Here is a 576,716-nt window from a genome sequence, read left to right on the forward strand (position 1 = left end):
TGAGGGTCGCCCCTGGGGGCGTCAGCTTCCCTGCACTTCTGGGCTGCGCTTACCTGTGAGCTGAGAGGTACTGGAAAGAGCCCCAGGGCAGAAAGCAGGAAGAGGCCAGGTGCCCTGTGGAGGAGGCCCTGCGGGGTGGGCGGGGTCTGGGCCCACAGGGATCTGTCCTTTGTCCCTCGGACTGAAACCAGAGGTGGCCAAGGGCACAGGAAGCAAGCACTAAGGGCACTTGCTTGGCTCTGGTGTTGCTTGTTTCTGGTTAATCTTTCTGAAGGTAACTTAGGGTGGAGCTGGGCTGATTTGCCTTTTCCCTCAGGTTTAAAGCAGCCGCCTTCTCCAGGCCTGGGTTCTCCAGGAGGTTCAGGTGGGAGTGAGTAGGGGTTCTGGGAGGAGATGGGCTAGGGCATTTTTCCCAGCTCAAGGTCAGCTCAGCTCTGTCTCTGCAGCCACTTCTTGGTCGCTGAGCCACCAGTCTGGTGCCAGGAGATTTTCTGTTCCAGCCCCCACCCCCCCTTCCCAGCAGGCTGCGCTTTCCAGCAGGCTGCGCTTTCCAGCATGCTCTCTGTTCCACCTGCTGCGTGCCCATGTTTTCTGAGACCGGCTTCCTCTAGGCCCCTCCCGCCACCCAAGTTTTCTCTTTCACTTAGAGTGTTCCTGCCCTGAGCAGTTTGGTTTCTGTTTCCAGTAATTCCCCTCAAAGCCACGCTCCTTCCTGCTGGAATGAATTGTTTGCTGGCCTTTTCTGAGATTCCCAAGGGCTTACACGCCCCGCCCCACCCAGACCCTCACTTACTGTAGCTGTCCCCTCCAAGCGCCAGCCCGTGGGACGTCTCTTCCCCACACGGGATGCATGCAGATCTGCTGGCCCGGTTTCTGCTCAGGATGGCGTCTTCCTCTTGTGGGGGTGAGCATTTTGGGGGGAGGGAGCGGATTTTCATTTTTTTGGCCACCTCCTGTTGTGGCTGGTTTGATGAGTTTGTCCATATCCCAGAGTTTGATAATCTCCTGTCTCCTAGTTTGGTCGAAGAGGTTATTATGTAGGCTTTTTGTTATTTGTTTGGTTCTGTTTAGGGAAAAGGAGAATAGTGGATTCCCTCAGGAGTTCACATTTTCTTAATTTATGGAAATTTCATGACTGTCGTGGAATCGATGAAGGGCCTCCATGAAGCCCCAAGTTCCCTGGAACAGTTTGGAAACCACGGATCTCTCTAAACTCCTCACTTTACAGATGAGGAAATGGAACCCAAAGAAAGGAAAGGGACCTACGCCAAAGCACACACAGAGTGGAAGATCTAAGGGGGAGCTCTCCTATCTTGGCACCTAGAATAGTACCCTTTTCTAGCACAAGGACCTGTCCTCTGGACCTTAACCAGAATGTGCTTACCAGTTGTTTAAGGAAGTGCTTCCCAAGTGCTTTCAAGATGCTCTTTGAAAAGTAGGTTACAGTGTTCAAGTCATTTGGGAAACACCAGCCTCTAATTCTCTCCAGCTGACTCTCATAGCATGTTAGTGTACTTAAGGCTCTGAGAAGTCCCTCAGTATAGAAAACTGCTTATCTTTGCTTAATCCAGGTTTTCCTAATTTTTAAAATCTACTGTTCCTAGATCTACTTACATTCTGCTCTGAAGCCCAGAAAAGGCTTCTCTCAAGGAACGAATCTCTACGGAGGGATGGGGAGTAGGGTGGAGAGGACTCAGGCATCACCCCAGCAGGTGCAAGACTTCAGGTGTCCTCACCCGCAGCACTTCCTTCGCCGAGGAGGAGGTCGGCTAGCCTCTCTGGCCGGTGCAGGGATGAGGCGTGAAGGAGACGGAAGAGGGGAAAGCAGCATGACAGAGGCGGATGGTGCAGACCTCAGACTGCCCAGTGGAATTCTGTGCCCTTGGTACTTTCTGGGGGCGGAGGAGCCCGCCGTAGCCTGGATGTGGCCCGTGGTCTGGAAGCAGGAGAGACTTCCTTGCTTATTCTCTCATCGTTTTGCCTCCTTCCTCTCATCTGAGTCCACTTCCAAATCTTGTGGTTTTCCCCATTGGTATGTTTGCTCCTCTCCACTCCTGCCGACCCCTCTCTTCACCTCCCTCATCTGCCTCTGGGCAGAGTTCCCCTGGCACAGACTCTGCCCTTGGGCTGCACACACATCAGCCTGGTCTTCCTTGAAGTGTGTGCGTGCGCGTGTGCGTGTGCGTGTGCGTGTGTGACTACCCAGATCTTTCACAGGAGGACTTGCAGTACTTCATCTTCCCCCTCTAACGTCTGGGAGTTGACAGACCCGATTACGCTCACAACCACCAGAGGGCGCAGCGATTCCGGAGTGCGTGGCCGGCTCACACCGTCTTGGAAACAGGCAACGTTTGAATCTAAGAAGTGCAGAGCGGAATGTGGTAGCTTCGGTCACCGTTTGTGACCACTTCATCTCCTTTGTTCCAAATGCAGTCAAAGTCTGCTCTAACAAAACTCAGGGTCACATGATTTCGGTTATGCCTGGGCCTCATTCCAGCCCTTCAACTATGTGCAGGCACATAGCGTTCGGGAAAGGTTTTCAGAAATGGGCATTCTGGTGGGGTCTCCTTTATAATGACAAGATGGCCATTTGGCCACAGCACAAAGCAGGGCTGAGGAAAACGGGGTATGGGCTAGGGCTCTTCTGGGCGGGGCTCCTAAACATGGGGCTCTGCCCCGGGCTCCGATGTTATTTACCACGTGAATCCGTGACTTAGTAATAAAGAGAGTGGGTGTTCATGGAGCACCTACTATGCCAGCAAATTTGCCTGGCACGTGATAAATATTATCTCTCATCCTCGTGATAAACTTGCAAGACAGGTATTCTCATTTGACAGATATAAAAGTTGATGCGCAGTGATGGTGAATGATGCGCCCAGAGTTACACAGCCTGCCAGGGGTGGAGCGACGAATCCATCTCCAGGTGTGCTGAACTACAAGCTGGGTGATTTTCCGTTACTTGTACTTTTCTCCCCATTTGATGTTTCGGTCTCTGTCCATCTTTCATGATAAAATTCACACCAATCTTCCTGTTTTATTCAGGCTAGGCTACCTGTTGTAACAAATAGTCCCAAACTCTCAGTGGCTCAACAAGATAAAAATCTTTACTGCTCAGGTCCAAGTCCACTGCAAGTCAGACAGGGGCGTCTCTCCACACAGCCAGTCAGGGACCGGGCATCTCCCATCCGAAGGAGCTGCTGTCTTCAGAATGCGGCCTCGGAGGTCTCCACAGGTCAGTCAAGCGATGGAGGGTCACACCAAGAGCTCTGTGTGCACCAGACCTGGACGCAGCCCACGCCACTTTCCATTTGTCTGAATGAGATCAGTTGGTCCCAATCGAACTTCAGGGGGGCTGGGACATGCGGTTTAGTCCTGTGCCCGCAAAGAAGAGAAAATGGGTACTGTGAGCACTGCCTCTCTGACCTCCCCCTCTCTCACAAGACTGTACTGAGGATGAAATGAAACAAACTCTGTCAGGGTGCTTTACCCAGACGAGAGATTACGATGCCTTACAGCTGGAAGGAAGGGGCTGGGAGAGAGAGATCGCAGCTGGGGGTGTATGTTCAGGAGTCTTCTGAACTCATGTAAGTCTTTCACCCTCTGCCTCACATGTTTATTTCCAGCATTCATTCATTCATTCACTCGCTCATTCATTCATTCCCCAACAAATCGTTCGATGCCTTGAGTACTGTGCCACATGTTGGTGTATGTGATAGGTGTGATGTTTTAGCCTGAAGAAAATCCTCTTCTGGAGCTGGTGTTGGTGTTAGGAAGGAGGAGTTGCCACCTGCTCCGAAGTGGAAGTGGTCTCATGTAATTGACCTGCCCCACGTGGCTGGCTGGGCTATATGATGAGGGTCTTTGCTTCAAGGATCGGTCAGCATTGGTCTTTTTGCTGGCAGGTTGGACCATCAGCAATCACAGCCTGGGAAAAGGGAGCCCCTGTTTTTGGACTTTTGTGTAACCCACATCCTTGTCACTTTGACCCCTCTGTTCACAGACACACTGAGCAAATGCTGCGGTATTTGAGGAGAGAGGTTGGGTGACAGGCTGAGGATGGGCCATCCTGTCCAGCTGCTGGCGGACAGCCCCAGGTGGGTAGATGCTCTCGGGCACTAATATGAGACCCAATGATGCATCCACGGGCTTGGGGACCCATGTCCACAGGTCCCTCCACATGTCTCTTCCCCAGATTGCCTTGTCTCTGATCCCCCACTCTGTTCCTTCCAGGCCCTTGACAACTGGCCAAGCCACCCAAATACAGGTGCAGGTCTGCCTCAGGTTTCCCCTCCCTCCACCTGAAGAGGAGGGCCAAGCGCCCTGGTTCCAGCTGGGTTCACTGGAAGACTCACCTTTTACTACCACATTGAAGGGTCTCTCTTGATTTGGGCAACAATGCCGCCGCCATCCTATTCTGTGAACCAAGCCTGAGTTCAGTGAGGTGGAGGGCGCCCCCGAGGAGGCTATGGTATGGATCAAGGGAGAGTCAGCAGTGCAACAGAAAGAAGCGAAGTGAGAGTCTGGGTAGCTCTTTTTATAATTTACTGGATCTTTCTGGATCTGCTAAAAGCTACATCCAAATATTCCACTTCCATTGCATGATAGGCTGCTGGTGTGGAGGTCCAAACTTAAGTCTTTGTAGGTTAGGTAACAACCCAGCTTGCACTGGGAAATCAGATTGCGGGGGAATGGGGTGTCCTGTGGTCGGCTGCTGAGTCCCAGTCAGAGTCCGTATTATGCCAGGAGCTGCTTTTCAAACAGTATGGATCTCTACCATAGTGCATGGCCTTGTTCTAGAATCTGCCGGCTCTGGGCTGTGACCTTTCTATTGAGGACTGCACATTCTTATCCAGCGCAGATATACCTAAAGAACCTTTTGATCTGTTGGTCACATGGCCCAAGAAACAGAGTACTTGGAACCATGAGTTGGACTTGTTGCCTATACAAAACTGGTGGTTTTCTGAGTCATCAGAGAAATGGGACTATGTTGCCTTCAAAACCCAAAGAAACTCCAGGCATTATGCCTCTGTCCTAGTGATGTAAGATGCAAGGTGCAGCAATTTGTTCTTTGCCTTCGGGGGGATGTCCCCACATATCCCAGACAAGTGGAACTCTATAAAACTCACCAATCTGCTGTGCTTCTGTGTCTTTGTGGAGCCCATCTCCCACTTTCTCCCATGCGTGCGTCTCAGGGCACTTGGGATAGTTATCAGTTTCTGTTCAGTTCCAAACAGCATGATGTCACCAATACAGTGGATCAGTGTGATGTTCTGCTATGTCATGACAGAGAGCAAGAGAGTTAACCTAGCCCTGAGGCAAGAGTGTGAGTGTCCTTTTTAATTAGGATAAACTTCCTCTGACTCCTGCAGCTGATAGGTTGGCAGGCACTGTGTTGATCTGCCCCAATAAGGATCCGTATTCAGACCAGCAACTAAAAATGGAGTTAATCTTAGTAGCTCACTGTTGCGGGTGAATTGGATGAGAATACAATACACTGTTCTCATCTTTCAAATCTTTGATGGTGGTGCTGATCCCTGAAATTCTTCCAGAAGTGTCATATTGCTTCTGATTCATCTTGAGGGCTGCTGTGGGAGATAGGGACATTTCAGGGCTTCCACTTGGCCCTTCCTACCATAGTGACCCTTACTCCACAAATCAGACCAATACTGTGAGGGGTCTCCCAGTGCTAACCACATGCTAAGTGTATCTGTCCTAACTATATACTTGGGAACTGGACAGATAACCGCAGAGTGGATTTGCAGATGCACTAGGTCCTCTATGAGGCTAACTTTGGTCATTGATCAGGACTCAGGGTCCTGGGATTCCCTTCCCAATGTGGTCTGTGTCTGTGAATTGGCCAAGAGGTGAGGGCCATCATTTTTCTTTCGGTGGTTAATGTCCTTCTATTTGTTGAATCTAGGTATTTTTCTTCGTGTATAAATACAACATTCTAATGGCTGTCCACCTATCTTGCCCCTAGGAGAGATCCCTATGGACCAAGAAACCCTGACTGCCACTCCAGCGTGCTGCCTATTAAGTAATTATGTTCATTGTGCCTCTGAAAGCCACTAACGAACTTCTCCAAGATGCTCCTATCTTCCTCAGTAATATGATTTTTACTGCCGTAGTAAAGACTGTGTCCTCTGAGTGGTAGGTTCTGGGACCATACATGATAGATCCATGTTTAATGTTCCCACTTTCCTAAGTCTTCCGATCTCTTCTTTAACATGATGCCAAGGTAATTCTGGCAACTCCTTTTGTTCACTGTATCACCTTATGGAATCTAGGCTTCAAGTAGCCACCCCAGCAAGCTATGCAGGTGTTCTTGACACAAAGGAAAGTGTGAATCCTAAATGGGTTATTCCCTGTCAGTCATTTCCCTTCTATCCAGCTCTATATGCTGCCAACCCTGGGCTGGCATCCTTGATACTCACTTCCATTTATGTTCCCAAGTTCTCACTAGCTTTGTGATTTCTTACCTATCTAGACAATTTCTCCCTGAAACAGGGATTTTGCTCCTCCGTCTACTCTTGCTGAGACCCGACTTGGGCTGTTAGTCTGGAGACAATGAAGGTTGTGGGATGTTAGCTTGTCTTCAGGAGGATAAGCATCATCTTGTGAAGAAACTGCTTTAGGTGAAAGCACTGCATATCCTCCAGGCAAGGAGAGGCTAGTCTTCTCTGGTGAAGGTGAAGGTGCTGCCTCTTTGGGAAGGACAGCAGAAGGGGATTCGGAGTTTTGAGGTGCTCAGGCTCCTGCACCTAAATGTCTCCATCCCAGTACTCAGAGTCCTCCACTTTCCCTATCAGGGCTCTGACTTGACATAGAATATTTGCTGAGGCTCTGCTTTTCATCTTCATGGCAGCTCTGGATGCCCAGAATCTAGAATCTAGGATCTAGAATCAGATCCTTGCCCTGATTTTCAGCACAGTCTTTCCTGAGGCTCCCCGAAATAAAGATTTCCTTTAATACTGCCTTAGAGGGCATCTGGATGTTAGATCATGCCTTACATTGGCTTCCCTGAGCTGTTATTTATTTAAATATCTTTCATGCTGTAATAAGTATCTATCCTAACCCACAATCCACATAATTAGCATTGTTTCTATGTTGATTGAATGCCATGACCCCTTGTGCTCCCAGGGCCTTGACCTCCCTCCATCTGCACTCTATCCCTATTAACTACAATGAAAGTTGAAGAAATCATGAGTCTACCAAATGCTAAGGGGTTATTACTATTCCATGTACCTCTAGCAGGGGAGTACCTATGACTTTCAGACGGGCGGCCCATTCACCTCCCTAATTCCATCTTGAAGATTGTTTTCTAGAACCACTCTTGGACAGGTGTTTTAACTGTGTCTTCTAAAGATTTTATTTATTTATTTAATTGACAGAGAGAGAGAGAGACAGCGAGAGAGGGAACACAAGCAGAGAAGTGTGAGAGGAAGAAGCAGGCTCCCCGCTGAGCAGAGAGCCCGATGCGGGGCTCGATCCCAGGACCCTGGGATCACGACCTGAGCTGAAGGCAGACGCTTAACCGACTGAGCCACCCAGGAGCCTCTTAACTGTGTCTTCTAGAAAGCAGAGCTTTAGCCGAGGATTCAAGTGCTGATGTGATATTTGCAAATTGCAAGACCTTTGAGATGAGGGTGAAGAAGAATGGAAAGTGAGTCAAAGGAACACGTGAAGCTACGCAGCATGTTACTGGGCTGGCCATTGCTCCGCAACAAGCCCCCAAAAGCCACGCAACTCAATTGGCGGGCATGCTCATGCTGCACATTGGATTTTCTCTGAAAGAATTTCAAGGAGAAACGAGTCCTCAGAGTAGTCCACAGAAGGGGGAAATGAGAAATTTGTCATGTGGCTCCCTGTCACCTTCCATTTCCTAGCGGATGCTCAGCCCCCTGTGTCACCTGATCTGCCTCCACGGCAGTGGCTCAGAGGGCCAGATGCCATGCTCTGACCGTGGCGTGTTATCCAAGTCTAGACCTCAGTATGGTACACAGTACCAGCTGGCCACGTGGCCTGGGGCGTAGCCAGGGTTCCTGCCCCCTGGGGGAGGTTGTTAAAAGCAGTGGCAGGATCATGGTTCAGGAGACAAGCAGAACCTTGGGCAGGAAGCCAGAAAGGCAATCCAGAGAGGCACCAGGTCAGGGTCAGCTACACTGTGTTTCAGGAAAAGGGGGACAAATCAGGTGCACGTCACTCAAGAATTCTTACCTTGGAGATAATTTCATCAGATACAGTTTTGTTACTTTCAAGGGCTCTACACATTATAAAGGAAAGCTTAAGTGTGTGAACGTCGTCCATGAAAGCATCCAGGTGTGCCGAGTTTCATGCCATAGCCCTGCTCCTGACAGAAAGGAAGAACTCCGTGTTTCAGGGAGCCTGGTGGGTAACTCTTTTGTAAGGCGTGAATTCCTTTGTGGACGTGAACGATCATGTTCTAATTAGCAGTGGGAAGAGATCAGTTTCAGCAAAAGAGGTTTTCGTAAAGGTTCACATTGTCCAGTATTGTATCTTGAACTAAAAAACCTAATTTATTATTTACTCAGGCCAGATGGACTTTTCACTCACTGAAGATAAAGCCAGTGGCTCCCAGATATTGTATGTTCTCAAATGAAGTTGAAGGGCTTGCGTTTTTCTCACGAGATGGCTCCCGGCTGGCAGCTGTGGGCTGGGCTTTAGGGAGCCGGGACAGTGAAGGAAAACCAGACTGAAGCTGTCACCGATTTCTGATGACCTCAGGACATGCCAATGACAAAATGCTGATGAATTAAGCTGATTTTGCTCAACAGTGCCAAACTTTTAGGGTTAATGGGGTAAGATAATCATTGTAGTGACAGGTTCATATTTCCGCAGTAGAAAAATAATACTTTTCAATGTGCAAATATTGAGGTGCTTTCTCTCCCTTCCTTAGATTCATTTCCTCACAGAGGGAGTCACACCTTGAGATTTGATTGACAACCACCGGTGAACAGTGTGATGTTAACCTGAAATACTCTCAGAGCCTTGCTACTTTAATAAGAGTCACGTATCGCTCTCTGAGCACCTGCTAGCACACTGAGGTCTATTTCAGACTTGGAAGCCCAATTCTACCTATAACTGAAGGTATGCAAGGAGCCCTATTTTCTGCCCTGGCTGTGCCTTATCAATGAGGCTTCTGTCTTCCCTGTGTTGACTCTTTGCCTGGATTTATGGCTTCTTGACTCTCACCTGCTAGATCTGGGAATCTGTCTCAATGGCTCTCAAACTCAACTGTGAATCAAAACAATCCCAGGAGGTTTAAAAAAATATAGGTACCTAGGATTATATCCTCACTGGTTCAGAATCTCTAGGCATGGAGCCTGTGGATCATCTGTAATTTTGAGAACTCCTTATGTAATTCTAATGCTGCAGTGCCATCATTAGGCTATGGTTAGGAATGGCCTATTTTTACCTGGGCTGATCCTTTTCAGTTACTTTCTGGATTCAGTGTTTGAGGCCATTTCTGGATCCCTCCTTGGTAAATGTGGAATCCTCTTGGGTTTAATAGAGAAAGGGACATTTATCCATACATTCAGCTATGTATGTATGTATGTATTTATGTATCTATCCATCCTTCCATCTACTGAAATAATATTTATTTATTTTTGGTGCCTGCTACAGGGATCACTGTTAGTAGAAACCCAGAGGGCTACTTGAGCCTTAACTTGTGGGATGCTGTATCAGTTACTGAGTCTCTGTTAGTCTGTGATTTCCTTGGAGGTAGGGACCACATCTCTCCACATGGTTATGTCTTAACTAACTATTTAGTGCCAGAATTGTGGAAAGTGCTTGACATTTTTTGTTATTGAAATGGAATGAAAATAGGGTTACAAACTCATGGTCTCTATCTGTTCCAGCATACAAACAACACAGAAGTACTGGACGTCTTCCAAAGGCCCATTTCTTATAGGCAGGCCTTCAATAAGCTTTAATCTGCTGATGTGAAGTCGGAAAGTCAGGGTAAGTCACAGTGGATTCTTGGGAGACACTAGAATGGTAGATGTTAATGGGAGGAACAGTTGGGAGTGGAAACTTTAATTGAGGTAGACTGGAATATATTTTAACCTAGAAGGACAGCCTTTCCTCTCTTATAGCAGTTATGCTCTGCCTTAATGCTGCAGAATTTTGGAATGATGAACACCTGAGCAGCCCTTCTGTGCTGCATGGGCTTGGTCTGGCTTTCTGATTGAGGATGGAGGGTAGAGGACAAGGTGCAGTCTGATTTGGAGGGTGTGGAAGAGGGCTCTACAGAAATGCAAGATGCTCTACGTCTGTGTACTTTATCTGTTAGAGCTCTTAGCATATTAATCAGAGTTATTTTAAATTACTGGTTTGATAATTCCAACATCCCTGCCATATCTGAGTCTGGTCAGTGTAAGCAGAAAGATGGAAATTCTAAGAAAGAATAAAAAATAAATGCTAGAGATCAAAACTACTGTAACAGAAATGAAAAAGGCCTTTGATGGCATCATTAGTAGGCTGGACATGGCCAAGGAAAGAATCTATGAGCTTGAGGAAATGTCAATAGCAACTTCCAAAACAGAAAAACAAGCAGAAAAAAGACTGAAAAAAAGGGGGCACCTGGGTGACACAGTAGGTTAAGCATCTGACTTTTGGTTTTGGCTCAGGTTGTGATCTCAGGGTCATGAGTAATGCTTCATGCTCAGCATGGAGTCTGCCCCTCCCCTCTCTCTAAAATAAATAAAAGTAAATCTAAAAAAAAAAGGCTGAAGAAAAAAAAAAAAGAATATCCCAGAACTGTGGGACAACTATAAAAGGTATAACATACATGTAATAGGATTACCAGAAGGAGAAGAATGAGAGAAAGGGACAGAAGCAATATTTGAAGCAATAATGAGCAAGAATTTCCCCCAAAGCAGTGTTGGACACCAAATCACACGTCCAGGAAGCTTAGAGAACACCATCAGTATAAATGCCAAAAGCAAAACAAAACAAACTACACCTATACCTAGGCATATAATATTCAGACTGTTGAAAATCAAAGAGAAAGAAAGAAATCCTGAAAGAAAGAAGCCAAGGGGGACGGGGAATACCCTACCTATCAAGGAGCAAAGATAAAAATTAATTAAACTTCTCAGAGACCATGCAAGCAAGAAGAGAGTGGAATGGCATATTTAATGTATTGAGAGGAAAAAAGCTACCTATTTAGAATTCTGTACCCTGCAAAATTAGCTTTCAAAAGTGAAGAAGAAATAAAGACTTTGGACAAAAAAAAATATGAGGGAATTTGTTGCTAGTGACCTGCCTTGCAAGAAATGTTAAAAGAAGTTCCGCAGAAAGAAGGAAAATTATAGGTCAGAAACTCAGATGTACATTAAGAAAAGAAAATCATCAGAAAAGGTATAAATGAACATAAACATTTTAATTTTTCCTATTCTTTTTTTTTTAAGATTTTATTTATTTATTTGACAGAGAGACACAGCAAGAGGGAACACAAGCAGGGGGAGTGGGAGAGGGAGAAGCAGGCTTCCTGCTGAGCAGAGAGCCCGATATCGGGGCTCCATCCCAGGACCCTGGGATCATGACCTGAGCCTAAGGCAGACGCTTAACGACTGAGCCACCCAGGCGCCCCTAATTTTTCCTATTCTTAATTGCTCTAAGAGATTCAGCTAACAGCTATTCAAAATAATAGTAGCAACAAAACAATGCATTTGATTATATATGTAAGCTTCTATACAAGTGAAATTAATGACAACAATGATGCAAGGGTAAAGAGGAAGGAATTAGGATTATCTTGTATTATAAGGTACTTGCACTGCCTGTGAAACAGTTTAGTGTTATTTGAAAATGGACCTTGATTGTTTGTAAATGTATACTGCATACTCTAGGGCAACCAGTTAAAAAAGTTAGAAAAAGAAGTATAACATGTATATTAATGAAGGAAAGAAAATGGAATCATACAAAATGTTCAGTTAAAACCACAAAAGACAGAAAAAGAGAGGAAGACAAAAAAGGAATTAAAGACAACCAATAGAAAACAGTAAAAAATACAATAGACATTCATCTAACTATATAAATAATCACTTTAAACATCAATGGTTTACATGCACCAATTAAAAGACAGACTGTCAAAGTGGATTAAAAAATAAGACTCAACCATACGTTGTCCACATGCAACACACTTTAAATATAAATATGCACAAAAGCAAAGGGATGGAGAAAGATACACCATACAAACACTAATCAGGAATTACTAGAGGCATTACATAATGATAAAAAAGTCAGTTCCCCGAGGAGATATAGCACTCTTTAATGTTAACGAGCCTAACAATAGAGTGTCAAAGTATGGGAGGCAAAACTAGTAGGGTTGCAAGGAGAAATCCAGAAGCTCAGAAAACACTAGCAGGATAAATGCAAAAAAAAAAAAAAAAAAAAAGATGAATCCACTATTATTACTGGAGACTTTAACAACTTTCTATCAGAAATGGACAGATCCAGTAAGCAGAAAATCAGTAAGGACATAGTTGAAATCACCAGCACCACCAATCAACTGAATATAATTGACATCTATTGACTATTTCATCTAACAACAGCAGAATACACATAACTCTCAAGCTCACGTGAAACATTCACCAGGATAGATCACATTCTGGGCCAGAAAACAGAATTTAACACATTTAAAAGAATAGAAATCATGTGTCTGCTCTCAGACCACAGTGGAATTAAACTCGAAATCAATAACAGAAAGATAGCTGAGGAGTTCCAAAATAATAGAGATTAAACAGATGGGTCAAGGAAAAAATCTCAAAAGAAATTTATGAATATTTTGAACTAAGTGAAAATACAAGTACAACTTAGCAAATTTGTGGGATATAGTGAAAGAAGTGTTTACTGGGAAATTTTAGGAATACTATAATATACTATAGTATTTATGGTACTGAATAAAGATCTAAAATGAATAATCTAAGCTTTCACTTTAGGAAACCGGAAAAAGAAGAGCAAATTAAATCCAAAGTAAACAGAAGAATAGAAATAATAAGAATTAGACCAGGGGCACCTGGGTGGCTCAGTTGGTTAAGCGACTGCCTTCGGCTCAGGTCATGATCCTGGAGTCCCGGGATCGAGTCCCGCATCGGACTCCCTGCTCGGCAGGGAGTCTGCTTCTCCCTCTGACCCTCCTCCCTCTCGTGCTCTCTGTATCTCATTCTCTCTGTCTCAAATAAATAAATAAAATCTTTAAAAAAAAAAAAAAAAAGAATTAGACCAGACATCATGAAATTGAAAACAAGGAATCAATAGAGAAAATCAATGAAACCAAAGGTGTTTCTTTGAAAAGATCAATAAAACTGATAAACTGCTAGCTAGACTAAGAAAAAAAGAGAAGACACAAAAACTGGTATCAGAAATAAAAGAGGGGGCATCACTACAGATCTCAAGGACATTAAAAAGATAATAAAGGAACACTGTGAATAACTCCATGTTCACAGACTTGATAGCCTAGTTGAAACGGACTAATTCCTTGAAAGACACAACCTGCTAAAACTCACACAAGATGAAACAGATAATATATCTGAATCAACAATTAACTGATAAAAAATTGAGTCAATAATTAATAAGCTTCCAAAAAAGAATGCACAAGGCCCAGATGGGTTCATTGGTGAATTCTTCCAAAGCCTAAGGAAGAAATTATACCAACATTCTATAATCTTTTCCAGAAGATAGAAGCAGAGGGAATATTCCCTAACTCATTCTATGAGGTCAGCATTACCTTAATACCAAAAGCAGATGAAGATGTTACAAGAAAAAAAAAACAAAAACAAACTATAAACCAATATATCTCAGGAACATAGATGCAAAAATTCTCAAAAATATTAACAGAAATCTAACAATTTATAAAAACAATTATACACCATGGCCAACTGGGATTTATCACAGGGATGTTTCACAATCATGAAAGAAGTGGTTGATAAGCTGGACTTCATTAATATTAAATACTCTGGCTCTGTGAAAGATACTGTCAGAAGAATGAGAAGACAAGTCACAGACTGGGAGAAAATACTTGCAAAGACATATCTGATAAAGAATCCAAATATACCAAGAAACTTAAAACTCAACAATAAGAAACCCAAATTAATTAATCCAAGCCCAGTTAAGAAATAGGCAATTGACCTTACCAGACACATCACCAAAGAAGATATACTGATGGCAAATAAGCATATAAAAGATGGCCATTTAGGAAGACCCTTTGGTAGTTTGTCACAAAACTAAACATACTCTTACCATATGATCCAGCAATAGCACTCCTTGGTATTTACCCAAAGGAGTTGACAACTATGTCCACACAAACACTTGCACACAGGTGTTTAGGGAAATTTTATTCATAACTGCCAAAACTCAGAAGCAACCAAGATGTTGTTCAGTAGGTGGATGGAAAAATAAACTGTGGTACATCCAGACAATGGAATATTATTCAGCACTAAAAATAAATGAGCTTGTCAAATCATGAAAAGATACAAAGGACCCTGAAATACATATTACTGATGGTCACATACTGTATGATTCCAATTATAGGACATTTTGGAAAATCTAAAATTATGGAAACAGTTAAAATATCAGTTGCCAGAGGTTGGGGGGAGAGAGGGATGAATAGGTGGAACACAGGATTTTTAGGGCAGTAAAACTATTGTGTATACCATAATGGTGGGTACATGCCATTATACATTTATCAAAACCCATAGAATGTACAGCACCAAGAGTGAACCCTAATGTAAGCTATGGACTTTGGGTGATAGTGATGTGTTGATGTAGGTTCATTGTGACAAATGTTCCCCTGTGGTGGGGGAGGTTGATACTTCGGGAGGCTGTGCATGTGTGGGGACAGCAGGTATATGGAACTCTCTAGTTTCTGTTTGGTTTTGCTGTGAACCTAAAACTACCCTAATAAAATAAAATATTTTAAAAAGAAAAGAAATCTGGAATTTTCACATCCTCCATGATCCTCAGCAACTGTAAAAAAAAAAACAACAACAAAAAAGCTTCATGCTTCAGGCTTGGACCCCTCACTGCCAGGTCTTGGTGAGCCCCAATTGAGTGACACCTTCATTACATGGTAATTGTCATTTTATTGCCTTGATCTGTATAACATTTAAAGTAGGTGTAGCAGATCGCATCTAGGGAAGTTCTCTGAAAGTTCTGACCCTGAGGCATTGAAATATAAAGCTCTCATTCTTTGCTCTCTTACTGCCCTTCACTTCTTGAACTTAGCACACATAGTTGGAGAAAGAAAGAAAAGAAAAGAAAAGAAAAGAAAAGAAAAGAAAAAGAAAGAAAGAAAGAAAGAAAGAAAGAAAGAAAGAAAGAAAGAAAGAAAGAAAGAAAGAGAAAGAAAGAAAGAAAAGAAAAGAAAGAAAAAGAGGAAGAAAGAAAGAAAGGAAGAAAGGAAGAAAGAAAGAAAGGGGGAGGGAGGGAAGGAAGGAAGGAAGGAAGGAAAGAAGGAAGAAATTAAATTGCACCTGTCACAGCACAAGGCATAGGCATGAATCATGGTGTAGAACCTTCTTTTATTAAGCTTTGCCTCCTAAACCCCCTCTGACCGGCCCTTCTTCTCACTAGTGAGGCACTTACAACACTATCATGGTACATCCCACCGGACCATTTACAAAACACAATCATATATACATTATCTCATTTAAACTTCAAAACTAAGAGAAAACAGTAGTATCATTATCCCAACATCCTAAAGAAGAAATGGATTCATTCATTTCCAAGGGGCCATCCACCGGGTTGGTGAAGGGAGGCCTCCAGCCAGCCTTCCTGTTCCACCTGCCTCCGTTCTGCTCCACCTGCCTCCTCTCCAAGGCTGCATGTTCTCCTCTGTGCTCATGCTCAGCACAGGCTGACTTTGGAAGGCTCGCCTTGTCTTTGGAAAAAAATGTTTTAAAACATTTCCCCCCAAAGTTTTATCTTGAAAAAAAAACAAACAAAAAACAACCCACAAAGCTACAGAGAAGGGGCAAAAAATATACAGTGAGTCCTTGTGAACCCCTTCCCCGGATGATTCATTGGTTTACATGGTGCACCGTTTTCTTTCTGCCTCTATTTCTGTCTCTGTCTCTCTATCTCGGCCTCTCGGCAGACATACCTTTATGCATGTCTTTATTTATTTCTCCCCCCTGCTGGACTATTTACAGCCATATTAGTGGCAGACGTCATGACACTTCAGCCTTAATACTTCAGCATGAAGTATGTCCTAAGAACAAAGACTTTCTCTAACACACATTCAGTTCTCACATTTGGGGAAATTTTACTTCGGGACAACGCTTTTATGCAATATCCGGTCGATACTCTAATTTCCCAAGCTGTCCCCACCCCCAAGATGTTCTTTTGGGTCTTTTTTCTCTTCCAGGGTCCAGTCAAGGATGACAGCTATTGTGTCTTTTTTTTAAGATTTTTTTTTTTTTTTTTATTCATGAGAGACAGAGCACGAGAGAGAGGCAGAGGGAGAAGCAGGCTCCCAAGGAGCAGGGAGCCCGATGCGGGGCTCGATCCCAGGACCCTGGGATCATGACCTGAGCCGAAGGCAGACGCTTAACCATCTGAGCCACCCAGGCGCCCACTGCTGTCATGTCTTTTTAGACCCCCCTGCATTTTGTCTTTTACGAGCCGGACGCTGTGACATCCTCCTTGCCGGTGTGACTGTCTGAGTTGCGTCTGACAGCTCGGGGGGAGGACTTTGCTGTTGCTGTCACCACCAGCCTGGAGCTCAGGCCTTGGGAGTGCTCCCTGACTCAGCCTGACTCGCTCCTGCGTGGGGGCCCAGGGTTTAGACAAGTCAGGGAGGGGCCCTTGGGGCTGCAGAGGTCCATGAGCAATGCTCCTGGGACGAGAAGGAGGGGCCACAGAGGGGACAGTGTAGCCCCGGGGTCCACTCCCATCCCCCTCCTGTCTCTGTTCTCACTCACTTATGGCACCTGTTCACTGCGTAGACACGACCAGGCCTGTGCCAGGCATCGCTTCTCCTCCCTCACATCTGGGCTCAGGCTGCCTCTGCCTCCTTTCACACCTAACTTTCCTACCTCCCCATGGGAGAAGAAATAGGATCAGTCTCTTTTCTTGTGTCCCAAGATTGGCCAGGGTACCAGAGGGTGCTTTGTGTCTGGCTACAAAACACTAGGTTTGAGGATTGCCTTATGGATTTATCTCTGCTCTACAAACATCTTTGCTCCTCCCTAAAACAGATTCTTTGCCAGCAAAGCTCCTCTGACCCATATTAGTCCCAGGAAATACAGACCGGGTCTCCCTGGTGGTGGCAAGGCTCTGGGGGACTTGGCAATGATACTGTTTCAGCAAGATCTCAGGATGTTTCTGCACTCAGACCTTCTAGCCCATTTATTCATTCCTTCAGCACATTTTTCGGTCTGCTGGGTACCAGACAGGCAGAGATGGTCTCTGGACCTCCTCCAGTCTCTCCCTGTGTGTGACTATGAGCTTGGCCACGTGTTTGCCTGGGTGACCTTGTGAAAGTTCCCTAACCTCTCTGGGTCTCAGCTGACTCTTTGTTTTATTTCATGGAGTAAGTAAGGAAATGCATGTAAAGTGCTCATCAAAATGCTGGGTGCATGGCATTGTCCAGGACCCCTTCCCTGGCTTGCATTTATCAGTAAACTCAGGACAGGTCTTGGTGGTAAGAGCCATGACCTACTGAGCATCTGCTCTGTGCCAGGCCGTGGTGCTCTGTGTGTTGTGTAGAGCAGAGCCCCTTTTCAGCTTCGTGGTGACCACCCAGCCAAGTGTTTTTATAGGTATTTCAGAGAGCATGAGTGACAGGCTCCAAATCACTGGGCTTTGGGACTCCAGAGTACTCTTTCTGTGCTGCTCTATGGGGTCTTAAATCCCCTCCAAGGCCCCCGTAGGCTTTAGCAAGCTCTGTGAAGAGGGAAGGCACAAGGCTGCTGGGAGCAGGGTGAGGGGTATGGGCTCCCCTGGTGGAGCTGATGGTAGCTCTGGGATTATCCTCATGCAGACATTTAAAAGAGGTTTCCAGCAGCAATGGTGAAAGCCAATAGGGTTTCCAATATCCAGAAAATACAATTTATCAGATAATTCCAACCCCCGGGCATTGTAATTATAGTAGTAGGGGTTTTGTTCAAAGGCTGCTTTGCATGGTGGGGGGCCTGACTTGTCAGGATTGTCACCCTGGCCAGAGCCCAGTCCTTCTATCTCAGAAGGCTGAGGGTCTGGGTGGGCCTGATTCCTTTTGCCTCCCTCCAGGTCTGGAAGCCAGGGCATCCATCTCCCTGGGGAGTGAATATCAGTTTCTGCAAGTGTGTGTGCACACTGGGGGTAGGGAGTTGGCAGCTCAAGGAAGAGAATGGGCTGCAGGGTCTGTGCCTTGGGGAGTCACCCGAACTCTCTGCCTCAGTCTCCTCTTCTGTAAAATGGCAGTAGTCACAGGACCTATTTCATAGACTTGCAGGGATTCAGTGAATGAATAGAGAACATTTAGAAGAGTGCCAGGAGGATAAGTGCCCTATAAACTAATGTTTACATGTTGCTAAGCCCAAGAAGTAGGAAGAAAGATTCCTCCCCCCAAAAGGGTCTAGAATCTTGTGAGGTTGGAGCTGTAAGTGACCTGGTCCAAGCCTGAGTCAGTGAGTGACTGCACCAGAATTAAGTCCCATCACAGGGCTTTCTCTATGGAGACTTCATCTTCTGAAACCCAAATCCAGAGCTCATACAGGGTCACATTCTCCCTAAAACTTCCCTGGTACAGCATTGCATCTGGCAGCTGCCCTCTCAGAGAAAGAAGAGCTCCTGTGTGAGTCATGCCTATGAGGCTCTTTGGGTAGACCAGAAGCCTGAGCCCAGGGAGGGATCCCACAGGTGAGTGGAGATGGCCCCTCCTGCTTCCTGCCTCTCCCCTGGGCAGGGCGCCCTCAATAGGCTCTTTGTTCTCAGGCTTTGCCACAGCCCCGCGCAGTGTTTAACTGTCCCACCATCTGGGCTCAGAGCTTTACTGAAACCACCAAGCCCTTGCATCAAACCACAAGAAGAAAACCACATGCCTTTTGAATTGGGCTGTTTTCTCTTGTTTTGTTTTGTCCTTCCTTTCTTCTTGCCTCCCTCTTCCCTTCCTTCCCCACCCCACCCCAACACACACACACACACACACACACACACACACACACACACCCTTTTTCTCCACAGCAACTTTCCCATCAAGAAGATGTTTCCTGGTGTCACGAAACAAGGCTGCTCAAGTTGTGGTCCAGGAACATGTAAGCAAAGGGGTGCCCATAGCCCTTAGGACACCCAGGGGACCAGCTAGCCCCTGTCTCAGACCTGGAAGCCTCGCCTCTGCTGCTTTTGGCACTGTTTTAAGGCAGGACAGAGCTGGGAAGGGAGCTGCCTTGGGTCAGTGCTCCTGGGGCCAAGTGGCAGTGATCCAGTCTTGTGCCCAGAGGCCTTGGGCAATGCCAGGCCTGTGGCCTACAGGGTCCAGCGAGGACTGTGGGATTAGTGCTGACGGACTGGCTCCCCTCGGAGCTGCCCACAGTCAGTGGAATTCTGGCCTGGGGAACACAGGCTGGCCTGTCTAGTCTGTAGAGTCCTTTGTAGGGTGGGTAGGGAGAGGGACAAGGTTGGTGGAGCAGGGGAAGGGGGAGTCCCATCCGTTCAGCCGGCTCCTTGGTCTCAATTCTCACTACAGGTGAGACCGTTGCAAAGTATCTTCTGAGGAAAAGATGGCAAAGTGCCTTCACAGAAAGGTGTCAAGACACCAGCCTAAAGTCAGAGCAGAATGACATGGGCTTTACCAGGGCTCATAGATTCAGTGCTTGCTGGGGCTAGGCAGGTAATTAAATATGGAAAGAACCAGACGTAAGGCATAGGATACATGGCAGGTTAGATATCTAATTTAAATTTTTTTTAATTAAAAAAAAAACTTTTTAGGCAAATAAAACGTATTTCCTGACCAGATACATTCCTCAGGCTGTGAGTTTCTTATAGACAATCTGCACTTCCACTATTCTGACCAAGACGTTGTAAGGAAAAGTATCAGAGTCCCGTGACGGCTTCTCCTTCCTTTTTTTTTTTTTTTTAAAGATTTATTTATTTATTTATTTTAAGGGGGGCTACAGAGGGAGAGAGAGAGAGAAACCCAAGCAGACTCTGTGCTGAGCACAGAACCCAACGCCAGGCTTGAACTCACAACCTGGAGATCATGACCTGAGCCAAAATCAAGAGTCAGACGTCCACCTGACTGCGCCACCCAGGTGCCACCACCCCCCTCCCAGTGAGGGCTTCTTAAAACACAGCACTGGGTTGGGCACTGCTCGAGGCAGTGTTAGAAACACGGGCTTTGGTGTCCAGCTCGGACGCTCATCCCTCACTTGCTTCATGGTAGCTGTATGATCACTGGATAGGTTACTACACCGGGCTGAGTCTCAGTTTCCTCATCTGTCAAGTGGGGATAATGGAAGCACCTATCCCCTAGCATGATGGGCCACCTCCCATGGTGGGTGTGGCTCATTCAGTGATTGCTGAGCCATCCCGCACCCACGGCTGCTAAATCCACACAAGGAGCTGAATGCCTTCTGCTGAGAAGAAGTAGTCTGGCGGACTGAGGGTTAATGTTTTCTGTGGTTCTGGTCCACAGCAAGAGGGGTGAGAGTCAGGCAAGGTCAGATCTGCACAGACCATTTCCCTGTGAGCACAGAACAAATAGTCTCTTTGCAGCTGGGCTGTGAATTTTAAATTCAGCAAAGGACGGCTGGTTGGGGCAGTTTTGCCCTGGGGTCTTGGAATTTCTCACAGACTTCTCCTGCTCACTTCCAGCTCACTTGCAGCTGGGGGTACCCTGCCCATCTTAGTAGTAGTGGCCCATTTGCCCTTGATCTTAGCAGAAGAAACGGGTCTGCCTAACTCCATGGGGTCTGGGGTTGGTGGAGGAACCCAACCTTCTGAGTGCCCTGGAGATATTTGATGGAGGGGCTGAGCACGGCTTCCCTCCCCACAGGACTGGGCACTTGCCCGTGTTACTAGCAAACTCCCTGAGGGTAGAAACCACCTGATCTGCCCCAATTGTCAGAACCCCTAATAGCATCCTGGATAAAGAACAGGCTTAGTACACACTGAAGTAACTACACCACCGACTGGGAAGCAGGAAAATGGAGACAGATTCTTCACTTTTCTAAAAGGAATTTTCCATTTTACAAAACATTTCTCTGAAAGAGTACTTCATTTTATTTATTTTTTAAAAAGATTTTATTGATTTATTTGACAGAGAGAGACACACAGCGAGAGAGGGAACACAAGCAGGGGGAGTGGGAGAGGGAGAAGGAGAAGCAGGCTTCCCGCCGAACAGGGAGCCCGATGCAGGGCTCGATCCCAGGACTCTGGGATCATGACCTGAGCTGAAGACAGACGCTTAACCGACTGAGCCACCCAGGCGCCCCCAAGGGTAGTTTAAATAGAAACTGCTTTGGTTATTTAACAGGAGATTTTGAGGACCTCAACCCTAACCGCTGGGCAAGTTGATGGGCGCTGGCCTCCCGTGCCTTCTCTTTCCCCGCCGCCTCCGCAGGTCCCCGTCCCGCGGTCCTTAATCGCAGCGAGCTCACGGTGGCCGGCTGCCTGCTCCGCGCTGTGCATGTCACCACATGACACGCTATCACAGCTGCGTCATGGCCAGCTGTTCTAACCCCCATCTTACAGCGGAGAAGATGCAGGAGCGCGAGTCCAAAATTGCTCGTAGCAGGGGCGGAGCCAAGACCCACCACCCAGCCCACCGGCTGAGCCACTGCTCAGTACCAGCTCTTAGGACGCATGCCAACTCCACCGCAAAGGCCTTCCTGACCCTCAACAGAAGGTAATGTCCCATTTCTCTGGCTCCCAGCAATCTCCTGTCCTCCCACCTCCCACTGCGCCCTGGGGGACAGCCACCCCCACCCCCACCCCCACCCCAGCGTTCACGCGGGCCTGGAATCACCTAGACAGCGGGGAAGCTCGTCCCACTCCTGCATGCAGTCCCAGCAGCTCCAGAATCCATGCCAGCCCCTGGGGGCCTCACCAAGTATTGAGTTCGCAGCCTTGTCTCCTGCCCCTCAAGAGATGGTGCTGATGCTCTCTAAGGGGGAGTCTAGCAGAAACCCAGAGGCAACAGGCCTCTGAGGACCTGGGAATTTTCAGGGTGAGGGGAGCTCATGCTATTCCGGCTTAGCCCAGGCAGCACCCTGAGGTGTCCTCTGGGGCTTCTCTAATCCTGACATGATCTGGGAGCAAGCAGGAGGCTCCACATGGCCTTATGGTCCCACAGCCACCTGCCTAGGCCCCTGAGAGGCCCCCACCAGCCCTGTGGTGCATCCTGAGTTTTGGCTCTTCTCCTCTCTTAGCCAGTGCTGGACCCACGCGTGCAGGCCTGCTGAAAGAGGGCGAACAGGTCCCAGCCCGGCTTCACCCTGATCACTGCCATGTCCTCTTACCCCTTCCTTCGTCAGTGGAGCAGAGGTAATAGTAATGAATTAAGCTGGAGCCCTTGGTGGTTCATGCTGGACCTCGCACCCCACATCTCCTTGGCTCACATGGGCAGTCCCCGGACAGTCAGCAGAGGTCATTATTATCATTCTCATTGTACATGCAAAGGAACTGAAGCTCAGACTAGTTAAGGAAAGAGGCAGGGATGCAGCCTGGACACCCATCAGAGACAGGGGCCTTGCGGCTGGGGAGAGCTTGCCTGGGTTGAGAGCCAGCAGCGTCTTGTCCCTGGGCCAGCAGGGGTGGGGCTTTGCAGCAAATCTTGGCAGCCCTTGGAGCATTCCTGGAAGGGACAGAGTCATAGGACTGGGATGAAGGTGGCCCCACCTGATTGCCCACCCCAGACCCTGCCCAGGGACTCCACAATTATGTGGGGGGCACAGGAGGTGAGTGGTTTGCTTGACTCTGTTCCAGAACAGTTGTCAGCGGCTCCCCAGGCCACATGAACTTGGCAGCCAGTTCCCAGAATGGGTCTCATGCCAACAGCACCTACATCACCTGGTGAACCAAAAGGAACTTTCCTGCAGTGCCCACTGGAGGATGGGCAGGCAGAAATCTAACTGCTGTCCTCTCTCTCTCTTTCTCAATCTTTCTCTGTCTCTTCTCATTTTACTGGGGAAGGGGTGTGGGCAGGAGGGAAGGGTAACCTTATGTCTCCCTTTGCAATCTCTGCCTTGCATTTGGAATATTCCAGCTCAAATTATCCAGGGGTCAGATTCTCTGGGAGAAATGAGATTTTACAATTCTGGGTACGAGGGTGACCCACCGTTCACCAAGATGGATGAGCCTTGTGGGGCCTCCAGACACCTCCTCCCATGCTCTGAATTATGTGCCTCTGTTCCTTTGGACACTGTCTCCCTGCCAGGCGCCACTCTCTCCATCCATCCTTGCTTGGGTCATGTGTCAACCATGAGGGGCTGGATGGGGCTCCTCGTGTCTCAGCAGCATGGGGACAACTCTGGCCTCTAGATCTGGGGTATGACAGGCCTTCAGAACAAATATTATAGCTTGTACTTGACAAGGCTTGGTGCCTATCTGAGATTTAGAATCCTTTTATTTTTGTAGAATCTTAGGTTATAGAATCTTGCCCAGCAGATGGGGAGCTTGGGTTTTCACCTCTGCACACATGTGCCCTAAATCCAGAGTTTTGGATATCCCACTTTTATCCCACTCTATCCCAAGCTGTGGGATACTTAATGGGTTGGAGATATTCGATCCCATTCAACACATATTTATGAGGAGTCTACCCTGTGCCAGGCACTGTGCTGGGCCCTAAGGATATAAGGCAAGCCCTGGGTGTGTATATGGCTGATGCCAGACCCAGAATCAAGGTGGCAAGCATCTTTTGTCTATTACACTTCTGGATGGATTTTCTCATTGTTAACCAGATCTAATATGAGAGACCCCATCAGGGAAGTTGGGCCACAGTTGGGCCACAGTTGGGAGGCTGATGGGACCTTAACCATGGCCACTCTTCTTGGGACTTTCTGGATTGCTTCATCCTTGAAGGTCCAGTTCAAGTCCTACCTCTGTTGTGAAGTTTGCCATTCATTCATTCATTCGTTCACTCATCCATTCTTTCAGCCAGAAAATAGAGTGCCAACTGTGTGATAAGAATAGGTCGAAATACAAAGATTCTAGTAGGGCATTCTAGTAGGGCAGATTCCTCCATTCGACAAATATTGACTGAGGGTCCATCAGGGTCTGGGCACCACATTTGGCTCAGGGCATAATAGGGCCAGGAACTCGACAGATGTGGGTCTTTCCCTTCCAGTGCATTGAACCCGGTGAGGGACACAGACACTTAACTAGCCAATCCCACGACACTGTGCTCAGGGGCACAGTGGAGGGAAGTTCAGGGAGCAACGGAGCACACAGATCGGCTTCTGCCTCCAGGCCAGAGGTGGGGACTCACCTTGTACCTAAGTAATCACAAGAGGAGGTGGTGATGGCTCAACCCCCCCCACCCTACCCCCAGAAGTGCTGATTAGGATTAGAGCTCCTCCAGGTGTGGAGAGGGCTTCCTTGAGAGGTGAGCTTTGAGTTTGGCCTTAAAGCTTCCAGAACAACTCCAGCCCGCCCTAGACTTTCTCCAGAAGCACTCTCAGGCTGTGTCATAAAGTTAACTCAATTTTTAATGCTGTGATTGCACAATTACTCTCCGTCTTGCTTTGTCCTGTTTCACATGTGTGTCCTCTGCCCACCCCTTATATCATCAACCCCTGCAAGCCTCTGGGCTTTTCTTGGGTCCCCCCAGACCGGCTTGGTGCTGGGGACTGGACAAAGTGCACACGTGTGTGAGCCTGGATGGGGGGGCAGCCACTCCTCGCTGCCCCTTGATGCTCTTCCGGGGACACACAGTGCCCGAGGGAAATCAGTGCGGTGCCTGGAGCTGGGGACTTTTAAGTAGGTTCAGGGGAGGCTGAGCCTAGGCTCTGCCCAGGAAGGGTCTGTAAATAGAGCAGATGAACATTGTCATCACAGCCTGCGAGAGCATTCGCTTAGGCTTTAGATTATTCATGTATATTGGGAACTTTAACTGAATTAAGCTTTGAATAAAAAGGACTCTATTTTCAGAACAGCTGTGAGGACAATTAAAGGACAGCATTCCCCCCCCACCCCCCGAGATCTGCCATCAGAACACGTGCCTTCATTTTGGAAGTCACCACATGTTCAAGTCATGCGGTGCAGAAGCAAGAAGTGAAAGAAGGGTCCTGCCCCCCTCAGGGGAGCACAGGTGGCCACGGCTTCCCAGGTGCCCGGAGGCATACTGGGGGGCCGTGGTGGGGGTGGCAGGCCTCAATGCCAGCTCCTTGGTCAAGGTCTTTGGGACAGGACAAGCCAGGAGGCCTAAACTCAGGCTTGAGTCCTATGGGGAGACGGGGGACTGAGCTAAATGGTTTTCCAAGCCCTCCTGCTCTGAACTTTACCAGTGGGGGGTATTGCCCCAGGCTCCTGGTCTGAAGACCTTGGCAAAGAATGTTCCTACTGCTCCTAAAATATCTTCCCACCCATCTGCTTCTATGCTTGATATCACCTATAAAAGAGGTTCATTCTTTTAGGTGAGGATGTGTTTTTCCTGGAAGTTCTTTGCAAAAACACAACTCCCTCTGGCAGGCAGCGGGCCTCCTTCGTCGTTCGATGCACACCTACTATGTGCCCAGCATGGGTGTAAGAGCTGGGGACAGAACAACAGCCAAACCAAGCCCCCGCTTTCTCGGAGCTTCCCTTGCAGAAGGGAAGACAGACCGTAAACTAATATATAGTCAGGGAGGTTGGGCTGGTGAGAAACGTACAGCAGGGAGATGGGGCAGCATGCTATTGCATGTAGGGTGGTGGGAGGGAAGGTCTCTCTCTTAGCTCAAAGCTTTCGGCATGACTGCAGCCCACCCTGGTCCCACCTTCTCTCTCCGGCTATAGAGGCGCCCTGGTTGTCTCCTAGAGTTAACTCAATTGTTTCGGCTGTGATCACATACTTCGTCTCTATTTTGCTGAGTCCTATTTCATGTATGTGTCCCTTGCCTGCACCTTATGTCATCAGCCCCTTTACTTTATTACTTATTATTTATTACAGTGTCTCTGGACGCTTGAACAGAGACCCGAGGAAGGTGAGCCTGAGCCAGTTGACTCTCTGAGTGAAGCTTCCAGGCAGAGGAACTAGCCAGTGTCAAGGCCCTGAGGCAGGGGATGTGGCATCTTGGGAACAGCCAAGAAGCCAGAAAGCTGGGTGCAGGCTGGGGTGGAAAGGGGCAGTGGTAGGTGCTGAGGTCAGATCGTGGGGCCATGCAGGCTGTGCAAAGGGCCTTTGGGTTTAATCTAGTGGCACAAGAAGCCATAGGAAGCCTCTGAGCAGAGGAGGGACCCATAATTACAGACACTCATTCGCCATGACCACCTTGGGTGTTGTGTGAATCTTGGCTAGAGAGAAGGGTGGCAGGGCCTGGGGGGCACCAAGGGCATTTCAGGCCAAGTGAGGGACCTGGGACTTTTTCATGAGGTCAGTAGGGATCCATGGAGGACTTTAGAGTAAGGGAATTAGTCCTACCCCTCATCTTGGAATAGAGTGTGCTAGGCACAGAGAAGGGAGGTCACCTATCCCAGAACACACAACTGGATAACAGTGAAACTGGGATGAAAAGCCAGGTCTTCACATACCCATTCCACTACAGTGTGAGGTTTTTCCTGACTAAGGAGAGGAGACATTTATTGTGCATTATACTAAGTACCACATGCTGCTCAGGTGCCAAGCCATTTGATTTCTAAAACAACCCTAACAGGCGGACACTATTATTATACCCATTTTACAGACAAGAAAATGAGGTACAGGGTGGTTAAATAACTTGTCTGAAGTTACATAGCTCATAAGCAGTAGAGCTGGGATTTGAACCCAGGGAGCCTGGATCCAGAGTCCATGCAGTTAGTCAATGTGCTTACAGGGCCTTGCTAAGGCTTTTGGAAATGTGGGGATGTGAAGGTGGGGGCGGGGACCCAGGACCAGTTAACATGGTGTTTCCAGGGCTCCAGACTTGTCTGGCCTCAGGTCCCGTGCTTTTGTGCTAAGCCCTAGCATTGGTTAGAGGACTGACTGGCTGTGAAACATGGTGTTGGCTCTTGTGACATCATCCTAGATCCGATGGGGGCCATGCTGCTGTTCCAGAGGCCGGAAAGGGCTCTGCTCTGAGACTTTATAAAGAGACGTTTCCTTGATTACTTCAACCCTTGCTGTCCTGAGCTTTTCTCTTGGCTCCAGATGGCCTTCCACATGTATTTCCTGGATCCAGGGCTGACAGCACAGCAGGGCGATAGTAGGGACAGTGCCCGGGGGCTCTCAGAAACTTCCCCTTTCCCTGCCCACCCCAACCTCTGACCCACCTGCTGGATGGAGGCCCCTGGAAGAGCTCAACCTGACTGCGCAGGAGAACTATCTAGAGAGTTCATAGAAAGTCCTAGTGGCGGGGTTCTGCCCCCAACCAGATGCATCCAAGTCTCCAGGGTTGGCCTCAGGCAACAAAGGGTAATTTATAAAAAGCCTGCTGGGTGATTCTAATCTGCAGTCGAGTTGAGAATTACTGGCTTAGACCAGTCTCCTTATTATATACAGAAAAAGTGGCTTGTCCACAGTCACATGGCCATCAGTGGTAGGACGGGAATGGAAATCCAGATCTTTGACTCCTAGAACCAAGTCCTTTTCCAAAAGAAACATAGGTTGGAAAAGGCAAGTCACCCTGGGAGAGGCACTTGAACATCAGTGCCCATAGATTTTTGGATGGTGGGGAGTGCGGTATGAGGCTGGAAAAGTGGGCTCAAGGGAGGGGAACAGCCTTGAAAAAAGCCCAGGGGGCCTGGGACAAAAGCTGAGTTTTCCCAACATCCCGACCCAGCCAAGGATGGGCACGGGCAGAGTTGCAGACAACAGCAGTGTAGCTTGGAGGAACGGGCCACAGATCCTGCCCTCTGGTCGAGAAGGAAAGCATGTGGACAGCTTCCATGGAGGGTCGGGAGCAGGCAAACTTCAGCCAGAAGTTCAGCAACTATTCAGTTGAGACAGGCACGTTCACCAGAAATGGCTTTCCTAGTGCATTTCACACATAGAAGGAGACTGTCCTTTCCCACTGAAGAGGGATGACGGTCCTTTCCCTTTGAGGCCCCAGCTGTGGGAGACAGTGAAGGAACAGGAGGGGGTGGGAGGTGGGTTGATGCAAAGGAGAGATGGCCCCCACAAGGAAAATTTGCAGCTGCTTTTTTATCCATGGGGTCCCCAGTGCCTTTAGAAGATCCTGGGTGCCCTCTCTGTCATCAACAGTCCAGAATGCCACATCTCTTGGGCAGTTTGATGATATGAATTACCCCAATTAAAAGAACGAAGGGGATCAGATTCGGGATGAGAATGATTCCTTCCTCAAGCTCTGGATGCACGCCAAAATCCCTAGGGGGAGGTTTGAGTTTGTGTTGGCAAAGGAGAGCCTGGTAGAAATCTCTGCCCCGGATTCTCATACCTTCCCCCTTCCTGCCTGCCCGTTTTCCTTGTGTTAACAGGTGCCAAGACTTTCCAGGGACAGGCCACCAGAGGGCACCCGTAGACAGAGCCCGGGAGGACGCTCGCGGTGGTTGGCATGGCAGAGGGAAAAGCCTGCACGCAAGCTGAAATACACCGAGCAGGCCCGGGAAATGGGAATGTGGCATCAGAAGCCACACCCAGCCCCTGGCCTTTTCCATACAATGGCCATGACCACCCACCCTTCCTGGTGGATACCTCTGTGGCTTATGTACCAAAACAATACCTGTAGGATCTGGCTCCGTGACAAGCTGGGATTATGTTTGTCCTTGCTTCCAAGATTAATTGGAAAAAGTCAAGTCCTCTGTACCTGTGCAAAGATCATGGCTGGAAGGACCTACAGATACCACTTCATTACCCCACCATGAAGGCGCACTGACCCAGGCCCCAAATTAAGGATCTGAATCCTGGTGACAATGGCCAATGATGGTTTTAGCTCAAACTTACATATATATGTATATATATATATATACACACACACACATTTTTCTTGTACTTATCATACCGAATGAGAATTACCTGCTTATTTACACGTCTCCAGAACTCAACAGGGTTGAGCCAAAGCCGTATTTTATGAGTCTCTGTTCCCAGTTGACCCAAAGTCCATGTCACACATATATAGACCATTTGGTCCATTTCTCCCGTGAGGCCTGGAGGACACAAGCAACACGATGCCTGATTGGATTTCGAATGGAGAAAGCTTTTCTATTCCATGGCCTGGAATTTCCAAATGGGCTGGTCCATGAGTCTAGGACAGAGGTCAGCAAACTACAGTCCTTGAGCCAGATCTGGGTCATTGCCTATTTTTGTAAATAAAGTTTTATTGGAACACAGCTATGCCCATTCGTTTAGGTCTTGTCTGTGACTGTTTGTGCTGCTGCAGCCGGGTTAAGTAGTTGCAGGAGAGCCCATGTTGCCCACCAAACCTAAAATATTTACTATCGGGCCCTTTATAGAAAACGTCTGCTGAACCTGATTCTAGGAGAGCAAAATGGCGCCTGAGGATCTGGCTGGCAGGGGGGCTCCTCCCCTGCACTCTGAAGCACAGGGAAGAAGGTGGTGCTACCGAAGCCTCTCAGAGCCATGCCCCAGGTGTGCCCAGTCTGCTCTGGGGCTCAGAGCCTTGCTGAGGAATGGAGGGTCTTGCATGTTCCTGGCGTTCGGCTACAACGCTGGATTCTCCTAGCTCGGCACAGGAAGGGACTGGCCCTCTTAGGGCAACTCTGTTGTCTCTCTCTAAAAAATTCACCCATTTAAAGGGTGCAATTTAATCCATTGGCTCTTTACCTCCTTGGCCTACAGCTTTTTTCCTCCCCACTTCCTGAGGCTACACCTGTATTCACTCGTTCTCTGTAACTAATTCAGTGAATTCATTCACACTTGAGTGTGAGTGAGTGATAACAGTATGATCACCTGACTCATCCCATGTTGTATCCTTTTGTCTCAGGTAGGGTTTTCCAGAAGGGGAGGCTGATACGGAGTTTGAGGGGCAGAGGAAGATGTTGAACAGTGATGCGGACCCAGCAAAGCCTCGGGCAACCTAGCCCTGAAGTGAGCAGGCCCAGTTACACCCCCGCCTCTTCTTGTCTAAGCCCCAGGGGAGGAGGCTCCCTGGAGCTGAGGCCGACCCAGAAGAGCTGACCTGGAGGCCGTCTCCAGCCCTCACTGCACACACCTGGGCAGCGGGTCCTTCCTCAGAGGGACCTAGGAGCCACATCTCCGTGTGCACCTCACTCTGTCACAGGATGCCATTGCCCAGTGACCAGCTGGCTCCTGCCTCTACTCTCCCAGGATCAAGGCTCTCACTTCCCACTGAGGCAGCCCACCTCCATTTCACAAGGTTCTACATTCTCCTCTCCTGGGCCCAAAGCTAAAACAGGTAAGCACTTGTCTGGGTCCTGCCCTCTGGGGCTACACAAATAAAAAAAAAAAATCATCCCTGTGACAACTGGGAGTATCCTCCACCCTACCGTCTACTCTGGTCTCTCTACCCAACCTGTGTGAGATGCCCATCATGAGCTCTGTTTATGCTGTGGCCTGTTAGACCAAGTCCCACTGAGGTGTGGTTCCACCTCTGAGTGCAGCTTTCCAGGGGACCTGCCCAGGGTTGGGACCCACAGAACTGTGTCCTTCTGATTCTGGAGGACACAGTCGAATCATGCTGTTGACTTGATTAAGGTTGACCAAAGTCCTCTGCTGTTCTCACCAGCTACTGCTCATCTAACAGCCGGAGCCATTTTGCTGGGACTGGCTTCCCAAACCCAAATATAAAGAACCTTATCCTTGTCTTACTTTGTCCCAACTTTCAGGCTCTTCCCAAGGGAATGGGCATTTTAACAGAAAAGAACGAGTATCTGATGAGGGAGTTCTGGTTGGATAAAAAGACAAATTTTTAGCCCTGGAAGCTCTGGTGTCCGTGAAAACGCTTGAAGATAGGTATTTCAGCTCGAACAACTTCAGCATGAAATGCTTTGCTGGAGGGTCACTTTGTTCTAAGACTGGGAGATGAAAATTTCTATTGTAAAGAACCTAGTGATAATATAGAAAAGAATGCAAAATTTACATGAAATTTTAAGGGAAGTAAGAGACTTCAGAGTCATTTCACACCTCCTTTGGGTAGCCCTTGGTCCACCCCAGGCCTCCCTGGAGCAAGCTTGTAGTCAATCTCCAGTCAGGGGGTACTTAATGCAGAAAATTGTCCACTCCAGGTATAGATGGCCACTCAGGGCCAAGACACACTGACAAGAAAACCCACCAAGCGATAACCAAACCAACACACCACCTGCCATTCTAGTCTCTCAGAGATCAGTTAGTGGATTCCTTTGTTTTGCAAACAGTGAGAGGAAATCACTTGCTCAAGGTCGCTGATGGGACCAAAGTCATGGTGCCCTGATTCTGGGTTGCACTCACGGTGTTTAATATGGGTATTGCCAGGGAGGGGCTATGAGGCTGGAATGTGAAGGTGGGAAGGAGCTTCTCATGTTCTGTTCCAGGTGATTATGGGGTAACAGGCCTAGGCACAGATGGAAGCTTCCAGAACGGGAGCTGCATGATACAGAGATAGGTAGAAGCTCCCTGAAAGATCTGGCAGCAGCCATAAAGACATGAACTGGTCATGGGGAGCCTAAGTCATTTGGTTACAACCCTGCAGCTGATTGGCAGGAACTACCATGGGCCATACATTTCATCTCTCTACCTAGAAGATGGTCCATTCTCATTTTTCCAGCTTGGGTTATGTGCTCTTCTTTTGTTTGGATATTCAGGTTTATTAGTGTGAACAGCATGTTAGTTATGTGTCTAACACTGTTTTATGGTGTACAAAAGAACCGTAAACTATCCTTGCCTATAGGGGGGCTTGTAGTCTGGGTGAGACATGATCTACATGCGAACTAGCTAATGAACACAGTATCTAACTGTGGAACAGAAAAAAGAGAACTCTCCCTATGGGTTGGGTTAGCCTGGGTCAGCTGCCCCGGGATTCACCCCAGATCCCTTCTCTATGTGTGAAGCTAACGTCACAGCCACCTTCCATGACTTGAAGAGGAGGCTAAACTTCTTTACCAAGTCATTTCAGACGGTGGAATTTCTTTCCCCTGATCAGTTCTTACAGAAAACAAGGAGGGTCTCCCCTATGTCCCAGATGACTGTTTTCTTTGATCCTATCCCTGGGGTGGAGCTCATGACCCTGTCATTTGGCAAACAATGAGGAAATCCAGTGGGATTGGGGTTTCCAAAGGCTAGCGCATAATCTCTGCCTTGGAGAAGCAGCTAGTAATCTAGCTGAGAGAAGGCTACCATGAACTTGAGAACAGTAAAGAATGAAGGCTGTGGCTCAGACTGGGATCGGGAAAATAGTTCTTAGATGGGAAGGATGATGGCGACTGAGGAACTAGGGAATCCTTCCGAAGCGGGGTCATTTGTGCCCGGGTCTTGGGGCACCAGGACAAGAGTACCAGGCTTGGAGTTTGGGGTGCATGTTTAAATGGGGGTCACTCAAATTAGTTTTGCAAAGGGACCAGTTCCTCTGCCCTCCCAATTCCCCACCTGAGGTGTCTCCAGTGCCTAACAGTTGTATTACTCCCTAAAGTCAGGAAAAGTCTACCCTACCAGCATGCCTTTCCTCAGACTGGCCCCACTTTGCGGCCTTTACTGGCTCTTTCCCTACAGTTGTGAGTCTCTGTAGCTTCCCTGGGCCTCAGTTTTTCCACATATAGAACAGACAGGAGGTTTATTCCCCTGCCCCTTTCTAAGAAGATTGGGAAGATAAATGGCATAATAAAGCAGACCAATCCGACATAGGCCTGGTGAAATATTATGCAGGAAAACTTCATTCAAGCTCTTCTTCGTCTGTCAAGCATGGCCATAAAGACTGCTAGAAAAAGAATTTCAGACAAGCTTTTTTTCTCATTCATTCCACAAAAATGAACATTTTTGAGTCCAAAGAACAGAGGAAGGACAGCACGAAGCAAGTCTACAAGCGACGGTCCCTGTCACCTTTCCTGAGTGGAGTATCCCTCAGAGGAGCGGTCGGCGGAGGACGTGGCACTTGGAGTTGGCTCGGCTGCTAGGCCAGACCACAACCAAACCAGTAAATGCTTTTTCCAGACACTGCAAACCAGGCTTTCTGGGCTGGAGAGCGCAAGACGAACTGGAGGAGGGTCAGGAACCATCTGAAGACTGATGTCCCCTTTCCAAAGAAGAGGCCAGAACACTTTCAGGACGAGAGCCTGGGAGGAGCCAGGCTTTGGAAAAGTTGGCATGAGATCTACCTCTTGCCCCCGGGCCTGGATCTGAGCAGGGTCCTAGAGTCTTGGCAGGAGACAGTGTTTCGATTGGCACTCGCTGGCGTGAAGGAGGAGGCCGAGCGGGGCCGGACATCCTGTGCCAGCTTGGGAGGGCTGGGAGTGCCTTGCAGAGGAGTCCCGAACCCTGAGCACACACAATCCCATCGCTTTTATTCAGCACAAAAGTGCTGGCTCTCAGGTGAGCGCCAGATGTGGCTTTTAAAGAACACACAAAAGGAACATGAGATTGCGACAAACAGAATCCCGTGCGGCATTGGGCTTGGGTGGAGTGGCCGTCATCGGCCATCCTCTGCAGGTCTGAATTCATTTCAGCCACCTTCCTGTTAGAGAAATCAGCCACTGGGTCTGCGCACTGCCTCCCAGAGTTGGATTTGGAGGGCAGATGGGGCTGATTGTCCCTTGTTTCCCTGAGCCTAGAGGGGGCCAAATAGGGTACAGTTGTGACAAGGTCTCTGGATTGGGAGTTGGGGGTTCTGGAATAAAGTCCTTTCTAGGCCACTAAATGGAATATGGCTACAGGCAATCGATTCCTTCCCTGGCTGGCTAATTCTAAGTTTCCTTTTGACTTCAAAATTCTAAACAGGGATGTTCCAAGTGCAAATGAAGATTCTATTTTTATTTTTATTTATTTATTTATTTATTTTAAAGACTTTATTTATTTGAGAGAGAGTGAGAGTGAGAGAGATCACAGAGGGAGACGGAAAGGGAGAGGGAGAAGCAGACTCACTGCTAAACAGGGAGCTCAATGCGAGGCTCGATCCCAGGACCCTGAGATCATGACCTGAGCCAAAGGCAGACGCTTAACTGACTGAGCCACCCAGGCGCCCCGAAGATTATATTTTTAATATGAGCAGGGGGTTGTCAACAATCTCCAGTAAAGGGAAAGATTTTCTCAAATCTGTAGACATTTGATGTCCCTTAAACTTGTTATCTGTATAATAGATATAGTTTAAAGACCTTTCTAGTTGGAGCTGGGTAGACAGTTCAAGAATAAAGGAGGTTTATGGGATCCCACGTAAGGTCAGGGCAGGTCTTGCAGAGGCTGGAGCTTGACACTGGAAAGTTATTTGGGTTGCAGACTGCCTCCTGCTCTCTCTACTGTAAGTTTCTTCTGCTGACCCAGAGGCCCTTCTCCCTCATAAATGTCTTTGATGGCTTTGGCTCATCAAGGTGCTGACTTCACCCTCCATTTTCCCTTGAAACCTCTCCCCTGCCCACTTGCCACCGCTCAATGGACAGACACAGCTGTGGGTCAGGCATCCATCTTTGGTCTCATCGACCTCCATGGGGAGGGAGAGTAATGTGGCTCCTGGACTATGGACTGGGAAGCTCCTCTAGAAAGAACTGGGATGGGGAGCACAGAAAACCTATCCAGGATAGGAACCACTTGGCCGCTTGGCCCCACTCCACACTAGACATCATCTCTCCATTTGGCTCCTGGGAATGCACATCTTGTGGTTCTTCTCTTTCTCTAGGGGTTACTTTGATAGATCCTTTGATGGACTTCTCTTGCTGCCTGTCTTAGAGGTTTCGGAGCTCCCCAAGGTTCTGTCCTTGATCATTGTCTTTGCTAGGTCCTCAATAAAGGACCTAGTATGTGCCAGCCACTGGGATACAGTGGAAAACAAGACACAGCCTCCACCTACCCAGGATTTACAGCCCAGCGAGGAAACAGGAAGTGGCTGCAGTCCATGACAACAAGTCTGTGATGGGAAGGGAGGAGAGGGTAACAGCGGCACGTAGCAGGGGTCTGAACACCATCCACCAAGGCCTTTTTCAGTCTGTTTCCAGCTCCCCTTCTCTCTTGAACTACAGATCTGCATTTACCACTGCTTACTAGCCAACTCCACCTATGAATTCTCGAGTTCTTTTTATTTGGGGTTGGGGGGGTGGGGAGGGGGAGAGGGAGAGAGAAGAGAGAGAATCTTAAGCAGACTCCACATCCAGTGTGGAGCTGAAGTGGGGCTCAATCCCAGGACCCTGAGATCATGACCTGAGCAGAAATCAAGAGTCAGATGCTTAACTTAATGAGCCACCCAAGTGCCCCATCCACCTGCAAGTTCTGTAGCAGCTTTAGATTTAAACATATCCACAGTGGAAATAATTGTATCCTACCTAGAGCTGTTGTTAATCCAGTATGACTTATTAGTTACTAATATTGGCATATCCTTTCCATTTGCAGGCTACGTACCTGGGGGTCCTTTGACTCTTCTCTCTTGTCACCGCATTTGGTCAGTCACTAGATCTTAGCAAGTATCCCTTAGAGATGTCTGCAGGACACAGGCCCTCTCTCTAGCATCCCCCTCCTTTTATTTAAACGCACATTGTCTCTTCTCCTCACCAGTGCGATGGCCTCCAATGGGTGTTCCCAGCTGGATTCTCCCCATGTCCCTCAGTCTGTCAACCACATGCCTCCCAGAGTGAGGTTCTGTTCGCTCTTCTGTTTTTACCTAGCTCTCATTCAGCATATAAAAACTTAAATCTTAACGTTTTTCTATTTTTCTAGACTTTTCCCTTAAAAAAAAATCAACATTATATTCAACATCAATTTTTCGATGTAGATCACCAATCATCCCAACCGCATTTATTTACGGCGTGTGACAGATATATCCAATGTTTGTCACATGTTAGGGTTCCATTTGTGTATTGATATATCTCTGGGCCCTCTAGGTGTTTCTATTGGTTTATTTCTTCGGTGCCAATAGCACACCTAATTAATACCGTTTTGTGTAAAATCTTCATATCTGGCAAAGGAAGTCCCCCTGCTGGTTTGTTATTCAGTTGTTTGGTTGCCTTGGCTATTCTTAGATCATCCTGTGTGTGTGTGTGTGTGTGTGTGCGCGCGTGCACACGCACGCGCATGCGTGCACATAGCATGAATGTTTCCTCGATTTTGGAACAAGTTATGCTAAATAAGCACAAACAATTCGGAAGATTGAGCATATATGACAGAGCGGTGACATTTCGAAATACCAACCAGATTATAAATACTGACCTGTGTTCTTGTTCCTGTGTCTCATTAGCTGGGAAATACCTTTTCCTTGTGTGGCACTTTCCCATTTTTCAACCTGATCGAATGGTCAGGGCCGGCATTATTTCTACCATTTTATCTTTTAAATTTTATTCTAATCAAAGTTATACATAGGCATAGTCAAACTGTTTTACGTGCTTGGCTATGAAACATAGCAGCCCCCCATCCTTTCGCTCCACGTCTCCCTCCCTAGGGACGATCATTTTCAGCTCTGATTATTTGGGTATTTATTTCCACATCTCTAAATAATGTCTAAACTTCTCTTGCTACCTCATAATTTTTTTTTTTCAATTTTAATCATTACGTTTTAGCCATGAATCTACGGGGGATGTCTGTGCTCCTTCTCTTTCCCAGCCCCTTGGTATGGGGTGTGGTTGTGGCCTCATTTTGACTAGATTGGCATTTGGGATTAACCTGAATTGGACTGTGTGAAAATCCAGTAGTAAGTCGTGAGGACTTTTCAATCCACACAACTTCTTGTTTCTCCTGGAGATAAAAATGATCCTGAGGTTTTGTTTGCATGGCTTTCTATTTTCATGTATGAATGCAATTGCTAAAGTTTCAACGGTTGTCTGATCTCCGCTTCATAAACATCAGATATTCAATTAATTTCTTCTTTTGAGATGTCTTTCCTGGAGATTTCTGGAGTGCTCCAATGCAGCCTGGCATTCTCTGTGTCTGGTACACAGCCGTTGGTCGTTCCGGGCCCATCCTTGACCAGAGTAATTTGTCTTTCATGGTGGATCTCCCGCATCCCATTTTTTCTTTAATTCCTGGTTTGTTTCCTGTTTTGGGGGCATGTGTCCTCTAGTAGCTTCTTGGAGAGGGGTAGATGGGAGGTAAATGTCTTGAGATCTGCCACATCTGAAAATCTCTCTCTTCTCCCAATCTCTCAATCTCCAGTTGATTCATACTTTGTATGGTGACCTGATCATAGGTCTGTAGTACTTACATTCAGAATTTTGAAGGCATTCGCCGTTATCTTCAGGCTTTCAGTAATGCTGTGGAAAACTCCAAAGCCATTCTGATCTTTGTAAACTTGTAGGATTTTTTCCCTAAGATTGATTGATTTATTTATTTGAGGGAGAGAGAGAGAGAGAGAGAGAGAGTGCAGGAAAGGGAGAGCATGAGTGGGGGGAGGGGCAGAGGGAGAGGGAGAAACAGACTCCCCGCTGAGCAGGGAGCCTGATGCGGGACTCGATCCTAGGACCCCCAGATCACGACCCCAGCTGAAGGCAGACACCTAACTGACTGAGCCACCCAGGTGCCCTGTTTTTTTGTTTTTGTTTTTGTTTTGTCTGTTTGCAGACAGTGTTCTAAAATTTTCCAATGATGTTTCATTCGTTGGGCTGGATACTTGGTAGGTCCTTGAATTCTGTAAACTCAAGTCCTTCAATTTTGGGAAATTCCTTTCTTTCATCCCTCCTCTCCCCTCCTCTCTTCTGTCTCCTCTCCACTCCACTCCACTGCGCTCCTCCCCTCTCTCTCTCCCTTCCTTCCTTCTTTCCTTCCTTCTTTTTCTCCTTCCTCCCTCCCTCGTTCCCTCCCTCCCTCCTTCCTTCCTCTTCCCTTTGATGATTCCTCTCTCTGTCTCTTCTGTCTGTCTGCCTCTCTCTCTCTCTTTTATTGAGAGAGAGTCACAATACAGACACAATACACTGTATTGTGACTCCCGGACTCATTCTCTAATTTTCCTCCCTCTTCTGTTCTCTGTCCTTTCTCTTGCCCTCTCTCCTCCACTTTGCCTTCCATTCTTCTACAGGATTTTTCATTTCCATTCTGATGTTTTTAAGTTCTTAAGAGCACTTGTTTTGTTTTCTGAATGTTCCTTTTCCTAAGGCCCTCTCATTGTCCTATAGCTTCAATATCTTCTCATATCTCTGAGGGTATTCATTGTGACCTTGTAAGTGCTTTTCTCCCCAAGTTAACTTTGCTTCTTCTAAGTTGCTTTTTTCCATGTTTACCTGGCCTTTTTCTTTCCTCTTGGTGGCTTTTATGGGTTTGGAGATCTTTGTGCACTTAGGGAGACAAAAAGGCCCGTTGGAAGCTCTGGGTATGTGAATGCAGATTGTCCCGAGACAATCAGGCTAGATGAGATCTCCTCTTGGAGATTTTCAGTATCAGTATCTTTAGGTTATCACCAAATTGTTTCTTGTCTTAAAGGTGGATGCCTGGCCTCCATGGTTTCTGGGGAGGCACAGGAGGGCTGTGAGTCTCAGCCTCCTGTGCCTGCAAACTTGCTGATGCTCTGGCTTTCAGTACGAGACTCCCACCCTCAACCTGCCCATTCAGGGAGCCTCCTGTTTGATCCTTTCTGGAGAATAAACTTGCATGCCTACTGCCAGGATGGGCAGACAGTGTTTGGCCGTGCACAGCTGGGAGAGAGCCTGGGAATCTGTGTCCCCTATAGACTTTCAACTATTTATTTTAACCCTATTTTCATCTTGATTTCCAGCGATAACTGGTTATACCCTTTCCTGGGCCTTTGGATAGTTCTAAAATTTAATCACATTGCTTTTTGGGTTTTCCCACTGTTGGCCTAGAACTCTGTTTTCTCAGATCTACTGAGTTGCTAGGTTATTTATTACTCTCTCATCTGCTTTTAGCTTCCAAAATTTTATAGCTAGGATTCTGTCCCATTCTCTCATTCTTTCTTTTTACTTTACTGTCCCTTGGGAGAGTGGGATTTCGAGAGGGGGTAAAAGTGGAAGCATTGGATCAATCCACTGTCTTTACCTTTAATCCTCTTTTTCTTCTCTGATTTTTCCTTAATACATTTTCTTTTTTTTTTTTTAAAGATTGTTTATTCATTTATTTGACAGAGAGACACAGCGAGAGAGGGAACACAAGCAGGGGGAGTGGGAGAGGGAGAAGCAGGCTTCCCGAAGAGCAGGGAGCCCGATGCGGGGCTCGATCCCAGGATCCTGGGATCATGACCTAAGCTGAAGGCAGATGCTTAACAACTGAGCCACCCAGGCGCCCCCTTAATACATTTTCTATCTTACATGGTATACTACTGTTAGGTGTCTTCTTGATAATTTATCTTATTCCTTCACTTGTTCCTGTGCATTTTAGGATCAGGTCATTACATCGCATACAACAACCACAATAAAATGAAAAAGAACCTTGGAATTTTTATGGCAATTTAAAAAATTTATATAGTACTTTGGGGAGAATTGGTATTTTTTTATCATTTTAGATCTTCCCATCTATTTGAATAAGGTACTGTTCTCTATTTCTCTAAAAAAGAGAGAGAGAGAGAGAGTGAGAGTCTGTGAGCAGGGAGGGGCAGAAGAAGAGGAGAATCCTAAGCAGGTTCCATGCTCCGTGTGGAGCCAGAAGCGGGGCTCAGTCTCACGACCCTGAAATCATGACCCGAGCTGAAATCAAGAGTCGGATGCTTAACCGACTGAGCCACCCAGGGACCCCTCAATTCATCTCTAATAATCAACAGGAATTTGTGTGGCCAATTGCTGGCAGAGGTGGTGTGTGGCTGCAGAAGGGTGGCCGAGTGAACCCCAGTTGCCACGACCCGGTGCGTGAGGGAGGCACCTTACAGCACGCCGCCCGTGGAGACCCAGCTGACTGCAGCTGCAGCAGCGGCCGCGAGTACGGGCAGCAGAAGTGCTGGCCTGGCTAGGCCTTGAGCAGATTGCGGACCTGTAGAATCACGAGCAAAGAGAATGGGGTTGTTTTAGGCTCCACGGTTTAGGATGGTTTGCTCCACAGTGATGGGTCACCGCTGAGATTTGTGAACTTCTTTGTGAAGATCTTACACTTTTTTGTTCTTCTGTCAAATGTAGTCCTGTGTTCCTTCTACATTTTATTGCACTAACGCATGAGCTCTCTTTCTCTACTACATTTTCTAAGTAGCTCTAACTGATTTATAGAATTGCATTAATTTTTATATGTTGTTTTTGTATGTAACACGTTTCCCGAACTTTCTTATTTTAACAATATGATAGAATCTAATTTGTCCCGTTAACGAAGTTTTCTCCAATTCCTAGTTTGCCAAGACTTCAGTCTTTATCATGAATGGCCATTGATGTATATTTAATAGATATATTTAATGGTTTTCAACATTAACATGAACATATCAATTTCTCCTGCAGTTAGTTCATATAGCGTAATACCTAGAAAGATTTTCCGATGTTAAACCATCCTTATGTTCCTAGATTAAATCCTACCTGGTTATGATATATTTTTCTTTATACACTGATATATTCAACTTGTTAATTAGTTCATTTAGGACAATTGTACCAAGTTCATCTGTGAACCTGATCTTCCTTTTCATTATTTGTACTGTCCTTGTTTGCTTTTGTAACAAGGGTCATATTAACTTCATATGATGAATTAGTTAGTCTTCTTTTTCTATGCTCTAAATAAGTTTGTATACCACAGGAATTATCTGTTCTTCCAAGTTTTGATATAATTTATGTAAAACTATCTAGGCTTGTCATTGTGTCCTCTTCCTTCTTCTCCTTTCTTTATTTGGAAATCTTTTTAGACTAAGAAAAATTGCAAAATAAGACAGAGAGCCTCTGATACACCCTTCACCCAAGCTGAACCAGACTTTTTTTTTCCCCTGGAGAACTACAGTCAGTCTGATGACACTGCCTGAGGGCGGGGGCGTCCAGCGAGTTTCTTTAAGGAGCTCATCCCTCCATCCTCAGGGTCTTCAGATCCTCCTCAGCCCCTCTCAGCTCTTACAGAGACTTGGATTCTGTGGCTGCCGGGGTATAAGGTGCAGGTAACTGGTAAGAAGCCCGGCACATGACCAAGTGTTCCCCAAGCACCTTCCATGGCGCCAACACTGTGGGGCTCTGAGTGGGCTGCCAAAAGTGTCTGACCCAGTCTCCCCCTTCACGGAAACTGCCCTCTCCCTGGGAGGAAGATCTGGGCTCAAAGCATGTTGATACAAGGTGGAGTTCAAACTAGGCTACCTGGAGGTAACTGATTCGTGTTAATGAGATAAGGGGTGACAGATCAGCAGCCGTTGGACAGCTGGATCGTGGAGCAGGAGGGTGGTGGTGGGAGATGGGGTCAGGAGGCAGGGGGTAGGGAAAGCCAAGTTTCCCTCAGGGGCAGGCAAGTGGGCTCCCACATGGAAGAGTGGGGCACATCAGAGGACAGAGTGCAGGGGTGAAAGGTGCGGGGTGTGTGTGTTGGGGAGGGAAAGATGATGACATAGAGGGAATGACAACAATGAAAACAAACTTTCCCACTGCACAGTTGTGCCCAGGGCCAGCCTGGGGCCTGTGAGCCATCTGGTAGGACCTGCAATTTCCCTCATATGAAATTGTCTCCTTTCCCTTCCCTTCCTTCTTGCCCTTACTCCCGCCCATGGGTGTGCGCATGATGGCACAGTGCAATTTACAAAATTAGTACATTCTGGTGGACCCCACCCCGTGCCGCCTTCCTGGTGGCCCTGTGATTTCATGGGTGACATGTTTGGCAGGGTCCCTGCAGCCCACGCACTGCTGAGAGAAGTCAGAACCCTTAGGGCTGGAAACCCATAAGGGTTGTGGATCCTCTCCCCTCTCCTTCCCCAACCTCAAGGCATCCCAGGGAGTATTTTTGTCGAGCATCAAGTGTGCACCGAGGTGACACTGGGCAAGGGGGGCTGCATGAAGGAATGACCAAGATCTGATCACTGTCTTCAAAGTTTTCCTGGACCTTTTTTCTCCTCCAAGAGTCCTGTGTGTCAGGTACTCCCCAGTTTACAAAGTGCTTCCCTGTTGAACCTCACCCAATGTCCCTCTAGAGGAGTCAGGGAGGGTTTTGTAGATCTCCTTTCCAGGTGAGGAAACCAAGCAATCCACCCACCATCATGTCTCTGGTGAGGAGGAGGCTCAGGAAGGAACCGTGGATCTTCTAGTTCTAAATGGAGTGCTCTCACGTCTCAGAAAGGAACAAATGTCCAGACTGCGGTCTGAATGGTCGTCAGACTCACGCCACGTCAGTCTTTTAGAAAGCTGCGAGTACTTCCTACATCACACACTTGGTTTTTGGTATTTCTTAAGGAAAGAAACTGAAAAGGCTAAGAAATGAGAGATATAAATAAGGGCTGGTGAGCACTAAGAAAATAGCCATGTGCCCACCTCTCTCTGTCTCTGTCTCTCTCTGACTCTGTATCTCTCAAAGTTCTTCCACACCCTGTATTTCATGGGACTCCTGCATCCTGTGGGGGACTAGCTGACAATCACTGAGCCCTTACTCTGGGGCAGGCCTTGTTCTGCACACCCCACCACATCACTTCATTGCATCCTCAACAACCCAATGAGGTAGGGAATTTATTATCCCCATTTTGCAGTCGAGGGAACAGAGATGGTGAGCCATCTGCCCAAGGTCACACAGCTAGGAAGGCGGGGAGTCAGAATTTGAAACCAAGGTGGTCTGCCTGCAGGGCCCAGGCCCACAACGTCATGGAGCAATGGGCAAGAGAGGGAGCACTTGAGAGAGGATAGGTGAAGGGTCTTCCTTGAGGCTCTGTACTTGGCCCCAGAAACTGGGGCTTCATCTGGTCTCTGTGCACCAAACTCCTTCCCTCCACGCCATAGCCAGGAGGAGAGAGTGGGGTGTGTCTGTAGCAGTCTCTTGTTCCGGCTTCACACAGTGGGGTTCAAAGCTTTAAAGATGTCACAGTGAGACAACAGGCATTGGCAGAAATTGTTCCCCTAGATTGGGTCACACTGTCCCAACCATTCACTGAGGTCTGGAATGTGGCTTGCACAGTGCTCAGTGGGCAGGATTCAGAGGAGAACAAGCCAGTGTCCACCCTAGTGCAGTTTATGTCTGTGCGGAGGCAGGAAAAGAGACCTGTCCAGTTCACCGAGTCTTTCCTTCGTTCCCCAGCTGTGTGTTGAACTTGCCGTGTACCACACACACTGATCAGACGCCTGACGCTCCTCAGCGAACAGAAGACATGAGCGAGCCTGCACTATGGACTTCACTCTACTGGGGACAGATCATGAAAACAAATGTCATAAGTGAGTCATACATCGAGTGTGTGAGAAGCTGATAAATGCTCTGAGTACAGTGGGGTTGTGGGGGGGCAGGGGAGGGTCTTAAGTGGAGGGGGCTGATTGGGCCTCTCTGAGGTATCACCTCCCAATGAAAACACTTGCAGTGGACTCCTTCTTCCAGGGTGTGATTTGGGGGTGGGGAGTCAATTTTAAAATGTCTAATATGGTTCTTTTGTTCATAGAAAATGAACTCACTTAGACCCTTTGGGGGACCCTGAGTCAGCTTTTGGACACACTGTGTCTGAGATGCTTGTGGGCCCTCCAAGTATAATGTCTGGGAGATAGCTGGACATCTGGGTCCTCGGCATCAGAAAGCAGTTGGGGCTGGAGAGGCAGACTCAGGGCTGTCAGGACAGGAGCTGGTCAAGCCACCCGGGGAGAGCCTGCAGTGGGAGGAGGCCATTGCAGAGGGTGGAGCACGGAGAAACACATTCAAGTTCATGCAGGGGGAGGCAGGTGTGCAGAAAGCTGGGGGGAGGCCCAGCCTGAGGGGGAGGGGCCAGAGAGGTAGCGGGTGGTGCATGGAGTCCTGGAAGTGGACAGAGAACCCCGGGGCTTGAGGAGGAGGGGGTAGTCTGAGCACCACTCACACTGGGGGCCTTGCAGGATGGCTTTCTACCTGGGACTTAGAGCTCCCAGTGCTGTCGGTGGGAACTGTCTCTACAGAGGGGCGGGGCAGGGTTGCAGGGTGGAGAGGTGAAGGCAGAGTCAGCAGGTGGAAAGGGGCCCTTTGGGAAAATTGCCCTGGGTGGAATACAGAAGAGAAGATTGGAGGGTGACAGAGATTCCTGTATGTTCAGACATGAAACGGGAAAAACTACCATGGGTGGAGGGAGTGCGGAATATTCAAGAGTTAGTATGGTGGGGGAAGCGTGTTTAAGGAAGAAGGGGTAGGAGTTGTGTTGATGGAGGTGGGGGGAGGGCAGGAGGAGACACACGAGTACCCTGGACCCTTCAGAGCCTTTCGCAACCAGTCAGGACCCCATGACAACACCGTGAAGCAGACAGGATCAGGTCTCCATTTCCCAGATGGGCAATGAGGGCACAGATAGGTTCTATGCTTGCCCCAGGTCACACTAGGGGGACACCTGCAATGTCTGATCCCTTGTCCTGGGCAGGACAGATCCCTCACCTTCTGAATTTCTTCCTGCATTTTCCAAATGCACCTTGGACCATGCAGCTGCCTTCTAGCCTCCAAGATGCCTTGAAAATGAACGCTCGAGGCAGCAGAGTGACTTCAGGAGGCAGGATGTGCATTTATCCCAATTGACAAGACCAGCCTGAGAACCATGAGCAGATGAGGATGAATTTCTGCAGTGTGTGATGGCAAGAGGGCTTTCCCCAGGAGCTGGCACACCTCACCAGGGGCCACTCATTCATCCTACTAGTGTCTGGTGAGGGCCTCCTGTGCGCCAGTCCCTGTGCCTGGTGGAACTGGGAAGGGAGGCACTGGGGCGCTGGAGAGCCTGGGGGCCCATGAGGGCCATGCAGCGGGGAGGCTGGGGACAGCAGTGTTGGGTGCTGATTTACACCCTTGCCAGCCAGGGAAGGTGCAGTCAGTGAACCAAGGGCAAGAGCCCTGGGCTGGGAGTCCAGAGACCCGGCTTCTGGTCTTGGCAGGGCGGAAGACTTCCTGAGTAAGATTGCTCCTCAGAATCTGCTCGAATGCAGTTCTGCTCAACAGAACATTCTGTGAGGATGGAAATGTTCTGTTCTGAGCTGTGTGTTATGGCAGCCACTGGCCACACGTGGCTCCTGAGAACATGCAATGTGGCTCTTTGGACCGAGGAACTGACTTTTAAAGTTTATTTAATTTTAACCTTAATTTCATTGCAATAGCCACATATGGCCAGTGGCTACTGTTTGGGTCAGTACAGCTGTAAGTACTTAGTGACCTTCTAGTGACCAAATTCAACGCCCATGTTTGTGTCTGGGTCTCACTTACTGTCCATGCGGCATCCCTGTGCCTCTCTTAAACACCACATCTTGTCCCGGCCCTTCCCTTTGGCTCCTATAACTTCAGGAACCTCCATACACCTATAGCCCACAGATCTGTTTCTCTCTGACTCCTTTCCTGGGCTTCTGACCTAATTTCCAAATGCTTTTTTGGATGTCTCCACTATAATCTCTAAATAAATATGTCCCAAGGTAAGCTCATTATTTCTCCCCACCTTTCCAGACCCCCTTCAAAAAAAAATGTCACCTTTCTCTATTTCTGGGCTAACAGGTGGGGAGGGGTGTGTTCTTAAAATGCTCTCTCTCCCTCCATATGTAATAAGTCACTAAAACCTGTCAAGTCCAGGTCAGACCTTTTCCTGAAAGCATCCCTATCTCTGTACCTTCACCATTCACACTATTGTATGTGCAGAGCTGGCTCTATGAGCCGTGGGTCCAGTGCAAAATGCAGGGTCCCAGGGTGGGGGGGTGGGGGGGAAGAGGAGGGTGGGGAATCAGTCTCCCTTCTCATGGGACTCCATCCCCATCCATAGATGGATGGGTTACCCCTAAGGAATTGCAACCAAACAGAAGCTCCCTGCCTGCACTGGGGGTGGGCAAGAGGCCCCTGCTGACTCAGCCTGACGTGTCATAGCACCACCAGGCCCGGGGCAGCGAAGGCCACTGCTCAGCCCTAGCCTGAGACACCAAGGGGCGTGTGCCCAACCCTGGACCTCCCTGAGCTTGCCTTGGCCTCCAAAAGGGATGAAGGGCAAAGCAGAATATGACCCCCACCACCAATGAGATGGGGGTCAAGTGATGGGGGTGGGAGAGGGGAAACTGGGTGGAGCCTGAGGTGCCAGGGGGCATGGTGTAGATGGCTGAGAACCCATCTTAAGGAGGCAGTGGGAGGTGGGACTGCTCAGGAGCAGAGGCTCCAGGCCCTCAGTATATCTCCTTTGTCCTGGGGACTCTATTCACAAAACACAAAGTCAAAGATAACAGGATCAAGAATTTCAAGATGGTGCCCTCTAAGCATTAAAACCCCACTTATAGGGCCCGTGTGAGTGCAGAGTCCTGGGTAGCTGCTCTGGTCTGGATGCCTCCCTGCCCATGTCCTGACTCCTTATGCTCACTGTCAGTCTCAATCATTGTTTACCTTGCTTTTTGTTCTTTCTGAGCTACTCAAAGGAACCAGACCCAAAGAAAGTTATTAACTAGAGGTTATAGTTATATAAGGATTATATTTGGAAATGCATCAGGTGTGTGATGCAGTCACAATGATGGGAAGTGCTTATGGAGTTCAGCAGGCAGGGATTAGAGGTGCTAAATGTCCTGCAACAGTCCCGAGCCAGATGGCAACAGTGCCCTCCCAAAACCACTGTCCTGGATGCTGCGACATCCTGGTCCTGTAGTACGTGCTGTTCCTTCCTGGGATGCCTGTTTCGGGCTCCTGGCCTTACACAAATCTTTAGCTATTCATCCCAAAGTCTCCTGTGGCCCAGCTTCAGAAGCAGAACCCGTGACTCCTGTGTATCTACCTTCACTGATCCACATGCCCTCTCCCTCATAGCTGCCGTCTCATGGGGAGCTTCAGTCAGGAGGAAAGAGCCTGGGGTTGGGGGGCGGTCAGCCCTTCCCTGGCTGCAGTACTCTTTATGCCATCCATGAGCAGGGAGGCCCCAGTAAGTCGTTTCTCCCCTTTGATCCTTCCAGCTCTGAAGTTCAATTCCCCACATTCCGCCATCATCAGAAAGCCCTCACGTGCTTCTCAGAAAACAACCCTTCAACTCGTGCCATAACCTTGATGGATAACGTCACATCCTCGCCTTCATTTCCTCTGTCTTTTTTCCTCATCCAGCCTTGAACTGAAGATGTAAATCATCTTGGCTTTATCCAGGACACACACACACACCTCTAGGAGGAGAAGGGAGATGGGAAAGAGAGGAGGGTGCAAATCAGCATTTGCATCTGTTTAAAATAAATTATTATTGTGGTAAAATAAACGTAATATAAACTGTAACATTTTAGCCATTTAAAAGCGTATAATTCAGTAGCATTAAGTACATTCCCAATGTTGTAAGACTATCACCACAACCCATTTTCAGAATATATTCATCATCTGGAACAGAAATTGTACACCCATGAAACACGAACTCTCCGTTCTTCCCTCCCCTCAGCCCCTGGTGACCACCATTTTACATTCTGTCTGTATGAATTTGCCTACTCTAGGGAACTTATGTAAGTGGAATCATTCAGTATTTGTCCTTTTGTGTCGGACTTACTTCACTCAGCTTAATGTCTTTTAGATTCATCCATGTTGTAGCTCGTGTCAGAATGTCCTTCCTTTCTAAGACCGAATCATCTTCCGTTGTCTGTAGAGATGACACTTTGTTTATCCATTCAACCATAGATGGATATTTGGGTTGTCCACCTGTTTTCTTTTTTTTAAAGAATAGTGTTTCTGGATAACCCATATGAGTCCAGCATGGGGAGAGTATGTCAAGAGAAGAATAAGCATCAGACCCCCCAAGTAGATGGGATTTCTCAGGAGCCTTCCGCCTCAGGAGTGACTGAATCCAGAAAGAAGCACGGGGCAGAGGGGGTGGTCCATGGGGGCTCCAGGGCAAAGCACCATGGCTTCAGGATGCAGGTGGAAAGAGAAGTGGGTACAGATGGGCAAGTGGAATGAGCAGAGTGAGGAAGAACCATGGGGTCCGGCTCTCAGCTGAAGGAAGGAGGGGAAGGTGAAACGTGTCCAGGCAGGTAAGTAGAGAGATGTGGTGGTGACACTCTTGCTCTTGGTTAAGAACAGGAAGGGGGCTGGGAGAAGGTTGGTAGGGGAGTGTGCAGAGGACCTGCTACATAATTGTCAGGGCCCAAGGAAATGCAGTTTAAAGGGACTAAAATTTAGAGCTTTTTCCTTTCTTCTGCCATCTGTCTCAACTTAGGTTGTTTTTTTTTTTTTAAGATTTTATTTATTTATTTGAGAGAGAGAGCATGCAAACAAGCAGGGGGAGGAGCCGAGGGAGAGGGACAAATTCCATTGTCCCACTGGTCTTCAGTTAGAACACACAAATCATAGATAAAATTATTAAGAGTTCAAGACAGCGATAGCAGAGCAGTGAACCAAGTGCGGGCCCTTCTGAGTGTGGGTTCTTATGTAATTGCACAGATCCTGGAGGAGGATCCTGTAAAGACCCACCTAAAAGGAAGGAGGGACAGAAAAGCACAAGGGAAACGAGCCAAGGGTATATCCTGAGCAGCCCTCTTGAGCCCCAAGAGCATGAGTGGAAAGAAGCAAGAAGACCAGCAAAATGAAGAAATGACAACCTACAGTTTAAAGTAAGAATGGAGGCAGAAGTACTTCCAACATTATGTAGAAGAACTAGAAATCCATGGCTTTCCAGGGCCATTCAGTATGGTAGAGCCCCTCACACCTCTGAAACTTGAGTCTGCCAGGGCTTTGCAGCTGAGCCCACGGATGCTCAGGAAAAGGCCTTGCTATCCTTAAAAGCGGGTGGAGTTACAGTGAGCATTTTTTATTTTAAAAACATGTATGCAAGGGGTGCCTTGGTGGCTCAGTCGGTTGAGTATCTGACTCTTGGTTTCAGCTCAGGTCATGATCTCGGGGTGGTAAGATTGAGCCCCATGTTGGACTCCACACTGAAGGTGGCGCCTGCTTAAGATTCTCTCTCTCCCTCTCCTCTACCACCCACCCATGCTCTCTTTTTAAAATGAATACATACATCTTTAAAAAACATAAAAAATATAAAACATGTATGCAATATGTTTTAGAAAGTTTTCTTTCCAATGTATATAATAATATGTATATATTTTAAGTTCCAATTGTGGGAGAGTTAAGCTTTAAATTTCTAGACACCTGCTTGTGTGGCATACCACAAAAATGAGAGGCTATTGTAGTTTTGACAGTCTGTAGACAATATTTAAAGCTCTAGATAATTGCAGAGAGAAGTATTTGGAGAGCATGAGCTGTGTCTTCATTTCTTTTGGTAACCGGTGCTCCTTGGTTGAGACGCACATTGGATTGTTGGTAAATTTGTGTTGAAGGGCTGTGTATGGCTTGGGGAAGGATCCAAAGTGAACCTGGTGGGTGGCCTTGTAAATTCTACCTTCATTTAAAGTTGGTTTTCTTGAAAAACTCATAGAAATATAAAAGAAATCTCAAAACATTAAGAAGTATGGCTTGCTTTGTGTTCTTCTAAAAATTACTAAATTGTTTCCATTAAATGTTAATTCTAACAAAATAGCATTGAGTGAATGAATGAAAAAGGTAAAAAAAGGAGACAGCAACTCTGTCGGTAATCGCCGTCTCCGATTCCTCACCTTTAACATGAGTGTTTTAAACTGTATGGTGCATTCCAACTTCAAATTCTATGACTCTGGTAATATTTATAAATGCAATTAAGATGGTCACTGCTTGATAAGAGGAAATTAAGTACATTTATGTAATATGGCAATTTATTTACTACCAGGTATTAAACTGAATACAATGGTGTTTACACAATAGGAGAGTAGATGGCAGGCAGAAGGTGGGAACAAGATCCATTCATTTCTTTAACCAGGAATCGCCAAATGCCTATGGCTGCCCCATGCTATATATAACCTAAGTGTAGGTTGAAGTAGAAGCTACCATCCCTAACTTCAAGACATACGAATAAAGCCATTGGACACAATGTCATCAAGAATAAGACTACAGGAGAGAAGGTGGGTGCCCAGAGGAGTGGTCTCCCTGAGGGCCCAAGGGCACATTGAGTTTGCACGATTCCCACTTGCTGAGAGCCAGGGTGGGTGCATCTGCTTGTCCGCTCAATGGGAAGAATTATGGCATCTTTTAATGAATCATTCATTCAGCAAAAATATTTCTTGAGCACCTGTTAAGTCGCAGGCATTGTGCTAGGAACTAGAGATACAAAGAGGAGCAAATGGTGCCCTGTCCCCAAATTGTTCGACTGGTGGTTAAGGACAGTCGAGGTGACGAAGGGCAGGGCAGCGTGGCAGTTGGGGTTGGCAGGCACAGTGGCAGGCTACCTGACTACCCTCCCCACCAACTACCTCTCCTAACTGGTGATGGCAGGTTCCCGTTGTGTCTGAATATGGCCTCAGCATCCTTCGTGACGCTGCAACCAAGGAATCACTACCCATCAGTCAGATCTAGAACAAAAGATGGAACCTATTTACTTCCCAGGCAACAAAGGACTGCAATCACACTGCACACATTTGCTAGGGGAGCACAGAGGAGCTGTTGGCTAGCACTTTTGGAGTGGGATTTGGGTGAGAAGTCACAGAGTGGGCGGCGAATCAACTGGACCTCAAAGGATGAATGGATTCTGTAGGTTAGAAACCGCCAGCTCCCCTTTCACTTCCTGCACTGTTGCTGCCTTTTTTTGCAACGTGGAGAGAAGGTAATGGTCCCTGGGAAACACGACTTCCTTTTCTGTAATGGTGGAGCCTATTCGGGGTCCCTGATGGAAGTAGCAGACCCCCCGGGAGGGATGGAGACTTGAGGTAGGTAGTGTGGCAGAGCCAGCCTGTTGGAGGAAGTCCAGGTCGCTGGCCCAGCCACCGGGTTTACTTTGGCAGAAGAATGTCCACCCTCTTCATGTAGCTGGTGCCAAGCAGGCCCGGCACAGTGAGCTCATGGCGTTCTCTGGGTCCTGGAGCTAGAGACTTGGGGTGGAGGGAATTGGAGGACTGGAGATAGCTCTACCAGCTTGGGGTTGGCAGCAGGCAGGGCACGGGGCCAATGGAGACAGGAAATCTTCTGGGCTTTCAGACATTGTGTCATATGATTGTTTATTTGGGAAGAGGAAGCCATCCAGGGAGCACTGGTGCCCATCACCACCTCCTGAGAGAGAAATCCAGCTGGCGCACGTGCTACCCTCCTCACCCACATGCCCACGGAGTGCGTGTGCACGTGCACGCACACACACACACACACACACAGGCACACATCCCCTCATCTCCCGCCCACCACCCCCAACCCTGTGCGCACAGGCGAGGCGAGTTTGCCACATTCAAAGAGACATAACAGAGCTCCAGTGCCCTGTGCCTACATGTCTACTCAGATCGCGCTGCAGGGGATCCAATTTTCCAGTGTCTCTTGGGCAAGTCATGATTTGCTGAACCTCGGTTTCCCCATCTTTAAAATGCAGAAAGGAAAACTTCTTCCACCTACCACCTGAGAAGACAGACAGGAGCCATGAGGAACAGAATAGCCCCATCCATCCAATAGTAACTTTTGTCCTCATGATAACCCTGAGGCTAGATCCCTACGGAGCTAGATCCTTACAGACCCTTCCTTGTCTCCATAGTCAGTCCTGCTGGACTCTTCCAGACATCGAATAACCATCACCTCTCCAATCCCACTGCCTCTGTCCTAATTTCGACCCTGGTTGCGTGCACCTCAGCCTCTGCAATGGCCTTCGTCCCATCTCTAGGCACCATGCATCCTACCGAAGAGTTGGCTCTCGTCACATTTCTCCTCTCTCCAAGCCCTTGAGACTTCCTCCTTGCTGACAGACTGAAACTCTAATTTCAAATTCCTCCCTACCTTTCCAGTCATACATTTTATTTTTCCCATATCAACCTCCTCTGTTATAGCCGCACCAGGTTGCTATTTCTACAACTACCTTTGCAAATTCTTACCTTTGTAGATTTGTTTCTTTCCCTTTATTTTGGGATGTGCTTTTTTTTTTTTTCAAAACTCATCACATCTATCTATTTGGAAAAACAACAGAGTAAGTTCCTTGCTCAGACTGAAGGAGCCTGACGAAAGTTTGGTCAGGGAGGGAGTCCTTGTCAGACCTTCACAAATAGGATCCTGCCCATCTTTGAGCTCCAGGAGGCCCCTGCTCTGGAGTACAGTCAACAGAATTTCCTAAATTCCTTCACATGCGTTAGATCAGCTGGGTTTACCGCCCACAGCCCGACCCAGAATCTTTAGGTGTCCAAGACCCTGTTTCTCCCCTTCAAGCCCTCCCTGACCCTCTAATCTACACATGGAGTGGACTAGATGTCCCAAAGAGCTCCAAGACTCACACCTATAGTGTCATCCCTGGGCTCTAATGGAGGACAGCCTGGTAAGTGGATAGCTCCTACTGATAAGTGTGGTCTTTGTTTTGTGGATTTGTGTGAGATTGGGCCACCAAAAAGGTATGGACGTATTGATTTGCGGTGGCTCTTATGGATGCAGGGTGAGTTTGGGGGTCTAGGCTATTGAGGGTCCACTGCTGACCCTTGGACTTGAGCCATGTCTATAGACCTGCACATCAGCTCTCACCCTTATATGCGCTGCTGCTGGTCTGTAACACTTGAGGGACATGAGTCTCATGGCAGGCATCCTTATCCCCTGTGTCTCCACCTCAGCATCCAGGGAAGTCACCCTGTGTCCTCAAGAGGCTCTGTGTCACAGGGCAGAAAGTCCTCTGGGGGTGGGAGTGGCTTTTGAGACCACTGTTCCAGAATGCCTATGGGCTTTTCTCATCAGTATCCTCTCTAGCCTCTAACTAATATGCAATGTTATGCTTTTCCAGATCAGTCTTACCCCATGTTGGACAAGGGATAGACATTCCTCGCCTAAGTAGTTTCTCTTCTCATTCCACCCACAGGCTCCTGCCTTCCTTCCCACTGGTGGCAGTCTGCAGAAAGCAGGACATATTCTTTTCTAGGGCTGCTGTAACAAATTACCATAAACTCGGTGTCTTCAAACAATAGAAATTTATTCTCTTATAGTTCTGGAGGCCAAAAGTCTGAAATCAAGGTGTCAGCAGGGCTGATTCCTTCTGGAGGCTCTGAGTGAAAACATGTTCAGTGCTTCTTTCTTAGCTTCTGTGTTGCCAACAACCCTTGGTATTCTTTGGCTTCTAGATGTTTCATTCCAATCTCTGATCCATCTTCACCTGGTATTACTCCCTGAGTGTATATGTGTCTCCAAGTTTCCCTCTTCTTGTAAGGACACCACTCACTGGATTTATGGCTCACCCTGATACAGTTTGACCTTATCTTAACTTGATCACATCCGTACAAACCTTATTTCCAAATAAGGTCACATTCACAGGTTCCAGGTAAGCATGAGTCTTAGGGGGACACCCTTCAACCAAACCTACAGCAATTTTGTTAACAATGAAAGAGACCACATGCTAGGAATGCAGTGATTACAGTCTTAGGAGTTTAAGAGAAGACACGGGTGGAAAAATGTATTGTTTTAGGTTTATACTATGTAATTCCAAATGGTAAATTTAACATGATCTGGAAATGAACGATGGCTCATATTTTCCTGCATACTTTGGGTAAGACTAGCACGTGAAGTCCTCCTCAACAGAGCACAGTAACAGCTTTTGAGAGTCATTGGAAGCCAGTGTTCACAGACCTGCGGATGGATGACGCAACGTTATGAGTCAGCGGTATTAGGGAACTATAGGGGCGAGAAGAGCTGTACTGTTTCAGTACAAGTAAGTTCTGAAGAGCCATGGCATTATGGGTAATAATGGCATTGTCACCTTTTCTCCAGGTGGGGAATATGGCATTAAGAATGGTGTATTTGGCGTTAGTGAACAAGAAGGAAAATGAAAAGGTGGGTTTTGGACTTGAACAGGAAGAGAGGGTGCCTGGATACTATGGGGAATCCTTATGTGCACTGCCGAAACAATAAATAAATATGTAAATACCTCTTCTCTACCCATTATTCTAAATCCTTATCATTAAATCACTGTATTTCACATGGGCCATGGATTTTGTAATGCATTTTGAAATCAGGTTGTTTACGTAGACAGGCACTTTACAACAAATATTTGCCTTGTGCCCCGCACATCCTGAATAAAAGCAGTTCTCTCACACAGCCTCCGAGTGGAGTGAGGGCTCTCAATTAAATCACATCCTCAGGATAATTGCACAGCCCTGACCTGGTGCTTGGCTAACTAAGGGAAATCCCAGTGGGGGCCCTAAGTGATTTCCACCTGGGAATTCTCATGAGGGGAATGAGGCAATAAGACAATACAAACTCAAGGAAGGGGGGGCATAAAGGAAAGATAATTACATAATTTTATATATATAATATACTATATACCATATAATATGTATAGGTGATTTTTCATACTAATTATAGAGAAGTAATACTATGGCATTCTGAAAAATTTGAGGTAATTAGCAAATTGTTTCTCTGATCTTCGTAGATTTAGACTGAATCAGCTTTGAGAGTTGTCTTTGAAGATGTGTGTGGGAGTGTGCATGTGTGCACCCTTGATTCAACAATTACTCGCACACCTGCAACTCAGACAGGAAAATCTTGAAGGAGGCCGAACTTACCCATGGACCTCACCTGCCCTGGCTTGCCCAGCTGTTCGGCCATGCTTGGAATGCCAACGGCCATCACTGACCAGCCCCGTTGGTGACCACCCAACTACCACCACCCCAGAGTGTCACACAGATGTCTTGACTGACTGAGGCTCGTGAACTGTATGTTGGGAAAATGATGGGATGGGGTCCCAGGGAAAGCCTGTCCCCTGAGGTAAGGGGCTGGCTTTCCCATGGAGAGTCATATTGAAGGGTAGATGAACAAAGTTGGGGCCAGGTTAGAAGTGGGGTGCACCATCAAGGGACCCACTGTGGAGGGTTGAACACCTGGTTGTTCTTCCCTGGAATATGGGGAAGTCGTATCTCTTGTACAGCTTCAAGTTGTCCAGTCTTACATTTTAATTTTCTTGAGCTACCACAACGCTTTATCAAATCTGTTAGCCAGTAGAGGTTTTGTAGGCCCTGATGTTACAAACAAAACAGGTGGGTATGAGCGGTGTGGCCTGCCCACTTAGCTTCTTTTTAGGGTTCTTAGGGGCTGCAACATTTTTTCAAGGGAGGTGGTAACCAGAGTTCTGGGTTAGGAGCTAAAGGGCAAGGCAGGCTATGGCCACGCTGAGAGCCACGGGAGGTGCACTGGACACGGGGGAAGAACTTCTGGAGGAGTGATAAGTAGAACTTGCATATCCTCAATATTTTCTAGGGGAAGCTGGGCCCTGGAAGGGGATGGTGGTTGTGTGCTTGGATTACACATGTACATTAAAAAGAAATCAAGTATTAAGACATTTAAATTAACCACGGATTAATTAAGGTTATATCTGGTGGGCAATTACAGATGGGGTTTAATTTTTTCTATATTTTCTTTATCGCTGTTAAAGAAAAAATTGTCAAAATGGTAACACTTGTTAAAATGGTAAGGAAGACTATTCGAGATCATTGCCAAAGGGGTATTGTACTGGGGAAAGAGGTCAGGCTTAACAAGGACAGGTGAGGATTTGTAGTCAAGGAAGGGTGGGGGTCAGTGGATGGAAAATTACTAACATCAAGGGTAGGTGGATTCTTGCTAAACTGACCTAACAGGATTCTTGCTAAAGACAAGCCAGGGTGATCAAATATCAAGGGTGGGGGGATTCTCACTAAACTGACTTAGCAAGATTCTTGCTACAACTGGGTTTGGCAGGCTGAAGACAGGACCCAAGGGTGAGGCCTCGTCAAAAAGAGGGCTCAGAAGAACCTGTCTAAACGTTGAGCAAGGAGATTGTCTTTGTGACCCCATATGGACCACACATGTATGACCATTTAAGAGAAGAAATGAAAATTGATAAAATTTATTTTTAATAATAAAAATACCCTCCCAAGAGATATGACAGCTGAATGCAATATACTATCCTGGATTGAATCCTGACCAGAATTTATTTATCTTTCATTTTTGCCATGAGTGAGATAACTAGTGACATCTAGGTATGGTTTAGATTAGATAGTAGATCAAAGGCAATTTCCCAATTTTAATTATGTAAGAATTGTTTGAAAACACTCATTGAAGACTTTACCGGTAAAAGAGCTTACTCTCAAATGGTTTAGGACAAAAATAATATGTATACAGAGAGAGCAAGATAAAGCAAACTTGGGAAATGTTCCCATTTGGGGAATCTGGGTGAAGGTATATGGGAATTCTTTATATTATCTTTGTAACTTTTCTGAAAGTCTGAAATTATTAAAAAGAGAGGGAGAGAGAGAGATGTAAAGCATCCAAACTTAAAGGACTGAGTCAAATGCCATCTCTTCCAGAAGTCCCTCTCAACTGGGATTGTGTCCTGCCCACCCTGCCTTGTGATGACATGGACCAAGGTAATCTTGTAATTCCCTTCAGCCTTGATTTCCTCAAAGCCTCTTCTTTCTCTTCTGGAGGTAGCATAGCTGGATAGAATGCAGGTGAATTCCTGAATTCACAAACCTGGGCCTCAATGCTGCCTCTGTCACTTCCCAGCTGTGGGACCTTGGCCATTACTACTGTTACTGACATCAGATTTCTCACTGATAAATGATCATGAAATATACTTTGTGCAGAACATAAAACAATGCCTGTCATGAGTTCTGATTCTAGAGGGAGCTCTGTAAATATTAATTCCCTTCTTTTCTCCTTCTCTGGGATCAGCCTTTCACCATCCTTGGCACATAGGTAAATTTTGAACCCAATTCTCTGATAATTTCTATAAAATTTATTCTAATAACTAATATTGATAATTCACAATGTATCCATTGTGCTCAACACCTAGTAGCTCCTTCATGAATGTTGTTCATGGGGCAACGTTTGCCTGCAACTTTTCTCATCTGGTCATCCCAGCATCTCTATGGGGTAGAAAAGTTCCCATTATGATCCCCTTTTTTATAGATTTGGAAACAGAGGCACTGAGGAGATGAATGACATGCTTTTCTAGGTTTCATGGCTGATAAGTAGGAGTCTGGCAGGAGCCAGTAAATCCTATTACTTATGGCAAAGTCTACTGTTGCAGTTACATACAAACAAGTAAACTGCAAATAAGTCTTACAAAGTTCTCTGGATCTCTATCCTATGTGTTACCACCACCTACTTTACCATTCTAAAATGACTTTTCATTCATTTGGTTTATTAATCTTTTAATGAGCACCTATTAAGTGCTAAGTGTGTTAGGCACTGAGGATGCTAAGATGGGGAAGGAGCTCAGAGTCTTGTAGGAAAAAAAAATCAAATGAACAAAAATCATAAATGTAGTGTAATAGCTGCTTTCTCTAAAAATATTTTATAATATCACTAATGCAGACCATTCTCATCCTGATTGCTCTTAAGTTTATAAAAGTTTTGCCTGGGTGATTAGGCTCAGTAGCACTGAGGCTCACTGTCCAAACATGGAGCCCTCCTCCCATAGCTCATGGCATGAAAAGCCATTCAGTGATCTGCTCTGAGCCAACTGTACCCAGAGAAAGAAGGAAAATCTTTCCAATTTAGAGATATTTCTAATTAGTAGATAATTCCTCTTTTCTCAAACAAAACCTCCTTTTCATGGCTGTAGCTGCTGTCAGCCCCAGAACCACAGTCCTATCATCTGCACATGCCTTCCAGGGCTTAGATCTCCAGGTACTCCCCAAATGCACCCCCCATGCTTCTGGCTTAGAAGCATTAGCTGGGTCAGCAGTACCCCAAATTGCCAAAGACCCTTTAATGAAAGGAAAGGAGAGAGTTAACCTAAAGTAGGAGGGCAATGTCTCCTAGGGCTTAAAGCAAGGATATGATTTTGCCCCTGGAAGCTCTAGCGACTTGGAAGCATGATATCCTGAATCTGAAAATCTCTTATTAGTTTCTGGGGCAGACCTCCCTAGACGTCTATGAGCCTTTGAACGGTTTGGATAAGGTTGTTGCTCAAACTGTTGAACGAATGACATTTACTTACTAGGAAAAGTCAGGCCTCTCTAGCAAATGAAACGCGATATACACAACCCTATGGTCCAGATTCCCCTTTCATGTTTGTACCTACCTGTCTACTGTCACATCGTATTCCAGAGTGTTTCCCTTGTCTTCACTGTCCCAACGTGGTCACTTACAATGTGCATTTATTACACGAATGAATGAAACGATAAAAAATGCCAACGAGCGACACTAGGAAGAAGTGCCAAGCAAAAGGTCCACAAATTTATTTTTGTGACTTCTGTAAAGGATGCCATCGAGTATCTCCAACGTCAAAAGCCATTACCCAAACGGCAGGCGGCAGCCCCACTGCTCTTTCATTAGTCAATGGTCAGAACAGGGACGGGGAGGTAGGGATTCGCTTTCTCGCCTGTCCCGGACGCCCCACGCGGCTAAAGAAAGCCCAGCCCCAAGGCTCAGCCCCAGCAGGAGTTTGGGGACCGCAAACTTCCCCGCGTCTGATGGAGGAGCCCCTGAGGGAACCCGCTAACATCCGAGGGTAGTCGCGCCAGGGCAGGCAAGGGTTCCGACGTTTGCCAAGAGCGCAGAGGCGTGAGTTGCAAAAACGTAGAGGGAAAAGCCAGTCCCTGTGCGCCCTGGCCTGCTGGTGGGCCAGAACGTCTGCCCGAGCGTGGCCTGGCCTGCGACCGCTCACGCCGTCCCTCCCGGCCCGAGACCCCCCCGCCCCCCGGCCTCTTCCCCGGGATGGGCCCTTAGCGCTGTCTGTCACCGCTCCGCGCTGCCGTCCCACCTAGACTCTCCGCGGGTACTGTAACGGCGGGGGCGGGGCTTGGCGGGACGGGGCGGAACCAAGCCCTCCCAGGGCCCGCCCCTTGGCTGCGTAGCCGGGTGATTGGATGCTTTGGAAGGCCGCCTTCTAAGGCCGTGCAGGGGAGTGACCGGTGGCCGGGGTCCGGTCCCTGGCGCTCCGGGCGCGGGGTGTGGGGACTCCGTCCGGCGAAGGGTGGGAGACCCCGCGTCCAAGAGGTGTCTAGGGCGGGGTTTCCCATGGGGATCTCGGCGCCCTGAAACGCCGCAGGCCCAGTTTCTCGTGTCGGAGAGGTGTCTTTCTGACTCGCTGGAATTCAGAGAGCATTTGGGAAACTTCTCGCTCCCACTCTTTACTCCCTACTTTTGGAGGGGAAAGCAGTTGCTGAGTTGTTTTATTTCCTCCCCCAACCGGACTCTGTAAAAATAGCCGTGCACCGGGGCGAGCGAGCCAAGCTCTGCCGCACCGCTGCCCCGGGCCAGGTGTGGACCTAAAAATACCCAGCGGTCGGGAGCCCGTGCTCCGGGTGCGGGCGGGTCCGGCCGGGCCGCAGAGGGCGTCTGGAGACCGGAGAAACGGCGGCCGCCTGGCCCCTCGCCTCGGCCGGGGCTGTCCCTTTAAATCCTGGAGGAGGCAAAGAGAAAAAAGGAAAGAAAGAAAAAAGCCCCGAGCGGATGGTGGCTCTGCCCGGCCCCCCACTCCGCCCCCGCGCCGGGTCCTGCCAGGCGCCCGACGCCTCCGCGGGTCCTGGGCGCCCCCCGCCGCGCCGCCCACCGCCACAGTTACTGTCAAAATAGAAATTCCGCGGAGCCGGGGAGGAGGTCGGGGCGCAGCAAGTGCAACTGTGGCAGGCAGGGAGGGGGCGCCGAGGAGGGGGCGGGCGCGCGGAGAGGCGACCGTAGACATCCGGGCCCTTTAACCCCGTGCGCCCCCCGAGCGGGTGGCGCTGGCCGCGCGGGCGCCGGGCGCGGGGCGCGGGGCTGACAGCCGCGGCGCGGGAGGCGGGGCGCGAGGAGGGCGGAGGCGCGGCGCGGGGAGGGAGGAGCTGCCCGCGCGCCCGCCGCCGCCGCTCGGCTCCACACCCGCCGGCGCAGCCCCGCCACGAGACTCTGACAGCGCGCGGCCCGCGCTGCTCGGGCGCACAGGCACGGACGGACCGCGGCGGCGGCGGCGGAGGACGCGAGGACCGCGGCCCGGCGCCAAGTGCGGGAGACGCGCGGGGCTGGCGGCGCGCAGAGGTGAGTGGCTTCGCGCGCCGGGCTCGGGCACCGGCTGCGAGGGTCACGGTCTCCCCCGCACCTCCGCTGCCGAGGCGGGTCAGGGGGTCGCGGGGCTCCGGGAGGGTGGCTCCGCATCGCGGACGCCGGAAAGCTGTCTCGGGGCTGTTGCTAGGAGGCCGGCGGTCCGCGCGCCCCGGGGCGCCGGCGGGGGCAGGGGCGCCCCCAGCGCGGCGGGCAGGAGGCGGGGGGCTGCGGTGGCTATTCAGGGGCTCCGTGCGGCAGCCATGCAACGGGAGGAGGCGGGAGGAGGAGGGAGGGAGGAGGGGAGAGCCAGCGGAGAGCGAGCCAGCGAGCGGGCGCCGCGCCTCCTGGCTGGCACCGCGGCCCGGAGCGAAGTGGCGCGCGGGGCTGGAGGGGAACTTCTGCGGGCGCGTGCGGCCCCGGGCTCGGCGGCGCCCCGGGGCCCGGACAGGGCGGGCCTGTCGGCAGCCACAGGTGGTTTCTGCCAAAAGTTTTACCGCACTTCTGCCGGGAAGGCGCGGGAACAGTTTGGAGAGGGACGGTTTCCCGAGACTTTGGCACCCGCACCTCACACTGTCTTATCTTGAACATTAGAAAGGGGGCTGGAAAGTCTGGGATCCCGCATCTCGCGACGCGGCTCACGGGCTTCGTGGCGGTCCCTGCCCGAGGTGGCGCTCTTGCGGGACCTTCAGACTCACGCGGCCGCCCTTTGGGAAGCTGCGGGAAATGGGCTCACGCACACGTTTCCTCCGTGCCTGGGGAAAGTTAAGCTGAGGCCAGCCCGATACCTGTCGCCCACACGGGGCAGCGCAGGGTCTCTTCCTAGGAACCGCGCGCGTCTTCGCTCCGGGCGTGCGCATCTCTTGCTCCTTTGAAAATCGAATTGTCTCTGGCCGCTGTGCTGCTTTGTTATTCGGGCTGCTTGTCTGATTTCATTAGGAGAAGAGCTAGGAGGAGCCACAGAAAAGCAGAGCGGCAACAACTCTCGTTTCCTTTGAAACCAGCTGTCGAGGCTGGTACCCAAATCTAGGCTAGGAGGGTCCAGGGACGAGGGGAGCCAGGAGACGGCCGTGGGTGCTCCCTACCCTGGGAGCTTCACCGGATCTTTCGCAAGGCTAGAGCTGGAATTTCTGGGGTCTCTGGGACAGAAAGAAGATGAAGGTGGGAAGGGAACACCCCTCCGAAAAGGAAGATGTGCTGTGGTGTAGTCAGCTCTGGGAGAGCTCTGGGAGAGACGCTCCAAGAAGTCCAGTGGTTTGGCCCGGTTCCTCATTGGCCTGTTGTCGAATCCAGGGCAGCGAGCGAGGTTAGAACCACCCCGGTAGGTCCGTCCTGGGCTAAAAGGAATCTTTATCCCCGCTGTGGGTCTGATCTGATACCCAGCTGGTGCAAGTGTGCATAGAACTGCGAGAGAGTTGGTTGGAAACACTGAGTCCTTCATTCCCCACTGCTCCTGCACGCACTCGCTTCTCCCCCAACCCCACCGAGCACCTGAGCAGAAACAGTGCCCTTTGCTTTAAAAAAAAAAAAAGGGCACAGGATTTTGGAGCAGAAGATGTCCTAGAGATATGAGGAACACTCATTTTACAGATGAGCAGACTCAGGCCCAAGGGAAAGTGACCTGCCACAGTGGTTAGAAACCCCGGGAGATGAGAAATGACATCAGCCTCTCAGACCAGGGTGGAGAGAGTTCCCTCAGCAAGGCCTCGGAGGGCCTGAGATCAGAAATGCCACCTCACACCCCAAGCCCATTAGGGGCTCATTATCTGGTACTTTCTATAGCCATACTTGCCAGCTAATGTGGTATATCTCCTGTTCTCTGCCCTTGGCTTTAAAAAAAAATAAAAAAAAAGGACTATCACTGAAGATTCCATTCTGACGCTATTCCAACTTTTCCTGCTCCCTCCTCACCCCAAATTCCTCAAACTCCTTTTGTAACATAATGCAGCTTGATTGGCCAAGATGAGTTTGCAGCTTGTCTCATTGTGAAGCACCCTCTTTCCGTAGGATGCCAGAACTCTGTTTTCCTGGTAATTAGGTTTTACAGATATTTTTGAAAGGGAGCCCAATTCTGGATCAATTACACTTGGACACGAATGTTGTGCTGTTGTGGATACCAAATGAGAAAGATGAGCAATTATCTGGGGGTGTTGGAATAAATGTTGTTATGAGTATTTGACACGCTATTAGACATCAATGAGTGGGTTTTCAGTAAATGTTTTTTATGCTGTATTTTATTGAGCAAACAAAGTGTCTTAATTAAAAAGAACTGGGAGTTGGCCACTTAGATTTTAGCCACTTGTTTCTTACCAGTGGGTATGGATGGGAAGGGTTTGGATGGTAAACAGAATGATTGTTGAGAGCTCCCCCCCCAAAACCCCCAAAATATTCTAGGGCAATGCTCATCCTTCAGTATATACTGTCATGCACAGTCCAGCAGAACCGTATTCCATCGAAATAGGTCTGGGTGTGGCGTATTCGATCTGTATTAGTCAGAAATGACTTGTAAGGGAGAATATTTTGTAAGTTTTGTTGCTTTCAAGGGCATGCATTATCAAGAATTCAAGGCTAACTCAATGCCACCAAGTAGAATTCTTCTCCTCTCATGAACAGATAAGAATCGGTGTCTCCACAGCTGTGCTGGGGGCTCTTGTAGAAGAATGCAGGATCTGACATCATCATGATGGTCCAGGGTTACCTTCTGACAGCGCCTTTTCACTTTCATCGCATGCTAATGTCATGGCCATCCCCACATGGTAGGGAGTTCAGCTCTTTGTCCTTCTTACAGATGGGGAAGCTGAGGCAGAGAGAAGAGAGAGGGTTATTCCTATGCTTCATTCAGTGCCTTAACGTACTCTGGGTGTTCGGCTCAGGGTTTCTGGGGGTGACCCAGGGGCAGGGGTAAGAGGTCCCCTAATCATATTGCCCCTGGCCCTTCTCCAGCACTGCTATTACAGAAGGGTGCAGAGGTGTGGTGGGGTTACAGTTATAATTCGTCAGAGGCCACTCTCTCTGATGGGGGCCTGAAGGACTTTGTTCCCCACCCCCACAGTGGGTGAGCAGTTTCCTCCCTCTTATAGCAGGCTGTGGGAACTTGGGGGAGGAGGGACCAGCTGGCTGAGGCTGGGACGGGGGTGTGGGATCTGCGCCTGTGTCAGTCTGAAGGAGTCCAGGCTATTTATAACCCCTCCTCCCCTCCTGGGAAGAAGAGACTCAAGGGTCTGGAACCATCCTTGGTGGTGACTTCTCCCCAGGATGGCCGTGCCCCACTGGAAGAAAACCACCACCCAACTGCATGGTGGATATTGGTGTGAACCCTGACCCGTGTGGAGGGGTCCTGCAGATCTTCTTGGAACTTCGGCAGCTCTGGGAGTTTTAAGATAGAAGGATTTCCTGGAGCCTGTGTGTGCACTTTTTCTCAGGCGAGGCCCTCCATTTGCACAAAATGAGGCACACCCTAGAAATCTTACAGAGCAGAACTTAAGAATCTGCAAAAGTGGGGGTACTTGGCTGTTTTGAGTAGTGGTAACAGTGATTTTTACGCGAGAAGAGATTCTGAAAGCGACCTATCAGATGTGCTTTTCTCTGATTATAAGCCATGGCGTTGCTGTGTGGTGTGGGCTGGGGAGGTGTGAGACATGCACGCAAAGCTCTTCCCCCCCTTGCCCACCCCTACTCTGGACCAGTCCCCCATGGTCCCCCTTGCCTTTGCACTCTTCGACCAACACCTCAGTCCTCTTTGGTCTGCAGATAAATAGTATCTGCCATTCCACTGGTTACAACCTCAACCCTGCAGCTAGGCATATTTTCTCCCTGGGTTGGTGGATGGAAGAATGAGGGTGGGCGGTGGAAGAAGCCGGCAAAGGCACTGAGCTTGTCTCTCTGTTTAGCCCTTTGCAGTGAATTAATCCTCCCATCAGAACCATTTCAGGGGCTTGAGGCAGGTTTTGCCAGGGAGAGAAGACAAGCGGGAGGTCCTAGGTGGAGAGGTGGGTGCTGGGCAGCTCCCGGCTGAGGGTGGTGGTGCCTGGTGAGCCTGGCGTGGGCATCGCATGCGGGGGACTCCTGAGGGCGGGGCTCGTGTGTTGCTCATTGGCACCCTCTTAGCACGCGGCGCGAGCCCTGGGCATGGCAGGTGTTGGCTGAGCAAGCGCTGGGGGGCACTGGTGGGTGGGTGGACAGCGGTCGGGTTTGCTTCTTCCTTGCCATGGGCAGTGTTTCTTGGTGTCGCGAGGGCGAGGAGGCAGAATCAGAGGGTACAGGAGAAGAGAGAGCGTTCACCAGGCATTTTGAGAAGCCCCGAGCCAAACTGATTGGCCGCTCCACCGTGCCAGAGATGCTGGAAGCCAGGGACAGCCATGGAGTCCTTCTTGGAGAATGCAGAGTGAGTCTCCTTTCATGAGGCAGATAGGCCACTCCTTTGCGTACCCTCCTGTGGGCCCTCTGGGGTCTGGCCCCTGCCTGCCTCTCAGACTCCCTCCCCTCCCATGCTCACCTCAGTTGTTCTTTTCATCTAGCATGCCCTTCCCTCCGATCTACCCCCAGCTGACCCCCACCCCTTGTCATTCAGGTCCCAGTGGAGACAGCACCCTGTGTTCTATTCTTCATAGCACCCACCTCTGTCTGGGACATAATCCTGATTCTCCTCTTGTTTGTCACTTGTCTCTCCCACTAGAATGTAAGCTCCAGGAGGGCAGGGACCTTGTCTGTTTCGTTCCCTGTCATATCCTCAGCCCCAGAACGGTGCCGGGCATGGAGCAGTGCCCGAGGAAACTGACGGTGAATGGGGTGTGCCCGTGAGTGCCAGTGGTCTGCTGAGAGGCCAGGGGCCCTGGCCTCGGGGATCTCTTTGGCCTGGAGGCAGAAAGAAAACGTGCCCCTGTGTGCTCTGCTGGTGGTGGGAAGCGCGGATCTCTTTCATGAGGCACAGCCCGGGAGGGCCGTGGTCAGCCGGGGCTAGCCCTGACTCCACAGCGCTGGTTGGCTTGGGCAGAGGGGTCTTTTTTTCCCCTGATGCTATGTTAAGAGTCAGGAGCCCTGGCAGCTGACCCACCTCCAGGACTGAAGTTCCTCTAGCTGGCTTGGCTGCCACCTCTCTCTCTGTTTATTTACTTCTTTGGTGAGCCAGCGCTCCAAGCATAATGCCACCCTTGGAGAGTCAGGAACGTTGTGTTTTTCCAGCAGTTCCATTCATTCGCTGCCTCCTCGGAACAGCTGTGGACAGCTGGTTGCCCGCGTGGGTGCTGGGAGGGTTTCTCTTCAGGGCCAAGGGGTACGCTCAGCCCGGCAGGAATGGGGGACTTCATTTGTGTTTCACACCCTGCTGCTTTCCAAACCCCACTGAAATGGTGCCTGTAAAAACAGATTCTTGAGGAAATTAAAAAACCATTAGCCTTCAGTTTACTGCTTTTCTGATTATAAAAGCCATGAGAGTCATGATAGAAAATTTGGAAAATAGAGATATGTGTAAAATTAAACCCCCAAGCTGTGACGACACCCTAATTTTGGTGCGTTTCCTTCCAGTCTTTTTTCTGCTCCCACCAACACACACAGACACACACACACACACACACCTTCCCTAGGGGGGATGGAGGGAAGGTTTCCGGCACCCCTCAGGTGACATTGGTTCTACCTACATGAGTGGTGGCACTCACATACCCCTGCACATCGTTTTCTGAAATTTTGTAAGCCCGTGCCATCTCTTAATAAACAGAAGGACTTCTTCTCTTGGGAGTCTGAGCCATTCCCACTGTGAATCACTGATACTTAGAAGAAAATGTACTTTCCACATCTCCCCACCGGCTGGGAAGATTTCAGCGAGCTTTGCCGAATGCAGTTTAAATTAGGAGAGCAGTCCCCTCCTCCAACACGTGGTGGATGTCCTTAGGAAGGTGCCGCTCACTCCTGGCCTCGCTCCGTCACCATGTGAAGAGCTACCGGCTTATGGTGTTGCAGGTGGTCTCCTTACTGAGCATTCTGTCACATTTCCCAAGGCCATCATGGCCTCTAGAAATGTATTTTAATAGATGGGAAGCCTTCCTTCAGGTCATGTTTCATACTTTAACCATTACACGCCTGCAAAAAACCAAACCCAGAGCCCATTAACTGATCATTCCTTGACCTAAAAATAAGAACAGCAGGAGAATCTTGAGAAATATGAACCCAGATCATTGGTTTAGTGTGTTTAGAGCATGGATGTTTGGAGGCAACCTTTGCCCCTTCAGGAGCCCAGGGGCCCTGTTGCCATTACCGCCATGTTCCCAGGGCCTACGAGAATGACCGCTGCACAGTGGGTGCTCAGGAAATATTTTGCTGAATGAAGGGAATGCAGAATCCTTCCTGTGGGAGGAGAGACTTAGGCCTGTCCACGTCAAGGCTTCTTTTGGGAGTGAGTTTGGCTGGGGAGGGAGCTCAAGGCCTGGGGGTGAAGGGGTGAGGAAGATCATCATGTCCTGGGAAGCAGGAAAGGGCAACATGAGAAGCAGTTCTCTGACTTACTAGTTTTGGTGGGTTTTTGGAGGAAGTGATGTTTAGATGGAGTCTTGATATAAGGGGCTGGAGGTGTTTAATTCCCTCAGACAAGAAGTAGAGGGCACCCAGGCAGGAGAGTGAGCTATATGGAGCCTCAGAGTTGAGAGAACAAGGGTGGGTTTGTCAGCCCAGGATGAGGGGGTAGCTCTGCCAGGGAATGGCGAGAGCTGGAGGGCCTTCAAGATGGCGGCTCCTCATGAGCCCAGAACCCAGTTCCAGGGGAGGATGGGTCTGTGGGTCACAGGGCTCCACCCTGTCTCTGGGCTACTATCATTGCCATGCTGCAGATGAAGAAACTGAGGCCTCAAGAAGTTAAGCGATGGTGAGGAGCATGAGTTTTGGAACTGATGAGACCTGAACCCTCTGGCTTGGCCACTTTCCTGTGGTCCCCTTGGGCATGTTGCTGAACCTCTCAAAGCTTGAGTTTCCTCATCTAGAAAACTGTGACCACCAACTTCTTGAGGTGGGTGGGAAAATGAGAGGACGTGATACACCCAAAGCCCTCAGCACGACTCCCAACAAAGACAGGCATGCATCCATGAAAAGCACTGTTTCCATGTGCTCTGAATTCTACTCCTACCCGGAAGGGAGGAGGGAAGAATGAGGAGTGGGGCCCCCAAACATCCAAGACTGCCTTCTTCCTCCTCCTCCTCCTCCTCCCCAAGGTACCACCATACTTCAGGGGATAAAAATCCAGTCTACAGGAAAGATAGCTGTGGGGAAGCCACCACTCATGTAGGTAGAATCAGTGTCACCTGAGGGGTGCCAGAAACCCTCCCTCCATCCCCTCTAGGGAAGGGGAGAAACACCTGCAGAAATCACCCTGAGGCTTTAGAGGCTTGTTGTAGACATCACCGGAGGGGGGGAGCACATTACCCCTTAACTCCTAGGCATGGGTGGGTCTTTAGAATAGAGACTGGTCGCACAGAGAATGGCACATGGGGTAGGTCAGTTTTGCTGATTGGGAGCTAAATGGGTAAGACCATCTGACCTGGGGCAGCGCATCCTGGTAAAAATATAGTGCGAGTCATCTATGTAATTTTAAGTTTCCCAGTAGCCACATTTAAAAAAAGTAAAAGGAAACAGAAGTTAAAAGGAAAAGGAAGTGCTTTTAATTTAATCCAATATATCCAAACTCTTACCATTTCTACAGGTGCCACATTTCAGGTGCTTGGCCGTCCCCTGGGTCAGCCCAGTCAGCCCTTGGCCTGGGCCGGGAGGGCCAGCCCGGGGAGGCTGGTGTTACCTGCTGGGGGGGGGGGGGGGTGGTCCACCCTGCAGGAAAGGCAGCCGGGCCTCTGGGCAGGAACACATGAAAGCAAGTACATTAGGGAGGAAGCAAAGGCTTATGAGTCCTGGCTTTTGTCCTGGCCCAGTGGTGGGTGTGTTGTGTATTCCTGAGGGAGCCCTCCCACCTTCATGGCCTCGGTTTCCCCATCTGCAAAATGAGTTTGCATTACCTCTAAGACCCATTCGGGCTCTTGTGTTCTAATTCCTAAGAGAAAGGCAAGGAGAACAAATTTAGCCACTTCCTAAGTTGGAAGAGGGTGGAGATGGGGCTTGGAGAGAAAGTGAGGGCAACAGAGAGGATGCCCAGGCCCCACGTTTCCAAGTATCTCATAGAAAGTTCTATTTGGACAATTTAGAGAGACATGTAAGCCTCTCTAACAATGCCAATATCCAGTCACCACCATTAAGTTGCCTTTATCTAAAAGTATGTTTTGGGGATAGAGGTGGCTGGGTGTGAACTATTATTTTTAAAAAGCGACATGTTTTCATTGTCTTTAAGTTCTGAAGCATCTTCTTATTCCTGGGTCATCCCAGATAGCAGTGAATGGCAGCCATAAAAGAGGGGAGGGGCCCGCAGAAAATATTAGAACAAAAAAGGAAATATTTCAGCTCTGTCATAAATGGGCACTCGGCCTGTCCTGAGAGGATGTGGGAAGAGGGAGGAAAAAGGCAGCAGGTGTGTTTGGAGGGAAGGGTGTGTCTGCAAATGTATTTTAAGCTCCTGAAGTGAGACGCATTGGTTTTATTGCTCTCTGCTGAGGAGGGATTTGAGGTTTTTATCTCCCTGCCACAGACTCCGATGCAGTGGGTGGGGCACTCTCTCTCTCCTTTTAAAGGACTGTCTCTTCTTTTTTAAATTAGATTGTCACCAAGTGACTAGGTGTATCTACCTGAGGACCTCCTACTCCCCCAGGGGGAAAGGGCCTGCCTGCTCTAAGAGCTGGTCCAAACACTTGAATTCACAGAGGAGGAGACTGAGGGTCAGAGAGGCCCCAGAAGTCTCAAGCCGCAGCAGCCATGGCCTCTTCTCTGCCACGCAAGGGTGCCTCCCCAGATTTCGCCTCCTACATGATTTACAGATGACTCAACAGGCTGCCTCGAACCATTTTTTTAAAATGAGGATTTCTCTTTTATGTTTTCCTAAACTAGATTTTTTAATTACTTTTCCACACATTGTTTGCTTTGAATTTTTAATTTAATTTTTTCGAATAGGTCAATACTTACATGGTTTAACATTCAAAAGGTACAAAAGGGTATTCAAAATGAAACATCTTTCTCTCTCCTCATCTCTTGGTTCCCTTAGTTTGAGTCAACCACTGTCATCGGTTTCTTCAGTGTAAAGATATGTTATGAATATACAGGAAAATATGTATACACATGTATATGTATATATACACGTGTGTCTGTAGTTTTGAAATTTTTTACCCAAATGGAAGCATACTATACACACTACATTTCACTTTACATTTTCCACATAACACTAAATCTCGGGGACATCTGACTATCTGACTATAAAGAACTTCTTTATTCTTTTTTGCTTGTTTGTTTCAACTATGTAGATTCCATTGTATGGGTATTCCTTGACTTAGTTAACCAGCCCCTTATCCGTAGATATTTTGGTTGTTTCCAGTCTTTTGCTAATCTAATACTCTTGGTTTTTACCTGATGATTTTTTTTTTTTAATGAAAGCAATCCTTGAGTTTTCTGACTTTAGACAAACTGATCGCATTCTAAGTTTGCTGATTTATCGTTTGCAAGATGCTTGAAAGAGTAAAATTGCTTATTTGTTTAGGGTTAAGAGTAGAATAAATAATTTTTGCACTGAACTTTCTGGAAAATGAATCATAAGATCAACATTCATTCATTAAACCAGTATTTCTTGAGTTCCCACTATGTGCTGGGCACTGGGCTCTGGGCCAGGCCATTGGTGGGGTGGGGGGAGCAAAGAGGAAAGGGCATGCAGGATGGCCCTCGCATCTGGGCAGGGAGTGGGGAGGGGTGCATTTGGGGGTGACTTCGATAGGAGAAGAGGACAGTTAATGCAGCGTTTGGGGCAGCCCTGATGAAGGAACATAGAAGTCACAGAGGGAGTGTTGGGCTCTTTGACTCGGGGGTGGGGGTACAGAGTGCCAGGGAGGGGGCTCTGGGCTGCCTGGCTGTGTGTGAGCAGCGAGCTTGTGGCACCATGTTCTTGCTTTCTCTCAGCTGCCTCTCTCAGTCACTGCCCATCTGTTCAGATTCCAGAGCCCATATTCTTTCCACTGCACTTAAATGGACACTGAGTTTCCTGGAGATTATTCAGGGAGAGAGGAGCAGCCTGTGCAAAGGAATGGTGGTAGTACCAACATGACCTGTGTCATGCTCGTTGAAGAAGTAGCTCCTCAGCAGGAAGGCCCATGTAGGAAGCGGGAGGAAATAGATTTGGTTAAGGGGGTCAGACTTGGAGAATTGAGTGCAGCAGATCTTAAGTGCCAAGCTGTTTATCCCCTCTGTTCAGTTTACTTCGTGGTTTTTTTTTTCCCCCCTCAATTCTGGTATGTTTCTGGGGATGTCATACTGTTGGTTTTTGCATTAAGTGCTAAGAATTTAGGAAGAAATAACCTACATCATACCAACTATTAAAAACATGTATTTCAGTCTGGAACCACCTGGGATGATTTTTATTCATTGACCAGTGTCTCTTTCCTATGGCATTTTAGGAAACTGCATTTGGAGCTACTTAAATCACTGTTGTAAAAATGCAACTACCAGCACATACGAATACCAGGTCACTAAATTCCCAGACGTGTGCCTTTATCCATGTTTTAGAATTCCATAGATGGATGATTCCGTATTTCAACTACTACAAGAACCAACTTGCTCACGACCTTGTGGTTCATGGTCAAGGATGAGAGTTCCTCTTTTGTTATACTCATTTCTCTGTGTGATGTGGGCCAAACAATACGTGTTGTTGGGGTGAGGCATGGACAGGAACAGAAGAAAGGGCTTGGGGGCTGGTAAATCCTGTGTCATGGTTAGGTTTTAAGATGTGCTGGAAAGATTCAAGGACCCCATTCCAAGGCCCACGTTTGCATAAGCTTCCCCCAGTGGATTTATATCCATCTTTGTAATCTCAAGGTTTCTCTGTCCTAGTACTAATTTACACATAAATACAAACCACTTGAACAGCAACAAAAAAAGCCTGCCTGTTATTTTTCTGACAGTTAGGAATCTGTGCCTTAATGAAGTATTAGTAGATTCAAAGCTCACCGGATGAGCTGATGTCCATCTCAGGCTCCTTGCTTCAACTTTGCAAAATATAGAAAGCTCCCCAAGGGAAGGAAATGCTTTTCTGGCTAACTTCTGATGTTAGATGTGCCTGTGTCCATTTTGCAAATCATCTCCTAACTCAGATTGCAGCGGGCTTCCGAAAAATCCGAAATTGTGTACACAAGCTGGGTGGCACAGATGACAAAGCCCGGGGTGGGGGTGGGGGTAGGGGTGCCAAATCCCAGTCACTGTCCTGCCAGCCCCTGGAAAATCGCTAAGTGCGTGCTTGCCTTTGTCTACCTGGAGCCCTGGATATTTTCCTAAACTGCTTTTGAGGGGTGTGGAGGTGGAGATAAAGGTGGTAAAAGTGAATTATTTGATAAAATATTTCTGCTTACGTTAGAGAAAACTAAATCACACTATGTTCTGTCTTTGTGGCTTTGCCAGAAATTTCTCATGACAGATTCTGATGCACCAGACTGAGCCACCTCGCTGAGTGGCACCTATTTGCAGAAGTCATTAAAAGCCATTGTTTAACTAAAGGCTTTTCTTTTTCTTCCTTTCAATTTTCAAGACCCTGCATTTGCACAGACCTGACTCAGCAACATTCTATTTTGGGAATTTGTTACCTCTTCTCAGATTCTGGCCTGCGGTTCCTGAGTTTTTTGCTCTTTGCTCAGGAATGGCTATTGCCTAGATTTTGGCTCTGGGTCTGAAGGAGTCTGTCTCATCACAAAAGGACACATCTTTGTCCTCCGATTCTGCCCCAGCAACTGGGGTACCTGGGTAACCTAGTTCCCCTTCTTGCCCGCCTCATGCACAAACTAACATTTTCACCATTGTATATTATTACTTTCCCTGGGAAAGTAGCCATTTGATAGAGTGGTAAAGCCTTTGCATAGGACAGACAGACAGACAGACAGACACACACACACACACACCCCTTCTCCCCTTCCCTCTCTCTCTCCTTCCCTCCTTAAACAGGATCACAGGTGGTAAACACCCAGGGTAGTGGCTGTCACAGAGCCCAGAACTTAATAAATATTACCAACTACTATGAATAATATAATATCATGTTCAAAAGGAAAGTGTAGCCCCAAGTTCCTTTGCGGTCACGCTTGAGAATCAGAAAGCTCTCTTAGCCTAGTGACCCATTCTATTGTTTTTTTATACTCCATCCATACACACACAGCACATTAAGAGTCTGTTCATTCTTGGGATGTGTGTGAAATTCCAATTCCTGTCAGGAGAATTTATGTGTGGTTTTAGAGGGGATAATCGACCAGTTAGTATGTGCACACGGATTTTATACACATACACATCGCCGTTTACAGCACACATTATAACATCTTCAGTCTCTGCCAAGAATGTGTATTTCTTAGCCCTGTGCATTTGCATATTATGGGTTCATAATTTCAAATAGCTGTAAAGATCTCTACAGAAAAATGTAGTCACTGTACTCTGATGTTCTAAATCTCAATGTAGTAGTAGAACTTGGCTAATGTTTGCCCTTGCTAATGTACCAACCCTATAATTTTTATACACAAGCATGCACGCATGCGTGCTCACACACACACACACACACACACCTACACACCTACCGACCTCTGACTTTACCCTACTTCTAAGCAAAGATTAACTGGCTGGGAACTGAGTTATGCTGCCTATCCTCTGGACTTCATTACCTTCCCAAAATATATCATACACACGGCACAGTGTACTGTGGTCTTATTACAGATGATTACAAAGAAAGATTTGTCAAAATAAATGAACCTGCTGCATCTGATTTTTTCCTGGTTTGGGTCCCTTGCTTCCCATCCTCACCACCCCCCCCCCGCCCCCCGTGGCTTTAGTCGACCGCCATGCCTCTGGTGGAGCTGAGCTCTCTGATAAGCGGAGAGCTCATCACAAATTGCTCTTTCAAGCTAACATTACCAGAAAATGCAGCCACCCACACCCCGCCCTCTAATCAATCATTAGGGAACTTGCCATTGGCAGCGCTTGATTTGACCAAACAAAATAGAGCAGCAGGAAGAAAAGAAACTTAGACCTTTTCAAGGTCTTCCAGGTGTAAGTCTCCTGAATTTTAAGAATGGTCCGATGGGAGATTTTCTTTTTAAAGTTCAGAAAAAAAGGATGCCAACTTGAAGTCTGTTCTACCCCATTTAATTGTAGGGAGTATTAAATAGCAGAACCACAAAAGTCTTCAAATGTGGTGGGTGCAGGGGAAATGCTGTCCAAATCCACGGGTGCATGGTGAACCTTGGGATCGCTGGCCCTCAGACCCGGCCAGGACTGGGAAGGGGTTCCAGTGACTTCTTCATTGTGTGGTCTGTTTTGTTCATTTGATGTTCCATCAGAAAGTAAATGCTGCAAAGAGTGCTCTGAAGATTGGGAACCATATGCCCTTCTGGGTATCTGGGAGGGCCCCACTTCCTGAGGCAAAGGAATAGCATTTTCCAGCTGCCCAAGTGGTAGCCATCTGTTGACTCAGATGCCCCTAGTTGCTGACCTCGGGATGCTTATGATCATTTTGCTGCCTCTCTGCTTCTGCCCTTTGTGCTTATTTTTACTTAGGAGCATTTGCTTTAGTCCTGTGTGTATATGTGTTTGTATATATGTGATCATCTTGAAGATGTCCTGACCAAAGTTCTTTAGTTTTGATTCAGAGTTTAATTGCAGAAGAATCAAATAAAATCTTTACATTAAAAATTACTCCACCCAGCGTGGAGCCCACTGTAGGGCCTGAACTCATGACCCTGAGATTGAGATCTGAGTTAAAATCAAGAGTTGGACACTTAACTGACTGAGCCACCCTGGCGCCCCTAAAGATTATTTTTAAAGAACATTTTTAACTGCTTTATCGAGGTATAATTTATATGCCATAGAATTCGGTTTGTTTTAGGTTTACAACTCAGTGGTTAATTTTTAACAACATATATATTAAATTAATATGCATATGTCAGGAAAGGGGGGTGTCAGTGAGGCAGAGACTTGGGAGGGAGAAAAAATGGGAAAGGATTCTTTATGTCCTATGCAGCCCACCCAGGTGTGTTCTCTCAGTCCACCTTCCATGCAGAAGGGAGCCCTGTGAGCAGGAGGTGGGGTGGTCAGAGCAGGCCCCTGGGCCGGTAGGGGACAGACTCTAGGGAGGCACCCCCTGATTGCACAGGATCCTGCCCCGGCAGGTGGGGCTCTTCAGCTCTCGGACAACAACAGTTCCTCCCTGGTCATGCACAATTCACAAAGGCCAAGGTATTGTCACATCAAAAGCATATTCATTAGCACATTTGGCCAGAACCATTTCTTGTTCTCGCTAACAGACTGTGCTGGAGTGGATTTCTGAGGTCATCCAGGCCCATTGCCCTATATACACACAACCGAATATGGCCCCTAGAGCTCAAGTAAGTGGCCCAGGACACTCATTGTTCAGTGGTGGGGCTGAGGACCAGGACTAGATCCTGGCTGCCTGCCTATGTAGGCCAGTGGCAGGGCCCTCTCATTGCTGCCCTGCCCGGATGGCCTCATGTGGGCACAGAAGTGGGCAGAAAGGCAGCATGGAGATCCCCAAAGGCCCATGCATCTCCTTACAGGGGTCTGGTGGAGCAGCTCCAGAGCTCAGCCCCAGAGCTGCCTTTTGCTCCTTTCTAAGGCATTCTCAGTAAGGACGCTGCACTCTCCCAGTCTGATTTTCAAGCAGTTCTCATCAACTAGCAGCCCTAAGAGGAGTGGAGATCAAGTGAAGAACCCCCTAACTTAGACCTTCATTCCAAAAGCAGCAATCCTTTGATTATACCTGACAACTCCAAGCAGGAAATTAGGCCAAACAGAGAAACACCACCCATAATTCACACTTGGACTTCTGTGCAGAAACCACTATTTAAAATCCTGGTTGCATTCTCTTGGGGTGTGTGTGCGTGTGTGTATGTGAAAAGTTCGGAAAAAGCTGTATTTTGGGATAAAAAAGGAGCATTTCATCTTGAAGAATTCAAAGCTTTGGAAAAAAAAAAAAAGGTTAGCGAAGAAACCAACTGTATGTAGATGTAAGTACTTATTAGACACCCAATGTACAGTGGGAAGGGAAGATCTTATGCTCTGAAAGGGGAACAGCCTTCCCTCTGATCCAAAGGCTCATCATAAGGAATTCTCCCTGCTGGGATGCTTACTTCGAAGGCCTTTTCTTTCAGCCTTTGCCAGCTGGTGTGGAGCAGAAAGCCAACTAATGGGGCAGAAAGCCAAGCTCTTCCTTGCGCTGAGAGCCAGAGGGGTAGAAGTAGGTAGATGGCCTACCCTGAACACAGGAGCCAAGTCGTGACAGTAAAGCAGTGGCAGTTACAGCTGGGACAACTGAATGCTTGAGCCAGTAGGAACTAGAGGAGCAAGAAGACAGGAGTGATTCTCTAAATGGGATCCTTGGACCAGCAACATCAGCATCTCCTGGGAACTTGGGAGAAATGCAAATTATCAGGCCCTACCCCACTGAGCCACCCTGAACCAGAAACTCTGGGGATGGGCCCAGCGAGCTGTAATGTAATGAGCCTTCCTGAAGATTCAGATGAGCTCCCAAGTTCTAAATGGGGGTTATGTTAGGCTATGATCCATTGATAACAGATGGGGGTCAGACTATTGATTATTGTTTTTGTGAATATGGTAATTCGTTAACTTATGTCTGGTCAATTTAATAAAAGAATTTTTAGTATCCTGTAGAATATATAGGTGGCTGAATTGCATATCAAAAACCCAGTGAGTTGACACTACATCAAAAACTAATGATGTAATGTGTGGTGATTAACATAACAATAAAAAATTTTTTAAAAAAGCACCAATGAATTGGATGTTATAAAGTTGGCCCTTGAACAGCACAGGTTTGAACTGTGTAGGTCTACTTATATGCCAGATTTTTTTCGATAAATATAGTATAGTACTGTAAAGATATTTTTTAAATGATTTTCTTAATGACATCTCCTTTTCTCTAGCTGACTTTATCATTATTTTTACAAAATACAGTATGTAATACATATACAAAATCTGTGATTATTAACTATATTATTGGTAAGGCTTCAGGTCAATAGTAGACTATTAATGAAGCTTTTGCAGAATCAAAATTTACAGGTGGGTTTTTTTTTTTTTTTTAAAGATTTTATTTATTTATTTGAGAGAGAATGAGAGAGAGCACATGAGAAGGGGGAGGGTCAGAGGGAGAAGCAGACTCCCTGCCGAGCAGGGAGCCCGACGCGGGACTCGATCCAGGGACTCCAGGATCATGACCTGAGCCGAAGGCAGTCGCTTAACCAACTGAGCCACCCAGGCGCCCTACAGGTGGGTTTTTGACTGCATGGGGCATTGGTACCCATAACTACTGCGTTGTTCAAGAGTCTACTGTACTTTGCATTATAACACGTGAAGCCTAAAATATTTCCATGCATTCCTTTTTTTTTAATGAAAGATTTTATTTATTTATTTGAGAGAGAGAGAAAGAGAGAGAGAGAAGGAATGAGCAGTGAGGAGGGGCAGAGGCAGAGGGAGAAGCAGACTCCCGGCTGAGCAGGGGGCCTGTTGTGGGGCTCGATCCCCGGACCCTGGGACCATGACCTGAGCCGAAGGCAGATGCTTAGCCGACTGAGCCACCCAGGCGCCCCTTTCCATGCATTCCTAATAAAGTCTTATTCCAGGTGCTTCAAAAAACAAAACAAAAAGTAAAAATCCAACTAACTACACTCAGCGCCTAACAGAGGTCTTGCGAATCAGACGGACTTACTCTAACTCCTGACTCTACCTCTCGCCAGCAATGGGAAGCTGCTTGAGCAGGTTATTTAAGATTTGCGAGCCCTCATTTTTTTGGTTGAAAATTACCTGCTTTCTGGAGTTCTTGCGAATAAATGAGACGGAGAGGCACCATTGAGGCCAAGTCCAGCTCAGAGCCTCTGCCTGGCAGGCCTGGACAGAGAGCTTCCCTTCTCCGGGGGGCTGGCTCAGCTCCGAGGGCGCCGGCTATGATGCCGCGGCAGGTTCCTCCAGAGGACCGTGGTTTCGCTGGTCTGGAATGGAGCACTAGCGTTGGGGGGGATTTTGGGGAGCCAGGCTCCTCGCTTCATTATGTAGACGAAGAAATGGAAACACGGAGGTTTGGAGCTGTAGCACGAGTTATTCGCAGAGAGGCCCAGGGCCCAGGTCTGCTGGAGCCCAGCTCCGTGGCCTTCTCGCTCACGCCGTCTGTCCATTTGTCCTCACGCTTTTCAGCCGGTTCCACGTGCAGGCGAATGTGAGAGCCAGAGAAAGGCGCCTTTGTTCATCGCAAAGGCCTCTGGACAGAGGAGGAGCCTGAGGGGTGGTCAGCTCTTAACAGTCTTACGTGCCTCGGATTTCCCGGGCCTCCAGAGGGGTTAAGAGGCTGTCCCTTTTGGAGATGGGCGTATGCCCGGCATAGCCACGGCCTGCCCGGGGCCGGCCGACCTTGGAGCTGGTGCAGTTCAGGTCTTACTCCACCAGCGGAAAAGTGGAAGGTCCAAAAGGGCAGGCCCTGGGCGCGGGGAGGGACTTGGGATTTATTCTGAATACGAAGCTGTTGGAAGAGTTTAAGCAGGTGAGTGACAGGCTGTGATTACAAGTTTTATTTATTTTATTTATTTATTTTTATTTTTTAGGTTTTATGTATTTATTTGACAGAGAGAGACACAGCGAGAGAGGGAACACAAGCAGGGGGAGTGGGAGAGGGAGAAGCAGGCTTCCCGCGGAGCAGGGAGCCCGATGCGGGGCTCGATCCCAGGACCCTGGGATCATGACCTAAGCCAAAGGCTGATGCTTAACGACTGAGCCACCCAGGCGCCCCTGATTACAAGTTTTAAACAACCACCAGGAGTTACAAAATATTGGCTTCTAAGGTTTACCTCTGGGACCCTGACTGGGATGGTGGTGGGGGGGGGGGGGCGGCTTTTACTTTGCGTTTTATTCGTTACTCTTTGTTGCTATGTGCCTTATTTTGACCGTGTCTTTCATTCTGTGTGCGAGTGTGTGGAAAAAAAAAAAACTAATTAAAAAATGAAGCGCTTTTCTAGACCAAAGAAAAATAAATTCTGTGGAGAGTATGTAGTACTTCAGAAAAAAATGATCAAAGTAAATCGCTCAACAAAAGAAGACACTGTTTTTTGGTATGATGCCATTTTGATAGAAATGTATCTACCTGTAGGAAAAGTCTGGAATAATGAATATTAAAATACTACGAAGATTAAAGTTTTCTTGTTCTAGCCTGTGTTTTCCAGTTTTTCTAGTATGAACATAAATTACTTTTGTAGTTAGAAAAAAAAAATTATTGGGGCGCCTGGGTGGCTCAGTCAGTTAAGCGTCTGCCTTCCGCTCAGGTCCTGATCCCGGGGTCCTGGGATCAGCCCTGCTTCGGGCTCCCCCGTCAGCCGGGAGCCTGCTTCTCCCTCTGCCTGCCACCCCCCCGCCCACAGCTTGTGCTCTCTCTCTCTCTCTCCGTCAAATAAATAAATAAAATATTTTTTAAAAAAAGAAAAGAAAAAATAATGATTGATTTTAATTAGAACAGAAAAGAGCTCTGGTATCCTTGGACAACCCAGTGGACTCTCTTTAATAAGGGCTCCCAGTCTGGCCCTTGCTCCTTCCTGTGGAAGTCCACAGTTTCATGTAACATCAGTGATGGGATCTTTACACTAAAAATGTTTTTCTGTTGGAATTCTTCTGACTCCAGCTCATTAAGCATAGGGCATACCCCCACATGGAGAAGAAACTCTAGACTAGAGACCTGCAAATCGATAAGTGGATAATTCACTCATTTCGTCATTCAACCACAAATCTGTATCAAGGGCCTTCTTTGTGTCAGGTCCCGTGCTGGGCTCTGCAGATTCAGTAGTGCATTAAGGAGCGTGGTTGCTTGCTTTTCTTCTGAGCTCTCTCCTTTTCCGTGTGGATCCAGTTCTTCGATTCCCATTAGGAGAGAGCCTCACTGTACTTGAACGCGACTCCAGCCGGCCTCTCCAGCAGGGTTTGGACCTAGGGTGGCCTGGAAGGAGGTGAGGCTGTGAGCCCACTCGGGGGAATACCCAAAGGCATTTTGACCCTCACTACCGTTTACTGATTTTTCCTAAGACAGGCACTAGGCTAAGTGCTCACACATATTTTTAATCTTTGCAATAATCTTTTAGATGTGAGAAAACCCAGCATCAGGAGTAAAGGACCTTGCTCAGGATCATACAGCTAGGAAGCCCCAGAATCAGGGGTCGAGTCTACATCTTTTCATCTGTCTGAGTCCCAGTGTCCCATCTTGCTCTTCTACGACTTGATCTACCGAGGAGGTCCGGGCCCTCATGTGCTTGTAAGGTCCTCAGGCAGGCCCACCACACACACATACACACACACACGCACACGCACACGTCCACAGAGAAACAGTTAAAGGGAATGGGCATCACTCTATGAATACATGACAAAGTGCGCTTTTGCAGCATAGCCTGCACATCAGTTCAGACTGCCGGGTGATTATTTCGAAAGCGTGATGACTCAGACAGGGTTGGGCTGAAGTGCAACTTGGTCCAAATAAAGACTGGAGGCAGGGGGAGGCCAAACGAGTCCTGTAAACAAGATGAGAGAGTGCAGGGCTTGGATTCTAGGAAAACATAGTTTCAAATACTCACCTGCACCTCCAAGCAATCCTTTATCTCTGCGTGCTCTAGATCAGTCATCCCAAGTACTTCCATGAGAGATGGAGTAAGTTGCCCAAATGTCCTTTCTCCAGCCACAACTTCTATGACATCAGTATTTGTCAGTCTGCATAAGATATTTTCAAATCAGTTGGCGAGAGCCAGCTTCTCTCACGGATTTCCCAGTATAGAAAAGAAAGCAATACAAGCCCTGCTCTATTTTATAAACACCTAAAAAAATCAGCAACGGTTTCTTCTGCTCTTTCTATGTGCCCAACGTACTGCTAGGTGCTGTGGGGAAGTCTGGGACAAGACAGGATACCTGACCTTAAGAAATATATTCCCTCGGGCGCCTGGGTGGCTCAGTTGGTTAAGTGACTGCCTTCGGCTCAGGTCATGATCCTGGAGTCCTGGGATTGAGTCCCACATCGGGCTCTCTGCTCGGCAGGGAGTCTGCTTCTCCCTCTGACCCTCCCCCTCTCATGCTCTCTCTCTCTCATTCTCTCTAATAAATGAATAAAATCTTAAAAAAAAAAAAAAAGAAATGACAAAATTAAAAAAAAAAAAAAGAAAGAAATATATTCCCTCATTGGGGAGAAGACGTGAATGTCCACTGAAACAAGATGAAAAAAATACAAGACAACATCAAAATCAGGTGGCAAACGGGTAAAATCGGTGTTCAGGAGGGGGACAGCTGTGAGGGTGGGATGATGAGGGCAGCTCTGGGGCTGGGGTGGGTTTTGAAGCATGGCTGGGATTTTGATTGGAAGGAGCAAACAGTCTTATGCAACAAGCCCGCACAGCTAATTAGGCCAGCGTACAGCGTGCAAGCTGTGTTTCCTTTCTCCCTTTGTCAAATGGTGCCATTTATGATAGCATGCTATTGGCTGGCGTTCCACTTCTGACCAGGTCACCCTGCTTGCTGGCATCCCGGACATGGGGGCCCAGGCCCATAGTCTTTTCCTGCTGCCCCTCCCTCTCCAGCCCATCTCCCTGCTTGTCTCTCTGGCTTAAGGGAAGGTGGAGGCAGAGACAAGAAGGTCAGACCCGATTGTTCTGCAGCTTCCCGAGGTTCAGGCCAGAGATTCAGTGGAGGCAGCTGGGCATAGAGCAATACTGCAGTGAGACCTGAGAGCCGGCTGTAGATTTCAGATGACCAAGTTTTCCAGCTGTCTCCATTACAACTGCCTCTTAGGAATAAAGCCCATTCATTCTGAGCATCTATTAAAATGGAGGCAGGCTTGGTGGCTTGATGCAATACATTTCATACTGGTCTCCTCCTCTCTAACCTAACCAGTGGGTCTTCCTGGAATGCTGTTTGGCTCACCTTACCTTTCTACCAAAAGACCTCCAATGAGTACAGATTTCTGTCCTCCCACTTCACTCTTGACCAAGCTCTTGAGTCTCATCATCTCCGCATCTTTGCATACCCTGGCTCCAGCTACTCTGCCATCCCTGAACATGACAGGGTGTTTCATGATAGCCCATCAACCCAGACTGTATGTGAATGCTGCTCCAGTAGCTTCTTTACTAACTTCTCCTCTAGTAAAACCCAGCTTATCTTTTAAAGTTCGCCATACATGCCTCCCACTCCAAGAAGTCTTCCTGGATCATACCCACAGAACTAATTGCTCCCACAGTCCTGTGGGCCGAGAAGGGAGGGAGAGGATGGAGAAGGTGCATGCTGGGCATCTGGGGGTGCTTAGAAGGTTTGGCAAAGAGAGGATCCAGAGAGGTGTGGGGGACTTGAGTGTGTGTGTGGAGGGGTGTTTCTGTGGGTTATCACTTGGCGTCTGATGACATTCAGAGCAAGACAAGACTGGAATCTCCTTTCCATTATTGTAGGTTGTTGGACTCTGCATATTTGACTAGAGTCCTCACCGAGACTGGGTGATGTGGGGCCCTGGATTTATTCAGGTTACCGATTGTGTTATCCCAGCACATCTACACCAAGACATTATTTCATCATCCTACATTCAAGGTTCTTTTGTATGTTTCCTGCTCTTCTATGACCTGGGTTTTCCAGAACAGCTCTGATTTGTGGTTTGGAAAATATGGGGACTGTGGGTACACCCAGCCTCTGCAGCTTAGATTGCATTCCCCTCTGTGGTAGGCATCCGTGCTCCTCTGTTCGCCTCCACTGCACTAGCTGGGGTAAACACTTGTCGAATGGATGGGAGGAATGGGCTTGGGGTCCAGGTTCACCTGGATGTCGGGTTGGCACATGTTCTTCCCCTGTGGAATCTCAGCATCTGTCCTCTGCTCTTCTCTCCATCTCCTCTTTCCACCTTTCAGTGTCCAGCCCAGAAGATTCTTGCTATTGGTGGTGGTGGGGGCAGGGCTTGATCAAGCCCGCCAGTACTGATTGTCCACAGCGGGGATGGAGGAGCCCTCTCCATCAGAATTCAGCCACAGTATGTTAACCGGAGAGAAACAGCCTCTGCTTAGGAGACACCCCTTCCTGATTGCATCAGACAGGGGCTGGGATGGCAGGAATAATGGGCGAGGAGTTCAGAATCAGAGGGGGCTAGGTCTCTAAGCTCCCTGCCTCCCTGTCAGGCAGCGTATGAATCTGTGACTCAACTGCAAGGGGTTACAAAAGTACATCTGTGGGGGCTGACTGGGAAAGGAGAGCGTCTCCTCCTCATGGAGTCAGGGTAGCTGAAAGGCCACTCCGAGGGGGCTCTGTAGAGACACATGGACCGTGTTGTATGCCCCTCTGCTGCTTGCTGCACAGCCGTGTGGGCTGGCGAGGAGCGAGGAGAAAGCTGTGAGCAGCGCTGTGCATGTTCGAAACCGCAAATCACGACTCTGCAAATATCGAGGGTTTCCTGTGTATTTCTGAACTGCTAGCTGGAAGAGGTTAAAGGGGATTTTTTGTATGCTTCAGTTGCTTCTATATGTATATCTGTCTCTGCTTCTGCTTCCCACTCCAAAGGGTAAGTGTTTTCTGGGCCAGCCTGCCTCTGTGTAGGGCATATTTTACCCCCTTCGCAAAAGCATGTGCATTTGGAATTGTAATGGGGGGTGATTTTGTATGGGGCCATCCATCCTCTCTGGCTATACCCCAAGATGGGATCTGTCATTGCTGGGCTGTGCAAAACCAGTTGGCCAGGACAGGCACTGAAACCCTGACCCTAGCTCCTCATCCTGGTGTTCTAATTCACGACCCCATCAGCCTCCGTAGAGGTTGCTGGGGGCTTCCTGACTGCCACACAGCACAGAGCAGTGGGGGTATTACTGGGGCCTAGGAATGTCTCAAAAGCCTACAAAAACACTTGAGACCCAAAAAGAAAAATATGAACTCCAAATTACAAAGAGATCTGCAAACCACAAAGTAGTAAAATGTCTACAAAATATAATAGGACATCTGCGGCAACCCACCTCAGATCCGTGATAATTGAAGCCCCCCCACTCAGCAAAGGATGTGGGTATATTTGATATGGCAGCTGGGGTGTGAGGTTATATCCAGCACCGTGACTTACCATCCAACTGTGTCTTCTGCCACATCTTTCTCAATTCCTTTCCCAGCTTCCTGACCATACCCTCTAGTTTCCACTGGAGTCTCTCCTGGGGCTGTGGCAACAGGGAGCAGGGGCAGTGGTCTTATTCCTGCCTGCTAAAGCCTCCCCCATAGTGTTTTCAGTCTTCCAGTTCCTGGTGGTGGGGGGGAGCTCAGGGGACAGTCTGGCTGGTACCAGTGCTGGCTGAGCTGGCCCAAGCACACTTACTTCTTCAGACAGAGACGATGGAGGAGATGTGTTCTACCATATCAGAGGCTGTGGGTGGGTTCATCCTGGGGCGGGGGTTAGACCAAGCTAACCCTTAGCAAGCCTTATTTCCTCTTTCTATCCTTCTTCCCTTTACCTTCCTCTTTGCAGCAGTTCCCAAATCTGGATTCAACCATCTAAGTATCTTTGACTTCATCCCATTGGCTCCACTTCCATTGTTACTGCTTGTGTTTTAATCACAAGATCATTCAAGAAGGACTGAGGACACAAACAGATCCCTCCTCCCCACTTGTTCTGACCCCTAGGATTATTCAGCCCCCAGGATTATCTCTCTAAGACCTAAATTTAAAGTCCAGCCCCTGCATCACAGCATGAGACCTTTTTTTAAGCCTGGCTCCGGGAACTCCCTTCCAGCCTCACCCAACACCACAACCCTGGTTATATTCTGCTGTTTGCTGTTCCTAAAACATGCTAAATTCTTCTATGCCTTTCTCATTCCACCCCCCTTTCTGACACTTTAAAAAATATTAAAAAAATTTTAATTCAGATGTCAGAAAGTATCACAAGAAAGGCAGTGAAATGTATTCTCTTACCCTTAAGCCACACCAGTTTTTAAAAGATTGTCATTGAATTAATTTTCTACAAAAGTTTTCATTTGGGGGAGTGCATCAGGAGTTATTAATGAGGGAGATTCTATATTGACCTGAGCCAGGAACCTGGTATGAGGGTTAACAGGCTTGTATGAGGTTGGTATGAGGTTGACTCATGGTCTTTTGAGACTAAGATACTGTTATATCCAGTTTTGATTGTGTTATGGAAATCAGTTGTGATGTAATACCTATAAATGAAAGTTCACATTTAGCCTAACTAAGCTGAGAAGAAAATATTAGGCCAAATTTGAGTTCCTATGAAACATTGCTTGGTTTTTACTTTGCCTCTCACTTTTACATTGTTCAAGAGGCAGCATATACCTTGAGAGTAGAGGGGGGAAAAGGAATGTTGACTCTTGGTCAGCCTCACGTTATCATTTTAGGCAAATTTATATCTCTAAGCTCTGTTATTCTGGGACCTGCTAGTATAGTTCTTCCTAAACCAATCTGTGCATAGGCAAAAATTTTAAATGGTATTTGGAGTTATGCGTAGTTAGTAAGGCAAATCACCCACACAGTAATAACATGGATGCAGTCTCAAGTCATTCGCGTGACTTCTGAATTATATTCCGTTATGGGTTTCTGTGTTATTATCCTTTTGTGGCTTGTATAATACAGAGTTGACTGAAAGAAAGTAGAGAATATTTAGGTTTTACTTATGTAGGAAGGAGTGTCATAACTGAGGTTGTATGACATTAGGTGGTGGGTTTTGAAGGGGTGTTAATATAATAGTAGCTGTCAAAGATTTCACTTTCTTTGTTTTAAAGTAAAAAGATTTATACACTCTCCTACTATCAAAACAGAGTGAAAAGTATTCATGGCACAGTGAAGTTTAGCGATTAAGAACTGCTTGGCCTCATTGTTGTTATTTGTCATCATTTGGTTATTTTTATCAAGCAGTTTTACAAATTTATTATAAAAAATAGTAGGCCCCTGCTCCCCCACCCCCATTTCCTCCTCTCCACAAGCAACTGTTTTCAGTTTTTACTCCTGCATTGTTATTCTTCTGTCCATATTTCTAAATAACATGCATAAATGGCTACTTCTTGATTTTTCAGTTTGAGGCCTTCTCTACTGGCTTCTTCTCATCCAGGGTGAACCTCTAGCTCTCTTTTCCTGCACCTAACCTTCATCTGGTACTGTAATACATATATACATTCACCAATTGTATTATTGTTCCCAATCGAATCACTGCCTCTCTGTAAATGGATAATATGCCTGTTCACATTGTCATGGGACTAGCATCCCTATGGGAGGAATAGCATAATTGACATTGAGCGTGGCCATGTGATTAGCTTGGTCAATGGGATGTGAGTGGGATTGATTATGCCCCTTCTGATCAGAAGCTTTAGGAACCATTGCATGGTCTATGTGAGTTATTCTCTTCCCTCTGCCAAACAAATGGACATGTCCCCAAAGGGGGCTGATCCTTTAGCCTAGATCCTACAATGAAGGAAACAGTGTGGTGTAGCCTAGCTGACCTACAGCTGTGCCGCAATGTTACATGAGTGAGAACTTTTGTTCTTGTAAGCCACTGAGGTGTCTTTTGTTACTGTATTATAACCTAGGAAAATCTGACTGATACATCATCTCCTTCATCCTCCCAAAATATTTATATCATAATTTTTGTGAGATAAAAATTGAATGTTTACATTGTTATGAGTAAATACATGCTCTTTCCAGGTGAAACATCTAGTATCTCTATGATACTGTTCCTTTCTTGAATCATTCTTTGTTTTCCCTAAAATTGATCATGGCATTATTTTTCATTAGTTGATGATTACATGTTCTTTTTTTTTTTTGAAAGATTTTTAAAATTTATTTATTTGACAGAGAGAGACACAGCGAGAGAGGGAACACAAGCAGGGGGAGTAAGAGAGGGAGAAGCAGGCTTTCTGTGGAGCAGGGAGCCAGATGCGGGGCTCGATCCCAGGACCCTGGGATCATGACCTGAGCTGAAGGCAGATGCTTAACCACTGAGCCACCCAAGCACCCTGATGATTACATGTTCTTATTACTAATTCAACCCCAGAATTCCTGCCAATGATCTAAATCTCTTCTCAGAGCATTCAGATTTCATTTCATTAAAAAATCTCTCTTTGTATCTCTGAAGAGCTCCAATCTGGACTGATTGATCTCTGTGCCTGGTGCGTAGCTATTGTCTTGGTGTCAACTTTCACCCTCATCCTTGAGATTCCCTTGGACTCTCTCCTGTGTTGGATTTTCTGTTTCTCATATCCTATGGTTTCCTGTTTCTTGGTTTACATCCCTGTATTGGTGGATCACAGCCTTCAGTTGCCTCCTAAGAAGAGGTACCGATGACATACTTTATTTGAAACTTTGAATGTCTGCAAGTGTATTTATTCTGCCATCACACTTGATTGATGGTTGACTGGGTATAGAATTTATTTTTCTTTAGAAATTATTTTCCTTTTGAATTTTGAAGACATTTTCTCATTATCTTTCAGATTTCACTATTATTATTGAGAAATCTAGAACTATTCTAATACCGGATCCTCTACATGCTCTGTTTTTTTGTTTTGTTTTGTTTTTGTTTTTTTCTCTTTGGAAGCTTGTAAGAGTTTTTTAAAATAAACTTTTAATTTTAGAACAGTTTTAGATTTATGGAATTATTGTGAAGATAGTACAGGGAGTTCCCCAAAACCCCATACCTAATTTGTTCCTATTTTGAGCATCTTATATTAGTATGGTACATTTGTCACAATAAACTAACCAGTATGGATATATTGTCATTTACTAAATCCTATTCTTTATTCAGATTTCCTTAGTTTTCCCCTAATGTCCCTTCCTGTTCCAGGATCCTATATAGGATACCACATTACATTTAGTAGTCGTATCTCCTTAGATCCATCCAGGTTGTGACAATTTCTCAGATTTTCCTTGTTTTTGCTGACCTTGTCAGTTTTAGGAGCACTGGTCATGTATTTTGTAGAATGTCCCTTAATTGGGATATATCTGATGTTTTTCTCATGATTAGACTGGGGTAATATGTTTGGCGATGAAGAGCACAGAGGTGAAGTGCCATTGTCATTACATCATATCAAGGGTACATACTATCAATATGATCTGTCGTTGTTGATGTTAACTTTGATCACCTGACTTGAGGTTTGTCAGGTTTCCCCACTTTAAAGTTACTCTTTTCTTTTTCTCCCTTTCCATAATTTTCTCTTTGAAAGAAAATCACTATGTTCACCTCCTTAAGGACAGAGTACCTACATAAATAATTTGGAATTCTTCCACACAGGAGATTTGTCTATTCTCTCCCATTTATTTACTTGTTTGAATTATTTATTACTATGGACTCATTTTATACTTTGGGTATAATCCAATGCTACTCTATTTTGTTACTTAAATTGTTCCAGTTTTTGCCATTGGGAGCTCTTTCAGTTGGTTCCTGTATTCCTCTGATATACCCCCATCACTCTGTGTGTGTGTGCATGTGCACGCGCCTCTGTGTGTGCCTGTTCGTATGTCTTAACACTTTCTCTCTGGAATTACAAGATGCTCCAGGCTAAATATTTTGTGTATTTCCTGTCCCACTCCTTCAACCAGTCATTTTCCCAAGGAGATCTAGTTCCTTCTACTGGAGAATAGTATTAGAAATCAAGATCTGGGCACTAGATGTGCTCATTGCTACTGGAGTGTCATTGTTTGCAGCCCTTCTCAAATGACAGAGCAAGGATAGATATTCTGTATACTGACCCAAGATTATATGCATATCTGCAAATATTTCTATATTAAGGTAACCGAGAGGTCATACTGATATCTCCAATTACCACATGGATCATTCTAGCCTTTGCTTATTTGTAACTTCCCATTCCAACAGTGACAAACTTGGCTTCCACCATCTGCCATCAGTTTACTAATACTCAGTTACAGTAGACAAGTGTAATGATTTCAGAATTGTTAACCTATACTCTTGTGGGAAACAACTGTATCAGCTAGAGTACAGTGCTTGCGTACAGTTCCTTTTGCCTTTGGCCTTATGTGCTCTACTTATTTCCAAAGCTACTTAGGTTAGCACCTTATTCCTCATCCCCTTCAGTGAACTTATGTTATATATATATTAGATTCTATTGTCACATTCTGCACTCCATCCTTGGATAGCTTCATCTCCTAAATAATTAAAAAATTATTTTTTGTATATTAAGTTTTATTCTTTATGCTGTAAAGTTCTACGGGTTTTGACAAATGCTTAATGTCTTGTATTCACCATTACAGTATCATACAGGATAGTTTCACCATCCTAAATATACCCTCCACCTGTTCCCCTCTCTTTCCCCCTGAACCCTGGGTAATCACTCATCTGTTTACTGCCTTTGTAGTTTTGCTTTTTCCAGAATTTCATATAATTGGAATTATACAGCATGTAGCTTTTTCAAATTGGCTTCTTTCATTTAACAATATGCATTTAAGATTCACCCATATCTTCTCGTGGCTTGGTAGCTCCTTTCTTATTGTTATTGAATAATATCCCATTCTATGGATGTGGTACAGATTGTTTATCCATTTATCTATTGAAAGACATGTTGGTTGCTTCCAACTTTTGGCATTTATAAATAAAGCTGAATAAACATTCATGTAGAGGTTTTTATGTGGGCAAAAGTCTCCAAATCAGTTGGGTATATACCTAGGAACATGATGATTTGATTGTATTGTAAGACTATGTTTAGTTTTGTTGCCAAATTGCCAAAATGTCTTCCAAAATGGCTATTCCATTCTGCATTCTCCAGCAATGAATAAGCGTTTCTTGTTGCTCCACATCCTTGGCAGCGGTTATTGTCAGTTTTTGGTTTTAGCTATTCTGATAGGTAGGTGGTGTTATTTCATTGTTTAAATTTGCAACTTCCTAATGACAAATGATGTTGAACATGTTTTCATACACTTATTTGCCATGTGTATAGCTTCCTTGGTAAGGTGTCTGTTAAGATCTTTTGCCCATTTCTTAACCAGCTTGTTTGTTTTCTTATTGTTGTGTTTTAAGAGTTGTTTGTATATTTTGGATAAAGGTCCTTCCTCGGATATGTGTTTTGCAAATATTTACTCCCAGTTGAGACTTGTCTTTCATAGATTAAAAGTTTTTAATTTGAATAAAGACTAACTTAGCAATTTTTCCTTTCAAATATTTGTGTTTTTCAATGTTTTTGTGATACTTGTTGTATTTTAAAAGTCATCAGCAAACCCAAGTTCATAAAGATTTTCTAATGTGTTTCATCAAGAAGTTTTATAGTTTAACACTTTATATTTAAGTTTATGATCCATTTAATTTTTTTGTGTTAGCATAAGGTCTATGTCTAGCTGAATTTATATATATATATTTCCAAACATTGTAGCATCATTTGTCAATATGATATCCATTCTCCATTAAGTTGCATTTGCTCTTCATCAAAGATTAGTTGACTACATTTGTATGGGCCTATGTTTGGGCAATCTCTTCTGTTATATTGACCTATATATCTATTCTTTCACTAGTGTCATCCTGTCTTGATTAATATAGCCTTACAGGAGGTTTGGAAATCAAGTAGTGTGAGTCCTTCAACTTTGTTCTTCTTCTGTATTGTGTTGGTTATTCTAGATCCTTTGCTTTTCCATAAAGGCTTTAGGATCAGTTTGTCAATATATACAAAAGAGCTTTTGGGGTTTTGATTAAGATTGTATTGAATCTATAAAGTTGGGAAAGATTGAAATCTTAATATTGAGTCTTCCAGTCCAAGAACATGTTTTGTTCTTGTTTTTCTTTCTTACCACAATATTCTGAGATGTTATAATGATGTTCTGTGCCTTGCAGTGGATCTATTTTTATCAGTTGTGCTCATATTTTTACCCAAGGCCCACTTGGCAGGCCCTTTCAATCTGTAAACTCTGGGCCTTCAGTTCCAAGACATTTTCTTGATTTTGTAGATGATTTACTTTTCTTGTTTATGTCTCCCCTACACCCCCCACACCTGCCCTGTTTCCTCTTTCTAAGAATCTCATTTGGATAGTAGACCTTCTGGACTGATTCTTTAGTTTTCTTAACTTCTCTTTTCCATCTCTTTTCTTTTTGCTTTATTTTCTGGGAGATTTTCTCAACTTTAGCTTCCAACCCTCTATTGACATTTCATTTGTTATATTTTTAATTTATAAGAATTCTTTTCTTTCTCTCTGAATGTTCCTTTTTATAGCATCCTGTTTTATGATTGCAATGCTGTCTTTCTGAAGAAATTAATGATATATATTTTTTCAAGTTTTTTTCATCCTGTATAGTCTCTGTTTCTTCCAAGATGTTTTATTGGTGTCTGTTGTTCAATTTTGAAGCTTTCTTCAGTTGTCTGGTTATTCTTGTTTATCTGCATATATTTAAGAATCTCTGTGCAGGTGGGATTTGATTAACTGGGGCTTCACTGGAGGATGATCTGGCTGGACCTTTTTCTTGTGGAATATTAAATATTATGAAGTCTTTCTTAAGTCATGAGGTTTTTCCATGAAGTTAGGTTGCAGCCCTCAGAGAAGGCTCATCCTGTTTCTGGCCAGGAGGCTGACATCTTGAGAGTTGGTGCTCTGAGTGGCCAGTGGAGGAGGAACCTCAGTAACCAGAATTCGGTGTTCTTTCATCCCTTGTTTTCAGCATGGTAGGTGCATCCTCAATTCTGCCTGGTGTCTCCCAGGCCAGAAAGCCTCTGTTACATTTTGAAAAACAGACTTCCATCTTCTGGTGGGCTAGGCGGGGCTGTTGCTAGTCAAGGAAAGAACCTGGGGCTCTAACAGCTTCCTAAACAGATTGCCAACCAACCTTCCATGGTTCTTTTCTCCTGCTTTCAAGAGGGATGGGGACCAATTTCCAATCTGTGAAGAGGGTTTTGCAGTATAAATTAGGTTGGTCTCAGTTTCCCCTACTGCAGGCTTAGAATGCAGTTGTTTTTTTTTTTTCCCTAGGCTATTTACCACTTGTCCGTCTGATTTCCAGCTTCCAAAATTCTGTTACTTTTGTCTCTTCTCTGGTTTTACCCATCCCTGTGTATTTATGCTTAATTTTTAAAAACTGTTATTCCGGTAGGGTTTGGGGAGGAAGCAGAAGTAGATGCACATGTCTGACTCACCATATGTACCTGGTGAGGGCCAGTTTCTATTCTCATTGGGCCAGCCTTGGGCCCTAGCGGTTGTTAAAGATTTTGAATATTCCCCCTGTCCAGACAGACTTTCTCCCATTCACCCCTCAGGACCAGCTCAGATGTCACCCCTTCTGTGCTGCTTTATCTTTTCTCCCCTCTTCCCCCCTCCTTCCCTCCACAAGAAGAGTTGGCCACTTCTTCTCCCAAGCTCATAGAGGCTTTGCATACCTTCCCCTCACTGCCTTTCCTGACAGTAACTTGTGTGGCTGTCTTGCCCTCTCAGACTAGGAGCTTCTGTGAGCCCACCTCATGCCGTCTTTAGATCTCCACCACTTGACCCAATGCTCAGGCTTCAGTAGACTAATGAAATGATCATGGCATGAACAAAAGCAGAAACAGGTGCTTTTGGGGGTGATGTTCTGGTGGGGTGGGCTTGCCCCAAGCATCCCTCCCCCCATCCTCTGTGACCCACCTGCTGGGCCAGAGTCCTGGAGGGCTTGATCTCAGCCAGGCTTTCAGCCCCTTCATTCTTCCTGGGAACCCTTTTCCTCAGCATTGACCTTTTCCCTGAAGATTGTCCACATGCCTGGGTTTGCGGTTAGGAATACTGAGAACACAGTAGGGCTGAGCGGTGTTGCTACATAACGATCTCTGCCCTCTTCATGTTTCTGTGCCCCAAAGGCAGGACCGTGCTGGGTGGGGGACTGGTGCAGAGTGTGGAGGAGGGTGTCATTATTCTGTAATTGACTTGCGGGGCAGCTCTCTTCCCTGAGGCAGGCCCAGAGCGTTAGTGGAATGACAGCAGCGTTACAGAGCCCGGCCACCTGGCTGGACAGGTCTTACAGTGACACAAAGGCAGGAGGTGAAGCTGAGAGGGGCTCTACCACCCAGGTGCACAGATGCACAGTGACAGCCTCTGGGGCTGCAGGCCCTTGGCTCTGCCGCACTCCCCAGGCGGGAGGCTGTTCTCCTGGGCTCCGACAGAGATGGGGGGACCCAGAAAGTCAGGCTGACAGTCCTGCTTCCAGCAATGGGGCCTGGCCTTGGGCTGATTTCAGGCAACCAGGGGCCTTTCCTCAGCCTCAGACTGCATGCCCCCAGATGGTAATTAGCCAAGTGCAGCTGAGTCACCTGGGATGCTAGAGTTTTGCGAGAGATCTTCCATTTAGATTACACCTGCCTAAGTGTGGCTGGAGAGGCCTGGGAAGCTCTTTCCCTTCAAATCATCCTCCTGATCATAGACATGAGGGTTCTTGTGACAGCCCACTTAGAAGTGGATGATTTTTGGGGGGTCAAGACATTATTCTATTTAAAACGCAAGTAGCCTTAAGAAGAGCACATCAAGTGAGTATCAGTCACTAACACCCTAATGTGGATTAGTTTAACATACTCATTAAACCAGCAGAACTGGAAGGAGTTCTTCCATTGTCTGACTTCAGTGCTTTGTCCAGTAAGGCCCCAGGGCCAGCAGCATTAGCATTACCAGGGAACTTGTTAGAAATGCAAATTCTCCAGTCCCACCCCAGAACTCTGCGGCTCATGCCCAGCCACCTGTACTTTACAAGCCTTCCAGGTGATTCTGGTGCACATGATAGTTTGAGAAACACTGCTCTTCAAGATTATGAAACTTCAAGAAAGCCCAAGAAGGTAGCGGACTTGCCTTAGGTCACAAAGCTAGGTGATGGCAGAACTGTCATTTTCAAATGACAGCTGGTTGCCAGGATCTGGGGAGGAATTTACATTTATGGGGGAACCTTCTCCATGCAAGTCCCATAGCAGGAGCGTTATCTCATTTGATCCTCACCACAATTCTGCAAATTGCTCCATTTGGAGAGGAGGAAGTTGAGGCTTAGTGTAGCGGAATAATGTGCCCAGATAGAGACAGGATTTCAATCCAGATTTTTCTCTTCTGCACTTGCCTGCATTTGTTGTGTGTGTGTGTGTGTGCGTGCGCGTGTGTGTGTGCATGCATGTGCTCACGCATAGACCCTGGAGACATGTTTAGACCCTGTGGGGTTGGGGTAGGGGTGCCCTAAGTGATCATGGTAGCTTTCCAAGGTCACTCCTCTCTTGGGGGGCTCCTCTCACCCTATTGGGAAAGGTATTCCTTTCCACTCTTGCTTCTGGTTGGGTTCTGATTCCAGTCTAGAGGGACAGCAGGAGAGACTCACCCAGGCTTTCTTCCCACTATATTTCCAGCTTGGCCTGGGCATTGGATTTCCTGGTTGGTCTCATGTTTCTCAGTGTCCTTGCTCCTCAAGGAAGGGCCAGAGTCATGCTAAATGGGGCCAGCACATCAGTCAGGAGAGACTCGAGTGGGTGAGGGGTTTCCCATACATCTGAGATGGGAAGCAGTGCTCCTTTGGAGTTAGAGCCCAAGGGCAGAAAAGAGTCCAAGTGGGGTGGGTGGGGGAGCACATGCAGAGCCAAACAGAAGAGGAAATTAAAGAGAGGCTTGAGTCTCCCTCCAGCTTCCTTTGCTGCATTTTTGGCAGGGCTCAGCAAAGCTGGCCTGTAACTTTCCAGTCTGTCTGCTCATTGTCTTGCCCAGAAATACCAGATAAAAGAAACCATGGAATGAGGAGTGAGGAGCCTGGGTTCCACCCTCAGGATATTCCACCAACATTAACTCTCTTTCAGGGCTGCATTCTCCCTGATCTCTGCCAGGGTCCAGCCGTGCTAACAGCTAGCTCTTGCCTCTGCAGTGGGATGCGTGGGTTGGGCGGGGGTTGCGGGGAAGGCGTGTCTCCAAAGCAGCCCTCACCACCGGCCAGATGTCTATCCCACTGCTGTCTTGTGCCTGGAATCCCCCCAGGAGCATCATTCCATTGGCTCTTCAGTTGTCTCATATTAAGGACGGATGTCTGAGGAAGGGTAATCCCTTGCTGGTGAATGCCTTACCGGATTTTAGTTAAACCCCTAGCTAGGGGGTTCAGTGGAAATTGGCTAGGAACTCTGAGTGGAGGCTTCTGGGGAAGAGAGGGACCACGAGAGGAGCAGGTGGGGTGGCAGAGACAGCCTCACCAGGCTCAATAACCATGTAACTTGGATGATGGAGGAGGGATTACCTTGCTCAGAGACACTGGGCCGGTGGGAGACAGAGCCAGCCAGGCCTGGCCTATGGGCTTCCAGAAGAGAGCCCTTTCTAGAGCCCAGTGTAATTATGGGTCATTTTGTTCCTTACCTCGAGCCTCCTCTTTTTGTGAAGAGTTCCCACAACTTGTTTGAATTTCTCCTTCAAGAAGAGGTGGCCTTCTCCAGAAAGAGTTTAATGTAGGCTCCATTTGAGTGGTCATTAAACATCTTCTGAAGGTCTTCTGGGAGTCGAATGCTGAGGTAGACTCTAGGGAAGAGAAGAGTGAGGGAAAGCCTTTCCTTGCTCCTGTGGAGTTCGTAGTCCAGTGGGCAACACAGAAAGTCGAACAAAAATGCTAAGATACAGCTGTATGCAAGGGCACTCTGGGTGCCTGTGGTCAGGAAGAAGTTGCCCCAACTCATCTTGGGAGAGTCGGAGCTGGGGATGCTTGAGCTGGGAACTGAAGACCGAGTGGGAGTTTGCTACACAGACAGAAGAGTTGGGAGTGAGGAGACATAAGGGCATTCCAGGTAGAGGGGACGTCTCAGGTGGGAGGGGACACAGTCCTTCCAGAACCTGCAAATGTGGCTGAATCACAGTTCCTGACAGGGTGTGTTTAGGGGACAGCCAAGGGACAGGCCAGAGAGGGGCGCTGGGCAGGGCCATAAAAAGCATTGAATATGGCTGCCTTAAAGGGTTTCCCCTTTACATCCCTAGGGGAGCCACTGAAAAGTTTTATTAGCTGATCCCTGTTAACTGTCCAAAAAGCAACCCCTAACATCTTAATGGCTTAACTCCAATAAAGGTTTAATTCTACACCTGTAGGAGGGAGGGAAAGCTGAGAAAGCAGCCAGCGCTCCGCGCCCTCAACCTGGAGGTGACCCCTGCAGTCCCACTCATGGCCCGTTGGTGGGAACAAGGCACGTGGCCCCGGCCTAGCTGCAAAGGAGGCTGGGGGACTTCACGAGGCACACACACCCTTGGGAGCGCTCAGGGCCACTGCCACAGATGTTAGGAAGACAGTGTGGTCTGATGTGTGGTTTGGGATGTTCATTGTGACGGCAGAATGGATGAAAGGGCTTCACGCACAGAGATAGGGAGGCTTTTCCGATTATCCAGTGGGTCGGCGCTCCTGGCTCCCTAATTCTCTCCAGCGGCAGCCGGGTGAGCCTTCAGGCTCTGAAGGAAGAGGGGTGGAGACAGTATTGAGGGATGTCAGTGAAGGGCCTGTGGACGGTACAGCACGCAATCAGACGTGGGAATGCAGGGCTCCGCGTGGGCCTGAGCTGAGCAGGTAGATGTTACTGGTGTTTAGACCCAGGCCCTCAGCAGGGGTGAACTCTGCCAAGGCAGGGCTCATGTCTCCTGACCTCCATGTTCTTGGACCTTTGGAAGTCCTTGGTTGAGATCTGCGGAGCGAGCGAGCAGTTGGTAAATGAGCCATGGGTGTGAGGGAAAGGGCTTGGAGGTGGAAGGGGGGCAGGATTGGGGACATCCCTGGGAAACAATGACATTTAATGGCCTGTCTTCCAAGGTAATAAAATCTCTCTAGTGTTCCTAACCTTCATTGCCACCTATTTGTATCTCTGAGGAGTAATGAAAGCTGCCAAATCAGGAGTACCGTCAGGGATTTTTGGAGGAAGCTTTTGCTCATTAACTTCTGCATATCTGTGCTCATTTTAATCCAGCGCCTGGCTGTCTTCCCACTGCCATCCTCCACCGGTAGCCCCCATCTTCCTGCCCAGCCGTTGCCCTCCTGTTGGCCCTGCCCGATGTCAGGCCCTTATGCCAACCTAAGGGACAGATGTCCCAAAGCTGGCAGCAGGGAGGAGACCCAAGTTCCGGCTTAAACTTGGCTCCTGTCTAGATGATCTTGGGAAGTCATCCTGTATCCCTGGGCCTCAGTTTCCTCCTCTGTTGTTTGGGTATGGGTTTTTAGATGATCTTCAGGTGCTGACATTTCCAGCTCCACAGGATGGAAACTGAATATCCTCAGGGTACAGCGATTTTCAGAACAGTACTTTCTCAACTAGGGGCAAGAATACCAGGAGGCTTATCTGCAGTTTCCAGAAGGTGGACTGGGGCTCAGCAGTGCCCACCTGGGGCTACAGAAACTGGGGGTTGTAGGTATCAAGTGTGGGCCTCCTCCTTCTGTCACCATTTTAGGAAAGGGCCCCTTTGAGAAAGTGGGTGAAAGCCACAAACTGTTTCTCCAGATAAACATGCGACATGTACCAGATACATACCCCCTTTTGCATTTAATTTCATGGGCTCATGGCTCCCCAAAACGCAGCTTGGATCACCTCACGCCACCTGCCTGCTTTTCTTTCCCTAGTGGGTTCTGGATTGATTGATTGATTGATTTTAACAAATTCTGTGCTTTCTCCTGAGCCAAGCTGTGGAAAAGCCTCAGGGGGCCAAAACAAAGTCCTCAGAGTTTTTTCTCTGACCTCACAAGAGACTGGATGAGTCCTCTCCAAAGAGAGACAGAAAATCACATCAGACTTAAAAATCAGTGCAAATTTGTATGGCAGCAACTGAAGGCTGTCGATAGGTGAGGGGTGTGTGTATGTGTGTGTGCGGGTGTGTCCGTGTGTGTGAGAGAGAAAGAGAAAGAGAAATGTATGTGTATCAGCACAGTTACCTTGATAACACGTCTTCCGGGAGGGATTCTCTACTTTTTTTTTTTTAATTAAGCTTTTTATTTTGAGATAATTGGAGATTCCCATGCAATTGTAAAAGATAATACAGAGGTATCTCATGTGTCCTTAACCTAGTTTTCCCTGATGGCAGTAACTTGCAAGTTACTACATTGATGTAGTCAAGATGCAGAACATTTCCATCATCACAGGATCACTCCTGTTTCCCTTTTAGAGTCACACCGGCTTCCCCTGCCCTCCTTCCCTGCTTATCTTCTGAAAACCACTCACCTGTTCTTCATTTCTATAATTTTATCATTTCAAGAATGTTATATAAATGGAATAATGCAGTATGTATGTAACCTTTGGGATTGCATTTTTTTTTCTACCCAGCATAATTCTCTGAAGATTCATCCACATTGATACGTGTGTCGAAAATTCTTTTTATTGCTCAGTAGTATTTCATGGTGTGGGCATACCGCAGTTGGTTTAACCAGCCACCTATTGAAAGACATCTAGATTCCTCTTTGGCTTGTGAATTACTTAGAAGTAGGCAGATGTGTTTCCAAATGTATAGAGGTTTGCCTGTTATCTTGCCGTTATTGATTTTTAGTTTGATTCCACTGAGGTCAGAGGGCACACCCTCTTGTGGTTTAAATTTTTCTAAATTCATTGAGGTTTGTTTTGTGGCCCAGGATATAGTCTGTCTTGGTGTATATTCTACAGGCACTTGAAAAGAATGTACATATGGCTCTTGTTGGGTTGAGTATTCTAAAATGTTGATTGGATTTTGTTGGTTGTGTTTGTTGAATTATTCTATATCCTTGCTGATTGTCTAGTTATTTTATTAATTTTTGAGAGAGGAGTATTGAAATCTGCAAATATAACTGTAGCTTTATCAACAGTTGGCCCTTGAACCACACGGATTTGAAGTACGCACATCCACTTACAGGCTTTTTTTTTTTGATAAAAACAGCACAGTACAATAAGTGGATTTTCTCTTCCTTATGATTTTCTTAGTAACATTTTCTTTTCTCTAGCTTACTGTAAGAATATAGTGTATGATACATACAGCATACAAAATATGTGTTAATCAACTATTGATATTATTGTTAAAGCTTCTGGTCAACAGTAGGCTCTAAGTAGTTTACTTTTTAGGGAGTCAAAAGTTATACTTGGATTTTGACTGTGTGGGGGGTTGGCACTCCTCACCCCTACATTGTTCAAGGGTCAACTGTATTTCTTTTTTCAGTTCTATCAGGTTTTGCTTCACATATTTTGGTCTCTATTGTTTGGTTCATGAGCATTTAGGATTGCTATGTCTTCCTGGTGGATTGACCCTTTATCATTATATAATATCCTTCTTTGTCTCTGGTAATGTTTTTGCTCCAAAATCTATTTTCTCTCGTATTGATATAACCACTCCTGCTTTCTTTTGATTAATGTTTGCATGATATATGTTTTTTATCCTTTAACTTTCAACCTGCTTATATCATACAGTTGAAGTGAATTTCTTGTAGACAGCATGTACTGAGTCATGATTTTTTAATTGGTGACTTTAGATTATTTATATTTAATGTAGTTCTTGATATGTCAGGGCTTAAGTTTGTGATTTCATTCTTACATTTCCCCTTTTCTCTCTTTTGTTTCTTTTTTTTTTTAAAGATTTATTTATTTATTTATTTGAGAGAGAGAGAATGAGAGAGAGTACATGAGAAGGGGGAGGGTCAGACGGAGAAGCAGACTCCCTGCCGAGCAGGGAGCCCGATGCGGAACTCGATCCAGGGACTCCAGGATCATGACCTGAGCCGAAGGCAGTCGCCCAACCAACTGAGCCACCCAGGCGCCCCTCTCTTTTGTTTCTGTTTCCCTTTTCCTGCATTCTCCTGGGCTACTTGAACAAATTTTAGAATCCTACCTTGATTTATTTATTTATTTATTTATTTATTTATTTATTTATTTATTTATTTATTTATTTATTTATTTTTTTAAAGATTTTATTTATTTATTTGAGAGAGAGAATGAGAGACAGAGAGCATGAGAGGGAGGAGGGTCAGAGGGAGAAGCAGACTCCCTGCCGAGCAGAGAGCCCGATGCGGGACTCGATCCCGGGACTCCAGGATCATGACCTGAGCCGAAGGCAGTCGCTTAACCAACTGAGCCACCCAGGCGCCCCCCTACCTTGATTTATTGATAGCATTTTTCAGTTTATATTTTTTGTATTTTTTTTTTTAGTGGATGTTCTACATCATACATGATGTGTACATAGCTTATCTCTGTCTACTTGTGTCATCATTTTACCAGTTCCAATGAAATGTAGAAACCTTCCTTCCCTTTAAATCTTTTTATCTGCTCCTGTTTATAATGTAATTGTCATAAACGTTTCCTCTGCATACATTTGAACCACAACAGTGTCAGAATTTTTGCTTTAACTGTCAAATATAATTTAGAAATTCAAGAGGGAAATAAGGTTTATTTTGTGAACATTTATCTTTGCTTTGCATGTTTCTCCCTTCCTGATGTTCCAAGGTTTCTTCTTTTATTGCTTATTTTTGGGTTAGCCATTTTTTGCAGGGGTGGGGGAGAGGCTTGTTAGCAACACATTCTCTTCATTTGCTTTCATCTTGGAATGACTTGGTTTTCTCCTCATTCCTGAAGGATATTTCCAGTGGATTTAGGATTCTGGGTTGACAGTTCTTTCCACACTTGAAATAGAGTGTACTACTTCTTTTTGGCCTTTTTGGTTTCTGATGAGAAATCTGATATCATTCTTGTTCTTTTCCCCCTAAAGGTAGATGTTTCTCTCTGGCTGCTTTCCCAATTTCTTCTTTGTCTTTAATTGTACAAGTTTGACTATGATATGTATTGATGTGGATTCCTTTGAGATTCACTCAGCTTCTTGTATCTGTAGGTTTATGTATCTTTTCCAAACTGGAGAAGTTTTCGACTAGTGAACACTGTTTCAGCCTGTTCTCTTTCTCCTTTCCTTCTGGGACTCCAGTGACAGGAATGTTCACTCTTTTGTTACAGTACCACAAGTCCCTGAGGCTTTGTTTGTTTGTTTTTCAGTCTATTTTCTATTTTTCAGACTGGGTTTTTAAAATGTATTTATTATGAATTATTAAGTATTTGATTATTTATTTTGATTATATTTTATTGATTTATTATTTTATTTATTGAATATTAATTATTGATTATTAAATTTTTATTGCTCCATCTTCCAGTTCACTGATTCTTTCCTCTGTTCTTTCCATTTTGCTGTTGTCAACCCACCAGATTTTGTATTTCAGTTATTGTGTTTTTCAGTTCTAACATTTCCACTAGTTCTTCTTCATACCTTATATTTCTTTGCTAGACTTTGTTTTTTTTCTCATTGGTTTCAAGCATATTTTTAGTTGTCCTTTTTTTTTTTTTTTTTTTTTTTTTTTTAGGAGAGGGTGAGGGAGGAGCCAGGGGAGAAGGAGAGAGAGAATCTTAAGCAGGCTGTACACCGAGCATGGAGCCTGGAGCAGGGCTCGATCTCACAACCCTGAGATCATGACCTGAGCTGGATGCTTAACCAACTGAGTCACCCAGGCACCCCCGTAGTTGCTTTTTGAAGCATTTTTATGATGGTTGCTTTAATATCTTTGTCAGATAATTCTAACATCTCTGTCTTCTTGGAGTTGGTCTCTATTGATTGCATTTTTCCTTCAGTTTGAGATATTCCTGATTCTTGGTATAAGAGATTTTTGGTAAAACAGTGGACATTTAGGATAATATGTTTTGAGATCTCTGGATCTTACTTCAATCGTCCACGTTAGATTTTTTTTTTTTTTTGAGGCTGGGGACACTGCCTCATTACTGTGAGGGTTGAAGTCCAGGTATCGCACTCAGCTTCCACAAATACTGGCTGGGAGCGGTTGGAATGCCTAGTTACTGTTCCCCATGTGACCTCCACTGACACCATGGGGGTTAAGGGTGGCCTCCATCACTGCTGAGCAATGGTGAAATTCCTGAGTTTCCATCAGTCCTCCTCTGGCACCACTCCAGCAGGGATGATGGGTAAGGGTGCCTCTTTACTGCTGGGTGGGGGTGAAAGTCAAGGCTCTGCACTTGGCCTTTGCTAGCAAGGATGGGAGTGGGATCTCAGTTTTTCTGCAATGTTCGGCTGGATTGGAGCAGTTACTGTCTAGAAATGTCTTTCTAGGCTCTCCCTTTCCTAGTCTTTTGGCTAGAAAGAGCAGACTTTTGTTGGCTTTTTATTCTGTCTGTGGTCATTGATATTCACAGTTTGCCAGCTTCTTCAGCTCTGAATCTGGGATATATGAGACCAAAAGAAAACCCGGGAATCTCACCATCTTCTCGTTACTTGGGTCCCAAAATTCCTATCCAATTGCTTCTCTTTACCTTTCAGATTCATCTTATGTTTGTTTTATGTACAATGCCCTGGGTTTTCAGTTGTGCTTACAGGGTAGTGTGGGGAAAAAGACATTTATTCCATCTTCCCCGAAGTGGAATTTCTCTCTACTTCTTTTTCTTTGTTACTTTTTAGAATTGTTGAGAATGTAGAACAGGTACTTGGGAAAATTTTAAACAGTACAAAAGGGATGCAGTTTCCTTTCATTCCTGTGCCCTGGTGGCAGCCACATGGCTCCTTTACCAGAGACAGCCACTGCTACCTGTGCCCTTGTGTCCTTCTCAAGAGAGTCTGCGTGTGTGCATGTGTGTGTATGCGCATGCATGTGGTCTTAACATACATGGTATGCTCACCAATTTAAACTTCCACTTCCAGCAACCGTGGATGGGAGTGGCTCTACGCCCTCTGGTTCAGTGGCACCGTGTATATTTAAACAAATTTGCTAACCTGATAGATACCGGATCTTGTAGTTTTAATTTGCATTTCCTGCAAATTAATGAGTGAGGACGAGCATCATTTCAGATGTGTGAAATGCATTTGTGTTTCCTGCTCTGTGGACTGACAATTTAATTTCCTCTTTATTGTGCATTTCTCTATTGGGTTGTTGGCCTTTCTTTTGGACTTGTACATGTTTGCACATGCACATTATTTATGTAGTAAGGAAATCAGCCCTCTGCCTGCCATATATGTTGCAAATTTTTTTCCTTATTTTTCATTTGTCTTTTGAATTTATTTTATTTTCTGGTGTTAGATATTAAAAATCTTTGAACTCAGATGTAGCCTTTTAAAAAATATGAGATTTGGATTTGGATCATGCATGGAAAGTCCTTCTTATTTCAAGATTAATACAAACATTCTCCTACATTTTTCTTCTAGCTCTTTTCACAGTTTATTAATTTCTTGTTTAAATCCTTGTTATGCATGATTCCCATTTTTTTCAGGTGATTCCTGAATTGTCTCAACACAATTAGTTGAAAAGTCTACCTTGTCCCCAGTGGGTTGAAATGCCACCGTGATTTATTGTGGGTCTTCTCTGTGTAGGTGCTTATCTGCCTTGTCAGCAAATTGCAGATGGCAGCTGGTGGCCTGGGGATGCTGTGCTGTGGTAATCTTGGAGCCATCTGCAAGGGAAGGAACACTTTTAGAAAGGGATAAGGAGCAAGCATGTCTGCTCCACCTCACCTCAGACTGCTCTTTGGCATGATCTCATGAAAGTGGGCTGAGTCTGTTTTAGGGAAATTGTCCAGCCATCTTGCCCCCTGATGGTAGGAGGTTCCTTTGTCTGTTCCTCTCATGAGCCCACAGGTCCTGCTCTTTTCTGAAATTTCTCCTACATCCACCCTTCATTCCTGCTCCCCTCTTCTGCCTCTGACGCTTCAGGCCTTCAATGTTGTAGCCTATTTTTGGAGAACCCTTCTATATGTTTGTTTTAGTTCTTTCATGCTGCCAAACAAATCACCCCAGCCATAGTTACTTAAAACAACACACATTTGTTAGTCCTCAGAATTGTTATTTCTGTAGGCCAGGAATCCCAGCACAGATTAGCTGGATCCTGGCCTTAAAGGTCTCCAGTGAGGCTGCATTCAAGGTGTCATTTGCCTTGATTGGGTTGGGTTCTCATCTGGAGGGTCAACTGGGGAAGGATCCATTTCCCTTCTCAGGTGATTATTGGCAGCATTTAGTTCCTTGTGCCTAGAGAATTCATGGCAGCTTGAGAAAGAGAGCCTCTGGTGCCAGTCTAGTATCAAGATGGATGGAGTTTTCTATAATGTAACATGATGACAGGAGTGACAGCCCACCACCCCCTTTACCATATTGTATTGGTTAGAAGTCAGTCACAGGTCCCACCCACACTCAAAGGAAGGGACTTACACTTAGATATGACCTCCAGGAGACAGGGCTCCCAGGTATCTGTGGAGTCTGTCTGCCCCAGTGGCTGTCCTTCCTTAGGCTCTCTCCTTTCTAGGCCACACTTCACCATGGAGTCAGATTAATTTTCCCAAAGCACAGCTCTGACCTTGCCAGTCTTCTGTTCCAAAGCCTACATTAGTTAAAATTCAGAATTTCTTATATTAGCATTCAGGACTCCCTCCAGGAACTGTCTGGCAGTTATCGGTCAAAATTGCTAGAGTACAAACTCTTTGACCCAGACTTTATCCCAGAACTATACTCCCACATAGGTGACATGATGAATGTACAAGTATAATCACTGTGGAACTATTTGGAATAGCAAAGGATTGGAGACAACCTAAGTGGAAGGCCTGGCTAAATATGTAACTGTACAGCCCAGCAATGGAATACTACACAGCCACGACGGTGAATGAAGCCACTCTTTATAAACTCATGTAGTGTGAACTCTACCAGTGGTTCTCCAAGTGTGGTTCCTAGACCAGCAACAGCAGCAACACCTGGGAACTTGTTAGAAATGTAGTCTCCCAGGCCTCACCCCTGACCTACTGAATCACACTCTAGAGTGGGGCCTGGAAATTGTGTATTAGCAAGCCAGCCAGGTAATTCTGATGCACACTCCATTTTGAGAACTGCTGGTTTACCATATTTGTAATTAATCAGAAAAAGGTAAAAGGTGTATATCATATGCTACTGTATGTACATGGAAGTTAAAAGAGGTATATATTTATTTGAATGTGCCTAAAATATCTCTGTAGGGATACATAAGAAATGGCTAACATTGGTTGCCTTTGAAATGGGGAGTTGGAAAGCTAGGAGCAGGAAGGGGAAGGTGACTTTTCACTGTATATGCCTTTGCACCTTGTGAATTTAAATCATTTAATGTGTTACTTCTTTAAAATATTAAAATACAGAAGCCCCCATCAATCAGACCTCAGCCTTCCTCATGAGCTTTCTCTCTCACCTCTGATGTGGCTTCCTCAGGCCAGTCAAATTTGTCTCTTCGCTGTCCCTTGGGTTTGGGTTGCATTTCCTGGCTACAAGCCTGTGTTTAATTCTGTGCCCGCATCTGGAATTCTCTTTACTCTTCCCTTCATAATCAAAGCCAACTGAAAGGTCATACCCAGATGCTGCCTCCTTTGGGGTATTTGCCCGACCCCTCCCTGCAGTCAGGGTGAATTGGCCCTTCCCCTTCGCTCCCCAATCTGTGCGTCTGCATTGCTCGCCGCATGTCTGTCTTCTTTCATAGACTGTCAGCTCTCTGCAGGGAGAGACTTGGCCTTCCTTGCACATCATTGTGTGCCCTACACCAGCACACCTTGCCAGTGGATATCTAGGACTCTTCCAACAAATAACTGAGCGAGCAAGTAAATGATGACCATAGAGACGGGGACATGGGGATGTAGGGTGGCATGGACAATGGACAGACCTAAGGAGTGGTAACTGCCTGGGGCAGCAGGGGGGTGATGGATCTGGGCAGGAAAGATGGGGAGAGGCTGTGAGAGAAGCCACCGGTGGCTGGGTTTCCCCCAGGTTGGGTTTGGGGCTGAGTGCCCCGAGGGCTAGGTGGGGCACCATTCACCTGGAAGCACATGGGATTTATTTAGTTTTACCGGTGGCGGTGGTGGGAGAGTTCTTTTCAGAAGGCAGATGGGCTGTTGCAGGAGAGGTGTTGTGGGTGGGTAATTGAAGGGTAGAATGTGGGCCTTAAAGAGACCTCACACAGGCTGCCCTACCAAGGGAAGGTTTTCTGATTAAAACTAAGTTGGGGCGAAGCTATTTTTTAATATTAAAAAGAATATGCGCCCCCATGGCCATGCCGTCCCAACCGCCCTCCATCTCGAGAAAGCATCTGACATTTCCTGCACATTTTAACTTTCTAACCAAATAATGAAATAATCATATTGGCTCCCAGTCACAGGATTCATTTTCTCTCATTCCTGGGCTTCAAAATTCATCTCATATTTTAATCTGTTTTGAGCTCTTTTCAATTGCCTTGGAGACAGAGCCAAAGGTTCCCCGAACTCCTGTTGCCTGGAGTTGTTTGGTTTCAGTTCCTGTGGGGTGTTTGCTTTAATAACACGGCCCATTCTGCTGCAGTGGCGGGAATTCTGGGGGGTGGGGTGTGGGCCTCACACTCCTTGGCTCCTTGGCAGTAAATTAATGTCCAAATTCTGACTCTGGGGCTCCTCACTTTCTGTCTACTTCTTGAACGTACTGTCCTTTCTCAATTGTATTAATGCTTAAAATCCCAACTTGCCACAGAAACTCTCCCTCAGCTGCTCTTGGCCGTGCGGTACCCCTCCCTCCTCTGGGCATCGAACACACAGGAAAGCGCAATACCCATAACAACTGCGGCATCTCAGAGCCTACATATCTCTGAGGCACGTTCTGAGCACTTGACACGGATTAATTCATTCCGTCTCACACTCCCCGGAAACGTAGTATTCATGTTAGTGTCCCCATTATCCTGATGAGTAGATTGAGGTAAAGAGATTAATTAACTTGTCCGAGAGCTGGAATGCACCTCAGGTGACTTGACGCTTGATCCCCCTGTTTTGTGTGCACGTGTGCTAGCTTCCCACCCTGCCAGCACACATGTAGGTGCTGTGCCTGATGTCACAGTGGTGTCATCGTCCACGACTTGTGGGTTGTTGGAGCTCTTGGTCTCATGAGAGGCCGGAGAGGGGCGCTGTTTAGAGCAGGAGGTGGGGAGCCGCCTTCTGTACCTTCCTTAGAGCCAGAAGGCTGATCTGGGTGTGGTGGGTGGAGTTGCCCGAAATGTACCCAGGGTTCTTGTTTTAGAGGAAAGGGGCAAGGTGACATGGTGACGCAGGTGACAAGGCTTCCCCGGAGGGCTTGGCTCCTGTGTGTATTGCAGGATTGTGGGGAAGAGCCGTCCAGAAGCACCCTGTGACCAGAAGGGAGGAGAGCTCACTGGGGAAGAGTCCCCTTTTGAAAATGAGGGAGACCCATATGTGGGAAGGCCTTGGCAACAGGTAGGGACCAAAGTCGGCCCTCTGTCCCAGGGCTTCCCTCTGGCAGTGGGCTCTGATCCTCCAGTCGGGCTGTTTTTGTTCCATGAAGATGACCACCCTTGGGGTAGGCATCTCGCCTCTTTGAGCCGCATTTACTGCCTCTGTAGATGGGGAAGAAATGTCTGCCTTCCCTTTCCCTGTGGCAGAGCTTTGGGAAGGTGAGATGCAAGTGTGCCCATCAGGGGCAAATACCTCACAGCCAGCAGTACTGGAATTCAGTGACAGGTGCCGATTTCTCCCTGGTTTTCTCCCCCTGACATCCTGGCTGATGGGCTTGTGTGTTCGACCAGGCTCCAGACTCGCTGAATCTGTGCAGCCTCCCCCTGTCCCTTTCTCCCCCTTGCTTGTCTCATGGGCCCTCCTGGGATGTCTTTTCCTCCACCTCAGAACTTCTTTTTTTTTTTTTTTTTTAAAGATTTTATTTATTGGGCGCCTGGGTGGCTCAGTTGGTTAAGCGACTGCCTTCAGCTCAGGTCATGATCCTGGAGTCCCTGGATCGAGTCCCGCATCGGGCTCCCTGCTCGGCAGGGAGTCTGCTTCTCCCTCTGACCCTCCTCCCTCTCATGCTCTCTGTCTCTCATTCTCTCTGTCTCAAATAAATAAATAAAATCTTTTAAATAAAAAAAATTAAAAAAAATTAAAAAAAGATTTTATTTATTTACGACAGAGAGAGACACAGCGAGAGAGGGAACACAAGCAGGGGGAGAGGGAGAGGGAGAGGGAGAAGCAGGCTTCCTGCTAAGCAGGGAGCCCGATGCGGGGCTCGATCCCAGGACCCTGGGATCACGACCTGAGCCGAAGGCAGATGCTTAACGACTGAGCCACCCAGGCGCCCCCTCCACCTCAGAACTTCTGAGCCATCTCTGAGCAGCTCCCCATGATGCCTCCAGGGCCCAGGCCCACCCCAGAGGTTCTTTTTTTTTTTTTTTTTAAGATTTTATTTATTTTTTTGAGAGAGAGACAATGAGAGAGAGCATGATTTGGGGAAGGGGCAGAAGGAGAATATCCAAGCAGACTCCCACTGAGCCTGGAGCCTGACGCTTGATCTCACGACCCGTGAGATCAGGACTTGAGCCGAAACCAAGAGTTGGACACTTAACTGACTGAGCCACCCTGTGGGTTCTGATCCCACAGTCCTGGGGGCAGCCTGGGCTTGGTATGACTTTAAAGACTTCCCAAGGGGTGCCAGGGTGCCCCTGGGTTGAGGCCCACTCTCCATGGCTCAGCAAAGGGCACACATGAGTAAAGAGAAGGTCCGTCAGACCTATAAGGGCAGCCTACGTACCTAGAAAAATATTTAAAAACGTGTTTATTAGATGCTGTGCTATGTTTTAGGCCTGGTACTGGATGAATTTTGCAAGGTCACAGAAAACTAAAGGGGTACATTAGATGCTTATGTTGAGCAAAATACTGTATGTGTGAGTTAGTATGAATCTCCTCTGGGATCTGAGTGTTGAGACTGCAGGGCGGGGGTCGGGGGGGCAGCAGAACCAGAGCCTGGTTGCCAAGGCTAGCTCTGTGAGTCTGGGGGCACCACCTACCCTCTCTGAACTCCTCTTCCTCATCTGTCACATGGGGATATTAGTGCCTGTCTCCCAGAATCATTGCGAGGAACACACGAGATCATTCATGAAAATGGTTTGAGAAACCAGGACTTTTAAACACATGAAAATATTGCATGAAAACAGATGCACTCTGCATTCTGTCAACCGTGACTCTCTGGACACCATCCCTGAAGAGTTTGGCCTGACACGAGGAGATCAGATGTCCCAAATTCCTGGTCTCATGCCCACCGTGTGCATTCCAGACCTCATCCGCTCCTGGCACCCCTGACCAGTCCCCTTCCCCCCCAGCTCCCATCTTCAAATTCCATCGCCCTCCACCGGCTTCTTCCCCTCAGGACAGAAACAGACTTCTCTCTCCCACAGGAAAAATAAAGCACACCTGTGACTCCCATCTAGCTTCCATCCTTCTACCCCTACCTTACAACCAGGTTTCTGGAACATGTAACTCCCTTGTCCTCATCCCTTTTACCTCTGCCCTGGCAGAGACCCCCAGTGTCCCATGGCCACCAGCTGCTGCATCTGTGTCTACCCGAGGTCTCTGTAGCATGTGTCCTGTGGACCACACCCTTTGTGACACTCTCCTTCCTCAGGCTCCTCATCCTCCCTTGCCTTCTCACCCTGACCCTTGGCTGGCCACCCGGCCCTTGGGCTTCCACTTGCAAAATGTTTCTCAAACCTGTAGCCTCCCCTTAGTGCCCACAGCCACAACCTTGCTTTGGTCCCTCGTCTCTCACCTGGCCTAGAGGTCTAGCCTCTTAAGGAGTCCTGACCTCCCTCCCCTGGCTCCCTCTGCTCCCCAGGGTCAAGTCCAACACAAAGCCCCATGTGACCTGACCGTTGCCTGTGTCTCTAGGCTGATCTTTTCCAACTCTTCCTTCTACATTTGCATTCATTCCCCATGTCATGGTGCGTCATGGCTCTGTGATGTTCCACATTCTGTAATGTCCCCCCAAGCCCCCCTTGCTCACCACTACCCTAACCACATGCTGGAGAAGGGTTCATTTAATAAATCCCAGCTCAAGGTCAAATCCCTCAAGAAGCCTCCCCTGGTTTCTCTGCTCCAATCCCAAACGGGGTTAATCTCGCCTTGCTTTGCTCTGGGCCACTGCAGCTCAGATATGCTGCTTTTAGAGCTCACCTCATGTTGTGTGAGGCACTAAAGCTTTTGCCTTTGCCACCCCAGGACCTGGGAGCTCAATGAGAGAAGGGTTCATGGCTGTGCTGTCTCTTTCGAGCTCTCACCCTCAAACGGGTGGAGCTGGGTCCAGAGTTGGTGCTCAAAAAATGTTTGTAGAATTAAATTGATCTGCCAAGGATAGCTTGAAGCATCTTGACAGGCCACGGTGACTTCTGGATGCTCAAGGGAAGGTCCATTTAGCTTCTACTGTTCCTGTATTCCAATGCTTGGAAAAGTAGTTAACCTCACATGGGCTCTATTGCTAATGCACAGTTAGCTAGAGTCTTGAAATTTCCAGACTCCTCCAAGTTCTGATTTCAACAGACAGCAGGAGCTTCTTCCATGAAGGCTCCATTCATGAATAATTCTAGGTACACGCACCTCCTAGGATGCTGTGGTTGGGCCTACGGAAGGAGCCAGAACACTCCAGCTCTGAGCCAGGGAGAAGCTCCAGTGTCCTGTGCACTTTCCTGGATTCTTTTTCCTGGGTGTAAATTCCTCTCCTGAGAAGCACCCCAGAAGGGCAATGGTCCCTGGTCTCTGGTCTCTCTCTGCCCCTGCCTGCCTCCCCCACCCCGCCTCAGCACATATGATTTCTTGTTCATGTTTCACACCACCCCTGGCTTCCTTTCCAGTTCTTTCCCACCTTGCTCTCTTTGGGCACAAGGGAAAGGATGGTTTGTTGAAGTCACAAAGCATCCTCGTAGCAACGATGCTGTCAGCTTTTGATGGTTTTCAAGGGGCCAAACTCGCAGGGCAGGCGTTCTCTGGCCTCCTTTTATACCCTTGATCTGTTGGAAGGCCCACCGGTTGTTAAATTCATTCTTGAAATTTCCCTTTGTGCGTTCTGCCTTCTCACTCCCACAGGGGCATCTGGTGACCATTTTGCCATTAAACTAAATCCTTTACTTTGAACTTCCTGTTCTATCTGAAAACGTGTAATGTTATACATGAGAATGTTGTTATATATTGTAAGACTGTAACGTTCTATATTGTAATAATGTCCCCTGTCATTTTCTTTGAAAATCATGTTTTGATCGTCTTCATGGTTCCTTGATATGAAAGCTTTCCTTCATCCTGGGGTGAAAATGACAAATAAGGGGAGGAACTTGGGCCCTCACAGGGGAGGGAAAGGGGTGAAGCTCTGCTGGAGGAATGTCACGTACCAGCCCTGGGAGGCTGTGGGTGTGCACTGGTAGGAGCAGTGTCTTCTGACCCTTGGCGGGATCGCCCTTCCTGCGCTCGTCATGCTGGGGTGGGGCCGTGAGACGAGTTCTGGCCAGTGTGAGGGGCCTGTTGGGTTTCACGCCACTCAAGATGGCGGCCACCGCATCAGCTTGACCCCCGAGTGACTGCCGCAAGCACAGTGCAGTGGCTGGTTGTGGTTACTGTGGCATAACCTAGCCCAGCCTGGCAGGCACAGAAATTGGTTCTTTGCCTGGAAGAGTGGTGCTGTGTTGCAAAAATGCAAACGACGTGCCATTTGCCGAGGGCAAAGAGGAAAACGAAAAGGTTGGAGTAGCCTTGGACATATACTGTGAACGTGAAATACACTTCCGTTGTCTTAGGCCGCTGAGATTTCAGAGTTGTTTTACTAGCCTGCCTGCCTGACACCGGGAGGTGGCGTGGGCCTGGTCAGGGTTGGGTGGAGCCAAGTTTGAATCTCGGTGAGGCCTTTCTGGGGCCCTGAAAGCTCCTCATTTTGGCAGTCCCTTTTTGTGCCACTGGGGAAGGCCAGGCTGGTTTACTGCACTGCCCGGGGCACCCGGCGGGGACTCCCTGCGCCCTGTGACCCACAGATGGAGCAGGCTTGTTTCTCCTTGGGGCTCTTCTTTGTCGCTGTTTCATTGTCACCTTTTCCGCGTGTCAGCATCAGGGCTCTTGAGAGGTAGAGGTGAGAAAGCGTGAGCTCTGTGTCCCATTTCCCAGCTGTGTGTCTCCGGGGCTTGGCTCTGAGCGGAATTAACAAGAAGGTGAAGTTTGTCCTTGTGACCCTCCCCCAGCCCCCAGCTAGCCTCTACTCCCTGGGTGTAGACAAGGTGACAATCTGGTGATATGCTAGATTAGTCTCAGTGCATATGCTAAAAGAAGAGTGCCGGCTGCCTGGGGTGGGGGGGTGTTCCTGCCTCAGATGGTTACTGAGGCTCCTGTGTGCCCAGCACTGAGCACTAAGTACTACGCCGGGGGCAGGGGTTCATGACTACAGCCCGGCTCAGCCTCCAGACCCTTGTGCAGCCCACTGGGGGAGGGGCAGGGCTGAGCGGGTGGTGTTGAGAAACGTGGTGTAGGGTAAGGTGTGCTAGGACTTGGGGCGGGATCCAGGCTGTGAGTGTCGTGGGAGCCGAGATGAGGAGAGAGTTCTCTGTGGTTGGGAATGGTTGGGGAATGTCAAGTCACGGCCCCGGGCCTCAGTTTCCCCATCTGACAAATAAGGAAGGTGGGCTCACTGATTGCTTTTCAGATTGCCAGTGATAGAGTTACCAGAGAGACTTGTTCAACACCAGGATTCCCAGGCCCCTCCTGGGAGAGATTCAGATTCTGGGAGTCTGGAGTGGGGGCTGGGAACCATGCCCACTCCCAGTTCTGCTGCAAGACATGGGACGCTGGGGGCTTAGCCCTGGGCAGGCTGCGAAAGGAGTAGGGACTAGGAGCAGGGTCTCCGAGATGGCCAAGCACTTGGTAGGGAGAGAGGGACCCTGTTAAACTAGCTGCTTGCTATTTTACCCGCCCAGTGAGCAGGGGCAGGACAAGGATTGCAGGACAAGAGTGTCCTTTGGAGGAGAGCGGCCTGGCTGCTCGGTGGCACATTTTGTGTTCAGCCTTGGCACAGAAGAGATCATGCCTCAGGCTGCCAGGAAGATTTTCTGAGCAAGTTCACTCTGTGATTCTTCAGCGCAACCATGGAGTTGGGTCTCCACCAGAGACCAATGAAATGGGCAGCCTCCAAGGGGCCCCACTCCCCTCCTGGTTGGAAATCCCTGTTAATCAATTCAACAAACCCAGCAGGGTGGCTGAGGATCCTATACCTTGGTGCTTCTCCCACTTCCTGTGTGTCAGAATCGCCTCTGGCTTCTACAAAGGGTGCTGGGGCCCACCTCCAGAGTGTCTGATTCAAGAGTTCAGGAGGGGTGGGAGGGCAGCGGAGGCTGGCAGAGAATTTGTATTCCTAACAGGCTGCTGGGTGCTGAGCTGCCATGGGTCCCAGGACCACACTTGGAAAGCCAATGCGAGATTCCCAGCCCACTAGCCTGGGCGTGGGGGTGGTTTGTACAGACTCGGGACCCCGTCACTACCCCTGGGACACTTAGACTCTCCCTGGGGACCTACGCCCACCCACCCAGATCAAGAGAAGAGCGGGTGTCAAAGTCCCGAAGTGCGCCAAAGACAGAAGCACGGAGGAAGTTGGGGAGGAGGCGTGCTCGGTGGTGGGGGAGGCTTCCCGAAGCAGAGAGGCTGTGAGGGTGGGCAACCTGGGTTACTGTGCCACGCATGCACTGCCCACACAGGACCTCGGGTGGGAGCGCATCCCCTGGAGCTGAGCGGCAGGTGGCTCCAGGGAACGAGAGGCCTTCGGGGCTGGGCCAGTGTGGACCCAGACTGAGAGGCCCGGAGTAGGCCTGGAGCTCAGTGCAGAAGCCAGGGGCCAAGCAGGGGTTCTCACTCGGGGCAGGGAGGAGAGAAGGCTTTACAGGAGCAGGGACCCGTGGAAGGCCTGAACTGCTTCGGTGAGGAGCTCAGACTTTATCCCATGATGAACTGGGAACAAATCAACAGCAGTTTGGCTCCCCAAAGCAGACATCTGGAAATCGACTGTTTTACATTTTGAAAAACAGATTTTCAGTAGTAGCTCGTGGCCAGTCCGTGTGGCATTATTTCAAGGCTGCGTCTCAGAGATTTCTCTGCCGTCACCTCTCTCCCACCGTCCTGTTTCTTCCCCACAGTTCTTGAAATTTCACCGTTAGAGATTATATCCTTTTTTCAAAAATATTACCCTCTCCGAAAGGCTCATGCTATGAACCAGAAATGCTCAAGAAGGAAAGAAACTCACCTGAGCCTGCTATGCTAGGTCACCTTAGAGGAGGTTTCCATGGCAGTTTCTTCTCCAGGTACCACTGGGCAGCAGACATAGGGCAGGTAAAGCTTGATGAACCTGGAGGCAGGCAGGGAAGGCCTAGGTGTGGCAAAGGTGGACTATCACAGTTTGCTGGTCAGAGAGGAAGCAAGAGACGGTGGATATAGGGAAAACCCTCTTGAGACTGGTCAACAAGAATGTTCTGAATGATGTGAGGCCAGAGGGGCCTGGATGCCCATGCAGAGGAGGGCATCAGTGTGCTTGGGAGGCTCACAAGAGCTCATCCCAATGTCTGCGGTCACCCCCTTTCCCTTCACTTCTGTGGAACACGGAGGGGAGTGTACTGCTATGTTTCCAAACCAACCCCGACACGCCAACCTTCTCCTTTCCTGCGTAACTGGCTAACAGGTTGGAATTGGTGCTAGATTTGCAGTCAGGAAGCAGGAAATAGCTGAACCTCTCAGGCCATGTTCCCAAGTCCATTTGATATGAATGTGCCACAAACCATGTGGGAAGAAGAATGCCATTGTAATTGTGTTCGGGGATGATGAGCTGACAAGGAGATCTCAGGTGAGTCCTTCTGCCAGGTGATTAATCACCTTACTTTCCCATTTCGAAGTCGCTTTCCCATATCAGATGGTCTCTGTAAGGGAGAATAGTGTCTATAGTGCACGTAAGGCCCCAACACAGAACTGTTATGAGCCAAGTCATTAATTGTGTTCATGTGGAGATTGGTTATGTCAACCTAAAACACCTGTTCATTTAAATGGGCCTGGTAGAGAGACGGCATTTTGCCCACAGGTGTGAGTCACGCAGGTGTATTCCTAGGCAGTCCCCCCTCAGACAATGCTTTTGCAGAATGACAGTATCTGAGAAACAGGAGTCTGATTTCTGCTACCAACTGAATGTGTTTTGTTCCACACAATTAACTGGGTGAAGGAAAAATTGGGGGGCCCAGGAGGTGGCTTGGAGTGCAGATAAAGCCTTTTTTGGGGGGTGGAATAAGAGGCCCAGCACGGTGGCTCTGTCTCTGCCGCCCCCCCCCCCCCCTGTGCTGTGATGGGAAATGCAAGATGGCCCCGGGCCTGACCACTTGCAGGCTGTGTGACGGCTGTGGGCAGGTCATGCAACCGTTCTCCTCCTCCTCCTCTATGCTAACACTGACCTGCAGTTATCAGAGGTCACTAAGGAGACACGCTTGGAGCCAGGAGACGAGTAGGTGCCCTCTACTGAGAGGCCAGCCCTGCCCAGCAATCTGTGTTGTCACAAAGGACCGCCACCCTTCCAGAAAATCCTGAGTGCATTTTTCCTGGAAATGCCCAGATTAGGGTCATTGCGTGGTTTTAATATCAAAGATATGAAGAATTGGAGGAAACTGGGGGACAGGGGCTCTCCTGCAGCCCCAGAGTGGGTCAGAGGCTGAGCTGCTGGTTTTAAAGAGCCCAGGGAAGCTCATTCATCAATCATCAAGTCCAGGGAAAGGGAAGGATTGAAGAAGGAAGAGGGTTTTCTACACAGCTAGAAGCTGTGGTTTTAGGCAAAGCTGGTGCATCTTGCTGTGGTAAACAGAACGCTCTATTGGGAGTTAGAAGACCTGGACAAAGTTGTCAGCTCAGCCCCTTGTTATCTAGGTGATTCAGGGTTTGAGCTATCCGCACCTCCGTTTTCATTTCTGTGAATTGGGTATGACTGTCCTTACTTGTCCCAGCGTTGCTTTGAGGATCAGGTGGTACTAGATAGGAAGCTCTACGCAGACTGCAAGACGCGGCACAAGCAAAGGATTATCATTGTAACAGTTTCTATTTCCATATTGCTTTTAGGATTTCAGAGACTTTCCTCCCCTCGTCTCTTACTTCATGTACAGCAGGGCCTTAGATCTAGGCTTTCCGCTCGTGTGCCCCATTGCTAGCTGGCCGAAGAGCTAAAGAGGACCACTGAGGGACAGCGTGACTCCCCATGGGGTCGGGATTTCCTCAAGGTGATACTCCCACCAAAAAGAGTGCCTCAAACAGCGGGCCTTTGGGTCCAGGCTGGCCTTTTAGTTCAAGAAGCCCTGTTGGAACCCCGTTGCCTAATATGGGGTTGGATGCCCCAGTGCCTACTACAATGGCTCGCATCCACTGGGACCATGAACGTTTGGATAGGTTGGTAGGTGACATCATTAGGGCAGGTAGCTATTCCGACTGTTTCTGGGGCTCCATTTCATTCCCTCATCAAGCATGTGTTGAGCACTTTAGCGGGGATCAGACACGGTGCTGGATTTTGCCTCAGAGGGCTCGCAGGCCATGGATGCTAAGCCAGGTAGACAGAAGAGGTTACACTTTAGGTCAGAAGTGCTCTAGGAACATGCTTTGGGGTGCCTGCTGACTCCTGGAAGAGGGGACCCTTGAGCTGAACCTAGAAGGCCTAGTAGAGGTTGGATAGTGGTGAGGGGTTCTTGCACAGCACCTCAAGTTCTTGCCCCCTGGCCAGGGGTCCCCCTCAGGCTCACCGGCTCTCTCCACTCCAGCCTCCTCCGTGCTCTGCCAGAGAGAAACCTCCCACTGGGTAGGATTCTGGGTCCTGTGCTGGAGCTTGAGCTTGCTCTCTTGGTGGGGCCAAGGCCAGGCTGGTGGGGGGAATGGGTACTTTTGGGGCCGTCCTGGTCCAGCAACTGTTTGGGGGAATAAGTGATTTAATGTATCTTATAGATCGCATTTGACTTCAGCACATAAAAGGCTCATTCAGTTTGAAGGAACATCTCCACCAGGAATGGATTAACAGCAAGAAAGCAGTTCTTTCTTAACATGGGTGCAGCTGGGACTTTGGAAACCCAAATACACTCGTAATCTCCTCTTGGAACACATGCTGAGAGTCCCTCCTTTCGACGGGGTTAATACGCTTTCCCCACTGGGGCAACCTGTTGTCTCTCAGCGCAGCGGGGTGTCCATGCTGGAGGGGCGGTTTGGCTCTTCAAGATGCACAAAGCCACTGCTCTTTTAAATCTGCTGAACTTGGGCCCTCTCTTTGCTGGCTGCTGGCTTCATCCTCTCTGGCCGGCCATGACCAAGAGGCCAGGTGATCGTGAGCAATGGTGACCCCCAAAGCCTTCCTGAGTCTATCCCTGGGATGAGCACCGTGGGGACACAGAGGAAACGTAAGCCTTGGCGTCCCTGCCAACAAGAAAGAGCTCAGTCCTATGCAGGGTTGGAGGAGGGAGTATATACGTGAATTCTACGTTCAGCTCTATGGAGGGCAATTCAACAGTAGCTGTGGAATTTCAGGGTACACATCCTTTGACCCAAGAGTTCCACTTCTATCCTGCAGATCCAGGCACATACAGGAAAGGGCATGTTTGCAAGACTGCTCATGGCGGGGCTGTTTGTAAGAGCAGGAGATTGGAAACAACACAAATGTCCGTCAGCAGGAGAGTGCAGCCACATGGTGGAATAGTATGCGGTCGTAAAAAAAGAATCAGGGAGCTTTTATACACTGGTCTGGGATGATTTCACAGGTATTAGGATAAGAACATGATGCAGGACAGTATGGTGCCACGTGTGTAAAAAAGGGTAAAAATAATACATATTGCTATTTATGTATATAGGCATAAAGTCTCATGGGATAGAAACACAAGGAAATATTAACAGGGGCCTCAAAATGAAGAATAGATGATCTCTGCCCCAGAGGCTTCCTGGAAAGTTTTGCAGTACCTCCCCGTCCCTTTAAAATGGCTTCTACGATGCGTGCACTGTGTCTCCCCGCCCCCCACATCGGCCTATTGGGCATGGCATTTCTAGGACCTTCTTGGGCCCCAGTGGACTAGACTTGCTCTCCTGCCCCTGCTTGTGGCCAGCCTGCCTTGAATACCTCTAGGCCTGGAGAACCCACCACCTCTTGAGAATTTTGGTTCTACTATGAGCGTTCCTCCTAAAGCACTTAGCTTGGGCACCATTCCTTCGGGCATCACTCAAGGATTGGGTAACTCCTTGTCTTGTCCCTCCTGCCCTCATGAGTGAGACCCCACACTCCCTCAGGTAGGGGTCTGTTGTCCACTCGTCATCTCGGGAGGGCCAAACATATAATAGGGACTCACTAAAAACCTACTGAATGGAAGCGTCTTTGTAGCCTCCATAGCTTGCCCTGGGCAGTGCCAGGTAGGCATTAGAAAGGATGCAAGAAACAAACAAACAAATGGAAACTTGGTCTTTGAGCCTAATTTATAAACAGGAAACCTGTCATCGTTCTCTGCCATTTCCTTTGTCCCTGGCCAATTTATATTGGAAATGAAGGCAAAGTGACTTCCTCCTTCAGCCCTCCCCCCTCCCCCCGGCATGTATTGCCAGGATGCTGCTATCTTCAACTTGAAGGGGCCACCAAGCTGCTAGTAGGTGCTTCTCAAGTCCTGCCAGCCACCCGGCAGCCAGCGCCACACCCAGGGCTGCAGCCCCCGCTGCCCTCTCCCTGCTGCTCTCCTCCCCTCCCCCAGCCCCAGCTTCCAGGGTCCTCCGCTCCATCTCAGCCTTGCTCTCCTGGCCAAATGCACCGGGTCTGTTTGAGCAGAGGTGGCAGAGTGCACAGCCAGGTGACACGTGTGCACGCCGTAACTCTTGGAAACCAGCCCTACCCGAGGGACTAATCCTGCAGCCCTATGTCAGCCTCTGCGGGAGACTGGGAGCAAGCAGCGTGTTCATGCAGGGAGACAGCAGGGTCTCCCAGAACAAAGCAGCCCGGAGCCACTGTCCTTGCCCCAGTGAGGAATTGAAGAATTGGGGGTCTGGGGAAGTGTGACAGCCAAGGGGGCACAGAGCTGAGGATGTGAATGGATACTCCCCATTTATGAGCTGTGTGACCTTGATTGCTTACCCTTTCTAAACCTCAGTTAGCTCATCTGTAAAAGTGGGAGCAGAAAAAGTCGCAGACCTGGGATGATACTGGGAGGTACAGTGTTGGAATTGAATTCTAAACCTGAGCTTGTCTTCTGGTCTGGCCCCTGTGCTCACATCGGCTCCAACTGTGTATAAACTCCCTCTGGGGAGACGGGCTGGCAAAGCAGAAGTAGGGACCAGTTCAGGGGTGGGGTGGCTGTGATGCCTCCCTTGACCTACCCTTGGGAAATGCCTGGCTCCTGGCTCCTGGCAGTGGTTATTATTTTGCAAGGCTTGTTCTATTTTACTGTCTTGGCTCATTTTTTTGTTGCCATGCTGCTCCCCAGGCTGGACCCAGCAGGGATGTGGGTTTGCAGAGGCTCCTTTCTGACAAGCCTCAGGGTGACATTGCGGGTTAGGTCTGTTTGTCAGGCAGGACAGGTAGCTCTCCCCTCATACTGATGCCCGGGCTATCGGTCACCCCACCTTCTTCCCTCGGTCGCCTCCCATGCCTGTCTCCCAGACCTCCTCTGCCCCCATTCCATGCCCTTGTTCTTGCTGACCTCAGCATTTTGCAAGCCATCTCCCACCTTGGTCTCAAAGTGGCTTTGATGTTTCATCCCCAGAAGCTTCCCCCTCCTGTCGTGGGCAGCCTGGCCTTCCCATCAAGGCCATCCTTCAGAACTGTCCACCTCTAGGCTTGAAATCTCTGGAATTCTCTTTTCTGACCATCTCCTCCAGGCTCTCTGCTGGTGTCCCCCAGAGGATTTGTGCTGTGGTGGGCTCCACTGTGCACGGAACAAGAAGTTCACATGTTCTGGGGGCATGTGTAGGGTTGGTGATAAATACAGAGTTGACTGGTCAGGTGGGAGAAGAGGCTGCTGGAAGCCTGGTGTGCAAAGGGGACCATAAGAGCATGCCAGGGGCAGCTGGCTCCCACCTGCTATGGAGGGGCAAAGGTAGAGGGCATCGAGGCTTTGCGCTACCTTGCTTGGCAGAGGACAGATGGACATGGATGGCTCCCCCAGATGTTTCTGGTCTAGGGATGAGCCTGCATCTGGCCTAATGCCTCCAGCTGGCTTCCTAGGGGAAGCAGGGGAAAGAAAGCCTAATTTGGGGACTTGTAGCATCTCTTATGAGAGGACGCAAGGCAAAGGCACACTAAAACTTGAGGATCGGTTTGGAGGGGTTAACACCAGGGACAGATAGAGTTGGGGTTAAATTCTAAATCTGAGCCTGCCTTCTCATCTGGCCTGTGAAGTAACGTTGGCAACTCTGATGGTCTCTCACCCCGCGTCTGGAAAGATCGTCCAGTGAAGCTGAAATAAGTGTCAGTTTGGGAGTGGGGTCAAGAAACAGACACCTCACTTACCAGAGATCAGCCTACCATCACCCCTCCTATCCAGAACATAGATCTCGAAGTGAGGGAAAAATGCCTCAGATCACTGAAAATGGCTAAAGCCCTGGCATCTTGTTCTTAAAAACACCCACCCCCATCAACCCTTGCTCAGAGCCCCATGGTTGCCCAGCCCAGGAGGATTCTAAGTTGCACATTAGAAGCTGAGAAGCTTCTTTAGGCAGGCATACCCAAGCAGGTAGCATGAGTTCTGGGAGCCTCCCGGTGGGAAGGGGCCGAGAGAAGAAAAGAGAAGCCCCCCCCCCCCCCCCCCGTGGGGACAGAATCCCCCAGGACAGTGGAGAGCCTCCCGGAGACACTGGATGCCCATCAAGACAAGGTTACATCACATTCAGCACCTCAGCCACAGCAAGTCCCTTGTGAAACAAAGCTGGGGACAGATGTCCACAACAAAGTTTAGGTTTTACATCCTTTGCCACGAAAAGGAAGAGAAACACATACATATTTAGAAAAATAATTTGTTCAGAGTAGGGTTAAAAGGAAACAAATTTTGTTGCTTGAAGGGGCAATGTTAGGTTGTCTAGAAAATCTTTGCATGTGAAATACCTCATCTGTATTGCCAGATAAATGGTGATATCTGTTGGCCTCATAGAGCATTAGGACCAAAAAAGACCATGAGATCCCATAAACCCATTTAAAAATGTGTATAGCTGACGTAATTGAGGCTCAGAGATGTGAAGTTGTTTGCCCAAATTTCCACAGCCAGTTGCTGGCGGGACTGGGCCTTGAACTTGAATCACTAGAGAGCAAAGTGGATTCAGGAGCTGGGGAGCAGGCCTGGGTTCAGACACTGTATCTCGGGCAGGATTGGCCAGTCCAGGGCTGGGACCTCCTCCCACCTCCCACAGGTAAGAGCCAAGGTCTAGATGGGAGATTGGGGGCCCTGAAACATCTGCCCAAGGACAGGTCGGAGAGATGCTGCACAGAATGGGAGGGGGGTCTGGGTGGATGGAGGGCTGCTTTTGCCAGGAGTGCACAGGGCTGTCTGGGGGCAGGGAGTTGGGAGTGGAGTGAGCATGCCCAGTACATAAGTGAGCCACAGGCATCCCCTAGCTGGAACGTTTGACTCCTCTTCTAGAACAGCCCACCTCCAGGTGCGTTAGGAACTGGTTTGAAAGGCAGCTTATAGCCCTGACCTGGGAAACACCAAAGAAAATGCTAAGCACACCTTGTAATCTTGCAGGAATCAGATCCTGGAGTCTGATTTTTGCTTTCTCTTCCCTGCAAGAGAGGCAGAGAGGGCTCAAGCACGGCCTGTCCAGCGCAGCTTCTTACTGAACATCTATCTACAGACTTCCTATTTTTACTCTTAATAACCGTAAGCTCGGGGTCACCAGGGTCTCCCTGTTGCTATAGTGAGAAATGATAGCGCCAGCCTTCCAAAGTGCTGGACCCTTGGCTTAGAGGAAAAACAGAATCTGGGTTGCTTTATTTTTGGGTTTGACTGAGAAGATTTAATGCGCAGCCCTTGCAGCAAATGGCAGTTTGTGCTCAAAATACATCAAACCTCAATAACACAGAATAACTGACAGTTGGGGGGAAGTGGGCAAATAAGAATATGTAGAAGATAAGTTTGGAATGAGTTCCAATGGTAGAACTTCATCAAGAACATCTAGAAGATGATGGAGAAATGAAAACACACGTGGTGGTGTTCGTGTAATCCCACGGGGGAGGTGGAGGGGGTGGGGCCTCTTGCGCTGTAGCCTTCCCGCCAGGCTTCTTTAAATGTGCCTTTGGCAGGGTTGAAGACACAGTGTGTGTATAATTTGGCAGTCCTGTTTCTCAGGTAATATGTAGTAAGCATCTTTCTGTGTTCCTACACTATGCACATCAGTGTGATTTTTATTGTTTGGATCAGGTCACATAATTTGGGAAAACATTCTCCTACTTTTCCTCTTCAGCATCTCTTGAATCCACCCTTGGTCTCCATGGTGCCATCTCTGTCAAAATTTTTTCTTTTTTTTTTGATTTGGATAATTGGTCTGCCTTGACCCTGTCCCCTACACACACATGCGCACACACACACACGGATTTCCTCTACAGCCTTGCTAATCAAAGGGTGGTCCCAGACCCACGGCATGGGCATCCCGTGGGAGCTTGTTAGAAATGCAGAATCTGAGACCCCACCTGGGACCTCCTGAATCAGAGTCTGCATCTGTATTTTGACAAGATCCCCAGGTGATTCATAAGCACATTAAAGCTTGGGAAGCACTGATCTGAAACACATTCCCTGTGGCTCCAGGATAGAATCCATGCTCCTGGCCAGGTGCACAACCTGCTGAGCAGAGACCAAGTGGAGAGGAGGTAGGGGTGAATAAGGAAGGGCCAGATCAGTAGGATCACTCCAAGTGGCAGGCCACTGTGGGCCAGGAACTGGAGAGGTTGGAGGGTAGGGGTTTGCCTGGGAAGGAAGTCCAAAATGGCAAACCCATGGAAGATGCAAGGTGGAAAACCGAGGGCCCAGCTGGCTAGCAGAGGCAGGGCTATTGGCTGGGGCCACTCGGCAACCAGTCATAGCTCACTCCCAGTTTATAGGGGGCTAGGCTGAGGCACAGAGAAATTAAGTTGCTTGGCCAGGCTCACAATCTAGTAGGCGGTGGAGCGGGGACACAAGCCTGATCCAGGGCCCAGCCCTTAACCGCCCTGCAATGCAGGGTAGAGTGAACGGCAGGAGAGAGAAAAGAATAAAAGGATGTTACGCTGCTACAGTGAGCTGGGTACTATTTCACTTTATTACATTTAATATTCATACCCACGCTGCATGTGGGTATTCCTACCCCACATTACAGATGAGGAGGTTGATTTGCATGTAAGCAATTACCGGAGTTCACATAGTTACTGACAGCTGAATTCAGGGTTTGAACCCAGGACACTGTGGGTCCGGAAGTGATGCTCTTTCTACCTTGCACTTCATCAGCAAGGTATGGAGTCGGTCTCTACTCTCAGAACAGCTTCTCAACTTTCTACCTGCTTCCTGGTTTTAGAACCCCCACCTCTGCCCGGGGACACAGTCCCCTTGCCTATTCACGGTGGGGAGAAATACAGGGTAATTCCTAGATGTTTTCCCTCAGTACCTAAAATTGTGAAACACCAGGACTAGAAGGTACCTGGTTTAGCATTGAGTCCATCTCATTTTATAGTTAAGGAAGCTAACACCCAGAGAGCTCAATGACTTGTCTAAGGTCACACAGCCACCTAGTTACAGATCCGAGACCCTGATTCTGGACTCAGGGCTCTTTTCATGACTCTGGGCTGTCTTTATACCTGTTGCCCTGGGGGCCAAGGGTCCGTGCACTGCCCGGCCAGTCAGCATCAGGCTAGGTCGGTGCATGTTCAGCTTTAAGCTTAGGCTGGAGGGTGCAATGGATAAACTTTCATTTAAAAAAAAAAAAAAAGGTAAAATCTGCTTATTGTTAAAAATTCAAGCAGTGTGTCTAGAAACAGCTGAAAGCACCCTCTCCTGGCCCTCCCCAGTCCACTCCCCAGGGGTAACCACTTAGTGCTGTCTCCAATGGCTCCTTAATTTTTCTGCCAGCCATTGGGTTTTGTAGGATCCACGCCACAGCAAGGCTATTTTTAACGAGCATCCCAGGCTTCAGGGGGTTGAGGAGAGGGGAAGAAAAATATTCCATTTGTATATTTTTAATCCGTGCACATTTGAGGAGGCAGTGGCTTTCCTGTCCCTATTGCCAAGGGTTGCGGGCAATTGATTAGACTTTCTGGATGCAGGGCAATCCTTTCTCTTCCCTTAACAAGGCTGAAAGGCCCGGGAGGGGTGCAGGCGATATTTCCAGGGCTGATGGCTGTCTCAGCTGGCTGCCTCCTGATCCTGCCTGCCCCCAGCCCTCTCCCTCCCGGCAGCCTCGAAAATCCTGGCTGGGTCTCCCAGGGCAGAGGAGGCCTGGGAACCTGACTCTTTGTGCCAGGCTCATATTTAGAAATGTCTCCAGCCAGAAGTTGGCATCTGTCCTGCTTGGACTTGGGGCAGGGGGTGCAGTCACATGCGTTGCCTTCAAGTGGGCAGATTCTGAGTGGGCAACAGCCCGCTTTGAATATAAACACACTCCTTTTATGCTGAGGACCTGGCATCTGAGCCTGTGCTCCTGGGCCCTGGGTGAGGGCAAGTGCTGGTAGCCGGACGGGCAATGGGGAGAGGGAGGAAAGATGTCACAAGGCTTGAACTGGGCAAAATGGTGGTGGAGGAGGGACACCAGTTCCCTCCCCCACCCCACCCCCAGTCCGTCCTTCTCTGTTTTCTGCACTCCTTCTCCCAGTGCCCAGAGCACTGCCCCTGTCTGAGGAGGGGCCCTGCAGCCCCATGGGGTGCCCAGCAATGTCCTGACCCAGGCTTTCCTTTTTGTCTTGGGAGGTCCCCAGGCTGGGGGGGGGGTGCAGTGTGAGTGGGACACAAGTGAGGCTGGGTATGGGACCACTTGCAGCGGGGTCTTGCTCCATCTCCCTGAGACCAGCCAGCCCATCAGCCTCTCCAGATGGAACCTATAAAATGTGGCCCTGACAGCCTCATCCCCGAAGGCTCGCTCAGCACTGACCACAGAGGTTCAACCATTTTTTGCTCACCCTGCTTTTTCTTTCATGGCATTGTGCAAGGATAGATGATCTAGACCAAGTGATCCCGGCCTTAAGGAGTAGCCTCCTGGGGACAAACATGATGCCCCAGCCCTGTAAAAGCTCCCTTTGCTTTTAAAACAGTTCAACTAAGGAGGGGCGATCTGGTTCTTTCCGCTCGCCTCAGATACTTACCAAGCACCTGGGAGGCGCAGACCCTGTGCAGTCACCAGCCCCACAGCACTGGAGGGGGCTTGGGGCTTGTCTCCCAGCACACCTCTCTGCCCTCTGCAGGCCTGCACTGGGGACCAAGGTGGCTTGCTCAAATTCAGCTCTCGGGAGAGGAGGCTGCCTTCCTGTAGCCGAATCTTCAGAGAGAATCCAAATGCAGCAACAGGATTTCCCTCCTACAGCCTGAAACCAAGCCCCTGCCAAGTGCTCAAGCTCCTGGCTGGCGGCCCCTACCTCTCCCTGCCCCATCCTCCCCTGCCCTCCCCACATCTCAGGGAAGAAGCCTCCAAGCAGTGGTCAAGAAGGCTGAATAGATATTTTCTTTGTATCTCCTGGGAGCAACATGGTAAATACGCAATAACTGGATGAATGAACAAACAGATGAATAAGCAAGTGAGCAAATGAATGAAGGAACAAACAGAAAAGCGGTCTCAGCTCCAAAGGAACTTAACATCTGGAGGAAAAGACCGGGGCCTGTAGAATGGTGGCACTGTGGGACTGAAGGGGGGCCCTTAGGGCTTGGGCTCCCTGCCTTCTTATGGGAAAGGCAGTGCAGGCTCAGAGGCTGGAGGGGCTGACGGGATGCCTCAGAGACCATGGAGGTCAGAGGATGGCGAAATTGCCCAGGGTGAGTGAGATCTGGAACCGAATGCAAGGCTGCCCTACTTTCCGTCTGCCACTGCCCTAAGTGTCCCTCGTCCTTGGGAAAAATTGCCTTTTCATATGGTTGGGAGTGGACGGCGCAATTTTTCTTCGAGGGTTAATTGTTTTGCTGACAGCACAGATAATTAGGAATGAGAATCCCGGAGTGAGGGCGACAGCACCATCTGCTGTGAATGTGGTTCAGCCCCACCTTGCAGGAGGGCTGGTGAGGGCTCCTCTCCTCACCCTCCCTACCCCCAACAAGAATTTATGAGCTTGAGCTGTTTGCTGCTGCCAGGTGACCGTGCAACCAGCGGGAGAGGCCGATGACTGGTTTCTAAAGGGTTCAGCTTGCTCTCCTCTCCCCTCCCCCGTGGCATCCCCTGCACGTAGTAGGGCTCACTTAAGAGCTCCAAGGTTGACTAAGGACCCCCCCGGGCTGCCGGGGACTCAGAGAGCTAATGCCAAGGGAATGATTTGCTGTTCTTCTCCTTGCCCCATGTTAGGAGGTCTAGTCCGCGGTGGACTCGAGGGGGGCGCGTGGGTCTGCACTAGGCACTGTGGCTGCCACTGGTGCTTGGGTCATTTTTTCTGCCTAGCTCTGTGTATTTGCTCCCTCTCCTGGGTTTCCAGGCCTGTGGCTTGTGCTGCTTGCTCTGGCGGGAGCTTGGTTGGCCCTGCCTTCTATTGCCAGGTAGGAATTTCTAAGTCGTTACTTCCTCTCTGTCAACAGAAGCAGAGCAGCTTTGGAATCAAGCAAGGCATCCTATTGTCCAGGAGCAGATCTTTCTTCATGTGGGTGGAACATTGTGTGTGTGGTTTTTTAAAATTTTTTATTATTTAGGAACATACCACATATACAAAAGAACATATAAATGTATATATGCTTTTTGAAAATGATAATAGCAATTGCCTTGTTTGTTCCAAGGGATGAACAAACACCACCCCCAGTGATGCCTTGCCCAGAAATGCCTCAGAGGTTGGAGCTATAGTGAGTCAGGTGCCCCAGGAAGCTCAAGGTCGGCACAGCCCCCACACCCCAAAGCTGGAGCTATTTATCACAGCCAATTGCCTCTTTGCCTGAGCTGCCCCTGTTAGCTAGGAGCCTGCACATCCCTGTCTTCCTATTTATCACTCTGTTCTCTCTGTGCTTCCCCCTCCTAGACACTGCTCTCAGGGAAGAAGCCGAAGGCATGATAGTTCTCTTGTCCCCATCCTCCCATAACAGGCCGAGCATGTCTCTCTTCCCTTTCCCCTTCCCACTCCTATTGAACTGCCACCCTCGAGGTGACATGAGGTTAACCTAGGACCTGGCAGCTTGCTGGAAAGAATGATAATTGGGAGTCAGGAGTTCCTGTCTTGGCTCTTTCACCAATTTACTGTGTGACCTTTAGCAAGATTCTCAACGTCTCTGTGCTCTGTTTCCTCATCTTTAAAATACACTTTACGTTGCTATTCTGAAACCAAAGAGGTCCAACAGATGTCAAAGCAGCTTGAAGGGTGCTTGCTCATCATTTTATATGTTGTAAGACATTGTCATCATCATGCTCATAGAATTCATGGGACCTCGCATCCCTGCCTTCCTTTGCCACCCTCATCCCTGTCCATGGTGCTACCCCTCAAGGGTAGTGCTGGGTGCCCTAGTGGGCACTCTCCACCTGCCACAGCCCCTTCTCAGCAGTGGGTTCACTGAGGCTCCGAGGAGCCCAGGGTTGGGGTGGAGCTCAGGGTCATGGCCATCTGGGTATCAGGAACCCTTCCCTTGCACCCTCAGAAGTGGAGGCCGTGACTGGCCAGAGTACAGGGCTGTGGCTAGTGGGGACCCAGTCTCCAGAGGTGAGCAGAACTCCATGTTGGGCACCCCTTAGAGTGTGGACCATGGTCTTGGCTAGGAGATGTGGTCACTCAGTGAAGCCAGTCTGTGTCCCTTACTCAGTGAGGCTTGCATCTCCACACTTGTCTCTTGCTCTGAGCCCAAGGGCTGCAAAAGAAAGTTCATAATAAGCCACAGGTGGGTGGCCTGCCTGGAGCCTCCAAACCACAGCACGCTGGAAGCCTCACACCCAGGGCCTGGGCCATAAGAGTTGAGGAATGTCCCTGGTGGACATGGTTCTGCTCTTTGTGCATCTCATCAGTGGAGGGAGGGCACCCCGTTCCTTCCTCTTTCCTGGGATAATAAGGTTCTGTTGATGTTATGTGCTGAACTCTGAATAGTGGGTAGGATGAAGGGTAGGTCTTTCAGGCAGATAAAACAAAATATACAGAGGTAAGAAAACAGGAATGAAGGGTGTGTGTGTGTGTGTGTGTGTGTGTGTGTGTGTGTGCGCACTGAGGCCTGGGGGCAGGGCTGGTGGGTGGGACATTGGCAGTGAAGACCCTGGCTGAGAAAAATCTGTATGGTCACCAGCAATTGCAGGACCTAATCATAAAGAGCAATAAGAGGATGGCTGGAAAATTCTAGAACAGTTAAAACTTGGACATGTGTTTCTGCTCGTGGTAGGTGACAGAGGCCTCTGTTCTTATTGCAGGTCCCTTCTGAAGCAGCTGGGAGCTCAGAGGAGTGGGCCAGCCAGGAAAGCAAGAAGGGATGGTGTGGAGCCCAGCCAGGGCCTGAGGAGTGAACATCAGCCGCAGACCGCTGGACCTGGAGCCACCGAGTCAGGAGGGCTACGCCACCAGGGAGACTCAAGAAGAATCGATGCTTCGGCCCCCAGCGACATGTACACGGTGTAATGACAGGTAATGAACCTGAGGCTCATCTATCCTTTCTGAATGATATGGCAGGTAGGAGAATACATCAGCCTGCAGTAGACATAAAATGTCAACCCTTGGAAAGATAACTATGCAAACAAAGTGCCGTAAGGCCCGATAAGATGATAGGTGGATACTTTATAGTTATTATTTTCTGCCCCATGCACTTGCTGGAGCCAGGCACCGGAAGATTTAGCATCGGGTGGGTTCACTTCCTATGCCTTACGGGAAGGTGTGATGCCTTTATTGATGTAGCACCTCTTGTTTGAAGAACTCAAAGTAACATATCAGGAAGTCATTATTCCCCGCTGGCTCCCTTGGGAAGCAGGGAGTTGATGCCAGTGGGGAAACAGAGGCAGCGAGGGGTACAGGGGTGCTTTCATATATCCATGAAGTGGGGATACATGGGGGATAGGTCTGGAGACCTCACTGGTTGGGAAGCCTTCTTGATTGACTGAGCTTTCTCCAATGACAGGGTCAGGCGATGGATTGGTATTTCTTGTAGAATAAAGAAAAAGGGACTTTATGGCTCCCTCCATCCCTCCAAGGGCGCTAGGTCAAGTAGGAGATGATCAAGGGTGGCTGGGGAATATCATGAGTAGGGATTTGGGGAGCACCGGAAGGGGCTGGCAGATACCCTGGATGTAGAAGTTGACCCTGGGAAGTCAGCCAAGCAGGAAGCATCAAGCAGGTCCCCAGGCCTAGAAGGTGGAGGTTTGAGGCTAGAAAAAGAAGGGAGCCAGTGGGAATGGAGACCCCGAAGGTGAGCTCCGATCCGATGGAGGGCCTGTTCCCAATGGTCATGTGGTCTTTGCTCTGTGCGTCACAGAGGGTACCACTCTGGCAACTTCCACTTTGGGGAAAACCGCAGGCTAGGCCAGAGGCAAAAATAGCTTAGGGCCTTGGGAAACTGACCAGGGCAGGGGGAGAAGGACCAATGGCCTGGGGCAGGAGGCCCAAGGGGGTGTGGCAAATTCCATTCCAGTGCAGGCCAGTGTCAGGATCCATAGGGTCAAGCCAAGGGGTGGGGAGGGGCAGAGTATTAGGACTTCTGGGTGGCCTTGTTCTAAATCAGGCAGAAAGAATAAGATGAAGAAGGAATTTAGAAAGCTGAGCCTGGCTCTAGGAAATGGGTCAGCCATAAGCACCAGGCAGGCCTAGGACTTAGCGCCTGTGTATATGAGGAAATAGAAGGAGGGTTGGGCTCTGGGGAGCCCAGCAAGGATAGTCAGGGGACTGGCTGTGCTTGGAGGGGCTTAGCTAGGGAGGCAGCCAGTTCCATGGGTACCTGGGGCTGTGTCTCTGGGTACCCCAGATGCCAGCATACTGGCCCTGGACTATTCACATATCCCACCTCTCAGTGAGGAAGGTGGTCTGTATGTCTCAGACTAGACTGGGGACCTAGGCAGGGCTGACCCTGGAGGCTGACCCCATGGTGGCAGGTGATAGGGGCGGAAAAGGTCCAGCCCTGCAGGGTGGTGTGTGAGGACTTTCATCATGTGTGTGGTTTCAGGAAGGTAGGGGCAATATGCTTCCTGATCAAGGCAAGAAAGAGGATCAGGTCTCTGAAAAGGTTCTTAACCTATTTTACCAATATTACTGAGTACCTGTTGTGTGCTGGGCCCTGTGCTAGGTGCCAGAAATGCAAAGATGTATGAGGCATCTTCATTGCCAAGGGAGGGGGGATGGGGCACAGGAAGAAGCATGGCAGTGAGGACAGAGCCAGGACGATGGGAGCCTCGGGCTCCTATCTTCAAGACAGGGACAATACTTTCTCACTCACAGGCTGGTTGGAAGAATTAAATAAAATAAAACATGCAAAAACAGCACAGCGGCTGGCGCCATACCAAGTGATCAATACATCGAACTTATTTGCATTTTGCCACCCTTGGAGGAGCTCACAGTCTGGCAGGGGTGGGAGCGAAGGAGGCTGGGAGAAACACATCCTAATTCTCAGGGCTTGCTATTGCTAACGGGGTCTGAGGCCTGGACTCTGAAAACCTGGTCATCAGAATTTGTCTGGCCATGGAAGATGTAGTTCAAGGTGGATCCAAACACTCAGAAATGGTGACAGTGTTCGAGTGCTTTGGCAATTGCCGGGCCTGGGGTTCTTTATGGGCACCGAGTAGAATAGAGGGTGGGAGGGGTGGGTCCAGGAATTTCCAGAAGCGTTGAGAAGAGAGGACATTCTCGGAATGCTTGGAGAGTCTTGCCTCCTCGGCTTCCAGCGCTGTTCTTTGCAGCGGGGCAGGGTGATCGGGGTATAGAAACCAAGGCAAGCCTTGGGTCCTACAACAGGGCTGCCTGGGAGAGTCTGAGCACCAGCCACAGATGTAAGCCACACGTGGGATTTTAAATTTTCTATTGGCCATACAAAAAAAGATAAGCATAAGAAAGTAAAATTAATTGTAATAATGTGTTTCATTTAACTCAAAAGGCCCAAGTATTTCAACCTATCATCAATATACAAATTATTAATGAGCTATTTCACATTCTTCCTTTCATGCAAGGTCTTCCAAGTCCAGAGTGTATTTGACAGAGGCAGCACCCCTCTGTGTGGACTAGCCACATTTCAAGTGCTCATCTCAAGTGGCTTGTGGCTACTCGACTGCATAGCTCAGGTCTAGAATCTAGAATATCTTGCCAAGGGGCACCCAGAGGCCAGGGGTATCCTGAGCTTAACAACAGGACTTACTATTATGTCCCCTTCTTATGACTCATCCGTAATGCATCCCTGGGGAAATTGGCTTCCATGATCTGAGATGTCTTGAATCACTCGTTCTAGATGGTGATTTATGTTTTCGGGAAACAGCCCCGGCTGTGGGTGTCCCCGCTGGTCTTAGGACTCCAGCACCTGTTGGTTCGAGGCTGATCTCAGGCGGTTCCGAAAGCCCTCTGAGCTTCAGAGGCTTTGTGGGAAGTGGCACTGATCATCTCTATCTTGCTGGGTAACGATGAGGACTTACATACAATAATGAGTGATCACTCTGTGACATTCGCTGTCAAGAAGGAATCCTTGTTATTTCCCTAAATCAAATGAAAACCAATTTGAGTTCCCCTAAGTTTGGCGGAAGTTTCCTAGCAGGCATTTCTGTAGTTCTGTCCATTGTATAGGAATGATGGGGCTTTACAGGTCAGGAAAAATGGGGAAGGAGGCGAGGCCTGGACCTCAGCACACGGCAGCAGGGTCTGACCTCCATGTGGTCATCTGGAGGAGGCAGGCCCTGCAGGTAGCTTGTGGCCCCAAGTCAGCTCTGCCATAGGGCATCTTGGGGTCCTTAGGCCTTCATCTCTAGAGTTTGGATACGGCCAAGGTGCTCTGTTCCAGTGGAGTGAGGGTTGCCGGTCATTCCAGGACCCCTTACCTAAGCCATCCCAAGTGTCTTGGGACCCACCCCAGGGATCCTGCTCCAAAAACTGCATGTCCTACAACCCTTCTGTTTCCATTCTCCCAGCTGCAGCCTTAGAAACGAAGACCCATCTATCTCTACCTTATTACCCGCTACCTCTCCCCAGCCAGAGACTTACGGGTGACTCCCTCTGAGGGTAAGGGGACCCATTGCCACAGAGCGCGGATGCTCTTTCTGGGGATAGGGAGTGTGTTTTTTATTATTTCGTGAAGGACATCTGCTCCAGCCACAGGCCTCCAACAGCAGCAGTGAACTGAGGTTTGGTGAGAATTCTGCCCTAGGGATGGAGGTTTTAAGAGAGTGTCTGCAGGCAGATCCCATCACCTCCTGGCCTGCTGTGGAAGGAGCAGGAGGTGCAGGTCAGTGACACAAAGAGTAAGTGGGTGTCAACTGCATTGGATAATCAATGCAAAGTCTACAGAACGAATGGAGACTCCAGGCCTGGGGACCGAGGTGCGGTTTTCAAGCTTGGGTCAACACTTGGTTGTGTGTGGTGGGGTCAGTGTGCTCTCATGCTCACTGCAGTGGCCTGTGGGTCCCCGTGTCGCTGCCTCTCTGGACAGAAGTCCTGTCCCCTGAAGGAACTGGTTCCTGCTTCCTGCTGCCTCTCCGGGGAACTGAGTTCTCAAAGCTGTCACGAATCAGGAAGGATCCTCCAAACTGGTGTCATTGTGACTTAACATCTATTTTAAGAGGTAATCCATGGCACATTTGGAGGACAGTGGGAAGGATGTTTCACGAAATCAAGCGCATTTAGACAGAGATGTAGTCATGGCTCTTTCTAAGTTGGCTGTGTGACCCCGTGCAGGTTGCTCAACTTCCCTGGGCCTTCACGTCCTCATCCATTCAATGGGCATGAGAAAGTGAATTGCAGTGATGCCAGGCGCACATGCATTTCAAAAGGAAGAGGTCCTATGAGGCTTAATCACCAAAGACTTGAGAGTCTTACGGCAGCACCCTTGCCCTCCCCACCTCGAACAGCGTGTAATTCTGTTCTTTAAAATTAGCCTCTCTGTTGCTTCCTGGGGGCCCACAGGGAGTAGTTTCTGATAGATCCCTTTACAGTTTTGCAGCAGGGAGAGGAAGAAGGCCACATTGCCCTTGACTGACAACCTTCGTATGGGTATTTAACAATTTTAATTTTTCATGATTCCTCTGATAAAAATAGTGCCTGACTAAAAACAAATACATTTGTATTTTCCATCTCCTTAATTAGTTTCTAATTTGGGGGTTCTTATTAGCTTAAAATCATCCCACTAAAATGGTCCTTGGATGATAAAAAATGTGAAAACCACAATCAATTCTAGAGAGATCTTGGTATTTAATTATGCTGATTGGAGCACTAGAGACCCCTGGCAAAATGAACCTCTCAGAATAAGCTTGATTTGTGTAATTTGGTTTTTAAAAATTTTGGATGCATATTTATCATATTCAACTATGTGTTCTTGTTCTCCTTGAGATTCTGACTCATCTTCTAGGAGATGGGTGGAGGAATCCACAGGCTGTTGAGATCCTGGGATTCCAGCTGAGCTCACAGAGTTGCTGGTAGGGCCTGGCCTGAAGGGGGCACGGGGTCCCCAGCTTGGCTGGTCATTTAAAAATATCTTTTCTTAAAAAAAAAAAAGGAAAGTTAAAAGTCATACAGAGACAGGCTCATAAGAAAGGATATGCTGATAGAATTTTGGAACTTGATAGTCAGAAAGAGTCTCCCATGAAACCTTAGAAAATGGGCAAGTCCCAATGGGTTAGAGATGCATCTAGAAGCAAAATTCAGGATGTGATATATAACTTTGGAGGCACTGGGAAGATCTAGTTGCTCAAAAAGGTATCCAAACCCATGGATCCATATTCGCTTTGCTAAAAGTTGGACAACCAGATGTAATAGGAAAGACACAGCCTCACCCATGATATTTGCTTGCTGTAAAGCTGAACCAGATCTGCTCAAGCCTATAAATCTAACTACCATTTTATACAAGAACTAGAGGAATATGCAAAACGCCACTGCAGGGAGGCCATCGCCAAAGCCACACCAAAACCTCAGGACAAATGCCCTCATTTCGCTAATAGGATGTCGAGGTGGAGGTAAGGGGAGGTATAGGCGAAATTATTCCTGATTAGGAGAGTCTTTTTTTTAAGGATTTATTGATTTATTTTAGAGAGAGAGAGCCCATAAGCAGGGCCGAAGGAGAGGGAGAGAGAGAGAAAAGCAGACTCCCTGCTGAGCACAGAGCCAAACGTGGGGCTTGATCCCATGACACCTGGGATCATGACCTGACCCAAAATCAAGAGTCAGATGGTCAACTGACTGAGCCACCCAGGTGCCCCAATTAGTAGGGTCTTAAGAGACACACCAAGCAAATGCACTCTGTGGGTCCGATTTGAGTTCTGATTTCGGGCCTACCTGCTGTAGACGGACCAATCTGAGAGAATCAGGGACATTAGGTCCACAATGGGCATTAGATATCCAGGAATTGTTATGAATTTTTTAAGGCATGTAATACTGTGGCAGTGTTACATACTGAAGTATTTACAGATGACATGATATCTGGGATTTTCTCTAAGATATTCCAGATAAAAAAGATGAAGCAAAAATAGCAGATTGTTGCATATTGTTGAAGCTGGTGATGGACATCTTGGGATTTATTATGCTCTTCTATTTGTGCATGTTTGAGAATTTTAACAATGAAAAGTAGAAGAAGAAGAAGAAGAAGGAGAAGGAAGAGGAGGAAAAGGAAAAGAAGGAGGAGCGGGGGGGAGAGGAAGGGGAAGAAGAAGAAATGTCCTTACTAGCTGGCTGAGCCCTGAAATTAACCATTAGAGCTTTATTCATCCAGCTTAAGCCTTCCTTCATCCATAATACCCAGCTTCTCCTGGGAGTGTGAGTTCCGCTTTAGGAAAGTCACAGTGGGTCAGTAGAAAATTTCCCCAGTGCAGGATACTGTAGGTGTCTCATGCAGAAGAGTGCTAGGTGAGGTCAAGTTTGGAAAAGGCTGTATTGAACTAAGGCAAACAGATTTCTTTGGAGCCTTGGTTTGGCTGATACGTGCTGTGCATCTTGGGTGAGGGTGGGCAGTGGTCCCCAGAATTATTTGTCAGGTGCTTCAAAGGAGATAGAAACCTCCAGCCCCTTCAGGGAAAATCAGACTAAGGTCAGAACCCTGGTTCCAGAGCTGTTTCTATTCACTAACTAGTCATTGATTAATCATCACACTGTCTGCACCCCAGTTTTCCTATCTGTAAAAGGAGCTTAGTATCACCTACCGCATATTTTACAAGACTATGAAAGGGCTTTGTTCACAGTATAGAGCCCAAGACCAAAGGTTAAATTGTGTGATTTTTATTGGTGCCGTTTTCTGAAACTCGGTCCCTGAGTGTTTGCTTGGAGGCTCATGGCTCTGTATACAGCGTGAGGCACACACCACCTCAAGAATGGACTATTGGGGGGTGTCACATGCTCGAAAGATAAAAGGTGGTAAAAACAAGCTCTCTGCCCTTTGGGAGCTCACGATGGACCTGGGGAGGCAGTGAGAATAAATAGTGATGGGGACTAGCAAAGCCATCTAGCCCTCGGGACAAATGGAAGTCTCCAATTCAGAGGAAGAGGGGAACGCTCTTGGTTGGGGTAGTCTGCGGAAGGCCACCTGGAGGAGGTAGCACTTGACCTGGGCCTTGAAGCTGCGGGCGATTTGCTCAGGCCATCCCTTTGTTGGTTATGGATCACTTAGTTGGAATACTTCTCTGTCTCCTGCCTCTGCCCGCCCACATTCTGCAGCTGAGCACATAAACCTTGTTTGGATTACAGTACTATCTGACTCGGGGGCCCAAGTCCTCCCCATCCGGAACAGGGGTCAGTGCTCCCCCCCTGCTCGGCCCTCCCAGCCACTCCCATCCTCTCCTCTGCTCTGTCTCCACCTCTAGTTTCCGTCTGCCACCGGAGCCCAGAGGAGCTGGGATTACTCATCCCGTCCACACTCATCACTCCTGCCCTCCCTTTTAAGTTAAAAAAACAAAAAAAAAGTATAAACCACGGAAACAAAGCAATAAATTATGACTCAGAGACACCCAAGCCTTCATGTGGAATGTTTATCACTGTCAAATCATTCCTTCGGGCAGTGAGAGAAGACAACCTGAGTGGGGATTGTGGGAAAGGTGGGAAGCAGTGGTGTGAGTAGAAGTGGAAGGATTGGAGGCACCCTTGGGAGCTGGCCTGGTTTCTTGGGTGCAGAGGGCTGGCCGGGGGGCTGTGATGCCCCTCGCGGGGTGTGCATGCAGTTCTTTGGGGATGTGAATAGCATTCAAGAGCACTTGTTCACAGAGAGCCCACACTGTCCTTTAATCGGCACAGCAGAGATGAAAGAAAAGGACCCAGGGAAAAACAGGGCTGGGGTGGGCGCTTCGAGTCAACAAGGGGGCCAGCTCCGTGCCACGCCAGGATTCAGAAATGTGGACGTGTGCCTCGTCCTCAAGAGTCTGCGTGGGCAGAGCTTAGCCCACTCCTTGCACGCTGTAAGGCTCAGGAAGCTATTGTTCGTACTGCTATTGGGGGGAGGGGCTTACACAGTGCCTGGCATGACATTGCCCCCCACTGTGGTCTTCACACTGACTGCACACCTCAGCTTTGGGGTCAGAGAGCCCTGCTGTTGAGTCCTGGCTCCACCACTTGGGCAGTGACTGGGTCCTTCTGAGCCTCGGTGTCCTTCGGCATAGGATAGGGTCACCACGCCTCCCTCCAGGATGGTTGGGTGGGGAGGAAAGGAAATGATCCAGAGAGAGCCCTTGGCCACTGTGGACCCTCACCAACTTTCAGTCTTTATCTCTACCCCTTCTGCCACTGTGAAGTAGTAAGACATCCAAAAAGCTACCCCAAGCCTCAGTTTCCTTATCTACGAAATGGAAATAATGAGATTGCCTGCCCTACTGACATCACTTAACAGTGAAGAATGAGTTTAACGGGCAGTGAATGTAACACCATTTGAAGGAGTAGCAAGAGTTCATCAAACATTTAAAAAAACATATACGTGTGTCTGTTCACGTCAGGTATTCACACGTACGAACGCGCACATGCAGACCATACTCAGAAGAATTCCCCGAGGGGCAAAATGTGTCCACAGCGTGATGCGGGTGGCCTGGGAGGGAGAGAGGTAGCACCAGCCTCTGCACTGGTTTGTATTGTGCTTTTTGGCTGCCTTACTTTCCCAGAGGCCGTTGGTCCCCTTTTCTGGCCTGCCGCCCTGCGCTCGTGGGGTGTGGGAGAAGCACGTGGGGCCAGGCCCAGCAGATGTGGCATCCAGCTCGGCTGCTGAAACTGCCCCGTGTGACCCCGAGCTAGTCCTATAACTGCTTCCTCAGACACAAAAATGAAGGTGGAAAAACTGTAGGCTATAGGACATCAAGAGGACCCCGCAGGCCGATGAGTTAAAGCCTTCCTAAGTTGTAAAGTGGCGGCCAAATGGAATCTGCCACCATCCTTAGATGGTCGGCCGGGACTTCGGAGCCCAGTGGAACAAAAGATTTAATAGCACTTGTTAATTGATTAATGTGCCTCCTGCTATTTCACCTGCTTCTGGGAGGGCAAGGGGACTATTTTTCTATTAGAGACACACTCCTTAAAGAAGCCTTCCCTGACCCTGATCCCCTGTTGCCTTTCTGAGTCAGAGGGTGTACCTTCTCCCAGCCCTGGCTGTTGGAGCCGAGGTCAGCCATCCATTTACCCACTTATTCTAATTCGCTTTATAATTTAGCACTCACTCTAGGTTTTGATTTACAGTTAATGGTTCATCTTTGAATGAACACTTGTCTGGAATCTTCCATCACTCAATGGTGGTGGTATTGACTTGGCAGCCAGGTAATGAGTCCTAGAGTGCTAAGTCTTTTTTGGGGGGGAGGGGGGGCAATATTTCCCCTGTTTTTCCCCTATCAGCCACATAAAGAACCCTCTACAAGTATACACTTATTTTATTTTAAGGCCACATCGTGTAGTGGAAAGAGCACAGGGATTAGTCGGGAGATAGGAGCTCTGAGCGCCGCTTTGCTGTTAACTCACTCACTGACGCTAAGTGAGAAAATATTGACCTCTCTGGGCCTCAGTTTCTCATCTGCCAGGAAGTGCAGGGTTGGGAGGGGAGTTCTTTTTTTTTTTTTTTTTTTTTTAAGATTTATTTATTTGAGAGAGAGAAAGCACGAACAGAGGGAAGAGGCAGAGGGAGAGGGAGAAGCAGGCTCTCTGCTAAGCAGAGAGCCCGATGTGGGGCTCGATCCCAGGACCCTGGGATCACAACCTGAGCCGAAGGCAGACACTTAACCAACTGAGCCACCCAGGTGCCCCCTGGGAGGGGAGTTCTTGCTGAGCCTCTGGCTTAGCAAACCAGCCCAATGAAGTGTATAATGAATGAATGAGAGAGATCTGTGTTCAGATTACAAAAATAATAACAGCTTCATATAAGAAAAAAATTACAAGTGTTTCACTGAGAAAGCAAAGGGGGTTGTAATACTCCCTCCCCACCCAGAGACTAGCACGGCCTCACTATATCTGTATTGTCACCGTGGGTCTGGAAAATAGATCCAGATGGCCCCAACATGAGATCAAGCTATATATTATGTTCTGCAGCTTGTGTTTTTACTTAATATATCTTTAAGAAAACTACTCAAACGCATCACTCTTTTTTTTTATAATATGGTTTTCTATAGTATGGATATCATCTATTAGTAGACTAGAATTAATTTCACTAATGGACATCTGGGTGGTGGCAGTGAGTTGTAATTGATTGGATGGTTGGCCGCCCCTCCTATTCTGGGAGCGGGTCAGAGAGGAGCCTGTGAGGGGAGAGCATGTTTCCAGGGCCAAAGCCGCCATCCTGAGTGAGGGCGCTCTTCCCCAGAACTGGGGGGCGGGAGGGTCAAGCTGGGAACACAGTGAGGAGGGCCTGGGGTGGGGTGGGCTGGAGCTACTGACAGGCAGGAGCCTAATTGTGTAAACATAGTTCTTAGTGCAGCTTGGTTGCTCCGGGACCACGGAATGTCAGCAGCTGGGACAACTGTGAGTCAGGGCTGAGTCGGGGAGCGGATGTGGCATAGCACTCCAGAGGTGGGCAGCCTTGAGCGGTGCTGGCCTGGTGCCGGCCCCCGCCTTCGCCCTCTCCCTCCAGTGCTGAGACAGGGAGGCCAGGCCACTGTGGCCAGCCCCAGCAGGCTGCCTGTCTGTCCTCTGTTCCCAGCCTCCACGAGGCTGGAGGCTGTTGACATACCCGTCACTTCTGTAGGACCCCAGGCAAGGCAGTATTAGGATCCATTTTTCGGAGAAGGCAGAAGGGAGACGTTGTTGGTTCTTGTGCCTAGAATTTTTTCCCATTTCCTCTTTCCTTTTGTGTTTGACTGAATTAGAATTTTTGAATCGGTAAAGCATTTATAGGATTCAAAAGTCAAAACGACATACAAAGGTATATATCCAGAGTTCTCCCTCTACCTCCTTTACCCCCTGCAGGCAACCGTTTACATAACTTTCTGGTTTCTACTTCCAGTGTTACTTTATGCTAAAATGGAGAAGCTGGAATATGTATTTTTCGTTTTCCACCTTACCATAAAAAAATATACCCTACAGTATATTCTGTACCTTGCTTTTCTTCTTTCCTTACATGTGTCCTTGAAATGTCTCCATATCAGTACACAGAGCACTTCCTCAGTTATTTATTTGCTTATTTATTTTTTAATAGCTGTATAGTAGTTACTGGATGCATGGATAGAATTTTTTTAAACAAGCCCCCTATGGAGGGACACTAGGATCACTTCCAGTTTTTTGCTATTAAAAACAGTTCTGCAATCTGATGTCAGGCTGAACTATTTTGTTGTGTGTGTGTGTATATTGTAAATAACGAACCACCCCAAATCTTTTTCTAGAAGTAGGCAGACTATGCATTATCTATGAGCAGATAAGTGAACAAGACTTTGCTCCCCGATTCCCGTGCCTTGTTGTCCAAGTGACTCCGTCCCCCGGCTCCCTAGCGTCCCATAGTCACCAAAATGTCTGCCCAGATGCAGTGTCCTTTGCCTTCCAACCTGGGACTTTAGAAATGGTCTCTACTTTCATTTCCTCTGGTGGTTTCAGCAGAGACTCAATCCTGGGCCCTAGACATTTGAAATCTCTGGAATGGTTAGCGGGAATCCTGAGCCCAGTGGTGGAAGCATCATGGCCGGGACTGGTTGGGAGGGCGTGGGTTCAGTCCCAGATTTGCCGCCGAGCGAGGCTGCAGAAGTGTTGCCCCTCCGCTGTCCCACAGGTGAGCGGAGTGGCCTGACCTCCTCTCCCATCCCGACCTTCTGTGGTTGTAGGAGCAACCGAATGGTGTTAAGGGCAGTTTTAAACTCCTCAGGCCCTGACTCGCAATGAAGTGTCACTTTCTCAATGCGGGCCCATGTGCTGGTGTTTCTTCACCTCCCTGGGTGGCCGGAATGCTTTCTTTAACCTGAAATCAAAAAAGTGTCAATGAAGCTGGTTTGTACGTGCTAATACAATAATGCCCATGTGCAGATTCCCATTACTCATAAGTACATTCATTTGGCTACAGATTTGTGGAGCCCTTTCATTGCTAGTGCATGAAAAAGGGATATTTCACACATGTTTCACATAAGCACTATGATTTAGCTTCTGAGCGAGTAAGAATCAATGCTACAGCCAACTGCCACCTGAGAGCCCATTTATATTGTATTACGGGCGGCAGCGGCCCCCCCCCTTTGACCACGTACATGTTTGTTACGTGGGCTCCCTCCCCAGGGCTTTGCTGCTGGCCTGCGTGCCTTCTTTGTGGTCCGTCTCTTCCTGTCCCCGGTGTGCCCGAAGTCAGCGGGGACCTCACCCGAGGAAGGAGGTCTGGGCACACATATCAGTCAATCAGCTGGTGGATGGATCCATCATTCACCAACGTCGTTGTGCACAGAACCCCTCAGAAACAGCGGGTCCGCACCCGGCGCGCCCTCGTCCTGTAAACAGCACCACTGCTGGCTCCGTCCACCGGGCCTCCTGCTTCACCCCACCTGCTCCCCTAGGGTCTGCGTGTTAAATGTCCCTGGAGTCTGGCCCTCCTCTCAGCTCCCCCTGTCGTGCAGCCCAGAGCGCCTCCCCGGCACCAGCTCCGTGGCCCAAACGGCCTCCCTGACCCTGATCTTTCTAGAGCACACAGTAATTGCTCTGGTAAATATGCTCATCTGAAAAAGTCACCTCTGCTGGCCTCTTGGTGCTTCTACAGTAAAGGTAGAAATTCTTGCCAGGACCCAGAAGGCCTGCCCACCTCCTCAGCCTCCCCTTGTACCTTCTTCCCTTTGGTTTCTAGAACAAGCTGTGTTCTTTTCCTCCTGGGGCAGTATGCACACTGCTCTCTCCGGGAGCTGGCTTCCCTCAACCTCATGGGTTGAACCCCTGCACACCCATCAGAGAGCAGCTAGGTGGTCCCTCCCCTGGCCTTCTGGGCTGGGTCCGGTCCCCTGTTGGCCCTGATCACAGCTGTAGATAAAAGTCTAACGTGCTATTTGATATCTGCCTCCTCACCAGAGGGTAAATTCCATATCCTGTTGACAGCTGGATGCTAGCACAGCGCACAGAGCATAGTAGGAGCAGGGCAAATGGGGGGAAGCATGAGCAGGCTGTGTCCTGGAGAGCAGGGCAGGGGGACATAAAGAATACAGGACACCCAGCGAACATGCCTTTTGCAGCAACAGCATCAGAAGGATGACACAGTTGTGGAACTACAAAGGATTTCAGAGGTCGTCTCAGGCCCAAGCCCCTCTGGGAGGGAGGGAGAAGAGAACTGTGGCAAAGACTGCAGCCTCTGGAGTCAAACTGCCTGCCTTCTTGCTGTGTGTTCTTGAGCAAGTTGCCTAACCTCTCTGAGTCTCAATTTCCTCATCTGTAAGATAGGGACAGTGCGTTTCCAGAAAAACATCGTGAGGATTAAATGGGGGAAAATGTTGTGTTAAGTGAGAAAACCCATGTGAGGCGCTCAGCAGAGGGCCAGCCCTGAGTGCATTTTGGCCATTCTTATATTACAGAACATGACACTGAAGCCCAGAGAGGTTAGGCTTCCTGAGCCAGATCACACAGTTCCTAATGCACAGCCTGGTTTCCCATACTGGTCACTGGACTGAGCTGCCTAGCAGAAGTCGCTAGCACCGTCTTTGCCCTCCAGAGGTTCTGGTCTTACTGCTGTAACATAGTGGTTCTCAACTGGGATGATTTTGCCTATTGCCCGCCCCCTAACCCCCGCCCTCCAGAGGTCATTTGGTGATGTCTGTAGACATTTTTAATTGTCATAGATGTGGGGCGGGGGTGCTACTGACATTTAGTGGGGAGAGGCCAGGGATGCTGCTTCACCTCCTACAATGAACAGGAACCCCACCCTCCCAAAGAAGCCCAGGATGTCAATAGCACCAATGTTGAGAAATCCTGCTATGGCATTTATAGGAGGGTCCTGGGCAAACTAAGTCCATCAGAAACTGACCCGACGAAGGGCACCCTCTCTAAAAAGGCCAGGGGGTGCCTCCTAAGTCTGTATCCGGGGAAAATGGCCTTTCGTGTTGGAGGCTGAGCAGGGCTCGAAGCCTGAGATAGAACATAGAGCAGACAAGAGTCAAACAGCTGTTTGTAGCCGAGAGAAAATGGAGCAGGGGCAGCCTCATCAGATGTATGTGGGCTTCGGGGAGTGTGAGTAGTTCTTCTGAGTAGCATCTTTGCCAGAACCTAACGCACCGCAGAACCCACCTTCCCCTGTTCCTTTTCCAAAGGGCCTTTGGCTCATTTGAGACTTTGGGGTGCTTCTGCAGAGATGTGGCTCCTGGCTAGGATGGATCAGGGAGCAGCCCATGCAATGCTACCCATCTGCCCGTGGCTGTGAGCAGCTCCTCTTGGGAGGTGTGAGGACTCAGGGAAAGTGTAAATCACACTCCATCCAGCTTCTCCACCCCCAGGCCAGCACCATTTTCACCTAGGAAAAGTCTAATAAAAATGCATTCCAAGTTCTAGTCCTAAAGGAGGAAGGATGGGGAGGAGCCAGGGAGGGGAGCCAGCCCAGCACAGCCTTGATTAAGTGTATCTGAGCCGCAGGGCTTCTCTGGCCTTAGATGCAGCCCCGGGGCCCCTGGAAGCAGGTGGTCCTGAGTGTCCTCTTCGCTCTCCAGGTCTGTGGCGGAGCCCTGGGTCCTAGCCTGCTGTGTGGGTTAGACGGGCGCTCCCAGCTCATGTCAGGGTTGATCAGGCCTGGGGAGGGTGCCTCACAGGGGATGAGGTACCAGTCAGGGTGGAAGGGAAGTTGGCAGGCATGAAGCACCTGTAAGGAATGGGGGCAGGGAAGCTAGACCAGGCCCCTGGAAGGAACGATGGCTCTTAGCCCTGACTGCACAGTAGTAGCATCATCTAGAAACTTTGAGAAAAGCCCAATGCCCAAGTTGTACCCCCAACCTATTACAGCAGTCTCAGGGTGGGACTCAGGCACCAGCAAATTTTCTAGGTGATTTCAGTGGGCAGCCAAGGCAGAGAACCACTGATTTAAAGTTTCCCTGGGCTCTGTTAGTGTAGCCACTTTGAAGGCTATACTGAGGGCACCGGGGGAACCCTGGCTGGGGTATAGGGGAGAGCCCAGGGGCTCATGGACCTGACAGACCCCAGCTGGGGAAGGCACATCGCCTGTGTGGCCACACAGATGACCAGGGTTTCTGGTCAGGTTGGCTGCAAGAGGGTTTGGGAAAGAGCGTGAGGACCTCCTTCCCAGAGCCAGTGGCCAAGGCAGTCAGCACACTCCCTACACCTGACAAGGTGCTCTTCGGGTGAAGCAGGAGAAGCCGCATCTCTGAGTAAACTGCTGTAGAGTTTATGGTAGATGATGCTTTGAGGTTCTTTGGACCTGCATCTGGTCTTTGCTGCCAGCCTGGGAGCCTCGGAGGAGAGCAGTAGCCGGGTTGTAACTCTGTCCAGGATTTGACCACTTCTCGCCTCCCCTTCTGTTCTCTCAGATTCTGGCAGCCTCATCTCCCACCTGGGTTTCTACAATAGCTTCCTGATTAGCATCCCAGCCTCCCCCGCCCCCCATAGGCCCTCCTCAAGGCAACAGCTAGAGAGATTCTTTAAAATATATCAGATGTTTTCCTCTTTTGCTCAGAAACAGTTCTCCATGTTGCTCAGAGCAAAAGCCAAAGGCCCCGGAGTGGCCTGTAAGGCCCCCACTTTCCCTCCCGACCCATCTGCCCTCCTTCCTGAGGGTCACTCCACTCTGGCCTCGCTAGCCAGTTCTCCGGTCCTCTTGCCTCAGCGCCTTTGCCCAGATTCTTCCCTTTGCCTAGAAGCTCAGTCCCCTAGAAGCTCAGAAATGGACAAGCCTCTTCCTTCCTCTTCGTTGGGACTTGGCTTGAATGTCACTTTCTCCATCACATCTTTCCAGACCACCTGCTTCCTGTCTCCCGGATCTTCATCTCTGCCCATGCCACTCATAGACTGACACTGGGTATTGTGTGTACTGTCTATCTCCCTACACTTGAATGTGAGCTCCAAGAAGGTGGGGATGTTTTTCTATTGCGTTCACGGGCATAAACCCAGAGCCTGGGGCAATATTTAGCCTGCAATGGGTACTCAATATATTTGTTCCTGTTTCTCCCCTTTTGTAGCACTGATGCTTACAATTGGCTTAATCACAGTCTCTGTCTCATGACGTTCTCTCTCTCTTGGCCCATGCATGCTCTGCTTTTATTTAATTATGTAGTTATTTAGTTACTTTTATTAATGGAATAAGAACCCAAGAGCTCATCATCCAAAACAAAGCAAGGATTTACCAAAACCTACATCCAAGCATGTGATCCTGCCTCACACCAGCCCCGTGTCTCCCCACTGAGATAGTCGTCTTCCTTAATTTTAACTTTATCATTCTCCTGTTTTTCCTTTTATCCAGCTTCATAGCATCCATATGTATTCCTGAAAAGTATATCTTATTGTAGTTATTTTTAGCCTTATACAAAGCCTGTTATACTGTATATAATCTTTGAAGTCCTTTGCACTTAATATTATATAAGGTCCACCTACATTGTTGCATGCACTGTGGCCCATTCCTTTCGATGACAAAAAAGATCGGTGGACGAATATTTAACTTTCGGTCCTCCCATAGAGCCAAGTTCGTAATAATAGCTACCATTTACTAAGTACTTCCTTTGTGCAGGCACTCTGTTGTTTTATTAGCCCCACTTAACAAGACTGAGCCAAGAGGTAAGCACTGGCCTAAGGTCGTACCAGAATGGCTCCAGGGACAGAGGCAGGATTTGAACCCGTGTAGGGTGGCTCCTGAGGCCTTTCCTGTCCCTGCACCATGCCTCCTCTCTGAACACATGGGTGAGCTTGCTTGCTTGCACACACACTCACCACCACAGCCAGCACTTTAGGAACCCCACTGCATGCCTCTCAGTTACGGATCAAAGTTCGACACAGGCACACACACACACACACACATATACACACTGGCATTCTGGAGTCACTCACAAATACTTGTTAACTGATGGAAAATTTGTTTTAGGAAAAATAGACCTTAGCTTCTGATGCTTGCCAAGAGCTGTCTGTCTGTCCCTGTCTATTTCTATCCGTCTCTTCTCTATGAAAAGAAAAAGCCTTCTGGACTTTGTGCTTCCAGAGGCTGGTGGCTCAGGACCTAGACCGACAGGCTGTGCCCTTGGGCTTGGATTCTGGGAGGGGAGCAGGCTAGACGGTGCCCTTGGCCTGGGAGAGGAAGAGACCTGTTCAGGGCAGTTTGTCTCCCTCCACACCAGAGCCCCGGGAGACTGCAGGGGCCTCACTCAGCAAAGCTGGGCATGCAGTGACCAGAGTGGGCAAGAGCTGACCCTTCCAGGAGCCCCTAGCCATCAGCTGCCCCCTCATGGTATTAGGAGCACCCTCTCAAGGGTGAGACTCTTTCTACATTAGAAACTAAAGGCAGTGATGGAGAACTGGAGGGCTGGGCACAGGATCCAGCACACTGTAGATGCTGCCCCAAGCACAATTGTCGCTGCCCCGGGGTCACACCCAGCAGGGCCAAGGTGAGGCAAATAAATGAACATGGTGGCGCCTTCAGTCCTGAGCCCAGTGTTGGGCTTGTGTGAGTTGGGTTTGACCACAGGGAGGACAGGGCCATGGATTTTTACCCTTCTGGTGTGACGAATGGCCTGGCTACCATGTCAGCATTTGCCATGCCTGGAGTAGAGCTGGTCTGCAAGGGCTCCTTGGGACTTGACTCACTGAGCTACGGAGGGAAGACAGAGGGATCTTCCCAGGCAGCCAGACATCTGATAACCAAGCAGGATGGAGGAGCCCAGAAACTTCACCTAGGGGGATGGGAGTAGAGGTGGATGTGTGAAGCAGGAGGATTCAGATCTGTCTGGTGAGAGGAGGAAAGGAGGCTAGGTGAACGCTACCCCCTGTTCTGCTTTTTGCTATTAATAGGGGGCGGCAGAGAGCAAAAGACAAACAGTGGGGCCTCCACTGCTAATAAGTTCACCCCAGCCTCAGTTTCCCCTGAGCACCTGTGGGCCTAGAAGCCTTCAAGCTGAGTGCAGGTGTGTGGCACTGTGGAAAGCCAGGGGGCCCATTGGTAGGGTGTATGCACTTAGGTGAGATGGGGTGGGGTGGGGAGGCAGGGAATCCTCCAGAAGGGGGAAGGAACTGCTTGAGCTCAGGGGGAACACTCTCCACCCAGGCTGCACCCTGGAATAGCCCCAGGAGCTTCTAAAATACTGACGCCCTGGCCCACCCAGACCAGGAATCAGAAGGTCAGGGGAAGGGCCCCAGGGATAGGTCTGTTTTAAAGCCTCCCAGATGATTCTTCTCTTTAGCCAGGGCTGGGGTCCAATGAGTCAGACACTCTGCTGTTTGAGTACTGCACCCCACCCTGCCCAAAGCTGTAGGACTGAGTACTGACTTCTATAGGATAGTGATGGTGACAGGTGCTCACATTGGGGGCTGCTTTGAGAATTATGGAGAACGTTGTGTGCAAAGACTGCACAGTCAGGTCAGGGCACCTGTCCCTGGCAAACAGGCTCTGGACCTGGCATCCTTGGAGCAGGGGCTTCGTTCGGGGTTCTAGGGGACACCCAACATTTGGGGAGACATTTTGTTTCTGGAATCTGAGGTCTGGGGGAAGCTGACCTGGAGGCCTGGGTCAGATTGGTAGGCACCTTCTTGTGCCAGAGCCTCGGGTCAAAGAGGATGATGATGGCAGCTGCTTCCCTGAAGGCCTTAACCTTGGTCATGATGTTTAGCTGTGGTAGTGTTTTAGCCAAACCTAGTGGAAGGACAACATTTGTGGAGTGTCTCCTATGTGTTAGGCATGTTCACATTTATTATTTCACACAATTCTCAGAGCGACCATGTGTGGTGGATACACATACCCCCTTTTACAGAGGGAGAAATGGGCCCAGAGAGGCCCGGCAACTTGCTCAACGTCACACAGGAGAACCAGGTCTGTGGACTTCTCACCATACCATACCCACCTCCCCGGAGTTATAATCCATGGCTTTCTCCCCAGGCTGATGGGTTGCAGGGATGGACACCGGGAAGATATTCCTCAGAAACCCATGTCCTGAATTCAGTCGCCTCTTCCTAAACCCAGACATGGATGGGCCATTCTTTTCAAAGTTTCCCCACCCCAATCTTTTTAAAAAACTTCCTTTGTTTATTTTCCACGATGATTTTTAGAACATTCTTTTAACGATTCCAATTCTTCTACATCTGTAAGGAAGGGGAAAAAATGAGTAAGGGTTCTCAATTTTGAGGCCCAGTGCAGGCTCCAGGTGCCCTCCGAGTGATAGGGTCTGGGTGGGAAGCCTGGGGGGCCTGGCTGCCAGGTCTCTAGGGCTGGACAGTTGATGATGTGAATCTCCAGGGGCGAGAGGGGTGGGGGCAGGAGGGCTGCTGATCCTCTGTGAGCAGGGCTGGGCTGGGGGCTTTCAGGTGCTGAAGTCGTCATGCAAGTCTATCCTGATCCACAGGGCCTGTCTCTAAGGGGTGTCTATAGACCTCTTTCCATTTTGTGTTACACTGTTGCAGGGGAGGGCCATGAAGCTGAGCCCCCCTGTCAGAGCTGGCCTTGAGTTCACCCAGCCTGGAGAGGCAGGGGCAGGTCAGGACAGTCGGATGGAGTGGGGGTTGGACGGGGGTCCAACTCTGCAGCGCCCCTGGAGAGGCTGATTCACCCATGCCCATTAGGAGCTGCCATTCCTACTGAGAGTGCAGGGCTGAACACAGGCTCCGGTCTGCCTCCTTACTTCCCACTTTGCCCCAAATGAGGAAACTGAGTCCCAAAGCCCCAGGTGACTTCTTATGGGTCATAAGGCTAGTAAATGGCAAAGTGGGGGGATCCTGAGTACCAGGCCACTGCTCTTCGCACTCAGGGCGGAGGTGGGGAAGATGGGGAGGAGGACCTTGGACATCAAGAGCCCTTGTGGGGATTACCTTCATGTTATTGTGAATCCAAGCACGCGATATCCCAGGTTTGCCTTCCCCACCAGATTACAGAAGAATTTCAGTCATTTTCCTGTGTCCTGTTAGTTAGGGTTTTGAATTTTCAAAAGTCCCCGAGTCCTGTGAGCCTAATTCAGTATTGGTGTGCCAATTTACCCCCAGCAGATCTCCAACTGTTGACAAGTGGCTGGTGCTTTTCTCAAGGTCAGCTCTGCAGGTACCTGCTTTATGCAGAAGTCGCTGTGTTCCCAGTGTCTCAACTCAACTGGCTTCTGCAATCACACACATTTGTCCCAACTTTAATTGGCACTCTGGAAGGCATTCCCCAGGCAGATGACACGGTAGGCTCTGACAGCCTGAAAAGAGGGCTGCCAGGCCCACAGTCACCATGCCCTCCATAGAGGGCTCCTTTCATCCCAAGTGGCTGTGCAGATGTGGAGGGGCAGCGGAGGGAAGCCATACCCATTAACAGCCCTGCTCAGGACTTTCCTGCTGGCTGCAAAAAATGCCTGCCTGCATGCTTGTGAAGTCCCAGGAGAATGTTAAACATGAAAGCCAGGGTCAGGGCTAGTACTTGGGGTGGCCTGCAGCTTTGAACCCTTCTCCCTGTTGGCAGCGACCTCTGGAGGGGTGGGCTGGCCTGATGGGGAGGGGACAACTGTAGGTTCTTCCTTCTCTGATCTCCAAGAAATCTCAGCTGGAGACACCTTCCTAAAGGGGCTTTCTGGAAGGGCTAGGTCTTGCTCCTGATGGGGACCCAGGGCTACCCGTCATCCCCTGAACTAGTTACAGCAGCTCTTGGCCATTATTTGCAGGGACCCCACACACTTGTCTCTTCTCTCCCCCTTCACTGGGCTCTATAGGTAGGGTTGGCAGCCATAACAGAGGATGCCCAGTTAAATTGGAATTTCAGATAAGCAATGACAAAAAGGTTAGTGTACATATCCCAAATATTGCATAGGACATACTTATACTAAAAAATCATTTGTCATTTATCTGAAATGCAAATCTAACTGGGCATCTTGTATTTTTGCTTGCCAAATCTGGCAACTTCACCCACAGAGAGATGGCCCCACATGGGACTGGGCCCAAGAGGGATGCCTTCTGTCTTCTGTGACTTCTGTCCTCTGTGGGACCTGTTCCACTTACCAATGCCCCGGAGACCGTAATGAGATGCAGGTTATTGTGCAGTAGGTCTGGGGTGGGGCGGAGACATTTCTAATCAGTTCCAGGCCAGTGCTGCTGGTCCAAGGACCAGATTTTGAGTAGCAAGGAGATAGAGCCGTGGTTATAGGCTGACCTCATTCCCTGGGAAGTGGGCTAGAGTGGGGGTGGGGGGAGGAGGTTTGAAAACATTTGCTGCCTGAGGCTCACTCCACAATTCTGAGTTAATTTGTCTGGGGTGGGGCCCAAACAAGGGACTTTCATGTAATTAAAAACAAATTTTTTTTTTATTGTGGTAAAAAGACATAACCAAATTTACCATCTTAACCATTTCTAAGTGTACAGTTAATAGTGTTAAGTGTATTCCCATTATTATGAAACACCTCTCCAGAACTTTTTCATCTTGCAGATCTGAAACTCTATACCCATGAAACAACTCCCCATTCTCTCTTCCCTTCAGCCCCTGGCAGCTACCATTTTACTTTCTGTTTCTATGCATCTGACTACTTTAGATACCTCCTGTATAATTGTGCGGTGTTTGTTTTTTTATGACTGGCTTATTTCACTTAGCATAATCTCCTCAAGGCTCATCCAGGTTGTAGCATGTGATAGGATTTCTTGCCTTCTTAAAGCTGAATAATACTTCATTTTATGTATGCACCACATTTTGCTTATCCATTCATCTGCTGATGGACATTTGGGTGGCTTCCATCTCTTGGCTATTGTGAATAATACTGCGATGAACATGGGCGTGCAAGTATCTCTTTGAGACCTTGCTTTCAATTCTTTTGGGTACATAGAAATGAAATTGCTGAATCATATGGTAGTTCTATTTTTAATTTTTTGTAATTAAAAATTTGAGGAATCTCCATACTGGTCTTCATAATGGTTGCACTAATTTACAATCCCACCAATGGTGCACATGGGCTCCGATTTTGCCACATCCTCTCCCCAGGTGATTCTAATTCTCAAGCAGGCTTGAGAACCACTCCCTTAGGCTCTTTCATGGTAGTCTCTCTTCTCTCCCTGGCTTGAGGCCTTTGGGCCTTGCTAGGAACAGGGTGGATCCATTCCACAACTCTAGGGGGGTTTGTGAATGGTGTCCCCTGGAGTGGGGCATGCGAGCCACGAATGGCCTGGGAAGCCGAAAGCCTAGCTTTGAATTCACAGATTGAGTGCTGTGTGACCCTTGCCAAGCCACTTAACCTCTCTGAGCCTGAGGCCCACACTTATAAAGGGATGGGGGTTGGGGTGTCTGGGTGGCTCAGTCAATTAAGCGTCTGCCTTTGGCTCGGGTCATGATCCCAGGGTCCTGGGGTTGAGCCCCGTATTGGGCTCCGCAGGGAGCCCGCTTCTCCCTCCTGTCTGCCTGCCGCTCCCCCTGCTTGTGTGCTCTCTCTTTGTCAAATAAATAAATAAAATCTTTAAAAAACAAAAAGGAATGGGTGTAGTACTGTTACAAAAGGAGGATCAGATGAACCATGTGTGCAAGAGCTTCTTGGATAGCCATGAGAATGTCAGATGAGATGACAGGAGGAATCGAGCAAAGAAACTACATGGAATATCAGCATCTGTGTTGAAGAAGGCCACTTACCGAGGCACCCCTGCCCCATGGCATCATGGAAGAGCTTGTCTGCCCACCACTGCCCCAGCGTCTGACCCAACGCTATCATCGACTGGACCAATGATTGCTGAGATACTGTCCCTGAAGCCTAGGTGCAGATGAGCTCCCAGGGACGGGGCACGGGACATGACCAGAGCTGATTCCTGTGGAGCACTTCTATGTGCCAGGTGCTTGGCTAAGCTCTTTATTTATTTAATCCTCCCAACACGGCTTCGAGGTAGGTGCTGATATTCCTTTGCTCTTCATATGAGGCACAGAATTTAAGTAGCTTGCCCAAGATTTCAGAGCTAGAAAGCAACAGAGCCGGGATCTGAACCCAGACACCCTGCCTCCAGAAGCCAGGCTGGCACACATGGCCCTGTATATATAAAGCGCCATGTGGGTGTTCAACCATGGATGCTTGCTGGAGGAGTAGGATGGAGTCGTGACACAGTGGGTGACATGGCTAATTGCGGTGGGGGGGGGGGGGCGACCAGGCGAGGTCAGGAGGGGCACTGGGCCAGCCTCCTGGGGCAAGGCCAGTGCTGGGTGGGGTGGGACGAGCTAGTGTGTCTGCTACGTGGACAGCCTCAAGGAGGTCCCACAGGCTGGAGACAGGGAGCCCGAGGGCCAGGCAAGGAAGTGGCAGGAGAGGCCTGGGGACTCCAGGATGTGGCTGAAACCCAGGTGTGTGAGCTGGGCACTTGCCTGAGAGCTCCTTTGGTGCCCTCTGATGGAAGTCAGGTGGTGGCTTCCTCCTGAGGGGGTCACACCTGGCGTCACAGAGGAGGAGGCCCTCATGCTGTCCTTGAGAGATGGCTAGGAACTGGACAAGCAGATGGGAGCCAAGGATGTTCTAGCAGGTGGGAGAGCATCAGCACAAGTACGGATTCGCACCCTGACATGAGAGAGTGACTCACTGGGGGAAAATCGGGAATCCAAACAGTCATGTTGGGAAGAAACATTTGGTCCAAGGTAGCTACTTTTTCTACTTGTCTTTATCTCATCAATGAGGAAAACTCAGAATAAAGACAAAATTTAATGACATAACCACGATCAGCCATGCAGGCCTTGGGATCCCTACTGCTCTCTAGTTCTCCCTGTCAGGCACAAGGTAAGACCATAGATTAGGTGTCAGACATATTTTAGTTTGGATCTCATCCCAGCTATTGAATAGCTGTGTGTTCTTGGACAACTTACTTGACCTCTCTGAACCTCAATTTTCTCATCTGCGGTGCAGGGGTTTCCCTAAGCATTGTAGCATGTTTAGCAGCATCCCTGGCTTCCATCCCATAGATGCCAGTAGCACCCTCCCGACTCCTGAGTTGGTGACAACCCAAAATGTCTCCAGAAATTGGCAAATGTCCCCTGGCAGGCAAACCTGCTCACAGTTGAGAACTGCTGTAATCGTCCCTGTGTGTCTTTCAGGCAAAAAAATGGCTAAATTTCATTCGTTCATTTTTTGATTTATTCACTCAATAGATGTTTACCATGTACCTGCTGTGTGCTGGGCTCTGGGAGATCCAGTGGTGAGCAAGACAGGTCACATGGTCACATGGCTCCCATCTTGGGAAGGCCATGGGGTAAGAAAGAGTAGGCACCCACACTATCTTGAGGTATGCTACACTAAGGAAGCCCACGGTGCTTTGGGAACACACAAAAGAGATGCTTCATCCTGGATTTTTCACTGGAGGGGCAGGGGGTGGATCAAGGGCGGTCAGAGGCGCCACAGGGTATTGACCTACAGGTGCCAGAAATCCCCACGTTCCTAGTGTTGTTGGAATGAATTTTGGAATAGTTGTTAAAGACTGTACATGACATAATTTACTGCCCAAAGAGGCTGAAAAGAGGGGCACTAATTCATCACATGGAGGGGCAGTGACTTCGTGTTGACATTTGGAACCAGGCAGCCAGGGAGCCTGCTGATGTATCTCCTAGGAAGACCAATAATGCAGAGGACAGGAGCGTTTACTAGGTCACCCTGCAAAAGAACACTGTAGTTACCAGCCTGTGTTGCCAGTTGGGATGTGCCCCCACCTCTGACTCACCAGAGCCTGGAGACCTGGGCTGTGGGGAGAGCAGAGGAGTAGAAACCCACTCACTTTGAGGCAGATGTGCCGAGAAACGTGTCCTGAAGAAAAACTCAGGAAAGCCCTTTGCCGACCCCGGCCTGTGGGCTTGGGGACAGCACCTTTCCTGGGCATTCTGACCTAAGGCTGCTCGCCATCCTTTGGAGGAAAAAAAAAAAATAGAAAAAAGTCTTTCTCACACTCAGTTTTGTAAGCACTAGGAAAGAAAGAAAGCCTATGTGTTCCAACAGTAGACTTTCTTTACCAGTCTTGGACATAGCTCTTTTTTTTCAACTTGAATCCACTTCTTACATTTCTGGTTTTAAAATCCAGGCCTTCATGAGTCGTCTGGGAAACAGGAAGTGGGAGGAATGGTTTTCACTTGCTCAGAAGGAGGGCCGAGAAACAACAACAAAGTAACAGTAACAGCAGCTTCAACTGTGATTTAAAAAGAACAGTGATAATGGGAAGGAGCCACAGGGTTCTGAGTATCTGCTCTCTGCCAGGCACTTCACATTTGCAGCTCTTCCCAGGTGCCTGCAAGATCACTCCCACTGTCCCATCTCAGAGGCAGGACCCTGAAGTCAGAAGTTGCCCAGATGGAAGTTACCCAGATGAAGCCAAGATTCGGATCTTGGTCTCGGAAGAAGTGAGAAAAAGAAACGTTAACAGACTGAGTTTTTCATAAAGTGAAATTTATCGCCTTTGAAGGGATTGCCCTTTATTTTGTGTGTTGACGTTCTTTTAATATCTTTGGTAATAAGATGCACTCTCTTATACAACGACTCTGGAGATAGAAGATGATGGCCACGTGAAAATTTGGCCCTCAGCCCCTTAAAAATGTTTGTTTGACAGGACCGTGAAATGCCCAAGTCTGATAGTTCCTTCGTGAAGGAGATGCTCAGGTCACACAACCTCCCCAGGAACGACTGCTTTCTGCCATGTTTTATGAGAAGCGGCTACCGTCCCCGCTTCTGTACTTCTCTGCCTTTTTAACACTTTTGCTTCGGGTCGTGGATTTGTCAGGGGGTGGGGAGTGAGGAGGAAGAGAAAGCAGGAAAAATGGTAAGTGACAACCCTTAGGGCAGCAGTGGTTTTCTAAGAAAAGATCGTAATTCTGTTGAAAATTGCTGGAGAGGAGAGTGCAGTCCAAGTAGGCATATGCAAATTAGATGCAAATCACACACAGCCCTCCTATTTCATAACCTGGATGTAGCCCTTGGGAAAATGCTAATGGAGACTAGTGGTCTCAGCAAGCCTCCCTTGGTTATCTCCAGGAGTCTGGCGCTAATTAAAGAGTATTTTCCTGGCAGGGAGGGGCTCCGATGATCTTAAATTTCACCCTTTTTTGCTCATCTCTACAGGCCTCTAGGCCTCAGAGGGCTCTTCTAATGTCATGGCAGGTGGGGTAAGATACATGACCAGAGACCTGGCCTGGAAAGTTCTAGAATCCTCAGGCAGACCTTACCTCCGGTCGGATTCTTGGGGTCCCAGGCTAGCTGACTTTGAGGGAAGGGGGCTGCTTAAAGTATTGGTTCTCAGACTTGAGCATGCATCAGAGGGCTTGTTTATTTGTTCTTTTAAAGATTTTATTTATTGGGGCGCCTGGGTGGCTCAGTCGGTTAAGTGTCTGCCTTTGGCTCAGGTCATGATCCTGGAGTCCTGGGGATCAAGTTCCACATCCGGCTCCCTGCTCAGGGAGGATAAATCTCTTTTTTTAAAAAAGATTGTATTTATCCATTTGAGAGAGAGAGAGACGGAGATAGTGACAGAGATAGTGAGAGAGAGCAAGAGAATACAGACCGGGAGGAGAAGGAGAAATGAAGAAAAAGCATTTAGAAACCTGTACTGAAGTTTGACATTTGCCGTAACAGCCAAGCACACGATTATTTTTCTATTAATTCAGTTTTATTTTATTTCACAAAAAGATTGGTGTAGGATGGTTCAGTAGTTAAGAAAAACGTTCCATCCCTTGCCAGAGGTAGCAGTTTGGGAACTCTGGCCAAGAGGGCCCAGCCTAATGGCCAGGGGTCAGGGCAGCCTCCAGCCTGGCAGGACAATTGGAATGGCCATCAAGAAACCAAGGCAGGAGGGCTCTGGGCAGGCTGGGCACGCAGCAGGTGTTTGGAAACATGTGGCGGGGCTGGAGGGGGTGGGTAGGGGGATGGGGAAAGGGCAGGGTATTGGTTGTCAGAATGGCCAGTGGCATGGAGGAGGAAGTTGGCATTTGACGGCTGAGGGCTGAGCATAGCCACCACAGAGACTCATGCTGCCCTAAAGGCCGGTGGAACCCCTCTTGAGGACCAATAGCTGGGGAGGGGTAGGTCTAAGAAGCGGGCTTGACTCCAGGCCTCCCTGCCTTCTCTTGGGGGTGGGGGTCCTGGGAGCAGGGAGTGGGGAGAGAGGTGAGCTGGTCAGAATCTGCTCAACCAGAGTGCCTTTTTTGTACATAGTAAGTGTGTATATGTACGTGTGTGTGTGTGTGTGGCCTCTCATGGTGACATGGTTACATTGTTGATACCTTATGGGTACTTTCTGCTTTATCCAAAACTAGTATGCAGAAGCTCCAGTGGAGAAAAGGGATAGCTTGGCATGGGGTGGTGAAGATAATTCCTTTTAAAAAAGATGAATTGGAGGAGTCCCTGCTCCATAAAAAAAAAAAAGTACCAAAAATGTAGTAGTCTCTACATGGCTTCTAGGACAGCCGTTCACATAAAGGAAGGGATACCTGTTCTTACAGAGGAAGGTAACAGAATTTCAAGGTGTTACCCCATTTCCGATGGCATTGTAAGTTGCTTAGAAGGTTTGCATGGCGATAAATCCACGATAACAAGCCGTTCCCCTTGGAAGGGATCCAGTCCGAGTCTGGTCACTGGGCCTCACCAGCGCCTGGCCAGGGCAAGTCCTTTTCAGCTAGGAAAGAAAGCTCTGCGATTCCAGCCCACCATCTTTGGAGATCATGTTTTGACATTTTATGGTGACAGTGTGAGCAGTAATTAGTTGTCTTGTGCCTTTGGGCCTATGAGGAGGCCACTGGTTCTTCAGGCTCAGAGGTGTAGAAAGCAGAGCCTGAAGGGTGCTTAGCATTCATCAACCCCTCATTCAGCAGGGTGGAAACTGAGGCCTGGGAGGCCCCAAATCTGCCCCAAGTCGAGCTTGTGTTAAGGCAGGCAGCGGCCCTATTGTTGGAGGCTTACCATGTAATTAATGGGATTTGGAGCAATTACAGGGACAGTAAAGCCCCTCGTTTGTTTCTTGTGCCAGGCATGAGATTCCTTAGGAGGGTGGAGGGAAGGTGGTCAGAAGGTGGCAGATAGTTGGCAAATCATCTCTTGCCAGGCCTGCTCCGTGGAACGCTGGCTTACATTTTTATACTGTGTGCCTCAGAGGAATTCCGGTGAACGTGCATATCTGTCCAAGGTACCCCACCTACTTTTCCTCTGGGGCGAATTCTTGTTGGTTTTTAATGCTGGGCTGCAAAGAACCTTTGCTTTTCTGTTTTCGTGTGCAGTGAACACCAGCTAGGAAGTCAGCACCGCATAAAACTTGGCATTATTTGAGGGAGGGGGTGCCTGCTCCTTCTAGGGGCCTAGGGATGGTTGCTGAGCCAGAGCTCAATAGCCTCTGTTCAGGCAGAGGAGAGATTTGATGTGTGATAAGACCAGCACATCTGACTTTTTGCAGCTATGTGGGATTCCATGCTAGAGCCAGAGAACTGCCAGGCCCCTCAGTGCTGGATCATTCGTTAATTGAGCAAATATTTATTGAGCACCTATTATTTCCCAGCCACTGTGTGAACTAGAGATACAAAAAGTGCTGGTGTTGGGGGTCGGGGAGGAGATCTTGGGAGTCTGGGAATACCCGGGACAGGTTGAGGAAGGGGGCCTCTGGCAGGGGTCACCCCTCTGCATGCCCATTCAAGAAAGTGTGCAGATTGTCTTTAAACAAATTCTCACCAAAATCCAATACCATTTCTTGATTTTGAGGTGTCGCCAGCACAAGGATCGTGCTGGAGTCTGAATTTCTGTTTGGAACTAATGTTTGTTCACAGAAATTTTAAGGGATAAAAACCTTGGGGTTGTAACCATGGTGATACCCAGAGTTCAGGAGCTGGTTTTCTTCTCTCCAGAATGTTTCTGAGAGTTTCTTTTTCAAAAACAGGTGAGCCGAGGCTACACAGCATAATGGCTTTCTTACTGTTTCCTGCAGATTCGTCATTCGTGTGCACGCCGCCGAGGGGGCTGAGGGGAGTCCGGGCCAGTGACTCCGGCTGGCTCTCTGAGCCTCAGTGTCTCGGTCTGTACCACACCCTTAGGAGGTCTGTGCACATGTGACGGAGGGCATGAAAGCACTTAGCCTCGCCTGGCATGCAGGCTTCCCTGCAGCTGTCAGCTTGGAGCATTACCACTCAATCTGGGCGTTGACATGTCCTGTTCTGCAAAGAACAGTGCGTTTTTATTTGACATTCTCCCCCTGTTGGTCTTCTCTCCACTAAGGTCACATAGCACCCATGAGGGTCCGCCTATTCCTGTGCCCACCGTGCGACTCTCCTGGGGCTGGGCACACGGCAGGTGCCCTCCAGATCCTCAGTTGATTCCATAGTCTGTTCTCAAAGCTGCGGTCTGGGTGGAATTTCCAGGGTTTGCCTTTTAATTCGTCCACTGAGCTGCCACACTCCAGGCCTCGGAGCTGGGCACGTTCGGGGTAGGTCAGTCCTGCCTGAGTCACAGGTGCCCAGCCACGTTAACCGTTTCGTTGTGGAACACTGTAGCTCTGGCCTCTTCAGTTGGTCCCGGGCAGCATGGCCAGGTCACCCAGCAACAGCTACTCAGATAATTACACGGGTTTCAAATTGTTCGCCACTTTACGTCCTCAAAGCAATTTCAGAATCAATTTGAGGTTTGACAGGGAGCTAGTGGAGGTCTGGCAGACCTGGAATAGCGTGCTGGGCCTTCTTAGTGCTTGTTATAATTTTGGTGGCAGGCCCTGCGCACCTGGGGAGCAGGGGCGCCGTCCTCTCTTGCAACTCAGGGAAGAAAATCAATCAATCAATCAATGAGAGCACACCTAATTAAAGGTAACAAAGGCTCTGGGTGCCTCATCCCTCCCCGCGGTGCCAGGCCTGTAGAGTGTCAGAAGGAAAACTAGCTTTGTCTTGAAGAGGATTAAAATGAAGTCTTGGTGCCAGAAAACAAATATAGCAAGACTATCTTTTTAACAACAGGTGCCTGCCCGATACTGAAGTGGAGAACCACTTTCCGGATGCAGTCTTAAAATGGATCTAGACAGTTACTCTGGTCTCAGTGAAGTAAGGACGGGAGGCTGCCCCTGTTTTGTGACTGGGGACACGCCGTACCCCTTGTACACTGGATTAGATCATCAGGAGCAGGCAGCCCGGATTGTGCCCTGTGCTCGCAGGCCCTGCACAGAGTGTGATGATCAAGGTGTGGGCTCTGGATCCAGACTGCCTCGGTTCATGCCTGGCCCTGCTACACACCACCCAGCTGTGGGATACTGGGCTGGTTGCCCCAAGATCTTCATCTGCCAAATGGGGGTGGGCATGGTTCCCACCTCTGGCCTCTTGGAAGGATCGCATGTGTTAACACGCGTAAAAGGCTGACAGCAGTACCTGGACAGAGTAATGTCTTGCGACTCTATCCCAGAACATTTCCCCGACCAGGTGACCAGAAGGCCACCCTCCACTTTGCAAGGAGCACATTAAGTTTATTTTTGGTTTCACTTTGCAAAAGGGGATTCTGAGTGAACCCACGTTCACAGAGCAGCAGTGGAGCCAAGCCTGGAATGGGGGCCTTGTCCCTGGCGCTGTGGCCTCACCTCTACCTCTGTTCTCATGGCCAAGAGAAAGGCACATCCTCATCCCTTGCCGAGTACTTTGTCTTTGAGCAGGCTCAACCCCTTATGCTAACGGGAATGAACTTGTAGAGTGTCGAGAACCTGCTCGTAGCTTGGCAAGGTATTGGGGGAGGCGGAAAATGTCCTTGGGCCCCTGCTGTCCACCACATGGCGTTTTGTCTATTTGCTCTTTACTTCCCACAGTCCCTGCCTTGCGTAGGTCCTTGGGATTAAAAGAAGCTGTCGGAACATCTGAGATCTCGTCAAAGGTGGGGCGGGGAGTCTTTGGTGACTGTGAACTCACTACTTGCTTTGGCTCTTTGGATCGCTTAGAGGCAGACTGTTGGAAGTGGCCTATCTTCTTTCTCTCCTCCAGTCTAATGAGAGAGCAGGTCAAGAGGCAAGATGGAAACAACTGTATCGCCGGGTATTCACGTACACAGAAGTCAAGAAATTCAAAGATGTGTTCTCCACGGTGGTTGCAGGTGGATCCCATTGCCCAGATGCAATGTGAAGGCACCCCCAGGGATAGACAGGCAGGGGAGAAGGGAGCCGGACGCTTTGGCGGCCTGTCCCACACACCCCAAGCCGCCAGCATGACGCTGTGTCCACTCTTCCCTTTCTGGTATTACTCCTAGCCCAGTGAAACCTGGCAGGACTGGAAGCTTGCAAACCACACACTATGCTTGGAGTGTGCCCTCTGCGGCTGCAAAGGGGGGGACAGATCCTGTCGACCCTAGACCGGGGGACACAGCTGCATGTCAGATAGGAAGAGCGAGACTTCAAATAAATGGTTCACTGACACCTCCTGGGTCCAGAGCTTTCCTGGGACTTGTCTGAGCTGCCAGCGTGCCTGGAAGTCAGCTCTGGAGTGTGGGTGTTTTGGGAAAGGCCTCTGTGGAGGAATACTGTGAGATCCCACCTGAGAGAATCCCACCTGGGAGGTTCTGACTCAAGCACCCACATCCAGCCAATCCACGCTAGCTCTCCAGACATCGAGTGGACATTGATCTGGCTGGACTTGGCTGGCTCTCTGTTATCGAACATGTGGCAAAGAGAACAATTATTTTACCTGCTGGCATTAGGGTTCTCCCAGGGAAGGAGCTGCTTTCATTAAGAACTATCTTGATAGGTCATTTGGGTGAGAGATGAGGCCTTGAGGGCATGAGTAGAAAAAGAAAGACTATATATATAAAGAAGAACCCCTCTGTGTAAGAAGAGCAGGGATCACAGTGCAAAGAAGGGAGAGCGGGAAGACCTTGGTTAGAGCCTGGGATTGTGTTACTGGAGATGGTCAAGGGAGTGTCTGAGGACAGGTGATATCTGCTCTGCAGTTGAAGATTCCTGCTGCCCTGTGCTCTCCTGAGCCCTGAATCTCCAGTGGCAAGTACCGCCCCCCCGCCATGTGTGCAATGATGGGGGGCGTCATGGGAGGAAGACCAAGGACCGGCTGGGGGGTCGGAGGACAGAGCTAAATGGGCACCCTCAACTGGTGGAGGAGGGAGGGGAACTCCACAAAAGCCCGAAAGCAGAGGTGGAAGGAGTGACAAATGTACACCCCTGAGAATTCTCAGACACCTCAGGGCTGGGCATGGGTTTCCCCCACAGGCTGAGAGATGGCACAGTGAACCTGTCTTCTCTAGATGGGATAGAGCTGGTTTTCTGGTGAATCCAGTCTTTATTCCCTTGAGGTCAAATATCAGGGTGCTCCCTCTGGCTAGTCTGGGAGAAAACAGCCAAGGCTTCTCACCCCACCTCCCACTCCTCAGTCGCTTTTCCCACAGTCTCCAGGATGCCGGGTGCGCGGATCTCTGCTCAGATAGCTCCCGCACGGGGACTCACTATGCTGCAAGGCAGATGCCACCCTCGGCTCCCTGTCACCACTAGGGAGCTGTTTGTGACATTGAGCCACACTTTGCACCCACTCCCTGCTGCTGCCTCCCCAGCCACTCATCATGACTCTCCGTTCTGGTCCCCTTCTGCACACCCAACCCTCCCAGGGCCTGCGGCCAGCTGTCCTGTCCTTTGACTTTTTTCTGGCTCAATCTCCTGTCCCTCCACCTTCCTCATCTGCCACCGGTGCCCGGGTGCCCCCCAACCGACTGATGATGGCATTCCTTACTCGTGACCAGTAAAGAACACACCTGGGTCCTCCGAGGGCACATGCAGTGGATGGTCAAGTATAGGACGTTTTTCATTTTCTGGAAACTTCCTAAAAGCCTGGCCCAGGCTGTGCCCTGCCCACGCCCTCTCTGAGGGAGGTCCTCAGCCTAGGTGGGTCCTAGCTTTGCAGCAAAGCAGCCCTGTGGGCACCTGACCCATCCCTGCCCTGGCATTCCCTCTCTTGTTCCCTTGCTGCGCTCCTCCTGGCCTGTGTCTGCCCATCTGCTGCTTCCCAGCAGCCTGCCAGGCCTGTCTGGCGTGCGGGCAGAGCTGCCACGGTGTAAATACTGCGGTTTGAAAGGAACTGGGGGTAGCCTCCTCTACCTACATGCGCCACCCCAGCGTTCTTCTCCACCATCTCCTTTCTGGATGTCTCTCTCCACTTGCAGCTCCTCCTGACCCACCCACCCCATCCAGCCCCGTATCCTTCGTCAGGGACCCTTCCTGCTTAACATCGGCAGGGAGTGTGGAAAGAGGTCTGGATGGTCCTGGCCCTGCCGCTCACCACCTGGGTGGGCTCAGGACCTCAGTAGCCTCAGCTGGAAAATGAGGATGAATTAGATGCCCAGCTCTGACACCGTATGGCTCCTACTTGGGGCAGAAACATCTGTTTTCCTATCCCAGAGCCTGCACACTCCCTGCCGGTAAAATTCAGTTTCATGAGGGAGACTGTGTGCGCAACCCATTTGCCAGGCAGAGATGATGGACACCCCTAAAACTGGGAAAGATCCAGCTTGGTGTTCTCAGCTCTGACTGCACATTAGGATCCCCAGGCAAGCTTTTAAAACCTCCGGATGCTTAGATCCCGCCCCCAGAGAGTCTGATCAATTGGGCTGGGTGGGGCTCAGGCATCTTTATGTTTTAAAAGCTCCCCAGGTGACCCTAATGTGCAGCCAAGTTAGAACCAGGGCTCTAGCGTCTTGTTGCCGGCTTTGCTCCGTGAAGCGTGGTTCTCAGGTCAATAGTACCAGTGGCCCCTGAGCCTGTTAGAAACGCAGGCTCGCAGGCCCTGCTCCAGCCTTCTCAACCAGAATGTGGGTGACAGCAGGGTCCCTCGGGTTCCTGTGCAAGGCTTTGGCTCTGTAAGTGGTCTTTTAGGATTCCCTTTAGCCTGAAATATCTGTTACTTGTGCATAAGCGGCCACAAATCCATTTTGGGTATAGACGTGGCATAAAAAATTTGTATCCAAGGTCAGTCACTGTTAATGTGCAGGAAGATAGATGTAACATCGACACCCTAACCATTCCCCACAGGGCCTTTGCACATGCTGTGTTCTGCCTGGTGTGTTCCTCATCCTCCTTCTGGCCTCCACCATCTTCTCTCTGAGCTGGCCGACTCCTACTCACCCACAGCTGGATGAGGGGGGCTGTTTTGTCCCATTCACATCATTTGCTGCCCTCACCTCTCACCTCATCCATCTTTCTTCCTGTCTCTCCCCTTGGTTGGCGTCGTAGCCTTCCAACGACAGCTCCCAGGATGGTCCAGGGTGGAGTCGGGGAGAGAACCACGTCTGGTAGTGGGCAGATCCAACTTCCAAATCCAGTTCACCTCCTCACCTTCTTTGTCACTTTTCTTATGTTGACACAAAAAGAGGCCGAGAATATACTTTTTCAATCCACCTCACAGGAGCTTTGTGAGGGTCAAATCAAGTAATGAATGCTGAGATGCTTTCTGAAGTCAGAAGAATCCACAGATGTAAAGCATAGTCACCCTTATTAGAGTTGGTGGCAGGGCGTGGGTGCCGGAGGGAGCTGTGAGAATGTAGTGAGCAGAAGGGAAACACAAACCCTTTGCCCCATGATGCTGGAGGCGTATTTCTTTACCCTCCTGAGTGCTGAACATCAAATGTTTGGAAAGGTCATGCTGCACAGACCCAGGAGAGCCTTTCCCTCTCATTTAGCCATGCCCCCTCCATTCCCGTTGCCCAGCAACGCCCTCCTGGATCACTGTTTCCGGCCCCGCCTCCACCTACCCGGCCTCCCTGGCTCTGGGTCAGGACTTCTGGCGGATGCACCTCTGGGGCAGGGACAGGGCTGGAACGCTCACATCTGTGTCTTAGCAGGAGAATGGGCGACCAGGCTGAGTGGGGGAGCCTGGAAGGCCTCTCCGCCCCTCAGAAACCATGCAGCCAACCAGGTCCTAATTCAGAACTATTTGGCCACATTTGCAGTGCAAAAATGCACACACACACAGAGTCACTGCTTTTGTTCTTAGGTTCTGCTTTCTTGAGGGCAGGTGTTGATAAGAGCCCAAGTGTTCAAGAAAAAAAATCTCCAGAGCTGGGAAGGGACCTGGGGACCAAAGCTCAAGCAGAGGAAACGGGCCCAGACAGGGCCAGGGATTGAGAAGAACTCCTTGCTCCCACCCTGGCCCGCGGTTGCTGTGGCATGGTTCTGCTAAGGGACACTGGCCCCTTGGAGGGCTCCCATGGGGCCAGTCTGCTGAGCACCCTGGGCCCCTGGCTCTCTGTCTCTTGGTCTCTGTTGCCTCATGTGAAAATGATGACTGTAGGACTAGGATTGTCTCTAGAGCGCCCCCTGTTCTGGGTGGAACTGATGTGGCCTTGGTCTGGACCAGCAGCGGCGAGGGAAACTGGGGCAGAGTACCTGACCACACGCTGGAGGGTCCCTGGGGGTTGGCTTCCAGGCTGCGGGTGGCCATCAAGCCAGGAGGGCCTAAAACAGTTAGATGTAGAGCACTGGGCTGCCTTCTGAGCCACAGACCCCCAGGTAAGCACCCAAAGCCATCCCCACCGACAAGAAAAGGCCGCTGTCCTCAGTGGGTTGGACAAGACCAGGTCTGTCTCCAGCTCCAATTCACAGAGAGACAAACAAGGTAGTCCCAACTCACAGCTCTCACCTGGGTATTAGAGCACTTAGTGACCGTAAAGAAAAGGGCCGGAGTTGGCATTTCGTAGCTGCCATAGGCATTGGACGAGTGACCCAGGCCATGCCAAAATTAAGGTATGCATTTTCAAGCAGGACCACCTCTGAGGCAGCAAAAAGCCTGACCCAATCCTACAAATATTTTATCCTCCTAATGAGTGTGTAAACAGAAGGAGAATTCATGAAGTTAATGTTTCTGCCTTCCTGCAGGGACATCAGCAGGCATTGATTTTTAGCCATGATGTATGCCACTCGCAATGACTTCTGACTCAAGGGGACAATGCCATTGGAGGGTCTGAGGTTTGAAACCCTCTGCAGTTGTCTGGCTCTGCAGCAGTACCCAGTCGCTGTTCTTTTTTAAAAATTATTTATTTATTTATTTTTATTCTTATGTTAATCCCCATACATTACATCATTAGTTTTAGATGTAGTGTTCCATGATTCATTGTGCATAACACCCAGTGCTCCATGCAGAATGTGCCCTCCTCAATACCCATCACCAGGCTAACCCATCCTCCCACCCCCCTCCCCTCTAGAACCCTCAGTTTGTTTTTCAGAGTTCATCGTCTCTCATGGTTCGTCTACCCCTCCGATTTCCCCCCTTCATTCTTCCCCTCCTGAGATCTTCTTCTGCTTCTTCTTCTTCTTCTTTTTTTTTTTCCTTAACATATATTGCATTATTTGTTTCAGAGGTAGAGATCTGAGATTCAACAGTCTTGCACAATTCACAGCGCTTACCAGAGCACACACCCTCCCCAGTGTCTATCACCCAGTCACCCCATCCCTCCCACCCCACCCCCCACTCCAGCAACCCTCAGTTTGTTTCCTGCAATTAAGAATTCCTCATATCAGTGAGGTCATATGATACATATCTTTCTCTGTTTGCCCAGTCGCTGTTCTAATAGCGCCTCCTTCCTTCAGGTGACTGGGAAACGACTATGAAAGCCCACCTCGTCAGCTCTAAAACCACTGAGCACATCCTAGCCCAGAGGGGATTTCCTCGGGGGGAGAGAGGGGGACAGGGAGGGAAGTGAGGACCATAAACAGCCTGTGCCTGAGAGAGCTTCACTCTGAGGAGGGAGGACTGGGATGCGAGACAGGTCCACAGGGCCCCAACAGCAGATGAGATGCTCTATGTCCAGAAACGAAATCCAAACGCAAACAGCATAACTGTAAGATGTGACGATGCTGGAGGTGGGTTCGAGGGATGTTTGTTATATGACTCACTGTTTGCCAATACACCTGAAATATTTTGTAACTAAACAAACACATGAAGGAAGAAAGCCAGGCATAGGGCAGCGTGTGAAGTAAGCCCCTATCTGTGTACAAGACATACTGTGGCACACAGACTCACGGGACGCGGGGGGCACAGTCCCCTCTGTGAGGAGACCCAGGACACTGGGCATGCGTTGCTGGAGAGAAACTTCTTTCTCCTCTGTGTTCTTTCATGCTGTTTGGATGTTGGGCCACGTGCCTGTATTACCTAATTTTGAAAAATAACATAATTATGCCCTATAGTTAAGAAAAGGCAAATAGAGAAGGGAGAGGAAAACAAAAAGAAAAACTTTAAAGAAAAAAAAAAAAGAGGTAGCGGGGAGAGATTCATGAAACACTGGAATTCAGGCTAGGCACTCGGTGGTAAGCGTTTGGCAGAGACCCTTGGAGGCTCCCCCAGTGAGGAGCCCTTCCTGGGAGCGCTCTCTCAGGGCACAGGAAGGCAGCCTGTGGTGCATGGGGAGCCCTTCTGGGCCCTCCTGCCACCTCCCAGCCATCCAGAAGGCCACAGGGGTTGGTGGCCTGAGTGGAGAGGTGGGGACCAGAATGGGGACAGTGGAGAGTGCTCGGGAAGGTTCCAGGTGAGAGTTCTCTTGGGGAGGGGGTCCCAGCAGGGCCCTTGGTTGGAGGGAACGCACTGGTCTGCACATGGCTTCCCCCCTGGGTACTGCCTCTTTGGGGCCAGTGGAGGAGAAGGATTTATGCCATGAGGCCATGTCACTAATTGATCCAACGCAACACTCCTTCCTAGATTTTTCATTTTTCAGAAAAAGACCCCTTCCCCACCCACCTCACCCCACCGCCCACTCAGCCCGTGACTCTCTCCTGCTGTTGGCAGCTGACTCCCTCAGGCTAAACACGTAATAGCCTGAATCTTCCGGGGCTTGAGTCCCAGAAGGCCAGCTACTCTGTGGGCAGCCAGAGGAGGGAGAAGCTTCCAGCTCCTGCCTCCCCAGGATCCCACCCTCCTCACTTACCTGGAGGAAGCATTCCAGAAGGAGCACCGGACTGGAGGTCACCTGGGACCGGGAGTTTGGTCCTCTGCCCCCACAAAATAGCACTCAGCAAGTCTGAAAAATTGTCAGGTGTAAGCCCTGGGGAGTGGTGATAGCCATCATTGGAGCCCCTGATTTCAAAGTGTAGTCCCTGGACCCACAGCATCGGTTGGTCGGTCGTCTGGGAGCTTATTAGGATGCAAATCCTCAGGTCCTGCTCTGGGCCTGCTGAAGCCGAGACTCTGGGGTGGGGCCTTGTCACTCTTTACCAAGCCTGCAGGCTATCCTGATGCATGATGGAGTTTGAGACCTGGGCTTCTCCCCTGTGCAGGAGGAAGGGAGGCCCAAGAGCAGTTTAGAGAGCCTCCTGAGTGATGCTGACTTATGTGCTCAACCCTGGGCCTGCCTCCTCATGTCCCATTTCTCCAGGAGGAGCAGGAGGCCCGAGCAGAGAACTGTCCACCCTCCGCTTTCCAGCAGCGGTGGGTGGAGACCAGGCCCCGGGGTGGCCTAATTCCTATTTGGTGGCTTAGGTTATGTAAATGAAAAGGACAATGGTGAATGGCAGGGTGCTGAGTGCTGGGGAAGTTCAGGTGTGAAGGGAAGGAATCTGAGTGGAGATTTTGGAAGCCAATAGCTCACTCCTCGGACACCAGGAGCAATGACCACCTTCCCTGCCATGCCCATGGGGCTGCTCTGAGATCCTCTGTAATGACCGCCTGGCAGGTGCTGGAGGCTGTAAGCCCTCTTCATGGGGACGGACAACGACAGGTCAGGTTCAGCCTTGGCTACGTGGAAACTGGAGCCTGGGCAGGTCAACAGAATGCCTGCCCCCAGGTGAGGGCCCTGTCCTATTTAGGGATACAATGGGGCTGAGTGCCAGGTCCGTTACAGCGGGTGGAGAGCTGTCTGCCTGGCACAGCCTGGCGAATGGCCTTGCTCCAGACTGCACCCAGCAGCAAGGACAGCTGGAAACTTGTGCTTCCTTCCCAGCACCAGCACCAGAGGAGGTGGCCTGGGGCACCTGTCAAGGGGATCAACGTTTGGAGGCCCATGTTATAATGTGAGCCAAGCTAGAAACAGAAAAAACCCACCTGGGAACGGGGCCTGGGGGTTGGAGGGGTGTGTGTGTGTGCAGGATTAATTTAATTAAGTCCTGCTTTGGGGACCAGGCTAAATTTAGCAGCTGCCTAGGCTGCTGGTTTGACTCCTTCCCTGCAACTCCCTCCCATCTGCCCATTGTGCCTCCTGCAGGTGATTAATTCCGAATTCTGGGCTGGAATGCACGGATGCACCTGCTGATGGCTGAGCCCTGTCTTTGGCCTCTGCAACCGCTGTCTCTCTGGGTCCCGGGGTGGGGCAGTGGATTCAGAAACCCCAGAGCAACCTGCTCACCCTTCTCCAAGGAGGTGCACATTTGGTCCCTCCTAATGACTGCTGAGATGGCCATAGCACCCTGCCAGAAAGCACTGTCACTTTGGGCCAGGCTGTCATTTTGCTGTTCTCAGGGGAGTTAAAAAAGTATCTGAGACCTTTGCACATTCGCCTCATAGGGAAGAGGGGAGAGGTTCCCTTGCTACAATTTTTCTTCTAGTTCCGCCCTCTTCCTCTTTGACGACTCATACTTGTTTTTTTCACTCTTCAGACTATTTGTGCTCCTGACTCCCCTCCTCCTTATTTGGGGATCCCCCAGCTCTTCTGGCCATACCCAGGTATTAGTGAATGGCTTCATTTTTAGGTATTGAAAAATCCCACCCAGTGTAAAACCCAAGCCTCAATATCTCATCCAGTGTCCAGTTCCATATCTTTCCTTCCCCCTGCCACACTCCGGGGTTCCTGCCCAGGTTTGGAGTCTGCAGAAGAGATGGGATGTGGCCCACATCTTTTCTCTGGGTTTGTCCCTCTTCTTCTCTCTTGCCACCTGCTGTTTCTGGCCTCTCCAAGGTCAGGTGCAGGAGAAGGGTGGTAGAAGAATAAAGCAGGTCCTATGTAGCTGATTCTGGTGTGAAACTGGACCCCTCTGGGAGGCAGGTGCCTCAGCCTCAGTACAGGCTGTTTCTCTCCTGGGTTCGTCAGTGGGCCTGGGTAGCTTGGACTGAGAGAGACCACAGTTCAGGATGAAGAGCTTTGTGGTCAGACAGGCCTAATCCCAAGCCTCAGTCTGTCCTCACTAGCGGTACGCTCTTGGGCAAATGACTTAACCGTTCTGTGCCTCAGTTTCCCCCACCATGGAACTGGGCGGGGGGAGGATAGACCTGCTTCCCAGAGGAATTATGAATGTTTGCAGGAACATATATACAGTGACTGAGACTTTGTGAGTGTTTAACAGACGTAGTAATTTTTAAGAGGCTGAGTCTCCATTAGAGTTTTCAATAGCTGATGTCTGTGTCCTATAGGGTGTGAGTTGGATATGCCTCCAGACTCGACCATGCCCCCTGCCTGCTGTTTCCTTGCCAGTCCCTTCCTCGCCCCCACAGTGACCCCACTCCTTAGTCAAGAGCACTGGAAAGACTTTGGACTGCAGGGATCATAATGGCTATGGTTATGGAATGGTGCAATATTTTCATTAGTCATGGGTCTATGAATATAAATGATTTTAAAGCACTTTCCAAATTCGCCATGCTATGTAAACATGACGACGATTTTCGTAACAGCCAGGTCCAGATGCCCCCCATCCCTGTGAGTGAGGAGGCCGTGGCTTTCAGGGGCCTGGGTTTCCTCCAGCTTTCCCCTTTGGCTCTCTCTTTGGGGCTGTTGCCAACTTACTTCAGAGTTTCCCTTGAATTTTCATCCCCTAGGGGAAGAAGCCTTTTTATGGGAATAGCTTTTCTGGTTCATTGAATCCAGGCCAATTGGAGAAAGGAAGCTCCAACTGTCTTTCCTTTTTTAAAATCCTTGGAGGTTTGGGTCCCCAGCCCGCCCCCATGCCATCCTCCCTGAGTTTGTGGGACCACCTAGGAGTCAAGCAGACAGGAGCTGGGGTGGGAGGTGTCTGTTTCTAGAAAGGTTTAGCTAATTCGTGGTAAGGCTGCTATCGTGCCCTGTTTACAAGCCAGATACTCTTCAGCCAAAGTCTCTAAACTTAGTGGAGGTACGTTCTTACTGACGATGTTGAGCACACCAAACCGAGGGCTCCTTTGGATTTTGTCCTGAGAGCAGAACGTTCTGGAGCGACTACCTAGAGTTCAGGCTGGGGAAATGATAACAGGCAGCCCGTGCTTTTGAGTTTCCAAATGAATAAATACTACTTGAGGAGTCTTTCATTTTAAAGAGTCTGGAGAATATTGTTTTCACAATTTCTAAGAAGTGATAAATACTTGCTATGTCATCTTGGGCCAGGAATTTTGACCTTCAGCTACTGTCCCTCCAGGCTTTGGAGGAAGAGGAGGAGGGCAAGGCAGGTGGCAGGGGAGGGGTTTCAGACCCAGTGGCACCCACGTATGATTTTGCCCAGGCCAGCCTGGCTGCAGCCCCATGGAGCCAGGGAGAGGGGGAGTCCCTGATCATCCAAACACTCCCTGAGGTGAGGTGATGGGGCCTTTTTTCCTTCAGTAGGGAAGAACGTGCAGGCCCAGGAGACTCTGGCCTGGGCACAGAGATGACTAATGGTCCAGCTCAGGGTGTGTTCCTTTTCTTTTTCCAACAATAGGCCCTATTGCCTGCCTAGGGAAGGAAGAACAGGCTGTCCCCAGTGTTCCCCTCCATGTTCCTAATGACCCTCAAAAATACCCTAAAGGAGCAGTTCTGATCAGCAACCCGAGATAATTAGGATCTGTCCTGCAGCAAGTGAATCAGAGGATAGGACACATTCTGCATTGGCATGCCACTACCTGGCTTGAAGGTTGCAAACCCCTTCCACCTACAGAAGCCATTGCCCACCTTCTCCCCCACTACACAGGCTTGTTACCCTCAGGACCTTGGGCAGCCCAAAGGGAGCACCCCTAGTGTAGCAAGATTGGACCGATTTCCCAAGGGCCCTGACACTGCAGCTCTTGGACTCAGGGCACACAGCCCCAGCCAGAACCCACAGGCATGGGGACTGCATGGAGCCATCCATAGTCCTGTGGATGGTTTAAGCCCCTTTCCTCCCTTTTGTAAAAATATTAATAGGTGTCATTTATTAAGCACCCACTACATGCCAAATTCTCTAAATGAATTATCTCTTTGAAGGCATGCAACAATCCCTTAAGAAGGTGCTAGCATAACTATTATAACCCTTATTTTAAGCCATGTGGAAACTGAGCCTTAACATGATTAGGGGACCAAAGCACATAAAACACCTATCCATATTGCTGTATAAACATCAAGTTCATTCATTTTAACTGCTATATAGTATTTCATGACCGGCAACCTTGGGTTGTTCCTGATTAAAGGGAATGCTTCCAGTATATCACCATTAAGTATGATGGTTGTAGTATGTTAGATAACGTTTATCAAGTTAGGGAAGCTCCATTCAGTTCTTAGCTTGCTAAGACTTTACTCAGGAAAAACCATTACATTGTATCACATGCTTTTCTCCCCCTCTTCTGAGATAATTATATGATTGGTCGCCTTTAATCCATTACTCTGGTGAATTACCCTAGGTGCTTTCTGATGTTAAGTTACTCTTCCCAATTCCTTGGAAAGATTCAATTTGATGATGATATATAATATATTTTTAAAATATATGACTGTATTTGGTTTATCTATGGATCTTTAGCTTTTCTGGATCTTTATCTATGAGGGAGATTAGCCTGTAATTTTCCTTCTTTAGACTTTCCTGGTCTGAGGTTTTTATTAGCCTTACAAAATGGGTTGCAAAATAGGCTTTATTTTCTTATGCTTAAGAAGATTATGTAGAAGATGAAATGGTTTAGTCCTGGCCTGTCTGATAGAACTTGCCTGTAAAACCATCTGGGCCTCTTGTTTTTCTTGTGGGGAGATTTTAAGTTACTTATTCAGTGTATTACTGATTATAAGACTCATCAGGTTTTCTATTTGTTTTAGAGTCCATTTTTCTAAATTATATTCTTCTAGGCATTTGTCCATTTTACTGGAGTTTACAAATATATTGGCCTAAAGTTCTTCATATTATTTTCTTATGATCTTTAAAAAGTCATTGTAGTATCTGAGGTTAGCTTCCCTCTTTTCCTAATATTATTTGACTTTCTTCTTCTTCTCTTCCTCCTTCTCTTTTTAATCAGTTTCCCCATAGGCTAGTCTTTTAAAGAGACATTTATTTGCTTTGTTAACTTTCTCTATTGTTTTTTTTTTTAAGATTTTATTTATTTATTTAAGAGAGAGACAGAGAGAGCAGGAGCAGGGGAGGGGGCAGAGTGAGAGGGAGAGAGGTATGAAGGGGGAGAAGAAGACTCCCTGCTGAACAGGGAGCCTGATGCAGGGCTCAATCCCAGGACCCTGGGATCATGACTTCAGCCAAAGGCAGATGCTTAACTGACTGAGCCACCCAGCCACCCCTTAACTTTCTCTATTGTATTTTCTGTTCTGTTAATTTCTTCTTTTTCTGTTCCCCTCTCTATATTCTTTGGTTTTATTCTGTTGATTTTTTTCTTAGTTCATTATTAATTAACCTTTTTTATAATATAAGAATTCAAGGCTATAAATTTCCCTCTACATACTGCTTTATCTGCATCCTACAAATGTGATAGATGGTCTTTTCATTATCATTCAGTTTAAGTATTTAAAATTTCTGTTACGATTTTGGTCTTCATTCAGTATTTTTAAATTTACAAATATAATTTTTGTTTCTGTTTGGTCTTTTTAGTTATCTTTTGTTACTGATTTCTAATTGAATGGCATTAAGATCAAGGAACATGGACTGTGTTATTCTTTGGAATTATTTGATATTGCTTTATATCTGGCCAGGTTTTAAAATTCTTCAACATGAACCCAAGATTATATGTTTTCTAATTTGGGGTGCAAAGCTTTGCATTAAATCAAACTCAATCATTCAGAGTTAAAATTCCAAAACTCCTGTAGTCTTGCATGTTGTATCTGTTAGATCTGTCAATTACTGTGAGAAGAATTTTTCAATTTCCAAGTCTACTGCTGTGTCTGGCCCACTTCTACCTGTTCTTTTATCAAATTTTTCTTCACATGTTTTAAGGATATTTTATTGTGTACATACAAATTTGGAATTATTATTATATTTTCTTGGTGAATTGAACATTTTATCATTAAGTAGTTACCTGTTTATCTTTCAGAAATGCCTTCATTACATATTTGTTGGTGTGATCTCTCTCATTTTCAGTTTTTTTTAAAAAAGTGTTCATTTCACTGTCATTCTTAAAGGATCTTTTTCTGGGTACACAATTCTAGGGTGTCAATCATTTTAACACTTTGAGGATGTTTTCTACTGTCTTTATTTCATTGCCTTATGTCTGGTTACCATGGTGGATCTAGCTGACAAAGAATGAATATACAACCTTCCCGTCCCCCTGACATACACACACAGACACACACCTGATCTTGATGTCCTATGCCAAGATGGCCAGGATAACAACAACCTCAACCCAACAAAATGGTATTTTGAGGCCAGGCTTCAAACCAAGAAAGGGATATTGCTAGGAGAGAGACTAAAAGCCTGAACATCGTAAGAGCTGATGCCAAAGGCCTCACAAGTATGGAGACCTGATCTAGGGTAAAATGAATATAGATTGAGGTTCTAAATCCCTTTAGAAGAGAGGAGCTCAGGTCTGGGTCCCTCTGTTTGGGAAACTAATGGCAGGAGCCATGAAGATCAATTTCTTCTGTGAATTGATAACTATGAATACCTCCTCATCAGCCCAGGGAATCCACTAAGCAATGTGCCATCTTCTAAGGGCCAGGAGTGAAAAACAAAAACAAAAAAATTTACCCATAAAAAAATGGAACCCCAAGCTGATATCATACTCCAAATAGATAAGACTCTCCCATTAAAGACAAAAAGTTTTATTTTGAAAAAAGAACTTTTTAAAAAAAAGGGCAAAATCTTTATAAGGCCATACATACAATTTTCTGACTCAAAGACAATGAAAGCCAAGAGTTGAAAGGGAATATGCCATGCAGGCATTAAAAGAAACCTGGTATTTCAAGGTTAATAACAATGTAGAAAGCAAAGAGAAAAGCATAAATAGAAAAAGAGGATCACTGCTTACTGATAAAGGGGACAGTCCACTAGGACGTATAATAATCATGCATCTTCATGTGCCTAACAACATAGCTTCAAAATAAGGCAAACAGAAATTGAAAGAAGAAAAGGACAAATCCACAATTACTATAGGAGATGTTTTAGCACATCTTACAGAAACAGGCAGATCAAGGAGATACAAACTTGTAAGGCTATAAAAGATTCAAACAAGACAAGTAACAAGCATCAGCCAATGGATCTATATATAACCCTGCAGCCTGCAAATGGAAACTACTTCTTTTCAGGCACACATTTATAGAAACTGAGCATGGACAAGACCACTGAGGAAGTCTCAGCAAATGCCAAAGAATCAATATCACACAGACCACGTTCTCTACCACCATTCAATGCAGCTGGAATTCAGTGATTAAAAAGCACTTCCCTCTGCCTTAACCAGTAGTCAGTCACTCTATCAGGGATGCTGGCATCAAGAGCAAGGCTCAGGGCAGGATAAGTTAACCTTGAGGCAGGAGGACAGCTGAGGGGCATAATGTTTCTTAATAGAACTAGAGAGCATGTGTGTTCCCCTTTTGTTCATGACATAGAGGATAACTTGATGGTGGTATTTACGTCTTTAGAGCATGTTTAGTGGAATCTCCTTTGCAGCTGAATACATCAAGGTGAGGTAGCCAGGAGAGCCCTTATTATACTCATTTTACAGATGAAAAGGTTGATGAATAGACAGAGGACCTCACCTACCAAGGTGCTGGGGGAAAAAAAAGGTAAATTGTGAGGGGCACCTGGGTGGCTCAGTTGGTTAAGCGGCTGCCTTCGGCTCAGGTCATGATCCCAGGGTCCTGGGATTGAGCCCCGCATCGGGCTCCCTGCTCGGTGGGGAGCCTGCTTCTCCCTCTCCCTCTGCCTGCCTCTCTGCCTACTTGTTCTCTCTCTCTATCTCTCTGTCAAATAAATAAATAAAATCTTAAAAAGAAAAAAAAAAGGTAAATTGTGGAGCTGAGATTGAATTCATGTATGTTGACTTCAGATTGGTTGCTCTTCCAATTGCATCAGCTATGAATAATTTATATTCACCTTCAAGTCTGACTAGACTAAAATTCTTGAGAGCAGGCCCTAAAACCATATTCATTACTATCCTCAGTGTCTAGCTATGGAAGATTTCAGGAAATACTTGTTGAATGAATGCTGAATTAAGTTATTAATTTCTGCATGGGTATTCTCATATGATACATTGTAGGAAATTGGGGAAAACAATAGAAAGTAGAGAGAAGAAATTAAAATCTCCTGAATTTCTTTCATTAAGTATTTTATAAGGTATTTTAGTGCTGCAAGTAAACATGTGTTCACCATTTAGGTTATTTTCATATTTTCTCTTTTACAAATAGTTCTGTGACAGTTACCACGGCACACTCATTTCCTGAAGATAAATTTCTAGAGCTGGAATTAGCAGGTCAAAGGATATGCAGTTTTTAAAGGTTTTAATACACATTGCCAGATTCTTTTCCCTTAAAGCTATACTAAAATTAGTATAGTTTTATACTTCCCTTCTCGAATGTAAGAAAGTGTCAACTTCTGTGTACCCTCATCAATATTGATTTTTTTTTCCTTTTTCCTTTTTTAGGGTAAACTTTTTTTTTTAAAGATTTTATTTATTTATTTGAGAGAGCGAGACTGAGAGAGAGAGCACATGAGAGGGGGGAGGGTTGGGAGGGTCAGAGGGAGAAGCAGACTCCCTGCCAAGCAGGGAGCCCGATGCGGGACTCGATCCAGGGACTCCAGGATCATGACCTGAGCCGAAGGCAGTCGCTTAACCAACTGAGCCACCCAGGCGCCCTAGGGTAAACTTTTTATTGAAGTACTACATACACAGAAAATATGAGACATTATAGATGTGTGGTTCAATCAATTTCCACACAGCAATATACTCATGAACCCGGGATCTAGATCGTGACATAGAATATGATCAGCGTTCCAGAAGCCACCTTCCAGGCATTATCATGATCCCAGGGTAGCCATTGGCCTTTTAACATCATAGCTTAGTCTTGACCATGTTTGAACTTCATATAAATGGAATCATGTAGCACTGTTCTTTTGTGTCTGCCTTATTTCACTCAACATTATGCTTGGGAATTCATCCATATTGCTGTGAGTAGTTATAGTTTGTGTATTCTTGTTTCCATATTGCATTTCGTTATGTGAAAGTAACATAATCCACCCATTTTACTGTAGATGGGCATTTGGATAATTTCTAGGTTGGGACTGTTAGAGCCAGCGCTGCCATGATCATTCTCGTACATAACTTCTGGTGAATGGTCATTAGGATTTCTGTTAGCTATGTGTTGTACAATTGGAATCGCTGGGTGGCAACATTAAGATTTTTAATTTAAAAAAATTGCCTACTGTGCTTGGCTGGCTCAGTAGGTAGAGCATGTGACTCTTGATCTCAGGGCTGTGAGTTTGAGCCCCACATTGGGTGTAGAGATTACTTAAGAAATAAAATCTTAAAAAAAAAAAATTGCCCAGTAAGCTAATGCTTAAATCAATGAATAATAGCTACTAGAGAATTTCAGACCATCTGGGGGTTGGGTGTTAGTTGGACCTGGGGCCTTTCCTAGATTTCTCATATCTAGCTTCATTGGGACCGCTGGCCCAAGTATGCATAACCATCTGAATACATAGACCCTTGTATTTACAGTTTATATATAGAAGTGGAGACATTCCTAAATATATTAGTAAATGTGGTCAGAGTTGGGGGTGGAGCTAGTCATGTGGTTGTACAGGTGACCATGAACAGAGATTGGGGGGGTCCCTTTATGGGGATCTTTTATTCCAGGTGTTCTGATGGATTGGAGCAGATTATGTAGGGTATGAGGAACCAAGCCAAAATGTTGGGGTATTTATTCTATAGGTGGTGGATTGTCATACAATGCTTTTGAGCAGGTTAGTGGCTTCATGGAAGCAACGTTTTAAAACAAATGAGAAGGGGCGCCTGGGTGGCTCAGTTGGCGAAGCTCCTGCCTTTGGCTCAGGTCATGATCCCAGGGTCCTGGGATTGAGTCCTGTGGCAGGCTCCTTGCTCAGCAGGCAGCCTGCTTCTCCCTCTGCCTGCCGCTCCCCCTGCTTGTGCTCTCTCTCTCTCTGACAAATAAATAAAATCTTTTTTAAAAAATAAAACAAAACAAATGAGAATATCACCAGAACCCAGCTCATGCTGGATGGAAAGGCACTGACAGAGAAGCTACAGGACTCCTGGGAGGAGAGCAAGGAGGGTCCTTGCTTGTTGGGTGAACCTCCTGGGGCCACGCTGCTGTGTGCTGCCACTTTCCCTGGCCTCCCCGGTGCCTTTCCTGCCCAAACCTCCTTCTCTGACCCCAGCAGCAGTAGCTTCCAGGAGGTGCACTATAATTATATGTGCTCCTGGGGGAAGAACCACGTGTGTCCTGCTTACCACCCTATTCTCAGCACCTAGCCCAGTGCCTGCACACAGCAGGTGCTTAATAAACATTTGTGGAACAACAATCGTTCTTTCGCATCATAGCTGATTTCCCCTCTCTGCCAGCCCCTCTTGCATGGCTCGCATCTGTTGACCTGGCTTTGTCCCTAGCCACTGCCTGTGTCCCCTTGTTTCCTTTCTTCAAAGCTCTCAAACCCTGTGTATAGGTGAGGGTGCCAAGGGAACTCTGTGCAGAGGTAGGGCGATCACTTCTCCGCCAAGAGTTCATTTCTTCCCTCTTCTCGACTTCTGGGAACATGGGCCTAGGGCAACATCTGCATGGCCAATGCTCCCGATGCCTGGGTTTGTGCTGCCTCTGCCCGTGAAGCTGCCGTGGGGAAGCTGTCCAAGGCTCAGGACTGATGGTGTCTTCATTTTAGCAGCTGCCAAGTGCGGGTCACTGGGGAGACTTGCCCCTTGCTCCCCGCCCCCCTGCTCCCCTGCAAAAATCAGGTGGTGCTGGTGCCAAAAGACAGAACCACTCCAGGCCCTGCGTGGTCCTTTGTCTTCATTTTATTTAGGTGCTTTTTTTCCCCAGTGGAGTTTGGACACGATTCCCTGGTGATAAAAAGTGGCTGCGTCTTGCAGGATCTGCCTGCAACCAAATGTGAGGGGACGCTGGCCCCACCTGAAGCTTTGTGCAGAGTCAGTACAGCCTCTTTTTCCTTCCTTTTTTTTTGCCACGTTGACCGTGAAATGACTGTGGGGAGGCAGGGAGCCTGATGCATCCAGGCAGGCAGATCCGCCAACCTGTCACTGCAAACTGGAGAGGGACCAAGGCTTGTGAGTACTGGCTGTACCAGATTTCCTTCTAGGGCATATTTTTCACCAGTGACGCAGGAGAAGCTCTCTCCCAGAAGAGACAGTGGTCTGTGTTTTGAGGAGAGGGGATGGGCGGGGAGGCCAGCTCCGTGGGGCTCCCTCTGGACCCTGGGATGGGTTGGTCTCGTGGACTTCTTCCCTCTGAACATGTGTGACACACGTGTGATAATGTGCCGGCAAGCCATTCCCCTCCTGACAGGTTTAAGGGCTCTGTCGGTCTCAAGTCAATTTCCACTGTCCCCAGCAAGATGCTCCAGCTCATTAACTTAAAAGGCAAAACAAAACAAGAAAACAGAAACAAAATGAAAAACAAAACAAAACAAAACGAAACCAAAACCCATTACAGTCCCTCAGGGAACAGCCTGTAAGGAGCTGGTTGAGAGCGGAGAGCAGTTGGTGGATGTTTCAGTTACTTATTGATACATAGCAAACCATCCCCAGATATGGCGGCTTGAAGCAATCATTTCCTCATTATCATGTGGGTCAGGAATTTGGGCAGTACTCACCGGGGGAAGCTTTACTTTCTTCCATTTGGGTCACTCAGCTGGGGCTGGAGGATCCAGGATGGCACCACTCCCTTGTCGAAGGGGGCCTTGGTTGGGAACCAAGTCTTCTCCACACAGCCTGGTTGTCTCATGGCCCCTCTTTCCCCAAGACCTCTCTCTGCTGTGGCCCCTCTCTGTAGGAGAACAGCCTGACTTCTTCATGTGCCTGGAACCTGCCTCTGTGAACGTGGGAAGCTGCAAGGTCACGTCAAGCCCAGGTCACTTTCGCCACATTCTATCTGTCCATCAAAACAAGTCACATGGCCAGTCCAGATTAAGGGGAAAGTAAATATCACCCACCTCTTGGTAAGAGATTGTTGTGGCATCTTTGGAAATAATCTGTCACAGGGAGACACCTAAATCGCTTGTTTTCGACAGCCATCTTCATGTCTGAGCCCGTACTCCTCTACTCACCTCACGCCTGCTCCCCTGGGCTCCCAGTATCCTGAAAGGGGATGTACCACCTGGCAGAAGGGAGGTTGATTTAGGGCACCTGAGTGGCTCAGTCGGTTGGGCGTCTGCCTTCAGCTTAGGTCATGATCCCAGGGTCCTGGGATCAAATCCCCCATTGTGCTCCCCACTTAGCAGGGAGCCAGCTTCTCCCTCACCCTCTGCTGCTTCTCCTGCTTGTGCTCTCTCTCTCTCTCTGTGTCAAATAAATAAATAAAATCTTTAAAAAAACAAAATAAAATAAATGTTTTTAAAAAAAGGAGGTTGACTTAAAACAAAAATAAAATGGTAAAAAAAAAATAAAAACAAAACGCGTTTGCTATTTTTGTGGCTATAAATTATGAGTTCTAGAACTCTGTTGTTCATTATAAACCTAAGATGTCTGTTTCCAAATTTCTCACTAGAGGGAATGCTGCCTGATTTCTGTTGAAGGAAACTCAGAAGTTGCTGGGAAGCAGGGCCGACCCCAAGCACCCCTTGCCCAAAGTCCTCACCAGCCTATGTTGTACTTCATTACGCAACTTGCATGTCTCACCTTGTGAAACAGCTTATTAGAAGCCCAAGTTTTCCTCGGCATAGCTGTGAATTTCAAATTCTCAAAATGTACAGAGAATAGCTATTTATTTTGCACTTTCTGGGGGGACAGAAAAGCTTAGAGTAATCTTGGAACGTGTGTGCAGCCTTGTTATGACCACTTGCATAGCCAGAAGCAAGAAAATAAGAGCAGGAATGAGAAGGGTTGAGGTGCGGGAAGAATTTTTATAATGTGAGAATTCCAGAAGTCATCTCGGGTTCTAAAATCTGAGGACATTTTATTGTCCTGGGGATCCTGTGCCTCATGGGGGTTACCAGTTCTTGTCATGTGCCCTGTCCTCTTCCAGCTCCTCAAATTCCATCTGTCCTTCTCTCCTCCTTCTTCCTTATCCTGAGTCCATTTACAGGATCCCAGATCTAAGATGTTTCCAACAGCAAATTTCCAAAATCAGACCTGCCTCTGCAGAGAGAAAACAGGTCTGTAGTTTGTTGGTCCCTGTCGCTTGATGTTCTCCCCGTAATGCTGCTTAGCAGATGATGGGAATTTAAAGGGCTTCAGTTTTCCATTGATTTTAAACGTGGTGTCATTAGGAGCTGAGGGGAGAAAGCTGAAGCTCACCAAGGTGTCCCGCTGCAGTGCTCCACGCTGTGTGTCTGCTTCTTGGAAGATGGTGACGTGACCAGTTAGATCGCTGAAAGATAGAAAAGGATGTCAAGTGCAGGGAGAGAGCATGAAATACATGTTTTTCCCTTTGAATGCATGTAACAGTGCGGACTGAGGGTCAGGAGACCTCAGGTGATCCCAGCTCTGTCAAAAGCAAACTGTGTCATCTTGGGCAAGTCACGTGACCTTCCTAGGCACCAGCTTTTCTGCCTTTGAGACAGGGATTTGGACTCGATTCATTTTCACAAACTCTGGGTCGGGCATTCCGTTCTGCTGGGCTTGGAGACCAAGCGAGGTATATCCTCCCTACAGGGAACTCAGTGAACTGAGTGATCCACATCCTCAAAATTCCCCCATGAAGGCACATCCTCAAGCTCTGAATAGTAGTGCAGCAACACTGGGCTCTACAGAGGGGAACCATACTGATGAGTAATCTGCTGTCTTCTAGAAAACCACAGGGAGGGCGCCTGGGTGGCTCAGTTGGTTAAGCGACTGCCTTCGGCTCAGGTCATGATCCTGGAGTCCCTGGATCGAGTCCCGCATCGGGCTCCCTGCTCGGCAGGGAGTCTGCTTCTCCCTCTGACCCTCCCCCCTCTTGTGCTCTCTCTCTCATTTTCTCTCTCAAATAAATAAATAAAATCTTAAAAAAAAAAAAACCCACAGGGATAGGAAGAATGCCAGGGTGCTGGTCAGGAGCATTTGTATATATTTTTGCAGGGTTTGTTCATGTAAGCCCTCTACCAGTTTAGTTAGGGCTGGTTTGGTATGTATTAATCAATTCATTTCCCATTGCTAGAGATTGAAACTTTCTTTTAGTTAAGTCATACTTTTGCTCACTTGTGGTTCTTTCCGTGTAATAAGTCCTTCTGATCATTAAGAGGAATAACTTTGGCTTCAAGTTGGAAATGACAAGGACCCAAGAGGAGGACTCTATGAAAGGAAATGTTAGTGAATGGACAGCATTATGACAAGAGATGGTGTGTGTGCCAGGTGGGGGTTGCTGAGGACACTTTTGCAAGTAGCTCTTTAGCCAGAACAAGAGCAGATGTCCACTGACCTAACAAGCACCCCAAACAGTAGAGCCCGGGCCCTCGCTGGCAGGCCAGACTGCTCTTTGCCTTCTTGCCAAGGGTCCGATGAGTGACTGAGTTTGGGGGAGGGATGGTGGCCTGGAGCACATTAGGGGCAGGAAAATGGGGACAAGTGGATGGAAATGAGATATATTTTAGAGGCACACTCACCAGAATTTGGTGAAGGTTTAGACCCTGGCAGTGGCAAGCAAGGGTGGGTACGTGGTGGCTGAGGAGGAGGAGGGATGAGTCGGGGAGAACTACTGCTACTACTGTGTGGACCAAGGCAAACTCATCACAGTCGGGAAGACCGGGAAAGCTTGGGTGAAATATAAACAGCCTAGTTTTAGAAATGCAGAGTTTGGGATGCCTGGAGAATCATCCTGGTAGAGATGGCAACTCTTACAAGAGACGTCAGGGTGGAGATGGTGGCTTCTGTGAATCTGATTTGGCTACCATAATGCTGTTTTGGTGAGAAAATGGGATTCAAATTCAAAATACCTGATTTAACAGATGCACCCTAGAGCATAACTATTTGAAAGCTGGGAGTAGCTGTATACATTTATCCCAAGGGCCGATCTGGGTTGTTAAGAGGTAGTAGTTTGGTGTAGCCAAAAAAGTATGAGATCAAGGGTCTTAAAATACTAGTTCTTGACTCAGCTCCATCACTAATAACCAAGTGTAACTAAAACAACTTACCATGAGTCTTTGCCTATCTGCTTCACACACTTGTCATGATACAGATGAGTGGAAGTGATATGAAAAGTATAAGAAGCCATGAAATTTACAGAAATTATCCTTTTATTCAAGTTATGTCACTGCAGGATAGCAGTGACGAAGTGGATTGTTTCCCTTTTGATAGTTTTAACGTTCTCTCTTCTTAGCAAAATACCACCTGCTTATTAACAAAAAAAAAAAAAAAGAAAGAAAGAAAGAGAGGAAAATATAGAAAAACAGAAACAGGGAGGAAATTATCCACATTTTCACTACTCTGTGAAAAAATACTCTTAGGATTTTGGTATCTGTCCTGCAGGTAATATTTGCATGGAATTTAAAAATTAGAGATTATTTCAAATGTGTAGAAATGTACAGAAAAATTCTGTAATGATTACCATAAACCATGAGCCATTATTAATCAATCTTAGCGTTTCATATTGATGTGGATTCTTCCCTTGGGAAATAAAATGCAGATACCTTTGAACCCTCCTGCCCTTTTCGATTCTTTGCCCTTCCTCCTAAAATATAACAACTCTTGTAGAATTTTTACTAATTTGAATGTGAAATGGAATTTCATTGTTGTCTTAAACTTCATGGGGTAACAATCTAGTTTTTTTTCATTTATGGGTAAATTGATTGAAAGCTCTACCCTATCTCTGCTGATTCATCATGTGTCAGGGTTGCCATATACCAACTTGACATCTATCTGTGAATTTCTTTCTGGGATTGCTAATTCTTTTTGGTTTAATTGTCTCCCCCTATAATAATAACATGCAAATCTTATTACTAAGTTTTTAAATAAGTACTGTATATAATAAGGTCTCTCCAGTATTTTTTTTGAAAATTGCCATAGCAATTTTTTGCTTTTTATATTTCCATATGAATTTTATGATCTCCATCACATACCACAGACACCCTTGATGGTAATTTAAAAAAATTGAGATACAATTTACAAACCATAAATTTCACTCTTTTAAAGTTTGGTTTTTAGTATATTCACAAAGTTGTGCAAACATCACTACTATCTAGTTCTGGAATATTTTCATCACCCCAAAAAGAAACCCCATATCCATTAGCAGTCATCCCCCATTCCCTCTCGCCCTTGCTCCTAAAAGCCACTAATCTACTTTTGTGTCCATGGATTTGCTTGTTCTCCACATTTCATATACATGGAATCATACATGTGTCTTTTGTGTCTTGCTTATTCCACTTAGCATAACGTTTTCAAGGTTGACCCGTGTTATAGCATGAATCAGTACTTCTCTCCTTCTGTAGGGCTGAATAGCATTCCACTGTATGGGTATGCCACATTTTGTTTAACCATTCATGAGTTGATAGACATTTGGGTTGTTTCCACTTTTGGTTTATTATGAATAACCCTGCTGTGAACATTTGCGTGCAAGTTTTTGTGTTGACACACATTCTCATTTCTTCCGGGTATATACCTAGGAATGAAATTACTGGGTCAGATGGTTACCTCTTAAACATAGGTAAGAGCTTTAAGTTTAACCTTTTGAGAAGCTACCAGTCTGTTTCCCAAAGTGACCACACCATTTTACATTCTTGGGTAGTGTAGTAGTAGGTGTGAAGTGATAACCTTCGTGGCATTTTGATTGAAAATGTGCTGGTTTCCAGATGGATCTGGGGGGAATTAGCATCTCCATGTTGATTCTTCTCATCCACGAACCCGGTACGTACCTTTCCATTTGGTCAAATCTTCTTTTATGCCCTTCCTGTCATCTTCCCGAATTGCTTTATCATCTTGGTTTTAGGTGCATCAGGAACAATGGTATCATCTTAAATAATGGGAGTTTTGTCTCTTTCCAATGATCACACTTTTGCTTTTCTTGTCTATTGCGTTGGATGGGACTTGGAATTCAGTGATGACTAGCACAGGTGGTAGTGATGTTCTGTTAGGCTCCTGACTTTAATGAAAATACATCCACAGTTTCACAGTTACATATGATGTTTGCCATTTGTTTTTAATAAATACCTTCATCAAATTAAAGAAGTTCTTTTCTACTCCTAATCTGCTAAGTTATCATGAATAGGTCTGGAATTTTGTCAAATGCTTTTTCTTCAGCATTTACTAAGTTGATCATACATGTTTTCCTCTTTAATCTCATAATTTGGCATATTAATACATTTTCTGATGATGAATATTCTTACGTTTCTAAAATAAACTGTAGTTGATCCTGATGTAATTTTGGTACATGGTTAAATTTGACTTGAGACTATTTTAAATAGGATTTTTGTATGTATTGTCATAAGGGAGACTGGTCTGTAATTTTCTTTTATTTTGTTATCCTGCAGTTTATTAAGGTTATGCTTGCCTCATAAAATCATCTTGCTAGTTTTCCTTCTTATTCTGTTCTCTGAAACAGTTTACTTTGGATGGGGATGAGCTATTCCATAGAGATTTGGCATAACTTGCCTACAAAACCTTCTTAGCCTGTGCCTTTGGGGAGGGAGGTGCAGATTTCTAAACATCAGTTTAGTTTCTGTTGTTGTTGTTATTGTATGTAGGCTTTCTACTTCTTGAATCAGTTGTGATCATTTACATATTTTCAAGGAAAATTGCTTGTGTTTTTCTAACTCAGTTAATTTTTTCTCTTTTGATTTAAGAAACATCTACTGTTTTTGTCAAGACATCTCCATTTAAATCCCATTACTAGTTTTTTTGTCTTACCACTTTTCCTTTTCTTGCTAACGATTTGTCTTCCAAAGAACTAGCTTTATCTTTTGATAATTAAATTTCGTCTTTCATTAATATATGCTCTTAGCTTTATTATTTCAGCTCTTTTACTTTGTTTTTTAAAGATTTATTTATTTTTTTGAGAGAGGGAGAGAGAGAGCAACCCTGCGTGAGATGGGAGAGGGACCTTAGGAGAGGGAGATCAGCAGATTCCCTGCTGAGCCAGAGCCCGAGGAGGGGATCCACACTGGGCTTGATCTCAAGACCCTGAGATCATGACCTGAGCCAAAAACCAAGAGTTGGACACTTAACCGACTGAGCCACCCAGGCGCCCCACAGCTCTTTTACTTTCTTTGTGTTTAATATGTTGCTGTTTTACTAACTTCTTGAGGTGAACTTTTAACTTATTTTTAAAAACCTTATTTATATTTATCCCTCTGTTCCTGTCTCTTTTTTTTATCTTTTTTATTGTTATGTTAATCACCACACATTACATCATTAGTTTTTGATGTAGTGTTCCATGATTCATTGTTTGTGCATAACACCAAGTGCTCCATGCAGAACGTGCCCTCTTTAATACCCATCACCAGGCTAACCCATCCTCCCACCCCCCTCCCCTCTAGAACCCTCAGTTTGTTTTTCAGAGTCCATCCTCTCTCATGGTTCGTCTCCCCCTCCAATTTCCCCCCCTTCATTCTTCCCCTCCTGCTATCTTCTTTTTTTTTTTCTTAACATATATTGCATTATTTGTTTCAGAGGTACAGATCTGTGATTCAACAGTCTTGCACAACTCACAGTGCTTACCATAGCACATACCCTCCCCAGTGTCTATCACCCAGTCACCCCATCCCTCCCACCCCACCCCCCACTCCAATAACCCTCAGTTTGTTTCCTGAGATTAAGAATTCCTCATATCAGTGAGGTCATATGATACATGTCTTTCTCTGTTTGACTTATTTCGCTCAGCATAACACCCTCCAGTTCCATCCACGTCGTTGCAAATGGCAAGATCTCATTCCTTTTGATGGCTGCATAATATTCCATTGTGTATATATACCACATCTTCTTTATCCATTCATCTGTCGATTGTCCCTCTCTCTTTGGTCTGACACTGACAGCGTGAGATCCACTATCTTACCGTTATGACTTGCCTGGACTGTCTTTTTCTAGCATCTTCTTTTTAATCTCTTTGAATTGCTTTTGGGTGTCTTTGTAACAATATTTAGCAAGATTTTTTTTTTCTTTTTTTACCCAGATTGAGGGCATGTCTTTATTTCACTAGGTGATTTCAATCCAGTTTTATTTTTTGTGATTACTGGTATAGACCTATTTCTGCTACCTGGTTTTTCATATTGTTTGTTTATAATTTTTTATTTGTTTTCTCTCCCTCCTGCTGGGCTCATCACATTTCTGCTATTTACTTTTTCTCCTCTCCTAATTTGAAAGCTGTAGATTAGGTGGGCCTTTATTTTTAAGAGGCTACCCTTTCCTTTTAAAAAAATACAATCTTGGGGCACCTGGGCAGCTCAGTCGGTTAAGCGTCTGCCTTTGGCTCAGGTCATGATCTCGGGATACTGGGATCCAGCCCCATGTCTGGCTCCCTGCTCAGATTCGCTCTCTCTCTCTGCTTTTGCCCCTCCCCCTGCTCATGTGTGCTCTCCCTCTCTCTCTCAAAAAAAAAAAGAAAGAAAGAGAGAGAGAGAGAAAGAAAGAACGAAGGAAGGAAAGACAGAAAAAAGATTTTCCCTTTATTTTTCATACTCTTCGCTGTTTCTACTTTTTGTCTAGGCGTGCATTTATTTTTGTGTTTCCTGTTTATGACTTTTTTGTCCTAAAAAATACTTTTTAAATCTGGTAACTCCAGTTTTGATGCACAGCTGGGAAACTCTTTGCCATTACCTTTGTGAACATTGCTTTTCACTATGCCTTCCATTTGCCTCTTTGGGGATGTCTTTAAGACACGTTGGACCCTATCCACCTATTGTCTGTATCTCTTAATTAACTTTTATAGTTTTTAAAATCTCCATCCCTCCTTGTTTCATTCTAGATAAATTCCCTAATGTTATCTTATAACTCACTAATTTATATTAGCCTGATGTCCAGTATAGATTTTATAATTTATTACATTTTATTTTAGTGACCCTACTTTTAACTTTCAGGATTTCATGGCTCCTTTTCATGTAGAGCTATTTTTATTTTGTTTCTATGTTACTGTTTGGTAATTCTTTTTCTTTTTACAGTGGTCATTCTGTATTTGTGGATACTGAGGGATGAAGCTTTACATTTTATTTTCCAGATTTTTCTATCATTTTTGTTTCTTCTTGGGTCCATTTTTCTTCCAATTGTGGACTTTGTTGGCTGTCTTCCTTCCTTTCCTCTTCTTCGTTGTGTTTTACAGTCTCTTCTGAGTACGAGGCTACTTTTCTTTTCTCTGCCCAGTGCTCACTCTTCGCTGTATGGTGACTTTGTGTTTGCCTCTATCTAGTTCTTTAGGGCCTTTGGGGCAGTATCTGGTCCTCTACTGATATCACATGGCTCTCATGTGCTTTTATGTTGGGAATTTTGCAGATCCAGTCACCGAGCCAGTGGCTGACCTGGCTCAGATTCTAGTGTAAGGTTGTGTCTGAGTTCTCCAGTTTCCCAAGGTACTTGGCTTCATGGAGTGTAGCCCCAGAGAGTGGTCAGAAGCAGCTCTAATGAGCTGCCTCCTATGAGCAGGGGATGGACACCTACCCCTGGTTTCAAGCAATGGCTCTGGCCCCTTGCCTGGTGTGAGGGCTTTACACCCTAGGTCCTGGACTCCCGGTAGCCTCTTTCTGCTGCGGGACCCCATGTTTCCCAGGCCCACAGCATCAGCCCTTCTCACTACTTGCTTTCCTGTTTGATTTCTAAATCCTGCTGCTAAACATGGCTACGTTCTCTTAGTTTTTGTTATAAGATATATTTGGGGGTGTTGGCAGGGTGGCTGACACAAAACATGAACATATAACATCCTCTTGAATGGGATCCTTGCCAGACATTTTCTAATGTCTTTTATATCCATAGGAGGTAATACTGTAGATACCAGTATGTACCTGGTTTGGTTTGGTTTGGTTGGTGGCTTTTACTTACTACTATATCATGGGCAGTTATTACAAACTATATGTAAATTTGTTTCACTGTTCTTTGCTTGTATAAAATAGTTTTTCTTCACAGATAGTCTTAAAGCATCTAGGTACGTTTCTTTGAAATATGTTCAGGTGTAGGATGTTACTAAGGAGTTTGGTCCAGCTTGGCCCCTTCCCCATGAGAATGAAGGTGATTCTTCTCGCCATTGTGGACAAAGGGGCCAGGGCTGTAGGGATAGCTGAGAGCTCTCTCTAAGAAGCTCCTCCTAACTGCCTAACTAGTAAGGGGAGGGGGCAGCTCTGAGCCCTGGGGGCCATTGACTTTGGACACCATTGTGAGATCTTTGGGACAACAGTTGGTCTTTCCTCACCAGCTTTGAAACAGTCTAGTGAACCTCCAGTGTAGACTAGAGACCTCCAGAACAGAGGCTCAGAAGGAAATGACCCTAGGAATAAAACATTGCCAGAATTATCTACCCATCAAAATGACTTCTACCATCAATCTGTGAGCTTCCTTCTGTCAGCTCCCAGGAATCTCCTGAAAGCCTTTAGATGCGGTCCTGGTTGTCCCCATAATTTCAGTTGACCTATAATTTGAAATTTGAACATCTTTGTTGTGGGTTTCATGCTTTGATCATGGTGCTTCTGGTCTACTCACACCGTATTAGTACCCAACACGGAGACACTCCTCATGTTGCGCTCTTTCTACCCAGGGCCTTTTTCTCCCCCACCACTTCATCCTCAGCCTCTAACATGGTGCCTGATTATATGTATATGTATGTATATGTATGTCAATGTCCATTTGTACATCCATATTCCTACCTAAAGCTATACCCACACCTACATCTATATCTGTGTCTTCACAAGGACTCCCCCCTTGACCAGGCTTCAATCAGGCTCCTCTGAGCCTCTTCTTGACCAGCCTTCAACCTTGATCTGCCCAGCCCAATTTTAGCAAAGAATCCTTCAGAGCCTTGATATCTGATCACCCTTGATATCTGATCAAATTCGTCATCCCCACCCTTGGTGTCTAAGTCCTTGGTCTGCCTTTATCAAGAATTCCCCTACCCTTGATATGTAAGCAAGTTCTCTTAGTAAATTCTACCCACTGGCCCCCTTACTCTGCTCCTTGACTACACATCCCCAGCTGTCTTTGTTGAATTTGGAATTGTGCTCAGTTTTATACCGAGGTCTCAATTCCATACCACAGTAGCTTGAATCAAGCCTGTCTTACCATTTTTAGCAAGTGTCCAGTGCAAAATTTTTCTTTTGGGCTTTTAGATCTAGATCTAGATAAATGTGAATAAAGCAATAAATGAACAAAATGGGGTCAAACAAAATTAATACATGAACAAAGTGCTTGTAGTTCTGAAAAGTGTCCTGTTGAACATGGCCACTCAATGCTTGAAACAAGTGTATGGCTTCTTATTTCCAAATATTTCACCTCAAATGTGCCCTCATCCACCTATGGAAAATATCTGCCAGATGCTGTGCCTAGCTATTGAAGTGGCTATGTCTTGAATGCAGTCCCGTGGAAAGTGCTCACATTTCACACATAATAGATAAGAGACATTCAGAAGCTGGAAATCTAAAAGACCTTTTGACCTGCGAACCACAGATGGATGTGCTCAGCAGAGGCCTTGGAGAGAAGCTAATGTGAGTGCGAGTATGAAGGAGAATTTGGTTTCCTTTGTTCCTCTGGGCTTGGTTACCATACTGATAAACATGAAGACCCAATTGCAAAAAGACTTTGCTGTCAGAACAAAATGCATTTCAAATTGTGTAAATTGCCTCTGAGCACATTGTGCCAGGCCATGCAGTATTCCTGCTGATCGGTGTTAGTAGCCTTGTTGTCAAGCGGTGAGCACGTGCCTTCTCTAACACTGGGTGAGTTGTCGCCAGGGATTGGTCAGTTGTCGACAGTGGAAAGGCGTGGGCAAGAAAAGGAAAAGAGAAGTGTTCCCATCATGTTAGTGTCTGTGGTGCTGAGGGGAGTCGCTGGTGAGCGGTGGAGGGGGCTTGGCCAGAAGGAACTGACCTTGTACATTGATCTAATTTGACCCACGTTAGAAACTAATCATGTACCAAAGAGGCAGGTGCCAAGATGTTTACTGCGGGCTTATTTGCAAGAGTGAAAAATGGATAATCTCAAATAATTTAAATGTCTCTCAGTACAAACCCTTTAACAGAATGAGGTGGAGCCCACTAGACGGGACGGTAGGTCTCAACCACTGTTGACCCAGTGCCATACAAAGGTAACAAATATCTCATAGCCTGAGTGAAACTCATGAATACATATAAACCTACCTATGCATAAGGTCTTTAAAAATCCATTCTGTAAAGCTAATGGTAACGTAAGAGAGAAATGAAAGTAACTTGTGATAAAACTGTGAGTATTTCACTAAGTCAGTGCTCAGGCAGGACGAGACATAGTGAAGATCTCTGCAGGGGTCGGAAGCTTGCCCAGAGCATAGTCACACGGGTGGCTTGTGTGGGTGGCTCGGCCAGCGACAGCAGCATTGCTCTTGTGACCAGGTTTCTTTTAAAATGGGGAATAACTCCTGTTAAAATGGTGAACAAAACCAAGTATGGTTGCTGTGCGGTGCTTGGATGCAGGGCAAGTCTTGGCTGTGTGGGATCATGGATGCTTTGCAAACCACCCCTCCACCCCTCCCCACCCCCGCTTCCAAACATCTCAGGTGTGATAGAGCCCTGCTTAAGGACCTCAGGCTCCTTCCCCACCTGCTTATTCTACAAATGAAGAGACCAATGTGCCAAGAAGGAAAGGGGCTTGCCTGTGGTTAAAGGCAGGATGGGGACTAGAACCCAAGATGTTTTCCTTTTCCGGAGTACTTTTTAAGTGCTTCCTGGATGCTCTCTGCCCCCCACCGAGGCTCAGCGGGAAGAGGACTTGTCCTGGGATGGGAAGGCCTACATGTTAATGAGTTCTGCCTCCACCAGACCAGTTAAACCTCTCTGAGCATAAGCACATAAACTTCTCTTTATTTCATTTTTATTTTTTTGAATAATTTTCTTAGTTTAAAACAATCTCAAATTTACAAAAAAAGTTACAAATACAGCACAAACCACCTCCTTCCTCCCTAAACCATTTGAGAGTAAGTTGCCAACCTGCTGCCCCATCACCCTACAATATTCTAGTGTGTACTTTCTGCAAACAAGGATATTCTCCTACAGAACAGCCTGAAGATCAGGACATTAACATGGACACACTCCTACTCTCTCATCCTCAGACCTGTATCAAGTTTTGCTAAATGTCTCAAGACATTTCAGTTCAGAATCACAGGTTGCACCTCCTTCCAGGTTGGGACAGTTTCTCAGTCTTTTCTCTTATTCTCATGGTCCGGTTCCTTTTGAGGAATATGGGATTTTGGAGGCGCCCCTCATGGGGGGTTTGTCTGATGTTGGCGTGATGAGATTCACAAGGTGTATCTTTGTCGGGACAGCTGCAGAAGTAAGGTCATGTCTTTCCACGGTCAGTTTTATCCAAAATGAGATCAAAGGGAAGACGGTGGTCATTTATCAGGCTCCCAACTACAGGTGATGCTGGGCCATGTGCTTCACCAGCTGCGCTCATTTGGCCCTCACATGGGGAACAGTCCATTACACCTCCATTACAGACCTCCTCATTCCTAGTGCAGGGACCGTAACTCAGGTTTGGCCTTGACACTGGGCAAGAATAAACTGCACGTTCCATTCAGATGGGATTGAGATTCTGAGCACAGCAGAGCACAGCAGATCAGCAAAAGACAGGGAGGAGTTGAGAATGGAAACGTGGGCTCCCCGGCCTCCCTGGGTTAGGGCAGCTGCCCCCAGCCCGCACCCAGCCCGCACCCAGCCTGGTGGCCTGGTCTGCAAGTGGATGGGCTGTCTAGCTGGGGGAGAGAGGAGGTATCACCCCTCTCTGTCCCCCCCTAACCTAGCAATGTGCCTCTAGCCAGCCCTTTGAGGCTGTGGGAGGCAGGCTCACACCAGGATGCCTCTCAGTGTTTACGGACACAGTTGTAAATTAGACTTCCCTTTGTGAATGGGGATTACAGGCACCCTGCAGAGAAATTCTGTAGCCTCGGGAACTGTCAAGCTTCCACCAGACTTCCACATTTGCATTGGCACTCCCTCACCCTGGCTTCACCCTCTTCTTTTGGTCCCAGCCCACTGCCCCTTTCTGGCCCCACCTCCGCCTTCCAGATGCCTTGTGGCAGGTTGAGGAGCTCCCAGGAAAGACCAGCTCGAAGTTGTGGTTCTCAAAATGGGGCTTCCAGACCAGTAGCATCAGCTTCAACTTGCTGGGAGCTTGTTGGGAATCCAAATTCTTAGGTCCTACTCCAGGAACAGGGAATCGGAATCAGAAATTCCAAGTTGGGTTTAGGAATCTGAATAGGCCCTCCAGGTTGTTCTGATGCCTGTGCAAGTTTGAGTCCCAGTGTGTTAGAAGGGGCCAGGGTCACCTGCACCTCACAGGAAGCCAGAGATGGGTTCATGGCTTTACCATGAACCAGAGTCCCTAGCGTTCTGTCCTTCACAAAGTGCACAAGGTCAACTCAGGACCTCAGGGCCCTGCAGGGGTGGGGTGCAGGTTGGGGCTGCACTCTGGGCCAGGAGCCCTTTCGAACATTGATACTGACTCCCCTGAGAGAAGAGGGTAACCTGGAGAAACTGCGGAGGATGGTGCAATTGGCTTTTTGCTGCCAATGGCCCGCTCATTGGGAATTCAGGTTTGCTTCTGGGACAGCGACGTCCCCTGTGCCACTTTCTCCAGAGTCACTGACCCTTCAGAGGTCCCCAGACACCAGCCCTTGGGTTCCTACGAGTGATCACTGAAGTGTTCACCGGTCTGAAGGCAAGCGAGAAAAAATTAAAAGACAATTTCTATGAAGCTCAATTTATCCAATTAAAGGATTATTCTTTATTTTGAGATCATGCCCCTCCTACTTTGGGGGAGGGGGAGTGTTCTCTCTTTGAGGAAATGATGGTAATCTGGGAGGGTTTATGGTGGACAGAGAGTAGACAGTAGGTGCTTTCCAATGTCATAACCATGGCAAACCTGGCAACCGTATGTCAGAACACCCGTTTTTATGTTTACACACGTCCGTTTAACCTGAAAACCTACAAACTCCAGCTCTGGTCTAGTCCTCCCCTGTCCCCTCAACCAGAGAGGTTAAGTGAGAGGCCCAGGTCACACAGCGGTGTTTGGTGCCATCAGGCCTGGAAGGCAGGTCCCTCCCCGAGAGAGGTGGGTCTGGTTCCTCTTTGAGCTCCCCCAGGGGCTGGTCTGGTTGTCCTCTGCGCCCTGGCCTTCCTCCTTGTTCTGCTGGTGGGCTGAACTGAGGGAACAGGTGGAGAGTGCTTTTCGAAGCCCTCTGTGAAGGTAGCGGGTTCCGGGCCGCCCTTGTGGCTCGCTCCCGGACACGAGCCCGTGGGGAGAGTCTGGCACAAGGAGAAACAGTTAGTCATGGTCCCCGCGTGAGCAGACCAGTTAGTGGGGGATGGCCGGGTTAGGGGAGGGTGATGCCAGGGAGACTGTTGCCATGGTGACTTGGTGGTAGCCCTCCCCGGCTTCCCTCAGCCCAACCTCAGCAGCCAGCTTCTCGAAGCACCGCTTGCCGGCACATGGAAAAGCTGTTTCACGCCCTCTGTAAACCAGGAGGATCGTGTCTGACAGCTGGAACCCAGCCACTCAGAAGAAGACCCCAGAAGGTCCTTGGTCAAGCCGAGCTGGGGGAGCGGGGCTGTGGCTTCCCAGTGGTGTGACAGAGCCAGCCATGGGAAGGGCCATGCGGCAAATGCTCCTTCCTTTGTTTCTCTCTGATTTATCCCAGTTCTCTTCATACAGGTGATTTGATTCTGTGGTCATTTTAAACAATGAGCAGCTCAGTCTGATTCGTCCCATGATTACAGCTCAGCCTTCGATTGTAATTGATGTTAGCCAGGCCGGCTAATGTTCTGTCGGACAAAGCCTGGCTCGTTAATTGACTGTAGGGATGTCACCCACACACTGGCCTAAAGCAGTGCTGACTCAGCAAGCGTGGGGCTGCAGATTTCCGTTCACTCCTTGAGGATGAAATCCCAGCGGTGGGATTGCTCGGTGATAGGGCACCAAGATCTCTGTGGGTCTTAATACGCTTTGCTAAATATTTTCCTCAAATGCACCAGATCTGAATGCCGTTAGCCATGTCTGGATGCTCTCGATTCCCCACAGTCCTACAGCATTTGATTTATTGATTCTCTGTTTTGTGCTAATTTATAGGTATAAAATGGTACATTATTGCCTTACCTTGCATTTGGGGGGGCTTGAGCGGTTTAATTTGCATATCTTTGATGTCTTATTTGTATGTTGGTTTACTTGGACTTCCTCTTGCCTATTGTCTGTTTATGTCCCTTGCTCCCTTTGGCTGAGTTTTTTGGGTAGCTTTATGGTCACCCAGGAGCCCTGGGACTGAAGAGGCACAGTCCCTCAGGGGCTAGAGCACAGACAGCCCACCAGTGCTGCCACCCTGCTCACCCCCTCAGGACTCTGCAGGGGGAGGCAGAAGGGGAGGGCAGGAGGGTCATTTGAAGGCTGCCGTAGAGCTCAGCTACATGCCTTCTGTCCATTTTTGAAGTTTCTTTATTCCTCCATCTGAAAAAGAGGCAGGAGCAACTAAGTTACCTTTGTGTCTGTTCCAGTCCCCTAATCCTTAACTCTGGTGACTCGGGGGTGTGGATGCAGAGCCAAATATGGTGTGATGCTGGGCCATGTGAGTGGTACTACTTGCGAGGGTCCTAGGGACCCAGGGGACAGAGGGCCATTGGAACTGTGGCAGTCTGGGCATGGAGGACAGACAGTCCCAAAGAACAGGTAAGATTTAGCAAGATGGAGAGACAAGACGGACTTGCAAGATGGGGGAAAGCATCTTCCAAGCACTGTGTTTGTGGGATGGCGAGGGATCGAGTCAGGCCAGAGCACAGGGTAGAAGAAAGCGTGGGCCAGGCCAGGTGGAGGTGACCCATGCGTGGGGCACAGAGCGCTTCCCAGTGGGTGTGTGGGTGACAGCTGTGCCACAGGAGGACTGGGAAGGCGCTGCCGAGGTGGACAGCTCTCCAGGGAGACCAGCTAGTAGGTTCTGCACCAGCAGAGGCGGGCTGGGGGGCACTGACAGGCCTTGTGAGTATTCTGGGATGTGCTCTGGGGGCTTGGCCTTGGTGGAGCCTGAAGCTCCCCCCAGGCCGGCGCTATATTCCTAGAGACAAAAGCTAGCGGCATGCAGTGAGAGGGACTTGCATCTTCTAGTACAAGATGGGTTGGTGTCCCTCTCTGTTGAATACATCCAAGGGAAAAGAAAGGCCGAGTCATGTTATTTCGGAGTTACTTATTTATGAGGTAGATCTGTAGGACTCACCCTAAAAAAGGTACTTCTGGTGCCATCTCTTAGCATTTTCACATGATCGGTGTGATTCCTGATTTTATATACTGCCTGATGTTTCTCTTGGAGGGTCCCCTTGGAGTAAGCCTTACCTCCTCAGTGAGAAAGTAAACTGTCTGAGGGCAGGTCACTAAGACTTTGCCCTGGAGTTTCCATAGTGCCTGTCCATAGAGTAGAGACACAGTAAATGGTCAAGACACACCTGTTGCTTGTCGCCTCTCAGGTGACTCATCCTTTAGCTTCACTACCCTACCAAGGGACTGGAACCATGATGTGACAGAAGGGACCCTAAGACAGGGACCCAGGGAGCCCACATTCAGCTCTGCCCTCCTCCAGCTGGGTAGCCTTGAGCTGGTCATTTTGTCCTTCTGAGCTTCGATTTTCTCAAGTGTGAACTGAGACCATCATGTAAAATGTTTGTAAGGCTATCTTAGATTCTTGTCCGTGTTCACGCTCTTTCACATGCCTGTGGGACTTTCCCGGGATAGGAATCCCAGCCCTGTGACCAGACACACCCCAAATGTGCCCAAGGAGAGAGAAAACCACCTTTGTTCCCTCTGTACCTTCCTTCCGGCCATTCGGCCTTACCCCCACTCACCCAAACCTGAGATGACACTGGTCCAAAGCATTCTCTCCCATTTGGTGCAGGAAATAGACCTTTATGACAATTTGGAAGATTCAGGGCGGCCACCCCCTCCCAAATGCCTTTTCAGGACCACCGTGTCCTGCTTAGGGCAGTGTTTAGGGAGGCCGTCAGGCTCAGACTGAAGCCACTTGACATTCACTTTCCAAGGAGAAGTGGCAGTGAGAAGCCAGGGTCTGTTTGCAAGCCAAGCAGAACTGCTGGGTGGGAGTCTAGGGTAGGCATCTGAGGCATCCTTCAAATGAACTCTTACTTTGCAAAACACTGTCCCGTGAGAAGGCAGCTCTTTGCAGCCTGTGACTTAATGCTCTCCTTGCCACACAGCTCTGGCAGCTCTGGGCTGTTATTATACACTACGGCAATAATCATCACCATGATAATAACAACACTACATTTGTTCAGTCTCTTAACTTGGAAATAAATAAGACAGCCAATCTAGTGTGAGCTCCAGCTCTAGTCCCAGTACCCCATCATCACTTAATAATGATTACGGAGCCCCCCCCCCCGGGCAAACGGCACCCTGCCCAGCACTCGAGATATTAAATCCACCTAGAAGCAGGGTATAATAATGCTGACCCCGCAGGGATGTTCCAAGAATTAATTCCTGCGGACTCTCCATGCTGCTCTTCTCCGTCACATTCAATCTTAGGAACCCAAGAGTTGGTGACGTTTATACCATGAATTAAGACATTCTGCTGTTGCCCCTGGAACTCTTCATTACAATCCTGAGTCGATCAATGGCAAAGAGGAATACTATTTATTAGTTAAGTGGATGCTATTGAATTCTTAAGTTAAGTGGCTTTTAATTCAGTGTTTTACTTGCTGTCCTTCATTTTGCCCTTGTTCATACAAATTTGCCCATTAAAGCCCGGTGTGAGGCCACACTGCTGCCTTTTATCATGATTTTGTGTGTTTTTGGAGAACGGTTTGCAGTTTGCAGGAAGAAGAAAGCAAGATTCTCGAGCAGGCAGAGAGGCCAGACCTCTCGTCCTAGAATGGGCTTCTTTGCTATCTGCTGGAGGAAGTGGGTGGCCAGGGAGGGGGTGAGCAAGTCAAACCGCCTTCCAGATAAGGTGTGACAGCTAATTTGGCCTTCACTGGCGTTTCTTGCTTTGGTTTTACCAGCTTAAAAATTTTCCTGCAGTTCTCCCACCCAGATATGAGTCACAGAGATCATAAGTGGGAGGCGAGGAATGTCTCCCTGACCGGAAGGAGGCTCAGACTGGCTTCTTTGTGGTGGTTACTGGTGTCTGGCTTGGCTGTTCTGCTAGATACCCAGTAGGAGCTAATACTAGCCTCTCCTCACTGTAGCGCTCATTGTTTTTAACAGCTTTAACTGAGGTAGAAATGAAATACAATGAACTACACATGTTCAAGTGTACAATTTTATATGTGTTGGCTTAGATACAACTGTGATATCAGCAGCATCGTGAAAATAATGAATAAATCCTTCACCCCAAAAGTTTCCTCATGCCCCTCTGTCATCATACTCTCCTGCTCCTTCCAGTCCCCAAGGAGCAGGGGATGCTCTGTGATAGATTTGCTTTCTGTCACTACCTATTATTTGCATTTTCTAGAAGTTTATGTGAATATAATCATACAGCATGTCCTCGTTTTTTTTTAAATCTGTTTTTTTTTTTTTGCTCGACACAATCATATTAACCCATGTTGTATCATGTATCAATAGTTCATTCATTTTTATTGCTGAGTAACATTCCATTGTATGGATATATTACAATTGCTTGTCCATTCACCTGATAGATATGAGGCTATTACAAAAAAAGTTGCTCTAGCATTCGTGTATGAATCTTCATATAGGCATATGTTTTCATTTCTCTTGGAGAGAGAGAGAGAGAGAGAGAGAGAGAGAGAGAGAGGAATGACTGGATTAGGTGGTAGGTATATCTTTAACTTTTAAAGAGAATGCCAAGTTTTCCAGTGTGGTTGTACCACTTTCTACTCCCTGCAGCAGTGTCTGGGAGCTCCAGCCATTCTGTGTCTTCCTCAATGCTTTGTATGCTCAGTGTTCCTAATTTTAACCATTCTAATTGTTGTATAGTGGCATCTCATTGTTGTTTTAATTTGTATTCCCTTTTTACTGATGATGTGGATCATCTTTCCATGTGCTTATCTGACATTCATGTATCTTCTTTGATGCAGTGTCTGTTCAAGTTTTTTGCCCAGTTTTGGGGAGGTTGCTTCGCTTTCCTTCCTCCCTCCCTCCCTCCCTCTCTCTCTCTCTCTTTCTTTATTTCTTTCTGAGATAGAGCCCTGAGAGTGCAAGTGGGAGGGGTTGGGGGTGGGGTAGAGGAAAGGGGAAGGAAGGGGAGGGAAAGAGGGAGAGAGAGAATCTTAAGCAGGCTCTACACCCAGCATGCAACCCAATGTGGGACTTGATCTCACAACCCTGAGATGATGACCTGAGCCAAAATCAAGAGTAGGACGCTTAACTGACTGAGCCACCAAGGTACGCCTTGCGTATTTTCTTATTATTGAGTTTTGGGAGTTCTTTATTATCAGATGTGTGATTTGAAAATATTGCTCCCAGACTACAGCTTGTCTTCATTCTTTTAACAAGGTCTTATAAAGATCAGAAGTTTTAAGTTTTGGTCAAGTCCAAGTTTTCAATTTTTTCTTTTCTGAGTAGTGATCTTGGTGTCATACCTAAGGCACCTTTGCCTAACTCAAGGTTACAAAGATTTTCCGCTATGGTTTTGTCTAGAAATTTTATAGTTTTGGGTTTTACACTTAGGACAGTAAACATTTTGAGTTAATTTTTATATGGTGTAAGGTGTATATCAAAGTTCCTTTTTTTTTACATGTGAATATCTAATTGTTCCAGCACAATTTGTTGACAAGACTATTCTTTCTCTACTGAATTGCCTTTGCACTTTTGTCAAAAATCAGTTGTTCATATATCTATGGGTATGTTTTTAGATTGTCTTTATGGGAAGGCTTTTAACTTTAAATTTAATTATGTTAATAGGTGTATTGGCTATTAAGGTTTCCTTTCTACTTTAGATTTTGTTTCAAGTTTTCTAAAACTCTGTTATTAGGTATACAATCATTTAGGATTGTTGCGTCCTCTTCCTCATAAACTGACCTCTTTATCCTGATGAAATAATCTTCATTCTTCTAGTCATAGTTTGGTTTAAAATTTACTTTGTCTCACATTGATATAACTATTCTACTTTTCTTTTGATTAGTATTAGCATAGTATATCTTTTTTGATCTTTCTATTTTTATTTATTTCATTTTTTATATTTAAAGTGGATTTGGGGGCGCCTGGTGGTTCAGTCGGTTGAGCGTCTGACTCTTGATTTTGGCTCAGGTCATGATCTCAGGGCTGTGGGATTGAGCCCCTTGTCTGGCTCCTTGCTGGGCAGGAAATCTGCTTAAGATTCTCTAGCTCTCTCTTGATCACTTTCTCTCTCTCTCTCTCTCTCTCAAAAATAAATAAATAAATAAATAAATAAATAAATAAATAAATAAATAAAATAAAGATAAATAAAGTGGGTTTGTATAGGCAGCATACAGCTGAGTCTTCCTTTTTTATTCAATGTAACAATCTCTATCTTTTAATTATAGTGTTTGGACCCCTTTGTTTAGTATGATTATTGATGTAGGTTTAAATCTATCATCTTCCTATTTGTTTTCTATTCATTCCATCTCTGTTCTGTTTTTCCTGCTTTTCCTGCTTTCCTTTGGATTACATTTTATGATTCCATTTTATCTTCTTTGTTCACTTTTTATCTATAATGCTTTGTTATTTTAATAGTTGCTTTCAGGTTAGTAATATAAATCTTTAACATTGCAGTCTACCTTCAGATGACATTATACCACTTTGAGTGTACAAACCTTACAATAGTAATTTCCATTTCTCTCCTCCTGGCTTTTATGCTAATGTTGTCATATATTTTACTTTTACATATGTTATAAGCCCCATACTACATTGTTATTATTTTTTGTATACTGAATTACCTTTTAAAATAAAGCTATAAATTCAGTTACCATTTCCAATACTATCATTGCTTTGTGTGGGCCCATGTTTCTACCTGGTATCATTTTTGTTCTGCTTGAAGAATGTCTTTTAACATTTCTTGTAGTATAGGCCTGCTGATTTTGTTTTTTCAGCTTTTGTATGTCTGAAAATGTCTTTATTTCACCTTTTCTTTTCTTTTTTTTTATTCTTATGTTAATCCCCATACATTACATCATTAGTTTTAGATGTAGTGTTCCATGATTCATTGTGCATAACACCCAGTGCTCCATGCAGAATGTGCCCTCCTCAATACCCATCACCAGGCTAACCCATCCTCCCACCCCCCTCCCCTCTAGAACCCTCAGTTTGTTTTTCAGAGTTCATCGTCTCTCATGGTTCGTCTACCCCTCCGATTTCCCCCGCTTCATTCTTCCCCTCCTGCTACCTTCTTCTTCTTCTTCTTCTTTTTTTTTTCCTTAACATATATTGCATTATTTGTTTCAGAGGTATAGATCTGAGATTCAACAGTCTTGCACAATTCACAGCGCTTACCAGAGCACATACCCTCCCCAGTGTCTATCACCCAGTCACCCCATCCCTCCCACCCCACCCCCCACTCCAGCAACCCTCAGTTTGTTTCCTGCGATTAAGAATTCCTCATATCAGTGAGGTCATATGATACATGTCTTTCTCTGTTTGACTTATTTCGCTCAACATAATACCCTCCAGTTCCATCCACGTCGTTGCAAATGGCAAGATCTCATTCCTTTTGATGGCTGCATAATATTCCATTGTATATATATACCACTTCTTCTTTATCCATTCATCTGTCGATAGACATCTTGGCTCTTTCCACAGTTTGGCTATTGTGGACATTGCTGCTCTAAACATTGGGGTGCACGTACCCTTTCGGATCCCTACTTTTGTATCTTTGGGGTAAATACCCAGGAGTGCAATTGCTGGATCATATGGTAGCTCTATTTTCAACTTTTTGAGGAACCTCCATACTGTTTTCCAGAGTGACTGCACCAGCTTGCATTCCCACCAACAGTGTAGGAGGGTTCCCCTTTCTCCGCATCCCCACCAACATCTGTCGTTTCCTGACTTGTTAATTTTAGCCATTCTGACTGGTGTGAGGTGGTATCTTATTGAGGTTTTGATTTGGATTTCCCTGATGCCGTGCGATATTGAGCACTTTTTCATGTGTCTGTTGGCCATTTGGATGTCTTCTTTGGAAAAATGTCTGTTCATGTCTTCTGCCCATTTCTTGATTGGATTCTTTGTTCTTTGGGTGTTGAGTTTGATGAGTTCTTTATAGATTTTGGATACTAGCCCTTTATCTGATATGTCATTTGCAAATATCTTCTCCCATTCTGTCGGTTGTCTTTTGGTTTTGTTGACTGTTTCCTTTGCTTTGCAAAAGCTTTTTATCTTGATGAAGTCCCAATAGTTCATTTTTGCCCTTGCTTCCCTTGCCTTTGGTCACCTTTGCTTTTCAAAGATACTTTCACTGTGTAGAAAATTCTGGGTTGACATTTTTTCTTTCCTTTAGTGCTTTAAAGATCCCACTCCACTGTTTTGGCCTGCATTATTTTAAAAAGTTTATTTATTTATTTTTAAGCAATCTCTACACCGAACATGGGGCTCAAACTCACGACCCCAAGATCAAGAGTCACTTGCTCTTTGACTGAGCCAGCCAGATGCCTCTGTCTGCTTTATTTTTTTTGTGAGAAATTTGCTGTAATCTTTCTGTTTGTTGTTCTGAATATAATGTGTCTTTCTTCTCTGGCTGCTTTTAAGGTTTTCAGTTTATTCTTGGTCCTGAACAATTTGAATATGATGTGTCTTGGCATACTTTTCTTGTGTTTCAGATTTGTTGAGCTTCTTGGATTTGTGAGTGTATAGTTTTGTTCTGTTTTATTTTTTAATCGAATTAGTGATTTTCTGGCTCTTATTTTTTCAATTATTTTTTACCACTCTCTTTTCTTTTGAGGACTCCAATTACACATATGTCATTCTGCTTGAGGTGATCCCCACAGTGCACCGATGCTCTGTTCATTTTTTTTTTCATTCTTTTTTTCTCTGTGTGTTTATTTTTAGGTAGCTTCTATTGCTATGTATTCAAGTTCCCTATTTTTTTCCCTTTCTTTTCTTTCTTTTTCTTTTCTTTTTTTTTAAGCAAGGTCTGATCTGCTGCCATTCCTATCCAGTATATTTTTCATCTTAGACATTATAGTTTTCATCTCTAAAAATTTGATTTTGGTCTCTTTTGTATCTTAACTTTTTGAACATATGGAATACAGTTATAGTAACTGTTTAATTGTCCCTTACTAATTCTAAATTCTGTGTTAGTTTTGCTCAGTTTTGATTAATTTTTTTTTCCTTCTCATTATGGGTCATAATTTGCTGCTTTTTTTCCAGACTTGGTAAGTTTTTATTGGATATCAGGTGTTTTATTGGATATCAGTTTAATCATATTGTGTGCTGAATATTTTTACATTTCTTTAAATATTTTTAAGCTTTGTTCTGGGACTCAATTAAGTTATTGGAAAGAGTTTGATCCTATAGAACCTTACTTTAAAGATTTGTTAGGTGGGACTAGATCTGCATATAGTCTAGGACTAATTGTTTCCCATCTCTCTGTTAAGACCTTTTTCTGTGCCCTCTAACCGATGCCCTGCGAATTATGGGGTTTTCCAGTCTGACCAGCGCGAATAGCACTATTCTGCCCCATGTGAATGTCAGAAACTGTTTTCTCTAGCCCTTTTCGGTGGCTCTTTCTCCGGCTTCGGGCATTTTCCTCATATGTGTGTCCTGATCAGTATTCTGGTGAGTCCACGAGGGAACTCTCTGCAGATCTCTAGGGTTTTCTGTCTGTGCAGGTCTCTTCTCTCTGGTACTCTGTCTGTGAACTTGAACTGCCTTGGTCTCGCTGGACTCTCACTCAGCTCTGTCTCATAGGCTCAGGGAGAACATGCTCTGCCTCAGTTCCACCTTCCTGCTCTGTGGCCTGGATACTCTCTCGAGGCTGTCATTGGGGCAGTTGCAGGACTCACATATTTTCTTCCTCATCTCTCAGATATCACTGTCTTTTATTGCTTGATGCCCAGCATCTTGAAACCATAGGCTTCATGGGTTTTGCCAAGTATTTTGATTGTTTCAAGCAGGAAGGTAAATCTGGTCCCTGTTTCTCCATCTTGGCTAAAAGCAGAAACCTTCCTTGAGGTTTAATTACTTTTGGAAACATGAATGAATTATGTTCATTATCTTATTTTGTTCTGACTATATTCTTGGCATGTGAGGGATTTTTTTTTTTTTTTTTTTTAGATCTTACTTTATGGATGAGGAATCTGACCTGGAGAGAGGAAGTGACTTTCTCAATGTCACAGAGAGATTCAGTAGGAAGAGAGTGAAGTAAAATGTTTTGAGATTCTAATGCACCTGACATTGTATTACACTGTGTATATAAGTTGTCCCAACTCTTGACAGGTCTACAGTGCATTATTAGCCCCATAGTATGATGAGAACATGGAAGCTCAGGAAGGGGAAGAACCTTTCCCCAAATCACACAGTTAAAAGCCAGTTTTGAACCTACAATTGAATCTAAATCTTTTGGTGCTTTATAATACAGTGTCCCTATTCTTCTGGATAAGAAGTGCTCTCTTCATTTGTTTTTAAAGGTTTATTTGTAATTTCATTAATTTATTATCTTAACAAACCTTTATTGACTATCTTTTATGTATCAGTCATAATGTTAAGTTCTGGGTAAAAATATGGGTAAAACCAAGTATGGTGCCTGCTTCCGAGGGCCTTACTTAGTAAGAAAAATTAGAAAAGAATACAAATAAATGCCATAAGCTATTTTATGTACTTTGTTTGTTTGGTTTGTTAAGTTCTTCCAGACATTTAATTTTAAACATGTATCAAAATTTTAGTTTAAGTAGGTCACAAGGAAAAGAGGCTTAAGCAAGCCTATTCAGAGATTGTCCCACAGAAAAATTTTATAGGAAAACAGAATGATTAGGTTATCACTCTTAGACTGGATACAAGAAAGAAGGATTGTTTCCAGATCATTACATTCTGACTGACAGTCAGCTGAGTGGGTGGGTAACTGGCTTCCCAGAAGAGGTCTTAATCTCATTAAAGTTTATCAGAAAATTGCTTAAGCATTTTATCAACGCTAATTTCTTCCCAGAAGGAGGTTAGGAATTACATCATGCAAAAAGGTTCTGTCCCATACCAGGTTTGGGACCATGTTTCTTTATTAGGTATGTGTACAGAATAGAGTGGAGGGAGGGGTGAATTCCACCTGGGGGCAACAACACAATGATTACTAACGTTGTGTGAGTGTTTTTTTATATGCGAGGTCCTTTTCACTTTGCTTGGCAGATTTTAACTCATTTAATTCTTGCATGGTGCTATTCTTGCGTAGGAGCTTTCGTTATCCGCATTTTTACAAAGGAAGAAAGTGAGACGCTGGACCTCCACCCCATTCTGTGCCATCAAGCCATACTGGCTGTCAGGGGAGCAGAATGCCTCGGCTAGGGGGTCTCTTCGCCTCCCATGCACGAGGATGGGGAAATTCCTTTGGGCATGTGTCCTTGGCTTAAGAGGGTGGCCGAATCAACTTCCCACTGGGTTTTCAGACCATGTGTTCCTGTTTGGGCAGAATGGAGATCTCTCTCCACCCAGAAACTTTCAGAGGTACAAGAGAAATATGTGGCCCAGGCAAAAATCACACGAGCTCCGCCAGCTATCAGCAGGTGGCCTGAGTGCTTATGAGAGTCATTTTTGCTCTAGCCTGAGCACGGTTTTGTTTATTTATTTGACATATTTCTGCAAGTTTGTCACTACGTGCCGTAGCAGAGGGGGTGTTGAAAGCAGTGGTAGGAGGGGTCCTACTATGGTGTGTAAATACAAGTAAAGATAATAAAGGCTTACAGGGACATATACAATGTGCTAGTTTATAAAGTATTGCTTCAGGCACAGAGTCTTTCATCTAACTTGTTAGAAATTATAGGAGTTTCTGGGTGGAAACTTAAAGAGAACATTTAAAAAAATAATATTTCTTATAACTCACTATAAGATTCTAACCTCAATCTAACGGCTATATTATTTTTACATATTATCTTATGAATGTATACACATCCTGGGCATTTGGGGCATGGTACATACCTACTATTTTATATTCTGTATGTTTTCAGTGACCAGTGAATCATAAACATTTTTCATGTTTCTGCATAATTATCATTTTAATGGCCACATAATATTCCATTGTGCTGAAGTACTGTAATTTATTAAACCATTCCCTTTAATGTTGGCCGTTTATGTTTTCAGTTTGGGGCTTTTACAGATAACACCGCAGTGAGCATCTTCTTGCAAATAGCCTTTTGCTGCTGTTGAATTTCCATAGGAATAATTCCTAATAGAGGAATTACTGGCAAAGGACACAGACATCTATATGGCTCTTCCTCTACATTGCTGAATTGCTTTCCAAAAACATGATTTAATATACTGTCATCACTCTGGAATGCATCTTCTAATTTCATCTCAACTGCAATAGCAGTTAACAAAAACATATTTTCTTGTTGTTGCTAATTGGACAGATGAAATGGTATCCCGATTTGCTTTAATTTACATGCCTTTGTTTACTAGTGAATATTACTATTTCTCAATGTGTTTGTTTATATTGTATTGAATTATCTGTGAATTATCTGTTCATTTATGTATTATGGTCTTGGTGTTTTTCTTATAAATTTAAATGGGCCTTTATAGACCATAAGAATTAATCATTTTTGTCTTGTTGATTCAAATATTTACCCTAGTCTGTTATTCTCTTTTTAATTTTGATTTTCATTATAGAGAAGGTTGATATTGTTATGTATGGGGATTGTCAATTTCTTCATCTGTGAGTACTTTTTATTTTTCCAAAGAAGAAAAAGTAATTCCTCTATGGATCTTTTGAGTATTTTGTCTGCCTTTCATTTAATCATTTATTCAACACAGAGTTAACAAATGCCTTTCATGGACCAGATATCCCTCTTGGCTCCAAAGATAGAAAATTCTATCATCCTCTTAGAGTTCACATTCTAGTGAGAAGAGAGGCAATAAGCAACTATGTAACTAATATGTTAAGTAGCAATAAATCTTATAAAGAAGAAATAAAGACAAAGGAAAGACTTAGTGCTCAGGAAAGGCTGATTCACAGAGTGACATTTGACATAGAGAGGACTAGTGTCAGTTGGTGTCATTTGAGCAGAGACCTGAATGAGGTGGCAGAGGGAACGGCAAGTTTTGCAAAGGCCCTGAGATGGGGGGCACCCACAGCATACTGAGGAGGTAAGGAAGCACTGTGTTTGCAGTGGAGCAGTCAAGGTGGAGAATGGGGAAAAACAAGGTTGTCATCAGATACTCTGGGGCCCCTGTAAAGACACTAGGTTTAAACTCAGCTAGACGGGAGTCCACTGGAGTTGGAAGAGCATGAGAGAAACAACCTGTTACACCTTAACAGGATCACTAGATATTTTTACATTTGAATCATTTGGGCTGATTTTCCTGGGTATATAATCACATCATATACAAACGACATTTTTTTATCTCTTCCTTTTCGATATTTATTTCCCTTATGCCATCTTTATCTCTTGTTTTTTGACAAGAACTTTCAAGACAATGTTAAATAATTATATTTTTATTAATATTGCAATGACAATGATAGTAGCAGACATCTTTACATGTTCTGGAATTTAGAGGAATTATTATTAATTTAGTTTAAAAATGGATGCTATGTTATTAACAAGAATTTTTTTATTCTTTTTTTTTAAAGATTTTATTTATTTATTTGAGAGAGAGAGAATGAGAGACAGAGAGCAGGAGAGGGAGGAGGGTCAGAGGGAGAAGCAGACTCCCCGCTGAGCAGGGAGCCCAATGTGGGACTCGATCCCGGGACTCCAGGATCATGACCTGAGCCGAAGGCAGTCGCTTAACCAACTGAGCCACCCAGGCGCCCCTTTAAAGATTTTATTTATTTATTTGAGAGAGAGAAAATGAGAGAGAGCACATGAGATGGGGGATGGTTAGAGGGAGAAGCAGACTCCCTGCAGAGCAGGGAGCCCGATGCGGGACTCGATCCAGGGACTCCAGGATCATGACCTGAGCTGAAGGCAGTTGCCTAATCAACTGAGCCACCCAGGCGCCCAAGAATTTTTTTATTCTTAAAATTTTATTAGAAATGATCGTTGGGGCACCTGGGTGGCTCAGTTGGTTGAGCATCCGACTCTTGGTTTTGGCTCAGGTTGTGATCTCGGGGTTGTGGGATCAAGCCCACGTCAGGCTCTGCGCTGGGCATGCAGCCTGCTTGGGATTCTCTCTCTCCTTCTCCTTTTTTTTTTTTTTTAAAGATTTATATATTTATTTGAGAGAGAGAGAGAGTGAGAGAGAGCATGAGCAGGGGTGAGAGGGAGAAGCAGATTCCCTGCCGAGCAGGGAGCCCAACGTGGGGCTTGATCCCAGGACCCTAGGATTATGACCTGAGCTGAAGACAGACGCTTAACCGACTAAGCCACCCAGGCACCCTTCTCTCCCTCTCCTTTTGTCCTTCCCTTCCCTCTCTCTCTCTCAAAAATCAAAAGAAACGATTGTTGAATTTTATAAAATACCAGTTAAGTATGCATTAAAATTATAAAATGCATTTCCTATTTAGCATCTTGGTATCTGTGCCATGTTAATAGGACACTTGTATGAAGCAATTCTTGCTTGCAGCCCTAGGGTAACCCTACTCATCATGGCATAATTTTAATGTATTGAATATATTGATATTCTTTTAAGACTGTCCTATCTGTGTTCATAGTCAGTTCAGCCTGGTATCCTTTGTCCCTGCCTCAATCCTGACTCTGACTGTAGTTGAGGGAGTCCTGGGGCAGAGATGGCCAGGCAGAGGCTGGGGGACTGAAGGCACCTGATGATGTTGCCTTCAGTGCACACCCTCAACCAGACATAGTCCCTCCTATCCCCTTTTGATTTTAATTTTATTTTTAGCTCTTATCAAAATATGTGTGTCCATAATTTAAAGAATCAAAGAGTTTAATATGACTTAATACAAAAATAGCAGTCCTCTCTCCACGCTACCTCATTTCCCATTTGACAGAGACAGGCAGCTTTTTCGTGTTTGTTGCCTTTCTTTTTAAATTTTAATTTCTCTGACTCTAAGTAATGTATGTTTGCAGCTAGTTTTTCATTTTCCTATTTTAAACATTATTATTTATTGAGTTTCCTCTGTGGAGAATGATGATTTTGTTCCCTTTACCCTAGATCCACACCAGAAACACAAACTTCCCATATCCCTATCCTTATATCATAATTGTGGTTAGATAAATATATACATTATTGTAATCATGTATGCTAGTCACACCTGAACTATGTAGTACACTCTATGATTCCTTTCTTATACAACTTATTGTTTCCCTGGAGTTAATAATTACCTTTGGTTTGTTTATATATTTGTTTGGTTAGTTTCCTGTATATTTATCATTAATTTAGATCCAAATGTTCCCATAATTGAGTAAATATCTTCCCAGTCCTTCTTACTATATCAAACAATCTGTCAATTTCATCTCCTGTTGAAATCTGTCTGGAGGCTTCTGACCTTCTCCATTCATTTATGGTTGCTCTCTGGGGCACAGCTGTCAGCCTGAGATCATCATTCACCATCATTCTAAAGATTCTCTTTTTCTGTCTTCTGTTTGGAACTCCTGTTTCCTGGATCCATTATCTTCTTTCTTGGTTTGCTCTCTTGTTTTAATGGAACACACCCTTTGGTAACTTTATGAGAAAAGGCGCTTGAAACACTTCCTTCCTCTGTCCCTCCATCCTTTTTTATTTTTATTTTTTTACTTTTAAACATAATATACCACATAGAAAACTGAATCAAGTTTGTAATACAGTTTAACCATACAATACCCAAGTAACCACCATCAATGTCAAGAACCGATAGAAACTCTTTCCCTCCCCTGAGGGGTAACTATTAACCTTATTTTTATGGTAATAATTTCCTTACTTTTATTTTACCAACTATATTTTCATTTTTATCATTTATATTTGCTTAATGTTGAACCTAAAGAAGGTGGAATCATTATATATGTATTCTTTCAGATCTTGTTTTTTACTCAACATTATGTTGTAAGAATCATCCATTTGGTTGTGTATAGTTGTAGCTTATTTTCTTTTTTCTTTTTCTTTTCTTTTTTTTTTAAAGATTTTATTTATTTATTCATGAGAGACAGAGAGAGAGAGAGAGAGAGGGAGAAGCAGGCTCCCAAGGAGCAGGGAGCCTGATGCAGGACTCGGTCCCAGGACCCTGAGATCATGATCTGAGCCGAAGGCAGAGGCTTAACCATCTGAGACACCCAGGCGCCCTCTTTTTCTTTTTTTTAAAGATTTATTTATCTTAGAGAGTGTATGTGAGCATGAGTGGGGGAAGGGCAGATGGAGAGGGAGGGAGAGAGGGAGAGAATCTCCAGCAGACTCCCTGCTGAGCATGGAGCCTGATGTGGGCCTTGATCTCACAACCCTAAAATCATGACCTGAGCTGAAATCAAGAGTCAGAAGTTTAACCGATTGAGCCACCCAGGTGCCCCTGTGCTCATTTTCATTACTGCATTCCACTGTATGAATATGTAAGAATATAGACTAATTTTTTTATTACTTCTACTCTTGATTGGCTATTTGGTTATTTTCATTTTGGGACAAATACAAACTGCTATAAATCTTCTTAACATGTAACTGTGTGGTACATATCTCTATAGAGTATAGAGCTAGGGGTGATTGTCTATCATAGAGTATGCACATCTTCCTTTTTACTAGATAACACCAAACTTTTTTTCCAAAGTGGTTATATCAAAATATACTCCCACAAGCAGGCAAAGACTGCATACCAAATTATATACCCCATTGCTCCACCCTCTCAGATGGTATTATCAGATCTTTGAATTTTTGCCATTCTGATGTGTGTATAACACGGTTTTTGTTTTCATTTCCTTGATGACTGAGGGTAAGCATCTCTTCTTATATTTATTGGCTGTTTGGGATTCTAGTCCCCTCCTCCCTTTCTCTTCCCCCTTGCCAGTTCTGTGGTTTGGAGTCCTACATCCCCTTGTGTGCACTATTCTATGAGTTCTCCAGCTGGTCTCCTTGCTCTCAGTAGCCATTCTGCTCCTCCTCATAGTTCATCCTTGATGGGCTGTCCTTGTCATTTGCTAATTTGTTCTTTGTACCATTTTCTGCTGATTTCTTCTCTGTGCTGTATTGCAGAGGGATGACCCCTTCAAACTGAATTCCCCAGGTTCCCTTGGCAACTGGATTTTTGCTAAGTTTGGTCAATGAAGTACACTAAATGGAGACTGAAGGAATTTTAGGAGAGGAGAAGCCAGAATATTTCTTGCCCACACTCTGCTTTGGGGAGCATCTCCAGCAAAGGCTGTGGTTTTCCTAAGTCCTCAGTTCTAATTCCAGCCCACAGTTCCAGCTGCTGAGCTCCAGCAACACCACCTTCCCCCTTTCCCCTCCATCCCTTGGAGTGGTCGCAACTTCCTGATGTTGCTAATCTCTGAATTACCTCATCATCTTCTGTTTGGCTTTTCAATCCTTCTAACACTTTTATAATGAATTCCCCATATTGAATTCCCTCTGTGGAGCTACCTCACATGGGCTTTGTTTTTCTGCCTGGACTTTGACTGATGTAGGCTCTCTGGGCCAAACTCCCCCATGAAGGAACTGTCAGATTCTTTGTTTCCAATAGGATAGAGTTGAAATCCTCTTATTTAATACTTTCATAACCTAATCCCACCTTAAAATTCTGCAATTGACCCTCACTATTCACAGATCCCACCTACTGTCCTCATTGGACTAGTCTCCTCCCACCCACCACCATCTTTGCTATAGGTAGGTCAGCCTAAAACATCTCTCTCCTTCCCTTCTACATAGTAATCTTCTCTTCATATTTCAGGGTCCAGTTCAAATGTTATTTCTTCTATGAAGTTTTCTTCCAGCAGAAACAAGAGCCCGAACTCCTCTGTTCCCTGAGGTTGGAGAGGGTTTTATGTGGTGCCTTTGTTACTTTCCTGAGCTGTAAGTTTATCTATTTCCTTAATGTTCATACATCTAAGCAACTCGAATTTATCAAGCCCTATCATGGCCAAGGCCCTGTCTGAAGTTTGTGAGGATAGATATCCAGATAAGAGCTTAATGGCTTCTGAGAGAGTTGACATTGGTCTTTACACCAAAGTGTGGATTAACTTAATTGTATTGATTTCCTTCTAGGATCTAGATAGCAGTTTCTTCTGGGGAAGAGGACTGGGGGTTAGGGTTGGACAGAGACCTACTTTTCATCTTATATATGTTTATTTTCCAGTTGTTTTCTGCCTTTGGTATATCTAACTTTTTACTAAAATCATAAATTGAAAATATATTTAAGCAGCTGTAAAAGATTGCTTAAGACAATAGAGATATTATAAAACAATCTGCTACCTGCTCAGAAACCAGGCTGCTTGTGGACCAAGTGGAGTTGCAGAAGAATTTCAGGAAGAAGGGATTTTTGCTAGGTCTTGAGGTTCGAGTAGGATTGAGATTAGGAAAAGAAAGGAAGATACTCTGAGTGCTTAAACATCTGAAGCAGTTCCACTGAGGCTCTTGTGTAATGATCAATGACCCTAGAGATTGATACATGGGGAGGGACTGTCACTGGCACAGACTGCTATTAGAAATAATAGAGTGGGGATAATGACGTGTGTGCATGGAGCTGACCCACCATCCTGAAAGGAGAGGCCAACCCCAGTTTGGGAGGTTCTGAGGAGGCAATGTTGGGAATCTCCTATATGGATTTCTGCGTCTTGTTGGCCGTTGGCCTTTGCCACAAGCAGCTTCCCATCTCCCTGCAGTCGCTGAGATAATTTAGTCCTGTCCCAGAAGCCATGAAGACCCATTTGAAAACAACATGGCTCTTAATACCCAGACCTTGATTTTCAAAACTGCTATCAATTTGCTTGTGTTGTGGCTGGGTTTCTGAGTACAGATAAGTGTTTCACAAGTGTCCTTAACTACTAGGAAGTGCTGGGGAAAGCAGGTGGTGTCCAGCCAGCTAGAACAGGGGTGGTAATGTAGGCAGTGAAATTGCACTGGCTGTTTCCGGCTCACTGGCCTTCCTGTTAGAGTACTGGGGGGCAGGGCAGTATTTACTGTGCCTGTATCTGAACTTCCCAGCCTGGCATTCAAAGCCACTCATGATCTGAGTTTTCCTTTCCCATTCAATATCCCTACTTCCCCCACCTCAAAACCTATTCCCTTGTCATGCCCTTCCTCCTACACTCCTTGCTTGTTTTCATTATTTTGCCTAGTGTGTGGCACTCCCAACACACTCAGCTAGGGGGTGGGTCATGGTGTGCAAAGATGATATCTCATTTACCTGTCCTCAGTTAATTTTACATTATTGGGATCCTGAGGTAAGACTTAGGAGAAACATGCGTAAGAAGCTAAGAAGAATAACAACCAGTGTTTGACTGGGAGAGAGCATGGTAGAATGGAAAGTCCCACTGAATGAAGTAGGAGGCAGGAGACCTGAATTTTAGTTTCAGTTTGGCCACAGACCTACTGTGTGTTTCCTTGGATGTGGCTACAAAACTAATTACGTGCAACTTCATGGCTCAGAACAACAATCTATTTTATGGTATCTCATGATTTTGTGGCTCAGGAATTTGGACAGATCTCAGCTGGATGATGTTGCTGCTCCCTGTGACATTGACTGAGGTCATTTTGTGGTACTCAGCTGGTAGGTGGTCTGGTCCAGAGGCAGGGCCTAAGACGGTTTCACTCTTAGGTCTGGTATCCGGGCTGGTAGATTAGTTTCCTAGGGTCGCTGTAACAAAATAGCAGAAAGTGCATTAAACCCACAGGAATTTCTTTTCTTACAAGTCTGGAGGCTACAAGTTTGAAATCAAGGTGTTGGCTGGTCTACGCTCTTTCTAACGGCAACTAGAGAAGAATCCCTCCTTGCGTCTTCTAGCTTCTGGTGGTTGCCGGCAGTCCTTGGCTTTACTTGGCTTGTGGATGCCTCACCCCCATCTCTGCCTCAATCTTTGCACGATCTTCTTCCCTCTGTGTCTCTATGTCTGTGCCCAGATATCCCTCTTCTTATAAGTGACCAGCCATTTTGGATTTAGGGCCCACCCTAATCCAGTATGACCTCAGCTTAACTTGATTACATCTGCAAGGAAGACCTATTTGCAAATAAGCTCACATGTAGAGGTTTCAGGTAGACATGGATTTGGGGGTGGGGTGGGGCAACCCAGTGCAGCAAGGTCACTTGGAAGTTTGGGCTCAGTGCCTTGCCCGTGGCCTCTCCAGAATGGTAACCCAAAGTAGCTGTGCTTCCTGGGTAGTGGCTGGGGACTCTCGAGGAGGGTGTCTCAAGAGACCCCCCGTGGAAGCTGAAAAGCTTCCTATGATCTCTCCTTGGTAGTCACCGAATGTCATTTCCTCCACATACCATTGGTTGAGTGGGGGTCACAGGCCAGCTCATATTCAAGCAGAAAGGATTAGAAACCACCTCCTGACTAAAGGAACATTAAGGAATTTGTGGCCATCTTTAACTGTCCATACTGGGTGATTTTAATGGAGGCCTCCGTTCCATGTAGCATGGTGGACGTTTTCACATTTTACCTCACTGAACCCTCCTAACGATCCGGAGTCAGGCTCTACTCACCCTTCCCGTGAGAAAACCAAAACTCAGAGGGATTAGGCAACTTGTTCAAAGCCACATGGCTGGTGAACTCTGGAGCTAGGATTCCAGCCCATGGCTGTCCCATTCTAAAGTATGCCCCCTCCAGGACACCAACCTGGAAAGAAAAGAGAGCCAGCTCCTTGTCAGCATCTAGAACTGCTCCAGAAACCTAGGGACTCAATAAAGGTGAGCCCTCTGTGCCTACAGTACCACAGATGGCCTGGAACTGTGGTAACCACAGCAGTGGTAAGGTTTCTCTGGACCCAAACTCCCCACCAGGAGCACCACGTGACAACTGAGCCCTCTTTTTCCATCCAGCAGCCCTGGGCTCTTGTCACTGTGGCCATTGGCCTCACCAGGTGTGCTCCCCTGTGCAAGGGGACTGGCTGTTGTCCCTGGGGGAGGAGGCTGGACCACGGGCCTCCTGCCTGCCAGGTCTCCCTGCTTCCCCTTCCTGTAGCAGCCTAATTAACTCTGCCGCTGTGTCCTGAGTCTAGATGAGGTCATTCCACAGGCAGGGCCTGTAGAGGTGGGGACACCCTAGTGGGGTTCCATGCTGCTGGCCTTGGGCCACCCTTTCCCCGTGGAGTATCAGTAGCTGCTCAGCTCTGCCCACCGATGGCTCACACTCCTGCACAGGAAGTGGTGATGTCCCCATCTCCCCAGGCCCATCCCCTCACAGTCTGGTATGGTTCCTTCAACAAACATATCTTGAATACCTGTCATGGCCAAAAATCTGTTCTACCTACAAGGTAGGACACCTGCCCTGGCATTGGGGAACTGGAAAGAGACTAGAAACATCATGTTAAAGGAGAAACTGAGGAACAGAGAGGGAAGGACACATAGGGATTCAGTTAGAGAGGTGGTTTAAGCTCAACCATCCTCCTGTTGCGTCTAGGGCTACATCCCAAGCCCCCTGGTCCCTGCTCCTCTGCAGCTTCCAGCTGGGTTGGGGCAGACATTCCCCAAGCCGTTCTAGACAAGTCAGCTGAGGGTCCTTGACTAGGGGATCAACTCAGTGCACTGTGCTGAGCAGGTGGGCAGGGTGAAGTTTCTAAGCCTTCTTCAGGGGAGAGTCGTTTGATGAGCCTGTAAGAAGGAATGTTGATTCCTGCACTTAGTTTCTCTTTATTGCTAATCTGCACAAAGAGACGTTAATGATTTTAATTATGGGTTTGGGTTAATACATCATGTAAATGATTTTATTTAGAAAATGCAAACTAATCCCCTTTGCTGAAAGTCTCTGTCTGTGGGCCCTCCCACCTGCTTGCCGGGGTGGATGGAGGGAGGGAAGGGGGGAGGTGGGGTCGGTTGCCTTCCATGCAGCTCCAGGCTTCCCAGGAGGCTGAGCCTCCCAGGCAATGTGCAGGAGGCCCAAAGGCAAAGGTAGGGCTGGCTCGCCCTGGACCCGGCTCAGTGCATAACAGCCATGCTGCTCTCTAACTGAAGGCCTGTGAGGGAGGCTGCCCGTGCACCCGCCCCCCGCCCCAGTTCTTCCCTGCTCCTTCCCGGGGATCCTCGACAATTCCCGCCAACAGAGCTGATTATTCCTCAATTTGTTCCAACCTGAAAATAAAGACAGATAAAGTGAAAATATTCCGGGAACAATGCCAAGCCAAAGGCATTAAATTATTAAGCGATCTCTATCTGAGTAATGGATTTATGCCCTTTAACAACTTTAAAAGAAATATAGTGTTTTTCAATACCCTCTTTTAGAGAACTTCTTATAAATGAACTGTCCATTTTATTAGTATTAAAGGAAATGAGGATTGAATCAGAGCTTCTAGGGCAGGTGATTATCTGCGGATTTCTCCTTAGGATTGGCAAAATTAACAACATGGACTAATCAACACATTTTTTTTTAAGGGCACTTTACAAGATACTGTACGGTAAATTGGAAAATGTATAACTATCCATCAAGGTAAATCTTGGGAATAAAATAATTAGAAACCACACAACCATAGCCAGGGAAGATTGGAGCTAAAATTAGACTATGGGGCTGTTTTTAGACGTCACCAGAGTGGGTGCTGGGGTGGCCTGAGCAGCAGAGCGGGTGGGGCAGACCACAGGACGACGGTGGGGGTGGCAGGAGATGCCCAGGTGGACATAGGGGCTGTGAGGGGCCGTGTCGGGGCTGGGCAGATGTGAGGGGGAGCGGGCATGTTGTTTGGACTGGAATCTGGAGGCCGCCCTGTTCTCTGTCCTCCCCTCCCCAGACCCCGGTTGTCTTCGCCTCCAGCCTGGCCCAGCTCTTCCGGGCCCGTGTTTCCAGATGGTTTGGAGCTCTGTGGCTGCCACTGGAAAGCCAGATGGATTCCTTTTGTGGGGGCAGGGCATGAAGGAAGAGGGAAGATATGTCCTTGTTTGTCTAGAGTACATGCGTGTTTGTGTGTGAGAAAGCGTGGGAATGTGTCTGAGTATGTGGGAGCACCGGGGTATGTGTGTGTAAGAATGTGTGTGTGTGAGCACATATAGATGGGGGTATATGTATGAGTAGGTGTGTGTGTGCGCACGTGCAGATGAATGTGTGGGTGTGTATCTCTGCATGTGTGAGTGTGGGTGTGTAACTGCGTGTGTGTGTGTGTGTGTGCGCGCGTGCGTACATGTGCGTTGAATATCCTCTAAGCCGGAAAACCACCTCCATCTTTGGTTTTACTTCTGCTCCGAGCCTCTTGACTCCTGGCCTCCAAGGAGGGCTGTGGGCGGGTGGGGGGAGGCCACCACAATACACCAGGGCTGCTTCTGTTCTTCCTGCTGCGGCCTCCGCCCTTGGCATTGGCTGTCAGGCTAGTGGGTGGGGTGGGGCAGTGAGGAGGGGGCCTGCAGGGGGAAGGAGGCGAGGGGGAGGGAAGCCAAAGACGTAGGAGGCCCGGCCCCACCTGTTAGCAGAAGGCCGGAGGTCCCATCACCCTCTCCCAGGGCGCGGACCCGGTCCCCCCTGCGCCAGCCGGTGGCAAGCAAAACCCTCCCCTCCAGAGGCAGGCTTGGGAAGGGATTTCTTCCCGGGCCCACCCTTAAAAAAGTCATCCGTGGTCAGAAGCAGCAAAAGGCCTTGCACATCTTCTAGCCTATTCCTCCGGTAGCACAGATGAGGAGACCGAAGTGCACACAGGTGAAATGCAAGGATGTGAGTGAAGTGCCTGTTGGTTCATATGATTGTTACTACTGTTTATTGCCTGAGGTCCTGCCATCCTGCTGGGCCTTCTCCCCGGCTGAGGAGCCCCGCCATGGAGAACCCCCACATCCATCTACCATTGCTCATACTCTTCATTCACAGAGAGGCTGGAGCATCTTCGGGCTCCCAGTTCCCAGATACTCTCTCCAGCAACTTCTCAGCCATCCTGCACTCTCCTTGGTGCCCATTCCCCTTTCCCCGCTGCTATATTTAGGACCTCACAGGGCTGGCCCACCCTCGTTCAGCAAGGGTCCAAGGTGGGCTTCGCGTGTGGAATAAGAAGTTGTGCCCTTAAATGTCCCCTTCAGCAAGATGTTTGATCTCAGCTCCTGCTCTCTCGCTTTGGGAGGGAAGGGGACAAAGAGAGGGAAGGGGGACCCTTCTGCAAATATTATACCATCCAGGCAGCTTCTTTTAGCTCTTTTTTTAATACTCTCTTCTTTTTCTACCCTCTTTAATTACTAGAGGGCTAAGACTAGTCCAGTGAAAATCCTTGTGGTAAAACAGAACTCCTGTGTTTAACTAGGGTCTGAAAGATCATCTAAAAGGTGATCAGCTTATTCGCTAGCACTGTCAGTTTCTGGCAATAATAATAACAAACAACAACAATGTGAACAACCGTTGGCGCTGTGGGGATCATTTGCAACGCAAGAGCGAAACTAGGAGCAAACAGGTGGATGAAATCTGAAGATCATTCCTAGTGTTTGGTGGAGGACATCACAAGCAAGACCACCTTTTCTCCTTAGTGACGAGAAAACCGGCCAAAAGGAAGAGGACGGGTCCAGCTGGCTCCCCGACTAAGTCTCAGAGGTAAAGGTACCTGCCCACAAGGGTGGAGTGAGAATTGAGGGAGGAAGTTTGCACAGGTGCCCTCTGAACTGCTGGGTGCTGCAAATGTCAGGAGGCCACAGCCTTCCTGCTGGACACAGCAGTACCTCACACTCCTCCAACTGTCCACGGAACACACTGCTCTTCAGTTCCCAAGCGCCTGTCTGGCCCCTCCTCGCCCAGCTGGCCTTGTCAGGGCTCTTCAGATGGGAGTCTTCTATGGCTGAAGACAGAGGGAGGGCTGTTGCTCTGCATTAGGGGTCCAGAGTAGAATCCTAACTAGGTGGAAGAGGACAGTCACTCTCTCCAGGAACATACACCAGCCACCCACTGTGGGTGAGGCCCCAGGTGGCACCCGGCAGATGCGAAGCTGTGGGACATGCATAAGTTACCCACCACTGGTGCTCCCAATCCAGGTGGGGAGAGGAGAATCACGCACATACAATTTAACATCCCTGGCCCTCCGTTTGCTCAATTTTAAGAAGACAGGGTTGGTCTTGGATGCTTCTCCAATCTACCCCTTCCAGCCCTACGAGTGTTTAGAAACCTTTGATGGAGAGATGAGCCCCCAGCTCCTTAACAACCTAGCATCCTGACTGGTGCGTGTCTGTGTTTAGAATGAAGATGTTGGGAGAAAGTGGGAGCCAAGATGGAGGGAGAGGGTAGCCATCTGGAGTTGTCACTGCATCATAGCCTGGATGGAAAAGCTCACAGGACACCTTGGAGATGTTTCCTGGATTGACCTCTATCTGTTACCTACTGCTGTGTAAGAAACAGTCCCAAAACTTCATGCCTTAAAATGATAATCACTTCTGTGTTCATTATTCCGTGGCCAGCATTTGGGCTGGACTCTGTGGGGTGTTGTTTGGGTTCACTCACGTGTCTGGGCTCAGTTGGGACAATCCAAGGCAACTGGGCTTCTCTCTTCATGTGTCTCCCATCCTTAAGGAGGCTAGCCTGTGTGTCTTCATGTGACAAGGATAACATTTGAAGAGGGAGAGAATGGAGGCTGTAAGACCTCTTGAGCCCAAGGCTCAGAAGTCACACAAGTCACTTTTGTTGCACTCTGGTGGTTAAAGCATGTCATGAGGCCAGCCTATAGTCTGTTGGAAAGGTTTTGCCCATGTATGCAATAAAAGTAGCTGCCTGAGTGTATGGAATCCAGGTTAATGATTTCATTATAATTGCCCTTGGGACTGGGTAGAATATGTATTAGGCTATGTGGCTATTATTTATTGAGCATCTACTACATGCCAAGCACTGTGCAAAATATGTATTTTTATATACTTTATCTGTAACCCATAGCAACTCTGAACAATTACTATGATTATCCCCAATTCGTGGATGAAGAAAGGAGCCTAGCAAGGTTAGTTGACTTGTCCACAGCTACTAAGCAGTGGTACTGGCATTGGTACCCAACTCTGACCAGCTACCATAATTTAGGAATTGACATAGTTGATAGAACCTGTCATATCATCACACCGTTCTAGAAAACTCTGTTTTTACCACAGTTTGCCTTAGTGAAGTACAGTGGTGCCCTAGGAATCTGAGATCATGGGTGGAGACGTTCGCCCCAGAGCTGAGGCCCCTGTGGTGTTTGCTGTCCTCATTTGCTTTCTTTCCCTCCTGTGAGGCCCTCCCAGTCTTGCAGCCTCTGCATCCATGCACGGCTTCCTTCTGTCACAGGCTTTTCACCTCTCCTTGTGCTGATGGCAGCTCCTTCCTCCTATGCATTTAGTTCTCAATTTTATGAATCAGATCTTGTGTTTTGAGGTTCCTTCCTTGGCTCTAGATTTGTGACCTTCCTGGAGTTGATGGCAGCATGCTACACCCATGTGCACTGAATAAATAGGTCACTAGTGTAAATGCATGTAGGCCCTGTATCACTTGGAAGACCAAGTTAGCAACAGAGATCATAAACAACAGTGGGTTAAATAATTTCAAAGTTTTTGTTTGTTTTTCATGTAAAGGAATCCTGGAGGCAGGCAACTTGGAGCCAGTATGAAATATCCACAATTATCTGGGACTTTTGTCACACTGTTCCACCGTCCTTGCCTTCGCATCTTCGTGGTCCGAGATGGCTGCTGGAGCTCCAGCTATCATGACTTTTAAAGACCTTTCTTGTGGTCCCACCTAGAAACTGCAGCATATGTCCTCTTAGCCACCTCTATCTGCCAGGTTGTCTTGGAAATGTAATTCTCCAGGTTTCTAAGTCACCCAGGTTCCTAAATCATAAGGAGAGAACCACTATTAGGCAACAAAACAGCAGTCTCCAAAACAGACCCTTTTCCTGAGACCCACCTGTTTACATGGACTGGAGGAGAGAACAGACAATTCTCCCATTTTGTAGATGCAAGACTTGAGGCTCAAGGAGGCTAAATGATTTACTCAAAGTCATGGTAGCAGAACTGGGACTAAGACGTGGGACTCCTGGTCATATCTCTGTTTGGTCCGCCCACTGAAGAAGCGAGGAGGGACACCTCCCCCACCCTTCCGACACACACATCCTCATGTATGCTCATGTGTGATCTGGGTCCTTAGTGACAAGACCATTGCAATGGGCTCAAGTAGATTCTCGATCCAGTAAGTGTCCTACCCCCAAGTCCCCATTCCCACAAAGGCTAGTTTATTGGCCATCTCTGTTAAACACATGCCATTCCTCAGCCTGCTGGCTGGATGTATGGGAGAGCCAGGACGTGCCAGTGGTGGTGACTGGAAGAAGGGGGGCTGTGGTGAAATCCCTCACCTCTATCCTGACACCTCTGCCTTGGTTGGGGGCCTTTGCTGGGGCAGGTCCATCACCCACAGGTCAGGAACCAGGCCCCCACACTACTCAGCTCTGTGCTGACCCAGCCTGCATTTCGTACATCCCCTCTGCAAGGGGGATGTAATACCATCTTCCAGTTCTGCCCTGAGGAAGCCGAGAAGCTCTTTAGTCCAGAGCCCAGTGTGGAATCACGTGCAGTTGCTGGGCTGGGATTATACCATCGATGTAGACTTCAGGATTGGTCGGTGTATTTTTTAAGTGCTGCTGGCCCAGGACTGGGCAGAGACCCTCTGGACCTAGATGCTATAGCTCACCTTGGCCTCCTCTCCTCACCTTCTCAGATTTCTAGCTGTTTCTCCTGGAGTTCTTCTTTGGGAGCAGAGCACAGGGTGCAAGGTTGCCGGAGCTGGCTGCTTGCTAGGTCCTGCGGGGTGATAAGAAGCTAAAGGAGATACTTTCTCACACTGTTCTGGAGCGGGGTGCTGCTTGTAACCTCTGGTAGTGGCCCCATGTTCCTGGTGCCCTGTGTCTGTGTGGGAGGCTCTCTCCTTCCTTCTGGAAACATGGTGTGCTAGGGAGGCACCCAGGACCAGCTTTGGGAGGCTTTGGGTAAAGCCCCAGCTTCCCCAACCCTGGATTTTCTTGTCTGAGAAATGGGGATGATACCACAACCACCGGCCTTAGTTATTTTCCAGGGTCGGTGAGAAAGAATAGACATGGAAATGTCTTTTACATTTGGAAGACTCTCGGACAAAGATGGTCCAGTCCTGCTTTCCACACAAGGCCGTTATTCCTGCCACTCCTTCTTCCCGCCTGAGGCCAAGGTTCCTCACTGGGCAAGCATCTTGCACCTGGGCGGTTAATCCGCACCCCCCTGGTCATCCAGAATGGAAGCTGGCCTGGTTCAGAGGCAGCCTTGACCGCAGCCTGGGCTTGGGGGGTGCTTGCTAGGGGCGGGAGAGAGGGCAGGAGAGAGGGAAGACAGGACGCTAGGGGCAGAGGTAGGAGGCAGGAGGCTCAGACTCAGGTTCTGCCACCTACTTCACATGTGAGGCCAACGACTTTAGCCTTCTGGGCCTCCATTTTCTCAGCGGGAGGGTGGACTTAGTACTACTATTTCCTTTGTTGGGTTAATCCCAGGATGAAATGAGTTAACACCTGTAAAGCACATAGCAAAGTACCGGGCACTGAGTAACTTGAAACTCTCGTTGTTGGGAGTTCTTGGTTGGCTTATTTACTTTCCTGCGCAGTTGGGCAGAGACTCTCTGAACCTGGATTTAAGACTGGACTGGATGCAAAAGTCTGAAGGTTGGGATCCTGGGCTCCTGGGACCTCAGGGCAGCATGCAGGTGACGTTGGAGGTCCGTGGGGCCCGCCCTCGGCAGTTTGGGCTCCAGTTACACCCCCCTCGGTTCCTTAGAACAGCCTCGCTCTCCCCACATCTGTAGGGAGGAGGTAAAGCATCACCACTGTCTGAGCTGCAGCCCCGCATCGCTGAGCAAATTCAGGGCTCCCACCCAAGAGGCAAGATGCTGGTGCTGGGATTCCAGCCTCAGCCAAGAGGCGGATGTGCCTTAATTCATCTCCTTTCTGCCCTAGGTCTGTGCCCAACCAGGAGTGAACCTAGCAGTGCTGGACTTGAGAGGGAGCCGGGGCTGGTGGCGGATTGAGGGCTCTGGTCTGGCACCTTCTCAAGCAGGTCTCCCGTATGCGGAGTGGGTGAAGCAGGGCTTTGGCTTTCTGGTCTAGGAGCACATGAAGTCTGGTGCCCCGGGCTCCGCAGGAGCAGACCATGGGCCTGGTGAGTGGCCCCAAGGCTCAGTGCCTCATCTGTAGACCACAGAAACTCGTGGGACAAATGCTGGCCAGCACCCCAAGCTGCCAGGCTGTCTGCTGGGGCTATGGCGGGACACTGGGGAGCCTCCTCTTTATCCCCAGAGTCCTTCAGCTCTACCTGCCTGCATCTCTCTCTGTTCATCCCGCGCTCTGCTCTGACACCAGGTACCCAAACAAGCGCCGGATGCAGTCACTCTGTTGCTGCAATGCTCTGAGCCACCATGGTTGAGGAAGGGGGATACAGTGTGCAAGACTCCTTATCTCTGTTTCCCCATCCTGCTACCATGCCTGCCTTTCCACTATTTGAGGTGCTCCTTCCACAGATGAAGGCGTTGCTGCATGTTAAAATGCAGGCCCTCAGGGGCGCCTGGGTGGCTCAGTCAGGCAAGTGTCTGCCTTGGGCTCGGGTCATGATCCTGGAGTCCTGGGATCAAGTCCTGCATCGGGCTCCCTGCTCAGCAGGGGGGTCTGCTTATCTTTCTTCCTATGCCTCCCTCCTCCCCACTCATGCTCTCTCTCTCAAATAAATAAATAAAATCTTAGAAAAAAAAATGCAGGCCCTGAGCAGGCCCTGATCAGTTATTGGTCCCTGGGTACAGATGGCCACACGGAGCTGAGCTGGCCGCCCGGACCTCACTCTCTGCACCGCTTGCAGGCTGTGTGGCCTGGGGGGGTGGAGAGGGCTACTGAGACCGTGCGCCACAGTGTCTTTGCCCGGAACGGGGAGGTGATGGGAGAGCTGCCTCCCAGGGAGGCAGGAGGAATGAATGAACTACTGCGTGCAAATGCTCAGACGGGGGCTCTGCGCATCGCCCGCTCTCGTCACATGTTCGTGTTGCTGTCATCATCATTCTTATTTTCTCCAGCTCGCGAGGCCAGATATGGCTGGGAGGTGGAGATCGGGCCAGCATCTGTGGAGGGCAGGAGGCGGCTGTCTGTCCAGTGCGGCGAGAATGGGTCGCGGAATGGGGGGACCGGCTCTGGCTGCTGCCGGCAGACGGCTCACCCTCCAGTTCTTGCTGCTGCGTCTATCAAATAAGGGAGAATCAGAATCTTTCTTTCAAACTGGAGTGTACTTAGTATACAGTGTTATATTAGTTGCAGGTGTCCAACATAGTGATTCGACAGTTCCCTGTGTTTCTCGTGCCCCTCAAGAGAGAACTGGCACCTTCACCCAGCGCCCCCGTCAAGTCGCAAGCATGAGGGTTGAAGGAGACAATGGATGGAAAGAGCTTTGTGGCAGGGGCTGTTAGTGTTATGAAAGGGGGGTGGCTGGCAGACAAGATGCGGCGAGCACGTAGGAATGGGGTCAGGGGGCTGGGCACTATGTATCAGGGGCCTACAGGGTAATAGGTTTTTGCTACGTGCCTTTTGCTGAGACCTCCACTCTTGGTACCAGGCAGCGGCCTTCAAGGTCTAAATGCAGTTTCTGCCCAGGCAGCCCCCACCGGCCAGGGGCCTGAGGGAAGGGCAGAGAATGCTGGGGCCCAGGTGAGGGGCAGGAATTCACACAGAGGGCTGTTAGATGGGGAGCCCAGGTGGGAGGGAGTCGGGAGTAAAGCAAAGCTTGAGCTGAAAAAGAAGTTCTCAGAGGAGAAGATCCAGGACATAGGGGACATAAAGTGTTTTAAGGCAATAAGGGGAAAATTTGCTTTTAGCTTAACCAACACAGATTCACTGCCAGCAGACACTTTGATGACCCAAGTCCCCACAGGTGTCTCACCAGGCACCTCCTCTCTGTCCTGTGTGGAGAGGAGCCGGGCCAGATGACCCCCACACTTTCACTCATCCTTCACGCATTTACTCCTCTGACAAGCATGCACTAACAGTCTTCTTCAGGCCTCCCTTCACCCTTGCTGGGTCCTGGGCCCTGGAGCGGCTTTCAGTCTAGGAGGGGTACTCAAGGAATAAAGTGCAGCTCTGCCCTTGCCCCCATGGTGCGCGGTGTTCCCGAGGAGGGGGCCCCTGGCGTGTGCTGGGCCATAGTTGTGCAGTTCTTTTTGGTTCAGCAGCCTTTTGGGAGCACTGATTCTCTACAAAACACCAGGGATGCTGTGGGGAATGGCCCATGACGGCAGGCCAGGGGTGAGGGTTGGGAGCTCGCCCCACAGGGGGCAGCGACAACGGGAGGAAGGTGAATGTGGACACTGCCAGGGCCAGCACACCAGCCCGGAAGCCTGGGCTCAGATGCTGGTTTGAAACCAGGCCCGTGGAAGTGCAGGGCCGGGGCAGGAAGGACATGCAGGTGCGGCTCCCCGCATCCCGTCTGTGGTTGGACGGTGGCTGGCCTGCCTGCGGCGCCATCTGTCCTTTCTGAGCCTCTCTGTCTGCCTTGGTGCACCAAGTTTGCAGGGCTATGGCTCCTCTCGGGGCCACCTCTGGGTCAGCAGTGTTGTGAGCACATGCTCTCTGTCCTGGAGGGAATCTGCCACAGACCCAGGAGGCACGCAGCTGAGCCGGTGGCCCCTGGCCTTCCGAGGCCACCACTCTCTGGCTGGACTGGGCAGCACTGGCCAGGAGGCAGAAGCTCCAAGATGACAGAGCGCTGTGGGGACAGCGCAGTGATGGACAGGCACAGCTGGGGGAGTGTGCGTGCCCCTCGGGGGGGTGTTTGGGGAAGTTTCCTAGGGTGAACTGGGGCTTTGCAGGTGGACAAGGAGGGCCAGATGGAGGATGAGGGGTGTCAGAGACAGTGTGGCTGCCGCAGCAGGCTGTGGGGATGCCAGTGTGGGGGCAGTGGGCTGTACGCAGAGTGGAGGAGGGAGGGGAGACCAGACGGGCGACAGACCACCTGTGAAATGGGCTGTGCTTCCATGCTAGGAGAGGCCCCTGTGTGCTTTGAGCATCAGATCTGTGTCTTCGGGATATTTCTGAGGATGGTGCAATTACCCTATCTTCAAATGTGGGCACATTCACATGCATTGGGGGTTAGGGCTTCAATATGTGAATTTGGGGGCGGCACAATTCAACCCATAAGAGATGGTGAGGGTCTAATGGCACAGTGGGTGATGGGATGGAGAGGACGCCTGGATTCCACAGAAGTCAGGAGCTGGGCTCTGCAGACTCAGGGCAGATGAAGGTGGGGCTGAGGAGAGGGCATTTAGAATGACCTGGCTTCTGACTGAGCACAGTCGTCTCGGGGAGCCAGGAGGAAAGGATTTCCGCTTGCTCTGGAAAACAGGCCCAAGGCCTGGAGGCCAGTCTGGCCTGGAGACCTGGGTTTGGGGGTTGCCAGTGGGCGGGGTCTCCTTTCTTACACGCTCTGTCCCCCAGGGAGTGAGCGCCACCCGCCACTGGCATCTTTCTCCCCTCAATCCCCATCAACGGCGGCATGGCTGCCGATGCTCCATCCTGAATGGCTCAGTGTGGTTCCATAACTTCATTCCCATCAGCCGTCAGTCTCTCCACAGCACAACTGTGAGTGGAGCCCAGAGCAGCATTTTCTACCCCCTCTGGCTTCACTCGTGCCAAGCAAATTCACAGAATAGCTCTTCCTCCTTAGCGGCTGTCTGGCAAAACAAACTTCTCTTCAGCATGGGAAAGAACTTAAAAGCCATCAAAGCTGCCCACTGTGCAGTCGGTTGCCTGCTGAGATGGCGAGCCCCCGACCCCGTCGCTGGCAGACCTTGCATCCGGTGTGAACGACCATGCACTGGCGGGGGTGGGGGGGGGCCTGTGGAGGGGTCTTTGGGTCTGAGAATGTGGGTTGACTAATGGTGTTGAGCAGGATTCCTTGAGCAGGATTATTGGGACTGGTCTTTTTAACCAAATCTTGGAGGAGATTTATTGATTTATCATTTTATCCTGTACCCACTTCAAAAGACAAAAAAGAAAAACTGGTGGTGTTCTGGGTTTTTAAAACACGGATATATGACCGGATAGGTAAAAATGGACATGGAAACCCTGGGATCCAGCAGTCCCCTGTTGGGTGGATTCCCAACAGGAGTGAAGGCAGGCACTTGAACAGGTGCTCACGTGGTCCTGCTCACAGGGGCGTTACTCACAACAGGCAAAAGGTGGAAGCAACCCAGGTGTCTCTCGGTGGATGGATGGATAAACAAAAAGCGGTCTGCGTGTGCAATGGAATATTATTCAGCCTTAAAAAGGAAAGACATTCTGACACATGCTTCAGCATGGATGAACTTCGAGGACATTATGCTGGGTGAAATAAGCCAGTCACGAAAGGACAAATACTGCATGATTGCACTTACATAGGTACCTAGAGTAGTCAAATTCACAGAGACGGAAAGTAGACCGCTGGTCACCAGGATCTAGGGGAGGGGGCCTGGGGGGTTCATGGTCAGTGGGTGTAGGGTTCCTCTTTGGGAAGATGAAAAACTTCTGGAGGTGGATGGTACGTGGATGTACTTAATGCCACCGAAATATACACTTAAAAATGGTGAACACAGTCAATTTTATGTTACCTCTATTTTACCACAATTAAAAAAAAAAGAGGTGTGGAGGAAAAGAAGCCACCAGGCTTTCCAGTCTGCCATTGTGCGGTGGTGCCCACACACGGCGTCCGCTGCACCCGACGGACGGGCTGATGCGTGTCTGAGAAGAAAGCGGTACCTTTTGACTCACCTAGTCCTTCGTTTGCCACACACATCGTCCCAGCTGTGCATTCTGGAGGCCATTTTTCACCCCAGCCCTGCATTTTGACAGCTGCATGGGGCCACCCACACTGGAAAGCTCAGCCTGGGGAGGGACTCCTGTGCCCTGACGCGGCCCGTTAGCCAGTTCTCCCCGTATTTTTGTGCCAGCTCCCCTCCTGGCCCAAATTCTTGGGTGTGTTCTTTTCACCACATAGGATTTGCTGCTTTCAGTTCAGAACGTCAGCACCGGCACCCCAAGCGAGGTTAATACATTTAGGTAAAGCTCCCGCTCTCGGTGCCCTGTTCTCCTTGCTGTTGGTTGTCTACAATTTAGCCGCTTGCTTTTCAGAGGTGATAGAGTTAAGGTGTTTGCGTCGTTAATGTCAAGAGCGATGAGGTGCTAACAAACATGGAGGTGTTATCAGGAGGCGGTCCAGTCAGAGCCTTTTGTCTCCCAGTGGCCATGGGAGAGCCCGCCGAAGATGGTGAAGCCCAGGGCGAGAGTGGGTCCTGTGCCATGCCAGCCAGGATGCTTTCGTTCAGTTGTGCAAACATCACCCCCCCGGAGCGAGCAGAGCCACGGCGGAGGGCTCTTCTGCAGCACGCTTTCTGGGCAGAGTTAACTTCCCAACACTGGGTGGTTTGGAGGTAGAGAAACCAAAGTCAAGTCACCTGTGTAGTCCAACACCAAGGCCTTGGAGATGGGGAGTGTTAGATGACGACGCATTTAGGATTGTGTCCAGGGTGTGAAGCCGCCCCGGTCTGCATTCTGCCCCTCTGACACACCGGCCTCATTCCTTCCTCCCAGAGGTCTCTGCTCCCGCTGGTGCAACGCTGTTCTGCTCTCATAGGCTGCTCATCCTCAGGATTCAGGTCTCCACTCAGATGTCGCCTGGTCCTTCCCTGACCACCAGTCCAGCTCAGCACCACTCTGCTCTGGTGCTTTGTAGAGCACTTCACACAGTGCACTTCACACTTCTACTGTGGCCTTTCTTGTCTGTTTCCCCATCCTTGCAAGTGGCAAGGCCTCTTGTCTGTCTCATTCATGCTGGGTTTGGGCCACTTTGAAGAGCACCTGACAATCAGTGAGTCAGAGTCAGGCTAGTTCCTCATCCTTGGGACCAGGTTATTTCATCTGACAAGGGGACATTCTCTCTGGGCAAAGGGAGGACTGGATCCTCCTCCTGGGACAAGAAAGCAGCCTAGTGGGCAAGCCAGGAGAACTGCAGAGCAGAGCTTCTCCTACTGGCTGGGAGGAGAGGCCCTCCTATGTGCATCGGGGCCAGACCATGTGCCTGGCTGGAGTCGGGTCTCAGAGACCTCGAAGCTTTGGTGATAGTCTAAGCTGTGGGGGCAGAGGGGAGCACTTGGGACACCCCTGAACTTGACCTATATTCTCCTGTCCCACACGTGGATTAACTCTCCTTTCTGAATTCCACCCTTTCTCCTCCCTTGTCTGGGATGGATGCTCTCTCTGCTCTAACCTCCCGCCTTACCCACTGTACTAGCCATTCAGCAATGAATCAGAAACTAACTTGTCCCGTATCTTCTCTTGGCTCAGATTTTTTATTAATTAATAAACTTGATTTCTAAGAGCAGTTTTGGGTTCACAGCAAAACTGAGCAGAAAGTACAGTTTCCATATACCTGCAGTCTCCACGCCCACGCCCACACACGCACGCACGCATGCCCATGCACGTGCACAACCTCACCCATCATCAACATTTCCCACTAGAGGGTACATCTGTTACAACTGATAGAACCTACATTGACACAACATTAGCACCCAAAGTCCATAGTTCACATTAGGGCTCACTCTTGGTGGTGTACATTCTATAGGTTTGGACAAATGTATCCATTAGCACAGTATCCTACAGAGTAATACTTGACTGCCCTAAAAAATCCTCTGTGCTCTCTCTAGTCATCCATCCTACTGCCTAACCCTGGCAACCACTGATTTTTTCTTTTTCTTTTTTTTTTTTTTTGCCTTTCCAGGATGTCATATGGTTGGAATCCTACAGTATGTAGCCTTTTCAGATTGGCTTCTTTCACTTGTAATATGCATTTAATTTTCGTATCTTTTCCTGACTTGGTAGCTCATTTCTTTTTAGCACTGAATAATATTCCATTGTCTGGATGGACCAGTTTATTTATCCCGTCACCCACTGAAGGACATCTTGGTGGCTTCCAAGTTTTGGCAATTTTGGATAAAGCCGCCATGAACATTCTTGGGCAGGTTTTTGTGTGGACATAAGTTTTCAACTCATTTGGATAGACATCAAAGAACATAATTGCTGGATCATATGGTAAGGGTATTTTTAGTTTTGTGGGAAACTGCTGAACCATCTTCCAGAGTGGCTGTACCATTTTATATTCCCACCAGCAATGAATGTGAGTTCCTGTTGCCCCACATCCTCACCAGCATTTGGGGTCATCAGTGTTTTGGATTTTGGCCATTCTAATAAGTGTATAGTGTTGTTTTAATTTGCAATTCTCTAATGACATATGATGTTGAATCTCTTTTCATGTACTTACTTGCCATGTGTATATCTTTGCTGAGGTGTCTGTTCAGGTCTGTTGCTTATTTTTTTAATCAGCCTGTTTATTTTCTTATTAGTGAGTTGTAAAAGTTCTTTGTGTATCTTGAATCCTTGTCCTTTATCATAGGTGGCTTTTGCAAGTATCTCCTCCCAGTCTGTGGCTGGTCTTCTTCTTCTCTTGACATTGTATTTCACAGAGCAGAGATTTTTAATTTTAATCAAGTCCAGCTCATGCTTTTGGTGTTGTATCTAAAAAGTCATCCCCGTACCGAAGGTCACCATTCCCAAGATCATCACCATACCCAAGGTCATCTAGGTTTTCTCCTGTGTTTTCTTCTAGAGGTTTTATAGTTTTGTATTTCACATTTGGGTCAATGATCCATTTTGAGTTAATTTTTGTGAAGAGTATAAGGTCTGTGTCTAGATTCTTTTTTTTTTTTTTTTTTTTTTTGCATGCAGATGTACATCTGTTCCAGGACCGTTTGTGGAACAGACTATTTTTTCCTTGCATTACCTTTGCTTCTTTGTCAAAGATCAGTTGACTATATTTATGTGGGTCCATTTCTGAGCTCTCTATTCTCTTCTATTGATCTATTTCTCTGTTCTTTCACCAATACCATACTGTCTTGATTACATAGCTTTATAGTAAGTCTTGAAAGTCAGGAAGTGCCAGTCCTCCAATTTTGTTCTCCTTCGATATTGACTTGGCTATTCTGGGTCTTTTGCTTCTCTGTATAAACTTTATGGATTTTTCAAAAACAGCTTAATTGAGACATAATTCATATATCATGCAGTTCACCCATTTAAAACATAATTAAGTGGTTTTTAGTGTATTCACAAAGTGTGCAATCATCACCACTATCTCATTCCAAAACATTTCATTACTCCCAAAAGATACCCCTTACCCACAAGCAGTCTCTTCCCTCTTCCAGCCCCCCGCAACCATATAATCTACCTTCTGTCTCTATCTGGACATTTATGTAAATGGAATCGTGGAATAGATGGTCTTTTGTGAGTGGCTTCTTTTACTTTGCATAAGGTTTTCAAGGTCCATTCATGTTGTAGCGTGTATTACAACATCATTCCTTTCTATGGTTGGATAATATTCTACTGTGTAGATATACTGCATCCTATTTATCCATTCATCAATTGATGGACATTTGATTCCACATTTGACTGTTTTGAATAATGCTGCTATAAATATTCATGGGCAAGCTTCTGTGTGAACATATATTTTAATTTCTTTTGGGTGTATGCATAGGGGTAGAGTTACTGGATCATATGGTAATTCTGTATGTGACCTTTCAACGGACTGCCAGACTGTTCTCCAAAGTGGCTGCACCATTTTCCAGTCCCACCAGCAGTACATGAGGGCTCCGATTTCTCCACATCCTCGCCAACATTTGTTATTAGTTGACTTCTTGATTCTAGGCATCCTAATAGGTGTGAAGTGGTGTCTCATTGTGGTTTTCATTGGCAGTTCTCTGATGGGCAATGATAGTGAGCATCTTTTCGTGATGTCATATGCTTATTGGCCATTTGTGTCTCTTCTTTGAATTGTCTACTCAGATATTTTGACTGTGTTTTAAAAGTTGTGCTCTTTTCTATTTTTGAGATCTAAGATGTCTCTATATATTAGACATAAGTTCCTCAGCAGGTATATGATTTGCAAATGTCTTCTCCCATTCTGTGGTTTGTCTTTTCGCTCTCTTGATGATGTCTATTGAATCCCCAAACTTTAAACTTTGAAGAAGTCCATTTGTGTGTGTGTGTGTGGTCACTTGTGCTTTTGGTGTCATATAACTTGGATTTTTAAATGAAACTTTTGGTAAGTTTGTGTCATGTTAACTCAACCAAATGTTAACATTTGTCAAGGGCAGAATTCATACGAAATTCTTTGTTGTATCCGTTCCAGCATCTGACCTTGTTGATTCGATTTGGATCTGACTTGTATCTGGTGTCAGAATGCAAACGCTCACCTCACAGAGGTTCCCAGACACCAGCTGCCTCTTCAGACTCTTTAGACTCCGTACATTCACACTGTGAGCCTGAGAATTGAGTAACAGGCACCAGCTTGAAACAGGCAGCGCCTCCTCGGCACCAGAGAGGGTTAAACAATATGGCATCGAATGAGATCTCTTTCTTCTCTCTCTTACTCTGTAATATCCATCTCTATATAAATATATCCAGGGGAATATTTTCTATTTTGCCTTATGGGCAACAGCTGCTGTTTTTGCCAGCCTGTCATCTATTTAGTTGTTACTTTTTCGACTTTATTTTTAAACAGTTTAACATGGAGAACAGCAACACTGCGCGCAGGACAGATGGAGAACAAATCCAAATAACAGACTTCCAGAGCCACCCTAATAGAAGTGACTAGGCTGGGGTGGGGGATAAAACCAGATTGCCGGATTGCTAAAGGCAAACAAATATCAATAAATTGCAAACTATGTGGGGGTAAGGAGGCGCAAGTAAGGACGCGGTGCACCTAAGCCATCCTTCTGCCACCAAGGGTCTGACATGGCAGGTGGGGGAGGGTGGGGGAGCCCAAGTTGCCAGGGGCTTCCAGATCTGGCCAAGATGAAAAAGAAGTGCTGACAAAGGCCTCCTGGGGCAGGTGACAAATTCCACACGTAGTGGGTGGAGACATTAAGGAGCCTGCAGGAATTAAATGCAACTAAAGTGACATCTCTCTTATCTGGAGAAGGCTCTAGGCTCGGCGCCAACTAAGATATTTTCTCCTTCTCTCTTGGGGAATGAGAAGTTAGAGAGAAGTGAGTTTGCAGATTGGGGTTTTTAAAAAAGGAAGAAGAGAAAACTCATCTTATGTTTTTCCTCTAGAGCCCCACTTGATGCATACCAGGGCCAGAGTGACAGACCTCTGTTGTTCCCAGTGACACGTGTGTGTGTGTGTGTGTGTTTACCACCGCCACCACACCTGATGACCCCCCCTCCAAAAGCCACTCTTGTTTGTTTCTCTTGTAAAATGAAGGAAGTGCTGGTGAAAGGTGCCTTTTATCCTTGCCACTGACCCTTGATGCATTAAACTTTTTACTGGAATGCTGCTCCATCCCCCAGGGCTCCTGGGCACAGGGAAGGTCACCCAAGGCCAAATTTCGCCCCCAGTTTTACCCTGATTAGTATCACTTTATTCTTCTCTTGCCTTCCCGTTGTCATCCTTCCCTCCCACACCTGCTCCCCTCTCCAGGCCCCCATCCCGACCTTCTTGGTCAGGGGCCCAAATCTAAAATGTACAGCTTAAAGAATTTCTCCATAGGCAAACATCCTTATAATCATACCATGACCACGTTAAAGAGCATCCCAAGCCTTCCAGATGGTTGCGTCTTCTCTCCATCTGGCACGTACCCTCTCTGAAGTATAACCAAGACCCTGATTTCTATTATCATACAATAATTTTACTGTTTTGAACTCATATAAATGGAATTGTGCCCCAGTCACTCCTTTTGTATTTCCCTTGGTGGGATATCCGTGAGAGTTCCATTTTGTAGACTATGCCAGAAGTCCATTCCTTTTTGTTGCTGTATAGTATTCATGGTGTGACCATACCATAATTTATTTACCCATTCTATTGTTGATGCGCATATGGGTCACTTCTAGTTTGAGAACACTTTGGGAAAAAAAAGTCTATGAACATTCTTACTGATGTCTTTTGGTCTATATAAATATCATTTCCATTGGGGATATGCCTACGAATGGAATTTCTGCATCCTATGGTACGTGTACATTTATTTTTCATAGGTGTCGCCAACCACTTTTTTGAAGTATATAGTTGTGTATATGTACATTCCTACCAGTCATTTAAGAGTCCATGTTTTATTTTAGCCATTCTGGTTGGTGTAGTGGTATGTCACTATGGTGTTATTTTTGCATTTGCATGATTTTATGTGTCTATTGGCTATTTTGATAGCCTCTTTTGTAAAGTGTCTCTTCAAATATTTTCCCACCTTTTAATTGGCATGTCTGTCTTTTTCTTATTTGCAGGCTTTCTTTGTGTATTCTGGGTGTCAGTTCTCACCCATATAACTTCTCTATAAGGATTGCCTTTTTATTCCCTAATGGTGTTTTGTTGATTAACAGATGTTCTTAATTTTAATCATGTCTAATATATATATATTTTTTTTCAGTTTTGGTTAGTCCTTTCCCTGCCTTGTCTAAGGAAACTCTTTGCCTACCCAAGGTCATGAAGATATATTCTCCTATGTTTTCTTTTAGCAGCTCTATTTTTGACCTTTCATGTTTAGGTCTATGATCCATCTCAAATTAATTTTTGTGGAGTGTGAAGAGGAGATAAAGATTTATATTTTTGATACAGTTTCCAGTTGACTTAGTGGCATTTATTGTAAACACCATTCTTTCCTCACTGAATTATGGTGGAGCCTTGTTGTGACTACACATGAATGTGTCTGCTTCTGGAATCTGTTCATTGGCCTACTATCCTTGTGCCCATAACAGTCTGCCTTATTACTGAAACTTTATGGTAGTGGTCCTGATATGCAGTAGTGAAATTTTTCCAGCTTTGTTCTTCATTATTGTCTCAACTATTCTAGGTCCTCTGAATTTCCATGTAATTTTTAAGTCACTCAGTTTCACATACACATATACAAGCATGTGGCTAAATCTGTTGCACTTGCATTGAATCTATAAATCACATTGGAGAAAACAGACAACTTAACACTATTGGTTCTCTCGTTGTTTCAGTCCATGAACACGGTATCTGCATTGTCTTTGATTTCTCTCAGCATTGTTATATATTTCTTAGTATAGAGGTGGTGCTATATTTTATTGGGTTTCTTTCTTAGGTATGTACGTATGTATTTATTTATTTATTCATTGTTGCTATTTAAGTACTATTTAAAAATTCTTTGTCTTCCATTTGTTTGTCACTAGTCTAGAGAAAATACAGTTGATTTTTTATTATTGACTATGTATCCAGCAACCTTGCTAACTTCATTTACTATTTCATGTCTTACCAAATGGTAAACTCGCTGGAGCTGGACACCCCCAGCCCCTTCTGCAGAATGCTATGCATCTATATATACTCACTGGCTGTCCTGAGAATCTTCCCACTGCAGGAGGAGGGGAAAGAGGCACGTCCTGGGGACCTTGGAGACCTTGATCACTGGTCCCGAGGTAGATATAAACCCCCTCAAGTTTGCTTCCCACCTCACTCTCAAGCTGGTTTTCTGTTTTATTGTTTACAGTCCCTTGCCAGCATTAAAATGGGTATTTATCTCTTTGCTTAATGGCTAAGAGAATTCAGGCAACAGAGCAAATGAAAATCACCGGTGGGCCTGGAGGAGAGGAAATTTGCACCACCCTTCTCCCCCCTCTGAGGGATCTCAGCTGGGTTTCTGTGGGAGGCTCTGGCTTGGACTGGGCTATGTTGACAGAAAGGGTGGCAATGACACTGAGGAGTGGGTGTGTGGAGGTTATTTTAGGCCTTGGAACACATAACACAACCAATCACCAAATATTCACCAAGGTCCTAATCTGGGCAACCCTTTGCTTGGTCCTCAATTTGGGATAAGGCAAGGCATACAGCATAGTCTTTATCTTCCAGGATTGTGCTATTGATAAGAAGTCAAAGCCCAAGCCACCCCAAGAGGAGGGGTCCCTAAACTGAAGTCAGGAGACCTGAGTTCAAGTTCTGGCTCTATCACCAACGAGCTTGAACCCTTCCAACATGTGCCTTCCCACTCTACATGGGCCTTGCTCCCAGTGAAATTATAACGGGACTTTGTTGTTCTCTACAGTGCCATCCAGCTCTGAGGGTCTACCTTATTCACAGTCTAGAAGGGAACATTCATGACCAGTGTCCAAGCGAGCAGTAGGAACAGTAAGAACAGTATATATTTAGCCAGAAAGATCAGTGTGAGTTGAGTGTTAGGAAGGTTCATGGGGGTGGTAGGTCTTGAGCAAGAGCTTGGGCAGGGGAAGAGTAGGGTGGGTGGTGAGGAGGGGGCCAGCTTCCTAGTGTGTCTGATGTTTTGGGGGGACTCTTGCCGGGGCACCCTCTCCCCAGAGGGCCATGGGTGCTAGGTGCCATGGGAGACTCCTGGAGCGGGCTGTGGGTGACTCTGCTCAGGCAATGCCAATGTCAGCAACATGGTCAATGGTTGGCACTGCCCTTCCGCATCCTCCTGTGGGGTGGTGTGTGGTGGGGTGGGGCAGGGCTGGGAAGCCGTGACAAAGGGCTCACAAACACACATACCCTCCTCTAAACCATAGTTGAGAACAAAGGCAGGCCTGGCAGAGGTGGGGTGCCCTAGCTTTCTTAGCATCAACACCCACACCCCCAGCCCACTGCCACCCAAGTCTCTGACCAGCTAACTCATCTTACCTGCCTTTCCAGCCTGGCTGGGCTCCCTTTCTCTGCACCGCTCTTGCCCCCACCCCCAGCTGTCTCAGCTAATTCTCCTTCTCTCAACTTGTCCCTTTGTCTCTCTCAATCTCCACCTTCCTGCCCAGGGGGTTCGGGCTCCAATCTTTCTCAGCCTCCACACACCTCAGCAGCTTCCATTCTCACTACACAGGTGGACCCCCGCACACACACCACCCCCAGATTCCAGCCTGCCCACCTGGCTTTGGGTTGCCTCTGTGCACATACTGTTGTCCCCAAGAGAATGCAGGACTACAGAAGGCAGAGTGTCTCCCTGTCCCGCCTCATCCCCAGCTCCTGCACCCCGTTCCTGATGCACAAAGTGTTGTGGTAAGGAAGCATGTGGTCCCACCCTGGGGTATCGCCCAGGGGAAAACCCCTGCTCTAACTCCCAGCTCTCTGCTGACCTGCTCGTGACCTCTGACCAGGCGGGGACCCTGGCCAAGCCCCCCCTTGGGATGCGGAAGCGGTCAAATCACAAAGGAAGAGGACAGGCTGGGGAATGGGGGAGCTGCACCCACAAAGAGTAGAGAAAGAATTAATACAGAGAGTCTAGGTGACAGCTGGGGATGCCTTGGATTTATGCAGCAGCCTGGGCTTTTTCCAAGGAAAAAAATGGAACAAAGGCTGCTAGGAACTGTGGTGTCAGTGAGGGGACCTTGGCCCAGGGTAAAGAAGAGCTGCCTTTTAAACAAGCAGCTGGGTGGCGGGTACACAGGTGTTTGTTACATTATTTTTATGCCTTTTTGTATGTCTAGAACATTTCATAATGAATTTTTAAAAGAGGTGCCTGGGGGCCAAGACAAAGGAGGTGACTCTGGAAAAGATGGAAGGAAGGGGCACGAGGAAAGACAGAGCCCCTGGACATTAGGTGGAGGGAGACACAGGGTTACAGAAAGGGGAAGGAAGAAGATGCACCAAAAACCCAAAGTCGTGACTGGGGCTCTGTCAAGAATTTGCTAGACTGTGGACAGGGCTGGAGTCAGGGATGATATCATCATGGTAATGGCCAACAGAGGAGATTTGATCAAGTTTATTAGGATACAAAATGATCCCCTCTGTGGCCTGCCAGTCCCCTGGATTTTTATTTTGTGAATGCGCTTCCAGGCACTTAGGCATGGCTGTTGGGAGAGGGTGGGGATTTCCTTTATTGTTGTTGTTTAAAAAAAATCATTAAAAAAATAGGTAAATGTCCTTTTGAGCATGTCTGGTGTTCAGGATCTGAATCTCTGAGGAACAGATAAGTCATGTGTCCTGGGGAGGAGGGGGCACCTCGGAGGGGGGATGATTTGCTTCATGAAAATGACATAATAAAGAGCCTTGGGTGGGCTGAATGGGATTTGAGGTATTAGGCTGTAGGGAAAGGGACGTTCACCTGCATGGGGGCATGAGCTTGTCCTGCTTTGGGCATGTCCACACCTGTGCTGGGCTCCCAGAGGCGGCAGCCTCACCCCGGCCGCTCCCCCAGGGGAGGGGACATGTGTTGCTTTTCAAGAGGAAAGGTTGGGGGGACCTGTGCTGGATGTCGACTGCCCTACAGGGAGCCCACCCACTTTCTGCCTGCCCCCGAGGCCACTTGGACCACAGGGCTGTGATGGTGATTGGTACTGGACAGAGGCTGAGTGGGCACGAGAGTGAGGCTGATGGCCGCTCTGGGCCAGGCTTCTGTGGAGACAGAGTATTTCTGATAACAGGATCCACTTCCTGCTAACCGGCATCTTTCGGCTGGAAGACTCTATCCTCATGACTCAGGGGATTTTAATATTATTTATGAGAAAACTGCCATAGCCCGCTAGCAGCCGGCCCCTGGGTCTAGAGTTTACACCTGGGGCCTCTGGCATTGGCTGTGTCGGCCCTGCCCTGCCTGTGGTGGGTGTGGTGGTGGTGTTTGGATGAGCCTGGCGTTGAGTAGGAGTCTGTCCCTTCAGGCAGGGTTCGATCCGCCCTCTTCATCTTGCCCAGGGATGTCGCCTGCGCTGCGAACACTGGCCACACTGGGCCGTCCCCCAGTTCACCAGCACTGCACAGTCTCGGACTGTGTCTGGGTGGCACTTTCTGACGTGTGAACCGGAAAGGGAGATGTGGATGATTCTGTGTCACCCGCGAGTATGAAAGGGTTCTTTGGTGGCTCTTCTGACAGATCTGATGGATCCCCTCAGTAGAGACTCTTGGAAAATCCCTGTGTCTTCAAGGTGGAGGCATTGCTTGCTGTGGACAGGGGCCTCCAGTTCCCGTACGCGGCTGGAGTGGGGAGGCACCTCGAGTGGGAGTGGGAGCTGAGAGCTGTTAACAAGAGCAAGGAGAACTTACTAGAAGCTCCTGGCACTGCCGTCAGGGGCAATGTGAGCGCTGGAGAGGGGCCTCTGAACTCCAAAGTGAGCAGTGCTAGGAACTGCTGCCCAGGCAGGATTGGGGCAGTGTGGCAGGGAGCCCACGATGCGGTGGTGAGAGACGCAGGATGTGCGGTCTGGTTCACGCACCGGAAACCCCACCTAGAGCATCCCAAAGATCAAGGAGAGTCTGCCAGATAAATGTGGTGACTTGGCCACAGACATTTATCTCTGCCCTCTTTCTAATCATCCCCCTGCCCATGGCCTTAGGGAAAATGACAAAGCCCAACTCCACAAGGACAGGGAAGCAGGTGAGAGATGTCAGTAAGAACTGTGGAGGCTGAGAAGTCAATAGGTGGATGTTTACTCAGGTAGCAGAGAGGACAGCTGGAATCCAAGCATGGGTAGTGAGAAGGAGCCTCTAGAAGCATTCACTCTTGGTCCCACCCCAAACTCTCAAACAGGTCAGAAGCAGGAATTTTAGATACTTCTGAAGGTGAGGTGACAAATGGGTTTGAAAACGTGGGAACTGGTTGAAAATCTGCATAAAGGATGATCAGGCCGCAGATCCCCTCCCACAACTTCTCCTCTCCTCCTTGTTCAAAGACTAGAGGTTGCTTTCCCAAAGGATAGGAGCCAGAGAAGTTCTGGACTCGGAGACGACTGGGAGCAAGTTTGAGCACTTAACTCAAACTGAGAGAATTTATTTCAATACTGCATCCTGAGCGGTGGGACTTCCAGCACCTTTGCTACTGGAGTACTGGGAGCCCCGTGTCTGTGCCCCGGGCAGGGTGACTGCAGGGCTCCCTCGCAAGCGTAAACTGTTTGGCCCAAGAGGAAAAAAGCCCTCCTCATACAATGGACGAATGTGTGCGTGTATGTGTGCAAATGTACATGTGAATATATATATGTGTGTGTAGATGTACAAGGTGTATGTATTGTATGTATGTGTGTGTATGTATGTCCGTGCATATATACATACAGTCCCCCAGGGACGTGACCAGAACTCTATCCAGTCCCCCACAGAGAAATCACCAACTTATTAGTGTCTCACTCTTATATATCAATATGGCCAAGGGTTACCTGGCATTTGTTAAAAAGAAAACTTGTAACATAGGAGAAGAAGAGAGAAAAAGAGAAAAAACAAAACAAAACCAAGTTAGCAGAAAAAAAAAGCTGGAGTTAGTAGAGCCAAATCTAGGAGCAGAAGAAAACTTGAATAAAAGTATAATTAAGGTCCTCAGAGAAGGAAGAGGAGATAATGTATCCATAAAATAAGAGCAGGGGGTTGTAAGAATGGAATATTAAAAGAATAAGGAACAAGTCTGAGAAATTAAACATATAATAGCAGAAATTAAAAGTTCAGTAGAAGATTTGAAAGGTAGGGTCAAGGGACTTCCTCAGTCAGTAGGAAATGAGGACAACACTGTAGAAAGTAGGAAAGAAAAAAATCAGGATGTTAGAAACTCAATATAGGAGGGCTGCCAGGAGGGGGTTCCGGAAACAGCAATTTGTGAAGGTTTCCTGGCCTGAGGGATGCACGTTTCCAGAGCACAGTGACCAGGAACGGACTCGCCCCAGGGCCCATGACTGTGGAGTTTCAGAATGCTAGGGATAAACATCACACAACTTTCAGAGAGGAGAAAAGTGGGTTGTATAGAAAAGGTGGGGCACAGACCAGAATTGGGTTTTCCAGCAGCATCCCTGGAAACTAGGAGACACAAGGAGAATGTCTTCAGCCTTCCGAGGAAAAGGGGTTTCTTTTTTTTTTTTTTTTTTAAGATTTTATTTATTTATTTGACAGAGAGATAGAGAGAGAGCACAGATAGAGTGGCAGGCAGAGGGAGAGGGAGAAGCAGGCTCTCCGCTGAGCAGTGAGCCCGATGCGGGGCTCGATCCCAGGGCCCTGGGATCATGACCTGAGCTGAAGGCAGACGCTTAACCAACTGAGCCACTCAGGCGCCCCAGGAAAGGGGGTTTCAACTTAGCCTTCTGTTCACAGACTATCAGGAAGGAGAGGGGATGAAGTTGATTCAGACAGGCATGGTCTCAGATGATGTCCCTCCTATGTACCCTTTCTCAGCAAAGTACTCGAGGAAGATTTGCACCAATGACACAAGAGAGTTAGCCACAAACAAGAATGGTATATGTGGGAGACAAAAGAATAGACCCCCAAAAATGTCTACATCTGAATCTCCAGGACCTGTGAAAATGTGAAGTTATAGGCAAGAGGGTATTTCAGGGTGCAGATGGAATGACAGTTGCTCATCAGCTGACCTTGATGTGGGAGGTGATCCTGGATTGTCCTGGGGAGCCCCGTGTAATCACCAGGGGACCTAGGAAGGGAAAGAAGGAGGAAGGCGAGCAGGTCAGCGTAATGCAGTAGGGGAAGGGCTCTCCCAAGGTTGCTGGCTTTGAAGGTGGAGGCAAGGAACCATGAGCCAAGGAATGTGGGCATCCTCTGGAAGCTAGAAAAGGCAAGGAAACGGATCCTCTTTTTCCTAGAGTCGTCAGAAGGAATGCAGCCCTGCCAACACCTTGATTTAACCCGGTGAGACCCATTTCAGACTTCTGAACCCCAGAACGATAAGATAATAAATCATGTTGTTTTAGGTCACTTAGCTGGTGGCAATTTGTTACAGTAGCGATAGAAATTAATGCACTATGGGATCCAGGAAACAAGGGATTTAATTAAGAATTCCCAGGTGACAGCTGTGCAGAAGGCTCAGCTCCAGACCGGAGGGTTGGGGAACTCTGGATGGGATGACTCTCTCCCCCACCCCCCACCCCCGCCGCCAAGACCAAAGAGGAACTGACAGATTCCTCATGCACTGAGCTATTCAAGGAGAGATTTGCACAACTCTGGAAGTCAGTTTGTGTGTTAATAAATGTTAGGTGCATAGAAAGCCATTTTTAATACTAGGGGGAAAAATGCAAGAAAAGAAATATTATCAGGTGGCTCATCCATAAGCAGTATCTGCACAGCCAGAAACACTGGAAACACTGACAATTGATTTAACCAAAAGTAGTGGTGTCACTCTGTTGGAAAGATGCAGAGAACAGAAATGTGCCTTTAGCAGAGGTGGCATAAGAGAGAGAAAACCTTAGCTTCCATTATGGGGCATTAACAGGCAACAGCCCAAAGTGGGAAATCCAGAAATAGTGGCATATAGCATATGCCATGAAATAAATTGTACCCCTCCCAATTCATATGTTGAAGCCCTCACCACCACCCCCTGCCCCCCAGTGTGGCTATAGTTGGAGTAAAGAAGTAATTAAGGTTAAATGAAATCATTAGGATGGAACCCTGATCTGATAGGATTAGTGTCCTTATAAGAAGAGATACCAGAGAGCTCATTCTCTACTGAGTAAGGATACAGCGAGAAGGTGGTTGGTTGCCTGCAAGCTAGGAAGCAGGGCTCTCTCACCAGAAACCGAATTGGCTGGCACCTTGATCTTGGACTTCCCAGCCTCCGGGACTGTGAGAAATAACTGTGTTGTTTAAGCCCAGTCTTTGGCATTTTGGTATGGCAGCCCCAGCTGATGAACACAGCATGTTATTTAGAAATATGGCAGTAAAGAACGTACGAGAGCTAAAGGAGTTGAGAGTGGTATCTCTAGGAACCGGGACTCAGTATGGGGAGGGCTGGAGCTGAGACTGCTATTTTTCATGGTTGGGCTTTGATTGCTTCTGATTTTTCATCTCATACACATGTATTAGTTTGATCTTTTAAACTTAAGCAATTAAAAAACACTAAAAGGAAATGTGTTGGCTTAGGTAAATGAAAAGTCCAGAAGCAGGGTGATCTTCAGAAGTCATGTCTTCAAGCCTCCAGTTCCATTTTTCTGTAACTGCATTGCCCTCTGAACTCATGGTAACAAAATAGCTGCAGAAGCATCAGGCCTTGCATGCACCCTCCACATCTCTGAAGATGGAGCTCTCTCCCCAAGAAGTCCCCAGCAAACATCTCCTTGCATCTTATATCATAGAATTTGTCCAGGCACCATGACCAAGTTGCTGAGCTAAGCGAGTTGGCGTGAGCCGACCATGACCACCCTTGAAGCATACTGTCTATGGGGAAAGCGGGGGGTAATTTGGGGGAGGAACTGGGGGCCTCCCTTACCAGGAAGTCGGAGCAAAGAATGGTAAACGGCTCAAAATAGGAAATGTCCACTACAGATGTGTTCCTCCGGAGAGTACTTCTTCTCTTAGGAGTTGTACATGCCTGCTAATACTTGAGATTGATCGATTGGTTGGTTGGTTTGCTCTGTGATCTGTGAAATAGGGAAGGCTGGATATAGGGGAAATGACTTTGATAAGGAAGGTTAAAAGGGGGATGGCATCCCATGCCATGTAAGGGATTTGGAAACAGAGGTGAGTCTGCAGCCCCATCTTCTTAGGGGAAGTGCGCACTGTTGTGACTCAGTTGGACATGGTCTCAAATCTCAGCCTCAGAAAGACGGTGTGATTGAGTGATGACTTCTAGACATTCCCCTGACTCCAAACCTCTCTCCCCAGCCAACCCACCGCAGATACCTGAGATGACATCATTAGAAGCTCATCTCAGTGTAAGAAATTCCCATGACCTCTGGGAGGGTGGTGCATTTGGCTATTACCTGTCACAAAAGTTGTAGAGTTAGTTTGCCAAATCCTTCTCAGACAGCTGTAATGAGAAGAAGCCCGCGCTGTGGGAGGGGAAGGGGCGAGAGCAACCGGAGAGGCAGGGCCCACTCAGCACAGGAGTGGAGGTGAGGACCCGGTGGGGGGAGGGCAGGACAGCATCAGGTCCTTAGTCTCTAGAGAGTTAACCTTCACCTGGGTCTCCTGATAAGAGGAGCACTAGACACTCTGGACATGCAGTCAACCGTCTTGCCAGGGTCACTGGCTCTCTCTCCATTGTCTCTGACTGATGCCCACAGCTGGAGGACACTTGGGTGGGGCAGGAAGATGGCTGTCCCAAATGTCCACCGTGTCTGCACCCACAGCTGAGCTGAATGCTTTCCTAGAGGCAGCTGGCTTAGTTCCCAAACCTGTTTATGCCAGTGGAACTTGCTATTGTAATTATGCAATTTGATTAAGTATTATACAAACTAATTAAATAGAATAGCAAAAAAGGGGGGGGAAAGTTGTTTTCAGTGAACTCTAAGTTAAAGCTTTGGAAAGACTTAACAAGACTAGTAGTTTTTCCAAAATGTGGTTGGGTTAGGTGTGGACGAAGTAACTCCGAAAGGTCGGGGAAATATCCATTAAAGCGAGGGAGACTTTGGCACTCAGATTATTTTGCCAGTGTATTTAATTTCTCATTCTACTTTAGAAAAACAGTAACTGGAAATTGTAGGCAAGGCTGTAGGAGTGTGACCTGTACAAGAAAGACAATAGGGACAATTCTGTCCAGGAGGTGCAAGGTTAGAGAAAAGGCCTTGGCTTTTCCATCCACAGTTTGGTCAGTGAGTGTCCAAGCAGAAGTGAGATGTGAGCTCAGAGGGCTGCTACCCGGGGCCCGCTTGCCATGGCCTTCAGCCCCTGGAAACTCGCCCCCACCCCTCTGAATGCATAGCGAGATTACATTCGGGGCCACAGATGCTAAGTTGGCTGGGTTTCCCAGAGCTGGCAGAGTTGGAAGTAGCCAGGGAAGAAGCTGGGGATGGCTTCAGCCCAGGCCAGTCCCTCTGCTCCCTCCCAGATGCTTCCCTGGGGCCCGAGCAAGAAGCTTCAGTCCAACCTCTACCCCCCACGCCCACAACTATCAGAGTGGAACGGGGTGATTCCAGAGCTGCCAGGGACTCAAGCCTGGAGGTGGCTGGCATTTGGGGTTCTGTCCTCAGGGCTGCATCTGCTATTCCTCTTTGAACACACCATCTGCTCCAGCCAGACCTGGTAACTCACTGCCCTGATTATGCTGCGCCCATTTCTGTCTCTACGTCTTTGCTCAGACTCTCCTCTTTTTAGACTGCCTTTTGCTCCTACTGTTGATATCTTCCCCTTCCTTCAAGCCTCTGCTTACTGTCTGTTGCCTCCAGGAAGCCTTCCCTAGTTACCCCCTAAACTTCCTAGTGCGCCATCCTCCTGCACTTAGTTGTTTTTTTTTTTAAAGGATTTGTTCATTTATTTGAGAGAGAAAATGCGCGGCGGGGAGGGGCAGAGGGAGAGGGAGAGAGAGAATCCCAAGCAGGCTCCCTGCTGAACGCAGAGCCTGTCTCAGGGCTCGATCCCTCAACCCTGAGATCACCACCTGAGCCAAAACCAAGAGTCAAGAGTCGGACACTCAACCAACTGAGCCACCCAGGCACCCCGCTACACTTAGTCTTGATTGCCTTGTTCTCTTTCTAAGATATGGGGGGGTTTTCAGAGGGTAAGTGGAGGTTCTCACCCAGGCTCATTGGCCAAACCACACCTCCCCCCCAGCTATGAAAATAGAGTTCTTCTTGAGCCCCTTTCTGGATTTTATTTCAGACACCCTTACCCAACAATGACCACCCAGCAGGATTGCAAAAATGGCACCATGAACAGTCTGCAGTGGTCACGGAGATTCAGGAATATTTGCCTTGAAGATGACTTATAAGCTGACATGAGAGAATCAATGAACCCCTGAAGGGCTACAGGACCCCTCCTAGAACCCTGGGTCCCTAGCACTAAGGGGGAAATCGCAGGCATTCAGTTCAACTCAGTTCTTCCCAGCAGCTTTAAAGCAGAAGCTCTCTGTAATCAAGGTACTGGGTAGGGTGGAGAGGGGGTGGACAGGAGGCTCCAGAGACAAAGGATTCATGGTGGTACCTGCACTCCAGAGCCAATGGGCTGGTGGGGAGATGGCCACCTGCCTGCGGAGCTCAGATACCCTATATCCTAGACTCACCTGTTCTTAAAACTGTATCCCATTTCCTTTGTCATTTGTGCTCTCTCTCTCTCTCTCTCTCCCTCTCACACACAGAGTGCTAAGGGAAATGGAACAATCCTGGCAGGCTTCCTGTAGGAGGTGGGATCTGCAAGGATCTGAGTGGGGAGACTTGAGGGTTGGCAGGGCCAGACAGAGAAGTGCTTGCATTTTACACAGACACATGTCATGTTTCCTCTGGGCCCTGATAGGCCTGGTGGCCTCTCTCAGGATCATTTCTGATGCCTCCTCCTAAGAGGGGAAGCTGCGTGGTAGAGGCAGACCTCTCTTCCCTAAGTGATGCCATGGAAGTTCCAGAGAAGAGCTCTGACTAGGTTTTCCCAAACCCCAAAGGTTGGGTGACACACTGGTTGACTAGGAACACCCTTTGGTGCCTGTTGTCCCTAGATCACGAATAGTATCCCCTTTCACTCTCAAAAGTGTCCCTATTGGGACAATAAAACGTACGGCTTCCCTACCCATGTTCCATGCTGGGTGGGAGTGGCCCAGGAAGGTAAGGGACAGGAGCTGGAGGGGACGATTGCGGAGGCAGCCTTCTCCCAGCGGCGTCCCTTCTGCTGTAAGTGTCCCTGGTCCTCTTTCCAAACACCCACTACACCATCCACACTGCATCAGTATTATTGGCTAGGGTAGGTCATTTACGTATTCGTCGTCAATGTGAGGCAGAGTAGACAGTGGAGTCAAAAGTAAAAAGTGAAATAAATCCCTTTCCCGGGGGTTACAACTTTCCCACCTGAGAGCGGGCTGGAAATGCCTTTTCTCTGAGAGAAAAGGAAGTTGGAATTAAGTTCTGTCACAATAGACACCAGATGGAGATAGAACTTTCTGGAAAACAGGTTTAGCTAGAGGAAGGAGAGGGCATAACAGGACTCAGGGCATCCGGTCAGGGCCAGGGGCAAGACCCAAGAGGCAGGAGACACCGTCAAGGGGAAGCCTGTGGTCGTGAAGACAGAACAGGCCTGCCTCCCCATTTTGCTGTCTGGAGCTCTGAATGCCACCCTCACCTGTCTGATATCACTCCCTGCTCAGATTGACCAGGCCATGCCCCCCTGCCCTCTGCTTCCCCCTCCCAACACTTGCCCACCGCCAGCCTCAAAATCCCAGCTGCACTTGGCAGGAAAACCCTGCAGGCCGGGCTGGGAGAGCCACCCCCAAGCCGGGCAAATTCCGTCACGTGTGTCCCCTGAACACCATCAGCCAGTGAGCTCAGGCACAGAGAGCCATCTTGTTAAACCCATGAGACGGCCCCACCTCATCTCGCTTCTGCAAGGGGAGGAGCTCTGCTGCCTTGCGCCCAGCAGACATGAAGACTGAACGTGCTTTCTTTCTTTTCCTTGTGGAAGAGGAACCTTTTCCTTTTTCCAAACGAGAACTGTTATTTGCTCTTATAAAACTGAATTTTCTTGGCCTGCCCATGTTGTGACTGAGAATCTCTTCTGCTTCACCAGCCAGAGAGCAGTGGGTAGGACCCCCCCACCTCCACCCCAGCAGGCACCCTCCCCCTTCCTACCCTGGCAGTTGGGCAGGGGGCTGCTGGGGGCCAAGGGGTGGATGTGGGCAGCCGCTGCCCACTCTCTCAGCTGCTCCAGGCCATTCCCTGCTGGCAGACCTTGCTCAGATTTGCCCAGCCCCAGGAATACTTCCCTGAGGCCAGAAAAAATAAAATGTGCGTGACTGAACAGACAGGCCTGGGCCGGGCAGCCTGACCAGGGAGATTGGGCCTTTGATCCTTGGACAGGCTCTCCTCCCCTCCCCTGCTTCCCCAGGCCAGGCCCCACTGTTGGCTTTGGCTCTGGTCTCAGCCCTTCCTCCTTCTTGGGAGTATTTTAAGATTCGAGGCTAAGGTCACAGAAATTCGGACTTCTAAGGGGCCATCACCCCCAAAGCAGTGACTGAAGGAGGATTCGGTTGCCTTAGAGGATGCTGTTCCCAGCAACATACAAACACACACACACTCCTCTTCTTTCTCAGAATCAGACCAGACCCGACTGCTTGCTGCCCTGTTGCGCGAGGTGGGATGGGCTGGACCTCTGTTCCTGCTCTAAAAACACTTCCCGAGGCACCCCCACATTGTGCCCCCAGGGTGCGGGCCTTCATTCTGCTTCCACCTCCCTGCTGCCCACCCAGGCTGCTTGGAGGTGACTTCACATACTCATCACCCCATTTCAGGGTGCACTGGCCTCTTTGTCCTTCCCAGGTGGAGCAGGGGCTCGTGAATCCTGCTACTTGGGGGCTCAGGGTCAAGCAGGCCAGCGTGTGCTAGGTACGCTTAGGGGAGGCCCCTCAGAGATACGCTGTCAGGACTGTGGATGGTGGTCCCCATGACCAAACACAATGTCTCCCCCATGGTGTGTTACATCTGCCTGAATTCTGCTGTTCGCTCTGTTCAGCTAATACTTTGCTGGGGGGTTAGGGAGGCTTGCAGTTAGATTCTTTCCTTGCATGAGTAGAGCAAAAGGCATACGGATAATCACTATTTAATTCGGTAAATGTTTATCGAGCACCTCCTATATTGGTGTTGGAGGTAGAGGGTGCAGAAAAGACTGGGAGGAGTATGCCTTGTGGGCAAGGGGCTGAGTCTCTTTTTGATCCCCCTTTGGAAAGCAGGGAGGGTGAGGCAGGCACAGGGTGGGTGCTCAAGAAGAGTAAATGAAGGCTGAGTCACCGCCCAGTAGCCAGAGGTATCCTGGTTGCTGGGGTGCTTGGTCCAGCTGGCCTCCCCACTCTGCCTCTGATATTTTGGCTGGACACAAGACGAGGTTGTGCTTCACATTGGTAGGACTTGCTAGTCTCTTGGTTCAAGAGACTTGCTAGTCTTTTGGGGGGGGCAGATGCCCAGGGGGGCTTGGTGATGGCCCATGTACAGACTGGCCCTGAGTGTTGTGTTTTAGTGTGGTTTATCTTTTTAAAGTTTTTTTTTTTATTTGACAGAGAGAGACACAGCGAGAGAGGGAACACAAGCAGGGGGAGTGGGAGAGGGAGAAGCAGGCTTCCTGCTGAGCAGGGAGCCCGATGCGGGACTCAATCCCAGGACCCCGGGATCATGACCTGAGCCAAAGGCAGTCGCTTAACCGACTGAGCCACCCAGGCGCCAGTGGTTTATCTTTTTAAAAAAAATAGTAGACGTGATTTTTTAGAGCACTTTCAGGTTTATAGAAAAATTGAGCCGAAAACAGAGAATGCGCATCTACCCTCTAGCCTCGCCCTCCTCTCCAGATTCCCCTATTACTAACACTTTACATTGGGGTGGACATTTGTTGCAATTGATGAGCCGACACTGATATGTCATTATTAACTAAAGTCCATAGTCCACATTAGCATTTATTTCGTGTTGTACAGTTTCATGGATTTTGAAAATGTATAATGACATGTATCTACCATTGTAGTATCACAGAATAGTTTCACTGCCCCAAAAATCCTCTGGGATTCACCAATTCATCTGTCTTCTCTTTCCCTGGTGACCACTGATCTTTTCACTGTCTCTGAGTTTGCCTTTTCCAGAACGCCATATAGCTGGCATCATCTGGTGTGTAGCCTTTCCAGATTGTCTCCCTTTTCATGGAGCTGACCTGCCAGGGGAAATCTGGTCTCACTGACTACACCTGAAAGCACCCAGATGCCAGGCCCTGTGCCGCGTGTTCCCTCCATGTTCTCATTTAATTCTCACTTCACCCCCTGTGAGGTAGGAAATAGGTGCCATTATTCTGCCCATTTGGCTGGGGGAAATCTGAGGCGGAGAGAGGTTAAGTCACTTGCTCAAGGTGGCACAGCAGGATCAGTCTAGCTCCAAACCACAATGCAGGATGGCCTCCTGAGAGCTACAGGGCCCTGCAACAGAGACTGTGACCTTGCTGTCCCCAAGGGTACCCCTCGTGGCCTCTGCCCCTCCCTGTAAGGCTCACAACTCAAGGCTAGGAGGCAGAGCTGATCACTCGAGTGTCACTGAGGGGACGAGAGGGCACTCTGCTTGTGCTAGCCACTGTCCAGCATCAGAGAGCCCCCATCCCAGCCATGCAGGCTGGACACAGCCTGAGCCTACCTTCCCCCCAGTTAGGGCAGCTGTGTGCAGGCCTGAGCCTGGGAATCTGGGCACCTCGATTCTGGTTCTGGTCTGCCCTTATCCTTGGCATGACTTGGGGTGAGTTATCTGCCCTCTCTGGGCTTGAATGCCCTGGCTGTAAATGGAAGGATTTATAGGGCTCCTCCAAGCATGGACATTATATTTTTCAAAAAGCCAATGAAGACCCTCAGAAGAACAATACCAATTTGTGTCACATGCTGGTTGTAAGCGCTGTGGCAGCTCCTAGAAGACAAAGATTAGTGCAGACAAAAAAAAAAAAAAAAAAAAGATTTCATTAATTTGCATCAGCTCTCGAGGCAGTGTCTCTGCATCCTTCTGATGAGAGGGTGTTTATCGACGAGCAGAAAGTCCATGAAAGGACAAGGCCACGTCTGCAGTAGGCTCCAACCTGTACCCAGTCCAGGGTTTGCCCCTCTGTGGCATCCAGGGCCACCATGGCCTGACACCCCTAGGCCTTGGTTCATTTTGGGCATCAGCCCTCACTGTCCCCAAGCCATGCTGTCCTCTGGCTGGTCCCTCCTGGGTGACATTGTGCAGGTTCAATTTCATACTAAACTCACAGGCCCTGCAGGAAAAATGGGGAAAAGCACTACTTCTGAGAAGGTTACTCAGCTTCCCTGTGCCTCCGTGTTCCCGACTTTCAACCATCCTGGAGGGAGTTTGCATGCAGGAAACACACCTTTTTGTGTCTGCATCCCCAGGGGGTAGCAAAGACCCTGGGATACAGCAGGTGCTCAATAGATGAATTGAAGCTCTCCTACCTGTCTGACAAACGAGTGGGAACATACTCTCGTAATCAGAAAGCATCACACAAATACTCGTTAATATTAAGTCCTACTAATGCTAATGTTAATATTAGTATTGAGGGGCGCCTGGGTGGCTCAGTGGTTGAGCGACTGCCTTCGGCTCTGGTCATGATCCTGGAGTCCCGGGATCGAGTCCCGCATCGGGCTCCCTGCTCGGCAGGGAGTCTGCTTCTCCCTCTGACCCTCCTCCCTCTAGTGCTCTCTGTCTCTCATTCTCTCTCAAATAAATAGATGAAATCTTAAAAAAAAAAAAATATTAGTATTGGGTTGTGAGTCACACGGTTCTGATTCATACATGGTCTTCTTCTTGCTACTAAAAGCTATGAGTGATCTGGAGGTGGGAGCGTGGGCAGATGTGGGCCTTCCACCTTCTGGTGTCTGTCAGCAGTTGGGGCAGAGGGAAGAGGGGACGAGGAGGAAGGGCATGATGTGGGATGGCACAGTCTGGTCAAGGGCCAACTGTTTCTCCTCACAACAGCAGGCTGGAGCCAGACCCCTCTTCTTCTCAAATGCTGCTTCCTTCTCGCCTCGGGGAGAACCAGCAGCATCTGCCCGCAGAGGCCTGGCTCTTGACAGACCATGCCGGCCAGTCGTGGAGCCAAGGGCTGGGGAGACGGAGCCTGGATGCTACCCTTTGGCCCATTTCCAGCCATTCCTGGAGATTCAAGAAAATAAGTCATTAGTCCAGAGTGTTCCTTAATGATCTAATGAGGGAGAGTGAGGCAGCCAGATTGTCGGGTTTGAGAGCCTCCAGGTCAGGGTCTGCGAAGGCACCTGAAATCATTAAGGCCCTTCTCCTGGCTGCTGGGGCGCTCCCACATTTGCTACCCAGAGCTGTAGGGGTGTCCACCACCTGGGAGGATGGGTAGGCTTTGGGGTGGGAAGTAACGGTTTGCTCGGAAAGTTGCTAACTTCACATGCTTATCTCATATCATAATTTTATTTTAAGTTGGAGGCAGCTTAGCGATCACTCCTTCCTTTTACAGATGAGGAGATACAGACTCCCCAGAGAAAGGCAGAGGCTTGTCCAGAGCTCTTGTGGGCCTCCTCTTGCCTCAGGAGCCTGGATTTTTTTCTCCCCTTTTTTCATTTTTTCACTTGCAACACTGTTTTTTGAGGTTTTAAAGCACATTCCAAGCAAAAAAACTCAGGACACTGAAAAAAAAAACCCATCCACGCTATTTATTCACTTTCACTTGGAGAAGCTGTTAGCTCTAATGACCTTTCCAAATTAATAAAATCTGTAAATGCTCAATTGTTTATTGCACACATCGAGTTACACCTCTAAGTGACTGGAGGCCCCTGCCTGCCTGCCTGGAATTCGGAGCTTCGGGACTTGGCAACCTGCAGACATGCTTTCCATCCCAGGCAGGGGGGCTGTGGTCAGATTCCCTGGGAAGGGATGCAGGGTGGCTGTCCCTCCAAGAACCTTGAGGGGATGGCCCGTGGTATGCTCAGCCCTGAGCTAGGGCCGATGGCAGATAGAAAAGGTCAGTGGTAGTCCCCATCCAGGGGTCCTGCCAGGGATGTATCAGGAGAGGCAGGACTTCCGGATGTGAATGTAAGTACCCAAGCAAATGCTTGATTCAGTCTGCAGCGTTCAGACACAGCAGGATGGGGAGCATCTGGAAGGCGTCATGGAGGAGGCAGTCCTTGATGTGGGCCCCCTAGAAAGAGGAGGAGCAGGTCAGGTGGACAGCACAGGAAGGGCTTTCTGGGCAGGGAGCATAGAGTAAAAGTGAGAGTGTGTCCTCAGAGCCTACGCACCTGGAGGAGGAAGCAGGCGGGGGACATGATGGATGGGACTGGTGGTGGCGTGGAAGGAGGCCACGTTCTGGAGGGTGATGGTGCTTGGACTTGAGGAGGTGGGCGTAAGCAAATCCTGTTTCTCGATGCTCAGCCACCTCCTGCTGACGCGGTGCTGCGCCACCACGACGCTGACAAGCCATGGGGTTCCCTGGTCCAGGGTCATACTGTCCACTTCCTCCCTGAGTCCTGGTGGCAGCTTCCCTGGTGGAGCTTGTGAATGAACAGGCTACTTTGACTTCCAAGGTGAAGATGGACCGAAGTCTCGTTGACTGTGTATGTTGTACTCCTGGTGGCAAAATATGTATCACAAACTTTATCATGTTAACCATATTTAAGCGTATAGTTTAGGGGTGTGAAGTATATTCACGTTGCTGTGCAGCCATCCCCAGGACTTTGTCACCTTCGCGCACTGAAACTCTGTCCCCACTGAACACTGACCCCCCATCTCCCCTCCCTGCAGCCCTTGGTGATCTCTATCCTACTTTCTGTCTCTGTGATATCAATCTAAGTGGAGTGATACAGTATTTGTCTTTTTTGTGGCTGGCTTATTTCACTCAGCATAGTGCCTTCGGGGTTCATCCCTGCTGCAGCACGTGCCAGAATTTCTTCCTTTGTACGGCTGAATAATATTCCATCGTACGCATAGACCACATTTTGCTTACCCATTCTTCTGTCCACTGACACTTGGGTCGCTTCCATTTCTTGCCTATGGTGAATCATGCTACTGTGAACATGGCTGTGCAAATATCTGGTTAAGTCCCTTGCAGGAGGATTTTGAGATTTTTATTTATTTATTTATTTATTTATTTATTTATTTATTTATTTATTTATTAAGATTTTATTTATTCATAGGAGACAGAGAGAGAGAGGCAGAGGGAGAAGCAGGCTCCCCACTGAGCAGGGAGCCCGATGCGGGGCTCGATCCCAGGACCCTGGGATCATGACCTGAGCCCAAGGCAGACACCCAACCATCTGAGCCACCCAGGCTCCCGGATTTTGAGATTTTTAAAGAAAAAGTGCTTCGGGCTTTCGAATGAGCAGGCCGTCTCCCCATGCTAAGACTCCGGTGCCTTGAGCAGAGCTCCGGGTTACACTCTGCCAGGCACCCAGACTGAAGGCTGGACTCTGGCGCGCACGGCCGTCCCCACGCCACGCTGAGCGGCTTCGGTCCGCGTGTTAGCCAGCTTTGAGGCTCTTTGCCTTCACTTCTCATCCCAAAACACATCAGTCGTGTTGAATTTGTCCCTCACTGAGGTAGCAAGCCCTCTGTGCTCTCACTGCAGCAAGTTCTTTCTCCCACCTTCTAAAATGTATTTAGCCACGACTGTAAAAGCCAAGCGACATCACTCATGCCCAGGTCTCCCTTCTCGTCCTCTCTCCTCCCCTCCAAAAACCCGCATGTGCTGCTGAGGAGCTAAAGGGCATCCTGTCCTGAAGCGTCACTACCTCTGGGCATTAATTGCCTCTGCAGATCCCAAACTCACTTAAAGCGCATTGAAGTGGTGACACACTCAGGAAGAAAGGCAGGGGAATTCACAGTTCAGGTTGGCATTGTCATTAACTCAAGTCTTTGGTGTCATCTCCCTCCCGCGCCGAACGTCCCGCCTGGCCTTACAGTCAACCCCCGCCATGCATTTTCTGGCCTTTGTTGGGGTGTGTCAGCTCTTGAACATTATTTAAATGTAGTTTGGGGCCCATGCATGCAATTACCATTGTGTTATTATTCAGAGCCAGATTGTTAAGATTCAGGCAGCTGTACAAGGAGATGCCCTGTGCTGTGAGGTCCAATTTAGGAGGGCCTTCCGAGCCGGCGCGCGGGGTTGCTAGGCAACCCCATGCTACAGAAGAGGAGGCCTCACTCCGGAGTGGGAAGAAGCCCAGCGCCTTCAGGGAATTGAAGGCAGTGGTCAATCGGAGACTGGCATGGCGCCGCGGAGGGGGAGGGAGGCGCGTGGGGAGCCAGGGGCGCCCACCCAGCTAGCACACAGGGTTCCTGGGAGGGGAGAGTGCTGTGTGGAGTAAGGAGGAGAGAAGGTGCAGAAGCCCGAGGTCGGCCAGAAAACTGCCAAAGGATACCAGAGCAGATGCTAATATGCTTCTCCATCCCTTTCTTTTCTTTGCAGGAAATGAGCAGGTTTGCAGGGAAACTGCTGGCCTGAAATTTAAGAGGAAGGCGTCATTGCTTGTGAGTATGAATTTTGCGTTTTTAGGTGTTCCTGGGAGTGGGTGGGTTTCCCGGTCTGGGGAAGGGGGCATGACCTTGATGGAATCGGCTTTTGGTTCTGGAAGGCGTGTCCGGCTGGGTGGGGCTGGACCCAGGAGTGTAAGGCTTCCTTGGAGTGGAAGGTGGATGGTTGGACCCCAGGCTCTGCCCTCCCACTGGCTCAGGAGAGTCGCTCCCTTGTGGTTGGCTGTTGTTTGGGGGAGAGCAGGACTCCCGGAAGATGAAGGGAGATGTGCATTTTTTGGCCCTGGAGCCACACACAGTTTGTACACTTCTGAGTTTGCTCAATAGGTTGGCCCTAGTTAGAACCGCATATTTTCATACAGGCCATTTAACAGTGTGTTCAACTAAGAGCAATCATACAACCCAATCCATTACTCTGGCTGAGAATATTATTAATCGCCAGGTGCCTGGTGCTGTCTGCTGGCTCTAAGAAATAACAAGAGGAACAGTGGCCTAGGCTGTTGGAGGCACTTTCGATCCAGTGTGGGAGGAGAAGAAACCCGCAGATGAGGTTATTAAAGACCCTTATGAACGAGCGTACGGTCCACTCTGGTGCTCACACCACAGCCAGAAGGGCTGGTGACAGGAGTGGTTAGGGCACACTTCCTGGGGACCGGGGGACTTGAACTGGGAGAGGCTGATGGAGGAGGGAAGCCATTCCAGGGCGGAAGGAACACGTGCCAGGATGGGAGCACCCAAAGGCCTATGTGGAGGGTGTCACAGACATGGGTCTGAAGGGGAGGGAGGAAAATGCTGGTAACTTTGGGCCAGACCAGGTGGTAAAGGGCTGGAAATGGCTTCATGAATGGTCAATGTGCAAAGAATCAGGACGGAATAAGGTTTCCCTCATCTGTGTAAATAAAATTGAGTTTCTGCCAGTTTGTCTGTGACTCATGTGAAAGTGGCCGCGTGGATTTTTCACCAAATTTGAGGTTGTGTTTGAGAGGAGTACAGACACTGGATACATAATAGGAAATTCACATTGGGGCTCCTCCTTAGATCTCTGAGAGAGAGAGAGAGAGATGGCCCTCTTCAGACAGCTGCAGCTAAGGGCCACCAGAGGCCCATGAGATCAATGAGGAGGCCCTCTGAGCTCCAAGTGGACAGTCACCAGGACAGTGCTCCCAATGTCCACTTGCTTTTCTCTGGAGCTGCTTCCCACACACAGAGCTCTAGGTACGATGCCCAAGATGAGGGGCAGCTGAGATTTATTTATTTGACAAAGGGTAACTATTTCTTCCAAGCAAGTAGGGAAAGCTAGGACGTCCTAAATCTCAAGAATCACAACCAGTATTTATGTTGCATTACCAGCTTGCACCACGCCTGACAGGATCGTCTCGTTCGAGCTTCACAGAGGCTCTGTAGGTACTGCCAACTTGCAGGTAAGGAAGCTGAGGCTGGGAATAGCCATTTCTCTCGAGTTCACTAGCCAATAAGTGATAGAGCTGATATTCACGCTCTCTGCTGCGCATAACTGGATATCTGATTGTGGGACAGGCCTGATGAGTCTGCCCCTGCCTCCTGCTCACTCACCCTGGAGAAGAAGAGTATTCGTGTCATCTCACAGGGGTCTCTGGTTGTGGGAGCTCTCTGTTCTGGCGGGTCAACATTTTGCTGTGCTGGCTTTCATGGGGTATATTTTGTCGACTGGTGAGCTTGGGCCAGGCAGGAAGGTGGTTATGGTTCTACCCTCAAAGAGGAAGGCTCATGTGTGTTTCTACCACCTCTGGAAAGATGCAAGAGGGCTCCATTTGGAGCTGTTACTTGGCTGATCTAGGTTGGGTTCCCTAGAAGCAGAGCTTGAGATAGGGATTCAGGGACATGTGCTGTATCCAGGGAGCGCTCTTAGAGAATACTTGTCAGGGAAAGAGGAAGATGTGCCAGGGCCTGTGTCTTTCATTGGCTTGATCCATGTGAATTGCAAAGCACTGATGTCCGTGACCTGGCAGCAAGGGACAGGCCTGAAGTAACCCCTCATTCACCCCCGCGTACTCCCAGAATGGTGCTGCAGGTGTAACCTCCAAGGCATGCCCTTGACCAAGAGCAAGGGTCCGGAGAACGTCACAGGTGAAAGCAGCTGGGGAGGAGGTGTCCCAGCCAGAAAAGTGGATCTGAGTGGGGCCTCGGTTGCATCTACTTCTGTGCCCGTGAACATCACTATCGTGAAGACAGCCAAATGCAGTTTTCACCTGACTTGGCAGTAATTTTCATTGTAGTAAGGGTGCATTTTAAGAGTATAGGTATTAAAATAGACATCATGAGTAGCAAAGTCTGTTTTCACTGAAACAAGTATGTGCTTTTTTAACCGTCATTTTATTCCTAACAGGTCATACAGTCCCATGACTCTAAATTCAAAAGTACCAAAAGGTATACTGTGAAAAGTCCCCTTCCCACTTCTGTCCACAGGCAGCCTGGCTCCTCTCCTGGTGAGCACCAACATGACCAGAGTTTGGGGTTACTTTCCAGGGATAGTCTATGCACACCAACAACGGTGTGATGTAGATTTCAAAGTCTGGGGGAGTCTGATACGGTACAGTAAGACAAAAAAACAAAAACAAAAACAAAACAAAAAACCACTCAAGAGTCAGCAGTTGGGGCTCTTCCTTCTGAAGTAGTTGAGCTAAAATGTGCCTTTTCTGTGGAGAGAGAGAGCAACCCACCAAATCAGCTCTCAACGGCATGTTCCAAATGCATACAAACTTGACAAACATTTCCAAACTGTTTTAAGTTACTACATGTACAATTGATGTCAGAATCGCAAATTATTACTACTTTTTCATTAAGGCAAATCACCTATAAAGAGTTTGAGATGCTGTATTACAGCTCTTGAAGTTCTCAAATATTTAAGATAATGTAAAATTTCGCTAAATTCACTATTTAGTTCCAATTATTTCAGTCTCACTGCATTCATTGCCCACTGTCATTTGCATATTGTTTGATGACTTGCCGAAACGGGTCTTGTGGCCCATGTGTGTTTAGATGCACCTTAGTGTCAGCACCTTGTGAATTTTCACCATGGTTTCCTTTTATGGAGTCCCTACCGTGATTGGAGGTGCTTTCTCAACATAGGAGCTGGTCAGTGATGGAGGAGTCCCCTCGGTTGGGAGCTCCCTGTCATAGGAGGTGAAGGGGTAGCTGGGACATGTGTCTACAAAGTTACCCTAGGTGCTGGGCAGGTTGACTACTCAGGCCCTTTATAGCTGAGCGTCTGGTCTCCGGAGCTTCATTATTATTATCGCCTTGATAGGCTGTGTACCTTGTTTGAAATCCAGGCCATCATGCTCACACTGTGTGAGCTTATCTTCCAAATTTTGGTTTCACGGGTGCCATCTAATGCCTATAAATGGCCAAATAGAGCTGACTTTGTAATCTCATAGGCCTGGCGTGTGTGTGTGTGTGTGTGTGTGTGTGTTTCTTGCAAGCGAACTCCCTCCTTTCTGTTCTCCTTCATGTTCACACTCTCTCTGAGGTTGCCAGAAAAATCCTCTAACTTGTGCATGACCTGTTTCAGACCTGAGACAGATTTTGATGGCACCCCCATGAGGCAACAACAACAAAAATCTCATTTCCTTCCAAGAAATGGAATCATTATCTTGATTGAAATAATATCTTTCCTCAACCTGCAACCAGATAAAGCATCAAATTGGTGGGGTTTCCTTATCAGTGCACAGAGTTTGCAGGACACAGAATAATGGCCTGTCAGCTGCTTCTGGTGGGCGGTTCTGTAAGGCAGAGCCCACAGCTCTTGGCCTGATTTGGATCATACAGTGTCTGGGGCAATGTACAATAATTCCATTAATGACAAAAGTTATTCTAGTAACGTGAGCAGGTAGTGTAGACCTGAAACAGCATGAGCAAGAAATGCAACCACTACATTATTGTGGTGGTGGTTTTTAATTAGGCAACATCTAACATATATGGGCAATTGCAGGAGCGACTAAAAGCTGTAGATGTTTATCTACTTTTAGGATGTCAGTGTTCTGGAACCTGGTGCCCACTAGGCCTGAGTTTCCCAGGACTGCAGTTAGAGTGTGGGGGTGACTGTGCTTGAGAAGGAGGGCCAGATCCTAGTTTTGGGGGGACAGCCAGAGGCCAGCAGACCAATGTCTTTGGGAAGGAAATTGAAAATCCTGTGGGCAGGGAGGCAGGGGTTCCTGGTTCGGGGGCCACCATCTGCTCATCGTTCAGAGAGGGTTACATGGGGGTGTGAGGAGAAGGAGGCGAGGCAATGTTTGTACAAAGTCCAGGATACTGGCTGTACCCCCAATCCTCCCTGCCCCCACCCACTGAGAAGGGAGGCGCTGCTGTGTCCCAGGCATCTTTGAGGGCTTACTCTGTGGCAGGCATGTGCTAACTGTTTTACACGCATCTGTTCACTTAATCCTCACAACAATCCTGTGCGTTAGAAATCTGTTCTTGGCCAGGGAGAAGGAAAAGAGAGGTTAAGTAACTTGCCCAAGGTCACACAGCCAGTAAAGGGGTGGAACTGGGATTTGAAGCCAAGCAGTCTGGTTAGAGCTCTTGTGAACTTAAAATAGAGCATTGGGACTAAATAACACAGTTCAAACACGTGGGGCTTTCGGCAGACCTTAAACTATAATCCTGTAATAGGGAGAAACATCTTTGTAACGTTCCACAAGGCACAGAGGTGGTTCCTGAGATGGAGGTGGGAGGTTGAATGATATTCTAGCCAAGGCTCCTGATCACGGGCACCCGGTAGTTCTGATCCTCTCTTCACCTGGGATCCCGCAAAGCTGTCCCTAGCTGTATGCACACTGCAGAGCCCTAAGGTAGGTGGGATTTGCCCCCATTTACCTGCCGCCTATCTAGCCCTCCCCCCGACTTCCTGCAGAGCCCTCCTGGGCCCTTGGGGCTGCCCTGTGGGCCAAGACTTCCCCAGAGAAGGAACTCATCCCTCCACACCTGCCCCATGCCTGTTTCATTCCCCTCACTCCCCAGGCACCACGTAAGTGAAATGAAAGCCCCTATCTTCAGGATCTTGTTTTCAAGAGGAGTGCTGGCCTGTCACTAAGCGTGCCTGATTACCATGGTAATCACCAGCTGAATGGAGTGATTATATAATACATTCCATCAGAAATATGAACAGGTGTGCAGGGGAAATCAACATTTATCAACAAGATAGGTCTTGGGAGATTAATAGCTAATTTAGGATTGCTCAAGGAAACAAAAGAAAGAAGAAATACCTTCCCTTGTGGTCAAGGTTCTTCCAGCCTTACCTCTGGCCATGTCCTTCTGTCTGCCTCCCTCCCACCCAGCCTACTCGCATTCCTCCTTGCCCTTCCCTCTCCTCTCTCCCTTCCAGTGCTTAGCCATCTGTCAAATATCACCTCTTCCAGCAAGTCCTCCTTGGTCTATTCCACCTCTGGGAAGTTCTGCCTCCTCTGACCGGCTGCAGCCCCCACACTGGGCCCTGTGTAGTTTCCCTTGCTCCCAGCTAGCTGGAAGTGCCCCTCCAAGGGACATACTTGGTCTACTCTGCAGCAGGGGCCACCATGCACAGAAGCCATTTAGCCAACAGCTGGGGGCTCTGGTCCCACCCACGGTCCGCAAGGCCAATGAACTCCTCCCCCACCTCCCCAGCTAAGAACCTCCCCATCTTCTTAGGGGCCTTATTAAAAACGCTACTGTGACACCTCTGGGTGACTCTAGAGCTCGGAGTACTGAGAGCCAGATTTCTGTGTTGCTGTTAAAGAAATGAAATGTGTTTGCATTGTGGTATACCTTCCAGAAACGAAGGCAGCAGTGGGGATCCAAGAAGACACACACAGCAGTTTTGATTTCTAAGCCTTGGGATTCCTGAGTCATCACCCCCTTCACCCCCTTCCAAACCCATCTGGCTCTGGATGTGGGAAACCACACTCCCGGGACCAGGAGGGGCCTTCCCACTCCACTGGGATGCAGGCCCCCCTGGGCTCCTCGGGAGCCGGGATGGGGGGGAGGGCTGTTCCAGTGCAGGGTGGGGCTGAGGAGGAGGCCGCTGGCCCTGGCACACCTCTGCCTGGGCCCGGGCCTGTAAGGGTCTCAGGCACGGCATCCCTGTGTGAGCGGGAGGCAGAGGGCTTGAGGGAGGCCTCCATAGGAAAGGCCTTCTTCTTCCCTTTCAAGTAGGACAATACATCAGACAAGCTGCCAGGCCCGCTCGGAGGACGCGAGAGGCATTAGCTAATATTTTCATTTTCATAGAATGAATAATAAAGAGCCCCGAGTGTCTCTTGGAGCTAATTTTGAAGAACATGTTCAGTCACATGCTCCTCTAGTTGAGTCAGATTCCTAAAGAGTTGATAACAAAAGGTTTAAACCGGGGAAAAAAAGGCATTCCTCCACCAACTTTTCTCTCTTTTAATTCTCTTCTTGTAATGCTTCTCAGTTAACAGTAACTTACGGAAAGATGAAATAAAGTCGAAGCAGGAAGCAGTGAGCCTCGGGAGGAGGTCTCAAGTGGCAGCTCTGGGTTTTGTTCTCCTGCATGAATGGCTTCGAGGTGGGTCCCCTCACTGAGCTTGGTAATATGGGGCCTCACAGGCAGACAGACACCAAACACACGGACAGACGGACGGACGGAGAGGGCACTGCCTCCCTCTACAGGGGTCTGCCTGAGGCGGGGCCCAGAGGGAAGCGGGTGGCACCCTCAAAACGGTGGTTTGAAGAGAGTTGAGTCCAAAGGCCAGGGCAGGACCCAGGGCAGTACCCCCAACACGGGGGCGCAGTCCCTCCCCTGGGGCTGAAGGGCCAAGGAGAGGGGGGATGCTGGAAGCAGAGACAGTGAGGATGCTATGGAGGGGGCTACCCTATCTAGGCTGTGCTCTGAGGTGTGCCCCTGAAAACAGGGAGACAAAGCATTCAACACCTGACCTCCCTCCCTCTGTCCTCCCCTGGGGCCCCACTGGCTTCCAGCAGGAAAGAGTGCAGAGGGGGAAGAACCCAGGGCTGTGGTCCGTAGGGGTCGGTTTCCAGGGCACAGAGCTGAGTGGGCAGGGTGGAGAGTGGGCCTGGAGGGGCAGATGGGGACAGTGGCACAGTGATTCTTCTCCAAATGACAGAGCAGTGGTGGAGAGGGAGGCCCAACATCCTTGTCAGGATAGGTCTGGTCTGAAGGCCAATTTTAGGGTCTCTAAGAAAGTCCCCAGCCCAAAGAAACATGCCTCTTCCCCAGCCTCTTCTCCAGGGGTCACCGTTCTTTTAACCAGAACAATACTGTCTCAAGGTATTCCCCTGGGAGAGGAGAGATGAGCCATTCTGAAGTGCCACATCTGATCCCACCCCAGGAGAAGGAGCTGAAGGCAGGGACTGGGGCAGCCCTAGCAAGGTGCCAGGGAGTCTCTAGGAGTGGGCCTTGAAGGGAGGGTACAGGCCCGATGGTAGGCGAGGGAAAGTGTGTGTCAAGGCCAAGAGCACCAGGGCACCAAGTTCCCAAGGCCAAGGCAGGACAGGGGGCCGTCTGCCTACAGAGGAGTTTTGCCAGGGGGCAGCCAGCCTGAGGCGAGGCCTAGATCATTTGCTTGTCCTGGGTTCACAGTCCTGCTGGAGACCACCCGTGGCTCTTGGAACTGCAGGCAGCTCCCAGCCCTGCACCCTGCAGGGGTTCCTGCTGATGAAAAACAAGACCAGTGAAGCTCCAGCTCACCTTGATGGGCCAGAGAGCTAAGTGCTTGCCAGGGTAATGTGCTTTAGTTGTCCAACAGTCCATGAGGGGGTATCGCCCTACAGAGGCGGAGCAGAGACAGAGAGGAAAGTCACTTGCTCAAGGCCACATTTCCCAGATGGCTTGATTTCAGAACTGCCTCTTGCCCTGGCTGCCTGCCAGGGGTCCCCTGGCCGAGGAGAGTCTGCACCTGCAGAGAAGGGAATGTCATTCAAAAGTTGGAATGTACATTTAAAATTGTTTTATTTGGAAATAATTTTAAATTACAGAAAAACAACAAAAATAACAATAATACAAAGATGGCCTTTATACCCTTATATCCTAGATGCATCTGTTGTTATAATTTTACTCCACTGCCTTTAACATGTGTGCTCTCTTCCTATCATGCACACACACACACACACACATACATTTTATCTGAACCATTGGAGGGTAAGTTACCCCTAAATACTCCAGTATGTGTATAGGCAGGCAAATTCGCCTATCCTCTGGGATACGCAAATTCTCTGACATATTCATAGTACGGTTGGTCAGGAAACGTAACATGAATACACACGTGGATCTAATTTACCAGTCTACCATCTGTATTCCAATTTTGCCAGTCAGCCTCCTGATGTTCTCTAGAGAGCACAGCGTCCTCCTGTAGCAGAACCCAGCTAGGGGCGGGGGGGGTTGATTTAGTTGGCCTTCTTTAATCTGGAACATTTTCACAGCCTTTCTTTATCTTTTATGACTTTGACATTTTTGAAGAACACAATGCCCCCTTCTTATTTTCAATAAAATGTTCACCCTTTGGGGTTTGCCCAGTGGTTCCTTGGGGTGAGATCCAGGTTATGCGGTCCTGGCCAGAATCCTCCTGCCTAGGCAATCTTAGGTTCTTCCTACACGATCACATCGGCAGGCCCTCCTGGTCCTCACTGGTCCTCACTGGTGATGTTGATTTTAATCTCCAGGTCAAAGTATTACCTATTTCTCCACTACACGGTAATTGTCTTTGTTCTCTCCTGAAACTAGTAAGCAGTCTACGGAGAGACCCTTTAAAACCAGGAGAATACCCTGCTCCTTGTCAGGTTCCCCCAGGGGTAGCACCCATTGATGTCTCTTGCCTGATCCAATCCTTAACATGATGGTTGCAAAATTATGCTTTTCCAGCACCTGCACTACCTCTCTATTTACCAGTCGGCCCTCAGCATCCTATAGTTGCACAATCTATTTAGGCAGCATACCTTTACTTTTATAAGCAGTAAAATGGTATTTATTTGTCTATTACCTGTGTGGACTGATGAGTTCCTGTTTTTCTAGTAGTTTATTATTTCTCACTGTGCTCAATTATTTTGGTGCATAAATTGCCCCAGACTTGACCAGTGGGAGCCTCTACAAGCTGACCCCCATGATATTTGGAAATGCCACCATCCCTGTTTCGGAGCACTTTCTTACTTTCTGGGATAACAAGAGGTTCCAGGCTCATCATGGACCTTCCCTGAACGAGCCCTGCAACCAGTCATTTCTCTGAAATGTCAGCTTCCTTTTAGTGGGGAGTCGTATTAGAGACCAAACTCTGGGCTCTGGGTGTGCCCACTGCTGCTGGGTGTCTTTGCTTCTTAGCCCTTTCAGGGGACAGAACTAGGAAATACGTGCATGTATGTACACATACATACACATATTTTTCATATATATGCATGTATATACACTTACCTATTCGTATGCTACAAATCACAATCCTCGCTAATGCCTCCAATTCCAATCCACCCCTGCAGGGCTGCTTCTTGCCTCCCCCCATTCCATATTTTTATGTCCTCCTTCCACAGCGAAAACCTCAAAGCTGTCAACACATTCAATTGTTTGCTTAATCCCCTGTTACATCTGGATGGCTTCACCACCGCTGTGGACAAGCCTTCCCCTTCCCCTCCCCTCCCTGCTGTGTTCACAAATAGCTTGGAGTAGTCCTTTCTTTCTTTCTTCCCTTGCCCTTCAGTGTGGTCAGAGGATTTATTTGAAATACAGTTAGGTTTATTTTTTTCCAGTTTGTTTTCAGGTTTAAGGATTTTTTTTCCCCCTTCCCATTCTTATGGGTTTAAATTTTTTTATTTTAATAGGTAGAACGTTAACACACTTTCACAAGTCAGAACTACACAAAAAGCCAGCCTAAGAGATGTATCACTCTCTCCTGTTCTCCTGCACCCCACTCCCCCTTGCCGGGAAGCAGCTTAATTCTTCTATGCTCACACTTCTATTGCTTTTTGTAAAGATAAGTGCATTTTTATACATGTTTTTTAATTTTCCTTTATTTTTTACACAAAAGATACCGTATCATATATGCTTTTTTTTTTTATACTTCGTTTTCTTTATGTGTTCAATATTATGTCCTGGAAGACACTCATGCCAGTTCATAGAGGTCCTTCCACATTCTTTTTTATAGCTACACAGTACTCCACATGTGGGCACGCCATCATCATGCCCCCACTCTCCTCCGGATGACCGTTGAGATGGTGTGGCCGTAGCTTACAATTCCAAAAAATGCTGCAGGGCTCATGCATGTGTGTTCCAGGTGCTTGGGAGTGTATCCTCAGGGTAAATGTCTAAGACTGAGATTCCTGGGTTCAAGAGTAAAGATGTACATAGTAGTTTTGTTAGGTGTCTCCAGAAAACCCTCCATGAGGTTGTACTGGTTTGCTCTCCGCCCTGTTTCCTCACAACTTTGCCAACAGAAGGTGATGTCAAATTTTGGAATTGTTGCCAATCTCATGAATACGAAATGGTACCTTAGTGTAGGTAGTTTGGATTTGCATTTCTCTTATGAGTGAAGTTGAACATTTTCTAATATGCTTAAGGATAACTTTGATACTGCTTTTGTGAATTGCCCATACTTTTGTTCACTTTTCTATTGGGCTTTTGGTTCTTTGTCTCTCAATTTTTATGACTACACACACACACACACACACACACACTAGTGATGTTCTTTCCTTTTTTTTATTTAATTCATTTATTTATTTGAGGCAGAGGGAGAGACAGAGGGAGAGCACAAGGGGTGGGGAGGGGCAGAGGGAGAGGGAGAGAACTAGACTCCCAGCTGAGCAGGGAGCCCAACGCGGGGCTCCATCCCAGGACCCTGAGATCACGACTCGAGCCGAAGGCAGACGCTTCACCAGCTGAGCCACTCAGGTGCCCTAGTGATATTATTTCTTTATCTATGATATATGTGGCAAATATTTTCTCCCAGTTCATTATTTAACTTTGACATTACTTATGGCGTTTGCCATAGAAATTATTTTTGTTTTTATATAGTCAGTTCATCAATCTTTTCTTTGATTGCCTATGGATTTTCATAGTTAGAAAGCCTTTTTTACATCGAGGTTATAGAAGAATTCGCCCACGTGGAAACATAATTTTTAATGGCTACCTATTATTTCATTGAAAAGAAAAATCATTGTTTTTAGATAGAAGCTAAGAGGTGAATTGGGACTGCAGGCCGATGCAGCAGAGGGCAGAGGAGGGCAGAGGGAGGGGAGCCTGCAGGGAGGCTGGACGTTTGAAAGCCCCACACCCAGTTGGTTTGAGGACTGACAGAGGAAAATGGTCTCCGCCCTGCAGCCACAGAGGCTCAGGCAAGGCATCATGGCTGGCGCCACCAGGGAGGACTCTGGGAACTTCAAAGGAGAGGCCAGTCCTTGGGGCTGGAGGAGGGATGTAGGGGCAGGGCTGGGACGAGGGCGGGGCCAGTGCGGCCTGTAGGGCAAAGTTGAAGGAGGCCTCAGCCAGTGCAGCAGTCCCTGGCACCTGGGAGTGAGGGCCTCCTTAAATTATGCCCCTCGGGCCCCTCCTTGGCCTCCCCCAGGTCTTGGCTCTTCTCTGGGGAGAAGCCGAAAAGGGGTTGAGGAAGTAAAATGAATGGGGTGCAGGCTGCCCTGGCTGAGCTGTCTACCGGGGGAGTGGCAAGGTGTTGGGAAGAAGGGGCAAGATTTCATCCTGGAGGTGGTGGGAAACCACTTCAGGACTTGAAGAAATTTAAGAAATTCTGTCAAATTGGGGAAAGTGGGGATGATAACCGTCTATTCCCAGAGCCAGTGTCAGGATTAAGTAAGATCATCAACGTAAATATTTTCTGTGGGCAGAGGGCCTGGCATGGAGTGGGAGCTCAGCAAACCTTAGTTTCCTGTACTTGGGGGTTGGCGGGGGGTTCTACTGATTCTCTTAATCAGGTCTCAAGTCTAGTGCCCTTGACACAGTGGGACTGTTCAAACCACAATGTAGGAGTAGGAATACGAACAAACAAAACTTGAAGTAAACCATCTGTCCACTCACCTGGTTGAAGAGCAAGATGGCCTTGTTCAAGGACTTGACAGAGGCGGCTCCACGGCGTCCATTTTATAGAAATGGAAACTGAGGCCCAGGGACGGTCTCACAGCGTGTTAATGGCTTACAGGAAGTTAATGTTTGTGCTCCCATGAGTCCTCCCAAGAGAGATGTGGGCTCTCACTCCCATGAAGCACTCTGTCCGTACTCCCCAGCCCTAGAAAAACATGTGCCTGTGGGCCTCTGACAGAACCTTCCCAACAGCTCCCTGCGAGAAGAGCTTCCTCTTGAACCATGCTGACCTGGAAGGGAGAAAGCCCCCAAACCAGGAGGAGGCAGCAGACAGGAAGGGGGAGGGCAGCTAGCCCCCCAGCCCTCTCCAGCACCCCGGCCACATGCCTGAGGGAGGGGCCACCAAAGGACCCCAGACCTGTCATTTCCCTCCTCTCCCAACCTCAGCTGCAGGTCCAGCAAGGCCATTCCCCGTGGCCCCGCCTGGCAGGCCAATCAAGTGTGTGGGAAAAATAATAAGTCTGTGGCCCCAGTGGCTGGAACTTGTCCTTCAGAGCTCGCTTATCTGCCTCTCCCCCGGGCTCCTGATGATTGAGGCCAGGAGGTTGGCCGAATCTCCCAGACCACACTTAGGAGGGAGGGTACGCAGAGGCTGGCTCTCTACTCCCTCGCCTGGCAGAGAGATCTGAAAGGTCCTGGAGCAGATTCCCCCAGCGAGCCACCAGCCCCTTCCTCCACCACGCCTGCTCTGCCAGGCCTGCGCAAGTGGCCACCCCGAGGACCTGCATCATGATATTTAAGAGGAGCCGGGAAGCCCCCACCTCAGACCCATCTTTCTGCCGGAGGGCTGCTGAAAATACTTCTTCAAAGCTTCTTCGGCCTCTGCCCATTGCTCCAAGCCCGGCTGGCCTATGTGGTCCAAACCAGTGCCACCCCTTCCCAGATACCTTTCTCAATTCTTCAGAATGAATCCCCTCTCCATCCGCCCCCCGCAGCCTGCACAAGTAGGTTTCAGCTTCCTCAGGGCCTTGCCATGTCGGTCCTTCATCACAGGTGGCTGGGAACAAGACCATCTGCCTCTTTCAATGTGAATGACCTGAGAGCAGGAGCTACTTCTCCTTCAGCTCTGAGTCCCCCCCAAATGCTGAGCCACTGTGTCACCAACAGTAGATGCTCAATCAGTGTTGAGCTGCTGAAATGCAAATGGAAAGACCTCAGTGTTCAGAAACAGGAAGTAAGCTTGAACTCTGGCTAGACACTGGCTGAGTGTCCTTGGGGAAGCCCCTTCACCTATCTGGGCCTCTGTTTTTTCATCTGTTAAATGGAATGATCCTATCTGCTTTGCAAGGCCATTGCACCAATAGAGTAGGCCACGTGCGCAGCCCAGAACCTGACGCCCAGTAGGCCTATCTCCATTCATTCACAGACACTCATTATGCGCCTTCTTTGTGCCAGGCTGCAGGGCAGCTAGGGGTTCAATGAGCTAAGGCCTAAGTGCAATTCTGCATGCTGACATAAGGAGCCCATGCTGCCCGGGTCCTGCTGGGGCTGGGACCATGCTGATGGGTGGAGCATCCCTACCCTCAAGGTGCTAGCAGTCTTTCCCATCATGGAGTCTGTGGGTTTTCCAGATCCTTTCCAACCATACAACTACTGAGATGAGATCAGCTTCCAGAATTTAGCGATGGACGATTTCCGGAATATTCCTCACTTGAGTAGAGGCCCCGGCTTAGGTGGGCGAATTGAGGGCTGAGAGAGAGGAGGAATTCAAAAGGAACTGGGCTGGCTTCCTGATCTCAAAAGAGCTCTTACTGTGTCACACCCATTGCTCTCTAGAAGGTGCTGAGATGGCCAAAGCAGGCCTCCGTCCCTCCTGTGGGGAAACTAGATGTCGGCCAGCCTAGGGAAGGGGCCGGGAGACTGCTTTGTCCTGCTTTAAGAGCCAGGCCTGGGAGGACTATAGGCCAGGAGTCCACAGGCACAGGCAGGGCTGGGGGAGAGCAAGGGAGACTCGAAGCCATCTTCAGCGTCTGCCAAGGGAACTTCTGGGCCCAGGCGCAGCAGGGTTGGACCTGCCAACCCCAGGTTCTAATGCCCCACTCCCAGTCGGGTGGTTGACAAGTGCCAGTTAAGTGTGGGCTGTATGCAGAGCCCAGGGGACACCCCCTGTGAAGTCAGGAAGTGAAGGGTTCCTGCTCTGATGGGCAGTGGGCCATCCTCCAGTGGAAAAGCACCACACCCCCCTGACATGCTGGGGGCAGGGAGGTTGTTGTGCAACCACAGCAAGACCCTGTGGCCACACAAAAGTGTGACTTCTGTCATCTGTCGTATCATGCAGAGAGGATGGGCATGGAAGATGGGGTGAACCCAGAGAGGGTGGGTTAACTTAGGAAGGCTCTGGGGCAGGCACCTGGGTACCCAGGCCTTGGAGCTTTCTACAGATGTATAGGAGGCCCTCCCAGGTACTCACTCATTTTGCTGAGGTGTTAATGGGTCTTCTCCTCCTCCTGGCCATCTCTGAATGTCTGAGGACCAGCAGGAGTGCCAGTCCCATCCCCCAGTCCCACAGCCAAGCCACACAAACCTGAATGTATCTGAAGATGCTCATCTCTGGAGCCGTCCCTGGTTTGGTGTGCTCTCCTTAGGGTGGGGGGGGGGGGATATTTCTCTTTGTTCTAGATGCTTCTCCCCCTCCCCTCAACCCAGCACTTCTGCAGGTGGCTGGACCTCTCATCTCAGAGAGGTCAGATGAACTCTCATCTCAGCCTGCCTATCCCTCTCTGGAGAGACTGCCAGGCCTACTGGGAGCTGTGGCCAGTGAGTCCCCGTCCATCATTCCTGAGCAATAGGAAGGCAAGATGCTAGTTAGCCAGAGTGGGAAGGGGTGCTGCTTTGGCACAGACCTGGCAAAGGCAGTGCATTTGGAACGCTCCTTGCTGGTGAAACAGTGGAGGGCATTTAGGCCGTGAGGAACCCCACTGGCGCATGTGCGGGCAGTGAGAACACCCTTGATCGCTGACCTGAATGCTCACGGGTGTTGCTGGGGAAGGCTGCCTTTGGGATGAGCAGAGTTCACATGGGGCTTTCGATGAAAAGCTAATGGAATGACATTTTAATTGCATATCTGACAAGTTAAGAGAAATGAGGGGTGGGGGAGGAGATGGGGTCAGGGAAACACAGAGTCCTTCTCTCTGTTCTCCCTCATAACAGGGAGAACAGACAATTTTATCACCCACAATAGGACATTGCAGAGAGTGAAGATGGGCATTATTATAAGGGAAAACAGGTGTAAAATGAGACTTTCTCAGCTAACAGGAGACTTGAGGAGCCAATATAATTGGCTATAGGTTGTCCTGTTCATTTTGGCCATGATAAAAAGGAAAGAAAACTTCACAGCTCTCTAGGTAATTAATGAGTCGTATGGCCCATAGGGTATCACCTAACCCTCATGACTCCTGGTTTCTCTCCCATAAAATTCATTCATTCATTCTGCAGGCATTATTTTGTGCCTTTCATGTACAAGGCAATGGGCCAGGGGCTGGAAGTTCAGAAGTGACCATGACAGGTCCCTGGCATTAGTCCAGCAGTCTCTGACCTCCGGGGTCCCTGCCCCCTCCAGAGACACAGCTCCAGTCCATGAAATAGTTAAGTAACAGCGGGTGAGACTGTCTCTGAAATATGTCCGGTTGAGTGGGACAGGTAACAACAAGGAAACGGGGAGATGGGGAGCATGTGCCCATTTTATGGAAGAGGAGCCTGACACTCAAAGGAACGGCATAATGTGCTCAACAGCACACGGCCAGGAAGTGGTAGAATTGAGATTCGAACCCAAAGCCACCTGACTATAAAGTTGGTGCTCCTTCCTTACACCTCACCTTTCTCTTCTCTAATGCTTGCTTGCTCCTCCTCCTCACCCCCATCCAGCCATCTGGCTGGCAGTCCTCATGGCACAGCCAGACCCCCGAGGAGACAGGGCCAGGGCCCCAGAGCAGTTGTAACACTTACCAAGGGCGGCTGAGGGTCTCAAGATGCTCGGCCACTTCCCTTCCATGCTCTCTGATCATACAGCTGGAGAGCAGACCCTCAAACACTTCTGTTTCTAGTCTTCCAGGGTGCAGAGGGTGGTGAACAGTGCCATCAACATCCGGGAACTGCTGAGAGACGGGGAAGGTCTACAAAGCCATGTTTAACACTTGATGCAAAAGACACAAGACCAACCCATACCATTCTTTATGCAACTCCCACTGAAACATTAACTAGAAACCTGCTCCAGACAGGGATCATGCTCTGCCCGAGTTCTCATTGGACAGATGATTACATCTCATGTTTTTAGCTCTTTTCATCTGGGCCCTTCCGCTAAGGCCCCCTTATCTCTTCATGTGCACCTAGCCCTTGTTTTCATGTTCAAAAAAAATTATTAGTGAGATTGAGTGGTGTGAGTGGTTTTAGCGGTCATTTAGACTTGATGTTTTTCCTCATCGATTTCCAGGAACTTTTTTTTTTTTTTTAAAGAGTTTATTTATTTGAGAGCGAGAGAATGAGAGAGAGCACATGAAAGAGGGGAGGGTCAGAGGGAGAAGCAGACTCCCTGCCGAGCAGGAAGCCCGATGCGGGACTCGATCCCAGGACTCCAGGATCATGACCTGAGCCGAAGGCAGTCGCTTAACCAACTGAGCCACCCAGGTGCCCTCCAGGAACTCTTTATACCGTAGATGTAAACATATGTCTATTACATAAAGCACGAATACTTTTGCCCCATCTGTTGACTTTCAACTTGCATTGTGGTTATCTTTAGGACATTAAAGTTTTTGACTTTTATTTAATCAAATCCATCCCTTTTTGTTTTCCTTTATGGCTTGTGGTTTTGTGTCAGGCCGAGGAAGACCTGTATGTTGACCGTGTGTGTGTCAAAAACACAAATTTGCCAGAGCGTCAGGATCTGAAAGTTTTGGTGCAGACATCCAAGAAAGTTGTCTTGCGGCAAGCGAACACTTCCCAAGGGCCTCTTTGCAAGGAGCCTCGGACCCAGGGGAGATCCAGGACAGCTGTCCATCCACCCAGCCCTCATCCTGGATGCCTCACATAGCATCCCAGGTTTTGTGCTGGGCTCTGCCCTTTCTCCCTGCAGGTGGAGGCTTGGCTGATAAGCTCAGCGAATCAAATATTGACTGTGCCCTCACAGGGTATGTTTTCCTGGTCACCAAGGCCAAATCAAGGCCCAGGGACTTGTTTTTCCTTTTGGTAGCCCTGTCCTCCTCTCCGTTCCCTTCCCCACACTCTGAAAGGGATCTGAAGATCCTACTAAAACGGTTTTATGGGGGCAGGCACCTTTATCTGTTGCTGCTTTTATGGGAAACTTTTCACAGAGCCGAGTACAGAAAATTATCTTTTCAAACATACCATTCAGTGTAATTTTATAAGATCTGCCATAATTGCCCTAGAATCTGCTCGGAGAAACCCTGAAATCCAGGGGCTGCTGTGTTTTAAAAGAGGCAAGAAGCCTGGGCAACCAGAAAAGCACTATTAATCCTCTTGGGGCTCATCCTTATTAATTCATCATTTCTGACAAGGGGGGGAGAAAGATGGCTTTGGAAAGCCTCTTGGAAGGACCCAGAATCTATTGGCATGTGGGCATGTGCGTATACACACACACACACCCCCCCTAGCAATGCAGTGGTCTGTATTTAACATTTCCAAGCAGGTAACTCAAGCATTAGGTCTGTGCTGGGTCCTGCTGCCTTTGCTGTCCCCATATCCTAGAGCCACATACTTTCAGGGTACTTTTTTTTTTTTTTTTTTTGGCAGGGCTGAGGCAGAGTCAAGTCCAAAGAGGCAAACATGGAGGCCCCAATAAGGGAGCAGTTGTCAGGGAGAAAGAGCTGGGCCAGAGGCTCGGAATAGCTGGTTCTGGGAGCCAAAGGGTGAAAAGGGCAGAGGAAATGGTAGGCTGGGGCCCGTGGGAGGGGCAGCCCGGACAGGGAGGGGAAGCGAGGGTGGGTGTGCGGCTGTGGCCTGGAGATCACGTGTCCATGGGAAGTGTTCAAAGTGGAGATGCAGGAGTGGGCGAGAGGCCTGTGAGGGTGGAGGAAGGGTCTGGACTTCGCCTCTGGCCAAGGAGGGACGGGACTCAGGGCTCCCTCCTGATGGCCATTGTGCAGAGAGCAGCCAGAGATAGCTCTGCTGGAAGGGGGGCATGGGGTTCAGTGGGCCAGGGACAGGCAGGACAGAGCAGGGCTGAGGGCCAGGCTCAGCCCTGGGCTTTCAGCTGAGGATGCTCCTGAAGATGGAGGGAGAGGCTCCCTGGGGTTGAGGGCTGGGGCGTGGGGACACAGCATCGAGAGCTTCCTTCCTGTTCAGGAAAGACAACGTGCTGAGACACCTCCTTGCTCAGTATACAGGAGGCGCCCAGTAAGTGTCGGTAGCCTCATTGGCCGGGTCCCAAAGGGCTCATTCCAGGTGGACAGCAGCTTCCAGGGCCACTTCGGCAAAATCATCACCAAGTATTTATTGAGCACTTACTGGATACCAAGTGCTGGACAAGCCTCTGCGGAAAAGTCCAGTGACGTGTAATAAGCAAACCTAGCGAGAATTATAAAGTCGGAGCCCTTGGCAACCTCTCCCAATCTGATAGCCAGCTAGAATCCCAGAATCGGAGGAGCTGGAAGACATCTTTCAGAGATCAGTAGGTTGGATCATCCCCAGGGCTTGGATTTCACGATCCTATCCTTGCCAACCTCTGAGTGAACACTGAAGGTGCTGGGAACTCGTTGCCTACCCAGGCCCCTCCTTTCATCCTTGGGCACACTGTCAAGGGGAAGGAGCGTGGTGGGCGGGGAGAGCACCAGCTGAGAGTCGGGGGCTCCCGGCCCAGCTCCCCCACCTCTGGCCCTGGATCCTGGAAAGCCACTTAGAGCCTCGGCCTCCTAGTCTTCAGCTCCAGAGCCGGCAGCACGGCTCCTGCCCATCCTGCCTTGCAGGGCTCTGGTAAAAGCACCTCACCCCCCAGACTGTGGCCAGCGCTTCACAAAGTGCTTTACCTGCCCACCCGGCCGCACTGAGCTACAGCGGGGAGCCCTGAAGTTAAATGAGCATTTGGATGCTTCTTTAGCCCCTGCTCCATTTCCATCCACTTGCTCCATGTCACAGGCACAGAGCCCTGCGAGGAAGCCTTCGTTAGGATGCTTGTTTGCATGCGGTAGGTGAGTTAACCTAGGCTCAGAGAAGTGAAGTGACTCATCCAAGGACACAGTCAGCCTGTGATGGTGGAGTGGAGACCAAAGTCTCCTGGCACTCCAGACCCATGTGCTTGCTGCCCCCAAACTCTGCCTCTGTCGAGGGAGCTCAAGAGACAATACCAATCATAGGATCCATCAAGTGGATTCTCTCACCGCAGTGCCATGCTTTAAACCCTTCCCCCGCAACAACCTGGGGAAACACCCCAGCTACCCTTTATCGAGTGCCTGCCACGTGCCAGGCCCCTGACCTCCCATGTGCTCACCAGCCCATCCCAGAAGCACCCTCTAAACAAAGTAGGCAGTGCATTTTGTGAGTCCAAGAGAATCATGAACCAGGCTCCCAGAAAGCAAGAAATGCCCAGGAAGTAGCCTTTTCCATCTTTTAAAAGCAATGCCATCTTTTCATCCTGCTCCAGAACCATCTCTAATAATTCTTAATGTAAAAGGAATTCATTTTGCCCAAGTAGCTGAGTAAAATTGAGCATGAGAAATCTCTGCCACGTTGTATCTCATGTCTTTGTGTCACTTCTGCCAACACCCAGCTTGGCTTCCTACTCCTCTTCACGACAGTCCCACCCAGTGGGTATTTTCACGTCCTTCCACTTGACAGATGAAGATCTGAGGCTCAGAGTGGTCGAGCAGTGGGCCCTGAAACACAGCGCCCCCCACGTGGTAGATCCCATGACACAGGCTGAAAAGGACGACATGGAGCTGGGGAGGAAGGCTTGCTGAAGGAGCTGGGGACCTGAGCTGGGGCACTGGCAGAAGGAACACACAAGGCTGCCTGAGTAAGGCCTCAGGGTAGGAAGGAGGCCGACCACCTGGAACCACAGGGAAGCGCAGACAGCGGGAAGAGAGGGGGAGATTGCTGAAGCGTCTGTGGGCTCAGAATGGGGGGAAGGGGTGTTGACCGTTGGTTGGGCTGCCCTGTTTCTCCCAATATACTCCATCCAAGGCCTGCCACTGGCCACCCGTGACAACACAGCACCCATGCTCAGAGGCACTGGAGAGGGGGGCGGGGTCCCCTCTCTTTCTCCTCTCCCTGCTAGATAGAGATTCCTCTTTCTTCCCCCCCCCCCCCCCCCCCCCCGGCAAATATGCCGCTTCAGTGGCCCCCTGGAGGAGGCCCTTATGCCTTCAGTAGCCAGGGACCCTGAGCCTCCCCAGGACCGGCCCTCCCCATTGATGACGTCCCCAGCCCCCATGCCGGAATTCACACCCCCACAACATCCCCGTGAAGGAGGCAGGCTTTTTGGCAGGTGAGAAACCAAGAGCCTGAAAAGTTGAAGAGCCCGGCTTCCTATTGAAGAGAACTGGCTTTGCAGACAAAGGACAAATGTATGATTCCACTTATATGAAATACCTAGAACAGGCAAATTCATAGACACAGAAAGTAGGTTCCAGGTCACCAGGGCTTGAGGGAGGAGGGGATAATCAGGAAGTTATTGCTTAATGGTTATGGTTTTCGTTTGGGTTGATGAAAAAAATTTTTGACATCGTGGTGATGATTGCACAGTGCCCTGAATATAATTAATGCCACTGAACTATGGCACTCAAATGGTTAGAACGGCAACTTTGATCTTATATATATTTTTACCACAGTTTCTTAAAGTTATTCTCAGATAAAGGTAATCAAAGAACATCCGTCAAAAACCAATATGGGGGGAATGTATCCTGCAGGTCACCCACACAAGTATGCCGTACACCCAGCTCTGAATCGAGGCCCCACCAGGTATGAGCTTTGTGGTCCAGGCAAGCTTCTCACCTCCCTTTACCTGAGTCTCCTCGTCTGTAATGTGAGGTTATCACAAGGCTTCCGCGGACTGGTGTGCATGCAGCTGGAGCAGAGCCATAAAAACTCTGTGATGAGTGGCTCCCATAGTTAGGAGGATGGTGTTCATCATTACTGTGAAGTAGCTCGAGTTCACAGAGTTAGGGAGCGGGGGCCAGGCTGGCGTCCAGGGCTCTGTTGGGAGGTTAATCTTGAGGATAGTGAGAGGGGTGTTTCAGGCGGGGAGGAGGACTGGAGAGCAGGGCTTAGAAGCTCATGCGCAATGGGTAGAGTGGCAGGTTTGTCACCTGAGGCATCCCCAGCAGGTGGGGCAAGGACTAGAGCAGGTCCCGGTTTGATCCCAGAAGGGCCGGTCCCCTCGCTCTGCCCTGGTTTGCTCCCTGAATATGCACAAGGCCACAGAACGTGAGTGACTCTCTGGGGCTTCCCATGCCCATCCCTGAACGCTTGTGGTCTTCTCTCAAGAATAGCCTAACTTAGAGTGTTAGCCCCCCAGACATGAGTACCTAGAATTATCAGTAACTTTTTGCTCTGGGTAGAGCAGTTCAGAGTTGGGGGCCAACAGGAGACAGGGTACTCTCACCTCTGGATTGTTCTGTGAACTTCCCCTTGCCAATCTGCAGCAGTCCTCCTCTGAGAAATGAAGGGTGGATGTGTCCTTTCCACCAGGAACACTGGTGGATTTTGTGACCTGGTTTGTAAGAATGTCTTCAAACAGGAAGAGTGATGCCATGATTTGATCAGCGGTGGGGTTTACAGAATAGTTTGGGTTTAAGATTTACTGAGCAGTGATACAGTTTGCTCCCTTTACCAGCTGGATGACTTTGGGCAAGTTGCCTGAACTCTCTGTGCCTCGGTTTCTTTATAAGGACAGCAACAATCCCCATTTGGAGGCGGAGGGAGCAAAAGGGGGGTGACGGTGAGCAATCAATGAGCTAATATGTGTAAAGTCATTTGAAGAGTGCCTAGCACCTAGAAGGTGTTTAATAAATGTCTGGAGCTCCTTGCATGTGAGGAGCACTGTGCGAGGTTCCTAAGACATCTGGAAAAGGCAGAGGCCCATTCTCTGCATTCCAGGGGCTTATTAGCCTTTGCTTAGTGATGCAAGACAGTCTCCCATGACACAATACAACGAGAAAGTACATCATCCAAGTGCATGAGTGTAAGTGCTGGAGGGGTTCTAGGTGGGTCAGGAAAGGACGAGGACAAGCAGGGCATGTGGCCTGGGCCCTGGGGTAGGCAGAGAACGAGAGAAGGGAATTCTAGCTGTGAGGGGATGAGCATGTGGTGCATGTGGATGTGTGTGCATGTGTGTGTTTGCTAAGAGAGCATGGACAGTGGCTTAGCCCAGAATGGGAAGTGTGGGCCTGGGGACCCTGAGGCGGTGCGACAATTTGTGTCGCAGCCACGCACCTCTCCTGCCTGTGGCTGTGAGTGGGAACAGACCTGCATCGAGCACAGGAGCAAACCCTTGTGCATGACCAGGGTGTGATTAATTTAATTATTTCAAAAGCCCCTTTGGTATTTCACTAGGGTCATGCCCCTAGCTGTGGGCTTGAATACAACTGCAGCAGGTTTCAATAAAATCAATTAATTTAATTTGATTTGGTTTTATGTACTTGGAGCTGGTGCCTCTTGAACTCAGTATGAAAATTATTGCAGAATAAAAATGCATATTAGTACTCAAGCCCAGTGTCCTTGGACTCTCTTTAGGGAGCCTGCAGTGCTGATCACAAGAGCAAATCCCCCCCGGCCTGGCAGCAGCCATGCTCACTGGTCCAGCGTTCACCCCACCAGCCCCGGACTGTTTAGGGAGGTTATGTGCGCTGTTTGTACGGTTCCCTGGCTTCCAGAAGCATTTCTTACCTAGCAGTGAAGGGAATGTGCTTCCATGTTGCTTTCATGAAAGGAGCTCAGAGAGGTTTGGCTTGGCATTGGTCACCGGCTTCCTGCTCTGCTGTCATTAGCTAAATTAATGGAGGCCGCATGCTGCTGTGGATTGAACTTGGGCTGTGCCCCCTCCCCCCCAAGAGACATGAACTTGGCCGAGTCCCTTCACTTCTCTGTGCTTTTGTCTCCTGTCCACAAGGGAGAGGGCTGGATGCCTGCTTGCAAGGCTCCTTCCAGTTCAGGGTCATATTCCACCGGACAGCTGCTTGTCCCGGGGTGGAGTCCTGCCTCCTTCCTGCTCCCCTCCAGAGGGCTCAGAGCCAGCTCACTGAATGGTCCATGGGACTGTGCCCCGCCTGCACCTCCCAGCAGGAGCGGCTTCTCCCCCACATTCCTGCAGGTCAGAGCGAGCACTGCTTTCAAGAAGGGTGGAGGGTTACAGCTCAGGGGGCCAACCCTGTTGTTTTACAGATGAGGGAACCCGGTTCCAGAGTCACACAGCCATAGCCGTGGGCAGGACGATGTTCAGCCACATTCACCGTCATTATAAAGGGTGGAGATTTTGCTCAGGCTGCGTTTTCCAACTGTTCTTTTCATTCCTCTTTTTCCTGTCGGGATGGGAGATGGCCAAGTCATCTTCAGGGCCTCCCCGGTAAAGCAGATGCGGACATCAGCCATGTTGGAGCCGATGGAGCCCTCTCAAACGTGGTGGCTGCCCCTGTGAGCCTGGTGGGAGTGGGCTGGGTGTGCATTCCGAAACACCCCCCACTGATGCCTGACATTACTCTCTGCCCCTCCCTTCCACAGCCCCTCCTCCTGCCCTGGCATTTGGCGCTGAGCTCTGATCCCCTTGACTTAGCGATATGTTTTGCACCTAAGTCTTACCTCCTCAGTGCTCGTCTGTGGCAGAAACAGAGTCTGTCCTTTCCGTCCTCCTGTCCTCATCCTCTTTATTCCTCTGAGCCACTCACTTACAAGAGGCACCCCAATGTGCGGAGAACTATCCCGCACACTCTCCTCCAGTATCTCATTTAATCCCCATACTAGCTCTGCAGAGTGAGCAGTACCGTCCCTAGTTTACTGTTGGGGGGCCGTGGCTTGGAGAGAAGGTCACACAGCTCCTAAGTGACAGGGCTGGGATTCAAGGCCACCATCTCAGTCCTGAGACTCTTGTACCATGCCAAGTAGCCTCCCTTGCACAGAATAGGTGTGTAACAGATCCTTAATGGCAGATTATACTATACTTTCCTCTGCCAACAGCAAATGCCCCCGGAGAGATGATGGTGATGATTACTAATGCTACTACTAATAGTAATAGAAATTATTCTCTATGAAGCAACTATTAATGTGTTATGCACCAAAACTCACAACCCCGGGAGAGGTGGGTACTGTGATTACCTCCCCTTTACAAATGCAACAACTGAGGCATAGAGAAGTGACTTGCCTAAGGTCACCCAGAAAATAAGTGAGCTGGGCTTCAGTCCAGCCCTGCCTTTGAGGCCCAGCCCCTAGCCTCCCAGTGAACTGGAGTCCCCTGCCTTTGGCTCTGTGTGGCTCTAGATTTCAGGTAGCCGGTGGTGCTGCTGTCGGGGAAGGAGGGCCGGGGCCCGGGGTGGTGTGTGCGCTCAGGGACGCCTGCAGCCGGCACTGCCCTCCACCCAGCTGATAGCTGCAGCCTGGTGGCCGCCTGCCTGGCCCACGTCGCGTGCTGGCACGACGCCTGGCCCGGGGGTAGGCGGGCAGGGGGGATGGGGCAGCGGGGGCGGGGGTCCGGCTTGGCGTTCTCCGCCCGCGGCCTTCGGGCCCCTGCCGCACCCCGCTGCCCCTCTCCCGGGTCGGCGCAGTCCCCGCCGGGGCCGGCGCCGGCTCTCCAGCCTTAACCGCGGGCAGGGGAGGCGCCGCGGCCTCCGGGGGAGGCGGGAGGGTGAGGAGGTCGAGCTGGGGCAGTGCGAGAATGCGGAGGGGAGGCCCGGAGAAACCAGGCTGGGGCCGCGGAGAGGGGCGCGGGGAGCACAGCGGGGGCGGGAGCTGGGGGGGGTGAGGGGGGGTCGAGGGCGCGGGGGATACCCGGGAGGAGGGCTAGGTAGGGCTCCCAGGGAGGGGAGAGGAGGGTGCGGGGCCGCGGCGGGGAGCGAGGGAGCGGAGCGCCGGGGAGGGGCGGGGCGCCGGCGAGGGGGGGCGGGGACCAGGGCGGGGGCGCCGGGGCAGGACCTGGGCGGGGGCGCCGCAGGGCCGGAGGCTGCGGGCGGGCGCGGAGTCCGGAGTGCCTGTGGCCGGGGCGGAGCGGCTGTGGTTACATCACGTTCCCGAATCTGCTTTCTCAGGGATCAGGCCAGGGGGACTGGCGGGGAGGGAGAGGTGGGCGAACCAGTCTGAACCGGCCGGGCAACTCGAGGGGCGTGGGCCCGGCGAACTGTGGGCGCTGCCCAGCACCCTTTATCCTCACCAGGCTCGGGAATTTTTCTGTGAATCCGCCCCGTTGGTTTTACAGTTCCCCCCATCCTGGCCCCACCCTCTCTCGCCCTCCCCTCCCCTCCCTTTCCCTCCCCTCCCCTCCCATCTCCTCTCCTAGTTGGCTCCTCTGAGCAATCGGTTAGCCAAAGGGAGGCACCAAGCTCTTGCCCACAACTAGTCCCACTCCCACCTTCTCCTGGAGGACTCCTGTGCGTGCCCTCCCTTTCTGTTTCCCTGCACCCCTGCCCCTCCCTAGGCTCTCTGGAGTATCTCGAAGGAGCTTAGTGAATCAGTGCCCTGGCCCTCCCTCCTGCGCAAGCCCTTTAGGGGTCCTTCAGGGTCCCCCCTTCTCCTGTGGCCTCAGGGGCCCCACAGGCTGCCAGGCCCTTGCTGGCAGAAAGGGGAGACCTAGGCAAGACCTTAGCAGGGTAAGAACCTTGCTCTTCTCCAGGGTGTCTGCATTTTGCAGGGACATTGCTGAAATGGCACCCCCCCTCGCCCCCCCCGCAGTTACTCTCAAATGATGGAATTCCAAAGGCTGGGCACCAGGTTGGGGGGAGGGGATATTTGAGGCAGGGGTGGCTTTTCAAGGACCCTCGGATCACATCAAGAAGGCCACCACGGTCTCCCTTACACCCTCCGCTGTCCTGCCCCTGTGTCTCTCTCTCTGACCAGCTCAACTTCTAATTCATTCCCCAAGGCTATGAGTTCCTCTGCTTCCAGGTGGCAAACGGGACACCCTCCCTATGGCTATGGGGAGCTTCGTGGGTTGCTGAGCTTGTGTTTATCACAAGCTTGGAGCTCTTTGACCAAGATTACCATTATCTATATGTCAGGACTGCTATGAAATCGATTAAATAGCTGGGATCTTTAACAGAACTGCTCCACAGACATCAACATCCCAGGTCCTGGGTTTTGTAGACTGAGGCTCTTGAGATCTGGAGAGATAAGTGACCTGCCCAAGGTCACATAGCTTGTTAGTGGCAAAGCTGGAACTCTAATTCACCTCCTAGCTCCCCCCACCACCACCACCCCATCCAGTGTGCTTTACTTTTAGGCTAGTTCTGTGTTAGGGACCTAGCTTAACACCTGGGTGGCACAGAGAGGAATGAATGAGGCCTCAATGAGGAAGCTGGAGAAATACATCATTTTGGAGAGGTGAGAAGACCCTGAGGCTCCCCGCCGCCCCTGCCCCACGAGTTTGGGACTCTAGCCCCTTCCCACTGAGTATGCTGGTGAAATGTTTCTCCAGGGTAGCCGGAGACCACCATTGGGAGCCTAGCATTCGCTTTGGTCACTTCAAGTCCAGTCATTGTGCCCAAGGAGACTGTGGGTCTGGAGGTAGGTATAAGCATGAGCCAAATTGGCAACTCCAGATCAGAGCGATCAATGCTGTGACTCTTTTCCATTCATTGCCTCAGCCAGTATCTGAACAGGTTGCAAAAGACCCAGGCATGTCTGTTCCTGCAGGGACTCTTGTCATCCTGGGGCCCTGCCAGGCATTGTGTTAGGAGACCATGATTCCACAGATCCAGAAACTCAGGACTGGAGGCCCCTGTTGTCCCAGCCTCTGGGATCCTGCCTGTGGGGCGTTGGCTGTTTGTGAGCACAGGGTTGGGAAGAGCAAAAGGAGGCTTGAAATTCAAGACAGTTGGGCTACAATTATCAGTCTTAGTAAAGTATTTGAAGAGGAAATGGGCCGAAGTGAATGATTAAAATAAATAATACTTTTGGTTATAGTAGAAGCTCATGAACTTGGACCTAACTGATTTGGAATTTAGGATAGTTGAACTTGGCTGTGGTGAGATTCACCTTTGCACTGTCTGTGAACACAGCCCAATGAATAGATAAACAGCGCACAAATGACTCAGGAAGGTGCATGCATGTGACTTTATTGTGATGACAAATTTTGACCGGAAGCAGGCCAGGTTCTGTGCTAGCTAAATTAATAAGCATTAATTTTTTGAATTCTCATAAGGAGGATTCCTTATGAGGTTAAGAATGATCAGTCTTCCCGTTTTACAGACAGGGAAACTGAGGTTGGTATTGGAAAACCACCAGGATTCACACCACGGCAGTCTGGTTCTAGGGTTTATGCTTTTACCTGCCAGGTTTTATGTGTTAGGACAAGGGGGATAGGATAGGGAAAAAGAAGAAAAAATAGGATGGGCTGTGACGCCTACTCCCTCCAGATGCTTCGGATCTACTTGGGAGAGGTAAACACGGGGCCTGGCATAGAGTAGGTGCTAAATAAGTGAATTAATTAGTTAAGCAATGGTGAGGACATGGAATGAGCTGCTTGAGGGCAGAAGTGGGCTTGACTCTCCCTACATCCCCCACCCCGTGCCACTGCTTGTACATAATAGACATCAAATGGCCAAGAGAACCACAGGAACTGAGGGTGGGAGAGGTCACTTATCAGAGCATTTTTCAGTTGAAGAGACTGGCCCCGGAGAGGGGAAGGGATGTGCTCAAGGCTGCGGGGGTTTCTGGTCCAAAGCTCCCTCTGCACAGCATTTTCATTGGGCTGCTTGGAAGCAGATGAGCTGAGAAAGATGCAGGTAGAGTGGTAGACTGGGCCTTCATTTTCCCCCTGGGCCCCTGGTTCTCACCCCCACCTTTGGGGACTTGCCTTCACCTTCCTGTTCCCCCTTCGACTGCCCCTTTCCCCCTCTCCAGCACTGAAAGAGGGCCTTCAAGGCCTTGAGATGGGTGAATAAAGCAGTGAGGGGAAGACCATGCTTGACATTCTTCCTCTTGGCCTCTCCTTGCCATCCTCTGCCTTTGAAGTCTACCCTCTTCTGTCCCCACCAGGGCAGGGCCAGAGGCCTGGGGACACTCATTCCATGTGTTTGTTGAATGAACAAACACTCCACCACACAGCCAAGGCCCACCAACAGCCATTCAGGACGGTGCAGCTCAGGCCCCAGCACACTTCCTCCAAGCTCACAGATGGGAGAGCCGAAAGGGCCTTCAAGTTCATTACCTCCCCCTCCACCACCGGCCCCATCTGCCAAGGCCTTCATTTTACTGATGAGAATAGTGAGGACCTGGAAGGAGGAGGTATTTGTCCAGGGACACCCAGGCCCGTAGAAGCAGAGCTGGGGTGAGAAAACAGGACTTCTGCCTTCCAGTTCAGTCCCTGCTCTGAAGTGTATGGGCCTATGGCTTTTGGGAAAACCGTGTTCAGCTTGTAGCCTGTTAGGGCCAGCATTATGAAAAAGCTAGCCAGAGCTTGTTTGCCCGACACTTTTGCAGCCTTCCCCAAAGGTAAACCACCCGTCATTTCTGATGGGTGCCCTTGGCAGCAACTACAACAAATCCACCAAAGCAAAGAGAAGGAGAAGGAGGGCCAAGCGGGGAGCTGGTGTTTGCTCCTGCTGGGAACCTGGGCATATTGAACTTGTCAGCTCATCCGGCCCAGATACCATCTTGTTCCTGCTTGGCATGGGTTTATCGAGCCCATGTGTTCCTCCTTGGCAAAGACTTCAAAGGGAAAGGAAGTGGGACTGTCCCCAGGCATTGGGGAAGGCACCCGCTCCCCACCCTGATCCGGCTCTAGCCCCTCTCTCTACCCCTAGCGATGCCTCTCGGCCAACACGGAGCAGACTTAGAATTTCTTCTGCAGGATGATGCACATACACTTGGAATCTTGCCATTGTTCTGTTTTGGTTTGGGGGCTACGGAGTCAGGCTTTGGACCAGGAGTGGGTGCTTAACATGCTCACGTGGCACCTTGTATGTGTCAGGGACTATTCTAAGCACTTCACAAATATTGGCTCAGGTCATCAGCCCACACCTTTTACAGCAGGAAACTGAGGCAGAGAGAGAGAACTTGCCTGAGGTCACACACTGAGTGTGTGACCACAGAGCCAAGATTCAGGTTCTAGCTCCAGAGTCCACACTCCCATCTGGGATTCCAGGAGGGCTTTCTGCTGAGATGACCAGATTTTTGATGTTTTGACAAATAACTTAACCAGCCCGGATCTGTTTCCTCATCTATAAAATGGAGATAATAGTAAGCCCGCATGAACCCCTCCAACAGTAGCTTTGGGAAGTGTGAAGGGCTCTACAGAACGGAGGGCTGGTTCTTTCTGCCCGCATTCCCAGCCGAGGTTGACTCATCCGCTGGCTTGTTTGTCCTCCATGGGTTAGCAGGCTCTGGCAGCAAAGGCATGAGGGAACAGTGATTGCCCAGGAAGAATGCTGGGCCCCCTCTGCCCATTGGGACCCTCTCATGTTCAACCCCCAACCAAACATACTCTCCAATTGTTACATATGTGATTTTCTTTTATTGTGATATTTATATGATTTTTCTTGCTATTTATGCCCTTGTTTATTGAACAGCTCTCCTTGGTGAGGATGGCAAAAGCCACATAGAGGAAACCAGCTGCAGCCCCTGAAGCTCTGCTTCCCCAGAGTGGATGGCTCCTTTGCCCTCACTCCCCTCCTCCCCCTAGAATCACAGCATGCCCAATCTTAACCATTAGTTAACTTTCAGCTAAAATTCTGGCCTGGGTTCAGACGATGCCTGATTTCACCCCCAAGGTTAAGGCTGGGGAAACCCTCTGAGTGACAGATAGGGGGCCATGTCTACCAAAGTACACCCGGAGAGGCCCCTAAAGGGGCTCCCTCTGCTCTTGCTTAACCCTATTCTCTCCTCTCCATTACCTATTCCCGCACCAGAAAACACATTTTCTAGGGGGTACGTAAACTTTACTTTAGAATTTTACATTCCCTGCTGCTCCTAAGCACCTTAATCCGTGCCCCCCGCCCCCCCCCCCGCCACCAACTGAAGCAGGGAAAGGGGGAAAGGTTATGATGGTGGAAATTGGCATAATTTGAGCCCAGAAAAATGTCACAAGGCTTCTCACATAGTATTTGGGCAGTGCTTGTGTTCTTAAGAATGGATACAGAATAAATTTTGACCAACTGCAGCAACTAAAACCTGGTGGCCTCCTTATGTAGCCAAGGAAAACGAGTAATGCTCAATTCATTACAAGGAGGTGGCAAGAAAATAAAATGATGGACCCTTTTGTGCACCGTACTTTTGGAGTGCTTTCTTTTACAAACAGGACTAAACTTGAGCCTCACAAAGATTCTACTACGCAGGATTTGCCCATTTAACAGGCAATCCGATGTCTGAGGAGGGAAGCATGAAGTCGTAGAGAACAGGAAAAGCTGAGCCCCATGGGGCTGGCGTACTTCCCCTGATCTTGCCGGCTAGGCATCTGGGTACCGAATCCATGCTGGATTGAGCACACAGGTCTGGCCAGTGTTCATTTTGGGCACTGATCTTACTCCTGGCTCCATCTTCATCCTTCTTTTCCCATTGCTTTGTTTTTCTTCCTTATTTTGTTAATGTATGTTTACCTACCAACGGACGGTAGGCACATTTGTACACTGGTTCAGATCCTTTTGGAAGAAGATGGGTTATAAATGCACACAGTCCTACCCAGAATGTCATTGTTAATCAGTCATTTCATAAGTTCTCCCGTGGAGGAGATATTTGCATATTAGCCAAGAGTTGCTTTAGTAACCTTAGACACACCCTATTTCCTTAGGGATAGAGTGAGGTTGCGGGTCTGTAGGGCCTCTGAGGAACCTTGCAGCTCTGATAGCCTGAGTATGCTTCCATTTCCAATCTTGTTAGAGACACACAGCTCAACTGGTCCTAAAGTAAGACCTAAAATGCTGGTTTTTCTAGCAAAGCCCTGTGGGTCTCAGCCTGGGCAGAGGAGCAAAACCTGGAATCGAGAAGCATCCCTCTTTCCCCACCGAGATGGCCATACCATACAAATGTCACAGCATCAAGAAGGAAATAATTAAAATTTCAAAGAAATAAAGTCCGTATAACATAATAGAGAATATTAGGGGTGCAGGGAAACCGCATTTATTTGTCTTCCTCTCCCACCTGGGACATAGCCAAGAACTGAGTGGAAAATAAAACCATATTGAACCAAAAGAAGTCACAGAATGCATGCTAGAACTCTCATTCCCTGGGGCTTGTGTCACTGGGGGGCCTACTGGCTCTTGTTTTATGCACAGTTCGAACTTACATAGTTTTCTAGTTTCCAACCTACATAGGACCAGCTGGAGCAAATGAGAGCACAGGGTGAAGGGTAATGAAAACGCGGTTTTGTGTCAGCTCTTGCCATGTTTGGGGGCTCAGGGGGGCAGCACTGGCCAATGTGGGGTGAGGGTTTCTCTGACTTTCTGTTGTACAAACGTCTTCAGATTGTTTAAGCAATTCCCATGAAGGGACCTGAACGTTTTGCAGTGACAACGTGGCTTGGAGGGTGTCTTACTTAATCTGAGTACCCAGATGCCGGCCAGAGGCACCTGCAGGTAAGACTAGAAATGAGGTGGCAAGAAGTGGGGGTGGGGGGGTGGGGGAGGATGGGGCAAGTGCCTCAAGGAAAGCGCTCACCATAAAATGACTAGTGTGGAAAACAGGGTGGGAAAAAAGTGCCTTTAATCGTAAAGAATCCCAAACACATTAAGTTTTTCTCAATGTGTGTATATTACTCTCAAGATTAAGAAATGCCGAGTTTTATTTTCTGAAATGAAAGGAAATGCCGGACCCATGAGGACTGTGGAGTCGGGAGAGTGACCCTCTGAGAACTAGCCAGGCTGTAGTCCTTCCACCACCAGAGAAGAAAGGCAGTTGTGGGGTTGGCCTGGCTTCTGAAGTGAGGTCACTCGCCACAGTCTTCTGGGCCCCCCCATCCCCATCCCCCACTTTCCCTGGTCAAGCTCAGCCCTCATCCTGCCCCAGAGAACAGACCCAGGACTCTGAGTGCAGGGCCCAGCTTGGGTATCCTGAAGGCTCACTAAGCCCTTTGTGTGAGCCTCCTCTCATTCCCTCCAGGGCCTGGGATCCAACCCAGACTGTTTCCTCCTTCCTTCACTGACCTCCTAGCTGGTCAGATAGGCTCCTGACCCCTATCTGTGCCTGCTTGGTAGGAGCCCAGGTGACGAGGCCACGCGTCCAGCTTCATGCCTAGCCCTGACCCTGCTTGCTTCCTTGGAACACAGGCTATGTGCTGTGCCCCAAAGACTTCTCAGGTTCTGTGTCCAGCTTGGGCCTCTGGACTTGACAAGACTGTCACAGACCTCCCCTTGAGGTTTTCCCAGCCGTGACCCTGAGCCACAGATGCGACTGCATCTATCCCCCCTTCCCAGCCCTGTCCTCTGGGCTGGCTATCCTTACTGCCCACTGTATTTCATGCTTTCCAGGCCCTAGGGGTTTCAGAATCAAGATCAAAACCCCATAGAAGGGGTGAGCTGAAATGACCACTGATTTCAGTTAAGGAGCATGGTCCCACCTTCACATGAACTTCCCAAGAACTTTTCACGAGGCACTGAGCTTTGGCCTCAGAGACTATAGCCAAATTCCAAAAAGACATGGGTCATACTTCTGAATGTATCTTGGAGTGAGTGACTCAGGGTGGATGGATTCACAGTGCTGTGGCCAGTAGCTACTGCCCTTTTTGTAGGGCTTTTGAAATTGCAGCTCTAGATTCAGATAATTTATCATCTTGGTACTGACTGAAATATAGCCTATGTTTTATCTCTCCCTTCCTCTCGCCCTTCCTTCCTTCCTTCCTTCCCTTCCTACCTCCCTGCCTCCGTCCTTCTTCCCTCCCTCCCTTCCCCCTTCTTCCCTCCTTCCATCCTCTCTCCCTCCTTACCTGTCTTCCTTCCCTCCTTCCTTCCTTCTTCCTTCCTTCCTCCCTCCCTTCCTTCCTTCCTTTCTCCCTCCCTCGCTTCCCTCCTCCCCCTTTCCTCCCTTCCTTCCTCCTTTCTCCCTCCCTCCCTCCCTCCCTTCCTTCCTTCTTTCCTTTCTGCCTCCCTCACTTCCCTCCTCCACTTTCCCTCCCTCCCTCCCTCCCTCCCTCCCTCCCTCCCTCCCTCCCTCCCTTCCTTCCTTCCTTCCTTCCTTCCTTCCTTCCTTCCTTTCTTCCTTCATTCCTTTCCCTTTGGCCATGGTAGTGAGCTCCCTGGACCTTTTTCATGCCCCAGTCATCAAGCAGGCCCTAACAAGGAAGCCAGTTCCTGCACCTCGGTGCTCTGCGTTACCCAGCAAGAGACAGAGCAGCAGAAAAAGAGTGTGGGTGCAGTCCAGCCCCCTCCACTTACTAGCTGACATCAGGCAGGTTATCTAAACCTCCTTGGACCTCAGTACCTCTATCTGTGAAATGAACATGCTGATACCTTGGACACTTGTTGTAAGGATACAATTAAGAAAATGACTGTAAAGCCTTTTGTATATTTTCTGACTCATATTACATGCTCAATAAATGGGAGGTATACTATAACTACTTCTACTATTACTATTTTTTTTTTTTTTACAAGTGTAGACAATCTGCCTGGATAATTGAAGTATGTTCACTGAACTATCCCTTTAAAGGCATAGAGAACAGTAGGGTGAAAGTATTCCTGGTCCAGTTTTTTGGTGGAAGATGGAGATGGGGCTGATTACTGAGAGTAAGACACGACTGCTCTCAAAGGCTGTGCTTAGCCCCAGCTCCAGGACTAGCTCACCTAGCTTCCGGTGCCCTGTTTCACTTACAGCTCTTTGCTTTGGGGCTAGTGACTTCACATCCCTGGGCCTCCAGTTCCTCCCCTGTAGACTGGGAGGTATAGTACTGCCCAAACCACCAGGGCTGCTGAGAAGTAAACAAGATAGTCCTCCTAAAGCACTCAGCACAGAGCTGGACACCCACGTGCTCCAGAAGGGCTTGCTGTGATTGTTTTCAAGTGCATCCCATCTTACGCGAAAGATGGTTCTGGAAAAGTTGTGAAACCAAATCCCGTTTTCCCACTAACTGGCTTCTTCACTTTGAGAAGGCCTTCTCTTTGCCTTGGATCATCCTTGGAGGGCGGTGACTCTGAACACCTCAGCACCAGGCATACCATCTCCTGCCTGCTCCCCTGGGTTGTGGGCGCGCAGTGGAAAATAAGAAACTTAGATGTTAAAAACCCTGGTTCTTTACAGTATCTGTTTAAACGCTAAACGTAGATTCCTTTCTTCCTTCCTTCCTCCCTCCTTTCTTCCTTCCTTCCTTCCTTCCTTCCTTTCTTTCTTTCTTTCTTTCTTTCTTTCTTTCTTTCTTTCTTTCTTTCTTTCTTTCTTTCTTATCTATCTATCCATCCATCCATCCATCCATCTCTCATCTGCCTATCTGAAAAGGACCACCTATAATTATTTCCACTCTCCTTCCATGGGTGTGTGTGTGTGTATATATATATATATATGTATACACATTATACAACAAACTGTTTCTATTTCTCAATGACTTCCACCTTTCATCTACATTTTATTCTTTGAAGTTTTGCGGGGGGGGGGTCATGAACTTTTTTGAAAATTTGTTAAGCTCTCTGGGCTGTCTTCCCAGAAAAAGGAACATGCTCACATCCTCATACAATGTTGCATACTGATTAGCTGAGGGTTTGTGAATCCTCTGAAACCGGCTCCCCCCCTCCCGCTGCACCCCACAGACACCCTGGTAAGGACCCCTGCTAATGTAAGAACTTTCTTACGGAACAAACCCATGTCCCAGTAGCAGCAGATGACAGCTTAGGTATGCTCTCAAGGGCCCCCCATATTTGGACTCCTTTGTCTGGCGTGCTGGGCCCCAGCTCCTTCCCATCTTATCTTCCTCCTGGAATTCCCACTGCTCTGGCCAGTCTGGCTGGCCTTCGTCCTTCCCCGGGGCTGTCACCTCGCCTTTGTCCCACTTCTTCCCCACCTGCGTATTGACATCTAACCCACGGTTCAAGTATGTGATGGCTTCCTCGGAGGGATCAGAGAGTTCCTGGAGGATGTGGAACTTGAACAGAGAGGGGAGAGGCCCAGTTTTAGAGGCAGAAAAACAATGCAACTGAAACGTGAGCTCCTAGCACTGCTAAAGTCCGAACTGGCAGGGAGGAGTGGGGGGTCAGAGAATGACGTGCCAGACTTGATTTTTCCCTCCTGCCCGGTAGAAACATCCTGCCCCCTGAATGAGAAGCCTCTGGGTTCTCCCCCCGGTCCTGGCCTTGACTGAGTATGTAACTCTGGACAGGTCACTGGTCACTTCAACAATGCAGCCTTAGTTTCCTTATCTTTAAATGATGGGGGCGGGGGGATGCTGGCAGCGCTGTGGTGAACTTGACACTCTTGAACATCGCAGGTGTCAGCCCAAATGTGCAACCTTTCTCGGAAAATGCAATACAGCACTATTCTGTGAGGAACCATAAAAGTCTTCATGCCCCTCTCATCCTTTTTTTTCTGATCTAAGGCAGAAGCCCACAACAGGGGGCAGGTATGCACAAGGATGGTCATGCCCACAGTATCCCTAAGAGGGAAGAGTCCGAGTGTCCGAGAGTAGGGACAGTCACCTGCACACTGGTGCGGGCACTCCTTGGCTTTCTCTGCAGCTGTGCCACATGTGCTTAATGCAGATGCAATCCAGCTGCTGGAAGACCTCTTCCTTCTCCCCGCCCCCAACCCCTACACACACCTGAAGGACGAGTGACAGTGACGCATCCCAGCGCTGACTCACCCAGTTGCCAGCCACCAGCCACCATTGCTTCTGCCACATCAGCATGCATCCCCTGAGAGTCTGAGCACGGAGACTGGGGGTTCAGATTCTGATTGAGTGGGCCTGCAGCGGGGCCCAGGAATTCGCATTGCCCAGAAACTCTAGCGGAGGTTCGGAAACCCACATCCTACCTCGACCACAGCACCCCGAACTCCCACACAGCACACAACCCGGGCTGTAGCCCCTTTCCTTCTCAGCCATGAAGCCCAAAGTCTTTGGCAAAGACTCCAGGATTGCATTTGTCCTAGAACCGGCGAGCCTGCTGACTGGGCTGGGCAGATGGCCATTTAGCATCCCCTTCAAGATACGCCAAATGGCACCTACAGCCCCAGTCGACGGCCTGGTCTGAGGCGTTAGCCCTGCTCTCACCACTGTCTCACTCCAGTTTCTCCCACTCCACTCGAAACCCCGAAACCCTCTCAGTGACCTAATGCAGTTCCCCAGGATTAAAAGTGAGTCTTAGAGGTGGTCAGCATGACCTGAGTTCAAATCCTGACTCTGAGCTGCCATTCTGTGGAAGGGGAGTCATCACGTACTGACTTCATAGTTTGTTGTTGAGGATTGAACCAAATAACACGATGCAAAGCTCTCAGCACAATGCTTGCGGTTACCATAATTATGATTATTTTCCTGTCCTCGGGGGGTTAACAGTGAGTCTTTTCTTTGATGAGGTCCTTGTAGGAGGCCAGGCCCTTGTTTTGATCTTCACTGTGGCCATTCAGTCCTGCCCTGTTCTCCATCCACCCTACAAGCCTAACCTTGACCTATGGAAAATGCCAGCTTCGAAGAGAAGGTCCCGGCCACCCTCACAGTATGGTGAAGGTCACTGTGCTGACCCTCCCACTGGGCTAGGTTGTCTGGCCCTGGGGAAGGGCTGTGGGCTGTCCTGGTCATACCCAGTAGCCCCTGGCAGGGGCATGCTGACCAGCACTAGGTGCGAGGCTACCCTCTGCCTGAGCATGCCAGAGCCAGTTAGAACAGATGCTTTGCGGGCAGGTGTCAGAACCTGTTCACTGCTTCCTCCAACAGAGAAGCTTCTGGGGCACGCCCCTTCCCCCACCCAGCTCGGCAGCCCACCCTTCCAACCACCGGTCCTCTTGTGCAGTACACCCACCCCCATACACCCACACACACCCACAAATGCACGTCTGTGCGCACACACACACACACAGTCCTGCCCTCATCTTCCCCATCCCCATCATCACCCTTCCTCCTCCTGGTCAGACACCCGAAAAAGGACCCACGGACCTCCAGCGAGTATTTGTTATGCCCAAAGCGTGCCAATGACCTGGGTTGGGTAATGGGGCCCTCACACATTTGCGGGGACCCTGTAGGGACAGGCCAACGTTCACCATGCTCACTAAAGAGAACTTGGGTCGAGGCCAGGGTCTGTGGCCAGCACAGCCGGCCCTCAGCTCCCCAGGCTGTCTAGCCCCACAGCCTCCTGTCTTAGGGGTTGTCACTTCATGTCAGGGGAGTTACTTGTGTGTCTAGGTTGAGGTTCTTAGTTTTGTTTTGTATTTTTACTTTTCTGAGTATAAATACCTCCTTTAAAAAGGTATCCCTAGAAGCACAGAGTTTTGCTTTGTAGCTAGATCTATAGAGCACTGCGCTGGTGGAGGGGAGAGCGCCAGGAGCACTGCGCCAGGAGGAAGAGGGCTGCTGGGCAAGTCGCCCCCGTCTGCACCCCCATCTCCTCACTCTGTTGGGAGCTATAATCCCTGCTTTCCTGGTCTCTCTGTTCAATGAGATGAGAGGCTGCTGGAGGCCACAAAGTGGTCCCACTTAGGACCTGGCTGAGAGACAATGGTGGCCTCGCCCACCTGACTTCATGGCAGACAGTTGTCTGGTTGTTCTTTCCCCGCTAGAAGGTCAGCTCCATGAGGACAGGCAGATGTGGATGTGTTCACCACTTTCTAGCCAAAGCCTGGAGTAGCGGGGCCACAGACAGGCAGTCGCCACAGACCTGGCAGAGGAAGGGAAGAGGGGAGGGAGGGAAGGAGGAAGGGAAAGAAGGAAGGAAGGGAGAGAGGGAGGAAGGGAAGGAGGAGGGTGGAGGAACCTGCCTGCCCTGGCCCCTGTAGAGCTGCTCCCTTTCCCCCACTGACCCCTTGGCCAGGTCCTGGCTGAGCCCTCCTCCTCCCCTAGGCTCCCAGCTCTGAGGCAACCTTCCCAGTCACCCAGAGCCCTGGCCAGGGGAGCCCAAGCTCTTGGCACTTTCCCCTCCTCCTGCTGTGGGCGTCTGACTGTGTCAGTACAACCCGGGAGGAGGGCGAGGCCCTGGCAGCCCTGGGGCCCTCAGGCTGTGAGCAGCGGGGGGCTGGGACCCTGTCTCTTGTAGGGGCAGCCAGACTCTGAGCCCTTCCCTGATGCCCAGCCAGGTGGGGGGTACGTCCCCCAAGAGCGCACTTCGGGCACACTGTACTCAGCCAGCACCTCTCCTCAGAGGGCCCGGGGTCAGGACAAGCTCTGGCTGGTTTCTCAGCACACCTGAGAAGTGGGATGCAGCTCCAAGTATGCGGGCCTCCCCTCTGGGCCCCACTCTCACCTTCCAGCTCCCACAGGATGGGGTCGCTGGCCACAGAGCTCCGCTTCCCTGGATCACCTCTGTGTGCTTGAAGAAGTGGAAGAGTTTGGTCCAGGAGTTTGGCAAACTGCCAGTAGGTTCTGGATGACCGGGTCTGCCCCCTCCGCCCAGAAAACATGGTGGGAGAATGTGTGTGTGGCATTGGCAACCAGCAGATCTGGATAACCTTTGTGACCCTAGGAAGGGCTGTTAATGCATAGCTCCGATTCCGTCGGGGGCTCCTTCTCTGATCTTGGTGTTGTTATTCAAATCAGCATTTTAATACATTTCAGTGAAATCTGGTCTGCGGATCAAAGTGGTAGAGCCTCTGGTTACAGTAAAGTCCCTCCTGCTAATAGTACAAACAGGGAGCTCGAGATAGTGAGGGCTTGGCTTGCCCTCAGAACAGGGAAGCTCCAGGGCCACGTAGGCAGAGGCTGGCGTACCGCCAACAGCCATCCTCTTGCTCCAGCCAGATGGGTTGAGTTTTCTCTCTGTTTTCCTCCAAATTTAATTAAACATTTGTGGAGCACCTAAGAAACACAAGGTGGGGTGTTAGATGGAACCTGTGTTGACTCGGGTCGGGGGTGGGAGGTGTGGGGAGGAACCCTACGATTAGGACTAACAGCCCTAACCTGCTATAATGTGACAGATGCTCTCCCATCTAGGATGCTGTGATTATGAATGGCCTGCTCCCCTCTGTTTCACAGATTTTCTCTAATCGGGGAGAATTTCATGTATATTTTTTCAAATATATTTCATATATAGTCATAATCTCTTAAAAATGTATACCCATATATAGAGAGAGAAAGAAATGTATGTCCATATGTATATAGAAGGAAAACTAGAGTTTTTCTTCTTTGATTTCAAAGGTCTCCATTCTGCCACTCACTCACTTTTTCAATCTGGGTCTCAGTTTCCTCATCCGCAAAGTGGGAACAAAAATCCCTTCTCGGGGTCTGCCCTCCAGGGTTGTTGTGAAGGCCAAGAAGGGTAAGAGGTTTAAGAAAGCCACAGAAAGTTAAAGCATCGCATGTGTAGAGGTTGACATCATTGGAGGTGGGGTCTCAGACCTGGTGCGCTGCGGGCACACGGCTGCTGGGTTGGAATGCCCCTCCCTGCCCCCCCCCCCCCCCCCGGAAGATCAGTCCTGACTTGGTGCTGGTTCTCGCCTAGGTAACTGCTTGCTCTGGACAAGCCCCAGTTTCCATGCTTGTGTGGTGGCGTGTGTGGTGGGGGTGGTGGCCAGTCATAGCCCTGAGCATGCAAAGTCCTCACAAGCTGACTTCTCTAAAATACGTCAGCAGGACAGACAAGAGAGGCAAATCCTTCTCGAAGCCATCCAAAGTATAGCATGGCCGGGATTCTCTTTCCGTCCATTTATCGGCACTTGCAAGTTCTTGGAGGATGAAGGCCAACCCAACTGCAGAGCACCAGACCTGGGAAAGTTCTGGGTCATCCTCTCATCTCATCAATTGTCCCCACTTACAGAGGATGAAGCTGAGGACCTGGGAGGCCGGGTGACATCCCCACGGGCACACAGCCCAGCAGTGGCAGAGGTAGGACCAGATGCATTTGACTTGTTTACCAGATCTGGGGTTCTCTCAACAAACCTTTGTCCCCCACATATTTGCCAGGAGTCTACCGCGTACCAGGTACCCACAGTGAAAAGGACACATGGGGTCCCTGCCCACAAGCAGCCTCTATTCTAGTGGGAGGGGCAGTTAAAAAACAATCCAGTAGGCAAGCAGTTAAATAAAAGTATGCAAGTGGTCTGAGTGCTTTGAGAGAGGGTCTGAAATAGATGATGGTGGGGGAGGTTTCTAATTTGTCTGTGGTGGTCAAGAAAGACTTGTCTGAGAAGGTAATGTTTCTGCAAGACCTGACATAGAGGGAGAGTGTGTCCGGTCGAGGAATCCACACATGCAAAGTCCCACAGCAGGAAGGGAAAGGAACCCTATCAGAGGATGGGGCGGGAGGCAGGGGTGAGCTTAGAGAGAGGAACAGGGATTTTGCTGAGCCTCATGGGCCATGGTGAACAGTTTGGATCGCATTTTAAGTGCCCTGTGATGCAACCAGCCCACATTTAAAATTACGCAGGCAGCCCTATGGCACTGGACTGAGGGAGCAGGACGGGAGTGGGAACAGGGGGACCAGTGCGGAGGTCCCTGCAGAGGTCAAGAGTGAGAGGGATAGTGGCCCAGCCAAGGGCAGTAGTGGAAGAGGTGGGAGGAAGAGAGTGGACTGGAGATCTATTTTGGGGATAAACTCGCAGGTGGATGGATTGGCAGGGGTGGGGTGCAGAGCTGGCGTGAGAGGGAGGCAGCAAGATTGGCTCTGAGTTTCCGGCTTGAGTGATACTCAAGCCCAGTGCTGTGCAAATTCTCTAGGGAAGACTTGCTCCAGAGTTTTTTACCAGTCCACCCCCCCATCTCAGCCTCCTCCTGGCTAATAATAGCCTCATGGTTCAGGAAGAGTCATCAGCCTGCCTGTTCAGCAGCTGGAGAAACTGAGGCACACATCAGCAAAGCAAACTGCTCCTAAGAGAACCAGCTGTAGGAGCTAGACAAAGAGCCAGAGCTGAGCCCCAGAAGCAGCCTTGGGGCACCAGAGTTCTGAAGACTCTGGTGTCATGTCCAGTTTTACAATTCATCAAGTCCCATGACCTTGAACAAGTGGTAAGATCTCTCTGAGCCCATTTTCTCATCAGTAACATGGGGAAATAAGAGGATCTACCTCAAGGTGTGGTTGCAGGGATGAAGTGGGTGGGGTAGACCCTCAATAGATACTAGCTATTACTGTTTCTGGATAGCACGGTTCATCTCCTTATCTACCTCTTTATACACGTGCACACAGTCTGTATGTGCGCACGCTCGCTCAGAAGCCATCTCCGTGCCTACGTCACAGCTAATGGCCAGGCACCACTAAAGTTTCAAGTTAAGACGGTAGCAGATGTGCTCACTGGGCTTCTGTTTAGCCTTCTGAGCCATGCTGGGTGGTTGAAGGAGGAGCTTTCATCCTCCCTGGAACAAGAGTGAGTTGTGGGTTTGGAGGCAGATGTGAAAAGCAGGGCGTCTGTAAGCCAGCCTGTTTCCAAGAGCTCTGACCGACCTGACCCAGGAAGAGGGGTGGGGTGGGAAAGAGCGGGGAGAGGAGGGGGGTGAGCCAGAGGGAGGGGGCCAAAGAGGGCCTAGGAAGGAGCCACATCCCAAAAGGAAATGCACAGTAACAGATATAGAGTCTGGCCAGCCCAGAGCCCCTTCTGTGGGTGGCTTTTGTAGCCTCCCCAGTCCCCTTCCCCCACCCCGGCCCTCGGAGACTCCTTTATGTTCTTGTTCCCAGGAGGCACCAGGCACAGGGACTGAGAACAAGGAGGCAGGGCTGGAGGGGCCGTAGGGTAGGGCTCCCCACTTTTTGCCTGGAGCCCTTCCGGAGGGCGTGCCCCAACTGGGCACACACAAACAGTGATTAAGGGGGAGGGAGGAGGGAGGAATGACATTGACTGTCCACTGAGGGACCCAGCCGGTGGGCTGGCCAGCGGCCAGCTCTCCCCCCAGGCTCTTGGCTGCAGTGTCCTCGGCCCTGGCACCACCCACTGGCCTACTCAGACACTCCTTCAGGTCAGGGCTGGAGCCCTGCTAGGAGGGGCCACCTGGGGGCAGGCTGGGCTAGGCACCGCAACTCTCCCCCACCCCTCCTGGCATCCTCCCTCCACCACCCCTCTGCCCACATCCAGCTCCAGCTGGGTTGGAGAGAGGTGCTCCAATCCTCCCTCCCTCCCTCCCTCCCTCCCTCCCTCCCTCCCTCCCTCCCTCCCTCCAAAGCAGGCCCTGCCCTGCATTCTCTCGTTCAGCCTGAAGCTGCATCCATAAACTGCTTTCACCACACAGACCCCAACCTGATGCTGTATTCCCTGGGAGAGCCTTCTAAACCTGGCCAGCTGCCCCCTCCCCAAGCCTTCACTCCCGCACCTGACATGCCCTCCTGCTCACAGCAGCACAAACGTCCAGACCTGCCCGGCCCACCTCTCACAGCCCTTTCCCGATGAGCCCTGTCTTCGTATCTGCTCGTGGCTCCTTATCTGCTCTGCAGAACTAGCACCCTGTTGTTCCTTAAGGACCCTGCGCAGGGCTGCAGGTACCCTGCCCCACACTGACAAACCCCTGTGCTTTATCTCCCCACAAGACATGAGGCTCTGAGGGTGGCACCCCTCTGCACACTCCCACCCCACCTCCACCCAGACCATTGAGGTAAACCCCTTATGGGTGCACGACAAACACTTCTGGATTGATACCGACTCCATCCAGGTCATGTGTTGGCACTTTCACCTACCGGGTCTGGGGGTGGAGTATGGAGTTCCACATGATTGGATATTTAATTAGTGACTTTGTGGACAAAGGGATTTGACTTTTCGTTCTTTGGCTTGGGTGTTCCGGGAATACCTGGGTTTTGATAAAAAGCTATGGAGTCACCCAATCTTGGAAACTGTCCACCTGCCCCAATTAAGTGCTTCTCCTTCTGAACATCAGTGACTGACTCCCTGATGTTGCAACCCCTCCGCACTCGTGCTCCGTGCCTCCCTGGCTCTGTCTGTCCACACTGCCATCCATGACCCTCCCACCAGAGCAAGGAGGGCCTGGCCAACTCATTCCTGCCCTCCCCCCATGGGTATTTACAGCTTTAGAAGCACAGAGAGAGACCCTTCCTGCCTTCCTGAAGCAATGTTGCCTGCCTGGCACAGGCTTTCTGCAGGGCGTGGCCCACGAAGGAATGAATCACTAACACTGGAATTTTAGGCAGGGGGCACCTGTTGGAGGAGATATTTTAGTCTGAACTGTCTTCCTGGGGTTCTTGACCTTCATGGGCTGACCGACCTGTGGGATTCACCTTTGGCTTTGGGGTGCTTTACGGCTAGGGGCCTGCCCTTGGACTAGTGGCAGAGGCCCCAGAGGGCCAGAACTCTGATTGGTCTTCATTTTGTGCTGATTCTCTGTGGCACAGGGGGCCGCTGATCACCAGGGGAGAAGAGCTCCCCTTGGCTCCTCCCCCGTTTCTGAGGAGAGCCAGCCTAGACAGCAAGGGGTTAATGAGGATTTCCCCCCCAGGTGAAAGACGGTTCCAGGGGAAAGAGGGAGAATTGGGGCAGGAGCCTCCCCAGCTGGCAATTTTCAAAAAGGGTATAGTGTGTGGCTTTAAGGAACAGCTTGAGAGAGGGTGATGGAGCCACACCTCTCTGTGATTGGTGGTTGGCCCCAAATGTGGACTGTTGGATCTCTGGTTGGCATTTCTGAGTCAGTCTTAGAATGGAGACAAAGCACTGGAGACCCTGTATGACATGTTTGTGACAGGGGCGTCCTGGCAGTGGGTGCCCCCACCTCAGGCCTCCCCACTCCCTGTGGGCCAAGCCCAGCTGGACATCACCAGGGGAGGGAGCTGCGGTTCTGAGCCTCATACTTCCTGCACTTTCCTCTTTTTTTATTTGCCACTCGAATGCGTCCCCATGGAGGGTTTGATTTGGTGAAGTTACACTCAAGACCCTCAGAGAAGAAAACATAATTCTAGTAATTTTATTGGACTTAGGTTTCAGGCAAATGGAAATAAAATTGCCTCTAAAAATAAAAGACACGCAGAATTGAGTAAAACAACAATAATAAAAAGCTGCCCTGATTTGAGATAAGTGGTAAGGTATTTTGTGAAATATTAGAGGGAAAAATAAATCAACGAGGAGGCCCGGGCCGGGGGGAATCCCTCCACCACCCTTGCTTTCATTTCTGCTTTACCTTTACAAAAGAGCTTCATTTGCGTGTTATAAAGTGAAGCACAGAGCGTCGCTGGTGAAGTTGGTCCTTGTCCCGCGCTTAGCAGTACAGGTGGACGACAGGGGCTGCCTGCCAAATACTTTGGTTGGAGGGAGGGGTGGGAGTGCTCTCTCAAAACCACTCCTGGAATGGCTTAACTCGCCCAGCACGAATCAATGACAACCTCCCGCCGGCTGCGGCAGGCTCCCCTGAGCAGCGCTGCCGCGTGGATCCCCAGCCCCGGACCCTAGCGGCGCTCAGGACACGGCCCGGGCACGAGCGCGGCGCCCCCGGGGCGGCCAGGTGGGTGTGCGGCGGCCGGGCCTGGGCGGCCGGGAGCGGGGCCCGAGATGGGACGGCGGGGCGCGGAGTGGGGGGGGGGGGGGTGCTGCGGGAACCCCCTGGCCCCCGGGCGTGCGCTCCCACCGGCCGGATAGGAGTGGCGGCGACGGCAGCAACTTCAAACCCGCGCCGGGGCCGGACCGAGGGTGCCGTGTCGGGGACACCGGGGCTGCCACCCCCCCTCCCCGGGGCTGACGGCGGGGCCCGCGGCCGTGTCCCTCCGGGCCGAACGCAGGAGGGAGTCTGGAACTCCGTAGGGCAGGTCTCCTGGCTTGCTCCGTGCCCCGCCGCCCCCGCGGGCAGCCTTCGGTGGCGGAGAAGAGGGGACAGCGAGGCGCGAGGGCCGCTCCGGAAGGGAGTGGCGGACAGACACGGATCGTTCAAATGCCCTCCCTCCAAAAAAGCTCGGGCTTCCCCGGTGTCAGATGCAAAACTTGGGGCGGAAACAAAAGCCATGACAACTCGGGGCAGAAGTCGAGGTCCGGACAGGGGCTGAAATGAAACTGGGGACTGGACTGGCAGAAGTCGCTGGGCGAGCTGGAGGGAGTCGCGTCGCGATCCCCGGGCTCGAACCGCCGGCCCGAGCTGGGTGGACGGGGGGACCCTTCCCGGCGTTCCGGCCTGCGCCGGGTGGGCAGGACGACTCCCTCCGGCTGTGGAGGCCAGCGGGGGTCTCGGAGCCCCCGGGATGGCCGGGAGCGGCTGTGTGCGCCCCCACCCCTGCCGGCGGGGGTTCCCTGCTGCGGGCGCGACGGCGGGCGGCGGGCGGCGGGCGGCGGGACTGGCCGCGGAAGCACTGCGGAGAGTCCCGCGCCGAGCGTCCCGAGTGCGGGCGGTTTTCCGCGTGCCTGTGCTGAGGGCTCCGGGGTGCATCCGGTTCGGTTGCCCGCCTGAGTTTCTGGCTTCTGTTGTCCTGGCTGTGGGCAGGTGGGCTGGGGACGACTGCACTCTTTCTTTGGACCCCTGGTGCCTGGCTGCACCGGGGGCAGCCCCGTTCCCACGATTCGTTGGCAGACTGTTGGCATACCCCTTCCAGTCCCTCTAAATGTAGAATTTTGAAAATGTAAAGGAAGCGGTTGAAACAATCAGGCAGTTTTCTCCAGAGTTGATAAAATGTTTTGTGGGAGGGAAGGGGAAGGCCCTGCCAGGTTCAAGTTTAAGCTCCACTCCTTCACCCTGTGATGTCCTGGGGGATTAGAAGGGTCAGGAACTTTCTCTGGATAGATCTCCAGGAAAGGAAAGTAACCCGGCTGTGGCGCTCGGTCCTTAAAGCCCAACCTGGGCTGAAAGGGAGAAGAAAGCCATCCCCCCGCCCCTACAACAGCTGGGGTCAGCCAGTGTTGTCTATTGGGGCTGGTGTCTGCTACTCTCCTAAACTCTCCCAAACTACCACACTTTAGGGCAGGTGTCTTCATCATCTGCATTTTACAGTTGAGGAGAGACTGGGGCCCAGGGGTCCCCCTGAATCCAGTGCTCCTTACCCAGAACCGTGGGACACCAGTGCCACACCAGCCTGAGTTCCAGAACGTCATGAAATTGGTAGATTTGGATCCCACCAAGCACCTCCGAGACCTTGGGGAGATGCAGACAAAACTCAGTCCTGAGCCCCCACCTTGGGGCATCCACACAGAGAGATGAGGCTTGCAGAATAGTGAAACTACGTGGCAAGTAGGCTGTCCTCTACTGACTGCCAGGAGAGCCCCTTTGGAATCTGAGCACAGGCATTTCAGCAGCCAGAGAGTCAAGAAGGGCTTCTGATCAGAAATGGTATTGGGGCAGGACCTTGAAGGAGGAAGACCAAAGGCCAGGAGGTCGCGCAAAGCTCAAGGCCTATCCTGCCACGGTGGTGCTGGGAGTAAACCAGAGAGGCTACGAGGCTACGGGGCAGGGAGGGGGGGATAGGACATTCAGAGACCAGATGCTAGACTGTGCTTGGCACACGTTATCTCCTGTAACCGCCATCACCTGTCAGATATGAACCACTAGCCCCACTTTGCAGATGAGGAAATTGAGGCTTAATGGGGTTAAGTCCAGCTTATCCATGATAGAGCCAGGAATCAAAGCTGCCCATTATACCACACATCCTTTAGAATCTTATACTCCAGTTGGGGAGGCAGGAATCCCCCAATATAATTCTAGCACAACACAAAATAATATGTAAGTGTTACAGTAGTAACTGTTTTGAACCTTAGTTTCCTTCCACTCAACCAATCAGTCATTTATTCAACAACTACTGTATTATCTAATGTGTGATTCCAGGCACCACGCTAAGTGCTAAGGACTTCAGTAAGTGAAGTCTGACCTGGTCCCTGCACTCTGTCAATGGGAATAGCAGTAATACATCCTTCAGTGGGGATTGAGTGGATTTATTTATTTATTTTGATTGAGTGGATTTAATGAGACAATACAGGGGAGAAGGAGAAGTGGCGGGAGGCCTGGACGAAGAGGGGGGTGGGCAGTTGGAAGGATGAGCTGTCCCCATGCTGCAGACACAAGGACTCAGCCGTGGCTCAAGAGGACGCTGTGGAGTGGGCACGGTATCCAGGCAGCTTTCTGAACTCCTGTGGCTCTGGTGATCAGTTTACGGTTGTGGGTTCCGAGATGAGCTTTTAGTTTTGGCACATCCCAGCTGGAGATGACAAGCTGTGCAGCCTCCAGGAGGACTGGCCCCTCTCTGGAGCAGGGCCAGCAGGGCTGGGAACTGCCCCCAGAGCATCACCGTCCTGATGCATCAGCCCCTTCTCCGTGGCCGGGGTGGCGCTTTCCACACACACACACAGGGCTGGAGCTGCAACTCCCAGCCCTCATCTGACCACTGGGGAGGCTTGTCTGTGTTCCCAGGACTTGGTGGCAAAGCCAGCACTAGAAGCCGTGTCTCTTGGCCATACTAGCCTGCCAGGGCGTTTTAGGGTTCAATGGCAAAGACCCTGTCCCACCTGCTTGTACCCCCACATCAGGGCCATTTCCTGATGCTCCTGTCCATCTCCATTTTAGCTGACCTGACATATCTGTCCTAATAAAATGGTGGCAGATGAATCTTTGAGACAGAGCAACCATAAATATCTAGTCCATTTGGCCTATTAACTCTCCTTCCATCTTGAATGGTGTAATAGGTGTAAGATCACTACCTCTAAAATTAACTCTCACTTTTGTGAGGAAGGTAAACTGCTAACTCTTGCCTTGAAGCTAAACCCATCTGAGTGATGTTCTGGGGCCTTCCTTCCTTGGAACTGATACCGACTCTTCCAGGAGGACAGTTTTTTCTTCTTCCTTCTCCCTCTGCCCCCCTTTTAAAAATCTGTTGTGTTTGGGGGTCACAAGATCATACTGCATTCCGTTTTGATGTCACGGTGCCTGAATAAAGGCATTTTCTCCTGATACTGAGATTACCAGCCTGGTAAGTGCGGTGAGCACCCAACTGGCTGTCCTGTGTTTGCAGCAATTACACAGGTGTATAATTGCACGGGGATGTTTGTTTGCTCAGCCCTTGCTCAGCCCTACAGGTTGGGCCAGGGAGAGAGCTGTTCAGTTTATTTTCCTTTGGCTGGGAAATGCAGAGATGAATAGAGGGAGGGGAATCTGGGGCTGAGAGATTGTTGCCAAGAGCAATTTGGAGTCTCCTTCATATTAGTCAGAGATTGTGTTTTTCCTTTCTGAAGCTGCCCCCCTCATAATAACTTCCACGAAGGATTTTTTTCCCATTTGTGTGTGTGTATGTGTGCACACGCACACATGCGTACTTGTTAGTTTTTGTTTTGATTTTTAACTTGTTGGACTTCTCATGACTTAGCACACACACAAAAAAAATAGCTTGGGGAATGGGGTGATGAAACGGGTCCTTTATACAATACATTCTGCATGTCATTGCTTAATAAATTTGAACAGTGATAGACCCTGAGGTATTATGATGGAGTGAGATGAGTAATTCCTTTGAAGGGAGAGTTTATCTTCAGTGGATGACTTTGAAAATTGCCACATAATTTAACTTTCCCTCGGCACATCTTGAGCCTGTGTTTAGAAAAAGAGGAATGTGGGCTGTCTTCTGTTGAACTCTTTTGTTCCGTGGGGAGGCCCCCCTCCATCGGTGCCTGGCCTGGAAGAAGACTCGGCCCCCTTCCCTCTCATAGTCACCCCTGCGCCCCCTCCACCACGCAGGAGGCCAGCTAGAGAGAGGGAAGCTTCCCCTAAGGGGTAAGAGCTCTTCCCCCACAGTGGCCTGGCTCGCATCTGCATGGAGGACAGAATAGGAAAGTTGGCATGGGCAAAAGCCTGCCCCTCCTAGGGCAGCAACCTGGGGTAGGATGTTCTGCATCAGCAGAGAAGTGAGTTCATCCTCTGAACAAATGGAGTGGAGCAACACTGAGACTCCAAACTGGAAAAATTGCCTAATAATACAGTACACGATCTATGTCGGCTTTTTCAAATTAGATACAAACCAGAAGCAAATGTACACGTGACCCTCCCAAATGATATCATAGAACCGAACTTGGCACACTCCTATTCCCAGGGCTCCTGCTTTTTGGGCTATGGATTCTGGCTGACGATTCTGTTAAGCTGTTTCTGGAGCTAACAGGTTGGCCCGTTGGTCTTTGTGAAGTTATGGGTAAAGGCCACTGGCGAGGGGACGGTGACCCCAGCTTTTGTTGGTACCTGCCTTCCTTAAGCCTTGGGGAAGTCTAGCAGAGGATGCATCTGGTAAGCAGAACCTAGATACCTGGAAATTTTCTAGGTTTTTAAAAATACCAGCTTTATTGACATATAACTAACGTGCCATATAATTCACTCATTTAAAGTCGTACAATTCAATGGCTTTTAGTATCTTCACATTTGTGCAACCATCACCACAATCGGTTTTAGAACATTTTCATCCTACTAGACAGAACTCGGTACCTACTTAGCAGCCGCTCCCCATTTCCTCTCAACTCCCCAGTTCTAGGTCACACCAATCATCCACTTCTGTCTCTAAATAGATTTGCCTACGCTGGACATTTCATATCAACGGGATCATATAATATGTGGCCTCTCATGACTGACTTCTTCCCTTTTGCATAATGTTTTCTTTTCTTTTCTTTTTTTTTTTAAAGATTTATTTATTTATTTATTTGAAAGAGAGAGAATGAGAGAGAGAGAGAGCACGTGAGAGGGGGGAGGGTCAGAGGGAGAAGCAGACTCCCCGCTGAGCAGGGAGCCCGATGCGGGACTCGATCCCGGGACTCCAGGATCATGACCTGAGCCGAAGGCAGTCGCTTAACCAACTGAGCCACCCAGGCGCCCCATCATAATGTTTTCAAGGCTCATCCACTTGTAGTCTATATCAGTACTTCATTGCTTTTCATCTGTGAATGATATTCCTTATATGGATAGACCACATTTTATGTGTCCATTCCTCAGTGGATGGATGTTTGGGTTGTTTCCATGTTATACTCTAATAAATAATGCTGCCGCGAGCATTCACGTCCAGGTTTTTGTGTGGACATAGGTTGGCATTTCTCTCGGGTGTTTACCTAGCCCTGGAAGTGTCGGGCCATACAGTAACTCCACGTGTTACCTCCTGGGAAACCGCCGCACTGTTCTTCACAGCTGTGCTATTTTACATTCGCCCCAGCAGTATATGATGATCCCAGTTTCTCAACATCTTTGCCAATACTTGGTAATATCTGCCTTTTGATTATAGCCGTCACACCTTCTGAGGGTCTGTGTGCCCCAAGAGGCAACACCCAGGAAACATTCTGGATCCTGCTTAGTCGAATTTGCTTGCCAGACTTGTAGCGAGCGCCACCTCGACTTCTTGGTCGTCCTGCATGGCTGGTGGTTCCTCTGCATGTTCCAGAGGTCTCTTGAGGTTTTCCCTGTGTGCTTCTACAGGACGCTACAGGCTCCCACGGTGTGACACAAGGGTTGGTGTTCTCATTGTTTTCCTAAGGCATGCTCGAATGCTCCAGAGAGCTGGCCGTGCGGCCCACTGCCTCAGCCCCACTCTCTCCAGCTACAGCTGCTGATGGAAAGCCAGGCCCTGGAGAGGGAAGAAATAGGCCTAATGGAAGTGGTTCTGGACAAGTTGTTCAGTGTTTGGGACTTTGAGTGGAGACTTAGTGGAGATCCTGATGTTTTTATCCCATGGAATGACCCCTTTGGGACCACAAAGAAAGCTGTTGGAGAGCCCTGACATCTTAACCAGTGGCAGCTAGACGATGCAATCCTACCTCCTTCCTTTCTTGTTGGGGCCTTGAGTTGCTGGCAAGACCCACCGATTCATCCAAAATTGCTTGATGTGGCTGAGTGCTCCATTTCCCCCTGGTGGCTCAGCTCCATGCTGAAATAATTTTATCCCATTTTTATACCTGTGGGACTGACTGGGGCTAGCATTCCTAACAAAGATAAATTTGAGCTGAGAGGGATGGGGAAACTCACCTAGCTTGAAAGACTGCCAAGATTACAAAAAATTACCCGTTCACCAGAACATACTGAAGTCCTCCTCAGTGGCCATTCTGGGGCACCATGTTCAATACAAGCAAACCTCAGTACCAGAAATTCATTCCAGTAGCTTCTGGGAAGTCATTGTCATCGACTTTGGCTTGTATGACCCCAAGAGCTGCTGGGATCAGGCTCTGCTACTAATTTACTCTTCACCTTCAAACCAATGCTTAATGCAGCAGTTCCTAAAGCTAATTAGAGGTGATCATCTATGAAACCTTTTAAAAGATTACAGGTGTCCCGGGCCCCACTTGGGAAGAACTGAAGAGGAGACCAGTTGCCTGAAAGGTGGTTGTGATGGAGACTGAGGACACAGGTTGACCTCTCTGGGCCTTGAGTTCCTTTTTCAAAATGAGAAGTTGGATTAGATTGGTGTTCTTTTTTTTTTTTTTTTAAGATTTATTTATTGATTTGAGAGAGAGAGAGCAGGGGGAGGAGCAGAGGGAGAGAGAGAATCTCAAGCAGACTCCCTGCTGAGTGCAGAGCCTGACTCTGGGCTCGATCCCATGACTCCGAGATCACAAACCCACAATCATAACCCGAGCTGAAACCAAGAGTCAGATGCACAACCGACTGTGCCCCCCAGGCACCCCTAGTTTGGTGTTCTTTAAAGGGATTCACTGAACTGATCCAAAACAGTTCTGTGTGGGTCTATTTTTGCACAAAATTTTCTTTGTACAAGGGGGCTTCTACAACTGTAAAAAAAAAATTGAGAGATCCCTTGAGTAGATGATTCCTGAAGTTGAGCTATGACAATTCTGAGCATCACCTTCCCAGAGGACATTTCCCAAATATCTCCTATCGATGACAAGTTGACTAACATTCCATTTCTGTCCTCAATATGCCAGCACATTTTAACCAGAGAGGCAGCCTGAGGTTAATCCCCAGAGGTACAATTTCAGGGCTCTTGATTTGGATGCAGGAGTGTTTTGGAGAGGCCCAAATTCATGGCACGTAGGTAGGGAGGGCGACCCCACCTCCAACCCTGTCTGCAAGCTTTGCCTCCTGACCCTCCCCGCACTAGGGCTCTGCCCTCATCTGGCTGCTGGGAAAATGCTTCTGTCATCCCTGGTCTCAGCCAGAGACGTGCCCTCCTCTTCAACTCCCACCTGCATGGAGCAGGCCAGCGGAGGAGGGCAGGGGAGGGCTGCTTTCCTCGGAGATCTGAGCTCCACGCTCCAGCCCTTGGCTCCCACCCCATAACCCTAACTGGTCAATTCACAGGACAGCTGTGCTCTAAGACTGAAATAATCACTGTTTATGAAAGCTGTTGCAGGGAGGAGGAGGGGGGAAGGCAGGGTCGCATTTCTGCCTTCCAACAAGAGAGGCCAGGTGAGGCCCAGAGCCCTGTCCCTCCCTTCCTGGTGAATGCTTGCACTGCTTACTGCTAGGACATGAGAGCCCTGCTTTGGGGTGTTTGAGAAATTTTTTTTTTTTTATTCTAAGGAAGGAAGAACCTTGAAGGCTCATTTGAATAGGGATTAATGTCTCCGTGGCCTGGACCTGCAGAGAATGAGAAATTCTAGAAGGGTAGAAGTTGCAATAAAAGGAAGCGGGCTTGATCTGCCACCTTCCACTGATCGGGGAGGCCTCCTTGGCTGGGGACACGTGTTTGGGGTAGGTTTCTGGGCATCGCTGTGTTTTCCTTTGGACAGTGTGTGTGTGTGTGTGTGTGTGTGTGTGTGTGTGTGTGTCCTCAGTGAACATTCCACACTAAGGACATTGACTACCCAAGCTTTGAGCTTCCGACCAGGTGACAGGGACACCGGGAAGTTATGAACCACCCTGAGCGTCTCTAGCCCAGCTTTCCCTCACTCCGTGTTGGCAATTTTTGTGGAGGGCAGTGAAACAGGCACTTACTGTCCACTTTTTCCTGGTGCTTGCATGCTCTTCTTTCACACAGCTCAAATTCCTCCACCCCCTGGGGCCTGCCCAACCGGGAATTATCCTGTGTTCCCAAGTCACCAACCCGCCACCCCCCCCAACCTTCAAAACTCTCACTCAGTCCTCTCCCTCTGATGATCTGATCCACTTATTAGGAGAGAGCCAACTCTTTGTGCTAATTCACGTTAAGGTGTGGAAGACACTGGCTGCCAAGTTACCCCTCTTGGCAGGGCATCTGTCTTTGAAAGAGGGGGCATGCCAGCCCACGTTTCTAATGGTGGGTCATTGGGTATGAGAAGGAAAAATACATAACTCCGGGCAGAGCAGGGGGCAGTTCTGTTCTGGAACTACTTCCATCAAGCGACTTGTGATGCCTGGGCACAGATGTGGCCCCAGGGAGTAGGGGCAAGGGTTGAGAGGAGGCTCAGTGACCGGAGCCAGGGCACCCTGGGCTGCGCTGCAGAGAGAACAAGGCAGCTGAGAATGGTTTCCCTGTCTACAGGCCAGGGGGTTGCTTCAAGGTGACCCAGGAAGGCTGGGGAATGAATAAGTGAGGGCAAAGATGGGGCTAAGGGGCTCTGCAGAGGACACAGGCCTTGGGGCAGTGGGTCCCTCAGCTGGCACTGTGAACAGCCAGCGATGGGATTCTCAACTCGGAGGCTCCCTCCTCCCTGCCCTCTCCTGTCGGGGCTCGCTGCAGAGGGGTGCGTCCCCGCACCAGCCCTGCCCCCCCTCTGCCCCCACTCCCGTGGTGCACCCTCCGAGCGAACCTGGCCTCCAGCTTTTGGAAGCCTTTCCAATAACATGGTGATGATCTCTTTGCAGACCCAGGCAGCGGAGAGAGGCTGAGCGTCAGCCAACCCAGAGCCTGAGTCTGCGCTGAGATGAAAGACCGGGCCAAGTGAGCCCCTGTGGAGGGAGCCAAGAGAGGGCGGGTGGGGCCCTGGGTGGAGGGACTGCCCTCTGGTCAGTGGGGCCACTGCAGGTGACACCTAGCCAGCAAGGACAGAAGTGGCCAGGCCCTGTGCAGGCTCTAGAAAGGACAGGGTTGCAACTCTCGCCCTCGCCCTCCAAACATTGTCATTCGTTTACCCAGTTAGGACCAGAACTTGAAATGAAGCAAGATTCTATAGAGTCAAGTGTTGCCCTTGGCTGAGTGGTCTGGAATGATGGTACCATCCAGAGTCAGAGCAGAGAGTGAGAGGCCGAGCCTTCAGGAGAGGCTTAATCAAGGTACTCTGAGCTGGGGCTCAGGGTGAAACAGTATGGCACAGAGGCTCTGGAGCCCAGACCAGGTGCAAGCCGTAGCTCTGTCGTTTGCAGGCTCTGTGGCCTTGGGCCAGTTACTTAACCTCTCTGTGCTGTGGTTTCCCCATTTGCAAGAAGGGAATGAGACGCCCTGGGGTTGCTGTGAGGACCAAACAAGAGAGGCCCTCAGTGCCCAGCCTATAAGCATTGGCCTTCACCATTTGGGCAGGATGAATGGTGATGCATAATGATAGCCCATTTCTGCAGGTGGCCATAGGTGACATGAAGCTGGAGGGGGGCATCCTTTGGCCAGGATCTCCCCTGGAGGCTGGAACCATTTGAAATTTTGGAAATAAGCTGAGCAGCACCCTGTGGGAAACTGGAGATGTGAGTCCACTGTCGGTTTCAGGTGACTGGATTAAAGCCCCTGGTGGTCATGCTGGGCAGGGCTGGGCTCTGAGCCCTGCTCTGATGGGGACAGAGGGGGACAGCGCACTGGGGCTGTCTTTAAGTCCTAGGGTGTCCCAGAGTAGATTACAGATACGGTTCTTCTGGTGTGTTTAATAAGAAACTCCTTAGACTTCTGACAAAATCCTGGTCTGCTCTCAGACTCCGTCAATTTCCCAATGATAGTGAAGGATGATCATATCATGGGTTTTTCAAAGTAGTTATTACCAGGTATCAAATCAGAGCAGGTAATAAAGGAGGGTGCGATCAGCGTGAGAGATAATAAAGGAAACAGAAAACATCAGTATAGAAACGTGTAAAATGATACCCTCTGAAGAGATCAAATGTTCTAAAAACAATGTATCACCAGAGAATGGCCCTGGCCAAGTTTGCAAAGCTTCCCAGAGCATGCGTTGCCATGCTCGTGGCCCTGTGCTGGTCCACCCTGGGTGTCCCAGTCTTGGCGGGGCCCTGCCAGGATCACTGGCCTGGAGCGCACCAGGGAAAGCGTTCTCCATGTCACACGTTCTTAGAATGCACCATGGGCTTCCACAGTGCAGCCACACCACACCAGAGGGACATCTGCTGGACATTGTCTTCCGGGGTTGTCTGGGCCGGGTCAATGCCCTGGACATCCAAGTCCACTGGGGCCACCAAGGAGGAGAGGCAGACAATGTCGGAGTGTCAGAAGGGCTTCTTGCTCCAAAAGTTCTTCCCCACAGATGGCAGAGCCAGAACATGGGTCTACCTTCCCCAAAGACCACACTCTTGCCATGGCCTTGATGGCCTCTTGCAACCATTGCATTGGTACAATGAGCACTCTCCATTATGCTTCCCCAGCCTACTGTGACCTGAGTACCAGGATGGAAAAGTCCCAAAACAAGGTGCTTTGAGTGGTGGTTTCCCAGCACAGAGGGCTGTCTCTACTCCCTGGGATCAAGGGGCTCCCCAGCAAGGGGCTGGAACCAGTGGCTCCGGGGGCGGGGGGCGGGGGGCAAGAACGGATGTCTGGGAGGCAGCTAAGAGGAGACACACCTTTGAGGGCTGGGAACCTTGTTCTTCGGGACAGTACTGAGTCCAGAATCCCATTCAGGAGTGAGATCACTTCTGTGTCTTCAACAGCAGGAAGCATTTACCAAGTGAGGATCCCTTAGCCTGAGTTCCAGTCTCAGCTCACACTCATCCACCTTCAGCCCAGTCACTGTGGACTTCTTGGAACCTCTCAGCCTTGGATTAATTCATCTGTACAATGCAAAATTATAGCTGCCTTCTGAGCTGATGAAAGAATTCAAAAGATAAATTATGCACCACATCTAGCACAGACTAGCCATAGTTTGAAAATAGTTTTAAGCTCAGAACTTCCATACAGCCAGTCTCTGGGCTTGACTCCCCCAGCCCCGCCAAGAGCCTCTGGTTTCCCCAGTGGCTCCTGTGTTCTGCTCAGGACCCTGGCCCTTCTCCTCCCACCGCTGCGGAAGAGCGAGCGCTTCGATCCACAGCTGCTGCTTCTACCTTGACATGGCCCTAGGTTTCCTCTTGATTGTCCCTATACTGGGACGGCTGCTCTTACTAGAGCAGAGGGGCTGGGAGAGAGGGTGACAGCGAGGGGCTTTCTCCCCAACTAACTCTAAAACCCTTCCCTTCCATTTTGTAAAGAGGTGTCTTTGCTTTTGTGTTTTCTCACTCACCTCTGCTCCTTTTTTTTTTTGATTTGTTAATTTCTTCGAGAGGGAGAGAGACAGACAGTGAAAGAGTGAGCATGCGTGAGAGCGGGGGAGGGGCAGGGGGGGCGGGAGAGAGAGACTTTCAAGCAGACTCCCCCCTGAGTGCGGAGCCCGTCGGGCTCTATCTCACCACCCTGAGATCATGACCTGAGCCGAAATCAAGAGTCAGAGGCTTAACCGACTGAGCCACCCAGGTGCCCCCCTCACCTCTGCTCCTTGAGGAACTGCCACCCCTCCAGGGTCAGCTTAGACAACTTGACAGACACCAACCAGTATCCCATGACTATTTCCAGTGCTTCAACCAGTGAGGGCAAGTGCCTTGGCCTCATTCCCGAGGTCCTGGGACCAGCCAGCCACCACCCCCAAATCCCCTGCATCACTGTGCCCCAGACGCTGTGGTCCTCACACTGATAGGACTTCTGGTAGCTGGCTCTGTTGGCCAGGCCTGCAGGGACAGGCATGCAGACTCTCTCCCATCCCCTGCACCCAGCCAGCTATCTGTAATGATGATGAGTATAATCAATAATAACATGAGCGATAATTTAGTAGTGGAAGCATCTGAAAAAGGTAATTAGCAACAAAACACCGCGGTTCTCCAAGATAGTTGGTTGCATTTTGTTTGGCTCTGGGGACTATGGTGCAGATGCTGTTCCAGCATAGGCTGTTGGCCGCTGGTGAAGGTATATGCTACCCAGTATCTCCTAACGCATTCGCATGGGGGCACCCGTTCCCGCCTCCTCCCGTCCCAGGCTCACCCAGGGGTCTCAGACGGGCAGACAGACTGCAGACTTTGCTTGGTTCTTTCCTCAACCCTGCAAAGTTCAACATTACTAGGTAGGGGTCACCACGCCCCAAAGGAATGGATGCCAATTAAAGGGGCCCAGTTTGCCTGGAGAGTTGGGGAGATAGTACCCAGTCTGTGATCCCCAGGTCATGGGGTTAACATGACAACTGAAATGATTCCTCGCAGACAGCTTTGCTTTAATTGGCATTTTTCCTGGCTGGCTGAGACCTGCAGGAAAGAAACCATCTCACTGTCCCCAGGCTACACCACCTCCTGTCCATCAGGGACCCCAGAGCTGAGCATCATACATAAAATACAAGAGAAGCAACTGTTCATATTAATAAACAAGAACTCTAATGTATATGAATTCGTGCTTTACAAGTTAATTACTAAAAACTTAATAATTGCTAAGGAGAACTGTATTTTCAGGAAGCATCTTGTAGCGTTTATTTCTATATCCACTGTTCTTCTAGTGCTTCGAGACTGAACTAGAGAGTTAATGCTGAGAGCTACTGTATGAATTATATTCGGTGTTGTAGTCCCCGCTTCTCCAAGGCTAGGGTGGGGAGGCAGCTGGCCAGAAGGCAGAGTTGAGTATGAGGACGTTATTAGGAGTGCCCCGGGGAATCGACTCCCACAGGAGGCTCAAGGAAGGAGCTGGAGTGGCGGAGGAGAAGCTGATGAGGCAGCCCCAGCACCTTTGCAGGCAAAATGACCCCCTCAGCTTTGTCCCAGGTTGGGCCAAAGTGCCTTGCCTTTATAGAGCCTTTTAAAGAGTCGCTGAATGTGGGCGTCCCTGGACAGGCATGACTTTGGGTCAGGTGGCTCTGCAGCCCAAGCAGTCCTGCTACAGTGCTTCTGAGCTGAGGGCTGACCACTGACTGCTTCTCAGCGGCCGGCACCACCAGTGAGTCTCAGAGGGGGGACGGGGGTGGCTCATCTCTGTGCCCTCTGCGGTCTGTATATGGCTCATCTTTCTCTGGAGATAGGAAGTATATCCCAGAGGGCTCTCTCCTCCCGCTGCAGCCCCTAGCATGGAGCCGAGCACATAACAGGTGGTCATAAAGCAGTCAGTGATCCATGTTGAACTACAGACATAGGCGGCAGGCTTGCTGGAGGTCTCTACGCCCGGGGACCCGCCACCCAGGCCACAGCTGTCAGGAGGGAGATGCTGCAGCTTCGGGGTCAGTCCGTCCAGACCGAGCCCCAGGGACAGGCTCCCCCGGCCCCACCCCTTCCCTCTGCAGGGAGTCAGGGTCTGAGGGAATAGTCCAACTGTTTGCGGGGTGGGGATAAGACCATGAGTTACATAAGTTGCCGCCATTGTGTCTGTTCACTCACTCGTTCATTCCTTCATTCATTCACTCATTCATTCATTCTTTCGTTTACTGAGCACCTCCAGTGAAGCTGGCATGGTGCCACGGGGGCCTGGGGTGTGGGTGGCTTTTCTTGTGTGTGGGATGGACTGTATGGACAGCTGGACGGGAATCCTGGGCCTTGATAACTCCGCTGTCTGGAACACTCCCGCCCCCGCCCAATTCCCAGGAAATCTTGCTCACGGTCCTGTGGCCTCTGGTTGTCTGCTCTCACTCGGAATGCCCCCGCCCTGGTTCCACCCCTTGCACTTTGCTGCCCATTCCAGATGCTTCATCAGAGCGTGTTGTAACAGATTAAGTCAGCCCGATGCCTGTGCTCCCAGCCTTCACCAGCCTCGCGCCATTCTGGGTCCTCTCAGTGAAATTGGCTTTCACTGCCCTGCTGTGGGGGTAAATGGCAGCACGTGCTTGGAGGACCCTTCCACCGGGGACCTGGCAGAAAGGCAGGACAGCGTATACGGTCTCCGCCTCACCCCCTACACAGCCAGCTCCAGCAGTCTGTGTGCCTCTAAAATAAAATAAAATAGGGTGCCTGGGTGGCTCAGATGGTTAAGCGTCTGCCTTCGGCTCAGGTCATGATCTCGGGGTCCTGGGATCGAGTCCCGCATCGGGCTTCCTGCTCCTTGGGAGCCTGCTTCTCCCTCTGCCTCTCTCTCTCTGTCTCTGTCTCTCATGAATAAATAAATAAAATCTTTAAAAAAAAATTTAAAAAAAATTAAAATAAAATAAAATAAATTAAATAAAATGAAATAACCACTACGTCTTCATAAGAGAGAAAAAAATGAGTAACAATCGAGGAAGTCCCAAGTCGGAGAATGGTGATATCAGTGTTCTCCCATCCGCTCAGTTGAATATTGTACACCATGAAAAGGACAAAGGCAGACATTGCCCAGCACCATGGAAGGGGATTCATGAAGCACCATTAAAAGAAGAAACAGAGCAAAGCTTGCACTGCCCACAGGGCTCTGCGTCCACTGGGCTGTGCTGACATCACTGTGGTTCGTGCAGATCCCCCTTTCCACACCAGATCCACTGGCGCCCTGCTGCATGCACCTGCCCCAGCACGTGCAGGAAACCTCCGCAGACTGTAAGCCCAGCAGGGACTGTGGGGTCTCACGGGGCCCCAGGCACAGGTCAACTCACGCTTTAATTCTCCAGCCTCTCTACCACTGCATAGGGAGGAGGCGCTCTCCCCACGGCCACCTGGAGCCCTCAGGACAGCAGAGCCCCTGTGCTCCTGGTATAGCCCTCTCCCTTTCTCTGCACTCACTTTGGCACCAGGGACCCACAGTCCTCAGCCCCCTCCTCTAAGCCCTAATTTCACAGACTCCAAGGCGCCTGCCTGGCCAGGTGGGGGCTCACAGCACTGTTCTTGCTGTGTCTCCGGCCACCCATTGCCCTGCAGGATGAGCTCTTTCATTCAAGCCAGAGCTTCCATGCGAATGACTGCCCACCAGCAGGCAGCTAAATCCACAATCGCATTTGTATGGTTGGCAACACGGGGAATGCCTGGCTCAAAGGGAACTAAGAAACTGGTGTAGTGTGAGTAAGTGTGAGTATGGGGTGGGGGTTCTAGTGTGTGCATTTTAAAAATTGCCCTTTTGTATTGGATACCATAAATATATATATATTTTTAAGTGAGGGTTAAGCTAGCATTGAAAAGGGAAAAAAGAGGGATGGAGCAGCTGCAGAAGATTGTAGAAGGCTGATGATACACAGCAGGAGCAGCTGGTTGGCGTTTGCTGAGAAGGGGAAGGTTCTGGTGATGGTGGCAGGGTCCGGGCTGACTGTGAAGACACAAAGACATGGAAGCCTCAGAGTTGCTCATGGAATGATTTTGCCCCTACATGGGTGGTCCGCCTTCTCTTTCTCCCCCACCCATTGTTCCTGGATCATGGCCTGGCTGATGGCCTAGATCTCTGTCTCTGAGAGATGGCTCTCTTTTAACTGGAGTGGAAAAGAAGAAGAGCGCTCCCAGGCCAAGCTCTGTGGGAAGAATAGGAGCAGGCATGGGAAGAGGCTGGGACCGCACTGGGAAGGCCATGCCAGCCTGAAGGTCATGGCAGAGACTCCCCAGGTGCCCACTGGACTCTTCTGGAACCTGCCAGAGCCCATCTACAGCCACATGCCTTCCCTTCTGAGCTGATGCTCCAGGACTCAAGAGTGAAAACTTACCATGTGCCTTCCCAGCACCCTCTGCAGGCACGTCAGGGAAGGCCTGGAGCTCACATTATGTGTGCAAGGTGCCAAAAAAACCACGTAGTTCAGTCCCCAAGCAAATCCTTGATGGATTGATGGGAGGATGAAGGTCAGCACGGTCCTGACCTTTGTTTGGAGTTGTACAGACCCACCTGCTGGGGGACAGGTTAAGTCTCCTTTGCTTCTCCCCCACACTCCTTCCCAGTGCCCAGGCCCATAGCTTGTCTGGCTAGCCCTAGTTCCAACACGCATCCTGGATCTGACCATTTCTCCATACCTCCCCTGCCACCTCCGGCGGCCCAGCACCCTCCATGGGCACCGGATCTCCTGCCTCTCTGCCCCTGCTCTGGAGCCTTCCACACATTCTCTCTCCCAGAATCATCTTTTTAAAAGATAAATGGGATGTCTGTCACACTCCAGCTTCAAACTCTCAGTGGAACCCATTGTAATTAGACTGAATTCTAAACTCCTTACTGTGGCCTAAGTCTGTGCTACTCAGAGGTTGGTCCTTGGACCAGCAGCTTGGACCCCACCTGGGAACTTGATGGAAATGAAGTATCTCAGGCTCTTCCCCAGACGCATTCAATCGAAATGTCTGGGCCATGTGCACGTTGCCCTTTGAGAAACACTAGCCTAGGAGACCCGGTGAGATCTGCTGTTTGTCCCTTTGACCTTACAGAGGATCAACACCCTGCACACTCAAAAGGCCCTTTCTGAGTCCCCAAATAAAGGAGACCCCCCCGCCACCGCTACTTATAATTCTGTTCTTTCATTTTATTTTCTTTGGAGTGCTCCTCCCCATCAATGAGATTATTATTTACGTTTTTGTGATATTATATCCCTTCCCACTAGAATGAAAACTTCATGAAGGTCAGGCCCAGCCAGTCCTCCTCTCCACTGTGCAGATTCCCAGCCTAAAACAGTCCCTGGAGCACAGGAGGGACCCAGTCAAACCAACACACATTTACTGGGCACCTGTGATAGGCCTCCACAAGGTTCCCCAAGCCCACTGAGAGTTTGTGGTCTGGTAGGGAGGACCCACCTGTCACTTGTGCAAGTTAATTCGAAATATAGGAGCTGGGGGCGCCTGGGTGGCTCAGTCGGTTACGGCTCTGCCTTCGGCCCAGGTCATGATCCTGGGGTCCTGGGATCCAGCCCCACATCCAGCCTCCCTGCTCGGAGGGAAGCCTGCTTCTCCCTCTCCTCCCTACTTGCCCGTGATCTCTGTTGCTATCTCTGTCTCTCTCTTTCTCTCAAATAAATAAAATCTTTTTAAAAAAATATGGGAGCTGACTACTAATGAGAAATGTCCCCAGTCCCCCAAAGTTCATTTGGTTGGAAAATGAGAAGGAAAGGGATGTGCCTGGTCGTTTTAGGGAAGGAATGTGTGGAAAATAGGTCTTCCAAGAATGTGGGGTTGGCTGTGGAATGAGGACGCTTGCCTGTTGGGCTTGTGGCGATGTTCTGGCTCCTTCTCACTGGATGGAAATAATCAATCTTCAAAGATTAAGAAGAGCAGGCACCAATGTTCTTCATCACTTCAATCTAAATGGAAACAGGGCACTGGGAGAGAAAAATACTCTTTAGCATAGAGCCGTGGTTCTCAAAGCATGTTTGCCTGGACCAGCGGCATGACCTGGGGCCTTGTTAGAAATGCATAATCTCAGGGGCGACTGGGTGGTGCAGTCGGTTTTGACTCAAGTCATGATCTGAGGGTCATGAGATCTAGCCCCGCGTCGGGCTCTGTGCTCGGTGCAAAGTCGGCTTGAGATTCTCTCTCCCTCTCTCTCTGCCCCCTCCCTTCTGCGTTCTCTCCCCCCACCCTCTCTCTCTCTGTCTCTCTCTCAAATAAATAAATAAATCTTTAAAAAAAAGTGCAGAATCTGAGGCTCCACCCCAGGGCTGCTGAACCAGGAAGTCTGGCGGAGGGACCCAGGGATCTGTGTGTGAAGAAGCCTCCAAGTGAGGCATCTAATGGGCACTGGATTTTGAGAGAGGGATGTGATAACAATAAATCTCTTTTTACAAAAATATGTACAGTAATACATTTGTTATAGAAAATTTGGAAAGTTGGAGAAGTACAAAGATTAAGGGATCAGTAATTCTACCACTCAGAAATAAATTAGTATTATTAATATTTTGGTGTATCTTCTCGCAACCTTTTCTAAAGCACATGTGTAATTTTTTTTATTTTATCCAAACTGGGATTCTGCTGAACATTATGCTTTTTTCACTTAGCAGGTTAGCTGTGAGCATCTCCTAATCATTCATAGGAAACTCATTTTAATTGCCTCATGCTATTCACGCAAATATACCACAATAGCTAAACATTTGGTTTCCAGTTTTCTCTAACGTAAATAGCACTAGAACCAACATCTTGGCTCCAAAAACCTGGATATTTTCTTTTTTTTTTTTTTTTACTATTTAATTTAAAAGACTTTTTTTTCTTTTTTTAAAGATTTTATTTATTTATTTGAGAGAGAGAGAATGAGAGAGAGCACTTGAGAGTGGGGAGGGTCAGAGGGAGAAGCAGACTCCCCGCCGAGCAGGGAGCCCAATGCGGGACTTGATCCCGGGACTCTAGGATCATGACCTGAGCCGAAGGCAGTCGCTTAACCAACTGAGCCACCCAGGCGCCCCAATTTAAAAGACATTTTTTAAGTTTATTTATTTATTTAAGTGATCTCTGCACCCAACGAGGGGCTCAAACTCAGGACCCCGAGATCAAGAGTTGCATGCTCCTCCAACTGAGCCAGCCACCACCCCAAATCTGAGATTTTCTTAGGATAAAATGCTTAGAGAGCAATACTTAGGCAAACACTGAATACTTTAGGTCTCCCGATGAACATTTTACTATTAAAAATTTTAAAAACAGGTGTATGTAACACATGGAAAAAAAAGTTAATGTATCAACCCTATGAAGAGCTTCCAAAAACCTTAAAGAAAGGCTCTCAGTGCCCTAAAAGAGGGAAAAGGAACTGACAGCTGACCAATGTGGGATTGCATGTGGCAAATGACCAATTCGCTATGGGCAATCGTTGTGCCTCATTACTGCTGAAAAACCCCATGTTAAATCCCCACGATTCCACCTTTTTTTTTTTTTTTTACTCATCTCTTTCGCAATGCTGGGTCAACATAAATAAATAAATAAGAGCAGCTGGGGCTGGCAAGCAAAGGCCAAGTGAAATGGATACTCCCACCCATGTCTTCTGCAAGGAATATAAATCTGTACCGCCATTCTGGAGACCAGTTTGGTATGTTTTTATTTATTTATTTGAGAGAGAGAGAGAGCATGGGTGCTCGAGAGCGGGGTGGGGAGGGGCAGAGGAAGAGAGAGAAACTCAGGCAGACTCCGTGCTGAGCCCGGAGCCCGATGTGGGGCTCTATCTCACGACCCCGAGATCATGACCTGAGCTGAAATCAAGTCAGTCGCTCAACGGACTGAGCCACCCAGGTGCCCCCAGTTTGGTATGTTTTTACTAAAGCTTCGCTCCACATGGATGGCTCCCTGGACGTCATCAAGGCTCCATCCACAGAGCATGTGATGCCCAGACGCTGTTTTAAATGCTTCCCTTGTGTTGATGTGCTGTCCCTGCACAACCATCCAGGGCAGGGCTGGTTATTATTTCCATTCTACAGATGAGAAATTGAGGCCAAAGCAGTCAAGTAACTTGTCTACGGTCATACGGTGGGAAAGCAGCTGAGCTAAGATTCGAACCCAGGGAGTCTCCCTTTAACACCTGTGAGTTTAACCTCCATGGAAGTCTGCCTCTCAATAGGGCTGAAACTGCTGGGCAGAAAGGCTAGGGGACCCTCCCTGAGCCACCCAAGACCTTAGGGCATTCATTCATCTCTCTCCATTACCTTCCGTGGGCTGACCCGGTAGGGGGTTAATAAGGAAAGACTCGTGGTTTATAAAGAGCTGAGAACTTGCTTTGTCCACGGGGGGACTGGTATGCTCTGGGATAGCCTGTTTCTGCTTGGAAATAGAACCGTGGTTTCCATGGCTGCTGGGTCTTCGGAGTGAGGGCGGTAGCTGGCTAGACTCCCAGCTCTAACCCATCCCCAGGACAACTACATCACTGGAACCTTCAGAAAGGAAAAAATAAAGTCCTTTCTCAGGTCACAGCTTTTTCCTCAGGAGCTCAGAGGTGTGCTCAGTACCATGGGAGAGGCAGAAGACTCCCAAAGCACAGCCTCTGCCCTTGAGGAATATAACACCCTTGGGGGCAGTTCAGACCTGCTCTCACAACATGACTGGAGAAGAGCTACATGGGCTAATTGATGCAGGCCCTGTGCTTTCTCTCTAAAGACACAAGCTTCTGGTAGGGTTAACCAGGAAGGCTTCCTGGAGGAGGTGTTACCTGAACGGGTCCTTGAAGGATTTCAACAGCAATATACAAGGAATGCTAGGAGCAAACCCATGGTGGTGGCCGGCTCGGGTGTCCTCAGAAAGTGAACATTCCAGATTGGCTGGATTAGGAGGTCTAGGTAAGGGAGAGGCAAGATCCAGCCAGAAATGTCCATGGGGTCCCCACAGAGGAGGGCTTCGAGGGACAGCTGAGGAGTGTGGCCTGTGTTCTTATCTTTGTGTCCCCCAGCCCCCAGCACAGTCTGCAGGAGTCCCTAGGACTTGCTGAGGGCTCATCATATGTTAGCAAGTGAGCAAGTGATGAAATTGAGTGAGTGATGGGGACCCTGCAGGCGGAGCCAGGGAGGGTCGTGATTAGAGCGAGATCTTGTTAAGACAGGTGTTGCTCAGCTCTGCCGATATGAAGAGAAGTCCCAAGCAGAGAGGTGAAGGACAGATAAGGTGATGCCCAATAGAAGGGGATTGTGAGGCACCGAGACTAGGAGGAGAACCTGCTAGTGCTGGCTGAGGCCATGGCCCCTGGGAACCCACTGACAGGTGTGTGCTCATCCTTTCGCACCTGCCAGGATCTCTGGGAGAACGGCCACGCCCCTTTGGGACCCTGCCAGCCCAGCCTCACCTAGAGCCTCTGCTGGCCACTAGATTTGGCCCTGGCTCCTGCCTGGGTCTCGGAGTGTTTGCTGGGTCACCTCTGCAAGGTAACCTCTAAAAGCCAGGTGCCTGGGACTTCACCGGGGGCAGAAGACACGGGCTGGGAGAGAAAGGGCTATCCGTGTCAGGGTTCTCGGCCAAGGGTGGTTTGGTTGTGTTTGAAGAATGGGCTCCACGTGACAGGCAGGATGGAGAAGCCCGCTGGCTCTTTGTCATCCATGCCCTGGTACTGTCAGCTTCTCCCGGGGTGACAGCAGTGCAGAGTCCAGGCTTGACCAGCATCTCCCCACATGGGGCAGTGAGAGGACATGGGCCCATAAGGGGCTGGCTCTCAGTATGCACTGGGATTGAAGATGACATGCACAGAGGGCCAGGATTAGGCAGGCAGTGGCCAGGACAGCCAGCAGAGGGGACGGGTGGAAGCAAGGACCCTCTGAGACTTAGAGAAGGGGGAGGAAGCAAGAAAGCCACTGGCAGCGGGGAGCAGGTCATGGCAGCTTCCGGAAGATGAGCACCTGGCTGGACCCAGCGCCACCAACATAGAGATGGGAGGGGACAGTGACAGGAAGCAGCAAACCCAGCAGAGACGGGGGCAGGAGCTGACTTTGGACGCGACAGGCCTTGTTTTCAGCCATCCTGAGGACTGAAGGGGAGGTAGCCTTAAGATTGATCTGGAAGCATCTGGTGTGGATAGGAGGGAGCACATGTCTGGGAGTTTCTCTGCACTCTGCGTCAAGTAGTGGCATTGCTGGGTCGGAGGGCAAACGTGTGTCCAGCTTCATAAGATGATGCCAAATTGTGTCCCGAGGTGGTGGTACCCATTCTGGCTCTCCCGGCTGTCTCTCGGCTCCTAGTTGCCCCGTGTCCTCAGCAATAGCGTTGGATATTGTCTTGAACTCCTCTCCTGCCCAGTTCTCCTGCCTCCTGCAAATTTACATCCAGACCCACCTGTCTGAGATCAATCGCAGCATTATGATGACCACTGTCAAGGACAGAACGACGACCTCTGGATTACCAAGTGATCCCAGGATCTCCAGAGCGCAAAGGGCCTTTCACGGGACATTACAGCCCTCATTTTACAGATGAGTACTCAGAGACCCCAAGTGAAGGGGGACTTGGCCCTGGTCTCAGGCCCCCCGGCCAGCAGTGTGTCCCCAGCCACCCCGTGCACAGGTGAGCAGTCAGCTTCCCGGTTCAGCTCCACCGTGGTGGCCGGGAGCACACCTCGCCCAGGGAGCAGGCAGAGCCGGGGCTGTGTTTATGCCACCAGCAGCCAAAATGCAACTTGAGACCAAATCCGTGTTGAGGGCTGGGTTTGAGGACGAGTTCATCATTTGCTCATGTTCCGTTTCTGAGATTCTGGAAGAAATTTAGACTTGCGGATTTGCATGGCTTTCACCTTGATTTGGAGCTGAATGAAAATCACCCTAGGTCAGGAGGCACCCCCCGATGGGGGTGAGTGGTCTGGACCAGACGGGGCACCTCCCCACCCTTTCCTCCTGCCGGCTCTGGGGGCCAGAGTGGGTGCCCATGGAGAGGCTCCAGTTTAAGCTGGTTCTGAAAACAAGGTAGCTCCAGATACCCCTGTTGAGCTTCTCTTCTCGTCTCTTCTCTGGCTTGCCCAATAATTACCTGTGATTATTCTCCCTGTGTCTGGGGATTTTTTTCCTTTTCCGTGTACCTCCACAAGCCAAGAAGAGAAGGCTTTTTATGTTAAAATACTCATTTTATATAGGAAGATTTAAACAACAGAAACACTCATCTTCCCGGTACTTAGAGAGCTATCCTTAATCCCCTGTTACATAGTCTTAGAATTTTCCTATTTTCCTCGTTTTTCTCACAATGTACACAAGCACACACACATAATGGGTTTCTACACATACACATGGCAAACATTTTTTTTCTCAACTGTCTGTAATGCTCTTCTTTTCCTGGAAAAAGCATACATAAGAGTAAATTTTTTTTTTAACTATAAAAGGAACGCATGTGCATGGTGGAAAAAGAGAATTAGGGAAATCCAGACAGTAAGAGAAAGAGAATGAGACAACTGTAATCCTCCTGCTGAGTGTGATTATTATAAATATATATTACTCCAGACATTTTTTGGTGAGCGTGTATTTTATTAAACAAATTGGGTTCACTCTGTACGGCCGTGTTTGTACGTGTCACAACAGAGCATATCTACATGCCAGTAAATTATTTATCTGCATTACTTTAATGGCTACAACTCATTTCATTGTATAAACATACAATCTCATACTTTGACTTTTTTTTTGGACATTTAAAATTTTTCCCCACGACACAGCAATATTGAGATTAATATTGGGTAATAAAACCATCGCACATACTTCATTATTAGGATAAGCAGTGAGAAGTGGAATTGCTGGCTCAAAGAAAATGTACATCATAATTTTAGGGTTCTATGTTGCTAACTTGCCTACCAAAAAATTGGGTATTAGTGGTTTTTTTTTTTTTCTTTTTTTCCCTTGACTGGCTATGCCTGAGTTTCTTCTGTTTTATATGCACACGTGTTTTGACGGCCTCTAAAAATGAATGAGAAGTTCATCCACAGGAAGGCCCCAGACTCAGCGTCACTGATGCGGCTGAGCTGGCTCTGCAGCCTCGTTGCCCTCTGTCACACCTTAAGCAGAGCTTGGGTCCTGGACCCCTGTCCTGCCAGCCCCCCTGCCAGGGCCTCTCCCCTCTGCCTCCCCCCTAACCCCCCCCCCAGCTGTGATGGGGTCAGCACAGTCCTGGGTCATAAGTAGCTCCCCTTGGGCTACCACATATTTAAAAAAGGGAGAAAATGCCATCTCAGGATTCTTTTGAAGTTTTGTATTGACTTTGTAATCTTTAATTTTTCATGTCACAAATATTCCATAAATTCATCCCACTCTTTAGAGAAAAGGAAAGCACAAAAGCGTGGTCCCCGTCGACCTTTCCCCCAATCCAAATACTCCAATTTGTGTTCTTGTTTTATGATGTCTTGAATCTGGGCTTGTTTTTTCTTCCAACTCAAATTCACAAACGTTTGTGGAGCACCTGTCCTGGGGCTGGGAGAGGGACACCGGTGTGTCAGGCACAGTCCTGGCCACGGGGTGGGGTTAGGTCAGGTTAGGGTGGAAAGGGGCACGGAGGGATGAAGGAGGAATCCTCGAGCTGCCAGAATGCTGATTTGGCTCCCAGACCGTCCCCACTGTCCTTGGCACAGCTAGAATTGTCAGAGAGTCACTCCGTGAACCCGAATGGGACCCCCAGACCACATACTCACTGATTCCACTTCTGCCCTGGAGCGATGGAGTAAGCCTAACCTCCCCCGTCCCTCCCGACCCCATCAGGTTGCTGACAACAGCTGTCCTGTGCTTCCCTGCCCTGTCCAGCACTGCCCCCCCATCCTGGATCCCCTCTGGGCCCCCTCCCTGCCCAAGCACCCCCCTACCCAGGACAGGACCTGTGGGCACGGAGGGATCCGGTGGCTGCAGGTGCTCTCAGGTCTGGGCACAAAGCAGAGCTGCTTGGCCAGATGTAGCCATTCTCCCCACCACCCTGAAGAGAAAGGATACTCAGAACTGTGTATTCTAGGAAGGCCACACAACGAAAGGAATGAAGTCTCAGGGGTCCTAACGGGAAAAGGAGTGATTAAGAATCATAATTAATAATCTGATGCAGACAACCAGCCTGACAGCAAGGAGCCGCCTTGCACAATTGTTCCATGGGTTTTGCCTTATTATCAGCCTCATAACCTAAGCCTTCCTCTAGATGCACTAATTAGGTAATTAGCTCCCTAAAGAGCATGCCTCTTAAAAATGCTCTCTCTGCAGGCTGGATAAGAGGTGCCAGCAACAGAGAGGCTTTCAGAGGTCTGCTCTTCAAACCACATGAGGGGACAGGGTGACCAGCAAATGTGGGACAGCAAATGCAGACACGGTCACAGAAGCCACAGGGTGTCCACCCTCTGATCGGTGTGGTGTGGGACTGGGAGGGGCTCCAAGGACCTTGTGCAAAAGATACACCCAAAATGATCTCTCTTGTCCCTGTGAGATAAGACACTGCACCCATGGATGATGATGATGATGATGGTGATGATGATGGTGGTGTTGATGGTGATGAGGATGATGGTGATGATGATGATGGTGATGATGATGGTGGTGATGATGATGGTGATGATGACGGTGGTGTTGATGGTGGTGATGATGATGATGATGGTGATGATGATGGTGGTGTTGATGGTGATGAGGATGATGGTGGTGATGATGATGGTGATGATGATGGTGGTGTTGATGGTGGTGATGATGATGATGGTGATGATGATGGTGGTGTTGATGGTGATGAGGATGATGGTGATGATGATGATGGTGATGATGATAGTGGTGATGAAGATGGTGATGATGATGGTGATGATGATGGTGGTGATGATGATGATGATGGTGATGATGGTGGTGATGATGATGGTGGTGTTGATGGTGATGAGGATGATGGTGATGATGATGATGGTGATGATGATGGTGGTGTTGATGGTGATGATGATGGTGATGATGATGGTGATGATGGTGGTGGTGGTGGTGGTGATAAATTCAATGAAGCAGTATAGAAAATAGAAATTATCCCCGAGCTACATTTAAGGATCCATGGTCTCTTCCACTAAGGACCTTGCCACAGGTCTGTGGTCAAGTTACTTTATCTCTCTGAGTCTCAGTCTCCTGGTCTGTGAAATGGGGCCATGCCTCCAGCCTGCTGTTCCATCTGGGCTGAGAGGTCCCTGCCCCTTCAGCCCACATGTGTATCTGCGGACCATCCTTGCTGCTTCTCAGGGCTGCGGACCATTGGGAGTGGGAGGAAGCCAGGTTCCCTGAGTCTGGGGTAAGGCAGAGAAGTATTTGTGGGGTGAGGAACTGCTTGTGGTTGAGTCTCCTTCTGCACGAGAAGGTGCCTCTTTCTCTTTTTCGATAATATTTTTCCCCCTTTCAATAAAGAATTATTGTTTGCATCCATTATAACAGTAACGCATGCTCAGTCTAGAACATCTAGAAAATATAATATGGATTTGCAGTCCCTGTCCTGCTCCCCTTCATCATCCTTTGCCTAGGCCCTGCCTCAGACAGCCTCGCTCAGCATCTGGCACCACTCCTCTTGCCAGGCGGGCACCCTTTGTGTGGTTTTTTGTTGCGATACAGTGATGATTACACTGTTTATAATTGTGTATCCTGCTTTTTCACTCATCTTTATAAGTGTGTTCAAGTTACCAACTGGTCATAAACATCATTTTTTAAAAGGATTTTATTTATTTGCGAGAGAGAGAGAGAGCTTGCCAGTTTGGGAGGAGGTGGGAGCAGAGGTGGAGGGAGAGGGAGAGAATCTCAAGCAGACTCCACACTCAGCATGGAGCCCAATGTGGGGCTCCATCTCAGGACACTGAGATCATGACCTGAGCTGAGATCAAGAGCATCATTTTTAATGGCAGAAGTCACCTCTGCATCTTTCCAATTTTAGAAAGAGGAGGGGCCCTACAGGATGGGGCACAAGTTCCAGGTGTTCAAACCAGGGAAACCACGGGTGGGGCAGGGCCATCTTGCAAAGGGGGGGTTCCTTTGCTCAGGGGCTGTCAGCATGGTGTTCCCTGCCCCCTTGTTTTCTCCCCTGAGCCTCCATCCAGCCTGTGACAGCCACCTCTGGCCCAAGCTCCCAAGTGCCTCAAGGCCATCACCTGACTGCTACCCCCCTCACCTCACCCTACACTGAGAACTGTGTGTCTTTCCCTCTTCCTGCTCTAAGCGCTTCTCTGCCGGGAAGTGTCCCTACTCCAGAAGCTTCTGACCTCTGTCCCCTGCCAGAGCTTTGTCTCACTACAGCTCAGTGTCTCCCCATGAAGTGCGCCCTCTCCCCACTTTGTTGCAGAGTTCCAGGCACATTTAACAACTCCGGTAATTCACTGACCCCGAGGCAGAAAGCAAGTTTACCCTTGCTGAGAACAGAACAAGCAGGACAAGAAAAGGGGGAGGCCCTGCACACACCTTGGTCTGAATCAGACCACTTCACTGTGGATTACACCGTAAGGCAGGATAAGTACAGTGTACGAAATCACGGTGCCTTGGTTTCCCCAGCATGGCAGCCTGGGGTTCACTCACTCATCTCTTGAGGGGTGCTTCCTCATTTTGCTGCTGCTGACTTCCCAGCTGACCTCCCTGTTCTTACCCCAGGGTCCCTGTAACTTGCCAGTGTTTATGCTGAGGAAAGAGCGCATCAGTGGTCTGGCCCATCATCCCAGGCTCCCTGGGAGTCCCCCCCTCTCTGAGTCTTCATATCCTCAGCTACAAAGTGGGGTCATTAGAGTAGATGAACCTTGAGGTCTGCATAGCTCTGTCTTTCCCAAATCTCCCCTCTCCCTGGGTTCTCAGGCTGGGGCAAGGATTCTACCTTATGGGTCCTGCTCCCTTTGGCCTAACATTCCTGTTTAGCTGGGCTAGCCTCCTTGCACTTAAATCTCTTAAATCTCTGCACTGCAAGGTTCCTCCTAACTGCTTCTTATTTCCCACTATCCTACTTGCATGAGAAAACTCCAGGCCCTAGAGTCTTGCAATCCCTCTACATTAGCCTGCTATTCCCATTTCTGGGTGCTTCACCTCCTAAGGGCACCCCTAAGGTAAAAAGGACATGGACTCTGGAGTCAGACACCTGTGACCATGAGTAGTAACATCACTCTCCTAGCCTCAGATACACTCAAAGGAATGACTTTCTAATGGTGGAATTTCACTCTGACAAATATTTGGGGGAAAGGTTTTATCTTCATGAGGGGAGGAGGAAGACATAACATTTTTCTGGGCATAAAATCAAACCCTAGGAACTTCTGAACTCCTGTTGAGAGCAAAAGAGGATGGGGGCTAAGGAAATCATCTCTACCAGCTGGTTCTACAGCTACTCTCTGGTAGTTCTGGTCCCAGGTAACTTTCCCTTTACTTCACTGGGCAGCTGTGGAGTTTGCTGAGGCTCCATCTCAGCATCTGAGCCAAGCTCGTGCTCCAGCTCCAGGGATGACCCTAGATTCTGTCCTTATTTGAAAACGAGCCCCTAGGGCATAAGGGGACCCTCTCCAGACAAGCTCCCATGTCAGTGCATGTATGACTTGCAGCCTGGAAGCACTCAAGTATCCTGAAGCACTGAAAGCCCTGCCAAGCTCCCAGGTTGTCCCAAGCCCAGCCTCTGGACCCCACCTCTGGCCTCCTCCCAAGCCCCTCGCAAGAGCCTGCTTATCTCCAGAAACATCGCCAGGCTCCCCTTTCCCTGTTGGCTCCCTGAAAGGTGCTGGCAACCTCCAAGAATCTTCTTAGGGAGCCCACTGTGTGGCCTTCTCTTGGCCTTGCTGCATCAGCATCTTTCCTCACTGATTCTCAGCCCTCCACCTCCCTCTCCTCCTCCTCTTCTTGCCCTCTCCTGGGCCGTTCTCTAGACTTTCCTCCTCTCCGGTCCTCCTCAGCCCTTCTTCACCCCTCTCCCAACCCCTTCCTCCTCTCCCCTCCTCCTCAGCCCTTCTCTACCCCTCTCCCAACTCCCTCCTCCTCTCCCCTCCTCCTCAGCCCTTCTGCACCCCTCTCCCAACTCTTTCCTCTTCTCCCCTCCTCCTCAGCCTTCCCTCACCCCCTCCCCTCCTCCTCAGCCTTCCCTCACACTCCTTCCTCCTTCCTCCTCAACCTTCCCCAACCCTCCTCCCTCCTTCTCAGCCTTCCCCTACCTACCTCCCCTCCTCCTCCCTCTTCCTCACCCTCCTCCCTCCTCAGCCTTCCCCCACCCTCTTCCCCAGCCTTCCCCCACCCTCCTCCCTCCTCCTCAGCATTCCCCCACCTACTCTCCTCCTCCTTAGCCTTCCTTCACACTCCTCCCTCCTCCGCCTTCCCCCACCCTCCTTCCCAGCCTTCCCCCACCCTCCTCAGCCTTCCCCACACTCTTCCCTCCTTCTCAGCCTTCCCCACCCACCTCTTCTCCTCCTCCCCTTCCCTCACCCTCCTCCCTCCTCCTCAGCATTCCCTCACCCTCCTCCCTCCTCCTCAGCCTTCTCCCACCCTCCTTTCTCCTCCTCAGCCTTCACCCACCTCCTCCCTCCTCAGCCTTCCCCCACCTCCTCCCTCCTCCGTAGTCTTCCCCCACCTTCCTCCTTGCCCCTCAGCCTTCCCCCTCTCCTCCCCTCCTCCTTAGCACCTCACCACCCTCCTCCCTCATTCCCTATCTTCTTCCTCTCCCTCCTTCCCTCCTCAGCCTTCCTTTCTCCCAGCCTCCCCTCCTCTCTCTCCTGACCCCTCCTCCATCCTTCTTCTCTCCAGAGCTCCCTCCCACATCTCCACCTCTCGGCCCTTCTCCCTCCCTCTCTCCTATCCCTTTGGTAAACTTTGCATCCTGGTATTTAAATCTCCACTCATTTCCTGGTTCAGCTGAGGCTCTGATTCCAATTATATCACCTTCATCTTAACAAACAGACAATTCAGGGCAGTCCGATGCTTGCTGAACCAGCTTATATAACCATTTCCTCCCCTCCTCCCTTCGCCCCTCCCTTTGTCCCTGCAATCCCTGCAGTTTGGAGGTGAGGAGCCAGAGAGGTCCTCTCCCTCCATGCTCTCCCCCCTCCCCCCACCTCACTCTAGATCCTCCTGCCCTTGTTCTGAGCGCCACTGTGGTCTGTCCCAAGCTGGGGAGTCAAGTAGCCAGCTCCACAGTTTGCCTGGGGGACACTTGGTCACAGCTTTACAGACAGACGATAAACTGCTCATGTTTAAAGAGTTTAGTTGGATAGGTTTGCCTGTGAACAAACACATCACCCCAGTCAGGAGAGTGAATAAATCCATTACCCCCCAGGCACCTCCTGCCCCTCGGACTCCCCGCCCCCAACCTGGGGGATGGGGCTAGATACATTTCTCCTGTAGGGATCTTCGTTTTTGCCTCTTCCTTCTGTTGCCACTTTTGGAAATGCGAGGTCCCTTAGGAGGAGGCACACCTGTCAAGTCTGTACCCCCTGGGGCCGAAGGAGCTTGTCAGGTGCTTTCTGAAGGTGAGGACTAAGAGGACAGGGGCTAGGGGAGGAGGAAGGAGCCAGAATCACCCTGCCTCTCAGAGTGCCGGGCAGCAATACTTTCCTGAAGCATTTCTCAATTTACATAGCCTGCTTCAGTTTGCAGGATGCTCTCAGGATTTTTTTTTTTTTTAAAGATTTTATTTATTTATTTGACAGAGAGAGACACAGCGAGAGAGGGAACACAAGCAGGGGGAGTGGGAAAGAGAAGCAGGCTTCCCGCCGAGCAGGGAGCCCGATGCGGGGCTCGATCCCAGGACCCTGAGATCATGGACCTGAGCTGAAGGCAGTCGCTTAACCAACTGAGCCACCCAAGCGCCCCTCTCAGGATTTTTATTAGTAGTAGTAGTATGGGTTTCTAAACTATGACCATACAAGAATATTCCAAATGATTTCTTAATTCAGTGTACACTTTTTTTTTTTAAAGATTTTATTGATTTGTCAGAGAAAGAGCACAAGCAGTGGGAGCGGCAGGCAGAGGGAGAAGCAGGCTCCCCGCTGAGCAAGGAGCCCGATGTAGGACTTGATCTCAGGACCCCGAGATCATGACCTGAGCCAAAGGCAGATGCTTAACTGACTGAGCCACCCAGTCGTCCCTCAGTGTACACTTTTAATTAGCATTCAGAGCCGTACGTAAGACGCTGGACATCAGGCCCCGTATGTTGGGGCCAACTTGTACCACCAGCTCGAGAGCGCTAGAGCTGATTGTTAAGTTTTACGAATTTTGTGAATCAGTTGTTCAATATAGCCATCCTTGAAATCCATCATGGTGGGAGTAATTATTCCATGGAAATCAATGCAGTCTACACACAGGGGCCTTCTCCCCGTCCTTTTCCCGGAGAGCTGGTCGTTAAGCTTACCCTCAGCGCTGCTGATCAGGGCTGGCAGAACCTTGGAGATCATCAGGGACAATGCCCACCCCCACGCGCTGGAGCAATACCTCACCCAGGGCCATTTGGCAAGCGTAAGCAGGAACTCCTGTGGGGTTGTCCCACTTGGGGGAACTGGCGCTAAGTGGGCCAGGGCCACTGGAGCTAGGTACCCTGCAAAGCCCTGCACAGCCCCGCCTGCCCCCAGATTGTCGCACCTGAGATGCCTCTGTGAGGAACCTGAAGATTCTTGGCAGGGCTCCTGGCTTTGTAAGGGAGGTCCAAGAGGCCAATTCCCTTCCATCAAAGTGTATCAGGCACCTTGTGCGGGTAGGGTGATGAAGATGAACAGCACTCAGCTCTGCCTTCCTGCGGGCCAGTGATCACTTGACTGTATATGGGTCTACCATGGGCCTGCAAACCAAGGCTGCCCCTATCCTAAATCCTATTCCAGACCCTCCCCACATCAGCAGAACTGGGGGCAAGAAGGGAGGGCTTGTCTTCCGAGGAAAGGACGGGTGAGGGGGATGAGGTCATATAGCCTCTGCAAACACTCTGGACACAGTTTCGTGTTGATCTGTTGGAACCCGTCTCCTGCAGAGCCACGGAGACACTGATCAACATGTTGCCAGCCACGGCAAGCACTATGGGAACGTAGCTTTAGCCGAGGTCAAGGCCAAATTATCCCAAGATAGCTAGGCGTGGGCTCTTCTTATATAAGGCCCACACCCAGCAGGCACGGGAATCAGTGCAGGTGTGCCCAGGCCTTGCACAACACACCTACACCCTGCGCAGCCGACTCCCTGTTCTCTGTGCCCCTCACGTCCCAGGCCCACCTGGAGACCCCACCACTCAGGGAGCCCTGAAGCCTGCTGCCTATTGGAGGACTGCCTCAGGAGCGCATTTACGTCCCCATGTTGCTTGCTTCTCTGGCCTCGTCACAGCTCAACAATAAGGAGAAGTGATCTTCTGATACAACTAATAATTACCCGCACCTTCTATGGATAAGTCCTTCCTTATAAGACCCCCAGTGGGTGCCTGAAACCACAGATCGTACCAAAGCCCACAGATACGGTGTGTTTTCCTACACATACCTATGATAAAGTTCCATTTGTAAATTAGGCGCAGTAAGAGATTAACCGCCATAACTCGTAATGAAATAGAACAATTATAATAATATACTGCAATCAGAGTTGTGTGAATGTGGTCTTTCTCTCAAAATACCTGATTGTACCGTACTCCCCCGTTTTTCTTCTTGGGATGATGTGAGGTGATCAAATGCCTGTGTGAGGAGAGGAAGTGAGGTGAACGACACAGGCGCTGGCGTGTCGTGTTTGGCTGACTGTGTGCCAAGGAGGACCCTCTGGATTTGGCTTGCAGTTGACCTTGGATATGAAACCGCAGGGAGCAGAAGTGCCGATAACGGGGGACTACTGTGTGTGCCTTTTATATTCCGGGCACTGGCTAGACTTTATACATAGACACACACACACACACACACGTCATTATTGATCTATAATTCACACCATGCAACTCCCCCATTAAAAGTGTACAGTTCCGGGCGCCTGGGTGGCTCAGTCGGTTAAGCGACTGCCTTCGGCTCAGGTCGTGATCCTGGAGTCCCGGGATCGAGTCCCGCATCGGGCTCCCTGCTCGGCAGGGAGCCTGCTTCTCCCTCTGACCCTCCCCCCTCTCAATGTGCTCTCTCTCTCTCATTCTCTCTGTCTCAAATAAATAAATAAAATCTTTAAAAAAAAAAAGTGTACAGTTCCAAGTTTTTAGTATATTCCGAGTTTCGCAGCAATCACCACCATCAATTTTACGACATATTCATCACCTCTCTTAAAAAGGAACTTCATACCTATGATCAGTTACTCCCCATTTTCCCCTACAACCCCTGGCAACCACTAATCTCCTTTTCCTCTAGAGATTTGCCAATTCTGGATATTTCACAAAAATGGAAGTCAGTGCAACATGCGGTCCTTCATGAGCGGGTTTCTTTCACTTAGCATGCGGTTTCCAGGGGTTGTCCTGTTGTAGCAGGCGTCAGTGACTCAGTCCTTTTTATTTATTTATTTATTTTTTTTATTTATTTTTAAAGATTTTATTTATTTATTTGAGACAGAGAGAATGAGAGAGAGAGCACATGAGAGGGAAGAGGGTCAGAGGGAGAAGCAGACTCCCCGCCGAGCAGGGAGCCCGATGCGGGACTTGATCCAGGGACTCCAGGATCATGACCTGAGCAGAAGGCAGTCGCTTAACCAACTGAGCCACCCAGGCGCCCCTGACTCAGTCCTTTTTATTGACAACTATATTCCACTGCGTGGATCTACCACATTTGACTCTTCGGGCATATGGACATCTGGGTTGTTCCTGCTTTGGGCGTTTCGGAATAATTATAGCGAGGAGCAGAATTGCTCAGTCCTCTGGTAACTCTACATGTATTTTTACCGATGTGTCCAACTTGCCAAGGCTGCTGTCATTGCCCCTGCCTTACAGATAAAGGGAGCAAAGCTCTGAGAGGTAAAGAAATTACAGAAATTGCTCCAGACCACGGGGCAAGAGAGTTGCTCCGGCAACCTCGAGTGGTGTGACTCTTCTATGCTGCGATCCGTGGGGCTCTAGGTCAGAAGCGTCTGCACCCCAGCAGGCCAATATTAACCTGTCCCTCAGCTCAGATCAGTGAACCTTTCATCTGTGCCAGAAGCTTCGGTTGCCAGTGGTGTCTTTGTTGTTTTCCTTTGAATTTTTGCCTTCCTGGGGGGACCAGACCTGACCTCTCATTTCTCTTCCTGGGAATATGCTTTCCTGATCTTTGGAAGTCTTTGGCTGGTCTGTGACCCACTAGGACCCCAGCATTTTCTTCCATGGCATAGAAATACAACCATGTCTTCCCTGTCTTATATTTGCCTTTCCCGCCTCTCTTCTTTATAAACGTCATCAGTTGAATTGGATTCTGAGAAAGTTTAAAAGCAAACAGTGGTGCTGTGAATTAGGACTGCCTTTTTTTTATGTTTTGTGCAAACCTAGTGAGGGTTGACTGGGTGAAATCTAAATGCAACGTTGCCATGGGCCTCACGTTTTTTCCCCTTCCTGCCTTCATCCTCCACCAGAGCTATTGCTCTCCTCTGGTGCAAACCTCCGTCTGCTTAGATCACGCTATCCTATTTTCCTGGTTTCAACAACTGTTCCCAGTTGTGTCTGGGTGAAAATAGTTAACCTGGATTACTCTTTCTATCAAGCCCTGTCCACTATCTCCAAAAAGACGGGGTGAGCTAATTCTTCCAGCCAGTATTTACCCTAGCATCTCCTAGGCTGGAATGTGCTGTACCATTTACCGTTAATGAATATCATTTTGATAAGGAGGTGACAATAACTGTGAGAACAGCTTCCTGTTGTTATCTTTTGTTCTCCTACTGTGTGACCGTGGATTTTATTTATTTATTTGTTTGTTTGTTTATTTATTTATTTAAAGATTTTATTTATTCATTTGAGACACAGAGATACAGAGAGAGAGAGAGAGAAAGCATGAGCAGGGAGAGAGGCAGAGGGAGAGGGAGAAGCAGGCTCCTCGCTGAGCCAGGAGCCCGATGTGGGGCTCGATCCCAGGACCCTGGGATCATGACCTGAGCTGAAGGCAGACGCTTAACCATCTGAGCCACCCAGGCGCCCCATGTGTGACCGTGGATTTTAGCATGTTCTTCTGCAATGCTTCGATGACGGAAGTTGCCAGTGTTAGAAGCTTTTTAAGAAGTTGGTTTTTTAAATGCTGTCCTTTTAAGGCTAACCTCTTGATTTTTTTTTTTCCAAAATAATGACTACATGTTGGGACGTTTCCTAGTTGGAGGAGGAGGATCTCTTGGTGTTAGACACATGCCCCCTGACGGGCAGCTGGTGGTCACCTGCGGCTTCTGTGCCCAGGGATGTCAGCCACACAGAGGCAGGGAATCTGCTGTTCCTGGATGGCTTGGTTTTGTGGGGAATTTGTCAGCCCATTCGCCAGGTCTGCTAAAGCTTCCCAGAATTTAGAATGAGCAAGGGGCAGATGGTTAAGACAAATCTAGCTGAGCCCACACCTATCATGTGCCCCATTTGGGTGGTAGCACTCACAAGCTCTCTGTATTTGTTTGGAACAAGTAACCTAACCTCTCTCTGTCTCCGTTTTCTCATCAGTAAAATGGGTATAATCGTAGTATCTACTTGATGGGGTTGTTGTGAGTGCTAAAAGAATTAATGTATGTCAACTGCTTAGAACAGTACCTGGCACGTGCTCCCTAACAGTTAGTTACTTGGAAAATCACATTTAAACCTGTTCTGTCCAGTATGGTAGCCTTTACCCACATGGAGTTCTTGAGCACTTGAACTGTGGCTAGCCCAAATTGACATGTGCTGGAAGACTTAGTGTAAAAAAAAAAACAAAAGTAAAATAGCCAATTAGCCATTTTAAAATATTGATTACATGTTGAAGTGATAATATTTGGGATATATTGGTTTGAATAAAATAAGCTGTTAAAATTAAAATTACCTGTTTATTTTTACTCTCTAAATATGGCGACTAGAAAATTTGAAATCACACATGTGACTCGGGTTTGTGGCTCACCTTATATTTCTATTGGACAGTAACTGGTCCAGATCAATAAAATGTAGCCAACAATGACTGTCAAAGTCTTGAGCCTTCAGTCTGAGAACGTCCAGTGTAGACTTGAGGGCGAACACGGGCAGCTCTGAGCATGCCTGTTGTAGGAGTCCAGAGGAAGGAGATATAGGGTTCTGGTGGAGAAGGAAGGCTCGCAGAGCCAGGGAGCCACTTCCCTAGGCAGCAGGGAGGCATCCAAGAGGGGAGGACCTTCCAGGCCAAGGACGCTGTGCACAAAGGTATAGCAAGAAATCAGAAAGCTGACATGATGCATAATGAGGCCAGAACGTCCTTCGTTCTGCCTTCCACCCTGTCCTGGGCGAGGGTGCAGTTCCAGTCCCCTGTGGCCAGAGAGGAAGCCCTCCTCCCACTCAGGTTCCCAGATTTGCTCATCTGCATCCCCCTTCCAGAGCTTGGTCTTGATTTGCGACCTTGTTTTCCAAAGGCAAGTCTGCCTCCTCCTCCCCCAGTCCCCAGGGGGTTGCTTCGGCCTCCATTACCAAACCCTGTGACAAGAAATGCGGCCCCCTTATTAAAATAATGTAATGTCTAACTAAAATAGAAACCCCAGATAACAGTTTTTGATGTTTTAATGACTGGGCTCATTAGACAGACTTCCCACTTAAAGTGTCTGTCTAGCAATTAAGGCTGAAAAAATCGTAAATGATGACCACACCTTCTGTGGCTTAATGGTTACTCTGAAGGCTGGTCTTATTATCTCGGTGATACAGTCTGTGATAAAAAAGAATTTAAGATACTCTCCCAAGATTTATTTCCCCATTAGCAAGCTGGAGGAGGAAGGTTAAGAGTACTCTTAAGGTCAGAACTGGAAAGGGAGCGGGTGAATAATAAGATGCCTAGAATTTCCCTCCTGCAGAACCAGCCTCCTCCTGCCCCGTGGGGAGGTCCTGCACGCCAAGGGGTTTAACTTTTGCCTGTCACGAGGAAGTCTGTGAATTGTTACTCCAAGTGACCCCAAGCAGTTTATTTAGTTAATTGTCAAGCATGCAAGCTGAACTGGAGAATCACCTACTTCCAAGTAAATTACTTCCAATCCTAATCTGCTGACGGCGGAGGAAAAGGAAAAAGGGAGCGCTTGATGAGAAAAACCTGGGAGAATGTGTCCACCTCCCCCAAACCAAATGTCCAGGGTGAGGGGGCGTGAGATGGGAGAGAAGCGGAGGGAGGCATAACTGCAGAGTTTGCTACACCAAAGACAGGGAGTGTGAGCGCCCATCCCCGGGAGTGCCTCGGGCTCAGGCTTCCCACGAGGAGCCTGGGAAGGCTTACGGCTCTGCAGGTTAAAGGAGACACAAATAATTTAAAAGTGAATTGTGTTCAGAAGTAAGTATGAGAGGGAGCGCCTTCAGCCTTTTATTAGGCTTGTCTCAAGTGATGAATGATATTTGGACAACCAAGGCTGCTAATGGAGCTGTTGTACCTGTGCTGGTGGGCGGGGCAAAGGCGCCGGCTACTTGAGATTGGACACTGATAACCGGGCTCCTTATCAGAACCGGCTGGGGCTGCCTGACCTTCGCCCTCCGCCTCCAGCTAGCACAGGAGGTTGGTTGGTGGGGGCTGCACCCTACCAGTTCATTATGGAATCACACTGAATCACCAAACTTGCCAGGTCCCTCCCCTGGATCTGTCACCGGCAACCTCTCCCAACCCCCTGGTAGAACAGGCAGGCCTGGGTGTTTTCCAAACAGGTAGGCCAGGGTGTATATGGGGGGAGGGAGGTTCTGGGTGGCCGAAAAATTTAATCTAGAGCCAGAGTGAGATCGGAAGGCCACTGAAGTGCTGTCTACAGCGTGTGACCCTTGTGGGCTGTTGTCACCCTATATGGAGAGATTGGGGAGAGCCCCCAGGGTTGCAGGTGTGTTCTTTCAACAGCTTTCAGCCCTTGGCCAGTATTCTTAAGCGTCTATCCTGTGCTGGCACGTGCTAGGATACATTCTGTAAAAGATGAGACAACATGTTTCACATTTATTTTTCTTTGGGGAACACTAGATGCCCCTTCCTAAAACCACTTATTGGAGTGGTGTTATCATTTACAGCTAGAGCCTGTTTGCTAATTACTACAGCATTTTATGGGCATTCAGTTATTCCTGGGAGCAGTCCCATGCAAAGGATAGCTGTTGTTTATCTCATTTTATTGATGAGGTCACCGAGGCAGAGTGTAATCGGACTTTTTTGGATACAAATGAGAGAAAACCCAAATCACACTGGCTTAAGGGAAACAGTATGTACTGGCTACATAATGCAGTGATTCATGGGTAGGGTCGGATTCAGATGCACCTGCATCCAGGCTCAGCAAACTCAGGATGCAGGTTTCTTTTTCTCCTGTCTTTACTTCCCACTTGGATTGGCTTCGCTCTCAGGTCTGCAGGGAGGCAAGAGGGTAGCAACAGGGACAGCCTCACACCCTCTCCAGTTCAAGTCCAGTAGGAAAAAAAGAGAACATCTCTTGGCGCCTGTTAAAGACCAAGGCTTAGGATTAGTTTTTGTGGGGCTGATTAGCTGTCTTGAGTCAAATGTCCGTCCCTGAACCAATCCCTATAGTCAGAGCATGGAACTCATTGATTGGCTTATGCCCAGTCACGTGCTTCACCTCAGAACCAGTTATGGAGTCCTGTCACACCACATGGTCCCAAGTGGGAGCCAAGAATATACAATAGGAAATCAGAAGCTGTGGCTAAGAAAGATGGAATGGATTCTGGGAAGCCAAAGTACAAGCTTCAGGACGGAGAGTGCACTGGTGATAAAGCCAGACCAGGAAACCAAGACATACCAAGTCATTTGGTCCTTCCCCCAAGTCCCACAGGGATCTGGGAAGCAGTGGAAGAGCAAGCATCCCAGCTGTGGCTGCGGCCAACTATTGGCTTTGTTTAGTACCCCCTTTCTAAGCAGATCTTTCTGGAATGTCCTAAACAACAAAAAAGCAACAAAAGAAGGTATTCCAAGAACCAAAGACAGCCTGGTAGTGTGTGATTAGGAAGACACTAAGGTGAATATTGGGTCCTTCGACCATACTGTGACTTGATCCATAAGTGCTGCCTTTGTCATCTCTCACCTAAAACATATCCTGTCCATCTCTGCCTGGATAAATCCCATTCAATGGTCAAGTCCATGCTCAGAATGGATCACTCCCTCCCATGTTCTCTTGTACTCTTTTTGATACTCTAGCCCATCACAGACTTTGAGTTGGCCAGTAGTTTGTGGGGTTTGTTTGTGCCAGTAGGCTTTTATTTTATCTACTAACTTAGCTCAGTTGGTAGTGATTTTCAGACAAAGGATTCTACGGCTTGCCAGAAGACTGCTGTGATTGATTAGTGATGGCTGCTGAGATAGGTAAGGTAGAAAGCTTGTATTAGTTAAGACACTTCAGATTGCAAGTAAAGAAGACAAACTCAAGGTAGCTTAAGGCAAAAATACCATTTGTTATAAGGACACGGGGCAGGTTATGGTCTTAAACCCTATAGGAAAACACTACTCAGGACTCCATGAGATACTAGAACCAGGAAAGCCAATGGCAGTCAATTATTTCCTCAATATTTGTCTTTCTGGGGCCATGTGCTGTCTCATCTTGGCTTCTGTCTATACAACTGATTAATCCTTTCATCTCTACAGGGTTATCTGTCTTTGATTTTCCTTGTACATGATAGAAGAGGGTCATATGAGATCCTTATTTATACAGCCATCAGGTCTAACCACGTATAGAGAAAGTCTGGGCTAGTCTGGCCTAAGTCAGTTCTCTACCTTTGATCCAGTCAACAATGGTCAGAACACAGGGTTCCTTAGTAAGGAGAACCTTATGAGGTGAGAGAGGAGCCAGATTTCAGGAAAAGAGGGTCATCAAGGGCTGGACAGACACTCCCCAGGGAGGCTCCTTTCTATTTATTCTGTGTATTTGCTGACCACACCTTGATAGTAGTAAAGGAGGCCATGGTGGTAATGGTTGTAGGGAAAATGGCAACGATAGTGGCAGGGCAAAGATTTGGAAATCAGTACAACTCAGCCTTCCCTCGAGGGACTGGCAATCTTGGAAATCCAAGTCTGCAAAAATGATTTAAACCCCACACCGGCTCTGATAACTGCCAAAAAGCAGATCCTGGGTGCAGGATAGCTGTGTCGAATTGGCTCACCACACCCCCTTGCCCTCTCCCCACCCTTTTCTCTCAACCCCCACACAAGATGGGACGTTTCATGGTCATGTCAAGATCCAGACTTTTGACCTCAGATGGAAGCATCCTGTCAACCGTCCTTTTCCTACCGAGCCCCATCCCTGACGATGAAAGCAGTGCCCTCAGCCCCCAAACAACCTGGGATTTCCAGCCAGCCCCTGCCCTCCTTCTTCCCCATCTCCCTGTCACGTGCTGTCACATCCTGACAATTATTTTAAAAGAAAAGAAAAGAAAAAAAAGATAAAGTCATGCCAGAGCCCAGGAAGCGATCTGCAACCATGCTGATGTCATCAGGAGCCCCATTTCCTGTCTCTGTAAGTACCCTGCCCAGAAAGTGCATTGCAGTCAGAGAACTTAGCATTTCAGAGCTTTCATAGGAAGTGACAGCTCAGCTAGTGACTTGTCTTTAAGGGATCAGGCCTGTGATTCAGTTTCCTCTCTTTGACTTGTGCCTTCTCTCAGTCTCTGAAGAAAACAAAATGCCTTCCTGTTTCTTAGTTTTCTAATCAGATGTTCACACTTGGTGCGTTCTCCTTTTTCTCTTTCCTGCCGAAAGAAGGTAACCGTGTTTACCTGCCTGAATTAAAAGGCACTGCTATAAGAGGGCGGGGAGAGCATTCGTGGGACCAGTGATCCACACCCCCAGTAAAGGCAGAGCTGCAAGTGTTGCAGGACTGTAATGGAAGTTTCCAGGAAAAGGGGCAGCTTTGAGGAGAGGGTGGGTGACTGCCTTGATTGCAGCCTGCCTCTCTGACTGAAATATGGCTTTCTGTGCCTTGCCGGGTCCCGCATAGGAGGTTATCAGCTGTTTGTCAGCTTGCAGGCCGTTGGCTTTCCTCCATCTGGATACTCAGGGGGAAGCAAGGGTAGGAGATAGCCTTCTGTCCCTCAGCTGAGGTTGCAGGAGGACAGCTCGGCGAGACCCATTCATTCATTCTTTCATTCCTTCACCTGATAATCAGATGAGATCCCAACAGGTTGACCGTGCCCCAGAACTCTCCTCGAAACTTACACTCAGGCAGCTTGCCTTGTCCCGCCTTGACCACCAGATGTCTGGCTTGAAGAAGTGTGCAGGTCTGTAAATGACTTTGTTTTTGCAGACCTCCACTTCATCTCTGTGTAAAATGGCAACACCATTGCCTGCTACAGAACTGCCTTATATTTGTCTAGACCCAAGAATGCCTGAGTTCTGACACACAGCATTTTGAGAGTATTGAGATAATCGGCTACATTGCTTAGCCAGCCAAAGTTAAATTATGGTTGCTACTAGGAGGGGACTGGGGGGAGATTTTTGCACCAAATTTACCTGCCCCAGAGTGAGAAGAATAACCTAGAAATGCCTGGCCAGGTTGAAAAGTGCTGTGAAGTGTGGTTGGAAATACAATTACTGCCTCTCAGGCAGGGCAGCTAATGTGCGGGCATGGTTGGACGCTGCTTTTCATCACCTTGACTGCTGTTTCCCCAGAGCTGTATCCAGGTGGAACCATTCCGCTCCATGCTCCCTTTTTCGTTTCAAAGTGTTCAATTTTAATGAAACAGATATGAGGTCAGGGAGCAGAAGTCACTTAAGAAGTAACTGCGTATGCAAACCAGTGTGTAACTCGCTGCAACTGAAAATGCAGTAAAACTTTGATTAAGTGCACCCCAAGTAACCAGAACTCTCAATTAACTAGGATTTATTTCTTAGAATTCTGCTATTAGGGGGAAAAGCATATGATAACGGGGGGAAAAAATCTCATCTGAGGAATTTTTTATTAGACGTCCTCCAAAGTCTGCCTGGACTCCATCTGCCTTCTCCCTAAGATCCCTTTTTTCCCTCCTTCACCTCCATTTAGAAGTGTGTGCAATGAAAATTCATATCAGACGGATGACCCTAAAATGTATAAGGTCAGTTCAGCTCCCTTTTTTACAGACAAGGACCCTGAGACCCAGGAGGTGGAGTGACCTGCCCTAAGACACCCAGCTGGTGGCTGCCAGCAACACAGTCTCTTCAGTGCTAGTCAAGTGCTTGTAACTGTGACGTGCCACCACCCCCAACGTGAGCTGCCTAATCTTGGTGGTCACCAAAAGGTCTGCACATGAAGTAAAAACACCAGAGGGAAATGAGAGGGGGGGGGCCCAGCCAGATGATAGTAACATGATCCAGGCAGCCACGACCATATCGCCCATCCGGGTCTGGAACGTCTGACTTTAGGACCCCAGTTGAACAACAGCCAAAACAGAGGGCAGTGGCCATTTAATTAGCTATACTTTGGATTTTGGTTAAAATCAGCAAGAAGCCTATGAAACTTAAAAAGCCTTGAAAAAAGAACTTCAAAAAGCCGGGCGCACTGTAGCATTGCCTCCCAGGGAAGACTCCTGATTTCCCTGGACGGTTTGTGGCTTCCTCTTCTGGGAACTGCTATGTTTACATCCGAAGGAATCCCTGTCCCTGTTTTTCCTCATAGCTCCTGTCGGGCCAGCCTCAGGATAGGCAGTCACTTACTGTGGCACCATTGTAAGGCACCGGGAGGACAACCTTCTCCCTGCCTTGCCCCTAAATCTTCACTTCTCTATGATCAGCCTTAAATGCCACTTGGAGTCACTCAGGGGGGACTTTTTGGATTTGGGGAGATCTGGGCCAGTCCTGGGCCCATTTGTCCTCAGATTCATTTCTTCCCTGCTCTGCTCTGTATCCTAAGCTCTGGCCCACTAGCGCCATTGAGTGGGCTCCCTAGCCAGGGGGCTTCTGGCTGAGTTTGGCCCATGGGAAGCACTAGCTCAGGGGGTTGGGGGGAGAGCAGGTGGAAGGAAGAAGCGAGATATCTCTTCTCCCCTCTCTCAGTCCAGTGGCATCTCCACCATGCCTCTGTCTTCTTTGTGGCTCCAGCTCCTCCCAGATACCCCACATGGTCCTGGCCCTGAAATCTGCTACTCTCTGCTAACACCATCTCCCCTCTGGATAGTCTAGCAGCCTCCCGCCATTGTTAATCATGAGTTCCCTCACATTGAATTCTCTGGTCTTGACTGGTCCCTGACCTACACAAGCTCCCTGTATTAAAATGCAAACCCCGTACACCTCCAACCTCAATGTTCAGTGGAGACCAGCTGTATTTCATGGACTTCTCCCAGTGAGCAAAAAATCTGGCCCTATGAGCTTTTATTACTTGATCGGAACCTGTAGTTAATCAGTCAACCCAAAACAACCAGTTAAAGCAGGCATACACTAAAGGTATAGGAATACCTTAAATGTCTTATTTTAACTTAGAACATTGGAATGTACATTTCTTCACCAAAGCCAGTCAAGGTTTTTATTTGGTTATGGGTCTTGTGGTTGGGGTCCTCCACTGTTCTTCTTGCATAAACATTCCCATAAATAAGGCATCTTCTGAGGTTTCTAGAATAGGTGTATTACAGTGAAGAACGTAAAGACACAAGCAAAGGCTGCTTGAGTGCAAAATCCTTCTAGGTTTCTGGTTTGCTTTCCAATATTTTCTTATCTCATCCACACCTAACCCAACAGCATTTTTGCAATGACTCACCTCTGAGACTATCAATTTAGTTTGCGTGAAAACTTGGACTTGGCTTTCTTTTTGTAATTCTATTTCATCAGTTTACATTAAATTAAATTGTGAAATAACAATAACAAGCTCAACTGGCATAAACAAGTTTGGGCATAGCTGCTCCCTACAAGGTGCAGCGCTTGGCTGAGGGGTACCCAAGTGTCCGGGCTTCCCAGACGGGCCGGGTGAGCCTCCGGCGTTCAGAGTGTGGAGGATGCTCAGTAGGTTTGCAGCGGGGATGGGGAGCACTGGTTAACATGGCAAATGTAGTAAGTGGAGATGGCCTCCGAAAATTTCAGCCAGGGCTCAGTGTCTGGAGGTATGGACCCACTATGGAGAAACAAGCACTCGGGCTGATTGGTTGGCTGGTCCCCTCATTATTGCAATTGCAGCACATTAACGATTCCCAGAATGCCATCTGCTGCCAGGAATTGTGATTGGCATCCACACTCTGCTTGTTTGCCAATGTTTCTTCCTCCCGGGTCCTTATCTCTTCACGGCTTAAACCAGGATTGGAGGAGTTGGGGGGTGAAGGGAGGCACCGGCCTCAGTGCGAACACTCAGAGCACGGGACTCTGCCAAGTGGCTGAAGGGAGGCCCCAGAGTGGCCCCTAAGGCGTCACTGGGCACTGATCAATCGCCACCTTTCTCAAGGACCCACAGTGGGAGAAGGGGTGGGGTCTCCCTGCACTGAGAAAGCCACGCAGACCCAGACAGCACAGCATACAGAAAGATCGTTGGGATTCTGCTTGCAAGATTAGAACCCTGGCCTGGCTACAGCCGCTCCTCACCCTGGGATCTAGGGCCAGCCATGTCCCTCACGGGCTGAGGCGGTTCCTGGCCTTGCAGAGTGAAGGAGTTAGACCAGGTAGTCCTAAGACTTCCTACAGCTTTCGCAGCCAATGTGCCTGTGAGCTCTGATCAATGATTCCTGCCCTCAGAGTGAGCACAGTCTAGAGACATCCAGTGCAAAAGCCCTGAGCTGCCCGTAGCCATCGAGCGTTTGAAATGTGGCTACCCCAAATTGGGAAGTGTCACGAAAATAAAATACTGGATTTCGATGACAGTCCCCCCGACCCCCTAAAAAGAAAAAGAAAACGAAAGTAACATGCATAATGGTTGGTACATCTTGAAACAATCATATCTTGGACATATTGGGTTAAAATGGGTATCTTTTTGCTTTTTTTAGGCAGCTACCAGGCTATTTTAAATTGCATATGTGGCTTATAATGTGTGTCTATGGGCAAGCACAGGGGCGGCGAGAAGCTGCATAAAGAGATAAGGGGTCCCCAGAGCAGCACCTGCTGCAGGAGCTCAGCGAGGAAAGAGCACACTGGGCTGGAGTCCCCCAACAAGATGTGGTGGGAAGGGGGGTGGGCCTGATTCAGATAACAGAGCAGGAAACACTCATCCTGCAGCCAGGTGGCCTGGTTGGCCAACCTTTCTGGAAATGAAGACTTTGGGAGGGGATCAGGGGGAGCGAAGGCTCTAAAGACAGGCCTAGGCCATGCTGAGCATTCCTAGTGCTGGCCTGTCTCCGCTCCCCCCACACCCCCCATTACTTGTCCTCCATCCTCTACTCCTTTTCCTTTTTCAGTGCCCCTCACTGAGCATGCTCAGCTCAGCTGGGCCCGTCAGGATGAGCAGGAGCAGAGAGAGAACCTGGGTGTTTCTTCCTGCCTGGCTCACTTGGAAGGCCAGTTCGCATTGCTTGTGGAGACTGTGATTGCTCAGGAAAGGGCAGAAAGACATCAAGAACTCTGTGGGTATTGTTTCAAGTGACTTCGAAGTCCTTGGGCAAGAACTCCCTTTGATAGGGATTCGAACCCCAGGATTAGGAGCAGGTAACCAAGCCCTAAGAGAAAGCTCCCCTGGTTGCCAGCCAGTCAGCTGGTGGGGTTCCACTGGGTGCACGTTTCCTCTCCCCAGGCCGGGCACCTAAGCTTCATGGTTGGCTCTCAGAGACGGGACATGTGACATGTCATGAGTGCGGCTGCCTCGCCTTCCCCTTTTATGACCTGACAAAATCCGGGGGCTTATAGGAAAAAGCACATGCCGTCTCTGGATGTGGGTGTTTTCCCGTCACTTTCCATGCCTGCGTCCCACCCTGTGTGAACCTTCCTAAGTGTGGGCTGTCAGCCAAGGGTGGGAAGGGCTCAGGGCAGCCCACCTCGGGGCTCTGCTTGCTGGCCACACCCCTGCCACCAGCACCCAGCTCTGAATCCTGAGACTACCCTTGACGCTCTTGCAGAGACCAATGCTCACCCTCCAGAGTTAGGGATGCAGAATCTCAGCCTTACCTGCACTGGATGCAGGGAGCTTTAAAACTCTCCCTAGGTCCGGCTGCACCCTCAGAGTCTGATTAATTAGGCTGAAGGATCCAGGTAGCAGGGTTGTTTTTAAGCTTTGAAGGGTAGAAAACAACTATTTAGGTTTAGGACAGAACTTCATCTCCTTGCTACTTACTCACAGTATGCCCTTGAACCAGCAGCATATGCATCCCAGAGAAGCGGATTCGAAATGCAAACTCGGGCTCCCCCCCAGGCTTTTTGAATCAGAATCCGCATTTGAATGATTTTAGTGTGGTCAGTGTGCACAGTGCAGAGTGAGGAAGGAGCCCTGTTCTCGGGTACATCAGAGCCACCTGGCAGAGTTGGGGAAACGACAAACCCAGGGCCCCACTTTCTGAACCTGACCCTTAAGTCTGGGCAGGGCACAGTAACCCTCACGCAAGCAGTGACCCAGATTGTTCTGATTACTTGAAATAATGGGTGTAGGGCAGTTCATCTTTTCAGGGCCCTTGTCTTCCCTCTGTGACTAGGAGCCCACATCCAGAGATGTTGCAGACACAGCCCCACGAGGGGAATTGTTTTCCAGCCCATCACTCTTGCATCCAAATATCATCCATGGCTCCCCATTGCCTATCAGATTAAGGCCAGATTCCTTAGGCTGGCATTGCAGAGGCTCCATGATTTGACAACCACGCCCCCCTCCACCAGCCCAGTGTCAGGTGCATACCCACCATTTCTTTCTATCAATCTGTCACACTGACCAAAATGGAACCACTTGATTGGCTAGACGCACCTGCGTTCATGTTTTTGTTCCTTTGTTTATACAGGTTTGATTTTTGTTTTGTTTTTGATAGACCATCTGCCCAGCCCCTTCTCAGCCTAAAGCTTATCTGTCCCTAAATATTGTCCATCCTTCAAGGCCGACTCTCTGTGACAGCCCAGCTCAGGGCAACGTGTCCTTCCTTCCAACTCCCGCAGGGCTAACTTACGACTGTGTCATTCACTTGGTGGGGCCCGAGGTAACTGGAACCTAGGGAGAGCTTGCTTATTTGGGGGGCATGTGTTCTTCCTCTCCTATTAGACTGAGACTAAATGAAGCCCCAGACCAAATCTTTATGCTTTTACTGTAACCACTTCTAAGTCCGTTTAGCACTGTAGCCTCTGCCTGGCCTCGATGTACAGAGTAAAACCTTGATGAGGAGGGTGTTAATGCTGCTGCCAATCACACATGTGTATGTATGCGTGCATATATGTAAATCTGCTGCTTGGGATCTTTTTGAAAAGTCAGGGTAGCTTTAAAGAATAGCAAGGAAAGAATGAAGTAGAATAAGGCAAAAAGGCAAAAGCAGTTCACTGAGAAATAAGAAAAATTGGGGACAAGGCCTTCCCTGGGATCTAATGAATCACCGGATCCTAAGACTAGTATTAGCAGGCACCAGCCAGCAGCCACTAAGTGGCTCCCAGGAGCTGGGCAGGCTCGGGGTGCGGGGAGGGAGAGGTGGGGGGCACCCTGGAGCCCAGCTCTCAGAGGGGACTCCGCTCTGACCACTTCGAATCAAATCTGAGAAGTGGGAGAGTAACAAGAATAAGAACATAGACTATTTTTAAAGCAAATACATCCTGGAAAGGGGGCTGTAAGTCCCCCAACACTTATCTAGTAAGAATCATTTTTGGGGGGAGGGGTAGAGGGAGAGGGAGAGAGAAAATCCCAAGCAGGTTCCACACCCAGCATGGAGCCCGTTAGGGGGCTCGATCTCACAACCCTGAGATCATGACCTGAGCTGAAATTGAGTTGGATGCTCAACCGACGGAGCCACCCAGACGCCCCCAGAATCATATTTTAAGGTTACACTGTGTTCAGCTTTTTGACTTGGAGAACTTGCCTTTTCACAGGAAACCCAGTGTCCTTGTCACCCAAAGGCGCTGGTACTTTCGCACATCTTGCCTTTGTTCATAGAACTTGGATGTCGTCCTTCTGGGGGCCTTCTGGGGGCCTCATCCAGGCCTGGGAGGATAGTGGGTTCTCAACAGCAAATAGCCAGGGCCGAGGAGCCAGCACTGGAAGACTCAGGGGCAGCTCCAAGCAGCTCCTGGGCAAGTCACTTAGCATTTCTGACCCTCAGTGTTCACATCTGGAAAGTGGGAGTAATTGAAGCTACTTCTCAGAATAGTTGGAAGGAGTTAACTGAGAAAATATATGTTAACCCTTTAACACAGTGCCTGACACAGATTCAGCACTAAATAAATGGGACCTATCATTATTATTATTATTATTGTTATTATTGTTATTTTCATAATGGGGATAATAATACTCCCTCCAACACAGAATTGGATTAAATGACATAGGAAGTATTTAGAGTGTGTGCCAAGTTTATAACCTGTTGCACATCCTATATTCATTCATTTAACAGTCCTAAGCCTGCTCAGGCTGCTGTAGGAAGACCAAGGAGGCACAGAGGAGCCCTTGGGATCCAATAAGGCAGGTGAAATAGTGTTTGTGTGCATCTCCAAGACAAGAAACAGGGAAGGATGTCTTCTGCCTGAGCAGCAGGGCACCCTTTGCTGACTCCATGTGACCCCTGGAGCATGGACTGTGCTGTGGTGAGAGACCGGACTCTGGAGGGTGACAGGGCATCCCAGGCAATGGAAGAGTGAATGTGAGCAGCAGGACCGTGCATGGGTGTTGGGGGAACAGGAAGTGAGCTGGGGTGACAGAACACTGGGTGTGGCCCCATGGGACTGCAAATAGGAACGCCCGCTCTGAAGCCTGTCTTCTGGAGTTCAATCCCAGCTCCATCAACGAGCTTGGAGACCTTGAGTATGTTTCTTAACTTCTCTGTGACTCAATATCCTCTCTATCCTCTAATGAGGGTCTAAAATCCTCTAATGAGGATGATGATAGTATCTACCTGGTGAGGCTGTTCAGAGCACAGCCTAAGACTCAATGAGTGCTCACCATAGCTATTATGTGGGAACAGCAGTGAGAAAAAGAAAAGCCCAGGAAGCAGGTGGGGGCAAAGTGAATGCCCGGTTAAGGAATTGTCCTTCATGCCATGGGTGAAGTACTAAGTATCAAGTATCCATAGTTGGTACAAAGTACCAATCACCCATTGAAGGTGATTGAGCTAGAGAATGACATGATCCAAGTTGTTTGCTAAGAAGGTAAATTGGCCAGTGAGGTTCAGAGTTGACTAGTGCAGGGGGAGTAGACAGGCAGCCCTACTGCCCCCCTCCTGCCCCCGCCAGGACAACCAGGAGTTGCCTGGGACAAGCACTCACCCATCAGGGGCCTGGCCTCTAATGACCTCTGGCTGAGATGGCCCGTGCATGGTCAGGAGGGATCTCCATGCAGCTGGGGATCCCGGAGAAGGAGCCAGAGCCCCTCAGAGGCCTCCTACCCGGGTCAGGGTCACTGAGTCTGCCACTGGACACAGGTAGGGCCCCTGACCAGAGAAGGGAGGGGGCTCTGAAGATCCCAGACATCTGTAAGAGGTCCCAGAGTCTGTCCCTGACCAGCACTCCTTACAGTGAGCCCAAAGCCCAGTTCTGCACAGTCTACACTCAGTTTCCCCTGAAGAGATCTACCAGTGGATATGAAGTCTAGCTAATATTTACTGAGCACGTCCTACCAGCCATGCACTAAAATCACATTATCAACTCTTTTTTTAACAGAATTAGTTTTAGGAGGTCACAAGAGAGGTATCAGTCTCTTTTTATTAACATGATTTTTTTTTAACTTTCCAAATTTTATTCATGAACATGTATAAATTTTAAAATCAAATATATATGTGCTGATAAAAGTAAAATTCTATATTTAACAAGGTAGCATAATTTAGTGAAGGGAGCATGAAGCTTGGAATCTGACCCACAGTCATATCATAACTCTTGCACCAAGTTCTGGAAAAAGGATGACGTGATACCATCCCTCTCCTGTTAGGACAACAGGGCTTCCCTGCCCCCTCCAGCAGGGTGCTCACACTCTTGCCTGATCTTGCCCTTCCCTGTCTGGGGGACCTACCACCTGAGACATTCAGGTGTGGTTACATTCTCTTAATGAGTGCCAAGTGTCACTTCCCCCTAATGACACAATTTTATTATCTGGTAACCTGTTGGCAAACCCTATGCCCCCATCCATTGGCCCCTTAACCTTTCTGAAAGGAATGTGGTCTGTGGATCCCATGTATTACTTCCAGACCAAAGCTGCCCTCAGCAGTTCAGTCAGGCCCACCCTCTGCCCTTGCTGTCCTCTATCAGAAACCTTTGAGTCTATCCCAGCATTTGCTGCTTTACCTGCCTTGTTATAATAAACTGGAGCATGCCTACCACTGCTCCAATATAGGACATCTCATCCCCTTGTCCATGATCTTATCTGGGAGCAAGCAGAATACACGGGCCCACTGTTGAAGCATAAGACAATTACATCTTTTTGGAGTGATTCTAGAAACTACTAATGATAAGTTTGCCCACCTTACCAACTCTTTTAATCCTCACAACAACCCTAGGAGGTAGACACTGTTAACCTCCCCGTTTGACAGATGAGAACACGGAAGCGCAGAGAGGTTAGATAACTCACTCAGTCACAGCTAGTACAGGGCAGAGCAGGAAGGCAAACTGTGGTCTAGGGGCTGTGTTTTTACATCCTCTACTCCTTATCAGTTCACATGTGTTCAGACAGTACAAACTCCCGTCCACGATTAGCCTGTGACAGACTTCTCTGGTGAGGAAAATTCTATGGTGGGGAAGGGATGAGTCCCCTTGGGCATGCATCACAACGTGCCCGGGTGGGGAATTGGGGCTCTTCTTTCCCTCCTCCTCCTCCTCCTTTCTCCAGCACCTTCCCATCCCTTCCTCAAAGCCTGCTCTCAGGAAAAGAGCCCAAGGCCTATGGGCCTTGCAAGCAAGGACTATGTCTTCTCACCTTTCCATCCACCATAGGCCCAGCAGAGGCCCAGATACAAGCTAGGCCCTTGAGTTCAGCTGAACTGATTTGAATGAACTCATTCATTCTAAGAGGTAAATGACTGATAAGATTTTAATAACACCACTCCCAGGGATGGGCATTTTAATATGGGCTAAAGTCCAAGTTCGGCTTACCCCAAAGGAATGAAGCTTCACTGTGGAATTATGGGCATCAGACAGCCAAGGAGGCCTGAGGGTAAATAGGAAAAGGGTCAGGGTGAGAGAGGCACTTCCTGGCTCCTGATACTCTACCCCATGCAAGCAGCCATCATTTCTGCCTATGCCCTGCCAGCTGCTGCAAACTAGGTCCTCTAGAACCCAAGAAGCATGGAGAGGGGGGCGGTTCTCAGACCTGGCCCAGAGAGCCCGAGAAGCCCATCTGGGCCATGCCAGGTCTGAATGTGTATTAGCACAAGCCAAGACCTGGGGCTGGGGCCTGAGCCACTCACCCATCCCTGACTCACGCGCATTGGGGTCTCTGAATGTAGGCTGAATGCCCCAGGGAAGTGCAGATTTGCTGCTCCCCCCCCCCCCCAGAGTCAGCCCTGAGGGGCACAGGAGCAGTGAGGGAAGGCTGGCCAGGACCCCAAGAGTCACCTGCCACCACTCCTAGGAGTTATCCCAAAGCCAAAGGTGGAATAGGTCCTAATATGACAATTGAAATAAAAGAAGGTATGAAGTGAAACAGAGCACTAACCCATCAAGGCAACAGGTAGAGGGTCACTAGAACACCAGGCAGTTGGGCAGGGGGGTGACGCATATTTGGCAGGACCTCATTCTTTGTTTGCCCCCTGAGTTCCGCTCCTGGCTGCCAGTTCCCTTCCCCTGCCTTCTGAGGGCTGAGCCTCCATTGGGATCGGGCCTTCCCCTAGCAGCCATCACCACCCTCCTTAGCTGCTGTGGGGCTGGGAGCACGTGCCCCTGCTTGCCTCCTAGTTCAGGAAGCCACACTTCACAGTGGGACATCCACCAAGCAGTAATGGACAAGGAACCTGGCTGCAGAGGAGGCCGCATGCCCACGGAAGCTTCCAGAACGCTCAGGTGTAGAGGCTTCCCACAGACACTTGGCAGCAAGGAGGTTAAGGCTGTCCCTGCAACAACCCCCAGACAGACTCTTGCTGTGTTTAAAGGTCTGTTTCTGCCAACACAATTCAGCATTCACTGTGTGGGATCAGGCCATGGTCAGCTCCTCATCCTGGGCCACAGAAGGGACAAGGTAGGAGGAAAAGTAAGTTCCTGAAAGCGGTTACTAAAATGAGGCACTTTATAACCTCATTATCAGAAGGAATAACCGGATCACCTTATACAGGCACCACTTAACCATCAGGGGAACTTCTCAGTTTCATCTTTTTCTGGGCTCTGAAACAGATTTTGCTGCAAGATTGGGTGGTAAAACCCTTTACAACAAATTCTATAACAGAGATGCGTTCCGTTATAATAGAGATTTCCATATCTTGGCAAATGGCCTCCAGAAAGGAGGATCTGGGGGTCAGAGGCAACATTTTGTACAGCAGCCTCCTTGTCTCTCTCTCTGGTCCCAGCATGCCCTCGGGTGCAGAGAAATGTATTCTGTTCTCTCCCTCGCCTCTGTGAGGAGGTGGGGGTGGCTGGAGCGTGAGAAGAGGGGAAAAGGAGTTGGAGGGGAGGGAGGAGTATTGAGAAGGAAAAAAAGCTGATCTGAGACCAAGGTGCTTACAGATTTTCAGTTCGGTGTCAGTAACAGACCCTCAGGATATTAGTTCTGGAGAGGCGCTTGGAAATCAATCATGCAGGACCATGTTTTTCAAACTGTAGGTGGCAACCTATGATGGGTCATTTGACTAATCTAGTGGAGGGCAATCCCCCAGCTTAAAAAATAGAGAGAGAGACAGAAAAACAGAATTGGAAATATCAACATACATCATTATGTAGTTAAAGTAAATATTCAATCAAACTTTTCACTCAGTTTTACACACATACAGATTTATTTCCTGGTCAGGAAGAAAAATGTTATAGTGAGTTATAGTTTTAAAAAGTTAAACACTGGTCTTGTTCACCAATGCCTCCATTTTCTTTTCAAGAATTTTGAGGTTCGGGAGGGGAAAGCACTATCTGAGATCACCTAATGCGGGAGATTTGAATCCGGGACATGCGGCCTGATTTCTGGGCCAGGCCCATCCCCCAACAGTTTCATGCATTGGATCCTTTCTGTGGAGGGGCAGTCGGGAGCAGCCTGCACTAGGCTGGGTCCCTTAACCCTCTGAGCCTTTGTTGTCTTGTCCATAAATTGGGCCCACACCCACCCAGCAGGGTGATGGTGAGGAGAGTGGGATTACAGTGATGGCTCCGTCATGTCTTGGGTCCCTGCAGATAAGTGACATGATTGCTAGGAACGGAGGTGGGTTGAGAAACTCCCAGCATGGCCAACCATGTGCTCGCATCCAGAGACGGGGTTGTGGGAGACTTTTACCTGTAGCCTCACCTGTGGAGGAAAAATGATGGATCAGAGCCCACCTCCGGCCCCAGACGCTCCCACACTCTGCTGCCCCTTCTGAGGTTTGGCATGTTGGAGGGTTCTCCCAGCAAGTGGTACAAGGGGATGGTGCATAATTATGTGGAAAACAAATACTTTGGGGGGACTATTTTAATTTCAACTCATTTGGAATGCTCCAGGGCCCCAAATCGTTGTGAAGCCCGAAGGGTGGGGACCAGCCTTCTGGTACGCCCAGGGGTATAGACCAGCACTGTCCCATAGAAACATCAGGCATTTAAAAATTGTCCTAGTGGGGGTGGTCAGGTGGCTCAGTTGTTAAGCGTCTGCCTTCGGCTCAGGTCATGATCCCAGGGTCCTGGGATCGAGCCCTGCATCGGGCTCCCTGCTCCGCGGGAGGCCTGCTTCTCCCTCTCCCACTCCCCCTGCTTGTGTTCCCTCTCTTGCTGTGTCTCTCTCCATTTTCTTATTAAGCCCTTTGAATTGTACCTCTGAAATACGTCTCATAAAGCTTGTGCTCAGTTAAAAAAAAAAAAAATTGTCCTAGTGGCCACATGGAAAAAAGAAAAAGAAACAGGTGATATTAATCTTAATGATATATTTTCTTGAACCCAGTATATCCAAAACATTATTATTTCGACATGTAATTCATATAAGAGTTACTAATGCTCTATTTCCCTTTTTTTGGGTACCAAGTCTTCGAAATCCGGCATCTGTTTTATGCCCACAGCCCACCTTCCTTCGGCTGGCCGACTTCGTGTGCTCATAGCCGCGGACGGCTCTCGGCTTCCGTGTCGAGCAGCTCAGACCTAGAGTTGCACTAACAGGGGTTCAAACATGTTGCTGAGCTGGACCTGACGCTGGACACCTGCTGACCTGCGGGCAGGCTGCTGAGATTGGGGAATGGGGACTGGGTGAAGAAAATGGGAGAAGGGGGCGCCTGGGTGGCTCAGTCATTAAGCATCTGCCTTCGGCTCAGGTCATGGTCCCAGGGTCCTGGGATCGAGCCCCGCATCGGGCTCCCTGCTCGGCGGGAAGCCTGCTTCTCCCTCTCCCACTCCCCTTGCTTGTGTTCCCTCTCTCGCTGTGTCTCTCTCTGTCAAATAAATAAATAAAATCTTAAAAAAAAAAAAAAAGAAAGAAAGAAAATAGGAGAAGGGGGCGCCTGGGTGGCTCAGTCATTAAGCATCTGCCTTCGGCTCAGGTCATGGTCCCAGGGTCCTGGGATCGAGCCCCGCATCGGGCTCCCTGCTCCATGGGAAGCCTGCTTCTCCCTCTCCCACTCCCCCTGCTTCTGTTCCTGCTCTCGCTATCTCTCTCTCTCTGTCAAATAAATAAATAAAATCTAAAAAAAAAAAAAAAGAAAATGGGAGAAGGCCCCTGATGGGGGGTTGGGAAGAAGTCCCTTAGAAGGAGCAGCATCAGTCCTGATGTGAGGTGAGCCTCCGAGCTGCCTCCCTCACACAGCTACGTCGCACATGTTTGCCAGCCATGCCCTGGCGAGTTCCGGAGGCGCCGAGGAGCAGAAAACCGGAGTCGGATGCAGACTCAGGGCCCCTCCGCTGTGTCCCTGTAGGACCAGTCTCCCCAGAAGTGAGGCTGTGTTGTGGGCTGAGGACGGGGAGCTGCCCTCCCCCCACCCGCCGCCAACACACACCTGGGTCTCCTTTTCACCACACGGGAGGTTTCTCCTGCCCTTCTTGAGCATTTGCATCAAGAAGAACCATCACTTTAGCTTTTGTTGTTCACGTATTTCAAGGAATTTCCCCTAAGGAAGAGGAGAAGCTCTGTGGTATCTTAGCAGAGGGCCAGTTCCCCAGGGCAAATTGGAATCCCGGTGGCCCCACTGAGGGCTCCACAGGTTCGAGAACAGAAGGACCACCTGCCTGGGGGCAGGACGGCAGCCTGGAGCACCATTTGCCTGGTAGCTGCGTCACTAAGATGAACAGATGAACCCCGAATCATTCAGGGGCACCTGCCCCATGCCCAGCCCTGATTCTGGAAGGCACAGGACTCTGAGTGGAGGTCCAGGGCCTCATGGGATCTGTCATAGGAGGGCAAAGCATCAGCATCAGGAGTGGCGAAATGCTCATTGTAGGTCTGTAGGGTCAGGTAGGAGAGAGCCACTGTGGGCCAGGGGGATGGGGGTGCTGCGTGGGACGGGGATGGGAGCTGGAGGGTGCAGGGGGAGTGTGGCTTCTTCCCTGCATTTCGGGTCTTCCAGTAGGGCCAACCAACCAGGGCCGCCGGGCTTTGGTCCTCTCTGTTCCCCAAGGGGCCACTTCCTCTAAGGTGGCTCCCATCCTCCCCCCACTATTCCCCGGGAAACGGGTTTATCCTCCGACGTAACCCTCTGGAGCCCGTTGACTTGCGCGCAGGCCTGCCCGGTGCTCCCGGCCGTGGGCTCCCCAGGCAGAGCTGTAGGTCTGCGGGTGTCTGGCTCCCAGGGAGGCTGCAGTAAGGCTGCTGAGAGCTTGCACAGAGGAGGAGAGGACGAAAGAAGGCAGGAATCCGAGCGGGGAAGGAGATGACAGGAGGGAGCACGAGGGCTTGTCCGGGCTCTCTGGAGTGGCCGAGGCAAAGGAGGAGGGTGGCGAGGTTGGCAGCCGCTCTCAGCGAAGCATGGGCATCGTGGGCTCGGAGGCTAGCTGCGTGCAGTCGCCACAGGGGGACTGGCCAAGCGCACACGGCAGCCTGCGTGTCAGGACAGCGCCCTGCGCATTACATGGGGCGTGTCAGCCATGGCCTGTGTCACACATCCATGTCAGGGGCACACATGCCGGGTGTGGAGGTCACTGCCAAGGGCACTTAGAGCTTCAGGGGATGGCACGGAGGCTGTTCCTGCCCTTACAGCTGCAGGAACGGAGGCCCACAGAGGGCATGGCATGGGGAGTAGAGTGGGGAGGGTGAACCCCGAGCCCCTCCTTGCTCCTTCCTTTTGTGGAGAACTATCTGACTATCTGTGGCTCTTTTAGCTCTGTCCTCATGTCAGTACGCGAAGCCCGTGGGCTTTCACTGGGGTCCACGCGGAACCGTGAGAGGGGTGAGGTGGAAGGCTCAGGCAAATACGCCAGTGTGTCTACACTGGCGATTAGAGGTGTCCCCGATGACTTCCTGAGCCCAGGTGCCTGAGTGCCGAGGTTGGCGGCTTGCTGGCTCAGAAGTCCTTGTCCTCCACGTAGGGCTGGTGGGATCCGAGCTCTTGCCTCGCAGCTGAGAGAGCCATTGAGATGTCGCTTCACTGTCAGGTGGGGTCCAGAGGAACCATTAGGATGTCAGTGGGGCTTGCAAGTGTGGGGTGACACCCCTTCCCTGTGTCTGGAGCAGCAGGGTCATGAGGATAGCCTTGTTGTGCAGCTGAGGGAGGGAAGAGCCCTCTGACCCCTGGGCACACACTCACTGGCCAGCAGACTAGGCATTCGTCCCAGCGGAGGTGTCCTCGCTTGGTCTCTACTAGCACAGACCCTTTCCCCAGACCCCCTGTCGCCCCCAGGCAGGGAGTCCTTGGACCCCATCATGCCCTACAAGATGGAATCACTTGGCACTGTGAGAGCCCAATGGGACAGCTGACCTATCATATTATTGGATATACTTGAACCCAGTATATCCAAAACATTATTATTTCAACATGTAATTCATATTAGGTCCGGGCTTGAGCCCACCACCTCTGCCCAGTGAGGACCTTCTGCTTTGAGCGTGGGTCCTAAGAGATTGTGGCTGAGGGATGAGCTGACCACTTTCTGCTTGAGCCACAGTGGCTTGCTAAGACACAGCCAGCTTCACCCCCTACTAAGGGAGGTGACGAAGAGAAGCTGAGGAAGGAAGGAACAGATTAGGAATGGAGTGACAAGCACCCCCCAATCCTACTCTGGTTGCGTTTGTCTCCTCCAAGGGACATGGATGCTGGGCTCATTTTATTCTGACCTCAAGATGCTTTGACCCTTCGAGATGGGATAAGGCGACTTCCCTTTTCAAAGTGGGTCATACTTTTAAAAACTAGGGGGAAATGTTTTCTTTCATTCATCCACTCCATAAATATCTGGAGCCCATCATGTGCAAGCGGCGGTGAGCTAGACACCATGGATGCCATACTGCGGGCAACAGACATGTCATAACTTACATGTGGTTGAACTAAGAAGAGCCTCTGACACTTTGGCTTCCGGCCACACCTCACATCTGGACACATAGGTGACCTGCAGCAGGGAAAAGCTTTTCTCCAGGCCTCAGTTTCCCTATCTATAAAATTGGAATAACTGACCTTTCAGTTCACTGTAGCTCCAATAACTCTATAATCCCCCCAGCAGTTCCACTCTTGGACATATGATCAAACAAAGTGAAAGCAGGGACTCTAACAAATACTTGTATGCAAGTGTTTATAGCACTATTTACCATCGCCAGAGGTAGAAACAACCCAACTATCCATCAGCAGGTAAATGAATAAACAAATTGTAGTATATCCACACAATGGACTAGTACTCCACCATAAGAAGGAGTGAGGCACTGACGCATGGCACAAAGTGGATGAACCATGAAAACATTGCAGTAGGTGAGAGAAACCAGACACAACAGTCATATGTTGTAATCTCAATGATATGAAGTATTCAAAAAGCAGACGGGTGGTTTCCCGGGCTTGAGGAAGAGGGAGTGGGGAGTAACTGGTAAATGGGTATGGGGCTTTCTTTTAGGGTGAGGGTTTCAGAATTAAATACAGGTGGTGATGAGACAGTATTGTGAGTTGTTCACTTTAAAATGATTGATTTTATGTTATGTGCATCTCACCTCAATTTAAAAAAAAACCCTCCATAATTCCTAATAACCGTTACGAAAGTATAGCCTATGTTTCCCATGCCATATTTGCTGTGTATAAACTCTGGCCACAGTGGAAGTCAGAAACAATTTTTCTCTGGTTTTTTCTGCCACTCTAGTGTGAGAACACTGGGGTTCCTGCAGCTGAGCTTTCACCTGGTCTGGGGCTGCCCTCCCACCCTTGCTGTGCCCCAGGGTAGCCCACGACTGCTCCCCTGTGCACCTGCAAGCTTGCTCTCCCCATGCTAGACCAGCTGCTCCCTGTGGAGTGTGGGCCTGGGTGTCAGTGCCAGGGTCAAGGGTGCCCGGCCACACTGTGTTCTCTCCACAGAGGTGGGACAGCCCACTTCCCCATCTGTGTAGGGGCACCCAAGGGGTGTAGCGTGGACCCACGGGGGCCTGTGTTCCCATGTCAGAGATGTTAGAGACACAGCGCCTTTAGATTTTACTATGCCTCTCCCCGTTTAGGACTCCTTCCCTAGTGCAGAACCTGGTACGTTCTAGGTACTCAATAATTCTTAATGAATGAATGAACAGATGAATGAAGGGATATTGGAATCCTGGGAGACAGGCCAGAGGGCCATTTTAGAGACAAAAGCCAGCTGTACCCAAATCTCCTGTCACCGCCAACCCTGAGGGAACCATCTGAGATCCATTCAGGCCTTCAACTCTGTCTGCCTTAGAAGACTCATGTTGGGTGGGCAGCTTGCTCCTTGAAACAACAGATGCTTGGCTACCTAGCAGCCAGCCCCTCCAGGATACACCCTGGCACACCCTCATTCTGGGTGGACACAGCTTATGCTCAGGCTGGAAGCCAGCCATGTGAGCTGTGGAAGGTTAGGGGACGGAAAGAGCCTTGTGAGAGTCCTCCCCATCATCTCATGCTGGCAACCCAGGAGACAGCGGTGCAGCAGGCCAGGCCTGAGTCCTGGCCATGGAAAGCCCTGGCGTGGAGCCCAGGCACTTACCAAGTGCTCATTAAGTATTGTTTCTGCCACAGTTAGCTGTTGCATCTTCAGACATTCATCTCCTGACATTTTCTCACATGCATCTGATGCTAAAGCAGCTAAACCCCCTGGTGTCCTTTATGCATGCCTGACTGTATGTTCTCTGCTTATTTCTCCATCTGTCCATCCAGCCAGCCAGCCAGCCAGCCAGCCATTCAGCTGTCTTAAGCTACCATGCCAGGCCCTGTACTAGGCTCAGTCTATCTGGGTAGGGCGGGGGATGCTCCACACATCCTTCCTCATTCCCTGGTTTTGTGCATGAATTGCACAAGGAGAGGTAGGAGGTTTGGGTCCTATTTGGAGGGTGCCATATCAGAATCATCGGTGGTAATTTTCATGTGCCACCCTCTTCCTTCTCCTAAATGTCACCCCCGCTCACACAAGGAAATTGGCAACAGATTTTCTGTATTGAAATGTTCATGGACACAAGACCAAGAGGCCTCTGGGACATTCCAAAGTACCTTTGGAACTTTTTTGACCTTTGACTTTTGATTTGTTCACACCATGCTCAGTTGTAGGAAAATTAGTCTCCAAGGTTCTATGGGGGACAGGCCTGACCGTTATCTGGTTAATTCAGCCACTCTGAAGAGTTCAGGTCCAAAACATTTACTTTCAGGTGGGCCTGAAGTCCAACCATCTGCCTTGTCTCAACTGACTGAGTATTATTATCCGTTTCCCCTTTAACTCCCTTGGGAACACAGACTTCAGCAATTGGGTCCCTGGTGACCAGGGCACAGATCTCAGGGAATCCCAGGAGGACAGGGACCCCCATTCGCTCATGGTTGCTTTCTAAGAGTGTCCAGATATCCAGAAGACCCTCCTTATTTAGAGGAGATGGATGCTAGAAACCCAGAGGATGGAGAATTCTTCCAATATTTGTTCTAGGACAAAATTGTTCAAGATAGCCGTCAGTGTACATTCATAGGCTGTGTGTTTCTTTCCAATGCTCTTCCAACAAGTCAAGTCAAATCAAGGAGGAGGCGTCAACTAACAACTAAGTACGAACTTTAACACCCAAGGTGTTTATGACAGCCCCTAACCGCTCCTTTCTAGCAAAGGCAGTGGGGACAGCATGGAAATTTATGAATATTGTTAAGTGGGGGGAAAAAAGCATATTACAAGGCAGTTTATAGTATATAATCCCATTTTTAAAATACCTATCTATATAAAAATATCGATATCGCAAGGTGTACGTGGGGCTGTCCCTGAATAGCGAGGATGGACAGTGCTTTTTATTTTCTTCCTTTTCCTTTTCTGTATTTTCTGATTTCTTAAGAATGAGCCTGTATTGTCTTTATAATAAGAAAACCGTGGAGGAGAAGATGCTTTTTTTATTTCACTCATTTTTCTCCCACTAAATATATCATAAATTTCTTTCCACTCTGTCTTCATTGCTTTTGCTAGAAGGGCACTTGGGTGCTCTCTCACTTAGAGACTGTCAGAGCACATCAGATGCTAAGGAGGGGCACTAAAGCCAGCTTAGTACTTAATTGGAGCTTCCTCTTTGGTTTAATTAGATGAATGGAAAAGGTGAGCCCGGCCAGGCCTCTGGGGGGTGGTGCATGCAGGGACCGTGTGCACCTGGGCTCCCGGGAGCTCTCAGTGGAGCAGTGCATTGTGGGACCGCTGGCTCTGGCCCGCAAGTCTGGAGGGTTCACTGTGGAACCCAATTAGTAGTCACTGTCCCGAGGCCTCAGTGGGTCAATGAGGTGCAAGTCCATCAGTAGCTTGAACTAGGCCCTTGCCAAGCCTGGACCCCTACCCTGTGCTTTCTGCCTCTGGGGTTCTTACTTCTGCTCTGCTGGGGGGACCGGTCACTTGAGCAACCAGAATTTTCCTGAGCATCAACCTGGGCCTTACTGTCAGATCAAGGTGCTTGGAAAGCAGGGAGTCCTTGGAGTTAGTGTCCTGGATGTGGAAAAGCTATGGGTGGCCCTTCCCCCAAGGGAAGCCCCACCCCCACCTGCCCTCCTCTGAGCTCCGGGACACTTTCTGTTTTTCTTTCCCAGGCCTTTCCCACATTGACCTTTATGATTATTAATGAAGAGCCCATTGCACTACGGGATTTGTGAGTTCCTCACAGAATTTTTGTGAAAACGAAATCAAACCAGGGTATGGGAGTCAAGTACCTCACAAAGTACTTGTGACATGGAAGCAACTCATTAGGTGGGGTCCTTGCTTTTCATTCTGGCAGCACCTGGCCCAGGTCTGTCACACAGAGGGGGCTCAGTGGGCACTTGGTGAAGCTGCCCGAACGTGCCCTGGGGAGGAAGATCAGGGAGGGAGGGGCAGGGAGCAAACCTTCCCTCAGCACGGAGTTCGGGTGCCAGACACTGCCTTAGGTGCACATAGATCGATTCTGTGTTCAGTCCGCAGAGGATGGCTGGAGTCTCGGGGAGGCTGGAGCCTCTTCAACCCATGTATGTGATTCCTGCTGGGGCATTAGCCAGCAGAGCAGGTGGGCCCTCTCCAGCCCTTCTGCTTAACCTGAACACTGTCCTGGTCAGATGCAGGGAGGAGGTAAACCACCTCTGAGGAAAAGCAGGAGGAATTTATATGCCCCTCCTCGAGGAGAACCTGAAGCAGGCCTGGGGTTCTTGCTGTCCAGAAGCTAACAGGTTAAGCCCTCAGATCCCATTCTGGGCATGGGGAGATGGGAGGTGGGATAAATCAGCCTGGCACTGCATGCTCCTCGTTGATCTCAACTAAGTCCATGGCCGGGGAAGAAGGGCCACTACTGGGCTTCCTGGAATCCCAGACACCCAGCAGGTCCCTGGAGGTTTAAACAAGTGCCTCTTCTCTGGGCTGGCTGTGGCACTTCCATCTTGCTTCCGTCTAGCTTCCGCCTCTAGGTGCTGGGCTAGAAGCCCTTCCACATCGCCACCCAGCCCCCCTGCCACCGCCAAACAGGTGCAGCTAAAACCAGAGGGCCCTTCTTGTGCCCCTTGTCTCCTGTAGAACAACGTGGGCGTTTGGGCGGGGAGACGGTGATAGGTTGAGCCCAGGTCTGCCTGCCGAGTAGTCTGCTTAGCCGTATAGTCTGAGGCGCATACTGATGCTCAAAGGTCCCTTTCTTAGTAATGGTCCCTGTCGCATGGGGGATAGGAAAAGCAGTGCTTGAGAAAATCCACAGAGGCCTGTATACCAGGAAAGTTGTCTCTTTTCTCTCCTGCCTTATGCCCCCTCTGTCTTCTCTGTGCACTTTAACAGATGACCTATTTCTGATACTGGCAAAGATGTGACTTTAATTAACTAGAGGAGTCAAAGGGCCAAGGAAAAGTTGAGAATTAAAAAAAAAGGTGCCAGAATATTAATAACTGTGTGACCCACCCCCAGAACATCAGTGAATGGGAAAGCCTTCGGATGGCAGGAGAGCTGGGTTTGTATTCCTCCGATGCGCCAAGTGTCCCTGATCCTGCCATTTCCCTCTCTTGTTCCTCAGGCTGTAGAGCTCTGAGACCTTCCTATGAAAAACGTTTCCATTCTGTTTTCTGTGCATGTTTGAAAGCAGCCCTTTATTCTCTCCTTTCTATCACGGGGAAGTTTGTGAGGGCTGGGAAAACCAGGGCACTCTGTCCCAGGCGGACTTCTATCTTTGACTCAAGGATATCATGAAAATCCTCCTCTTTATACAAGGAGCCACCAAGCCAGCCTTAGAGGGGTGCTGGGATGTTCTAAGCCTTGATGCTCAGTGGTACCCAGCTATTCGGGTGACAGACACTCGCTGCGCCCTGCTTTGTGCCACCAAGACAGGGGAGCTCCATGCTCCGGAGAGCTCACATTCCAGGGAACAGTGTCACCAGATCCCCCCACTGCAGGCTGAGTCAGTCGCTGAGAGGCAGGAACAGGGCCTTCCCCCTAAGAGCCTCTATCTCCACTGGGGATCACAAGAAAGGCATCGGGGAGCAGAGAGAAAAGGGAACACGGAGGAGAGGGGGTAGAACCCAATCGGGAACAGGAGCCCGGGGGGCCGGGGCTGAGCCACCCCCGCCAGCGGCAGGATGGCCTGGCTCTTAGAGAAAGCGGGTGGGGAAGCAGGGGCGGAGACCAGCCGACCAGCCACAGCCAGACTTAGCCTGGCAAATAGGGAATTGCAAGGTCTTGTTGCGCGGGGCAGGGAGGAGAGGGAGAGGCCGAGGGGGCGGAGAGGCCTTCTCTCTGTGCAGATGGAGGCCCTGTTTGAATTCTTTGGCACAGAAGAGCAGCCTGCCAGGAACCTGTCTCTACCTGTCTGCAACACTGGGCCAGTCCCAGCCCCAAGGACTCTTCTGTTCTATTGTTTCCTATACCCCACACCCCAGCCCGAGAATAAAGATAACCGCCTCCCTGCCCATTGCTGCCACCCTCCACACCCGGGTGACTCAGGCTGGTGGCTGGGTGGCAGTGGCCCTGCTCAGCCTGGCTCGGCTCAGCTGCCTACATCTGCTGCTGATTTGCCAGCCGAACCAGTAGCCCTTTCTGTCTCTGCAACCTAAATTAGGGTGGGGTTTTTCTTGGATTAAAAAAAAAAATGGTACCTTTTCCCCCCTGTGGTGTACAGATTATTATAGTGTCTGCTTGCTTAGAGGGACAAGAAAGAAAGTGACCTCGGACAAGTCCAGTTTAATTGCGACGTACAGCTGCTCGAGAGGTCTCCTGTCCACTCTGGCCAGTTCTGAGCCAAACCAGTTTTCCATGGCCAGACTGGGCCTGGTTTCCACAGCATTTCCTGTCAGGAAGTTCTCCCGCCCAGTATGTGCTGTTAAATAGGATCCTTTTCATTCCTTTTCCTCTTACAAACTTCCCTTTCAGGTCATCCTGAAGGGAGAATGGGGATGTGGCCATACAGGGGGAAGGGAACCCCAGGCTCCCTTCCCAAAAGGGAGGTGGTTCTGGAAGGGAGGCTGGCAGGGCTCTGGCCAGGGGTCAAACACCCCGGGGGGTCCTGGCCCCAGGACAAAGCACAGGGTCACTTCCTGCTCTGCAGAGGGTAGGGGGCGGCTGCCTCACCCGTCCGATGAGGCCCCTGGGTGCCCCCGCTTCTCCCTTCCCCACAGAGGTGGCTCTTCTTGGTAAAGTGGGATTTGAGAAGTAGTGGGACGAGTACCCTATCCTAAAAATACCTTCTTCCCTCTCCCATCCTAAAAATACATCTACCACAAGCTTCCCACAGAGAGTGAAATTCCACCTTTTCCATTTCAGCCTTCACTTGTTTGTTGGTTGCCAGCGCTCTGGGGAGGCACTGGGAGGGCTCTGCCCCGCCCCCCGCCCCCCCCCCGAATCACGGGAGGCTGGCAGCTGCCGTTCAGGAGTGGGACTTGGGGGAAGGCTGCAGGTGCTGGGAAAGGTGAGCTGGATGTGGGCACTGAAGGCACAGCTGGCCAGCAGAAATTACTGCCCAGGAACCAGCTGGGAAGAAGGGTGACAGGTGAGGGGTCAGGGAGGATGAACGCCTGGCCCCGGGGCTACACGTCTCCTATCGAACATCACTCAGTCTTTGGATCTGTTTCATAACGTGGGTATTCCGCCCCCCACCCTTTGGGGTATTCTTAGCCCATTTTACAGAGGAGGGACTTGAAATTCAGAGAAGCAGAGTGTCACCGGATCTCACACAGCTAGAACTAGACATTGTGGCTGTCTGAGTCTAAATAAATTCAAGAAATTCCTCAAAGAGGCATCCATGCTCCATCCATTCCTTTATTCATTCATTTACTGTGAAACACACATAAATGTAAAATTCACATGGAAGTGTATAAGTCTGTGGCATTAAGTACATTTAATGGTTGTGCAGCCTTCACCACCATCCAGCTCCAGAACTTTCCATCATCCCACAGGGAAACTCTGCACGCTAAACACCGACTCCCCATTCCACCGTCCCCTCAGACCCTGGTAACTGCCCTTCTACTTTCTGTCTCCATGAATTTGACTCTTCAAAGGAGCTTATACAAGTGGGAGCATGCAATAGTTGCCTTTTTATGACCGGCTTTGTTCACTCCGTGTAATGTCTTCAAGGGTCATTCATAATGTAGCCTGTGTCAGAACCTCATTCCTTTTTCGGGGTGAATAATATCCCACCCTATGGAGGCACCATATTTCTTTATCCAGTCATCTATCTATAGACTTCGGGGTGGTTTCTTCCTGTTAGCTATTGTGAATAATGCTGCTATGAACACAGGGGTACAGATACCAGTTCAAGAAGGAACAGAATTGGAACTGCTGTGTCGTATGGCCATTCTTCGTTTAGTTTTTGAGGAACCCCCATACTTTTCTCCACAGCAGCTGCATCATTTTAAGGGTTCGGATTTCTCCACATCCTCGCCAACACTTGTCATGTTCCGTTTTTTGGTTTTGGGTTTTTTTTTTTTTTTTTGAGAGTAGCCGTCCTTATGGGTATTAAGTAGTATCTCATTGTGGTTTTGATTTGCCTATCTGCAATAATTAGTGATGTTGAGCGTCTTTTCATGTGATTATGGGTCATTCATATATCTTTGGAGAAATGTCTATTCATGTCCTTCGTCCATTTTGGGGTTGGGTTATTTGTGGTTTTGTTGTTGTTGTGTCATCCAGGTTTCTTTACTCAAAATTACAAACAATTGGGAGTTTTTCAGAGAATCTAAAGTCATCATTTGCGTTCACTAACAAGGACCCCTGGGCGAGCTGATCCCTGGATCTGCTGAACAGTTCCTGTGGTGCTGTTTTATCAAGTGCGTCTTGTTGCAAGAGAAATACCTGAAAATCCGTAGCTCTTGTGAAATTGTCATTCATTTGTCATGCATGTGTTAAGTACCTACTATGGACCAGGCATGGTGCTGCAGGCATAAAGGAAGGTGTCCCGGTCCCTGCCCTCAAGGACAGGGCTGGGGAAGGTACTTGTAACACAAAGTGACACGTGCACCCTTTCTGAGCGAGAAGTCTTGGTGCATAACCTGATGGGAACTCTGGGCCACTAAGCTGGGTGGACATAGGCTGGGAAAGGGGAGAACCCAGGCTCAGAATGAAGCTAATGAAAGGATCAGCACAGAGACATCAGGAAAGAGGAGGGTTGCACAGAGGGGGCAGGGGTGGTCTGGCTCTCCAGATGCTTCTCATCCAGAGGCTTCCATGATGGCATGTTTATATCCCCTCCACCCAACATGCACAGACACCTGTCCCGCCCCGACGGCTGCTCTGGGCTTCTGTTTCTAGTCCGCTGCCGACTTTTAAGAACATAATGGGGATATCGGGAGGCAAAGTGTGACTCAGCAGGCATCTCTGACCTCTTGGTGCTGTTTCAGGGGTGGGGGATTTCCCTTCTCCAGGAGAACACTGTGTGGGAGAAGGTGTGGCCCCTCCACTGAGATGGGGCAGGTTCTTTCCAGCTTTGCTGGGGCTCTTGGCTGGCATCCGCTGGGATAGGGCACAACCTTCCTCCTTCTCTTCCTCCTATTGCCTCTGGACATCGACCAGCAAGGTGGCACCTATACTTGACTCCAGTGACATCATCTGATGAAAGTGCCTTCATGGCTTTCACAGTCGGGGGCCGGGTACTAGTCTGCAGCCAGGGGCTCGGCATGCAAGGTCCTGGTGGGGACAGTCCTACAGCCAGGCAGGCAGCACCAGCCTTGTGACCTTCCAGGATACCGTTGGCCTAAAAGTATTCCATCCCTCAGTCACTTGACTGTAAACTCCTTGTGGACTTTTGTTCACTGCTATATGCCTAGCAATGCCTGGTACACTGTACACATTTACCATGTATTTATTGAGAGGAGGAAGGAATGAGTCCACACCTGCCTCCTTGGCATTCACTTAGTGGCCCTTGAAGTCACATGGACCTGCCACCCGGGTCCTGACCCTGCCACACAGGAGTGCTGACGCCTTGGGTGAGTTACTTCAGCTCTGTGAGCCTCATTTGCCTCACCTAGAACATGGGGTAGGAGCCTCAGGAGCCTCCAGGAGCCTCATGGAGGGGATGTGCAAGGTCTAGCCGAGCTGCCCCTCCAGTGGTCACAGCCAGCCCCCCGGAAGTGGCTTCCCAACCACTAGCTGCCTAAGCTTCCGTCAGATCCTCTTTCGAATCTACATCCTTGATCCACATCCTCCTCTTCATTCTTGCCCTTCCTGGGAACAATAACTACCCTTTTTCTGCTCCACTCATAGGGCAGTGGGAAGGCCTTATAGTCTAGTGGTTCAGAGCATAGCCCTGGCATCGGAAGGAACAGGGTCCAAGACAGTGCACATACAACCCAAAGCCCTGTTCCTGATAATAGAGGTTCCCCCATATGGCGGGTGGGGTGGTGGGAGAGGTTAGAGGGGCTGGCTGGCGTTCTTGAGCCTCTGTTGGCCACAAAGCACAGATGTCTTCTGCCTGTGCCCTGTGTTCTCCCAGCTGCCTGCCGCATGCCAGCCCTGGGTGAACCTGGAGGGGGGCTCGTCCTCTAACTGCCCCCAGTCTGGAGATGACACAGAAGAGAGGCAGCTGAGACAACTGGAGAGCTCTCAAGCCTGCCCCTAGGTCCAGTCAGACTCAATGGTGGGAAAGAGAAGACTTGGCAAAGATCTTTCAAAGGGAAGGCTGTAAGCTGGACCCTGGAGAAGGGCCAGCTGCTGAGATGACAAGGAAGGGAAGGGCCTTCTAGATTGTAGCAGGGGAGACTAGCGGAAGGGGAGAGGCGCGCCACCCACAGAAACACCTGGACAGGGCTGAGCCCCGCGGTGAGGAGACAATGCGTTCATTCAGTCAGTGAAGCAACAGAGACATATGAGCACCTCGTCTATGCCGTGCCCTGCATGGGGGCTGGGGAGAAAAGATGGGTGGGGACACTGTGTGTGCCCTCTACGAGGGCAGGTGACCTACCTGGCAGGTGCCACGTGCTCTTGGTGGGGGAAGGAAGGATACAGAACGTGTCCCCTTTTCAAACAACAGGGCTGTACGGGCTTCTCCTGATGTGATATTGTTGGCCTGCACCTGTGAGGGAATTGTGGGTTCCGGCCCCAAAACTCGGACTGCAGAAGGAGAGACTGCCCAAGCAGAGAGGGACCTGAGAGGTGATCCATGCCCAGAGCTCTCGAACTTTAGAGGGCAGCTGACCCATGTGCCTGGGTTAGTGTTCAATCTGGAGATTCCAGGAGCCCACCCCCAAATGTTCTGAATCATAGGTCTTGGGTGGAGCTCGGGGAATATACATTTTTAATAAGTTCCAAAGTGACTCGACCATGGTTCTCAGCCTTGGTTGCCCATGCGGAGGCCCTGAGGAGTTTAAAACACTGATGCCCCAGCCCCATCCCTGGAGAGGCTGATTCAACTGGTCCAGAGCTGGGGTGTGGACACTGGTGGGTTTAACAACTCCTGTGGTGATTCTGATGTGCAGCCAGGGCGAAACCCACAGGACACGAGTTTGAGGACCACTAACTCATCCAGCTACCTTCCGCTAGCCAGAGTCATCTAGTGTGTGTGTGTGTGTGACAGAGAGAGAGAGAGAGAGAGAGAGAATGAGAGGACAGAGATTTATTTTAAGGAATTGGTTCATGTGTTTTGGGGGGTTGTCAAGTCCAAAATCCACAGGGCAGCCTGGCAGCCTGGAGACCCGGGGGAGAGATGATGTTGCAGCTCGAGTCTGAAGGCAATCTGGAGGCAGAATGCTCTCCTTCTCCGGAGATCTCGGTCTTCCTTCTCTTAGGGCCTTCAACTGGTTGGATGAGACCCACCTACATTATAGACGCTAGTCTACAGGACTCAAAACCTACCAATAAAATGTTAATCTCATCTAAAAAAATACCTTTACAGCTACATGTAGGCTGACGCTTGCCCAGATATCTGGAAACTGGCCTAGCCAAGTTGACAAATAATATCATATACCTCGGTTTACAAATAAGGGAACCAAGACCCAGAGAAGTAAAAGAGCTCATCCTGGGCTCCATACCTGGATCTTCCATTGCTGTTTTACTTGTCAAAGCTGCGTAGGTTATAAAACCATGAAGCGACCTTAAAGGCAGTCCCACCCCCTTCACTTATAGAGGGAAGCTGGGACTCCAGGAGGCTGAACACCCTTTCCAGGTCACCCATTCTGGCAGAGAGCAGAGCGGGATCTTACACGGAAGACTCCTGATTTCCAGCAGCGGCAACTTGCCCTCCTGTGTTCACAACATGCTGAGAACTCAAAGAGCAATACCTCTGTGACCGTGTGAACAGTCCCGCCTCTCTCTCCAGCCGCAGACTCACTCTTCGAGATCTTGGAAACAGGGTGGGTGGGGGAGGCTGAACACTGACTGTCCCTCGACGTGGAGGGGAGAGCGGGGAGGCCCCCCCGTGGTTGCTGACTTCCTGCGTGTGTCCCCTCGCCTCGCTGCGACATCTGTGCTCTCGTGGCTGCTTCACTGATGTGCGGGTGTGCGCTCTGGGCGCTGTCGGCCACGGAGGTGGTGTCTGCATACCCGCCTCTTGTTCAGCATTAAATATGGTGTATGAAATCGAGTTTGCTTTCAGCCAAAGCCCAGTAATGATGGTTGATCTTGTAAGTGGCCTGTCACCCCCCACCCTTGCCCCCCAAGGGCTTGGCAGCACCCATGTGAGTGGCGCGTGCAGACCCTCTGAATTACACGTGTGATGCTGGCCAGAGATGGTGCTCCAGAGTCTGGATGAAGCAGGCTGTGGGCAGGTGGAGGGCTCCAGAGATGGGCTGGAAACCAGGGCTCATAGCCCCACAGCGGGTCCTGGGCCAGGCTAACAATTGCGGAGCCTCAGAAGGTGCCCAGCATTGAAGCCGAAGGTTTGGCCAGCCAAGAGATGACTCCTGGCTGGCAGGTGAAGGACAGAGCAGACACAGCATGCTGGGGCAAGAAGCCTCCAAAGGCAGGGCTGCCTCACACAGGAAGCTCCCAGAAGCTGCCTGCTGGGGCTGGATCCAGGCACTGGTTGCTGAGGGAAGGAGAGGGCTGACGACAGCACTGGCCAGTCCTGACCCTGAGCTAATTCCAGGGACGGAGGATAGATTGGAAGATGGGCTGCCTCACCTACACTTCTCATCTGATGACAGAAAACAGATGTCCTTGGATAAGACCACCTCTCCAAGAGCTCAGGACAGGAAGCTGTGTGATGTGGTAGAGGAGGCCCCAGGCAAGGCATCTGGAGACCCAGGCTAGGCCACGACTACCTATGTGACCTCAGGGAGGCTGATTTGAGCCAGAGCCAGGGCAGGAGGGCCGACCTCCAGGCTCTTATCCCAGAGGGCTCTGCGCTCTATTCCAAGGCTTCCCAACCAGCAGCTCTGTGCCCAAACAAGAACCCCCTCCCTCCCGTCAGCTGAGCTGGCCAGCAACCCCCTAGGAGCCCCCATACTCCTGGGTGCCATGAAAGCCGTATTCCTCTATGGATTCCATGACTGAAAAAGTTTGGGAAGCACAGCTTCATACCCATGTCCCTGTGGGCGTCCTTGTCATGCGGGTCCTACAGGATATTGAAAGGTGTTAGGCAAAGCAGAAAGAGTAAAGAAGTTTGGGAAATGCAGAGTTAAAGTTAAACAGGTTTCTTTACTATGGGCTTTCTCAGAAGGGGGTGTGTGTGTGTTTGTGTGTGTGATATCCATTGTGAATCTCCAGTGGGGGCTCTGGTATTCTGGTGTCCCAAACATTTGTGTCATTTGAGTTCATAGTTGCAAAGAAGAGACACAAACCAGTGCTGCAAAAGCTGTCACTCACTTAAGACTCAAAGTCCCGGCAGCCATGTCTATTAGGCTGACCTGGGTTATGTGCTCATGAGCTCACTGCCAGGGGGTGGGAGTGGAGGAGCCCCTCTCCCCTAACAGGAGCTTCCTACGAAGGCTTTTACAGTGGAGGTCTCTCCCAAACCAAAGAGACATGTCAGGTCTTGGCAGTTGAAATCTTTGACCATGGAGTCCTTCTCTTGGATTGGGCAGACTACTTAATAATACCCACAGGGAGCCAATATTAAGAGAAGCCCACTGTGGATTTTGCCACTCGAGACTAGGCCGTCTTCTGCTATTTTCCTCTAGAACAGACTGCTAGGTCCCACCTTAGAGTCGATCCTTCCCCCTTGCATTCCCTCCTCCTGGAGAGGCACCCCAACCTCAGTCCCCTTCCTCTCCCTGTTCCTGTCACCATTCTTTCTCTCCCCTGCCTCCCATAGCTAGGGGCATGGACAGTAAGCCTGAGGTCCACGGGGCAGGCTCCCTGGGTCTTCCAAGGAGACAAGCACTAGATCTGATGAGCTCACATCTACTACTCTTGGGCTAATCCAGAAATCCTCAAAACCTTGGGTGTGGCATAAAAATGGCTTTGGTGTTCCTACCAACAGAGTTTCTTGTTAAAAATGCCTCCTGGTGGGAATTCCCAAGAGAGGGAACAGCAAGCCTGATGGCATCCTATCAAGCTTATGGAAGTACATTGGGGTGGGTAGGGCTCTGTGAGGTGCCTCCAGTTACCCCATCCAGCAGCCACCCACATGTGAGGCCAACCCTGCTTATTTCCCAGTAGACTGGGGCCACCTTCCCATCCTGCATGGCCGTATTGCTCAAATTTCCAAGATAATTATCTAGCCTTGTTTTGACATTAACTTGGAGAGATCTGCTTAAGAGGTCTGGATTACCAGAGATAAATCTCACTATTGTCACGGTCCTTAGTAATGAACAGTTAAGAACCTGCCACACACATGATAGCATGAAAGTTCTGGGTTGGGTACAAAAAAGAGTTTGGCATGGCTTTTACTATGGAGGCTCTTAACCTCCCAGTTACAAGGCCTCAGCTTTCCCAAGACTTGCAAAATGAAGACATCGAACCAGGTGGTCCCCACAGTCCCATGTAACTCTAAATACATCCCCACCCGGTGGACCGTAGCTGACCCTGGTGATCAGTCTTCCCTTAATTATATGACCCGTCTTGCCACCTGTCCGTCTTCCTCCCGTGCCCATCACACCTACCTCCCCCACTTCTGCCCCTCCCTGCCCTGGGTCCCTCTGGGAGCCTGAGACAGAGGGCTACCACCTCACAGGTAAAGCAGAAAGGTGCCAGGTTTGAGCAACCCAGGATGATGGCAGGAATTCTTCCTCTGCCATTGATTAGGTCTGGGCAGTCCCTCAAGGGTGTGGGCTGGGGCCAAAGCCCCACACTATTTTCTAGTGCAGTGGGGTCACGTGACCATCAAAGGCAGCAGAGGAGGGTGATATATACAAGAAGGTGGAGATAGTCTAGGGTGACCAACTGTCCCACGTTGTGGGGTACAGAGGGGATTCCCAGAATGTTTGAATGAGTAAACCAGGGAAGTCCTGGGAAAACCAGGATGAGTTGGTCTCCCCTCTGGGCTTTGGGCTGTGAGAAGGAGGGAGGGTACCTCTGGGGTGAGAAGTGTGTGTTCTAATCTTTCCTGGAGTGCTGGCTGGCAAAGTCACAGACTTCTTCCCACCCATCATTGCCTGGGCCTCCACCCTACAGTGAAGAGCTGAGTCGTAGGGAAGCTAAAGGTGGACCCCATGTGGTCACCACAGTCCCTGTGCCAGAGCGAGCTCCTGGCCATGACAGGAAGTGCATGCTGAATTTGCTGCCGTAACTAGGTGGAAAAGTCTTTTTTCCCCTCTGAGCTTCAGCATCTTCAACTAGAAAAGGTCCTGTCCAGCCCTGACATCCTAGGAGCCTTCTTCAGATGTTTGCAGATGGTATTTCCAGTGGTTCCACCATTATCCCAGTTTGGGGCCTTTGAATGCTCTCCACTGGAGCTCAGAGAATGGAAGTCCACTCCTTACTGGGTGCCTGGGACATGTGACTTCCCAGCTCCTAGCTCTGTCTCCTCATAGGAAAATGGGGGTAGAAACAACCAGCTCACAGGGTTGGTTATCAGAAGGATTAAATGAGGTTAATATACATAAAAGAGCCCACTCGATACCTGGCACATAGTAGGTGCTCAAGAAATGCTGCATGGAATTAAAAATACTCACGCTCAGGGTTCAATAGTTCTTTGGGTTGACATGATATGATGTTTAGCACAGAAGTGATACCGTAGACCAAATAGTGTAGAAATCCTGTGTGATGCATGCTTCCAGCTAACTCAAGTCCTTCTGGGAGAGGGATAGAGGGAACTTCTCTCCTCTCCCAGGGATCACACCTCTCAACCAGATGCTCCCCTCACCTCTCAAACTGAACACCCGAGAACAAAATGGAGCGTTTCACAGCGGTTGTGTTTGTTATGTTTGAGGTTTTAGCCTTTGTGAGGTACTACTGGGCTGAAAGTTTTCAGAGGAAATCCTTTTTATTCCTACCCAAAACTGTTTCATCAGAAGACATAAGATTCTCCCATTTTTTTTCTTGGGAGTTTTAGCTCATGTAAATTTTCTGGTTTAGCATTTTACTTTCCTTGCTACATAAAACAGCATGTGGCTGGGCCCAGCATTACAAGAAGGATGAAGCATACACAGCGTTTGATGCTCACTGAGGGCTCTACCATTCTTTACCATTTATGTTCCCAGTCATTTCCTTCTTAGGAAAGTCAAGGTCATACTGACCACTTCAAGGTAATCGGGCCCACACACATTCAACGAGTCACTCAACAAACATATGCCAAATGCCTGCTGGTGAGAAGTTCTGTGCTCCATCCCGTGCAGGGTACAGAGGAGCAAGCCCTACTGTCAAGGCAATTATGTTCTGGTCCTGTGGGCCCGTCCTTTTAAAAATGAGGATCCTTTTTGAGGCTCAATACATTTCTTGGAGCTCCAGCTGGCTGTACCTGCCTCTTATAATTCAGTCATGTTTTTATGTGCATCCGTGTTGAATTCATTACAATCCCATCTGCATGCATTTGAAACCTAGCCATACATGTGTGTGTATGAAATTATTTGCTCAGCATACTAATGGAGTTGGGGGTTCTTTTGGGTCTGAAGACCCCCCACCCTTGTCTCCAACAGCCTGAGGGGCTTGCTTACTGAGTGCCCAGGACTACTGGAGGGACCCGGGGCTCAGGCTGGAGAGGGTGAGACCAGCGCTGATAAAGGAGGGGCCAAGAGCTCCAGGGCAGGACCGCACCCGTTGGCTGGCCCCTCCATTGCAGACCGTGGTGAGTGTTGGGGCAAAGGGGAAAAGGAAGGAATGACACTTTCCTGGGGGCATTTACAAGTAATCCAACTTTTGCCCCATCCTACTGTTGTCAGTTAGGACACCTTCCTCCCTAACCCTTCTCTCTGATGAGCTTTGCACCTGGGTACACATTGTTCCTTTTACAATTTTAATAACTAAAGCTTTATAAATTGCCTGCAGCCACTTTCAAGATGTCCTGCCCCCCTCACTGCATGGGAAAGTCCTTGGCCTCTGCCGGCTGGAGCAGGGTCACACAGTCCTCTCTCTACCTCTGTCCAATCCCATCCCAGCCCCAACACTCCATGGTTGCTCGGGGTTGCACTGGGACACATTTCTCTCCCTCCTGGCAGCCCCTCTCACCCCACGGGTTATAGGGACCCCTGACACTCCAGTGGTCATCCTGTCACACCCACTGTGGTCTGTCTACCCCTGTTCTGACCTATCACCCCCAGCACCCCACATCTCAGGTCGATCACGAGAACACCCATTTTCCATATCTCCATGTGCTAAGGGCTAGGAGACAGGCAAGGAAGGGAGCATGGAGGCCAGTCACCTAATTCAGGAAGGCTTCCTGGAGGTGATGCCTGGTCATTTACTCTCTTGCCTAACATTTCATGTGTGTAATCTTGGCTTCCCAACGAAATAGTAAACATGTGAGGGTTATAATTCTCCTAGATCTCTTCTTACTCAGGATGAGCAAGAAGAATCAGCCCAATAGCGGTGAAGGAGGGTGAAGAGGTCAGGAGGGAGATTCAGCAGACAGGACAGAATGAGCAAGGCTGAGATGGTGGGAGTCGGGCATGCCGGTAATGCCTTCCAGTTGCTGGAGGCGGGTAATCTGCAGGAGACAGACGAGCAAGGTGGACAAGGGCCATGTGGTGGCACTGGTGACTGCAGCAGGAACAGAGAGGAGAGCACAGATGAGAAAGATGGTGGCACTGGGACGGCTCACTGATGTCAGGAGCAAGGGGACAAAAGAGAGAGAGACCCGTGATCTCGGCCAAGGTTTGGGACCTGGGTAGCTAACTTGGAAGCAGAGACATGGTGGTAGGAGGCAAAGGGCGACCTCCTGAGTCCCCTGCTCAGTCTGCTCGCTACTTTTCCTTTCTTCCAGGGAACTGTGGCTTATTTGTTTGTTCCTCCCGTCCTCTGCTTCCCCCGCTGGCGCGAACTCCCCAGAAAAGCTAAAAATTCATCTCATCTGACCCAAATCAGAGGGTGGATGAGCTGGGGCTTTATTACACACTGGTTAAAATGGGTCTCGTGGGAGAGGATGGGCTCCGTTATAATTGTATCTTTGGTCCCCTCCATCCACCCAGCCAAAAAAATGGGGGGGGGGGTCTGTGTCTGTGTAGACACCATTTTACAAAAGGACTCTCCTCCTCCCTTCAACCTGTTTTGGTTAGTCTTGGAAAATCAGCCTGCTGGCCTGGGAAAGAGATGGGCGGTGGGAGGGAGTTGCGGGGGGGAGGTGGGGGTCATGTCCTCCGACCCACTGCTTTTAGGGAAAAGAGCCTGGGCGGTTTCGGAGCTGTGTCTCTAGGGACAGGGCAGGCAGCTCTGGCTCCATGAGGGACTGGGGTGGGGCCTGCTTTAAAAGCATCAGTTGCCTTTACAGTATTTTTCTTTATGATTCTTAAACTCCTAAACTCTTCTTTGGGCTTCAGCACACCATCTATTCAGAAGTGAATGTCAGAAATGCTGAAAGAAGGCTGTCACTCTGGCTTTGAAAGAAATATTTTTGGAAAGGGTGTGAAACAAGCAGTAGCATTCCGTGTAGTAAGTACAAGACAACAGCCCTTTCCAGGCCCTCTTCTCTCCCCCCCCACCCCACCCCCGCCCTCTGGGAGACCCCTGGAAGTGGGTTGTGAGTCTAACTCACTGGGGAACACTCAGAAGGCTCCCTCAGGAATGCTGTGGTGTGAGGGTGAGCTGTGGGTCTTAGATGGTGGGTTTGCAGGTATTCTGTGAGTTGTGTGCATACTTAGGTGGGTACTGGTTGAGCAGGAAGTATCCCGCACTTGCATGTTATGGCTTTTCACTTACTTACGCTCCCTTCACAAATAGTAAGCCAGAAAAATCACTGTGGCCCCGTCCCTGTCTCCAGCCCTCCAACTAGGCATGACGGGAGATCTAGGAGAATTATAACCCTCACATGTTTACTATTTTGTTGGGAAGCCAAGATTACACACATGAAATGTTAGGCAAGAGAGTAAATGGGCGAGGGCCAAGGGGTAAGGCCCCAACTCCCAAAGGGGTTGAAAGAAATGTGCATTCATTAGTTGTTGCTGCATAACAAAAGAGCCCCAAAACTTTAGCAGCTTAAAACAACAACATTTATTGTCCTCATGATTTTTATAGTCAGGGATTCAGGAGCTGCTTAGCTGGGGAGTTCCGGCTCAGGGTTTCCCATGAAATGGCAGTCAAAATATTGACTGACTAGGACTGCAGTCATCTTAGGGCTTGATTGGGACTGAAAGACCTGCTTCTATGATGGTTCACTCACATAGCTGGCAAGTTGGTGCTGATTGAGGGGGGGACACCTCAGTTTCTCCCATTGGAGCTATCTGTAGGCTCCTTAAGTATCTCCCAACATGGCGGCTGGTTTCCCCCACAGCAAGAGTTCCAAGAGAAAACAAGGCAAAAGTGGTAATGTCTCTTATAACCTAGTTTTGGAAATCACACACCATCACATCCTTGTGTTCTGTGGCCACACAGACCAACCCTGATATAATGTGAGAGGGAATTCACAAGATGTGAATACCGGGAAGTGAGGATCACTGGGGGACCATCTTGGGGGCTGACTGACATACAGTGAAAAGTCACCTTGGGTTAGACAGGGACCAGTAAGATTCAGACAGGGTCTTGAAAAGACTGGGATGACAGGAGAGGTGGGACTAGAGGTGTGAGCAGGCTCAGGAACGGGTGCAGAAGCGGAAATGAGCGTGGTGTGTTTGGAAGGCAAAGCAAAGAGAGAGTCTAGGTTAGACAACTCTGAGAAATAAGTCAAGACCAGACTATAAAGGACTATGATGGGCAGACTGGGATGGCGGGGTCCTGTAAAGGGAGCCATAGAACGTTCTGTACAGAGCAGGGATCAGGGGCTCAGACTCTTACTATCTGGGCACCTTGAGGGGGTCCCTTCAACCCTGTAGAGCTCAGCGGCCATCTCTGTAAAATGGGCATCATGAATGAGTTAATATATGTGAAATAAGTGGTTGACTAGAAAGTGGTAGGTTTTGATTATTGTGATGCTCACCATTTGCAGCCAGACCCTCCTAGGAGTCCTGCCATTCATATAATGTTAAAAACACATCAGGGTTCCTACTCTTCCCTGTGTCAGAATAGCAAACAGCCTCCTGAGGCTGAAACCATGTGCTCTTCCACTATTGAAGAATCTCCCTCTCACCCATGGCCTACCTTTCTAGCCACAGGAATACTGCTATGTGGTAGGTAGGTGCTGGACAGAACCTGGGCCACCCGTAATATCCTACAGTTGTATCCCACAAAACTTGATGGCAGCCAAAGCCTGTCCTCATCCAATTCTCATCTGATTTGCATAACCACCTCTGAGATAGACAGCCCAGTGTGATTAATCCCATTTTACAGACAGAAAAACTGAGACAGAGTAGTTGAAAAGCCCTACAACAAACCGACAGTGATTAGACATTACAAAAAACCCCACAGAAGATTTGGGAATTTGTGAAAGAAGAGAAAGAATCCAAATCACTTAATATTTTTAATAGCAATGGCTTTAAAATCCAAATATCATCTGTATCAACAGTGACTATAGGAAAATAAATCTACCTTCCACCCCTCACTGGCAGTTCTCCAACCCCATCTTGGAGAACACCAGTAACCAGTTTTTAGTGTGTCTTTCCAAAGATAGCCCATGCATCTGCAAACAAATATGTGTATGCGGTCATCTTTTTCTTTCCAAACATGGAAACAAACCATGCACTAGGCAGCATGCTTTGCAGTTAAATCAGAGAGATAGTTCTCTATATAGCCATATACAGGTACCCCTCCTTCTTTTTAAGGGCTGCCTAGAACTCCACCATGTATATAACTACCCCCCATTGATGAACATATTGTTTGCTTCTAGTCTTTGCTTATAGAATCAATGTTGTGGGGGTGATCTTTGTCCATAAGTTGGGCACATGTGATAATAAAACTGTAAGATAAAAATCTATAAGGGATATTTTTAGGTCATCAGAATTTTTTATTTTTTGCCCATCAGACAGATGAAAATTAAAATGTATTTATATTTAATCTTTATGTGTCCAATGCTGAATGATATTGTGCATTTTCCCATATTTAAAAGCTGTCTGTATTTCCTTTCCTGTGATCTTCCCATTCGTGCTTTTTGCCAATCTTTCTAGCAAGCTGTAGATCTTTTCCTGATTTAACATAAGCTCTCTTTATAAGGAAATTAGCCCTTCATCATATGTTTTGCAAATATTTTTCCCAGTTTATTTGTGCTTTGATTTCCTTACGGATTTCTTGATGTGCACGAATTTTTAAGTCATTATGTAGTCAAATGTATCAATCTTTTATGGCTTCTAGATTTTCTGTCTTACTTAGAGAAGCAGTTCCCTTTGAGATTATAAACTCATTCTCCAATATTTCCTTTTCGTGATTTTTTTTAAACTTTTCAATCTTTGCTGTACCTGTCATTTATTTTGGCATAAGGAGTGAGGAGGAGATCCAAGTTTTGTTTTGTTTCCTATATGATTTGGCCAGTTGTCCCAGTTCTGTTTATTGAAAAATTCATGAGTTCCCCCTTTACTGTATGCTAAATTTATACAGATATGAATTTATATGAGTCTATTTATGGACTGTCTATGACTTTCTATTGATCTGTCTCACTGTTCAGGATCCAGTGCCAAATATTTTATGTTTATGGCTTTATAATGTGTTTTCCTATCTGGTAAGGCTAGTCTCTCTACTCCCGTTACTCATCTGTTTCAAAACTCTCTCAGCCATTCTTAAATGCTTATTTTTCTGCATGAACTTTAGAGTCCACTTATCTAATTTCAGTAGGAATTCTGTTTGATATCTATCGGGATCATATGGCATTTATTGAACAATTTAGGGGGCACTGGCATGTTTCCAACATTATGGCTCCATACCCAAGAGCTGGGTGTATCTTTCTACCTAAGTATTTCTAAAAAGTGCTTCAGTCACTTATCTTTGTATGGATCTTGCATATTTCTTATGAGCTTATTCCTAGGTGTTACATCTACTTTTGTTGCCAAGTAAATGGGCTCCTCTAACATATTTTTGAACTTGTCCATTGTTTATATAGGAAAGTATCCAATCATATCCTCTGCAAATAATGGGCTTTTGCCAACTCTCTTCTAACTTTTTAACTTTATAATTGTTATTCAATATGTTTGATCTTGAGACTTCAAAGGGGGACCAGACTTCCTTAGGTGTGAGGAAATCACTGAGCCCATTCCAGCTCCGTCAGTAGGTCAGCCAGGCTTCTTTAGGCTGGGGACTATAGGGGGGCGCGGATGAGGATTCTTGTGCCTTGAGAGTATTTTCAGTGTAATTTGTGATAATCTTGACCAAAACTCTCAGTGCAGATGGAAGATGAGTGGCGAATGGTGGTGGGGAGGGGAGGGCAGGGTCAGGTGAGGGTTGGGGGTGGGGTAGTTACTTGTGGACATGGCAGAAGGAAGACAGGCTCCTGTTCCTGAGGTTTGCACTGGGGAAACCAAACCTACAGGGGAGGCTGGACTCCAGGGGCTGCACTCACAAAGGGATGCCTGCTGCATAATAGTACGTGGCCTCCCCGTCACAACAGCCCGGCACTGGGGTCCTGCTGTGTAGCCTGGACCCCCACCTCTCCCTTACCGGCCTCACATTCCTAATCGTAGCACCCAGACCACACTGGATTCCTTCTTGCTTCTTATTTCTGTCTAATACTTTGCTGTGGGTTAGTCTCACCTGCTCAGTGAGGCCAGAAGTTCCTCAAAAGCAGGTTTGGGGTCTTGTTTAAAACCCTACACAATGTGCAGCCCAGGTCAAGCACACAGTTGAGTAATTGTTGACCATTGTGAATTGATTGACTGATGTTCCACGAGGAAACCACTCATGAAAAATGAGTTTCCACTCACATCCCAATTGTCCTTTCTTTGGAAAGGGCTCCTGGAACCGAACAGCCTTCGGCTTCAGCAGCGGGCAAGGAAGGACATTACAGCAGAGAAGAGACTGGGCTGGAATATAAATAGGAAAAGGAAGTGCTTGGACTTTCCCAGTGCAATAAAAGTTCTATATAATACTATCATATGTAACTGTGCAATTAAGCCTGAAAATTGCAAGCTTCCAGTTTGTTCTTCCCAGCCAAACACCAGGCGGTTCTCGTGGTGGATGGCGTCTGCGCAGAAGAAAAGAGCACGATCAGGGGCAAATCTGAGGTTTCACTTCCTTTGGAAAACACAGGCCGAGCCGGGATCCTTGAGACCATCCAGCTGGGCGGCTGAGCTGGGCCCCGTCTGCACATTGAAGCGGACAATGGCAGGGAGGCAGAAGTGTTTTTCCAGGGCCGAGGCATAACTAGGACATCTGACACCTGGGCCAAGGCCTGGGAGTGTGGTTCTGCCCTCCTGCCCCCCAGCCCCCACCTCCGCTGGAGCCCCTCCCCGCCCAATCCCACCCTGAGGCCTGGCGCCCAGAGAAGGGCAGGGGCGTGGCTGTGAATAATGGGGAGCTACTTCATGGGTCAGAAAATACAGTCTCCTAGCTGGTTTCCAGCTGCCCTTCCCTACCCACTCTGGGACTGCCTCTTGCTGACACCGACCTCAAATGCAGTGCCAGGCAGATTCCTCTCCCGTCCAGAACCTTCCCAGACTTCCTTCCCGTGGCCTCTTACACAGTCCAGATGTCTGTGAGGCCTCACCTCCCTGCTTCCCCATCCTCCCCATCCCCCCAAGACTCCCCGAAGAGTGAGCAACAGCCGTGAAACCCAGCACCCCACTACTTGTTGATCCTGCAGTGCTAAGCTCCAGCTCCTGTGCCTTGCTTTCCACACACTGTTCTCTCTGCCAGAATGTTCTTCTTTTCCTGCCCCCCACCCCGGCTGCCTGGGCGCCTCAGAGCTCAGCCCCCACATCACTTTGTCGGTGGAGTACCCTCCCTGACAGAGCCCCTGCCTCCTGCCCCCAGGGGACCTGTCCACACCTCTGGCCTGGCACTCCGCACTCCTAGTGTTAAGTCTGTATTGTGAGTTCTTAGGGCCAGGAACTCCACCCTTCCCTCCCTGCTTCTCCAGCCCTCCGTAGAAAGGGCAAACTCTACCAGCTGAGAGGCAGCCTTGCGGCCTGTTCAGGAAACATGGGGCCCAGTGGCCCGGGTTCAAGTTGCAGCTCTACCTCAGTCTCCCCATTTGAAAAATGGGGGTAACGATGATGGCACTGGTTACCTCGTGGGGTTTTTGAGAGGATTAAGTGTGAGAATCGCATAAAATGTTCAGGATAGCGACTGCCCTCGAATGACAGCCTGTATATCTCAGTTACCAGTTTGCTTCCCTTGCTCTCACTTGGAGGCAGCTCAGAATTAACCCTTTGTCTCCCATAGGTTGTCTTTCTGTCCATTTGTGTCTCTGTCTGTGTCCCCACAGCCTCCCACAGGGCCTGAGGGGTTGTTTGTGATGAATTAGTGCACATTCTGGAGAAGCAACTTCCAGACTCTGCCCCGCCACCGCTCGGCTCCACGACCGACCACCCGAGTGTCAGGGAGGTAAACGCAGAGTCAGGGGGACCGAGAGGGGGCAGGGTGAGGACACACAGCCCGCACTTTCTACCAACCCGTTGGGTCTCCATCACTCTGTGTGGTCAAATGCTCATCCCGCCCTGAATTTGTAGAACACCCATCCTTTGAAAGCCCAAAGTGGGTTCACACTTCTTTCCCCGTCCCTGTGACCCCTGGCAGGGGAGGGCTGGACAGAACCAGCAAACTCACAGCTGGGTGCAACAGCCCCAAGATAGCTGGAGTTGAGCTGTTCGTGACCTTGGAATCCAAGGATCAAGCCTGGAACCCGAGTGTTTCAGTGGATTAGCTGGAGGACAGCATAGAACAGTCCAGTCTGAGGAGAGCAGCCTCCTGGTCTTGCGTTAAAGAAGAAACAGAAGCCTGGAGAGGGAACTTGGCTGGCCCAAGGTCACCTGGAACTCAGCGGCAGGGCAGAGATTAATTGTAAACGCAGACTTGGATGGCACTTCCTTAGCACCTCCTTGCAGACGACACACCCGGGCATTTCTCAGCCCTTACTCCTCATGCTCTTTCCCAAAACCAGCTCGGCCTTTTTCCGCCCCAGCTGTGGCCCTCTCGGCTGGCCCCGGCTTTCCCTTCTTTCCCCTTGTAAAGGGAAGCCCTTGGCGCACGTGGGTCACGGTGATGCGCAGGCAGAGCGCATGCAGAGGATGGCCAGCTCTGCAAGCCACCTTGGTACCTTCTAGAAGAGACACTAAAATATCCCCAGGAAGAGTGGAAATCGGGTGCCACTTAACCCAAGAGTCCACGCGCAACCCCTTAAACAACTAACAAAATCGAAACCGTTCCCCCTCCCCCACAGGAGACAGCATCTCTGGACAGAGATGCTGAAGAGAAGAGTGCTCCCAGAGGGCTGGCGCCCCCCACCACCCCCAGCACTGTGGTGCCCAGGCTGATGTCCTGATGCACCCAAAAAGGCCACCAGAAGCAGCTGAGACTCTGAAACTTGCTAACACTGGGCCTGGGGCTGTTTACGGGAGACGAGTGATTTATTTTATTATCTAAATTTTCAGTGGCTTAATAAGGTTTAATAAGCCTCCCAAGGAGTTTTCTGGCTCAGGAAATCACCTGTAATAAACACAAGTAGTAAAACCTTTATTTTGAGCATAAAGAGGTGTGCAATTTTTCTTAAAAGAAAACAAGTCTTCCCTACCCCCTTTCACCTCATCCTCTAATAAATAAAGGATGAATAAATAATGAAAGAACAGCAGCTTGAAGGGGCATCACTTTATTTGTCTGGCCCAGACTCCCACGGGCCACCGGTCAGTGCTCCAGCCGTCAGCAGGGGGACCCTCCTGCTGGGTGCTCTGCCGGCCCCCAGCCCCTCCAGCCTCCCTCCAGCTCACTGGAGAGGGCCCTCATTATGTTCCTGAGGCCATGCAGCCCCTTAGAGAACCCACTCTTTCTATCTTTCCTGCAAGGTTACTGCATAGCAGTAGAAAAATCAATGGCCTTGTTGGGGTGGGGGGGCATATGTGAGTTCTTCAACAGTTTTTTAACCACATTGCTTTATGACCTTGACCTTACTTTACTTCTGTTTCCTTATCTGCAAAATGGGTACAATATCAAGGAGGTGAAAGTACTTTGCAAAGTAAAAGGCTTCAAACCACCCCCTGGGCGAGGGGTTGGGGGCAATGCCTCCACACACCCACTTTGGGTTCACCCAGATGCTTGCAGGCAGCTGCTGCCAAGAAGAAGGGGTTCCTCTAGGGAGTAACTGAGCAGCTCTGACACTCATATACCTCTGTGCCCCTCCATCACCAGTGTCCGGGTATGGAGCCGCCCCTCATTCTTCCTTGCCCATCTCTCAGGCCACCCTCCTAGGTACCCCTCAAGTCTGTCCCCTAGAGCATGTTTCACCCCCGTAAGAATTTAAGAGGAAAGAAGCCCACCTGGCTTTTGCCCCTACTTCAACCCCTATGGGTGGTCCTAGACCTTGCTCTGATCAAACCAAACCAACGCAGGGTGTGGGGGGAGATGGAGGTGGTGATGATGGTGAGCGTGGGCGTTGGCAAGGGATACAGCACGATACAGGGGACAGAGTCTGGGCCAAAGGCAGGAGGTCGGGGGTCTCTGCCACTTACCTAGTTCTGTGACTTTGGGCAAGTGTGTTTACCAGCATAAGCTTAGGTTTCTCATCAGCAAAGTGGGCCAAGTAATTCCTTCTGTCCCAGGGATCCTAGGAAAATGCATGGAGAAAAGCAGATGAGGACAGGCCTCGCAGAATATAGAACTGGACAGGCACGAAGCATTGTTGACTCAGAGGCTTCAGCAGAGAACAGTGAAGCAGGACCCCGAGCAACTGATCACAGGAGAAAAACACTCAGTCCCCTAGCCGCAGGGACAGGAAAACTCTGGCCATGGCCAGGATGAGAACCCAGGAGGGCCTGACTGTCAGGCCTGGCCCTGGCCTGGCCCTCACATGTCTTGTCCTGTGGATGGGGGGGACGAGGTATTGGGGGGAAGAGAAGGGGAGACACACTTGTGTGAGGCAGGGTGGGGGGAGCTGAATTCCAGTTGTCAGGAAACTCCTGGCGTGGCCAGCACCTTTGGCAGGGGAGGGAAGCTCAGAACTCATTTCACAGAAACCAACCCGCTCCAAGCCCCAGGCCCGAGGTGCGCCGGGGACTGTGGGCCCTGGGTGTGTCCTGGCAGGGTGGCCGAGCAGGTGGGGCCAGCTTCTCCCAGCTGTGGGCACCCTGCCTGGGGTGCTCCAGCAGGCAGGCTGGAAGCTGAAGTAGCCCGGCTCAGCCTCCCAGCCCACGAGTCTGGCTGTAGCTTCTGGGGCAGCTGAGGCCCCGGGGCATTCCAGGGCCAAGGGGTGTGGCTGCCCTGCTTAGGGGACCTGCCAAGGGCCGGGTGGGGCACGCCCGAAGGTCTGTGGGACTAGCCAGCTGCTTGGGTCAGGCCTCCCTGCCCCTCTTTTGCTCTGGCGCACCAGTCCCTTGCAGGTTTCAGGGCCTACCCAGACCACGGGGAGCAAGACCCTGCCCATAGGATGCAGGAGGCTGCAGCCCAGCCTCATTCCCAGGTCTGGAAAAGAAAGCCACATCCCTTCTTCCCTTCTTGGCCCGTGTGCGGCCCCCTCACCTTCACCACAGCCACAATTCTGCCAGGTGGCTTTGAAACTCCGGGCCCAGGATGGGGAGGAGCTGGGTCTCGAGACCAGTGGGGCTGCTCCCAGGGCAGCGGAGTCTGTCGGCTGGGGCCGGCCTGCCCTGGGGGTTTGGCAGATAGAAGCATCATCCTGAGCCCCAGATTTGCTGAACTGAGCAGGATTCAGGGAGGTACTGGGCTTGTAGATCAGAGCAATAGAACTGTCCCCAAAATCACACCACCAAGGCAGCCATGGAAGACAAGGAGATGGGACTGGAGTAGGCGTCAAGTCCCACCTGTTTTCTAACTGTGTGACTTGGGGCAGGTCACTTAGCCTCTCTGATCCCCATCAAATGGGGATCATAATAAGGATGAAATGAATGAATATAAGTGCCTTATGAATGACAGGGCTCTGTTCAAATGTTAGGTGTCCCTAAGGCAGAGGGTTGGAACCACCCCACCGCCCTTTACGACTTCAAGTTTATCCCCACAATGCATTTGAACTGACCTCAGTCATTTGGCTGTTTGATGGCATCCTGAAAATGACCCAGACATTGAAGAAGCAGACCCTGCCTTAGAGCAGGTGAGATCTAGGCAATTACTTCCCTGTTCCCCAGATAAGCAAACTGAGGGCAGCAGCAGAAGTCATTTGCCTACCATGCACGGCTCGTTCCCAGTAAAACCAGTCCGAGAACATGGGTCCCCGACTAACGGGGCAACCCTGCACCTCACAGGGGGACACTGTAATCTATCAAAGGGGCAGAGGTTGGGGCATCTGAACTCCCTGGTGCAAGTTCTAACTCTGGAACTAATTCGTTGTGTGACCTTGGGCACAGGCTCCTGTCTGTGCCTCATTTTCCTCATCTGTAAAATGGGCATAAAGTGTATGCCAGCCTTGCCTACTTCCTGGGTTAGAAGTACATGAGACAGGAGCCATGGAAGGGCCTTGGAAGATTATGACACCCTCCACGTGCCCCGGGAGGCCCCGGGAGCAAGTAAGGGCTGTTCTCGGGGTATCTTTGGGAGAGGTGCTTAAATAGTGTGGACTTTAGAAAACTATGCAAAAGCCAAAATAGTTCCCGGTAAGGTCCTGCTTCCCTCTGCCAAGACATCTGTTAGAGGTCTGTGTCCTGGACTTCATCATTATAGGTCAAGCTCTTACTATGTACCAGGGGGCACTTCATGTGCCTGTCCTCATCTGATCCATAGGATGACTCTGAGAGGTAGACTTGACTATCATCCACATTGTACAGATGAGGAAACTGAGCTCGAGGAGGGTAATACCGAGTCCCAGGGGCCATCACTGGGGGAGCCGGGATGTGGATCCAGGCAGTCTGAGAATAGGGCCTCACCCTCCACCACTCCGAGTAGGGCCTCGGGGTCTCAGAAGGCCATCAATCCACTTCAGGCATCTGCGGGCTGAAAACCGCTTCTTGCATGATCCCACTTGGGATCCAGGTTAAACATAGTTTCAGAGGGGATTCTGGAAACCTAAAGCCTTCCAGATCTGAATGATGTGGGACAGGGTCTTCCTGCCCCTCTGCCCGGTGAAATCCTCTCTATCCTGCACAGTGCAGAAAGCCGGGCCTGATCGCCCAGGCCATGGGGGTCCAGTGCCTTTCTGTCCATACCTCTCATTTGTACTTGGTACTGAGCCCCCCTGACACTCATGGGTCTCAGCCCCCCGGCACACACCCCTCAGCCCTGGCTCTGGTAAATCTCTAAAGTAAGAGACAACCTTTGGGGGAAAGGGTTCAAATCCCCGTTGGACTTTGTAGAAGGCAGCGTGGTGGAGGGGAATGAATATGAGTGTTGGCACCAAGTGCCTCTGGGTTCAAGTCCTGCTCTGACACTTGCCGGCTTGTGGCATTGGCAACTCACTTACTCTCTCCATACCAGTTTCTGGATCTCTAAATTGGAGGCGAGGATAAAATATAGGCACCTTTCAGATAAAATATAGGTACCTTACCTGTCAGCTGCGGAAGAACTTGAGGTACAACGACTGACGTATTATGAGCCATCCGTAAATGGTAGCTAGTATCGATTATTATTGTAAATGCTAGCTGGCTTGCTTGACTGGTTATTAGAACAGGACACAAAATAATACAAAAATTCATGTCACATTCAAGAAATTTGTACTGGAGGACTTCTAAAGCCACGTTTCTCCTTCCTTCCTTCCTTTCTTTCTTTCTTTCTTTCTTTCTTTCTTTCTTTCTTTCTTTCTTTCTTTCTTTCTTTCTTTCTTCCTCCCTTCCTTCCTTCCTTCCTTCCTTCCTTCCTTCCTTCCTTCCTTCTTTTTTTTTTTTTTTTAGAGAGAGAGAGAGTGTGAGCCGGGGGAGGAGGTGGGAGGGGCAGAAGGAGGGAGAGAATCTTAAAACAGGCTCCACACTCAGCCTGGAGCCTGATGCAGGGCTCAATCTCAGGATCCTGAGATCATGACCTGAGCCGAAATCTAGAGTTGGACACTTAAACAACTGACCCACCCAGGTGCCCCTAAAGCCAGGTTTTTATAAGGCATTCCTATGGGTCGAAGGCCTTGGTGGCCTCTTCCAATCACCCAGCCCCCACCACTTTTCAATTTCGCTTATAGGAGCACCTCCTCCCCTCTTTAGCTAGTACACTGAGGGCATGCCCCCTCCTCCTGGTTGGTTGGGGGAGGGATGCAAACACTGTACCCGGGGTGAGTGATCTCATTCTACAGTTGAATAAACAGAGGCCCAGAGATGAGAAGTGTTGCTTTGGTCAGACAGGGCTGCTCAGACATCTCTGGGCTCTAGAACCTTCCCCGGAGTGCAGAGGCCCAGGGGAGGTCCTCTGGAATGATGACCACATGGGAGAAGGTTTCACCCATCCTGTGTTCTTCCTTGTCACCTCCTTCCTCCATCTCTAAGCTCCTCTTCCCCTCTCTCCCACTTCCCCCTTTATTTCTGATCTATGATTTTTTTCTATCCCCTCCCAACCAGAGGTTTATATTTTGCATTATGCCTCTCCTGGCTGCTGAGAGTTTTTGTTTGGTTTTGTGTGTGTGTGTGTGCGTGTGTGTGTGTGTGTGTGTGTGTGTAATTCTCTTTCCTGAGTACGTTATTCTTGGAGACAGGACTGCTCTGGCTTGGGCGATGGAGGGGATAGAAGATGGGGATAGAGGGCCTGGGTGGGAAGGTGGGGGCATGGCATGGCATCCCCTTGGGGACACTGCTGTCTACAGGCCCTCCAGGGCATGGGAATCTTAGAGTCACCAGGGAAGCTCCCAGAGTGCACTGAGGGGGCACTTCTTCCCAAAGAGACAATGAAATAGCAAACACAACCCCACCTCCTGCCTGGAAAAACAGCCCCCAGTGACATGGTTACATGCGCTCCTCCAGGAATGGGACAAAAGCTCTGGACCAAGGCACAGTGAGAAGTCACTACTGGGTAGGCAGGCCAGCCTTCGTGTCCATGGTCACACAGGCCTGTTGCCCTGTCCTCATCTCCGTTTTGCACCTGTAGCTTCAAATCGTGACAATAGTTATCAGGTTTTCATGACACTGAGATGGTAAGATGAAGAAACAGAAGCCCAGAGAAGCAGAGGGGCCTCCCAAAGTCACACAGCGAAGGGTTCCTGATTCCCAGTCCCAGCAGACATGGTTCCAAGAGCAGAGGAGATGGGACATTTAGTGTAGGGACAGCCACCCTCCATTCCTCAGTGGGCTCCAATGAGACACTGACCACCAACCTACAGGTCAATGGGTTTCATCTCCTCTATTTTAAAAGGTGGGAGAAAGCTTAAGGAATTATAAGAATTTTCTCTGAGAAACATTTAAAGCATTTTTGTCTTTAAAGGAATAAGCCCTTAACAAGCAAGAAAACTTGGCTCTCCATAAAGAACTGATTTTCTGAGGTTTTACTGATTTTGACTTGATATTTAACAGTCACAGTTTCATTTACAAGCCATCATCTGAGATGAGAAGGTGTCTCTGAGTGCGAGGACCCTGCTGCCCATATGGTAGCTTGGTGGGAATTTGGGGAAGGTGCCATTTCCTCACTGTGTCTACTTGCATCTATCAAAACAGCCCTGTAATACACTCATTTTGTTAGACTGAAGCTTTTCTCCGCCATCTGCTAAATATTGCAGATCTAGAATGTCTATGAAGTCAATAGTGCCCATGTTAGCTACCTACTGCTGCATAACAAATCACTCTAAAATTTAGAAACTTAAACCGAGAGTAAACATTTGCTGTCTCACAGTGTCTGTGGGTCAGGAATTCAGGAGCAGCTCAGCCAGGTGGCTCGGGTTCAGCATCTTTCAGGGAGCTGCAGCCAGGCTGTCATCTGAAGGCTTGCCTGGGGCCGGAGGACCCACTCTCACAGTGGCTCATTCACACAACTGGTGAACTGGTGCTGGCTGCTGGTAGGACGCCACAGTCCCTTGCCATGTGTACCTCCCCATAGGGCTGCTTGAGTGTTGAGTGTCCCCCTAACATGGCAGCTGGCTTCCCCCAGAATGCCTTTGATGACCTCCTCTCAGGCACGCCATCAAGTCCACAAATCCCATTGGTTACACAGGTCAGCCCTATTCATGAAGAGGGGGACCACACAAGGGCATGAGCCCTTGCTACCGGAAGGCAAGAATCATGGGGTGGGGGACATCTTTGTGTCTGCCCTTAGAGGCAGTGCCATTATATAGTGAACAACCTGCACAACAGTAATTTCGGCCCAGCTGCTGGGCCCCTGCCATAGACCTTCACCAACTGCGTGCCAGGACTGTGCTAAGCATCGTAATGACAGTCTGTCCTCAAGCGGCTTACAATCTAGCAGAAACACCGAGACACAGAAAATAAGTTACAGTACAAGGTAGAGTGAGATAAATGGCAGGAGTCATCCGGAGTTCAGGAGATCTAAAGGCTGGAGAGGCCTGGCATCTGAATTGAGAGACAGACAAAGGGTCATCTGAGTGGAGTCTTGAAGTGTGGGTGGGATGGGGCCTCCTGGAGAAGGAGGATGCTGGACGTGTGGGGTGCTGGGTGCTCTCCAGCCAGGAGCTCAGCATGAGCAAAGGCACGGAGGCTGAGAAGCAGGATTCATGTCAGGGGGTTAGAGGGAAGAGGATACAGAGCTAGGATGTGGAGCACATTTGAGATCAGTGCTGTGGGCAGTCAGCTCAGAAGTTACGATGGAAAAGCCTGATGGAGTCTCAGCTCCATTTCCTCCTCTCCCCTCTTCCCCCTCGCCTGGCAGAGCTTTGCCAGAACCACCCCCAAGGGGGCTGCTTGCACGGAGCAGAGGAGGCTGCCCGGGAACAAGTGGGTGAGTTCCAGGGCCCCCTCTGGGGTCTCAGAGCCACTCTGCCCATTCTGAGGAAAGCAGCATCCTGGAGCTTGCTTCGGAAGTCTTCCTGATGCTGCAGCTGCTGAGGCCGGCCAAGCCTTCATCCACCTGCTGCCCCTGCCTGCTTGGCCCTCCTGAGAAAGTAGGGCCAACCTCCCCTGCCGACCCAAATCCTTCCCACCCCTCCTGCACAGAGGCACCCCTCAGCATCTCTGAATTGTCCCTCGGGCAATAGCAGGGACTACTGGCCCTTCTTGGTGGCCTTTGTGGAGAGGTAAGAGGTAGATCATTTGTTGTTAAGAGCTTGGCCTGGGGAACCAGCCTTCGGACTCAGATCTTTATGCCTTAACTTAATGTCTCTGTGATTCTCCTTCTCCTCCTTTGTAAGATAGGGACGGTGATGATTATAGGAGCTAAATCCCAGTTGTTGTGAAGATGAGCAGGCCTGAGGGCAGATGATGGTCCTGATCCCTCATTTGGGAACCCCATTGTGTAGGGCAGGCACTTGGCCTGCGGAGAGAAGGTGCTGGCCGAGATTGGCCTGGCCCTATCCTCCCCAGGAGGCCTGAGTGTCTAAAGCAGGAAACTGGGGGCCAAGATGGTGGGGACCAGGGTCCTCGGGGCCCCCCTCACTGCACAGAAGGTCATGTTGCACCTGGCTGCAACAGAGCAGCCCGCCTGGGACCCACAGCAGGCATGGCAGCCGTGAAGGAGCCACCCAGCCTGGAGCCTCTCAGCTTGCCAGGCATCCTTAAGCCCTCCGCTTTCCCTCTGGCCCCCACATGACAGCAGGGAGGCCTGGCATGTCAGGGAAGGAAGGAGCCTCAGAATTCTCTCTGTGGCATAGACAGTTGAGGCCTGCAGCCTGGGGATGCCCTCCCTGGTCAGAGAGAAAGAGGGGGAGTCCTACACAGGACCTCAGGGGGACCCGAGCCTCCCAGAGAGATGTAGAAGTTCTTTCAGTAGACAAGAACCAAGTTAAATGAGGCCATTCAGAGCAGAATCCCAGACCTAGAGTGCCTTGGTGGGTCTGCCCACTTTGCACTTGCTGTTCCCACAGCCTGGAACACTGTTCCCTACATCATTCCATGACTGGATCCTTCTCACCATCCAGGCAAAGGACACTTCCTCAAGGAGGCCTTCCCTGACCACTCTGAGTAAAGTAGTCTCCCTCTCGCCACCACCTCACCCACTACTATAGATAGATGATAAATAACATTGGGGTGGAAGAAGATTTATTGATTGGTTTAGGTTGTTTCCTATCATTTGATTTTTTAACTTAAGCTTTTTATTTTTGATGTAATTTGTTGATTCACATGTAGTTTTAAGAAATAATCCAGATATCCCATGTCTATTTTACCTAGCTTTCTCCAATGGTAACATCTTTCAAGATCACAGTATGACATCAGCTATGATATTGACCAGTCTACATACAGGACATTCCCATCATCAGAAGGGTCCCTCATGTTGCCTTTTATAACCACGCCCACCTCCTTCCTGCCCCAGCCCTTCCTTAGCCACTAGCAACCCCTCCCATGCTCTCCATCTCTAATTATGCCGCCTCAAGAACGTTATGTAAATGGAATCATATAGGATGTAACCTATCGGTATTGGCTTTTTTCACTCTGGCTTATCCAGGGATTTTTATGCATCAGTAGCTCATTCCTTTTGATTGCTGACTAGTCCTCCCTGGTATGGATGCGCTGCAGCTTGGTGAACCATTCACCCATTGAAGGACATCTGCGTTCTTTCCAGTTACTGACTACTATGCACAAAGAGGCTGGGAACATTTGCATTGAGGTTGTGTGGACCTGAGTTTTTATTTCTCTGGGATAAATGCTCACGAGTCCTTGCTGGGTCATATGGTAGTTACATACTTAGTTTTTTAAGAAACCACCAAATTGTTTTCCAGGGAGGCTGTACCATTTTACATGCCCACCAGCAATGGCTGAGTGGTCCAGTTTCCCCACATCCTCGCCAGCATTTAGTGTTATCACTATTTTTATTTTAGCCATTCTGAGAGGTGTGTAGGGAGCTCTCATTCCTCTCTGGTGAATCTTGCTGTATCTTTATCACAGTTAATGTCTCTGTAAAGCTGGGTTAGAGTAGGGGCTTTCTTGGTCTACTCTCTGTGCATCCCCAGAAGTCAGGGCAGGGCCTGGCACAGGGAGAAACCCAGTGATGATTTAGGGAATGAATGCATGGCCTGTGGTGTCTCTGGCCCTTTTAAAGATGAGAAGGCGGGAAGACAGCAAGGCCTTCACTCTGGGAAACCTCCTGAGCCCCTCCCTGCAGTGGGATTGCTCAGGGAAGCCTTGGGCCCTCGGTGATGGGAGAGGATGGGAGGGGGAAGGAGCACCAGCACCCAGCACTCCCGCCAGGCTCCTGGTGCCTCCAGACCCCATTCAGCGCACATACTGTGTGCTCGGCATTCCTCACTCCTCCCCTCCCAACTGCATCTGCCTTCCCAGGGTAGAAACACCCAGAAGATAAATGTGTGGAGATCCCCAAAGCTCTTCTCATGGGGGCACGGGGTTTTCAGGTTTTGTTTTTGTTTTTATTTTCTCTCCACTGTAATCGCACCGGGGTATGGGCCTGGCTTTTGCTAGGATTTACACATGGGCCAAAATCAAGCTTTGCCCTAAGTAGAAGGGTCCTCCAGGCGATGGTATAAAAATTGAGGTGGTTTTTTGTCCAGGTTGAGCCTGATGACTTGGGCTATGAGTCTTGCTCCCTGCAGGGAGGTAATACCCAGTGTCCTCTGTCCTGCACTTTTCCCTCCTGGTGGCTCTCACTGGCCACACTTCCTTTTTTTTTTTTTTTTTTTAAGATTTTATTTATTTATTTGAGAGAGAGAGCACATGAGAGGGGGGAGGGTCAGAGGGAGAAGCAGACTCCCTGCCGAGCAGGGAGCCCGATGCGGGACTCGATCCCGGGACTCCAGGATCATGACCTGAGCCGAAGGCAGTCGCTTAACCAACTGAGCCACCCAGGCACCCCACACTTCCTTTTTTGTATATGGAATGCTAAGGGGTCTCAGAAGAGGCTTCTCCCTGCAGGGGATGCGTTTCCCTGAGAGTGACAGAATACAGACATGATACATTAATAATGTACTAGAATTTAATGCGGAATTTAAATGTGTATTTATACCTGAAACAGCTCACAGATATACATATATAAGAGGTCAGTATTTAAAAGAAAAAAAAGACCAAGATGGGCAAAAGAAGAGAAACTTCATCAACTAAGATGAAGCCAGAAGGAAGGTCCAGAAGGCAAAACAGAGGCCATAATGCCCCCATTCCCATCCTGAAAATGGGCCACAAAATCGGTTTTCAGATTCCTAGTGGCTGTGTCCATGCTCAGGCTGCCATAACAAAGCAGGAAAACCCAGGGGGGCTCCAACAACAGAGATCGATTTTCTCCTGGTTCTGGAGGCTGGAGGTCCAAGGTCAAGGTGTCTGTGGGTTTGGTTTCTTCTGAGGCCTCTCTCTCGACTTGTTTTCTCGCTGTGTCTTCATGGGGTGGTCCCTCCATGTGTGTCTGTGGTCTCCTCTCCTGCTACAAGGATACCAGTCAGACCAGGTGAGGGCTCACTCATATGACCTCGTTGTAACTTTAATCACCTCCTTAAAGGACTTACCTCCAAATACAGTCACATTCTGAGATACTGAGGGTTAAGACTTCAACATAAATGGTGAGGGGACGCACCCCAGCTCCGCTTCTAACAGGAGCCAATAGGATCAAGATGTTCATCCATTACCTGAGTCAGAGGTTTTGAGGGAAAAAAACCAGAGCATTTTCCCAGCAGGAGCCCTGAGAGGTGAGAGAACTGTCCCCCCGTAGCCCTTGACCCACGGATGTCGTGTGGGTAAGTGGTGGACGCCATCCCCATAGCACACAGAGAGGTTGAGGTTCACGTGGCTGTCCATTCTCGTGTTTCGCAGCTTCACGTTAATCAAGTGGAATTCAGTGAAAACGTGCTTTCGAGAAGCTTCCACAGCCTTGGCGGCATGGCATATACCAGCTGCCCAGTGAGAAGCCTAACTGCGAGAGCTTTCGGGGTCCCAGGAGAGAGCCCGCGCATTGGACAGTGAAAAGCCTGGCTGGCCAGCTGGGCTCTGAACTGCAGGTGGGGTTTGGCAAAGCCGAGAGGGAGGAGGGCCACCCTCCTGGTGGAGGGGGAGACCCTAAGCAAAGGCAGAGGTGCTGTGGCCAGCCCACCCACCAGCCTGGCTTCCCAGGGGGGACCCCAGCGCCTGGACTCCCCTCCCGGACGACGCCTCTAACCCCGGTCTCCTCTCCGTGTGTCCCTGCAGGGCTCTGGCTGAGACCATGGCCAATGGCATCGACGAGCTCATCGGCATTCCCTTCCCCAACCACAGCAGTGAGGTCCTGTGCAGCCTGAACGAGCAGAGGCATGACGGCCTGCTCTGCGACGTGCTCCTGGTGGTTCAGGAGCAGGAGTACCGTACCCACCGCTCCGTCCTGGCGGCCTGCAGCAAGTACTTCAAAAAGCTGTTCACGGCCGGCGCGCTAGCCAGCCAGCCGTACGTCTATGAGATCGACTTCGTCCAGCCCGAGGCCCTGGCAGCCATCCTGGACTTCGCCTACACCTCCACGCTCACCATCACCGCCTCCAACGTCAAGCACATCCTCAACGCCGCCAGGATGCTGGAGATCCAGTGCATCGTGAACGTGTGTCTGGAGATCATGGAGCCCAGTGGGGACGGCGGGGAGGAGGACGACAAGGAGGACGACGACGATGACGAGGAGGACGAGGACGAGGAGGATGAGGAGGACGAGGAGGAGGACGAGGAGGAGGACGAGGAGGACGACACGGAGGACTTTGCCGATCAAGAAAACTTGCCTGACCCCCAGGACATCGACTGCCACCAAAGCCCTTCCAAGACGGACCACCTCACAGAGAAGGCCTACTCGGACACACCCAGGGACTTCCCTGACTCCTTCCAGGCTGGCGGCCCCGGGCATCTGGGCGTGATCCGGGACTTCTCCATCGAATCTCTGCTGAGGGAGAATCTGTACCCCAAGGCCAACATCACTGACAGGAGACCCTCCTTATCTCCGTTCGCCCCTGACTTCTTCCCGCACCTCTGGCCAGGGGACTTCGGTGCCTTCGCCCAGCTGCCCGAGCAGCCCATGGACAGTGGGCCACTAGACCTGGTCATCAAGAACCGGAAGATTAAGGAGGAGGAGAAGGAGGAGCTGCCCCCACCCCCACCACCCCCCTTCCCTAGCGACTTCTTCAAGGACATGTTCCCCGACCTTCCTGGGGGGCCGTTGGGCCCCATCAAGGCGGAGAGTGACTACGGTGCCTATCTCAACTTCCTGAGTGCCACCCACCTGGGGGGCCTCTTCCCGCCCTGGCCGCTGGTGGAGGAGCGCAAGCTGAAACCCAAGGCCTCCCAGCAGTGCCCCATCTGCCACAAAGTCATCATGGGGGCCGGGAAGCTGCCTCGGCACATGAGGACCCACACCGGGGAGAAGCCATACATGTGCAATATCTGTGAGGTCCGCTTCACCAGGTGCGTATTACTGCCCTCAGGTGAGGGGCCTGAGCGGGTGGGGGGCGGAGGGGGGTCGGGAGGGTCAGAGCGGGGCACGGAGGGCTGGGATAGAGACAGGAGACCCTCCTTATCTCCGTTCACTCCGTTCGGCGGAGTCCCACCTGGATCCGAGACACATGTCAAGTGTATTTGCTAGAAGGCACACTAGGCTTTACCTGGTGCGGGGATTTCCAAACTCGTTTTAAGAGCTAAAATATTTTCTGAAATACAGTATGAGGTGGGAGGCCAAGATATAACACAGTTGAGAGCAGAGCTGTTCTGGGTAAGTCAGAAGTGAGGGGCCTCGGCTCCTTGATTGCTTGACCTCCCTCTCCCCTTCCCCAGGTGGAAGCTCCCCAATGGAGTGCCACCTCTTTATTTTGCTTGGCGCATGCTCGGCATGCCAGGAGCTGTCCTAGGCATACTGCAGAGACCGTCACCACAACCACGCCCTGGGAAGATGGGGAGGCTTCGTGGCCTCTGTTTGCAGATGATCAGTCCACTTCCCTGTGGCAAGTTGGCCACCTGTAAGCACATGGAGAGGAAAATGCCAGAGCTGGGACTTGTGTGACAGCAAAATCTGTGACCAGGAGACCACAGAGACCCTGTAGTCCTTTCAGTCCTCTCCCAGATCCCATCTAAAGGATAAGCCTCTCTTTATGTTCTCCCCGCTGACTCTCCATGTTAGGAAAAGGGTTAACTTTATGCGGTTATAGAATTTGAAATTTGCAATCAGGACATGACAAACCTTTCACCTTTCACAGACCCTGTGCCATTCAGCAAAGGTGTGTTACATACCTTCTCTACACTGCAACTTTTGGGTTCGAAATTGATTGGTGGGATGCTGGGGGCTCAGATGTGTTCCCTGCTTGATTTTGCTGGCCCTCGTTTTGGGAAAATATGGTCTGTTGGTGCTATGTGGCGGTCACTGGTGTGAGGCTGACCCTCCCAGCCACTTCGGCAGTGGAGAAACTTCTGGTGAGTGGCGTTGCCTCAGGGCTCGGTCATTTCTGTGGATCGGATGTGGACAGACCCTGGTGGACAGCTGCCCCGTGACCATGACTCACCAGACTAGGTCCTTTCCCCACACTGCCCCCGTCCCTGGCAAAGAACTCCCCTGGAGACCCACATTTGTGCCAAGGGTGCCGCTGTTACCCCAGATCCTCTTGGAGATTCCTCTTTGGGAACTGCTGGGGGCTCGTTGCTTTGATCTTCCTCAGGGGGCCTCAACTTTGGCCTTTGAGGAGAAAGTGACTTTTTTTTTTTTTTTGAGCCAAGTTGAATAATAGCAAATCAGGGACAGTAGTTTTCGGGGGGAAAATTAGATGAGTCTTATAAAGTAATGAGACCCACTCTCTTGGGTAGCTTCAAAACTCTATTTGAAGTTTCCAGCGAAGGGTATCAGCAATCTATTTAAGCGACAGCGGCATGGCGGACAGAGTCCTGCAAGCTCCTTTGGTGACTGTTTTGAAGGACGATACTGACTGTTTCCCAGGTGGCCTTGGGGTCCCCACACAGCTGCTTCTGAGAGGGAAACCCCAAACAGAATCTCTCCCAGATGCTTTGGGCTGACAGTACAGGCGAGTCTGCAGGGGCAGAGGGGCAGGGCCCCACGTACCCCAGGTGCACCCCCTGCTCCCCCACAGTGCTGACCTCAGGGCACTCTGCTCCTGTTATCGCCACACAGCAGCTGGACCCAAAGTTCCTGGGACTCACCTCCCCTGGGATATCCCTCACGAATGGCCCTGCCACTCTAATCACCCCCCCTTACCCCGCCGCCACCACCACCACCGCCTTCTCCTGAATTCACCTTAGCTCCACAGGCCAGGCTAGAACACCTGGATGACGTGTGACAAAAGCACGGAGATGGTATTGGGGAGATAAACTAGGGCACAATCCACATTCGAGTACCGTTCACCCATCTCCGGCCTGTGACTCCCAGCCCAGTCCCCTGGGAATGACTTCAAAGACAAGGACACCCTTCACAGGCCAGATCCAACAAAGCCAGGCCCCAAGTCAGCCAAAACACCCCCTTCCTGCCATCCGGGGTCCACATCCCCAATTTGCCATGCCTGTTCCCTTCACACAGGGCTGACTCCGGGACACCTCTCCCCTTCAGGGGCGCTTCGGCTCTGTGGCTTCGGGGGATGCACATCTCAGCATGCCACACAGCAAGCCTGCCCAGCACCCCAAGTCCCTTCCCTCTCTGGCCCTCCCCTCTGGGCCTTTCCCACACACACAGCCTTCTGCGCAGGCCACGCCAGTCTGTGGCCCTGCCTTCCCTAGGGAAAGTGTTAAACTTGGTCAGTCACTGCAGACAGACTTCTTGCCCTCCTGACACGAGAACATTCTCTGAGGAGGCCTCCTGGTTCGGGTCAGGAGGCTGGGTTGTATAGGAGGGCTGCATTCCAGAACCCTCCCTCCCAGCACATTCCTGATGATCACTTAGGGGGCCACTGTGCCTGCAGCCTCACCAGCCCTCCCAGCCAGATCAGCCGTGGGGCGGTTCCGGCTGTGCGTCTGCCCTGCCCTCCCTCGGGTCCACTTCTGCTCTTCTCTGGGCCCCCTGAAGCAGCCCCGTTCCCGCCTCCGTCAGCACCTCCCCTCACCCAGCTCCCACTGGACTTGGACCCTGCTGAGAAAGATCGGAGTTGCTCTTGGGGCCCCCCTTCCCAGAACAGAGGCACCCCAGAGTGGGGGGAGCTTGGACATTTTCCTGGTCTCCTCACACAAGGGACCCTGGGGACTTGATTTCGTACCATGGGCTGTGCCTGACCGCCCTCCCTGTCCCATTCTTCGCTAGAGCCGGCTCCATGCTTCCCTCCTGCCCCCTCCCGGAGCTGCCCTGCAAGGCTTCTTCTCTGTCCCCTGGCCTGCAGCTTCTCCCTGTAGTCAAGTCCTCTAGCAGCCCCTCCACGGGGACCTTCTTGGTGGCTGACTTCCTGCACCACCTCCCACAACACCTTCCCTCCCTCCCCAGATGGAGGCACTTCAGCAGCCCCTTGAAGCCGTTGCTGCCTCTTTGGCCCAGAATTCCCAGCCTCCCTTGCAAGGCCAAGCTGCTCCTGGGCACCTGGCCCGCCAGGGTCTGAGGGAGCCTGGACCGGCCGCCCTCGACTCCTCCTCTTCGACACTATTTTCCCTCTCTTTCCTTAAACACGGCTGAGCTCCGCTCTCTGGTCAGGCCTCCTTTCCCTTCCCCTTGATGCTGACCCCACCTCCCATCACCCCAAGGGATGGTGGAGCGGCCCACCCTCCTCCTGCAAAGTGGCCCTTTGGCCCAGGCTCCTCAGATGCCAACTCCCAGAATGTCCACGCCTCATGGGAACATCATTCCTGACGGCTTCAGCAGCAGCAGTGGTGGAAGGATCGGGCATCCCTCCCACACAGCCCATTCTGCCCCTAAAGCTCTCATTCTATGGTTCTCCAAGAAGAGAGGGGAAGGCCTCCCCCACCATGGTGTTGTCTCTTCCTTGGCGTCAGACCCTCACCTCGGAGACGGCGCTCCATTTCAACCAGCCCTGGGGACCGTTGTCTTTCCACTGATTGTTCCAGATATGAGACTCCCCTGGAGCCCCAGGCAGGGCCTCAGAGGCCTCAACCAGACTATGTTCCTTTTGTCCCACGCTGTCCTACAATCACTTGGAGTCCTTCTGCCTGTGCCTCTCACCCTGAGCATCACTCTCTGGCCAGCTGTGACCTCACCAGGCTCCACCGGGCCTCCTGCCACCGTTCCATAAAGGCCGCAGGGCTTCGCTTCCGACACCTGCCGCCGGCATGAGCCCCATGCTGGTTCCTCCACACGCCCGCAGTGGTCTGCTCTCCAGACCAGGCCAGGAGCCTGGGTGCTGCCTTTTTCCAGTATTTTCCTTTTAGCCCTCCCACTCCTGGCAGCCCTGGGGACCTTATTAAGATAATGCAATGACATTAGCAGTGGCACCAGGAAGAGGGTTTGTCTCAGACAGTCAGGTTACCAAGAAGTGTGGGCGGATGGTGCTGGGGAAGCATATCGGGACTGGGAGCCCTCGTGGAGGCTGGGGACGCCAGGCGAGACCCCGCGGCCCTTTCCTTCACTCGGCAGAACGAGCTCAGAAGGACTGGCACAGCTTTCCCATGACAACGAGCTCTCTGGGCTGGAAGGGGGAATGCAGATCAAGGCTTGGGTGCACGTGGTCTGGGCTGGTCCCCAGGGCAGGGTCAAGGAAGGGGCTGGCAGACAAGGGGGTCAGGGCGAGCCAGAGCACACTGGAGTTGGAGCCCGGGGCTTCTGAGAACTGATCCTGCACCAGCAGGTCATGGGTCAGCCGGCAAAGCCACCATGAGCCCCACGGCACGCTCCGTGTGGTGTACCAACCACGCAGAATACAAAAGCGTCCGACAGGTTCTCATCAAAGCAGGTCGAGTAGCTTCGGTGCCGCGGACTGAGCGAGGGTGCCCGGGACCCGCTAAGTGCTGCTGAATGGGGGTGGGGGGGATGGGGGCTCCGTTTCTCAGCGGGCTCTGGCGCCTTGGAAAGAGCACTGGAGTGGTAATCAGGAACCCCAGGTTCAGGGCCTGGTTCTGCCTCTAACGGGAGATGTGACCTTGGCCTCCCCCCGCCCCGCCCCCCCGCCCCGAGCCTCAGGTTCCCATGTGTAATGTGTGGGGCTTGGAGCAGGTGTTTCCTATGGTTGCTCCCAAGCCCATAACTCCATCCATACATTGCCCAATATCAGGGAAGCTACGGACACAGTACTGCAGCCTCTCTATCCCCATTTCCTCATGACGAGGATGGCAACACCAACTCCATGGGCTTCGGTGAGATAGGGCGTAACTGCCTGGTGCACAGCCAGCACCCGACCCCTGCTAATGATTCATACTGAGAGCCTTGGTTCCTTATCTGCAGCAGCTGGGGCCAGTGCTCCCTGCCCGTGGGTGGGCTCCCCTGCAACATCGTGCTGCCCAGGCTTCTGACGAGACAGGGCTGCAGGGGCTGGGGACAAGGCGGTGGCTCTGCAGGGATGCGGGGCAGCTAAGGGGAACAGCATGTGTGATGGCCCCTGCCCTGGAAATGACATGCACGGAAAACAGAGCCGCAAAGGCGGCCTCTGAGCAGTGTTTCCATCCGCTGAGAGTGCCCATGTGGTTGAGCAGGGGCCACAGACAGTGCAGACGGAAAGGCTTGGCTCCCAGAGCTCACGTCCTGCCAGGGGGGCGGGGACAGTGCCGACACCACGGGGCAGGAGAAGCTGAGGCTGACACATTCTTTTCTGTTGCTCCCTCCTTGCCCCTCCAGTGACCTAGCCTGAGGGGCAGTATTCAGGTCCCAGGGGCTCCAGAAGGTGAGGGCCAAGGACAAGACCTGGGTGGACAGGGAGAGGTTTGTAGAGGCTTGCCCTTGAATGTGACCTTGAAGGGTGGGGGTGGTGAGTTGGGAGTGGGAGACATTTCAGGCAGTGCAGTTTGCCAAAGTAAACTGAGAAAGCGGTGCAGGGAGGAGGGGGCCCCGAAAGAGGGTTCACGGCAGGGGAGGAAGGAGCACGCACGCTGACATCTGGGTTTGGACCTCTGGTGGGACCCCAGAGATGGCACACCGGTGTCCAAACACAAGATCTGCACAGAAATGGAAGGAGCAGGGTTTACCAAGCATCCATTTCATAATATGGCAGGCTCTGCACTGGAGGGAGGGATGGCTGGAAGTCCAGCTCACGCCACCGGGTGTTCAAAGACACAGAGGTGACCAGAGCATGGCCCACTAGGGGAACAGCATATCCGTGTGGTGTGTGGGGGCAGTACTCCGGGGAGGGGGGCGAGCAAGTAGACCGGTGATCTTTTTTTCCCAGCTCTATTGAGATATAACTGACTTACAACATAGAAGGTTAAGGTCTACAATGTTACGATACCACAGTAACGTGGTGGTGCGCACATTGACATATCCATCACCTCAGATGGTTACATTTTGTGTGTGTGTGGCAAGAACACTTCAGATCTACTCTCCTAGCAGCTTTCGAGTATACAATTATTGCAGTATTGTTAACTATAGTCACCGGGGTTCCCCCGAACTTACTCATTTAGTAACTGGAAGGGTTAGCTTGTAAGGGCCTTGCAAGCCATGCCAAGGAGTAAGTTAGCACATTGGCCATCAGACAGGGGCAGCCTCAGGAGATTTTTAGTGGGACCACCAGACCTCCAGTCCCAAATGGAAGTGACCAAGAGCTCAGCTCCTGAAATTCAAGCTAGAACACTTTCCAACTAAACTTATGCCCCTACACAAACAAATCAGATTCGTGAGGAAGCGGGTGTAGAAGAGCCATAATATATGAAGCCAACTAGCTAGAAGGAGATTCAGTATAAGCCCATTCCCCAGATGCAAACACTCACAGAACACCAGAGGTCAAAATGGTGCGGCCCAGCCCCCCGTTTTAGAGGTCAGGAAACTGAGGCCCAGGGCACTTAAGGGCCTAGTCCAGTTCTTGCAGCGTGCCTGGCCTTGGGCCTGGCTCTCCCAATGCACCTGCACATTATATCCACATGCACAGGTCGTCACAGGAATGAGGAGGAGGTGTGACCTTAGAAAGCCATTCCCTCTCTGTCTTTGCCTTCCTTATCTTGAGAGTTAAGGGGTTGAATGAAATCAGTATTTTCAAAGTCCCAGCAAATAATGCAGGTGACCCAGCCCACTGACTCAGACTGTGAATCAGAACATATTAATGTGATCCTGGTAGACTAGATGATCTCTAAATTTTATCATGGGCTTTGCAGCTCTACTAAGCCTCCCCACTGCTCCCACAAAACAAAAGTCACCATTTGGGACAGCGGGCTCCTGCCCAGGGCTGAGCTCCTCCCACACATGCCCCAGTCTTCTGGCCCCAGAGGCAGAAAGCTGGCTACAAATGCTCTGATTGTTCTGGTCTGCACTTCCTGCCCTGATAGGCCGCGGGCTGGGAGTCCCCTGTTTGAAAATCTACCTTTCTCAACCTCAGAATAGCTTGCAAAGAAATCATACCCCAGCAGGCTCCCCAGGCCTCCTTGCCCCTCATGGCTGGATACGTTTGGGAAAGCTGCTTGACTTCACTGAGCCTCAGCTCATCCTCTAAGTGAGGAAATTATTCTAGGTACATTGAATCTAGTTCATACGAACCCAGATTCTCTCATCAGTCCTAGATAATAGGAACTGATGTGTGGCCCTTGATTCATTTCTGCACAGAGAGGTTTAGTACCTTGCTTAAGGTCACACAGCAAGTTAGTGGTGGGTCCACAGCTGCAGCAGGGACTCCCAGACCCCTAATGGCGGCCCCATCCCTACATCACAACTTGCCTCTGCATAACAACCTTCCAGGGTCATTGAAATGGTGTATTCATCTGCCCATAGCAGGTGCTCAATAAAAAGAAGTGATAGTCACCTTCTCAGCACTTCTTACACACTTCAGTTAAGTGCTGTTAAAATGTGCCTTATTTTGGATGCTCTAATGAAAAGCTTGGGAGAAGTGATAGATATTTATAGTAGGCCCTGAATATCTGAAGATTTACCATTTGCATTGTCCATTATTTGAGGGTGACCCTCAACATCAATACTATTAATTTTGTACAACAGTGACTTTGAAAAATATCCACCTTACCAGGTCATGGAAGGATTAAATGAGGTAATATACTTAACGGCCCAGTGCGGACTCTGCACCGAACCCTCCACCAGGCCCTGGGGAGGACACAAGTCCTACAGCCAATGACCAGCTAGCTCCCGCACTTCCCTGAGAGCCTTGGTGAATGGGTGGAATCCCAAGACTTATCCCTCACGACTAAATTGGCCTTTAGCTCTTGAGGTATAAATGGTACCATGCACCCCACTCCTAAAATGGTGAAGAACGAGGCCTGAATTCTAGGCTCAGCTCTGCCATTACTCCTCTGGGTGACCTTGGTGAGTTTCCCTCCCGGGACCCCAGTTTTCCCTCCAGCAAAGGTGGTTCTTCAGGTGGTGCTTGGACTAGCAGCAGCAGCAGTTGCAACTTGTTAAGAATGCAAATTCTCTGCCCCCCCCCCCCCCCGCAACCTCCCAAATCAGAATCTCTGGGAGTGGGGCCCAGAGTGCTGCTTCATCAAGCCCTGAGGGCCCTTCTTATGCAGGGTCAAGTTTGAGACCCACTAGCCCAGATGCTCGCTAAGACGGCTTCCTGTTCAAACCCCCAGTCGGCCGGATGAAATGTGGGTTATAGATACCATAAGGGCAGCATGCTGGCTGGGGAAGGGAACGTGGGATGTCACAGCAGGGTGCTACGCAGCCTGGGCGCAGCAGGTGGGTTGTGGGAGGGGAAGGGACAGGGAGTGGGGACGAGAGGAGGGTCTGGTGTGTGGAGACATCTGCCAGCTTCAGACAGCAGCATTCACCTCCTTCTCCCTGCCTGTCCCGCTTCCCACCCCCATCTCTATCTCCCAGGTGCCCTTGTGCCTTCCTGCTGGGAGCACAGGTGGAAGGGGTGGCTCTGTCCTCCCTGGTCCTCCTCCCCTGGTCCCTGCCAGTGTACAGGAGAATGTCCTTTTCTCTCCTGCCCCACCCCTGGGGAACCAGTCCAAAAATGAGAGCCAGTGAGACCTCTAGCGGCCGGGAGACAGCAGGAGACCGGGACCTGCTCCTGCGGTCCTGGGGTTATATTGAGCATGGTTTAAATCTGGCCGTTTTAGGGCGGATGCCTGGGCTCCTCATCTGCTCCGACCTCAAACCCGAGCCAAAAATTACAGGCAGATGCTCCACCCGAGCCACACCTGCGGGGAGGATGTAGGAGGACACAGAGCTTGTTGGCCTGCCAGGCCTGGCTGGGGAAGGCTACAGAAGGACCGTGAGACGAGTTCTTACAGCCCACCTGACTGCACTTCAGCCAGGCTGGAAGGCTCCGTTAGCCGGCTTGTGCAGCACTCAGTCTTTAGAAAGACAACCCTGTGATGTCAGTTTTCTTTTCAAGATCACCAGGAGGTGTACTGAATCTATTTGACACAAACCCAGATTCTCCATCAGCCCTGGGTAATAGGAACTAATGTCTAATGCTAAATTCAGCTCAGTGCAGAGATGTTAAGTAACTTGCCCACCGTCATTCAGCATGTTAGTGGTGGGTCTGCAGCTGGAGCAGGGGCTCCCGAACCCCAATGGGAGCCCCACCTTTACACCATACCTTCCCTCTGAATAATAGCACTTAAATCCTGAAAAGCTTTGCCCTAGATTAGGCTACATTCTTGTCGCACCTGGCTCTTTTGTAAACCCTGGGATTCTCTGCAGACAAAGAGGAGAGCCCACAGCTTGGGATAAGAAACCACAGTGCAGGAGACTTGAACAAGGTGTGCCCGGCTTCCGTAGCCTCCCAGATTAGTGCTGAGGACAGAGAGCTCAACAGCCCAAGGGCCAGGATGGCACCTGGGCCTCTGGGCAAAAGCGCAGGACCAATAGGAGGGAGAACTGTTGCTTGGAGACAGTGGGCACGAAATTAAGGTGCGACCCAGTATCAGAGGTTGTCACACCATGCAGGGGCAAAGGACAGACTGCTGACTTGTGGGGAGAAGTGTCCCCAGGGAGCCCATTTTCCAGTCTGAGACAAGCCTCTGATAGAGAGGTGCTTCATGATTCTGAGCGAATGAGTAAACCGAGTTTCAGGAGTGAAGGAAGCCTTTCCAGACACTGCTCCTTCTCCAGCCCTCTAATCCACGTGAGTAGCCCCACCTGTTTGGAGCGAGGCAGGGGGTGCAAGGAAATCCCAGCGTGGGTCCCCTTTCTGGACTTGGACACCACAGCCGCAGCCAGCTCTAGCAGGTTCCGGAGTAAGGGGGAAGAGGCTTAGGGGTGGCTGCTGGCGTTCAGTAAGGGGACTGACTCCAGGCTCTGCATTGCAGGCAGGACAAACTGAAGATCCACATGCGGAAGCACACGGGGGAGCGGCCCTACCTGTGCATCCACTGCAACGCCAAGTTCGTGCACAACTACGACCTCAAGAACCACATGCGCATCCACACGGGCGTGCGGCCCTACCAGTGCGAGTTCTGCTACAAGAGTTTCACGCGCTCCGACCACCTGCACCGCCACATCAAGCGCCAGAGCTGCCGCATGGCCCGGCCCCGGCGCGGCCGCAAGCCCGCCGCCTGGAGGGCCGCCAGCCTGCTCTTCGGGCCCGGCGGCCCGGCGCCCGAGAAGGCGGCCTTCGTGATGCCGCCCGCGCTGGGCGAGGTGGGCGGCCACCTGGGCGGGGCGGCCGTGTGCCTCCCGGGCCCCAGCCCCGCCAAGCACTTCCTGGCGGCGCCCAAGGGCGCGCTGAGCCTGCAGGAGCTCGAGCGGCAGTTCGAGGAGACGCAGATGAAGCTGTTTGGGCGCGCGCAGCTGGAGGCCGAGAGGAACGCGGGGGGCCTGTTGGCCTTCGCGCTGGCCGAGAACGTGGCGGCCGCGCGGCCCTACTTCCCGCTGCCCGACCCGTGGGCCGCCGGCCTGGCGGGCCTCCCGGGGCTCGCCGGCCTCAACCACGTGGCCTCCATGTCTGAAGCCAACAACTAGGCTGGTCCTCGTCAACCCCAGTCAGGCGGCCCTGTCCCCTCTCCCACCAGGCCTCCCCTGCCCCACCCAGTGGGTCTGAACTTGTTCTTTGAAACACAAAAGAAACATGAAAAAATATTATCAGCAACGGTGGTATTTCCCAGGCCTCCTATGGCCTCCTGCCTCCCTTTTGCAGGTGTCTGAGATGGACATCTCCTCCCAAAGGGCCTGGAGCCCGGGGCCTGGCCTCCACCTGTCTGTCGCTCTGGCTGTCACACAGAAACTCACAGGGGCCTGTGCCACAGAGGAGGCCACACCCTGGGTGCCCAGGAGCACTTTGGAGCTGTGTGGGGCTAGATGGAGGAAGGGAGCTTGGCCAGAGGCACACCGGATGGAGCAGGGCTGAGGCCTACCCATAGGGCTTGGGGCAGGCATCCTCACCTAGCTGCAGCCCTATGGCAGAGTCTCTACTGACCCGTCTCTGCTGGGTCATTTTTCTAGTCTCCAGCCATCCTGGGATCCTTCTGGGAAATGCCCTATTGGGAGGGAGGGCTCCTGGAATCCGGGCCCATTTTTCCCTCCCTGTGCTGTAAACTCGGACAGGTCAGTCCTCTCTACCCTGCTACAAAGGGGGGCTGCTAATTTAGTTTCCCCTCCCAAACCCACCCACACACATACACACATCTACACACCTGTCCCTCCACAAAGAATTCTTGAGAAGGTGGGAGCTTTGCACTCCTAAAGTCCTATTGAAAACATGTCTTACCGGATTTGGTTTAATCACGTCCCCCTCTATGTTAGCACAGGTGAGAAATGTGGCCAAACTAGACAGGGGTGACAGAGAAGAGCTGAGGTGTGGCTTGTCCACAGGCAGCTTTGGGGAACTCCAGGTACTCCCCACCTCTCTAGGCAAGCAGGCCACTGTGTCAGGGCCCTGGGGATGACTCTTTAAGCATTTACCCCACCTCCACACACCTCCTCCAGGGCTGTACAAAGTCTCTTGGGACCCCTGGGGCCAATACAGAAGGGATGGGAACCACCTCTTAACACCTGATGACTGCCCCCCTCTACCCTGATTCCTGGAAACAGACAAAACACCTGGTTACCCAGGGTTGATGTTTGTTGTGGGTTTCTAGGGGCTTTGGTATCTCTGGGGATTGCCCCCTTTACTGTATTTGAGCACCCTCAACCTCCCCCCTCATCCCTTGGGGAGGAAGCTGGGGTGTTTGACTTCCCTTGGTGGTGGGAAACAGAATCTTGGCTCCATTATGGGTTTGAAGGGCTCTGGGAGTTAGGGCGGCACGCACACTCTCCCTGGTTCCTGAGTTTGTAGCAAGTTCTGAGAAGGAAGACCGCTTTGCTGGCCCAGCGCCTTCCTGTTCTTCTCTCCCCTTTCCTGCCCCTGTCCCCCTTCTCTTGCTGAGTTGGCCTTTGTTTCTCAGCAGCCCCGACAGTGGGAGGGTTCATCTGCATGGATTACCCAGGGCCTGTGTCCCCAATCCAGGAGCTGTGGACACGAGACTTCGGCTCTTCTTATCGCCTTGGCTTCTGCCTGAGCAAACACAAAAAACAAAAAGGCCAGAGAAGACCACAGACTCTGTCCCCCTCGCAGCTTCCCAGAAGAGAACCCTGACTCCTCACTCCCCCAAATGCCATTCCAATCAGAGGGAACTGCTTCTGACACCCTTTTGTCTTCAGATGCCATCTTCCTGGGCAGCCGCCTCTTAGATTCCCAGCTCCGTTTCTGACACTCGCTTCTGGGACCCATCCACCGACATCCCCATGCTTCCCCCCCATCAGCCAAGGGATTGGGGCTGACCCAAACTTTAGAAGAAAACAAGGAAAAATGAACAAATTGGAATCCAGTGGTGTTGGGGCTTTTGTTTTTATTTTGTAAAGGTAATGACTTCTTATAAACTCAGTTTTTCAGACGACTCGTTACTTCTTTTTGTTTTCTCTCGGCTGCAGTTTGGAGTCATACATTGTAAAATATCCAAAGATCTTGAGTACTGTATGTTGGAGAAGAACCTGACGCAAATGGGTTGTGGGGGGCAGGGGTGCTTGTGTTTTGTTTCTTTTCTTTGTTTTTCTTTTTTTTCCTTTTCTTTTTTTCCTTTGGTGTCTCAATTTCCCTGTCTGTGGGAAAACTTTGGAATTTTTTCCTATTTATAACTTTTTTTTTAATGTGAATTCTTTATGTAAAATGACACAACAGAGTTTGCCTTAGTGATTCAAAGGACAATCTTCCATAACTTTGGTCGCACGCCGCACCCCGCCGAGAAAAACGCTCAGCTAATTTTCTGGCCTATTTATTAAACAGTATGAATTGACTTGATTAAATTATTGAGAGTTGCACTTCTGTGAGAGGTGACCAGCAACAAGTCAATGGCTAGGTGTTCACCGCAAAAAGGATTTGACGAGCCGGTGTCACGGGCTTACGATAATGTCCAAGACATCCTTGCAAAAAACACAAACCTTTGACCCCTACACTTGAAGGCCAGTGTGGCGAGGAGCTATGCTTATTCAGTTTCCTGGTTCAGGCTGACTTCCTCGTTCCAGTGCTCCTTTCAGGTGTCAGGGGTGGTTCCCGGGGTGGGGACGCCAGAGCTGAACTCCTCAGCGTGTCCTGCCTCTCAGATGCGTGAGGCACCGTGCGATCACAAGCTTGGGGACATCCGCGAGCCTGAGTGCAAACTTGTGCGTGTGCGCATGCGCGCGCGCGCGCGCCTCTGCGCGCCCGTGCGCATGCGCAGGCGCAGCCTGTGGCGTGTGAGCCCCCGGAAGTCGCGGGCTTGCTGACCCCTTTAGCACCGCCAGGCCGCTGAGTTCCCCACCGTGGCGTCCACGGCGGCCTCCCTGTGCACTTGGCTTCTCTCGTTTCCTGGCAATGGAGCCCGACTTCTCTTCCCTTCTCACCACAGCCTCTTTCCCAGGGAACACGAGATCCTCAAAGAGGTAAGCATGGCCGTTGAACGGGGTCAACTTTGCTCAGAACCCAGAGCGCGGACTTTCTGAGTAAAGAGCCCAGAGCCCCTTTCCTGCTTGCAATCCCCTTTCTTGCCATGGTCAGCATTCTTTTTTTCTTTTTTTTTTTTAAGATTTTATTTATTGGGGCGCCTGGGTGGCTCAGTCGTTAAGCGTCTGCCTTCGGCTCAGGTCATGATCCCAGGGTCCTGGGATCCAGCCCCGCATCGGGCTCCCTGCTCGGCGGGAAGCCTGCTTCTCCCTCTCCCACTCCCCCTGCTTGTGTTCCCTCTCTCGCTGTGTCTCTCTCTCTGTGTCAAATAAATAAACAAAATCTTAAAAAAAAAAAAAAAGATTTTATTTATTTATTTGTCAGTGAGAGAGAGAGAGCACAAGCAGGGGGAGCGGCAGGCAGAGGGAGAAGCAGGCTTCCCGCAGAGCAGGGAGCCCGATGCCGGGCTCGATCCCAGGACCCTGGGATCATGACCTGAGCCGAAGGCAGACGCTTAGCGGACTGAGCCACCCAGGTGTCCCATGGTCAGCATCCTTGTAAACCAAATGCAGCATTTCTCCGTACAGAGGAAAGAACAAATGTGGGTTTCCAGACTCCTCTGCACAGTGTGTCCTCAGGCTAATCCCTTCCCTACTCTGGTCCTCACGTTGCTCACCTCTAATACCAAAGGGGTGTAAGTACACCAGAGCATCTCCAAGTTTTCCACCCAAACGCCTTTCAGCAGCGGGGGTCAGTCACTTGAGGAATGGGGACTGAACTCTAAAAAAATTGCCTGAAGCTCCCTTCTCATAGTGTAAAATTCTTCAGTTGCGGGTTGTGGCTTCGAAATTCGTGCATCTACATTCTATCACGTAATATATATGCATTTGTCTTAATATAAAAATATCATTTTGAACTACTTACCAGTTACATTACTTGTCTTCCCTCCCCCACCCCCAGAATCTTCTAGTAAAGTCAGAACGTTCCCCAGCTACCCTGTAGCTTTGAGAGGCCCAAGCTCATGGCTGAGGGCTTTGGGGGTCAGCACAGCCCAGTGCAAGAAATATGAGGCCAGGTACTCATCAAGATTTCACTCAGCTCAGGTATCCTGGGCTCACTGGGTCCTCAGTCTGGGAGTCTATGTCCACTGAAGGCTGTAGGTAAACAGGGAGGAGAGGTAGGGAATGGGTCCAATACGCCTTGACCCCTGCGGGCTCCTAAACCCATGTGAGTAAAATCTCCGCTAGTCCTGGCCAGGTGGATATTCCGTGGAGCCCTGCCAGGTGTGGCCCGCTCCCTCCGGCCCCCAGGTGCTAAGGGAGTTGGGGTGCTGACAGCAAAGGAACCTCCAGCACGGGGCGGGGGAGCAGGGGGGAGGGAAATGTGGGGGAATGAGGCCATTGAGGACAGAGAGCCAAGTGCATCTTAATCTGGAGAGGAAGTCTTAAGGGATACATGAGAACGGACCTTGGAACTTCTAAAGCTCCGTCAGGTAGAGGGAGGATTTTACCAAAAGTCTGGCCAACTCAAACCAATAGGAGAGAGATTCCAGGAGGTAGCTGGATGTCTGAGCAAAGGAAGGTAGCTTCTAACATCTACAGTTGTCCCAAAGAGGAGTGAGGTCCCTTGTGAGGCAGTGAGCTCTCGGGTAGTAGAAGGGTTCAACACAGCCTTTCAGGAATGCCAGAGACCAGAGTCCTATACAGAAGGAGGTCTGTCCCTTGGGTCCTCTCCATCTGATTTGTGGAAGGGTGAATATATATCCTCGTGTGACTGTGGAAGGAGGACTATGCCAGGGAGAGGGGGTGACAAGTGAAAAAGATGAGCTGGGACAAGTTCACAAAACCCAGCTTGGTGGCCCAGGGCCGCCTGCCCTCCCCCCACCCCCAGCCCTTGTCCTGTGACCTACAGCAACTTTGGGCCAGAGAAACGGGACTCTGTGTCAAAGAAGCCCTGACTTATTTTGAGACCCTGATTATGTGACAGAAGAGTATCGAACCAACACGAATTGAGACTATCTCTCACCTTAGGCCTTTCTCTGCCCCCAGGACCTGCCCTTACAGAACAAAGGTCTCCACTTGAGGGGCTGCAGAGGCCCAGGCCACGTCCTGGCAGACCTCTTCCCAGACCCCATTCCTCTTGTCCTGGGAAGGAGGAATCTCTTGTCACCTCTTCCTCCCTGAGGGCCTCCCGAGCTTACTGCGGAGTGGACAGGCGGGCATTTCCAGAAACAGGCACAGCTGTGTGTTCCCCCTGTGTGCACTTTCCCTTCTGAAAGCCACATGAAGTTAGGGCTTCATAAGGGAAAGAGAAAGAACAGGGCCTCATGGCCACAGGCTCCCTCATTAGAAAAGTCAGGAGGTCCTATAGGAGGGAAAATGCCACCTGTATGCAGAGGGTCAGAGACCCCTCCAGGGACCTGGGACAAATTCTGGAATCGAAGATGTTTACATCCAGTGGCCTCCTCCCCAACACCCCAAACCCTGTGTCGCCCTCCCCCCTTCTCCTGGTGCCCCTTCCTACCCCAGTTGCCCTTCAGGATGTGGCCACTCTGTCTTCTCTTGCCTCCCCTCTGTTTACACCCTGATGGGAGCCGCCAAGGGTGAACATGACTCACAGGCTCCCTCTCCCGGCCTCTGCAGACCCCTGCTCCTCGTTCAGGGTGGAAAGGGTTAGGGTTAGGGCCAGAGCAAAGCCAAACCAGGCTTCAGGCAGCCAACACGGGTGGCTGATTGGAACGGACAGCCTGGAAATCACGCCAGGGGGCTGTTACCAGTCTGTCTGGACCTCCCACCCCCCCACCTCTCCCCTACCCTGCTGAGGGGTGCAGGAGTAGAGGGGGATGCTGGAAGCCAGCAAATAGCCTCTTTCCCTCCTTTCAGCTTTGAAGCACTGAGAACTGAGTCAAACATGCATTTCCAGCAATTGATGGGGAGAAGATTCCCTGGGGAGGCTTTGCTCATTTTTCCCTCCTTACCACATCCTGGGCAGGGGCTTTATGACCTTGAGGAACAGAGCCTACGTGGTCTAAACCAAAAACTCTGGCCCCGAAATGGACTGACAAATAAGGACAAAACATCTCAAATCTGGACAATCCTGGAAAGCCTGGAAACTGATCACTTGATCTGCAGCCAGACATGCACCCGCGCGTGCGTACACACGCACACACGTACACACACAGACTCATCAGACAAATGATACACAGGCTGATGTCATCCCTCCTTGTAACAATAGGAGACACGGCAGCACGTGGACAAGACCCAGCAAGGCCGCTTTCCCCACAAGCCTCCCTGCTGGAATATTTATAATGCACTCTCATCTTTATCCTTGTGATTCCTCTGTTTAACCATGAACTTTGACCCTGACAATAAATGAAAAATAATAAACAAAGAGGTTTCTGGAAGAAGGAAGGAAGATAGAGTGAATCAGACCCTTTCCCGTGTTCCTCTAAAAATTAATACATTAAGTGCAAACCCTCTGAGTAACGTGAAGTGCTTTTTGTTTTCTCAGAGGACTCTTACATCAATTGGTCAACGGGGTTTTAACCCTAGGAGGCACATATCCTTATCCCTATCTGTATCAGTTGAGATAATTAGTCAAACACCAGAACCCATATCCAGGCAGATTAAGTAGAAAAGGCATTTATTAAAGGAAATAAGTCTTTTGCAGAATCTCCACCAGGGCCCAAGAGTCAGGCTTGCCTAGTCGCCAAGATCAGTTGTGCAGGTTGCGTACTGCACAACACCGCCGCTTTTGAAGAGGCACTATTCAGACCCTAGACAGATCTGTATATTTGTTGTAAGAGACACTAGATTTGTATATCATAGTCATTTTCCAGCAGATGGCAGTAAAGTGTACAGAAGGGGTGCCCCTGTCAAATTTGCACCAAGTCCATGGCCTGGAGGCCAGGAAGCCAGGAACAACTCCAAGCCACCCTGTGCCACGTTGCTCCCACAGAGGTCTCTGCTAGGCAGAGACCCCACGGCTCCCCCTACTGATGCCAGGCCCAAGACACTGGAGCTCCCCCCTGTGGCCCACTCTCCACCACCATCTTCCCAGAAAAAACGGACCCCACACATCTGGGCTTCCTCACCTTGCTCTGACATCTGGTGCTGGTGCATCCGACAGCTAGAGCTCACGGCCCGCGCCTCAGCCTCATTGCAGGCCGCCACCGAAAGTCAGCCTCTGGCTTCCACCTTGACAAGGAGGGATTCGTGATGCGAATTCTCAAACAGAAAAAGAGTCCCAATAATGTGGGGTGGCCTCAGAAGAGATCATTTATCCAAGCAGTATTCTGCAGATGAGCCCAAAGTGGCCAAACGGTGAGGACGAGGCGGCAGGCCCACGAGCTCTGGCCGAGCCAGGGCTAGAGCCAGGACGTGCTGACTCCTGGCCACCGCCCCACGCTTTCCCCTCAGAAGCTGAGGCCCAGAATGAGCTGAGGACCACCCGGAAGAGAAGTTTAGACAGAGCTCGTGCTGGCTGGCTCCTCCTGATGCCTCGGGGCCCAGCAGCTCCGGTAAATCCGCATTCAGAGCTTCCCCCGCCCCACGCCTGTGGGACACACAAGTCTGCCATCCCAGATAGCAAGCTTCACCAGCCTGGCTCCTCCTTGTCCCTGCTCTTCCTCCCTCCAGGGACCCAGAACTTGAACCCACATCCCCCTGCCAGTGCTGACATTCAGCCTCGTGCTCAGCCTCCCTCCTCAAAATGGGCTTTTCTAATTTAATAGGCACGGGGGCAGAGCCCGAGTGTGTGTTTTAATGAAAATGGCTTTTTATTTTGCCATTTCAACATCATTCCTATAGGAATGGCATTCTGAAATGCAGAAATGCATTTCCATTTCCTAATGGCTGGGATTACCCACGTAGGTGGGCCTTTGTGGGGTGGGGTGGGGGAGGGATAGCAGTTGGGGGAGGAGGGGGGTGGCCTAGCGAGAAAGAACGGAGCAAAATGTGCCAGGCAAACGGGCTCAACCACCCGCCTCCCTCCTCCAGACGGAGCTGCCAGTGGCTGCAAAGGATCCCGAAGTCTCCCTCCAGTCTGCATTCAGCCCGGCCTCTGCCCTGGGGCGCTGGCACACTGACCCGGGGCTTCTGTCCGCACTGGAGTCCCCGAGTCACTGAGCACCCTTGCTCAGTGCAGCAGAAAGGAGACGCGGTGACATGTACTCAGAGGGCTCTCACGGGGCTGGAGGAGGCTCGTGCAACACCAGCCCCTCCGGCCACTTAGTAGGTGCTCAGTCAGCATCAGTTTCCTGTCTTCTTTCCTCTCTGCTCCCTCAATAACATTTCAAATAATTATGCTTCCTTATGTTATTTACCGTTTTCCTTTTTTTTTGCTTTTCTTCCTCCAATGGAAAAGGAAGGAGGGAAGGGGAGAGGGGGAAAGCGAGGGATGGAGGAGGGCGTCAGCACACATGACTTACCCCCATGATTATCTGAGTTGTTGTTTTGGATAATCTGATGATGGGGGATCATCCATTCCCAGTTCCCGCGGGAAAGCTGGAAAAAGCAAATGACAAGGACATCCTCTTTTCAAATCAGAGTGTGGAGCTGGTAATTTCTCAGGGCTTGCCTGGCATGTGAAGCTGTTTGAAGTCAGCCAGGGAGACCCATTCAGCTGCAGAACTTTGATGACATGTGGCTGGGCCTCCTTTCCAGATGCTGCCCAATGACAGCCCAACCTCCCTCCCCTCCCCCCCCCCCCCCCCCCGCCAGGCACCACAGAGCCCACTCTGGGGCTGACAGTGACCGCCACACCCCTGCTGGGTAGGGAGGCCAGCAGAGGTGGCAGTGCCTGTCCCATGTGCCAGAAAAGTAGTCGTGATTTCAGGATTGGAACCTAAAAATTGGGCTCGAAAAGATGAGAAGGGTTGTCAGTACAACCCTTTGGTGGGGCAACCAGGCCCTGGCCCTGGGCTCCCCATGAACCTGGAATCTAAGGAGCCCGTGCCCTTTCTGAACAGCGCATGCTCAGAGTGCCTGGGACCCCTCAACTCACCACCCAAACAGCTTCAAGCCTGCTTCCAGGGCCGGAGCAGATCTCCCCCAGGACTTCCTGAGGGCAGGTTGCTGCAGGAGTCCCCCACCCCCACCCCTAAGCTGAGGGATGGCCAGGGGTGGCTATTTGTTGGGGAGGATGGACGGAATTTAGACCTGTAGATTGGGGTGTTCACAAGCGAGACCTCTCAGCATTGGGGATGGAGCAGCAGGGGGAGTGGGGGTGGAGGAGAGGGCATGGCTGTGGCCTGGTAGACCAGCTCTACCCCACCAGAACCTCAAGGAACCAGAGGATCTAGTGAACCCAGCTTTCTAGGTCTTTCTGAAGGTATGCTTTTCAAGATAGGAGACTAGAACATAGTTTATTTTATAATTTGTTACCTTGATTTATATATTTAGACATATGACATGGGGACCTCTACTTGTCTCCTCACTCAGGCCCTGTGAGTGTTAGGGAAAGACCAAGGGAAAGCCATCGTGGTCCCAGAAGGTCTATGAAGGAAGGGCATGGGTGGGGGAGTCTGTCTGCACTGGGACTTCCTGTGAAGTCACCTGCATTTTATGGAGGGAGCCAGACGCAGTAGCGTGCCAGCAAGAAGGGGCTTCCCCCACCCCAGCCCTTCACCCCACTCTGCTGGGTCTCCCTTCCCCGACTCCACATTTTGAGAAGATCCTGTACATTTTCTGGTCATATTCAGATATAGAAAAGTCTCATTTTCCGTCATGTAATCTCATTTTCCATTATGTAAACAGGCCAGCCCAAACCAACAGCAAAACATCCATCCATCTCCCATCTCTGCACCCCTCCTATGCTACCCTCTGCTCAGGCTTCTCTAGGGGGACAGGAACAGGGACTCTGTAACAAAGTGTTACAGACTGAGTGGCTTATCAACCACAGGAATTTGTGCCTCACGGTTCTAGGGGTTGGAGGCCTAAGGTCAGGGTGCCCACACAATAGGGTTCTTCCGTGCTGTAGATGACCATCTCCTTGCTGTGTCTTCACAGGACAGAGAGCTGGAGGAGGAAGCAAGCTTTCTTGTGACTCTTCCAACAGCACTAATCCCATCATGAGGCCCCATCCTCATGACCCCATCTCATCCTACTTACCTCCCAAAGGCTGCACCTCCTAATAGCATCCCATGGGGGTGGGGTTTCAACATATGAATTTGAGGAAGACACAAGCACTCAGTCCCTCCCAGTCACAGGCCATCCTGGGCCCCATGTCCTCACACACCCACTGGCTCCTGGTCTGGCTCCTCCGGTAGGAGGGGCGATGGCTTAAGCCCCTCCCTCACTTCATAGGCGGCTGCACTAAATCCTCCCCGGCCTGCAGGTGGGTCTCTTCGATGGTTAAGGAGTCGTGAGTCCCAGCGTGGGCTGCTCCATGAATGGGGACAGATGACAGGGGTGTGGGCCTCACATGTAAGTTTCTGCAGGTTCCATTGGGTGACCAGCTGGACGCTGAGACGTGCTGACCTTTAACATTTCTCTCCTTGGGGTAAGGATAGCTTCCAACTTTATTTTATTTGGACATCAGAGACAAGTGCCTCTCTAATTGTCACGGTGAGATATGCGTGAACAGAACAGCAGGCCAACAGAAGCACTGAGGCCGGGACTCGTGTAAGCTATTCATTCGCCTTCAAGCACAGCCGGCAAGGTGCTCGCCTACAAGCCTCCGAAGACCAACAGTGAAGCAGAAAACAGATTTGTTGAAAGGATATGGTCGCTCAGAGGACTGATGGGAAATTGGAGAGCCAGCCCCAGAAAACGGGGAGAAACCAAAAGAGGCAGGACATCAGCATCCCCACCTGCACCCCGGGAGGCTGCCACGCCAAGAATGTCGCCTCCCCTGGGCACCACTGTCTCCAGGTGTGAAGTCCCAGGCAGGAGCGTCCAAAGAGCCAAGGCTACCGCACGGGTCTCCCACTCTGGTTGCCAAGAGACGGGAAAGGGGGTTCCTGGCCCTCTGAGCTTCTGCTCATCCTAATACTCACTCATTGGAGGGGTCTCCCAAGCGGGAGAGTTGTCTGAATGCAGGAGCATGGAAAGGGGACAGAGGTCAACTGCAGTCAGTGGACTTGGCCTGAGGACAACGGTCCCCTGTCATTTCTCTCATCAGTTCATATGAAGAAGAAGCACCATCATGGCTTCTGATGCTAACAGCAGGGTCCAACCATTAGTTTAGATTTTTCTGTTTCAAAGACACTTATCTATGATTTCAGGATTTTTGAGAGTTTCCTGAATCATTTCCCATTCTCAATCCCTCTTTATCACCACTAAGGATGGCCTGATAGGCTTACCAGAACATAGGAGGCTGCTTTCCAAGCCTTTTGGTGCCACCGATTCTCTGTACGACCTTGAGAAAGTTACTTCAACTCTCTAAATCTCTATTTTAAATCATCTGGAAAGTGAGGGGGTGGGTGGCATGAGCCCCAGGATGTCTTTCTGCTGTCACACTGCAAGATCCCATGCTTCTGTGTTAAGGAGCACTTGAAAGGGGCCTAATTTCCCAACCAAAGGCCATCCTCCTCTCTTTCCAGGATGAAGTTGCCCAACGTTCAGGATGTATAAGCCAATGCTGTGTGATGCAAATATTGTCAGGAACGACACCACTCCAGATCCGAAGTAACCCACTGGGGATGCCATTCAATAGCAAGCAAACAAGCCAACACACGGGATCGCTTCCTCTTCTTTCCTGCAGGGATGAGCTTGCTGAACATTCTGTTCTCGTGCACACATACACACACGCCCGTATTGCCATCAAAGTGCTTAAGGTTGCATATGTAATTATCTCTGCAAAAAGCTTTATTTTTCATGGGCTTTGCCTTAATTGCGACACAGAACAAGTTCTTGGGCTTGCTTTCTGTTCACACTCTATTTTTTGCTTTATTCTCTATGCTGGATAGTTACCTGTCCTTAGACGTACCAGTTAATGTCTACCTCCGGAATAGGACCTGGCCAGGCATGTCCAGACACCAGACAGTGGGTTCTCTCTGAGATGACTGTCTTCTCTCTCTACCCCCCCACCTCCCTTCTGTGGAGGAGTGGGAAAGAGGGGGAGTTGAGGTAGGAGTAGAAAGTGATGAAAAGTGCCTTTGAGGTGAACGCTTGAGGGAGGGTGAGTAGGTATGTGTATCTACCTCCCAGGGTTGTCTGAAGATAAATTAAATCTCCACGACCAGACTCCATGTTGCACCCTTGGGATACCCTGTCCACACTCATGTTACCCGGTCACATGTCTTCCCACCAGAACTGAGCTCCTTGAGAGCGTTTGCAATTCTTCTCGGATTGACAGAGGCCCTGGCCCCAAAGAAAGGCTTAATAGACACGGCGTTAATAAAGAATGCCATCTTGTACTTACACAGCACTTTTCCATTGGCAAGTTGCTGTTCTGTGTGATTTCATTTGATTGATAAACCCGCAGTTCTCGCCACTCATCAGGCAAGGAGGTTGAGGCGTAGAGAAATTGAGGACATGGTCGCAGCCTGCGGGGGAGTGGACTAGGAGTATTCCCCGCCTGCTCGAGCTTGTCCAGGACACTGCCTTGAGGGCAGTGCCTCTCCCCTAGGTAGACCACAACTCAGCTTCTTATACAGCCTGGTCAGTCGGTCACAAAAGATTTTTGGAACTCATTCTAGAATCTTTACCTTGGCCTCTCCACCGTATCCAATGTCTCCTCTCTAAAGCCAGGTTTTCTCCCGAGGACAGCTCCTCTCACTGCCCCAAGAGACCACACTGCTGATGGACCCAGGCCCAGATCATCAAATGCCAACAGCAAGCCAGCAGGGAGCCCACCCTCTGCCCTGCTCAGTAGGCTGTCTGCCCTGCTTCCCTCACCACCTGCCCAGGATGCTAACTAGGGTAGAAAGGTGCGGCCAGGGAAGCGAGACACACAACTACAGTGCTGTTTCACGCTGGCAGGTCCAGGGATGTGTCAGTGTCCCCTTCCTCTCCTCCCTAACTCTCCTTGGAACTTCCCTCCCCATACCCCCAACCCTCCCCAGCCTTCTAGGAGGGATAGTGATGGTGGTCATGGCGGCAAGCTCACTTCTCTGTCCCCCTCCCCACTCCCATCACCATCTGCCCCTTCCCCACCTTCCCTCCAACATATGTGCATTCCAGCGGCTTTCGTGTTAAGATTTATTGTCAAACCACACTGGCCTTCCACTGGCCAGGAGCTAGCCCTTGGCAAGAACTTTGGCCCCAGCACCCCCAGAACTCAGGACCCTATAGCCAGTATAGCCTTCGCTTTGGTGACTGAGTCTCCTGCCCCAAGCCTCATTTTCAGAGGGCCAAACCAGGGCCTGTTTCTTGGTGTGTCTCTCCTGATAGATCAGAAGTCCCATTAGGTAGGGTCAGTGAATAAAATATAGGATACCCAATCAAATTTGAATTTCAGATAAATGGCAATAATCTTTCAGTATAAGTATGCACTTGAGATATACTTTTAGTAAAAAAAAATTATTGTTTATCTGAAATTCAAATTCAACCAGGTATCATTTGCTAAATCTAGTAAGCGTACCAGATGGTCAAGGGGATGTGCTCACTTGGAGCATATCCTGGGTACCCAGGATCCTGCATAAAGAGCCCAGAACCCACTTCTAGGGCCTCTGCTGTTTCCTTTTCCTGTGCGCGTCTGGTCCCCCTCATGTGTGCATGCCTGGGTTTGAGGAGTAGGCTGGAGGCATCAATTCTAGGCTGGAGATGGAACTTGGACTACAGGCTGGGTATCCACACATGCTCTGGAATCAGTCCCTCATGGGGAGGTAGGAGCGCAGGGTGGGGAAAAGAAGGGGCAGCCCACTGGCCAGAGCCTCCATTTGTATTATCCCGCCAGGCTGCTCACATTAGCGGTGGTCCTGCCAGCCTCCTTCCCAGAGCAAAGCTGTGCCGTCCGCACCTGTTCTACTCCCTGCTGCAGTAACATCCACACAGGACAGTGGGGTTGCCCAGGAAAGGGTGCCTGTTTGCTGGCCAGGTTGAGGCCGCGCTTTGGTGATGGGTTCCCTCAGGCTCTGCCGTCCAGTCACTCCTGGCTTTATTGCTCAAGAGGGTATCCCAGACCACAGACGCAGAGAGGCTCGGTGGCAGGAAGCTCAGTAGGCCCTGGCAACAGCCCTGAGCCTCAGTTTCTTCAAAGATAAAACCAGGTGAGTTCCTATCTCTTGGATGGTTGTGAAAATTAAGTGTGATTTGGCAAAACTATGGAGATAGTAAAAAGAAGAGTGGTTCCCAAGGGCTGGGGGAGGGCAGATGACTAGGGAGCACGGAGAATTTTTAGGTCAGTGAAACTACCGGGATACCACAGTGGTGGATACATGTCCTCATATGCCTGTCAAATCCCATAGACTGTACAAGGGCAAGAGTGGCGTCTAATGTAAACTATGGACTTTGTGTGATAATGAGTCACGTAGGTTCATCCATTATAACAGATAAGCCACTCTGCTTCAGGTGACAACAGTGGGGGACGCTGTGCTGGGGGAGGAGGCATTGGCCTATTCGGGAACTCTGCATTTCTGCTCAATTTTGCCGTGAACCCAAAACTGCTCTAAAAAATTAGTATGATAATGAATGCACCAGGGCCCCGCATATTTCACTTAGCCATTCAACAGACATTTATTGAGTGCCTACTGGGATCTAAGTATTTACAGACAGCTAATCTGAGCAAAGTAGGTATTTCTTCTAAAGCTAGAGTTGAGATTGGGAGAAATCTCCCCAGGAGAAGAAAGCACCCCCCACGGGTCACAGAGATGAGGACGGCCCTCCGGGGGGTCGGGGGCCTACACGACGGGTGGGCGATGGGCGAGACAGGGGTTGGGGAGCGGAATGGAGCGGGCTGGGCTCCCCCGCGGGGTACCCCGGGAGGCTCGGAATGGGAAACGACCGCGAAGGCGCCCCCTCAGCCCGCGTCCTCCGAACCTCCGAGCAGCGCCGGTGCGCTCAGCGCCGAGCCCGGGTGGGCGGAGGCTGGGCATGCGGCGGAGAAGCAGGGAGGAGAAGCACGGAGGGGAGGCAGGGGAGAGAAGGGAGGGGATGGGGACCGCAGGCCAGCCCCGCCGCGCCCCCGTGTGGCCGCCGCGCGCAGCTGCGCCGCGCGGGGAACAAAGCGCTGGGCGGGGGCGGGGCAGCGCGTGCTGGGGGCGGGACCCACGGGCGGGGGCTCGGCGGGGGGAAGCGCCGCGGCCCCGCGAGGGGTCTGGACCCCGGGAGCATTCACGCCCCCCTTGAAAGGAACTGTGGTTCTAGTCTCGGCTGCTGGAGATTACTCGCAGGGGGGGCAAGCAGGGAGGAGAGGAGGGGCTGTGACACCGCACCCACTGGGCAAGATCGCCCCGCGCCCCAGAAGCTCCAGTGTGAGCGCCGAGCAGCTAGTAGCTGATTCCGGACAGTTGGATGCCGAGAGAGGGAAGAGCGCACTGCCTTGGAACCGAAGCTTCCGTTCACTTAGGGAGCGTCTGCAGAGCCGTGCTAGAGTTGAGCTGAGAGAGTGATGGCCCCAGACGCACCCCCTCCCTCCGAGGCCTCTGATGTGCACTGAAGTTAGCAGCGATGCAGAGAAGCACGTGGGAGAGGGTCCCCCACCCAAGGCTAATGTGCACACACCCTGGAGACCCCTCCACACCGTCACCATCTCCAGAGCAAGGGGGACCTCTCCTGTCCAAGACTCTAAACCATGCATGGCATGGCAAGGACCAAGGGACATTGTCACACTTTGTGTCCCTTGGTCCTTGCCATGCCCTGCCCCCAGAGGCTGCCCTTGTCCGGCACCATCTCCGGAGGAGGAAATGCCACCTTCCCCAATAAAACAAAACCCAGAGCCGCCAAGTTGGCAAAAGGAAAAGACCCTGGTGAAGATGGGCCATGGGTGCTGCCACCCACAATTGGGCATAGGACGCCTCCCTTAACCTTCCTGCTTGGCTGAGTGCGGGCTGGGCCATCCACTAAGGCCTGACGAGGCTAGGGAGGGGGGTGGAATTCAAGGGCGATGGAAGAGAAACAGGTGCAGATCCTTCTGAATCTAGACCCTCTGCCTTCAGAGACAGAGCTTCTTGGTCAGCTTTCTGGGCCAGTTGTCTTTCCTCCATGAGCCACATCCCCGGGGAAGGGGGGGGGCGGGGACAGCAGGTCTCCTTCGGCCTCCCAAGGTCAGTCCCAAGGAGGGAAAAGATCCAGAGAACCTCCTGGGAGCACCCACCTTTTCCCCAGAAACTGATACCCCTGCAGGGTGGCCCTGTGGACCCCAGCAAGACATTCACTTCAGCCTAGGGGACACGCTCGCACGCGCACACACACACACACACACTGAGCCAGGCCCCAGCAATCGTCGGGCGGGATATGCACTTGTTCCTTTTCACACAGCCTTTGGCCATGGAGGCCCTGTCTTCCTCAGCCCTGCCCCCTCTGCCTGAGTTATGGTTCCCAGGACGCCCCGAAGCCCGCATTTCCATGGAGCACCCAGCATGTACAAGACCCTGTGTGAGCACCTTGCCCCATCCCGCCCAGCCTGGTGGCCTCCTTCCCATGCTGGAGCATAAGAGTCTGCTCTCACTCAAACCTGCCCCTCACCCCTACTCCCCAGCTTCTAGCCTCAAATACCACCTTCTTCCTCTGGTGGTTGGTTCCTCAAAATTACCACCCTGTCTCACTCCTGGCCTTCCTCAGCAGGGTGCTGGGTGTCATTAGCAGTTGATTAAATACCAGAGCTTGTGGTAGTTTGCATCATTTCTGCGGACTCTTAGACATCCGGCCTTTGCCTAAGAAGTAACTTCCCTGATGACCTGCTTTCTTAGGGAAACTCATCTTGATTTAAATATCCTATAACAGAGCACACTTGTTCTATAAAGGGCCAGATGGTAAATATTTTAGGCTTTGCAGGCCACACCGTCTCAGCTACAACTCAACTCTGCCCTTGCAATAAAAGCAGCAACAGACGGTAAATAAATAGACATGGCTGTGTTCTAATAAAACTTTATTTACAAAAACAAGCAGTGAGCTGGATTTGGCCCCCAGGCTGTAGATTGCTTCTCCCTGTTTTCCATCTAAAATGTGTATTTTGGCATCATGGCTTAATCAAGCTGATGAAGTGGGTCAAAAAGACCTCAACATGGCCTCAGGACATTGGGGTGACAAAGCCAGGCCCAAAACTCACAGCTCAGTGATCCCCAAATCTCAGTTCTGTCACTTAAAAATGGGGGTAATCGTGGATGTATGTGACGGGGGACATCAGTCCAGATATGGCGCTCTCAGGGGCCTCTGCTGGGGCTGAAATTAGCCATGAGAGTTAAATGTTGGTGAGCACGTTGATAAACTCTGAAGTGCCCTGCACATTCTGGCCCAGGGGCCTGTGCTTGACCTGGTAGGTTCATGCAGAAGCTGAAAACCTGGGGATATTATCACCTGCTTCTTGGGGTTCTTTGAAATCTTGGTCAGCAAGCTACTGGATTTGCACAGCCCTGTAATTGCTCTATGACCTCAGCTTCCACTCTCCCAGCTCGGGCTGGGCTGACTATGGCCGCAGAGCAGACGTTCTTTCCAGAGTTGTAGCAATAGTGAGCATAGTAAAAGCGTCTTCTGGGGTGGATGACCTCGGGCACCGGGCCCAATCAGGTCCTAGCTGCCTCGAACATTTTCCCTCCTCCATCTTGCCGCATCATGAGGAGGCTGTAAGGGGAGGCCAGAAGAGACGGAGCCTCTTTGTCCCCTTCCTCCTCTTTCCCGGGACCTGGTCAGGCACTGCAAAGACGCTCTGTCCACACCCGGTCTTCCGAGAAGCAGGCCTGTATGCTTGCTGTCCTGGGGGCTGGGCCCCTAGAGCCTCAGGGTTTAGGCTACATGGGCATCTGGGCACCAGTCCAGGGGCCTCTGTGTCATTTCCTGGCGACCTTCATGCACACAGAAGTTGTTAGGCGGGGCAGGCCTTTAAAGGCCCAAGCTCACTGGGAACCCAGCGTAGCATCTGAGGAAAGGTACCAACCCTCTCAGTGTGCCTCTGTTCTAGGCCAACACACTCATTTTACAGATGAAGAAACTGAGTCCCCAGAAAAGGAGTGGCAAGCCCTTCGGATGAGCAACACCAGTTCTAGATTCTGGTCTCTCCCAATCCACTATGGCAGGCAGCTTCTTACATCAACAGTAATGACTTGATTTCTTGCTTTTTCCCTCCCTACTCTTCCACAGCCCCCTGTCCCAGCGGGACGGCTGCTTGGGCCCTCTGGAGGTGGAGCCCTGCAAGCAAGGGCTCGGGGCTGTTTGCAGATCCTTGGGGAACCAGAGCTGCCCAGCAAGAAGTTGGGGTTCTGTCCTCCCCTCCCAGGAGGCCAGGGTGGGTCCCACAGTGAAGCAAAGGAAAAGGTTAGGTCAAGAAGAGTAGCCTTCCCAGCCTGGGCCTGCTGGCTCTGCCTCTCCAAAGGGAGGTGGCAGGATGTGTCAGCCACCAAGGATGCTGGCGGGGTCCAGCCCCCAGGGCCTGGGTGCAATGACCTCATCAGGCATTTCCAGCTTTTATGATCTGCCAGCAAGGCCCTCAAGTGACGCAGGCCGACCTCCCCTTGCCGCCTGCTCTGCCGGGCTCAATGACCTCAGCCCTGTTGGAATGCCATTGCCATTCACACGGCCCTGCCCAGGCCACAGGCCACAGGCCACAAGGCACAGGCCGGGGCACGGGGCCGGGGCCAGAGGACGTGGAAGGGTCTAGAGGAGGAAAGGCAGACAGCAGGTAGGTGAGTGGAGGATGTCACTCCCAAGCCAGAAATGGGAGCCGAGAGGCAGAGAGCGCTCAGCCCTGAGGAGAAGGAGAGAGGGGACTGGACCAGCTGCTCGGTGGTCCCCCCAGCCTGGGGATCCCCAAACTGGCCCACGCGGGGCACCTTCCAGCTGAGGCACCCTCCCTGCTCACTTTCGCAGCCCAGGTGCCCTGGCCCAACCACTGTGTCCCGCCACCCACGCACGCAGACCGGACTGACGCGTCTGGCCGACAAGCCACTAGCCCTGAGTTCAAATCCTGGCTTGGACACTTGTGACGGAATGACCATGGCCAAATTGCAGGCCCTCTCGGAGCCTCCATTTCTGCAAAAAATGGGAGTAGCACTAAGAGTGTCTTCTTAGTGCCAGCGCCCTAAGAAGGGCCTGACACGCAGGACGCGTTCAGAGAGGGGTAGTTACAATTGTTACGGAGCAAAGAGAGCAGGCTCGAGAATCCTCGGGGGCCACATCCCCACCTTTGCCGCCCAGGTCAGGAGGCAGAGATCCCTAGCAAAGACAGCAATCTCAAAATCACGTAAGTGCTGGAGCCCCGCGTGGAAGGACTCCAGGTGTAAAAGGGCAGCACCGTGAGACCGGAGTTATCATGGGTCTACCCCGCTGGACTTCGGACACTTGGAGAAATTATCATTGTCACAATGAAGGCTTAGTGAGTGCAAGCACTCCGCAGAGTGGCACTGCCAGCAGATGACAGAATAGGGGTTTAAACCCAGCACGTCCCCACCCAGAGCCCCACAGGTCACCAGCGTCTACGCTTCGAGGGCCGGGGCCCCAATCGTGCAGATTTGCATTCATTCAGCACGTGTTAACTGAACACTTGCCCCCTGCATGCCCCCGTCTAGGTATTGTCTACACGCAAGAGAGGAGGAGATGGTTGGGAAGAACAACTATCACAGAGCAATTTACGTCAATGGACTAAACAGAAAACCTAACAAGTCATTTTCTCACTGGATGCACTAGTGACGGATAGACGAAACCACTGTAACAAAGACGCCCACCATTCCCGTGGCTTAAATACAAGACATTTCTCTCCCTCCCGTGACAGTCGAGAGACGAGTGGCCCAGACCCGTGGGCGGTTCTCTTCCACGTGGACGTTCAGGGATCCAAGGTCCATTCAGCTTTTTCCCTGACATCCCCTAACGCAGGCGTTCTCCACCTGACTCCACACGGGGACCCCAAGGCCTTTGTGAACTGACGTGAGGAAAAAAAAACCACACCTGTATTTTCACGAACTTCTAAATGAAATTTAGCAATTCCTTCTATCATGAATGTGGCAATAACCCAGTGTAAAAACAGCGGGATCAGGGACTCTGCTGCCAAAAGAAATCACATCAACTTTCATATCCTATTACAATGTTACAGATACCCCAAACTTTCATTTAACCTTCGTTCCTATTTCAGAATTACAGTTTGCTGTCTATCCTGCTGCTGCTGGATTTTATTTTTAATGTTAACAAAGGAGCACAATTCTCCTCTGTCACTTGTGTGTATGTGTTTGTGTGAGTGTGTCTGGTTAGGTATTTTGACATCCATATGTCAATATAATCGCTTTCTTCTGTAATCTCCTGTGTTTTATTTTATGCATTAAAAAACCTACACTGGGCAAGTGCGCAGGCTTCACCAGACTGCCACGGAAGCTCATCTGTGACCCGTTTGTGACCCAGCCCCTGGCAATGAAGAGACAGAGGAAGGGAGGGATAAGCAGCTCCCTTCTGGGCGAGCGATGCAGACGTGGCCCACATCACCCCATGCACGCTCTGTGAGTGAGAGCTTCGCAAGGCGGCCATGCAGGGCGAGCTGTAAGGACAGCAAGAGAATCAGGTCCCTAGTTTGGAGACCATTCACCAAAACGCTACTGTATGGAAAGAAAAAAAAGAAAGGAAGGGAAAGAGGAAGGAAAAATTTTGAGTCATATAATTTGGGGTTTTTTTATCTATAAAACTAGGAGGTAGAAAAAAATAGTAGAATAAAAGCAACTACTTTTTTTTTTTTTTTTTGACAAAGTGATACCTTTTTTCAAATGAAATCACATAATACAGACAAAAGCAGGGTATCTCCGTTAAGTTGGGCCTGGGACCCAGGGCCCTGTTGGCCTGGTCTCCCACTTCCTGCCCCTTTCCCAAAGGGGGATCCCTGAGGCCCTTCCCATGAACCTCCAGGCCCAGAGGAGTTGGGCACTCGAGGTCTGGGCGGTGTCTGAGGCCCCTGCCAGCCCCGCCTTCCCCTGATGCCGCGGGCCTGAGGACAGGTCATCTTCGACATCCAGCGACAGCTGCGGGCTCTCCCCAAACAGAGGCCCATCTCTGTAGGTGAGATAAGAAAGGCAGGGAAAGTTGGGGGAAGAGGTGTGTCCTGAGGACAACGTGGAATTGAGAGTAGCCGACACTGAGACAGAGGATGGCAATCTGGGCAGCAGGACGAGAATGGCAGGTGCAAGCCTCTGGGGTGGGAATGCAGAGGCCTCTTCGGGAGGTGGCAGGGAGGGGGGCAAACATGGTACAGCAGAGGGTGTCGTGATGGTGAGGGGACCAGGAGGGCGGCAATCTGGAGGGACCAGCACAGCCCATACCCATGGCCTTGCTCCCAAGCTGTGGCTTCCTGGGCTCAGGGCCTCTCAGCAACAGAAACAGAACTTTGTTCTGGAGAACCTAGAACACAGGGCGAAGAGTCAAACCTAGGATGGTACTCATTTTTTCTTCCACTATTTTTGACTAAGCTCCTACTTTATAGCAGGCACTAGGAGAGATTTTCATTCCTGCGAGGTGAGGCATTTGAGATACAGGATTCAAGATACAAATAAGCATATAATAAATATAATAAATACATGTATAAGCAGGCAATTATAGTGACTTTGCTATGGATTTGAAAAAACTATAATAATAAAATAATAATAATTAGCATTAAATAGATGCTAAAAAAATCCCAGTGGTTAGTCTGAGGAGTACCAGTGAATGCAAGAAGAATGTAATATGTGTTGGGATTAATAAACACTCTTTTTTAATTGAAGTATAATTGACATACAATATTATATTAGTTTCAGGTGTACGACATAGTGATTTGATATTTATATACATTAGAAAATGCTCACCATGATAAGTCTAGTTACCATCTATCACCATACAATGTTTTCATAATATCATTGACAGGATTCCCTATGCTGGAAATTACAGCCTTGTGTCTTCTTTATTTTATAACTGGAAGATAGTACCTCGTCAGCCCCTTTTTAATAAACACTCTTTGAAAAGACAGAATTTTAGAGTCAGTCACACTTGTCTCCAATCTTAACTCTGCTACTTCCAACTGTGTCACCTTGGATTAAGTCACTTTGTCAATTTTCTCATCTATGAAATGTACCGACTGGTAAAATTTCTGTGAATATCCAATGAGATAATGCCTATAACATTTAACACAGAATCTAATATACTAAGAACCTGGTAAATGTTTTTGTTTTATTATTGTTCTTATTATTAACTAAAGTTAGGAATCTTTAGTTAAGCAAACACTTTGCAGAGAAAAAGTTCACAGAGATTCCTGAAAACCAGTTGAGAAGTGCAGAGATTTCATCTTTAAACCAGAGAGTGAAAAGAGCGCAGACTTAACTTTTAGTGATCGGACCCTGTGTCCCTTCGGCTACTGCCTCATTTCTGTGTTCCCTTTACAAAAATTACACAAACTCAATTCCATTTATATGTATCAAATACCCCGGCTAGATAGTTCCATAAAGACAGAAGTGGATTGATGGTCACCAGGGGTCTGGGAAGAGTGGAGAGTGGGAGAAACTGCCGAACGGGGACGGGGCATTATCCTGGAGTGATGGAAATGTTTTGGAACTAGCTACAGATGGAGTTTGCACAATATTGTGAATGTACTGAGTGCCACGGAATTGTTCACTCTAAAATGGTTAATTTTATGCTATGTGAATTTCATCTCAATAAATTATCAAAAAACCTTTTTAATTATGTATGATACATTTAATTCAGGACTACTAAGGCCTTCAGTTGGGATTGCTCTGCATGTGTTTGTAAATGTGTGTTTCATGGATGTCAATCCGCAACCTGTATGACCAGCTTTGGATGCAAGAAAGGACCCTTTAATTTTGTGTATCAAAATAATTAAATGTGCAATCACTGCTCATAGGAATAGAAAACCCAGCACATCCCTCCAGACACCTTCCTCTCTACCCAGAATTGCCCAGGGCTTCCTTATTCCAAAAGACTCAGTCCAGGTCGCAAATACCAGGCACAGAGAAGGGTCAAGTGTCCACTGAGTATTCTCGCTGTTTCCATGGCAGCCAATAGAGGAGAGGAGCCACTGATCACTGTCCCTGCTCTGCCCGGTGGATGCTTGGCCAACATTGTAACAGCATCCACCCTAGTAGTATTATCACAGTAAGCGGTGCTGTCGGGGAGCACAGACCTCAGATCCTGGGCTCAGCTCCAAGAGTGCTCTTCTTACTGTGTACACTCCTCTGCACTCAGCCATTGCTTTTGCAGGGTAGCCTCTGCCAAAGAAGCTGGATCAGGAGGGGCTTCCAGCCACAGGCTCCCCTACAGTTTCTAGACCCAGGCAACAGGTGGACAAGCAGTCTCCCTCTTTCCTCCCGCTTGATTCCCGACTCTCGGGCCGAATTGCTACCTCCTCCCCAGCCCCTCACTGGCGCGGGGAGACGCTCCGATGGGCGGCACTGGTCTAGCCACAAAGCTCTCGTTAAACTTTCTGTCCTGGAGCAGTGCGCGCCTTCGCAACCTTAGCTCTTTGCCTGTAAGGAATATTCCCCGCCAGACGGCACTGGCTTTGCCTTAGACCACGAAGCAGCTGGTTTCTCTCAGATGACAGCAACACAACAAGCACGTAGCTAGCATCTGTGAAGCGCCACGCTCTCCACTACCTCCCCGCAACCTGTCGGGGGGCTCTCATTGACCCCATTCCGCGGAGGGAGAAGTGGGGTGCCCCGTTCGTCCTAGCTCGCTCACATTCAGGTACCGCTATTCGCTGCTCCTCCACCGAGGTGCCTGCCCCCGTAACTTCTCTCCTGGGGAAGTCGATCCGTGAAATGACTTACCTGACTTTTTTAGTCTCGTTACCCGTATTAATTCTCTCTGTGCCTCTCTGTGAAGTAAGCTTTAAAAATGCTAAACAAATGGCAATGGTGTCAGAATGACAGTTGCAGAGCAGAGTCCTAGTCCCGGCTCCGCCAATATTGCAATGTGGAAATTCAGGAGAGATCCTCCCACCTCTGTGAGCCTCAGTTTTGCCCTCTGCAAAATGGACAGGTGGACCCCATGTGGCCTAGACCCCCTCTGACTCTGAAATTCTGCACTCTTGCTGAACCAGCCACACTTCAAATCCTGAATCAACGAGGCATGACGACGTGTCTGTGCGCCCATGCGTAAAACACTGCAGGCGCAACCATTTGGCTAAGCCGTCCATTTGTTCATTCCTTCCAGACGGCTTGAAGGGAACCTCTCAGAAAAGATTAGTGGCTTGGAGCAAAAGACTGTGAAATCCCCGAGCGAGCCAGATGCACTTAATCCCAGGCTGGGTATCGGATCTCTTCCGATTCATCTCTCTTGTCTGGTCTTCATTTGCCTGTTAATACTTTGTCCTCTTCCTCACCGGCTTCCTGCTATTGTCCACTCTTGTTCCTTTCTGGAATCGTGATCGCCAAATGTCACTCTTCTATGGGGAGAAGATGGTTCTGCCGGAGAAGACCCAGGCCCTTCACCCTCTCTCTCCTCAACCCAGACACAGGGATTGTGTAAGGCATGCTGACTGTGCGAGCTGCCACCTCTGTATCATCTCCTGGGGAGCCAAGTGTTGAAATAGTGAGACTTTAAAGTGTAGCGGGTGGTACCCTCACTGATTGTCTGTCCTACACCCGGATGCCGGTCGGTCTCTCACGGTGGGCCTCCCGCACCGTATTGGGAAAAACGAATGTAGGTAAACACACAAAACCTTACATTTCAGAATTTCTGAAACTTTGTAAAACCCAGCGTCAATGAAAAGATGATGAAACAGTCACTTTTGAATGCTGCTGATAGGATTCTAAGTAGGTGTGACGTCTCTGGAAGGCAATTAGACACGATGAATCACAAGTTTTAAAATAGGCACACTGGGCGCCTGGGTGGCTCAGTTGGTTAGGCGACTGCCTTCGGCTCAGGTCATGATCCTGGAGTCCCGGGATCGAGTCCCGCATCGGGCTCCCTGCTCGGCAGGGAGTCTGCTTCTCCCTCTGACCCTGCCCCCTCTCATGCTCTCTGTCTCTCATTCTCTCTCCCGCAAATAAATAAAATCTTAAAAAAAAAAAAAAAAAGATTTAAAATAGGCACACTTTTCTTTGAGCCAGTGTTTCCTATTAGAAAACTGAGTCCCAAGGGGCACCTGGGTGGCTCAGTTGGTTGAGCATCTGACTCTTGGTCTCAGTTCAGGGTCGTGAGACCGAGCCCCACGTCGGGCTCTGTGCTCAGCGGGAGTCTACTTGAGATTCCCTCTCTCCCTCTGTCTCTGCCTCTCCCCCTGCTCTCTCTCTCTCTCAAAGAAATAAGTAAAATCTTAAAAAAAAAGAAAAAACTGAGTCCCAAGAAAACCGTAGAATGGCAACAGATGGATACAGGGCTGCTCATCAAAGCGTGTTTGAAATCGAAAAAGGTTGGACACAAAGCAAATTTCAAGAATGAGAAATTCAAAATATAAATTATGGTGCATCCAAAGAAGGGAACACCCATCACCCAGGACAAATCATGTTGGAGGAGAACATTTAATGACATGAGAAGATGCTTGTGGGACTGTAGGATATGAAACAATGGAGTTCCAGAATAATATATGTAGGACAACTCCATAAAAAGCTGTATGTGTGTTTGTATGTGTGGGGGAGAGTGGGTTCTTTAAAACAAACAAAACTATACACCGGATTGTCAACAGTGTTTATTTCTGCCCGGCGGAATGATACATGGTGTTTACTTTCTTCCTGGCACCTTTTTAAAATTTAATTTTATGAAACAGGAAAAGGATTTTTATATATACATACATAACTTTTCAAAAAGCAAAGCACCTGGGATAAATCTTTGTGTCCCAGGGCAGCAGGAGAGAGGACAGGCTCGGCCCTCAGACTTTCTGCTCCTCGGTCTCCTGGTGGGAGGCCTCGGGAGCTCGGCGCGGTGGTGGGTGGCACGGTGGTGGGTGGCCCCGTGAGTCATGCCAGCAGCCTCCCCAGGCTACGGGCCTGTTCCCTGCCAGGAAACCGTCCCTCCTTAGGTTGCTGAATGAGCTGACTATGCCTGTCTTTTCCCCAAGCTCAGTGGCATCATGTGGCTGCTTGAGATTGGCCACGATGGGAATATTTACACCACAGAAACTGGCAAGAGCTACCATCGGGGCCTTTTTTCTGACCACTGTGGGGTGGAGGCCAGGGATCCGTGTTTTAACAAGGCCTGCAGGTGATTCAGACACACACCCGAGTGTGCACGGGGCAGGACCTCCCTGCGCCCCAGGAAGGAGCATTCACATCCACGGGGAGGTGGGCCGTGTTCTGCTAGTCCTCTCTAGATCTGGCTTTGCCCCACAAGGAACTCCCAAACTTACCTCTGCCTCCCAGACGGTAAAATTCTTACACCCATCACTAATGCCCCGCCCCCGCCCATTCTCCACCTTTCCATGGGGGAGAGACTGCCTATATCATTCAAGTCCTAGATCTTGAAAAGACTGATACCCAAGCCCCCTCCACACGTACGTCTAAATTAAAGTGATACAAAAAGAAGTCTACCAACGTTCATTGAGGGAAGTGTTAAATACCAAAAGTTTAAGAATTCCCACCCCCCTTCTTTTTTTTTCCACCCTGCTTTGCTGTGTCCTTAAATAAAGGCTTTGTAGGCCTCTTGGGTAATCAACCCAGCACAGAACTGCCACCAAGAAGTGGCATAAATTTTCATTCAAGGCCTCCCAAGCAAACCTTGGCAGCTCAAGTCCCCCAGACGCATCCCTTCCACAGATTCAGAGGAAGGCAGGACAAAAGATCCATTTTGACACCAGTCACTTGCCTTGGGGGAACTGCTAAGGGACTGCAGCCACAAGACAGATAACTCGGGCCTTGACCTGACATGTCATGGGATGGATGGGACTTTGGGACATGCATCTGACCAATGCTCCGCATGGGTGGGCAACCCAGCCCCTTGCTTTTGATCAGGGAGAGGCATCTTCTTCCTCTTTCTCCCCTCCAGAGTTTAGGTACAGCGGGATGCCTTGGGGTCTATTAGTCTCCCAGGGGTCCCCTCCTGGCTGTTGGACCATCACGCATCACCTCTCATCCCCCAGGCAGTCATCTCTCTCTCCGTGCTCATAGAAGAGAGCAGTCGCATAAATAACTTGCATACTAATAGGATCACTTACGATTTGGCTCGACTATGTGCAGCCTGTTTCAGGAACAACAGATTTGCTCTTCTCATTTGCTTTGGCTGCAATTAATATTAAAACGAGGTGGCAGGGAGCAGGGACAGAGCCTGGCTTTAATGATCTGTCACAAGCAGAAAACTGAGAGCCGTCAGCAACTGGAATGGTGCCCTGTAACTGGGAATGGCTGGCTCAGCAGACGCAGGTCATTAACCCCCCTCAGCAGCCTCCCCTACAGCTGCCACCCCATGGCTGACCCAGCGCCACGGATTCACCCAGCCCTCCACAGTGCTCAGAGAAACCCCGGCTTTCCATTTGCCCGATGTGGGGAGAGGCCGGAGCTCACAAGGGATCTGCACGTCCCCACAGCTGTGGCGGTTCTCAGATGGAGCTCACAGCCCCACGCACCGTCATGGGGGCACTCACGAGTCAGGCCCGTCCCCCCGTTCTTGAGGGCTCAAGAAAAAAATCTCAGCACAGAAGTATGGGAGACGGGCGTTATTCGGAGATAATGTGCTGTGATTTATTTTTTAGAGAAAATTATCTCCATGTTCCAGCCCTTTATTACTAATAACAAAACACCAGTACAAACTTCCAGTTATAAAGTAAGTCCTGGGAATGTAATGGACAGCATGGTGACCCTAGTTAGTAATATTGTACGGTATATTTGAAAGTTTCTGAGAGTAGATCTTAAAAACACTCATCACAGGGGGGCCCGGCTGGCTCAGTCAGTAGAGCACGTGGCTCTTGATCTCAGGGTTATAAGTTGGAGCCCCACGTAGGGTGTAGTGATTATTTAAAAATAAAATTTTGGGGGCGCCTGGGTGGCTCAGTTGGTTAAGCGACTGCCTTCGGCTCAGGTCATGATCCTGGAGTCCCGGGATCGAGTCCCACGTCGGGCTCCCTGCTCAGCAGGGAGTCTGCCTCTCTCTCTGACCCTCCCCCCTCTCATGCTCTCTATCTCATTCTCTCTCTCAAATAAATAAATAAAATCTTTAAAAAAATAAATAAATAAATAAAATTTTTAAAAAATACTCATCACAAGGAAAAAAAATTTATAACAGCAGAGGATGACAGTTGTTTTTTTTTAAAAAAAGATTTATTTATTTATTTGACAGAGAGAGACACAGCGAGAGAGGGAACACAAGCAGGGGGAGTGGGAGAGGGAGAAGCAGGCTTCCCACCGAGCAGGGAGCCCAATGCAGGGCTCAATCCTAGGACCCTGGGATCATGACCCGAGCCGAAGGCAGATGCTTAACGACTGAGCCACCCAGGCACCCAGGATGACGGTTCTTAACTACACTTACTCTGGTGATCATTTTGCAATATATGCAAATATTGAATCATTACATTGTACATCTGAAACTAATATAATGTATATCAACTATATCTCAATTGAAAATATTTTGAAAACTTTAGAAAAGAAGTAACAAAATCCTTGCAAACTGCTTCCTACTCTGCCCTGAAACATCAGAGGGTGACCCTGCCAAGGTGAGGAAAAAAACCCCAAGAGGACAGACCATGTCCTGTGTCTTTATTGTCCCCTGGGCCGGACACAAGTTAGTTGCTCAGCTGGTGTGTGTGGTGGGGGGAGGTGGGGGATGATGACCCAACGGCCCAATGGGCTGGAGGAGTTCTAGCTGAAGAGCTAGATAAAGAGGTAGATAGGGCAAGGCCCAGAAGGATCTGGAGAACAGGAGCCTCCATGCCCAAGGAGTTGGGGTACGACACCCTCCCAGTACAATCAGGGAGCTCCCTGAATCTCACTGTTCAAGAATTTTTATCAAAGTTCCATCACATAAACATGACTGATTGGCCATCCACTGTTGAGCTCAACCTCCAGCCCCACTCCTCTCCCTGGAGATGGGGGGTGATGCCGAGAAAGCTCCAACCCTCTAATCACATGGTGATCAGCCCCCATCCTGAAGCTACCTGGGGCCCTCCTAGAGTCCCCTCAATAGCATAAACTCAGGGGTGGTTGAAAGGGGGTCTTTGGGAATAACAAAAGACAGATCACTCAGGAAATCCCAGGAGTTTTAGGAGCTCTGGGCCACGATGCACTGGGAACAAACACAAAATGTCTTTTGTGTGCCACCACCCTTGGCTCCCCTCAGCTCCCCCGCTGGTTTCCCACAGCGCCCTTCCTCAGTGAGGCACACAAATCCTCTTGCTAGCCATCTAAGGCAGAATGCGCAAGCGAGGGGAACACGAAATCCAACGCTGCTTGGTGGCAATCTCAAGACCACACAGGGTCATTCCTTCAATCATGTATTCACTCATTCCGCAAAAATGTGCTGGTGTGCCAGGCAGCGGGCCAGGCCCTGGACCTGGTGCAGTCGCCAAGCCAGCCACGGTGCCAGCCCTCGCAAGGCTGACAACTACCGGGGAGACTGGCACTGAGCAGGTAAGTCCTGCTCTGTCTGCCCGGTTAGCGCAAGCCCAGAGAGGGCTTGGGGACTGCGCTGAGGGCATTGGGTGGGCATTTTTTTTGGGGGGGGGGGTTGTAAAAGATTTATTGACCAGATAAAAGCAATTAATACGAGATGACAACATTGAACTCAAATTATTACAAAACTTTTAGGAGATAACTGGGTCAAATCTCTCTGATGTGTCCTGCTAAGGAAAAGAAATCATGTATCTTTTTAATCCATAAGAAGTTCAAAGTCAACACTGATATTGTGTAACTATCAGTGCTGTTCTAGTAACCTAGAGATTTGCTATAAATAGCTTTATCTTTTGCTAATCATTCTTACTATGATGTTATTTTATTTAACGGTGAGCCTCTGGGGCCAGGCCTGGGTGAGTGAACGCGAGACCATCAGTGTTGTTTTGGGAAGAGAGCCTCCGGGCAGGTGAATGGTTGCGCTAGAGCAACAGCAGAGGCAGCAAACCCCTCGAAAGGCTGTTGCAGGGGCTCGGGGCCCAGAGGGGAGTGGCTGGGACGAGGCTGTTGGCCATGAACGGAGCAGCGATGGGAAATAACAAAAGGACCCATGGTGCCTGCTCCTGAACTCAGAAGACCAGAATCCCTTGTGCAAAAGAAAATCAAACTGCACGCGTATACAACCAGACGCCAAATGGGGTGCCTCCAAAGAGCCAGAGGTCAGAGGAGAAGCTGATGAGTCTGAGCTGGAGTGGTCAGGGTAGGCTGCATGGAGGAGGGGAACCTGAACAGTGTTGACAGTTTAGGAACTATTTGGATTGGCCTAAGGGCTTATCCACACACTCAAGATAGTGCACTGGGATGGGGTGCCTGGGTGGCTCCCTACCCAGTCCAGGTTCTGATCTCAGGGTCATGGGATCGAACCCCATGTTAGGTTCTGCACTCAGCACAGTCCGCTTGAGATTCTCTCTCTCCCTCTGCCCCTCCTGCTGCTTGCCCCGCCCCAAATAAATCAATAAATCTTAAAAAGAAAAAAAAAAAAAGAGTGCATTGGGGTTAGTGTCCAAATAGGCAGAGGGGCAGGACCTGAGGGGAGAGGCTGCTGAAGGCAGTCAAGCTCATCCCCGGTTAGACCCCCTCATGGCAGAGAGGAGAGGGTCCTGCCCACACGGAGACCAGGAGCAGGACAGAAGGAGGGCTGCCCAGAGCCCCTCTAAGGGCTTGTGACGTCTCTGCTGGAAAGGGGGGGTTCTCCTGGCCTGGCCACTCTGGAAAGCATGTGGCTTCCAAGCCTTGGGATCAGAGGCTGGGAGCTGTTGTCCCAGCGCCTGGTGGGTCCTAATTACAGTGTCCACATCTACTCCAGACTCCCTTTCATCTCTGGGAAATCTGACAAAGTGGGTTTTAATTTGCCACCAGATCTCGGCATTTCACAGTCAAAAGAAGAGAGGAGGAAGGAAGTATCTCTGTGACTCCCCAGAGTGGAGGGGCCGTGCGGGCTCATCTGAGGCCTGCCCCATCCCGGGGATGAGCCCCCGCATCCACTGATGACTCGGGGATCATGCAGGCCTCTCCCAGGCAGAGGATGGGGTCCTGGGCTGGCGTCGCTGTTGGAGGACCTCCCCCCCACACTTGCAGCCCTTCGGCTTACACAACCCAAGGGGGATCCTCACTGGCAAACACTAGAAATCCAACTCACCTAGGGACTGGGCTTCACAGAATTCAGTCCCCCAGTTACTTACCAAACATTCACTCTGGGCTTAGCTCCGGGGACAGTCTTTCCTTTAGAGCCACCTTAGGCCCTGAGCATCCATTCTTCCTAAGGCTCACACGGACCCTTCAAGGCAGGTGTTAGAAAGAAACAGGGCTCTGAGGTAAATGCTGTGCCCGGGTCGCGGTCCGTGAGCGGGCGCACGAGGAGTTCAGCCCCTGATTCCCAGACCCTCTCTTTCTGCTCCCCCCGCGCACACCGAGCCCCGTTTCCTGCCTCCAGGTGCTTCTGTCCCACCCAGGAGAGAAGATTACAGGCGCCAAACAGTGACTAACAGCGTGAGAAGTTACAAAGCTACAAACACTCAAGACGAGAGAGGAAAGAAAGAAAGGAGCCCACTCCGTACGTGGAACTTCATACTTATTATCATATTTAATTCTCCTGCAACCTGATGCGAAAGGATAAATAATACTCTCCTTTTACTGACACACAGAATACAGTATCCCAGAAACACGGGTCAACGGTAATGTTGATGATGGCACTGTAGTGACATTACGTTGTATTTGCAGTGACTTTTTTTTTTGGAATCCATTCTAAAGCCCATGCTCTTTAACACACCAGGATGGCTGCTTATGGCCACCCCCCCACTTCTCCAGCTGGCCTGTGGCCCCCCCAACTGCCCAGCCCCAGCTCCGTGGGCACCATCTTTCTTCCTTCTGCAGGGGAACACACCCTTGTCGTCCTGCTTCCCTCATCCTGTCCCCTGATCGTCCTCACTCTGGGGCCCCATCAATCCCATCATAGTTCCTTTCTAAAAATCCAGACCATCCTTAACCAGCTTCCACTCTCTTTCCCACTTTTCTCAGAAAACATCTCTTCTGTCTCTTCTCCTCTCTCCCCCCACCCTCCTCTCCCCTGCTTCTTGCTGCCTTTCTTGGTGCATGGCATTCGCAGCCTCCAAAGAGCATTCAGGTCAAGGTTGATAAAGGTTAAGTGCTATGTGCTAATAAAGCTCTTCCTCTAGGGAATGGCACGCCTTGAGTTTTTGAAGTGAGATTAGATGTGATAAAAAGCCAGAGCCATCAGCCGCGGAAGCCTTGGCCAGTGCCTAGAAATTTCTGCCAGCATACCTACTCATTGCATCCTCTTCCATCTGAAATGAAGCCTGTTTGTCCTCGGTCGCCTTTCTGGTATGTACCAGACAGAGTGCAGAATGTGCCACACGACCCACTTTCGCTTCCTTCACAGGGTGAAACACTAGAAAGCTGCTTCCTCTGAAGTATGCCCAGATACGACATTTTTTTTTACTAAAAAGCAAAGGCCATTTCCCATCAACAAGTTGGATCACTATATTTTAAAATACATTTTCTCCCATGAGATTCACTCAAGTTGTTTTCCTTTGGGATGACAATATGCAGCCTATAAATATTTAAATTTTTCCTGGATTGAGTCTCATGCCCGAAAAAAAAAAAGGTTTCTTACCACTCCTGTTTGGTGTCACACTGACTTCTATTTAATTCCCACCTCTGCTGCTTACGTACGTGCAACCCCAGACAGCGTCCATAAATGCCGTATACAAATGGGGTTCGAAATCATCAACCCATGAGGCCACATGAGGAGTATATCGGGTAGCCTGTGACACCCATTGTGATAGTTCATTTTATTCACTAATTTGGCTGGGCCAGGGTGCTGGTATTTGTCCAACATTATTCTGGGTGTTTCTATGAGGATTTTTTAGATGATAGTAACATTTGAATCAGTGGCCTTTAAGCAGATTGTCCTCCAGAATGTGAGTGGGCCTTGTCTAATCTGGTGAAGGTCTTAATAAAACAAGGACTGAACTCCCTTAAGCAAGAGAGAATTCTCCAGCTCTTTGCCTTTGTTTTTGTTTTTGTTTTTGTTTTTGTCTTTCTTAAGATCTTATTTATTTATTTGACAGAGAGGGAGAGAGCACAAGCAGGGGGAGTGGCAGAGGGAGAAGCAAGCTCCACACTGAGCAGAGAGCCCAATATGGGGCTCGATCCCAGGACCCTGGGATCATGACCTGAGCCGAAGGCAGATGCTTAACCGACTGAGCCACCCAGGCGCCCCTAGCAAACTACCTTTGAACTTCATTTTCTTCTTTCTGGTTCTACAGCAGACAGCCTTCAGACTCAAACTCAAACATGTCTCCGACCTACTGGCCCAGCCTCCATTATCATGTGAGCCAATTCCTTCCAATAAATCTCTCTCTGTGTCACATACACATTCTATGGTTCTGTTTCTCTGGTGACTGATACACCCACCTAGCTCGACACCTATCGTCTAGCAAATACATAGCAGGACTGCAGTGTGCAGACTCTGAAGTCCCCATCTTCCGATTTATCTGATGGTTGGATGGATTTCAGTTAAGCTTAATTGGCAAACTCAGAGATAAACGTAAAATGATAAATCGGGAAGCTTATAATTGACAAATGGAACAGAATCTGTTCCTACTAAATTCCTACTCAATCCAGAATACGATTGTTTTCAACCCTCGCCATTATAAAAAACACATAGATATATGACCTAAGAAAATATTCTAAAACAAACATGCGTAACCACCTTCAGGTCAAGAAGTGGAACCTTACCAATGTCCCAGAGGCGCCTATGTCCGTTACTCTCAGAGTAACCCTTGATCACATTTCTTATGCCTTTCCCATGCAAGACCGCATCACTAATTCATTACCATGTCTGTTCTTCTATATCTGACTTCCTTCCATGCCACATTATGTTCATGAGATTCATCCTTCAGTGTGTTCATTTTATTATTGTGTACTATTCTGTGATATGGGTCAACACACTTTGTTTATCCCTTCTACAAACTTTCAGCGTGAAAAAGACCTAAATCCAGAAAATGTGCTTGCAACGGAGCCATGGTCCCATTTCGAGCAGACGCTAAAATCATGAGGATGCTGAAGGGTTATAAATGCATCTGAAAATATTGGTATAAAACCAACAAAAAAGAAGACAAACTCTGAGCTATTGACAAATGTGTTCGTTGAGTGTGAAGTTCTCCTGTTGACACGAACCAAGTTTAACCAAAAATGTAACAAATTAGGGACAGTGTATTATGAAGTAAGCCACGAGCCAACAAACACAAGACCACAATTAAGTCTAGTAAAGAAGCAAGTTGGCAGCCAATGCAGTTCTGCTGAAGATCATCTAACCATAACCATTGGTTTTATACCCCAGGCCCAGGTAGGGGGTGAGCGCTCGTGAAGAACGCCTTCTGGGGCTGAGGGACAGGTCTACCTGCTTCTGAGCGCAGAAGCAGATATAAGGGAAGCCCTCGTGGCCACACCGAGCCCTAGTGCCCCTCAGCACCGACCCTGCCAGCCACTGTGTAAGGGGCAGGAAGAAGGAGGATGGAGTTCAAGTCTGGAGTTCACATTTGTGACCAGTTCCCCTCCCTGCTTTTGAACAGCCAGCCACATTTGCCCCACATCAGCAGGCAGTGTTTGAGATTTCCTGGAGCTAAAGGTCAAGGCTGGTGTGGCCGTTCCTCATCACCCCCTTCCCCTGTAAGCCTAGGCTATCACTAAGACAAATACAAACCTCCTCCCTAACCACTTTGCTTAATTATCAATTATTATTTTCAACTAATATCTTTATTCCCATACAGATGTACAGAGTCTCTGGCGCATTCTGGTCTAAGTAAGTTTTTGTGACCCTGTTCTTTATATGTTAAGACTTGAGGTTTCAGGATTTCAACAGTCTCTGTTGGGAGGAGGCTGGGAGACTGTTTCTACATCATACCAGGGAAAAGGGAACCAGAATCTCATGAGCAATTGCTCAGGGCCCAGCCCATATGTGAGCCATCACGTTTAATCTTTATAAACCACCATCCCCAGCCAGCTCCATATTTGTCTCTGTATCCCACAGTTGAGGAGAAGGAGGCCCAGAGAAGTGAAATACTCACTCACGGCCGCACAGTTCATGCCACTATCAAGCCATCATTAGGAATCTGGACTCTGAACTTCAGGCTCAGGGGATGGTCCAGTTTTATCACTTACTAGCTGTGGGCCTGGAAAAATCACTTACTTACTCCCCATGCCATGGGGACAATCATGGTCCCCACTCCGCGAGATAGTACATGTCAGGTACTTAGCACAAAGCCTGGTCCCAGAGAGCACTTTCTACAAGAGTACTTTCCACAGTGCTTGCCAAATGGCAGAGCCAGGATTCATACCAAAGTAGGAGCTGACTCCAGACACCCAAAAACCACAGCCATGGGTTTGTTTGCCCATGACTCTGCAGTGTGAATAGGGCTCAGCAGGGAGGCCAGTCTCTGTTCTCATGGCTCTGTTGGGGCAGCTTGCCTGGGGGATGAGGATCCAGTTGACTTTACCGCTGGATTGGCTAGGTCCTGGCCAAGCCTCTCTCTCTCTCTCTAGAGGGCAGTTCAGACTTCTTTACCAGGTTTCTCAGCCTCTAAGACTCTAAAAGCAGAAGTACGAGGTCTCTTGAGGTCTAATCCCAGACTGTTACAGGATTGATTGCTTCCACTGTGTTCTAGAGGTCAAAGCAAGTCATGAAGCCAGCTTGGGTTGCTAGGGGTCAGCAAATAGACTACAGATTTGGATGGGACAGGCAGCAGATGCATGCAGGAATGGGAGCACCTAAGGGCAGCCATCTTTGCAGACCATCCACCCCACCAAGGCCGTAGAAATTTAGAGAGGGCGAGCCCCGTGTGGCTGGATATACTATGAGAAGACATTTGGGAGGCACTGAGAAGAATGAGTCGAATCAGGCCCAGAAAAGGAGTGAGGTATTCTGGCAGAAAGAAAAGTTTGAACAAGGACTCAAAGCAAGGGCCTATGAGGTAGCTTGAGTCGTGACCTGCTTGACTGAACCCGGGACCTGTGGGGAAAATGCTGAATAGGGGAGGGAGGGGAAAAGAAGGGGTGTTGGAGGGTAGAGGGCTTTGGAAGCTAATCTGAGGAAGGCAGTGGAGAGACTGTAATGTCCTCCAGACGGAGCGGGACATGCAGGAAGGGTGTTTCAGGAAGAGCAATCTGCAGTGGTATCCAGGAGGGTCAAGGAGGCAGACAGACCGGAGTTACCACTGATGCGGGTCAGCGGAGATGAGAGACAAGAGGGCTATCTAGAGGGAGGAGGAAAGGGGAGAGCATCTCCTGCTTATGATTCTTTGCAAATATTCTTACATCTTTTCTATGGCTGTGCTGGAGAAGTGAGGGGAAAGACTAGGCCCATCTAAGTCCCCAACTCCCTGTGTGGCTGACCAAGCTTCCCAATCACGGGCCGGTATCCCTCAGGGAGAAGGTGGTGCTCTCTCAGTTACCCAAGGTTTGGCCCAGTCTGTTCTCTGCCAGAAGTTTTCTGGGAGCCATTCTCATTCTGCCACCCACAGAACAGGGCACTAACTCCTCAGCATTGAGCCAAGGTCCCCAGACTCTAACTCCTCCTTCTTCGTGCAAGGCTTCCCTCCAGAAAAACATCCCCTTCCAGGATCCCAAGTACGACCCATGTCTCCCTGCCTAGGTATGGCTTCTGGGGACATCTCTGCTCTCTCTTCTTTTCACCTGCCATAACTCTTCATCCCTGGAGGGCCCAGCTGCAGCGCCTCCTACAGGAAGCCTGCCTGATACCCCCAACCCACCCAGGCAATCTTTCTCCTGAACTCATGCCCCCTCTCCACCTCAGCAAGCCCCAGCACTTACCCCCTATGCTCTTCTAAGATGTTAGGGGTGAAATGGTCTTATCAACACAGCTACACAGGTGGGCAGGGCCTCTGTCTTTCTCATTTCTCTTTCCCTCACAGAGCTAAGAGCAGTGTTGATTACACAGTTAAGTACTTAACAGAAAGGGAGAGAAAGATGAATTGTTCCTGGCCTCAAGCCCCCCACTTTCTGTGCAACTAAGGCACAAATTCTTTGACAACTAGCTGGAGTTAGGGGGCATCATAGTGAAGCTAAGAAGTCCCCTGAAAATCAATAAACATCATCATTGTTATTTTTTATTACTCTCGTGAACATTCCTTATCACCAAAGCCATTAGAAGTACTGAGGAACCCCCTCTGCATTTGTAGTTTGTTCATGGTGGCCATAGGGGTGGGAGATGGATGTCTAGGTTGGGTTCACTAGAAGCAGAGCTTGAGACAAGGATTTGACATGCACGATTGATTGGGGAGTGCTCTCAGGAGTAAGGGAAGCAGGACCGGTTGGGAAGTAGATTAGCAAGGAAGGATGTAGTCTCTTCTGGAGTCTTGTATGAGTCCAATCCCAGAGAGAGGCCTGGAACACATGCACAGCAAAATTAGCTTGACCCTGGGGCACCTGGGTGGCTCAGTCAGTTAAGTGTCTGCCTTCGGCTCAGGTCATGATCTCAAGGTCCTGGGATTGAGCCCCACATCAGGCTCCCTGCTCAGTTAGGAGTCTGCTTCTCCCTCTCCCTCTGCCCTGACCCTGCTCTCTCTATCTCTCTCTCAAATAAATAAAAATCTTTAAAACAAAATTAGCTCAACCTTGAGGTAATGGTAGAGCAACAAACTGGGTTGCCTGGGACGGTCTCAGTTTTAGCAATGAAAGTCCTTCATCCCAGGAAACCCTCAGTCCCAGGCAGACACTTACTATAAGGGGCCCAGTTTTGTATCCTAAGTCAGCCAATCATTGGCTTTGGGCTGCTCCCAAGCAGAGGAAGCACAAAGCTCCTAAGGCAGATGGCACGCATTCACCCTGGGGGTGAGTCTCTGGAGAAAGGGAGGATGATACGCCAGCCTAGTAAAGGGGTGGGGAGTCACCACTGGTGTGACAAGCCTCTACAAAGCATCTTGCCACTCCCCCTGCACTACCAGGAAGCAGCACAAGGCACGGGCCGTTGCACCTGCCCCTTGCTGTTGGGAGAGACGGGCCCATAGAGGGACCCTGCCCTGCTGCTGATGCTGAGAGCACCTAATAGGTTTCACACAAACCCTGTTGGCTTCCTGATTATTTGCAACTCAATTAAATTAACAAATTGGTCTCTTTGCCCAGAGTCTTTCCACCGCCTGTATTCTAGCATATGCCAGTCAGGGCACCCAGCACCTCCAGATGGCTGAGAGCTTACTCTACAAATCCCTGCCAACTCATCGCTAGGGAAGTGTGTGTGTGTGTGTGTGTGTGTGTGCATGATGTGTATGGAGAGGCCCAGAGAGAGAGACACAAAGCCCTCGTGGGGAGAGAGGAACTAGAAGGTGGGCAGGACAGGAAAAATGAGAGCGAAGGGAGAAGGGAAGGGGTAGGAGCCCGAAGAGTCTGGATTTGGCCCCATAGATTAACCAGCAGGTGCTAAGAACCCTAACCTTCCTGCAGGGAAGCTCTCTCCTCCACAAGGTTGATGGTGTGTGTGTGTGTGTGTCGGGGGGTGCCTGAGGAAAACTCAAGTTTCTCTGGAGGAGTGAGATTGGTGGTTCTCAACGTGTGTTCCCTGGACCAGCAGCATCAGCATTGGGAACTGGTTAGAGATGCAAATTCTCCGACCTCACCCCAGAGCTCCTGAATCAGACGCCGTGGGTGGGGCCCAGGTATGTGTGTCTCAGCAGGCCCGGCAGGTGTTTCTGATGCTGGGGAGTTGGAGAACCACACTCCCGCGGCTGCAGTCCCCACCCGCCCCACAGCAGCGCTGCGAGGACTCTGACGACTGTGAGCCTCTTCTCGGTCATGGCCTTGGGGCTGTGGCCTTCCAAGAGGAGGGAGGTGGGTGGCCTTGAGAGCTGACACCATCTTCTTTCGGAGTTACTGGAATGATGCCTCTCTAGCTTGGAGTGAAAGGCCCGCGTGGGCACTGGGGAAATGGGGGAGGAATCAGGGACCAGCCCAGAGGAAGCAAAAAGACAACCTGGGGAAAAGTGTGCTTAGGGGGCCAAGGCGTCAGCTGGTCTGTGACAGCTCCTAAGTAGCGGGCCCTCAGCTCCTGTCCTGCAGTGGGCCCCCAGCTTCAGGGCCATTTGTGGGGATCAATTGTGCCGCCTGGATTCTGCTGGGAGAGGGTGGGGGGAGGGGCGACAGCAGGAGAATGAGCGAGAGGGAGGGAGAGAGATTCTGGTGGGGGTGGGGAGTGGCGCAGGCGCAGAGTTTCCACAAGACCATCCTCATTACCAGAGGGGACATCGCTCTTCTGGCTTCCGAGGCTGGAGACCAGGGGTGAAAGCCTTGGCGTGGCCCTTGGTGAGGGGCCTATTCTCGTTTCTGCGGGTGTGAAGTTTGGTCCGTGTGCCTGGCATGGGGTAAGATGATCAGGGACCTCAAACTCAAAGGTCCTCAGGGTCTGGGCAGATAGCTGAAGAGAGGTGCACACATGTCCGCTGGGCTTCGTGTGGACTGAATATGCCGGCCTTGTCCAGATCATGCAGCAGTCACGTATTCCAGCCTGTTGTCAGCACCCGGAACTGCCACCCCCTGCCACCAGGTTGACCGGCGGATTTGAGGGAAGCCCCAGAGCCAGATGGAGGTATAAGGCAGCAGGTCCTACGAGAGGAGTGCTCATGTGCCTGAGTGTCAGGGGTGGCCTGTCCGGACTGGCGGTGGGGAATGAGGCTGGGGAGGGTCGGGGACTCCATCCTGCAGCAGTGGGGGGCAGTGAGGCGCTCTGTGCTCAGTCCCAGTAAGAATGGGTCTTGAATTTCCTCGGTCTTCTGATAGCTGTTCTCTTCTCACTCAGGGGGGCCAGCATCATGAGCCCCCTGCCTTTGGGAATATAAAATATATATCATCTCAACTCGATACAGCACAGTTGAGGACCAAAAAGTGAAATAAGCTGTACCAAGTCCCCAGCCAGGAGCTGGGGGGTTGGAGGCAGGACAAGAATATAGTGTTTGGCCCTGGTGACTCCCGCCAAAGATCCTCGTAGGGAGGGTCCTGCAGCTGGGCAGGCGGGGGGCGAGGAGCCGGAGTGAGCAGGACCCTCTACCGGCTGCCTTTAGCAAGGAATGCCTTTGCCTTTGGCCTTGAGTAGCAGCTGCAGATCTTCTCACCTTTGCCTCTTCCAGATGTCCTCCAACACCCCAATATTTATTTCTACTTGGAAACCGCAACCACTTGATGAAGGAATATCAGGGACGCTGCTCACCTGCCTCTGTGAGGCTCAAAGCGGCATCTCTGACTTTCCAATGTGTATGTGTGGGCATTAGGGCAGGTCCTTTGTGGTTGGAAAACCAGACGTGGGAGGATACCTACAAACCATCAAAACTGGTTTCTTTTGTTTTTAATTTGCAGTTGAAGAACCATGGTTACTTTTTATTTCACATACTTTGGTATGAATTGAGGGTGTTTTGTTTTTTTTTTAAACAAAGACCAGTTGCATCATTTAACGTTTTTAAAAATAAGAAAAAAGAAACTAAAGAAGTTATAAAGAGGAATTATCGTGTGTACCAAACTGTGCACTCTTGCTTATTGTAGTTTGGGTTTTGGTGGTGGTGCTAAGCTCTGAATGCATCAGAGCAAATGAATTCAACATCAGGGCTGCTTTGAATTTCCTTCTCTGCCAATTAACCCTCCCCGGGAAGACTCAAGTGCCTCTCAGGATTGGCTTCGGACAGCAACACAGATGGATTTTTCCATTTCAGTAGTCAAATGAGGTGGGGGCGGGGTGGAGATTAAGGTGGATTAAAGGATTACATTTAGGAATACTTCATCGAATGCCCAACATCTAAAGAATTGAATTTGGGATTGGGGTTAATAGCATATTCCTGTGAAATCAGGTAATTATTTTAGTGAGTACCCGCTTAATTCAGTGGGAAAGTGGCTTCTGGTTTCCTAAACACTTGTATCTGGAGCACAGAATTGACAGGGATTGCTTTAGTAATGACCCTAAGGTGGGTTTGTTTGGGTTTGGGTTTTTTTTTCCCCTAACCCTATTGATTAACTTGGCTTTCAGCGATATTTTCCCGTCTCTCCTGAAGTTGCAAATAGGAAATGATATTTTGAAATAAATTTCCCTGGAGCACAGCTACTCATTAAAAAAGGAAGGAATGAAAACCAAAACACTTTGTTCAATATATGGAAGATGCAAAACCCCCTGTGCTGATATGCAAAACAGAGTGTGAGATTGCAGGCAGGAGTGGGGCGAAGAATCGGAGCGCCCAAAATATTCTGATAAAAGCAAACTAAATAGATGTGGCCTCGTGGCGGAGGAGAAAGAAGGGAGGAAATAGCCCTGTGACCCCCTCTCCTTTGGTTCGCCCACCCCCACCCCACCACTGGGATAGCTCACCAACCCTTGACAGCTCTGCTCCTGAATAGGGTCTGAAAAAAAGGAGTTTTGCAGCCCTGGCCTTTGGCTTGAGGTAAAGGAGATTCGTGGAAGTCGAAGGGAGGAGGGGGAGCGGGAGGGTGTTCCTAAGGGACGGGCCACCAAAGGCCTGACTGGGAGTGCGCATGTGTGGGAGGGGGGAATTGGATGCAGAGTGTGTGGGGCCAAGGGCAGGCTCAGGCTCCCTCGGATTCCTTTTTGCGTCCTGGTGGCTCTGGCAGGGTGGGGGCTGGTCACGTTGTAAGTGGCCAAATGGGGAGCCAAGCTGAGCACATGTTGGGTTGGCCGAATGGGAGTGCACCAGGCCTGGTGTCTGGCTTCTTCCCAGCGGGGGATGGTGTCCCCCTGGCTGCAGTCAAGTGCTGTGGGATTGGGTGGACCTGGAAGCAGGGAGGCCCGGGAGGCTGTGACAGACCCCCCCAAGCCTGCTCTCTGAGGTGCCTGCTGAGGGGCAGGGCCCAGGACAAATCCCCGACAGCCCTTCCACAGCTTCCCTCAGGGTTCAGCTAATCTTCGTTGAAGGCACGGAATCCAATGCGGTAAAGGAAGAGCCAAGGCTGAAGGGAATTCAGAAATGGGCTGGGGTGGCAAGTGGAGCCCCGACTGGTGGTCACCTCAGATGGTAGGGTTGCCGGATAATATACAAGGCGCCCAGTTAAAACGGAATTACAGAGAAACAGTGAATAATGTTTAAGTATATATACAGCCCAGATATTTCTTTTTCAATTTTTCTTTGCTAAATCTGGTAACCCTGTCTGATGAGAATTACAGATGGTTTTTATTTCCTCCTTTGATTCTTGCCTTGTGTTGGCTACATTATCTCACGGACGGGACGGTTATTACTTTGGCATCAAGGGGGCGGAATCCTAATCCAACTCCTATGCTCTCCAATTTCTGAGCAAATGGTGTTTTTATAGTGGGGTTAGGCTTAGGAGATGGGCAGTCTGGAGGCAGGGAAGACAATGAGCAGCGCCACCTCCTTGGCCAGCACCCCCGTCTACCAGGACCCCCCAACTTTGCTGCAGCTTCCAGGTTTCTGCCCTTGCTATCGTGTTTCAATCTCTGTCACATCCAATCTCCTTAAAACTCTGTGTCCCTTCCCCCCCTTCCCCTTTCAATCCATTAGCAGCCTCTGCACCTTGGGTCCTTGGGCCCCCATAGATCTCTCCTGTCCATCAGACTTTCCTGGGAGTAAGGGGGTGAGCCCCACTGTCTGCTCCCCTCACAAACTTAAGTGCTCAGGCGTCTTTCTTGTCTAGGATGCTGATCTCTTGGGACATCCTTACCAGGAGGTTATATATAAAATCAGAGAGATACCAAAATGTGTCCTGTGGCTCCAATGTTTAATCCTTGCTTATTTTTAACCCATTTGAATGCTTAATGAAATTCTGTTTAAATATACATCTATATATATACATATTAGAAGCATCTTAAAATATTTAAAATCCAGACTATTGTCAGAGCACTCGACTGAATCTCACTATTTAGCACTAATTATAAACAATCCTGTCTAGTCTTTGTCTTTAATGGTTTTATAAGTGCTAGGCTTGTCTTTCTAATTAGACTATAAGCTGGTCTTTTGCTTCCCTAATATCTCTCAGAGCACCTGCCACAGAGTGGGGTGCGCCCAATAGACGTTTAATGACATGTCTCAAGCTACTTCGCTGTTTGCTCCTCCCTGCCTAAGTGGCCCCTTCCGGGTCCAGCCCCCCCACCATTAAAAACAGGCTCAGTTTTCTCACTCGTGGCCTTTAACATCTGTATCCCCTGATGGACAAGTGACACTCTTTAAATTTAATTGGCACAGCATTTAGAATCACACTTTTTTTTTTTTTAGCTGTTAAGTCTGTCCAGAATGAATTCCCACATCTCTCAAAACAGGGGGCCAGGCTTGTGAGTCTCCCTGATTTCCTGATGTCGGTAAGAGTGTTATTAACAGTCATTTAGTTATTCACCAATATTGTTGTCTACATAAACTTGGATAGCGATGCCACATAGTGTCATTTAAAGAAATAAACATACAGTTTGTCTCTAAATACAAAAGCAATGCAAACTTTAAAAATACAAGAAAAGCACCAAGGCAAAAAACAAAAAGCAAACTTTAATTCTCTCATACTGCGATCATTTCATATTTATCTTCCCAAGATTTTTCTATTTGGATAGATACGTACGTTTCTACTTAAATATGTATACATATGCACAGATATATATTTTTTTTATCACAAAGCAAAGGCACACAGAATTTTGCCTGACTCTCTTCGTTAAGCAACATATAGTGTTAAGTAAACATTTTCTTGTGACCAGTCCCTTATTGTTAAACATTTAGGTTGTTTCCCCTTTTACTATGTTCTAAATAATGCTGCAATAAAAATTCTTATTCTTTCATCTTGTGCCTACCTCGGCGATATTTCCTCAGCAAACGACTTCTTAGACAGGAAATAGTTGGTAATGCATATTTGTAAGGCTTTAAATATTTAGCTAAACCGTCTTTCTGAGAGGATTGACTATTTACACTCTGCCCTTGGGAGTCTTGGCCCGAAGGTAGATGGCTTTGCATTCTTCTTCCTGCTGTTCACTCAAGTCACTTACTAGGGGCGGTGCCCCCCCCAACAACAGCTTTTTCTAGCACACCCCCGCCCAATGCTTCAGTATTTTTAGCCACCCAATTCCATTCCAGCCTTTCTTTTAGGTGCATTGATTCTTCCAGCCAACAAAATTTGTTTTGAGCACTTACTATGTGTCAGGCACCGTTCCAGGTGCTGGGGACATGGGAGTGAGCAAAACCAAGGGTCAGTATCAACTCTTGTCCTATCCTATATCATGATTTCTTTAGGAAATTTTCTGGTCATGAACAGGACTTTTAGCACTGTACGAGGTTGGGGGTTGGGGTGTGTTGTGCTCAGGAACCATAGGGTGGGTCTCTGCCCTCTGGGAACTTCCACCTAGCTGGGGGAGACAAGCCTAAGTCACACATACCAAACAAAATAAATAAGCAACCAAACAAAAAAAAAACCCCAGCTCATCTTTGGGGAGAGGATGTGCCTGGGTGCTAAACCATTGGGTATGGGTTATGAAATGCTGCAGGAGTTCAGGAGAGAAGCTTACTTGTAGTTAACTTTCTAGATGTACCAAGGGTCCCTTGACACGCTCTAGTCCTTTTCTGGATGGGGATGCTGAGCACCCACAAAGGGAAGGAAGCACATCCTTTGCATGTACTGGGGGCACAACTTTGTCCAAGGCAGGGATTTCGTAAGGGCCAAATTCAATAGGGGGATAAAGCAGAGTGTTGAAAACATCTCAGATATTTCAGAGACAGGTAACCATTTGGGGGCTGAGTCCTTGACGGGCACTCAGGACTCTAGATGGTGGACCCCAACTGCCGTGGGAGGCCAGATTTTCCCCACGGGGCCTGCCAGGACATGCCTTTGTCATTGCCTAGGGTCCGGCCTGAAAGGTCACAGTAGGATTCTGGCCCGAGTTTATAAACGCAAGCGGAAAACAACAAACAAAAAATCACAGTAACAACAGCCCCACAAAGCTGATCAGGTCTTTGCAGGGCTGTTCTGCTCCGCCTCGATGTGAAAGGGAAAGGAACAGTCATCACTTATCTGACACTGGTAAAACTTTTTCTTTTAAGTTTCTATCTTTGTTCAAAGTTATACACCTACAAGATACGTTTTATAACACCACACACTTCGAGCTTTGCTCTAAGAAACCCAGACAGCACTCCATCCGCTTGCCTCCCCTAATTTCTCTCCCCCCAGAAGCACTTTCATTCTCTCGGCTAATTATTTTCGTATTTTCATGTCTGTCTCTAGATGATCTCCCTATATGGCACTTTCTGCTTTTGGGGTTTTAGCCATTCTTTAACGCCTTACTACCGGGGTGCCAAAGGCTCTGGGGTCCCCGCCCCACTGCCCCAGCGCATGCGCGCTCCCTGCCCAGCCCCCAGCCTCGCGGCTAATGCGTCCGCAGCTTGAGTCCCATCGAGAGCCGCTCTTTTACATTATTCGGCTCCGCCGAGCGGAGCGCTGCGCTGTGATTACCCCTCGCTGCTCTCCGCTTCACTGGAATCGTCATCTTGTTTTTGCCTTTGCGGAGGGGTCTGCGATTTCTAATTCAACCTCAAATTCTCTCGCCAGTTGTAGAATCTTCTCTCTAGAGGATCCCATGGGTCAGTTTTCCTAGCGATGGAACGTGCACGAAGCCCGTCTCCCAAGGCGGTGCACCTGCTGCAGCCTGCACGGCTGCCCTCCCCCACGGGCGCCCTTCTCTGCTCCGCATCAGCCGAGGCCTTCTCCGTACTTGGAGGTGGCCCCCCTGCTTTCCTGCGTCCCGCCTCTCCCTCCGGGTTTACACCCTCATTTTGGTGGAGCACATCCTCTAGCCGCTGCCAGTAAACGGGGTGTGGGCAATACGTTCTTCAGACTTGCACGATATGGAAACGTCCTCTTTTTTCTTTCATGTTTAATACGATTTATTCTTGAGTAGCTGTGCTTAAAATTCTCCAGATACGTCCATAATCAAGTTTTTGGAAAAACTCAACAAAATATTTTTCGTTCCGTTATCCACTTACCAAAAATTTTGTATGTCATTCCATTTTTCTTACCTTTTTTCCAGCTTTCTTAAGATGTTGTTAACAGATAAGTTTAAGGTGTACCATGTGGTCATTTGATGTACACATGTAAGTCTTGTGAAATGATAACCACAATAAGGTTGGTTAATGCAGAGAATGTCTTGTTTGGTTGTTTGGCTAGGCATGGAAGTCTAGCTTGGAAACAATTTCCCTCCAGAATTTTGAAGACTTTGCTTCTTTACTTTCTTGCTTCCAGTGTTGCTGTTGGGAGCTGGCGTGCCTCCTGATTCTCTACTACTTTACGCCTGATTTTTCCCCTCCTTGGAACTGGTAGGAGTTACTCTAATCCTGCGTTTTGAAATTTCCAGTCATGTACCCCGGTGTCGGTCCAACTGGGCACTCATGGGCTATCTAGTCCAGAAAATGTCTCGGGTCTAAGAAATTTTATTGAATTATTTCTTTGATTTTCTATTTTCTCCTTTATCTCACTTTCCAGAGCCTCTGTCCTTGGTTATGAGAACTCCAGGACTGGTTTAATTATCTTCTCCTTTCTGTCCAGTTTTTCATCTAGTTTACATGTTACTTTGCCTTCTGGGAGATTTCCTCAATTTTAACTTCTAAGCTTCTATTAAGTTTTTCAAATTTACCCTTGTATTTTCAATTTCCAACAACTCTTTGTGTATATGCGTGTACATACATTTTAATATATTATGTGTTTACGTGTATTTCCACAGAAATTTATTTTTGCATAGCTATATATTTTTTTAAAGATTTTATTTATTTGAGAGAGAGAGACGGTGGGAGAGGGAACACAAGCAGGGGGAGTGGGAGAGGGAGAAGCAGGCTCCCCGCCTAGCAGGGAGCCCGATGCGGAGCTCGAGGCCAGGACTCTGGGATCACGACCTGAGCCAAAGGCAGACGCTTAACGACTGAGCCACCCAGGCGCCCCTGCATAGCTATATTTATATAAATTATGGGGAGGGGGGTTGGGTTTTGTTCTCAGTAGCAGAATCTCCAAGCAACTTTACTTTCTATTTGCTTTGGTCTCTACTGGTCCTATTAGAGACTTTCTTTAGATGTCTGATCATCCTTATTTTGTCTGTCTGTATTGCGATCTATAACAATAACCTATAGAAGTCCTACTATGAGCCAGGCATTGTTCTGAGGACTCTACAAGGACCATCTCATTTCATCTTTACACCAATCCTATGGGGTAGGGATATTGCTACCCCCAATCTATGGATGGTTGTTAATATTTAAGTCCAGGAAACAAAGAATCTTATTGAAAGCTCTGGGCTAGAAGTGAAATATTCAAAGGTAGACTTCACCTTGGCATGTTTGGGCTCCTTCCTTATGGAAGTCCAACGTCAGTATGTTTAGGTCTTTCCTTTGGGGCTGGTCAGATCATCAGAGGTGACTCTGTCAAGCTCTTACCTAAAGGGTGAAGGTCTGGCTGCCAGTCTCCCAGGAGCTGGGTGGGGGAGATGGTACCTGGGGACTTCGGCCTTGCCTGTCTCAGCAGTGCCTGCCTCTCCAAAGCCAGAGACTCCTACTACTGCCCTCCCTCTCCTATCTTTTTCCAGAATGGGGGAGAGGCAGTCACTTGGCTGTGTGTGTTTGGGGAAGGAATCTGGAGATGTGACTGCTTCACAAACAAACCTTAAGCCAATTCTCATTTTAGCACCCCTCGCCCTCACCCCCACTCCCAGAGGTACCCACTGCTGCCAGTTCATGATCCTTATGGGGATTCTGGCTTACAGATCCGGGTGGTTTTCCACATTCTGTGCTGTTAGCTTGGGATTCAATTTTCTCTCCAATTTCTTGGGCCGGCTGGGTAAGTTATCCCCTATCTAGCTGCTTCTCAGCTCTCAAATTTTGTTGCTGTTTTCTGCTCTCCCATTTTCCCCATTCGCGTGGGCTTGTACCTTAAAAAAAATCTCTTTACTGGCATTTTAATGGGGTTTCAGTGGGGAGTGAAATCAAGTGTTTGCATCTTTACACAAAACTCCCCGCTGTTCAAATTCCCCCTTCCCTTTCCCGTCCACTTATTCTTTCACCTAGAAATCAAACAGTGAGAACACAAAAATGCATAACCTTGGTTGTAAGCTGTATAGTGCTACATTTAGTGAGAATGAAAGGAGTGAGGAGGGGCGGGAAGGACATGAATCAGTGTGTATGTATCCAAAAAGTATCTTGAACACAAACATATCATCTTAATCTTGATCCTTTTACCATACACATTCTGAAAAACTGTGTTGAACAATGTCCTGGTTTATGAGATTACACTGAAATTACACCAGTTCTTCACCAAGGATTACACACCACTAGGACTTAATTTCAGAATCCCCAGGGAGAGATGAGATTTTTTTTTTTCTTTTTTTTTTTGAGAGAGAAAGTGTGCAGATGCCCATGCAAGCAGGGGGGAGGGGCAGAAGGAGAGGAAGAGAATCTTAAGCAGACTCTGCCCTGACCGTGAAGCCCAACTGGGGGCTCACTGTGGGGCTTGATCTCATGACCCTGAGATCATGACCTGAGCCAAAATCAAGAGACGCTTAACTGACTGAGCTTTTAATTTTGAGACTGAGATTTTAATTTTGATCTAAAAGGGGCATGAGTTAAAAAAACAAAAAACAAAAGACCAGGAGGTGTGACTGGCCTAAGCACTGTGCAAATGACCATGCCCTCAGTTACACCCCGGACTCTGGCTCCCCAGGCTGGAGACCCCTCTTAGGACAGGCCACGGAAAATAGACGCTGAGGAGCTCACCCTGCTCAGTGCAGGCCTCGACCAGGTGCCTTTTAAGCATGCTTGTCTCTCTTTGCCAGCCTTCTATAAATTGTCTTTAATGTAAATTGTCAATAATACAGGCTTTTCCTTTTTTATCATGTCCATAAAAGCGATGTTTTAAAACAATGGTTCTTAGCTCTGCGCAGTGAATTGTTGGTGGAACTTTAAAAAGGATTCTCAGACTTCAAATGAATACTAAGTTCAACTCTCTGTGGGCTTGGGAACCACTGCTGGAGAACAGCTCCATGGGGGTGGGGGGGTGCAGAGGACCCACAAACTTCTGGAAATCATAGGCAACATTGAATCTGACTTCTTTTTTTCTTCTTCTTTTCTTTCTTTTTTTTTTTAAATAAAAGGATTTTAGCTTTCATCATATTCTTGTAAGGAAACTTCACAGTACTTATCAAATACCCTGCATTATATACTACATGACATTATATAATTATTTGTTAGCTTTCTGTTTTCCTCATTACAAAAAGGTGGAAACTTTGTCTATTTCTATTGTATCACCAGAGCAGAAATAACTCTCTTTCCAGTATTAAATAAATATTGGTTAAATGGATGAAAGAATCAATGAACGGAAGGAATTGATAAAGCTCCCCTGTGCCCCAAAGGCTAAAATTATTCCCTAGAGCGAACTGGTGTGGAAGCTCTAGATGGAAATGAACTCTTTGTTCAGATTCCACGGGCACGGTGCTGGACTAGATACCACGGGGTGCACACAAGGGTCCGTGACACCATTCCTTACCCTGAGTCATCTGCAAACTCTTACCCACACTCTCATTCAAGATGCTTCATTGGCAGGGGTACTTTTCAACGAAGATGTGTTCTGACCGCTCTTCTGGGTATTTCTCCCTGGCTTTATTTTTAGCTCCTCCGGTCCTATCAAATAACGGAAGAGACCCTCTGTCTCTTAAAAAAACAAAGCATTCTTTCACAGCCCCTGACTCCATGGCTGCTGAGCAAGTGTTCATCGTTGTGAGGTCCCCTAAGAGAACTTAACTGGTGACTTGGCCCCGTGAATGGGGAGAGCTGTTTTGCTGGCTCAGCACAGCAGAGGTGGGGTTTTGCCTACCTCCAGATTTGCAAGAATGCTGTCTGGCTAACTTGGGGAAAGGGAGGTAAGAAGTAGTGGGGAGAGGTCAAGGGAATTTAGTAAGATAAGTACAGTTTGATGAAGAGCTCCTATGATACAGGGCACCTGGGTGGCTCAGTCTGTTAAGCGTCTGCCTTTGGTTCAGGTCGTGATCTCAGGGTCCTGGGATGGAACCCTGCATTAGGCTCCCTGCTCAGCGGGGAGTCTGCTTCTCCCTCTGCCCCTCCTCACTCCCCACTTGTGCTCTTTTTCTCTCTTTCTCAAATAAATAAATAAAATCTTTAAAAAAAAGAGCTCCTATGATAGTAATTTGACCATCAGAGAGTATCATTCTAAGATCCTTGAGAATGCCCCAGAATGAATAGAGATGACATAAACAGGCACACTTCCTCTTTGCTGTCTTCTCAGCTCTCTCTTACTACATCACAGCTACTACCTCACTTACTGCTTTTCACCAGCTCTCAGTGACACCCGGATCTCCAAGGGACCTCTCAGATGACCAGCAGGATAGCTCCTTCCTCCTGGGGCACCCAGCCCTGGTGGGCTGGACTGCGAAGACTGTGTGACATGGAATGGGGCCTCTTGTGGCAGGATTGAGGCAGAGCATAAGGAGTTAGGTGGCGGGGGAGTGGTGAGGGAGGACGACGAGATGGTGAAGATTTTCTAAGACAAGCCAGCATCTGGCACACTTCAGCTGTCAGAGGTAACTGGCCGGTGGGCACAGTGTGATGGGGGGGGTGGGGGTGGAGAGGAACTGCCTCAACTTGCTTGTGCTTTAAAGAGACCTGAGGCTCATATACCTACATGTAGGGATGTCCCCCTAGCCCTCCCCCCCACCTCCACTTCTATGTGTGCCACTTTCCTCTTCGATATTATCCTCTGTGGCTGACAGAATTCTAAGCTGGCCTGCAGGATTCCTGCCTCTTTGTGTACGTGCCCAGTATAATCTCCTCCTGTTGAGTGTGGGAGGTCAGGTATGGCATTTCAGAATCTAATGAAGGTCTCTAATCATTGACTTTAAGTTCTTCAAAAGGGAGATTATCCTGGGTGGGCCTGACCCAATCAGGCGAGCCCTTTAACAGAGGGTCTGGCGGTCAGAGATGGAAGTCAGAGAGATCCAAAGCAGCAGGCGTGCTCTTCCATTGGCCTGGAGGAAGCAATGGCTATATTGCAGAGAGGCCACGAGGCAGAGAATAGCAGGCAGCCCCTCGGGTCTCTAGGGCCTCAGTCCTACAACCAAAAGGAACTGAATTCCGCCAACAACCAGTGAGCCTGGAAGAGCGCCTTAGGCCTCCCACGACACCGCAGCCCAGCAACCACTTGCTTTGACCCTGGTGAGACCTTGAAGAAGGGCCCAGGTTAAACCAGATCCAGACCCCCGATGCATGGAAACCGGGAGATAATAGATTTGTGTTGTGTCAAGCCCGCTAAGTCTGTGGCCGTTTGTTATGCACCAATAGAAAACTAGTAACTTCCTTAAAGTTCATTTTAATTGGATTTAACTGGCATTACCACCATGAGTGTGGGCATGGTGGGGAGGAGAGAGGCGATATATCAGCGTTCTCTAATCTGCTGGCGATTACCAGCTGACTTAACATGGGCAAGTTATTTAACCTCTTGATGCTTCAGTGTCCCTGGCAGGGCTGATGATGATAATAGCACCCCCCGACCCCAGGTCACTGTGAAGAGTCCTTGGCACATAGTAAGTGCTCAGTAAATGGTAGGCTTACAGTTACACTTGAGTCAAAAATGTGGCAGGAACCTCAGGCCCAATGTGTGGTTCCAGGGGAGCAATCCCATATAAGAAACACCCGTTTAAGGTCTTCTTTTCTGGCCTCCTAGCCTTGCTACTATTGCCGTTTCATTATAGTTTTAATTATCAGGTCAAACATTGTCTTTAAAAAGTTCTTCTGAGGGGCACCTGGGTGGCTCAGTCGTTAAGCATCTACCTTCAGCTGATGCCAGGTCATGATGCCAGGGTCCTGGGATCGAGCCCTGCATCGGGCTCCCTGCTCCGCGGGAAACCTGCTTCTCCCTCTCCCACTCCCCCTGCTTGTGTTCCCTCTCTCGCTGTGTCTCTCTCTGTCAAATAAATAAATAAAATCTTAAAAAAAAAAAGTTCTTTTGAAGAACATATTTCTCACCAAGTGCTTGGCTCTTGGGCCCAAGCATCTCTGGATGGAAACTTTTCTCTTTAAACCATAATTCTATAGAATATTTGAGGGATTCGATGGGACAATCAATCTTCAAAATAAATGCAAACACAGTGAATTCCCACTTGTTCAAAGGTAGAATCAGTGTTCAGGTCCTTAGTAGTTTCGTTCTACCCCAGCCCCAGAGAGGATGAATTTTTGACTCATTAGCACCGTCCCCACGAGGCAGGCTGGACAGCTGAAGGCCGTCCCAAAGGAGGGGATCTCACTGCCTAATAACAAACATCAGAAAGGAAGAGGTTTGTTGAATTTTTTGTAAAGAAAAGGGGAACTAAAGCACTGGGTAAGAGAAGTTATAGAAGTTGTGAAACCTGTGTGCTCTCCCCGTCTCGGTCCCTCACCAGCGGACAGGTGACTCAGCCTTTCTGGACTGAAGCTTTCTCATCTATACAATGAGAGGGTCCCCTTCCTGAAAGATGGCAAAATGCACGTTCGCGACACCACTGTCTTTGAAACCCAGCAGAACGAACCAAGTCCGAAACAAAGGAAAAAATGTCAACACGATCTTACCCGACAAATTTGAAAACTACTCATTCATTCATTCATTCATACTTCATCCATTCACCAAATATTTACAGAGCGCCTCTGAGGGGTCAACACTGTCCTAGATGCCTGGAGTTCCAGATGTAAAGGAAACTGAGCCCAAGGAAAGGAGAGCACCAAAGTCTGGCACCTTTTCCCTCTAATTCGAAACAGGTACAGATTTAGAAATGTAAATAAGAGTGTTCCCAGGGGCTGCGCGCGGTAAAGCATCTAATGTTGCTCAGAGAGGTTTGGTCTTTGCCCTCAGCTTCTGGGAGGTAATCTCTAAAGCCCTTGGAATGTCATGCCTGCTAGGAATGTTTTTGTTTGTCTGGGGGCCTTGGGTCACTCCAGATAGACTAACAATGTGATTTAGGTGGGGGATTTGGGTCATGAGGTATCAGCTCGACCTCTGGAAGGGCTGGAGATTGAGATCAGTCACGTGGGTGTTCAACCATGCCCAAGTGACGGGGCTCGAAGAAAAACCCTGGGTCCTGGGGCCTGTGTGCACAGAGCTGGCTGGCAGGACTCTGTGTATCATCACGCGTCATTACGAGGAAGAGTGGCACTGTCCCCAGCATCACTGGAGGCTCTGTGTGCTTTGAACTCTCCTGGACTCTGCCCTCCGCGCCTCTTCCCTTGGCCAGTCTTAATCTCTGTCCTTTCGCTGGAATAAACCATAACTCTGATGATGACAGCTCTCAGTTCTGTGAGGCCTGCTAATGAATTATTGAACTTGGGTTCAGTTTGCCCCCCCCCACTTGTGATTGTTGCAATCGTTGAAGTGAGGGTGATCTTGTGGGCCTCTGCTCCCTACTGTTAGAGGATCCCTTGGCGTAGGTATGGAATAGGGGCGCAATGAGCAGACCTGGAGGAAAAAGGGAATGTGTTGCTCGGGGCCCATTTCCATGGCAACGGAAGGCCAGTTAGGTGGGCCCCAAGGGAAGCTACAAGGCTGTGGTCCTGCCCTTTCACTGAATTTCCTAACTGAGAACACCCTGCAGGAAGACTGGTTGGTCCCCAAGTAAGGGAAGAGTCCAAGCCAGGAGGTCTCCTCTTTCATGGGATGAGCTATGTGCAAAGGAGGGAAGACTGACAGCCCGTGTAGGCTCCTCTCTGCAACTGCTCCCTCCCCAGCCCACTGGGCAGGCAGAGGCCACCCTCGGAGGCCGGAGGCCGCCCTCAGTGCCCTGCACTCCTGCTCTAACTCTAAGTACACTTGGGGGAAAAGGGAGAACAATTAAGGATGATCCACACACAGGATTCTCGGGCAGATAATGAACTGGAATAGGATGTTCCATCCAAAGATGAATAACATGCTGCCCCCACTCAGATTCCTATGCATTAATACTACAAAGAGAAAAGAGGAAAAGATTGTAAGGAATATATCAACTACACATTAGATAAAGAGCAAGTGAAGAATTACTCTAGACAACAAACACTGTTTTAGATTAAACCTCTCTGCAATATTAAAACCATGAAGTTTTAAAAACCATAAAGTTTTGATTTTATAAAATCAAAAAGAGCCCCTACCACAAGATGATAATAATCAAATCTAATATCTATTGAATATTTACTATGTGCCAGACCCTGTTCTTAGTGTTCTATGCGTATTAGTCATTTAGTGCCCGCAACAATACCATTGTTATCTCTATGTTACATAGGAGAACATTAAACAACTATCCCGCGTTTGCTGGTTAGCGGTGGAACTAGGCTTCAACCCCTCAGATGCTTTACTCTTTAACCTCTATGCTATACCACCTGAAGGATTTGAAAGTTTTTACCAAATAGATCACGATAAAAACCTAAATAAATTTTGAGAGGAAGAAGCTATATTGGCTATATTATCTGACTGCAATGAAATAGTGTCAGTAATTCTTATAAGAGTAAGTTTTTACTACTCTCGCCTAATAAATTAAAAAGTCTGAATGAAATAGACAAGTTTCTAAGGAATTTGAATTATTCAAAATGAATGAATAAAAAGAAGGCAAATTCAAATTAGCGACAAGAACAAAAACCATGGGATAAATTGAGAAAGAACGTTGTCAGAGTGCCAGGCTGGAGACTGTTATGGGTGAACACTTCAAGGAACAGATTACTTAAATATTCCAGAACATTACTAAAGAAGGGCAATGTTTGCTCTCCCTCTCCCCCGCCACAAATCCAGCATTACGGTGATGCTCAGAGCTGATGAATGTGGCAGGTGCACAAGCTCACCTGTGTGCACACATGGCCTGCCTATCAGAGGAGATGCTCTCTGAGTTGCAAGTGATAGAATCCTCGAGTAAAAGGGACTTCTGTGCCAAGCTATTTATTATCAAACGACAGAGGTCTAGAGGTAGTCGTTTTCATTATTGGGTCAGACATTTCATGAGGCCCCCAGGGACCGTAGGGGGTTCTGGCCTCAGTGGTGGAAGAAGGGGAGTCGATTGGTAGAGGTGGATCAAAGAGCCAGAGCCAACCCTGGAATAGATCTGTGTGGCCTATGCTCTACCGCTTCCCTGCACCCACCCTAGGTTCTGACGTGCTGATGCCCTGTTCCCAGTGCTTGGGAGTGTCCAGCTTGCACCTGTTTTTAAATATTTTGAATATCATTCCTAAATATACCAAAGATTTCTGGACATTTAGTGTCTTCTAAAATGGTATTTCAAATCGACAGGGAAAGTATGGCTTATGCAGACACCCACTTCATTATTTAGAAGAAAGTAAAGCTGGTTCCCTGTCTCACCTGTCCTAGTGTTCATTACCAATAATTTAAAGATTGAAATGTTAGAGAGAGAGGACGTAAGATTACTAGAGGAAAGGAAGAATGACTTATTTTTATAATTTTGCAATGAGAAAGGATTTCTTTTTCTTTTCGTTTTTGTTTGTTTTAGAGAGAGAGAGAGAGTAGGGAGAGGCAGAGAGAGAGAGGAGAGAGAGAGAGAATCCCAAGCAGGCTTCACACCCAGCATGGAGCCTAACATAGGGCTCAATCTCACGACCCTGAGATCATGACCTGAGCCAAAATCAAGAGTCGGTCGCTTAGCCAACTGAGCCAGCCAGGCACTCAGGCACCCCAAGAAAGAATTTCTAATATGATATAAAAAGCACAAGTGATAAAAGAGATGTTTGATAAATTTGACCACTTAAAAAACTTGAACATTTTGTATGGAAAAAAAAGAACATTCTCATAAAGTCAAAAGTCAAAAACATAAAAACACAGCAAAACTTATTTACAGGGACGCCTGGGTGGCTCAGTCGGTTAAGCGTCTGCCTTCAGCTCAGGTCATGATCCCAGGGTCCTGGGACCAAGTCCCGCATTGGGCTCCCTGCTCCGCGGGGAGCTTGCTTCTCCCTCTGCCTCTGTCTCTCTCTCTGTCTCTCATGAATAAAAAAAAAAAAACAAAAAACTTATTTACAACACATTTGACAGATAAGGGGCTAATTTCCCTTGTATAAAAATCAATGAGAGCTCTTACAAATCAAGGTCCAGGAATGAAAAAAAGTATACAAAAAAACTAGCGAGCCAGATGTGGTCCATAGACCATATTTTGTCAACCCTTGCTATAAAACTTACACAAATACAAATAAAACAATAATGAGATTTGTTTGTTTGCCCACTAGATAATATCCAATGTTGGCTAGGGTATGGGAAAATAGACACACTTATATATTTGTTAATATAACTTTTTAGGAGGAAGATTTGTCAAGTCTATTAAAACTTTAAATATTTATACCTATTGGCAGAATCATGCCTAGCAACAGCGTTTGTAGCGTCATGAAATCGAAAACAACTCAAACATCTATTTATATGGGATCAAAGAAACAAATTAGAGTACATTTATTAATTTAACAACATGTTGGCTGTCAGCCAGCTGGTGAAGCTTGCATTCTTGTGGGAGGAACTACAGATCAAATAAGGCAACAGATAGTCCTCCAAGGTTTGTGATAGACGCTTCAAAGGAAACAAACATGATGATGTTTTATAGCAAGGGTTGGCAAAATATGGTCCATGGACCCAATCCGGCCGGCCAGTTTTTGTCTTATTGGCATACAGCCATGCCTGTCTGTCTAATGTTGTCTGTGGCTGTTTCTGCACTACAATGGCAGACTTGAGCCTTTTTTATAGAGCAAAGCCTAGAATATTTGTTATCTGGTCCTTCACTGGAAAAATTTGCTAACCCTCGTATTAGAGGGGAGTAATGGAGGGCTCAAGAGAAATGAAAACATGTCCACACAGAAACTTGCACACAAAACTCATAACAGCATTGTTCCTAAGGGCCACAAAGTGGAAACAACATAAACACCCATCAACTGCTGCATGGATAAATAAAATGTGCAAGTTGCCTTCTTGGTAACCATCCAATATTCTTTACTGACTTAACCCTGAGCAACACTGTGCCAGCCCCTAAAATCTGTTTCCAAGCACCCCCTCCCCCCACCCCCATGCTAGGAGGGAACACCCAACACAGTTCCTAGCTATGAGACCTAAGTGAAAGTACGCTGGGAATTTCGAGGAAAGTTTTTGTTTCTTAATCTAGATGACAACCTTTCTTCCTTGTGGCTTCCTTCTTCTTTATTCTGCCCGGACAGAGGGCAGGAGGCAAGAGATTGGACAGTCATTTTGCAACCATGACTCACCAAGAAGATAAAAGCCACATGCTAAGGATAGGAGTGCAGAAAGAAGCTGCCTGGGAGACCAGGGACATTGGAGAGCCTCCGCACCAGTCCTGGGCTGTTTACTTCTGCACGACTTGTGATAGGAGAAAAACCATCTTTGTTTTATTCAGTTCTTGTAGTAGGGTTACTACTCTGTGCAGCTAAATGTAATTCCTAACCGATCTAGCAGGTTAGAAAACCTGAGAGAGAGAGAGAGAGAGAAGGGGGCTGGTCAGATAGTTCAGAGGAGAACCAGAGAGTGTAGCATCTCAGAGGCCAAGGGCATAGAGTCTGCACCAACCCACGCCCCTCGCTGATGGTCGTAGAGAAGGGCAGAGGCAGAGAGGGCCAGCTAAGGACAAGCCCTCCGCAGAGCCGAGCTGGGAATGAGAAAGGGCGGCTGGCGGGGTGGCTCACATGGACTAGAGGAGCGGTCCACAGAGTTGAGGAGGCAGAAGTCAAGACGTTTGTCAGGTTGTTGACATGCATGCTGAAAGTTACTGGGATGATGGCCGCATGGAGAGAAAGAATGAGAGGCTGGTGCCAAAGAGTTAGCTACGAGTTTGGGAAAGGGTCCCAAAGAGCAGGACGGCTCATTACATTTAAGGAGAGGAAGAGCCAGCACCCAGTCTGGGTTTCACCAGCCAGTCTTGTCTTGATGGTTTCACAGCAACTCAGTTTGCTTCCACTTATCCATAGTTGGCTAGAGGCTCGGGAACAGCCACTCACTCTTAGTAAAGTTGGACCTAGAGAGCCATGTGCCTATTGACTAACTCAGGGGGAAACCGCCTTTCCTTCATCAGCACACTCAGAGTTATGTCTGTTGTTCTTGGCCGCCCCCACCTGTATCCAGGTAACTGGGAACCCCAGCCCATAGTCAGAAGATTGATGAGCCCAGAAGCAGAATAAAAGCACTCCCGCTTGAGTGCGCGTGCTTTCGCGGTGCAAACGGTCCCCTTCTGCTTCCCTTCATCTGGGCTGTGTGCCCGTCTCTCCGCTCTGGTCCCCAAACCTTTCTCCGGTCACACAGAACCCTCACGGCTGCCTGGGCCCTGGCTCTCCTCATGCTGTGATCTGAGCATAAGGACACGCCCTAGTCACCTGGGCAGGTCTGATGCAGGTGCGGCCCTTGTCTTTTTGGCAACTAATTTAGAAGCCACCTGTAGCTCGGTGGAGAGACTTCTGGGGTTGGTTATTCTTATTTGTCATGCATTAGTTAGTACCGTTTTCCCTTTCGGGGAATGAGAGTTATCCAGTCTCTTCGTCAAAATTGGGGGTGCATTACTTACACCCCTGTGAACCGGCGACACATGTGGACAGTTGTCACTTCGGTTCTTTCCAAGTCGATATCATAACTTCAAATCACAGAATCAATACAACTCCCCATGGTGGCCACACTGTCTTTTCAGAGACAACCCATGAACTTCTAAGAGCAGGGAGCCCTTCAGGTGAGGTACCAGGCCACCTGGGCCTGTGCCTCCTCCTTTCCACCTGGTGGCCAACGTGTGTCCTTTCTGGCTCAGAAAACATGGCCACTGACCCATGGGATAACATTTGTTCCAGGTGTTTTCGAAGAAAGGAGAGAAAGGATGAGCAAGGTCTCCAGCAATATCCTTTTGTCCTCAGGCACAACTCTGCCAATTGCTCTGAGTCGGCCGGCCCCCGCCATATGGCCGCACCCGGTCTGAGCCCCTCTGTTTCAGACAATATGGCAGCAAGGCACCTGCCCAGGACAGTGGGGGTGTGGATACCTGGGCGCTCCCAGAGAAGGGCCGTCTGAAAACAAGGTGGGGTGCCGTGGTAGCAGTCATCAGATTCCTGAAAGGGAGTCCAGCTTTATCTTGATAGAAGAAGGCCCTGAACACCATGGAGTTTGAATGGCTTATTTGGGGAGGAAATGGGATGCCTATGGAGCTTACCTCAACAGAGATTTTGCGACACTGTCAGGAAAAACGTGGAAGGGATTCTTTTTCCGGGCAAAAAGTCAGACCATAGGACATTTAAAGTCCCTTCCAGCGCCAAGGTGTGGCCTGATATGATGGCAATGGGCCAGACTTGTACAAGGAGAACATCCAACATTTATGTATGTGGATGACTTTGTATCCTGACCATTAATTATTCAAATCCTCCCAGTCATAATCTTGAAAAGAATAGAAATTTGGTACTGAAAAGACATCGCTGCCTGGTTTTGTGTGTGCTAACATAGAACAATTGTCAAGATACAGCAAGTGAAACAAAGCAAGAACAACAGTATTAATAGCATACTTCCATCCATTTTTTAAGTGACATATATTTGTATATAAATATAGACACTTGTATATTCATGGAAAGATACCTGAAAATCTGATAACAGCAGTTGTGTTTGAGGAGAACTAAGTGACTGAGCATGAGAAAGAGAATTACTTTCCCCTAGATTTTTTTTTTATGTTTTTTTGTTTTTGTTATGTTTTGTTTTTACTTCTAGGCAATGTGCTTATATTACGTATCAAACCAATAATAACGCATCTTAGCTGCCTTACTGGGAAACCCTCATTAGTGGCAAGTGCAGGAGGGCTTGCGGGTGGGGTGTCCCAGGGAGGAGAATGCCTGTATTTTAATACAATTCAACACTGCCCAAGGTTAGAAATCATTCGTGGTATATTCTTATGGGACTAGATGAGTTTGAACTTGAGCCACCCTCAAATGGATCGTAAAAATGAGAAGGGGTTTCAGGACTGTTGGTAAGTAAACAAGTGTTACTCCTCGGGTTGTGAGCACTTGCATCTTATTCTTGTACTCCTGGATAAGCAGTCCAGGCACCTGGGTCAGGTCTTCATTTTGCCACCAGCCAGGGGTGTGATCTTGGGCAAGACGCTCCTTGCCTCTGGGCCTCCTGGAGAAGTAACAAGCGCACAAATTCATTATCTACTTCATTCTGTCTGAGCCAGGGTGTGTGTGGAAAAACCACTGCAGGGCAATAAAAACCAAAGGCTGGTCTTGGGAAATCAGAGAGCATATCAAGGAAACCACAGCTGAGTTGGGCTAAGCCTCGAGAGAATTACCATATCCTGTTTTCTGTCAGAGTCTCACCAGACTCTTTACCAGATTCCAGTGAACTCACCAAATCTCCGTCCCAGGCTGCTCTAGGCACAGCTCACCGCACAGATGGTGCTCAGAGCCGAGCAAGCCTTGTTAGATGGTAAATCTCTTCTCTAGCTTTAATCCCAGTAAGCATATGCTTAATTAGGAAGGGTGTGTTGGACTTCCACAATACAGATGATTGAAAATCAGCGCAGAAGATGGCTCATTTTCATCTTAAACACACACACACACACACGCACACGCACACACATACACACTGAAAGATACACATATGGGTAAGGTGTAACAAAATCAAGAAGGCCAACTTTGTTAACCTTTGAATTTTTATTGTATACTTAACGTTACAGAAACTAATTTTAACTGAAACACCACCCTAGGTTCTCTTCTGATCTCGTTTAATATACAAACATCTGTAAAAACATTTATTGTATTTTTTAACTTCAAAGGTAATGCATGCTTTTGTAGAAAGGTAATCGTATTTCAAAGGCAATACATGCTTTTTATAGAAAAACAAATTGGAAAATAAAACTCATGATAGAAAAAAAAAGAAGGTACCATGTTAGCAGGGTGGCGAATTACTCAAGCTACACTTAGTTGTGTTAAGAAACTGGTGCTTCATTGTGCTTTAAAAATACTCTGCTATTCCTTATAAGCCCTAGATGGTGGGAGCCCTGAGATTTGCCAGTGAACAGCATCCCCTTGTCCTCTGGTTAAACATGTACTTTCAATTTATAAATTCTTCTCAGAGATCAATTCCCCGTGAGGTGCCCACTGCTTGGGGATCAGAGTGATCTCTTACCTGTACCCGGTATTGCTGAGGGGACCTGTCCCCACCCAGCCTCTTGGGATTCTGTGCTAGCAACCATTGTTCCATCCATGAGCCAAGCAATTTAGCCCCCCTTTGCTTCTTCCGTCCCCTGACCCTGCCAACACCGTTGCATTCCCCACTAAGGCATTTGGCTTCCTGCGGATCCTTGGCTGGCAGCAAGCAGACCCTGGGGAACCAGGAGCTTATGGTTTGTCTAACTGCCCTTCTCCTGCCCGTACCACCTCCGCGCCTCTCGGGACTTGAAGGGGCCATGGGTAGGGTTTCTCGTACATTGTATCTGTAGCAGTGAGCAGCTAGTTCCAATGGCCTTGGGCTTCTCAAAACTCATTTGGATGTTTCAGTGCCTGCCTGGCATGAGCAGAGAGGAAAACCAGTCTTTCTCCTGTGTTCTTCCCACCCAAGCAAAACAGGTCTGCCTTTGGACTCCCCGCTGTCTCCGTATCATACCCTCTCTGTCCCCAAGCCAGCAGAGCTCAGAGTTCAGCCATCCTAGGCAGAGGTGGACGATTTTTCTACAGTGGAACAAACTGTATGCTCTGAGCCTTCTTGGATTAGTCTCTAATCTGGTTAAACAGGAGCTACAGGAATTTAGAAATCCTGTTTTTCCTGACAAAGTCTGTCTTTCAAGACCTTTTTCCTGGTATAAAACCCGATTTTGGATATCAAAAGCAAATTATTAACTCTTCCTTTTTCTTACACTAAGCATTCTCTGTGCCCCTCCTACCCTCTAGGCCCCCACCTCCTCTCCATCCCCTCCACCACCCAACACAGATGGATTTCACAGGCCAATTAAAGTTAAATGCATAGGATGATTAAGCCAACAAGCACATTAATATACTTGGAAATATTACACCAGTCACAAAATTTTTAATGTGCAATTTTTTTGGTGACTAGTAAGATCAAACATTTAGGAAAAACATTATTTAATATAACATTTCCTATAAAATGCATCTGGTCTTATAAAATGTCTTATGTAGACAGATATATCATTCTTACACTTCTATTTCTTTCATAATTTTCTGCTTAGAAAATCTGCCCTAAGACCATTTAAAATATTCACTTATATTTCTCTCACATTTTTCAATCACTCAATTTTTAGGATTTTATTTTTTCCTTTTAATACTTTGGGAACTTATTTATTTTATTTATTTATTTATTTATTTATTTATTTATTTATTTTTTAAGATTTTATTTGTTTATTTGACAGAGAGAGACAGCGAGAGCAGGAACACAAGCAGGGGGAGCGGGAGAGGGAGAAGCGGGCTTCCCACCGAGCAGGGAGCCCGATGTGGGACTCGATCCCAGAACCCTGGGATCATGACCTGAGCCGAAGGGAGACGCTTAACGACTGAGCCACCCAGGCGCCCCTTTTGGGAACTTATTTTAGATTATAGTGTAAGGTGAAGCTCTAACTTGACTCTTTTTAAGTTGCCAATTTTTCCAGAATCATTTGGTGAATATTCTAGAAACATAAATATTTATATTGCTATATTTGGTGCAGATGTATTAGTTTATGCTTTTCACCACTTAACTTATTTTGACTGGTAAGCATATACAGCCTCTTCTATCCAAAGGAGTGGTTCCCCTTCTACGTAATCTCTTTCGAAGACCACATCATTATTTCAAGGATGCGTCCATCGCTGAAAAGTTCTTTGCTGATTTCCTTTGGAAATTGTTTTTGAAAACAGCTCTTGAGCCACATAGAAAAACCAGTCTTACGGGCGCCTGGGTGGCTCAGTCGTTAAGCGTCTGCCTTCGGCTCAGGTCATGATCCCAGGGTCCTGGGATCGAGTCCCACATCGGGCTCCCTGCTCGGCAGGAAGCCTGCTTCTCCCTCTCCCACTCCTCCTGTTTGTGTTCCTGCTCTCGCTATCTCTCTCTCTGTCAAATAAATAAATAAAATCTTTAAAAAAAAAAAAAACCAGTCTTATAACTTACTAACACTTTTTTGGGGACTCAAAATGGCATACTGCAGCTCGATTACCCACCTTATTTGCTAGATAATGGGGTTCCAAATTGCTCCTTCCTATATCCAAAGAGAAAATACACTTTTGAAGCATTCTGAAGGTGCAGAAAGTTATGCTATGTTTGCTTTAAAATTAGCCTTACGACTTTATAGTTGCATTTGATCGATTGCTGTGTGCACGTGCACAAATAAGGTTTCAGCTTCCTGCCCTGCATATCTGTTGGTAACTGTAAATTACAGTCCACTCTGACAAAGAGAAGCCTATGAAAGGGTCATGTGCACTTGGGAAAGTAGATGGCCCACTAATGATACTGACCTTTAAACTTACCCAGTGGTCTTCCTCTCCCTCCAGGAAGAGACTCATCGGACCCTGATGCCCCTAGAGTTAGATTCACCAATGGGGTTAACGAGTGATTCTTGGAACAGGATGAGCTCTGTATAAACAGGATGAGCTCAGTAGCAAAGCCCATGGTTCCATTTAATTTTTTCTAGGGCCTTACACATTTCTGAAGACATTGACTAAAGGAAAGAAATGCCAAAACTGGTATCCCTCTGGATTTTATACATTTCCCAATTTTCTAATTGCTACAGCTACAACAAAACCATACTGAAAGAATGCCCCATGAGGAGAGGTCTCAGAACACACCACAGGATAGCATTGCAAATTTCAGTGATTACAAACAATTAAAGCGGGCAGCCAACATGTAATTTTCTTTTTAGGCATGGACATAGAATGAGAAACTACTTACTGGGTTGGAATAGATAGAAACAGAGCTGTTTCCCTTTGTGTGAAAATCATACTCGATCAAGTTGAGATTAAAGCTAATGTGCTCTCCCCCAATTTGCTTTTAAAATTGAGGGATGTGGAAATTAGTGAAATTAAATTCACAGCTGCATTAGTTGCAAGTCACAAAAAAAATTCTATTTGATCTTGCATAAGCAAAAAAGAGGAATGTTTTGGCTTGTGGAAAAAAAAGAGTCGAACATCCAAACAATGAGAGAGGCAGGGATACAGTGGAGCCTCCAGGAACAATTGGAATCATAGCCCCAAATATGACCAGAACCATCTCCCTCTGTTCTGCATTTTGGCGTCTTTCCACACACTGACGTCATTCTGTCTCACTGCACACCAGCCTTCTCCATGTGTCAGAGTCGATGTCTGTCCTACACTCCTGAGTGTTATTATCTCTGCTACTGGAGAGACACTGTCTTACTGTTTCCAGTCTGAAGTTTAAAAATCCTGCCATAGGGAGCCACCCCACAAACCCAAAAGTGCCATTCACACCATACACGTCGTAGATTGCCACAATTTTCTCACAGATGGGCATAAAGTGTCTTGAGGAAGGGGCACTCTTTCTAATTTCCACAAAGACGCCGTATGGGCTGGTGGTGGGGCCATGGGTAAGGTTCTGATTGGCACAAGTTGGGCCAGTCAACTATGGCCTTGGGCTTGAGGTCATCGAAGCATATGGCAGCCCCTATGGCTCATTATAAGTGGAAGGGGAGCAGTTTGTAGAGAAGGGGGTCTAGTTTCATAAAGAAGGGGATGTGCTGGGAAAGTGATACATTAATTTTCTACTACACCGCTATGGCAGTTTTGTGAGCCTGTTGTACATTTCTCTCTCCTTTGAAAAATTCCTTGCTTCCACTCTCCATCTTTGCTAAATTTAAACTCTGATAGGTTAATGACGGAGGCTCCATGTGTTCCCAGAGCCAGGGTAAATACTATTTGCTAAAAGAATACATTGACTTATTTATTAGGTGGTTAGTCTGAGTATGGAACATTCTCGCTGAATTGAATGACCTACTTTCTTTGGCCTCTGTGCTATCCCAGCAAGGTTTTTTGACCCATATTCTTTCTCTTAGGAAGAGACCTAGTTTAATGGATTTGGGCAGGCAGTTGGGTTCTAGTCCTGGCTTCACCTTAGCATGACACCTGCCTTAGGTAATTAGATAGCTAGCTTAGGATGGGTGCGTCAACTCTCTGTGTCTCTATCTACTCTTCTGGAAAATGGGGTGAATCGTATGTGCTCAGATGTACCTCAGAAAGGTGTTGTGAAACCCAAAGAGCAAAATTAATGAATGCGAAAGTGTTGGTAACAGAGGAAATGCAATAATCTGTGTTAGAGAATTAAGATTAATCTTCGGGCAGTATTTAGTAACATGATTCTCCTCACCAATCCAAGTAAGATCCCTAATTATCGATTTTTATGCTTTCATCAGTTGGCTCTTGTCAGAGAATTATGATGTGGCCATTGTTATGTGGGAATTAAAAATTGTGAGTGGTTGAATTTGATAATCCTACATCACATCAAAGATGATTGCCTGAGGGAAGAGAAATACTTTTCTACTACCAAATCATATTGTTCCTGATGTCAATCTGGACTTGGAGACATTGAGATACATTTTTTCAACCAAATCCCCTGGTCTTTTCTTCATCTTCATTTATCATAACTCTACATCATTTTCTACTACTTAATCTTATTAATATTATTTATGGTAATAGTTGTCCTTTACAGAATCCTATAGGTAATATAAATAACCACTTACTAAATATTGTAGACGTGCCCAACACTATGCTTAATTATTAATTATTATTCCAATCATTTCTCCCAATAACCCCATTTGATAAGTACTATTATTATCTCAATTTAACAAATAGAAAAAAAGGCACATTAGACAGAAAATGGTAGAGCTGGGTGTGCTTGATACCAAAGCATGTGCTTGTCTGGCTAAACGATGAAGTAAATTGTTGCTGGACCATTGCTACCATCCTACTTATTTTATTTATTTATTTTTTAAAAGATTCATTTGTTTTAGAGAGAGAGAGCAAGAGAGAGATAGCACGCATGCGAGCTGGGGGAGAGGCAGAGGGAGAGAATTTCCAGCAGACTCCACACAGAGCACAGAGCCCAACTCATGACCCTGAGATCATGATCTGAGTCAAAACCAAGAATCGGATGCTCAACTGACTGATCCACCCGGGTGCCCCGATCTTGTTTCTTTAAAGGTAGGTTCTATGTCATTGTCTTTGTCATTTTTACAACTACCATCATGCTTTGCACATAGCAGACACTTAATATGGGCCAATCACTCTGTTAAGTTTTTCATAGACATTAACCAACAACTTGATTTTCAAAACAAAACAAAAGATATATGTCTTACTATTATCTCTATTTTGTAGAAGAACCTGGGGTTTAGGAAGATCAAAGTGATTTGCCCAAAGTGGCTCAGTCAAGCCAGGAGGCTCTGTCTTGAGCTTCCACCCCTAGGTCCCTGCCCTACAGTGGGCACCTCTGGGACCCTGCCCTGGAATTCAGAATCAGTGAGGCCTGGTGTGCTGCCTGAGGATGCCCCCATGTCCCAAAGCTCAAACCCGTGAGTGTTTATTCTAGTATTCTCCAAAAGAGCCTGTAAACCAATCTCCCAACCAACAGGGTTTCTAAATAATCTATTGGATCATACTTATTAATACTGTTATTTCAATCTCCTATACTCTTTCCATTATTTCGTCTGCTCACTCCAGCAGTTTCTGAAAGAGGCAGGTAACATTTTACACCATGATTGCAGATTTGTCAGTTTCTCCTTGTGAATGTACAAGTTTTTATTTTGTATATTTAAAGGCTGTGTGGTTAGATGATCATGATTAATATATATTCTTGTTAGATTGTTGCTCTTTTATCATTACGTGGTATATCCCAAATGGGCCTTATGCCTTACATTTTATTTTGTTCCATATCATTACTGCTATCCTCACATTCTTTTGGATAGTATTCCCATGGTATATTTTTTCCATCCTTTTATTAACTTTTCTATATGGATTGTTTAGGTGTATCTTATAAGCAACACATAGATAGATTTTTGAATCCGATCTGATAATCTCTGCCTTTTAATATGTAAATTTAATCCTTTTCTATATATTAAAATTGTTGATATATTTGAACTTGCTTCTACCATCTTAATTTGTGCTTTCTATTTACCATATTCCTCTTTGCTTTCTGTTTGCATTCCTTACTTCTGTATATAGATAAAATTTTCTATTTTTAAATCCCCATCTTAGGAAGCTCTAGGTATTATTTTTATTCTTTATAGCAGTTATTCTAAATGTTTAATTTGTACATATTTAACTCATTGGCCAATATTTCTATTCCTCTTTAAAGATGGTACAAACATGAATACACTTTACCTATTGAACAGTGTGTCCCCAATCTTCCTATTATTGTTTAGAATATCAATTTACTCTCCCTTTGTAAACATATATCACCCATTATTTTTATTTTTAATGCAGCCAGGTTCTTATTAAATTTATAAAAACATACCTTCTCATTCTGTGCTCACAACTTTTTTCTCATATCTCTGGCTTTGCTTCTCTTTCTTTCATTTTTTTCCCTCTTTTTCATTTCTTACTTCCTTAAATCAGAAAGTGCAATTATTCTTTTTTAGTGAGGATTTGTGGGTGGTAAATGCTCAGATTATGTGTATGTGTCTATATTTTGCTAGCTCTTGAATTGCAGTTTAGCTGGTTATAAAATCCAAGCTTGCCAAATACATTTTCTCACATTTTGAGGTTATTAATCCAGTGGTTTTTGGTGTGTATTGTTGCCAACTAGAAGCCTGCTCTTAATCTAACTATCATTTATTTTTAGGTGGTCTATCTTTTTCTCTAATAATTCTTAAAGATTTTTCCTTTATTTTTGATGTTCTGCAGTCTTACTGTTAAGTTTCTAAGTGGGCATTTAGTTTCATTTTTCTTACTTGGTACTTTCAAATCAAAGACAAGTAACAACCCTTAATTCTGGTAAATTTTCAGCTGCCACCTCTTCAGTTATTGTTTCTCCTTTATTTCCTCTATTCTGTTCATCTGGAACTCTTTTTGGATGTATTGTGTAGCTTCTCAGTTTATTCTCCATGTCTCTTAACTATTCTTTAACACTTCGTGTTCTGGGTGAATTTTGTGATAATGTCATCTAACCCACTAAGTTGCTCTTTAAAAGTGCCCAATGGCCTAGTAAGTTTTTAATTACAAAATCTATTTTTCTTTCAAATTTTCTGATCAATTTCATTGTGTAGAGCTGTTCTTATTTCTGCCTGTTTGCTTTTTTGTCTTTATTTTTATGTACCTGGTTTTAGCATATTAAACATACTTATGTCTAAACATAGTATACATACATTATGTCTAGACATACTTATGTCTAAAATCTATTCCTAATGGAACAAATGTGTATTTCTAATTTCTGATCATGATTGCAGTCTTTCTTAACCTTAGATTTCTTCAAATGCAGTAATTTTAGTTTGTAAACTCATTTGGAGAGGGAGATTCATTTCTCTCTCCCTGCTCTATTTAGTTCATTTGTGAATGCTTCTTATAAGTATTGCCCACCTTTGCCCAGGTATCTGAGTTTAGAACCAGACCTTATATATATATGGATGGAGGTTCCTGCTCTATGATGATACTGAGGATGTTTCAGATCAACCACCAGGCCAGTGGGCACCTTGGTCTAGTTTCTGCTTGTGGGACTGTGTTTCTGTCTCCTACCTCCCCCAGAATTCCTTTCTGCCTTTATAAAGGCTGTAAGCCCACACATTAGCCAAAAACAGTTTTCTTTTCCAGCCTTTCTTAATGGTCAGGTAGGTATTTCTGGCTTTAATACTTCATCTTCTGTGGAGCACATTTGGTCCCCATTATTCTACAGGCACTGAACTGCTAGCCATGCCATGTCTCTAGACCAGAAGCCCAGGGAGCCATGGCTTCAGCCCTCTTTACTTGATGATGTTTTTATTTTGTTTCTGGGTCATGGAAATTTTTATTTTGTTTGTGAACCCAGTTGTGTTATTTTAGTTTTGTTTTTTATAGTCATCTATTACTGCCATATTTTAGAGTAAAGGGGCTGTTTCAGATTTGCCATCTCCACTGGAAATTTTAACCCCAACATTTGACAGTAAAGAGTCAAAGGGTTATTTCTCAGGTTGAATACTAGTATGTGTGCTTATTTATTTATCCTTTGCTTTATTCCCTAAATGACTTGAGGAATTTTTATATAACACTTGTCATAAAATAGTAAAATATAAGTAAGTAGTAAAGAAAGTACAAATTAAAATAGAAATTAAGATTAGTAGGAAAACATAAAATTCACATATTCTCATATGCGGATTATATTACATGTCATGATTACAGTCTTTCCGTATTCTTGGCTCTGAGCTTCCAGGTGACCAAAGTCACCTGGTCACCAACTAAACATAATTGATTACTTAGTTCTTTCTTTCCACAAAGAAAACCCTTGCCAGTTCTTTAAGAAAAGTAAAGATTTTTGGTCACAAACTCTAAATTTCTCCTGTGTGCATCATAGAGAAGACACTGAGAGGTGAGGTAGATAAAGTCTTCAACAACTTTGCTACAGCATAAATTAGGAAGGCTGACTCTTCCAGAGGCTTCCAATGAAATGTCAAGACTTAATGCCCACTCAGCAGGCAAATGGCTGAGTTGAGACAAACTCAGGTACATGTTTTCCTCAGATATTCTTTAAACCTTACAATACTTCCTTCTCTTTAGGCTTGAAAAGATCTCCATGTATGAACTTTGTAGTAGATCCCTTTGGTCAGCATGAGGCAAGAGGTGAATTCCCTTACCAATTATTTTATTGTTTTTATTGCCATAGCAAGTGATAGGAACTCAACTCGAACTGGCTTAAGCAAAGTGAAATTAAAGATTTTGCAAAAGTCTTATTGAAATGAAGTGAATAATTGTAGAGAAGGCAGGGTAGATCTGATTGTTGAGACAACTGTCTCGAGGGAATCAAACACTGCCAGGATCCTCTCTCTATCTTCTCTCTCCTCTGCCTTTATGTTGCCCTAAGTCCTTTCGTTTTCTCCATGGGGCAGCTGCAGCCTTCCAACCTTACACCCAAAGAGGAAAGAGAGTGCTTCTTTTATGGACTGAGTTATAACAATCCTTGGGCGGGATTGCTGGTGTGATTTGGATTATATGCCCACTGTGGACCTCCACTAACATTTGTTAAGCACCTACTATGTGCCAAGCTCTGTACCACCACCTTTGTGTAGATTACATCATTTAATTTTCAGAATAACGCTATAGGATAAGTAGAAGGCAAATAAAAAACAATCACTCTTCTATAGGTAATTTTGCCCTCTCAGGTCCTTGATCTCTCCACCTGCGATGATCTTACCCTCTGCTTCACCAGTCATACACTCCTGTGGTCATACACTAAAGTTTATCTTCACCAATAACTGCATATTCCCAATTTCAAGTGTCCCACTCTCAAATCACTACTTCAGGTACCCTTACTCCAACATTCTTGGACCTCACTAGGTCCTCCAATCCATTGATCTTATCACCTTTCACTGTCTTATCACTACTTCCTTTTCCTACCCTGCCTAGGCTGTCTGAGGCCGCTGGGCTGTGGGGAAGCTGGACTGCATGAAGAGACCCTGGGTAGCTATGTTGGCTAGCAGCCAGCAGCACTCTCCAGAGTGAAGATGTCTCCAGACGATGCCAGCATGAGCTGAGTCAGCCCACTCTCCAATCCTTGAGTTTCCTAGCTGAGACCCCAGACATCGTGGAGTAGAGACAAGCCACCCCCAGTGTCCTGACCCAATTCCCAACATACAGGATCTGTGATTGTTTTATGCCCTTGTGTTTTGATGTGGCTGGTTACACAACAGTAATAACTGGGACAATGCATCGTTGTAATTACTCAACTTTTTTGCTCCTCTTCCAATTCTTTATTTTCACATGACAAAAACCCACCCACCTTGGCTAATCCAACTCTCCCCTTATTCCACACCTGCAACTTCACAGCCGAACATGCTGGAAATTCTCACGTTACTTAGATCAGGAGACACAATCCCCAACACAGGCCTATCCCTCTCTTTCCCCACTCTCTCTCCCTTGCTCTCTCTGTCCCTCGCATTCTCCTGCCTCAGGACCTTTGTACTCACTATTTCCACTACCTGAGAGCCTCCTTCTCCAGCAGAACATGGTGGGCTCCATCACCTCCTGCAAGTCTTAGTTCCAATGTAAAGTTGTTCTCAGTATGGACATTTCTAACCAACCTACTAAAAACTACAATGGCCCTCCACCCCTGTTCTCCTTCCCTGCTTTATTTCTCTCCACCAAACTTAACACCCCCTGATATTTACTGGTCAGTTTCCATATTTTCTGTCCCCCCCCCCCCCCCGAGGTAGAATGCAAGCACTGAGAGAATAGAGATTTTTGTTAGTTTCATGTACTGCTTTTTGATGTTTTCCAGTATCTAGAATAGCACCTGACACCTAGTATATGCTTAGTAGATATTTTGGAATAACTCTCATTCAGGCCCTGCAGAAACAGTACAATACTGACTCCCTGGCATCAGTAAGCTTGACTGTCTCAGTCTTCCGTAAGCCTTGCTGGGGACACTTCCACTCCCAGCCCCTCTGAAATGCAGCCCCCTGGCTACTTGGCACCTCTTTTCTGGACCCTCTGAGCTACACTGATCTTATTTGAAGGCAAAAGCACTCTACTCCCAGCTGCAACCCTTGTCCTTCCCCTCAACCTCTCCACTTTCCAAAGTCCTCTGGACCCCACGATGCAGCCCATCTTGGGGACTCACACAGGCTTAGCTGGCAGGGGCAGAGCCTGGGCCTGCACGGCAGCATGCCTGCCCCTGTGATCCCCCCAGGCACAGAAGTACAACCAAGGCCTTGCAGAAACACACCGTCATTTCCCTGGTGACCAGCGGGCCAAGCCTCAGGTTTTATCATCACCTTCCCCAGAGCTAAAGAGTAGAGAGGCAAACTAGACCCCTGAAGGTCAGTTATGAGAGAGCTCAGCCCCATCCCTGCCCACCTGAACTAGGAGGTTGCCCACATGTCTGCACTTGGTGTGGATTTCCTGGTTTATACCTCAATTGGAAATGTCCACCGTAACTTATTGATGTTAGGCACATTATTTCACCTCTCTGGAGATTTTGTTGTTTATAAGAAAAATTCCTTCTTTCGGGGGTCATTTGAAGATGAAGTGAGATACCATGAGCTTTAGGAGCCTTGCACGGTGAGAGCACTAACAATAAAGTTTCACTCTCCTCCCTCCCCTGGCCTTCTCACCACCTCCCGTATTCTCAGGTGAGCTGAAGTTCATTGAGAGAAGGAACCACACCTGCCATTTCTCTGTGTTCTCACAGTCCACAGAATAGTACTTTGGCTGTAATGTTTAATAAATGCTTACTTATGATACCCCCAGTGTTCCATCCTGAATTGGACCAGAGGATACAAAGATTTCCAAAGCAAAAGTATTTAAGAGACTCTTAGTTAAAGGTCTCTTGGTACAGAACTCTTTAAAAAAAAATTGTATGAATTATAATTGTGCTAAGGAGAGAGATTAGTGCTGATACTCTTTGAATCATAATGTAATGTTTGGTCCTCTAAATAAATCATTCCTTAAATATATATAATATATAAAATCTCTTTGTGGGTTTTTTTCTTTTCTTATGTCTCACTTGGTTGACGACATCATGCCTAGAAGTTAAGAAGCCAAGATTATGAACCATTTTATGGCCTCAGGGATCAGAGTGATCTCTTGTACACAGGAGGGTCTAAACACATTTCTTAAAGAATAAAATAAAATAATTTAAAACATCACTATTATTACAAATTGATTCCAAATCTGAAAAGTTTGATTAAAAGAGAAAACTATTTGCATTGTATAAGAAGATTAAAAAGTAGCAATCCATGAGTCCTTGTTCACACTGTGTATTTTTCAATAAGCTCTTGCCTTTGTTTTTGTAGAGGTTCAAATACCCAGTGAATGTTTAATTTTGCTGAATTTTGAACACTTCCCCTTCAGGCTGTGGATCTTTACTTGGCATTCAAAACCTTGAATAGTGTGGCTCCTCTGGCCTTAGTCAGTTTCATCTTTCTCCCCCCACCCCCTTAGGCCCTCCCTTCTCTCTTTCCTTTCCTCTCTCCCATCCACACGTGCTCCTCTCATGTCTGTGTTTTCCTTTGCTTTCTGTCTTCTTCATGAGGCAAACTCCTAGCTGTGCCATCTAAGCTATAGTTACTTCTTCTTCTGGGAAGCCTACCCTGACCACCAGGACTAGGTGAGGGGCCCCTTCCCCCATCTCTCTCTTCTAACACCATAGAAGCCTTTGCAGGGCAAGGATTTTGCTTCCCACACAGTGCACATTCCCTAATGCACAGTAGATAGATTCTCCAGAACACATAACTCTGTTGAATGAAGGGAAAACCTGGCTCCCTGGCATCTTTGAACAGAAGTCAGAAAATGTCACTGGAGAGATCATCATTTTATTATTTCATTAAAATATTTTATATATCGGCAGCCAATTCCAAGAGCAGCAAAGTTTTATGTTTGCCAGCCCTTCAATATTCATTAAGAATCTTTTGTGAAAAAGCCTGGCAGAATCTTGTAAACTGATAGGCAGCATGCTTAGAGACAGAGCATCATCATAGGGGAGGACGTTTTAGAATACAGTTATTATGATCTAGAAGGTAGTAGAGAAATGTACACGTGAATGTTCATGGCAGCATTATTCATAAGAGCCGAAAAGTGGATACAACTCAAGTGCCCGTCAACGATGAGTAGATAAACAGAGAGTGGCGTATTCACACATGGGCTGTTATTTGGCCATGAAGAGGAATGAAATCCCGAGACATGCTACCACATGGATGAACCTTGATGACAACCAAAGGGAAAGAAAATAGTCATGAAAGGCCACATACTGTACGAGTCCATTTACATGAGATGTCCAGAGCAGGCAAGTCTATAAAGGCAAAAAGGTAGATGAGTGGTTGCCTAGGGCTGGAGTAAGGGGAAGGATGGGGAGTGAACTCTGATAGTATAGGGTTTACTTCTGGGATGATGAGAATGTTCAAAAGTTAGATTGTGATGATGGTTATGTAGCTCCGTGAATATACTAAAAACCATTGACTTGTAGAGCCTAAATGGGTGAGTTATATGGTGTGTGAATTAATATCTCAATAAAGCAGTTTTTAAAAAGTAGTAGGGAACATTTGTTGCAAAGTTATACCTCAGTAGGCTGTAAAAAATTATTTTTCTAAGTAATCTTTATTTGTAATAGTTCTACCTGCTGCTTCTTGGTAAGTGAAAAACCAAATTTCTACAACTTAGGCCTTTCAACCTTGTGTGCATAGGCCAGGAAGCCCCACTCACTGTCGATGAGGCAATTGGTAAGAAGTCACAATTACAAGATGCTAAAGATGCCAGAGAAGCTGATCCTGCATAATGAACTCAAGAGAGAGGGTTGTGTAGGAAGTAAGCGGAAAGATTATTCAAGGGGCGAGTGGGTGGCTCAGTTGGTTAAGCGTCAGACTTGGTTTGGGCTCAGGTCAAGATCTCAGGGTTGTGAGATCGAGACCCGCCTGGGGCTCTGTGCTAAGCGCAGAGCCTGCTTCAGACTCTTTCCCTCTCCCTCTCCCTCTGCCCCTCCCCACCAGCACATGCTTTCTCTTTCTCTCAAAAAAAAAAAAAAAAAGATTATTCAAAGGACACAGCATAATTAGGAAGGAAACAGCAAAATTATGTTTACAATGTAAAGCATAAACACATACCTGGAAACTGACAGCTTGTAGAAAACGTGATTGCTTTTGTGTGGACTTCTTCCTGGCTAGCTGTCACATTTGGGGAGTCTTCATTTCAGGCACTGATGTGCTTGGTCTAGTTGGAAGAAGTGCTGATCTAGGACTCAGGACACCCACATTCTAGTCCTGACTCTGTCATTTATTCACCATTGAACAAACAACAATTGTAAGCCTACTGTATGCCAGGCTTTGCAAGTTAGTCCCATTGAGCCACAGACTCTCTATCTCAAGTGTCTCACTTTTCAGAGAACGATGATGCAAAAGTTTAATAAGTGTTGTAACAGGAAGGAAGGAACCTATTCCCTCTTGAGGAATGAAGAAGGAAGAGGTAGGGGTGAGGAAGAGGCTTGCCATTAATTGAAGTTGTATTGTTTCTTCATTAATTGTTTGCTGTCCAAGGAGCTAGTCAGCTCCTTGAGGAAAAGGGAGACCTTTCTATCTTATTTGTTTGTTGAAGCCGGCTTTATTGAGACATAATTCACATACTGCACAAGGCATCCACTTAAAGTATACAACTCAATAGTTTTTAGTATATTTACAGATTTATATAATCATCACCCAATCTAATTATAGTACATTTTTACTACTCCCAGAGAGAAACCCCATACCCATTAGCAGCCACTCCCCATCCTGCCCCCCTCTACTCCCAGACCTAGCTAACCCCTAATCTACTTTTTATAGATTTGCCTATTCTGGGTGTTTCACATAAATGGAATCATGCAGTATGTGGCCCTTTGTGACTGGCTCCTTTCGCTTTGCATAATGTTTTCAAGAGTCATCTCTGTGGTAGCTTGTCTGAGAACTGCATTTTTTTTAAAGATTTTATTTTTTAAATTATCTCTACACCCAATGTGGGGCTCAAACTCACAACCCTGAGATTAAGAATCCCATGCTCTACTGACTGAGCCAGCAAGGTGCCCCCAGAACTTCATTCCTTTTCATGGCTGAATAATATCCCATCGTATGGACATGTCACAGTTTGTCTATTTATGGGTTGATGGGCATTTGAGTTGTTTTCACCTTTTGGCTTTTATGAGTAATGCTGCTGTGAACACTTGTGTACAAGTTTTTGAGGGGACATATGTTGCCATTTCTCCCCTATGTTGTATATCCAGGAGTGGAATTGCTGGGTCATATGCTTACTCTGTTTAATCTTTTGAAGAACTACCAGATTGCTCTCCACAGTGACTGCCCCATTTTTACATTCCTCCCATCAGTTTCTCTACATCTTTATCAATGCTTGTTTTTTTTGTTTTTTTTTTTTGTCTTTTGGACCTTGTGGGTGTGAAGTGGTCACCTTATTCATTTTTGCATCCCTAGTGCCTCAAAGAGAACCTGGCCCAGGCAGATGTACAATTTATTTGTTGAGTGAATTTGAGAACATGGTGAACATACGCCATTTGGGGGCTCCCTGGCATCTGACCCACTTTTCTTTGTTTGGGGTAATCTAATGATTACTGGAGAGAAGCAGATCCCAGTTACAATAGAGAAGTGTAAAAAAAAAAAAAATTTCAGCTCCTTGCTTGCCCAGCCCTGCGTGTAACTCGAGCAAGAAACATATGCTAAGCTTGGTAAACCTAAACCTAATGGATCTGCCCCAGGCTTCAAAGAAGCTCTCATAATGCAAAGCAGGGCTGGTGCAGAATCCATTCTGATGGCAAGAACAGGCACTGCGGTGACATCTGGTTCCAGGAGCAACAGCTCTGGTAGTGCCAGTGGTAGGTGGTGCCAGAGTCCAGTGCCATTGACCTGGAAGCGTGGGCTGAGGGGTCCTATGTTGAATGGTGGTGGCAGCAATTGTCACCTCCCTCAACATATGGTGCTGTAATCTTGGCTGTGACCCTAGCTGCTGCCCAGACTTCCTTGCTCTTGCTTATCATCTGGCCTGCTTCTGCAGCCTTCTCAGCTAAAGTGTCAGCCAGCCAATATCCTTTCACAAGTGCCCTTTCTCTTAAGTCTGTTACAATGAATACCGGGTGGGTGGGTGGAGGGACGGACGGAAGCAGCAGTGGCTGAATGGCGCTTCAGGGAAACAGTCTTGAAGTATAAGTAGAAGCTCATCAGGCACATACGTATTCCAGACCGAACCAAGAGCACAGCACAGGGACTGAGGAGTGAGACGTCCTGGTGCCCTGCTGCGAATTCAGTCTGGCTGAGGTAGAAGGAGCAAGGTAGGAAGTGGTGAGGTGTCAAGCTAAAGGGACTAGGCTAGCACAGATCATGAGGGATTTTTAGGCTATGCTAACGCGTCTTGATTCTATCCTGGAAAAAAAAAAAGGAAAACTATCAATTTAATCAAGATAGTGACATTATCAGATTTGCATTTGGAAAATATGCTATAAAGAAAGCAAATTTTGGCAGCAGGGAGGAGAATGAACTGGAAGAGAGTGAGACTAGAGACAGGAAGACCAATTAAGGAGTTATAGCAATAATTCCAACAGAAGATGATGAAGTCTGAATCAAGGCCGTAAGCGTGGAGAGGAGGCATTGCTCTGAGATATATTAAGGAATTAGAGCCAGGAGGAATGTTGTCCCCATTTTGAGGCATAAGAATTAAGCAAGGACAATCACAATGACTCCAAAGTTTCCGTTTAAATAAATCAGTAGATGATGATGCCATTTATACATGCATCCATTCATTCAACCAAAATTTAATCAGCAGTAATTGTGGGACATGCTGGGTATGATTCAGTGAATAAAACAGACCTGGTCCTACCTTTACTGCGGTCCTACCTTTGCTCTATATCAGGTTCTATTTATGTGTCTTCGCAGATTTTCTGGGCCTCTTCTCTGTCTTAATTGCCACCATGAGTGACTTAGTTAAGTCCCTGGTGGTTTGACTGAGACCAACCAGCCACATACCCACAGTCTCCTCACGCCACTCCTGGACTCCAGGGCAGGGCACTTGGCTTCCCGAGTGGCTATCAAAGAATATGGACAACACGGTAGGAAGTATGGGAAAGTGAGCTCCCTGTGGGACAAGCTTTGACCAACAGGAGACAGGAGACATGAAGATAAAATTCCTCCCTTTCTCAAATTGTTCTAAGACATGACTTTTCCTTATTGTCTGTCTGGAGATGTCCTGTACGGAAGAGTGGTTGCACCTGTCAAGAGACTGGCTGTATCTTTTCAAGGCTTAGCACGAAGCAGTGGTTAGCATAGTAGGGCATCATTAAGCATGACTCTCATTCTTCCTTGCTTTTTCTCTCCTGGTCACTGCCCTGGGATAGTATCTCCTAAATAAAACATCAGCATCCTTGCATCAAGCTCTATTTTCCAGGAAAGTGGACTAAAACACACTGAGAGAGGAAAACAGAAGGAGATGATGACTTCCGTTTTCACGTGCTAAGTTTGAGTGAACTTGAGTGAAAATTATCCATCTATTCAAAAATATTTATTGAGTGCCTCCGTGTATGCTTACATTAGGGATAATATGGTGAACAAAATAGACATGTTTCCTGCTCTTACAGAGCTTACATTTAGTGGGAAGAAGGGACAAATGATAAATCAGCACAGAAATAAGTGGATGTAATTCCAGACAGTGAGAAGTTTTGAAGAGAAATTTAATTAGGTGATGTGATAGTGTGGCAGGTGTGAGTGTTTGGGGCTGTGTGTGGTGCGCTAACCTAGAGTAGGTGGTCAAGGGAACAGAGAATAGGTAGAAGGGAAAGCCTTTTCCAGGAGGAGGAGCAGGAAGTGGAGGGAAGCATAAATCTGGAGACAGACATATTGTCTAGTGCTAGGGGTTTAGGTGTGGACAGGAAATTTGTCTCTATTTTCGCTGTGAAATAGTTGGTCAGGATATGGGCACAGAAGGTAACGGAAACAGGGAGGTTGGGGAGAGTAGCGAAGGCATGGGTGAGGGTACAGACCAGGGCCAGGGGAAAAGAATGAGTGGAGTGTCAGAGCAGGAAAGGTAGACGCCATGTATAATTTCTGGCACTAAGCAGCCATAGGATTTTGAAGAAGTTTGGGCCTTGGTTTCTTTATCTAAGCATAAGAGCTTTGATCAGGCTCCATGATTGTATGAAGGCAAGGAGGAGCTGATATGAAACTTCTATGTAGCTAAATAATTTACTCCTTGAAATCCACCATTGATATCTTTAGGACCCAATAGTAGTTGGTTCTTTCCCACCATTAATGATATTCTGGCCACTCATCAGCTAACACAGTTGTCAGAGTCCTTCAGCAAAATGTCTTTTTCATAGTTGAGGACTGTTTACAGTAAGGACAAACAACTGGGGCTCATTAATTCAATCATTTGGACACTGATTATGCATCTATTGTCTACTCTAGTCAGTTATGTTAAATAAGTTCTTCATTTTTCATCAGAGCAATTATGCTAACATGCTTGAAATTTTCCAAGAGCATTATACCTTCATACACTAACCCTGCCTAGCAGCAGCCTGGCTCAGTCAATATTGTCACAGACAATTATAATCAAGGCATAAGGCCCTATTGTTGACATATGACTACCAAATTATCCCTCTTTACAATAGAACTTCAAATAATTTGTACATTGTTCTTTCAGCGTTTAGACATGGATGGGCCTTTGTCTATTTTTTCCCCAAATATGTAGATCTCAAATAATACTTAAATGCTTTATGGGTGTGCTCATTGCATTAAAATTGTATTATAATTTACCAAGTAATAGTTCAGCAATCATTGGATTAGCTATCCCAATAACTAATTAATCCAATGATTATTTATGCTTTTAAATGTATAGATAAGAAATATAATATTAATTATCAGATGCCTGGAGAATGATGAGATATATAACTTTAGTTTTCACTACCTATGTTTTTCTCAACCAGAGCCAACTTCTCAATTCCTTTCTCTCTTTAAATCTCAAAAACCCTACATGGTATGTCTTTTTCTCTTGAGAGATTCTGGCCATGAAATGAGAATTTTCCAACATGCTTTTATGATAGGCACATCACAGATACCAGCTAAATGTCAAATTTAATTCTTTGTTCTTGTACATACTTTATACTTGTCTCCAGCATTTCCCATCAGATGTTAAAAAAAATTTTTTTTTTATTTTTAATAAAAACTAGCATGTCAATATGGACCGCGTAGAGGCAGGTATACGCATCTTCAACATAAGTTCATTTAAAACATGACATTTCACTATATTGAGATAAAAATCCAGCTGGTGTTGGATTTCTTCATTATCATTTGCAACAAAAATAACCCCACACATCTATTCCTTACAATTTTTACTTAGGTTATCTCATTTAATAGGTGTCCTTTTGGTTGCAAATAATCAGATCTTTCTTTAAGGTGCAGTAATGCTCACTGCAATTTGGTTCCATCAGGATGAGCGAATATAGAGACTGGATGCTGACAACCTACTCAACAGTTGTATGGAGGACAACTGAACAGATGGGGCAAAGCTGTGTAGAACGCCCACAGACCCCTGACCCACACAGAGCATGTTTCTGCTGTCCTGATGCTGTATTTCACCTTTCTTCAGTTACTTAGTATTTTTTATCTTAGAGTGTGGGAAGACAGCTGGGAACAAGATGCTGTCCTTGTCCTTCAGGAATTTACAATCTAAACGGGGAGACAAAACAGACACATGAGAAGTTAAAAAACTGTTCAAGACTAAACTAACAGATCAAGACATTAATCAAAGCGAAGTCATGGTATGTAAGTCATTGTGACCATGAGAGAAAATTCAGAGGTGAGTGATAGATTCTCTGGGCCAGGGTAACCAGGAAGGGCTTTATAGATTTATCAGAGAGGATATGGAATAGGAGTTACATTTTTTGAAAAATCATTGCAACAAGGATATGTTTTCTACAAATTCAAACTGCAGAGGAATTAATGATGAAATTTTAAGTTTTCCACTCATGACTCCATGGATCTCTTTCCAGAAGCAACCACCATTACTGTTTTTCCTATAGGTCTTTCCAGTACATTTAACTACTTTTAAATTGATTCTGAATTGATTTTGTTTTGATTTTGAGAGGTCATGTGTAATGAAGGGTTAAATTGTTGTCTATCCACATAAAAATAAGACCCACTCAATATAATTTATGCAATAGCGACCTGTCTATCTAGGTCTGTCTTGAGGTACCCAAGTGGATTTCCAAGTTGATTGTCACCACAGCAATCTCTTCTCCATCTGCCTTTAGTTTCTGTCTTGACCCACTTTGGTTTAGATGCATTTCTCGCAGAGGGGGGCAGTAGGGCATGCTCCTGTTTCTAAGACCTTTGGGGACATCACTGTAGTCAGGTTGCCCCCTCCTCCCCTTTCCTCAATCCGAAATCCTGGAAAGCTTCCTAAATGGAAGAGTTAGGAATCCAAATTCTGACACTTTGGAGAGATGCTCTAACGTAGACCTTAAGCATATTATCCATTGAATTAATGTACCCCAAAGCACCAAACTCCCATATTGGGAGATTCTTCTGGAATTCCAGCCAGTCCTGCTTTTGTTTCTACTACTCACCCACACATGCGGACACCAAAATGCACATACTGGTCACAAAGGAGAAAAGATTTGTGTGATCCTGGGTAAGCTTTTTATAAGTTATTTCATATTAAAACTGTTGGCTTGTGTCTGCAGGAAGAAGGACTAAAAACCAAAAACAGCCTTCCTACTTCTAAATTGAACAGCCTTTGCCCTAGACTATCCTTCCTGGTGTCTCTGGGAGTGGAAACAGAAATCTTAGGAGGTGGAACAGCTCCACCAATTGGTTTCCTGGGTCTCCTTCAGAAGCGATTTTTTTCAAAGGGGTGACTATAGCTGACTGTAACCGGACAATGGAAGAAACCACGGCAGAGGTAAACTTTTGAAGGAAGGATTTCTACTGAGTAGGTTCATCTTAGCACACACCCACGAAAGCAACAGAAGGGAAGAAATGATAACGATTATTGATTTTCTTTTAACTTCAAAGCCCAATGCTATTCATGTTTATTGTTTTATTTAATCACCACAGAACTATATTTAAACAGCTATCATTGCAGGTGAGTTCCACTTGTCAAAGCTCCCAGATTTGGAACAGAGCAGCATTCAAAACTACAATCTGCCTAACCCCAGGGTTTCCATATTTGAGGAGAGAGATGGTAGAAATGAAGATTTTGAAAGGAAGCCTGGAAAAGCTGCGAGACACCGAGAATGGCCAAATATGTCTCTGGGCCTGTCTGAGGTGCTCTCTCTCTTCAGGGACGCTTTCGTCGAATATGCTTCAGGAACTCTTGCTGTTTGAAATGGTCGTCTGTTATTACCCGTTAGTAAACAGATTTGTACTGCTAGTGCCACTTCCCTAGTTTATCTTGAGTTCCCAACTGAACCCACGAAGTAAAGATTGATGGGAATGATTGCTGGCCAGGGATCCAAGAAAATTGTGTTCTAGTCTTGTATCTGGCACCAACTACCTGTGTTAAGACCTCAGTTTCTTTTCAACTGTAGTTCTACGGTGTTCGCTGCCAAACATAGTAGGTGCTTAATAAATACCTGATGTGATTAGTTGGGCTCAGTGTTTCCGGAAGACGCTTGAGCGTCCATAGGGTAAAAGCCACAAGATTACCGGAGTGTGGATACCCATCCACCAGCTTTGGGCAGCCAGCAGCTTAGGGCCTTGTATCGCTGATGTGCGAGGTTGGGGCCTAAGAACATCGCCCGAACATTGGAGAAACTTAAGAGGAAGGGAAGACAACCCAGCAATTAAGAAGTATCGTGCTAGGCGCTTATCTTTTAGACTTCGCAAGGACCTTTCAGAGCATGCATTATTAGCACCATTTTTAACGAAGACAAAACCAAGATTCCGGTTCTTCAAAAACACCTGGCATCCCCTACCCTGCTCCTAATAATACCCATGAAAGATCCCCGCTTGGGCTTATTTACATCTCGGACCCCGCCCCGTTTACCGCCACGAGGGCCCCGCCCACTCATTCGCCTCTGGGCGGGCCCAGGCTGGGTCGGGTCCCCCGGCTTCTGCGGACCCCTCTTCTGCCCCAGCTCGTCCCGTCCTCGAGGCGGCCCTCGGGCCTCCCCCAGGGACGAGCACGTGTCCACTCCCGGCCAGAGTACGGAAGGTGGACTAGGCGGCGGCCCCCACAGGCCCCACCCAATGGCGCTGGCAGGAGATCGGGGAGGGGACCCCGAGCCGAGCCGATGAGGGACGGGTGGTCGGCAGCGCGGCAGGTTACGTGCCTTCCCTTCGCCTGCCCCCATCCCTTCCCTTCCCAGAGCCTTTCGTGGGAGCGCGCCCGAGACGTAGTCAACCGAAACCATGAGCGTCCCACCCCGCCTCGTCCTCGGCCGCCCGGCAGCCCTCCCGCCCGGCCGCGCCTCGCCTCACGCTCTACGGGGGAGGCGGGACCAATCAGCGAGCGACGTCTCCCTTCCGATTCGAGGCCCCCGACGCGCGGCTCACACCCCGAGCACCACGCGCGCTCATTGGCTGCGGGCGCCGCCGGTCCGGCCGGGAGGGCGGGGCGGCCGAAGGGAAAAGAGGTGGGGAGGTAGTGGCCCGCGACTCTTCGAGCCCCGCTCGCGCCCCGGCCCTTCCCGGGCGCTTGGCCTCCTTCCTTCCCTTCTCCGCTCGCCCTGTCTTCCGTGCGCGCCGAGCGCTGCGCTCGGCCGGCGTGCCTCGCGCCCTAACGGGCGGCCGGGGGCGCCAATCAGCGGGCGGCAGGGTGCCAGCCCCGGGGCTGCGCCGGCGAATCGGCGGGGCTCGCGGCCCGGGGTGGGAGGCGGGTCTACCGCGCGGCCGCGGCGGCGGCGGAGCAGCTCCCAGCCAGCGGCCAGCGAGCGCCGATAGAGCTGCCCGGAGGTGGGTGCGCCGCGCCGCTGCGGCCGGCGGCGGAGGGCGCAGGGCGGAAGCGGAGGTGGGCCGGCGGGCGCGGCGGGGGAGGGCTCGGCCGTCCGGGCGGCCCGGGCGGGGGGGGAGGTGGAGGATGCGGGCGGGCGCGCGCCTGAGGGGAGGAGGGGAGGAGAGGCGGCGGCGGCGGCGGCGGGACGCGCGTCCCCACCCCCTCCCTCCCGCGGGCGGTGGCCGAGCCTGCGCCCCCTCCCCGCGCGCGGGCCGCGGGCCGGGCAGTGGCTGGGGGGCGGGGCGGGGCGGGCCGGTCGGCCGCGAGAGTGTTTTCAGTTCCGCCTCCAATCGCCCCTTCCCCTCTCCCCTCCCAGCCCCTCATCCCATTCGGAAGAGGAAGGAACAAAAGGTCCCGGACCCCCGGCTCTGACGGGGCGGGACCCGGAGCCTCGGTGCAGGTAAACCGGCGGCGCCCGGCGGGCCCTCGGGGCTAGGGGTGTGTTTGCTTCGGGCTCGGGTCGGCGAGGGTCGCCGCGTCACATCGCCACGGGGGCCGGGGGGCAGGGGGGCCGGGGTGTGGCGGGGTCGGGGCGCGGGGGCGTGGGGCCAGGCGGGCCGGAGGGGAAGGGGTCGGCACCCGAGCTACCCGGCCGGGAGCGGGGGCCGGCCGGGGCCCGTCCCCTCCGCCGCGAACACGCTTAGTAGTTTGTTCTGATTTTCAAAGCCGGAGGGACCGAGCTCTTGTTTCGGGAGTTGTTGGCAAGCCGTGTTAGGAGCGTGCGATACTTTGCTTCCACTTTTTTTTTTTTTTTTTTTGTCCTGTAACCTTTGTTAACCATTCTAGTCCCAGGGTCTGAATTGCTTGTGTGTACTCTCACACAAGCACGCACACGGCTGATAACTCTGTCGAGATCCTTCTGCGCTCACTTGTGAAAGTTGCTCTGTGAGTGGAGCCTATTAGTTTTGATCACACGCCTTTAGAAAGCACGCTAATTGATTTCACGTATTTCAAACTTGGTTTACAAATTTGCAACTTTGTTTTGCTCTCTCTTGGGGGATACCGTCCTTGGGGTTGGGTACTTTGGCCTTTTACTTACTTAACCTTTCTGTGGTTATGGTTTCCTTTTGATCCGAAACAAAAGAAAAACAATACCTAGGTTGGTTTTGTTGTTCCTTCCTCTTGACCCCTTAAGAGCTAAATACTACTGGTTTGTTGTCAATTAAACCTTTATTTAAAAAAGCATCTCCCGGTAAAACGAGTTTGGACGCAGCATTTTCCATCAGAATCGTGTCTTGTTTGTTACAGTTTGGAGTGTCCTAAATTTTGTTTTAGACTTCTAAAGTGACACACGAAGAGTAACTGTTAATAAATAAATGGTCACGCAAACCTACTTGGAGTAATTCCATCTTTCAAAAGAGCTCCCAGAAATTTGAATTAATTTATAGAATTATTGATAATTCTGTTATCTTAGTTTCTTTTCATTTGCTCTCTCCTGATTTTATATGAACTGAACCGTACTGTACTTCTGATGTAAGGATGTTTTTTTCTTGAGCCGAATAAGATAATAAATTTGCTATTACTCTGAAAATACATTTGCTGCTATTCTAGTTTTGACCCCCTTTCAAAAGTTTTCCTTAGATAGAAGTGTAAGTTAAATAGTTAAATGAAGTTTGAGGAGTTTAATGTAAATAAAGAGATAAGTGAAGTAAATGTAACAGATGGGAGAAATAATGTAAAATGGATTTCATAAATGTATCCTACTTTGAGGATTTTTTTTCATTTGCCTTAAACAACATACAGGATATTGGTGGAGTTTTTCTCAATCAGAAGGTCAATTAGCAAACATTTATATTAAATTCAGAAAGTAACACTGATTTTTTTTTTAAATTCCCTGATTTTTGCCATAAAATTAGTTGTGGTAGTAGATAAGGATATTTTGAGTCCAAATGCCCACTTAGTACTCTTAATGTTAAAACTGAGTTTAAAGTAGTCCATTGGCAAATTTTTATTAATGTGATTGGAAACATCCATTTTTGGGCTTGCTCAGGAAGAAATGGCTCTTAGTCGCTTTTGTATTTTGTAGCTATGCCTTCTAAAGTGATTTCACATTGTAGGTGTTCAGCAAAAGTTTGGTTTTTCATGGTTGTAACTTACCTGTGCCTAGTAAGTAAGTGATCACATCTTTACACAGTCTGTAAGGTTCATGTAATAACAGTCTTATAAGAAGCCATGCAGGGTAATTTCCTGTTGTTTGTGGCTTGTCAGGCCTGGTATGTGTTTTAACTAAGTAGGAATTTGGGGATGGTTTTGTATATTTCAGCAGTCATTCTCTTTAATAGGAACAAAGGTGGTTTCTACTTCAGGATGGCAGAAGGTCCCCTTTTCATTTTCATATTGTAAATATTAGAATCCTATTGCTATAATCTTTTTACTTCGTGTTGAGGGGAGATGTGTGAGTGAAAAACAGTCGAGCTGCATCACCTGCTGATCAAAGACCCATTAAATTTTTACATTGAGCAAATATTTTCAGTTTTGGCTTTTATAAATGTCTGAAAGCTCTCTTTATTCTTGTTTAGTTTTCATTCTGTTGGCTTTGTGCTTTAGGACTCCAAAGGCCTTGTTTTGTAGCAGCTTTTTATACAGGTGTTTTTGTAATGCATATAAAAGCTGTATTTAGTGCAGTCTGGCAGATGGGGGCTTATTCATGCTCTTGGGACAAGAGTCATTTTTAGAGGATGGAGAGGGGCATGTCTTTAAGATACCTTGTCTTCTGATGGGAGGAGAGGAACCGTTTTAAGCTTTTTAGTTTTTATAAGATGAAAACTGTTTTCCACCAAGTATTGCAAGGGTATGTCAGAAATGAGAAATCCAAAGATTTCAAAAGCAATCAGGAGATTTATTCAACAGAATAACTTGTATTTATTGAACAAGTAGCATTTATTCATTTATTCAACAAATAAAATAGCCTTTGCTGTGTCAGGCCCTGGACTCAGTAATAAAGGATCTAACAAGGAACAAGTATACCCCTGTTCCTTAATGGAATTAGAAAAGTGGAAACAACTCCTATCTTCTGCCTGCCCTCCAGTCTTCAGAGTAAGAAAATCATGTTATTGTACAAATTGAGGGAGCTTGTGATGCATTACTGAGCCAGTTCCTAAAGTATGCTTGCATTGCTTTCTGTCGAATGTAGAGGACATCACCAGGGAAGATGTCAAGTGTTAACTCATAGTGTAACTGGGAACAGTCTGTATTTGGGGGCGGGAGGGGGGAGACTTGTCACCATTTTTTCACAATCTATACAAACTGAGGATATGGCCAGTGTTTTCAGAAACATACTTGTTGCTGGACAGATGAACACGTGTAGAGCTAAGCTTAATTAGGCCTTAGTTTGATTATATGTTGCCCTTTAGTTCTAGAAACTGGCTGAAGAAAGAAAGCAGGTCTGCATCGGACAGGTTTCAGTGAAAGAATTGGAAGTAAAGTGCAAAGAAACTGAGCTGCATCAAGAATAAGGATTGGGCTAGTCCCATGTAGTGGAATGGCCATGGGTTGTGGAGTCAGGCCTAGGCTAATGGCTGGTTTCTCAGTTACTATGTTGGCAAATTACTTAACTCATGAGCCTTGGTTTTCTGACTGAAAACAGGTAATGACACCTGCCTCTTCCCGTTATTACAAGGATTAAATGATTGTGATTGAAATACTTAGAACTTGCCTCAGACATAGGGTCCTCCCAGATGATCTCTTGCTCTCTTCTCCTTGTGGCTTTTAGTTGTTTTCTTTCTAATCCAGATGATTTGCCTACACTCTTATTCTTGACCTATTATAAAATGCTTTTGAGAACCAGACACTAAGCAAAAAAGGCCTGAAATAGCTGTAAACTGTCCTAAGTCCACACCTAAAGTTCTAGTCACAGGAGAGCCATCGAGACCCTTCATCAGAACCTGTTGGCATATATTTCAGATGTTTCTAACAAAGTTATCTAGCTTCTAAGCCCACAGTAGATTAGAAAGAAGTAGATTGTGGGTAATGCGGGAGGTTTAGGGGAGTGTAGTGGGGGGTGGGGTAGGAGGATGGAGAACTGTTAGCCTACTGTGTTGTAAGAAAAAACAGATAACAGCCTGGTGAGGATAATAGAGTTAATCTACAAGACACAAAACAAATATTCAGAGCCTAACTAGCATGTCTTGGACCATTCAGTACAGGACCAGACCTGAAAGTGTAGTAATGAATGTTCATCAATTAGCTTAAACCATATTTGGGAAGATCTTTTAAGAATGCAGTAATCTACATGGTATACTTTAGATTGTTATTCAGGATGATTAACAAATGTTCCTAAAGGGATAGAACGTTGTGCTATATCAAATGACTTCTTTCTTTCTTTCTTTTTTTTTTTTTAAAGATTTTATTTATTTATTTGACACAGAGAGAGAGACTTCGAGAGAGGGAACACAGGCAGGGGGAGAGGGAGAGGGAGAAGCAGGCTCCCCGCCGAGCAGGGAGCCCGACGCGGGGCTCCATCCCAGGACCCTGGGATCATGACCTGAACGAAGGCAGACGCTTAACGACTGAGCCACCCGGGCGCCCCTCAAATGACTTATTTCATGAAAGATCCACAGTGCCCACTATGACCAACGTGGTTGTCATTTGTTTTGCCATTTAGAGCAGCACCACAGTTCCGGTCTGAGAAGCCTTTCATTTTAGGCCAGTAGTAAAGAAAGGTGATCTAAGGGGTGTAGCACCCCATGCCACCCCTTTTCTTCAGAGTAAGTTGTCAGTCTGTAGCGGTGTCATGTAAAATGTTTCACTCTAGCTTTAAGACCGTGTGCTAGAGATTTTGAGAACCCAACAAGTGTGGACAGTTGGCTAGTCTGTCTCTTGAGGGCTTCTTGCAGCTTATGTGTGTGAGTTTGACCCAGTATTAGCCTTAATAATTTTGGGGGGGTTATTCTCCCTCCTACCTCTGAGTTAACTTTCTAAATCATATACTCTATTAAATGCTAATTGTTGACCTTGTAATACATAGCCTTAGCTATTTTTTAAAGGTTTTTTTTTTTCCCAGTAGTACAAAAGTAATTCAGTCTTACTCATTTAAAAATGCATTTTGAGGCTTATTGCTTGTCTCTGATCAATTTTGATCATTACTCCAGATTGTTATAATTGTAATATATTCAATTAGGACATATTTCAGTGCTGATTCTAGATAGACAGATCGAGGATAGCTCTCAGCTTCAATTTCAGTAATTTCATGTGGGGAGAATATAATTTTGCCAAGCTAGTTGAATTTAGACACTGCCTCCGATTTGGCCAGATAGCCAGAAACATTAGGGTAATTCTGTGATTTACATACTTGCCTTACATTCTAGAGTGGACGGGTTCCTCTTAATGCATCGGAGCCATAACGGTGGAACCGGTGCCTGGTAATTTAGATCTGTCTTTAGTTTGTGCTTGTAAGAAAACAGAAATCCTAAAATCAGTGATTTTAATACCATTAAAATTTGTGAGTTTACTATAAAATGGTCACTGATTTTCCTGGGTAGTTCTGTACTTTTTCAAAATCTGAAATTACTTTGGCCTCAAGATGAAAACAGTGGAAAGTGAGTGTAGACCCTGGTTGCTATCTGTTCAGTCCACGGGTCCAGTTTGCATCTGAAAACCTGCATTTCCTTAAATCTGGTGTCCTACTCCTAACTTGGTAGGGGGAGGGCATAGTTTCAGGCTTAATGTATTCAGTTAGTAAGGAAGAATAATCATGGGGGAGCCACTGGAAGTCCATCAAGTTCATTACCTTGAGTCTTTGAATTCAAAAAAGATTGGATCTCAGGAAGTAACATGGGAAATCTGTGATCCTGTAATTTGCCCGTGTTTAAGGTAGAGTACATTTTCATATGTTGCTTCAGCTCTTCCAACAATTCTGTAAAGAGATAATCGTTAAGCTTTTGTAAATATGAAGGAAAGGTTCTATCTTAATCCCATCCTTCATTACAAAATGTGGGGCAGTGAATCTGATTTGCAAAGTTCACAGAATAAACTCCTGATAAATGCTACAATGGGAGCTGGACCCATGAGCTTTCTCCCTTGATTTGAATGAACTATGGAAACTTTTTTGTTGACTAGAGCTGTTCTATCTGTGGCAGTGAATGCAAATTTTCCATGTTTAGACCAACCTTTTACTTCCTAGACAGGTGGTTAGGGTGTAGTTCACGTAAACTGGCCAATTAAACTTTTATTTATAAAATGTTTTAAGTATCAGGAGGGTCCACCTTTGGCCTGTGATTTGTACGTTGGTCATTTCTGCTCTAAACCCGCAGTTTTCAGACTGAAAGCGCACAAACACCTATGCACACAACAACAACCAGAAGGCTTTGCAAAAAAAATAAATAAATAAAAATGAAACATTCTGCAGAATCTCAAAATGTAAGGGGAATGGGCAGTTGCTGAAGCCCTGCCTGCTTGGTTTTCCTCTTCCCAGGAAGCCTTTGGAGCTCCACTGAAGAATAATAGATCGTGGAGAAAAACTTTGGCTGTAGACCCAAACTAACAGGGTGGACGCTAGCCACATGTGGCTATTTAGCACTGGAACTGTGACTACAGTAACTGAGGAAGTAAATGTTAAATTTAATTTAATAGAAAGTTCTGTGGAACAACCTTATTCTAGACTTGGCTTTGATTACACTTTCACAGCCTGAGGACTGTACCCACTTGAAGTGGCTGCTTCAGCAGGTCAAGACAGACTGGGAGTTTGAAGGGCAGTTGGAGTACTGAATATTCGTGCTGAGTTGAGTATGGGCCTGGGCCTGTGTGGTCCCCTAATAATTGGATGCCCCCCCTTTTTTTTAAAATAATCTGGAAATGATAAAACCAGCATGTAATTTTATGTTTACAAGCTGATTATAGACCTATAGACTCCATACAACTCATTCAAGGTGAAAGGAATAGAACTCCCAAGATCAGGTAGTCAGTCTCTTTACACAGCAATCCCTATTTTCCCTTCTCCCTCTCCCTCTAATGTGGACTTGCACTGAACTAATGACCTACTTTCAGGGTTAAATTCAAGCTCTCACATTAGGTTTTGAGAGTCCATAACACTGAATACATGAATGTTTTCTATTTGCTTTAGTTTAAAAGGCGCCCATCATTCTCCATCCCGTGGGGCCACCTTAGGTTTCCAATGGCAGTGTCTTTCCTTACTAGCTTACAACTTTGGAAAAAAGCATAGTAACAGTGAGAATTGAGAAATCTGTTTTTCAGTTAGTTTTTATGTATCTTTATTTTTTTTAATGCTTTCTATGATCCTCATTTCTTTGACGAAAACCATTGTAAAAATCCACGCCATTAGTAATTTGCTTTTTTCTCTACCTCTGTGGTATACGTTTGAACATGGATTGCCAAAAATCTAATAGTGATTTTACACTATTTCTAGAAGGACCTTAGGTGTTCTTTGAGATAGTACCATCACATTTCAAGTGTTTTATGTTGAAATATCTAACTTGATTTTCATCTGAAATAAAAATTCATATAGGTATTTGGGGAATATTTTGTCTTTGCAATTTGAAGATATTTGAAACCTGCATTTGTTTTCTATATTTAATCACTTCCTTTGTTCTAGACTTGAACCTTGTGAAATGTTTTTTTGCCACTCTTTCATATTCCGTTTCTTACCTCCCTTTCAGAAGTCACCAGTGAATTCTGAACAGCCAAGTTTAGCAGTCTTTTTCAGTTATACTGTTGTTTTCAGTGTTTGTCACTATTGACTATACTCTTCTCTACCTAGGTTTCTTAAAAATCTCACAGGCCTGCTGAAACAGACCCAGATTAGGCCCATTCCACCTGCTACAAATACTGAATGAAATGATGGACTTTATTTCTCTTATGTATATAGTTGATCTAGAGCGGGAGAGGGAGAGGAAAGAAGAGGGAGAGAAATGTTCCCAGGTACCAGCAATTTGGAAATCAGTCTGTGTTAAGGAAAAACTGGTTTGGGGGGAATTTACTAGATAAGAATCCAGCATCTAGGGATAGAGTTGTAATGCTAGGACTCAGGGAACTATATGCTAAGAGAGAGAGAGAGAGAGTGTGTGTGTGTGTGTGTGTGTGTGTATAGAAACTATTCCAATAAAAAACATCTGTGGCCTCTGGGAAAAACAAGACTCAAACCTCTATAAAGGAACTAGTAGTAACCACTAGTCTTTATAGATGGACTTAAATATGAAGGTCAAGCATGGTAAATAAAAAGCAGATACCAGCTAGATGTAGAATGATGGGCTTTTAAAATAGGTAACACATTATTGTCATTCAAAATTCAAAAGGTACAAAAGGATTTATGGTGAAAAGTCTGTGTCAGCCTGTCCCTTGCCCCACCCAGTTGCCTTTCCAAAGGCTAGTAGCATTTCTAGGTTTTTGTGTAATGCTCCAGAAGCTCTGTGCATATATGAGCAACTTTGTGTATATATTACCTTTTAGTACAAATGGTCATATATTTCACATAACAGTGTATCTTGTAGATTATTTCACATCAGGACATAATAAGTACCTTTTTACTTCAGTTTTACAGTATTCTTTGAATGGGTGCCTATAATGTATTTGACCAGTTGTCCATTGATGGACATTTAGGTTATTTCTAGTCTTGTGGTATTAAAAACAGTGTTGCAACAAGTAAACTTTGTTTATTCATCATTCTATACATGCATGAGGTAGATTTCTAGAAATAGGTTAAAGGATACCTACATTTGTATGATTTATTTTAGGGAATGTACTTTATTCCTTTTTTTTTTTTTTCTTTTAAGTAGGTAGTACATGCACATGGTGCAAAATTCAAAAGGAACAAAATAGTAAATAGTGAAAACTAAGTCTCCCTTAGATCTACCTCCTGCTAGGGTGCCTGGGTGGCTCAGTCCATTGAGCATCTTCCTTCTGCTCAGATCATGATCCCAGAGTCCTGGGATCTAGTCCCGCATCTGGCTCCCTGCTCCATGGGGAGTCTCCTTCTCCCTCTCCCTCTGCCCCACCCCCCAGCTCATGCTCTGTCTCTCAAATAAATAAATAAATCTTAAAAAAAAAAAAAAAGATCTACCTCCTGCTACCCAGTTCCACTTTCCAGAAATGGAACCACCGTTAATGAGCTTCTTTCTTGTGTATCCTTCTAGAGCTACTCTGTCCAACATGTGGCCACTAGCCACATGTGGCCACTGAATACTTGAAATGTAGCTAGTCAGAACTGATATGGCCTGCAAGTGTAAAATACACAGGAGATTTATAACAGTACAAAAAAATAGAATGTATTTTAATTTTTAATGCTGATTGCACATTGAAATAATGTTTTGGATATAGTGGGATAAATTAAATTATTTAAATGATTAATTAACATTTTTACTTTAGGTTTTTAATGTGGCTAGTAGAAAATTTACAGTTGCGTGTGTGGATGGCATCCTGTTTCTGTTGGGCAGCACTGGCCTAAAGAAATTCCATGTGGATACAAACATGTAGGAATATATGAGAATTTCTCTTCTCAGGCAGGTCTTTTTTCTTTTGCATTGTAGTCTGTGGGAGCATAAATCTCTTGCTAAGATGATAGTTAAAAGAGACATATCAGGCAGTTCTTCACTGTCTCGTTTACTCATCCATTTACCATGATCATTGTGGGTCTCATCAATGAAAGTCATTGTGCACTTTGGAGAGAAGCCTGACATTATTCTTGGCTCTGTTTTTGAACCTACTCTAATTTGCACTGGTTGCTTCTACACCTAGGACATGGCTGACATCCTGGGATTCCTCTTCATTGTCCTCTTACAGTGTTCTTCACTTTCTCCTTTATTAGATCTCTTATTCTTTTGGCTCTCTCTCCTTTTGATGAAACATACCCTTCAAGACTTTCCTTGGGAGAGAATGTGTTGAGTAAATATGTGGAGATGTTACATGCCTGAAAATACCTTTATTCTGCCCTGGTTGGGTAATAGAATTCTAGGTTGGAAGTAATTTTTTTCTCCAGAATTATGAAGGCATCGGTCTGTTGACCTCACTTACAGTGTTACTCTTGAGAAAACCAAAGTTCTTTTGATTCTTCTTTAAATAACCTGCTCTTTCTCCCAGGAGCCTTTAGGCTTTTCCTTTGTCTTCAGCATTCTGAAGTTTCACCCCCACCAGCCTGGATGTGGGTATGTTTTCTTCTTTTGTCCTGAGGTCTTGATCCTTGATTGGCCCTTTAGATCTGGAAACTCCCATCTTTCAATTCAGAGGTTATATCTAGATTTCTTTGACGACCCCCCCCCCCCCCCCCCCCCCGGCAATCTCTGATGTCTTTTTGAAGTCCTGTTTGGATATTGGACCTCCTAAATTGGTCCTCCAGTTTTCTTCACTTTTTTTTGCTATTTTCCATCCTACAGTTTTTTACCTTCTGGAAGATTTCCTCTGCCTTACTTTTCAACCCTTCTATTGATGCCTCCCCCCCCCCCCTTCTGCTCTCAAAAGCTATCACGCTATCTTAGAACTCTTCTTTTATTCTTTGAATGTGTTTTTTGTAAAGCAAGCTGCTCTTCAGGGTTGCTCTCTCTTGTTTCTATAGCTGTGTTGATGATTTTTACAATGTTTTTTTTTTTCTCTGTATGGTCTCAGATTTCTTGAGTTATATTTTTCTGTTTTTAGCCATTTTTCCCTTAGGTAATGAGAGTCATCCCTAATTACAAAGGTAGGGGTCCAAAAAACTGCTTGGAAACTGAGCATGTGGGTGAGTCTTGTCTCCTTTCAGTTTCATTGTAGAGGGATCTGTGGGGGCTGTTTGTTGGTAAACTCTCAGTATTAGTATCTGTACGTCTTCCCTCCTGGGTTTGGTCAGGTACCCCAGAGAAGAGTCTTGATCTGACTAAATGGGTAAAGGTCTGGCTGCTAGTATTTTGGGAGCCAGAACCCAGTGGAGGAAGGGGTTAGGAGTCCATATTTAGCATACAATGTACTCCCCCTGTTCCTTTACTCCCTCTCTTTTCCTAGTGGTTCCCAGGCCGTCTTCTAGTCCAGTGAGAATGTTCTACTCTCTACTGAGAACATTCAATCTTCTGTAGAGGGAGAGGAACAGGACCCCGTGACAAAGTGGGGGAGCGGGTCTGAGGATGTCAATTGCTTCTCAAATAACTCTCACCCAATCCTGCCTATTTCATCTCTTCTCTCAGCCCTCAGTGTTTGCTGTGACTGGTGCTGTCTTTTTTACTTAACCCTTTGAGGATTCTGCTGTGAAAATCAGGATGTTTCCCCACACCTCGCATAGAGTTAGTAGTTCTCTGATCTGTTCAACAGTGACTACTCATCCATTTGTTTTCCAGTTACCAAAATTTTGCTTGTTTTCTTTTTAACTCTTCTCTCTATCTTCATGAGATTCTTTTTGCTTTTTCTAATTCTTTTATTATGGTTTTTAATAGGGTGCTGTTTTCACCTGCAACCTACTGAATAAAGTTTTCCATTAAATTTTAAAGGATAACCCTCTGAAAGAATTAGAATGTATAACTTCAAATCGGAATGAGGAAGTGGAAATAAATTTGATCATTCCAACAGAAGGCAGAAGAGGAGGGAAAAAGCAAAGAAGATGCTTGGGAATTAGAAAACACAAAATAAGATGATAAAAATTAGCGAAGTATTTTCATAAACCTAATACATAATTTCAGGTAAAGCTTGCTGAGTAAAAGAGAATGAAACAAACAAACAAAAAAACTAAATGCTTTTTATTAGTAGACATACCTAAAAGTATGATGACATAGTTTCAAAGTAAAGGAATAAAAAATATATACACTAGGCATAATCTATGTCTTAATCCATCTTGGGCTGCCGTAATAGGATTCCATAGACTTGGGACACTTATAAACAACAGAAATTTATTTCTCACAGTTGTGGAGGCTGGGAAGTCCAAATTTAGCGTGCCAGCAGATTTGGTATCTGATGAGGACCTGCTTCCTCGAACTTCATAGATACCTTTCTTTTTGCTCACCTCCTATGGTGGAAGGAGGCAGGGGAATTCCCTAGGATCTCTTTTATAAGGACACTAATCCCACTCATGAGGAGATGTTTGTTAGTAAAGAACTAAAAATTAATGAGCTAACTATACAATGTAAAAGAAAAGAAAAGAAATAAATTTGAGAAATGTTAGTGAAAAAAGTTTTAATCATATCAACTAAGTGAAAGGTACATTGCCAAGATTGATAGAGGAGGAAAAAAGGGCGCAAATGTATTAGAAATCAAAAAGGGATATGACTACAGACAAATTGAGATTTAAAAACTGAGAACACTGTGGAGCTTTTTGCCTTTAAACTTGAAAACAGATAGAATGCACAATTTCTTGCAAAGTAAATGACCACAAAATTGGCTTAAGAGTAAGAAACTTGACAAGATTATAATTTATTTATTTTTTTAAAAGATTTTATTTGTCCAAGAGAAAGAGCAGAAGCAGGGGGAGTGGTAGGCAGAGGGAGAAGCAGGCTCCCCGCTGAGCAAGGAGCCCAGTGAGGGGACTCGATCCCAGGACCCTGGCATCAAGATCTGAGCAGAAGGCAGGTGTGTAACTGACTGAGCCACCCACTGACAAGATTATAATTTAAAGACTTAAATTAGACATCTACCTACAGCAAAATAAGATTAAATAAAAACCCAAAACCAAAAACCCAAATCCCAAGTGAAAACCCCAGATGGACAAGTTGTATAAAACATATGAAGAGGGGCACCTGGGTGGCTCAGTCGGTTAAGCGTCTGCCTTTGGCTCAGGTCATGATTTCCAGGGTCCTGGGATCAAGCTCCACTTTGGGCTCCCTGCTCAGCGGGGAGTCTGTTTCTCCCTCTTCCTCTGCCCCTCTGCCTGCTTGTGTGTGCTCTCTCTCTCTCTTTCAAATGAATAAATAAAATCTTAAAAAAAAAAAAACTATGAAGAGTCAGTAATTCCAGTTTTATACAAAATGTTTTAGAAAATAACAAAAAATTATTTTGTTAGGCTACTGTAATCTTGATACTCTGGGTGGGACAAGTGTAGTATGCAAAGGGAGATGAACAGGCCACATCTCACTAGTGAACGTGGCAATAGAAATTTTGGGTAAAATGTTAGTATTTGCTTAAAAAATACCATGACTAATAAGGGCGTGTCTCAGGAATGTAAAGATGATTAAACATTAGAAAACCCGTAAATGAAATCAACACATCAAAGGAGAAAAGCCATATGATAATCTTCATGGTTGAAGGGGAAAAAAGCATATGATTAAATTCTGTACGCATTCTTAGAAAACTTAGGAGTATAAGAGAACTTGCTTAATTTGAATAAAGAGTGTTGGTTAAAAACAAAAAAACAGACACAGAAGTGTATATAAGGCATGATTCCAATTATATGAGTTTCTAGAACAGGCAGAATTACTTTGATAGAAATCAGATCAGTAACTGCCTGGGGTGAGGAAGGTAGATTGACTGAAAAGGGACACAAGGAAACTTTCTGGGATGATGGTTATATGGATGTATACATTTGTCAGAACTCATCAAACTATACATTTAACATCTGTGCATTTTACTTTATGTAAACTATGCCTCAATAAAGTTGATTTTTAAACAGTATGTAAAAACCATGCATTTCTGTATACCAGCAAGACACAAAATTTAAAAAAAAGTCGCTATTTAAAATGACAACACAAACTACAAAATATCTAGGGAAAAATAGAAACGTGTGAGACCTTAATGGAGAAAATTTTAACACCCTTATAATTCAAATTTTAAGCAGACATACTAGTGTTTATGAATGGAAGACACTATCATTAACATGTCCGTTTTCCTCCACTTATTTATATATTTGGTGTCATTCCAATTAAAATCCCAGGAGGTGAAAGAGGATTCACTTCATCAGATACCAAGACATATTCTTTCGCTTTAGTAGTTACGAGGTGATGGTATTTGCCTCGGATATAGATTAATGGAAGAAAAAAAAAAAAGAGCCTGGAAAAACAAGTAGCATTGTAATTACTAGGGAAGATTCAATATATGGTACTGGTATACTTGGTTATCTTTGTTGGGGAGGGGAAGATCCCTGCCTCACAGCATACACAAAAATAAGTTACAAGGATGAAAAGCAAAACTTTAGACTTTATGACTTTTAAAAGATGACAACATACGGAAGGATCTTTAAGAAGATCCCAATGTATACATAATATAGTATTTAAAATATTGATTAAAGATGAGCTCATTAAAGTGAAATCTTAAGTATAAAAAGCCATCAAAAGTAACTTGCTGAGTGAAGATATGTGGCATGTGTAACAAAAGATTATCATCCAGAATACGTAAACCTTGTGAATTAAGGAAAAGATGGTGAATATGAGCAGATGATTCAAAGGAATAGAATCCTGAAAAGTCAATAAACGTGAAAATATTCTCAAACTTCTTAGGGAAGTGCAAAACATCAGCAACCCTCTGTGTCACACCCATCCTTTTGGAAAAAGTTCGAGGTACCAAATAATGTCAAATGTTGGGTAAAATAGGAACTCCTACTTCCCTGGTGGGAATGACAATTGCTCTTATCAGGTTGACTGAATTTGGTAAAGGATAAGTGGATGTGCTCCTATGCAGCTCCTAAGGCAGTGGCTATCATATGTTTTTTATGGACCCTGGGGGAAAATAATATTTTACATGTGACAAAAACTGAAGTAAAAATCTTAAAATAAGTGTACTCTGTTTTCTACTGTATTCTGGCTTATTTACTCTATGAGTTTTATTATTTTTTGCCTATTTTTTTCTTTCGCTTTTTGAAAGATATTTTTCAGAATTAACTGAATTGATTTCATGTTCACCAATGGTTCACGGCCCTGAATTTAGAGAAATAGCAGAGGATAACATACAGTAAAATGCCTCTTTTAATTGAGAGACCAAGAATTAGGTTGCAGTGTACAATGTATTTGTCACTGTGGGTCTTCTTTTTTTTTTAATTTTTTTAATTTTTATTTTTTTAAAGATTTTATTTATTTATTTGACAGAGAGACACAGCGAAAGAGGGAACACCAGCGGGGGCGGGGTGGGGGGAGAGGGAGAAGCAGGCTCCCCGCAGAGCAGGGAGCCCGATGTGGGACTTCATCCCAGGACCCTGGGATCATGACCTGAGCTGAAGGCAGTCGCTTAACCGACTGAGCCACCCAGGCGCCCTGGGTCTTCTTTTTTGATCAAGTTTGAAAGTTTCTGCCCTTAAACAGCTCTCACATACCTATAAGAGGATATACATCACACTACTCATGGCAGCTTGTAAGGTTGGAGAATTGGAAACAATCTAAATAGGAATCAAAAGGAGAATGGACAGTGAGCTGTAATAGTCACAGTGCAATGCAGTATGAGCTGAAATGAATGAACTAGAGTTCAAGGTTATTTGTTGTATCAGCATGGATAGTAATAATAGTGAAAAAAAGCAATGTGACATGAACAGTATTAAAGTTTCATAGAAATTTATAAAATGCAAAGATTTATGAATACAATATGTAGCAAAACCATTAGGTGACAATGGGGGAAAATCAGGGTCCTGATTATCTCTGAGAAGCAAGGAGGAGGGGAATGGGAATGGGAATGGAAAGGTATATATAAGGGACTTCAGCTATATCCATCTATCATGTCTTATTTCTTACAGCTGATCAAATACCATGGAATGTTAAGAATTGACAGAGCTAGGTGGGAGGCCCAAGGGTGTTTCCATATTTTTTTTGGTATGACTGAAATATTTAACTTTTTAAGATAAACACCATAAGTAAAACCCAAGCTATTTGGGAGAGTAAGTTCAACAAGATGTGTGAGACCTTTCCAGAGAAAATTATACAACTTACTGATGGATATTAAGTCCAAAATAAATAAACATCTCATTTTCATTAATAGGGATACTTAGTATTATAAATATGTTGGTTCTTCACAAATTAATGTAAGTTCATTGCACTTGTAATCAAAATCCTATGGAGTTTTGGTGGAACTTAAACTAAACTTAAGATCACTAACATCAATTTGAAAAATAAGAGAGGGGCTCACTCTGCAGATAATCAGCTTACTAGAAAGCAGGAGTAAGTAAAATCCCGTGATACTGGTGTAGGTTTGAACAAGTACAATGAACAGAATACAAAGCCCACAATCAGACGTTGGTTTATAGGGATTAGGTAGTGACAGGAGCTGCGTGAATTACCAGAGAAAAGATAAACTATTTAGTACATGGCACTGACAAAGTGGGCTATCCTTCCAGGAGGTGTTTAGGTCACTATCTCAGCCCTTAACCAAAAACAAATTCCTCGTATATTAGAAACCTAAATGTGAAAAGCAGAACTAAAATGTCCACAAGAATATCTAGGGAGGAGTATCTTTGTAAGATCTGGATCCTTCATGCTTCAGATTCCTCATTTGTAAATAAGGGTATCTACCCTGCTGGGTGCTTGTGAGAATTGAGTTTAATGCTTACCTGGACTCTGAGACTAACCTGTCGTGTCATAGAGTAAGCACTCAGTGTTTTCTACTGTGTTTGGGGGCAGAAAGGGGTTTCTTTAGAAAGAAGCAAAGTGAATCATAAAAGATTCTAAAGTATAAACTTGTGTACTGTAAAGGTATATGAAAGTGAGAAAACGTAAGGCTTTGGAGATTTTTTTAATACATGTCAGTGATAGGGTTTATATCAGAATAAGAACAAGAAGCAAAGTACAGCAGGGTTGAAGACTACAAAGAACATGAGCTGTAGTTTAAGGAAATAATGTAGAGAATCCTATTTGTAAAATTATGTTATACGATGATTAATAACTTGCAGGCTTTATTTGTGAGTTCAGGATAATCAGACCTCTTACTTAACTGAAATTTTCCAGTGAGTAATCTTTGAATCCCAATTTTACTGATCACTTGATAAGCTTTCTTACTGAGCTGTACAGATAAGGTCTTCCTATTCTAATGAATCCTGCCTTGTATGTCTCACTTATTGCTGAAATTAGGAACAGAATTAGTATCTGAACTTGTTTTTCAGTTCTTGCAGATGTTGAAAAAAAATTCTAACTTCAGCTCCTGCTGCCACACTACGGAAGGAAATCTGTATATTCTGCAAATGACTCATTCATATTTCAATAACTTGATCATAAATCTAGTTTTCTTACTCCATTTCGTCTTCAGCTTGGAGCATATTGACATGGATTCCTTGTAAAAACTTAAATTCAGTCTATTATTTCAAGACTGTTGGCTAAATATATCTTAGCTACTTAAAACGCTCAACTGGTTGAAATGTATTATCAGCATTACTGAAAAATATTTTACTGAATAATTTAAAAATTCTCCAGAGATAATTAGCCAGGTGTCAGCCAGCCATGGTTACAGAGACATGACAAGTTGAGGCTGGTAACTTTTCAGTGATTACATCGTTCCAAAGTGGTCATAAGTGCTGTTCTAAGACATGGGACACTGAGATCATGTGGTTGTACTAGGCCATGAGGTCACTCAGATGACCCAGAGTAAACTTAAACTTTTCATGTGTTTATTTCCATGAAGAAAAAAAATTTAAAAGGTTTCATAGAAAACTTTCAGGTCCCCAAGAATACATCTGAACTCCTAAGAAACATTTCTCCTAACAAAAGTATCACAGAGAACCTGTTGCTCAGATTCTTCCTACTGCTGAGAATCCCTTTCAGTGTTGCTGATTATACGGAAGTTTAAGTTTTATTCATTTTCTTAGGTTGAATTCTCATACATGAATTAATTGAACCAAAGGTGTAGACACTTTTAGATAAATTCTTGTTGTATTTTGCTTGTTCTGTCAGTTTTTCACAAGGAACAGGGATCCCTCATGGAATGCACAGAGTTTTGTTCTAAGGCTAAAATTGGTGTGGGGCCAGAACTGGACCTGGAGGGTCCTAAGACACCACGCCTGGAGACTGGCTGCCTCTGTTTTTCAGCAGGACTAGGTGTCTCTGCCTTGCTTGGGCACACTTTTACGTGTGTGCTGACTACCCTCTCCCGGGCCTCTGTGGTCTTCTGATCATGTGATGATCACGGTGACTTACATAAAGGCCTGTATAATGCTCACCCTGTAACAGCCTTCAGATTTGCTTCTCTTTCTCTGTTCCAGATGGTGATTTGTCTACCATCACATGCTCTTCAGTTATGTTCCTTAGTGGTAGTTGTCTTCGAATCCTCCTTATCCCTAAAATGACTACATCCACTTGGTCAATAACGGGTGAATCGTCTCACAGATAACTGAAGGAATACTACTCTAACTTCTGTCCAGCTCTGTAATCCGAGCCGGCTTTCCTCTCCCCAGTGGCCTACTGCATTGCTTCCTTGTACCCCATATTGTAGCAATACCTAGATTTTTTTGTAACTCCTAAAATGCTACCTATCTCCAGAAAACGTGCTGAACTTTCTGCCTGATGTTCTCTCCTCTCTGTCTTTTCAGGCTTCTGCTCTGGTGTCTTTTTTGTGCTACCTCTCCCTTCTAAAGGTTGAATTAATAAGCATATTCTCCATGCCCGGATAAGACTATATCACTTGGTACTGAGGTTTATACAACTGGCTCCCCTTCAGCATGCTTGTGGCAGAGTAGGAATTCAGCAGAAGCCCAAGGTAGCCAGCTATATCTTTTGCTGCCTGCTAGTCCCAAACATCGACTTTGGTGGATTGTTACGTGTGTTTGATGGAATTTTGTGGGTTTGCTTTATTTGTCAAGTTGTAGTTTTATGTACTAGAGTGCTTATTGATGTGTATTATGGCAGAGTCTACCACTGTGGACAGCTTAAGAGGGCTACTCTCAAGTTCTCTCTGTTCTTTATTTACCCTACAGATCTCTAGCTCTGAGCGAACTTCACTTTCTCACCAGTTCTGCTGTATTGCTAAAGAAAGTCACATAATCCTGCTTATTGGCTCCTTTCAAATTTTTAGTGTCTAAACCACAGCTGGGCTATCAAGAGTGCCTGGGCGGCATTGTGATGGGGAGTTCCAGGAGATGTCCCTTAAAAAGTGTATCCATGGCCAAATCAGTTTATGAAATTTGGCATACTATATTGCCTCTTCTGAGACCCTTGGGACAGTCTCCTGAATTGAGGCTGGGGGACCTTAACCTCATTACTTGTTCTTCCCTTTTGAGGGAATGAATAGGATTATTCATTAGGTTGTGACCATTTTTTTTCTAGCAAACTATACCAAGGCCTAAATATCTTCAGTTGGGAGACCATTTTGAGAATGGTCTTTTGAGAATCCCAAGTCCTTTTTTGAGAATTATACTTCTGTTTCTTTTTTTTTCTTTTTTTTTTTTTTTTTAGTAAATGTATAGGTTTATTACAACAACTTTACTACCATGCAGATTCCATGCAGTTTTCTATGGAGACCGTCATATCACCAGAGAATATACCTCTTTCTTTCCAGTCTTTATGCCTTCATTTTTTTTTCCCCCCTCTTTCTTGCCTTACTGTGCTGGCTAGAACATCCAGTGCATTATTAAATAGAAATGGCAACAGTGGACATCCTTGTCCTATTTCCAGTAATAAGGAGAGGGGAATTTAATGTTTCACCCATTACATATTTGCTAGTTCTAGGTTTTTCGTAGATGTCTTTTTTCAGAATAAAGAACTTCTTCCTCTTTTCTGTTTCTCTATTTCCAGTTTGCTGAGACTTTTTAATCATAGATGGATATTAAATTAATATTGTCAAATGCTTTCTTTTTTTCTGCATCGGTTAAGAGAATCATAAGGATTTACTCCTATACACTATAAATAAGGTGCTTGATTTTTTTTTTTTTTTTTTTTTAATTTAAATGGCAAGTCAGTTTTGCTCCCTGGGATAAACCCCACTGGGTGATGATATTACTTTTTCTGTATATGTTACTGAATGTGACTTGCTAATATTTGTTACGGATTTTTCCATCTAGGAGTAGCAGACCTTTGCTTTGTGTTAGTGCAGGATCTTGGGTCCAAGCCAGTTTCTTGCTCCTGTGCCGGGGTCAGGTTGCTTTTTCTTCTACTCATTCCTTAGCATCAGTGTATCTTTGTCTGGGACTGGTGGTAGCAGTGTCTCCTGCCTTCCTCTAGCAGAGTAGACTGCGGTTATTGTTACATGGTGAAAGACTTGTGTGTGGTAGGTGGGCAAGTAGGTTCTGCCCCCTTCTTCTCCTCCTCCCCCAACAGTACCATAGCTTTTGCTCCATTCTTTCCCTTGGGCTCTGGGTGTGGAAGGCTTTCCTGATTCTCCCCTCCTAGTTGAAGGCTTTTGTTTCATAGGAGATACCAGTAAGGGGGAAGAGCTGTCTCCCATCTCTTGCTCCATGCCAGTCTTTGAAGAGATCTCAGTTGAAGCCCTTGGAGAAGAGCTTGTGAATGAGTGCAGTTTTCTTCTGTCTGGATCTTCCACAAATTCTTAACTGTCAATCCTAGCCGACACTCAGCCTTTATCTTTACTTCTGTCTCCAACATTCAGCCCATTGACTATGACTGTGTTTCCTTTGTATCTATGGGTTGATACCTGTCATCATTTCTCATAAGTTCTTGGCCAGTATGCCTTCATGTATTTTTTTCTGCCCTAGTCTCTCTTTCCTCTCCTTCTGGGACTCCAGTTAAACTCCAGTTAAACCCAGTAGACATTTGCTCTTGGATATTCAGGGGTTTTGGTTTTTTTTTTTTCATGCTTTTTTTTCCTCTTTGTGTTTCAATTTGGGTACTTTAATTTGACCTGTTTTCCGAGTTCACTGTTCATTACTGACTGTTATTAAATCCATCTAAAGAAATCTTTTAATTTCTGAAACTGTATTTTTCATTTCTAATATTTCCCTGTGATTGGTTTTTTTCCAGCTTCAGTGTCTATAATGAAATTCTCCCATTTCTTTATGTGTGTTGTCTGTGTCTTCCATCAGGTCCTTTAATGTTTTTGTCTCAGTCGTTTTAGTCAGTTTAATAATTCCAACATCTGGGCCTTCTCTAATCTGATTATATTCATAATTTCATCTTTTGCCTGGGGCTTGCTATTCCCTGTATCTTGTAATTTTTGATTGAATGGTGATTATTTGTATAAAAACCATACAGATTGAAGTAAATAGTATTTACTTCCAGAAAACTGCCTGTCATTTCTTGTGTTAGTTTAATAGGTGGTGGGGTTAAATCAGTAAACTGTGTTGTTGGGCTAGTTCAGGGTTTTGTTGCAACTTTAGACTGATTTAGTTCAAGTGTTTTGAGAGCAGGATTGAGACGTTGCCTCCCGAAGATTTGTTGTCTGAGTGTAATTTCGGCTACCTCTTTGTGCTGTGTATCTGAGCCTTCAGCTTTCTTGACCTGGGGTGATTTCTCTGCTTTACAGCCCAGTTGTCAGTCCCTTGGTCATTCTGGATTTCCTCCTGCTCTAGTCTTACCCCACGCTTCTGTGCAGAGTGAGGTATGTCTCTGCCAGTAACACCTTCCAGGGGTGTGTTGCAGTAGCCCTTCCCTAATCCAGCCTTGGTAGGTCAGTGTCCGGAGTATCTGGGTGGAAGTTTTCCTCTTAGCTCTGCTGTCCCACCTCAGCCCTTGGCAGCTGAATGTCTGAGATCTCTTGGGTTGATTTCTCTCACTTGTCCTGCCCATTCTTTCCCCTCCTTGTTAGAGGACAGATTGCCTGCCTTTGAGGGAGACCGTAAGTTTTCTTAGGGCATCTCTCAGCTTTCTAGGCCTCTCTCCCTACCTTAGGCATACTGTGACAAGCGTGTAGTGGGAATGAGTGGTTGGGAGGTACAGATTTGCTCTGTAAAATCCTCGGGATTTTAGTATGTCTTGTCAGCATACATGTTGCTATTGAAATTTATTAAAGAGTAGGTTGGGAGCGCCTGGGTGGCTCAGTTGGTTGGGCGACTGCCTTCGGCTCAGGTCATGATCCTGGAGTCCCTGGATTGAGTCCCGCTTCGGGCTCCCTGCTCAGCGAGGAGCCTGCTTCTCCCTCTAACCCTCCCCCCTCTCATGTACTCTCTCTCTCTCTCTCATTCTCGCTCTCTCAAATAAATAAATCTTTAAAAAAAAAAAAAAAGAGTAGGTTGGTTTCTCCTAACCCTCCTCTGGGGTGGGATTCTTCCTCCTTAGCTGCTCCACCAGGTAAGAAACCATTTGTGGTCCTCTTTTTCACAGCTCAGCACCTTCTGGAATTTAGTTCCACTGAGGTTACTTTGCATCCTGAACTCTGATGGGTTCAGAAAAAACATGATTTTGTAGCCTTATCTGGCTTGTTTTGATTGTTAGGGTGAAATGATGGTCTGTTGTCATTTCTACATCCTGATTAGAAATGGGGCTCCTCTACACCTTTTACTTTGTAGCCTGGAAATATCTGCTTCATTCTAGCTGATTTTTTTTTTTTTTTAAGATTTTATTTATTTATTTGAAAGAGAGAAAGCGAGAGACAAAGCAGGAGCGAGGGGGAGGGGCAGAAGGAGAGGGAGAAACAGACTCCCCGCTGAGCAGGGAGCCCAGCACAGGGCTCCATCCCTGGACCCTGGGATCATGACCTGAGCCAGAGGCAGACGCTTAACCGACTGAGCCACCCAGGTGCCCCTGTAGGTATTTCTTAGAGCTACATTTCTAAATCTTCATTCTTCTCAAGTCTCAGCTCTCCAGTTCCATCCTCAAGTGGTAAATGATCTTGTCTCTTATTTTGAGATTAAAGTCATCCACATTAAAATTTAATTACGGGGCTTGTGAAGAGTGTGGGGAGAATTTTTGGTAGGCACATAGAAAACTAAAAGCACATGAAAAACTGAGATCATTAACTGGGGAAAAGAAAGAGTTGTACAAAAAGGGAAGATTATATAGTAGTTTACTACCAGTCTCATCAGACACAAAACTACCTTTGGGAGATAATTTATTCAGGTTGGAGGAAAGTGAGCAGTTGTCGTGTAAATCCTCATTTTCCAAAAACAGTAGATAATACCTAAACTTGATGTTTCAAGGGATACCATCATGAGCCTCTTACTTGAAGTATAAATAGCAAGAGTCAAAGTTAAAAGATTTTAAGGAATTGTACTTCAGTATGAGAAGAGGAAATATATTTGACTTTAGTTAGGACACATATTGTTTGTTACTTAGATAAAAATGAAAAAATATTTTTGAAAAGAGGCCTAACTTAAAGTCTTCTCAAGGGATCATGAAAGTGAACCAAACCATTTCTTCACAAACTGTATTTACCTTTATTTTTTTTAATTTTTGTTTTTACTTTTTACTTTTTGTTGTTTACTTCACACATGATGCCTTTTCCCTTCTTACAACCTTAGATTTTACTTTATGATGCTTAGTTATGAAAATTTGAAACTTCAGGGAGAGTAGACTTAATACATTTTAAAAATATTTTAAGTGTCCTAAAAAGTGAGAAAAACTTTCTGGTGAAAGTTTTAATGTTTGGTGAATTGGTTTTCATTATTTGGTGAAAATATTTTAATTATTGACACTATTAAAAGTTAAAAATGAAGTAGTATTTGTAGTGGTAAGTTTGTCCAGTGTTGGTAAAGATTTTACTTGCAAAATTATTGTATTTGTCCACTTATAACATGGTTTTGTTTTTTAGAGTTTATTTCCACAATTGCTTTAAAGTCATAAAGACCTTGTCGTGGGAGAAAAAGATGACTCTGAAAGTCTGCTCTGATGATCTGAATTTGTCTCATTTTCAAATTTGCTTTAGAGACAATGTTGAGGTTATGACTGGATTTTAAAGTTAGCCTCTAAACGATCCCTTCCGTATCTTTTCTAGGTTAGGTAGAGGAACGTCTTCTCTCAGTGCGGGTTGCGGCCTTTGGTAAGAGCATGTCGTCCATCTTGCCATTCACTCCACCGGTTGTGAAAAGGCTGCTGGGATGGAAGAAATCAGCTGGTGGGTCTGGAGGAGCAGGCGGAGGAGAGCAGAACGGACAAGAAGAAAAGTGGTGTGAGAAAGCAGTTAAAAGTTTGGTGAAGAAGCTAAAGAAAACAGGACGATTAGATGAGCTTGAGAAAGCCATCACCACTCAAAATTGTAATACTAAATGTGTCACCATACCAAGGTAAGTGTCCATAGAGCAGAACTTCTGTGGTCATTCTGTTGAAAATTGCTTAAAGGAAGCCAAAGGAAAGTTACTGAAATTTTTACTGTCAAGTCACCTGTAAATAGTGATTATTAAAACATATGACCACTCTTTTTAACCTGGCGTTTCAGTTTTGTTTGACTAGTTAAGACTTGTTTGTTTTACAAGTCATTTTCTTGAACAATGAAGTTTAATCAAGCAAAATAAAATACTTAGTTGTATTGTTTTATCTTCACTGCGTTCATTTACCCTCATTGCCTAAGTGCTTCATTGCAGCTTATCCTCATCTCTGTGATTGCACAGCATTTGAATAGAGAGTCAAGGCTTTTCCTCTCATAGTGCAGTGGTGACTGAGTTTTCTCCCACCTTGGTCAAAAGTCCAGTCAATATAAGAGTTAACAGAGGCAGCTAACACTGTGGTGAATTTTATTTATATAATTTTGTTTTGAGTTGCAGCTTTACTTCTTAGAAAGAATAGTCTCGGGGGCAGCTTCTTAGATGTCCAGAGAGTTAGAACCTGGCGCAAAGACCTACCTACCTCTTGTCTTAGAAGGACCTGTTACTTAAGAGGTTGAAGTTTTATCAGTGTAAATTTAATTACTTGTAGATAAGTACCACTGTCAGAAATGCCGTTTCTTTAACAAAGTAGCAAGCGGTTTTTAAGTGTTTCACTACTATTGGTGGACATGACAGGGTTTTGGGGAGTGGCAGCATATAGCATTTTCTAAAATGACTTCTGGTGGTGTCAGACATGTCGGCTAGCATATAGCACATGAAACCATGCTACTTGATTGACAGATTTCCAGTGAGCTTTGGAAAATACAGTCTGGATGCTTGTTGATACTAGATCCCAGTAACACCAGCCTATCTATTCGCAGATACTAACAGTAGAATGTTTCCTGCTTTATTTGGTAGGTTAATTATCCATTTCTTTTATTTTACTTGTTTCATGTATATCTTAAATAAGAGTCACTTTTTTTGTTTATGCTTTTGTTTTACAAATGCTTATGAGGGCTTGCTGAATGCAGGGCGCTATTTCTAGACCCTTGGGGGTACAGTCTGACCAACACACACACAGTTCCTCCTCTTCTAAGGCATAGATCTACACTGGTAGATCTACTAAGCAAATGGGCAAATTGATATAATTTGAGATGGTAATGAGTACAAAGAAGGCCATGACTGAGGGATAAAAAAGCTGCTTTGGATTGGATTGTGACACTTAAACAGCTTTGAGAAGTAGCAGCTAGCTGAAGGGAGAGTCTTCTAGGAGAGGAAGGAGCTAGTGTAAAGACAGTCAGATGAGAAATAACTTACTGTATTGGAGGATTTTAAAAGGAGCCCAGGAGAGATGGAGGAATACAAAATGAGTATAAAACTTGGAAGGAGTCAGATAATATGGCATTGTAAGGCACAGTGGGAGTTTGAATTTTAGTCTAAATATAATAGAAAGCAAAAAAGGATTTTTAAAGTTTTTTTTTTTTTTATTTAAGAAGTGGGGGCTGTGTGTGTGTGTATGTGTATGTAGGTAGTAGACTGGACAGTGGGTCTGGAAGGAGGGAGATCAGGAGGCTAGTAAAGTAGTCTAAATGAGAGATGCTGGAGGGTAGACTGGCACGGTGGCTGTGCTAACACATGAAGTGGACAGATTTGATGGAGTAGAATTGACAGGACTTGGTAATGAATTGGCTAAGAATAAGTCAAGCTACATTTGCTAATTTTTCATTGTATAGTGCCTGGAATTTCAGTTCGGTAAACATTTATTAAAAACACCCACTACATGTGTGATATGCTCTTCCTCGCTAGAGTTAAAATATGGTCTTTGCTCTTGAGTTGCTTTCTAGTAAGGGAGATAAACTTTACAAAATAAAGAAGATCATTTCATAAGTAGTGTAGGTGTTAAGAAAGATGTGTGCTCAGGGAGTTAGTCCAGAGGAGGAGAATTTTGCCCACCCTGCAGCTTTTGGAGAGTTTCCTTCTGGAAAAGGATTGATGCCAGAGCTGAATCTTTTTTTTTTTTTTTTTTAAGATTTTATTTATTTATTTATTTGAGACAGAGAGAATGAGATAGAGAGAGCATGAGAGGGAGGAGGGTCAGAGGGAGAAGCAGACTCCCTGCCGAGCAGGGAGCCCGATGCGGGGCTCGATCCAGGGACTCCAGGATCATGACCTGAGCCGAAGGCAGTCGCTTAACCAACTGAGCCACCCAGGCGCCCCCAGAGCTGAATCTTAATGGGTGTAAAGGAGGGATTTAGTCAGGAGAGGCCGGGTTCTCCCAGTGGCCCTGCAGTGTTGAGAGTGACGCTGAGGGGGCACTGCTGAAGGGTGATAAGCTGGCTGGTGTCCTGGGAGGCTGTAAAGCGGAGGCGGGATGTGGCCCGGCTGAGGCTGTGTAGGTGGTAAGGAACCACAAGGTGCACCTCAACCTGAGCGTGGGTGAAGGTGGAGTCACCGAAGAGTCTCAGCTTGGCATGTGGCTCCAGGGAGGAGAATGGTTTGTGAGACTGTCGAGAGTGGGCGCAGGGAGACCGATTGGTAGGTTGTCTTCCTCCTCCAGAGAAGCTGTGTGTGTGCCAGGAGCCGGGGAGCCACGGCTCTGTGCAGCCCGCCTCAGGCTGCCATTGTGTTGCAGTGGTTCTGGACTGAGCGGAGCTGAGAGGAGAGCTGCACCATCCCTTCCTTTAAGGAGACAGTGCTACAGTAGGTAGCGCCCGATGATTCAGATATGTGCAGGTCACCTTGGTCAACATTCTTTTCCTATTTTCCATTCTTCTTATAGCCTATTTTTAAAGATCTTTCCGTATTCTAGGGCTTTTCGATCATTAAAGACAATTTTTTTTTTTTTTTTACTCTTTTACCTGAACAGTGAAAGTCAAGTGGTGGTTGACCATTATTATGTTTTTTACAGTCAGAAGTTCTTTGAAGCTTGGAAACTTGGCTTGTCTAATTTGGTGGGTGTTTTTTTTGTGTTTTGGAGGATTTTTGGGTAAGAAATGTAGATTTGTTAATACCGCTTGTTGTCTATCAAGAAGTTTAAGCTTCTTACACTGTGGTTTGGTCCCATATATTTTATAGAGTTGGCTTTGTTTTTAGTAGGAGAACAGTTAATGTGTGTTAGATTATTAGTTATTTCTTAACTACTAAGTAGTGGTTGGGGAGTGGGGGCAGGAAAGGTCCATTATGGGTAAATCCAAACCGTAGTTTAGGCAAAATTATTTAACATATGATACAGAATGGATTTACTGTATAAATTTATGTACTTAAAATTGCAAGAAAGTTGTTAATAAAAAATCTTAAGGTTTTACAAACCCAAAAATACAAATAAGTTCATCTGATGAAGAACATGAAACATAAATTACTTAATTTTTAAAAATGGCAAATGTTTTCTATTAAAATATCTGTTGTATTGACTGTTAACTGTTTCTTCACCCTCGACCCCCTTTCTTTTAATCGTAAAGTGAGACTAAATTTAGGGCAGAAACAGCCCTGGCTCCATGTCCCTCCCACCCCTCATATAATTACTCAGCCTTCATAGTTTTGTCTCTGAAGGGATAGAAACTAGTTAGCACACACATGTCACTACGTCTTCCCCGTTGTTGAATGTGGTGACACAAAGTGATTCATTGGTAGAACTTCACCTGTCAAGCTGCAATGAGCTGAATAGTACAAATAAAGCTTCATGAGGCTTTTATATCTCAAACATTTTTGAGACCAAGGAATGGAAGACAACTCAGTCATGAAATGAGAACGGCATTGATATTTGGGTAATGAATCAACCAGAAGAAGAAAAAGCTTTTAGTGTGTATTATCTACAATAAAGCAAAATCCAAACTGCTGTAGGGTTGGAGACTCTAAAGTTAAAAGTAAGGGCCTATGAGGTGTAACATGGCAATTTTATAATATCCATTATATGTAAATGTGTAGGAATGAAGAATTCATTTTCATAAACATAAATTATAAGGGGCTCGGGTGGTGCTTTGACCATGAAATCACATTTTTGATGTCTCATCCTAAGGGAACTGTCAGGAATATGGTCAAAGATTGCTGGTGTTCATTTCAGTTTTGTTTGTAATAGCAAAGAATTAGAAAAATCCCGATCCTGACCCTTAGTTTTCTTAACTCTAATAATAAAGGAAACTTACCAGCTCATTTTATACCAGAATTGAACATGAATAGTAAAAGTTTATACTAGTGTTACTTATAAAAATAGATGGAAAAATTATAAATAAATATCAGAAACTAGAGTTACTAAAAACAAAGTGACAAAATCATGACTAGGAAAAGTTTATTGCAGGAATGCAAGTATGATTCAACTGCAGGAAATGTATTAATATAGATACTCTATAGTCCTATTTAAGAACAACTCTGATTATCTTGATGGATCTAGAAAGGTTTTTTTTTTTTTAGGATTGTATTTATTTGAGAGAGAGAGAGTTTGCACATGGGCGGGGTGGGGAAGGCACAGAGGGAGAGAGGGAGAAAGAATCTCCAGCAGACTTTGTGCTGAGCATGGAGCCCATTGCCGGGCTGGATCTCAGGACCCTGAGACCTTGACCTGAGACGAAACCAAGAGTCCGACGCTTGACTGACTGAGCCAACCATGTGCCCTCTAGAAAGAGATTTTTATAGAATTCCATATTTATTCATGTTAACAAACTAGAAATAGAAATTTTCTTAACTTGATAAAACATACTTCTGAAAATGTTAACACTTAACCATGAATCTTTAGAGAGAATACACCAAATTGTTAATAGTGGTTATTTATGGATAATCTAAAAAAAAGGAATGTCCTATAGTTTTTTCTTAATATGTATATGTGTATATATATATATATATATATATATATATATATATATATAAAAGTTTTTTACTTTTATAGCCAGCACAATTAAATGTTTAAATAGGATTTTTGGGCGATACTTAAGCTATTCTTTTTTTTTTTTTTTTTTCAGTACTTAAACTGTTCTTGTCTTTACTTTTTTTTACCCTTTGAAGTCATTTTTCTGTTAAAGGGCAATTAAATTTCCATTTTGTTAACATTCTTTTAGAAATATATACATTTATATCTGTATTTTCCTTCAAAAAGTATGTTCCTAAAAACAAAAAGTAGTATGTATACATGATTCAGAATTCACCCACCTGTGATACAGTGGGAAATGTCTCCCCTACCCTAGTGTCCCCCATCTCCTTGCCCACTTTATTCAGAAATCCTTGTATTACCCACTTTTTATGTATCCTTTCAGGATAATATGTTTCTTTTTAATGCTGTTACTGATTTTTGGTTTTGTTTTCCATCTTCTAAAGTTTTAAACATTGGAGTACTTAAAGTAAATGTGGATTGTCAACTTTTATTTCTAAGTTCATATTCCTACTCTTTTGCTTTTCTGTATAACCCAGGAAGAATTAAAGAGAAGTCTTTTTAAAAAACCCAAGCAGTGGTATTCTTCAATTCTTCTTAAACTAGTTCCTTTTAATTTTTCAGAAGAGAGTAAGAATAATCCTCTCTCCCTCATTCATAGATAGGTACATACAACTTATTAGTATCTCTGTATGTGTGTGAGAGAGAGAGAGAGAGCGAGAGAGAATGTGAGAGAACTCTAAATTTGAGGTTTGGTAACCTGTTTTTGAGTCCACTTCAGTCCTGGGTGAATGTGGATCCTGAGGCACGTGACTCCTTTTTACTATTCATCTGTGAAAAAGGGGTGGTAGGTACTGCCTGAGTATTTCCTCAGTACTACTTTTGGGTCCTTTGAAATAATATAAATTTGGTTTGTGAATTGTGAAGCTCTATAATCATGAATGTGATTTATTTGAACTATTCACAGATATTCCATGTCTTCATTCTCTTTCCAGTTTCTCTAAGAGGACTTAAATTGTAGACATTAAATTGTATTGTCTATGCTTAGAAGAAGTTTCTGCCAGGTGACATTGCATTATGTAGAATATAGTTTATTCAAATGTATAACATTTATTCATAAAATCAGAACAGTGAAACTTTTTATAGCTACAAATGAGAACTTTGCAATTGCGGGTCACAGCTATCCTCTATCAGCCTCCAGTTTGTCATTTTCTGTGTGTTCTGTGTGTAAGTTGTGCAAGCCCTTCTGAGGAAGGTGTAGGGCCCTGTGAAACAAGTTTGAAAGATGCTTTAACCTTTATCTCGTACCTACATTTACAGTTAGGTGTTTTGAGGATGCTCTTGCTGCAGGATGCTGGTATTGAGAGCTCTTTTGTGTAGAGGATATATTCTTACATAGGACATTTTTATTATTTACCTTATCAGGGAAAACACCCTGCTGTAGGAATTTTGTCTCTTCATAAAATTACTGAATTGTACCCAGATTAATTAATCTCTGTAAATGTAATGTTTAACACCTGATGCACTAAATATCCTCTCCACTTTTCTTGCCCTATTAATGTACTGTCTTGGCTTTAAAGAATACATTCATCAACCTAGCTAAGATAATAGGCATTTAAGAAATTACAACCATTTTTTCTTTTGCCAGCATCCTTGGTCTGTTTCCAGTTGTATCTGGAGCCATTCCAGCTTGCCCAGACCGTTTCTGTGTTACTAACCACATTCTGGGAAGATCGTAATTATTGGGGACAACATTTAACCGTACTGTTTACTCCTTCTCTTTCCTGTCTTGCGGTAGAGTGTTTCCAGGCCTCTGTGGTCCCCACTAGTGATTCACAAGTAAATGTACCACCAGCTAAGGAACCTGAAATAGAAAGCACCACACATGGACCATGGAGATGGAAAGTAATAGTAAAACACCAGTTTAGGATATCCTGCAATCTGGTTTTAAATCCTCTGTGGTACTTGGGCTAAAATGACTGGATACCACATGTTTCTTATGTTCTGTTCATTTCACTCTAATTTTTCCTTCCTTTTTCAATTTGGATATTTTCTGTTGACATAACTTTGCATTTACTGATCCTGTTTTATGCTGTGTTTAGTCTGCTGTTAAACACATTCAGTGAGTTCTTAATTTAAAATACTGTATTTTTCTGTTTTGGTATGTTCCTTTGATATTGTAGGTTCCAACTCTCATTTGAAATTCGTCATCTCTGTTTTCCTGAATTTTCTTTAGTATATTTATGATAGTTATTTTAAAGTCCGTATGCCAACTCTAATACCTGGATCATCTGTTAACCCGCTTCCATCATGGTCTGTTCATTCTTTTGATTATTGTATTTCCCTGCCTCTTCATGTGCCGTGTCGTTTTGATGGTCTGGCATATTATTGCATATGAGGGAATGACAGGTGCTGCAAGTGATGCTTTCCCCAAAAAGTATTTGACCTTTCCTATGTCAGGTGGATAGAGGGGCTGATCCCCTTAATCTAAGTGGGGATTGAGCAGGATTGGGGCTCGGTTGCCATTTATTGTGATTCAGTCTACCACTGGCTCGTACCTTTTCCTTGAATAGGGCTTCCCTGGGATTGTGATTGAAAGCCTGGCAGGCCTCTGTCACCTGCCACAAACACCATGGGAGATTCACTTTTGTCCTTCTTTCCATGGTTTGAGTTTGGCTCTTGAGCCTCCTATGGATTACATCTTTACAATCTGGCAAACCTTTTTTTTTTTTTTTTTTTAAAGATTTTATTTATTTTTTGACAGAGAGCTAGAGAGGGAACACAGCAGGGGGAGTGGGAGAGGGAGAAGCAAGCCTCCCACAGAGCAGGGAGCCCGACGCGGGACTCGATCCCAGGACCCTGGGATCATGACCTGAGCTGAAGGCAGACGCTTAACAACTGAGCCACCCAGGTGCCCCTGGCAAACATCTTCGAGGGAGGAGAATCCTGTGATTGTTCAAAGTTTTGTTATTTTCTTCAGTAGAGTTTCTCTTCCCAGACCAAGCCTGACCTTCATCCTATTCCTAGAATCTGCATATGAGCTCTGGGAAGGGAATGACAGGCAGTCCTCAGTTCACCTAGAATATTTTCCTTCTCCTTCGTGTGTGTGTGTGTGCTTTTATTTATTCATTTGAGAGAGAGAGAACACGAGCAGGGGGAGGGGCAGATGTGGGGCTCGATCCTGGGACCCTGGGATCATGACCTGAGCCCAAGGCGGACGCTTAGCCGACTGAGCCACCCAGGTGCCCTCTTCTTCTTACAACTTTGATTCATTCTGTTCTGGTTATGTTAGCAGCTCTCCTTGTCTTTTTGCATGCACAATTTTTGTTGTTGTTGTTATTTTTTTCCTCTAGTTGTTGCAACAGTGACATTAGCCTGCTATGACCTTTTATCTTACCTGGAAGTAGAATTGTTTTTTGTTTTTTTTTTTTAAGATTTTATTTATTTATTTGACAGAGCGAGAGAGCACAAGCAGGGGGAGCAGCAGAGGGAGAGGAAGAAGCAGGCCCCCTTCTGAGCAGGGAGCCTGATGCGGGACTCAATCCCAGGACCCTGGGATCATGACCTGAGCCGAACGCAGATGCTTAACCATCTAAGCCACCCAGGCGCCCCTGGAAGTAGAATTGTAACAGAATGTTCAAATGGGGACGCCTCTGGTATTTATTCAGAGACCCCCAAATCTGAGATCAGTAGATTGCAAGTAACCTATATTCAACACTGAGGTGCAGTAGACCATTCAGCGGCAGGACTTGCAGACGGGATTCCAGAGACAGTTGTGGCTATGGTTAACCCATCACTCACTTCTAGGCTATATAGAAGAAATGCAGGAGCTTGTAAGAGGGATCCCATATGAGAATTTCTTTGCAGAACGCAGTATATGCTGTGGCATTTCCCCTTTCTTTCGTCCACATTGAGGGGCTTCAGGAGAACGTACCCATTTGACTTGCTGAGGTTTGGGAAATAAAAAGACTGGTACCTGCCTTCCACCTGAAAATGGCTAACAAGTGAGAGGCCAGATAGAGCTGCCCCTGCATCAGTAGAATGAAGAGCAGGCACAGTGAGAAGAGCCAGCATGGTCAGAGTTTGATGGAGCAGAGATGCACCAGTTTTCCCAAGGTCCAGACTTTACACTAAGGTAGTTGAAGTTGTCTCAAAATGATCAAGAGGCCCAACCTGGAGTGTTGCAGTGGCCCAGGCAGACCAGCCAGGGAAGTACCTGCACCAGGAGCTGACTGCAGGTAAGAGGCAGCACTGGCCTTCTGAGCCTCACAGGACGTCAGCATCACATTGCTGTCACATCAGCTCTCAATCTGGTCGGCCCCATAAGGCTGCTCCTTTTTCCTCTAAAACCCCCTCTTAAAAATAAGAGCTGCAGAGTCCCGGAGGAGGTGGGGTTAGCAAGATTGGGAGGATAAAGTTTTCGTTTTGAGCAGGGTAACATGTTAGTTTCTGAAGAGATCTACTGTTACTCCATACATCTGAGTAGGACTCGAGCAGCCCTAGGATCATTCCAAAGTGTGACTGCTGGAAGGAGAGCAGGTGGACGAGAGCTTTTTGGAGTATGAAAGGGCGTGAGAGTGGGCGGGGTTCACCGAGTCTGCTTGTCGAAGAAGCCGTCTATGTTCTTGTTTTTGAAAACTTTTGGGAGTCCAAGGTTAGTGGGGCTGGCGATGGATAGAATATATGAGAGTGGAGGGATGGTACATTACCATTTTCACAATGCATGAAACTTCTTTTCTGAACATAATGTAATTGACCATGATACCTGTCAGATTTTCCAATGAGGCTTTATTTCCCAAGAGGCGATTTTATTATAATTGGAGTTTCCTTCTTTTACCATCTTTTTCCCCCCTTTAAACAGTTATACTAGTCTTTCAGAATCCAGCTGTAGCTCTCCTGTTGAGTCATTATGGGAAGCACTGCGGAATGGTGGTCTTCAGGCCCTTAGGAAACTGATCATGCATAATGTTACATTAGAACTATGTAAGATTTTTGATTAATTCCCTCCTCCCATACTTTTTTCTTTTATGAGCTTTGCTTCTTTGTATGACTTTATATGTTTGTAAGAAGATATAATTTCTCCCTGACTTGGTTTACTTCCAAGTTTGCTAGGCTAATGCAGGAGAGCAGGTGAAGGGAGGCTATATTTGTGTTAAGGACAGTGTGAAAGTTCAGAGTTCGATACTGAACAAAATTTATAAAGAAAAATATTTTAAGAACTTGAGAGAATTTTTTCCTCATTGTTTTTATGTGATGGCTCTTATAATTTGCATTAACAGTTATAAGTAATACATTTGTCTATGTGTATTACCTATACATTATAACTTCTTCATGTAAAAACATATTGTCCACTTCAAAGTGTTTACAAATGTGAGTTGATTTTTATTTTATAGATGCTAATTTTTAAAAATGTCAGATTAAAAAACCTTTCTTTACAACCAAATACAAGCACCACAAAAATGTATGACTTAGAAAGTTGAGTTTTTACAGAATTCTATTCTGTATTTTAATTCTTGTTTTATCTATTTAATTTAAAAGATTGGAATGATACGTACTTATATTTTCCATTAGGATTTTTTTTTTGTCATTTAGGATACATTTTTAATTGTTAAAAGAATATATAAAAATTTCAAAAATCTGTTAGCTACATTATTAAAATAAATATTCTGAGCCCATTTTATTAGCTTTTTTTTTCGTAAGTGAAAAGTTTGTTTTTGGATGAACTTGAAATATTTTGAGCAACTATTTTTAGAATTGATACCTAATTAAAAAAAAATTTTTTTTAAAGATTTATATATCTGAGAGCAGGAGTGAATGTGAGGGGGTGGGGGAGGGGCAGAAGGAGAGGGAGAATCTCAAGCCGACTCCCTACTGATTGAAGACCCAGATGCAGGGCTCGATCTCACAACCCTGAGATTATGACCTGAGCCAAAATCAAGAGTCTGACCCTTAACTGACTGAGCCAATCAGGCCCCCCTAGAATTGATACTTAAAATCAATTGTAGGGACTTCAGTGATAGGGACTATTTTATTTGTGTGGGAGATGTTTTTCAAAGGCAGTTGGAACATCTAGCAAGGTCTCAAAGTAGTGTTTTCAATATAACATTTAGAGGTAAAGGTGAAATATTTTTTCAATCCTTACTTGGTCCTTCTGCTTCTAAGAGCTATACCAAACCAAAGAAGAATAAGAGTTACCAATTTTATCCTTTTAGGACTTTGACCATAGGGATTCTGTTGTCTCCTCCTATTTTGATTTGGGAGTGGCTGTGCCAATTTACTTGTCTAAAGAATCCCCCCCCCCGGACGCCTGGGTGGCTCAGTCAGTTAAGCATCTGCCTTCAGCTCAGGTCATGATCCCAAAGTCCTGGGATCGAGTCCCGTGTCGGGCTCCTTGCTCAGCAGGGAGCCTGCTTCTCCCTCTGCCTGCCGCTCCCCCCTGCTTATTCTCTCTCTCTCTCTTTCTGACAAATAAAATCTTTAAAAAAAAAAAAAAATTTTTTTTTTTTCCTGAGAAAATTAACTCATCGCAAAATCTCTAATTTTTATAATTAAGCACATTCTATGAAGGTTTTACTTATCTGGGATACTATACTAAAGTTACTCTTTTAGTTTTGTCTTGCTGTGTTTTTATTGTTTGTTTTTAATAACTATATAAGAGGCAGAATAGCGTTGGTAATTAAGAATGCAACCTCTTCTGGCCACTTGCTGGCTGCATGATGACATGTGACTTTACCTCTGTGCTTCCACTACCTCATTTGTCCAGTGGGGATAACAGTGCCTGATTCGTGGGTTGTTGGAAGGTCAAGTGATTTAATATGTGTAAGGGCTTAGTGCTGATACGTGCATTGTAAAATGACCTCTCTGAAGTGCTGACATCAAGAAGCCATAAACATAAATGTGTACCTGCTTAATAAAAAAGCTTCAAAATATGTGGAGTAAAACTTGGAAGAATTAATGGGTCAAAATCACAAATCCACAGTTACAGTTGGAGAGTTCAGTTAGGCCCCCAAAAATCAGTAAAGACATAGAAGATCTAGATTACACTGTTAACCACTGACTTGATGTTTATAGACTACTAAATCTAATATCAGTATAATACAGTCTTTTCAATTGCTCATGGTAACTATACCAGGAAAGACTATTTGCAGGGCAGAAGTCTCAATAAATTTTAAAAGGTTGAATCAAAAAAGTATATTCTCTGCCAACAACAGAATGAAATTAGAAATCAATACCAATAAAACATCTTAAAAAATGGAGATTAAACGACACAGCTCTTTGACCCATGGGTTATTTAGAAGAAAACCATGAGAGAAATTAGAATATAATTCAGACTAAGTGATAATGAAATTACAGCATATCAAATATGTGGGATGTAGCTGAAACGGTGCTTAAAGGGAAATTTATAGCTTTAAATAACCATATTAGAAAACTTACCTAAGACTTCATGTAAGAAAGTAGAAACAAAAGTCAAAGAAAATGGAAAGTAAGTAGAAGGGGAAAAAAATAATAAGAAATCCGTGATTAGAAGAAAGACAGTAGAGGTAATTTGGTAAACCCCTCTTAGACTAATGGTGAGAAAGAACATGATAGAGACCATAAACATAAATTACCTCTGTTAGAAATGAAATGTCCTACAGACATTAAAAGCCTAATATGCATATATTTTAAATAACTTTATGCTATTAAGTTTGAAATGGTCAACTTTCTTAAAAAATGTTATCCTAGCTGATGAAAGAAGAAATGGAAGATTTGGGTAGCTCTGTATCAATTAAAGAAATTGAATTCATGGGGTCCCTGAGTGGCTCAGTTGGTTGAGCATCTGCCTTTGGCTCTGATCATGATCTTGGGATCCTGGGATCGAGCCCCATGTCGAGCTCCCTGCTCAGCATGGAGTCTGCTTTTCCCTCTGTGCGCCCCCCCCGCCCCGCTCATGCTCGCTCGCTCTCAGAAGAATAAATAAAATCTTTAAAAAAAGAAAACTGAATTCATAATTAAAATCTTTACCACAAAGAAAACTACTGGTGTGGGTGGCTTTCCTGGTAATTTCAAACATTTGAGCAAGAAATAATATCAGTCTTACAGAAACTCAGAAAAAAAGTTCTCTTATGAGGCCAACATAACCCCAATGCCAGAACTTGGCAAAGACAGCATCCAAAGGAGAAAATTTATGGATTAATATTTGTCAAAAAATTGTTAAAATAAACAGCAATATATAAAAAGAATACGTCACAGGTGAGATTTATCCCAAAAATGCAAGTTTAATTTATAAATTTCAAAAATTAGTGTAATTCACTGCACTAACAAAGGAGAAAAAGCATAAGATCACCCCACTTGGTCAAAAGCAATTGACAAAATTCATCCATTCATGATAAACACCCCCAGCAAACTAGAAATGTCAAGAGATTTCCTCAGTGTGATAAAGGACATTTAAGAAAAACTGACAGCTGAGAGAATCATAAAATAGTGTTTTCCCAATATCAGAATCAGGACAAGGACGTCTGTCCACTCTTGTGTCTTCAATTCATTATTTTAGTGGAGGACCTAGCCAGTGGAATATGAAATGTAAAAGGCATAAAGATCTGAAAGATTGGGTCAAACTTGGTTTTTGTAGATGACATGATCATGTAAGAAACCTTTTAAAAGCAATCTACAAAAACATCTAAAACAAATGATTAAATTTATTAGCAAGGCTGCACTTTACAGATCCAGTGTCTAAAAATCCATTTTTTCATAAATATGGAAGTGATATTAAGAAACCAGTGCTGCGAATAGTATCAAACTTAAAAATAGTCTCAATAAAATTTTTAAAAGACACACAAGATCTCTACACTGAAATTTCAAAACCCTGATGAGGGAAATTAAAGATGAATGGAGAGAGAATTCTTATATAGACAGGCTTTTACCAGAATGCCACTCCCTCAGATTACAGTTAGAAACTGCACAAGATAAAAAGAAAAACATAGGGCACTAGAGAGTAAACAAAAATAGACTTCTTTTGGAGGAGATTTGACTCTTAGAAGAAAAGGTGAATTTTGTTTTTAATAAGCTTTTTTAAATCCATGCAGAATGTGCAGAGTAGCTAAAATTTCATTCCAAAACCCACTTTTTCTGTCCTGATAAACCAGAGGTTGGAGTTTGGGACAACCATAATGGCTGAAGAGTGAGGGGAAAATCCTAGCAAGGAAAGAGCTACAGAACAGAATGCGAGAGTCCCAGATTCTGCTTAAGAACGTCACCAAAATCACTGGGCTGACCCCTGAACCCACACATATGTAGGGTAGACTTAGTGCATGCAGCCTAGTTAAAGGTAAAAAATGGATTTGAATTGTTCAAAGACAGAATTTGCAGTTTAAGTGCAAACAAATTAATTGCCAGCCAAAACAAAAACCGTTAACCCTTATTGGAGAAAAATAAAAGAATCTAGCATCTCTGTCACATACCAATCAGTGTCCGGCATATAGTCCCAAATTACTCAACATATGAAGAACGAAGAAAATGTGACCCTATCTCAATAGGAGACCAATGGAGACCAACCCTGAGATGACCTACATGTTGGAACTACCATGCAATAAATTGACATATTTATGAGTTGGAACACTCAGGAATATTAAGTCAATTTCTTCTAATTTAGTCTGATCCAAATCAATCTCCCTAAAGAGCTTTTTTTTTTTTTTCCTCATGTGTGTGGAAATGTACAGGCTTACCCTAAAATTTACATGGAAATGCACAGGGCCTAGAATATCCAAAGCAATCTTGAGAAGAAAAAACAAAGAGGACTTAAATTATCTGACTTTAAGACTTTCCATGAAGCTACAGTAATCAGTACAGTGTGGTTCTGGCATAAAAACAAAAAGATAAATAGAATAGATAACCCCAAAGAGATAAGGTTATTTGATTTTTGACAGAGATGCCAAAGTGATCCAATAGGGACAGGAAAGTCTTTTTAACATATAATGCTGGAAGAACTGGATATCCATATGGAAGAATGAACTCTGATGCCACCTTATGCCATTCAAAAAAAAAAAAAATTCCAGATCATAGTTCTCATCTAAAAGCCTATATAGGAGAATATATTCGTGAGTTGGGGATAGGCAAAGGTTATTGTGGTTTTTATATAGAAAGCGGTAGGAGGAATTTGATAAGTTAGACTTCATTAATACTAAAAGGATCTCAGAAAACATTAAGAAATGAATAAGCAAATCACAAAATAGAAGAAAGTATTTGCAAAACATTTCTGACAAAAGGATTGTATCCAGAATTTATAAAGAATTTCTGGAACTCAGAATCTAATTTTAAAAATGGGGAAAAAATTTAGATACAAAAGAAGACATACCAATGGCCAGTAAACCAGTGGAAAGTGTGCAATATTGTTAGTCATCATGAAAATGCAAATTGAAACCATTATGAAATACCACTGCACAGCCACCAGAATGGCTATAATTAAGTAAACTGACCACATCAAATGTTGCGGAGGCTGTGGAACAACCAGAAACTTTTCATATATTGAAGGAGGGAATATAAAATGGTACTTTAGACTTGGGAGAAAAGGTCTGGCACTTTCTTTTAAAACTAAACATGCATCTACCCAATAACCTCTAAGAATTTCACTTCTAGGTATTTACCCAAGACAGAACATGTGTCCACAAAAAGGCATGCACTTACTTGAATGCTCATGGCAGCTTTATTCATAATACCCCAGATCTGGCAACAGGTCAGGTGTCCATTGGTAAAAAATAACTAAACAAATTGTGGTCTGTTTATGTAATGGAAAGTCCAAGCACCATTCAGTCACATGGGTGACTCTCAAAATCATTATGCTGAGTCAAAAAAGCCAGACCCAAAGGAGAATATACTGTATGATTCTATTTATGCAGAAGTTCTAAAAGAGATTAAAGATATGGTGAAAAAAACAGATCCATGATTGCCTCAGGATGGGAGAGGGGATGGCAGGAATTGACTGATAAAAGGGCATTAGGGGCTTTCTGGGTGGATATTCTTGTCAGGGTTGGGGGTTAACACATTTTATGCAACGGATAAAACAAGATGGCACCATTAAGGTTTGTTTCATGTTATGTAATTTTACCTAAAAAAAAAAAAAGTGAGCAATGAATTCTAGTTAATATATGTATGTTTAAGTGTCTAGATTTGAGGAATCTGCAACTTAAATTTTGATATATCAAAAAATAAGGTGGGTTGATAAATAGAGGGGCAAGGACCAAGCATAGCCCAGAACCTTTGTTGGAATTTTCCAGGGAAGGAATGGGCAATTCCAGGTAGATATACTGAGAGAGATTAGGTTTGGGTAGCGTGAATAATTTCATCAGGCTCTGGAACTAGGGGTCACTCCTAGTTGTCCAGTACCTAGCTCTAGGGTGATTTATGGCAGGAGGAATATTGGCATGATGTGTGAGAGTTTATTAGGGGTATGGGCTCTGGAGAGGTTGGTTTTTATGTGAGAAAGGTGCACTCCCCAGGGAGTCTCTTGCTATCTCTAGGAATTAGCCCTGGGAGGAACAACCTCCCCATCAAGGCCCCAAATGCCAGAGTATTAAGAATACAGAAAAGAAGAAAATATACTCAGTACATACTACTATAAAAGTTTGAAATCATTCATTTACACTATCATTCTGCAAAAGTGTGTACCTTGAAAAATTTAGGCTCTTAAGCCAGCCGGAAATGGATATAAGTCCTGGCTCTTACTTCAATAGCTCTGTGACCTTTTGAGTTATTTAACTGCTCACATTTATTTCTTTATTTGAAAATAATGGTAATGTGAATTCACTTTATAGGGTTGATATGAGTATAAAAGATAGTATATGTAAAGCACTTTGATATGCTAGGTACATAGCAAATGCTTAAAATAAGTGTTGGCAATTTTTCTTTCTTCTTTTTTTTTTTTTTTTTAAAGATTTTTTATTTATTTGACAGAGAGAGACACAGCGAGAGAGGGAACACAAGCAGGGGGAGTGGGAGAGGGAGAAGCAGGCTTCCTGCTGAGCAGGGAGCCCGATGCGGGGCTCGATCCCAGGACCCTGGGATCACGACCTGAGCCGAAGGCAGACGCCCAACGACTGAGCCACCCAGGCGCCCCTCTTTCTTTTTTGTTTAAGGTTTATTTATTTGAGAGAGAGAGCACGCATGCGTGTGGTGGGGAAGAGCAGAGGGTGAGAGAGAATCTCCAAGCAGACTCTGCAATGAGCGCGGACCCAGATGCGGGGTTCGATTTTTCAACCCCTGAGATCATGACCTGAGCAGAAATCAAGAGTCAGATGCTTAATTAAGGCACCCCTAAGTGTTGGCAATTTTTAAAGTTTTCTGTAGCCAATGAAAATTTCTTTTCTTTTTTTTTTTAAAGATTTTTATTTATTTATTTAACAGAGATAGCACAAGTAGGCAGAGCGGCAGACAGAGGGAGAGGGAGAAGCAGGCTCTCCGTTGAGCAGGGAGCCCGATGCGGGGCTCGATGCCAGGACCCTGGGATCATTACCTGAGCTGAAGGCAGCCGCTTAACCGACTGAGCCACTCAGGCGCCCCAACCAATGAAAATTTCTTAATTGTTCACTTGGACCCTTTGCTGATTTGTTAAGGACAAGATTGTTCCTAAAGCTTCTGATAGAAGGAAGGCAAAAAAAAAAAAAAAAAAAAAAAAATCTGGAGGTGGGCATTTTCTTTTTTTTTTTTCTGTTTCCCACCCCTTAGCTGCAGAGTGGTGATGAAGTACACAGTTATAGTATGTGTAATTACAGAGACACATGGTCTTTTTATTACAACGGTCAGTTCTTGATTCCTGAGCTATTTAAAATATAAATATTAGTCCCTGCTAGTTACATATGAAATGAAAGGGGTGTTTTGTTGTAAGGAGAAATAATTACAGATGGGTAGTTACAGATTGTTCCATGAAGTCCATATTTCTTGAGTATATCTGTAATCAAGAGCTGGAGCCTCGAGTGAAGTTTCTTTTGCTGATACCATTCTGCTAATTTGTTAACCCCTTTAATTTTAGTGTTCAGCGTGCTTTATAATCTTGACAAGCTGGATTCTTACTCCTTTTGATTTGTAGAAGAAATATACTCTTTAGGCAAGGAGGTATTGAAAAATAATAAATTGGTAAAACAGTGTAAGGTTTATTACTTGACACTGGTAGTTGAACTGCTGCAGTAAGTCATGCAAATATGACAAGAACAGTAAAACTCATAGTTTATAGGATTCTGTGGTCTGAGCCTTCAGTCGTGAACTTAGTTTTCATCATTTCTCTTTTGTCTCCTGATAACAAGTATATAAATAAATATACATGTCCTTAATATAGACAGTATATTAACAAACATAATGTCTGTTTGAAAGAAGTACAAAATGTTAATGTAGATGTGTATAGAAAATACCTCTGCATGTATATAGTTGGTAAATTGTACACTAGACTTAAAATTTTAACTTCAGTTTTCAAAGGTCAGTTTATTCTTAGATGAAGAAAAGCATTAAGCGTTAATTTTACTGCTATTTATAAAAGTGATTACTAAGGGGCACCTGGGTGGCTCAGATGGTTAAGCATCTGCCTTCGGCTCAGGTCATGATCTCAGGGTCCTGGGATCGAGTCCCGCATCGGGCTCCCTGCTTCTCGGGAGCCTGCTTCTCCCTCTGCCTCTCTCTCTCTCTGTCTGTCATGAATAAATAAATAAAATCTTAAAAAAAAAAAAAAGTGATTACTAGGGAAATTCTGTAAGAATTTCTGCCAGACTTACTAGCAAGTAAACCTAGCTAATTATCTGACTAGTCCAGTGATCAGTAATACATTGTATGCCACGCAAACTTTTTGGCACTTTAGTGTCCTGATGATTGTAATAGCTGTTTTAACCTCTTTTCTCCAGATTTTTTAAGATTCAGTCAGTATATGCAAGAAGCTTACACAGTTGCTAGGGGATAATCTGCCTGTAAGAAATTGTGTTCCATACAAAGACTGCAGGACTTTGCATGAGATTCTCAAATGGGCATGCTTGCTCATCTGTGTATTGATGCAGAGACAGCATTGTAGATGATTTATGGTCTATTACATCCTATTTAAACATGTTTGCAATATTCTATGTTAATTGCATTAGTGAACAATATCAAGCTTTGATCGGTCGGAATTTATCTGAGACAAGTTCATGTTTTTAACCATTAATATGATATTTTTTAGTACTCAATTTTTAGAATGTCTTGAAGTCAGATGGTCAAATAAATTTAGGAAGTGTTGAGCTAATGTGTTTGGGATAGTGCTAAGATAATATTAATAATAAAACTCAGTACTTTCTTCGGGATATATTGTTGATTTCACCAAGTGTGTGTATTAGTTTAGCTTTCTCAGACCTATCCTCTATTATTCTTACTTGTAAACAGTTTGATATGCATGTAGATGCTTTTCACATTCAAGTAATGTACAGACATTTCTGTGGCTTCCCTTAATAGTGTTTAAATATATAGGAACATAATTTAGTGAGGAGTCTGGTTGGTTCAGTCTGTTAAGCGTCTGCCTTTGGCCCAGGTCATGATCTCAGAGACCTGGGATTGAGCCCCTTGTCTCAGCGGGGAGCCTGCTTCTCTCTCTCCCTCTGCCATTCCCCCTGCTTGAGCTCTCTTGTGCTCTCTCTCTCAGATAAATTCTAAAAAAAAAACAAAAAAAACTAATTTAGTGTAAACTTTAAGCTTATCAGAAAAGGCTAATTTATACTGAGCTCTGTAACTAAGAAAATTCTAACGTCATTTTAACAAATGATGCCTTTTTTGTTAATACTGATTTTCTTTTTCCATTTGTGATTGTGGTACTGCATGCTATCCATGACTAGGGTTCTTTTGAGGTCCGTGTACTACCCTGTGCTCTGTGTTGCTAAATTCTACTTCTTTTCTCTGCAACTACTATTAAACATTTAAATAGCACACACCCTGATTCATTTGGCCTTTCAAATGGTGTGATGTCATCATTTCCATGTTAAGTCAATTTCTCTACTTACCCTTGGCACTGAGGTGTTTGTAACAGACCCAAGCCCAGACACTGCCGTGATGAAGCAGTAAAGATTGGTGCTTATCCAGTGACCCAGGATACGGAAGGATATGGAAGTTACTCTTTTCTCACAATAAAAATGTATCAAGTTATTGTAGGAACCAGACAGACCCTTGAAAAAAGTATTATATTTGAGGTGCCCACAGATCCCTAGGCTTTAGTCATAGAAATGCTGGTGTAGTTGGTATTAAAGTAAAAGTTCAGAAAGCTCTTTGTAGAGTGGAAAGCATTGTTTGGTAAGATGTGGATTAGAATCCTGACCCTGCCACTTGTTAGGTGTATGACCTTGGTGAGGGTATTTTATTTTCTTTCTGAGGCTGAGTTTTCCCAAATTTAAAATGAAATAGTAATACATAGCTTGCAGGTTATTACAAAGGTCCATGATGTAAAGTCTTACACGGTACCTGACACGTAGTCGCTAACGCATGAAAGTAATTGTTACTACATATTTCACTGAGTCTAAGATGAACATATTTTCACTTTGGGATGCATCTTGTAAATAAAATTAGAAGTGTTTTCTTTTACATTAACACAAAATAATGTATTTTAAATAGATGATATTCTAGATTTATTGGAATAGGGAATGTATAAAAGAGCTTTCATATAGTTGTTACAGTTAGTGCTCTTTCTTTAACATTTTTCCTGCATTCGTTTCTTTTATTTTTTTATTTATTTATTTTTAAGATTTTATTTATTTATTTTACAGAGAGAGATACAGCAAGAGAGGGAACACAAGTGGGGGGGTGGGGGGGGAGAGGGAGAAGCAGGCTTCCTGCAGAGCAGGGAGCCTGATGCGGGGCTTGATCCCAGGACCCTGGGATCACATGCTTAACGACTGAGCCACCCAGGTGCCCTGCATTTGTTTCTTTTAATATTTTTCAGGAACTGTCCATACTTGAAATTGTAACTTGCCCCTCCTTACTAACAAACTGAAAACCTGAGAGAGCCATTTTTCTGCACTGTTATTTAAAATATATGCTTTAGTGTGACTAGGAGTATTGTGATCCAGTTTTTATGCTCAACAAATACTAATTTAGTCTACCTTGTTGCTCATTGGTAGGTATACAGACATCTTTGGGAGCTCAGGGTCTTACGGGCAAAATAAAATGTGGTTATAGAAAATCAATGCTTAAGGAAGGAGGGGGTGATTAAAACCACCTGATTTAAATCCCCTAGATTGCTAGGTCTTAAAAATTGCCCTGAATTGGTAGGCATACCTAAAGAAATAGTAGTTAAGTCAAAAGGTGGCTAGGAAGGGGCTATTGACATAAATGCATGTGGAAGAAAATGGGTTCCAAAGGCCTATGTTAGAGAAGACATTGTGCCAGAGGAAAATGAACAGGACTCTCACTGGCACTTTATCGTCTCCTACAGTAATGCCCAACGTGAGCTGAAATGACGCAGAGTAGGAAATAACAGTCTGTACTTCTTATGCTTAGTTATCTAAGGTTAGAAGCATATCTTTTTATAGAAATGTCAAGATGTTTTGACTTGCATTTAATTCTGTGGCAGTATTTTGTTTCATTTGTTTAATTTTGGAAAAAGACAATATATTCACATGGTTTAAAAATCTGTATATGTATACACATATAGACATGCATGCATACATACAAACAGAACAAACATACATTGAAAAGTCTTCTTCCCCTCCTCCACCTCAGATAACCCATTCATGGTGTGTCTGTGTGTGTGTGTGTGTGTGTGTGTCCTGAGGCATACACATATACATAGATACTTCTTTTTTTTTTTAAGAGAGTAGCTTACTATACATACTGTGCTTGCTTTTTTCACTTAATATGATTTTTAGAGATTTTTCCCTATAAGTTCATAGGGAGCTTTATCATATACTAAATTATTATATGAATATTTTTTTGTTGCTGATTTTCATTCTGAGTTTTGTCTAATTGAGTTCTTTTGTTTTTTTTTCTTGGGTTTTTTGTTGTTAGTTTTTTAAGGTACAGTTTTCAAATGGCAAAGTACATAAATCATAAGTGCACAATAAGATGATATTTGACAAATGCGTTTACAGTGTATCAAGATAATAGAACATTTTCATCATCCAGAACATTCTTTCCTGTGCTTTCCCAATGGTTTTTGAGGCAACCACTGTTTGAATTTTTTTTTTGCTTTCAATTTTTTTTTTTTTCCCCTTCTAGAACTTCATGTGAATGGAATCATTCAATATCTAGTCGTTTATGTTCAGCTTCTTTTAGCCAACTAAGTATTTCTGAGATAAATACATCTCACCCGTGTTGTAATTCTTCTTTTCCAAGATTGTTTTGCTATTCAGGATCCTTTGCATTTCTAACCAGCTTGTCAATTGTTATAAAAATACCTTGCTGAAATCATGATTGCAATGGATTTGGAAAAAAAATAGACCAAATATTATTAGGGAATTAGGGAAGATAGAAATCTTAAGTCATTTAATATTTAGATATAGTGTATCTCTTTGTATACTTAGGTTTATTTAATATCTTTCAGCACAGTTTTCAGATGTTAGTGTATATAGGCCTTGTATATTTTGCTTTAAACCATTTGTCTAAATATTTTGTTTTTTTGACACTATTGTAAATGGAATTTAAAATTTTAATTTTCAAATTGTTTATTGCTAGTATATAGAAATATAATGGATTTTTATAAGTTGCCCTTACATCCTGCAGCATTGCTAAATTTACTAATGAGTTCTAGAAGTTGCTTCAGAGATTTTCTATATAAACAATTATATCATTGTCCAAAAAAAGCAGGGCTTTTGTTCCAGCTTTCTTGAGATTATTGCCAATACAACATGTAAGTTTAACATGTACAATGTGATGATCTGATATACATATACTGCAAAATGATTACCACAGTAAAGTTAGTTAACATCTCCATCCCTTCACATAACGTTTTTTTGTGTGGGGAGAGATAACTTTTTAAGATCTGTTCTCTTAACAACTTTCCAATATGTAGTACAGTATTGTTAATTATAGTCACCATGTTGTACATTAGATCCCCGGAATTTATAACTCTTATAACTGTAAGTTTGTATCCTTTGACCAGCTATATCCATTTTTCCCACCCTCCAGCCCCTGGTAAACAACATTCTGCTCTCTGTTTCTTTGAGTTTGGCTTTTTTCAAAAAAAGAAAAGTGAAAAGTAGTTTCATTTCTTCCCTTTCCAATTTTGCTTTTCACTTTTTCTTGCCATATTGTGCTGGCTAGGACCTCCGGTACAATGTTAATTAGAATCATATCATTGTTGATTAGGTCATTAAAATATTTCTTCCTTCTAATGTAGTTGTTAAGCAATAAATTTCCCTTTAAGCACTAGTTTAGATTTAGCATCCCCTCCCAAATTTCTTGTATCGTAGATTCATTATCATGGAAAGTATTTCCTAATTTATTTTGTGATTTCTTCTTTGACCCATGGGTTATTTAGAAATGTGTTGTTAATTTCCAAATATTTGGGACTTTTCTAAGAATCTTTCAGTCATTGGTTTCTAATTTCTCTTGTGGCCAAAGAACAGAATCTATAAGATCCCAAAGTTTTAAAATTAATTGACCCTTTTTTTATGGCCCCAATATCTGGTTCTCTTTTTCTTAATGTCCCATGTATACTTGAAAAGGATTCTGTTTATGTCAGTTAGATCAGGTGGTTGATTGTATTGTGCAGCTCTTCTATGATAGATGGATTTTTATTTTTTGCAGTCTAATTATCCAAAGAGTTACCGAAGTTTCTGATTATTGATGTGTTCATTTCATCCTTTAGATCTGTTAGTTTTTGTTTAATGTCTTTTGAAATGTATTTTTAGATGCATACAGGATGGTTAATATTTTCTGATGAATTGACCTTCTTAGGAAATGTCTCTTTTTACCTCTGGTAATATTCTTAGTCTTAAAGCCTTATTATTTCTGATACTATGTTTTATTAAGCTTATTGCTTGCATGAACTGTGTATTTCCATTCTTATATTTTCAGCTAATGTATTCTATTTGAAGTACATCTTTTTTGTAGATATTTTACATCTTGTATTCATTCTGACAAGTCTCTGCCACTTATTGGAATGTGTGGTGTATTTATGTATAATGTTATTATTGATGTGGTGGATTTACTCTTGTTTTACTCTTTACACTTGATTCTCTGTTTTCTGTTATCATCTGATTTTTCTTCTCCCTTTTCTTTCCTTCCTTTGGGGTTAATTATTTTTTAGTGTTTCATTTTAATTTTCTCTATGCTTTTTTTGCTATGTCCCTCCTCCTTTTTTTGGGCAGGGGTTGCTTTCTCAGTGACAATATGAATACTTAGCTTTGCAACAGTGTAGCTGTTTTTAACACATCCTTTTGTTTCTGTTGGCTGTTGTCATACAAATTGCATCCACATACTTTTAGAGTTATAATTTTTGCTATAATAGCCATCTCCTTTTTGTAGAAATTAAGAGAAAAATACTGTCTTTTACATTTATCTGCATACTTAATGCTTTCTAGTTCTCTTAATTTTTCTCAGTGACTTAAGAGTTTTCATCTATTGCTGTTTTTTACCCTGAAGAACTTTTCTTTAGCATTTCTTTGGGCATAGTCTGCTACAAATGAATTCTCAGTTTTTGTTTACCTGGACATGTTTTTGTTTTGACTTCTTATATGAAGGATATTTTTGTTGGATATAGATTTTAGGTTGAGTTTGTTTTTTTCCCCTTTCAGCTCCTTAAAGGTGTTCCATTGTCTTTTGGCTTCTGCTGTTTCTGATGAGAAATTGATACTCATGTATCCATTCCTCGGCATATGTGGATTGTTCTACTCTGGCTACTGTCAAAGTTAAAGCCAGACATTGATTAAAGGTGGTAAAAACAGACTATTCAGTAATCATGGTGGTAGAAGAGCTGAGCTCAATTTTGATTTGCATAGAGGTGACTGGGAAAATATGGGAGTGGGGCTGGGGGAATGAGTAGAGGCTTGAGCAGAGTCATGGAAAAGAAAAATTAGCAAAAAAATGGGTAAGAGGGTTGGTCAGTATCAGTGTGATTGGGCCATCTGTGTCTGCTAAATGGCGTTTTTCTCGAAGTTAGGCTTCTGCCCTCCCTCTGAGGGTAATCTGGGAGACAGATCTGCCCTTTCTGATGACTGATTACATTTCAAAGGAACAGATTTCAGGTACTTGAGAAAAGACTCCTGAGCTGTAGGAGACACACAGTACATCTCAAAGAGACTGGGGAAGGATTTACAAGTGCAAGTGTTTTAAGTAAATGCTAAAAAAGGAGGTCAGGGGTCTATGGACAAGTGTTGGCAGGAACAAATGGTAAATTCTTTTGGCCGTCTTGACCTTTTCCCCAACAGGAACTCAAAAGGGTCTGGATCCTACCAGGGACTTGATCTTAGGCTCCTAGAAGCCAGGCTAGAGCTTAATCAAGTCTCTTAGTGCAGGGCTTTAGATGGAGTCCTTTATGCCAAGAGTTTTTGTGGTTCTCACCACTTTGAAGATTTTCTTTTCATCTTTTGTTTTTAATATTTTGACAATGATGTGCCCAAGTGTGATTTTCTTTGTATTTAAACTGCTTGGTATTAACTGAGTTTCTTTAAAGTATGAGTTTAGTTTCAACTGAAGTTGAAAATGTTTCAGCCGTCACTATTTCAAATATTTCTTCTGGTTTGTTTTTGCTTCCTCTTGGGCTGTACATTATTGAGACTGTTCATTTTGTTATTCAATCTTTTTCATTTTGCTTCTTCTGCTTAGGTAATTTTTGTTGACTCATCTTCATATTGACTCTTCTGTCTTCCCCCAACCGTCAGGTTAATTTTTTAATTTCTGATTTTATAATTTTCAGTTCTAGAATTACCATTTGATTCATTTTTATAGTTTCCATTAATCAGCTGAGATTCCCATCTGTTCATCAAGTCCATGAACATATTCACAGTAGTTACTTTAAAATCCTTGTCTGTTATTTCATTCTGGGGGTCTGTTTCTACTGGCTATTCTTTCTGTTGACTAGGGGGTAACATTTTCCTATTTCTGCATATGTTTAGTAATTTGTACTTTTTGTACTGGATAATTTGGGATGAAATATTCTAGAGACTCTAAACTCTGCTATCTTCCTCTGAAGAGTTGATTTTTGTTCTAGCAGATAGTTTTGGTCAGCCTCAAACTCCAAACTGTTTGCCTCTGATGTAAGCAACAGCTGAGATTTCAGGATTTTGTTCTTTTAGATTTCCAAGTGCTAGTTTTCAGCAGGCTGTATAGTCTCTCCCATATATGTAGTTGAGAGGTCAGTCAAAGATTTGGGCAGTGTTCACACTCATATTTTGATATTTTTCCCCCTGTCACTCCTTCTTACAAGATTTTTCTCCTTCTTTTTCCAGCCTCTTTGGCAGCCCCATGTCCATTCTCTGATTGTTTGTGCCAGTCAGTCAAACTGCAGTTTTCTGCTTAAGGTCTAGATGTCCTGCCAAGCTCCCGACTGTGGGCTGTCCTTAGATACAAAGCCACCTAAATGCGGCTCATCCAGTATAGTTCCCCCCTTACAAAGGTTGACTTCCTTTTGATTTTTGTCCTTTTGGTCTCTCTCCACTGTTTTCAAATAGTTGATTTTATTATATTTTGTTGAGAGGCTGTCATTTTTATCTGAAGGAAGATTCGCCTAATTGAGACTGCTCTACAGGCAGGACTTCTGTTTTGTTTGTGTACTCTTGCTAATTGCATACTGTTTTTATTGAGAATTTATAACATTTCAGAATTTGGTAGGGCCAGTTTCTACTCTTCTTTGTTAAAGTTTTCCTGGTCATTCTTATTTATTTTGCTATGTTATATTTGGAGTAATTTTGTCTGGGATTTGTATTGAGATTGCATGAAATGCATAACTTTGGCAGAATTGATATCACTATGATGTCTTCCTGAATAGGAAGATAGATGCTTTTCTCTTGGCTTACTTTGCCTTTGTGTTCTTTAGTAATAATTAAAATGTTTCTTTGGGTAATTTTGACACATTTATACTTTCATTTATTCCAGGTGCTTTGTGTATTTTGTTATAAATTTATTCTTTTAAAAAAAGACATTTTTCTTAAATAAACAAGCAAAAATTTTACTAGCTAGAAGCGAATTTAATATTTTTAAGTAACTCTTTTAATTTGGAGAGGGATGTTACAGTAAACAGTAGGACTGAGGCTTATCCATACCCTGTGATGGAAGTTGGAAAGTGGCTGAGTTGGGGGTGGGATCTAGGTCAGCCTGCCTCTAGATTGATTGCATGTTCTGAACAAGGACTGTTTATTATTGTCTGATATATTTCAAGGCTTGATTCAAGCCCAACTTAAGCTCTTTGTGCTCTCTTTTAGATTCTGGTTCTGTGTCCGTGTCAGAATTACTTGAGTGAAATCTTCATTAAACGTTCATAAGAGCAGAATAGCCCCTTGATCTAATCTTTTGTTAGTCATTTTCCTCGAATTATTTTCAAAGGTTGAAGAGTAAGCTGTATACTTTCCCTTCTGAGGTTTAAATTCAGATTCATAACACTCTAGAATGTAGTTGATTTTATTGTGATTTAAACAACTTGGTGCTCTATGTTTTCGGTAGATAATTGATAAATATCTTAAATAAAAGAACCGTGTATGTTACGGGTTTTTTAGTCAATACATCTTTGGGGAAAAAAGAAAAGATTTACATTATCCTCCAGTTTCTTGATTTTTCTGACTTTTGTTGTTTGGGAAATGAAAGGTTTCTACAGCCTAAGAAGCAAGAGAATCTATAAAATACCTTAAGAGGATGCTGGGTAGTGTCTGCAAATGCATTTGTAAAAATCGTCCAGTCTGGCTGCTGTAGCCGCCAGGGCATGGCATGAAATGTGTCTGTAGCCCGGTGGCTCTGCGGTGGCCCAGCAGCCCCTTCGAGGTGTGTTGCCAGGCCACAGGAAGACAGCTCTTGCCACAGTGTCCTATGAAATGTTGACTCAGTTCATTAGCAACGTGTACATCTGGAGTTTAATCAGTTGTTTGATTTTATTTCCAAAAATTGAAATGGTTCTTCTTCTTCTTTGAAATTTTGATGATTTTGTAAGATGTAAGAAATGGAGTTTGAGTTTGTTTCAGAAATTACCTTCTGACTTTAATTGTAAAAAGCGCAACTTTTGACCTGAGACCTGTTGAGAGGCAAAAGGTCCATTCCAGACTGCCTTTGAAGCCCTTCTTTCCTTCTCCCACAATGAAAAGTGACTGTGACATAAAGCCATGGCAGGGAAGTAGGGAGAATCTTCTCAGGGCAGCCCATGGTCTGGCATGAGATGTGGAAGAAAAAGCTTGAGGTCTTCCTGGTCTGTGTCCTTCAGGTGTATTGAATTTTGAAAAACTAGATATAGGTGATTTTTCATATTCATGTCATTTTTTAAGAATTTGGTGCTTTCACCTATCTTTAGTCCTCACAGCAATTTCTTAAAGCTTTTAAGGTGGTATGCTATGTTTGAATGACTTCAGAATGCACTTCCTTCTCCTATGTAGTAGTAGTAAAACTGAATAGATAAATTTCTCAAACAAATGATGTGAAAATCTTAACTGTGGATATGTATCTAACTTAAGTGAAATTTTTCCTGTATTGAAAAGACCAGTTGACATCCAGTTTTAGATAAGTTTTTAAAAAAAAAAAAAAAAAAAAAAGATTATTAAATGAAGCACTCTCAGTAGGGCCAAAGGCACAGGTATTAGTCTTTTGTCGTGAGTAGAGGAAATTGGAAAAGGCATTATAGGTATGATTTCATGAAGCTAGAGAGCATTGGTGTTCACATTTTTAAAACATAATCATAACTTATCTGGAGTCACATGTTCCATTTTATTGGCTTCCTTCATATGGAAAATATAGAAACTAGCACTAAAAGCCCGTGAAAAAGTGAAGCGATATATATATTTTCTGGGTGAAGGAAGTATTCTGTACATTTTCCATGTTTTACATCATGGTATTTTGAATAACCATGCTTCCATGTTCACATCAATTTTTTGTTTTTCAATTTATGCACAGCACTTGCTCTGAAATTTGGGGACTGAGTACACCAAATACGATAGATCAGTGGGATACAACAGGCCTTTACAGCTTCTCTGAACAAACCAGGTGAATATTCTGCCCTCTATGGAATCCTAGCAATCTTGGGGCGGGGGGCCGTTTTGGAAGACCTGTTATGAGTTGCTCAGTATCATTTTGCCTAGGATGTTTCCTTAATGTAAATAAGGCATGGCATTTAAAATACCTGCTTGCCGGTATTAACGATATATTAAATGTGTCAGCTGATGTTTTGATCGATGAAATTTTAGTTTTGAATCTTCTTTAAATTGCTGCATCCCCTAAAAAATAGGAACTTTGATAACTATATTCTCATTTGAGTTTGAGATTAGATTTTAATCTGTTGTTGGCCTAATTTTGAAGTAGATCTATAACCAGTTTTTGCTAAATTTCTTGCTGTCATCTAAATCTCCTCTTCTTTATACTAATAAATACATAGTTATTTACCAAACCCCTTATATCACAGTTAACGCTAGGCTAACTCATTTTATGTTCTCTCTTTTTTTTTTTTTAAATCACCTTATTCTCTTTTGGAGCATATTGGTATTTGTCCATTTCATCTCATTGTATTTCATCACCATCTGCATTACTGTGTGAGCTATAGAACTACACCTCGGTACTCAAAACAATCACAAGTGGGTAATGAGCTACATTAGTTTGAGTAAGTTACTTTACATCATTGTTGGTACTTACCATTCTTCACACTAGTTCCTTTTTTTGATAATTCAGTCACCTACAGTATTAATGCCCTCCAAAGCATCCCTAAGTAAGAGCTTGATTTACTCAAGATAGAAGTTGGCAAAAAGTTTTTCAAGTATACTGTATGATCCTTTTTTAAACATCAGTTTCTTCCCAAGTGGTTAGCCACTCATTGACGTCCGAGTCATTTATGTAGCGTATTTATGAGAAACATCTGCTAGGGCTGCTGCTTACTTTTCTAGCAGCCCCATTAAATAGTGCATTTTTCTTCCTTGTACTCACTGAAACTAACTAGATGTCTGTCATTCCTTTCTTTATGCTCTTATTGTATTAATTTAGCCCGGTCGACTGTGCCTATTTTGTTTTTAAAGTTCCCACCTTTCTTTCCCCTTGCTTCTCAACAGGTCTCTGGATGGCCGTCTACAAGTGTCTCATCGAAAAGGACTGCCACACGTCATATATTGCCGATTGTGGCGCTGGCCTGACCTTCACAGTCACCATGAGCTCAAAGCGATCGAAAACTGCGAATATGCTTTTAATCTTAAAAAGGATGAAGTATGTGTAAACCCTTACCACTACCAGAGAGTTGAGACACCAGGTAGAAAAATTGGGGCTTTTTTTCCTTGTTTTAAATTTAATGCTTGACCTTAAGTATGTTAGGTACTCATAGGCAGTTGCCCCTGGGAAACTTTGGTGTAAAATTCTAATAAATTACCTAAAAATACAGTGTATGATTTGCTAGTCATTAAAAGTACTTCTTAAATGTTTTAAATAGGGAAAAATAAACCCTTAGAGGGTCAGATATGTCCGTTTCTTGGGAGAGCATACTGTTTGACCTCAGAGTTACATATCTAGGAAATTCTAATCCCCAGATTCCCAGTCTGCTTGGAACTAAACTGATAGACCTCTTTACCTGTCTGCTGCCTGAGCTGTGTTGAGTCGTTTTGTTCTTTGAGCATCTTTTTGAAGTACTTTAATGGTATTGATTGCATCTAAGCAGCCTAGTGAAGTTCATGGCAAGACTTTTAGTTTACTTAGCTGTGTACTTGAAACTTTTAAAGAGAAGACAGCTATATTTTTAGAAATGGCCTAAATCGGACTTCACAGCTCTTTCTGCACCTTTTCCAGCGGGGATTTATGAACTCTTAGGGTAATAATAATATCACCAGAATGACCTTGTTCGTCAAAGTACAGGATAAATGGGAAATTTAGATTCTGGACTACATGGCAAGTTAAAACCAATCAGATTTGTCAGTTTCTCAGTAGCTAGTATAATGCCAAAGTGGTGAGCCCTAAATTTTCAAAATTAAGCAGGCTACTTTCTTCTTTTCGTGTGTGTGTGAAGTTTTGCGACGAAGGTCTGGTCTGTCCCCCACCCCCAGCGCCCATCCCTGCTTCCTTGCTGCTGACGTGGACCCCTCTGCCTCTTCCAGTTCTGCCTCCAGTACTGGTGCCGCGGCATCCTGAGATCCTGACAGAACTGCCTCCTCTGGACGATTATACCCACTCCATTCCAGAAAACACTAATTTCCCAGCAGGCATCGAGCCCCAGAGCAATTACATCCCAGGTATTTTTGCCTTCCGAATCTCCTGAAAATTGGGATAGATACAGAGTTTGTTCCTAAACAGTCAAGTATTCGTAAATTGTGGTTTGACTTTTTAAAGGGCTTCTGGATTTTGAATAGAAAAATCTACTTTGTGGGTTGATGATTTTGTGACACGTATGAGCCTCGTCGTACTTTAAACGCTTTTGTCTGGAGAAAAGTTTTACTTTGTATTTCATTTTCTTTTGCAGTGGCTTTAATCAAAGTACTGTGAGAAGCAGAAAAGAAAAGGTCTTAGTAAGTTTGTCTTAGTTGTTGAAGCTAAGAGAGAGGCAGAATGTAAGCACAATAAGTGGTACAGGAAAAAAGTATTCCTAAAACAAGTGTCACTGAAAATCGACCCAATAATCATTTTCATAGATAGTTTGATAATGTTTGAGAGAAATGTAGCATTCCCATAGGAGATAGAATTCCTAAGATGTAGCAGCACTGCTGTACTGAAAATCAGAAATCCTCTAATTTAGTTTTTTCATCTGGGCCTCAGGAACCTCTGCTGAAAAATAAATGAATTCAACCACATGGTTCTCAAATTACTATACTTTACTATTACTATGGCTCTAATTACTATATTATGTGACCTAGTAATAATATTCCATGATGCAGTTTTAGTTTTCACTATTGTTTTTTAATTAAAAAAAAAATTTTTTTTTTAAAGATTTTATTTATTTGAGAGAGAGAATGAGATAGAGAGCATGAGGGGGGAGGGTCAGAGAGAGAAGCAGACTCCCTGCTGAGCAGGGAGCCTGACGTGGGACTCGATCCCGGGACTCCGGGATCATGACCTGAGCCGAAAGCAGTCGCTTAACCGACTGAGCCACCCAGGCGCCCCTCACTATTGTTTTTTAGAAGAACAACTAATATTTTCTTACTTTGTGTTTCCCTTTTTTGTTTTTTGGGTTTTTTCCTAGCAGAAACTAAAGATAAAATACTAGGATGAGGATTGAGCTATACGTTGGATATTTTAGTGTCTCAATTTTGTTCTCCTTTTGTAATATTTCTCCACCCCACTCTTTTTTTTTTTTTTAATATGACAGAAAATATATAAGGAACTTAGTTTCAAGTACATTTAAAAAAAGATTTTGTTAATGTGTCTCATGGATATAATGCTTGTTTATTGAAGACAATTTTAAAAACATAAGAAAAAGAAGGATTTTTTAAAATAGCTAATTTTAAAGGTAGAAAGTGTTTCCTGATTGTTTTAATGTGCATTTTTTTAACTATTATTTTATTCCAAAAGAGGGTTTAAGACTTTTTTTTGGTTGATAGGAAACAAACTTTTTGAGAAGTTAGGAGGGAAGGGTATAGAGCAGGTGGGGTATGAGGACTAACGGGGTGGGGGGCAGGACTGAAACAGGCCCTTGCTCAGGAGAAGCCTTAGCCGGAGGTAGTTATGTGTGTGTGGTGTGGGGGGTGCACTTTAAGTCGTTGATGTGGGAATTTGTGTTACTCAACAATACCAGGAAACCAAGGTGTCAGCACACAGTCTTGTAAGACACCTCCCCAATAATTATTTGGAAGGATGTTAATCAAAGTGGCTAGTGGCTTTTACTTGTGGAGATGTTTGGGTTTATCTTCCTTTCTTTATTTGTTTAGATTTGGTTTATTTTATAAAGTAGAAAATCAAAAGTGGGTCACACCTATTTGCTTTTCCAGACAATGGGGCTTTACCCAGCGTCAACTGACAGTTCAGGCCAAGGGTTCATTTTTCTGTTCCACTTCAAGAGAAATTTTAATATTTTCTCCAAAGTGCTTAATAGCTTTATTATTTTACAGATAATAACAGAGAAAAGTAAAACAGGATAAAGTATTTAAAAGTTCAGTAGTTCTTCCTATTTAGACCTTTGAGACGTGGGTGGTTAAACTGACAAAACGTCCCCGTTTAATTTTGTTAGCTTTAACCTTTAAGATAGTACATATTGATACATATTAATCTTGTTTTTGTGTTCTTTATTGTTTGAGTCTACGAAGGTATTTTATTTTATTCCTAGAATTTCCTCAGTAACAATTTTGGGGTACTGACACTGAATGAAGAGTTCCCTACTTAGGTTCAGATTTGCGCTTAGCTTATTGAAGGGAGAGTGTGAAGGGTTCAGCGAATGAGCCCTTTCACCCACATGTCTCCCTCTCCCTTTTGGTAATTACATTACCTTGAACTGCTTCAAACTGCCCAGCCATGAAAATGCTAAACTGTTGATAATCACTTATTTTTCTTCCTTGAGATTCTAACTGGTAAAATTATATACATGTATTTATTTTATATGAAGCTTATTCAGCTGTTCAGATGCCTCTTGAATATAAACATTTTGTTCATTAAGCATGTTGGAAATGACACATTAGAGTATTTTTTTCAGGGAGTATTTTGCCTCAGGTTTGTGCAGTAGTCCGTGTTTGAATTTAAATTTCTCCTTCAAACACTCAGGATTTAGTGGTTAGAAATCCCTGGAGAAATGTACTTTTTAGGTGGAATTCAAACTAGACCTTTCCTGAAACATATTACCATATTTTGCCCCATAGAACCTAAGGTAAGCCCGATTTACTTTGTAATCCGAAATCTCATGTGCGTTGTGTGTTCTTTAATCATCTCCTAGATGTACCCATCCATGATGGCCATTAGTTTAAAAAAAAGAAAAAAGTAGGTACTAATGTCTTTGAAGCATACTGATTCAGAACCGAGGCATCTTGGAAGCTCTATTTTTGGCTCTTGCTCCAGAAAATATACATATGGGAATGAGCCAGATATGTAAATAATAGCTAAGAAAATATGCCTAGAGAGCTTGATTGTATTACAAGTAGGCTTTAAGGACTCACCTGTAAGATTTGGATCAGAACCTGGATCATAAGTCCTCAGTACCAAATATTATGTTTTATAATAATGTTATATAAAACTCATATTTATTATTCAGAGTGATTCTTTGGTTATCTTTGGTAGCTAGGAGGAAAGTGGTGAGATTCATTCAGTTGCACCTGTGCTTGATTTGTTCTAAACTTTTGTAGAAACGCCACCTCCTGGATATATCAGTGAGGATGGAGAAACAAGTGATCAGCAGTTGAACCAAAGTATGGATACAGGTAAAACTTAACTTTTCAAAATTCCTCAGTAATGACATAGACATTTTTGCCCTCTTTAAAACCCCACAAGTATTATTTTGAGTCTTCAGTGTGGAGAAGTTGGGACATATATCATAAAAAGAACCTTCTATATTGACATAATTATATTTGAACCATCCAAAGGAGGGCCCTGTTATCAATGAAAAAGTTACACATGCTACTCTGCAGAATAATTGTTATAATTTTCTCTCATTAGATTAAATGAAAGTTTGAGAGCACTCCAGTAGTTTTCTGTTTAAGTATTGTGTGCTTCTGTTCAAAGTTTTAGTTACCCGATGAATAAATGTCTTTGTGATGAAAAACCATAATGAGCCCAATAACAGATTTTCTGAGAAATTTGGAGGTGGGGGATGAGGATCAGATTTTCAGTGCTCCTTTAACTTAATAGTGAGTTCTGAATGATAGTAGATTGTTTTCACAAAATACCTTGTACCTGACCTAATTCAATTAATTTCTAACTTTTAGCTATCCACTCCAGACACAGTGGAGAAAAAGTTTTAGCATGTAATAAATATTACACACGTCAGAGCTTTAAAAGAGTTATTATCTAATAAAATGTATAATCCACCAGAACTAATTAGGTTACCAGTGAGGTAGCTGTGGTGTCACTGTAATTGTCTGGTTTGCTGTGTTCCACACTGTCTATAATCTTAAGGATTGGATACTTGAATATCACAGCCTGTCAAATTACACTATCAGCTTTTCTACACAGTTTATACTAAAGCATTCTGTAGTTATGATAATCTAAGTTATTTTTAAATGAATTAATACTGGCGGGGGCGGGGGCCTGGGGACTGGCTTTTACAATAATTCTGTTGTTTAAATCTTTCCATTATTAGACTCCCAGATTAAGAAGCTTCTGCTGTAGCTAATCATACTTGTAACTGTACAGAGTAGTAAATAACCAATAAATGTAGATAATCTAATGATGACTGGAAATCAAACATGTACATCTTAATGCAGATGTCTTACTGCAAATGATAGTTGGCTTTCTAAATATATCTTCCTAATACACCCGTATATGCCAAAGATCGGTATTCCTGAACCAACCATGTTCCTTTTTTGATGGACCACTGCCACTGTGACATTTAAAAGTGAATGCCAAGAAAAGATGCTCAACATCATTAGCCATCAGGGAAATGCAAATCAAAACCACAGTGCCCACTTCACTTGGGTACTTGGGCACTTCACACCCACTACAATGGCTGTGATCAGAAAAGGACAGTGGAAGCGTTGGTGAGGATGTAGACAAGTTGGAGTCTTCATGTGTTGCTGTTGGGAATGCAAAATGGTTGGGTTGCTTTGGAAAAGTTTGTTGTTCCTTAAAAAGTTAAATATAGAAAAACAGTATGACCCAGCAGTTTCACTCCTAGGTATATACCCAAGAAAATTGAAAAGACCTCCACACTAAACTTGTACGCAAACGTTCACTTAAGTATTACCCATACTAGTCCAAAAGTGGAAGCGACACAACTGTGCATCAGATGATCACTGGACAAATTAAATGAGGTATATTTGTATGTCAAAATATTATTCAACCATATAAAAAAAGCGATGTACTGATACATGGTACAACATAGATGAACCTCAAAAGCATTATATTAAGTGAAAGAAGCCAGACGTGGAAGGCCACAGGGATTCCAGTTAGTGCACAAATCCCTACTTGATCATAGAGCTGACACAGAGGAGGAGCAATAAGGTGGAGATAATCAGTGGTTATGATAAAGGGTCAAATTTGAGAAGGGGAGAGTAAGTGGACTCAACTAAAATGGATTCAGTGTTTGGGGGCTTGCTTTGAACCTAACCTAATATTTCTAATTCTGTTACTTTTTCAAAATGATACATACAAATTATTTCTTACAGTGATAATGTGCATATTTGATTCATGAGATGCTAAAAGTTGGTTTAACTACCAGTCTTCTACCTGCTGTCCTTTCCTCTCTCGGTGCCATGGCAAGAAAGTTCTAACTGATGTAGGACCCCAATTTAGAACAAAATGGAACTCTCTTTAAACTCTGGTTTTTTAGAATTGTGGGGATTTTCTAGATACTTCATGAATTTCTAACTGAATTCTCTTACAGTCCAAAATACACTATGCATGATGTGAGTCTTTGGAAATTTGCTAAAAATTACTTTATGCCACAATATGTCTTATTTGTGTTGAGAAGAGTTCCATGTGTAATTGAAAAGAATGTCTGTTCTGCACTTGCTGAGTTCTCTACATCACTTAAGGCATGTTTGATGGTGGTGTTTAGATCTTCCTAATCCTCTCATTTTTTTCTACTTGTACTCAGTAATGGAGAGCAGCGTTAATGTCTCCAGCTCTGATTCTGGTCCTGTCAGTGTTTGCTTCATGTATTTTGAATCTCTGTCTTTAACTGGCACACATTTAGAATGATGATGTCCTTCTGATTAATTGACCCTTGTTGCAAAATGTATCTCCTGTTCACATCACCATATCTTATTTATTTCAGTGGTTGTATGCTATAGCTTTCGTCCTTATACTTTCAGTCTGTCTGTATCTTTATATGTAAAATGTGTTCTTTCTGGACAGCATCGCATGTCCTTATCAATCTCTCTTAATTGGAATATTTAGTCTGTTTTTATGTAGTGTCTTTACTGATATCATTGAGTTTGGGTTACCATTTTACTGTTTCTTTTCTCTTTGTTCCATCTGGTTTTTGTTCCTCTGTTTTTAATTTTCCTGAATTCTTTTAGATTAATCAAATATATTTATGTTTGAATCCATTCTATTTACTCTCTTGACTTTTTAACAGTACCACTTAGTAGTGTTCTCTCAGTGAGTGTTCTCATGATTACAACGTATATCCCAATTTCATCATCGACTGCTTAGGTTGTTAAGTTGTAATATTTTTACAACCTCATGCACAGTGTAAGAATTTGGTGACACTAATTCCATCCACCTGCCTGTTTGTGCTGCCCTTGTCATTTGTCTTACTTATCTGTGTGTATAAACCCCAGAGTATCTTATTTTTGCTTTAGACTTTGAGGTTTGTTTTTTTTTTTTTAATTTTTAAAGGATTAAAAAGTAACTTTTTGTATTGACCTGCATATTTACCATTTCTGCCCTTTCTTCCATTCCTCTAGACATGTGTCCAGTTGTTTTGGCCCTACTTGTTGAAGAGACGTTCCTTTCTCCATTGATTTACCTTGGCTCCATTGTCTATATGTGGGTCTAGCTTTTTGTCTGCTGTTAAGCCAATTCAGTGAATTCATGTCAGATTATCTATTTTTTAATTTTACAATTTCCATTTTAAAGTCTTTATCTGGTAATTCCAGTACCTGCTTCATATGTAGTCTGCTTCTGTTGACTTTTATCTTTTCATTAAGGGTCAGTTTTTCCTACTACTTTGCACGTCTCATGTTTGTTTTTTTAATTGCATGCTGGGTATTACGTCTAAAATAATACTAGAGAGTAATATAGATAATACTCTCCCCTGGAAAGCCTTCCCCTTTTAATCTGATCTCTTCCACATGATTAGGAGTTGAGTTGGATGGGTGATGATTTGATGTTTTAATTAATGTTAGATCACCACAGGCTTGAAGGTAGGGGTAGCCTCCTACCTCAGCAGGTTTTTAGATACGGGTATGGCAAGACTGCAGGATCTCTCACTGCTTTCCAGCCTTTCCCCAAACTTCCTGTGCTACCCTGTACTCAGCTAGAATTGGCTAACTCAGGTTAGAATTGGCTGATGAAGAGGAGGACTATGCCCATGCTTGGGCTTCTCAGATTCCATTTGCCTGCGCTTGGCCATTAGAATATTAGTTGGTTTTTCCTTTGACAAGCCCAGTCCTGTGTGTCTGTGTCCAGACTTGGCAGGCGCTCTCAGTGATGAAGATGGTCCCCACTCCCTGCTTCCATAGGAAGACTTCATCCCCCTCTGCAAACTAGCTCACTTCGACTTAAATAGATGTACAGCTTTTTGGTAACTCTAAAGAAAAATAAAATTGTTTTAGTGTTTCCAGTATTTTCTTATGGTTATTTTGGGAGCCAGGGTTTTTCTCAGTCTTCTACGTTCTAATTATAAGGGGAACCCTGTAGAAGTTATTAATAAAAGCAAAAGAAAAGTACCTTTATTCTTATAAACAGAATTCATGCTCATTGAAAATTTGAAAATGCATAGCACGTAATAAAGAAACATGAGGAAAATGTATATTTTTTGAGCTGGAATTGACATATTACATATAACGTCTTTTTTTCTTTTTTCTTTTTTTGCTTTATCTAATATTTCTACCATTCTATGTCAAATAAAAGAGTATTTTACAGATGAAATTATGCTGCAACATTTTGAATTCTATACCAAGTGGATGTTTATTATAAAAAATTAAAGTTAGGTAAAACAAAGAAATATAAGCATTCCATGTAATTTCCTTCATCTAGTAATAACTATACTCTTAATTTTAAAAGGGTCAGTGTTTATAAAAACTAAAAATAAAAACACAACACTGCAGTGGACATCAGAGAAAAAGAGCTAAAAAGTGACAGAAATTTGCACCTAGGATGTGAGATTCTGGACACCCTATTCCTGACTACTGCAGTAGACTTCTCTGGCTGGTTTCTGGATGCTTTTGAGATACATTGCTGAGGTGTAGGACTTGCTTGGTGATTAGGTAGGGCAAGGTTGAAGGAGTACCCCAGCATGATTCCCAGTTTTCTGAAAGGTCTGTGAAAGCGATGGGTCTCTACTCAGTAAATTAGGTTTTTTAAAGCTTGCTTTTTAAGCCTTTTTGGTCTAAGAACAAAATAGTAGATAAGTTCAGTTCTTTAGGATTTTCTCTGTAATAGGAAAGCAAAGGAATGAATTTAAGACCTGTAAGTCCTTTTGTATGTGCCTTTTGAAAGAATAATTCTCTTTTTATTGTTTCACTTGTGTGCTATTAATTTATGGTTGGCTAATTTACTCAAACTTAATATATTTTTAGCCATTAATTTTGCTTAGGAAATTCCTACTAATTTTAAAATTCCTCAAAAAAATTATAAAATTAAATGCTAAACATGTAATTCATCTCATACTAAATGAATTCCATTTGGAGCAAACACTTAAATGTAAAAAATGAAACCCTATAATTTTTAGTACATGACAATGAGGAATTTTTAAAATAAACTGAGCAAGAAATATGTAACATATAAAACCATCAGAGAAAATACTGACAAATTTGAATAAATAAAATTTAAAATGTTACCCCAACACACCTCTTGGAATGGCCAGAATCCAAACACTGGCAATGCCAAATGCTTGTGAGGATGTGGAGCAACAGGAACTCTCATTCATTGCTGGTGGGGATGCAAAATGGTACAGTTCCTCTGGAAGACACATTGGCAGCTTCTTACAAAACTAAACATACTCTTACCGTATGATCCAGCAGTCACACTCATAGTGTTTACCCAAATGAGTTGAAGATGTATGGACACACAGAAGCGTGCACATGGATGTGTATAGCAGCTTTATTCATAATTGCCAAAACTTGGAAGCACTCAGTAGGTGAGTGGATAAATAAACAGTGGTACTTCCAGAGAAGGGAATATTATTCAGCATTAGAAAGAAATGAGCTACCAAGTAATGAAAAGACGTGGAGGAACCTTAAATGCATATTGCAAGTGAAAGAAGCTAGTCTGTAAAGGCTACATGCTTTATGATTCCAACTATATGACATTCTGGAAAAGGGAAAACTATAGACACAATAAAAAGATCTGTGATACCCAAGGGTCAGAGGGGAGGAAGAGATGAATAGGGGGAGCACAGGGGATTTTTAGGGTAGTGAAACTATTTTGTATAATACTACATGGTGAATAGGTATTATTACATGTTTGTCAAAACCCATAGAATGTACAACACTAAGAATGAACCCTCATGTAAACTATGGGCTTTGGGTGATAATGATGTATCGATGTCAGTTCCTTGATAACAATAAAAGAACCGTTGTGGTGCTAGGTACTCATTGCAGGGGAGATTGATTATACATGTATGTGTACATGGCTATATGAGAGGTCTTGGTAATTTTTGCTCACTTTCGCTGTGAACCTAAAACTGCTCTAAAAAGTAATGTTTGATTAAAAAATTTAATGTCCCCTTGAAAGCTATATCAAAAGAAACCAAAAACTTGGGGAAATACTTGAAAACGAATGGCCAGTCTAATTGATTTCAAAATTTAAAACCACTTACAAGTTAAGAAGAAAAATAATAAATAATAGAAAAATGGACAAAAACTATATGAATGTACCATTTACAACAAAAATAAAAATTAAAAAATGCAGAGTAGTCTCTTTCACCCTATCAGTCAAATAGGCAAATATCAGAAGCTAGTGACACGGTGTGAAGAAACACTAGCTCATAAATTGTTGGTGGAACTAAACATTTTGGGGAGGTACTTTGGCAGTTATAAAAATTTAATACACATTCCCCTTGACCTAAAGTTTCCTCATTGAAAAATGTTTCCTGGGATGCCTGGGTGGCTCAGTCAGCTAAGCATCTGCCTTTGGCTCATCAGGGTCCTGGGATCAAGTCCTGTGTTGGGCTCCTTGCTCAGTGGGGAACCTGCTTCTCTCTCTTCCTGCCGCTTCCCCTGCTTGTACAAGCTCTCCCTCTCTCTCTGACAAAGAAATTTTAAAAATCTTGAAAAAAGAAAAAAGAAAAATGTATTCTACAACTATATGCAAATTTGTATACAAAAATACACAAGGATTCCTCTAGATGTTTTAACTGCCAATATTCTAGTAATCGCTGCCTGAATACTAGGGTATTTCTTACTCCTCATAACCAGAAGTTGCAGACTTCAGTAGCTGCATGAATATATGAGTAACTAATAGGTTAATTATCAGTTAATTTGCCTCTTTGTAAAAAAAGTTTTTTTTTTTTAATTTTTTTTATTTTTTTTAAAAGATTTTATTTATTTATTTGACAGAGAGAGACACAGCGAGAGAGGGAATACAAGCAGGGGGAGTGGGAGAGGGAGAAGTAGACTCCCTGCTGAGCAGGGACCCCGATGTGGGGCTCGATCCCAGGACCCTCGGATCATGACCTGAGCCGAAGGCAGACGCTTAATGACTGAGCCACCCAGGCGCCCCTCAAGTCAGTGTTTTACTTGGTAAACATGTCTGAGACCATGCATCTCTGGCTGCTAAGCACCATGGCGGACAGGGCTAGAAAGGTAACAGCTTTATTTTGAGCAGGGGGCAAAGACAAGGCAGCACTTAACAGCTACATTGTAACTAGATCCTGCATCTGTAAAAAAAGTTTCTAATGAATTGTTTAACTTTTTAAAATTTTATGTGTGATTATAATGAACCATTCTTCTAAATCTGTAATTCTAACTGGTCACTTCTGCGAAGTGATAAGTATTTAGTAGAGGAATCAATAGTTAAGAGATGTGAATAATTGGGCAGTTTCCTCCATTTCTCACAGTAGCTTTGTTTATTTTATATCAGCTTCAGGAAATGGTGAGTTTTAGTTCATTGTTCTAAATATATTTTGACCTTTCTTAGTTGGACCTGTTGTGACTTGCCAACAGATTTTTCAAACTGAAGAACAAAAAAAGAACTTAATTTTCTTATGGAAGATTGTTCTGATTATCACCTGTTCTGTAGTTTTGATTCATCTGTTTATCTGGGGGTTGCCATTCCACCTGTGTCACCTGCTATTTTACGTCATGGTTGTTGCAGTGTGGGCGTAGCGGTGGGGGTCTGACCTGTCTTAGTCTACAGCCACACCATTGCTGTGATATTTGAAGTATGCATGCTTTTTTACATAACTTTCCGAAGATAGGTAGAAAAGATGATCAGAAAACAATGTATTCTGTAATTACATTAATTAACAACATTTGCTGCAAATGTGTTTTAAAATTTAATTACATGGAATTGAGTGAAGTAGTCTCTGAATAATTCTATTTTTTCTCTGTGTGTGTGGTTGTTCTTTTTTCTTATTTTATGTATTTCTGCCCCCTCCCCTTACTTTCTTGATTAGGTTTAACCTGTTTACCCAAAACTGGAAGAAATGGGTAATTTTCTAAGAAATATAATTTACCAAAACTGACTCCAGAAAATATCTTAACAGTGAACTTTCATAGAAGAAGTAGAGCAATGTCCTAGGGTAAACCCTAGAAAATTATTCACTGCAAACAGTTTTGCACAGAATTGTACCAAACTATTAAAAAGTGTTTTATTACAGTGCCAAACTGTTACAGAACATAAAAAAGACATAAAGCTTCTAGATTGTCATCTTGAGGCAGCGTAACATTGCACTTACAGTGTAAATCTGTAGACCAGTATTTTTGAGATTTTTTTTTTAAGATTTTATTTATTTATTTGAGAAGAGAGAGCATGAGCAGGGGGAGGGGCAGAGGGAGAAGCAGACTCCCTCCTGAGCAGGGAGCCCGATGCGGGTCTTGATCGCAGGACCCCGGGATCATGACCTGAGCCAAAGGCAGATGCTTAACCCACTGAGCTGTCCAGGCACCCCTGTTTGAGATTATTGATGCAAAAACGCTAAATAAGGAATTTTATCTCTCATCCCCAAATCCACGTCATACTTAATGGGAAAACACTAGAAGTATCTCCTTAAAGTTAAGAGTCAGTCAAGAATATCCAGCTGTCATGACCGTTTTATCAAAGTGTGACACCCCAAAATGATTGATAAAGTACATGAAAGGTTTTTTAATTCTGCTTAATCAAAATTACGAAGAGTCGTAAGAGATATGAACAACCCATAACATAAAAGGACCAATAGCCCCAGTACATAAAGAGCCTTCTAGAAATCAGTGAGAAGAGTGATCCACATCACTATAGAAACGTGAGCCAAGAGACTATTCACACAAAGGAACTGCAATATAAAGAAGTATAAAGCTGCTTGCTCCATGTCATTTATAAGTGAAATACAAATTAAAACTATACTTGTGAAACCATGTTTTCACCGATCAGTGCTAGTGCTAACACATGAGCTAACACCATTCATCCTGGTAACACCAGTTGCTACTGGGACTGTAAACTGGTACAACCCCTATAGATGACAGTTTGGGCAAAATCTATCAAAATCACTGTTGTATAGCCCTTGGACCTGGCGGTTTCTCTGTTAAGAGAATGATAGGATTGAAAGTATGCAAAATGTACAAGATTAGTCATTGCAATCTTGGTTCATAAAGCAGAAGATTGAAAATAGTCTTGAGTATCTATCAATATAGGATCATAATACACCATAATTTAAGCTTATGTGGCTAATATAGAGAGGGAGAGAGAAATAAGGACACATCAGCATTCCTGAATCAGTAAGTAGAATAAAAGCAAAGTTCAGAACGGTTACTGTTTGTATATAAAAAGCAAGGTGGGGGAGTACAGAAAAATACATTTGCTTGTGTGGTTCATAGAATATTTCTGGAAGAGTACACAAAGAACTGGCAACACTGGATGCCTTTGGGAAGGGGAACTGGGTGGCTAGAAGCCAGGACTGTTTATATTCTTTTGTACCTTGTATATACTGAAACCTTCAAAATTAAATTCCCATATAGCACTTGCGTATTTTGAATTCTTAGGATGTAACTTATCTGTATTATTTGTGATCATTAATTACAACCAGATGTATCCTCATTTTATTCATTTATTATTTGGTCAGAAGTTCTGGAAATACTTGCACATCTATTATAAGATCGAATCCTTTTGTTTCAGGATCTCCAGCAGAACTATCTCCTACTACTCTTTCCCCCGTTAATCATAGTTTGGGTAAGTTGCAAATTCTTTCCCCCCACCGGTTTACACTATGTGAGTAAATTATATGTCTTCTCTGATAATTACTTTTCATATATATGAGAAGCGGATCCCAATGAATAATCAAATGATTGTTCAAATTTGTGCTTTTTAAAAATGGTAATTTGCCTTAATACTATTAAAACTGTTTTCTCCTGGCATAGATGAGCATACAGACCTAATCTTTCTATTCGTGGAAATCATATTCTTCATGGAAAGTGTTATGACCTATTATGGCTAGATTTATATGGGTATGTTTATTTTAGGATGTATTTTGTAATAGCAGTTATTAATATGAAGTGTATATCTATATATGTGTATATGTATGTATACACACACGTGTGTATGGGGGATGGGAGAGGGGTGTGTGTGTGTGTGTGTGTGTGTGTGTGTGTGTGTACGTTGTGTAGTTAATTCTTGGCCTTCAGTTTACCTCAGTATTTCACAATGTCTCTTCGGTTTCTACACACATTAGGAAAAATTTTCATATTTTTCATGATATTCCTTATGTCTTTTTTTAAAAGATTTTATTTATTTATTGGAGAGAGAGAGAGCACAAGAGGGGCAGAGGGAGAAGCAGACTCCCAGCTGAGAAGGCAGACGCTTAACTGACTGAGCCACCCAGGCACCCCTCCTTGTGTCTTTTAATCAAAATTATAGAAGTTAAATTCATGTGGCCCTAGTTTTCCCATTAAATATGTAAATTCTTTTGATTCCGTATTCTGTTTTCACTTGCATGCTTTTTGTGTTTTATTACTTGCTGTTCCTTGTGTATGCGTGGGTTTTCTATTTTTGTAACTAGGGTAACTCACAGAGAATCTCCTGTTAAAATAGACAGTGTCAAAAATATGTCGTATTTTGTATCCTATTATTATGATAGAATTTTTCTTCTATCTTTTGGCGTTTAAGTCCAGTCCTTGCTCCAGCTTTCTTCCACTTCATCCTACCCCAAAATTAGTTTTATTATGCAAGTTGATGTACTTTGCCTGCGATGGTTTTATATTTGAACATGAACTTGGATAAAACTACTAGTAGAACATGAGCCACCGTAAAGTCTAAAGAAGATGTTTGAAGATTAGATGACTGTATGAGTTGGGGGAAATCTGAGACATTGGAAATCTGGTATGATCTAATGGAGACCGGAGTTTGTGGTGTAGATGTTAAGTCAGCTTCCTGAGCAGTAGCCAGGGGAATCTGGGGTAGAGCACGTACAGATAGCTGATGATATTCAGTCTCTTCTTGGCTTGAACTGTTCACACAACATTTCTTGCTTTTATGGGTTTGGTTTTTTTCCCCAGATTTGCAGCCAGTTACTTACTCAGAACCTGCATTTTGGTGTTCAATAGCATACTATGAATTAAACCAGAGGGTCGGCGAGACCTTCCACGCGTCACAGCCCTCACTCACTGTAGACGGTTTCACAGATCCATCCAATTCAGAGAGGTTCTGCCTAGGGTTGCTCTCCAACGTCAACCGAAATGCGACTGTAGAAATGACAAGAAGACATATAGGTATGTGTTTCTCCCTTGTGTGAAGAACCGATGCCGCATACTCATAGTGGGAGCACCATGTGGTTTACCGCATCAAGGGCTTGTGTGCAGTCGCCTGCCTCGTCTGTCATTGTCCGTGCACGGCTTCGCTGCTTTCACAGATCCCACTCTTGCCGTTGGCTTCTGTGTATTTGGCACCCTTGATACTGGGAGGTCCGTCAATTAAAAAAAGGTGTTAAAATTACTTTGCTGAGTCTCTACCAGTCGTAGGATTGTCGTGTTCAGATTTCAGAATAATAATTTTAACAAATCATGACTTTTTTTTTCAGCTTGTTGACATCTAGTATTTCTCCCTCCCGTGAGTTCATATATTAAGTAATTAAATCCGCTCACCATTAATCTGAAGCAAGAGATTTTAAACAAGAACCGCTATTTAATACGTAGTCGAAAAAATAAATCAGGGGATCTCAAAAGGTAGTAGTTCCAATATCCTTTTAGCACGTTTGTGAGGTCAACACTATTTTCATAATGCTACTAAGATCCTATTAGCCTTTTTCACTCTCATTCACTCGTGAATGTACGGTGAAATATTCCAGAAGCTACAAGACGTGATTTTGCAAGCGACTACATGTAGGATCTGCCGAGAATCCAACTCTCTTCTGTTAAGCCAGGCATTAGAGTTGCAAAAACGTAAAGCATTGCTATTCTCACTAGTTTTGGGGGGGAGGGGAAATTGTTATTTTTCATAACCATGTTATTTACATGAATATGTAATAGGTTTATTATTTAGATTTCTAAATGAATTAATACATTTTTTTTGAATCTCAGTTTTAATATCAAGTGTGGTAAGTTTCCATAGATGCAATCCACATAAACAGCGACTCTTTGGGGTCTCCAGTATTTTTTTGGCAGTGAGGTAAAAAAAAAGTTTGAGTGCCACTAATATAACTGAACATAGTTCTCATTACCTTAAAGGAACCTCTTTTAACCGTAGTTTGCTTCTGTTTCTGATGAATTAACCATCGCTTCTTGTGAGAAATAATGCTGGTCACTAAACAGCAAGTGTGATTCTACGCAGGGCTGTGATGTGGCTCTGTGTGGAATTTCTCAGATCTTGTGTGGTGTGTAAATTTTATGTAATCTTAGGTGTCTTGTGGGTAAGGAGGGCTTCCGAATACTCACTCGACCCTTAACTAAAATAGTTCTGTTTCTGCCTGTGTTTTAATTGGGGTTCTGCATACAGATAACAGAAGGTTTTCTCTTCCATATATACTTCTCTACACAATCTTAGATTGCTGTAATTCTTGGATTGTCTTTTTACTTTTGATTTCTAACTTATCGGGTGGTTTTGATCAGAGACTATAGCCTGGAAAATCTCTCCTGTTTGGATTTAATCTTTTCCTGATGGTCAAGGACATGTTTGGTGGTTTTACAATAGTCTGTGGTCAGGAGAGGTGGGTGTCAGGTTCTGTGTTTATGTGTTAAATCTGGACTGTAGGTTAGTTTTCTTGTGTCGCATAACACGTTCCCACACACTTACCAGCCTGAAACTACACAAAGTTGTGATATCACAGTTGCTGCGGGTCAGGAGTCCAGGCATGGGTTAGGAGTCTTCTCCGGGTCTCAGAAAGGGAGACCGTGGTGTGGACTGGGCCGTGTTCTCGTCTGGAGCTTGAGGTCCTCTTCTGAGCTCATGATTGTTGCAGAGTCCACTTCCCTGAAGTTGTAGCCCCAAGGGCCTCATTTCCTGCAGCCTGGCCGCTAGAAGCTGTTCTCAGCAGCTAGAGGCCACCAGCATTCCTTGCCCTATGGACCCTCAGTCTTCACAGTGAGCCACGGAGAATCTCTGCTGTTGAACCCGCTCGCTCACATTTTGAATCCGCCTTCACCAGGGACAGCCCAGTCCTTTCTAAGGGATATCACCTGATTAAGTCAGGCCCACCAAGAGAGAATCGCCTCTTCTTGAGGTCAGCTGATTTGAGATCTTAATTACATCTGGAAAAACTCCTTAACAGCGGCACCTGGATTCATGCTTGACTGACTAATAGAGATGTATACACACCAGGGGTGAGAACCTTAGGTGCTGTCTTAGATCTCTGCCTTTCATGGTTGGCTTTTTTAAATCCTTTTGTCTCTAATATTTTGTATGTATTTGATTTGTTAGATTCTGAAAGAAGTCTGTTAAAATCTTCCAGCTTATTCTTTCCTTACCTAATTCTGCTTATCTGTCTAGGGATTTAGTTGTCACCTTAATATGTAATTTTAAAAAGGGCAAATGATTCCAATGTCTTGATTTTTATTTGCTTTTTTTCTTAACCTTAGTGGGATTGTTAAGGAAATAGTATTTATTATAGTGAAGGTATATTTACCCAGAGTTAATTCCTTTAAACTTAACTCAATTTCTTTTACTTATTTTAAAATAATACATAATTTGTATGAAATTATTTTACTAGCTGTGTACTTTTCTGCATTGTCAAAATACTTTTGATAAGCATGTGTTATATTTGGAAATCAATAAACTCTTTGTTAAAAAACACTTGGAAAAATATAGAGTGGTGTGTTTCACAGTTAGGCTTCAGAAAAGCATCGCTATGGGAAGGGTTATCAAAATAGCTTCCATCATTTTAATACTCGTCCAAGAAGAGACTCTTCCAAAGTCATGCTGAAAGAGGAAATGTTATAAAACTAATCCCGTATGTATTTTGTTTTAGGGAGAGGAGTGCGCTTATATTACATAGGTGGAGAAGTTTTTGCTGAGTGCCTAAGTGATAGTGCAATCTTTGTGCAGAGCCCCAACTGCAATCAGAGATACGGGTGGCACCCCGCAACAGTGTGTAAAATTCCACCAGGTATGGATACACCAGTGTCAGTCGACCCATCCTGTCAACCTGCTGAGCTTTTCTAGTTGCAGTTAATTTTAGGAATCGGGGGATGATTTGCATGCTCATTTTTTAAGATCTGTTGCCCTTTAAAAATTACTGCCTTACAATGATATTCTTTTTACACAGTTTTTACTTTTTTCAATCATAGGCTGTAATCTGAAGATCTTCAACAACCAGGAATTTGCTGCTCTTCTGGCTCAGTCTGTTAATCAGGGTTTTGAAGCCGTGTATCAGCTAACTAGAATGTGCACCATAAGAATGAGTTTTGTGAAAGGGTGGGGAGCAGAATACCGGTATGAAATACATATTCAGTTCTTAAATTTCCACAATGTAATTCTTTTTTCTTCAGTTCTTTCCATCTCCTGAAGTTCCCATGTATCTGTTTTCCTTAAGGTTATGGAGTCAGCAGAGCTTATGCAAAATAACAAAAGGGAGTTGGAGGTCTCTGCACTCACAACTCCTGCAAATGCCTGGGCTGGCATTGCGGAAGGCAGATTTAAGACCTGTTCAGACGTGCATTACTGAAACGTAATGTAGGGTGTGAAATACCATCAAAGGGTATATTTGAAGGCGTATGTCAGTTCATGCAAGGAGAGACATCTTCACTGGGGCTCTGGGAAGGCTTCTGGTAGAGACGGCACACGATCTAGGTTCTGAAAGATGCGTGGCATTTCAGTTAGGCAGGAGGGGTTGGGAAGCTACCATCCTGACACGAGAATGCAGTTCAGTTTGACTGGAGCTCAGAAGGGAAAGAAGAATATGGCTGGACAGCTGAGATGAGACCAGCTGACTATAAAGTTGAGAGGTAGATAGAAGGGCGTACTTGTCCCGCGTCAGGCACTGGGCCGTGTTTTCAATGCAGTACATCATGCATTTCAGCCTGGCTAAGAATTACTGTTTCTGTGCTCTTTTTTTATACGGTTGCAAAAAATGGTTCAAACTAATACTTATTTGGAAATAGGCTTAGAAAAGATTTGATAATTTGCCCAAGGACACTTCGTGAGTGGTGGGGTTGGGACTTGAAAGCTCTCCTTGACTCTTAACACCCTCTCCAAGGATAGTAGTAACAGTTACATAATTGAGTTCTACAGAAGCTAATTTGTCATCAGGGGATAAGATAGGTTAGGTTAGTGCCATATTAAACAATGGATTGGATTCCACATCAGAGAAAGGGAAGACTTCCTTAGCATCTTTAAGGCCAGAACTATAAATAAAATACTTAGTCCTTCTCCAGCTCATACTGCTACTCTCTGGGCACCTGCTGCATATGAAGGCAGAGCAATAGTATTCCTCTTTCTTCTGGCAGTTTGGGCCCTTCAGAATGTATTTCATTTCATTTGGACTCGATTTTCTATCTTCAACAAATTTTGGGAGGTGTGTGCCTCTTGAGAGGGTGAGACTTGAGGTCTGCTGGTTGAATACTTTTATAAAAATATATATTGTATTATATATTTTTATCCTAGATTGAAGACTTGTCATTATTTTGTCCAAGTTACAAGAATATAGATGTTACATTAGTGGAATAATTCATTTAATCATTTCCCTTTTGAGGTATGATGCCTTTAAAGAATGCAGAGTTGCTTTTTGCCGTGGACTTGAATTGGCCTGAGTTGATATTAAAAATTAGATTCAAATGGTACTATCTGATACCAGGCGTTTAGGTCACACTTTTTTTTTTTCTTCACGAGATGAGAATATTACAGAACATGGTAGTAGAAATTTAGTGCAATTAAACATGAACTGCGGGGAGAATTCCCCGTCTGTTTGTAGCTCTCCTGCTAAGGACAGTTTTAATTGGTGGAGAGAGGTGCTGCCCTTTGTGCACTGCAGACTCCGCCATTCTTAAAGCCAGAGAGAATTTAAAATCTGTAATTATGAGAAGCAGTAATATACAATATGTTTTTATTGGTATACAGAGTTAGAGATATATCTACTTTGGGTAATAAACTAGTTTCCTTTAACATTTACAGATCTGAATAATGTCAGGTACTTCTAGATCTGTGAACTCTTGGTGGTTGCCAGGAACCTTTTGTCCTTAATGACACTGGAGCGGAGGAGGTAGAGCTAATGGGTAGATTTCTAAAACTATTTTTCAGTTTCTGTAATACCAGCATGTTTGCCAATATAAAGATCAGGAAATGTAGTAAACAGGAAATATAGATGTGCAAGAATTTATATTTAAGTGAGAAAGATACCTGAGTTAAGTGAGTCAGTACTGAAATGAGTAAATAGGTAGGGGATAAATAATGTCTCGGGTGCATTTGTGTGCCCAAATAAAAAGAGTGACAGCCTTCTGAAACCTACTCCCCTGTTCAGTGGCCTGGATTAAGAATTAGTCCTGAAGATTCAGCTAATCTAGTAGTAAATGATCTGATTGAAGACAAACTGAGAAATACGCAGAATTCAGCAAATGACAGAATCAGAATTAAAAGCGATCTTGGCAAAAGCCCGCAGAAGGCCTGATCTGAGGGAGAGCTAGAAGGCAGGAGGAACTTTCTCTGAGGAGCAACAGGACGAACAGAGGAGGGGAAGATGGATAAGGGTCAGTCTTGCCTCTGCCTCCTGGATGATGTGAGTTAACTTGGGAAATGTGCTGGTGCAATTTTAAGCTGCATAAACCAAAGTGTACTATCTAAATCAAAATAAGGTAGTGAGTTTGTGCGGGTCAGATTTGAGGTTATGCTTTTATGTTCCACGTATCATGTTTTAGAAATGATCGCATATCAGCATGTCTCACAGTGTATGTCTCAGACCCTGAGACAAGGATTCAAATGCAAGGAGTTTATTCAGGAAATGGAGGAAGCACTGGTAAGGAAGGAGGAAGTAGGGAAGTGAGGTAGAGGAGGGAAGGCAGCCAAAAGCATTATTAAGCCATCTGCTGTATTGGGTGGGTCATTAGAGCTATTCCCCTAAGAAAACATGGGAAACAGTAACGAACATGCAGAATTCTCCCACCCAGAAGGAAAGGAAACTGGGCATTTAAATGCCAGTTCCCGTGTCATTGGGTGGGGGCTGCTACCGGGGAGCTTCATTTCCTAGCACTTGTAGTCTGCTACACACGTGGCCAGAGCAGAGAAGTTCTCAGGCACAGAAAGTCAGACACGCACCACTGGAAGTTGGCTAGAGAACACTGAAAACTCTGAAGGGTATAGTGGGGCGCTGACTAGAGAAAACCACATCCTTTGAAATACAGTTTTAAATTTTATTGAACATGTGTCACTTGGAGATGAAGAGTTGATAATGGCCTTTTCTCCTGCTTGAAGGGCTGTCACACTGAAGAAGCAAGCTGACTCACCGACTTACTGTATGTAATAAGGCAGAACGCAGATCAGTACGTGCAAGTGACAGGATGTCATTGAACAGTTTGTAGTTCCCACAGTCACATTATGTCGAAGTACTAGAGGTGTTTCTTATTAAAAGCCGGGGATGTTGCTCATTGGCTTAGTCAGGGAAAGCCGAACTCTAGCTCTGAACATTCTGTGATAAGCTTCGGTCAGAATTCTTTTTTTTTGGTATGCTTGAAATTTGAACCCTGTTCCATTTAGACTTTACTTGGTATTTGAGTATCCTCTGCTCTGTGGTTGATTAGTAAGTAGGGTGACTGTATCTGCCGGTTTGCTTAGGACAGTCCTGGTTTGAGTCTTGTCCTAGCCTGATTATCAGTAGTGACTCTCTTCACGCTTAAAGGTGTGTCAGTTTGGATGGTAAGTAGCCAGGTCACCCTCCTAATTTTAATTTGAGGAGAAGAGAATGTTTTTGTTAATTTCTTTAAAAGCAAAAAAAAAAAAAAGTCATTAGAAATATTTTGTTAGACTTTGAGGATTAAATACTTTTCAAAGTAATAGCTATCCTGACTTAATACTTGTTCAAAAGAATGTTGGTTTTAGTATATACAGCCTTTTAATTTATCTAAATTCTTAATGCCTGTCGCTAAACATCGCCATGGTCTTTTAATTTCATAATTCTTTTCTTGTATTATTCTTTTAAATAGAAGGCAGACGGTAACGAGCACTCCTTGCTGGATTGAGCTTCATCTGAATGGACCTCTACAGTGGTTGGACAAAGTATTAACTCAGATGGGATCCCCTTCAGTGCGTTGCTCGAGCATGTCATAAAGCTTCGTCACCACTCAAGTCCCATCAAAAGACTTAATGTAACAACTCTTCTGTCATAGTATTTGTGTGTGGTCCCCATGGACTGTTTACTGTCCAAAAATTCAAGAGAGAAAACAGCACTTGAGGTCTCATCAATTAAAGCACCTTGTGGAATCAGTTTCCTATATTCGAATATTAGATGGGAAAATTAGTGTCTAGAAATACCCTCCCATACAGCAGAAAGAGAAGATTTTAAAGACTTCACGGATGTCTTGTTGGGCATAAAACTGAGTGTCCCAAAGGTTTATTAATAACAGTAGTAGTTCTGTGTACAGGTAATGTATCATGATCCAGTATCACGGTATTGTGCTGTTCATATACATTTTTAGTTCGCATAAATTCGGTGTGTGTGTGTGCTGCTTCTTGATTTAGGCAAGCCTTTATAAAGTTACAGTACCTAATCTGTTATTCCCACTTCTCCGTTCTTTTTGTGCGTCTTTTTTAATATATAATATATATCAAGATTTTCAAATTATCATTTAGAAGCAGATTTCCCTTGTAGAAAAACTAATTTTTCTGCCTTTTACCAAAAATAAACCCTTGGGGGAAGAAAAGTGGATTAACTTTTGAAATCCTTGACCTCAATGTGTTCAGTGGGTCTTAAACATTCATTTTGTGTTATTTACTGCTAAATCTCACTAGATGGAAACTTTGCAGAAAATCTTTCCAGACCTCTTCTCCATTCCCACTTTTGCCCTGATAACCAAAACCGTGTAGCATGACATCCATCACTAGTCATGGTGGCTCGGATACTGCCAGCAGCAGTTAGTTCTGGGGCACAGTACGAGTTCATTCCGGGGTAAGTCCCTTTGTCTCACATCAGATTTCAACGGATAGTAATAGACTTGTGTAACCAAGCAGTCTGTCGATTGATCCTGACACCTCGTCAAAACACAAATGGCAGTATAATTATTTTCAGGGAAATGCTACAATTACTTCAGTATATTTATCCTTTTTTTAAAGCCAATCTATAGATATAAACAGTCTTTTTTAAAAGCTATTTTAAATTATTTCAATAGCAGACCTAGTGCTCTCTGAGTTTTCATTTGATTCCATTACCGGATTGTATTATGAAATGGACCTTTTGTAAATGTAATTGCTTCTGCAGAATACCTACAAAAGTGATGCTGAGGTATGATCAGCAGATAAGGGCCATCTGTTTTTAAAGTATGTTGTATTAAATTTGTAAAATCTATGTTATTTTACATAATTATGAATTCAGAATTTTAAACATTGGGGGAGAAGGAGTTGAGCAAGTTTTTTAGCCTATAATTACCTACAGTCTGAGCTGTTCTTAACTAATCCTGAATGTGTGGTTGACTATTATAACCAATGACATTTTATGCTCTGTGGCTAGAGGAGATTCCAGAAGCTCTGTTGGTAGTCCATTCGGTGGCAAATAATCCTTATGTCTGATGTTGACTCTGCCGTTTAAATAGTTCTTGTTTGCATCTCTTGAGAAAAGGGAAATAGCCACTCCTGACCCCCTCCTAGTAAATTTTCAGATTTTTGGAGATAGATACCTTTGGTACTTGTTCTTTGAAACCATATTCAGCTGTCTCTACTGTATCATTTTCAATACTCTCAGCATTTGATTGTTTTCTACTAGGTATCCCCCCATTTTCCTATATTTGTGTGTACATGTATGTGGTCATGCAGACTTGGTATAGTAATTTTTTATTCTTTCAACAAATAGTTACTGTTCACCTGTTTGTGTGTGCCAGGAACTTTCTTTGCTTTGGGTCAAGGTGAACAAGTTCGATCCGGTTCCGGCCATGGCTGAGACATCAGTTACTATAACCCTTAATCAGCTCACTTGTCTGTGAAGGAGATAAGCAGGGGACTGTGGTGGAGCATAGCAGGGAAGGCTTCTCTAAGGAAGTGATGCTTGAGCTGACATTTGACGTGAGAAGGGGAGCAGGCCATGGGGAGAGCCTGGGAGATTGGCACTCCCGGCAAGGAGAAAGGCATCAAATGCCAAGGTTCATTGTGAAGGAAACCCGCTATTAGGTCTTCATGCTTACACAGAAGTCTCTGCCCAGATCCAAACTTGGGGACCAGAAGGGTTCTACAATATGTAATAGTTGAGGGTGGCCTTACTTCGTGATAGATGGCTTCCTGTGTCCCACGGATGACTACTGTCAGACCGGCTGGAGAGAGCCAGTGCAGCCTCTGCCCTTTGGAAGGCTTTAACTTCCTCGAGAACTTGCAGTGATGTCAGGGAACAGTGCTGGGGGCGGAGAAAACTCTGAAAGTGGCAGAAGGGCCTGGCAGTTAGTCAGTCTTGGATGGAGGTGTTTAGCGAAGCAGTGCCGAGGACAGCATTCCAGCGGTGAGTATGCCCCTACAACTGTGTTGGGCTTCATCCCTACAGTATTAAACTGGGACTCAGCTCTTTGGAAATACCTGTTATACTGAGCACTTAACACCTGTCCAGCAGTTGACTCCACTGGTGTTCAGTAATCTTACATGCCTTTTTAGGAGACGCTATTTCTTGCATTCTATTTTGTCTACTGCAGCTTAAATTTTGTTGATTCCCCTCCCCCCCCCACCGTTATTGGGGTTGTTTCCATTCTTCTGAGTGATAAGTTCTCCATGTTGAATTTTGTCTCTATTTAAATGAGCAGCATTATGCAGAATTCCCCTTCCACCGGGCTGGTAACTTTCTTGGTTTCACGTGAGAACTGAGTGAACACGTTTTTCCATCACATTTCTAAGATGGACGGTGGTTTGCAGTCAAGTCTGTTGAGAGCCGCCGTAGGGAATCGGAGGCTGGTGATGTTCCCATTGACTTTGGTTTAACCAGTGGCAGCTTCGTTTTTATTCTGTAATGGAGTTTATATAGATTTCTTTTTAAAAAAGAGTTTTACGGCTTAAAAAAAAAAGTTTGAAAAGTCTGTGTACGCACTGTTTAGGATTAAAACACATGAGTGGACTTTGGCCCACCTTTTGGAACAACCCTGCTTGTGTTCTTTTCCTGCTTCAGGGAACCTTCCTGATGAGGTTCGACCTAGACCAGTTATACTAATTATACATTATGTCATCCATTCATTCAGTAAACATTTATTGATGTCTGCCCTTTACCCAGCCACAGTGCTAGGTGCTGAGTAATGAAAAGATGGCTAGGATTTAGTCCTGGCCCTCAAGCTGTGGGGTTACTCCTCTCTCAGGACCTTTCACTCTGCCAGAAGGAAATCTCCCTAATTTTTCTTGAAAAAATATTCTTATTCGGCACTCTTATTCTAAGTACATAATTGCAAATTGTTTAATATCTAGCGTTTTTCTTAACCTTAAACCATATCAGTTTTGCTTGATTCATCTGCCTTCGAACTTACCAGATTTTCCTCCTTTGTCAAAATAATTTTAATTTCAATTTATTTGTGCCTTTTAGGTTGGTTTCAATCAAGACTAAGACTTTGAAGGTGAAAAACAATCAGTCTGGTCTCTTGCTAATTGAAATCAAGTAAAAGATTATATATGCCCAGTTGGTTTCTCTACCTCTTCCGAAAGCTGTCCAAATACACCTTGAAGATCTTTCTGTCTTTTTTAAATTATTATTTAATAATTAAACACTTGAGCATTTATTCAGTACTCAGTACTCTCCTGGTCTGGTTGATGGTGAGTTATAAAGTAACACAGAAAATGTTCACCTTACTTAAAATTTGTCTTTATGTTCAGATATTTTCGTAGCTGCACATGATAATTTCACAGACTGCCCCCCTTCCACACCATTTCTCCTGTATCTCTTTAGATAACTAGGTAGTCTGTGGACATAAGCAACACATGATCCTTTCTCTTACTCTGCTCTAACTCATCGATGGTTCAGACATGACAAATTATTGCCCAGTTTCTTTGCTTGATGAGCTTTACTTTGCTAAATTCTTGATATTCATCAACTGAACTGTATTCTTCCTCCCCTTCTCATAACAGACTGCATCCCTTGTGGTCTTGCTGGTTGCCCTCTTCCTTGCCAACCATGTTTTATCTGCAGACATCAGAATGTTTCTCTCCATTGAACTTTACTAAAGACCAAAAAGGATGGTGCTTTTCATACCCAGGGTCCTAATTTCTTCACCATGAAGGTAGATGTTGTTCCACTTGGTCAGTCACTTAAATCTTACAAATGGCTCAGAAATTCCCTCCAGTTAAATGTCTTTGTGACTTAACAAAGGGCATGAATTATAGATTGTATTTTAAGTTATGTTTAGGATTAGGAACTTTTCCAGCAGTTGCAGCTAATGATTTTCCTGTAATACTAGCCCATTTCCACCTTGGAGCATATTGGATTGTTGTATTTAGTACAATCAAGAGTAATGAAGGTAGTGAGTGGTCTCTAGAGGTAGTCAGAATCCTACTGTTGAGTTCCTTTTATATCTTCCTTTTCAAGTTTTCATGACTATTTTATCTGTTCAGACTACCTTTTATGCGTGGGGATTGAGGGGCAAACCATCTCCTGGAGTGGCATTCCTGTGTTTGGAGCCTCAACCAGGAAATGTCAGGTATACTAGAGACAGACAGCCTCATCATAGCCTTTATGATAACTTGTCTAATGTGTCCATGTAATTTCTTGATATTATAGGTAACTTTATATATATAGCATAACTGCCTTAAATCTTTTTAGTAGGAAATAAATTGTATAACATGTGTATGGATTTATGTATACATACACACTCCTAGAAAAACCTGAACAGTAGGGGTCATTTATCTGCTTACATTTTAACACCGTTGAATGGTTCTGTTGTTTAAATCTCTGATCTCAGAGATTTAATATGCTTGCAGACGTTTTCCTTTCAGATCTTCACAGAGTAATTTATTTATTCTGCCAGAGTCGTGATTTGGTGGTTTAGTTAGTATGCCATTTTTAGGCAGCTTGATAATTAAGAATCATAACTGGAATTCATGAACATCAAAACGGCAACAGACACCCACTCATTAAATTATTACATATCCAGTGGTCTCTGGAAGGTACTAGTTTAGCATTAACTTTTTTTTTTTTTTAAATGTTGGATTGCCTCTCCCTGTTCTTTTCTTCTTGGTTTAAGATTGCTAAGCTGCTTAAGATACTGTGGGAAGTAGCACCACCAAGTCAAGTTCTCCTGTAGTTTTGGCCGAAGGTGGTTCAGATCTAATTTTCTTAGCTGTACTCAACAGAAATGGATTTCCCAAAGTTCTTTGGGTCATCTCTGATTCACAGAGGATCTGACCAGAGTGTGTTAGCCTAGGTTAACTTCAGCATCGATTGGTTTGCTGCCATGAGATCCATAATAGACCCCAAATTTCAGCCACTGGTTGAGATGTAAGGGCCCTTGGAAGAATAATGCTAATGGCTAATGGCAGTGAGAAGGATTCGTGAATATCAGACAAAGGGCTTTTAGATTTCTCTTCAAAACAGTTCCTGGAAAATGATGTCCTACTCTCCAAAAAAAGAGGAAAGAATAAAAAAGCTCTTAGTTTCTCCAGCATTTTCAGTTTGCTCTTTTGGGTGGGGGGTTAGGCATTTACTTCCTATTTCTAATTAAAGATAATTTATTGAACCATGAAATCCATAATATATTGATAAAAGGACGAAAGTGAAGTTTTAGAATTCTAAAAATACTTCACTATGTATTTTCCATCTCACACTCCACTTTTCTTCTTTCTCTCTGTGGCTTTAAAGCTCTTGGCTATTTTATGCTGTTAGTCACTAGATAACTTGCCACATTTCTGGTTCTATATTAAGTTCTACCCTTTACAATGCCGTAGCAGCAAGTTGATTCTCAGCATCTGTCTGTAGGGATAGAAGTCTTACTAAAGTCTTTTCTCCCAAAGAGATTTTCCTTTTTTCAGTAAGTCCCTTAAGAGATATGTCAGTCTCATCATTCACATTCTTGGATTATTCAAACAAAAAAAGATACATTGGTGAGAAAGAATAGGGTGCTTTTCTGGTGAGTGTATGTACCTGCTTTAAGAATGTAGTCATTTTTTGGTTTATGTAACTAATATACATACAGATTAATGAAAATTGGGGGAAATAATCACATATGTAGCAAGTCGGTAACCTGCATGGATATAAGTTTTTTTGTTTTTGTTTTTTTAATCCTGTTTCTGGCAAAATGCAGAACCCAAATTGGTCACTTTTAGACCAACTTTACCTCAGGCTTCATTTTTGGTTTTCTGACCCTGACCTTTAAGGCATAAATATTTGTATCTTTTTATTAGTGATAGTGAAGCTGTGACACAAACCATTTTTATACAAGAGGGCAAAACAAGAAAAACTAAAGGGTAAGATGAAAGCAGTTGTGCAGTTGTTGAACTAGATCACAGCATTGTAGGCAAAATAAAAGTGTTCATATCTGAGAATACTCTTTGCCATCTCTTCCCAAGGCCAGACCTGCTGGCAGAACGCTGTTAAAAGTAACAATTCAGGGCCTTTATAGTCTGAGGGGAATATCTCCAGTTGGCAGTCTTTTCAGTATATGAAGCAAGAATGTGGGAAATACTTGGCAAAGAGTGTTTTCACCTAAAAAAAGAGAATGAGAAGACATATAAAACTGATTTATTCATTTAGCTCTGAAAATCTCAAAAAGATTCAGTGAAATACTATATAACTGGACAAAACCAGAAGGACCTTTAGAGGATTTGTCTGAAAACAGGTTTCAGGAATGAACTTTTATATACACTGATCAGTCATTTGCTTAGGGTACTACCGACTATTAAAATCGACACCGTTAAATAAGGTATGAGTGGACTTCCTAGGAGCTAGCCATTAGTAAGCATCCTCAAAAATTTTTTTGAGCTGATGCCCGCATAGGTAGCTTTCTGCTCTTGAGAATTCTTTTCCCTAGTGATCCTAAGGGAAGAGTGAGTGGTGCGCCCAAGGTGACCGACGGCCCCGGGGTGCTTGGGACTGAGACATTCCCTGGCTGCAGGACTTTTTGTTCCAAACCAGGGGAAGTCCTGGGCACACCGGGAGGAAGGGTCACCCTAGGTGTTTTTGTGATTGACCCTTACTCCCTTAAACGTTGTAATCGTTGGAATTACGTTCAGCTGTGTTCGGGTTGTCAATATTTCCAATATTTGGATAGGCGTCCTCCAATCACTTATTACTGTGGGTGGAATGTGAGATTCGTAACCAATAACTGCTGTGGACCCAACGTGGTGGTAAGACAAACACTTAGGAATCCAGGGAAGGTAACCGGGGCTTTAATGAAACAGAGAAGAGGCAACTAGATAGCGAAGTTCTTCAGAACTTGTGTGTGTATGGAAGTACAAATCATGTCTTGATGGGGTTAAATCTCATCTGAAGTTTGACTTTTTAACAGTAAGCAAAAACTGAGTGGTATTGTGGATTTCTTTTCGCTTGAGGGAAAATCTGGCCTTTCATGCTCTGTCCTCTGCTACATTCCCCAGACTGTCCTGCTCAGGAAGCCAGAATGTAGTGTTTATTCTCAGTGAATGTTGTATTGAGATTACCGAATGCATCAGCCAATGGCAGGTGAAGGAATTGGGTGTCCTGATCCAGACTGAGCAGTGCCCTCAGTTTTGGTGGCCCCCGACCCCTCAGGTGCTTACCAGCAAGGACACCAACCCCGGGAGGTGAGATTTTTCTAATAGAGCATTAATTCTGTAATGCAATATGCCGGATGCAGAGTCTGTTGTTGTTTGCCTGTGGTCCTCAGAGCCTGCATCCTCTGTGCACTGTGATGTAGACGGTAGATGTGTTCTTTGTAAGCTTTAATCCTGTGGTTGTCAAAAGTACGACGTGGTTCCACTTTTTTTTTTTAAACGATGAGCTGAGGCTTTATTGCAGCTGGTTTTCAAGTTAAAATTGCGAAATACTGATTTCCTTCCCCCCGCCCACACCAAATATTTTAGTCTATTTAAAGTACAAAAAAAAAAAAAAATAGTTCTACTTAAGGAAACATTGCTTAAATGTCCTGTGATTTCTGGTCAATTTTTATATATATATTTGTGTGTTGTCTGTATGTGCTTTCACTTTTTACCTTGTTTGCTCTCTACCTGTGTTAACAGTACTTTCACCATTGAAAGGTGAACATTTTTCCTAGCATTAAAAAGAAAAAGCCATTTGAGTTGTTTACCATGTTATTATGGGATTAAATTTTAATTGTTTTAATTGATTTTAATTTAAACTGATCTTTTTTAGAGGGGGTTACATTTTGCTGTCCATGCCCTAAATGATACGGAAACAGAGAAATGTGTGTGTATTTCACATACTGGCAGTATGATATTGAGGGATCATCTTTTTTAAGTTTTTTAAGTTTAGTGTTATATAAAAAGTTTACTCCCCTCCCTGGCAGACAGACAGTACTGCTTAATTACCGCCCCCCCCCGCCAAAACACACAGGTAATGCCACCCAACAGTGCTGGTAAATTACACATTTTAGTTTATTCCGGAGCCTGCTTGTGCCAAATTAATGGTCTCTGATACACATCATCTGTGCTGCAAACAAAAACAGACTAGAAGGTGAAATTCACACTTACTCTCCAAATACACTCTTAGCAAAAAACAAAACAAAACAAACTTTTGTAAGATTTCCATTGAAAAATCTTAGGTAAGACACAGCTTACTCATAATTAGTTATATTGACATGAATAATTGAAAACGCTAAAATAACTTTTTAGATCAGCCAATTCCTTTGTGCCTTGCAAGAGCTCAGCTCCTTGGATGAATCAGTACTTCTCTGGTTAGCAGACTGCTTTCTTCAAATCATTGAAAACAGACAGACACACTTTAGGATGCAACACAAGGAGCCTCAGAAGCTGAAATCCACTGCCCTGCTTGGCCTTGAATGGCCCAGGGACTGGCATGGCTTCATCAACCATGGTACATTGGTAAAAGCCTATGTAAACAAACCCTACTTACATTTCCACACCATAGAACTCTATATAAACAATCCAAAAGGAACCTTACAGCATCACTGCACTTGACAGATGGCTAGAGGAGATCCTTTTCCACCGTCACCTCATCCTGGGAACATTCCTGCTCATTAACCTGTTGTGAAACTGGTTTTCTGCACCAGGAGATTCTCATTAGAACCAGTGTCCATAATTGCACATACTCATCAAGGGGCTGAAGACTAGGGGGGATGTATGTGGTACGTTTGGGTTTTTATCCCCATTTGGCAAATCCTTTTTTCCCCCTTGCTTCAAAATAGATTGAAAGCCCTTTAGTTTGGAAGCAGTCCTGTTACCATCAAACTGATGTATTCCGGTGTGGTCATTTTAAGCGCCTGATACGTCCAAGGTGAAGACCGTGTTCATTTGCTACTCAAGAACCTATTTGCAGCAGGCAGTTGTCCAGCTTCCTTTTTAACAGACTCATCCTTTTCATCAGAATATAAAGATGAGCCCAAAGTGAAAATTAAAAATTCACAAATGTAGGAATCCAAAAGAAGTCAAAGGCTTACTTAAAAGCTATTTTCTGCAATGATGAATGGGTTTGGGAATATTTGTAGAATTGGTTTAACTAATGGTTATTTTGTAAAAAAGCAAATGTCATGCTGGTTTGCACATAGGAAGACAATTACATTTTTAAAATCAACCACAATACTAGAAGGCAAGAACATTGAATCACATCTGGGTAACAAGTTCAGGGATAAGCCACAACAGACTAAGCCTGCCTTTAGGAAGCAGCAAGAATGCGTTCCTGTGCTCCAGGGTGAGCTACGTGACCTTATGATCGGTTATGGGGCAGATGGAGTTTGAGATAGTGACTGACCACCACATTTACCTTCTGTCTTCAGTAGTTTTGTCAGCTGCCTCTGCACCTACCTTATTGCTAAGAGGAAGTAAGATTGCTTAAAAAATGTTTAAAGCCCTTTAGGAAGGATGATCACCGAGGAAGGAGGTGCTTCTGAATAATGTGCAGTAAGAGGATGGACAAAATCCCATCGAAGCACGGTATTCAAGAATGCATTGACTGTGGACGGATGGAGAGGACTCGAGAACTCTTGGAGCCAAACATGCTTGCGGCTTTGAATGTGCACCAAAGCCGGACGACCCCGCTGAGCTACTGCTGTGTACGGTGAGCAGAAAATGGACAGCCACAAGCTAGGCAGCTGCGAGCCCACGCCTAATAATAGAGCCTGGGTCCCAGGAGGTAACAGCCAGAGGTAGCTGTACAGCACCTTGAGTTTTATCATCGACAGTGAGATTGTGCCACCTTGCAGGCCGTCTGGGGCAAAGGATGGGAGAGTCCCGGCCATGGCCCCAGCCAAAGAGGGGATGCTTGTTTGGCATGGGGTGTTGAAACACGTGTGTGTGTGTGTGTGTATTGATGGAACAGCTTTTTGCTCACGTACAGCTAGAGATTATTAATCTGGAGAACCCTTTGGAATCTTATGCAGGATTTTGTGTATATGTAGATTTTTCTGATGAGAAGTGGCCATCATCAGAGGCCTTAACCACTTCCCAACAGTGATTCTCCATTGAGACCACCTTGAACTTCAGCTAGAATTTACTCCAATTTTAAATCTTGTTCAAGTTTTATTCATGAGACACCTTATCTCTAAACTAGACTTGATCCCACTTTTAAATATAAATGCCATATAAATAAGATTTTAATGCAAATGATGACCTACTTTGAAATGATTGAAGCTTGTCTGTTTGCACTGCAGTGGGAAAAAGTAAGATTTAAACGAGCCTAGCTTAACATCTGGAATAAAAGTATTCTAGGTTGCCTTTTTATATTGAAAATCTTTATCTTGAAAAAAACAGATTTGTTGTCTTTGTTTTACCCAAGAACCACAAATTACATCGTCCCAACTTTTAAATCAAGATCTTGAATAATAGTGTGTGGTAGCACATTTTAAAAACGTATTTAGTCCATCACAAACACATTTTCTAAGGAATTGAATTTTATAGAGCTAATTGAATGCTTTCATCTGTAACAGAATTAGTGGCCTGCAAACCGCCGTGGTTTCTTCCTATGCTCTGAAGTTGTCAAAAGGGACTTTTCCACTGCAAGTAACTTGCATAAAGAAGTATAAGGCAGGGGAAATTCAGTTTTTAAACTCTAAATGACAACCACTGACAAACTGTTATACTCTAAAGAGCTTAACTATTTTATTAACTAAAGCATTATTTTCTTGTCTTTTATCACTTCAGTATCCAGGTGCTTAAATTTTACATAAATATAAAATCGAACACGTTAATAAAACCAAGTGAGATTTGGCAAACTAAATTTGGAGTTTCTAGCAATGTCTATATAACCTCTCGTGGCGTGATTTTCATCTGCCAAATGTCAGCTTCATTCTCTCCTCTGTGTCCTGTTTCCCCCTTTTCTGCTCTACCCCTATAATCCCTGCACGTAAACCCTTAGAAAAAACTGCCTTCTCTTAGAATATTTCGTTGATTTGTTCCTATATTTTTTAAGAACTGAAATCACAAACGGGAGAGAGGTCTAAGAATCTGGGTGGTTACTACGTTCTTTAAAAGATCACCTGTGAAAATTGGTACCTATTTTGTGTGTCCAGCATTCCCTCATTTAACATTTGCCCGTGGGTGTGCTTTTTTCCTCATCAGTACTACCGCCAAGAAACAACTGATCTTCAGATTTACAATTTACAGATTTAGTGATTGGCTGAAGAGGGGTGTTGAACATAAAATCCTTTAAGGTAACAGCGGGAAATAGAGGCTCTGTATAATTCAGGTGGTCTGGGTGTTTCTCAGCTGGGAATAGCAGTATCCTGAGGGTCATTTAAGCCACAGGAATGCTAAGTAAGGGTGGAATGCTTGAAGGAGACCGCCCTGTCACGGTCAAATACTTCGGTTATCTTGGATGATGGAATAAAAACCCCCGCTGCGTTCTTTAAACAAACTTTTTCTGTCTTTAATGACTTTGGACAGAATAACATTCTGCTGGTTTGAAGCCTTGGTTATCATTTCTGACGTCATGGAAAATGTAACTCGGAATCCGAGGTCTTGGGTTTGCGCCCTGATTCTGCCAGGGGATGGTGACTTTAGATAAACCATGCCATCAGACTGCCTCCAGTTCCTCATTTCCCCAGATCCCCCGAAATGAGGAAGTGACTTTTGAGGGCGGCTGTGAGGATTAAACAGGAGCCCTCAGCACGAAGTCGGTGCTCGGGCGCAGATGACTGAATCTGCGGGGCCTGCCAGAGGGAGGAGCAGGGAACTGTGAGAGCTCCTCTCTCTCGCAGGAAAGTTGCAACAGATGTCACACTCTGAGGTGTCCAATGAAAACCTACTGTAGCAATTCTCTGTTGCCCCTAAAGTAATGCAGGACAAACAGGAAGAACAGTGGCATGCAACAGTAGACGTTTACTTCGTTCGGGAGTCCGGTCCGTGATTTGGGCCGGGTGGCTCTGGGCAGACCTTCCTGTCCTGCCCGGCTCACCTTGGAGCTGGCCTTGCCTGGAGTGACTCAGCCCTCTTCCACGTCCCTCTCGTCCTCCATCCGCTAGCCCACGGCCCCTTGCAAGTCTGCGTGCTGCCTGCTGACCGGCGCCCCCCAGAAGCAAGCCGCAGGGCTCGGCCGCGGAGTGGAGTGGCCAAGGGCCGGTGACACGGAAGGATGAAGAATGGGGGCTCTCCGTGCACTCCATCCACCACACCCGGGCTTTGTGTCGTCCCACTGGTGAACCTGTTTGCCAGGGAAGAGAAGTGTGAGACGCTGAACAGATCCCAAGCCGGGGTCTGCTTGGTTCAATGTTTTTTGTTTTTTTGTTTTTTAATTTCTGGAGCGTTCAGTAGAAGCCTATTTTAACATACACCATGAAGGGGAGTTAGAACCAAATGAGTATATTTTCTGTCTGCTCTAGGTTGATCATTGGGGTTGCTCCTGCCACTATC

The 576,716-nt window shown here is 47.3% G+C and overlaps 2 protein-coding genes, 1 long non-coding RNA gene and 1 other non-coding gene across 28 annotated transcripts; 3 read left to right on the top strand and 1 right to left on the bottom strand.

The window, feature by feature from the left end:
- The first annotated feature begins 714 nt into the window (after positions 1 to 714).
- Positions 715 to 49,781, top strand: LOC123852610 (uncharacterized). Of its 15 annotated transcripts, none has more exons than XR_008507022.1 (13): positions 715 to 904; positions 1,605 to 4,094; positions 5,981 to 6,037; positions 7,392 to 8,388; positions 8,553 to 8,819; positions 8,918 to 9,108; positions 9,882 to 9,984; positions 18,758 to 18,867; positions 21,700 to 21,853; positions 22,377 to 22,491; positions 30,021 to 30,452; positions 43,265 to 43,398; positions 44,615 to 45,823. It is a non-coding gene; the product is annotated as an uncharacterized LOC123852610 (long non-coding RNA). The 15 variants fall into 15 exon arrangements; XR_006792948.2 differs by lacking the exon at positions 18,758 to 18,867 and having other exon boundaries at positions 21,482 to 21,853; positions 30,021 to 30,124; positions 30,318 to 30,452; XR_006792943.2 differs by lacking the exon at positions 18,758 to 18,867 and having other exon boundaries at positions 7,392 to 7,663; positions 8,260 to 8,388; positions 21,482 to 21,853.
- A 10,136-nt stretch (positions 49,782 to 59,917) lies between these two features.
- On the top strand, positions 59,918 to 406,106 carry ZBTB7C (zinc finger and BTB domain containing 7C). 5 transcript variants are annotated; one of them, XM_064577635.1, is made up of 7 exons: positions 59,918 to 60,133; positions 127,459 to 127,669; positions 252,793 to 252,854; positions 254,208 to 254,278; positions 391,664 to 391,848; positions 392,036 to 393,262; positions 403,136 to 406,106. In XM_064577635.1, the coding sequence occupies exons 6-7, from the start codon at positions 392,052 to 392,054 to the stop codon at positions 403,785 to 403,787; spliced, it is 1,863 nt and encodes a 620-aa protein (XP_064433705.1). In that variant the 5' UTR covers positions 59,918 to 60,133; positions 127,459 to 127,669; positions 252,793 to 252,854; positions 254,208 to 254,278; positions 391,664 to 391,848; positions 392,036 to 392,051; the 3' UTR covers positions 403,788 to 406,106. The 5 variants fall into 5 exon arrangements, with proteins under 5 accessions (XP_064433705.1, XP_054366279.1, XP_054366280.1 ...); XM_054510304.2 differs by lacking the exon at positions 391,664 to 391,848; XM_054510305.2 differs by lacking the exon at positions 254,208 to 254,278.
- Positions 406,107 to 487,049: 80,943 nt separating this feature from the next.
- SMAD2 (SMAD family member 2) lies at positions 487,050 to 571,967 on the top strand. 7 transcript variants are annotated; one of them, XM_045886761.3, is made up of 12 exons: positions 487,050 to 487,398; positions 487,700 to 487,783; positions 511,009 to 511,297; positions 540,174 to 540,263; positions 541,316 to 541,509; positions 542,345 to 542,479; positions 545,510 to 545,584; positions 555,300 to 555,353; positions 556,676 to 556,888; positions 559,579 to 559,716; positions 559,898 to 560,042; positions 563,741 to 571,967. In XM_045886761.3, exons 3-12 carry the CDS (start codon positions 511,062 to 511,064, stop codon positions 563,862 to 563,864), a joined length of 1,404 nt encoding a protein of 467 aa, XP_045742717.1. In that variant the 5' UTR covers positions 487,050 to 487,398; positions 487,700 to 487,783; positions 511,009 to 511,061; the 3' UTR covers positions 563,865 to 571,967. The 7 variants fall into 7 exon arrangements, with proteins under 7 accessions (XP_045742717.1, XP_045742716.1, XP_045742718.1 ...); XM_045886760.3 differs by having other exon boundaries at positions 487,050 to 487,343; XM_045886762.3 differs by lacking the exon at positions 487,700 to 487,783 and having other exon boundaries at positions 487,050 to 487,343.
- Positions 552,737 to 552,867, bottom strand: LOC123853327 (small nucleolar RNA SNORA63). The gene has a single exon (XR_006793102.1). It is a non-coding gene; the product is annotated as a small nucleolar RNA SNORA63 (small nucleolar RNA).
- Positions 571,968 to 576,716: the final 4,749 nt, after the last annotated feature.

The sequence above is a fragment of the Mirounga angustirostris genome, unplaced genomic scaffold (assembly GCF_029215605.1).
Source record: "Mirounga angustirostris isolate CCGP_5_RB_7025 unplaced genomic scaffold, mMirAng1.0.hap1 SCAF_14, whole genome shotgun sequence".
Classification (NCBI taxonomy): Eukaryota; Metazoa; Chordata; class Mammalia; order Carnivora; family Phocidae; genus Mirounga; species Mirounga angustirostris.

Coding starts and splice junctions, on each gene's coding strand:
- ZBTB7C (XM_064577635.1), top strand. CDS start 392,052: ATGGCCAATGGCATCGACGAGCTCATCGGCATTCCCTTCCCCAACCAC. Junction 393,263..403,135: donor TGTGAGGTCCGCTTCACCAG/GTGCGTATTACT, acceptor TCTGCATTGCAG/GCAGGACAAACTGAAGATCC.
- SMAD2 (XM_045886761.3), top strand. CDS start 511,062: ATGTCGTCCATCTTGCCATTCACTCCACCGGTTGTGAAAAGGCTGCTG. Junction 511,298..540,173: donor AAATGTGTCACCATACCAAG/GTAAGTGTCCAT, acceptor ATTTATGCACAG/CACTTGCTCTGAAATTTGGG. Junction 541,510..542,344: donor CCAGAGAGTTGAGACACCAG/GTAGAAAAATTG, acceptor TGCCTCTTCCAG/TTCTGCCTCCAGTACTGGTG.